Source organism: Anabrus simplex, chromosome 8, assembly GCF_040414725.1.
Source record: "Anabrus simplex isolate iqAnaSimp1 chromosome 8, ASM4041472v1, whole genome shotgun sequence".
Taxonomy (NCBI): Eukaryota; Metazoa; Arthropoda; class Insecta; order Orthoptera; family Tettigoniidae; genus Anabrus; species Anabrus simplex.
The window spans coordinates 42,078,400-42,655,115 of record NC_090272.1 but is presented as its reverse complement, the minus strand read 5'-3'; the positions used below and the strand labels follow the sequence as shown (position 1 = coordinate 42,655,115).

The window sequence follows — 576,716 nt, the reverse complement described above, 5'->3', positions numbered from 1 at the left end:
TGAAACAGTGACATTCGAAAAGGCGGCGAAATCGGAAAATGATATGTACCCTGCTTAGCTGTTGTGGTTAAGCGTTAATTACAATAAAAACCGTGGACATAAATGCATAATTACGACGAAAATGTTTAAAACCAAAAGAGAGCTACGATAGGATACACCCTCATTATGATCGTTTTTTTGCAAGTATTACATCCCCGTGAGTAACACTAATTGTTTAATGTTAATTATTTATTATAATGTAAGAGGCAAGTAATTTTTTTCCAATTACCGCATCATATTGGGATTAATAGCTGAAAGCTAACCTCTGAAAGTTGTCCGTAAGGAAGTGTAGCCTAATTTGAAATATTAATGCGACTGACATCTACAATAAACACTTCATAACTTCCAAAAACAACTTTAAAATACTGTATTTACCGTGCTCGGTATACTTTTGACTGAAATAGGCCTACTTCAAACCAATGCCCAACAACACAAGATGCAAAGAGTGACACATAGCCTACAGGACCATTATGGAAAGAAAATAACACAAGTATCACACTTAAGTGAACCATACACCACCAACAGATGGCAACAAAAATGAACTCTCCAGGGTAAACGATAAACAGGTACCATAACAAGAAATATTCACTTATCATAAGTTATAAAAATTCACAATACAGTAGGGTCAACTGCATATCAATTGGCACTGGTTGTAGTACCTATTTATGCCTATGAAGCAGGGATCTGTTGTAATATGCTGCTTCAACAACAACAACAAAATAATAATAATAATAATAATAATAATAATAATAATAATAATAATAATAATAATAATCAGCATCATCATCATAATAATAATAATCATAATAATCATAATAATAATAAATAATAATAATAATAAAGGCATACATAAAATGCTACACAGGTAAAATTTCACTCCACTGCCGCCTACTAAATTAAGCTTAGTTTAAAGCCCAACATAAACTAATGCACATGCCACATTTGAAGTAGGCCTATAAATAGGAGGTCATATCTGAAGAAAAGAAAACATCCTGCAGCATTCAGTAATGCTGTTCCCAAAATACAGAAACAAGACATGCCAATATAAAAGTAATTTAAGAATGAATTTCTATAAAAATCAAATCAACCTGAATCATAGACAGAATGATTAGAGGGAATATGCCTAAAAGCAGAACACTAATACAAATCAGTGAAACTAGCATACCACACCAGCATCCTCTTACATTAGCAACTTGAGTCTATATAAATATTCCACTCATAGGAAGCATAGAAATCCTCATATAGGCCTACACACTCTAACACGTTTATATAACAAATGCAATAATTATATTATAAAGCAGCCTACCTTATATTACTGGTTCCTGAATAGAACAGTCTTTGTGTGAAAGCTTCGTACCCTCACACTGTGAAGTTTTTCTGTTTCAAGCCGTGCTTTATGGTGTAACCTCACTTTAAAGTATTCCATCAAAACTGCTCGCTTCAGCTGATGAATGTGGTTGTCAAGGGGCGGAGAAGCAAATGTATGCTCCTGAAGTTCATCAAACACTTCTCTCTTAGCATGGTTCAGTACTGCCATTACAAGTACATTTAAAGGGTCCTTCATCCTTGTCATTTTGTGCTGGAATTGTCGCATCATCTTTTCACCTTCCCTGCAGAGGTATATCACATCTAATGATGTTTTTCCTCTTCAGGAGTGCTGAATGTGAAACTGCTGTTTGGAGAACCACCTTACAAACATCACATTTAACTGCTTTCTGTAATCTTTTCACAACAAAACCTGCTATATATTTCACTACATCCTCAACATACAGTTTCAGGTTGGCTGGGTGTGGAATGTAGTCATGATCATGACTAACAAAAAGTACATCAGTACTGTTGGCAGGCAGATGAATAGGATCACCAGTTATTTGACTGCTGTCTCTACAATTCATAATAACAGTAGGGTCAACTGCAGAGCAATTGGCACTGGTTGTAGTACCTATCTGTATATGGAGCAAAAGTCTTTTATATGCTGCTTCAAACTGCCTAGCTGTGGGGTTGTTGTTATGACCACCATGACTCCTAATGGCACTAAAAAATACTTCCAGATGATCCTGACTAAGTTTGTAGGTGAGCAGAAAATGCATCTTCAGCTGTGGAATGTTCAAAATTGAGTCATACACTCCTAAGACAGACTTTAGACACACAATCAAACCTATGAAACCAGTTTTCCTAGAGCACTTCACTAGACAAACACCACCATCCATCTCTTGCAGTGATTGTATATATTCAATAGCCTCCTGAATGTAGGCCCTCGTACTGTGGATGTTCTCTGCTTTCAATGGTTTCTGCCATCCCTTTGAACAAAGATTACGGCTGTTCAAGATATCAAATATATTGTTCATGAGCCTAACAAATTTTACAGTCTCCTCACACCCTTGAAACTGAGGAAGATTTAAGTCTCTGTCACAATCTGTCATTGCACTTGCAACACTTTCACTGAATGTTTGTATGGCGAGCTTTACTTTCACGGGTTCCTTCTCCCAGTGAGTGTGCCTTCTGGAAAGTTTTGTTCCTAGATGAAGGCCCTCGATACTCTGAAGTTTCCCTAACTCTTCTAAGTACCTCCAATCAATGACATTATCACCCCTGGCAAAAGTTCTCTTAGCTCCTAAAGTATTCCTCACTAATTTTATAGCATGGCAAGCATCTAGAAGAATAAACACTTTAGAATCATTTGAGGGATTTTCAAACCAGTTCACCATATTATTTTCATCAAAAGAAGCTCCCAAACAACGGGCCATGGATAAATTAGAAGCAGCACCATCAAAAGTAAGTGACACTACAATTACATTTAGGTCATTTAAAAATTTAAGGCACTCAATCACTAGGTTTGCTCTCTCCGAGCCACTTAAACCGTTAATCAAAAAATAACCCACTGGAATTTTCCAGTGTCCATTTAGTGAGACCACCATAAACACTAAAGCCTCCTTGGCTTCTGGTAAATCCTGATCCTCGATTTCAGAACCACAATTCACATAACCAAGAAATTGTTTTCCATCAAATTCAATGTGCTTCCGGATGCACATTTCATCCATCATCAGTGCACACACTAGGGGCTTTCCACTGATAGCCATCTCCTTCCCTTTTGAAATGAGAGCAGTTGCAGCCTCTGAACTGAATCCTGGCTTACCATCCACCGACTGATACCACTTCCACAGTGTACTTGGATGGGGCAAACCATGAGGAAATACATCCCTCAAGTAGCTGTATGCACGACTTGAATAGAAATTCAATGTAAGTGCAAAGCAGCGTAGTTCAGTAGGATACTCTGCTCTTGTATCACCATCCTTTGTTCGCATCAGAAGTTGGGCAACAGCAGGAGAAAGACATTTCTGGAACAATGGAAGTTCAAAGGTGCATTATGCTTTTTCACAAGTTAATTTATGGTATTACATTATTTTTGAAATATTTGTTTAACAGAGATTGTGATACAATAAAAACAAATTACAGACTTCTAAAGGCTCCAAATTTTATGTATGTATGTCTGTCTGTTAGGTCATCAACCCAGAGACTGTTTGGATCCTCAAATAGCACCACCAAAGGCTAGCGGATATAGGGAAACCGAAAAAATATTTAAGCTGTTGTTTTCTTACCTCAAGCGTGCAAGCAGCATCTTCAGTTATCATCATTTTCTCCTTCAGATGGTTTACTAAGGCTTTCCCATTCTGCAACTGATTAATAGCTCGCCGATACTTCTGCCTTTCCAATTTCAGCTTCTTATGGGATTTATGAATAACTTCCCTGGCAACCTGCATGAAGGTCTGGGCTTTCCTTGGTGACTTTACCATTTCCTCAGTGTAATCACCAACATAAGATTTTCTGAACACCTTTGTTTTAGGAAGAGACTCATTCTCCTCTTACTGAGGAACACTGAAAAAATATGAAAATTATAAGGGTCAACAACAAAAATGTATTACCTATGTGTAATATAGTAACCTAATATGCTGCAATAGATGTTGCAGTTGAACAGTATGTTAAATATCTTAAACACAAATATTTCGCATAAGGATGACAGGCCACATTCCTGCATAAATCTATGGAAAATAATAAATAATAAAAAAATAAAATCTGCTCACACACAACTTGTTGATGCAACAGGATCCACTTGAAGTTTCCTCTTCATAGGAGGTTTTCTCCTCTTCTCAGCTGGTAAAAGGTGGGGTGGAAAATTAAAAATTGTTGGTACTGCATTTGGCTTCAGTTTAACTCCCACGCCAAATGCTTCATTATCAAAACATTCCGGTGAAAAATGCTTAGAGCATAATCTTGAATGCTTTCCAGGTATGAAATTCTCTCTTCTTAATGCAACTACCCATTGCTTTTTCCTTGTCTCATCAGCAGGAAAACTGAAATCAATAAAAGCACAGTATTCAAAATTGCTGTAACCGGGAAACTGGAACTGTAACCAATACAATAAACGTACGTATTCTACAGACACCTGACAACAACTGTATGAAACCCCTTACATCATCAGCATATTTACGTAAATATTTACTTACCCGTGAAAGGAAATGCCAGATCCTTTTTTGAAAGTCTCCTTGCATCCATACGCTACGCAATAGTGCACCATCGCTTCATTAACAGTAGCTAAAAGTCACTTTTAAGTACGCTGATCACTATTCTCGCCTATAACACAATGTTCAAAACTCTCGCACTACCCACCAGTCAGCTGATTGAGATCCTTGCTTCAAGAATGTGACGTCATCAGCCATCTATTGGATATATGATCGAAGCTTAGTTGAGTCCTGTCATTGCTTCCATTTACTTGTGCCAGGCTAATTTTAATCTATCGTGTCCGACCCCGAGGCTATAAGAGGATTCGAGGGCTAAGGAATCATTTATTTTCTCGCCCTTCATGGCCCTTACGTTTCTTTGACCGATATCTTCATTTCTCTCTGATTGGTGTTAAAAGAGGATGATTGCCTTGTTGTACTCCCTCTTAAAACAATCATCACCATCACGTGTCATAAAAGGCGATTAAGGGGGCCTAAGGGGCTCTTAACTTCGGAGTGCGGGTTGGCGTCCAAGGGGCCCGTAGCTGAGTCCTGCATTGTTTCCACTTGTGTCAGAGGATGGTTTACTTGATGGTTGTACTTCCTATTAAAACAATAATCACCACCATCACCACTCCAAAATATGTAGTAAGCAATGTTGCTAAGCCCAGTTTGGTGATTTATTGCGCATTACCCTCAAGCATTCAGATTGCAGTATGTCCTTATTAATAGCCTCCTCCTTAGCTTTACTGATATCTGGTGAAGATTTGCATCTCCTGTTTTTAAGATACTCTGTGTATAATACCGATAGTCATCTGGCAAGAGAGTAGATTTAAGGCTGCGGGTCATGAGAAACGCTTCCTTAGAGCCCAGTAAAAAAGCATTAATAGGTCTGTTTGGCAGAAAATTTTGTTCCAGTTAATCGCCGTGTTATTTTGAAAACAATATTGTACTTAACTGAGCGATTCGAAGTTTCCCTACTCCCGAGAAAATGTTTTAGTTTGTATATATTTACAACGTAATAATTGCCATGTTTTGCTAACCATGGGGGGGGGGGGGGGGGGAGGGGGGCGTGGCCGTTGGCTTCAAGCGATAGCCACAGAGAGTAGTGTAGCGGGCAGCTCCCTGCACGTAGGCAACGGTACAGAGATAAGTTGGGTGCGTTGGCTGGCGCCCCTAGCGGAGGCTTGTGATACTGAGAGCTCGCGCTGAGCAGCATAGCGTACAGCATGCAGAGACGGCAGTGTTCGTATCATAGTCTGTACGGTAAAACTGTATCAGCATCGTCGTCATCATCATCATTTTCCAGCTCCAATTTCCCGCATGTGGCGTACATGCACTCGCCACTTCTTTCTGTCAAAGTATAGTTTATGTTCCTCTGTGTCCTCACACTTGACCTTCCACTTGCTGACCTCCGATTTCACTGTGTCTATCCATCGATTCCTTGGCCTCACTACTGCCCCTTTCACTTCTCTTTCAGAGTAATTCCTTGCTGTTCTTGTTCTGTCCATCCCCATAACTTGTCCAAACCATTGTAGCCATTGTAGGCTGAAAGCTATTATAGGTAACAGGTATTTGAATGCCAGCCCCCTTCCTGGGAAAGTGTGTGGAGGAAAGGGAACTAGGGTAGAGTGTTATCCAGGAAATAGATTAAGGCAGTTGTTGAGGAAAGTAGAAGAGAAAGAGAAGGGAAAGAAGCAGGTGGCAGTGTTTCACGTTGGTGCCAACAACTTAAGGCAAGCAGGTTTAAGTACCAACATAGTAGGGGAGGTGTGGGATCTGTTAAATGCAGCAGGGCTGAAATTTAAGAAAGCGAAGATTATTAAAGTGGAATACTGTGTAGGAGGGATACTGACTGGAAGGTGACTGGGGATTTAAGTGAGACTATGGAGTGGGTATGTGGGAAATTAGGAGTGGGATTTATAGATCCTAATTGGTGGGTAGGAGATAGGGATCTGCGGTCAGATGGCCCTTACTTAAACCGCAGTGGTACATATAACTTACGTATTTTTTTCAGAAGGATTATCGGGAGGTACATTCAGGGAAACGGGTTGGCCTAGGGAGCGGTGGTAAGAGTACAGGGAACTGGAAGTCAAGTAGGGATGACATAAAAATGTTAGTGCTCAACTGTAGAAGTACTGTGAAGAAAGAAATAGAATTAAGTAACTTAATAAATATATACTTACCAGATATTGTAATAGGAGTTGTATCATGGCTGAGAAATGACATAATGGATGCAGAAATATCCTCACGGAACTGGAGTGAGTATCGTAGAGATAGGATAGGAATGGTAGAAGGGGGAGTATTCATTCTGGCGAAAGAAGAATTTGTAAGCTACGAGAAAGTTAAAGATGACAAACATGAAATTCTAGGTGTAAGGCTCATTTCTAAAGATAATAGGCAACTTGACATCTTTGGAGTGTGCAGACCGGGAAAGGGTAGCGCTGAAGCTGATTCAGAATTATTTGATAAAATAATCAGCTATGTGGGAAACGATATGGAAAGGAACGTTATTGTAGAGGGTGATCTCAATTTACCAAATGTCAATTGGGAAGATAATGCGAACGACAGGAAGCATGACCAACAAATGGCAAATAAGTTAATATGGGAAGGGCGGCTAATTCAAAAAGTGATGGAACCAACTAGAGGGAAGAATATTCTGGATGTGGTGCTGGTAAAACCAGATAAGTTCTATAGAAACCCGAAGTAATAGATAGTATTAGTGATCACGAAGCTATTTATGTCGTTGTTAAAAATAAATATGACAGAAAAAAAAAATTAAAATTAGGACTATTAGGCAGTACCATATGGCTGACAAAACAGACATGAGGAAGTTTAAAAAAGTAACTATGATAGGTGGAAAACGGTAAATAAAAATATAAACAGACACTGGGATGAGTTTAAAGCAATTGTTGAGGAATGTGTAAACATGTTTGTACCTTTAAAGGTGATAAGGAATGTTAAAGATCCACTATATTATAACAAAGAAGTAAAGAGACTAAGAAGGAGGTGCAGACTGGAAAGAAATAGAGTTAGAAATGGCTGTGGAAGTAAGGAGAAATTGAAGCAACTTACTAGTAAATTGAATCTAGCAAAGAAGTCAGCTAAGGATAACATGATGGCAAGCATAATTGGCGGTCATACAAATTTTAGTGAAGAGTATGTATAGGTACCTTAAGGCAGAAACAGGTTCCAAGAAGGATATTCCAGGAATCATTAATGAACAAGGGGAATGTGTATGCAAGGATCTTCAAAAGGTAGAAGTATTCAATCAGCAGTATGTAAAGATTGTTGGTTACAAGGATAATGTCCAGATAGAGGAGGTGACTAATACTAAAGAAGTATTACAATTCACCTATGACAACAATGACATTTACAGTAAGATACAAAAGTTGAAAACTAGAAAAGCAGTTGGAATTGATAAGGTTTCGGGGGATATACTAAAGGCGGGTTCGGATATAGTACCATATCTGAAGTACTTATTTGATTATTGTTTGAATGAAAAACCTATACCAAATGAATGGAGAGTTGCTATAGTATCCCTGTGTATAAAAGAAAGAGTGATAGACATAAAGCTGAAAATTACATGCCAGTCAGTTAGACATGCATTGCATGTAAGCTTTGGGAAAGCATTCTTTCTGATTATATTAGACACGTATGCGAAATTAATAACTGGTTCGAGAGAACACAGTTCGGGTTTAGGAAAGGTTATTCCACTGAAGCTCAACTTGTAGGATTCCAGCAAGATATAGCAGACATCCTGTATTCAGGAGATCAAGTGGACTGTATCGCGATTGACCTATCTAAGGCATATGATAGGGTAGAACATGCGAGACTACTGAAAAAAAAATGGGTGCAATTGGACTTGACTGGACTAGACAAAAGATTTAGTGAATGGGTGGCTATATTTCTAGAAAAAAAGAACTCAGAGATTTAGAGTAGGCGAATCTTTATCTCACCCTGTAATAATTATGAGGGGAATTCCTCAAGGGAGTATTAATGGACATTTATGTTTTCTTATATAGCCTATATCAATGATATGTATAAAGAAGAGGAATCAGCGATAAGGCTTTTTGCAGATGATACTATTCTGTACAGAGTAATAAATAAGTTACAAGATTGTGAGCAACTGCAAAATGAACTCGATAATGTTGTGAGATGGACAGCAGGCAATGGTATGATGATAAACGGGGTTAAAAGTCAGGTTGTGAGTTACACAAATCGGGTAAGTCCTCTCAGTTTTAATTACTGCGTTGATGGGGTGAAATTTCCCTTTTTGGATCATTGTAAGTACCTGCGTCTTAATATAAGGAAATATCTTCATTGGGGTAATCACATAAATGTGATTGTAAATAGGCCTACAAGGTACAGATTTCTGCACATGGTTATGAAGGTATTTAGGGGTTGTAGTAAGGATGTAAAGGAGAGGGCATATAAGTCTATGGTCAGACCCCATCTAGAATATGGTTCCAGCGTATGGGACCCTCACCGGGATTACTTGATTCAAGAACTGGAAAGAATCCAAAGAAAAGCAGCTCGATTTGTTCTGGGTGATTTCGGACAAAAGAGTCTTCTTCTTCTTTTCCTACCGCTTTTCCCACACCTGTGTGGTCGCGGGTGCGAACTGCGTCGCACATGTGGATTTGGCCCTGTTTTAATGCCGGATGCCCTTCCTGACGCCAACTCTATACAGAGGATGTATTCACTATTGCGTGTTTCTGTGATGGTTGGTAGTGTAGTGCGTTGTATGAATATGAAGAGGAAAGTGTTGGAACAAACACAAACACCCAGTCCCCGGGCCAGGAGAATTAATCAGAGGGGATTAAAATTCCCGGGAATCGAACCCGAGACCCTCTGAACCGAAGGAGAGTACGTTGACCCATTCAGCCAACGAGTCGGACATTTCTGACAAAAGAATAGCGTTACAAAATGTTGCAAACTTTGGGCTGGGAGAAAGGAGACGAGCTGCTCGACTAAGTGTTATGTTCCGATCTGTCAGTGGAGAGTTGGCGTGGAATGACATTAGTAGATGAATAAGTTTGAGTGGTGTCTTTAAAAGTAGACTATGAAACATCACAATATGAAAATAAAGTTGGAATTCAAGAGGAAAAATTGGGGCAAATATTCGTTTATAGGAAGGAGAGTTAGGGACTGGAATAACTTCAAGGGAGATGTTCAATAACTTTCCAATTTCTTTACAATCATTTCAGAAAGGGTTAGGAAAACAGCAGATAGGAAATTTGCTTTCTGGGCGACTGCCCTAAATGCATATCAGTAATGATTGATTGGATCCAGTCCTTCCTGGTCTTTTTGTTTTTTGTTTCGGGTCAGGAATGGAATGAATAAAGCCTCCATCTAGCGGCGGGGATAGGAATTGTGCCGGCTGCCGAAAAATGTCGCACTCCTCTGGAGCAGTGATTAATGACTCACAGATGAAATGAAATTATAGTGAAGAGTGTTGCTGGAATGAAGATGACAGGGAAAACCGGAGTACCCGGAGAAAAACCTGTCCCGCCTCCGCTTTGTCCAGCTCAAATCTCACATGTAGTGACCGGGATTTTAACCATGGAACCCGGCGGTGAGAGGCTGGTCCGCTGCCCTCTGAGACACGGAGGCTCTTTTTGGTTCATTGTTCTGATGAGTTTCATTTCCGTTGTCTGGATTTTACTATTAGCCTTATGTAAGACATAAACGATCGGAAATTGTATTCTGCATAACTTTTGTTACATAATATTTATCTATAATACAATAGATATTTGAGACTTAATTGTAAGGCCCTCCTCTAAACTACCATTTCACTGAAATGGCGTATGGCTTTTGGTGCCGGGAGTGTCCGAGGACAAGTTCGGCTCGCCAGATGCAGGTCTTTTGATTTGACACCGGCAGGTGACCTGCGCGTCGTGATGAGGATGAAATGATGATGAAGACGACACATACACCCAGCCCCCGTGCCAGCGAAATTAACCAATTATGGTTAAAATTCCCGATCCTGGCGGGAATAGAACCCGGGACCCCTATGACCAAAGACCAGCACGCTAAGCATTGAGCCACGGAGCCGGACTACCATTTCACTAATCCTCCAATACTGGTGCTCTACGTTGTGACTTGAGTGCTGGCGCCTAGTCTCACAGACATGCATATTTTTTAAAAATATGATTCTCAGTTGTAAGCAACAAACTGTTATAGCCTAATTATTTAATAGTTTAAATGGTTTATAAGTTACAGGTAAAATCATTAATCAAGCACTTGTGCTGCATTTTACAGACGCATTTAAAATTTCTGTCCGCCTCTGTGGTGTAGTGGTTAGTGTGATTAGCTGCCACCCCCGGAGGCCCGGGTTCGATTCCTGGCTCTGCCACGAAATTTTAAAAGTGGTACGAGGGCTGGAACGGGGTCCACTCAGCCTCGGGAGGTCAACTGAGTAGAGGTGGGTTCTATTCCCACCTCAGCCATCCTCGAAGTGGTTTTCCGTGGTTTCCTACTTCTCCTCCAGGCAAATGCAGGGATGGTACCTAACTTAAGGCCAAGGCCGCTTCCTTCCCTATTCCTTGCCTATCCCTTCCAATCTTCCCATCCCTCCACAAGGCCCCTGTTCAGCATAGCAGGTGAGGTCGCCTGGGCGAGGTACTGGTCATTCTCCCCAGTTGTATCCCCGACCCAATGTCTGAATCTCCAGGACACTGCCCTTGAGGCGGTAGAGGTGGGATCCCTCGCTGAGTTCGAGGGAAAAACCGACCCTGGAGGATAAACAGATTACGAACGAACTTAACATTTCTAAAAGTTACTGTAAAAATGCGTAATGGTAGAGTATATTGCATGCCAAGAAATACTGTTGTTTAGAATTTGATATTAAACTATATTCTAAAATAGCAAAACGCCAAACGCAAAACATTTCCTTCAAAAATAATCGGTCTGGATTTTAAATTCTATGATTGAACTTGCTATTTATAAACAATTTCGAAACCAGACACTCCTGGCATGACTTAAGACACAAAAGCCTTTTACAAAATTTGCAATGGTCTTACTCTCTATTATGCACACGAACCACATTATCTTTCTTTTCCTTGCCGATTCATCAGGGTTTGATCCTAAATCGCTTCCTGTAACACTCTTACAGCTCAACTTCTTGTTCGCTGGCCATAGTTCACTAAACAAAATTTAATATAAAATTTCACACTAAACCCACCAAGAAGTAATCAACATTTGAAACATAATTTTTAAAACCCTACTGCACGTAGATGTAATTTTATAGAAATGTGTGTGCACTTAGATGTGTAACACGAATACTGGCGCCAAGTCTGACACACCCGAACATGGCTTTTATTTCCGGTTCTACAACTGATCACGCAACCCAAGAGTGCGAAGTCAATCTCGATAAGGGGAGGGAAAGGTACACGGAAGAAACAGGTTTGCAACTCCTACCATATGAGGTGTCGTATGAGTTGCGCCGAGTAAAAGTTGCGCCGTATTAAAATCAGTAAAACTTGCGCCGTGGTCATTAATCATTCTAGGAACTAGAGGTCTTGTTTGGGAATTCCACAGGGTAAGATGTCGAGAAGTGAGGCTGACAATTCGGAAGTGCGGGGCTATTGCCTTCTTGAAGCCTGAAGATGTGGAAGAGGGCTGGCTCTGTATCCACGAAGAAGCGCCACAGAATCCTAAACTTGTCCAGTTTTTGGACTATTTTGTGGACGAATGGCTTGAAAATCATAATGTACCACAAGCAATCTGGAACTGCCACGGAAGACGGCACAGAACAACAAATGCTGTTGAAGGGTGGCACCACAAAATTAACAGTATTCTAGGGAGAACGCACCCACGAGTTCAAGATCTCATTTTGTGTCTCAAATCCGAAGCAGAAAGCTCGAATTTTAAGGATCTTGAGAGCAACGGAGGTCTATTTGGAAAGCGGTAATGTAAAGAAATTCATCAGAAACATGTCTTACATCCTCCAACTGGATTAGACATTTAGTACTGAACCGTTCATTCAACGGTGCTTACTTTGTAAATATACAATGTAGATATTAGGTTTAAGACACTGACAAGGTTATACCGAAAATTTAAATCATGTATATAGGCATTAGTTTTCAGAAGGATGACAAGGCCGAATGGCCGCTTTCCGTATTGCTAGACTTGGTTTGTTAAATAATGTCAAATCATTCAAGTAATACTTAAGCGGCTGTTTTAAGTTCAAAGGAGATCATCTCAATAAGACATAATGAAACAACGCTGATAGAATGAACATTTGCGATGGAAAACTGTAAATTTCAGTTATTGTTAAGATTAAAAAAGCTTCTTCATGACGCCGATGGAACGTAGACTTCCCATCGCTGCTCCGGGGGTTAAATCTACGATCACTTTAGATAGCGTTTATGCTGGACAAAGCTGGCGTTCAAAATATTATTTCTGATTTCTTCATATTTATCACAGCATCACTGTTTGAAACAATTTCATTTGTCATTTATTGATCTTTTATACCCAGGGGAATGCCTCGCCAGGGCACACAGTTTCCATTCTTTGGCAGTAGCTATGGTTCATTCTTGAGCCCTATCACTTCATAAGGGATGCATGTCGGGGAAGCGTAGGGTGAGACAGTTTTTTTCTGTTTTCACTGGTCATTCTTTATTCAACAAATTTGCTACATTTCATTTGCCATCCATTAATCTTTGTCCGCAAAAGCAAGTCAGATCTCGCATTCGGCAGTATGTTCTTCCTTAAGCGGTATTTCATTCTTCACTCATTCTATTCCCGACCCTGTCAGCTACAAACAGGCTGTGGATATTCTTCATAAGACTGAAAGACTGATTCCATGTTTCCACACTTGGTTTGTAAATTAAGTCAAATTACGTAGTTATACACATTTCACCCACTGATATACAGTAAATACGATGCAGGTTTTCTAAATGTGCAAGAAACCAACATTGATAGAGTGAATACCGAGCTCGATAACTGCAGTCGCTTAAGTGCGGCCAGTATCCAGTATTCGGGAGAAAGTAGGTTCGAACCCCACTGTCGGCAGCCCTGAAAATGGTTTTCCGTGGTTTTCCATTTTCACACCAGGCAAATGCTGGGGCTGTACCTTAATTAAGGCCACGGCCGCTTCCTTCCCACTCCTAGCCCTTTCCTGTCCCATCGTCGCCGTAAGACCTATCTGTGTCGGTGCGACGTAAAACAACTAGCAAAAAAAAAAAAGATAGCGTGAATAATATTTTTTATATATTAATTTCAAAATCTCAGTACTACAGATATTCACAGACATTCCTTGAGGTTGTGTCCCATTTGCGGTCAGTTCCATTTGCGGTCACAGCAAAATTTGTCCCATTTGCGGTCACTTCCAGTTCGGAAGGAAAAAGGAATGCGAAGAAAGACCAGTTCGTGCCCCTTTTGCGATCACTTTAAAGTTATCACCAGCCTGTTGGGTTTTTCTAACGTCCATGCAGCAGGGAGACTGCTAATTAGGCTAGACTCAGGGATTCTCCCAACCCGTCCCCGTAGTTCTATTCGCACGAATATAATGTGATTGATTTTAAGTCTTCTAACTACTTATTAATTATTGAAAACATTTCCTAGCGGACAAAGTACAACGACAAACGTAAAATGCAGCAATTTACTCAATTGTGCCAAAAGTTAAAGAGCTAAATGGCCCAAAAAGGTTTCAAATCGTGAGTCTTGGATAGCGCTATCAAAATAAAAATAAAATTAAAATCTGAAAATCACTTCCACCTGGCAAGTTCGCCGTGCAGTTAGGGGCACGCAGCTGTGAGCTTGTATTCGGGAGATAGAGGGTTCGAACCTCACTGTCGGCAGCCCTGAAGAAGGTTTTCCGTGGTTTCCCATTTTCACACCAGGAAAATGCTGAGGCTGTACCTTAATTAAGGCCACGCCCGCATCCTGCCCATTCCTAGGCCTTTCCTATCCCATCGTAGCATTAAGTCCTATCTGTGTCGGTGCGACGTAAATGAGCTTGCAAAAAAAAAAAAAAAGAAAAAAAAAAGAAAGAAAAGAAAAAGTGTCCCTTATTGTATAATGGGGAGAAGGAAGTGTAATTTTACTGCTAAGTTGGAGATGAGCTACAATTGCTTCAAAAAAGGGGAGTCGTCCTGATTGCGAACAGAATTGGGGTCAGTATACGCAGTCCTAAATTACTAATTCATCTCCTTCGTGTACAATCTATCATGCGTTATTTAATGTATACTGGGAAAGTGCCAAATGCATTGGGGATGGGGGGGGGGCGGCATTCGTCATTAAAAATATTGCAAAGCAAATCTATCACCGTTCAGACCAAGAAGGACTTGGAGTAGTGGAAGATAAAGGCTTCTATTATTCGTAAAATCGGGAGTAAATTGTTAACTCTATACCCGGCAGCCGTTGTCCCCCAAGAATCTACTTCGTACTCACTTTTAGTGTGAGCGGAGTAAATCCCAGCAAAGTGTGCCTCTCCAGAAGTGAACATCTCGCCTCTACACTTTTCGACTTCCTGACGGGGAATCGAACCATGTCCTTTTGCGTGAAAGGAGCACGCCTTTACCGCCTCAGTTAAGCAGCCCCTGTTGATGCAAAATATTCACAACTGTATGCTTTGGAACAATAATATACTGTTGAACAGGTCTTGTGAATATTATGTAAATATATGTCTATGGAAATACGGTAACTGTATATAAGCACACTGTGTAGAATATAATTGCATATTTTAATATTGTAATTTTAAGTGGGGATGGAGGCACATTCGTGTATGTGGGGCTATGAACTTTCGCCATTCACCGTCCCTCAATTGTACCTACAATTTGAGGAAAATAAATAAATAAATAAATAAATAAATAAATAAATAAATAAATAAATAAATAAATAAATAAATAAATAAATAAATAAATAAATAAATAAATAAATAAATAAATAAATAAATAAATAATAACAATAATAATAACAGTAGTAGTACGGTCTCAACTATCATGCGCAGACATTCTGATTTAATGCTAATTAGGTTGCTTGAGTGTAATCCTGACGTTACATGTTACTCTGCCAGAAGGTAAAGAAACCTCTCAAGGGCGATCTATGGCTGATTTTTTTAAAATTATGTCGGATAAACACTACATGGTCCGCCTCTGTGGTGTAGTGGTTAGTGTGATAAGTTGCCACACCTGGAGGCCCGAGTCCGAATCCCCGGTCTGCCACGAAATTTGAAAATTGGTACGAGGGCTGGAACGGGGTCCACACAGCCTCCAGAGGTCAACTGAGTAGAGATGGGTTCGATTCCCTCCTCAACCACCCTCAAAGTGGTTTTCCGTGGTTTCCCACTTCTCCTCCAGGCAAATGCCGCGATGGTACCTAACTTAAGGCCACGGCCGCCTCCTTCCCTCTTCCTTGCCTATCCCTTGCAAACTTCCCATCCCTCCCCCACAAGCCTCTGTTCAGCATAGGAGGTGAGGTACTGGTCATCCTCCGCAGTTGTATCCCCCGACCCAAAGTCTCACTCTCCAGGACACTGCCCTTGAGACGGTAGAGGTGGGATCCCTCGCTGAGTCCGAGGGAAAAAAACAACCCTGGACTGTAAACGGATTAAGAAAGAAAGAAAGAAAGAAAGAAAGAAAGAAAGAAAGAAAGAAAGACTTATTTTACTTTTAGGATCTGCTTTACGTCGCACCGACACCGATAGGTCTTATGGCGACGATGGGATAGGAAAGGGCTAGGAGTGGGAAAGAAGAGGACGTGGCCTTAATTAAGGTACAGCCCCAGCATTTGCCTGGTATGAAATTGGGAAATCACGGTAAACCATCTTCAGGGCTGCTGACACTGGGGTTCGAACCCACTATCTCCCGGATGTAAGCTCACACCTGCGCGCCTCTAACCGCACGGCCAACTCGCTCGGTAACCCTAAATGTATCACCAAAGAATTTTACATGGGATCCGAAGACAGACGCTGCCAATGGTCTACAAAAGGAGCGTATTTTAGCAAATACACCTATCTTCATAGCTGTGCGCGTGTTGAGGTGTCGAAGCGCCCGAGTAGCGTTTCGTCCGAATTCCATGAACAGGCAGCTTAAGGGTTCGGCTGTCGGCAGCCCTGAAGATGATTTTCCGTGGTTTCCCATTTTCACACGAGGCAAATGCTGGGACTGTACCTTAATTAAGGAGACGACCGCTTCCTTCCAACTCCTAGGCCTTTCCTATCCCATCGTCTCCATAAGACCTAGAAGCAAAAATTATAATAATAATAATAATAATAATAATAATAATAATAATAATAATAATAATAATAATAATAATAATAATACAACTCTCACTAATCCACCATAAACAAATGCCCCTCCAGTTATGTTATACAATAAAAAGGATATTCTAAATCATAAGATTACTCCAAACTAAATTATTAAACATTTTCAATAAGAAAAATATTTTTATAAATATAGTTGGGTTATCTAAAACATCCCAATGTACCAGTTAATGTTACTACTACTAGAACAAAAATTTCATATGAGACTGTTTTGAAAATTGTATCTGTTTTATGTATCCCCCGTCAGCACTAATCTCTTGTTCGCAATCTGGACAGGGTATATTTAGTTGTTCGGAATCTGGACGGTTTTTGCCTTGTCCGCAATCAAGACACAACCCAAAAAGGGTCGCAATGTCGAGGAAGTAGAGTGTTACAGCAAAACATTTATTTTGAATTTGAAGAAGTTTAACGGTTTAATACGCCCTGCTTTTGTCCTGCATTTCAACAATCATTTGATTACACCCATAACCATCTGCTGACCCTAAATAAAAGGTACAAATAAGTCCTATTTAGTCTCCTTGTCCCGATATTAACGCATCGTACTCAAGCGGTAAACATAATTAATTTAATGAGTTTCAGCATCCGAATCCTAGCACGCAGCTGTCGCCAGTTATTTAAAAGGCTGTCTGCCTGTACCAGTCCTTGAGTAGGGAATTCCATATCCCCACTGATAAGAGTGATCGCAAATGGGACAATGTCACACCCGTCAAAACTAGTTTATTTTTGTATTCTACCTGAGTGACCGCAAATGGGACTGACCGCAAATGAGACTGACCGCAAATGGGACGACACCTTCCTTGAACATGGAAATAACCCCCTGCGGTGCAGCGCAGGTAGCAGATGCTTAAGATAGCTGTCAAACCACTTCTACTCCTGGCGGGGAATCTCCACGGCGCAACTTTTACTCGGCGCAACTCATACAGAACCATTCGCCCACCAAGTGTAAAAACATGTGGCATGGATCTGAGAGACAACGGGCCAGTGCTGAAGGGCTAAGCGTGAATAAAATTATGTATAGCTTAAAGTGTAGCGCCTTATTCCACTACTTTACGTACCGATTTTCATTAAATTCTCTTCAGCCATTTTCTCGTGATTCGCGTTCATACACATAGACAGACAGACGGACGGATAGATAGACAGACAGGCAGAGATGACGGGAAATTAGAAACGACATTTTTTTCTTACTGTGGACATGATCGATGCAGATATAGGCCTACCATTTCTTTTTAATTCTGAGCAATGTACAGACAAAATTCTTATATCGGGGCCGATGACCTAGATGTTACGCCCCTTTAAACAACAAGCATCATCATCATCACCAACTCTCATATTTTAAATATTACTGTATGAAATATTGATGGCTTGTTTTAAGAAAGTGATATTCTATGTTAGAAATTAAGATCTTTCTTTACTACAAACAAAAATGCAACCAAAGGCCAAAGAATCCCTTTTAGGACTGATGGCCCGGGCCCCTCAATGGGAGAGAATAACATAAATTACTTGAAGTGATCATGGGTAGAGCAAGACAAGCTGGCCAAGAGAACGTTGGATAACAAGGAAGTTTCCAGGGAACAGATAAGTTAATGAAGACTTGTAGGCCTACAGCAAGACAGAACCAATTACAACATCGATTAAAAAGAGACGACTGCAATTGTACGGACACATCTTCAGAATGACCAATGACCAATTAACAATAAGAATATGGTTTTTCGTTAAATCTAAGACAAGGTCGGAGTGATTCCAGAAATACAAGAAGGATCTGAGGCAAATCGGTATCCCGGATAGAGAATTAATGACGGGGACAATTTCAAGTGATTGGTGAATAGCTACCAAGGTTTTAAGATGGGATCAAACTCCAGAAGACGGTAGGGGACCTCTGCTCATGGGCTCAGAAAATACTGGCAGTGAGTTAAAGTTGGAATAAGACACTGAAGTCAAATCGATTGTTGCCACGTAGTTCATACAGACCCAGCTCGATATACAAATACTATTAATAATAATAATAATAATAATAATAATAATAATAATAATAATAATAATAATAATAATAATAATAATAATAATTATTCTGTTTGTGTTAGATAAAGTCAACAGAATATGGGAAAACTTAATCGAAGGTATAAGCATAGGACTTCGGGACACAGCAACAAGGTGAAGTGAGCTTTTGCTGATGATCTAGCTATCCTTTTGTTACCGGGTTATTGTGGATCACAGTGAGGTGAAAGAAGGTGCGGGCTTGAATGGGTCTATCTACGATATCAAAATTCATATAAACTTTAAAATAAACTTAACAAGGTCTTCACTTAGTGAACGGAAACCAGTGTATCAGATACAATGACAATTTAAATACCAGAACAGAAAATCCCAGAATAGGGAATTTAAGACGTTTGGGCTTCAAGCCCCTAATTTACAATTGCAATGCCGCCAATGTAGCGTTTACATAGATAAGGAGAGAAATCTCCCAAGACAGAGCATCTTGCTCCAACCAATACACATTTACAGCCTTCCAAAGGTACCCCTCAATATTTCAGTTAAATTAGCAACCACAGAAAAGAGCTTACATGCTCTCCAAGGAGACTGCGCTCCCAGTTTCTTACAGCCCGCTCAAGGCAACATTACACACACACACAAAACTTACAAATTCCTGGCATCTCTAGGCCCAACATATAATTTACAACGTTTACACAGGGGTATCTATCACCCAAACTACTGGGCCTTCGTGGAAAGAAGAACCGGTTAAATTACTGGCACGAGCACAAAATGTATGCAGCCGCACACTTGCGCTCCTAAAAAATTATCAAACCCTAATTGGGCTCGCGGCCCGATGATGCAGAGGCTAATCCCAAGCTACTGAGTGACTAGAATGGAGGTTAATTTGATGCTTTACAGAAAGGAGAAACAATTACGAAATCGTAGTCACCTCAAGATAAATTGAAGGGGAACTCGAAAGGGAAACGCACTCTCTATCCCCGATTTACAATTTAAGTCTTTATGAAATTTTACATTAGCCAAAAGAAGGTTTACATTTTAGAAAACAGGTAGTTGCATAGTTATAAATTAGAATCTTCCCCTCGTGTAAGTCTGCGGAAGTAGCTACAGAAATATAAATCTGGTGGTCATTACTTGGGCTGTTGAACTGCCTGGCGAAGAATGAGGCGCCCCGCCTCCTATCTTAACACACACACTCAGTAAGACGACGATCAGTAAGACAAGGTAGCTGGAAAAGCCGTAGCTTATATACCCGAGGGGATGATTCGAGAGGGTTCTGGACTAAATCCGGACACACCCTCTAATTTTTATTCTCAAATTCAAAAGGTACATAAAGCCTATTATTGGCTGAAAAATAATTACAGATAATTTGTGATTGGCCAGGTTCAAAAGCCGGCGGAATGAGAAAGAAGTATTGTAAACCTTGAAATAACAAAATAAATGAAAGTTAATTTAGTTGAGAAAACATAGGCTAATAACATAAAACTTATTTAAATCACTAGTTCTTCCACCGTGCACCAGAGTGCATGACCACAGTTTTTGTAAGGACATCTATGAAGAAAAATTCAAACTTCTTGCAGTAAACAAACAGAAAACAAGTAAAACCAGTCAATTTAGGTAACTTCAAAATAACACTTTAATCAATAATTCAATGGTGACATCTTCTGGTCAATGTCCCAACTTCATGCATTAGTTGTTTCACGTTTTGTTTGATAGATAGAGTTCCTTAAGGCGCTTCTTTTAAATGTGCCGAATTGAGGTGTACCTCCCGGTACACTATCATTACTAAGACTTGCGGAGAAACCAGGTGTACCATACAGCAGTTACATGAGATAACATCAAAGACAGGTCTCCAAATATCGTAAGAGAAAACTCATTTTATGTTTTATTTACAGGAAGTTGAAGCTGAGTTGGGAGAAGATCAGTTTGGCTTCGAAAGAAATGTGGGAACACGTGAAGCATATCTGACTTTACGTCTGATGTTAGAGGAACCAATTAAGAAAGACAAGCGTACTTACATGGCGTTCGTAGATCTAGAAAATGCATTCGATAATGTTGATTGGACCAAGCTATTTGAGATTCTGAAGTTGATCGGGATTAGACACCAAAAAAGAAGAATTATCTACAATCTGTACAAAAATCAGTCTGCAGTGATAAGAATCGATGGCTTAGAAAAAGCCGCAGCAATCCTGAAAGGAGTGAGACAAGGCTGCAATTTGCCTCTCTCCTTTTTCAATGTTTACATGGAACAGGCGGTAAAGGAAATCAAAGACAAATTTGCAAAAGGAATCGCTATCCAAGGAGAGGAAATCAAAACCCTGAGATTTGCTGATGATCTTGTTGTTCTGTCTGAGACTGAATTGCTGAGTGGTACAGACAAAGTCTTGGAGAAGGAATACAAGATGAAAATAAATACATCCAAAACAAAAGTAATGGAGTCCAGTCGAATGAAGTCTGGTGATGCGGGAAATATTAGATTAGCAAATGAAGTCTTGATGGAAGTAGATGAATATTGTTACGTCGGTCGTAGAATAACTATGATGGTAGAAATAAGGGGGACATAAAATGCAGACTAACACAAGCAAGGGGGAGGGTCCTACAGTACCGGCCATTGCTGGTTCTCGTTTTAGGTGCGATATGGCAGTAGCTTACAGGTGGCATATGAAGGATGCTACATTCCTGCGCCTCATACTTTGGGGGTTTCGTTTAGCGTTAAATCTTGTGTGAGATGTGAGTGTTGTACGTTGGCCGGTTTACGATCGCGCGCGAAAAATTATTTTCAATACTGTTTCCAGGTAAGCTGTTGATTTTGTTTTTACTTCTATATTATATACATTCTTTGAGGATGCTATAGCTGGTAAGAGTTTCACGACATCGTCTATTAAACAATATCCAGTTGGGGAAGTTCCTTCACGTGAGTTTCGTATAGTAGGTTACCGGCCAAGCATAGGCCTACGTCTTCCAGTACGGTAACGGCCAATAGGACTTTTAAAGAAATAAAATTATATCCACTTCTTATCATTTTCCAGTGTGAAATGGCCGAGAAAAGGGGTAAAATAAAATGAAAGTAGACCGAGGGCGGGATGAAGATGGCAATAAACTAAATTATTTCTAAAAAAATGACTGCAAGGCAGGCTGCTGAGGCTTTTTTGTGCGCCAAGAAGTACGTTAGGAGCTCGTCTAAGAGCACTTCATTAAAATAATTAATAATATGATAAATTCATCATCAGATGACTGAAAGTAAGTACTGGTCTCTTAAACCATTTTATAGTAGTCTAATTAACACCTACTTCTGATGAAGAAATTAGTTAATTTATAACATTAGTACTTCTCAGATGGAACGAATTTAAAATCCTTTGATTACGATATGTAAAATCAGTTGGTTACTTACATGAAGTATCTAGATAATCTTCATGTCCCTGAGCAGGACTTTTTTTTTTTCTTTTTTTTTTTTTTTTTACAATTAGCATTCGCTTTGGTCGAGGATTCAAAAGTTCAACAAGGGAGACAAAACTGCCAGAAAGCAGTTTTATTACGATTATTATGTAGATACTAAGGAAATGGAAGAAATGACATTATGCATTATTTGTTGTGAGTCATTGGATGAAGAAGTCCGACTCGTTGGCTGAACGGTCAGCGTACTGGCCTTCGGTTCAGAGGGTCCCGGATTCGATTCCCGGCCGGATCGGGGATTTTAACCTTAATTGGTTAATTCCAATGGCACGGGGGCTGGGTATATGTGTTGTCTTCATCATCATTTCATCCTCATCACGACGCGCAGGTCGCCTACGCGAGTCAAATAGAAAGACTTGCACCTGGCGAGCCAAACCCGTCCTGGGATATCCCGGCACTAAAACCCATACGACATTTCATTTCATTTCATTGGATGAAGAATAGGTGCAGTGTACCAAATGCAAAGACTGGGTGAATGTTGGATGTGTAGACCAAGGGAATATTTTGTATTTTATTTGTAATTATTGCAAAAATTAAACCAAACCTGAAGTTAGTGGATGTCAATTCCAATAATTATGAGTTGTCGAATTCATTCTGCATTTGTTTGATGTTAGTAATTTATTAGACATATAGCCTACTGTATATCTTAGAAAATGGTAACTGGCCGATACTGGAAGAAGATTTTTGCCGTCCTTGGGAAAAAAGCTTTGTTGTATTTTTAAATATGATAAACTTTCGGTAAGATTTTATGGAAATCACACCCTGACATTGCAAAAGCATTTAATGAAGTACATGATTATTGTATGAAAATCTCATACCGTACAACATTTTATTTTTTAGAAGGGAAAATGTTAATGTGGCCGGTACTGTAGGACTCTCCCCTACTGCTACTCTATAGGTTTTAGGAATATGTTTTTGACGACTTTCGTCTGAAGCGTGGAATTGTATGGAAGTGAAACATGGACGATAACTAGCTCAGAAAGAAAGAGAATAGAAGCTTTCGAAATGTGGTGTTACAGAAGAATGCTGAAGGTGAGATGAGTAGATCGAATCACAAATGAAGAGATACTGAGTGTATCCACAAGCATTTCGCTGCACACACGCAATTATCAGTGAAGAATCCAACTCTTCTTTTGATGGACAACCATTCGAGTCACATGTCACTTTCCTCCTGTAATTTCTGCAAGGAGAACGGGATTGTTGTTATATCAATTCCTCTCCTATCCCTACCAGTGCATCAACATATTATGAGAAAACGCAGCAGTCTAACATTCTGACAGCCACACCAAGAAAATCAATATTAGAGGAAGTGGAAAAGAAGGGAGAGAAACGAATAGGCTACACAGTGGTCAAGAAGACTCGAGTTGCAAATTCAATAAAATGAAGAATACAAAGAAGGTACTTTTTCAAGACAACAACAGTTCGTCAGGTGAAATATGTGATGATGAACTTTGTCACGATGACGATAATGATGATTATACGGAAGAAGTGGTGTCTGGGTTGCCACAGAGGAATACTAAAAGCGATGTTTGTCTCTTCTGTGGTGAAAGAAGTACATGCGTGCCATTGCCCGACATGGGTGGTTAATGGTACGCAAAACCAATTTCTATAGATAGAAGACTCTGGAACTTTACTACTTGTATAATTCCACACTCCATATTCTTAAATATATTTCCACCGGGCGAGTTAGGAGCGCGCAGCTGTGAGCTTGCATCCGGTAGAAAGTGGGTTCGAATCCCTCAGCAGCCCTGAAGATGGTTTCCCGTGGTTTCCCATTTTCACACCAGGCAAATGCTGGGGCTGTACCTTAATTAAGGCCACGGCCGCTTCCTTCCCATTCCTAGGCCTTTCCTATCCCATTGTCGGCATAAGACCTATCTGTGTTGGTGCGACGTAAAGCAAAATAGCATATATATATCCTATCATATCGTCGCTGGAAAGGTAAAAGGTTGTATTCCACAAAGCTCTTCCTATCAATTATTCTCTTTAAGACTGGTCACGCCTCCCAGCCACATATGGATACGCAGTCCATCAGAACAATGTCCGTTGTGTTCGTTTTCCTATGTCGACGATTAAACGAAAATGAACCTTTCATGCATTGTACACTAGGAGTGCGTAAATACGTAATGCAAACGTACATTCCTACAGTACGGTACTGTAAGGTTCATTTTCCTTTACACATGGGCATAGGAAAATGAACACAACAAAATTTGTTCTGATGGACTGCATATCCATACGTGGCTGGGAGGCGTGACCAGTCTTAAGGAGAATAATTGATAGGAAGAGCTTTGTGGAATACAACCTTTTACCTTTCCAGCGACGATATTGAAGTATAGTAGACATTTTGGATCGTACATATTACCTTATACATTCGTTTTGCTTTAGATGCGTGCAATTGCCCCTCTCTCCCCCCGTATTGTAATTATTTCTGTTGTAAATATTTGTAGATAGGCTATATGTAGACCTATAGTTTCATAATCAAGAGGCTGACTCTTTGCTGAGGCCGAGTCAGTCCATTATGTTACCGGCACAAGCCGATCCTTTCTAAATGGATGTCATAATAATTCTCTCAGACGAGTTGTGTTCACTAGAGAGAGACAGAACCCGAGCAGGAAACTGACTTGGCTTTGTATCGTATGTTTGGACGGGAGATCAAGTGACAAGTGCATAGAAAGTGTCCACCACATCTGACAATGGAAAGCTATGTAGAGGTCACTCCCATCTATCTATCGCATTCTAAAATGGCCGATAATTTGGACGTAAGCTCCCCTTAATCCCGTGATCTTTGGAGACCTCCCTCCAGCGCAGAGCCGCGCTCCTATTGGCTAGCGGACGTCATCAATCATATCAATCACTTGTCGGCTTGGGGGAGACGTGGCTTTGTTCCGCCACCAGTAGAGCGCTTGTCTGGCAGCCTGCTTATTTCACCTTGAGACATCTGTTCTCCGGTCTTCTTTCATAAGCGAACCAGAACTACACCACACAAAGTAAATAAGTCCGTTCGGTAGCAAAATGCGGCTGTGTTACTGATACTCTCGGTCAACCGACAAGTGGTTGTTGTTTTAAGAGGAAGTAGAACTGGGGCCTGTTCCTCGAACGAACTTTGCAGCTTTTCAACTTTGCACTTTTCACTTTTCAATTCTTGCAAAGTGCAAAGTCTTTTAGTTCCAGCATGAACTAGGTTGTACTTTTCAATTTCTTCGCAAAGTGAAAAGTCTTTGCGAATGAGTGATCCGATCGAGTTTATTCCATGAGCAAACTGTATAGGCCTAATACTCTATGATTTTAATGCTTTACTTTTCGCGGCGAACTTGGCGGTGTAATTGTCGTACCGTTGAAGTTTTTATCATGGGAAAGAAAGGTAATTACAAGAAGCTGACTATGCTGGAAGTTGTCAAGGAGAAAAATTACATCCTTTTTTGACAACTTTAAAGATAACCTCTCAAATGATGACACACATCAATGTTAACGAGAGTAGGCTTGCGTCAACACATCCACACACAGAAGGAAATTCTCCCTTCATTAGAAGTCCCGTTGCTATATTAAGTGGATTATCAAGCGAATGTACTGTTAGCAAATATTACATTTACTATAACATCTACAACTTTGGTAACAATTCAGTAAATAATTGATTTTGATGTCCCGTGCATTGCTGCTACACCTGCAGCACCATTTACTAACCAATGTAAGCACATAAGAATTTGTTCTTTTTCGGAGAGGAATTGACTTCTTTTTGTTGCATGTTTCAATAAATGATCGATCATTTCAAGAATATAGTCAGTCTGTGTTGGGGTAATACGAAATCACTCGCGAAATTACGTCGAAGTGAGGTTATGAAAATTAATCCTGTCTTTGTACGTTCTCTTATTGGATTTTTCATCACTGTCCTCACTTGATGCTAACAAAAGCTCACTTCGTAACGTGTTTATATCACAAAACCAATTCCACGCCGAGAAACTAATGTACATAGGCCTACTTGTTAATCAACATATGAAAAGGGAATCATCTCTTTGCAAGATTAATGAAAATGTTTTACTTCCTTTCTTTGCACTTTGCATTTCTGTACCAATGGAGGAACATAACAGGCTTAAAAAGTGAAATTTCTAACTTTTCACTTTTCACTTTTCACTTTGCAAGCTAAATCTCAAAAGTGATGGTGGAACAAAATATAAACTGAAAAGTGCAAAGTGCAAAGTGAAAAGTTGCAAAGTTCGTTCGTGGAATAGGCCCCTGGACAACCATCATCTATATAACACTAATCAGAGAGATAAAATGGAAGAGATCCGACACTTCGAAAAATGAAGATATCGGCCAAAGAAAGTCAACGGCCACGAAGGACGTGAAAATGAAAGACTCGCTAGGATTAGCAAACCTAATATCGTCGGGGTCGGAAAAGAACAAGAGTTGATCAAGAGAGATCAGACAGGAAAGGTAAGAGCGAGGAACCTGACACAAGTAGGCTTAAGTGGAAACAATGCCAGGACTGAGCCCCATGGTCACCTCCTACTACAGGCAGGTGATACCGTCGGTGTTATTCTACCCCCCACCCACCCATACGGGAAGGTCAACTGACAGCATCAGGACTCGAACCCGGGAGCTTCTCGTCGTAAGGCGAAGGCACATCACTAAATTTTAAAAGTACATTCCATCTCATTTTAGGACGAATGATAAGAACGCACTGTAAGCAGTGTTTTGACACAGTAGGCTAAATAAGTCCATCAACTTGCTCATTCCCAGCGGATGTTTCGAAACTGAAGTATTGTGCACCTTAAACTCTCCCAAGTCTTTTGCTCTTTCTCCACACACAGAGCAACACATAACCAAACCAAACACCATGGCAATACAGCCCTTGAACAGCTTTGGCCTACCAAGCGATCGCTGCTCAGCCCGAAGGCCTGCAGATTACGAGGTGTCGTGTGGTCAACACGACGAATCCTCTCGGTCGTTATACTTGGCTTTCTAGACGAGGGCCGCCATCTCACCGTCAGATAGCTCCTCAATTCTAATCACGTAGGCTGAGTGGATCTTGAACCAGCCCTCAGGTCCAGGTAAAAATCCCTGACCTGGCCGGGAATCGAAGCCGGAGTCTGCGGGTGAGAGGCAGGTACGCTATCCCCTACACCACGGGGCCGGCAAGAGCAACACATACGTTTTCTAATTTCGATTTCAATTGGCTCCTACTTTGTCATTCAGCGTTGCATACGTTACAACCTAACACCAGCTATGAGTACTTCAAACTTCGAGAACGTAGGAAGCTCTCAATTGCGCCACTTACACACAAACCAAGATCCCATATTATCTTTAAAACCTATCCTAATAAATGAGTATCATTCATGACAGAAATAACCGATACTTGCACAGAATCTACCCTACATTGTCATCGTTCTGTTAAATTCAACAAATCTTTCCTCTGTACAGCATCATTTTATTTATTTATTTATTTATTTATTTATTTATTTATTTATTTATTTATTTATTTATTTATTTATTTATTTATTTATTTATTTATTTCATGGCTTTGTATGTGTCGAAGTTAGGGCTAACGGCCCTCTTACATTTACCACTCAACCAATGACATAATTTGAAAATTATTACATAAGACTGTACACAATACCTGCAAAATACCTAAGGAAATGTCCGGCCTCGTGGCTGAATGGCAGCGCGAAGGAGATTAGAGCGAGTACATGAAAATTGATATTTTCAAACGTCTCTCTTCTCGTATCAATGAAAGAATACTGCCGTTCTTTGGACACATTGTGAGACGACCTGGAGAAAATCAGAAGAAGTTGATTGAACTAAAGAGCAGAAAGTTGTTCGTTCATTCCATGTATTGTATTTGGGATGTATACGGGTTGTGCTAATGAAACTAAACATTTTGTTGGTTTCTCTAGTGGTTTACCGTTTGGAACAAGTGAACATAGAGGGAGTAAAATGTAATGTACCGGTGACATATCTGACTAAATATAGTCACTTTATTTGGTTCAAGCAGTGCTGAATGCTCTACTGGATAACGGAACCCCGAGTGAACAATGTCTGTGGTAGGCGGTGGATCCATTTTCCAACGGTTTCTCGGACTCACCATTGATTGAGAACTGCCATCTATTGACTTTATTTTTTTCATTTTCTCGCCAGGCTCTTCACTGTACCTGAATGACCTGGTTTCATCACGTTCTTACTTGTCCATAATGAAATTCTCAACACCATCGCAACACTGTACACACTCATTCCCATACACATCGTTTATACGAAGGTAAATGTCGGCTCCACTAACCTTCCTTACACCAACTGTGGTGTACAAGTGTGCCCCAGTTGCCAATTTTAATTATTATATGCATTAATATTCTTGTAGTTTTTCATACACGGTTTCATTGTTAAATATCACGATACAGCCAAAATTAAAACGAAGCGGCATGTTTTTAAATTATGCCTCTGGAAATGATAAAGTACGTACAGTTTTTTTATTTAGGCCTATCTCAGTCTCATCCCAAAACCGCCTGCTAATTATGTATTTTCTTTATCAACAATGCAATGTGTGTTTCTCTGACAACAATGTGTAATTCAATAGCATGACACAAAAATTGTACATTGTTTGCTTGAGAATATAATTCTGATAATCCGGAGGATTTGGAGTCTATAATGAGTATGTTGTATACCAGGTATTGTTTCCAGCATAGTCCCTTCAGTTCAGTTACCATGTTAGTCAAGTATGGCCTACTCCCGAACAGAACTTGCATGTTGTTTCAGTTTTTGTGTCTGATGTTCCTCACAAACAAGTCGTCGCTGCACCGGCAAAACCTCGTATTCCACAATGCTCTTACTATCCATTAAATTATTTTTTATTTTAAATGAAATCTTTTCATTCCAAAAGTAATACATTATTATCAGAAAAAAGTTTTACAAATTGTTTGTCAAAATAAATATTTTTTATTCATTTGGATCAGTCAAATGTTAAAAGTTTTGAATATTTTACGCAGCGGTACATACAAAGCGGTACGATTATTGGAGCTACTGCTGCACTTCAATCTTAGGGGTGACCTTTCTTACGAATTCTCTGAGGTAATTGCGTATGGCTTTTAGTGCCGGGAGTGTCCGAGGACAAGTTCGGCTCGCCAGGTGCAGGTCTTTTGATTTGACTTCCGTAGGCGACCTGCGCGTCGTGATGAGGATGAAATTATGATGAAGACGACACATACACCCAGCCCCCGTGCCAGCGAAATTAACCAATTATGGTTAAAATTCCCGACCCTGCCGGGAATCGAACCCGGGATCCCTGTGACCAAGGGCCAGCACGCTAAGCATTTAGCCATGGAGCCGGACTTCTCTGAGGTAAACAGCATTTTTATTGTTTTACCTTAGTTTTGTAGCGTCTTGGCCCTATGAAAGAAAATTATAGAAACTCATAGAACTGATCATTTCGCGAGCTTAAGGAGGCAGGGAGTAAAAAGAAAAAGAAGAATGGTAGAGATAAACATGAGAGCACGCATGCATATTCTTTAATAAGTTAATGGAATGTTTGTGTATTTAACACTGGGTGTATTTAGTTATAAATACATTTTAAAATCAAATGTGCATCGAGTGGTGACCCCGACGCGATTCTGGCATCTCTGAGTTTACAGCAGTATTACCGGAAAGTGCGTAATTATACAATGGAGGAACATAACCCCAACACGGGAAGGTTCCTTCTTTTGCTAGTTGCTTTACGTCGCACCGACACCGATAGGTCTTATGGCGACTATGGGACAGGAAAGGCCTAATAATGGGAAAAAAGTGGCCGTGGCCTTAATTAAGGTACAATCCCAGCATTTTCCTGATGTGAAAATGGGAAACCACGGAAAACGATCTTCAGAGCTGCCGACAATGGGGTTCGAACCCATTATCTCACGAATGCGAGCTCACAGCTGCGCGCTCCTAACAGCTCGGCCAACTTACCCGGTAACGCGGGAAGGAACAACGAAAGTGAGTTTGAAGGCAAAACGTGTGATATTAAAGTCAGTATCAAGATTCCCCCATTCTGGTCGGAGAAGCCAGATATATCTATGGTTCTACCAGGTGGAGGCGCAGTTCGCCATAAATAACTAAGAAAGAAATGAAATTCACCTACCTAATAGCCCAACTAGAACCGAAGTATGTGGAGAACATCTGGGACATAATAACCGCAAATGAGGTAAATAAATATTCTGCTGCAAAATTACTAATTCTTGATGAAAACCCACAGCCTGTTTCCAGTCATTCGACTGGGTCAGGAATGGAATGACTGAAGCGGCGAGGATAGGAATTGTGCCGAAGCCTGTCGCACTCGTCTGGAGCAATGATTAATGAATGACAGATGAAATGAAATTATATTGGAGAGTGTTGCTGGAATGAAATATGACAGGGAAAACCGGAGAACCCGGAGAAAAACCTGTCCCGCCTCCGCTTTGTCCAGCACAAATATCACATGGAGTGACCGGGATTTGAACCACGGAACCCAGCGGTGAGAGCCCGGCGCAATGCCGCCTGAGCCACGGAGGCAAGAATTCTTGATATTTTAAAAGAAAGTGAAGATAAAAAATTAAGAGTTTAGTTACTGGTATCGAGCCAGGAGATTATAAGCCGAGCCAGTTAGTAAGGAAAATGAAGTCTTTGGCAGGAAGAGATGCTTCTGACAAAGTTCTTCGCACTCTTTGGCTAGAGAAACTTCCCGACTCAAGAAAAATCATAAAATAAAACATTGTTCACTTTTAATATAGCGACCCCTAGCGAGTTCACCTGCAAGGTGGAAGTAAATGCATACTTGTAAAAGAGTAAATCAAATATAACAAGCACCTGAATTCTCCTTTCTTCTTCTTCTTCTTCTTCTTCTTCTTCTTCGTGTGCCATGTCCTCGCAGAACGTTGGTGATCAGTAGCAAGATCTGTTGTTTGTTCATAGCTGTTCTGAACAGAGTAAGCTTTGTCACCCCAACCACTGGTTCAAGTTGCCGAACCACGATGTCCTACTTCTCCCCGGACCACGTTTTCCATTAATTTTTCTTGGAGTATTACTTTCAGAAGGTCGTATTCACTGTTCCGCATCATATGACCAAAGTATTCTAGCTTCCTTCTCTTGACGGTAGTGAGAATTTATGGTTCTTTGTTCATACGGTGCAAAACATCTATATTGGTCATTTTAGCTGTCCAAGGTATCTTCAGAATCCTTCGGTACATCCACATTTCAAATGCTTGCAACTTCTTGCACGTGGTCTCAGTTAGTGTCCATGCCTCAACGCCGTATAACAGAATGTGAAAACGCAGCACCGGAGTAGTCGTGTCCGTAGTGCAATGGAAAGGTCACGGCTTGTCAAGTTTTCTAAGTCTCTGGAAAGAAGTTATGGCCTGCTCAATTCTGCATCGGATCTCGTGAGTAAGGTCCTAGTCATCATTGATGTGACATCCCAGGTATTTAAATGTTGCCACTCTTGCGATCTGGTCCTTTGCTGCTGTGAGATTACCTGGAATACCATCTTCTTCCCTATTTATAACCATCCACTTGGTCTTCTTTACATTAAGCCCCAAGCCCATGGCGCTGCTGGCTTCACTGACAGCATTAAATAGTTCCTGTAGATCCTGGAGATTGGTTGCAAGTAGCACAGTGTCATCGGCGTACCTGATGTTATTTATGATGAAGCCATTAACCACAACTCCTTGAGTCTTTCCGTAAAGAGCATCTCGAAAAATATTTTCTGAATAGACGTTGAAAAGCATGGGTGAAAGAATACAGCCTTGGTGGACTCCTTTCGTAATTGAAACTTCTTCCGAGACATGGCCATCAACTCTTATGCCAGCACTCTGGTTCCAGTAATAATAATGGTACCAATAATACGGACGTCTCGCCCATCAAGTCTTAATTGTCGAAGAATGTTCATAAGTTCATTATGAAGGACTGCATCGAAGGCTTTTTCTTAATCGATGAAACAAGCAAAAACATCGACATTGACATCTCGGCACCGTTAGCCTAATACCTGCAGACTGAATAATGCCTCTCTAGTACCAAAACCATGTCTGAAGCCAAACTGTGAGGTTCCGATATTCTCCTCACATTTATGATAAATTCTCGCATGCAAGACCTTTGGGAATACTTTCAGAACGTGACTCATCAAACTAATTGCTCTATATTCACTGCAGAATTTTGCATTGGCTTTCTTAGGCAATATTACGAAAGTCGATTTGAGCCAGACTCGATGAATGGTTCCACTGCGGTGAATACTGTTGAATAGGTCAACTAATAATGAAAGGGATTTTTCTTTTTCAAGCAGTTTCAGTATCTCAGCATACATCTCATCAGGGCCTGGAGCCTTCCCATTCTTCACTGTTCTTATGGCATACTCTACATCTGCACGTGTGATATCCACACCATCGTCTGCCCACGCACCATGATCCACATTTCTGCGATCCAAGAAGACATTTTGTACATATTTCATCCATTCCTTTTCTCTTCTGTGCTCGCTGAGATGTCACCATTTTTATTAATTAGGACTCTACTACCCTTCTTGTTATATGCACCGGTTACTGGTTTCACTTTCTTGTATATGTTGAAAAACATATTTTGAATTCATTTATTATATTTCGTTGCATTCCTCAGAGAGTTGTTGTTCTTTTGCATTCCTTATTTTTTGTCGACTTCTGCAAACTTTTGTACTTTACAGGATCTTTGTTCTTAAAAGACCTTCTCTGGTCCATCAGCTTCAGGATTTCTTCTGTCATCCATGGCTCGTTTTTCCTTCTTCCAGCATCCATTAAGTTTGCTTGACTTACGTCGTTAATTGCACATTTGATGTGATCCCAAGTGCCTTCAACATCATTTACATTAACGCTAGTTTGAACTTCCGCAAGTTTTACACGTAAGGATGACTGAACTTCATCCTTCAGTGCTTGATCTTGAAGCTTCTGAATCTCAATCCGACTAAAACTCCCCCTTTAAATGGCATTTCTTCAGCCTGAGATTCATGGAAGCAAACAGTAGGCTATGGTCTGAGTTGATATCTGCACCAGGTTATGTTTTCACACATTTGATATTAACCGCTTGTTAATTGTGATGTAATCAATCTGGTTCCTAATACTGCTGTCAGCATTAGAGGTCCACGTATAGAGGCGACGTAGAGGTAGCTGGAAATATGTGTTTGCTACAATAAGGCCTTCCTCCTGGCATATCTGGACCAGTCGATCACCTCGAGTATTGCTTGCTCCTAATCCGTAGTCACCGACTACATCAGCCCGTCGGCCATGGCCGACTTTATCATTGAAATCGCCCATCACAATGTTTATCTCGGATGGTTTGGTGTACGACAGGGCTGCTTCGATTTTCGTGTAAAAATCTTCGACATCAACGTCTGACGCATCACATGTTGGAGCATATACTTGGATGATATTCACTAAAATTGGTCGTGCATTATGCTGTAATAAACATACTATTTCGATACTGGTACAAAAGTTTTCACAGACTTACTGATGTCTCGATGTACAATGAAACCCACGCCATTAAGATGGCGAGGATCGTCATTACCAGAATAGTATTCCTGATAACCACTGACTACACTCTTTCTTGAATGAGGCCAGCGCATTTCGCTAATGCCAAGAACATCGATCTTGAGTCTCACCATCTCTCTGATGGCGTTATGGTTATGAGTTAGGTTTTGAACCAAGCTACGACCACTCCACGTTGCTATCCTTCTCATGACTGGCCCGGAGATTCTTAGCACCCGTGCCCACTGAAGGGCTGCCGGGGACTGGGGGCCATGGTTTTATGCTAAAGATTTTCCTGGGGATTAATTACGAGGTGGTTTCCCGTTGCCTTCCTCGCGCAGTTTTGAGACCGCTTACACCACTCTGGTTAAGCTCCCCAATGTGTGTGACATCACCGTATCAGCCGATATTTTGGCGGGCGCCAACGTGCACTAATAACAAAGCTGCTGCCCTCCGTCATTATGGATTCCAGTGGCATTTCCTCCACTGAGGAACCATATCCCTCACTAAAGGCTCAACCGCCCGAAGCCGTTGGCCATTTAGGGTGGTCAGGTTATTTCCTGCCGCCCAACATTCGGCGTTGAGACGCTGGCTGTGCGGTCTACTCCATATATCATAACAGATTCTGTGGCCTAGGTAACACCGAATATGTAGTGTGGAGTTCCTATATGAATCGTAGTCTCTATGGCAATTATGTTGAATCGGACAAGATGGCTGACACTTAGGGCAAGAGTCTATAGATAGATATAATAAATTGCTGTTCTATCTAGTGTTGTCTATGGAATGATTGTAGGAAATCCAATATGGCTGTCATTTAGGGCATAACATTTTCACAAATATAACCCTAATAACAGCAAAAGCGTAAAACTACTAGACAATACCAACACTAGGTCAGCACAACAAAATAAGCCACAAACATCACCAGGAACCACAACAGAAACATACTTCTTGCATAGAGATCGATATATTATGGAGTACAACTTCACTACAACCTTCGCCACAGAGAAAAAGAAAAACAATTTCCGTTCCGTTGAGTTCATTTTCCTATGCGCATGTATAAAGGAAAATGTACCTTAAATGCATCATACTCTAGAAGCGGGTAAATATGTCATGCAAACATACATTCCTACAGAACGGTAGACTAAGGTTCATTTTCCTTTACACATCAGCATAGGAAAATGAACTCAACGAAAATAGTTCTGATGGACTGTAGGCCTTATCCACACCTATGTGGCTGGGAGGCGTGACCAGTCTTAAGGGAAATAATGGACAAGAAGAGCATTGCGACATTCGTGGTTTTGGTATAAGAATGACGATTTTTCCTTGAAATAGGGGACATGAGGTAGCACTTTAGGTTTCGCTGCTCCATTTCTAGTGCCATTCATTAGGTAAGTGTTGTCTAAAACGATCACTGGTGTTTTTCGCTCCTGTTTTTCCACGAACCTGTGCCCGTATCGCCACGCCAGTTATAAGACAACAATGATTAGATATTGAATAATGGCTGCGTCTCAATCTGGGGATATGAGTCAAATGCAGTCTCCTACCTTGTCTAAACAGCGTAATTCTCAGTGGGAGAATTTGTTCCTGTGCACAATTGTAGGATATAATTCAGTGTGTAAACAGCATTATATTATAAAAAAATAGTCCCTGTGGGTGGGGGTGCTAGAATACATCCATAAAACTCCCTCAGACAAGAGTAAAAGGGTCTCTGAACTTACTTTGCTTCCACTTACTTATGTGAGGCCACTCATTTTCATCTTTCCTATCCAGCCTCCCTAGGGAAACTGTCGTTCTTTTCCGGCCCCGACGGTATTAGATTTCCGAGGCCTAAGGAGTCTTTCACTTTCACGCCTTCGTGGCCCTAGTCTTCCTTTCGCCGATACTGTACCTCCATTTTTTGAAGTGTCGGACCTCTGACAATTTCCTTCCGATTTGTGTTAATAGAAGATTCTTGACCAGTTGTACTTCCTCTAAAAATAATAACCATCACCACCCACAACACTTATGAAAAAGACGATATAGGCCTAACAACGTATTATTATTATTATTATTATTATTATTATTATTATTATTATTATTATTATCATTATTACATTCGTTACGGTCATCTATGGACCACGTCCCTTTTCTTTGCACTCCTTCCGGAAGTACTTAAATCTTTGATTTCTCCTTTGTCGCTCTTCAACTGCGATGTTGCGTGACTTACAGGTGCATCCCTCATTCCCACAATGTTCCTACTAAAGGTTGTTTTTTCCTGTATGTCTCTCTCATGGATCCCCACTTCTTTCAAGTCCTCGTGAACCTCCGTAAGCCGTATAGGTTGGGCCTTCCATTTTTCTTGTAGACTAAATATCCTGTCCGTCAGTCTCTTTGGATTCATCCTCTCAATGTGCCCAAGAATGATAGTCTTCTTTTCCCCATGGTAGTTGTTATCTTCCACACTTTTTCATGAAGTTCTCGATTCGGTCTCATTCGGAACATGGTTTTTGAATGTAATGACTTCTTTGGACCTAGTATTTTGCTAAGGAATCTCCTTCCTACTTTTTCAATGACTGGGTCCGTTACTCTTGTCATGGTTTGCTCCGCATATAGACACTGTGCTCTGACCACTGTGCTATAATGTTTTAATTTTGCTTGGATGTACAGTATATGGACTTGGATTTATACGTCCCATGACACAGTGTGAAAGCCATTCCCATCTTTCCCACCCTTCTATTTGTAGTTTGTTTCTCATTAGTGAATGGGAAGAGCCTTAGAGGGAGAGAAAGAACAATTCAGGTTTGGGGCACGGAATAAAGGGGCGAACTTCAATTGCGTTGCCTTTGCAGATGATCTGGCTATCGAATCAGCAAGTAGAAGAATCAGTATTATTTGTGAAACTGCTATGACGACAGGCTTGTAGATCACTTTTGAAAGAAAAAAAATGTATAATAAACATCAAATCAGCTCCAAAAATCATGACCACAACAGGAGGGAAAGTAGAAAAAGTCACGAGCTTCAAATATCTTGGTGAGATGATCCAGTCTAATGGCTTAGAACAGGAGGCAATGAAGGGAAGAATCAGAAAGGTGGAATTAGCGTACCAGTTGTCGAAAGATGTGTACAACAAGAAATCTTTAAGTCTGTCAACAAAACTAAGGCACTATAACTCCGTGATCATACCAGAAGGACTATATGCTGCTGAGACCTTGGAATTAACAAGCAGAGGCTTGCTGGAACAACTGGAGAAGAAAGAAAGGAAGATCCTATGGAAGATTCTGGGGCCTATATATGTTGGTGGACAACGAAGATTAAGACCTAACAAAGAGTTATACAAAGAGACTGGGCGAATTATAGAGTCGATGAAGAAGAGACGAATGCAATTTTATGGACATGTACGTGTGAATCAAGAAAGGCTGACTCGAAAACTCGTTACGCACTTCGAACGAAAAAAAAAAAAAAAACTGTTACCAGGTGGTTTGTGAAGATAGATGCTGATATAAAGAGAACGGGCATTAGTCATGAAGACATCCAAAACAGGAACGACTTTCTACAATTAGTTTCGGACTGCAGAGGCTTCAGAGAAGAAGGAGAAAAGAAATCTTCAAAAGTGATTGTTTTTCGGAAGAAAGAAGGAAGCAGATAAGCCAACGAATGAAGCTATATTGGCAGAAGATCGAAGCCAGGGGAGGGAAAAGATGATCCAGGATAGCGTAGTTGTTTCTGCGTGGTCCATAGTGGCCAAAATGGAACAGAAGGATAAGAATAAGAAGCAGCTTCTTTCTCATTTCCATCTGAGGTGAGAATTTCTCCCAGCTACTGGAATTTCTGACCATGGTGGATTTTCCCAAATTTGGTTTTGATTCTGTCTGTGAGATCTGTTTTGTCTGAGTACGTACATGCAGTTTTACAAAAGATTATTATTATTATTATTATTATTATTATTATTATTATTATTATTATTATTATTATTATTAGTAGTAGTAGTAGTAGTAGTAGTAGTAGTAGTAGTAGTAGTAGTAGTAAAAGTATTAGTAGTAGACGAATAAACTTGAGTGGAACTTTTAAAAGTAGGGAAGATCATAAAACGAAGATAAAATTGGAATTCAAGAAAACAAATTGGGGTAAATATCCCTATATAAGAAGAGGAGTTAGGGCTTGGATAATTTATGAAGGGAAATGTTCGATAAATTTGCAACTTCTTTGAAATCATCCTGTAAATTAGTCTTTACCAAACTGTGGTCTGCGGACCCCTGGGAGGTCGCGACCATAATCCATTGTTGCTATTTTGTTTTACGTCGCACCGACACAGGTAGGTCTTATGGCGACGATGGGACAGGAAAGGCCTAGGAGTGGGAAGGAAGCGGCCGTGGCGTTAATTAAGGTACAGCCCCAGCATTTGCCTGGCATGATAATGGGAAACCACGGAAAACCCTCTTCAGGGTTGACGACAGTAGGGTTCGAACCCACTATGTCCCGGATGCGAGCTCACAGCTGCGCATCCCTAACCGTACGGCCAACTCGCCCGGTCGACAACAATCCAAGGGGTCTGCAATAATAATGTAAGTTGTGTTTAAAGAGCAAAATTTTATTGTACACACACAATTCATAGACCGTTATATTATATTTAGTAACTATGTCTTCACTGTTGTATATCTTAGCTTGCATACAGTATATGCACAGTAACTCTTAACTTGGCTGATAGATAGTACAAGTTAGTAGCGGAAAAAAGAAGAAATACTACACCGCGCGAGTTGGCCGTGCGGTTAGGGGCACGCAGCTGTGAGCTCGCATCCGGGAGATAGTGGGTTCGAATCCCACTGTCGGCAGCCCTCAAGATGGTTTTCCGTGGTTTCCAATTTTCACACCAGGCTGTACCTTAATTAAGGCCACGGTCGCTTCCTTCCAACTCCTAGGTCTTCCCTATCGCATCGTCGCCATAGGGCATATCTGTATCGGTGTGACGTAAAGCCACTAGCAAAAAAAAAGGGGAAAGAAAAGTGCTGAGATGAATGGGGAATAAGAGGTATGTACCGAATTCTATTCTTCTATATTGTAAGTCAGTTAAATATTTTGTGCCTGCGGCAACTGTCAGTGCATTCTTAATTCCGATAACTAGTAGGTTTTTCATTGGTTATGCAGGAGCAGCGATGTGGTCTCTGTCACCATTGTGTAAGACCACAATATTAATTAAAAGTATAGGACTATTTGGTACTGACGACTGTTTAATGACTGACAATGAATTTATGATAGAGAAAAGTGGAATTAAGTTAAAACAACTGGTAAGGAAATTAACTGAAGTTGTGCAAGTAAGATTGTAGCTCGGGTCTAGGTGCTAAACATTCGAATCCCAGTAATAATCTTCCTGCCTAAAATTAAGCATCATCATCATTAGTCGTTGTGCTCATTACAGAGCGTCGTGACCTCATAACTCCATCATTTCCGTGTTGCAACCTTGACAAGATGTCTCCATCCCGAGCGGTTTTCACATTTCGTTAATATGATCTGAAGTGGTAGCCCAGTGATCTTCTTCGCCTGATCTATCCATCTGCTTGCTGTTCTTCCTCGTGGTCTACTGCCTTCAATTTTGCCTTGTAAAATTACCTTTTCCAAGTTCTCTCCATCTCGTCTTAAAATGTGGCCAAGGAACTGGAGGTACCGTTCACTCACACGGGAAGATAGGCGTTTCTTGATGCAGAGTTCGTCCAGAATGGAAACATTAGTTCTTTTTTCTGTCCAGGATACACGTTGCATCCTCCGCCAACACTACATCTCAAAGGTATCAATGCGCTTTTTGTCTTTAGCATTCACGGTCCAGATCTCACAGCCGTACAAAAAGACGGAGAACACTAGTAATTCTACCAAGCGCACCTTCGTGGCTTTTGATATTGCCCGGTTCTGCCAGATCTTAGTAAGTTTAACCATTGCAGCACGACCTAAGACAATACGTATTTTTACCTCTTTATCACAGCTTCCCGTGTCATTGATGACAGACCCCAAGTATACAAAAAAAAAAAAAAAATACAAAAAAAAAAAAACAGGGACAGAAACATGCTGAGATGAATGGGGAATAAGAGGTATTCTAATTATTTGCTTAAATATAGCTGGGTGGCTCGGAGCAAGTCGCTGATAACTTTGCGTTCGTACTGGAGAAATATATCGGTAGTAAAAAAAATTATACCGAAAATGAGATTTAGACAACACGAACCGTATTTAACGCTCTACAACTCTTTTACTTACACGTACATTCAACGAATATATCCAAATATGAGAGAGGCAGCGAGAAGTTACCGCATTATGCAGGAGACTATTGCCCTCAAAGCATTATTAAACGCACCGGTAAACTGTAGCAGAGCGTGGTCGGGAATTCAGTTTCATTACTATAGACCTAAATTATTAGTTAAGAGTTGTAATAAATGAAGTTGAAAACAAATGTTGATATTACCTTTCATTAAAGCAGCTGTTGAAAATGATGGCCATTGTTCTGCATACAAAAGACGCATCGGCGAAAAAAATTCCAAAACAGTCGTTGTATTTTCACCTCCGAAATTTCACGTATCAGTCACCTGATTTCATCCCCAGAGCTTTAAAACAGAGCCTGTTTCTCGCCATTCCCTGAATAACTTGGGTATGTATTATTATTATTATTATTATTATTATTATTATTATTATTATTATTATTATTATTATATTTGCCTTTATTTGTAGTGGCGAAGTTAGGAATCATGGTCCTTTCTTACACTTAACCACACTTCATTAACAGTGTACATCTGAGAATAATATTCAGAATCTTATCTTAAAACTATCGTTACAAATTAGAAGTTGAATGACACAAAAGAACATAAGCACAGTAACCTTACATTGACACACACATTCACTCTACCAGATTCATTCAGCTTGGTGGCACACATCGATCGATCAATCAATCAATCATGGCGTATGGCTTTTAGTGCCGGGAGTGTCTGAGGACATGTTCGGCTCGCCAAGTGCAGGTCTTTTGATTTGACGTCCGTAGGCGATCTGCGCGTCGTGATGAGGATGAAATGGTGATAGAGACAACACATACACCCACGCCTCATCCCAGTGAAATTAGCCATTGATAGTTAAAATTCTCTGTCCTGCCGGGAATCGTACCCGGGACCCCTATGACCAAAGGCCAGCACGCTAACCTTTTAGCCATGGAGCTATGCAATTTTAACAAAAATATTACTTGGTAAATTAATCCCTAAATCCTTTCCCCATAAACGAGTATTTGCCCTAATTCTTCCTGTTGAGTTTCAAAACTTTACGTCTTATGGTCTTTTCCACTTTTAAAAGCTCCACTCAAATTTATTCGTCTACTGTTGGCATTCCAAGCCATCTCTCCAGCTGTTCATCTCCTTATTTCCAAGTCTAACGTCTCGAAGGAATTGGAGCTCCTCGGAGACGACGTGGAAATTTGCAAACAGTTCCGCCTTACGTTTTCTTCTTTAGCAGAAATGCCTCAACAAAAATATCCGCTGTCCAATACTATACGAATGCAACACTGTATGTCGACCCTTCGGCCCGTTTCCTGTTACAGGGTTGGGGACGAGGTGATATGTTCTTCGTGCTCGATGCCTTTTCTGACTTTATTCTTAGTTGAGCACTGCACAGTTCAGATTAAAAGTATAGTGTACAATGGCGAAAAGTGTGAGTAGTGGTGAGCTACTACTACTAGTTTACCAAATTTGTTCAGATATATACTACAAGTTCACCACATTCTCGGTGTACTTGTTCACTACATTATAGTTCAGCCCTGCACTACTGGTACACCACACTCTTGATCACCAACGTATTACTAGTTGCTATAGTCATTGTCAGAAATGTACTGCACCGGTAGTTTACCGCACTCTTGATCGGAATATACGGTACTACTAGTTCACTATAATCCTTCCCAGAGCTGTACTTCTTGTTCACTACACTCTCTGTCGGAACTGTGCTGTTAGTTCACTATACTCTTGCCCAGTACTGTACAAGTGATCACACTGCATTTTTGGCTATCCTTGTAGCAGTAACATCACTCTCTGGCAACTCTGGTCTACTAGTACACTACATTCTTGTCCAGCACTCAAGTCCTAGTTCACCACACTTTTGGTCAGCTCACTACTACTATCTCCTCCCACACTTTTCGCCTTAGTACACTATACTTGATCTGAACTATATTCATGTTTAGAACTGTACTACCATTTCAGTACACTCTTGGCTAGAACTGTACTACTACCGGGCGAGTTGGACGTGCGGTTAGAGCCGCACAGCTGTGAGCTTGCATCCGTGAGATAGTGGGTTCGAACCCCGCTGTCGGCAGCCCTGAAAATGGTTTCCCGTGGTTTCCCATTTTCATACCAGACAAATGCTGGGGCCGTACCTTAATTAAGGCCATGGCCGCTTTCTTCCCATTCCTATGCCTTTCCTATCCCATCGTCGCCGTAAGACCTATCTCTGTCGGTGAGACGTAAAGCAAGTTGCAAAAAATGTACTACTAGTTCACCAAATTTGTTCAGACATATACTACAAGTTCACCACATTCTCGGCGAACACTGTACTACTTGTTCACTACATTGTAGTTCAGCCTTGCAATGCTGGTACTCCACACTCCTTATCAGCAAACTTTTACTAGTTGCTATAGTCTTTGCCAGACATGTACTCTTTGTTCACCACACTCTCGGTCAGAACTGTACTACACACTCTTGTACAGTACTGTACCGATTATCACACTGCATTTTTGGCTATCCTTGTAACAACAGCACCACCCTTAGGAAGCTCTGGTCTACTAGTTAAGTACACGCCTTTCCAACACTCGACGTGTTGTTAACTAGACTCTTGTCCAACACCACACCACTAGTTCACAACACTATAGGTCGTCGCTATACTTCTTGTACAGCACGCTACTGGTAAGCCTGTACTCCCAGATTACTACTCCTGCCAAGCGATATGACAATGCCTCATGTATTACTTGTTCACTGCACTCATGACAAGCACTGTACTTCTCGTTCACTACACCTTTGACCAGTGTTGTACTATTAACTCACCACACTCTTGGTTAGGCCTGTACCATTAATTCACCACACTCTTTTCTAGAACTGTACCAGTGGTACACTTTTGTCTATCGCTGTACGATTAATTCACAACAGTCTTGGCCAGCAATATATTACTAGTTCACTACACTCTTGTTGAGAACTGTACTTAATATTCAGTACTTTCTTGCCTAGCGCTGTATCACTAGTTCACCATACTAGAAGCCATCACCACACTCTTGATGAGAACTGCACTACTTGTTCACTGTACTTTTGACAAGAACTGTACTACTTGATCAATATACTCTTGGCTAGCACTACACTAGTTCACTACACTCCAGGCGAGCACTGTACTACTAGCTCACCACATTCTTGGCGAGCACTGTACTACTAGCTCACCACATTCTTGGCGAGCACTGTACTACTTGTTCACAACATTCTTGGTTAGCACTACACTAGTTCATTACACTCTTGACGAGAATTGTACTCCTAGTCTACAGCACTCTTGGTGAGCACTGTACCGCTAGTTTACTGCCGCTAGCTCCCGCCGAGCGATAGCACAAAGCCCCGTTTGTTACTTGTTCACCACACACTTGGTCAGCGCTGTACTACTAGAAAACTACCCCTCTAGTTCACTACATTCTGGCGAACACTGTACTCCTAGTGTCCTAGTGAACAGCACTCTTGGTGAGCACTGTACTGCTTGTTTACTGCCGCTAGCTCGGTGTGTTACTAGTTCACCACACACTTAGTCAGCGCTGTACTACTAGAGAACTGCCCCTCTAATTCACTACATTTTAGCGAGCACTGTACTCCTAATGTCCTAGTGTACAGCACTCTTGGTGAGCACTGTACCGCTAGTTTACTGCCGCTAGCTCCCGCCGAGTGATAGCACAAAGCCCCGTGTGTTACTTGTTCACCACACACTTGGTCAGCGCTGTACTACTAGAGAACTGCCCCTCTAGTTCACTACATTTTAGCGAGCACTGTACTCCTAGTGTCCTAGTGTATAGCACTCTTGTGAGCACTGTACTGCTTGTTTACTGCCGCTAGCTCGGTGTGTTACTAGTTCACCACACTCTTGATGAGCACTGTACCGCTTGTTTACTGCCGCTAGCTCCCGCCGAGCGATAGCACAAAGCCTCGTGTGTTACTTGTTCACCACACACTGTACTACTAGAAAACTGCCCCTCTAGTTCACTACATTCTGGCGAACACTGTACTCCTAGTGTCCTAGTGAACAGCACTCTTGGTGAGCACTGTACTGCTTCTTTACTGCCGCTAGCTCGGTGTGTTACTAGTTCACCACACACTTAGTCAGCGCTGTACTACTAGAGAACTGCCCCTCTAATTCACTACATTTTAGCGAGCACTGTACTCCTAGTGTCCTAGTGTACAGCACTCTTGGTGAGCACTGTACCGCTAGTTTACTGCCGCTAGCTCGGTGTGTTACTAGTTCACCACACACTTAGTCAGCGCTGTACTACTAGAGAACTGCCCCTCTAATTCACTACATTTTAGCGAGCACTGTACTCCTAGTGTCCTAGTGTACAGCACTCTTGGTGAGCACTGTACCGCTAGTTTACTGCCGCTAGCTCGGTGTGTTACTAGTTCACCACACACTTAGTCAGCGCTGTACTACTAGAGAACTGCCCCTCTAATTCACTACATTTTAGCGAGCACTGTACTCCTAGTGTCCTAGTGTACAGCACTCTTGGTGAGCACTGTACTGCTTGTTTACTGCCGCTAGCTCGGTGTGTTACTAGTTCACCACACACTTAGTCAGCGCTGTACTACTAGAGAACTGCCCCTCTAGTTCACTACATTTTAGCGAGTACTGTACTCCTAGTGTCCTAGTGTACAGCACTCTTGATGAGCACTGTACCGCTAGTTTACTGCCGCTAGCTCCCGCCGAGTGATAGCACAAAGCCCCGTGTGTTACTTGTTCACCACACACTTGGTCAGCGCTGTACTACTAGAGAACTGCCCCTCTAGTTCACTACATTTTAGCGAGCACTGTACTCCTAGTGTCCTGGTGTATAGCACTCTTGTGAGCACTGTACTGCTTCTTTACTGCCGCTAGCTCGGTGTGTTACTAGTTCACCACACACTTGGTCAGCGCTGTACTACTAGAGAACTGTCCCTCTAATTCACTACATTTTAGTGAGCACTGTACTCCTAGTGTACAGCACTCTTGGTGAACACTGTAGCGCTTGTTTACTGCCGCTAGCTCGGTGTGTTACTAGTTCACCACACACTTAGTCAGCGCTGTACTACTAGAGAACTGTCCCTCTAGTTCACTACATTTTAGCGAGCACTGTACTCCTAGTGTCCTAGTGTACAGCACTCTTGGTGAGCACTGTACTGCTTGTTTACTGCCGCTAGCTCGGTGTGTTACTAGTTCACCACACACTTAGTCAGCGCTGTACTACTAGAGAACTGTCCCTCTAGTTCACTACATTCTGGCGATCACTGTACTCCTAGTGTACAGCACTCTTGGTGAGAACTGTACCACTAGTTTACTGCCGCTAGCTCCCGCCGAGCGCTAGCACAAAGCCCCGTGTGTTACTTGTTCACCACACACTTGGTCGGTTCTGTACTACTAGAGAACCGTCTCTGTAGTTCACTACATTCTGGCGATCACTGTACTCCTAGTGTACAGCACTCTTGGTGAGCACTGTACCGCTAGTTTACTGCCGCTAGCTCGGTGTGTTACTAGTTCACCACACACTTGGTCGGTTCTTTACTACTAGAGAACTGTCTCTGTAGTTCACTACATTCTGGCGATCACTGTACTCCTAGTGTACAGCACTCTTGGTGAGCACTGTACCGCTAGTTTACAGCCGCTAGCTCGGTGTGTTACTAGTTCACCACACACTTGGTCGGTTCTTTACTACTAGAGAACTGTCTCTGTAGTTCACTACATTCTGGCGATCACTGTACTCCTAGTGTACAGCACTCTTGGTGAGCACTGTACCGCTAGTTTACAGCCGCTAGCTCGGTGTGTTACTAGTTCACCACACACTTGGTCGGTTCTTTACTACTAGAGAACTGTCTCTGTAGTTCACTACATTCTGGCGATCACTGTACTCCTAGTGTACAGCACTCTTGGTGAGCACTGTACCGCTAGTTTACTGCCGCTCGCCGAGCGATAGCACAAAGCCCCCTGCAAACAGAAGCTGCAGCCAGTCGAAGAGGGAAGGGGATTAATGCCTATAAATTACACGTGACATTCTGCAATTATTAGACTTGTAGTTATACAACGTACAACCTTATGTAACAGTGGTGCAGTCCGAATAGGTCTCCAGAAGGCCCCGAGCCGAGTCCAGTTCTGTATCTCTGTAGGCCCTTCTCTGTCCGGGATTTCTTTCCTTGATCATTCAGTACTGTGAGCTAGCGGTGTGCTCGGTCAAAAGCCGCACACGGACAGCGTTATTAACAGCCGCAGAGCGCATGCGTGGACTCTGTCTTCGTCATAGTTACCATAAACCATTTTTAAGTACAAGTTCAGAGTGTTAAAAATGAACCTGTTTATGTGTTCAGTACCATAAAAGGCTTCGATGACAGTCTGACTGACTCATGTATGCCCAACAGAAACCGCTGCATTTAGACTGTTTATTTCTGCGTTTACAGTAGACAAGAGATAAGAGGTGATGGTGATTATTATTTTAAGAGGTAGTATAACTGGGAAACGTCCGACTCGTTGGCTGAACGGTCAGCGTACTAGCCTTCGGTTCAGAGGGTCCCGGGTTCGATTCCCGGCCGGGTCGGGGATTTTAACCTTAATTGGTTGATTCCTACGGCACGGGGGCCGGGTGTACGTGTTGTCTTCATCCTAATTTCATCCTCATCACGATGCGCAGTTCGCCTACGGGCGTCAAATAGAAAGACCTGCACATGGCGAGCCGAACCCGTCCTGGGATATCCCGGCACTAAAAGCCATACGACATTTCATTTCACTGGGCAACCATCTTGTCTTAACCGTAATCAGAGGGAAATGGAAGAGGTCCAACATGTCGAAAAATTACGGTATGGGCAAAATAACGACAAGGGCCACGAAAGGCGTGAAAATAGAAGACGGCCTAGCAAATCTAATACCGTAAGGGTCGTCGGAGAAAACAAACGTTAACCAAGGGAGGTTGGACATGAAAGATGAAAGTGAGGAGCCTAGGACGAGTAAGAGGAGGGAATGCCAGGAATCAGTTTAAGGACTCCATGGGCACCAACCTATGCTTTCAAGTTAAGAGCCCCTAGGGCCCGTTTTAGTCACCTCTTAGGACAGGCAGGAGATATCGTGGATATTCTTCTGCCGCCCCCATCCACAGGGGGGCAAGAGAAAAGACAGGATTTTTTTAAAATATTCGTATCATGCAGAAGGGGGTTAATCCCCTTTCTAAAGAATATCTACCGAGCTCGATAGCTGCAGTCGCTTAAGTGCGGCCAGTATCCAGTATTCGGGAGATAGTAGGTTCGAACCCCACTGTCGGCAGCCCTTAAGATGGTTTTCCGTGGTTTCCCATTTTCACACCAGGCAAATGCTGGGGCTGTACCTTAATTAAGGCCACGGCCGCTTCCTTCCCAGTCCTAGCCCTTTCCTGTCCCATCGTCGCCATAAGACATATCTGTGTCGGTGCGACGTAAAGCCAATAGAAAAAAAAATTATCTATACCACGTGAGTCGTTTAAATTACAAAAGTTTACAACTACTACTACCTGTTTTCATTCCTCCCCTGTCCGACCCGTTGGCTGAATGGTCAGCGTACTGGCCTTCGGTTCAGAGGGTCCCGGGTTCGATTCCCGGCCGAGTCGGGGATTTTAACCTTCATTGGTTAATTCCAATGGCTCGGGGGCTGGGTGTTTGTGCTGTCCCCAACATCCCTGCAACTCACACACCACACATAACACTAGCCTCCACCACAATAACACGCAGTTGCCTACAAATGGCAGATGCCACCCACCTTCATCGGAGGGTCTGCCTTACAAGGGCTGCACCCGGCTAGAAATAGCCACACGAAATTATTATTATTATTATTATTATTATTATTATTATTATTATTATTATTATTATTATTATTATTCCTCCCCTGAAGGGGTGCGGGGGCCTCTTCGAGAGTAACGCCCTGTCTCAGGCGAGGAAGGAAGATTGGTGGTGGTTACCTGAGGTGTGGTGAAGGTAAGGAGGGTGGTGGCGTGGCCTATAAAAGGATCTATCCCGGTCTTAGTGCAGAACTCCGTACGGTTACGTTTTTAACGGGATCGTCCCTTCCTTCAGTACCTGTCCCGTTGAACCGACAAAATCTTGAGGGGAACGATAGCTCTTATTGTCCCGTTTTTTGTTCTGTCTACATTGAATGGAGATAAAAAGTCTAAAAACATCTAAAATCCTAAATTCGAATGGTGCTGTCCTCTGTCTGGAAACCAGACGAGTTAGCCGTGAGGTTAGGAGCGCGCAGCTGTGAGCTTACATTCGGGAGATAGTGAGTTCGAACCCCACTGTCGGCAGCCCTGAAGATGGTTTTCCGTGGTTTACCCATTTTGACACCAGACAAATGCTGGGGCTGTACTTTAATTAAGACCACGGCCGCTTCCTTCCCAATCCTAGAACTTTCCTATCCCTTCGTCGCCATAAGACCTGTCTGTGTCAGTGCGACGCAAAGAAAATTCTAAAAAAAATTCTCTATCGGGAAGTTCTTTTATAGATCAAGCAAGTTACTTGTCATGATCTGGTGTGTTTAGGAGGCTATGTAAAAATCAATCAATCAATCAATCAATCAATCAATCAATCAATCAATCAATCAATCAATCAATCAATCAATCAATCAATCGATCAATCAATCAATCAATCAATCAATCAATCAATCAATCAATCAATCAATCAATCAATCAATCAATCGCTCAGGTGGCAGATTCCTTTTCAGTTGCCTTTTCTTAAATGATTTTTAACTAGTTGGAAAATGATGAAACATCTCCCTTGATAAATTATTCCATTCCCTAATTCCTCTTCCTATAAACGAGTATTTGCCTCAATTTGTCCTCTTGAATTCCAACCTACCTTCATTTATATAGTCTATTGTAGTTCTTGTTCCGGGTTGAACCGTGTTGTTGTTTCCTGTACATTCCGTACAGTTAGCCGACGTTTCGAATACACTGCAGTATTCTCTGTCAAGGTGACTGAAATGCCCCTACTCAATCCGAGGTAATCACTCTCCTAAGCAACTAAATCAACTACTTCATTTTATGTTTTCCTACTTTTAAAAACTTCCCTGATCTGACTCGTCTGCTAATGGCATGCCAAGCCATCTCTCCACTGACAGCTTGAAACATCTCGGTTAGTCTAGAGCAGGGCCCCTCAAACGCCCAAAATCTCACGCGTGCAAACAGCGGCGCAGAGTTCCTGTGCAAAGTGCATCGGTTCCATTCGGCTCGGTTCGGACCAACGCTTCATCTCTGGGCTACTCGGCTAAGCTCGGCTCAACTCGGCTCGGATTTGGAGCGCTACTGAGCAAGTGAGGAAGAGGGAGACAGGCGGAGCGAGCAAGACAGGCGTGGGGAAAGAGAGAGACAGCGCTATTGCTCCAAATCTAGGAGTGGGGGTTTGACTCTGGTCAGCCAAGCGATGGCGTCTTTTGCACCGTGCACAGTGCATGCACCCTGAGAGGCCCTGCTCTAGATGTTCGTCTCCAGCCCAAAGTTTGCAACATTTTCATAACACTACTTTGTTTGCCGGAAATCACCCAGAGCAAAAAGTACTGCTTTCCTTTGAATCTTTCCCCGTTCTTGTGTGAGTATTCCTGGTGAGCGTCTCATAAACTAGACTTAAACGCCCTCTCCTTGACATCCTTAATACAACCCCTAAATGCCCTCAAACCATATGAAGAGATCTGTAACCTTTATTTAAAACATACCGGGTGAGTTGGCCGTGCGTGTAGAGGCGCGCGGCTGTGAGCTTGCATCCGGGAGATAGTAGGTTCGAATCCCACTATCGGCAGCCCTGAAAATGGTTTTCCGTGGTTTCCCATTTTCACACCAGGCAAATGCTGGGGCTGTACCTTAATTAAGGCCACGGCCGCTTCCTTCCAACTCCTAGGGCTTTCCTATCCCATCGTCGCCATAAGACCTATCTGTGTCGGTGCGACGTAAAGCCCCTAGCAAAAAAAATATTTAAAACATCGTTAATGTAATTTCCCCAGAGAAGACCTTTCCTTATATTAACACCTAGGTGCTTACAGTGAACCCTATGGATTACCGTCAAGCCATCAACACAGTAATTAAAACTCTTTTTGAAACTTACAACCTTATGTTAAACCCTACTTACCATCATACTGTCCATCTTACAACTTTGTCGAGTTCGTTTTTCAGTCGCTCACAATAATTGTGAATTATTCGGTTATAACATAATATTGTGGAAAACTTAGCCGTCTTATGTTTTGACGTTTTCAATTACTTTAGCAGTAAATCATTCAGTATACAATCAATAGCAATATACAACAAAGTAGCTCATGTTAAGTGGTGTTCCTATTACTAATTGTAAATACTAAACCAATATTATTGAACTACCTAATTCATGTATTCCTTACCGTACCTCAAATTCCATACAAATAAGCCACATGGCCAAGAGTTCACAATCCTCTCTCCCCTTCCTACAATTCGCAGCTCCTTTTCCCCATCTCCCGATTCCTTCACTCCTTCTCCAACCCACGCAACTCTCCCCGCCAGAGAGTAGACGTTGTTTTTGCTAGTGGCTTTACGCCACACCGACACAGATAGGTCTTATGGCGACGATGGGATAGGAAATGCATAGGAGTTGGAAGGAAGCGGCCGTGGCCTTAATTAAGGTACAGCCCCAGCATTTGCCTGGTGTGAAAATGGAAAACCATGGAAAACCATATTCAGGGCTGCCGACAGTGGGATTGGAACCCACTATCTCCCGGATGCAAGCTCACAGCCGCGCGCCCCTAACAGTACGGCTAACTCCCCCGATAAGAGATAGTAGACGTAACCTACTAGATGGCCTGCCCCTCCCCTTCAGGGAGGAGAATGAAAACTGTTTGATTATGATGATGATGATGATGATGATGATAATGATGATGATGTAGCTCAGCTGAATGAGATTAGAACCCATCTACATCTTAATAGAATAGCAAAGGAATTTATTGAATAATGTTCCAGTTGACATGTCTCCTTATTTTTGGAATTAAATATCCGTACCAAATTTCAGCACAATTGGCCCTGTGGATCAGGTACGATTGAAGTAGAAGGAAACAGACACTATCTCATTTCAAATGATTACGCGATTTTTTAAAAATAATTTCGCAAATATATTTTAACCCGGATGTGTTTTGTGGGCTAAGGGTCTAACTGGAATATCCCGACAGCACTGTATCCATAGCAACGACTGTTCGACTATGTATATCAGGTCAATAGCGTGAAATTCTCACTATGCGCTTTCTTCCCGTTACTTGAGAAAATCTCATATCAAGTGAACGGGGTTCTACTCCTCAGTCCAGAATTACAATGCTCTAGCTGGCCGGAAAATGAACCACAGGGATGGCTAATAATAATTAGATTAGTATTATAAGTATGTGGATGATGATAATGCCTGTTGTTTAAAGGACCCAACATCTAGGTCATCGGTCCCTAAGGCTACGAGGTGGAACGAAACGTAATCATATAGCAGGTGGCTCGGGAGCGCCGTACTTTCTACTTATAAATGTCCCGCATGCACAACTGATGAACGGGATATCTATTAACTGATTTTCACAGGGGCACTACTGTCAGCAGGCAGGTTACGTCCGAATATGAAGAGATAACAACCGGACGGTCGCTCGCAGCATGTTCCTCAGCGCTACCCGTCTAATGCAACTCCTTGGATTAGTAAACCTCGTTTACGGCCGCATAGTACTAGGCTGGTGTATGTACTAGAGTACATCGCACTATATTTGCTGCCTGCATACCGGCAATGGCTAGTGTGTTCAGCAACGACGAATACACAGACATAATTTTAATCTGTGGAGAATCTGGTGAGAATGCAGCCGAAGCTCTAAACAGACGTCTGCCTTCTACGGACGTATTTCGCCGAACAGTATTAGTTTTTGTTGCCATTAATGCTTTCATGGCCCGTACTTATAGACATGAACTTCACCTTATTTTCATGTCTATAGCATTAGTTTTTCTATCATGCAGACAACTCTTTTATAGACTGGAATGTCTACACGTGTATAAATTAATAAGTTTCCTTACTGCACCTTTGGATATTTACAAATGCACCTTGTTATGGAACGTGTGCAGGAATATGACTGCTATTTGTTTTACAACATCCACAATATAGCACGTTGTACTACTTCTTCGAAAACAAGTGATTAGGCATCCCATCCATCACTAGTGCATGCGGGACAATTGTAAGTAGAAAGTACGGCGCTCGCGAACCGCCTGGTATATGATTAGGTAAGGGTTATTCTGCCTGAAGGCAGGTCCGAACCTCAGCAGAGGTGTTCCTGAGCCGGGGTTTACGTGCGGTAGGATGGCCAGTTGCTTTCCGCTCCTCCATTCCCTTACCCCCCACCAACAACGCGTGGCAACCCATCCAACTCCTGACCACGCCCAATGTTGCTTAACTTCCGAGATCTCACGGATCCGGTGTTTCAACACGGCTACGGACGTTGGCGGTATATGATTCAAGTTAAAATTAAAATACACATTAAAACACTTAAAAACAGAGTCAATAGAATGAAAGGAAGTTAACAATAAGATAAAAAATAAAAGCAGATGGAAAACTCACTTTCATACCCGATAAAACAAGCCTCTATCCCTCATAAAACGGATGACGAGGCCTGCTGACTGCTCGTCATCAATATAGGTCTATTTGTGGAGTCTAGAATGTCTTTCATTTCTCTTTATTCATGACCCTGCCGGGCTGAGTGGCTCAGACGGTTGAGGCGCTGGCCTTCTGACCCCAACTTGGCAGGTTCGATCCTTGCTCAGTCCGGTGATATTTGAAGGTGCTCAAATACGTCAGCCTCGTGTTGGTTCATTTATTGGCACGTAAAAGAACACCTGCGGGACTAAATTCCGGCACTTCGGCGTCTCTGAAAACCGTAAAAGTAGTCAGTGTGACGTAGAGTAAATAACATTATTATTATTATTATTATTATTATTATTATTATTATTATTATTATTATTATTATTATTATTATTATTATTATTATTATTATTCACGAGCTTTATTATTCTTTTGTGGATGGCCTAATTTCTCTTTCGACTCGCCTGTGGGTAGAGTCAAAGCTTGTGCCCTCTGTACCTGTAACATCTGCATGTGGCAAAAGGCTACTACTCACTCACTCACTCACTCACTCACTCACTCTCTCATCTTCTAAGTCACAATTGGTGGTGGTGGCGATTATTGTTTTAAGAGGAAATACAACCGGGCGACCATCCTCTATATAACACTAATCAGAGAGAAAAAAATGGAAGGGGTCCGACACTCAAAAAATGAAGGTGTCGGCCAAAGGAAGACAAGGGCCATGAAGGGCGTGAAAATTAAAGACTCGCTAGGCCTCCATAAGTAATACCGCCGGGGTCGGAAAAGAACAAGAGTTGACCAAGGGAGGTCAGATAGTATCGATGAAAGTTAGGAGCATGACACAAGTAAGTGGAAGCAATGCCAAGACTCAGCTAAGGGCCGCGTGGTCGCCAACGCACGTTTCAAAGTTCAGAGCCCTTGCGGCCCCTTTTAGTCGCCTCTTACGACAGGCAGGGGATACCGTGGGTGTTATTCTACCGCTCCCATCGACAGGGGGATCTAAGTCCCAAAACATATCCGTGATTCCACGCTTTTTCGTGTAGCGGGGAAAATGTATAAGAATGAATAATTGTTATATGTGGAGATCGAACGCACAATGGTTTAGGAATAAGACTGAACTAAGACAGGGGAGTGTGCTGTCACCTCTTTTGTTAATTGTGGTCATGGACGAAATTGTAAAGGAAACAAAGGAAGCCTATGGAGATAAAGAGATGAAGATACTGCTATTTGCAGATATTGTCATGTGGGGAAAGGACAGCAAGGAAGTGCAACAACAACTACAGTTGGGCCCCCGAGAGTTGAACTCTGACGTTTACCGCCACCGGCGAGAAAAGGTTGACTAACGCTGCTCGAAAATGGTCTGTTGCTATGGCAACGATAACAGAGGTGCCACGTGGTTGGCTTGCTCTCAGTCGCTTTTTTGATACTATTCGGTGTAGTACTGTGTTAACTGTGTTAATTGTTGCTGATTTATATAATTATCTACGTGTTTGTTTCCTGAATATTATTTTCGCCGTTAGTTTACCTTTTGTAAGTTAATCAGTGGCTGGTTGTGCAGTTATATTCGCCGGGAGGAGAAGTGGGAAACCACGTTAAACCACTTTCTGGGAGACTCCAATATAAGAGCCATCTATAAAGATTTATTGTGGCTGCTAAACTTCAACACACTTATCACCAATGAAGCTCTCAAACGGAAGTTGGAGCAGTCCTTTGTTGGTGACAGACTACAAAAGGGAAGAACTTTAATTTCGTAGCCTGAGACCTGTTCACCCCCCGCACCTTCTTTCACCTCTAACTACCACGGAAAACTCCGTAACAAGTGGTTACCTCTACTCAGTTGACCTCCCGAGGCTGAGTGGACCCCGTTCCAGCCCTCATACCACGTTTTCAAATTTCGTGGCAGAGCCGGGAATCGAACCAGGGCCTCCGGGGGTGGCAGCTAATCACGCTAACCACTACACCACAGAGGCGGACTATTCTCTATTTAACAAGTGTATTTGTTGAGGTTATTGTCAGTTTAGCGAATACGAAATCTCATATTTATTGGCAATGACGTGTTCTGTCTTAAATGCCGGAATTATTAGCACGAGCTTAGGAAAGAGTCATCCGGCTCCATGGCTAAATGGTTAGTATGATGGCCTTTGACCACAGGGGTTCCGGCTTCGATTCCCGGCAGGATCGGGAATTTTAACCATAATTGGTTAATTTCCCTGGCACAGGGGCTTGGTGTGTGCGTCCTCTTCATCATTTCATCCTCATCACGACGCACAGGTCGCCTACGGGAGTCGAATCGAAAGACCTGCATCTGGTGAGCCAAACTTGTCCTCGGACACTCCCAGCACGAAAAGCCACACGCCATTTCATTTTCAGGAAAGACTCAAAGTTTATTGAATTGCATTAGGCCAACATAATTGATTAAATATTCAGCCTTTATGAACGAGTGATATGCCGCAGCTTGAGATAGTTACTGCTTTCGCCGCTCAGATGTAAGATTTCAACTCACGTGGGTCCAACTATCGATACTAGGTGAAGCGAAATTCGCGCACTCGGGCGTCGCAGCGTGATTCTTCACATGCCAGCAATAAAGACATGTCTCTCACAAAAGTTCGTCCTGCGAGTATATCCGGCAGAAAAAGAACGTTGAAGAGTGGCAATCTGGCAACACTGTAACCACATGTATGGTAATTACATCTGTCAGCACACATTAGTCGTGCTGTACAGTTGGTGCAGTGGTTAGGGTATTGGGTTAACAAGCGGGAGTTCGAGGGATCGATCCTGGCTTGAGGCGCACTTTTTTATTTGCTAATTTCCATCGGACATTACATACTGTAATACAGTAATACACCGTTTCTTAGGTCACATGTATCCTACATTTACAAAATTTAGTAACGCTGAACACGTTGTAACACATTTGGTAGATGAGGTGGTGCATATAAATTCACGCCCACGACGTGGAAAGGGCGTCTTTCAAAGCTGACCAATGAAAACGAATGTTCGTCTATTTCTAGGATCATAGTATGTAAGTGTTAATGGTTTCTAGAGGACCCGCCGAATCGCTGTTGACGATTAAGATGCCAGATACCATACCGCCTGGACTACATTTACGAAATAAAAACATACGCCTCAAACCAGGATCGACCCCTCGATCTCCTGCATAGCAAATCAAAACTCTATCCACTGCACTAACTGTACAGCACGACTAACATGCGCTGATAGAGGTAGTTATCCTACATATCGTTACAGTTTTGCCAGATTGCCACTCTTCAACGTCCTTTTTCTCCTGGATATACTCGCAGGACAAACGTTTGTGAGAGACATTTTTTTATTGCTGGCATGTGAGAGAGGAGTCACGCTGCGACGCCCGAGTGCGCGAATTTCGCTTCACTCTGTATACTGAACAAAAAATTGAGAAGTATGGCATGAAAATCTGTACAGATAAAAGCAAGACTATGTCGTCGTGGGATGGGGGGGGGGGGGGGGGGGGAGGAAAGAGCACTGTGAAAATTGGAAGTCAGAGCCTGGAAATTGTGGACAGCTTTAAATACCTAGGAAGCGAATTAATGAAAATATGCTAGGGTGGACATGGAGATTAGCAGGAGGGTACGGCAGGGCAATGCATTCTTCCAAAGTGTAAGAAAACTTGTTTGGAGCATAGAACTCATCATCATCATCATCATCTGTTTACCCTCCAGGTTCGGTTTTTCCCTCGGACTTAGCGAGGGATCCCACCTCTACCGCTTCAAGGGCAGTGTCCTGGAGCTTCAGACTCTTGGTCGGGGGATACAACTGGGGAGTATGACCAGTACCTCGCCCAGGCGGCCTCACCTGCTATGCTGAACAGGGGCCTTGTGGAGGGATGGGAAGATTGGATGGGATAGGCAAGGAAGAGGGAAGGAAGCGGCCGTGGCCTTAAGTTAGGTACCATCCCGGCATTCGCCTGGAGTAGAAGTGGGAAACCACGGAAAACCACTTCCAAAATGGCTGAGGTGGGAATCGAACCCACGTCTACTCAGTTGACCTCCCGAGGCTGAGTGGACCCCGTTCCAGCCCTCGTACCACTTTTCAAATTTCGTGGCAGAGCCGGGAATCGAACCCGGGCCTCCGGGGGTGGCTAACCACTACACCACAGAGGCGGACTTTGGAGCATAGAACTACCTAGGAAAAGTAAAGAGATAATGTACAAAATGTACTGTGTACCCACACTGACGTGTGCAGCTGAGACTTGGACTTCGATTAGCAGGCAAGAGAGTAGAATTCAAGCCGGTGAAATGAAATTCCTAAGAAGTATGATGGGAAAGACAAGGAAAGACATTAAGAAGGAAGTTAGGATAGAAAAACTAAATGAGAGAGTTGAAAAGAATAAACTAAGGTGTTTTGGACATGTAAAGAGGAAGGAGGAGAATGGAATTCCAAGACAGATGCTGGAGGCAAAGTGCGAGGGCAAGAGAGCAAGAGGAAGACCTAGAACAAGGTGGATTGAATCAGTGAAGAACGGCATAAGAAGGCGAAACTTAGACCGGGACAAGATCGTGGAAGAGGAGTGGTGGAAGGAAAGACGAGGAATGAGAAGTGCCATAAATACCCCGACCCGGCAGGAGCTGGATAAGGGGAAGTGATGCTGATGATAATTGAAGCGTGTCTTCTCTTTGAATTGAACTTATTGTAAAAGTAGTTTCTAAAGATCCATGTTATAAAAACAAATGACAACGTTTGCATTTGGACCCTTGTAGAAGGCACACACAGTGAGGGACTACGTGGACGGCGGCCACGCGCCACCCCTGAACCAACACTCACACAAGTGTTTTACAAATGCTCTCCCAATCGTATTTTTAAACACATTGAATTTCAATTCTCTATCATCATTGTTTTTTTTTAACGGCTTAGCACTCAATATGTCGCGCGATTGCTTTTTTGAAAAGTGTACATAAAAACCCAACCCACAGCCAGACTGAGTGGTTTCCTTTTAAGAGCTTACGACAACAAGAGTGTGCGGCGTGCCTCGCCTTGTCATTATTATTATTATGATTATGATTATGATTATTATTATTATTATTATTATTATTATTATTATTATTATTATTATTATTATTATTATTATTGTCCGCTTCTGTGGTATAGTGATTAGAGTGATTAGCTGCCACCCCCGGAGGCCTCGGTTCGATTCCCGACTTTGCCACGAAATTTGAAAATGATACGAAGGCTTGACAACTGAATAGAGGGCGTTCAATTCCCACCTCAGCCATTCTCGAAGTTGTCTTCCGCGGTTTCCCACTTCTTCTCCAGGCAAATGCCGGGATGGTACCTAACTTAACACCACGACCACTTCCTTCCCTCTTCCTTGTCTCTACCTTCCAATATTCCCATCCCCCGACTAAGCCCCAGTTCAGCATAGCAGGTGAGGCCGCCTGGGCGAAGTACTGGTCCTCCTGCACAGTTGTATCCCCGGACCCAACGACTCACGCTCCAGGACACTGCCCTTGAGGCGGTAGAGGTGGGATCCCTCGCTGAGTCTGAGGGAAAAACCAACCATGGAGGGTAAACAGATTCAGAAAGAAAAGATTATTATTATTATTATTATGATTATTATTATTATTATTATTATTATTATTATTATTATTATTATTATTATTATTATATCTTTCTCTGTGAATTAGTGCGTGTGTGTCGTCCCTGATTATAAGATCGCAGGTTCAAAACCGTCAGGAGTACTGGGATTTTTGAAAGGCGGATAAAACTCCATTCGGCAATCCATGTTGTACGATGCTGGCATGTAAAATTACCAAATAAGTAGCAGAGTGGCGCAACGGAAGCGTGCTGGGTCCATAACAGAGAGGTCCGTGATCGAAACCAGCCTCTGCTAATGAACATTTATATCAGTGGTTGGCGTGATTAGCTGCCACCCTGGGAAGCCCGGGTTCGATTCCCGGTTCTGCCACGAAATTTGAAGTGTGGTACGAGGGGTAGAATTGGGCCCACCCAGGCTCAGGATGTCAACGGAGTAGAGGAGGGTTCGATTCACACCTCAGCCATTTTCGAAGTACTTTTCCGTGGTTTCCCTCTTCTCCTCCAAGCAAATGCCGGGATGGTACTTAACTTAAGGTCACGGCCGCTTGTACTCGTTTCAACCGGAAGGACGTGGGTTCGACTCCCCGTTAGAAAGTTGAACATTTAAGAACCGAGATTTCCACTTTCGGAGGTGCACGTGACCCTAAGGTTCACTCAGCCTGCACCGACAGTAAGAGCAGAGGCGGCCAGTCGTAGAGCTAACCACTCCATCCCATGAAGTGCAGAAGTTACGGATACTGCAATCTTACAACCCTCCAAGGACCTTCGTGACCTGTACGTAGATAACTTCGCTTTGGATTTTTCTTTAGATACCTATGATAATTTATTAGTTGAAGTTGTCGATTCAGAAGATCCGAACGTAGTCATCAATTCTGTTCCAATTATTAGATCATCAAAATCACTTAACGCATTAATGCCAGGAACTGCATTTCAAAATACGCACATGTACAGACGTGCACATTAATGGTGTCCCGACATAAACAATCAACACTGCCCCACTCCAGTACTGAAAAGAAGGGAAGAGAGCGAAGGGGTAGTGTTGAAGGCACAATGACTCACCTTCTCGCTTAACGCATTGTTGCATGGACTGCATGCAGACAGCCAGCTACAAGACTTTGTTGTGATCGAAATGGGCACAGTGACGAATGTATTGAAGTACAGCATTAGGTTACCTACTCGTCCGGCCCCGCGGTGTACGGGGCAACGCGTCCGGCCGCCCCGAGTTCGATTCCCGGCCGGGTCATGGGGTTTTAATTGTAAATGATTAATATCCCTGGCCTGGGGACTGCGTGTTTGTGTCGTCCTTAACGTTCCTCACATTCAACACTCAACACTTCCGCAATTCCAATTACATGCAGGTTCATATATAGTGTAAGTAGGGGCAAAAGAACTCTATATGTCGACGCCCCGAACAAATAGCATTTTAACATAAACAATTAAAAAAGTAACCTACTCTGATAATTACAGTATTAAGAGGTAAAGGAGGTTTTTAACCGAAAAGTATTTTATACTACAGTAGTTACGAATATTTTGTAGCTGCGTTATATTGGGTTTACCAATCCTTCTTCACCTCGTTCTTGCCATATTTCTATCCATTTCCAAACTGTCTTAAGACTGCATGGTATTGCTTCTGCTATTGCTTGGGGGACCATGTGAGCCTCCCACATGCCAATAATACGGCCTCGATTTACCTGCGATAGGATAGCAGCCATCTTATTACAATGTTACAGTATAACGCCGGAATACACACACTGTGTATTCAGCACTCCCTGTTCACTCCCTTGCCCTCCTTTTCAGTACTGGAGTGGCCTTCAACATTATCCCTTTACTCTCTCCCCTCCTTTTCAGTACTGGAGTGGGGCAGTGTTGATTGTTTATGTCGGGACACCATTAATGTGCGTGCGTGTACCGTACACATTAATATATATTTCAACTTTACCTTTCAAATATAGATTACATGTAGACCCACATATTAATTTTCCAGCCGAACAACAGGCCTACATCAGGTTGATATAATTATATCGATGGTCTAGTTCTAACACCTCGTATCTGACAATACTGCTCCTATCCCTTATTTTCCTTAGGACTGGTCACGCCTCGCAGCCACATATGGATATGCAGTCCATCAGAACAATGTTCGTTGTGTTCATTTTCGTATACGCAAGTGTAAAGGAAAATGAACCTTAAATGCGGGAATGTATAGTGTAGGAATGCGTAAACACTTCACGCAAACATATATTCCAATAGCATGGTACGGTAAGATTCGTTTTCCTTTACAGACATGCATAGGAAAATGAAGTCAACGAAAATTGTTTTGATGGATCCATATGTAGTTGAGAGGCATGACCAGTCTTAAGGAAAATAATTGTCAGGAAGAACATTGTCAGATTCGTGGTATTAGAACTAGGTCATCAATATACATAAGAGCCATCACCAACATCATTCGAATTTATATTTAATATTGGTGTTAACCCGACAAAATTCATTAAAACTCCCACGTGTAGGTCATCCAACGTAAGTTTTTAAATTATTATTATTATTATTATTACTATTATTAGACTATTATTATTATTATTATTATTATTATTATTATTATTATTATTATTATTTGCTATTGGTTTAACGTCGCACTAACACATCGAAGGTTTTAGGGGACACAAGGAGAGGGAAAGGCTAGGATTAGGAAGATAGTGCCCGTGGCCTTGATTAAAGTACATCCCCAGCATTTCTCCCCCTGTGGGTGGGGGCAGTAGAATAACACCCACGGTATCCCCTGCCTGTCGTAAGAGGCGACTAAAAGGGGCCTTAGGGGCTCTGAACTTTGGAGCGTGGGCTGGCGACCACGAGGCCCTCAGCTGAGTCATGGCATTGCTTCCACTTACTTGTGTCAGGCTCCTCACTTTCATCTATCATATCCGACCTCTCTTGGTCAACTCTTGTTCTTTTCCGACCGCGACGCTATTAGGTTTGCGAGGGCTAGGGAGTCTTTCATTTTCACGCCCTTCGTGGCCCTTGTCTTCCTTTGGCCGATATCTTCATTTTTCGAAGTGTCGGATCCCTTCCATTTTTCCGTCTGATTAGTGTTATATAGAGGATGGTTGCCTAGTTGTACTTCCTCTTAAAACAATAATCACCACCACCACAACCACCCCAGCATTTCTCTGGTGTGAAAATGGAAAACCACGGAAAACCATCTTCTGCTGCCGACGGTGGGATTCCAACCCACCATCTCTTGAATAGAAGCTCACGGCTATGTGACCCTAAGCACACGGCCAAATTGCTCGGTGACAAGAGACAGCTGGTTTCCTCTGCGATCTGATAAGAGTAAAACGTAACGTCTAAACCAGAGGTGCTCAGCTGGGCGCCCGTGTGGTCGGCCTCACGTGACGTAAGAGCGGGCAGCTTACGTAGCAAGCATACGCCACAGTGAAGCGAGAGAGCGGACACACTTTGCAGGGAAGGGAGAAAGCATTGATGTTCAATTGTGATTACGAAGCTCTACTCAGCGAAATACTGACTGGGGTACACTGTTTACAATAAAGCGCTATAATCGTAAAAAAGAACCGACTTCAAGGTATTCCGGATTGATTTATACTGTGGTTGATATAAATAGTCTTTTTATTTTCTTATATTTATTCTTTCCAGGAAAACTGCCTCGTTATCAGTTTTTGTTACAATCTACAAAGGGACAGGGTTTAAGCGTACAATTTCCAATTCCTTGGATGGGCATGACAGTATTTCCATTTAGAAAAGTAAAATTCCTGTTATTCATTAAGAAAAAAGTAATATTAATTTTTCTTAATCTGTTTACCTTCCAGGGTTGGCTTTTCCGTCGAACTTAGCGAGGGATCCCACCTCTACCGCCTCAAGGGTAGTGTCCTCGAGCGTGACACATTAGGTTGGGGATACAACTAGGGAGGAGGACCAGAACCTCTCCCAGGCGACCTCAGCGACTATGCTGAACAGGAGCCTTGTGGGAGGATGGGAAGAATGGACGGGAGATACAAGGAAGAGGTAAGGAAGTTTTTTTGCTAGGGGCTTTACGTCGCACCGACACAGATAGGTCTTATGGCGACGATGGGATAGGAAAGGCCTAGGAGTTGAAGGAAGCGGCCGTGGCCTTAATTAAGGTACAGCCCCGGCATTTGCCTGGAGGAGAAGTGGGAAACCACGGAAAACAACTTCGAGCATGGCCCCTCTACTCAGTTGACCTGCCGAGACTGAGTGAACTCGCTTCCAGCCCTCGTAGTACTTTTCAAATTTCGTGGCAGAGTCGGGAATCGAACCCGGGCCTCTGGGGGTGGCAGCTAATCACTCTAACCACTACACCACAGAGGCGGACGCCCTTGCCTTTCTTTGGCTAATATCTTCGTTTTCCGAAATGTCAGACCCCTACATTTTCTCCCTGATCTGTGTTAATAGAGGATAGTTGCCTAGTTGTACTTCCTCTTAAAACAGTAATCACCACCGGTCAACTCTCGGTCAACAATGATCTGCATTTAGAGCTATCGCCTAGGTGGCACATTCCCTATCAACTGTTTAAGAATCTTTCTCTTACTTGTTTAAAGAACTAGGAAATTTTCGAACATTTACCTTGATAATGAAATCCAGTCCCTTACTCATCGTCCGATAAATGAATATTTGTCCCAATTTGTCCGCTTGAATTCCAACTTTATCTTCATATTGTGATCATTCCTACCTTGAAAAGCTCCCCTCACGTTTATTCATCTGTTAATGTCATTCGACGCCATCCCTCCACAGACAGTCCAGCTCCATTGCTAAATTATTAGCGTGCTGGCCTTTCGTCACAGCGGTCCCGGGTTCGATTCCCGGCAGAGTCGGAAATTCTAACCAAAATTGGTTAATTCCGCTGGCACGGGTCTGGGTGTATGTGTCTTCTACATCATCATTTCATCCTCATCACAACGCGCAGGTCGCCTACGGGAAATTGAAAATACCTGCATCTGGCGAGCCCAACTTGTCCTCGGATACTCCCGGCACTAAAAGCCATACTGAACCAATTTATTTATTACACACTGTGGCATAATTTTATTCAAGCACTCAATATAGTGGCGGGGAATGAAGGAAGGAACCCTGGATGGCCGTGCTTTAGGTTATGAGAACCCCGTACCCCTCCGGTAGGAACGAATTCCTCTAGTTGGATCTGAGCCGCAAGCCGTGATCTCGATCACGTATATCCCACAGCTGCGTACCCGCGCGAACAGCAAACTTTGGACAGGGTAGTGGATGCACCATACATTTGTCACAGGTTGACAAACTTCTCTTTTCCAGGATTGGAATTACCTGACTTTTTAACCAATTAATCCGCCACTAAGTTAAATTATACAGGTCTGACACCACACGTATCTAAGATGATAATTATAGAGTAACAGGAGCTGATAAAACTATTTACTTGTGCTAAACTGAGATATATGCGCATTAACGTGAGCAGCCGTTAGCATCTGGCGAGCTCTCACAAAGGAAGAGGGTCTGTTTGCTAGTACTACCCTTTGGAGCCAGAGACCATGTGAAACTATAAAGGCTGAGCAGAGAAGGAAAGCTTCCTCCTATTGCTTTTTGAACGCCGAGTATGATGTGTCGGGATTGCGAGCCCATAAAAAATAACTTTGTGGAGTTTCTGTTAGACTTGAACTTAGAATCGTTGTGATTTAGCTCACAAGACCTAATGAAGGTCTGTTCTTATAAGTAATATCCGGCGCGTACGCGAGGTGTGAAATTAACGTGTGCGAGTCGTTAATATATAACCTCTGACAAGGACAGATTGCAACCTGGTCCAGTTCCCTTAATTTAGTGTCGCGTAGTTCGGAACACTGTAAAATCTAAGTCAATTATTAGCCAGTACTAAGGTTGCGGTCGTGCATTCGAGCACACTAAGCGGAGAAGTAAATGGTTCTAATCTAATTCAACAGTTCCAGATACATCCGACATTACGGAGACAGCAACCATGAACTATCCAGGAGTCGACAAGAGAACTTGCATACCTGTGCTGTATATCGTAGTCATGGGCTAAGCACACATCATATAGCGGTATCTGATTCGCCGCTGATGGAGAGGTTAAGCATGTGAAGTGATAGCTAGATGAACTAGTTGAGCCATTTTAAATAAGTAAATTAATCGTTAAATGTAAGCCAGAGTGGCACTGGTATTGCTCATTTCAGTAACTTTAAATACGTTCAGGGCTGCTTGCATTCTAAGTACCCGAGCTATGTGTTGTAAATATTTAGATGAGAAATAAGGGAAAGAATATGTTAGATAAAGGTATGTGTTATTGTTATATGCATTTTATTCCAGTTTATGTTCAGTTAAAAGAGTTGTATGGGTAGATTATTCATGAAAAATATAATGGGCTGTACGCCACCAGTGTCGAACTGTTAGAGATGATTAGACTAGAGGCAGTACATGCTAGGATGTTTTACTGCATGATGCAAGAATTTCAGCTGTGAGAAAACGCAACGGAGATCTTTCATCGTCGAAAGTAGAATAGGGCCTTTAAGTGTGATGGCAGGCAAAGTAATGGAAATGTATCGGTCGTCGAACCGAGGATTATTTATATGTGAGACTAGAGAATTGCCTGTGGATATTTACAGGACAGAGATGACAAGAGATAGGCTATGAAAGCCATGATGCTATATTTGGTGCTATGATGAAGCTGAGTTAATGAGCCGGTCTGTTATAGATGAGATTATGTAAGGCTGTGAGCCGTATTTTTGCTGGCCAGAATTGTGAGGTTATCTGTAGCACTGGGAATGGTGTCGAGGGCCGAAGTGCCAATTGTTCTTGCCGTAGGTAGTCGCTCCTTGATTCAGCTGCACGCTGAGCAGAACAGAATAGTGAAAGTTTTCAGAAATAGTCCTGTTATGCTTGTGAATCGCCTGTCCACAAAGACCTAGTTAGTTGATGTTTATGTTGCCAACCAGCTGATTTCCCTGTCGTGTCAAATGCTACTGCTATGCTGTATCTACGTGAGATATGTGATGTCTAGTGCCCGGGTATCAACTTCAGTGTGTATATTTTGTGTGCTTTATTTACAGGTGTTGGTTATTTCATTTTGTGATTTGTATTGTTGTGTCCAGTGTGTTATTTCTTTGTTGTGATGTTGTCATTTGTTTGATAATGGGGAGACATCGTCCGATGGCTATCTGACCTTATCTGTGATCATGGGTTCGGTCGGGCACATATAAGTATAATCTGTCACCATTTTAGAAGGGTGATTCAGATGCAGTCAAGAAGAAGTGTTTTATGTATTTGTGTCCGAGTGATGGGGATGTATATGTAATTTAGGGCAGTTACTAATGGATCGGGTATTACTATCGCATATCATGAACGGTTTAGAAATCGAACAACTAAACAAAATGTAAACTCAGATTATTCCATGCAACAAGAAATTATTTGCAATATCTCGGGTTCACTACCCGCTTTTTTGTAGACGTTTTGTTTAACAATGATAATTCATTTAAAAATGCGTGTAATTTTTCTGTGATTGACACAACCAGTGGTCTTTTGTTCTTTTGATTTTTTGTTTAGTATGATCTCTTTTTTTTGTTTCTAGTTTAATAAATCCATTTATTCGATTACTCGTGTTCTCGTTCACTAGATTTATATATACGTATTACCTGTCCATATACTTTGGTGTATTTTATTAGATATATTTTATTGACCCCATCCGGACGTACCACACGCTTCTACCCATTAGCTAGGCCGAAATTAGGACATGATACGGTACAATACGCCATTTCATTTTTTTCTCCACTGACAGCTCGAAACACCACATGGTTGAGCATCTCGTTTGCCTACTTCCAAGTCTTTCCAGCTCAAATTTTGCAACATTTTCGTAGCGCTACTCCTTTGTCGGAAATTACCCAGAACAATTCGTGCTGTTTTCCTTTGGATCTTTTCCAGTTCTCGTGTCAAGTAGTCCTGGTATGGGTCCCATACAAGGGAACAATACACTAATTCGGGTCTTGTTAGAAACGTATACGACCTCTGTTTTTCATTCTTACTACAACCCCTAAATACTCTCGTAACCATACTTGTTAACATGATTACCCTTGTATTAACACAGGTATTTACAGTGTTCCCCAGGAGGTAGTATTACCCCATCAACTCTGAAATTAAACATGAAAGTACAGTACTTTTCTCCCTGATAGTGTTAATAGAAAATGTACTTCCTCTTGAAACAACTCTCAGTCATCAATAATCTGTATTTAGAGCTGTCGTCCAGGTGGCAGTTTACCTAGCATTTTCTTAAACGTTTTCAAAGATATATTTGTACACTAATCAATCAATCAATCAATACTGATCTGCATTTAGAGCAGTCGCCCAGGTGGCAGATTCCCTATCTGTTGCTTTCCTAGCCTTTTCCGAAATGATTTCAAAGAAATTGGAAATTTATTGAACATCTCCCTTGGTAAGTTATTCCAATCCCTAACTCCCCTTCCTATAAATGAATATTTGCCCCAGTTTGTCCTCTTGAATTCCAACTTCATCTTCATATTGTGATCTTTCCTACTTTTATAGACGCCATTCAAACTTATTCGTCTACTAATGTCATTCCACGGCATCTCTCCGCTGACAGCTCGGAACATACCACTTAGTCGAGCAGCTCTTCTTCTTTCTCTCAATCCTTCCCAACCCAAACATTGCAACATTTTTGTAACGCTACTCTTTTGTCGGAAATCACCCAGAACAAATCGAGCTGCTTTTGTTTGGATTTTTTCCAGTTCTTGAATCAGGTAATCCTGGTGAGGGTCCCATACACTGGAACCATACTCTAGTTGGGGTCTTACCAGAGACTTATATGCACTCTCCTTTACATCTTTACTACAACCCCTAAACACCCTCATAACCATGTGCAGAGATCTGTACCCTTTATTTACAATCCCATTTATGTGATTACCCCAGTGAAGATCTTTCCTTATATTAACACCTAGATACTTACAATGATCCCCAAAAGGAGCTTTCACCCCATCAACGCAGTAATTAAAACTGAGAGGACTTTTCCTATTTGTGAAACTCACAACCTGACTTTTAGCCCCGTTTATCAACATACCATTGCCTGCTGTCCATCTCACAACATTTTCGAGGTCACGTTGCAGTTGCTCACAATCTTGTAACTTATTTATCACTCTATAGAGAATAACATCATCCGCAAAAAGCCTTACCTCCGATTCCACTCCTTTACTCATATCATTTATATATATAAGAAAACATAAAGGTCCGATAACACTGCCCTGAGGAACTCCCACCCTCTCAACTATTACAGGGTCAGACAAAGCTTCACCTACTCTAATTCTCTGAGGTCTATTTTCTAGAAATATAGCAACCCATTCAGTCACTCTTTTGTCTAGTCCAATTGTACTCATTTTTGCCAGTAGTCTCCCATGATCCACCCTATCAAATGCTTTAGACATGTCAATCGCGATACAGTCCATTTGACCTCCAGAATCCAAGATATCTGCTATATCTTGCTGGAATCCTACAAGTTGAGCTTCAGTGGAATAACCTTTCCTAAAACCGAATTGCCTTCTATCGAACCAGTTATTAATTTCACAAACATGTCTAATATAATCAGAAAGAATGCCTTCCCAAAGCTTACATACAATGCATGTCAAACTTACTGGCCTGTAATTTTCAGCTTTATGTCTATCACCCTTTCCTTTATACACAGGGGCTACTATAGCAACTCTCCATTCATCTGGTATAGCTCCTTCGACCAAACAATAATCAAATAAGTACTTCAGATATGGTACTATATCCCAACCCATTGTCTTTAGTATATCCCCAGAAATCTGATCAATTCCAGCCGCTTTTCTAGTTTTCAACTTTTGTATCTTATTGTAAATGTCATTGTTATCATATGTAAATTTTATTACTTCTTTGGCTTTAGTCTCTTCCTCTATCTCGACATTATCCTTGTAACCAACAATCTTTACATACTGCTGACTGAATACTTCTGCCTTTTGAAGATCCTCACATACACACTCCCCTTGTTCATTAAATATTCCTGGAATGTCCTTCTTGGAACCTGTTTCTGCCTTAAAATACCTATACATACGCCTTCCATTTTTCACTAAAATTTGTATGACTGCCAATTATGCTTGCCATCATGTTATCCTTAGCTGCCTTCTTTGCTAGATTCAATTTTCTTGTAAGTTCCTTCAATTTCTCCTTACTTCCACAGCCATTTCTAACTCTATTTCTTTCCAGTCTGCACCTCCTTCTTAGTCTTTTTATTTCTCTATTATAATAAGGTGGGTCTTTACCATTCCTTACCACCCTTAAAGGTACAAACCTGTTTTCGCATTCCTCAACAATTTCTTTAAACCCATCCCAGAGTGTCTTTACATTTTTTTTTACTGTTTTCCTCCGATCATAGTTACTTTTCAGAAACTGCCTGATGCCTGCTTTATCAGCCATATGGTACAGCCTAATAGTCCTACTTTTAAGACCTTCCTTTCTATCACATTTATTTTTAACTACGACAAAAACCGCTTCATGATCACTAATACCATCTATTACTTCAGTTTCCCTATAGAGCTCATCTAGTTTTATCAGCACCACATCCAGGATATTTTTCCCTCTGGTTGGTTCCATCACTTTCTGAATCAGCTGCCCTTCCCATATTAACTTATTTGCCATTTGTTGGTCATGCTTCCTGTCGTTCGCATTTCCTTCCCAATTGACATCTGGCAAATTCAGATCTCCCGCTACAATCACATTTCTTTCCATGTCGTTTCCTACATAGCTGACTATCCTATCAAATAATTCCGAATTCGCGTCAGTGCTACCCTTTCCCGATCTGTACACTCCAAATATATCAAGTTGCCTATTATCTTTAGAAATGAGCCTTACACCTAGAATTTCATGTTTGTCATCTTTAACTTTTTCGTAGCTTACAAATTCTTCTTTCACCAGAATGAACACCCCCCCTCCCACCCTTCCTACCCTATCTCTACGATACACACTCCAGTGCTGTGAGAAAATTTCTGCATCCATTATATCATTTCTCAGCCATGATTCAACTCCTATTACAATATCTGGTAAATATATATCTATTAAATTACTTAATTCTATTCCTTTCCTTACAATACTTCTACAGTTCAACACTAACAATTTTGTGTCATCCCTATTTGATTTCCAGTTCCCTGTTCCCTTATCACCGCTCCCTAGGCTATCCCGTTTCCCTGAATGTACCTCCCTATTACCCTTCCAAACACATTTCCTAACTTATACGTACCACTGCGGTTTAAATGAAGGCCATCTGAGCGCAGATCCCTATCTCCTACCCACCAATTAGGATCTAGAAATTTCACTCCCAGTTTCCCACATACCCACTCCATAGTCTCATTTAAATCCCCAGTCACCCTCCAGTCAGTATCCCTCCTACACAGTATTCCACTAATAACAATCTCCGCTTTCTTAAACTTCACCCGTGCTGCGTTTACCAGATCCCACACATCTCCAACTATGTTGGTACTTATAATCAGCTTGCCTTACGTTGTTGGTACCAACGTGAAACACTACCACTTTCTCCTTCCCCTCCTCCCTCTCTTCTACTTTCCTCAACATCTGCCTCAACGTAATTCCTGGATAACACTCTACCCTGGTACCCTTTCCTCCACACACTTTCCCCACGTGTCTAACGATGGAATCCCCCATGACCAGAGCCTCAACCCTACCCACCTCATTTGATCCCCTTCCCTCCTGGTCAGCCCTATCTTTCCTGATAGCTGCAGAAGCTACTTCCTCCTCCCTTTTCTCCTTCCCATGACCCTGTCCCACCTGTCTTTTCCTATCCTCTACGTTTTCCTTTCCTACCTTTTCCCTTCCTCCTACTTCCACACATCTCAACAACAGTTCCCTGTCCCTCATCTTCCCTCTGTTGTTCTACCTGGAGTGACTCGTACCGATTTCGCACAGACACCTGTCCTGAATTCTGATCCTGAATAGAGCCCTTAGCCTGCAATCTCCTTCCCCTTAGAACATTAGACCACCTGTCTTCTACAACTCTTCCCTTTCCTTCCCCTCCCTCTTGTACACCCACTGTAACCTGTACATTGTTTGAGGGAGTCCTATCTTCCTTCCTGTCTTCTGTGAGAATCCTAATTATCTCCCTCAAACTTTCCAACTCCTCCCTCATACCCCTCAATGCCTCGCTACACCCACAGTAAGTACACTCGCGAGCCATTCTTTACGGGGGAAAAATGAAATTAAAAATAAAATAACTTATTTGCAAAAAATAAATGAACGGAGGGATAGTACACAACAATAAGGTAATTAGCATACGACTACACTACAATATTACTTAGTCGTGCTCTATTTTTTTAAATCCTACAACCCCTGACAGGGTAAAAACTGCTGTTAATTACTGAATATCGAAAGTAATAGCCTACACAAGAACTACACAATTCCAAACTGCAATTAAGCCTATTCTAATTACAACAACAGTATTTTAGTAAGAGTTTCTACGGATACCTCTACTACACCAGTACTACACAAATATTTTACAATAATAAAATAATCACACTAAATTCTAATACTACTGTACAGTACACTACTGTAATTTTAAACTACTTTCAGACGTATCCTAATTACGATACCGGTACCGAACCGTATGTCACTAAACTAAGCACAACAGAAATGAAATTTGCAAGAACTGCTGTACTCAAAGATTACCAACGAAGCTAAATGCTTAGACAAATTATTATTAGTATTACGGTCTAATAGATACACACGAAAAATAACACGCGAATATAGCAGGCAGGATACGGCACTATCTAAATGTACTGTATACTACAATGTATCTACACTACACTACACTGCGTTTGGATAAATGCTTAAGTATCGAAAGGATTGCCGTACACGAAGAAAAACACGAATATAACTGGCAAGATATTATCTAATATAGGCCCTAGTATACCTTATCTTCACTACAATTCTACTGAAATGTGGTTATGTGATTATTACAGCTGGTGGATTACTATTAGTTTCCCTACTCCACGGGACGGAGAATAAAAGTGTCCTTAAAAGTGGCCTACTGAAAAATATGAGGTTGTCTACAGTAATTTCTCAAATATTTTTATCAAAACTACTACTACTCCAGGGACTTGAACTGTAATTACTGGGATATATGCTAACCGCTCATAAATACTGAAAGATCGAGGGAGGGAAATATAAATTACGGATACTTTAACTACCTACTCAGAAGTACAAATGAATGGAATACAAGGTCAGCTGATTTTTATTTATATTTACTTGACTACACTACACCCTTTGTTCACGACTGTAGCCAACAATGCAATATTTCAATATGAGGAGCGACAATAATCAATAACAATACAACGACTGTTAACTATACCGTGTAATCTCTTTAACTTCTTTTTAAATGGAAGTTTACAGGCGTATCGTGTTTTTTAATGTAGTAAATTATTACCTTCGCGATAGTTTGAACGGATATCTATACGAAATACCGGAGAAGTTGCTGCAGAAGTTACGGTACTATTCCTTATGATAATCTGCCTTTGTAAGTATAACCAACGAACCTACAGATATTTACAAATATTTTTAAAGTTAATATTATTACCTAAAGTATTTCCTAAACCTAAATTCGAAACAAGGTACACCTAGCTAGCCTACTTAACCTAGAAAGCGTAATTTACTGAAGACCAACTGAATTATTTGTTACAAAATTTAAATAAATATCACTACTCCCAATTTCTACCAACAAGCACTAAACACCACTATATAAACAGCACTAAATGAATCAGATATACACAAAATTTAGCTATTTCAACAGGTTTTCACTACTTTATCACTACAATAATTCAAGAGCTCTCTCAACAGCCAACCGTTCTCAAGCGCATCCAACAACGACATCTCAAGCGCATCCAACAATGACATCTACTGTACACTGTACACTAGTCCTAGCACCATCACACGAAATAGCATTGTTCTAAATGCACAACCAGATAAGTGAAAGATGCTATAAGTAAATAGGCTCGTTTTTAACACTCTGAAGTGTTTAACTACGATTTATAGTAAATATGACAGCTCTGTCTGCGTATCAGTGGTAGAGTGTCAGCCACCGGATCTCAATATAGCGAGTTCAAACCCGTCAGAGGCAGTCGGGTTCCTGAATGGTGGAAGAAAGTCGTTTCGACACTCCATGTCGTACGATGTCGGCACGCAAAAGATCTCTGGTGACACTTTTGGTGTTTATCAGACAAAATTAATTAAAAACTCAACCACAGATGCCGCCCAAGATATCCGTTTTGCTCTGCCATCTAGTAGGCCTAGGGTAAAACGTAACATCTAAATTGACGAAAAAGTAGCCAGATGGCGCCAAATTAAGATGTTTGCACACGATAGCTGAGGCCATATGATTATTATTATTATTATTATTATTATTATTATTATTATTATTATTATTATTATTATTATTATTATTATTATTATTATTATTATTATTATTATTATTCGAATAACCCTTTTGAGGGTACGATAAATCAACTTTGGTTTCTTTTCTTTGCATTTAACTTTCTTCGTTTCCAAACTTCCTTCAGTTTCTGACATTGTTGTTCCTTTTCCTCTTGAGTCCATTTTCTTCCAGTTGTTAATTTCTTTCTCTCCTGAAATCCTGTCTTTCGTGTTACTTCTCTGAAACGTGTTCTGATTTCTATCGTATCTATTTTAATTCCAGCATTTTTCATATCCTTTTAAATTTCAATGAACCACGTTTGCTTGGATTTATAACTGTTCAATAAGTTGAAGATTTGTTTAGTTCCTCTATTGTTATTCATTCTATAAATATTTCGAAAAAAACTGGAGTCTCCTCTTCCTCATTACAGTTGTCAGTTTTTCAACTTTTAAATACAGCTCTCTGTTTGATCGTAGTCTAAATTCGGCATTGTTGTTTCTTATAGGTCCCAGTATTTTTCTCGTGTTTATCTCAAAATTCTTCTTTCAACTCTTTCTAATTGTTCAAGATCCCCAGTTCCTGTAAGTTTGAGAGTTTCTGCAGCATATAAAACTTCTGGCCGAGCCACTATTTGATAATGTCGTAATTTTAAGTTCCAGGATAGAGATTTCTTATTATATATATGTTTTGTCATATGTAACATCCTTTCCATTTTGTTTACTCTTGTATCAAGAGCTACCTTTTTCTTTTGTGTTATTTGTTATCCATTCTCCCAGGTATTTAAAGCGATCTGTCCGAGATATTATGTTATTGTTAACTGTGATATTTTGAGGGGCATTAATGATGTTTGTCATGAACTTCGTTTTTTTCAAATTATATTTGCAATCCTATTTTGGCCGCCTGTTTCTGTAATTCTCGTATTTGTTCTTGAGCATTATCTAATGAGTCTGTAATTAGCGCCATATTGTTATTATTATTATTATTATTATTATTATTATTATTATTATTATTATTATTATTATTATTATTATTATTATTATTATTATTATTATTTCGTATAGGCCAGCTAAGGACCACGACATTCAACTATTACATTTTGGAATGGGCTCTGATGTTTGCCCAGTAGTTGCGCATCCTCAGGCTGTGTTGCTCCTTCCTCTCCTTTGTCCAAAGGGCGCCAGTCTTCTTCGTTGGTAGTCTGTCCTGAAACTCTTTATGTTTAACCCTACACTGCATAGCGTAGCGTTTTCGCTACATAATATTCTTCTTTTTTTAGTCCAGTAATATGCTAAAAGATGGCAAACCTACATAATATCTTTGAAATCTGTACTTCCAGAAATTATGCTACAGGGGGCTAAGGGCAATGATTTTCTCCATCTATGTGCTATATTATCTTAGCCTGTGGTAGTTGGACATGTGTCATGGCGGCTGTACATGCATGAGTAGCATTGAAATATAATTCTAGGTGATTCGCTGACGATTGAAGTTTAACAAAAATACTGCACTATCCACAATATCCTTATCTTTTAGCATAAATGTCTAATAATGTTTAATTTACAATATTTGTTTCTAAAAAGTCATGAAATATGAGTGTAGCGTTTTTTCTACATCATGCAGCTAAGGCATTTATTTTCAGATGCATGTTTGAAGGTTACGGGCAGCAATGACTTTAAGTACTTATTGATAGTATTCCATTGATGATTATTTCATTAATGCTGCAAGATTTAAGTCATAATAATAATAATAATAATAATAATAATAATAATAATAATAATAATAATAATAATAATCATATTTATTGTAATTTATATTGCGTTTTCTCAACATGGATTTGTTTACCTTTATCAAATATATTCGTAATTCCTTTTGACATAAATGTCTTATATCTGGGGATCATCTGAAAATATGCATTACGGAAGGTAGCCTGACAAAAGTGTAACCATAGCAACTCTGCAGGCTGTGATGTAAGGTATGGATGGATGGCCAGACAATGTCACCTAGTAATCGTGCAGTCTGTGATGTAAGGTGTGGATGCATGGCCAGACATTGTTACCTAGCAACCGTGCAGGCTGTGATGTAAATTATGGATGGATGGCCAGACAATGTTACCTAGCAACCGTGCAGGCTGTGATATGAAGTATGGATGGATGGCCAATCAATGTTACCCAGCAACCATGCAATCTATGTTTTATGGCTGGTGGTCATCTGAAATTAGCAGCCGTTGATGGATGGCCATGACCGAACAGCACTGCGTTTGAAAAAGAATGCAGATTGTTTCAAAGGCTGAACTGCGGATATGACCTATCCATTTGAGCAAGCTATTATTTTCCAATTCCTTCAATGTAATAAATCTCTTTTAATTGTTTAAAAATAATTTTATTAGTTTTATATGTTATTATAAGTAATAAACAATAATTCTGCTCATATACTATACTGGGTTACATTTGTACATTAGTAGCCTTCAATGCATGATGTAGCGTTTTTGCACATTCCTGAATTTTTCCCTATTTGCCCACCAGTATGAACAAATACATCAAAAATATGTTGTCAATGTGATGTTACATATCTAATCTCCCTCTAATAATATTTTCACGTCAGAGTTGTGGGTGTAAATAAATTCATGCAGTGTAGGGTTAAGTATCTTCCTGAGTGTTGTCCGATCCTTTAAGATTCCTTCTGTTATTCCCAGTTCCTGTAGATCTTTATCCACTTCCATCAACCATGGTGATTTGGTCTTCCTATTTTGCCAGTAGCTGAGAATCCGGTTGGTCAACCTGGTCGGATGCATCCTATAGATGTGCCCATAGAATGCTAGGCGTCTCTTCCTTGCTACATTCGTTATTCTTTCACAGTACTTGTAGAGCTCTTGGTTAGGCCGTCTTTTATAACTGTCACCTTCCTTGATTGGCCCCAGAATCTTCCTCATTATCTTTCTTTCCCGGATTTCAAGTGTTTCCATAAGTCCCTTTCTGTTGTGTTAAACATTCTGAAGCATATAAGGCTTCAGGGCGGATGACTGTCCGGTAGTGCTTCATCTTAGTATTACGAGAAAGACACTTATTATTATTATTATTATTATTATTATTATTATTATTATTATTGTTGTACCGGGCGGTACACCTCCACGCCGCTAATTCAAACCTTGTGCCAGTTGAAACCCCCCTACTGGAAGAAGTCTGAACTTTGTCTTATGTGTTAATTTTCAAGTTATCCTGAAGATGCCACTACTTGGAAATTTTGAAGTTTCTGAACTGTGTTGTTTTCGAGGTATTTTTGTTTTGCTTGTAGTAATAAGTGTGAACATTCTCTTCTAGAGGACACTACTGAAGAACTACAACGGTGCACCCTAGTGCGAAGTGAAAGAACTGTTTTTTGGAGAAAATTTAATTTCAAAAGTTTGTTCTTTGCTAAATTTCTTTCAGTCATTGTTTAAGTTGGCTATATTAACCCTTTCTTTCCCCTTGTTTTGAATTTAGCCAATCCCGAATTTCTTTAATTAATTTTCCACCAATAATGTGTTTCTTCTTCATCTTATGTAGGGGTTTTCTTTATCCACCAATAAAATGTTTGTGGGCGGGTGTTTTCCTTCCTGAAACGCCTCGAACTTTCTGCGAGAGTATATAAACTGCTGATTTTAGGGTATCTGCGCCACTTCAGTAACATCTTTCAGTGTGTAAAGTACATAGCAGGGGGCGGGAAGCGCCTCTTCCTTCGGGCAGCAGTTCAACAACAAGGTAATGGCCGATTAATAACTTATTTTCTTGCTAGCTCAGCAGTTTAACTCTCGGGGCGGGTCCGAAGCTTTTCCACCATGTAACTTTCCCTAAAATGTAAAGAATCTTTGTATTTATTCTATCTTTTAAGCTTCATATTGGGATAGAGAGTGCTTAACCCTCTCGAGCTCCCTCTCATATCGCATTGAGGTGAACTTATTTTCACAACCGTTTCTTCCTTAACGTAATGTAAATTGTTTCCTTCTAAAAGTCACCTCTTTAGTATGGGATTAGCCCTTGCATTAACGGCCTAGTGCCAAGTAGGTTTTAAACAAAGTGTATTAGGAGCGCAAGTTCGCCTCCTCTCAAATTGGTATTTTAGAGGCCATGTAATTAAATTTTCTCACTTAATAGGCCTCAGTAGGTTGGGTATCGTTACCCCTGTGTTTATGTCCTTAGAGGACTACTTGAAGGTGGAGTTTGGTGTGGCCTTTGATAGGCTTAACCTTTGAGAGCAGATCGCTCTTTTGAAGTTTGTTTCTGCGCGCCTCGAGGAGGCTTTAGGATGTAATTGGGAGCAAGTGCTCCTGGGCATGATTGGGGTCTTCTGCCCCTTTGTTGAATTCTGTATATCGTAAAGTTGGGCTAATTGCTCAAGAATTGTGTGTCTGGCTCTCGGAGCCCCAAATCCTGTAATTGTACATTCTCGATTAGTGGTTTTGCTACTCTGTACCTGCCATTATTGTTATTTCTTGCTTTTTGCTAAGAAAATATAACCTTGTTAAATTTTAAATTCACTTTAATTTCGTAGCCTGAGACCTGTTCACCCCCCGCACCTTCTTTCACCTCTAACTACCACAAAAATACGGTAACAATTATTATTATTATTATTATTATTATTATTATTATTATTATTATTATTATTATTATTATTATTATTATTATTATTATTAAGTACAATCACGGCACAGTTCACGCATGCACTATGCGGCTGTTGATTAGGCTGTCAATGTGTTACTTTTGATCAAGCGGGTCTTCTGAGGCTCCAAGTAGCGTCTGCTTCTGTTTGAAGAATATTCTCGTCTATAGTAACAAGCCTCTGATAGATTTGACATATTCTTCCCAAAGAAATAAACAGATAACACTCTAGAATTCAATGCCGTCCTTCACTGAGTGGAAATGTACGATGCTGGGAGCTGCCCCTCGCTAATTGGATCGTCCGTGTACCTAGGCGATAGCGGCACGCGTCCTGGATTACAGCCATCAGATGTCAACAGGGGTTAGTGTCAGATAATGTTATTACGGCATATTGCTTCATGATTGGTGCGACTGACCGCCCTTGTAAGGCGATAACACCTTCATTACGTAGTCTCTCTTCGCAAAAACACACCCCATTGTGCCTCAGTTCTAACGTTCAACCCACCCTCGGCATAGTTCACCCTTAAAACCTGCCAGAGGTCACTTCACTGTGTCTTACTGTACACGAGTACTAGCGGCTGTGTGACCTAATGGAGATGGAGGGACAGAGCAGATCTCACTAACAACAGTCAGTCACTGTTATGTTATTGTTGGTCATTTTAAGGAGCTTGGGACACTGCAGGCGTTTGAACCGGCAACCTCCCCAAAGAAAGGCCTTGACATGTATAACTAAATTATTTAACTCTTGCTTGCGATATGCCCATTTCCCTAACTCTTGGAAATTAGCGCCAACGGCCGTAGCCGTGTTGAAACACCGGATCCCAAGAGGTCTCCGAAGTTAAGCAACATTGGGCGTGGTCAAGATTTGGATGGGTTGCCACACGCTGTTGGTGTGGGGTAAGGGAATGGAGGAGCGGAAAGGAGCTGGCCACCCTATCGTACGTAAACTCCGGCTCAGGCATACCTCTGCGGAGGTTCGGACCTGCCTTCGGGCACAATACGCCCTTACCTTACCTGGAAATTAGCGAAGGTCATTATGATCCAAAACCACTTTCAGATCCCTCTTTTCCTCAAAATTACATTTCCATCTACCTCTTTTCAATTTTTCTGAACTTTGGGAGACCCTTCTTATTGAAAATAAAAATCTCCTGAACGACGAACATTTCAGCTTCCGAAGTGAGCCCTCGAAAGTACAGTACACTAGAGGCGTCTAGTACCAAAACCGGCCAAGTCACTCAAGGCATATTTTTCAATATGGACGAAAAACCTGTAGAGACAAAGCAATGATTGTCAGAAAGACATTTTTTCACAGTTATATCCTTAATGGTTTAATATTTATGTTCCGCTGTTTTGAGAAATCTAACTCATAATTAACCCATCTTTTTTGTTAATTTAAATTTTGACTTGGCCGTTTATGTTGCAATTTTGTACAATTTCACAAGGTATGAAAGTAAATCTTTCAGTTCACCACTCGGGACAATATCCACGTTACAGCACACAATAATGACAAAATACGAGCACACCGGAAATAGGATTGCTTTGGCGCCAATGACGGTAAGAAGCTCCCGAATACGTAAATTAGTGTTGCAAACGAACAAAAAACAAAATATTATGACTTCAAAGAATATACATTACAAGGAACGATTTTGCCTACTGATATTATCACATTGTTGCTTAATGTAACTGTTACCGTATTTTTGTGGTAGGTAGAGGTGAAAGAAGGTGCGGGGGTGAACGGGTCTGAAACTACGAAATTAAAGTTAATGTAAAATTTAACAAGGTTATATTCTCTTTTCAAAATCAAGAAATAACAAGCATGGAAGGTACAGAGTAGCAAGGCAACAAAAGAGCAACAACAGTATTTACAGTCTTTGGGCTTCGAGCCCCGAACTCACAATTCTTGAGCAGTTAGCCCAAGCTTACATGTACATAAGGTTTAACAATGGGGCAGAAAACCCCAATCACGCCCAGGAGCACTTGCTCCAAATTACACAGTAAGACCTCCTAGAGGCACGCGGAAACAAATTTCAAAAGAGCGATCCGCTCTCAAAGTTTTAAGCCTATCAAAAGGCCACACCTAACTCGACCTTCAAGCTGTCCTCTAAGGACGCAAACACAGGGGTAAAATACCCAACCTACTGAGGCCTATTAAGCGAGAAAAGGATAATTACATGGCCTCTAAAATACCAATGTGAGAGGAGGCGACCTGCACTCCTAATACATTTTGTTTTAAAACCTAATCTGGCTCTAGGCCGCTAATGCAAGGGCTAATCCCATACTACAGAGGTGATTTTAAAAAAGAACAATTTACATTACATTAAGGAAGAATCGGTTGTGAGAAATAAGTTCACCTCAAAACAATATGAGTGGGAGCTCGAGAGGGTTAAGCACTCTCTATCCCAATATGTAGCATAAAAGAGAATAGATACTAAGAGTCTTTACATTTTAGGGAAAAGTTACATGGTGGAAAAGCTTCGGACCCGCCCCGAGAGTTAAACTGCTGAGCTAGCAAGAAAAGAAGTTATTATACGGCCATTACATGGTTGTAGAACTGCTGTCCGAAGAAAGAGGCGCTTCCCACCCCCTGCTATGTACTTTACACACTGAAAGATGGTACTGAAGTGGCGCAGAGACCCTAAAATCAGCAGTTTATATACTCTCGCGGAAAGTTCGAGGCGTTTCAGGAAAGAAAACACCCGCCCACAATCATTTATTGGTTAGGGTTAAGCAGCATATCCAATTTGAAGAAGAAACACCTTATTGGTCATAAATGAATTAAAGAAATTCGGGATTGGCTAAATTCAAAACAAGGGGAAAGAAAGGGGTATACAGCCAACTTAAACAATACCAGAAAGAAATTTAACAAGAAACAAACTTTTGAAATAAAAATTTCTCCAAAAAAAACAGTTCTTTCACCTTGCACTAGGGTGCACTATATTAGTTCTTCAGTAGTGTCCTCTAGAAGAGAAAGTTCACACTTCTTACTACAAGCAAAACAAAAATACGTCGAAAACGACTCAGTTCAGAAACTTCAAAATTTCCAAGTAGTGACATCTTCTGGGTAACTAGAAAATTAATACATTAGATAAAGTTCGGACTTCCTCCAGCAGAGGATTTTCAACTGGCGCAAAGTTTGAATTAGCGGCGTGGAGGTGTACCGCCCGGTACAGACCTCCCCCCCCCCCCAAAAGTCCCTCCAGGGGTGACACATGAAATTTGTTTGAAAATAAGGTCCAAGTTATGATGTTAATATGGAGATTAATTGCAGAAGCATTTATAAAAATTTTCTAAATTTGGTTTGATCCAGTTTCAAAATTCTTGTAGTAACCGTTGAAGTAATGTCTTTATGTTTGTAGGAATTGAATTCAGAAGAAAACCTTTTTTACTAGAAAGTGAAGAAAAATTTTCAAAGTCCACCAAATATTGCAGTAGAATTCCCAAGTGTAGTAATTGCTGATAGTAAATGTCCATGTAGTTGATTAAATTGGATGGCCAGACCGGCCGCTGCAGCTTGTGTCCAGAGGAGGCCGCTCGGACCCCTCAAGTACCCTGAGATACCGCTCGCCCGCACTATGAGAGGAGTAGTGGAGTTGAAGCACACCGCGCCCGCGGTGAACATATACAGGCTGCGGGCCGGTAGCAGATCGTGCGCCGCACATCAGCCTTGGCCGGGAGGAGGGCTCCGGCTCGCCGTACACAGGTTGGCCTCACTGGGGAAGGGCGGGCCCATACCCTGCCTCAGGAACGGTACGGCTCCGCGCTGCTGCGGGGGTACTGAAACATTAAAGCTCGGCGGCAGAATTTTGTTTGACCAGAATGATTTTTAGGGTACAGTCTCAGTGGAGGAGATGAGTGGCCAGCGGCGTGGAGATAATTTCATTCCTCTAAGCCACTGTGTGTTGTGGAGCAGGAGACGGGAGCGTGGTAATGGCCGTGGCAAGGACAGGATGGCAGTTTAACTAATCGGGGGAGGTTTACAAAGAAATAATTACATACAAAGGAAACAGATACCAAGAGCAGAAGTCCTTAAAGGTGAACCCCTCAAAAAAAAATATAACCTTCCTATTTCTTTCAAAATTATATGAAGCAAGTTAACACAGAAATTACACCGGTTTCACCTGTGACAGGTGAACCCTAAATATCCTCTCGGTGGCTGGATTACTTAACAATAAGGTAACGGGAGTAAGGAAATCGAGAATGATACACGGCCCATGAAATCTCGGGGCAAACTTGCCCGCAGGAACAAAATTCTTGACCATCACCTGGTCACCTACATTCAAATTGGTGGGTCTCCGTCCACGATCATATCTTTCCCTAACCTTTTCATGAGACACCTTAAGATTGGCTTTAGCTTTCTTCCAAAGATCTTTAATGTTATCCGGATCTATTGTCTCAGGTAGAATGTCACTCAGAGACCAGAGGTTAGAGAGCGGCGTGTTGGGAACGAACTTGAACATCAAAGAAGCTGGAGTAAACTTATGAGATTCATGAACCGCCGAATTCAAAGCAAAAGCTAACCAATGCAGGGACGTGTCCCACCTAGAATGATCCTCATGATGATAGGGAATAAGCGCGTACCTGAGATTACGATTAACCCGTTCAGCCAGAGATGGTTGAGGGTAATAAGCAGAAGTTGTCACATGAGAGATGGACAGGTCAAAGCAGAATTTACGAAATAAATTAGATGTAAAAGCCTTAGCATTATCAGATACAATATATTGGCACGGACCAAAAGAAGCAAAAATAGAATTTAGGCAAGTAATGGTGGACTGAGCGATAGCCAGCTTAGTCGGAAATAACCAGGACAATCTTGTAAAACCATCTACGCATACAAAGATGAACTTGTTGGCATTTCGCTTTGACTGGGGGAAGGGTCCTACATAATCAATATACAGGCGTTCCATGGGGCGCGAAGCCTGATGCGAAGACAAAAGGCCTACCTTGGTGGACATGGTGGGTTTACTAAGCAAACAAGATTTACAAGCTTTTACTAGGTCACGGATTTCACCGTCCATACCCTTCCAGATGAACCTTTCACGAATCTTTTCACGAGTTTTAAAGATTCCAAGATGCCCCCCTAATGGGGTCTCATGATAGTACTTGAAGATCATAGGCACAAGAACAGCTGGAACGACAACCTTCATCATCTTATCATGCATCGAAGGGCAACATAGAACACCATTCCTCAGTACATAAGGGACAACATGTTCCCCAGAAGAAAGGGTTTCCATTATCGGAGCCAGCGTCGGATCTTCACGTTGGTATTTCTCGATATCCCTAAAGAGCATGGGAGCATCTGTTAAGATGGCATTAACATCAGATAGTATGGACTCGGGAGCTGATGAACTGTCGACCGGTTCATGGGTCTCGACGTCGTTGGAAAACATACAGCTGAGTCCATCGGCAACAATATTTTCGGTACCTCTGATATGCCTGACATCGAATTGGAAGGCAGAAATTGGGATGGCCCAACGGGCTATACGACCAGTACGACGCGGCCTACCTAAGACCCAGCTTAAGGCTTGATTATCTGTCTCCAGGTCGAATTTGACATGTTCCAGATAGAGACGGAACTTTTCTAAGGCAAATAAGACTGCCAAACCTTCGAGCTCATAGATGGAATACTTGGCTTCTTGAGCCGATAGAGTCCTAGATGCATAGGCGATGGGTCGCCTCCCTAATTCAGTCTCTTGAAGAAGGACTGCAGCTACTGCTGACGACGACGCGTCAGTTTGGACGATGAATTTCTTTGAGAAATCAGGCGTAGCAAGGACAGGGGCATTAGAGAGCTAATTTAAGATCTTCAAAAGCGGCTTGTTGAGAAGGTCCCCACTCGAATTTGATGCCTTTGCTACGAAGAAGGTTCAAGGGCGCCGCTCTATTAGCGAAGTTAGGAATAAATTTCCTGAAGAAATTCACCATTCCAATGAACCTGGCGAGACCTTTGATGTCCTTGGGAGGTTTAAAATCACGGATGGCCTGTGTTCTAGAATAATCGACTGCCACACCATCAGGTGACACAATATGCCCTAGGAATGACATGGAGGGTTTAGCGAAGGCAACCTTGGACAATTTAACAGTTAACCCAGCCTTACGCAGGCGATTGAGAACTTCTCGCAGATGATCTAGATGTTCTTCAAAGGTCTCCAAAAATACGACGACATCATCCAAGTAGTGATACAAGTACTCAAATTTGATGTCGGAGAAGACCCTATCTAGCAGCCTAGTGAGTACAGCTGCTCCCGTGGGGAGCCCGAAAGGCACGCGGTTGTATTCATACAAATTCCAATCCGTGGCAAACGCTGTAAGATGTTTAGACTCTTCCGCTAGGGGAATTTGATTATAGGCCTGATTCAAGTCCAAGATAGTAAAGAACTTGGCCTTACGAAACCATGAAAAACAAGAATGAAGGTCAGGAAGGGGCACAGATTGTAACACCACCTTCCGATTGAGAGCCCTATAATCAATGACAGGCCTGAAGCCCCCTTGGGGTTTCGGGACTAGAAAGATAGGCGAAGAATACGCCGACTTAGAGGGCCTAATAATACCATCCTTCAACATCTGATCGATAATTTCTTTCAGAGCCTTCATTTTTGGTGGAGATAGCCTATAAGGTGGAAAACGGACAGGAATCGAATCCGTGACCTCAATTTTGTATTCAATAAGGTCAGTAACACCAAGAGTATCAGAGAACACCTCTGAAAACGACTGACACAACTTACGAATACTATCAGCCTGCTCCTCAGGTAGATGTCTAAGGTCTAACAACATCTCATCCTGGGTAGGCGAAATAGGTGAACATAATGCAGAATTACATTTTAACAAGGGGATTTTACAATTGGAAGCAAATTTGAATGTGCACGACTTACTCTGAAGATCGAGCACAAGACCAGTGTGAGAAATGAAGTCAGCTCCCAATATGATTGGGCAAGACAAGTGCTTAGCCACAAACAATTTGATTTTTCATGTAAATTTAAAAATACGAATTTTGACCTGTAAAGAACCTAGAATTTCTAATGGAGATGAATTAGCCGAAACATATTGGATCGAAGAGGAACAATAGTCAGGAAGTTTACAAACAGATTTCAATTTTGCATACCATTCAGCCGAAATAATAGAACAAACGCTGCCTGAATCTAATAGAGCTGTTATAGGCTCATTATTTAACTCAATTTTGAGAAAGGGGACCGGTGCGGGGGTATCCGCCGCAATCCTAAGACACTCTTTGGGGCATTCAAAAGATGGATTTGCAGATTGAACGTTCCCTGAATTTTCGATCTGTTTACCAGGGGCTGAGCCTCGGAAAGATGGATTAGTCGACTCAGCCGAAGCCACTAGTCACTTTTTATTATTGGCATTGGTGGAATTTGCACCAGAGGTTGAGCAGGAGGGGGTGCTATTTGAATTTGGGCAATTCTTGGCGATATGTGAGAAAGCCCCACATTTAAAACAGCCTTGTGATGAACCAGCTCCATTATTTGCCCTACTAGTTTTGACCAATGGACATTTATTGCGAAGATGGTCAGGCGACCCGCAAGCATAACATTTACGGGGTGTGACTGGTCGGCGAGGTGGAGGCCGAGTATTACTAAACGAAGGAGGGGGTTCTTTCGCGACACGCAAGGAATCGGCGTATCTAACTCCTTCCGCTGAGACGGCTAATGCTTCAAGTTCAGAGAAGGTTTGCGGGCACGCCGCGAAACACAAATATGACCTATAAGATGGTGAAATGCCTTCCACAATAGCTTGTACAATCTGATCCTCAGGGAAGTGAAGAGCAAACGCCCTAGTATAGAACTTAATGTCTTGTATGAAATCCGCCAGATTTTCATCCAATCTCTGTACTCGATAATAGTACTTCTGAATCAGAGATGACCTCGCGCGAGCAGGAATAAAATTTGCAAGCAGATGTGCATGAAAATCTTCAATAGATGACTGTTCGGCAATGGCTCATACTATTTTATCTGAGAGAATACCAATTGCAAGGATAAATTATCTGTAAAATTTGACACGGAGAAAGAGAAAAAACAAGGGCATGATCCTGAAATTCAACTAAAAACCTTAAGAATGAAATAACTTCACTGGTGGTATTAACAGAAAACTTAGAGATACCTCTGAGCAACATTGCTAATGGATGAGGCAAGCTGCTGAACCCAGGTGACATAGTAGGTAAAGGTTTCAGTGCAAAGAAGTTAGTTCAGAACGTACATTATTCAACGACGTACGGCGTTCAGACTCGTTGTCCAATGGGGCAGAGATAGTTTGAGCTCCAACGGTTTTCCTATTGACTTCTCCCTTAGGAGGCTCTTCCTCGCTACCTACATTCACCGTAGCGGGTTGATCAGTTTTAAGAGGAACTTCCCCAGTTAACAATTGAGTGACCTTACTAGATAATTCAGAAATATTTTCAAGCACCGTACTAGCTTCCTTCCTCTGAACGTCATTCAACTTCAGAGACAACAGATCGTTAACTCTATTTGAAAAATGAAATAGCCTGGCTTGCACACGCTTAATTTGATTAGGAGAAGGATCATTTTCGTCAAAAAACTAACTACAGATGCTAGCCCAGTAATATTCTCGATGATCGTGGAAAGAGAGTCGTCAATTTCTTTCTCTCCCAAAGTGGGGATGGAAATGGGCAAATCAAGGGACTCTCTAAGCTTGTTTGTGTCTACCGCAACCGTGCCTCCAGATTGCACATTTCTAATAGTCAATTCATAGATCAACTCCTCCTTGCGCAAATAGTTAAGATGGAGAACATCGCGAGGGCCGGGCATGATGACAGAACAATTTTGAAACAGGAAAAATCAAAAATTCCAGCAACTGAGAAAATTGTTAGAGTTCGGATCAAAGCAATGTTTAGCCGTCAAAAGGGGCTAAATTGAGACCCATTCAACCACGCTCTGCTACCACTTGTTACCGTATTTTTGTGGTAGGTAGAGGTGAAAGAAGGTGCGGGGGTGAACGGGTCTGAAACTACGAAATTAAAGTTAATGTAAAATTTAACAAGGTTATATTCTCTTTTCAAAATCAAGAAATAACAAGCATGGAAGGTACAGAGTAGCAAGGCAACAAAAGAGCAACAACAGTATTTACAGTCTTTGGGCTTCGAGCCCCGAACTCACAATTCTTGAGCAGTTAGCCCAAGCTTACATGTGCATAAGGTTTAACAAAGGGGCAGAAAGCCCCAATCATGCCCAGGAGCACTTGCTCCAAATTACACAGTAAGACCTCCTAGAGGCACGCGGAAACAAATTTCAAAAGAGCGATCCGCTCTCAAAGTTTTAAGCCTATCAAAAGGCCACACCTAACTCGACCTTCAAGCTGTCCTCTAAGGACGCAAACACAGGGGTAAAATACCCATCCTACTGAGGCCTATTAAGCGAGAAAAGGATAATTACATGGCCTCTAAAATACCAATGTGAGAGGAGGCGACCTGCACTCTTAATACATTTTGTTTTAAAACCTTATCTGGCTCTAGGCCGCTAATGCAAGGGCTAATCCCATACTACAGAGGTGACTTTAAAAAAGAACAATTTACATTACATTAAGGAAGAATCGGTTGTGAGAAATAAGTTCACCTCAAAACAATATGAGTGGGAGCTCGAGAGGGTTAAGCACTCTCTATCCCAATATGTAGCATAAAAGAGAATAGATACTAAGAGTCTTTACATTTTAGGGAAAAGTTACATGGTGGAAAAGCTTCGGACCTGCCCTGAGAGTTAAACTGCTGAGCTAGCAAGAAAAGAAGTTATTATACGGCCATTACATGGTTGTAGAACTGCTGTCCGAAGAAAGAGGCGCTTCCCGCCCCCTGCTATGTACTTTACACACTGAAAGATGGTACTGAAGTGGCGCAGAGACCCTAAAATCAGCAGTTTATATACTCTCGCGGAAAGTTCGAGGCGTTTCAGGAAAGAAAACACCCGCCCACAATCATTTATTGGTTAGGGTTAAGCAGCATATCCAATTTGAAGAAGAAACACCTTATTGGTCATAAATGAATTAAAGAAATTCGGGATTGGCTAAATTCAAAACAAGGGGAAAGAAAGGGGTATACAGCCAACTTAAACAATACCAGAAAGAAATTTAACAAGAAACAAACTTTTGAAATAAAAATTTCTCCAAAAAAAAACAGTTCTTTCACCTTGCACTAGGGTGCACTATAGTAGTTCTTCAGTAGTGTCCTCTAGGAGAGAAAGTTCACACTTCTTACTACAAGCAAAACAAAAATACGTCGAAAACGACCCAGTTCAGAAACTTCAAAATTTCCAAGTAGTGACATCTTCTGGGTAACTAGAAAATTAATACATTAGATAAAGTTCGGACTTCCTCCAGCAGAGGATTTTCAACTGGCGCAAAGTTTGAATTAGCGGCGTGGAGGTGTACCGCCCGGTACAGTAACAACACAAGATTCCAGACAATAATGCTGCATCATAAAGATTGTCGCTCGTTCCTTGACTTGGCCGGTTTTGAATTCACTGGCTACATGACTTGGCCTATTCTGTTGCACGACCGATAAGTCAGTGCTCTATAACATGAAGACATGGACGATTTTAAAGCATATTCTTGTTTCACCTGATAGTGCTATACTTCTACTTCAAATTTATAACCTTAACTCATTTTCGTAAATTTTGTGACTTGGCCGGTTTTGATACTAGACGCCTCACTAGATTACGAGACGCAGGGAGCAAATACCAAAAAATGTCAACGACAGGAGGCACACGGAAATCTGCTTTCTAGACATTTCACGTGTATTTGATAAGTTATGGCATCAAGGACTCTTTTACAAACTCAACTCTTCGTGTAGCTTAATCCCTACTCTCCAATTCAGGAAATTTCAGGTAGAGGTTAACAAGACCCTGTCTTGTCCCCGCTGCACCTTGGCTGGAGTTCCCAATGGTGTTATCTCTCCCATCCTCTTCAACTTGTACATGATGGACATCCCTAAGCCTGCGCACGCGAACATTAATATGTTCGCTGACACCACGGCATTATCCTCTATCTCTTGGCGACCTCCCAGTATGAAATTATCGCCAAATTATATCCTTCGAACCCTGGCTTCGAAAGTGGAGAATCAACTTTAACGACAACAAAAGAAGTGCTACTCTTTTTCTCAGAATATTTAACACTAGCTGTAGTACCCGGCGTTGCCCGGATAGTTTCTGAATATTTACCTTCAAGATTTGCATTACCAGTTAGTTATCTGTGAAGTGAATTTTTATAGAATTCCTTTTTGACCTGCAGACTCATATGTTACGATCTGTTATGTAGTTCTAGAATTATTTAGATGTGTTTGATTTCAAGTTTTAGATTATTTAATTTTCGAGTAAAACTTCGTCCTTATGGAAGCTCGAATCGACTGGGAGGTATTTGATCCTGTCAAAAATTAATAAGTGATAACTAAATGCATTTAGCCGTCGCGCTATAGATACGAGGTACAGGATTTCAACTGTCAATGAGACTGTCCCCCTCTCGCCCCCCACCCCTAAGAGATAAAAATCTGGATTGTCACCATTCATCTCAGTGACCCTGAAAACTGTAGATTCGACACTGTTTTCGATTATTTTTTTTATCTCACTCCCCCCTCACCCTCGCTCTCACCCCAAACGGGGCTGAACATGAACTTTAAAAATTTCGGAGTGTCACTATTCATTTCAGCGACCACGTAAACGATGGATTCGATAATATTCTAGATTATTTTAATACCACCCCCCTCTCCCCCTGCCCATAAGGGTGCTAGGGGTATCTTACCCCCCATGCGGTTTGTCTCCTGATACTAATTGATAAGTGTACCAAGTTCGGTGAAATAGCTCCAGTGGTTTAGGAGGAGATGTGTCATTTACACATCCACACACACACACCCGCACACACGTGCATCCATTTTTATATATAGTAAGAAGAAGATAAGATTTTTCTATATAGTTTTCGATTATTTTTTTATCTCATCCCCTCCACCCCACACTTGGACTTGTAAAAATTCCGGAGTATTACTAGTCATCCCAGAGACCCTGAAATATATGGATTCGAAACTGTTTTTAATTATTTCTATATCTCACCCCCTTATCTCCCCACCTAAAAGCGGGCTGAACTTGGACTTTACAAAATTCTGGAGTATTACTTTTCAACTCAGCGACCCCGAAAACTATGAATTCGACACTATTCTCGATTACTTTCATAACTAACCCCCTGACCACCTCTATTAAGGGCGCTAGGGATGGCTTGCACCCACAGTGCTCGTCTTCCGATAGTAAGTAATATGTGTACCAAGTTTGGTTGAAATTGCTCCAGTGGTTTAGGAGGACATGTGTCATTTACATACACACACACATCCATTTTTATATATAGTAAGATTTTTATACTTCACCCCCTTTCCATCCTCGCCCAAAGGAGTCCTATGAGTGCCTTACACAACAGTATATTTTTTACATATAGTAAGTCTTATGTGTACCAATTTGGCAGCTATGCTCAAACGTACATGCATAATCTCGCTGCTCTAGAATCCCGGAGCTGACGTTGCCATGGTTACGGCAGTTCATTTCTTTTATCGTATTCCTAGAGCAGGGGTAGTGTGGTGCCAATATCTCCGTAACGGTTGGTTTTAGGGTCTTAAAGCATGGTTTTCGGGCCCGTGGGGCTTACCGAGTTTTTTTTCTTTGCGTCAAGAGGATTAAATTGAGCTTTGTCTCGTCCTTATACGACAAATTCGATATTTTGCCCATATTAGCCTATTATTTTCATATCTCCCCCGTGCCCCCCAACCTCGAATTGTTTTGAAAATAAAATACAGCCCATGTTACTCAGTGACGATGTAGCTTTCTATAGGTGAAGTAATTTTTAAAATCGGTTCAGTAGTTTTTGAGTCTATTCGTTACAAACAAACATGCACATTTTTCCTCTTTATAATATTAGTATAGAAAAGACCCCCAATCACTGATCTGCTTTTGCGAAGTGATCCGATGGACATATAAAACCAAATACCTGGGAGTAACTCTGAACAGAGAGACCCATCAGTTCTGTTCAGCTCAGGCGCATAAGCTTCTCTCATAAACTATCCCACTAATAAAAACCGACAAAGGCCTCAAACTAGAAAAGGTCACACTGTATAATACCTCCTTCAGGCCAATCCTCAGGTATGCCAGTCCGGTCTCGGGAATGGCAGCCAAAACTCACCAAGATAAGGTGCAGAGCATTCAAAATCAGGCCTACGCCTCATCTAACAAGCGCAATGGCTCACTCAGGATAGATGAGTATAGAACCGCAATAAAGAAGACTTCACAGAAATTTTATTCTGGTCTAAACTCCACACCAACATTCTCATCTCATCGCAATGGCTCACTCAGGATAGATGAGTACAGAACCGCAATAAAGAAGACTTCACAGAAATTTTATTCTGGTCTAAACTCCAAACCAACATTCTCATCTCATCGCAGGGTAATTGTAATTACGATACCATATGCCTAAGTTAAAAGAGGCCTAAGGTCATCTTAAATTTGTTACCAGTCATATTTTGGTCACATGGCCTCAACCTCCCACATCAATGCAGTATAGCTAGACCACTATTCGGAAATAGCACGCAAGACCGCATTAGGTCGAAGGGCATGGATCAGTGCTTCAGCCACAGTGACGGTGTGCTTACGTCACATGCCGTGAAGGTCAGTGACGGAGGAAATGTCTACCAGTCGGTTTCGATCACGGCGGCGATATCCGAGTTCAAAATGGAGGTAGAAACGAATGAAACAAGAGGGCATCAGCGAATCTGACTGCAGGGAGCCAGTGAGAAGAATAGTAGCCCATACTGGGAAGGATTTATTTGAGGTACAGCCCCAGCATTTATCTGGTGTGAAAATGGGAAACTACGGAAAACCATCTTCAGGGCTGCCGACAGTGGGATTCGAAGCCACCATATCCTGATTGAAAGCTCACACCTACACGTCCCTAATCGAACGGCCAACTCACTCGGTATTTGAAGATATATTTTAAGTAATATTTTTAGAAACTCAATGTGGACGGGGAAAGTCAAATAACACTACAACACAGTGCCAAATCAAACATAGAATACGCTTAAATATGTATTACGTTTTCATCATCATCATCATCATCATCATCTGTTTACCCTCCAGGTTCGGTTTTTCCCTCGGACTCAGCGAGGGATACCACCTTTACCGCCTCAAGGGCAGTGTCCTGGAGCTTCAGACTCTTGGTCGGGGGATACAACTGGCTAGAATGACCAGTACCTCGCCCAGGCGGCCTCACCTGCTATGCTGAACAGGGGCCTTGCGGGGGATGGGGAAGATTGAAAGGGATAGACAAGGAAGAGGGAAGGAAGCGGCCGTGGCCTTAAGTTAGGTACCACCCCGGCATTTGCCTGGAGGAGAAGTGGGAAACCACGGAAAACCACTTCCAGGATGGCTGAGGTGGGAATCGAACCCACCTCTACTCAGTTGACCTCCCGAGGCTGAGTGGACCCCGTTCCAGCCCTCGTACCACTTTTCAAAAATTTCGTGGCAGAGCCGGGAATCGAACCCGGACCTCCGGGGGTGGCAGCTAATCACGCTAACCACTACACCACAGAGGCGGACTGTATTACGTTTTACTGAGTGAAAATCAGGAAGTTTACTTTTCTTATTAGAAATTCCCATCCAAGATACTGAACATCGTAACTTGCACGCTTAAATCAGTGGCGTATCCAAGTTATTGGGAGTTAGAAACACCCCCGTCCCCCATTGAAATTTTACAAAAAGAAGATAAACAGAAATTGACAACAAACAATAAACTAAATAAACATTCAGAGACATAATTGTAGAACCAACAGATCTCTTGAATCTGTTTCCTAAGAAGCCTCGAAACTTGGATGTGATATTATAAACTGAACATATCATTCGCTGTACACTTGTTGACCTTGATCGCATTGTTCTTGTTCTGTATTTCAATGTAAGATTCTGTTGTGTACTGCAATATGAATATTAACATAATTCACTTGTAATAATAATGTTACTGCCTTTACGTCCCACTAACTTCTTTTACGGTTTTCGGAGACGCCGAGGTCCCGGGATTTAGTCCCACAGCATTTCTTTTACGTGCCAGTAAATCTACCGACACGAGGCTGACGTAATTGAGCACCTTCAAATACCACCTGACTGAGCCAGAATCGAACCTGCACCACACACTCACAAGCACCCTCCCCCTCCCCCTCCCCCGCCGGCTTATCCTGGCTACGCTAACGGCTTAAACCCCATATTTTTTTCATTGTAACACAAAACTTGTTGTCAGTGTTGTTTGAATGTGTAAATGTAGGAACGTAAATTCACGTCTCTTAATATCGAGCGTAGAATAAATAAATAGGAATATTTTTAAAAAGATAGGTTATCCTTGCGATTATGGTGTATTGTTTATACCGTATTCCAATCAACATTTCCTAGTAAGTGGTACAAGGAAACTCACACTCGAACGTCGCTAGTGTGTGTTGTCAGTATTCGGGAGATAGTAGGTTCGAACCCCACTGTCGGCATCCCTGAAAATGGTTTTCCGTGGTTTCCCATTTTCACACCAGGCAAATGCTAGGGCTGTACCTTAATTAAGGCCGCGTCCGCTTCCTTCCCACTCCTAGCCCTTTCCTGTCCCATCGTCGCCATAAGACCTATCTGTGTCGGTGCGACGTAAAGCAACTAGCAAAAAGTGTGTGTTGTGTCGAGTGTGACTATGAAGTAAGTTACTCCTGGCACGTAACCTTCCAGAATTTCAGTCAAGCCAGCCCGGCTTATTATCATTGTATTATACTTGATACAGACACAAACTCTTAATTCAGTGTGATGTGTTATAAAAATGTAACCGGGCGAGTTGGCCGTGCGGTTAGGGGCGCGCAGCTGTGAGCTTGCATCCGGGAGATAGTGGGTTCGAGACCCACACAGTCGGCAGCCCTGAAGATGGTTTTCCATGGTTTCCCATTTTCACACCAGACACGGCTGCTTCCCACTTCCAGGCCTTTCCTATCCCACCGTACCCATAAGCCCCGTTTGTGCCGGTGCGAAAAACAAATAGCAAACAAGATTTTTTTTTTAATTTTAAACTACGTCTTATTTCCGACTAGGTGTAGTACGCGGCGTTGCCCGGATTGTTTTGAATGTTTACCTTTAAGATTTGTATTACCAGTTAGTTATGTGTAAAGTGAAATTTTATAGAATTCCTTTTTTGAGATGTTAATTCATATTTTGCGATCTATATGTTGTTTTAGAGTTGTTTTGATGTTTGATTTAAAGTCTTAGACTATCTAATTTTCGAGGAGAACTTTGCCCTTGTGGAAGCTCGAATTGACTGGGAAGTATTTGATGTATTTACCTGTCGTACTACTGTATATAGCACTGCCTTCGTAATATACATGCCGTACCGTAGAAGGCGCGCCAAGCCCATCAGCTGATCAATTGAGGCGAACTAAGTGAATGTTGCAAATTGTGCTTCTGAATGTAATTCATAAGGATTGGGAGAATTATTTGGATAATTGCAAATGTTGAAAAACAGAACATTATATTTCAGTATATTGCATGTTGGTTCTTTAAATTTATCACATCAGGATTTACGTAAACAGCTGTTATTAAGATGATGAGACCTCGTAGTTTAAGTTAGGTATGCTATCTTCACGCGGTGAGTAATATCAATTCAAGGGAGGTAATACTTCTTGTGGAATGTATTCATTTAATTCTTATTGTATAAGACGTTTTCGTGGAAATATAATGTAAACTGTGTTGCGAATTTAAATACAGTGTGTGAAATTTCGCGGTTGTCACAATGCTAAGAACTTGTGTGTACCACGGCGAAAATACAACTTTACGTGTAAATATACACTAATATTTTCACGGCAGGTGAACTTTATAAAAAACGAAAATCCAAAGCGAAGATGGACCTGTTACGAAGAATAAAGGAGTATGTTTCACTCATTTTGATGATGATGATGATGAGTTCTGCTTTTGACTTTCTTGTCACACAGATAAACAGCTGGGCGTTTTATCGTTGGTAGGTAAGGTAAGGGTTGTTCTGCCCGAAGGCAGGTCCGAACCTCCGCAGAGGTGTTCCTGAGCCGGAGTTTACATGCGGTAGGGTGGCCAGTTCCTTTCCGCTCCTCCATTCCCTTACCCCCCCACCAACAGTGCATGGCAACCCATCCAACTCCTGACCACGCCCAATGTTGCTTAACTTCGGAGATCTCACGGGATCCGGTGTTTCAACACGGCTACAGCCGTTGGCTATCGTTGGTACAGAACAAGCATAAAAGTGGACAGTAACCAAATCGAACCTAGATATGATTATTCCTTAGGTTAGTAATTGTGAGTACGCGCTATCTTTTCTCCCCAAAATTAATGCGAGTAAAAGCAAAACCCATTCTAAATATGTAGGACTAAATGCAGTCTATAAAACCTAACCTCCTACTAAATGATTTTAGCATTTATATGCATAAATTTTAAAATTTAACAAATAAACTTGTGCTTGTAGATATCATTTAGATGTTGGTAGCAATGCAACTTAATAATTAAAGAATTACTCCTCGACACTTTCCGTTAATGTGGGAAATAACTAACAGAGTTTGCTAGTCAGTGCATTAATATTTGGGAAAACGTGTGCTATTCCGGAACAAAAAATTATACAATGTTTGTGTGTAAGAAAGGGTCCCAAAGAAAGTCTTCGAAGGATAGTGCGAGAAATGTCAAGGAAAAACAAGAAAGCTACTGTATTTGTTGTGTACATTGACGGGGAAAGCACTCAAGCTTTCACCGCGAAGATCGCACTTCAATTCTCCTAAAATTACACAGACCTGACTTACGAACTACGATGCGATTACAGGTGTCAGTGATCTCACCTGTTATATTAATACAATATTTGTGAATATTTCGTAATTACAAGGTGCGGACGTATCAGGTCTTTGCATAGCACGTGTCGGACGGAGGAAACAGTTCGCCTCTTTGCGTGACGTCATCGGAGCTAGAGTACGGCCTGTACATCACGAAGGCAGTGGCTATAGGTATGACGTACATTGAGACTGTCACCAATCAGCCTTGCGTCCCCAGGAGCAATGGATTCAAAACTAATTCCAAAAATTCTAGACTGTTTACTTTTTTTTTTCTAAGGGCTTTACGTCGCACCGACACAGATAGGTCTTATGGCGACGATGGGATAGGAAAGGCCTAGGAGTTGGAAGGAAGCGGCCGTGGCCTTAATTAAGGTACAGCCCCAGCATTTGCCTGGTGTGAAAATGGAAAACCACGGAAAACCATCTTCAGGGCTGCCGATAGTGGGATACGAACCTACTATCTCCCGGATGCAAGCTCACAGCCGCGCGCCTCTACACGCACGGCCAACTCGCCCGGTGTTTACTTTCTATCCCAACTTAACCCCAGATAGAAAGCCATATGTGTACCAAGTTTGGTTGAGAGGAACGCTAAAATATAGACACATTCGTCCATAAACTCGGTCATTTTGGACATTTTATTTTCTTCCCCCGTTATAACACTCCTGCCGACTGGAACTAAACTTTGGCTTAAACGGCATCCACAGCGTCACAGTTCATCTCAGCCACCTCGAAAACCATGGATTCGACACAAATATCGGTCGTTTTCGATTACTGGGAGTCTCATACCCCAACTAATTTTTCCCAGATATTTATGCATACTTGTTTCAATTTTGGTTGAGAGTTATGCGCGAACATACACACATACTTCCATTAACTCGGTCATTTTGGACAGTTTCTTTTTCACATTTTCTCACTCCCTATGCAAAAAATGCTGAACTTGGACTTCGTGTGTGAAGAAAACAACGTACCGGCCGGCGAGGACAATGCACTTGGCCGTGTGCACACTGGAAGTGGAATTCCCGTTTCTTAAATTTTTTGACTTCCACGGCGAGTCGAACCTATAACCTTCTGGGTTAAGCGAACACCCCTTTACCGCCTCTGTTAGGCAGCCCCTTTGAAATATGAAGCCGGGAAAAAAAAAGATATGTTCCTGACCTACACTTGAGTGTGGACAGTCTAAAAGCGAGGAGGGGTAGGCCCATATCTCGCCATCTCACTGTGCTCACGGGGAAGAGAAATGCCGCACGCCGTGTTATAGATATAGGCTACATTACCCACTAGTGGTGTAATGATATGTCCGTGCTGACCGAGCCGGCGCCAAGCTTTGCGGTGAGATCAACTCTATTACCCCACAGTCGTGTTTACCCGCTGTTTACCGGGGCCTAAGGCACGCGCTGCCCCACGTGGAGCATTCCTTGAGCACGATCCCTGTAATCCACCAAATGAAGCCTGATGGGTGTAAATTGATGTGTAAATAGCACCTTATACCAAGTACCATTTATAATTGCATGGTTCATACTTGCACTAAAGCCGATTGATATATCTCTAGCACGTCCATTCCTAGATGGATTTTATATGTCTGTCCTCATCCTTTACTTAACGTAATCGTTAGAGTGATAAGCATAATCTTGGACTAAGAGAAGGTGATGATGATGATGATGATGATGATGATGATGATGATGATGCTTGTTGTTTAAAGGGGCCTAACATCGAGGTCATCGGCCCCTAATGGTACGAAATGAATTAACAAAAAATTCAAATTCATCCACTGACCAAAATAAAATAAAAATGTCATGAAGAATGAATGGATGGACATGAACCCTAAAAAAAACAAAGACAAACAAGCAAACAAACAAACAAAAACAGTGAATCAGACTCAAAAAGAAGGTAGTTAATTAGAGTATTACTGACCAAGGGACCATTTATTAAGCACAATGATGCTTGATGTCTGAAGGGGTGCTAAATTCACGTCTAAGGCCCCACAGAATGGTACATGTCGCGAGTAAAGTAGAATCATGGTATTTGTCATTTTGGGGTACTGATCAAAAGTAGCGAAGACTAACGGTGGTCCACACAAGATGGTACTACTCACAAGTATTGCAATTCGTACAGGGAACGGAGACCTATGGTGTTGCTCACACAATGGCGTCACTCATAGCCAACGCAAACCGGTAAGGTTCCTCACCTAGGTGTACTAGTCACGGGCGCCGGTATTCCCATGGTGTTCCTCATATAGTGGGTACCAATCACAGGCAACGCTGACCCACGGTGCCGCTCTATAGCGGTACAACTCACAGGCTACGCCCAGACCGCCGTGTTGCTCACATGGGTACAACGCACGGGCACTGGAATCCACCAGGCCAGGCTTTTTACTGCAACTAATCACAAACCTATTTCGTACCAATTTAGTGATACTACTCGCAAGTTCATGCAACCCATGGTGTTCCCCGCATGATGGTATGAATCAAGAGTAGTTTCATGGTTCTAATTCAATCATCCCTTGGTCGCCCCTTGTAGTCGCCTCTTACGACAGGCAGGGGATACCGCGGGTGTATTCTACATGTGCGTCCCCCACCCGCAGGGGGTAAGTGTGTTTGGTCCGCGAGAGGTATTTTATTTCCCTCAAGTCCGCCGGCAAGCCGGTTAGGACCCCCCTATCCGCCACCTGGGACGCTCCACGTGCGAGTATCACCTCTCCACCTCCTACGCCTGCGTAGCAGGTTCGTGGACGAAGAGAAGGATAAAGGGAAGAAATAATCGGTCAACCTCCATGCAACCGCAGGGGATTAGAAGGAGAGTTTTCTAATCTATAGACGGACTGAATGGATGACGAAATAAAACATAAAAAGAAAATAATACTATACATTCAACATGCTGTTCAATAAACCGCGACGTCTGGTTCCAAAAAAGAACACTTTCCGGACATATGCAATTATGTTGAGGAAAGTATACCTACGGTAGGTTGAAGTACTTCTTTTCTTCTTCTTCTTTCTTAGGGGCCCAGAAGAACGTGGGTTCGAATCCCCGCCAGGAAGTCGTAAAATTTAAGAAACGAGATTTCCACTTCCGGAGGTGCACATGGCCCTGAGGTTCACTCAGCCTACACCAAAAATGAGTACCAGGTTAATTTCTGGAGGCAAAGGCGGCCAGGCGTAGAGCTAACCACTCTACCCCATCAGGTGCCGAGGTTACAGAGAGTGGAAGCCTTTAACTTCCACCCCTCCACGGGCCTTCATGGCCTGTGCGGAGGTGCCTTTGCTTTGCTATTCTTCTTTCTTAATCCATTTAACCACCAGGGTTGATTTTCCCTCGGACTCAGTGAGGGATCCCACCTCTACCGCCTCAAGGTCAGTGTCCTGGAGAGTGAGACTTTGGGTCTGTTGGATACAACTGGGAAGGAGGACTAGTACCTAGGGATGGGAAAATTGGAAGGGATAGGGAAGGAAGAGGGAAGAAAGCGGTAGTGGCCTTAAGCCAGTTACCTTCCCGACATTTGCCTGGAGGAGAAGTGGGAAACCACGGAAAACCACTTCGATGGAGGCTGAGGTGGGAATCAAACACCTCTCTACTCAGTTGAGCTCCCGAGGTGAGTGGACCCCGTTACAGCCCTCGTACTACTTTTCAAATTTCGTAGCAGTGCCGGGAATCGAACGCGGACCTCCAAGCATGGTAGCTAATCACATTAACCACTACACCACAGAGGCGGACAGGTTGATTTACATTAGACTAAATTAAAATAAAGTAGGTACTTTATTGCCGAGCTCGTGGTGTAGGGGTAGCATGCCTGCCGATCACTTGGAGGTCCCAGGTTCGATTCCCAGCCAGGCCAGAGGTTTTTACCTGAGGCTGGTTCGAAGTCCACTCTGCCTACTTGTTTTCAATTGAGGAGATAGCGGTGTCGGTCTAAAGAGTCAAGAATAATGGCCGACCACACGACACCTCGTAATCTGCAGGCGGTCACTTGATAGACCATGGCCCTTCGGCACTGTTGCTCCATGGGGTATGGTTTGATTTAGGTACTTTACTGAAATGAATAATAGCCCATCCATGTTCATATAAGTTCTTATTGTAACGTTGTGACTTAATGTTTATTATTACGTCTATTCTGTATTAAATTATTTGTTTCATGTGTTAAATGTAGTTGTCCATAGTAGATTAAGATAGTAGATTCAAAAAGAAGCGAGCTGAAGGCTATAAAATGAAAACCGCTGAAAAGATCGTAATGCAATTGCCTGCGGAAGAAGGTGCGGTCCCTATAAGAGCACTGGAAGGGCATGGGTGCATACCACGTGACGACAGAGAGTTGATCGTCCACTGCACCCAGTCGTGCTGACAACTGTGAAATGGAGGCTTCAAAAGAAGGGTAAAGGGGTGTAGAGCGTTTCTTGACAGCAGAAAGAGTTAGGGGAACGAAAATTCTTCGAAGAATGGCACAAGTGTACGGGGAATACTGCATGTCCGTTGCAAGTGTGAAGGCGTGGTACAAGCGATTCAGGGAAAGGTGAATGTTGTTGGCCGATGATGCACGGTCTGGAACGCCACACCGCATTACCGAATGCCATTGTCCAGCAGGTGGATGCCCTCAATATGCAAGGCCGGCGAGTTACGGTAGCAGCTATTGCCAGAGAGGTCGGAGTGAGCGTTAGAAGTCTTCTCGCCATCATTAAGGACGCATAGAAATGTCTGTAAAAATGCATCTAATGGGTGCCTCACGGTATTCAACCAGCACAGGAAGCGTATGGAATGGACCTCTCTCTTGAACATCTGCTGCGCTGGAGACGAGGCATGGTGTCATCACTTGGAACACGAATCATAATGAGAAAATCTCCAGTGGAAGCATGGAGAGTCGCCGCGGCCAAAAGAAAAGTGAGGTAAAGAAGGCTCTGGGAGGCAAATTATTTACCTCGGACAATGACGTCAAACAGTACGTTCGGAACTGGTTCACAACGCAGCCCCAGTAATTTTACGAGACGGTCATTCACCGCCTTGTGTCGCAGTGGGACCTGATTACACCTCTATCTTAACGCATCACACATCTGCCTGGTAACATGCTGAGCATAGGGACAGGCCGATACTCCTGAGTATCACTTCTTCCCAATCCTCCCTACTGTCACTTCACGAGGGAAGTACCCCGGCTAGAATGGCTAAAACCGACAGAAAGTGGGCTTAACGTATACAGTTGTACCTATGTCAATAGCTACCAAGGCCATTCATCCGTAAACGTACGTGTTCGGTCGCCAGCGCCATCTGACAGTCAGCGCACAGGCCACGCTGCATAGGAGCTGTACACACAATGCCTGTTACTCAGTTGCAGTGTGTCGTAGTATAGTGCACACACAAATGTCCGACATGAGTAGGTGGAAGCCAATCAACCCTGTGAATGTTGTGAAGTTGCTGCGCGAAAAGGCACGCCGACGCTACACACTGGATAATGAAGATGTAAGTGGAGTGGAGGATGGGCCATGTGCATGCATGTTATATGACATCATAACGCAGAAATACAATGGATCTGTAACAGAACTACATACCGACACATTGGAGAGTAATGGTGACTGTGAGGCGGACGGCGTAGAAGAAACAGCACATGAGTATGAGGGTTCCAACCGTACCGACAATCTAGCAACGGAAGGAACTACACGTGACAGTGATTTCGCTCCTTCACCCCCAAAACGTGTACGAACAAGTGTGATACGGAGTATTGATGACTGAACATTGAACAACATTTATGAGGATTATTATAATCGCAGTTACAATATTCTTATCAGAAACTAATGAAGCGTTATAGCTGCATTAGGTCGAAATCAAACTGCAAGGTATTTTTAGATTATGTGACGCGCAAAAGGCAAGATCCCGGTCTATTCAAGGGAAACAAAACATTAAAATTGAAGGCTTTAAAAGAGTCTGTAAAAGCACAATTTGACAGAGCTAGAGACAATGGATCAGTGGCCCACTATTGGCACATTCAAGCGTGGGCTCTGGAGGCGGCTAGAGCACTTTCTCTGGAGAATTTTGAAGTGTCGTTACATTTTGTCAGGGTCTTCAAAGACCAATATAATATTTCGTCCAGACATATCACTATGTTCATGACTCGCAAAGAGATTGAAGAAGAGCATATTATTATACAAACAGCAGAAACATTTGTGGCAGACGTGAACATGTTTATTCAAGACGGGAATATAATGAAGGAATGCGAGTGGAATAGTGATCAGAGTCAATTTTTTTATGAACTACCGTCTTCTGAAACACTTTCAAACAGAGGCGAAAATCAACAGTTGGTCTGGTACAGTCTGTGCATAGTTCTACGCATAGTTACACAATTGATGTGACTGTGTCCATGAATGGAAAATTAGCGAACAAGAGAGGAAAAGGATGGAACGTTTAGTCCGCAGGTTGCAAAGAAACTGACAGCAATGTGTCCACGGAACATCCATGTTGAAGCCAGTAAAGGTGGAAAAATGACTAAAGCACATATGAAGAGCTTCTTTAATTCGGTCCTCGCTGAACATGTTGGGAGAGAGGTTTATTACTTTGCGATTCTTGGTCAGGACACAAATACTACAGCGTCATTGAATAATGTTTTCCAAATAAAGATATTACATTAAAGATATTGCCATCAAAGACAACCGAATACTGTCAACCTCTGGATGTATACTTTTTTAGGCAATACAAGCTCTATGTCAGTCGTCTTGTTGATTTTGTACGTTTCAAATAGATACCACGGAACCAACGTTAAATGAAGGATACTTCATCGTCCGTCTTCACTCCGTCATCTACAACCAACTATCGGCACTGAGATACAGACCTATGTTAACATACGCATGGGAAAGAGCAGGTTTGATAATGTGATCACCGTGGCATTTGAGTTTGGACTATCGCAAAGCGGGAACATTGTAAATAATGTAGTATGTCTACATTTTGCCTTCGTTAAGTGTGCATACTGTTCCATTCCGTTGTGTTTTAATCACTTCATTGAAACTCCACATTTACACTTCGACATCGAATAAAGGATAATACAGTATCTACTATTGTGGGAAAGATGACTATGTCAACATGGTACTGCATGTGTTAAGAGTTCATGTTGCAAGCACGTGTTCAACCTTTTGCCAGATGATACTGCACCACACCTGTTTCTTGTTACTATAATGGTCCGAAGTGCCTGTTGTACGGTAGTTTCTGCTGCGAATTGTGTTTCTGCAATCTTTGTACGCCTTAACTTCCAAACATTGATTGTACACTAATGCGGGGTTTTACAGATAAATGCCCTTGATGGGTAGTAGAGCAGACATATCTTCGTATGTTAAGCGCACTTCCAGTCGGTTTTAGCCGTTCGAGCTGGGGTACTTCCCTCGTTAGAAGTAACAGCATATCGGAAGCGATGTAGCTTGTGTTGATCACCACGTGGGGGTGGGGGGGTGCGAATTTCGGCGGCCCACCCGAAAATAAATGGAGTCAGTGTCATTAACGAAGGTTCATCAGTGAACTGCCTATTATCTCTCTGCGGACACCACCGGTTCCGTGGAAATATATCCGTTACGAGAGGGGTCTGCGGAAACAAGGTTGTAAAAATTAATCGAACATAGCAAGAAGAACTTCCACCTTAAATATAAGCATATATCTTTATACTGAATATTCTAAATCATCTCTAACTAAATATTGACCTGCCAGGTATTAGCAGTTATTTTACACTACAGATTCGGGAAGTAATCATTCAGCTGCGTGTGTACATTTAGCACAGTTTTTCTTTACCGCGATATACTCGATAATGGAATAAATTTTGTTAAATGGTTCCATTGTTGTATCTCGGAACTCGCGATCCAACATAACACACACACTTTCCATCTGTTCAAAAATCTCAACTTCCAGATTATTTACTATTTCTTGCGCTTTTTCTTGTAATATTTGCCTACTCAATCACACAGAATTCCTCTGCTCGATTACACTAAAACGGCAACGTTCAAACCTCGAAAAGTGACTCCCGGTTTCTTTTCACTCTTCGATTCCTATTTTCCTCCTCACTTAAAATGTAATTTTTGTACATCGCAGTTGTGTTTGAATTTTCCCGCATTTGATTTTTTCAGGGAGCTTCCTCACTGAAAGTCCTCGTCCCTTGTTACTCATGTTTACTGGGCGTAGGGTATTTCTGTCCCAACAATAGTGCACAAGTCTCTTCCTTTTCAAGTTTAATTGAACTACCTGACGTCAACCTTATCAGCGACAATCTGAGTTATAAACAGAATGATTGCAAGCTAAGGTCATAATACTTATAGAAGCGTTCTGACAGTTCTTAGGGGGAGGTCCGTTTACACCTGCCTGGGTAGGGATAACGGAGTAGGGATATGGTTGCCTTGGAAACGGAGGGGGGGGGGGAGCAAGGATATAAACCTGCTGACCGGCTCGTACTAGTCAGGCAACTATACTTGTTGGTACATCTCCGAAAGAGCATTGTCTACTGTGTGTACTTTTAAGTACGCAGTACGAGCTTTGTCAGGAAGCACTTCTCATTGCTAGCTCTTTTTCAGGTTTAATTTCGGAAGAACAAGGATGGAGCAGCTATCCATCCCAGCGAGACTGGCCGACTACGGCTTCGTGGCAGCGATGGAGGATCTCCGAGTGAGGCTGTGCTCGGAGCCCGCCCCCGACCTTAGCCTCCCGGCGCTGATGGTGTACAACCGGCGGGGGAAGCACACCTACAGGGAGACGATTTTCAAAATCGACCTCCTTACAACGATGGCGGAGCACTTCGGAGAGGAGACGATCACCTAGCTCATCCACGAGGTGATCCCTGGCTGGACAGTCATCATCCATCCTAACCCAAGCCGCATCCGCGCCTACGAGAGTCTGGCGTCTCAATACTTGCAGGTTGTCCGGCTACAAGGAGTCAGAGAGCAGCTTGACGACACAGGCAGCCAGGAAGCAGAGGAACAAGCAGGTGGGAACGGACCCGCGCTTCTTGGCTCTCCCCGGAGCCGAGGACCAAAGACGACGGCGGCGCTACCCAAATTGATTTGCTGCATTTCACGAAGTACACGCAGACCGACGAGGCAGCCAACCAGGAACGTCCACCACCTGCCCGGGTCACCCAAGGAAGGTCCACCACCCGGGCGCAGACCAGGAAGACGAACCGGACGGAGGAAGGCGACACGGATGTATCATCTTCATCATCATATCATCCTCATCATGATGCGCAGGTCGCCTACGGGAGTCAAATCGAAAGACCTGCATCTGGCGAGCCGAACTTGTGCTCGGACACTCCTGGCACTAAAAACCATACGCCATTTCATTGTGCGAAAATAGCCCCGGCACAAGTACAGTAAGGGTTAAGACCATAAACTAAAAGTAAAGTGGTTTATTAGGCAAATGTCCGAACATTGAGTAGGCGTTTTACAGCAAGGATATACGTCTGTTATAAATTAAATTATTCTTTAGAAACATACTGAACAGCCATTTCATTCCTGTGATAACACAGCAAACTTAAATCCATACAGATCACCCATTTCGGTAAAGGAGATATTGGAATTGCCTGCCTTCGTTTCTGACACATTTCTGACATCTTCTTATTAACCCAACCAGAGAACGAGATTGCGGTGAATTTCTCCGTCATGCACTTTATTCAAAATCCGTTCACTAAATCTAAGCCTTCACACAAGATCATCTGGTTTAAGTTGTTTCAACACACTACATTTACAGGGTTTTAATTTAAATAACTGCCGAGCAAGTGACTGCGCCATTTCGGGTCGTGTAGCTATCAGCTTACGTTTTCCGCGGTTTCCCGTCTTCACACCTGGCGAAGCTAGAGCTGTCTTAATTAAGGGCACAATCGATTCTTTCCCACTCCTAGCCCTTTCCTACCCTAACCGTCGCCATAAGACCTATCTGTGTTGGTGCAAATCGTAAAAAGAAAATACCCCGCACTGTTCTGCGAGTGTGCCTTCCGTCGTCTCTGATAACGATAACATGCGATATTAAGTGTGTAACAATCACTTTGGCCCATTTAGCGAGAACAACTGTACTTGGTGGGACGTAAAATTAAAATAATAAGGGACTGACATTCTCTGACAGCGAACAGACGAGCTCCTATCTTTCAGCGTTTATCGGACGATGGCAGCCAACCTCGCGTGGGGGAGGCAGTGGACCCTTTTCCTAGTGACAGCCAGCAGGCAATACAGACAGCGTGATGTCACTCCTCAACCTCAGGTACAGTTCATCATACTAGTTATTTTGTTTACGTTATTATTATTATTATTATTATTATTATTATTATTATTATTATTATTATTATTATTATTATTATTATTATTATTTGAGAAGTGCTGTGTTCAAGTTCTATGTTTCTACAGCCTGCTGTTAAGCGCAACTTGCGAATTTCACTTTTCTAATTTACATAACGATCCAAGCCTCAGGATGTTCTGTACGACCAAAGCCATACCATATAAAATTAAACTAAATATTGTTCTCCTTGAGTTCATCATGTGCAGTGTTGTTTAATTATTATTATTATTATTATTATTATTATTATTATTATTATTATTATTATTATTATTATGTCCGGCTCCATGGCTAAATGGTTAGCGTGCTGGCCTTTGGTCACAGGGGTCCCGGGTTCGATTCCCGACAGGGTCGGGAAATTTAACCATCATTGGTTAATTTCGCTGGCACGGGGGCTGGGTGTATGTGTCGTCTTCATCATCATTTCATCCTCATCATGAAGCGCAGGTCGCCTACGGGAGTCAAATCATAAGACCTTCACCTGGCGAGCCGAATATGTCCTCGGACACTCCCGGCACTAAAAGCCATACTCCATTTTATGATTATGATGATGATGATGATGATTATTATTATTATTATTATTATTATTATTATTAGGCCGGCCCCGTGGTGTAGGGGTAGCGTGCCTGCCTCTTACCCGGAGGCCCCGGATTCGATTCCCGCCCAGGTCAGGGATTTTTACCTGGACCTGAGGACTGGTACAAGGTCCACTCAGCCTGCGTGATTAGAATTAAGGAGCTATCTGACGCACAGTGGGTAATTTCTAGCATCCAGCCGGCCAAAAATGATATTTTCAACCCTTGTCTTTTGTGCGCATTTTCTGTTAGTCGTGTTTATAAGACTCTTGGGTACAGTAATTAAGTATTGAAAAGTCGCGCTGTCTGATTATCTAATCTCACCGAAGGCCTAAAGTGGCTCTCCTCCGTTAGGGCATCATATTCTGGCAAGGCGAGCGCGCAGTTATTATGTGAGGGCTCAGTAAGGACGTCAGAACTAAATATTTCTCTAGCTTGCAATGTGATTATATTAGATAAAGGTATGCATTTTATACAGCATGTAGCATTTTCTGAAAATGACTATATTGTTGTCCGGAATATGCACTTAAAATTCAGGTACAGGATGTCCAAGCGCTATCTAATTATACAAATGTGAGCTGATTTTCAAAAAGGATTGCCTTTGATTTCCGCAATGAAAGCCTTTTCGATGAGTTATCTATACTTTAATGAATAGAAAACTGACTTTTTGCTGCGACCAGGCGCGACCATGAGAGTAATTAATTTTTTTCAGAAGCCATGTACTCTGTAACCCGGAGGTCGGTTTTCGAGCTGTTGAGGAACAGCAGGGAATTTAAGCGGAACGATGAAATTGCGAATCTTGTAACTGAACATTTAGGCTTTTAGGATTGTTTCGAGGATATATCCAAGTCAATAAGGAAATCTGTCAGTATTTTGTGTGCTAAAATTCGATCACGCTGGACAAAATATAGTAGAAAAAGGGACAAATTGCTGAAGTACAAGAAAAGTTGGTTCGAGCAGAGAATGAGCCTTGCAGAAGGACGTGTATCACAACAATGTCAAGATGAGCCTGTCAGTACTATAGCTCATTCCATATTAAGAAAACAGTATTACTCTTACGATAACAGCGTTGCCATATCGAAGGGCTCCGCTCAACGCCATCACGGGAAAACGGCGGCACATAAATTTGTGAAATTCAGTATGTAAGTTCAAGACAAAAGGATGAAGAAACTAAGCTACAAGTTATTTTTATGAACTAAAGGGGACGTGGGGTTTACAGGGGCCACTTTTGGTTTGTACAGAATCAGACGTAAACTACGGCACATAAGAAAGCACTGAAACATAAGGCAAATTGCGAGAGAAAATAGACAAATAATTTTATGGGCTCGAGAGGCGGGGGTGTATTTAATTGCATTTAATAAATTTATCCAGACAAATGCTAGAAAACAGATGCAATAAATATATAAATACTGCAGATGACTACACAAGTTCACAGTATTAATGTTAAAGAAATGACACACGTAGGCTTTTCGCATAACTTCCATTCAACACAATACATTTACGCACTAATTTAAAGCCTAAAATACACATGCAATAAATAAATATTGTAGATGACTTCACTACAGAAGTTCAGGGAGGAAACGCGTCTATTGGTTGATATCCGAATTAACGTGCTGGCAATACCAATTATAGAAACCGCTAGAACATTATTCAGAGAGGCTTCCACTTCTGCGGATATTACTGGAGTAGATATAAATTTAATAAACCATCTACGTGCCATCCTAGAAACTCTTTCGTGTGGGTATGCCATTGAGAAGTGACATTTTGTGATGTTTGGGACATCACTGAAAGTTTTAATTATTGAACTATATATTTAATTGATAATATGTATATATTTAATCACTGATAGGTCATTTTAAATTAATATGTATATATATAGGGCTTTTATCATCCATTTCAATCATCATTTCATTTCTTTGTATCGCGGCTATAACGTATTCTGAACGAACAAATTATTGGGTAAAGTATTTCAACATCACGCATATTTATAACTTGCAGTAAATTTTCCAATAGCCGTTGTGAGGTGACCAGAGTCAGCAGGCTAATTTCAGCCCAGTTCCAGGAAAAGTACGTCATCGAGGTTACGAGAGATATTACCCTCTCCACCTCATGAAAAGACAGTTGATACATTATTAACACCCACTTTTCAAACTCAGCTTCGAGACGCTTTATTTCAGCGGGAAAGTTCAGCCTATGCGAATGAACGTAATGAAGCAACGTGATGGATTCACAGCTGTACATCGGAGAAGGGATGAGACCTCGAATCTTATTGGACCATGTGATATGGCTGATGGAAGGAGACTTTTGAACCAATATATACCACCGACAAGGGCTGGAGAGCACATTCTTATTCAGATTCTCATTCAGACTCACATTCAGATTCACACTGAGTTTCGGACATTCTGATTCTGATTCTCACGCTTGGAAGATACTCTTACTACGATTCTACGTCTACACATCGGAGAAGATTTTAACTTCGTTCACTTCGCATCTGAGTATATTCTACTCAAAAGTTACTCTCATTGGGACTTGTTATCTCAATGACGAGAGGTAGTCAACGGGAGACCGGTTCTGACTGGTATAGGGCAGGAGAGCTTTTATTATGAGTTAAGCTACGCTACTGTTCCGTAATTCGGAAGAATACAAGTGTATTCTCTCCATGAACATAACCCATGGTGGTTTTGCATTTAAAATTAGGACTCATTACGACTTTATGTAAGGAGTACAATAGGAAGTGTTAAAGACAGGAAATGTGGATGTAGGACTGGAATCCAACAACAGATGAGGCAGCCTGTACGAGAAATCCACCCATCTTCAGCTTCAAGACAACAGAGTCTACATTTGGTGAGCTTATGGCATAAGTTACTGCAAGTCTTCGCGCAACAGTTCATTTTCTTAAAGTTAATTTCATTCACTTTTTCTTTTGCTTCCGTAAGTTCAGATTTCGTTAATACGCGTTACGTCACGTTTTCATCTTAATAAATAGCTGTTTTAATTTGTATTTTATGAAATGATTATTAATGATCCTTAAATTCCAAGTTAGTGTACTTAATGATTTCTGTTCCGTTCACCCCACCCCTGGGAGTTTTTTGAGTCTCATTGCGTATTTTTATTTATTATTATTATTATTATTAATTATCTACTTTTGTTTTCAAGCCATAAGCTTGAAGACTTTCGCCCTTGGGATACTGTTTCTGGAGAAACAATGACATATCATTTATTTATTTTAATATTAAAGTGACCCGCCACGTTATAAATTTGTCATACATCTGTGGGCTAAGTGGGTACGTCACATATTGTCGCCACAACTGAGGGGCTCGTAAATCATTAAGTACTGGTATAGAAGGATAAAATCAGTAGCTTGGGGGTAACTGTTGTGTATCCACAGTATATTTTTCTTGTGTGTTTGATTTTGGGGGTAACATGGCCGAGCAAGAGGAGAAAGACATGACGCTGCGTAGTGGACACGTGCTGAAGGGTAGTACTTTAAGTAATTCTAAGGAAGAGTTAGATAAATGTGTAGAGTAGGAAACTGATATTAGGAGCGAACAAAGACTTTAATATTACTTATCTAGACTCACAGAGCGCGCTGAGGCTAAGCGGAATATTGAACACTTTCGCGCATCGCCATGTTGCGGGCGCTTCAGCTTCGAATGCATGGCTAGCACGTGCTAATGTTTACAGACCCTTGCATGTTTTCGATTTGAATCATGCCTGTTAGTGGATCTGGTCTGGTACTATATGTGACGGAGTGATAATATATTATCAAATATTTTCAAGGAATGTGAGAGCTGATACATTACGTTAGTTAAATTGATCGGCTATATTAGGCCTAAAGTTAGGCATTACCTGTGGAATGGTAATATATTCACGAGGGTGAATTCGTGTGCAGCCTTCATTTGTACAGACTGTTATCAGAAAGGATCTGGTATTTCTTTTCACATGTGAGTAGAAATTGAACTGTTAAAAAATTACTTTCATTTACCATAATCGAGAACTAAACAGGTTATAGGGTGGTTGGTTCAGAGAACGCATGGACATGAAATTTTGAATATTTAGGCTTCTTTTTCTTTGCCTTTTTTCAATTCATCAGGGATAATTGTTTAGAACTAAAAAGCTGTTCTGAAAAAGACTACATATTTTTCATACAAACTGTGTAGCGGTATTACAAATTTGATAAACCTGGACATAGAATCCGTAGGATATGATTGATACAACTTGATAAAACCTTCTAATATTAGGGTTTGCTTCAAATTATCAATTATTTGAAAAATGATTTATTAGCATCGTATGTCTTATTTTCTCCAATTTTTCCCAATTGCTTTATAATAACAGAATACAATTGTTAATACGCTATTCCAGAAAAATCTGACAATATAAAGTCTGAACAAAGCTCATTACAATCTTGTCAATCCTAGTCTGCATTAGAAAACGCTAATAAAATCAACTTTTCACTATGGCATTAATCTTTTTTGTTTGCAAGTGCTTTACTTTCAATTTCATTTTATTTTCTTTCTGGTGTAAATCATGGTGCTCATATTAGAGAAAAATTAGAACGCACTTCCAGCTTTTATGTGCTCAGATAATGTTAATTCAGAATGAGTTTGTAAAAGGAGTAATATTTAAGAAGGCAATATTATGAGGAGGGTTTTACATCTTAAATGATAACATTCTTACCTGAGCCTAACCGGGCAAGTTGGCCGTGCGATAAGGACCGCGCAGCTTTGAGCTTGCATCCGGGATATAGTGGGTTCGAACTCCACTGTCGGCAGTCCAGAAGATGGTTTTCCATTTCCACACCACGCAAATGCTGGGGCTGTACTTTTAATTAAGGCCACGGGCTCTTCCTTCCCATTCCTAGGCCTTTGGTATCCCATCGTCGCCATAAGACCTATCTGTGCCGGTGCGACTTAAAGCAAATTGTAAAAAATTAAACTTTTGCCTAAACTTCGCAGAGAAACTCAAACTAACCCTAGACATTAATTTCATTTTAAGAAATACACAACAGAAGACTAGCACCAGTGTAACGAATGTCAGGCAGCATTTACCTAAATCCAAATCACACAAACATGATAATTTAACTTCTAGTCATCCAATTACGTTATTTCATATCCAAACCAAACCAAACCAAACCCCTTGGCACAACAGGCCCGAAAGACCATGGCCTACCAAGCGACCACTGCTCAGCTTGAAGGCCTGCAGATTACGAGGTGTCATGTGGTCAGCACGGCGAATCCTCTCGGCCGTTATGTCACCGTCAGATAGCTCCGCAATTGTAATCTCGTATGCTGAGTGGGCCTCGAACCAGCACTCAGATCCAGGTATAAATCTCTGACCTGGCCAGGGATTGAACCCGGAGCCTCCGGGTAAGAAGTAGACACACTACCCCTACACCGCAGAGCCGGCATTTCATATTCAAAAAATGATAAAACATGTATCTGATTGTTTTAGAAAGATTTCTGCAGTCACGTACTTTTTAAACAATCTGTTCAGATAATTGAGTAAAATTTGCTGTTTGGCCGAGCGTTTAGGGGCGCGCGGCTGTGAGCTTGCATCCAGGAGATAGTGGGTTCGAATCCCACTGTCGGCAGTCCTGAAGATGATTTTCCGTGGTTTCCCATTTTCACACCAGGCAAATGCTGGAGCTGTATCTTAATTAAGGCCACGGCCGCTTCCTTCCAACTCCTAGGGCTTTCCTATCCCATCGTCGCCGTAAGACCTATCTGTATCGGTGCGACGTAAAGCCACTAGCAAAAAAAAAATTGCTGTAATGACTTATCTGAGAGGAATCATAAGCCATTTACCTTTCATAGAAAGATTTTATTGCACAGGTTTCCTTTTTTGTTGATATTGAAGATTATTGTTATCGGTAGAGGAGTTTGTAAATATTTAATTTGTGTGTTCTCCAGTCTGCTGAGAGACAGGTAATTTTTATCTCACGATATATAATCATACTTAAGTTGTAGACCCCTTTTTGAACATGTCTTCATATTTTCAATAATTGTTGATCCTAGGTTTCTCAAGAGACAGGTTGCCACGTGATTCTCGTCCTTTGAGTCTGGCCTTCTTGCCATACGTACAATGTTCAAGCACATCAGTTACAAACATGACCCTTATATTAAAGTGAGCGACATGATCATTTTCGAGGTACCGCTAGTGTATTTTTTTAGTAGTGTATTTTTCAGTCTTCTTATTCAATCTGCTACAGGTTTCTTTTCTTAGGTACGTCACCTATAGGCTATCCAAAGGATTTGTGTAGATTGTTCAGTTTTTATACAGAAGTATATTTTAATATTACCGCAGTCTTGATATTATGTATATTTATTGCGTGTGTACACGGTAGTCGGTGTAGGCTGTCATTAACTTTATAAGGCAAATGTTTTCATGTGTGCGAAATGTAAGTTAAGGCATGAATTCCATACGATCTCTGCTTTAAGCTGAGGAGCGCCCGCAACATGGCGGTACGCGCATGGACATGTCTTCCCCAGTCACAGGCTTCTGCGCAGCCAGCGGTGTGGGGCCTTGGGAGCGAAGATAGCGAAGGGAATAAGAGTAGGAATGACGAAGTTACGTTAGATTCAGACGATAGTACGATGGGGGGCGAGGCGGAGGTTAGCCCTAACATTGAGGGTAATAATACTCAGTTACTTAAAATGATGCAGTTAATGTTGAGTAAGATAGAGGACAGTAAATCTGAAATAAAAAATGAAATGGAACAAAATAAATTTGAAATAAAAAATGAAATAAAAAAGGAATTGGAACAAACTAAATCAGAAATCAAAAATGAAGTAGAACAAACTAAACGAGAATTAAGTAAGGCATTGAATGAACACAAGGTAGAAGCTAATAAAAGGATGGACGAACATAGCAAACAGTTACAAGAATTATTCAAGCAGAATGAAAGATTTAACAAGCAGATAGAGGAACAGAAAGAGACAGCCAAGCAAAACAAACAAGAGGTAGAAAAGAAATTTGTAGAGCAGAGGAGTGAGTTGTTGGGATTAATGGAAAAAGAAAGCAACAACACTAGAAAGGAGTTAGAGACACAGGTGACAAGTATTAATAATAAAGTTGAGATCCAAAAGGAAGAAATAAAAGAATTTAAAGATCAGGTACAAAGCAATATCGATACCGTTAAGTGTATAATAGAAGACAACACTAGGGAACAAAGAGAAAAGTTTGCGATGGTAGAAGGCAATACAGTGGAAATTAAGACATTGAAAGAAAAACAGAGCACTGTAGTGAATGAAATTGAAAGAAGAGATAAAGAGGTAGATAACCGCATAGCGATGGCAGAAGCACGCATTCGACGAGAAGTAAGAGAAAGGCAAGTTAACACTGAGAGGCAAAATCATGGAGGGATTTGCAGTAAGGAAATCGAATTACCGAATTTCAATGGGAAACAAACTAATCCACTAGAATTTCTGAAAATAGTAGAAAAACGGTTTGGGAAACGGATTGAGGAAGGGTTTATGGACTGGGAAGAGGCGATCGACATTATTGATCATGCTTTTGTGGGAGAGACGCGTTCCTGGTTTTCAGTCTATAAAAGTAACATGAAAAGTCTGGAGGAATTTAAGACGAAGTTCACAGACAAATACTGGAACGAAAACGTTCAAAGCCGTGAAAGAGAAAGGGTAGTATTTGGGAAATTCAAGCATAATGAATGTGTCTCTATGACTGAGTATTTTTTGTCACATGTTATGATTTGCCAGAATTTAGACGGAATCACGGCTGATTCAGATGTAGTCAGATTACTGTTACGACATTTTCCAGACAGGGTACGTGAAGCAGCGTGTATGCAAAGTATTAAAACTATACAGGAAATGGAGCAGTTATTAGGGAGTTTTGATGCGCTAGGAAACATTGGGCATAGAACAGGAAACTCACATAATTTTGTTCCTCATAGTGAACCAAGGGACAATAGGAGACAGCCAAACTACGAGAATCGTAATCAGTTTCAGCCAAGGCATAACGGTAGGGGTGGCGCACCTGAAAATAGATCGGGAAATGCCCAACAAGTCAGAGGACAAGTTACTAACGAGCCAAGTGTAGGTACACGATCGCAACCTTTAAACTAAATGCAGGCTGTAATGATGGGTCAGAATTCCAGCCTTACCAGGAAGTAGTTAGGAACTGTTTATGAAACTATTGCCATATGACCTAGATGTTAAGGAAGACCTTATGTGTGAACCAGATAATAATTATTTAGATTCAGGTGATGAAGTGGTGAATCCTGTGGTTCAATTAGAAGTTTGGGGGGCGTATGTTAACGCGTTAATTGATACTGGAAGTCAGAAATCATGTATTAGTTCAGAATGGTATGACTCTTTAGTTAAACAGGGTATTATGATAGAAGAGATGCCTGTTAAGTCTACATTCATTATTACAGCTGTTGGTAAGAAGTCGAAACAAATATGCAAGCAGGTTGCGGTGCCGATTTGTATAGAGGGTTTTATTTCAGTACAGGTATGTTTGGTTATTCCTCACCTTGTATTTGATCTCATCTTGGGATGTGACTGGCTGACTTTAAAATCGGCTCAGCTAGATTACGATGATGCAACGGTAAATCTGAAGTGGGATAATAAGTATGTCAAACTCGAACTGAAAAATGAAATTCAGAGGAAAACGAATGTTTGTTCTATGTGGAGTGTTATTGAGGTTTCTAGATATGAGGAGAAACCCAGTGAGGGGTTTAATTTATGCCAGTTGTGGTTGAAAGAGGATCAGAAGGATGCCTTATTTGAAGCTGCGAGTAACAGTAAATTAGAGGAAGTCCAGAGAGACGAATTGTTGGCAGTGTTATGTGAACACGCTGAGATTTTTTCTAAGAAACCCGGTAAAACACATGTTTATGAACATTCTTTTTTCAGTGCTGGATGACAGTCCTTTCAGCGGGCCACGGTATGCTATCCCACACAAATATGCCAAGGCAGTTGACGATCAGATACAAGCTATGTTAGCTGATGGGATAATTGAAGTGTCTAATAGCCAGTATGTAAATTCTTTAATCGTTGTGCCTAAGAGTGATGGGAGCGTTAGAATTTGCATTGATGGGAGGGATATGAATAGACGTATTTGTACTGACCAGTTAAAATCACAGACTATTGAAGAGTTAATTCAGGGCTTTGAGGGTAAAAAATGGTTTTCATCTGTTGATTTAAGAAGTAGTTTTTGGCAGATTCCTTTGAGAGTAGAGGACAGGCCTCTGACAGCATTTAGTCATAAGTACAGCTTGTATCAGTTTCAGCGCGTTCCCTACGGGACGAAGACTAGTTCTGCAGCCTTAATGAGATCATTAATATTGCATTAGGTGATGTGGCAGGGGATTTCGCCACGGTTTTTATTGATGATATAGCTGGAGTTTTATATCAAGGACCTTATCGTATACATAAGAAACTAGGACCTTGTGCTTATAAATTATCTGACGGTGATTGCATTTTAATGGGTACGTACAACATTAGAAGTTTACGTAAATATATTACGAGTCCTGTGGATTTTCCATAGTGCTGGAATATAGGTCAGTGAGCCAGGCCACGCTTATCTTTTATGTAATATACACCTGTCGCAGCGTGGAGTGACTGCTCTCTGGTAGGTGGAGTTTCCCAAGTTTTGTTTTGCTTGCTACACGATGTGTGTGTACACGATTGACACGAGTTCATTACCAAGATTACGTCTGTTCTCTTTACGTAACGCCATGTATGGGTAATCTAGTATTTGATTTTATATAACGAGGATCATTAATATTGCAGTTTAAAATTTGTAAATTCCCCGTAGACTATATTATGTCTTCATAAAGACTTGCAATAATTTTACCCTAGGCTAAAACCACGTGAATGTGTCAGCGTGTGTGAAGTGATAGTCATACAGCAAGAACGTATAAACACTTGAAAGAGTAATACGATGCATTTTGTTTGTGTAAATTTTGTACAGATCTAAATTGAATTGTCAAGTGTTGCATACACTGGATTGATAAAATCAGCAAGAGGTGACGAACATTTGAGAAAGTGAGACATCAGAAACTCGCTAAGTTGTAATATTGTGTTTTAATGGAAATTTTGAAGTGTTATATTATCTGTTATTAAGTTGTAGGTGGAATCATCAAGTTGTAATTTTGTAAAATAGTGTTGTGTTGTATACAGTAATGAATGAATGTACAGTTGTTTTGGAAACAAGTGTAACGTAAGTGGCAATGTGTGGGTGTGAGCCCTCAACGAAGTACTACTTGTTTCAGGCTCAGAGGGGCGAATGTGATGTTTGGGACATCACTGAATGTTTTAATTATTGAACTATATATTTAATTGATAATATGTATATATTTAATCACTGATAGGTCATTTTAAATTAATATGTATATATATAGGGCTTTTATCATCCATTTCAATCATCATTTCATTTCTTTGTATCGCGGCTATAACGTATTCTGAACGAACAAATTATTGGGTAAAGTATTTCAACATCACGCATATTTATAACTTGCAGTAAATTTTCCAATAGCCGTTGTGAGGTGACCAGAGTCAGCAGGCTAATTTCAGCCCAGTTCCAGGAAAAGTACGTCATCGAGGTTACGAGAGATATTACCCTCTCCACCTCATGAAAAGACAGTTGATACATTATTAACACCCACTTTTCAAACTCAGCTTCGAGACGCTTTATTTCAGCGGGAAAGTTCAGCCTATGCGAATGAACGTAATGAAGCAACGTGATGGATTCACAGCTGTACATCGGAGAAGGGATGAGACCTCGAATCTTATTGGACCATGTGATATGGCTGATGGAAGGAGACTTTTGAACCAATATATACCACCGACAAGGGCTGGAGAGCACATTCTTATTCAGATTCTCATTCAGACTCACATTCAGATTCACATTGAGTTTCGGACATTCTGATTCTGATTCTCACGCTTGGAAGATACTCTTACTACGATTCTACGTCTACACATCGGAGAAGATTTTAACTTCGTTCACTTCGCATCTGAGTATATTCTACTCAAAAGTTACTCTCATTGGGACTTGTTATCTCAATGACGAGAGGTAGTCAACGGGAGACCGGTTCTGACTGGTATAGGGCAGGAGAGCTTTTATTATGAGTTAAGCTACGCTACTGTTCCGTAATTCGGAAGAATACAAGTGTATTCTCTCCATGAACATAACCCATGGTGGTTTTGCATTTAAAATTAGGACTCATTACGACTTTATGTAAGGAGTACAATAGGAAGTGTTAAAGACAGGAAATGTGGATGTAGGACTGGAATCCAACAACAGATGAGGCAGCCTGTACGAGAAATCCACCCATCTTCAGCTTCAAGACAACAGAGTCTACATTTGGTAAGCTTATGGCATAAGTTACTGCAAGTCTTCGCGCAACAGTTCATTTTCTTAAAGTTAATTTCATTCACTTTTTCTTTTGCTTCCGTAAGTTCAGATTTCGTTAATACGCGTTACGTCACGTTTTCATCTTAATAAATAGCTGTTTTAATTTGTATTTTATGAAATGATTATTAATGATCCTTAAATTCCAAGTTAGTGTACTTAATGATTTGTGTTCCGTTCACCCCACCCCTGGGAGTTTTTTGAGTCTCATTGCGTATTTTTATTTATTATTATTATTATTATTATTAATTATCTACTTTTGTTTTCAAGCCATAAGCTTGAAGACTGGCGCCCTTGGGATACTGTTTCTGGAGAAACAATGACATATCATTTATTTATTTTAATATTAAAGTGACCCGCCACGTTATAAATTTGTCATACATCTGTGGGCTAAGTGGGTACGTCACAATTTGGCAATTCCCCCAATTAAACTATACAATTGTGCTTAAATACAAATCGTACTACATGCCTGTAACTTTGCACAAACTCTTGGGTCATGGAGAGGAGATCATTAGGCACTGTATTATACCTATTGGACAACTCTCCGAGGAAGCCCATGAGACCAGGAATAAAGATAATAGGAAACCTTCCAGAAAGACACAAATACTCGGGCCCTTATATTACCAGCTTAGGGAAATCAAGGAGGAGGAAGTTGATTCCGCTTTCACGAGAAGTGCTCAACTTGCTGTCTGAGCCTCCTGTATCTGGTTCTGCCGAAGGAGATAATGACAGTGACGATAACGATACTGATGTAACTGCATCAAATGAATAAATTGTTTGGCAAGTACATGTATTCCAGTATCTGTTTTTAAACATTCTAAACAGCATGTCCCACTATTAACATCTATTTAATTTCTTAAAGCTATAACGAAAAATGATTAAAGTTACAAAGATTACTAATTCTATTCCTGGCGTAGTAATTTGTTCTTTGTACTTGATTGACCACACACTTAATTATCTCCAATAATAGCAGTTACATACTAAGTTTTATGTAAATCGGTCCATTAGTTTCCGAGATACTATTTTTGGCCGGCTAGATTCCTGAAATTACGCACTGTGTGACGGTGAGATAGCGGCCCCGGTCTAGAAAGCCAAGAATAACGGTCGAGAGGATTCGTCGTGTGGTCAGCACTGCAGGCCTTCGGGCTAAGCAGCGGTCGCTTGGTAGGCCAAGGCCCTTCAAGGGCTGTAGTGCCATGGGGTTTGGTTTTTATTATTATTATTATTATTATTATTATTATTATTATTATTATTATTATTCCTGGGCTTTCTGTGGCTTACAGAGGAATAGAAAGTGCCTGGGGTGGATGGCTAGACAGCAGATTACTTAGAGCAACTTTAACAAATTTGGCAATATTACTTCTGTCATTTCTTAAAATCGAGAGATAGAAAATTTAATAGAATAACAAAGAACAATTGAAAAGGTTAACAACGTGCTCGTCAGGTCTAACAATGGCTTGGACTTAGAAGTCCTAAATCAGGTACAAAATACTGTACTTGAGATAAACACCCAATAGGTAAATTACATATGAAAAGCATAATTGCCCCTGACAGGTACACTTCATAGGAGTCTCAGCTACAAAATTCAAGAGTATAGCCTCGAACAGGCAATCAGCTTCTTCTGACACACTTAAATTACACTTGGCAACCCATCGGGTGACTCCACTTGAAAGAGCTTACACACTGTTGCCCCATGGTGGGCTTATGAATTGCAATGTTCCACAATAAGTTCAATTACTGTCCAGAAAGGGAAGCAAAATTAAAACACAGTTACCCTAAAGAATTGCATAATTGCGCATACTACATGGCCATAAGAATAAAAGGAAAATGTTGCACATAACAGGCCATCAACAAAATGTAAGGAGGCGAAACGCCAGCACCCCTTAAATAAATTTCTGAAGGAACAAGAACCTAAGTGGGCCAAGGTCCAATGAAGCAGAGGCTAATCCCGTACTAAAAAGGGTGGCTAAATGCGGAACATTTAAAGCCGAGACAAGATTTTCAAAATTTAGAAGTAGAAAGCTTTAGTCACCCAATTCAAAAGTTGAAGGGGAGACGACTGAGGTCAAAGCTCGCGTTCCCTTACATTACATATTTCCCAGTAGGGAATAGAACAAAAGTCCGAAGACTTCGCAGAAGGTCCTACATTTAAACCACCAAAATACAAAATTACATTAAGAGACGGCTGAAAACTTACCCTCAAATTACCCGCAGACATTATCACATGTTGAAGTAAATTCTGCCGTTACCTTGTATCGCTGGATCTTCTTCTAGCAGGTCGCGCCCCTGCCTCCCTAGCCCTCTTTGGCCTCCGTCAAGTCACACTCTCAAACACTGGAGCAATTCAGACAAGACGACCCTAAGTGCCCTCCTTATAGGGGAAACGTCTAGATTAAATTAAACTACAATATGCTGATAGGCTGAACTTCCATATACACCTCCGGGGTTGATTGGCTAGAGAACATAGATACAAGCGTATGATAGGTAGATTACAATAGAGGAGGAACTAACTGAAGTGTTGACAACTTCGGTATATTAAAAAATCATCAAAAGAAAGGTTTACCAGCTCCCAAAATAAACATTTCTCTGTAAGTAATTTATGCCTAGTCATAACAGTGCGCTAACAAATTGATGGTTGAGCCAACCAACCGTCGAAGAAGAAGGTTTTTGAGAGTTTAAAAAGTTCATGTCCGTTGGCATAGATGGTCGTAGAGAAGGCGAGCAGTTTAAATAGCCGAGGAAGTTATAGGCTACCCCTGGTACAATTATTACTATTATTATTATTATTAAGGGCACCCTGCCGGGGCGGTGAAGGCGTGCTCAGTTCACCCACAAGGACGTGGGTTCGATTCCCCGTCAGACATTCGTTACATTTAAGAAACGAGATTTCCACATGGCCCTGAGGTATACTCATCCTACACCAAAAATGAGTACCATGTTAATTCTTGGGGGCAAAGACGGCCGGGCGTAGATCGAACCACTCTACCCCACGAAGTGAAGTGCCGGGGTTACGGGTAATGGAAGCCTTTACCTTCCAACCCTCCAAGAGCCTTCATGACTTGTGCGGATATGATTTTGCTTTGCTATTATTATTATTATTATTATTATTATTATTATTAGTATTATTAATTAATTAATTAATGGCGTATGGCCTGGTGCGAGCCTTTTTCCCGTAGACGGCCTATTAGGCAACTTGCATGTCTGTGAAGATGAGGGCCCAACCTAGGATGATTTCTAATGCTGAATACGCCACACAAACCCAACCTCCCGAGCCAATGGAACCAATTAACGTTAAAATCCCCGACCCGGCCGGGAATCGAGCCCGGGACCCTCTGGACCAAAGGCTAGAAGGCTAACCATTTAGCCATGGAGCCGGCCATTATTATTATTATTACCATCTTTCTTTCTTTCTTTCTTTCTTTCTTTCTTTCTTTCTTTCTTTCTTTCTTTCTTTCTTTCTTTCTTCCTGAATCTGTTTTACGTCTAGGGTTGGATTTTCCCTTGGCCTCTGCGAAGGAATACAACTCTACCGCCTCTCGATTTTCTTAGCTTTAAACCAAGATAATAACCGTTATCCGAGATGATGTTGTTAGTGAATACAAAATGTAACTGTTATCTCGGTTTTCTTTGCTTTAAACCAAGATAATAGCCGTTATCCGAGATGATGTTGTTGGTGAATCTATATATATAAAATAAGAGTTTTGTCTGTACTGTACATTGCTCAGAATTTGAAAATAATGGTATTTCTGTATCGGTCATGTCCATAGTAACAAGAAAATGCACTTTTTACATTTCCGTAATTTCTGTCTGTCTGTCTGTCTGTCTGTCTGTCTGTCTGTCTGTCTGTCTGTCTGTCTGTCTGTCTGTCTGTCTGTCTGTCTGTCTGTATGTATGTATGTATGTATGTATGTACACGCATCACGAGAAAACGGTTGAAGAGAATTTAATGAAAATCGGTATGTGAAGTCGGGGGATGAGCCTCTACAATCTAGGCTATAAATCATTTTACTCACGCTGAGTGAAATGGTAGTTTAGGGGAAGGCCTAAAATTGAATTCTCAACTATTTATGTTATTAGTGGTCTAATGAAAATCGGTATGTCAAGTTGGGGGATGAGCCTCTACAATTTAGGCTATAAATCATTTTACTCACGCTGAGTGAAATGGTAGTTTAGGGGAAAGCCTAAAATTGAATTCTCAACTATTTATATTATTAGTGGTCGTATTTTAAAGAAAATGGGTATACAAAGTTGGGGAATAAGTTGCTACAATTTCGGCTTTCAATAATTGTATTCACGCTGCAAAAAATCGTAGTTTAGGGGAAGGCCTAAAATTTGATTCTCAAATATTGTTGTTATTAGTAGTCCTATCTTGATGAAAATCGGTATGCAAAGTCAGGAAATAAATTGCTATAGTCTAAGCTGTAAATTATTTTATTCACGCTGAGTGAAATGGTAGTTTAGGGGAAGGCCTAAAATTTAATTCTCAAATATTTCTTATTAGAGGTGTAATCGATGCATGCTACATAACTAAGGTTATATATTATTAAATTTCCTATTATTCGTGTCTTATACATTGTTACCGCACTGGCTACTATCACAAAGATATTCATGAGTTTGGATTTTTGTTACTAAGTCCATATCAGCGCCGAGTAACGAGAAAATGGGTAAACAATATTTAATGAAAATCGGTATGTAAAGTTGGAGAATAAGAAACTACAGTTTACGGTATAAAATATTTTACAAATCACAGAGTCGAAAGAAAACTAAATGTGAAGGCCTACAATATAGAAATCTCATAACATTGATCAACAATAACATTACATTGACCATTGTTTGTCGTGATGTGCTTTGTGGCTTCTGTTGCCCCTCATCTCCGGTAGATAGGATTACTGCTGCGTACAGAGTATTTTTTATTTGATTTAAGTCGCACCGACATAGGTTTTATGCCGATGATGGGATAGAAAAGGGCTAGGAGTGCCTTAGGCATTAATTAAGGTACAGGCCCAGCATTGACTGGTGTGAAAGTGGGAAACAACGGAATACCATCTTCAGCGCTGCCGACAATGGGGTTCGAATCCACTATCTCTCGGATGCAAGCTCACAGCTGCGCACCGCTAACCACACGGTCAACTCGCCCAGTCGTACAGAGTGTAACAGCCTGCCTGAATACTGATGGGAAGTAGCTGGGGAGTTAGATAACTTTCTTCTTTAGCATGCCATTCCCCTGGTTTATAAATTTTCTGATACTACTGGTACGTAACACACCGGATCATCATAGCATTCGGGCTATTCAACCCCTCTTTTTTTTTTTTTTTTTTTTTTGCTAATTGCTTTACGTCGCACCGGCACAGATAGGTCTTATGGCGACAATGGGGACAGGAAAGGGCTAGGAGTTGGAAGGAAGCGGCCATAGCCTTAATTAAGGTACAGCCCCAGCATTTGCCTAGTGTGAAAATGGGAAACCACGGAAAACCATTTTCAGGGCTGCCGACAGTGGGGTTCGAACCTACTATCTCCCGAATACTGGATACTGGCCGCACTTAAGCGACTGCAGCTATCGAGCTCGGTCAACCCCTCTTTTGAGGCACTGATTGGAATGAACAGTGTGCATATTTAGCAGAATAATGGCAGATGAGTGTTCATGGCAATTCATCCCAGCTCTGGAACTTTGGACTATTAGATTGGCATCTCAATCTAACCGCAGCACTGTTTGTTAAAAGTAATAAAACGTGCGGCTTTCCATTTGATCGAGTATTTTATATGATAGCATTGCTTTTAATCGCTACATTAATACTCACGTTTTTGTAATGACCTATGTTGATTTTAGTTAGGAAAACCACAAAGTCAGTCTTTCTGAGAATCCCGTAGCGAAGCACGGGTACATCAGCTAGTACAAAATATAACTGTTATCTCGGTTTTCTTTGCTTTAAACCAAGATAATAACCGTTATCCGAGATGATGTTGTTAGTGAATACAAAATGTAACTGTTATCTCGGTTTTCTTTGCTTTAAATCAAGATTTATCCGAGATGATGTTGTTGGTGAATACAAAATGTAACTGTTATCTCGGTTTTCTTTGCTTTAAACCAAGATAATAACCGTTATCAGAGATGATGTTGTTGGTGAATACAAAATGTAACTGTTATCTCGGTTTTCTTTGCTTTAAACCAAGATAATAACCGTTATCCGAGATGATGTTGTTTGTGAATACAAAATGTAACTGTTATCTCGGTTTTCTTTGCTTTAAACCAAGATAATAACCGCTATCAGAGATGATGTTGTTGGTGAATACAAAAGGTAACTGTTATGTCGATTAACTTTGCTTTAAACCAAGATAAAAGCCTTTATCGAGTTAGTAATTCGGGCCTAAGTGTTACAGTGTGACACGCATCAAGACCAATGCATCAGCAGTGTGTTGCGTGCAGTTGCTGTGACTCCGACTGTACACACAGTGACATGTATCAAGACCAGTATATTAGCTGTCTGTCTGTCTGTCATGCCTCCCCTGTGAGCTCAACGGACTAGCGCCTGTCGGTAGCACTGGACTCTCTCACTGTGGCAGCCATAAACAAGTTTGCCAGAACTCAAGATTGTGTGATTTTGAGACTGGTGACTTTCTCAATCAGAGTTGGTGGCTTTGCAGACTGCCTCAGTCAATCACTGATTACGTGTACGGGTTCTATTCCGGCTGAGGTAGTCGGTTTTTGAAGAACGATCGACGTGTTAAATGTCTCTGGTGGCGCAGACGGTAACTTCAAACAAAATTGAGCTAACTCAGCCATAGTATTTGCCCAACAGAATTCCGTTGCCAGCCAACAACACAGTCGGTATGTAGATATTTTTAGGCTGGTCGCCAACAAAACACTACTTCAGAATGTCGGCAACTCAGTAGCTGACACCGTATTATTATTATTATTATTATTATTATTATTATTATTATTATTATTATTATTATTATTATTATTATTATTATTATTAGGCTATTATTATTATTATTATTATTATTATTATTATTATTATTATTATTATTATTATTATTGTACGCCTCTGTGGTGTAGTGGTTAGTGTGATTAGCTGCCACCCCCGCAGGCTCGGGTTAAATTCCCGCCTCAACCACGAAATTTGAAAAGTGGTACGATGGCTGGAACGGGGTCGACTCAGCCTCTGGAGGTCAACTGAGTAGAGAGGTGTTCGATCCCCTTCTCATCCATCCTCGAAGTGGTTTTCCGTGGTTTCCCACTTCTCCAGGCAAAAGCTGGGACGGTACCTAACTTCAGGCCACGGCCGCTTCCTTCCCTCTTCCTTGTCTATCCCTTCCAATCTTCCCGTCTCTCCGCAAGGCCCCCGTTCAACACAGCAGGTAAGGCCGCGTGGGCAAGGTACAGGCTCTCCTTCCCAATTGTATCCCCCGACCCAAAGTCTGACGCTCCTGAACACTGCCCTTAAGGCGGTAGAGGTGGCAGTCCGAGGGAAAAATCAATTCTGGGATGTAAACAGATTAAGAAAGAAAGAAGAAAGAACGAAAGATTATTGTTAATAAAATAACACTATTTGCTTTACGTCCCACTAACTACTTTTACGGTTTTCGGAGACGCCGAGGTGCCGGAATTTGGTCCCGTATGAATTCTTTTACGTGCCAGTAAATTTACCAACACGAACCTAACGTATTACAGCACCTTCAGTTACCACTGAACCTGCCAAGTTGGGGTCAGAAGGCCAGCACCTCGACTGTCTGAGCCACTCAGCCCGGCTATTATTATTATTATTATTATTATTATTATTATTATTATTATTATTATTATTATTATTATTATTATTATTATTATTATGAGCCCTCGCTGGCGAGATGTAGTGTTTACAGTGCACTATGTCTTCTGGTATAGGCTAGAGCAATTTGTTACTTTCATTGACCTGCCTCAGTCTCATCCTTGGCTTTGACAACACGAAAGTGACCGAGGTATGAGCGATGCTTAGTAATGCCATTCCTTATGCAGCCAGTTCCTGTTATGATTGGTGTGAAAATATCGTCCATAGGGTTGGTTGGTGCATGCATTTCAGTGGGCTTGGCAGACTGATATGCAATATCAACTTCTGGCTCGGTGAGGAAAGCAACGGGAAACTACCTCACTCCTCATTTCCCTAGTATGCCTCTTCAGTTACGCCTAGGCTGTCCATGATAGCTTTTGGTGGAGCTGTGGAGGATCTGGCCAGCCTTCCGGCTGAATACCCAACATACAGACAATACATTATTATTATTAACACTAAATTCGACATTCAGTAATTTCAAACAAAATATGGACAGATCAAACGAGTTCCATACTTTAAATATCTCGGTGAGATCCTAGAATCAACAGGGTTGGAAAAGGAAGCACAGGAAGTCCGATTACAAAAACTCAAAAGAGCATATTGGAGACCCGTGACATCTGCAACAAGAAATGCATGTCCATACATACAAAAATCAAACATTATAATACGGTGATAAAACCTGAAATGCTGTATGCAAGTGAAATCTTGGTACTTAATAATAAAGGTGATCTGGAAAACATCTTGAAGGAGGAAAGGAAAATTCTGGGCCCAGAGAAGAAAGAAGGGTATAGACTCAAATCACGCAAAGCTACGGAAAGACTGACCAACCTTGCCGGAGACATCAGGAAACGAAGACAATTCTATGGACACGTTCACAGACTACCGTCTTCAAGGCTAACCCACAAGATTTTGACATTTACTGAAAAACTGAAGAACGTACCATTTATACAAGATGTTAAAAATGATCTGGAAAAGGCCCAGATAGAAACATCAGTAATACTGAACAGAAACATTTACAGTCAGCAGATAAATAGATGGATAGTAAAGCCAGAGAATTAAGTCCCTAAAAGATCGGGGACTAAGTGGTCAGAGGAAAGAAAACAGGCACATAGTGAAAGAATGAATGCAATATGGTCTGTTTGAAAGGCGAATCATAAATGTAATGCGTGATCGAACAGGGTCCATACGCAAATAATAATAATAATAATAATAATAATAATAATAATAATAATAATAATAATAATAATAATAATAATAATAATAATAATTTATTATTTAAATTTCTTAGCCAACATAGGACTACTTAGTCAGGTTTATGGAGGTTTTTCTTTCTTTATTTTTTATTATTTACATCGCCATGCCCTACTTAGGAGCTTGATTGAACCAGCTTAGCTGATGTGTTCGCCTTCTTCTCCTCCCAAAATCTCTTCATCCCCTCGCTGAGCTTCTTCCTTCGTTCTTCTGTCCAAGTAATAGTGGCTCGAGTTTTGGGTTTGTCTTCAAACTGGTGATTGTCGACTTTGGTTCTGAGTTTACATCTGTCCTGTACAATGTCTTCTGAGATGTTGATTTCCTGGAGATCTGTTTCAATTTCACGAAGCCAGCTGTTCTTGGTTTTAGACGAAAGGGCCAGGTTGAGAATTCTTTTAGTTAGTCTGCTGTTAATTCTGATAAATCGTCTTTCCTGAAAAGTGTGAGATTTTTTTTTCAGAATGACAATATATTTCCTGGGATTTTTCCTCCATTTTCCCTCTCTACAAACTGGGCCAATTTATTTCCTTCAAATTTTCTTTTCCTGTTTCTCTATGCCTTTGTTTAGAGACCCGCAACCAATGATTAAGGTAGCTGCCTCTGTGGATCAGTGGTAGAGTGTCGGCCTCCGGATCCCAAGATGGCGGGTTCAAACCCGGCAGAGGTAGTCGGATTTTTGAAGGGCGGAAATAAGTCCATAATACACTCCATGTCGTACGATGTCGGCATGTAAAAGATCTCTGGTAACACTCCACATTTGGTGTTTACCCGACAAAATTCATTAAATCTCAGCTATAGACGCCCAACAGAGTTTCGGTTTACTCGGTCTGCCATCTAGTGGGGGCCTAGAGTAAAACGGGAACGTCGAGATTGACGAGCAGACAGCCAGATGGCGTCAAATTGAAATGTCTGCACACGGTAGCTGAGGCCATACGATTATTATTATTATTATTATTATTATTATTATTATTATTATTATTATTATTATTATTATTATTATTATCATCATCATCATCATCATCATCTGTTTACCCTCCAGGGTCGGCTTTTCCCTCGGACACAGCGAGGGATCCCACCTCTACCGCCTCAAGGGCAGTGTCCTGGAGCTTCAGACTCTTGGTCGGGGATACAACTGGGGAGAATGACCAGTACCTCGCCCAGGCGGCCTCACCTGCTATGCTGAACAGGGGCCTTGTGGAGGGATGGGAAGATTGGAAGGGATAGGCAAGGAAGAGGGAAGGAAGCGGCCGTGGCCTTATGTTAGGTACCATCCCGGCATTCGCCTGGAGGAGAAGTGGGAAACCACGGAAAACCACTTCCAGGATGGCTGAGGTGGGAATCGAACCCACCTCTACTCAGTTGACCTCCCGAGGCTGAGTGGACCCCGTTCCAGCCCTCATACCACTTTTCAAATTTCGTGGCAGAGCCGGGAATCGAACCCGGGCCTCCGGGGGTGGCAGCTAATCACGCTAACCACTACACCACAGAGGCGGACTATTATTATTATTATTATTATTATTATTATTATTATTATTATTATTATTATTATTATTATTATTATTATTGATTAAGGTTTCTGAAGCATATAACGCTTCAGGTCTGATTACTGTACTATAGTGTCTAAGTTTTGCTTTCAGAGATATTGATTTTTTATTGTACCTTTTCCAAGTGATCCTGTAAGCTTTCTGTACTTTAGGCTTCGCGGTTTAAACCATAGGGCTGAATTTCTCCCTTATATTGGAATTGGTTCACTTGAAAGATTTTATCGAATTTAGTTATCATAGGTTGTCCATCTAAGTATCGTGAAGCTCCTTCCATGTACTGAGTTTTCTCATACGAGATTTGAAGTCCCATTTTGATGGCAATTTCATGTAATTTTTCGATGGGATGAATTGTTTCTTGCCTGTTATTGGAAAGTATTGCTATGTCATCCGCAAAGGCCACACAGTGCAAATGAATTCTATCTTTAAGTAGTCTGCCAAGAGTTATTCCTTTAATTTCCTTTTCCCAGGTCCTGATTACTTTCTCCAGTACGAGACTGAACAGTAACGGATTTAATCCGTCTCCTTGACGGACCCCGGTGTTAAGAGTAAAAGGGTCAGATATTTCGCCTAGGAATTTAATTTTTGAAGTAGTGCCAGTTAATGTTTGTCTGATTAACTCCCTTATATTTTTATCCACTTGAAATTCTTCCAGAGTATTGAAAAGTGCTTGACCGTCTATGGAGTCATGCGCTTTTTTTTAATCTACAAAAGTAATACGACAGTTTGTCTGGTTTTGCGTATTTGTAGGATAGTTTTAAGATTAAGAATTTGTTGTGTAAAAGATCTTCCTTTTCGGAAATCTGCCTAGTATTCACCAATTAGATAGATGGTCTGTTTGTTTCTCATATCTAGTGACCAGGGATTTGGAAAAAAAAATTGTAAGCAACTGGTATCAAGCTAATTCCTCTATAATTATTGATGTTAGTTTTTATTTTCAAGAATCGAGTGGATATTCCGGGCTACACTCTCATCCCCTATCTTCAGCATGTCGGCAATTATGCCATCTTCCCCTGGGGCTTTGTTAGTTTTGAGACCATGGATTATTTCTTTGTCTTCTTCCAATGTTGGGAGTTCTGAATCTTGATTAGGTGAGGGTGTTTCAAGTTGAGTTGTTCTTTATGGGATTCACAGTTTAAAAGATCCTTGAACTTCATTGCTAGAAGTTTGCAATTTTCTTGATTATTCGTTTCTAATGTTCCATCCGGGCGTTTGAACAAAGACCAGGTGTCTGATAATTTGATCATTCTTCTCGGAATGTTTTGTAGAAGTTACGTGATTTTTATTTATTATTATTATTATTATTATTATTATTATTATTATTATTATTATTATTATTTGTAAAATCTTGTTTAATTTATGCCAGTCTGTAGTGATCATATTTGTGTTCCTCAAACCTGATGATTTTTGATGTTTGTTTCTGTATTTTGGTGAATTCCTGCCAGGTAAGTTCAGTTTTATGAAAATTCCATTTCTGCCTTGCTTTAATTCTAATGTTTATGGCCTTATCCCAGGTTTCATTCCACCACCTACGTTTGCGTTTCCTGGGTGGTGTGTCAACAGTTTGAGAAGCCTTCAAGAGTATATCTTTGAGTTCTTCCCAGTTCGATGGGTTGTGAGTAGGGATACTTTCATTTACAGTAAAGTGCTTGTGTTCTGTTTAAGGAATTCCGGATCGACGCGCATGGTTTTGTTATTCTTGGTTTGGACGTGTTCGGTTGAAACTTTACCTTGATTGAGGATAGATAGTGGTCAGAGTCAATGATTCCTTTTTTAACTTTAACCTTCATAATTTCTTTTTGATTTTCTTGGAAATAGCTATATGATCTATTTGAAATTCTCCCAAGTGAAAATTTGGGGATCACCAGTTTTTTCTTATGTGGAAGCGGCAGGAAATGTGTTGACATTAATTTGAGATCAAAATTTTTGCAAAAGTCAATTAATCTTTCTCCGTTTTTACTAGTCCTATTGTGTGCTGGGTATAGTCCTACAATGGTCCTGAATTTCATTTCTCTACCAATTTGGGCATTAAAATCTCCGAATAGAATTTTTATGTGATGTTTTTGGAATTGTGGCTGTAGTTTCTTCTAGCAATTCCCAGAAGTCTTCCATCATTTGTGGATCTCATCGATTGCAGTTATTGGTGGGAGCATGCGCATTAATCACTGTATAATCTTTGTTTCCTGATTTAATGGATAATGTTGAAATTCTTTCAGAAAGTGAAGAAAAGTTAAGTATTGTGTTAATAATATTTCTTCTTACAGCGAATTCAGTGCCAAATTGTAATGGCTTCTTATAAAGGGAGATTACTGGCTTGCCTTTGTAAATTCTATAATTTCCTGAGTCAAAGTGATTTTCATCCGTGTATCTGGTTTCTGAAGTGCAAAAATGTGGATGTTTAAGTTATCTAACATGTCTGTTAATTGCTTTAACTTACCGGATTTCCGAAGTGTGTTGATGTTTAGACTACCAGTGAAAGTCCTAGATTTTGGTCCAAGAGATTTGGGAAGCTCCAATACTTCCCCGCACAATGTTCTCGGTCCTCCAGAATCCGATGACCGAGAAAAACTAGTATGTCAACTAGTGCCTGGGATAGGCGCATCGTTGAAAAATATCATGCTAGTAGGTTGAAGGTATCGGGGAGATTGATTGTGATCAACCTCAATATTACAGGTTGCCTCAAGATGTTCTCTGGCTGCCATTTTACTGTATTATTATTATTATTATTATTATTATTATTATTATTATTATTATTATTATCATCTCAGTAGTGTAACAGTTAGTGCTATTAGCTGCCATCCTCGGGGGCCCGGGTTCGATACCAGCTACGGCCAGGAATTTCAGACTGGCAAGAGGGCTTCTATGTCTTTAAATAGGTAGATGTAGCTCACCCCTATTACGGGTGTCACTGAAAAGAACTGCACCACCTCTGAACGAGGTCGTGAATTCAATAATAATAATAATAATAATAATAATAATAATAATAATAATAATAATAATAATAATAATAATAATAATAATAATAATAATAATAATAATAATAATAATAATAATTGTATACGTCCCACTAACGACTTGTATGGTTTTCGGAGACGCCGAGGTGCCGGAATTTTGTCCCACTGCCAGTAGATCAATTGAAACGACGATGACGTATTTGAGCACTTTCAAAATACCACGGGAATGACCCTGTTCTGTATTAAGGGATCAAGTCAGAATGAACTGACTGTGATAGGAGTATTTTTTTTCTAACGCTTTTCCCACACCTGTGGGGTCGCGGGTGTGAACTGTATTGCACATGTGAATTTGGCCCTGTTTTACGACCGGATGCCCTTCTTGACGCCAACCCCATATGGAGGGATGTAATCACTATTGCGTGTTTTTGTGGTGGTTGGCAGTGTGTTGAGTTGTCTGAAAATGAAGAGGAGAGTCCCCGAACCAGAAGGATTAATCAGAAGCGATGAAAATCACCGACCTGACTGGGTATCGAACCCGAAACCCTCTGAACCGAAAGGCAGCACGCTGACCATTCAGCCAACGAGTAGGACAGGAGGTTAGTCTAATGCAATAGGGAATTTTACGGTTTCACATTAGGCGATTAGGTCAGGATCAATTGACTATGACAGTAAGTTACTGCCATAGAGAATTCACGGATTCAAATGAGGGCATTTAGTCAGAATGTATTAACTATAATGGGAGGTTACTGTCATAGAGATTTCGGGGCTCTATGTTAGGGTATTTGGTCAGAATGAGTTGACTATTTTAGGAGATTCCTGTCATAGATAATTCATGGTTGCATATTCGGGAATTAGGTCAGGATGAATTGACTGTGATGGGAGGCTAGTCATAGATAATTAAAGGTTCTATGTTAGGGTATTTGATCAGAATTAATTGACTATGATGGGAGGTTACTGTCATAGAGAATTCATGGTTCTTTGTTAGGGGATTGTGTCTGGATTAATTCAGTGGAGAAATTAAAAATAAAATTTCATATAGCTCCTGTGACATCTGAGAGTTAATTAGAAAAAACTTTCTCGTATCATGCAGTGGTGGTATGATTATTGTTTCGAGAGGAAGTCCAACTGGGCAAACATCCTCTAAGTATTAACACTAATCAGAAGAGAAAAATGAAGAATGAAGGTACAGTATTTTCAAAAGAAAGGAAGAACTACGAGGGGTGGGTTAAAAGAAAGAAGGAAATTAATTGACCAAGCGAGGTCGGCAAGAAAGATGAATGTGAGTAGCCAGGCGTAAGTGAGTGGAATCAATGCCAGGACTCAGCTAGAGGTCTCGTAGTCGCTGGGGGTTTACCCCTCTTCCAGCCATCTCACATGACAGGCAGAAGGTACCGTGGGTGTCTTCCACCTTGCACCCACACCCACCATATTGCTATTGGTTTTGCGTCTCACCAACTAATTTACATCTTCGGAGGTGGCACAATGTTGTCCCACAGGAGTTCCTTAACGTGCAGGCAAATCTATCGTTCGAGACTGACGTAATGAGTGGCTATTTTTCTAGAAAATAGAACTTAGAGAATTAGAGTAGGCGAAGCATGATCTGACCCTGTAATAATTAAGAGACGAATTCCTCAAGGCAGTATTATTGGACCTTTATGTTTTCTTATACTGTTTATATAGGCTAAATGATATAACTTAAGTCAAAAAGTGCAATCAGAGATAAGGCTTTTTGCAGATGACGTTATTTTGTACAGATTAATAAATAAGTTACAAGATTGTGAACAAATGCACAAATACCTCAATAATGACGCGAGAATGACAGCAAGCAATGGTGTGATGATAAACTGGGTTAAAAGTCAGATTGTGAGTTTCACGAATAGGAAAAGTTCTCTCAGTTTTAATTACTGCGTTGATGGGGGTAAAAGTTCGTTATGGTGATCACTATGAGTACATAGGTGTTAATATAAGGAAATATCTTCACTGGGGTAATCAGATAAACGATATTGTAAACAAAATGTACATGGTTATGAGGGTATTTAGGGTTTGTACTAAGGATGTAAAGGGGAGAGCATACAAGTCTCTGGTAAGACCCCAACTAGAGTATGGTTCCAGTGTATAGGACCCTCACCAGGATTACTTGATTCAAGAACTGAAAACAGTACAAAGAAAATAAGCTCGATTTGTTCTGAGTGATTTCCGACAAAAGGGTACCGTTACGAAAATGTTGCAAAATTGGGGCTGGGACGACTTGCGAGAAAGGAGAAGAGCTGCTCGACTAAGTGGTGTGTTCCGAGCTGTCGGTGGAGAGATGGCGCGCCATGACATTAACAGACGAATAAGTTCGGGTGGTGTTTTTAAAAGTAGGAACGATCACGATATGAAGATAAAGTTGGAACTCAAGAGAACAAATTAGGGTAAATATTCGTTTAAAGGAAGTGGAGTTAGGGATTGGAATAATTTACCAAGGGAGACGTTCAATACATTTCCAAATTCTTTGCAATTATTAGGAAAGACTAGGTAAAAAAACAGATAGGGAATCTGCCACCTGGGTGACTGTGCTAAATGCAGATCAGTATTGATTGATTGATTGATTGATTGATTGATTGATTGGTTGATTGATTGATTGATTGATTTATTGATTGATTGATTGATCGATCGATTGATTGATTGATTGATTGATTGATTGATTGATTGATTGATTGATTGATTGATTGATTGATTGATTGATTGATTGATTGATTGATTGATTGATTGATTGATTGGGACCCGCTGACTTAGCTAAGAAGAACAGTGCTTCTATCATCAGAGGCACCCTTCTCCACTAGCCACAGGAGGAGGATATAATTCAATAAGGCTGTCAATTCAAGTCGTTCTGTATTCATTTCTAAATTAAACCGCGACCAGAAGACCGATCTGAACAATCGTACGAATGTAACGAAGTTCTTTAAGAGAGACTTGTCCTTCGCGAGATAATAAAGCTGTTTGTTTAACAAAGATAAGAGTGAGATTATTTTCAGATGTACAAAAATTCGCACTCGTATAGTTTCTGCGCTATACGGAAAAGCATCGAATCACGGAATGTTACGACATGTATCCGTTGACTCCACCCACAAGAGAGATAACGAGATGAAGATAAATCGAAAGATAAATTAGTGTATCCACGAAACAATCGCAAGACTCATGAATTGTGCGAAAATAAAAGACATTCCAGACCTCTTAAATATGACGTTATTATTATTATTATTATTATTATTATTATTATTATTATTATTATTATTATTATTATTATTATTATTATTATTGTTGTTATTATTATTATTATTAACCAGCCGTGTGGTGTAGTCCCTCTGGGGTGGGGCAGTAGAATAACACCTACAAAAATAAGCCTTAAGCCCCGCCTCTATCTCCCAAAACTCAGTGGCATTTATTTTAAATAATAAAACATCACAACGCCTTCGCAGGTATAATTCTCTGATTAAGGAGTTATATAAGCTACGTCTAAATCTAGCTCATTATTCGTGCTGATTTACATGACGCATGCCGCAACAGGCTTTATTTTAAACATCCTCCACTGCAGACAGCTGAGAGACTACTTACTCAGATCTCCTAGTCCCAAATTGATGTCAAGAGTGGAGACTGCTCGCTCCTCTAGAATTTCGTGACATGCCATCAGTCACGACAACGGTTTCTAGATTCGACCTACCCTGTAGGAAATGGTCAACTTTAAATCGTGTATGAACCACCTTTTCTTTTAATAACTGTTAGGTGTTTTAGCCTGCCGAAACTAATTTTGAATAAATAAATGTATAAACTACCTGAAATAAGAAAACATGTGGTAACAGAATTATACCTGAAAAAGAAACAAATTAATTGAAAAGGAAACCAATTTCCCCTTAGCAAAAATAAAATATTCATAATAATATGTCTCCTGGGCATGGCCATCCATCAACGGCTGCTAATTTTAGGTGGCAATCAGCTATAAGACATAGCCTGCTCGGTTGCTAGGTGACATTGTCTGACCATCCATCCATACCTTATATCACTGCCTGCACGGTTGCTAGGTGACATTGTCTGACCATCCATCCATACCTTACATCACTGCCTGCACGGTTGCTAGGTGACATTGTCTGACCATCCATCCATACCTTACATCACTGCCTGCGCGGTTGCTACATAACATTGTCTGGCGCCATCCATACCTTACATCACAGCCTGCACGGTTGCTAGGTGACATTGTCTGACCATCCATCCATACCTTACATCACTGCCTGCGCGGTTGCTACATAACATTGTCTGGCGCCATCCATACCTTACATCACTGCCTGCACGGTTGCTATGTGACATTGTCTGACCATCCATCCATACCTTATATCACTGCCTGCACGGTTGCTAGGTGACATTATCTGACCATCCATCCATACCTTACATCACTGCCTGCGCGGTTGCTACATAACATTGTCTGGCGCCATCCATACCTTACATCACAGCCTGCACGGTTGCTATGTGACATTGTCTGACCATCCATCCATACCTTACATCACTGCCTGCACGGTTGCTAGGTGACATTGTCTGACCATCCATCCATACCTTACATCACTGCCTGCGCGGTTGCTACATAACATTGTCTTGCGCCATCCATACCTTGCATCACAGCCTGCACGGTTGCTATGTGACATTGTCTGACCATCCATCCATACCTTACATCACTGCCTGCACGGTTGCTACATAACATTGTCTGGCGCCATCCATACCTTACATCACAGCCTGCAAGATTGCTACATAACATTGTATGACCATCCATTCATACCTTACATCACTGCCTGCGCGGTTGCTACATAACATTGTCTGGCGCCATCCATCTATACCTTACATCACTGCCTGCACGGTTGCTAGGTAACATTGTCTGACCACCCATCCATACTTTATATCACTGCCTGCACGGTTGCTAGGTGACATTGTCTGACCACCCATCCATACCATACATCACTGCCTGCAAGGTTGCTAGGTAACATTGTCTGACCATCCATACATACCTTACATCAATGCCTGCACGGTTGCTAGGTAACATTGTCTGACCATACATACCTTACATCAACGCCTGCACGGTTGCTAGGTAACATTGTCTGACCATCCATACATACCTTACATCACAGCCTGCGCGGTTGCTAGGTAACATTGTCTGACCATCCATACATACCTTACATCACAGCCTGCACGGTTGCTAGGTAACATTGTCTGACCATCCATACATACCTTACATCACAGCCTGCAAGGTTGCTACATAACATTGTATGACCATCCATTCATACCTTACATCACTGCCTGCGCGGTTGCTACATAACATTGTCTGGCGCCATCCATACCTTGCATCACAGCCTGCACGGTTGCTATGTGACATTGTCTGACCATCCATCCATACCTTACATCACTGCCTGCACGGTTGCTACATAACATTGTCTGGCACCATCCATACCTTACATCACAGCCTGCAAGGTTGCTACATAACATTGTATGACCATCCATACATACCTTACATCAACGCCTGCACGGTTGCTAGGTAACATTGTCTGACCATCCATACATACCTTACATCACAGCCTGCGCGGTTGCTAGGTAACATTGTCTGACCATCCATACATACCTTACATCACAGCCTGCACGGTTGCTAGGTAACATTGTCTGACCATCCATACATACCTTACATCACTGCCTGCAAGGTTGCTAGGTAACATTGTCTGACCATCCATACATACCTTACATCAATGCCTGCACGGTTGCTAGGTGACATTGTCTGACCATCCATACATACCTTACATCAATGCCTGCACGGTTGCTAGGTGACATTGTCTGACCATCCATACATACCTTACATCACTGCCTGCACGGTTGCTAGGTAACATTGTCTGACCATCCATACATACCTTACATCAATGCCTGCAAGGTTGCTAGGTGACATTGTCTGACCATCCATACATACCTTACATCAATGCCTGCACGGTTGCTAGGTGACATTGTCTGACCATCCATACATACCTTACATCACTGCCTGCACGGTTGCTAGGTAACATTGTCTGACCATCCATACATACCTTACATCACTGCCTGCACGGTTGCTAGGTAACATTGTCTGACCATCCATACATACCTTACATCACTGCCTGCACGGTTGCTAGGTAACATTGTCTGACCATCCATACATACCTTACATCAATGCCTGCACGGTTGCTAGGTAACATTGTCTGACCATCCATACATACCTTACATCAATGCCTGCACGGTTGCTAGGTAACATTGTCTGACCATCCATACATACCTTACATCACTGCCTGCACGGTTGCTAGGTGACATTGTCTGACCATCCATACATACCTTACATCAATGCCTGCACGGTTGCTAGGTAACATTGTCTGACCATCCATACATACCTTACATCACTGCCTGCACGGTTGCTAGGTGACATTGTCTGACCATCCATACATACCTTACATCAATGCCTGCACGGTTGCTAGGTAACATTGTCTGACCATCCATACATACCTTACATCACTACCTGCAAGGTTGCTAGGTAACATTGTCTGACCATCCATACATAAATTACATCAATGCCTGCACGGTTGCTATAGTTACGCTCTCGTCACACATTTTGTCACGTCTCTTACACACATTTTTGGATGACCCCCAGCCCTAAGTCATATTGATGTCAATAGAACGACATGTTTCGTTCTTGAAAGAACATCATCAGATTCCATCATATCAGGCTCAAAAATATTTAGAAATATTTATGCTTATTTATGTACAAATCATTTAAAAACTTGAAATTTGGAACTCATCTTAGTGAGGTCCTCACTTCTCTCCACTCTGGCATAGAATGTAAGTTGTAATAGGCCTACTAGTACTCCGTCGTTGGCGTGAGTCCAGCTGGCTAGTCAGTCCGTTAACCCTCCGCCAAACCACGCCCCCAGCCTAGCCAGGTCTACGACACGCTGAACTTTACGTTTAAGTCTATTATAACAAGTCCGCCTCTGCGGTATACTGGTTAATGTGATTAGCTGCCACCCCCGGAAGTCCGGATTTGATTGCCGGCTCTGCGTCGAAATTTCAAAAGTGGTACGAGGACTGGAACGGGGTCCACTCAGCCTCGGGAGGTCAACTGAGTAGAGGACGTTCGATTCCCTCCTCAGCCATCCTCAAATAAGTTTTGCAGGGTTTGCGACTTTTTCTCCAGTCAAATGCCGGGACGGTACGTAACTTAAGGCCACTGCAACTCCCTTCTCACTTCCTTGTATATCCCTTCCGATCTTTCCATCCCCCACAAGACTCCCTACTCAGCATAGCAGGTGAGGCTACCTGGGAGGGGTACTAGTCATCCTCCCCAGTTGTATCCCCGTCCAAATGTCTCACACTGCAGGAGACAGCCCTTGAGGCAGTAGAGGTGGGATCCCTCGATGAGTCCGGGGGGTAAACTGATTAAATAATAAATAAATAATAATTGTTTATAACAATCTGATGATGCTTATTTTTATTTATTCAAAGTTAGTTTCGGCATACTGAAGAATCTAACAGTAATACATTAACTGACAAAGTCGAAACTTCAGATATCACAAACAAACAAAAAACTGGATTAATTCTCGACTATGTACAGACTCTCTTCTCAAGTGAAACAAGTGCGATTGTGGTGTCGACAGACAGACGGTGTAGCCATCATCCAGGCCACTAAAGCGTATAAAATGAGTCAAGTCAGATTTTATCGTTCCGACTCCTGCATTGGTGGACAGGAGGGTCGGGAACAACGTTAACAGGGTATATGAGCGTTACAGGGTTGGTCACACTGCTAAATAATTTGAAAGAAATAATTCAATATCTCCCTTCGTTGTCATTTTATAAACTGCAGAAGTTAGCCAATCAGATCGCTTCGCGGGTGAATTCGAATGGGCTTTGCGAGACGGTGTTGCGAAATCTACACGTGTCTTAAGAACAGATTGAGAGCCATGCCGAGAAATCAGTATCAAACACATAGTTGGTAACACTGTAGCTTTGGCGCAATCAGCTTGGAGGCCTGTACTCGAACCCCTCCCCTGGCTAAGTTTTATTCTTCGACTATTGCTCTTATGACGGTTTAAGCCACGTACAGATTTGTAACTTCTTTTTGATGATGATAATAATAAATAAATAAATAAATAAATAAAAATATATAAATAAAATTACTCAAAAACTTAATAAAATTAATGAACATAATTAACCGAAATGTCCGTAGTATGGGCGCCAGAGTTCACCAGAATGGATCCCTCGAATTTAGATAAGAGCATGATAAACTTTATATCCCAGGGCGTGTACATAATGCTGCGTACTGGTACATCTGCTGCAGGCCTTACCTAACCTCCTGAAAACGACTAATTAGGTAGGAACTGCACCTAGGTTCATCAATAACACTGATTCTAAAATAGCTAACTATATTCTTAATAAATTCCGTGCATGAGCACCTCATCAACATACAACATTATACATATAATACACACATAAAATATTGCTGGAAGACTCCATATTTACAACAACAACAACAATAATGAAAATCGTGGGAAAACGAAAGCGAGAACTAAGCTACCATTTGTAGATGGTCCAATGAACAATGTACATGTATGAAGATAAACACCCTTCACTGTCTCTATATCAATTCGACTTACCGATTCTCATAATCGGCAGTTATCACATCACACAGATACTGTACCTTGTACTACTGTGTTCACATATTTTAACACTTGTTGTAAAGATATATACTCACGTCTGTCGATCCTCAACATATAAATTTATGGAAAGTCTGAGATAGCTTTCACCAACATATAATGCTAGGCCGCCACAAGTGCTACAATACTTAATGCGCAAGCACTCTCCACAATCAGCCACTTTCCACAAACATAACAAGACTACGCTCCACGAACGTTTGAAGTCCAGTCCATTGCAGCCGTGTCACTCCAGTACCGTGTATCAGCACCACTTCCTTCCCGTACAGTGCGTCAGTTGTAGTTGTAGTTGTAGTTATCTTCCTTCTCGTTCCTTTACAATCACCCTTACAATGTTCCTTACAATGTCCCTCGTTGCCGCCGTATGATCAACCTTTATAGACATCAACATCCCCCTCCTCTCAGATGATACGTCTGGATTGGTGCTTGCCAGCCAATCATGAGTAAACCTCTTCTTTCTCCCAAGACAATAACAAACTCTCGGGAGTTTTACATGAATCATCAAATTTCCCTGGTACAACAACAAGCTCATCTCATCAGGCTGGGATATATACATGACTAATGGAATTTCCTGACACAAGTACATCACAACACACACTGGGGTAGCCAGATGACTCATTCAAATTACCAGAGTTATCAAAGCAATGTTTTCCCACTCGTGCAAAGCAAATTACTCATACCTACATATGTGGATATCTTCCAGCTTACCAATATAAATGGCAAAATATACAAATGAAATTATTATTATTATTATTAATAATAATAAATAAATCGAATACTGACAATAATATATATAACTTCTACATATAATTCGGGGGTGTGATATATGTACTATCACAGATTTAGCAACAATGCCGCGCAAAACCCGTTTGTATTCACTCGCAAAGCGATCTGATTGGCTAACTTCTGCAGCTCATAAAATGACAACGGTGGGAGATATTGAATTATTTCTTTCAAATTATTTATCAGCATGACCAACCCTCTAACGATGATATACCCTGTTCATGTTGTTCCTGACCACCCTGTACATAACTTCGATATTACATTATTGAATGTGTTTTTGTACCATAAGCTTAACAATAATTTCCTAAACCATAAATTACTCAGATCTAAGTGTCACTCCTCTACGAAGAGGACGTAATTCATTGGCAGGCGCTGTTTCCTTCCCATTGAAGACCATCGCTGGAAGTTCTATAACAACAACGAAAAAGGCGAGGACGCCAGACTCATTGGAACGTAAAGCCATTTCTATAGAGTGAGAATGAGGGGCTAATTGAGACCTTTGAAATATGATATAGGGAGCGGAGGGAAAAAACAAATGAGCCGCGGTGAGAACACAACACGTGCGAAAACTGCGACTCATGAAGATCGATCGCTGTAGGAAGTATACACTGTCCTGAGTTCACATCTTGGATGGCGTGTTTTATAGGCATCTAAGAAATATTCAGTTCATATTCTGAAGAGTGTTAGGAAACTGCTTCCATGTACTGAGTTCATATCCTGGAGGGAGTGTTCTATACGAATATACTTAGAAGTATTCAGTTCATATCCTGGAAAGTGTTAGGAAACTTCTTCCATGTAAGTTAGACTATTGAGTTTACATTTTGGAGGGAATGTTCTTACGAAAATGCTTGGAAGTATTCAGTTCATATCCTGGAAAGTGTTAGGAAACTACTTCCATGTAGACTACTGAGTTCACATTTTGGAGGGAATGTTCTTACGAATATACTTAGAAGTATTCAGTTCATATCCTGGAAAGTGTTAGGAAACTTCTTCCATGTAAGTTAGACTATTGCGTTTACATTTTGGAGGGAATGTTCTTACGAAAATGCTTGGAAGTATTCAGTTCATATCCTGGAAAGTGTTAGGAAACTACTTCCATGTAGACTACTAAGTTCACATTTTGGAGGGAATGTTCTTACGAAAATACTTAGAAGTATTCAGTTCATATCCTGGAAAGTGTTAGGAAACTACTTCGATGTACTGAATTCATATCTTATGGAGAGCCTTGTGTATGAAACTCCTTGTCAGTACTGAGTTCACATCTTATAGAGAGAGCCTTGTGTAGGAAACTCCTTGTCAGTACTGAGTTCACATCTTGTAGAGAGCCTTGTCAGTACTTAGTTCACATCTTGTAGAGAGCCTTGTGTAGAAAACTCCTTGTCAGTACTGAGTTCACATCTTGTAGAGAGCCTTGTGTAGGAAACTCCTTGTCAGTACTCAGTTCACATCTTATAGAGAGAGCCTTGTGTAGGAAACTCCTTGTCAGTACTGAGTTCACATCTTATAGAGAGAGCCTTGTGTAGGAAACTCTTTGTCAGTACGGAGTTCACATCTTATAGAGAGAGCCTTGTGTAGGAAACTCCCTGTCAGTACTGAGTTCACATCTTATAGAGAGAGCCTTGTGTAGGAAACTCCTTGTCAGTACTGAGTTCACATCTTGTAGAGAGCCTTGTCAGTACTGAGTTCACATCTTATAGAGAGAGCCTTGTGTAGGAAACTCCCTGTCAGTACTGAGTTCACATCTTATAGAGAGAGCCTTGTGTAGGAAACTCCTTGTCAGTACTGAGTTCACATCTTATAGAGAGCCTTGTGTAGGAAACTCCCTGTCAGTACTGAGTGCACATCTTGTAGAGAGCCTTGTGTAGGAAACTCCTTGTCAGTACTGAGTGCACATCTTATAGAGAGAGCCTTGTGTAGGAAACTCCCTGTCAGTACTGAGTGCACATCTTGTAGAGAGCCTTGTGTAGGAAACTCCTTGTCAGTACTGAGTGCACATCTTATAGAGAGCCTTGTGTAGGAAACTCCCTGTCAGTACTGAGTTCACATCTTACAGGGAGCCTTGTGTAGGAAACTCCTTGTCAGTACTGAGTTCACATCTTACAGAGAGCCTTGTGTAGGAAACTCCTTGTCAGTACTGAGTTCACATCTTATAGAGAGCCTTGTGTAGGAAACTCCCTGTCAGTACTCAGTTCACATCTTATAGAGAGAGCCTTGTGTAGGAAACTCCTTGTCAGTACTGAGTTCACATCTTATAGAGAGAGCCTTGTGTAGGAAACTCCTTGTCAGTACTGAGTTCACATCTTATAGAGAGCCTTGTGCAGGAAACTCCTTGTCAGTACTCAGTTCACATCTTATAGAGAGAGCCTTGTGTAGGAAACTCCTTGTCAGTACTGAGTTCACATCTTATAGAGCCTTGTGCAGGAAACTCCCTGTCAGTACTGAGTTCACATCTTATAGAGAGCCTTGTGTAGGAAACTCCTTGTCAGTACTGAGTTCACATCTTATAGAGAGCCTTGTGTAGGAAACTCCTTGTCAGTACTCAGTTCACATCTTATAGAGAGCCTTGTGTAGGAAACTCCTTGTCAGTACTGAGTTCACATCTTATAGAGAGCCTTGTGTAGGAAACTCCTTGTCAGTACTGAGTTCACATCTTATAGAGAGAGCCTTGTGCAGGAAACTCCCTGTCAGTACTGAGTTCACATCTTATAGAGAGCCTTGTGTAGGAAACTCCTTGTCAGTACTCAGTTCACATCTTATAGAGAGCCTTGTGTAGGAAACTCCTTGTCAGTACTGAGTTCACATCTTATAGAGAGCCTTGTGTAGGAAACTCCCTGTCAGTACTCAGTTCACATCTTATAGAGAGAGCCTTGTGCAGGAAACTCCCTGTCAGTACTGAGTTCACATCTTATAGAGAGCCTTGTGTAGGAAACTCCTTGTCAGTACTCAGTTCACATCTTATAGAGAGCCTTGTGTAGGAAACTCCTTGTCAGTACTGAGTTCACATCTTACAGGGAGCCTTGTGTAGGAAACTCCTTGTCAGTACTGAGTTCACATCTTACAGGGAGCCTTGTGTAGGAAACTCCTTGTCAGTACTGAGTTCACATCTTATAGAGAGCCTTGTGTAGGAAACTCCTTGTCAGTACTGAGTTCACATCTTACAGGGAGCCTTGTGTAGGAAACTCCCTGTCAGTACTGAGTTCACATCTTGTGGAGAGCCTTGTGCAGGAAACTCCTTGTCAGTACTGAGTTCACATCTTGTAGAGAGCCTTGTGCGGGAAACTCCTTGTCAGTACTGAGTTCACATCTTGTAGAGAGCCTTGTGCAGGAAACTCCTTGTCAGTACTTAGTTCACATCTTGTAAACAGCGTAATGTACGAAACTGTTACGATATACTGAGTTCACGTCCTAGAGAGTATTCTGTAGGAGACTGCTTGGATGTACTGAGTTCACATCCCGGAGAGAGTGTTCTGTAGGAAGCTGCCACGTTGTATTGAGTTATGTTCAGATACACCCCGAATGGAGGCGAGCTGCATGTATCACTACTATACCAGCCCTACTGCCATTCGTAAATTTCTGACAGTACCGGGAATTGAACCCGGACCTCCAAGGACGGCAGCTAATAACGCTAACCGTTAGGCCTACACTGCGGAGGTGGACTGTTTAAAACTTACTGGCCTACGTTTAATTTGACTTTCATATGTTGTAGGTAATATGTGTAGGCATACACAAGTTTTTAAATGCCTACCCGTATGTCCCTCGTGATGCTAAACTCGCTTCTTGATAGCAAATAAAGTCTTACTGTACAGTAATTCAATAGCCTGTCCGCCTCCGTGGTGCAGAGGTGTGAGTAACTGCAACTGCCGGAGGCCTGGGTTCGATTCGTGGCTCTGTCACTAAATTTCAACAGTGGATATGAGGACAGGAACGTGGTCTACTCAGCCTCGGGGGGGGGGGGGGGATAAAAAAGGTGATGAAGATTAAATGAATGACTGAATCGGCTTTGACCTCTGAATGGGAACTGTCCACGCATTTGTCTGGAAGTGAAAACTGGAAACCACAAAAACATTCCCGGGACAGCCAACGGTAGGGTTCGAACCCAGTCGTCTCCCGAACAAGCCACTTCGCTGAGTAGGTCTACCTAAATTTTTATGGTATTCGTCATACATCAGCACAAAAATATAAACCAGAAATAAAAATAAGGCAATTGAATTATTATTATTATTATTATTATTATTATTATTATTATTATTGGTAGCGTGTGTTCCATCATGCCAAAGTTACAAGTTGAAAATACAACTAGTGGTGATCTTTTGGGAAAGATCACGAAAATACAACTCGATTGTTGAGATCGAGAGGTGCCTCAAGATGTTCGTGGCTGTGGGTAGGTATTTCCTCCTAACCCAAAAGGTTATGGTTTTCCCGCCAATACTCGGGTGGCTGATGATCTAGCTATCTTAACTAATTCTAGTGAAGAAACCAGGTATGCCATAGAGAAGTTACATGAGATAGCATCAAAGACAGGCCTCCAAATATCGTATGAGAAGACTCATATCATGGTTAATGGACACCAGAATATCCAAAGATCCCCACTACAGACAAATTATGGAATAATCACACAGGTCCCTTCCTTCAAATATCTAGGAGAAATCATTGTACCATCCGGATTGGACAGGAAAGCTAATTTAGAAAGAGGCAGCAAACTCCTGAAAGCATACCGAATAACATGGAACCACTACAATAGAGGAGTGATGTCACGAAATGCAAAACTTCGGCATTACAAGACTGTTGTTCTTCCGGAAGCCTTGTATGCCTCAGAAAGCACGTCCCTAGGAGGCCACTCTAAAATTGATGAAATTGAAAAAGAAGAACGAAAAATTCTTAGGAAAATATATGGCCCCGTTCATGTAAATGGTAGGCTAAGCTATATGGATCAAAAGGAAAACTGTAGATTTGTATAAAGCAATCGACAAGTTCACCGATACCGTACGCAGGAGACGATTGAAATTCTATGGCCACATCTGTAGAATGGACGACACTAGATATGCAAAAAAATAAAAATAAAAATAAAAAATGCTTGGTATAATTAAATCAAAGAAGGTCATAAGCTGGTTAGAGGAAATAAATCAGAACTTAAAAGAAATGAATATCACAGAAGATATCATCAGGGATCGCAAGGCTTTTAGGAATCTGGTTACAAAACACACGTTCACGGAAAAGGCTAAAAGAACCACAGGGAAGCAAAGGACGGAAGAACGCAAGAACAGCATAGCGAGTTCATGAAGAGATTTTGGGAGAAGAAGAAAGAAAAACCATCATCAAGCTAACAAGTTTCAACGCGCTCTGTAAACGGGCATAACGAAGAAAGAATATTATTATTATTATTATTATTATTATTATTATTATTATTATTATTATTATTATTATTATTACCGTCCAGGGTTGATTTTTCCTCGGACTCAGCGAGGGTTCCCACCTCTACCGACTCAAGGGCAGTGTCCTAGGGCGTGAGATATTTGCTTGGGATCCAACTGGGGAGGAGGACCAGTATCCCTCCCAGGTGGCCTCAACTTCTATCTTGAGCAGGGACCTTGTTGTGGGGGATGAGAAGATTGGAAGGGATAGACAAGGAAGTGGGAAGGAAGCGGTCGTGACCTTAAGTTAGGTACCATCCCAGCATTTGCCTGGAGAAGAAGTGGGGAACCACGGAAAACCACTTCGAGGATAACTGAGGTGGGAATCGAACCCCTCTATTCACTTGACCTCCCGAGGCCGAATGGACTCCGTTCCAGTCCTCGTACCACAGTTTAAATGTAGTGACAGAGCTGCCAATCGAACCCGGGCGCCCCAGAGTGACAGCTAATCACATTAACCACTACACCACAGAGGCGGACAGGCAAGTGAATTACTGTATCTCACTTGCTATCATTTGGTGTAAAGTAATTTTGCCCCTGATAGGTGGTACTTCGCACTTGCTCAGAGGTACTCTCGGGAAGCAGTTTGGAGAAGAGGATTGTTGTACTGTTCTTGACGGACGCTAGTCTATATGTCGAACAAACAGACACCACAGTAATTGGTTGTTTAATCAGCGGCGCTGTTTGTTAGCTCACGTTGTATCATCAAACAGCGGACTCATGATGTGCAGGCAAGGGTACTGGCTTCTCGTTTTGACGTGACAGGCTACATAACCTCCAATCCATGATGTGTCTGTCAGACGAGCTTACATCACGACCTGACCACGCGCGTATATTTTTTTAAGATAGTAGCCTACTTTTGTTTTTCTTTTTAGCGTGTCGCTTTTAGTTCTAGGAATGTCCTAGGACATAGTCGGTTTGCCAGTTTCTGTAGTTGCTTATCCCAGTACAGCCCATGGGGGAAATAATTTCTTGTGGCTATTTCTGTCTTCTGTGATGTAGTGTTTAGTGTGATCAGCTGCCACGGAATTTCAAAAGTGATACGAGAAGGCTACTGGAACGGCGTCCACGCAGCCTCGGGAGGTCAGCTTAGTGGAGGGGATTCGATTCCCACCTCAGCCATCCTCGAAGTGGTTTTACGTCATTTCCCACTTGTGCTCCAGGCAAATGATGGGATAGCACCTAACTTAACGCCACGGCCACTTCCTTCCAATATTCCCATCCCCTACAAGGGCTCTGTTCAGCATAGCAGGTGAGGCCGCCTGGGGGAAGTACTGGTCTTCCTCCCCATTTCTATCCCTGACCAAATGTCTCACGCTCCAGGAGGTTGCCGATGAGACGGTAGAGATGAGATCCCTTGCTACGGCCGAAAAAAAAAATCCAGAGGGTAAACTGGCTAAATAAAAAATAAAAATCTACCCTCGTCCAGCCCTTGTAAGGCAGACCCTCCGACGAGGGTTGGAGGTATCTGCCATGTGTAGGTAACTGAGTGTTATTGTGGTGGGGGATAGTGTTATGTGTGGTGTATTAGTTGGAGGGATTTTGGGAATAGTACAAACACCCAGTCCCCGAGCCAAAGGAATTAACCATCTAAGGTTAAAATCTAAATTGTTAGAGTGCTTCCCTTCCCTTCCCTTCCCTTCCCTTCCCTTCCCTTCCCTTTTGTCACAGGGATCCCGGGTTAGATTCCCGGCAGGGTCGGGAGTTTTAACCATCATTGGTTAATTCATCATCATTTCATCCTCATTACTGTGCGCAGGTCGCCTACGGCCGCCAAATCAATAGCCTGTAGGCCTCCCTGCTGAGCCGACCTTGTCCTCGGATACTCCTGGCACTAAAAGCCATACGCCAATTCATTTCATTTCATCTCCGACCAGGCCGGGAATCGAACGCGGGGCTCTGTATAACGAACAGCACCACACTGACCATTAAACCAAGGAGCTGGACCCCATGGGGGTGAGGTACATGTAACTCTGTGTGAGGGAGGTGATGGTGGTGGTGATTATTGTTTTAAGAGGAAGTGCAGTTGAACAACCGTACCATCGGGGTAGTAAAATAACATTTTTTTTACAAGCGGCTTTACGATTTATCGACACAGATAGGTCTTATGGCAACGAAGGGATAGGACAGGGCTAGGAGTGGGAAGGAAGTGGCCGTGGCCTTAATTAAGGTACAGCTCCAGCATTTGCCTGGTGTGAAAATGGAAAAACACGGAAAATCATCTTCAGGGCTACCGACAGTGGAGTTCGAACCCACAATCTCCCGAATGCCAGCCCATAGCTGCGCACCCTAACCGCACGGCCAACTCGCTCGGTCGATAAAGTTGACCAAAGTATGTCGGATGGGATGTGAGGAGCCTGACGCAAGTAAGTGAAAGCAATGCCAGGACTGAGCTATGGGCCCCGTGGTCGCCAATCCACTCTCCCAAGTTCGGAGCCCCTGAGGCCCCATTTAGTCACCTCTTACGACAGGCAGAGATATCGTGAGCGTTATTCGACCTCCCCCACCCATGGGAATTAGAAATGAGAAGGAAGTGGCAGTTGCCTTGAGAAATGTAGCCTACATCACCCCGGCATTTCCGTCGATCAGACATGAGACATGGGTAACCGTGGAAAACCATTTCAAAAATGGCCCACGGGGCGGGGTTTCGAACCGGCCTGTCTCCCGAGTACAGAGCTCGCAGCCACACGCTGAGCTGACCTGTTCGATGGATATTAGAATTGATGACACGTGGCACGTCAGTTCCATTATAAATATCTCTTAAAATCTGTAGCGATTAAATACATGTTGTGACGCCATGTGCGTTGAGAACTACATAGGCTGACATAACCAGTAGGAATAATTTGGCCGTGCGGTAAGGCGCGCGCAGCCATTCGGGAGACACTGTCAGCAACCCTGAATATGGTTTTCCGTGGTTTTCCATTTTCATAATAGGCAAATTCTGGAGTTGTTCCTTAATTAAGGCCACGAACGCTTCCTTCCCACTCCTAGCTCTTTGCTATCCAATTGTTGCTATAGGCGGTGCGATGTGAAGCAACTTGTAGTCTAATAATAAATTTTAAAAAAGAGCTATTTTTCGTCTTTTTATCTGTCGGGTTTATGTCAGCTCTTCCCATGAGGTGTTTAACATTTAGTTACACAAGTAGGGACCTACTGTAGCTAACTACGTACTTGAGTAACACAACTCAGCTTGAAAGCCACGAACGCTGGCCGAAATATCGGATGACGTATGACTGATTACAGTACATCAGCAGAACAACAGTTCTATCCCTCACTGTAACACGGCCTGTAAATGCAATTTCGTAGCTAGAGCTACAATCACTAGTATGTCATTTATTATTATTATTATTATTATTATTATCATTATTATTATTATTATTATTGCCGCATCTGTGGTGTAGTGGTTAGCGTGATTAGCTGCCACCCCCGGAGGTCCGGGTTCGATTCCCGGCTCTGCCACGAAATTTGAAAAGTGGTACGAGGGCTGGAACGGGGTCCACTCAGCCTCGGGAGGTCAACTGAGTAGAGGCGGGTTCGATTCCCACCTCAGCCATCCTCGAAGTGGTTTTCCGTGGTTTCCCACTTCACCTCCAGGCAAATGCCGGGATGGTACCTATCTTAAGGCCACGGCCGCTTCCTTCCCTCATCCTTGCCTATCCCTTCCAATCTTCCCATCCCCCTACTAGGCCCCTGTTCACTATAGCAGGTGAGGCCGCCTGGGCAAGGTACTGGTCATACTCCCTAGTTGTATCCCCCGACCAAGAGTCTGAAGCTCCAGGACACTGCCCTTGAGGCGGTAGAGGTGGGATCTCTCGCTGAGTCCGAGGGAAAAGCCGAACCTGGAGGGTAAACAGATGATGATGATGATGATGATTATTATTATTATTTTTATTGTACCGGGCGGTACACCTCTACTCTGTTTATTTAAAAGTTGCGCCAGTTGAAACTCCTCTTCTGGAGGAAGTCTGAACTTTATCTACACTATTAATCTACTAATTTCTCAGAAGATGTCACTACCTGGAAATTTTTGAGTTTGTGAACTGTGTCATTTTTGATGTGTTTTTGTTTCGCTTGAAGTAAGAAGTGTGAACTTTCTCTTCTAGAGGACACTACTGAAGATCAACAATAGTGCGACCTAGTGCGGAGTCAAAGAACTATTTTGTTGGAGAAATTTTTATTTCAAGAGTTTGTTCTTGGTTAAATTTCTTTCTGTCATTGTTTAAGTTGGCTGTATACCCCTCTTTTTCCCCTTATTTTGGATCTAGCCAATCCCGAATTTCTTTAATTAATTTTCCACCAATAATGTGTTTCTTCTTCCTCTATGTAGGGGTTTCTTTTCCCTAGCCAATAAAAATTTTGTGGGAGGGTGTTTTCATTCCCCTAACGCCTAGAAACTTCCGCGAGAGTATATAAACTGCTGATTTTGGGGTCTCCGGGCCACTTCTGTTCCATCTTTCAGTGTATTAAGTACATAGCAGGAGGCGGGGAGCGCCTCTTTCCTCGGCGGCGGTCAACAATAAGGTAATGGCCGATTAATAAATTCTTTCTTTTCTTGCTCAGCAGTTTAACTTTCGGGGCGGGTTCTAAGCGTTCAACCATGTAACCTTTTCCTAAAATGTAAAAACAACTGGTATCTATTCTATTTTAAAACGACATATCGGGATAGAGAGTGCTTAACCCTCTCGAGCTCCCACTCACATCGTCTTAAGGTGAACTTATTTTCTCAACCAATTCTTCCGTAATGTAATGTAAATTGCTATTAAGTCACCTCTGTAGTATGGGATTAGCCCTTGTAATAACGGCCTAGTGCCAAAGTAGGTTTTAAAAAATCAAAGTGTATCAGGAGTGCGGTTAGCCTCCTCTCAAATTGTTATTTTAGAGGTCATGTAATCAACCTTCTTTTCATGTAATAGACCTCAGTAGGTTGGGTATTTTACCCCTGTGAATACGTCCTTAGAGGACAGCTTGAAGGTAGAGTTTGGTGTGGCCTTTGAGAGGCTTAAATTTTAAGAACGGATCGCTCTTTTGAAAATGGAGTGTCATATGCCTCGTGGAGGCTTTTCTGTGTAATTCGGAGCCAGGGGCTCCTAGGGATGAATGGGGTTTTCTGCCCCTCTGTTAAAACTTGTGTTTGTGGTAAAACTGAGCTGATCGCTGAAGTCAGGGCGTGAAGCCCAAAACCTGTAAATATTGTAACTCCCCTTGTTTTGCTACATTGTACCTGCCATGTCTGTTATTGCTTTGTTTTTGAAAAGAAAATATAACCTTGTTAAATTTTAAATTAATTTTACATGCACTATAATTTCGTAGCTTGAAACCCATTCACACCCGCACCTTCTTTTACGCATAACTACCGCTAAAACACGGTAACAATTATTATTATTATTATTATTATTATTATTATTATTATTATTTGCTTTACGTCGCACTGACACAGATAGGTATTATGGCGACGATGGGACAGGAAAGGGCTAGGACTGGTAAGGAAGGGGCCGTCGCCTTAATTAAGGTACAGCCCTAGCATTTGCCAGGTGTGAAAATGGGAAACCACGGAAAAACATCGTCAGGGCTGCCGACAGTGGGGTTCGAACCCAGTATCTCCCGAATGCAAGCTAACAGTACGCGCCCCTAACCGCGGAGCCACTTGCTCGGTCTATTATTATTATTATTATTATTATTAGTAGTAGTAGTAGTTGTTGTTGTTGTTCTTGTAGCAGCAGCAAATGGCCGTGTAATTAGGGTCACACAGCTGTAGGCTAAGCCTATATTCGGGAGATAGTGGGTTCGGACCCCACTGACGGCAACCCTGAATATGGTTTTCCGTGGTTCCCAATTTTCACACCAGGCAATGGCTGGGGCTGTACCTTAAATAAGGCCATGGCCGGTTCCTTGCCGATCCTAGCCCCTTCCTATCTCATCGTCGCCATAAGACCTGTCTGTGTCGGTGCGACGTAAAGCAAATAAAATACCGTAGTAGGCCTATGGCTAGTAGTAGTAGGCTAGTCTAGTATGCCTAGTATAGTGAGACTGAATCGAGGTGCAGCAAAGCTAAAGCAGTGAGCACGCAGTTGCGATCAACAGTAGCGTGTTCTGTGGTCTGACCCTGCGGTGTAGTGGGCAGCGCGTCCGCCTGTCACCCGGCAGCCACGGGTTCGATTCTCGGCAGGGTCAGGGGTTTTTAATTGTAATTATTAATATCCCTGGTCTGGGGACTGGTTGTGTGCGACGTCCTTAATCTTCCGACATTCCAATTACACGCAGGTTCATACAATATGGTGCCAGTAGGGGCAAAAGTTCCATACGGGTCGACAAATAGCATTTATTATCCAAAAATTCGAAAAATTCAAGCTTGTTCTGTAAGAAGAAAGTCAGCTCCAGGACGAAACTATCGTTACAATGGCCTGTTTCCAGACCAACTTTGCTTTACGGAAGTGAAAGATGGGTGGACTCATACGCTAGAAGTAACAGACATGAAAGTAGCGAGAATTATAGCTGGTATAAACAGGTGGGAACAATAGTAGGAGGGTATTCGGAATGAGGAGTTAAAGGTTGAGTTAGGTATGAACTAGATGGATGAAGCTGTACGCATAAACCGACTTCGGTGGTGGGGTCATGTGAGGCGCATGGAGGAGGATAGGTTAGCTAGGAGAATAATGGACTTGGTCATGGATGGTAAGAGAAGTAGATGGAGACCAAGACCATGAAGGTTAGACTCAGTTTCTAATTATTATTTAAAGATGGCAGGTATGGAACTAATCGAGGCCACATAGCTCATTACAAACAGAGGATTGTGGAGGCGTTTAGTCAATGCACAGAGGCTTGTAGACTGAACGCTACCGAGCTCGATAGCTGCAGTCGCTTAAGTGCGGCCAGTATCCAGTAATCGGGAGATTGTGGGTTCGAGTCCCACTGTCGGCAGCCCTGAAGATGGTTTTCCGTGGTTTCCCATTTTCACACCAGGCAAATGCCGGGGCTGTACCTTACTTAAGGCCACGGTCGCTTCCTTCCAATTCCTAGGCCTTTCCTATCCCATCGTCGCCGTAAGACATATCTGTGTCGGTGCGACGTAAAGCAAAAAAAAAAAAAAAGACTGAACGCTGAATAATGAAAATAATAATGATAATAATAATAATGATTATGCTTGTTGTTTAAATGGGCCTAACAGCTAGGTCATCGGCGCTATTATTATTATTATTATTATTATTATTATTATTATTATTATTATGATTATTATTATTATTATTATTATTATTTGCTATTTGCTTTACGTCGCACCGACAGAGGTAGACGATGGGGCGTGAAAGGGCTAGGAATGGGAAGGAAGCGGCCGTAGCCTAAATTAAGGTACAGCCCCAGCATTTGCCTGGTGTGAAAATGGGAAACCACAGAAAACCCTCTTCAGGGCTGCCGACGGTGGGATTCGAACCCACTATCTCCCGGATGCGAGCTTACAGCCGCGCGCCGCTAACCGCACGGCCAACTCGCCCGGTATTATTATTATTATTATTATTATTATTATTATTATTATTATTATTATTATTATTATTATTATTATTATTATTATTATTATTATTTTATTATTATTATTCGGCCTATTATTATATCCTATCTACCCACTTGACGGGGATAGCGATATTCTCGGGACATGGGATGACGGCTTGGAGGTTCTACGTGACACACCCACAGCCAGTAATGATTTGTTTGTCATTTCTTCAACACTTTGTTGTTCCTCGTCTTCAAGTGCTTGGCTGAAAGTGTGTTCGATTTTTCTTCCCGTATGGTCTACTACTAATGTCTGAGATCTCTATCTGTGAAAGAAAAAACCACCCTAACAGCATCAAACTTCTTTAAAAGTGACTTTCCTTTAGCAATTTTCAACAGATCTGCAGTCAAGTATCAGGACAGTGTTAAGAATTTACCAGTTCTCTATTGGTCCTACCGCGCTAAACTTGTGGTCAAGGAAGTTTGTGGTATATTGCATCAGTTTCGTGGAAATTTGTCGTATTTCCTATTCCATAAAAGGAAAGAAACAGATCTTGTGTCCTGGTGGTGCTGCAGCTCTTGTCAGTCACGCCCCAAATAGAGGTGAGCTACATATTAGCCCTTCTGCCGTTGTTAAATCTCTGGTAGCGCCGGGAATCTAACCCGAGACTCTGTGGACAGCAGCTAATAATGCTGACCTTTACGCTACGGAGGCGGATTCCTATTTTTGCTAGGGGCTTTACGTCGCACCGACACAGATAGGTCTTATGGCGACGATGGGATAGGAAAGCCCTAGGAGTTGGAAGGAAGCGGCCGTGGCCTTAATTAAGGTACAGCCCCAGCATTTGCCTGGTGTGAAAATGGGAAACCACGGAAAACCATCTTCAGGGCTGCCGATAGTGGGATTCGAACCTACTATCTCCCGGATGCAAGCTCACAGACGCGCGCCTCTACGCGCACGGCCAACTCGCCCGGTATTCCCTGTTTCAGAGTACCAGTCATGTAGATAAATGTTTCAGAGAAATAGGCCTAGGCCCTATATATAATACGAAATTCCAGGGAGTTTCCTAATAGGAACTTAATTTTTTATCATTTTTCAGAATCCTCAGCATCGAAAAGTCAACTGTAATAAGTCATTTGTTGTAACTGTCTGCTGATTTTACAACGATATTAATTTAAATGAAATTCAGATGCATTAAGTAGTGGTGAGGCTCAGAAAAAAGTCTCATGTAATTGCCGCTATTTTTTTTAAGCCATTCAAATTAACTTTTCCAGGCTAATTTTTCTTTAATGCTAAAAAAGAGATATCTTAGGTAGGCTATTTATAGGGTATACAGTAACTAAAAATGAGGGAAATAATGTGTCAAGAACATAAAACGTTCTTATGGACGTATCTCTTATGGCTGATGGCGTACCGGATCCATGGCTAAATGGCTAGCGTGCTGGCCTTTGGTCACAGGGGTTCCGGGTTCGATTCCCGGCAGGGTCGGGAATTTTAACCATAATTGGTTAATTCCTCATCACGACGCGCAGGTCACCTACCGCCGTCAAATCAAAAGACCTGCACCTGGCGAGCCGAACATATCTTCGGACACTCCCGGCACTAAAAGCCATAGTGCGCCATTTCATTTGTGGTGGAATTGTACGTGCTACATCCCACTTCGAGTAGCTGTAGTCATGTTTCTGTACGAGAAGTACTCAAATTGTGTCACTAGTACGATGTCCGCCTCCGTTGCGTAACGGTTACTGCTATTAGCGCCCGGGTTCGATTCCCGGTACCGCTAGAGAATAGTACATGCAGCTTATCTCCATTGAGGGTGTGTCAGGGAGGAGCTTCACCACGTCGAAACGAGGATAGAAGTTCACTAGTTCGATGGCTTTCCGGTTGCTACTGGTGCTGTTGGGCATAATGCATGACGTCATCAATGAGATGTTGTTTTTGTTGTTGTTGTTGTCGTCCAACCCTTGTCCTGCTTCTCTAAGTAAGGTAAAATTTCGTAGCGAGATTCTACGACCGAATGGCCTTCATAACGTCAAACTCATCAGAGAAGGTAATGAGGTGAAATAAATTACGTGATATGTAATAGTGGGAAGGGAGAGGGTGAAACCTGGTGCCTGCAGATAGCCTATTCCTGTCGAATAGCACCAACGGGTCTTGGCACGCAATCTAGTGATTAGAAATTTTCTCCACGAACGGGACTCCAACCGGCTAATCACGATGTCAGGCCATATAGTAAACTTATCTTACATTATTTTCTCCACGGAAGAACAACGGATAGGCTAAAGTCGAATTTGAAGGCGTAAATCATACTAGCTCTTATTGGTTTTACGAGCCACTACCTACATTTTAATAGTTTTTGGAGACGCCCAGATACTGGAATTTTGTCCCTCAGGAGTTCTTTTAGGTTTCAGTAAAACTACTGACACGAGGCTGACGTATTTGAGCACCTTCAAATACCATCGGACAGAGCCAGGATCGAACCCGCGAAGTTGGGGTCAGAAAGCCATCACTCTACCGCCTGAGCTACACAGCTCGACTAAAAAATTGAATACGAAATATCTCCTCCATTCGAGCTGACAACATAAGCAGTGGATAACGGGACGTTTTGTGTTGTTTACGTCCTCTAAACTTATCTCGCACTCTCATCTTAAAGGTTGTAAATTGTTCAGGGGATCCATTCGGTGTTCCCCTCCGGGGGATGAGGGGGTAGAATAACATTCATGGTATTCCCTGTCTGTCGAAAAAGCGGCTCTCTTAACTTCGGAGCGTTGATTGTCAACCATGGCTCCCTTAGTTGAGTACTGGCATTACTTCCACTAACCTGTGCCAGGCTCCTCACTTTCATGTAAGTTTATCTTATCCGACCTCCTTCGTCAACTCTTATTCTTTTCCGACCCCGACGGTATTAGGTGTCGAGACTTAAGAAGTCTTTCACTTTCACGCCTTTGTGGCCCTCGTCCGATGCCTTCATTTTTCGAAGTCTCGGGCCCCTTCCATATTTACTACTGCTACTGAAATGTTTTCATTCCTCCCCTGAAGGGGGAGGCGGACCTCTTAGACGTGATGCCGTCCCTCAGGCCAGGAGGTCATCGGAGAAGGTGAGAGGGTTGCCGACCGTGGCCTATACTAGGAACTGCCCCGGCATTCGCCTTGCTGCAGGAGAATGGAAAACCACTCTCAAGACAGCCGACTGTGGGGACCTAGCCCCTCTCCGACTCCCGAATGTAGAGCCGTCGGACCAGCCGAAGCCCACTCTGTAAGCGCCGACTTTCCATATTTCCCTCTGATTAGTGTTAATTGAGGATGGCTGCCTAGTTGTACTTCCTCTTAAAACAATAACCAGGTAGCCTACTTATCCTGTTTACTGTAGTCTATTCGGAAGACAGGTTTCTTTAACGCGAATATTTTTACGATGTTTACCACTACACTCAAGTAGCATCAGTTGCACTATTGAAAAAAAAAAAATCCACAGTCTGTTTCCAGTCATTGACCCGGTCAGGAATGGAATGAATGAAGCCTCCATCTAGCGGCGAGGATAAGAATTGTGCCGGCTGCCGAAGAATGTCGCTCTCCTCTGGGGCAATGATTAATGACTGACAGATGAAATGAAATGATATTGAAGAGTGTTGTTGGAATGAAAGATAACAGGGAAAATTGGAATACTCGGAGAAAAAACCTGTCCCGCCTCCGCTTTGTCCAGCACACTCACATAGATTGACCAGGATATGAACCGCGGGACCTAGAGATGAGAGGCCGGCGCGCTGCCGCCCGAGCTACGGAGGCTCCATTTACACAGTTGTTGGAAATAAATTTATGTAATAATTGTTTTTTAGTACATAAACCTTATTTTGATAACCATAATTAAAATAAACATAAGTTACTTCCTATTTTGGTTTAATATTGCGAATTTATTCCAGTCTTCCCTACTAATTCATTTAAGTTTTAGTGGCGGTTTGTTACAGCCAGAGGGACCACCGGTCCTACCTCTAATTACTTTTAGACTAAATAAATGTTAATAAAAATTAATAATCAGTCTGAAAAATATCTGCTCCCATATTTTTAATTTGTCACTAAGAGTTTCGAGGCGATGGATGATTTGTTTAGGTACAAATAAATTAAATGGAGTCCGACTCGTTGGCTGAACGATCAGCGTACTGGCCTTCGGTTCAGAGGGTCCCGGGTTCGATTCACGACCGGGTCGGGGATTTTAACCTTAATTAGTTAACTCCAATGGCACGGGGGCTGGGTATATGTGTGTCTTCATCATCATTTCATCCTCATAGCGACGCGCAGGTCACCTACGGGAGTCAAATAGAAAGACCTGCACCTGGCGAGCCGAGCCCGTCCTGGATATCCCGGCACTAAAAGCCATACGACATTTCAATTAAATGAAACATTTAGCATTTGTTTCTACCCTCTGGATCTATTTGTTTACTGAGCTGAAAAATTAAAATGACCTTCATTTTCGACACACGCCATTTAGACTACACTAAGCCTACAATTCTTTCGTGCCAGGGCTTAAGAATATAAGTCAAAAATAACTAGATTTCAGGACAGAGAGAGAAAGTTTTAAAAATAGATACTGTAGACCTGTTGATTATAAAGTGTTTGAAATGAATAGAACATAAATATATTTTAGAAAATTGATTTACTGTCACGATTTATAATCATCGTTTTCTTCTGCTATCTGCTGGAAATTAAATCAATGACTCGCAGGCCTACTATGAGCACCCAATTTGACTGATAATATTTAGCCCTGGCATGAAAGAATTATCGCTCTGTTGTACCGAGAAATCAACCAATTCAACGCCGCCCCGTTAGGAACGTAGCCTTCAATATCTGCTTCACCAAATAAAATGAGAACACTTCAGTCAATGTGTCGTTCTGAATTACTACATATCGGAATTCTCTCTGCCATCATTATTATTATTTTTATTTGTGTGATCAGTCCATAGACTGGTTTGATGCAGCTCTCCTTTACCGCCTACACTTCCCTCAGTAACTAACTGAACAAGAACTGGGTGTTTTAGATGTGTGCTATCATTCTGCAAATTTAGCCAAATCGATCTCCTCTCACCAATTCGATTCAGTATCTCTTCTTTCGTGATTCGATCTACCCACCTTACCTTCAGCATTCTTTGTAATACCACATTTTAAAATCTTCTATCACCTTTCTTTCTGAGCTAGTTATCGCCCGTACTTCACTTCCACGCTCCAACGAAAACGAAAGTCTTCAAAAGCCCCTTTCTAAATTCTAAAGTCTATCAATGTTGAAAGTGAGCAAATTTATTTTCTTAAGAAAGGCTTTCCTTGTTTTTGCTAGTCTGCATTTTATGTCGTCCTTACTTTTGCCATCGTTAGTGATTTTACTACCCAAGTAAAAATATTCATCTACTTCCTTTAGGACTTCATTTTCTAATCTAATATTTCCTGAATCACTTGCCTTCGTTCGACTGCACTTTATCGGCTATTCTATGCAAACAATGACAAGGAGAGGGGACAGTTATTATTATTATTATTATTATTATTATTATTATTATTATTATTATTATTATTATTATTATTATTATTATTATTATTATTATTAGTCTATTATTATTATTATTATGGACGAAGTCTTGCGTACGGAGTACGAGATAAAAATAAATAAATTAAAACAGATGTAATGGAGTGCAGTCGAACGAAGGCAGGTGATGCAGGAAATATTAGATTAGGAAATGAAGTCTTAAAGGAAGTAAATGAATATTATTACTTGGGTAGTAAAAGAACTAACGATGGCAGAAGTAAGGAGGACATAAGATGCAGACTAGCACAAGCAAGGAAGAGCTTTCTTAAGAAAAGAAATGTGCTCACTTCAAACATTGATACAGGAATTAGAAAGATCTTTTTGAAGACTTTTGTGTGGAGCATTGTATGGAAGTGAAACATGGACGATAACTAGTTCAGAAAGGAAGAGAATAGAAGCTTTTGAAATGTGGTGTTACAGAAGAATGCTGAAGGTGAGATGGAGAGATCGAATCACGAATGAAGAGATACTGAATCGAATTGGTGAGAGGAGATCGATTTGGCTAAATTTGACGAAAAGAAGATATAGAATAATAGGACACATCTTAAGACACCCAGGACTTATTCAGTTGGTTTTTGAAGGAAGTGTAGGTGGTAAGAACGGTAGGGATCGACCAAGGTATGAATATGACAAGCAGATTAGAGCTGATGTAGGATGCAATAGTTACGTAGAAATGAAAAGTTTAGCACAGCATAGGGTGGCATAGAGAGCTACATCAAACAAGTCCATGGACTGTCTGCTCAAACAACAACAACAACAATTATTATTATTATTATTATTATTATTATTATTATTATTATTATTATTATTATTATTATTATTATTATTATTATTCGACCCGTTGGCTGAATAGTCAGCGAAGTGATATTCGACTCAGAGGGTCCCGGGTTTGATTTCCGACAGGGTCAGTGATTTTAGCCGCCTCTGAGTGTATTTAATTGGGTGGCTTCGTGTTTCTATTCGAACTAACACACATCTACATAGGCCCTGCAACACATCACGCTATCATCCGTCGCAAAATTATGTAGACTAATAGTATAGCCTATTAATCCCTCTACAAACGCTGCAAAATTAGGTGTAATCATTGTTAGTGTCAACACCAAGTAGGCTAATTGGTAAAAACGCCAGAAAGATGCAGATTATTATTATTATTATTATTATTATTATTATTATTATTATTATTAGGCATGCTTCTTACATTCTGTCCTAATAATAGACGTTAAACATTTTAGCCAGTATTGTAATGCGATCAGATTTGGCTGTTGATTTATGAAGTCGAAATCGAAAGTGGAATTTTTAGCTTGAATTATTAGGTTGTTTTTAGGAAATCCAACAATCCTCTTATCTGCATTCTGTATTTTCAGGAGAAATCCTTCGGTACCACTTCAGTGGAATATTATTTCGGTGTGTTTTAAAATAAACTAAGGATATTTAGACATTAAAATCCGATCGTAGGCAACCTGAATATTAGGTTTGAAAAGTACACTAAAAGAGGCGTAAGCAAAATTTGTCTAAACTGCTATTAAATTGTTTTTCTTCTGCTATTCCCACATTCTTGTGAGGTCGCAGGTGCGAACTGTGATGCCCTGTTTTACGGTCGTACACCCTTTCTGACGTCAACCCTATCTGGAGGTATGTACTGAGTGTTTCGGTGGTACTTGGTACTGAGGTGTCTTGTATATGTTATAAAAAAAAGGGGGAGTGTGATGGGAAGAACACCCAGTCCAGGAGTCAGAAGAATTATTAACCAGACTCGGTTAAAAATACCCGAACCGACCGAAAATCGAAACCGTGATCCTCTTCACCGAAAGCCTCGATGCTGAGCTGGAGGTTGTGTTAATTAGCTAATTAACTATTTCATATTTACGTTTTAAATTAGCTCCTACTGCATTCCTAGTGCCACTTTGTTATGAATAACGTAAACATATAGGCTACTGACACCATCAAAACAATTTACTCTTCAGCTGCATAACAGTTTACTACTGTGTCTTTTGAATGTCTTCTATAAATTTATGGTTCGTTTCAGTCAGGATATTTCTCAGTCGGTAGAATGGCCTCTTAGTCTCACAGAATATGATCTCCGCCGACCCACGATATAAATGTGGACGCAAGAAATAGAATTAAATATAATTAGCAAGTCAAAGAAATAACGTCTTAAGCGCTCAAATAGGTATTTATCTGCAAAATAGGTGTGGACGATCAAAATAGGCATTTAAAAGCACTAACAGATGCCTCTTATTCGTCTTAATTTGGTCTAAAATTGTTTTTTAATTCTACTCCGCATGTTACAGGAACAAATACGCAATTTAGGAAATATTCTGTTCAGTGATAAATCACTTCTTTGCTGCCGCAGCTCGCACCATTGATAACACTGGAAATAGTTCATATTTGAGACACTTAACAGATATAATTTAGTTAATTATGTTTTAGATTTAATGCCTATTTCTTACTTTTCGTTTTTTCGAATGGACCACAATTCATTGACTTTCGCTAATTTTACAACCACATTGCCACGTGACCAGAGCGCATTATTAAATTTAATATAAACCAAATATCACTGACGAGAACAACAGAGAGGAATACTCTCCGAGCGCCGACAAACATAAAAATAAAAGAAATTACAGCAAGCGCTTCACACCAGACAAAAGACGAACACAACGCGCCACACCGACTGAATGAAAACTGGCAGGAGGACGTAGAAGCTGGCCGCCATGTTGGTATTGGGTGATAACTCCGCCCTCTGAAGGCCGCTATTGGCTGGAGTGGTCTGGTGAGGGGCGGGAACACACAGCAGACTATTGAGTTGCTTGTTCCCAGTGATAAGATGCATAAGCGAGCAGAATATGTAGGAACTGAAGTAGTAGCATCACTCAGCAGTAAAAATCACACTGCACTACGTCACCCATCAGCAGAGAAAACAGCAGAGAATAAACATTTCGTAATTCGAACATGTTATACAGAAAAGTAGCTGGCTTCCTCTGAGAGAGGAGACTATACGAACACACGTCCATGCAGAAAGAATGTCTGAAAAAGACTTCTTTCCGTTGGCTTGGTCGCCCACCCATTTGTAGGTGCCCCCTCCCAGAATGACTCCACCCCTTGAGCTTGGCGCTGGGTTGGTCGTGCGCAGCGCGGCAGGGTGGGGGACCCTCTCCATTCCCCCTCACACAGACTTTTGGGAGGATGATATATAGAGCAGGGACTTAAGGTTTAAATCGCGTTGGGAAGTCGACGAGATTAGGCGACTCGCCTGTGGTCCGCCTGCGATAACTGGACTGACATACTGCTGCGGGATTTTTATAATAGAGAGTAAAAACCACGAGCTGTGGATAAAGACAAGCCAGGGATCTAGCAAGATTACTTACTTACAGCGCGGGTAAAAACATTTTATTACGTCAGTGTTTCCAGTGATTGTAGGCATCAGAGTGTTGTACTGAGGACACCGCTGACCTGAAGAAGAAGGACCTCACGTGTGGCCCACGGCTGCCAAAGGGGCGGAGGAGGGGGGGAGTGCCGTCAGCTTATTGGCTCGCGCCAGACGGCTCTAAGAGCTTTAGCCAGCTTCCGGAAGCCGCGACCGTGTGCTTGCTGCCTGGCGTAGTCCGCACAAACCAAGCTTTACGCGTTAACCCACAAAAGCCCTTTTTAAGCTCTTCTTTTTGCTATAACAGTATAGCCGAGGCTAAAGTGGGGTAGTAAGTGGATTTTTACAAGGGTGGCTTGAGTGATTTTTAACCGAGATTTGTACTTCGTTCACTTCCTTTTATATTGTTTCCGTGGTATGACTCTTGAAGACAAGATGATAGATATTGAGTAAGGAGTTTTAACACCATGATGGAACGTATGGAAGCGCTGACGGACCAAGGGTTGTGTCTGCAGGACTTGGTGTCAGGGGTGGCAACGTCTTCAGCGAGCACCGTGGTCGATTCTTCCCACCAGCAGCACCACCATCACCACCACCACGACCCCGTGTTGCTCAACCATCATCACCACGTGGGCACTGTGGACCACCATGGGCCTTGTGCCCCCGCTGTTCTCCACCACGAGCCGCTCGAGAAACTCAAGAGAGGTCAGTCAAACTTCATTATAGCCTACTTACACAGTGAAACTTCTTAATAGCGGACACCTTTGGGGATTTACAGAATGTTCATTATTAAGAAGTGCCCATATGAATACTCACAGATGGTGGTTTTAAGAGAAACATTTTTGTTGAGCGCAAACTTAAATCTACTTGTATGCTCATTTCCATACACATTCAAAAGAAGCATAGGCCTAATATTAAAATCATTAATGGACTCACATTAATAGAATATTTAACAATATTAACTTATTCAAGTTGTTCCTAAACAATGTACTGTCTAATATTTAAGAAAATATGAAATTAATGTTTATACTAAGTTATGAACCTATAAAATAACTATGAAATACATTTCACGGGTTAATAAACAATACTACGTAGACTATGTCAATGTCCTTCCTACCCATCATTTTCCTTAAGACTGCTCACACCTTCCAACCGCATATGGATTTGCAGCCCATCGGAATAATTTCCGTCGTGTTCATTTTCCTATGCCCATGTGTAAGGTAAAATGAATCTTTTCTTACCGTAGGCCTGCTATAAAAAAGTATGTCTGCATGACGCATTTACGCACTCCTACAGTACAATATATTTAAGGCTCTACACGTAAGCATAGGAAAATGAACACAGCGAAAATTGTTCTGATAGACACATATGTGGCTGGGAGGTGTGACGAGTCTTAAGGAGAATAATGGATAGTAAGAGCATTGTCAGATACGTGGTATTGTTTCTTAACCCGCGATTTACTCTCGTGCTATACTCTGAATTCAAGGCGATGTGCTTTCTGTGAAGCGGACTCCTTAGTGATGTCATCCGGTTCTCACAGGTAGTGGGAGCTTTTCCTTTCTCAGTTGAAATAACTCCTAGTTTAGGCTACTAAGGCATTCTCCGGTCATAATCGTTCACAGGCGTATCTTGATAAGTTTCGTTGTTGAGAAACTTTTGGCAATAGTCACAGAAAGAACTAACACAATTTTTAATAAATCTTTCACATCTTTGAAACACCTTTCCAGCTGAGAAAGCTTGAAGTGTGTTGCCACAATCCTGATGGAAAATTTTGTCAAGAGAGCCTGACTATTTACATGAATAATGATTACCTCATCTCGATTATATAATTTCACTAAGTCGCAAAGGATTTCTCTATTCTTCAATACATCTGAGGGAGGTTTAGCAGCAGAAACAGCGTGAGGGAAGCCCTTATCCATTTACTGCAGAATATTGTCTATTATTTCGAATGAAGGTGAAATTACATTGTTACATTCTTGTCGTGTTTGAGTCTTTTCTATCTGGTTTCTTCTATCCTTAAGTTGTTTTCCAAAGTTACATTTTTCGAATATTGAAACATTTTAAACCGTCACTGAATGTAGTCAAAAAATAAAGAAAGTTGCATTAATAAAATTAAGTCAAACATACAATGAAGGCTACACTAATACAGTGCGCTGAAACTTCTTCTAGATCAAAATGAAAAGACATTACAGTAATTTTCCTTTTTCCACTTTTAAAGAAATCAGCTTTGACAGAAGCACTTTGAGGTTTATTTTAGAGATGTATTTCTGTGTCTGAAGTAATTGAAAGTCTCTCTACATCTCCGCTATGGATGAAGTTATTTTCCACGGCTCTCAGTCTTTTAAACGGCATCTTACATTGAACCACTCTATGAGCTACAGTTGTTTCAACCGCAGCTGTATTTGATGCAGTAGTATCAGCTGTAACAACTGAACAAGACACTCAACATTCCCTATGTACTGACTGGGCTTTGAGTCTGCTGCACCATCACAAAATTGTTTACAAAGTTCACCTAGTTCATATTTTATATTTCTCATACATCACTTACGCAACCGCGCCTTTGTTTGATACAAAATATTTTATCCGCTTATCTTTATTTTGTTATGTCCTCATGGGACATTGAGAATGTCCTCTATTGAGAAGAAACTATTCCACATTATATTCCCATGTAGGCCTATTTCTTCCGGAGAATTAAAATAATATATTATCTAAAAGAGTCTGCTGTTCATAACTGTATTTTAGTAGAAATATCGCGGGACTTTACAATTACTAAAGGAAAGAATTTAGCCTATAGTAAGTAATTAACGCTATTTACCCCATAAAAAGGGAGTTTCACTTCTTATAGCAATCGGGAGTAAAGCTGAAAAATAAATAAATAAATAAATAAATAAATAAATAAATAAATAAATAAATAAATAAATAAATAAATAAATAAATAAATAAATAAATAAATAAATAAATAAATAAATATCTGGATCGGTCCAGTGCTAAATAAATTATTATTACTACAAAAATCTCGAGATAGTAAGTTATATCCTGTACAGTAGGCTACTCTTACACAAACCTGAACCATTTTCTCTATTATTATGATTATTATTTTTATCAATTTAGGAAGGCTCGGCATATTATTATTATTATTATTATTATTATTATTATTATTATTATTATTATTATTATTATTCGTTTAGTTTATCTGTTAACCACGCTTCACAATCCTTACTTTATGTTTCATCGCTTCTCCTTTCACTTTCTGCCCCTACTTCCCTCCTACTTCTTTCTTGTGTTCTTCTGTGTGCGATATTTTCTTCTTTACTGGATCCTTCCCTGTCCCTGGAAACCTCTGAACTCGTTGATTTGTTGTTTTAATTTGTCTCAGTCCACTACGACTTCTTACTTTACCCAGTCTTGCCCAAGTCGCTTCCGAAAATAATTTCAACTCACCTTTGAGTCGTTTGTTGTTGTTATTAATATATATATATATTATTTTTACATTTATGGTACATTTTTCTTGCTTTCCTATTTTATGCCAAAGATTCTTCAGCCTTTCACTTCTTAGCCGCTTTTCTGTAGAAATGTTAGGCCTTTATCGAGGGGGATCCTTTATTCTCTGAAACTTTCGTCCTAAAACTGACTCTGTCCCAGACACCTTCCGATGTAATGTTCTCCTTTCTTCAAGCCCTTCTTCTAGAAGACAATGAGCTTATGATATTCACCTCACTTGAAGGCTGAGAATTTGGTTTGCCAGACTGTTGGTCCCCACTCGTTTGTTGTAAGTCTTCACTTTCCTTTGCTGAATGATATCTCCTCGAAGTTTTCGTAGAGTTCCTTGTTTGATCTCGAGAGAAATGTGAGACGATCTTCGGGAACTTGCTTCGGGCCTAGAATTTTCGTTAAGAATTTCCTTTCTTTTTTCTCCATCTCCAGTTCATTCCGACTGGCTGGGTATAGGCACTCTGGTTTGACTGTTGTATGTTAGTGTCTGTATTATTTGTCCTTTTTCTTCTTCATTATTGTTCTTTTCTTAGTGCGCAGTATTTCTTCATTCTTTCTGATCTTCGTTTCCTCACGTCTTTATTTATTACTTTAGCTGTTCGAACGAATAGTGAAGTTTCTGTAATTTTTAATTCTACTAGGTCTTTCATAGTTTCTTTAAACCAGTTGGGTTTTGTTTTGTGCTTGTGAAAGAAGTCAAAGATTTGTTTGGTTAATCTATTAGAGTACATTCTGAGAAGATGGCCATAAACATTATCTGAGAGTTTTTTTAATTTTCATGTAGAGCGTTTCATTCTTGATGTATTGTCCTACAATTTTGGTCCTATGATCTTTCTTAAAATTGTCCTTTCTTTTAGCTCGAGTTTCTCTATCTGGCCTTTGTAGTTTATGTTTAGTGTTTCTGCTGCGTATAGTGCTTCTGGTTTAATCACTGTTTGTGTTTAATTTTAGACCCCCATGAAAGGGATTTTTTGTTGTATGTAACTTTTGTTAGTTGGAAGGCCAATTCAAGTTTATTTTTCCTGACTCCATTGCTTTGCATTCCACAACATTCCAACTAATCCATTCTCCGAGATATTTGAATTATTTTACTATTTCAATTGTATTATTATTATTATTATTATTATTATTATTATTATTATTATTATTATTATTAATAGAGCCCGGATTTTTAAGCACTTTAGAATAGGTATCTTCTCACCCGCAGAGCGATTCTACAATGAGCTTTGCATAAATGTTAGCGATATGGCCCATTAGAACCCGTAAAATATATGCAACTCACCTACATAAGTTAACTATAGATCGCGTTAGACGTCACTTGACACTTGCCAAATGAGTGTGCATTCTAATCTATTAATTCTCAAAAATCTAGACTCTGATTATTATCATTAGGCCTGTTAGGTTGACTGATGAAATTGATCTTTAATGGCCTGAAGGTTTATGAAGACATCTGATAGATGAATAGTATCAGAAGCAATAATGAAGGACCTACCCACCAGCGCGTCCAATTCACGAGGTGACGGATTTCTTAGCACTGGGGTTGTAGCTTCACCAACCCGCAATGCCGTGCGCTTTCTGCCGGGAGAGAGATGCCGTAGCCTTCATCGACAAACCATTTCCTGCAGAGGATATTTTGTGAAGTAGTTTCAAGCTTCTGAGGTGCAACAGTTCAGTAGTCAATTCTTTGCTATACGGAGCACATCAAAATTTTAAAGTTGGCGTACCTAGACATCCACTTCATAATAACTTACGCCAACCTCTAGTATCTGACAATTTGTAAATGTTGTGTTGTCAACGATGTATCAGGGGATATTCGGCTAAATCGCCAGCATTAAGGCGAAATTGGAATATGAAGTATTTTGAGAATGACTATCAAAATAATATTACACGGGAACAACTGTTGTTTAGTACCCAGGCTAGGCTACTTCAAAATTATATTAGAATTTACTTCTTCAATTGATTTATTTAATTGCAATTGCAGTACTTCAGATATACCTTCAGTAGTTGGGAGAATCTGCAGCATGGTGTGGCTAATTCAGTGAATTCAGTCAGTCAATCATCACTGATCTCCATTTTGGGCAGTCGCACAGGCGGCAGATTCCGTATCAGTGGTTTACCTACCCTTTTCTTAAATGATTTCAAATGTATCGAGCATCTCCATTGGTAAATTATTCCAGTCTCCAAATCGTCGTTAAAGAAACAATACTTCACAATGCTCTTCTTACCCTTTATTGACTTCTTACACCTCCCAGCCGCATATAGATAAATATACTATATGCAGTCCATCAGAACCATTTTCGTTTTAAATGCATTATACTGTACGAGTGTGTAAATACGTCATGCAAACATACATTCCTATAGTACGGTACGGTAAGGTTCATTTTCCTTTACGGGTTAGCATAGGAAAATGAACACAACGAACTTTGTTCTGGTAGACCGGCATATCCATATGGGGATGGGAGGCGTGACATAATTGATAGGAAGAGCATCGTCAGGTACGTCGTATTGTTTCTTCACTGACGAAATCTTCTTCCTATAGACCAGTATTTGTCCAATTTGTCGCCTTAAATTCTAACTTGACTTTCATATTATGATCTTCCTTACTTTTGAAAACTTCAGACGATCTCATTCGTCTACTAACATCATTCCAAGCCAATCTCTCCACTGAGAGGTCGGAACAGTCATTACCATTAACACTGCAAAATAATATTCTACCGCTTGAAAGTAGTAATAAGTATTATAGAAGTACTGTGAGCCTCCGTGGCTCAGGGGGCAGTGAGCCGGCCCCTCACCGCTGGGTTCCGTGGTTCAAATCCCGGTCACTCCATGTGAGATTTATGCTGGACAAAGCGGAGGCGGGGCAGGTTTTTCTCCAGGTACTCCGGCTTTCCCTGTCGTATTTCATTCCAGCAACACTCCCCAATATCATTTCATTTCATCTCTCATTCATTAATCATTGCCCCAGAGGAGTGCGACAGGCTTCGGCAGCCGGCACAATTCCTAACCTCAACGCTAGATGGGGGCTTCATTAATTCCATTCCTGACCCGGTCGAATGACTGGAAACAGGCTGTGGATTTTCATTTCATACACGTACTCACCTCAAAGAACACAGTAAACAGAATAAGTTCTAAAGTTTCTTTATGCTAGTAGCACAGCGATCCACTGCACAATTTACAACCTTTATTATCAGAGTACAAGATGTTTAGAGGACGCAATAAATCGATCAGACCTTCTCCTCAAACTGTAGTAAAGTTATATTTTAGTTGCTTGGGAATTAGCTCTACTATTTTATGAAGTTCCTTAATACACTCATGGAAATAGTACGCAAATCACCGCAATAGAAATTTGAACAAGTTAAATAAAAACAAATAATCAACCGTAGAACCGCGGTAATGTGAACCCTGCAAATTAGAAATTTTAAATGATTCAAACAAAAACCGTCATAGAGGAAAAAAGATCAAAATGCCACTTGCGATGCAAAGAAAGTATTAAATCATAGTACCGTACCTAAAAATGATTATTATTTACGGAATGTAATCAAATAACTGTACAGAACGTTGTTAATTAACGTGGAGTCGATTGGAGGGATAGAAGGATAATAAAATAAAGAACTTGTACTTAAACCAGAGAGAAAGAGTAAGAATAGGAGATAAGATGAGTGACGAAACTGAAATAGGAAGAGGTGTAAGACAGGGCTGCCCAACATCTATCTCGAGGAAATAATCAACGAAAGTTTTAATGGAAGAGGTGGAGTTTGTGTTGGGGGTCGAAGAGTGGAGTGTATGTGATTTGCAGGTGATATGTTTGTGATGGCAGAAAACGCACGAGAAATGATACAAATGTTAGACGAACTCAACACGAAACTAAAAGAATACTGAATGAGAATTAATAAGAAGAGGAAGACCAAATGTATAATTGGAAGAAGAGATAGAAAATGTCGTATTAATATAGTGGGGTGAAGAAATAGAGCAAGTCAACAACTTTAAATATTTGGGAAGTATGATCAGGGAAGTTCGGCCCCGCGGTGTAGGGGGCAACGCGTCCGCCTGTCACCCGGCGGCCCCGGATTCGATTTCCGACCGAGTCAGGGGTTTTTATTTGTAAATGATTAATATCCCTGGCCTGGGGACTGGGTGTTTGTGTCGTCCTTAACGTTCCTTTCGTCGTATTCAACACTCTACACTTCAGCATTTACAATTACACGCTGGTTCATATGACATGGTGCAAGTAGTCGCAAAAGAACTACAGAGGTCGACACCACGAACAAATATATATTTTTTTAAATGATCGGGGAAGATACGTACTGCAGAACAGAAGTTAAGAAAATAATTGCCATGGGAAAAGAAGGTTTCACGAGAAAATTCAAATTACTTTGTGGGCCACTAAGCAAGGATTTGAGGATAAAACTTGTCAAGTGTTATAACTGGAGCATTGCGCTGTATGGTGCAGAGACTTGGACTCTACGAAACAAAAACGAAAGAAGATTGGAGGCACTAGAGATGTGGATGTAGAGGAGAATAGAACAAGTGAAATTGGAAGACTGGGTAAGAAATGAAGAGTTGGAAAAGAACGAACTACGTTGCAAATCATTAGGAGAAAAAAGAACTGGATCGGACATTGTTTGAGGAGGGACTGTTTACTGAAAGAAGGAATCGCGAAATGAAAAAGAAGAAAAGGAAGGAAAAGATATCAAAATGCTGGACAATATCAAAGGAAAGAAATAATCGGATATGAAAAACTTGGCTGTGTACAGGCAAAAGTTGAAGAAGTTTATCGTATGACAAGACCTGCCATAAGGGAGAATACCTAAATGACTCAATGGTCAACATACTGTTCTTGGGTTCAAAGGAGGCCGGGTTCGATTTCCGATTGGGCGGAAGATTTTAAATGTGCATGGTTAATTCCACTGCTTCGTCTTAATACGCATCTACATTTACACGTAACACTACAAACCCACCAATGAAATATGCAATATTGAACACATCCCTCCGGAGAGGGAGCGCATCAAGAACGGTATCCAGCCGTATCGATATCAATCAGTCATCACTCATCTACATTTAGGGCTCTCATCCAGGCGGCAGATTCCCCATCAATTGTTTACCTTGTTTTATCTTAAACATTTTCGAAGAACTTCGAAATTTATGGAACATTTTCCGTGATAAATTATTCCAATCCCTTCCCCTACCCCTCGTCTCATAAATGAAGATTTGCTCCAATTTGTCCTCTTGAATTCCGACTTAATCTTCATATTATGACCTATCCTACTTTTAAAAACACCACTCAAGCTCATTCGTCTACCAATGTCATTCCACGCGATCTCTCCATTGACAGCTCGAAACATAGCCTACCACTTAGTCGAGAAGCTCGTCTCCTTCCTCAGAAGTCTTCCCAGCGCGAAGTTTGCAACATTTTCGTAACAATACTCCATTGTGGGAAATCATCCAGAACAAATCGTGCAGCTTTCCTATGAATTCTTTCCAGTTCTCTTATCAAATACTAATGGCGATAATGGCGAGGGTCCCATACACTGGAACCATACTCTAGTTTGATCTAACCAGAGACTATAATAATAATTTCGTGTGGCTATTTCTAGCCGAGTGCAGCCCTTGTAATGCAGACCCTCTGATGAGGGTGGGCGGCATCTGCCATTTGTAGGTAACTGCGTGTTATTATGATGGAGGATAGTGTTGTGTGTCCCACTGTCGGCAGCCCTCAAGATGGTTTTCCGTGGTTTCCCATTTTCACACCAGGCAAATGCTGGGACTGTACCTTAATTAAGGCCACGGCCGCTTCCTTCCCACTCCTAGCCCTTTCCTATCCCATCGTCGCCATAAGACCTATCTGTGTCAGTGCGACGTAAAACAACTAGCAGTGTTATGTGTTGTGTTTGAGTTGCACGGATGTTGCGGACAGCACAAAAACCCAGCCCCGGGCCACTGGAATTAACCAATGAAGGTTAAAATCCCCGAACCGGCCGGGAATCGAACCCGGGACCCTCTGAACCGAAGGCCAGTACGCTGACCATTCAGCCAACGAGTCGGACACCAGAGACTTTAATGACCTCTCCTTTACATCCTTACTACATCCCCTAAATACTCTCATTATCATGTGAAGAGATAACACCTAACCTCGTTAATTACATCAATATAAAAGTCCTCCTATTCAAAACGTCGTAATACATCGTCGCTGTTTGGGCAAAACGTTATATCTCACAACGCTCTTCCTATCCAGTATATCCCTTAAGACTGCTCACTTCTCCCAGCCATAGCCTATATGAAAATGCAGTCGATCAGAACTATTTTCGTTGTGTTCATTTTCGTATGCTAACGTGTAAAGGAAAATGAACCTTAAGTACCGGTATATTATACTGCAGACGTGCGTAAATAAGTCGTGCAAACATACATTCCTAGAGTGCGCTACGGTAAGGTTCATTTTCCTATACACAACCGCATAGGAATATGAACAGAACAAATATTGTTCTGATGGACTAAATATCCATCGTGGCTGGGAGGCGTGACCAATCTTAAGGAGAATAATGGATAGGGAGAGCACTGGAAGATATAACCTTTTGCACGAACAGCGACGATATTGCATCTATAAAGATGATACAGTAGGCTATATCCACATTATTCAAAGATGTTTTGATCCATTTTAGAGTCATCTTCATTGGAAGTTTAGTTGTAAAAACGTATGTTACAATAAAACACTATCACTGTTCTTGAGATTTTATGTAACAGTGTTTTTAATTAGGTGATAATAATATGTTACCAGGACACCATTGCGAGATTTGAATATGAAATAGTTTATTGTGAACTAGTGTTTTATTGTAACTTTTGTTTCTACGACTTAATTTCCACTGAAGATAACTCTAAAATGGGTTGAAACATGTTTGGATAATGTAGATATATCATCTTTATACATGTAATATATTACGATGTATTGAATAGGAGGATGCTAGAATATACATTTTGTATTAATGTAATTGAAAAACCGTCAATACGGAATGAAATTCATACTGTGCAAACCTCGTTAATATCAAGTGCCAACCCCAAAAGAATGAGAAATAGGCCAAGGAAGAAGAATACTGTAGTTCTAATAAGTTAGAAGACAAGATATATTTGTAAGCGATTTTTATTTTATTCTGTACTGTTCTTATAAAACACGTTTGTTGTATGTATTTCGTATTGCATTGTTTAAAATACTCTGTGTTCCGCCTACAAGCGAACTGCTCGCAGTTGCAATGCAACTTGTTAGGGTGATGAATTAAAACATCAGAACATCGCTGCTATTAATTCATAAGCTGACCACGGCATAACTGAATGAGTGATTTTGAACATGAATCCGGCAGTCTCCTCGTTTGTGCAAATAAAAGTTTATAGTCTATAAATAGCAGTCGCGCTTATATATAAATGACCGCGATTTCATGCTGCATAATATTTTAACTTCCCTTGTGAAGCATACAGGAGTAGGCTTTTAAAATCCCTATTATATAGATACATTCATATCGCCTCTGCGGGAAGAATACCACGTAGACTATCTGACAATGCTCTACCTAGCCATTATATGTCTAAAGACTGGTAACGCCTCCCAGCCGTATATTTATATGCAATAGATCAGAATAATTTTCACTGTGTTCATTTTCCTATTCTAGCGTGTAAAGGAAACTGGACCTTACCATACCATATTGTCGGGATGTTTTTTGCATGGCGTATTTACGCACTCCTACAGTTTAATGTATTTAAGGTAAAATAACATGGGTGGGAAGAGCATTGGGACATGCCGTCACTCCTATGCCAATGCCCTTCCTGTCCATTATTTCCCTAATAATAATAATGGCGTATGGCCTCCGGAGAGGCCTGGTGCATGTATTTTTCTACTAGACGGCCTATTAGGCGAGCTGCATGTCTGTGAAGATGAGGGCCCTACTTAGGATGATTTCTAAAGTTGAATACGCCACACACACCCAGCTCCCGAGCCATTGGAATTAACTAATTAAGGTTAAAATCCCCGACCCGGCCGGGAATCGAACCCAGGACCCTCTGAACCGAAGGCCAGTACGCTGACCATTCAGCCAACGAGTCGGACTCATTATTTCCCTTACGACTGGTCACGCCTCCCAGCCATGCAGTCCATCAAACAAATGTCGTTGAGTTCATTTTCCTATGCTAACGTGTGAAGGAAAGTTCATTAAGAGAAATAATGGATAGGAAGAGCATGAAATATCCTACTTCTTTGGTATAATTTCTAAAACATGACTAGGTGTACAAACGAGAGGGAATTTGTGACGTGGGCGACAGTCCCAAATGCAGATCGGTGGTGACAGAATGATTGATGAAGAAAAGAAAAATATAATTGACACGAGGAAAATATTGAATTCTTCCATAAATTAATGTTTTCTACATGCGCAGGTAGTTATCCTTTATAAAAAATATAAATGATTCCTTAGAAGTTGTATGGGCAATGCGAGAAGGACCTCTTCTCGGCTCATTTGTTCAGAAATTTAAAACAACTTGCAAAAATGGAGGAATATCCTTGGAAAAGTTCCGCGGTTGTCAAAGACAGAGGATTTCACCAAAGCGTATTTCTTTCTGAAGTATTCTGCTGTCTGTTCATAGACCTTCGTTTTCTCTCGGTCATCTTCTTGTGATAGTTCAGAGACACTATTTCAAACCGTATGATGGATCGATTATAAAACCAGACTTGTTCTTGGCAATTGCAATGTTGTCTTCGGTACAGGATGTATAGTTTGCACGCTGCTGTCAATGTTATTTATTTATTTATTTATTTATTTATTTATTTATTTATTTATTTATTTATTTATTTATTTATTTATTTATCGAGAGGTACGGTCGCCCGTGTTTACGCGCTGCCGATATGGAGCCAAGCTCTGTATTCGAGAGACGCGTGGGTTCAAACCCCACTGTCGGCTATCCTGAGAATGGTTTCCTGTGCTTTCCCATATTCACTTCTAGGCAAATGCGTGGACAATTCCTAATCATAGGTCATTCGATTCCTTCCATCTCCTTAGCTAGTTTCATGTCCGACCCATTGGCTGAACGGTCAGCGTACTGGCCTTCGGTTCAGAGGGTCCCGGGTTCGATTCCCGGCCGGGTCGGGGATTTTAACCTTAATTGGTTAATTCCAATGGCACGGGGGCTGGGTGTATGTGTTGTCTTCATCATCATTTCATCCTCATCACGACGCGCAGGTCGCCTACGAATGTCAAATAGAAAGACCTGCACCTGGCGAGCCGAACCCGTCCTGGGATATCCCGGCACTAAAAGCCATACGACATTTCATTTCAGCTAGTTTCATCTTCATTAGTAGTTGTAGGGGCAGGAAGGGCATTCGGCCGTATTAGCATGTCATAAAATTTCATCTCACTTCATCCCCGAACGCGTAGGCCTATCACATAAACGGGACTAATGGAAAGATGCGTTTATTTATTACTATTAAGTCATGTATTTATTTATTGTTAACATAACATTTGGCAGATATCCCGGCAACATTGCTTCCTTCTTCTTCTTAATCTGTTTACCCTCCAGGGTTGGTTTTTCCCCTCGGACTCAGCGAGGGATCCCACCTCTACCGCCTCAAGGACAGCGTCCTGGAGCTTCAGACTTTGGGTCGGGGGATACAACTGGGGAGAATGACCAGTACCTCGCCCAGGCGGCCTCACCTGCTATGCTGAACAGGGGCCTTGTGGAGGGATGGGAAGATTGGAAGGGACAGGAAAGGAAGGGCGAAGGAAACGGCCGTGGCCTTAAGTTAGGTACCATCCCGGCATTTGCCTGGAGGAGAAATGGGGAAACCACGGAAAACCTCTTCCAGGACGGCTGAGGTGGGAATCGAACCCACCTCTACTCAGTTGACCTCCCGAGGCTGAGTGGACCTTGTTCCAGCCCTCGTACCACTTTTCAAATTTCGTGGCAGAGTCGGGAATCAAACCCGGACCTCCGGGTGTGGCAGCTAATCACACTAACCACTACACCACAGAGGCGGACAGCATTGGCGTTTTAACACATAAATTATGCTCACATAACAAGAAAATGAAGGAAACAAATGAATGGAAATTGAGTTGTTCTCCGGGCTGAGCGGCTCAGACGGTTGAGACTCTAGCCTTCTGAAGCCAACTTGGCAGGTTCGATCCTGGCTCAGTCCGGTGGTATTTGAAGGTGCTCAAATACGTCAGCCCGTGTCGGTAGATTTACTGGCACGTAAAAGAACTCTTGCCGAACGTAAAAACAAATAACATTGTCATTGGAATCGTTCTTTTTTCCTGCCTTTTATTCCAATTATCTGGGGTTGGTAGTAACGTAGATTAAGTCTAGTTTTCTGGCCGGATGTCCTCCTTGACTCCAAAACCTCGTAGAGACTTTATGCCTGTCTTTATGGTGTTTAGAAATCTGATGTGTTGTGTGCAGATGTGTATTAATACGATCAAAAACACTCAGTTGCCGAGCTACAAAAATTAGCCAAGCGCGGTTAAAATCCCGGCCTGGTCGGGAATCGAACCCACAGCCCTATCAACCGAAGGACACTGCAATGACCATTCAGGAAGAGGACTACATAAAAGGAGAGTATTACATTGTATTATATCAAAACAAGGAATTTCATTATAATCAAAGACTGACAAAGGAACGGGTAAAAGAGAAGCAACAAACATGGCAATCACAAATGAATTAGGAGTAGTGTAACGTAATTGCCCGCTTGGTGGCCATGATTGTCGATACGTTAATTCCAGTGGGGTTTATATATGCTTATTAAAATGGAAGTGTTCTTCCAAATGGTTCTTCCTTATTTCTTATTTACGTGTGGAACAGTAAAAAATCTAGTATCGTTTATATCAAACACATTGATAAATAGTATAAAAACCAAGTGAAAAATAAAATTTCAAAAACTTATCGACATAAATGTCTTATGGCTGCGGGTCATCCAAAAATGTGTGTAACGTGACGCAATGTGTGAGGGATGAGTAACCATAGCAACAGTGCAGGCGAGGTATTATGCACCGGAAATTAGCAGCCGTTGATGGATGGCCCTGGCCGGCGGACATATTTATGGTCATTTGATTTGGGCAAAGAGAAAAGTCGTATCTTTTTAGTTTCTTCCCAGTTAATTTATAAATTGTTTCTTTTTTTAGGTGTAATTCTGTTACAATAGGCCTAATGTTTTATTTTTAAAACAGGTATCAAAAGCTCACATTTGTTCTTAATATCCAAGAGAGGCTGTTTTGTAGTTCTGTACTCAGCATAGACATTAGTCATGGATACACCATTCGGCTCCATGGCTAAATGGTTAGCGATTCCCGGCAGGATCGGGAATTTTAACCATCATTGGTTAATTTCGCTGGCACGGGGGCTGGGTGTATTTGTCGTCTTCAACATCATTTCATCCTCATCACGAAGCGCAAGTCGCCTAAGGGTGTCAAATCAAAAGACCTGCATCTGGCGAGCCGAACATGTCCTCGGACACTCCCGGCATTAAAAGCCATACTCCATTTCTATGGATACATCTTTTTCAAGCTTTTCTATATCAGGTGAGTTGGCGGTGCGATTAGGGCCGCGCAGCTGTGAGCTTGCATCCGGGAGATAGTGGGTTCGAACCATGGGCGTCCATATGACAGTTTGTAGGGAGGGGCCCAGACCTGGGGGTACGTAGTATTTTTATTATTTTGGAAGATAAATGGTGATTTGTATTCTGCGGTAGAGTAACCCACGGTATCCCCTGAGTGTTGGTGGGGCACGGTACTACCACTTCTACGTAATACTGACTTTTAAATAATTTTCTTGAAAGGAAAACACCTGACTACATTAGATTTTTGCCTTTCCCTGAGAGCTAGAGGGGGGCCTCGGCCCCACCTTGCCCCCGAGTATGGGCGCCCTTGGTTCGAACCCCACTGTCGGCAGCCCTGAAGATAGTTTTGCGTGCTTTCCTATTTTCACACCTTAATTAAGGCCACGGCCGCTTCCTTCCCACTCCTAGCCCTTTCCTATCCCATCGTCGCCATAAGACCTGTCTGTGTCGGTGCGACGTAAAGCAAATTGTAAAAATATTTCCTATTATTGCTATTTTTGCTGAATAGAAGGACCCGTCGGGATGCGTAGTTCGGACGGTAGAGCACTGGCCTTCTGAGCCCAACCTGGCAGGTTCGATCCTCACTCAGGCCGGTGGTATTTGAAGGTGTTAAAATACGTCAACCTCGTGTCGGTAGAGTTACTGGCACGTAAAAGAACTCCTGAGGCACAACATTCCGGCATCTCGGCGTCTCTGAAAAGTGAAAAAGTAGCTATTAGGATGTAAAAGCAATTACATTAGGAGAAAGACCCTTGTGTTTGTGTTTCTGTAGAGATAAAAGGTGTACTAAATGACATAAAAATAACACCGTAAAATTCATTAACGTAGGCCTAGGCCCCTACTCTACAAGAATGAGATGCGTTTAACCCTCTCGTGCAGCAGTTTCATTTCAAAGGGAGACTATTCTTTTCAATTTTCATTCACTGGAAACATACAAACTACACCCACCATTTCCTTTGAAATTTGTGAGGGATTTATAAAAGACTTCTACATTTTTCTAGAAAATAATGGTAATATATTGTATGCACGATATAGCCTGTATGGCTCAGGTGGCAGCGCGCCAGCCTCTCACCGCTGGTTCCCGTGGTTCAAATCCCAGTCACTCCATGTGAGATTTGTGCTGGACAAAGCGGAGGCGGGATAGATTTTCCTCTGCGTACTCCGGTTTTCCCAATCATCTTTTATTCCCGCAACACTCTCCAATATCATTTCATTTCATCTGTCATTTCATTAATCATTGCCCCAGAGGAGTGCGACAGGCTTCGGCAGCCGGCACTATTCCTATCCTCGCCGCTAGATGGGGGTTTCATTCATTACGTTCCTGAACCCGGTAGTGACTGGAAACAGGCTGTGGATATTCATTTTCATTGTATGTACGATAAATAGTAGCATCATTGAAATGTACACATCTTTTCGCTACAGAAAACATGTTTACTCGCCGATCCAGTTGCTGTTATATAGACGCTCATACTTCAGTAACTCAGCATAAGTAGGCTACAGTTTGAGAGGCCACCACAAACACAGTACCTCCTCCACCCGTGGCTTGACCGAACGAGTTGGCGGTGGGTAGCTGTGAGATTCGTAAGATGGTGGATTCGAATTCTACCGTTGACAACCTCGGAGGTGGTTTTCCGTGCTCTTCCATTTTCACACCAGAGAAATGCTGGGGCTCTATCTTAATTAAGACCACGGCCGCTTCTTTCCCAATCTTAGCCCCGTCCCATCCGTCCGGCGTCGGAAACCTTCATTTTCTTAGTGCGACGTTACCCACTAGCAAAAATCATCGCTTGGCTAGTAGGCCTACCACACCTCACACTAGATGCAAAGTTAAATGTAGAGCCATTCTTTCGCCCTCTTTCTTAAAGAAAAGTACCCAAGGAAGCATTGAATAAGACATATCATCGCTCCTATGCCAAAACCGCGAATGTGACAATACTCTTCCTATCCATTATTTCCCTTAAGACTGTTCACGCCACCCAGCCACATATTGATACGCAGTCCATCAGAACAAATTTCGTTGAGTTCATTTTTCAATGCGCCCGGTTAAAGGAAGATGAACTTCCCGCACAGCTCCTAGAGTATGATGTGTTTATGGTTCAGGTTGTTCAAAACCTTATATTACGAATAATGTACCAGAAAGGAAGATTATACCCAAGTAGTCAATTATATGCTGAAGCTAATATATTTAATGTAAAACAGCTCTATGCCCTTGAAATATACAAATATATTAACAAAAACAAAAATATAATTGAGAACATTAAACATGAATATTCAACACGCAGTAAGATGTACCACCGTTGTATGTTATACAAACCCAAACTTAGCATAACAAAGCGCAATTTCTTGTACTTCACTCCAAAATTCTTTAATGTCCTTTCCGGTTCTTTACAAACTACTTCATTGAGTCAGAAAATGTGTCTGAAGTGTCTTAAATCCTTTGTCAGGGATAATAAAACTGTTATGGAAGAAATAACTAAATGAGAATATCACGTCACCATATCCAGTTTCTATTCTATGCTCCACCATGTGCTGTTGATCATATCCGTCATTCACTCATACCCATACTCGTACTTCAGGCATCATTTTAAAATATATATTGCTCTCTATGTAATTAATATTCTAAATTACCACACGCAAGGTTTCACCACAAGATTAATATTTCTCAAGTAATAATGTTATTAGAAGAGTTATGCATATATGAAACAGAGTCCTGTAAATATGTAAACAACATGATGAATGAATAAATACTACTACTACTTTACACTTCTGCATAGGAAAATAAACTCAGTGAAAATGCTTCTGATGGACTGTATATCAGTATGTGACTAGAGGCGCGACCAGTCTTAAGGGAAATAATGGATAGGAAGAGCATTGTCTCATTCGCAATTCTGGCGTAGGAGCGACGGTATAAGTCTCTTAGAAGCAATACCGTCTTTGAAAATGCACTTCTATCCATTAGCCTATATTTATTCAGACTGGTCACGCCTCCCAGCCAAATATGCTTATGTTCTGGGTGATTTCCGGCAAAAGAGTAATGTCAGGAAAATGTTGTAAACTTTCGGCTAGGAGGACTTGAAATTAAGGAGACGAACAGCTCGACTAAGCGGAATGTTTCGAGTTGTCGGTGGAGAGATGGCTTGGAATGGCATTTAGTAGATGAAAAAGCTTAGTTTTTGAAAGTAGAAAAGGTCACAAAATGAAGATAACGTTGAATTCAAGAGGGCAAAGTGGGGCAAACACTCGTTTACAGCAAGAGGGATTACGGATTAGAATGATTTATCTTTTTTTTTTTTTGCTAGGGGCTTTACGTCGCACCGACACAGATAGGTCTTATGGCGACGATGGGATAGGAAAGGTCTAGGAGTTGGAAGGAAGCAGCCGTGGCCTTAATTAAGGTACAGCCCCAGCATTTGCCTGGTGTGAAAATGGGAAACCACGGAAAACCATTTTCAGGGCTGCCGATAGTGGGATTCGAACCTACTATCTCCCGGATGCAAGCTCACAGCCGCGCGCCTCAACGCGCACGGCCAGCTCGCCCGGTAATGATTTATCAAAGGAGATGTTTGATAAATTTCGAACTAGGCCTACTTTGAAATCATTTAAGATTGATACGGAATCTGCCACCTGGGCGGCTGCCCTAAATGCAGATCAATGGGTATTGATGGATATGCAGTTCGTCAGAATAATTTTCGTTGCGTTCATTTTCCTATGCTTACGTATAAAAGGAAATTGAACCTTAAAAATACTTATATTGTACCGCAGGCGTTCGCAAATGCGTCAAGCAAGCGTACATTCCTACAATACGGTGTAGTAAGGTTCATTTTTTACCATAAGAAAATGAACACGTCGAAAATTGTTCTGATGGACTGTATGTCCATATGTGGTTGCGAGGTGTGACCGGTGTTAAGGACAATAATGGAGAGGAAGATTATTCGGAGATACGAGGTAGGGCCTGGTGTGAGACTCGTGCGCACGAGATGGTTAAGGCAACAGCTTACTGCCGTGTGTACCCACATCAACGGGCAAGCACCATCGAGCTATGTGACTTATGCTATTGTTAACTTCCAGCTACTTTCAAAACTTTGCATTCTAGGTTTTCGAACTGATTACATTTTCCACTGCTTTTCTTCTTGTGTACGGATTACGCTGACTCCGACTTATCGGGGTACGGATTAACAACGTTTTACTGTGAATTATAGATGGTGATCTTGTGAAGAAATCACGACAATGGTTCAATTTTGGTGCGGAATTGTTCCTCTCGAGAGATCGGTTGTTAATAGCGTTTCACTTGCGTAATGTGTCTCTGACACATTATTTATTCACTCTTCAATGCTGTGTCATACCTGTATGGGATTATTGCATTTCCTGGTACCGCAATGACTTGACACACTTGACTTCTACATTCTTTTCCTCCTCTCCCACAAAATAAGTTTGCCATATCTTACGGATTTCACGGCCAAACCGCGATTCTTATATAGTACGTCCGGGAGAAAAAACGAAGTCCGTCATATAAAATGGGAAAAAATAGTGAAGTGGTTGCAAGAAAATACAAAATGAATCAACATTCAATCAAATTATCATTGGGCAACATTAGGTGGCAGATTTCCCACTAATTGAGTGGCTCAGACGGTTGAGGCGCTGGCCTTCTGATCCCAACTTGGCAGGTTCGATCGTGGCTCAGTCCGGTGGTATTTGAAGGTGCTCAAATACGTCAGCCTCGTGTCAGTAGATTTACTGGCACGTAAAAGAACTCCTGCTGGACTAAATTCCGGCACCTCGGCATCTCCGAAAACCATAAAAAGGTAGTTAGTGCGTCAAAAAGCAAATAACATTATTATTAGTCTTTTCTTAAATGATATCAAAGAACTTGGAAATGTATCGAAAAATACCATCTAATAAATTATTCCATTCCCTAATTCCCCTTCCTGTAAATGAAAATTTTTGCCCCAGTTTGACCTCTTGAATTCTAACTTTATCTTCATATTGTTATGTTTCCTACTTTTAAAATCTTCGCTCAAACTTATGTTGTACGTCATTCCAAGCCATCTCTCCACCGACAGCTTGGAATATTCCACGTAGACGAGCAGCTCGTCTCCTTCCTCACAAGTATTTCCAGCCTAAAGTCGGCAAGATTTTCGTAACACTACTCTTTTGTCAGAAATCATCCAGAACAAATCCTGGTTACTTCCTTTGAATCTATTCCAATTCCTGTATCAGGTAATCCAGGTGTAGGTCCCGTTCATTGGGGTCTTACCAGTGACTTATACTCGTTAATCTGATTACCCCAATGAAGCTCCTCCCTTATATTAACACCGAGGTACTCGCAGAGATCCCCGTGAGGTAGGACTACATTCACCTCATGAATAGAGTAATGAAAACTAAAATGGCTTATGGCTTTTAGTGCCGGGAATGTCCGAGGACAAGTTCGGCTCGCCAGGTGTAGGTCTTATGATTTGACGCCCGCAGGCGATCTGAGGATGAAATGACGATGAAGACAACACATACACCGAGCCTCCGTGCCATCGAAATTAACCAATGATGGTTAAAATTCGCCGCCCTACCGGGAATCGAACCGGGGACTCATGTGACCAAAGGCCAGCACGCTAACCATTTAGCCACGGAGCCGGACAATACAGTAATTAAAACTGAGCGAACTTTTTCTTTCGGTGAAACTTACAACCTGAATTTTCATCCCATTACCATTGCCTGCTGTCCTTCTCACAACATTGTTGAGGTCTTCTTGCAGCCGCTCACAATTTACTACTCTATACAGTATAACATCATCAGCAAGAAGCCATACCTGGGATTCCAGTTCTTTATTCACAAAATGTATACACAGAAGATAACATAAAGGACCAATAATTTTTCCTTGCACCACCGCCCCCCCCCCCCCCCCGCTATCTTACTTAATCATTACAGGTTCAGATAGTCTTAACCTACTTTCACTGTCTGAGTTTCTTTTCTCGAAATTTAGTCAACCAATCAACCAACGTTTTGTCTAGTCCCATAGACCTCATTTTCGTCAGTAATCTCCCATGATCTACCCTATCAAAAACCTTGAATAGGTCAATAGCGGTACAGTCCATTTGACTACCTGAATCTAAATTAACTTATCTGCCATAACTTCTTCTTTGACCAGTGTAAAATGAAGTTTATTTCGACAGACATAAAGATTAAAAAGTTTGAGAATAATGAAGTCTAACAAGAGATAAGCTGTTATTTTCTACGATTGTGGGGAAATGTATTCTGAACTGCTCGGAATTGCATGGTATTAGGCCTATTTCTCTGTTCCTGAGCATAATGCGGCTGTACAGAGCGTGTTTTCTCTTCTCTGTGCCCAACGAACAGAAGGAAAGAACAGCTTTATACTAACATCTGTAAATGCAATGTTACAAGTAGCCTACAGCACAATATGAAACGGCGAGCTTCATAGGCCCATTCACAATCACACCAAGTTTGTAAATAGTATACTATAGGATTTACCTCCAAGTGCTTAATACATTATAAGTACTCATTTTTGTAGTAATGAGTGTTTGCGTTATTAAATGAAGTTAATAAAAAAAACATTAAATGTTATTTCTTGTAATAAATACTCCCGTACTAAGGGTAAATTATGTTCTGCTTTAGAACTCTTAAAATGAGACAATGTCCTGGTTTTAGACTTCTAGATTACCGTAACCCTACACCCAAACAAAGTTATGAGTTTCATGTTGTCGTAGAGTGTTGACAACCGACTAATCTTGAGGCTAAGTCCAATGTTAAAGAGGTGAGTTTTTTGAGCTATCCTCAGAGTAAATTTAGAACTACTCATAGGGAAGAAGCTCGCTCCTTTCACTTCGGTCGTTCTGAAATTAGAGTGTGATGTTAAGCTGACCGCCGCCTTATTTCAAGTCATTCTACAGCTCATCGCAGTAAGATCAGGAAGCTACATAGCCTTACAAAGTCGGTGTTCAGGCAATTTAAACAAAGTATGTCTGCTTTCTACACGTTTAACTGGTTTCTCTTGCTATAGGTCTGAGCGTGAGTAACAAGTATCTGAGAAAATAAAACATTTAAGTTTCGGGCTGGTAACTAATAAGCGTACGTACGAACCTGCGTTTAATGCATTTGCGATAAAACCGACTTTAAAATGTCCCGAATACTTTATTCTGTAAACAGCTGCTAGTCATCGCAAGTCGGGTTTGTCCTCATAAGAATATTTTATTTTCCAAATTTCCGAAAGTTCACAAGCTAACAGCCGCAGTTCTGTTGGTAATGTCAAGTCTAGCAGCTCGTCTCCTTTCTCTCAAGTCTTCCCAGCCCAGTCTTTGCAATATGCTTGTAACGTTACTCTTTTGTCGAAAATCACCCAGAACAAATCGAGCTACTTTTCTTTGGATTTTTTCCAGTTCCCGAATCAAGTAATCCTGGAAGAGTCCCATACACTGGAACCATACTCTAATTGGGGTGTTATCAGAGACTTGTATGCCCTCTCCTTTACATCCTTACTACAAATTCTAAACACCCTCATAACAATGTACAGAGATCTGTGCCCCTTATTTACAATCATATTTATGTGATTACTCCAATGAAGATCTTTCCTTATATTAACACCTAGGTAGGCCTACTTACAGTGATCCCCATAAGGAAGTTTCACCTTCCTTGTCCAGTTCCTTGGCTGAATTGTCAGCGTAGTGGCTTTCGATTCAGGAGTCCTGGGTTCGATTCTCGACGAGGCTGGGGTTTTAACCACGCCAGGTTATTTTTTCTAGCTCGGAAACTGGTTGTTGTTGTTCGTCCTAAATACACATCTTAATTTACCAACCATCGCAGAATCTCGCAACGTTGACTACTTCCCTCCACATAGGGTTGGCGTCAGGAAGGACATCCGGCCGAAAAATTAGGCTTATTACACGTATCGTCAATGAAGAAACAATGCCTCGAATGTCACAATGCCCTTCCAATCGATTATTTTCCAAGACCGGTGTCGCCTTCCAGCCACATATGAAGCGCTCGATGTTGAAAGGAGACTTCTGCAAGGTTTTATGAAATGATCGGTTCTGATACTATAAATGATGGGTAGGGCCACAGTTTGGTGTTGAAAGGAGTCATCTGCAGTCCACACCAGAACGGTGCCGTCTTTGTAAAGTCTCCGTGCGATGTTAAATGCAGACATCAGTACTGTTTTTCATATTTTGCATTATTGCTTCAGTGTTTATACTGAGAATTGGATTCATACCTTTCGAAAGCAATAAAAATACATTTTGTAATTATTTGTGGGTTTTATGTGGAAGTTGGCATTCAGATTTCCAAAGTTCACTCCATTTGATGTATCAAGGAGATTTCAGCAATAATAACAACAGCATTTTTTTTCAAAATCTATGATTTGCATTTTGTATTTTCGTGCTCTGAACTGTGCCTCAGTATAGTCATTAGCTTATGCACTGGTGGAAGCGTAAAACACAGATTGACGTTTTCCATCACCGAGACAGTTTTTTCCTTCTTCTGTAAAAGTTAGAAATTGTTAGAAGTCCCCTTTCAGTATCAAGCGATTCATATAGACATGCAGTCCATCAGAAGAATGTTCCATGTGTTAATTTTCCTATGCAAAAATTGTAATACAGTACATTGAAGGAGTGCGTAAGTAAGTCATGCAAACATACATTCCTAGAGTGCGGTACCGTAAGGTTCACTTTCCTTTACACACGTGCATAGGTAAACGAACACAGCGAAAATTGTTCTGATGGACTGATATGTGGCTGGGAGGTGCGACCAGTTTTAAGGAAAATAATGGATATGAAGAGCAATGTCAGATACGAGCTTTGGTTTCTTCAACGACGATATTGTCGCTGTCCGGGCAGAAGATCATATCTCTCAATGTTATTCCTATCTATTATTTTCCTTAAGTTTCTCACGCCTCCAAGACACATATCAGTCCATCAGAACAATATTCGTTGTGTTCGTTTTCGTATGCTAACGTGTAAAGGAAAATGAACCTTACCGTAGCGCACTCTAGGAATGTATGTTTGCATGACTTACTGACGCACTCTTTCTGTATATGTACTTAAGGTTCATTTTCTTTTAAAATGAACACAACGAGAATGTTCTGATGGACTGTGGCTGAGAGGCGTGACCAGTCTTAAGAAAGATAATCGATTGTGGGATATGACCTTTTGCCAGAACAGCGATGATATGTTCCGCTCACCTGGTGCAGGTCTTTCTAATTGACGCCCATGAGCTACCTGGTTGTGAAATGACGATGATGATAATGAGGTAGGAAAAGTGTCAGATCGGTGTAGGCACATAGCCTACTCCTGTCGAATCCACGAAGGGTTCTTAATGTCCCCCATCCGATGGACGAATCACCATCAAACCATGTCATGCCCTCACTCAATAAGAACGCTACGCAGAGGTTTGGAATTTAATTCAGGCTTTTAACATGCAATCCAGTGATTAGAATTTGTATACCACCACTTCTCCTGCCCTGCCAAGCAACAGAACATTCTGACCACCAGCAGGACTCGAACTAACTAGCCATGGTGTCACACCATGAAGACTTTACGCCTTAACAATCATGGCCACAAGGAGGACTAAAGAGTGAGAATTTATTAACATTTCAGTGAAGAGCCACATCCAACGTGGTCAGTGGCTGTTATTGTAGCGTCTCAGTTCTGACACCATTTCGAGTTACCGATGATCTCATTTCTACCGGGTTTGTGTGCGATCTCTCTGTTTCCCAGCTGCACTTGTTGACCACTTTTCAACTCAGTGCAGTATCTTTTGAGAGATCGTTTTGGTCCAATTGCCTGGAAAGCTATCTTGCCTTTGCCTCGGATTGCACGGTTTCTGTATCTTTTCCACAATGTGTTTGCGCCAGTCGTCAACTACCACGAAATATTGAGTGACCTTTCAAGAGTTTCAATACGACGATTTTGCGCATATAGACATGATCGAAAAATTCGAGACTCTAGGATGGACCATTTGTAATGATCAACACTACACACACAAGTCACTTCAAATTTGTTTCACATTCCAACACAAATTTTTCATCTCTTGCTATGGTTAACAATTGATTCAACAGGGCTTCTTAAACTTCTTCACATAATTGGTAGTGGTAGAGCGAAGCACCGTCTCTTCCTATGTACTGCTTCTAGTAAACATTTTGACGTAAAATATGTCTCATGGCAGAGGGTCATCTAAAAATTTGCTTTACGGAAGTTAGCGTCAAAAAATTGTGTGACGGAGGTTAATCCTAGCAACCGTACAGGCTGTGATGTAAAGTATGGATGGGGGCAGACAATGTTACCTAGCAACCGTACAGGCTGTGATGTAAAGTATGGATGGGGACAGACAATGTTACCTAGCAACCGAGCAGTTCGTCTCCTTTCTCTCAAGTCTTCCCAGCCCAATCTTTGCAATATGCTTGTAACGTTACTCTTTTGTCGAAAATCACCCAGAGCAAATCGAACTGCTTTTCTTTGGATCTTGTCCAGTTCCCGAATCAAGTAATGTTGGGAGAGTCCCATAAGCTGGAACCATACTCTAGTTGCGGTCTTAACAGTGATTAATATGCCCTCTCATTTATATGCTTACCCCTAAATCTTCTCATAACCATGTGTACCCTTCATTTACAGTCCCGTTTAAGTGATTACCCCAGTGATCCCTACAAGGAATTTTCATCCCATTTAAATTGCAGACATGTTAAATATACAAATGCCACGTAAATAAATCGAAAACTACTGAGGGACAACTCCCGTGCTGAACTGTTGCAGCAATGACTTTCCGATTTCTCATGCTATAAAGTTCTTTATTATCCTGAGCGTCTGCATGTAGGCCTACTATAAGTAACACTGAGCGGCTACAAATACCTGAAACGTTTAAGTCGAGTTTACGAATAAGTACAACTTTATGAAGTCCTTCTTATTAAAGAGATAAGTCGTCGGATATGAATACCGTTCTACATTGTATTCACCATGACAGAGGTAGACAAGTTTTATGAGGCTCAGAGTAATGCAGTAGCAACGACCAAGTCGCGTCAAGATAAAACTTGATCTGATCGGAACGCATCAGTTGGGCTCCATGGACAGTATTTCCTTCCTGGTTCTTGGAGACTTAGGACTCTCCGTGAAACAGTTTGCTATCAACAGATATTGTTAAAAGTGCTTTTTAAAATAATCGTACCAGTAACTCGGTACCGGTACTCGTCAAGGTGTATAAAATATTGAGAACAAAAATTAATCTTTACCTTTATAATAGAACTAATAACTAACACCTTTAGAGAAATCGAGTTCCTAATATTTCTTTTCCATGTTGAAACATCAGCTGTTCAACGTACTGTGTGCGTCTTTTAAACATCGCCGTTGAAGGAACCAAACCTCGTGTCTCTCAACGCTCTTCTTATCCATTATTTTCCTTCTGGGCACGTCTCCCAGTCACATATCGATATACAGTCCATCAGAACAATTTCCGTTGTGTTCATTTTGCTATGCTTACGTGTAAAGGAAAATGAACGTTGTTCTGATGGACTGTATAGCCACATGTGGCTGGGAGGCGTGACCAGTCTTACGGAAAATTATTGATAGGAAGAGGATTGTGACATAGGAGTAGGGGCATGATTTTTTCGCATTAATTTATGTTGGATTTCGCGAAAAGGAAACAATTTTTCGCGTTATTTCGCAAAATAGGACGACCTCATCGCTTTAATTTCGCGGTAATCATTTCCTAAACTATTCATAACAAGTTTAATTCGTGAGATTTGTGAATTATTCCTGTAAAAAATAAAGAGAAACAATATTGATAATAATGTATTATTCCTTATGCAATCTTGATGAGACTAGGCCTATAATATAGCCCTAATCAAGATTACATAACAAATTACCCTTTGACCCTATATGGACATGGCTTTCACCCATATGGCCATACCATTAAGCTATTTTATACAATATTAATACGAAGAAATACTTCCTGTCGAAATGAGAAATCCTTATTCTGTCTCCTGTTTCCCTTCACACGCGTGATATTGGAATACAATTTCAAGGTTATTTTGCATGAATTTCGCTGCAGTTTCGCACTTATCGCAAAATAAGTAAATTTCGCTATAAATAGGCCTTGTCGCTGTAATTCGCGAAAACAAAATCACTAATTTCTTAACTAGAATCATATGATTCGTTTAGATATGTCAAAATCGCTTCAAAATATTTCTTGTCTTGCTTATCGTCAATGCGAAAAAAATCATGCCTCTACATAGGAGTTTTCTTTTTTTTCAACGACGATCTGTTATATTGACTGTGTTAGTATTTTCTATGTCATTCAATTTATTACTGTCTTATGCACATATGTGTTTTTAATGACAGCCTCTACAAAACTGTAAATATGTGGATGAACAATATTAAAATTAAAACGTGTCACATACTTGTGCAGTTCTTTCAGACGTAATTGTATTTTACGCTGAAATCTCGGGAAGAAAATACGCTATGAAATTTGTAACCAGATAATCGGCAAAGTATGTGAGTTCTGGATCGACTGGTTGGATGCTAATCAATTCAGCAAAACCATCTCCATTGTCTGCAGGGTCGAAAAATGTCAAACCAAACGTCCATTTAACCAGTTCCCAATTCCAGTGTAGGCCTACTCCTTAGATGAAAATATAAATCATTTTCCTTACCTTGGAAGCCATCTCTCGACATGTGAAAACATTGATGCAGAAATCCAATATCGTTTAAGATGCACTAGTGCGGCTTTCGGTCGTCTCCTAAGAAGAGTGTTTGACAATCATGATATCAGTGTGAGAACCAAACTGTACGTTTACAATGCTGTTGTAATTCCTACTCTTATCTATGGTTGCTAGAACTGGACAACCTACAGGAGAAACCTAAAATGCCTGGAAAAATATCATCAACGATGCTTACGGAGAATACTGAAAGTTAAATGGCAAGATCGTCGAACCAACATTAGCATCCTCGAGGAAGCCAACGCTACAAGCATAGAGGCAATGATAGTCAGGCATCAGCTACGCTGGGCTGGTCATATCGTCCGCATGCCAGATACACGCCTCCCAAAGAAAATCTTGTACTCCCAACTAAAGAATGGCCAGCGTAACCATGGAAGGCAGCTTAAACGGTATAAGGATGTTCTAAAGTATAATCTTAAAAGATATCATATTGATACGATCAACTGGGAACTGCAGCCGAGGATAGGCCCAAATGGCATAGCATTGTATACAATGGAGTTGAACATCTAGAAAAAGATAGGAGAAGATTAGAAGCTGAGAGGAGGAACCGCAGGAAAGAACGAGCGAATGCGAGGGGTGGCATTCTTGCACAACCATCTGCTACAACTCCTAGTGTGTGCTGTCACTGCAATAAAATCTGTGCATCCAGAATTGGTCTGTTCAGCCATCTGAGACGACACAATTAATGTGTCCAAATGATATTGTATTTATATACTATATATTCGTTGACGAATAAATGCCTATGATGATGATGACTCCTTAGATGAAAGACACTGCGATGGTCAGTGTTAATGTTGTCACTTCTTGGAGATGGATATTCTCTGTAAGCAAATGAAGTTTTTACAACAAAATGGTCCAAGTACAACCGATATGTTTACTTAAAGTGGGTTCGAGGGTTTTTAATTATTTCTCGCGCGACTGGTATATGTACACCTAATCACTGTGAGTAGAACCGCAGGGCATAGGAACTAGCTGGGATTGGAATATCGTCACTGAAGAAACAAAACCTCTTCCCATCCATTAGTTTCCTCAACATTGGTGTTCATTTTCCTAGTGTGTAAAGGAAAATGAACCTTACCGTACCTTATTGTAGGAATGTGTGTTTGCGTGGCGTACTTGCGCACTCCTACAGTATAACTTAATACATTTAAGGTTCATTTTCCTTTACACTTTTCGCATAGGAAAATGCACATAACGAACATTATTCTGATGGCCTGTACATCTCGGAGGCGTGACAAGTCTTCAAGAGGATAATGGATACAAGGCCTGGTTTCTTTACTAAGGATATGTGGCTGGGAAGCGCAACCAGTCTTAAGGAAATATTGGGAAGGACGAGCATTCTGAGATACGAGGTATTGTTTCTTCACCGACAATATGCTTGGGAAGCTGATGGGTTAAGGTAACAGAATTAGAACTTTCTTCGTAAAACTCGTTTACCTGAATTTGAGAATAAAATAATACATTTTCAAAAATTACCTTTCCTACTATTTTAAACGTCTAGAAATCCATAATTATGTAGACGTAAGAAAGTAGCAAGTTCGCGTGATTTCCAATACTTGTTGTGGTAGATGAAGAATGTAGCAGAAGTTTCATGAATTCAGAAATCATTGAACAGTATGATTTGTATATTAGACTCACAACGGGAAGCCATGGCTATGGGGTCACCGATTTTTTACAACCTTTGGAGAGGTTGTTATGCATCAAAAATAAATACCGTTAGCATGTCCGAAGATTTGTGGCATTAATCCTTATTTAACAAAAACAAAATTACATTTCCATTTAACGGCCTGCGTACACTTTGGCAGTTTGTGTGTGAGTATTCATAACAGTGCTGATGTAGTGTTCAACGTTCCGGACGTCCTCGCAAGCGTCTAGCGTTCGAGGTGCACCCGAGTCTCAGTGTTTCTATTAATTGCTTTTTCTTTATCTATGTGGACTAGGAAAAGGACAGATTAAATACAGACTGTATCATCAATTCATTTACTTGCCATTTTACGTTCTTCCCTGTTATTTTTTTATAACCACAGCTGCAGTTATGATTAGAGATGGAGGGAAAATGAAACTGTTCCGGATTTACAACAAAGAGATCAGTAAAAATAAAAACATGCACTGAAGCTATGAACTGTTTTGAGAAAGTCGTATTTACCATGTTCTTGTATGAGTTTATTATTCCTTGTCAATTTTATAACATCATTTTAATTCAGGTGTACGGTATCCGCTTTGCAGCTAATTCTGAAAAGGATATGCGTAAGATGCTAAGAACATTCAAGAAATCCTTAGAAAATTTTAAAGTAAAAATAAATTTAAAGAAAACAAAATTCATGATAGTAGACAAAAAGAAGACAAGACGAAGAAGAAGAAGGTAGGAAGGTAGGAAAAACTTAAAATTAAATAACACACCGACAGAACAAGTCACAGAATTCTCTTGTTTGGGTAGTGTAATTACCTCTGCTAACACGTCGTTTTCGGAAGTCAAGAAAAGAATCGTGACAGCAAAACAAGCCTTCCGAAATAAGAAAAACGTATTGCTAAAGAACCTTCCTCGGTTTGGAGACCAGAAAATCATTTATCAAGACTTTTGTTTGGACTCTACTGTATGAATGCGAAACCTGGACATTGGGGAAACAGGAAGAAACAAAACTTGAGGCTGCAGAAATGTGGTTTTGGAGAAGAATTTGAAAAACAAGTTGGATGGATACAAGACAAATGAGCGTATTTTAAAGAACGTAATGAAGGATCGATGTTCAAAATACGATAAAGAAGAGGAAAACAAAGTTCTTTGTATACGTACTGAGACATGACTCTTTTTTCCAAACCATCCTTGAAGGTAAAGTACTGGGAAAGAGACCCATGGGACGACTAAGAATGTCGGTGAACCGGCATGTGGTTCAAATAGCAACATGAAGAGTCTAGCAGAAGATCGTCAGACAAGGAATTGCCTTTAGCAGGTGATGATCATAATGACAGAATTCATTTCAGACTGATATTGTAAGGTATAGCGTAGGCCTACTTATGTGTGATCTAGAAACAAATACATTATTCTGAGCATTTCCTAGTCCTCATGGACAAAGAAAAAGCAGACAAAAGTACAATTTAAGTATAAACTCCTGTTTGTTCCCCGCATAAACAGGGTCACCTCACTTCTCGGTTTATTCTACAGGTTTTCTAACATCACAGATATAGATGCCCTCAGAGAATTCTACGTTTCCTGTGTTTTATCGTTTGTGGAACATGCCTCTCCAGTCTGGTCCATTTTTTCTTCTTCCAATCTCAGCCGCCTTGACGGTGTACAATCGTGAGAGACAGGATCGCAATCAAGTGCTTGGAAAGTTAAATCTCCCTCACAACTCTCTCAGCTCGGGGGAAAGTAACCGATCTAAAGCTACTGTACACAGCAACTAAAGGTGTATTTAGGCCACCCGAATTACTTTCCTTATTCCCCCTCCACGTCCCTTCCAGCAGTACCAGAATGATGACCCTCTTCCATATTCCCTACTCTCACCTTTCTCTTACTTAAAGGTCCATCTCAACAGCAGGGTGGACACTGAGGTAGGGGGGGGATTTGGGGGGATTTTTTAGGTGGCTCTTTGTTTAGCTTTTAATTTGAACTACGTATTTGCCAACAGTGTGTTGTTGCTTCCATTAATAAATATAATTAGGTATTTTTTAAATTTTTTTTTAGAAGCAATCGTGCTGAACCAACGTACTTCATTTCTGCACTTAATATTTTGCGACATGATATGTTCCCAACAATACCTCGAGAACTAAACTGTTTGCTGTCTTACCACTGTCAGACCAGACCGCTCTTTTTCACCACAGAAATATCTAAAAGGTCATTTGCAGAATATGACTGCACAGTAAAGATTGAATGTGTTAACTCTTTTGTATACACACAAAGAAGAACATGTGACCATAGTGTATAGAACCCATGAGCTGGCTAAATAACCCAGGAGATGTCTGCTGTCGTAATCAACATGAATTCAAATCTGTCCTAATTAAATATTTGTGTTATTTTGAAAGTTTTAATTTAGTGTTTCTAATTATGTTATAGAATTCCTCAAAATTTAATATTTAATATGTTTATTCAGAATTAGAAATAACATACTGCCGAATTACAAAATCCGTAAAACAATCTGATATGTTCAATAGTTACAAAAATTAATCAAATATTGGAGAAATACAAACATTTATAAAGGACACAAATGGAAGCAAAATAAAGTGCACTAGCCTAATGTAACTAAAGCCTTGTATTCTGAATATTTACATAAACAATGATACAAAAAGTGGGAAGTTGACATAAATACAACCGGAGAGACAAAGAATGGAAAATCAATTAAAATCTGAAGGATAAACATTAAGATAACTTAAGTGTGTAAGAAATACTGCCTAGGGCTACGCCTCTGCTCAACAGGTATTCCAGCTGTATACATTACCGCATATCTCAACATGAACCTTCTTTCTATAATAACACAGTATTTCTTACACACTTAGCTTAATGTTTATCCTTCAGATTTTAATTGATTTTCCATTCTTTGTCTCTCCGGTTGTATTTATGTCAACTTCCTATTTTTTGTATCATTGTTTATGTAAATATGCAGAATACAAGGCTTTAGTTACATTAGGCTAGTGCACTTTATTTTGCTTCCATTTGTGTCCTTTATAAATGTTAGTATTTCTCCAATATTGGATTCATTTTTGAATATAATGAACATAACAGATTTTTTTACAGATTTTGTAATTCGGCAGTATGTTATTTCTAATAGTGAATAAACAAACAAACAACAAACAAACAAACAAACAAACAAACAAACAAATAAATAAATAAATGAAGAAATTAATCATAAACAAGGAAATTCGGACACGTACTTTTCTCCGCTCCGCAGAAAAAGCATAGCGTCGCTGCGAGAGAGAAATACCACTTATATGATAAAGCTCTTTCTATCCATTATTATGCTTAAATAAATTTGACAAGAAGAAGAGATTCCAGTGTATGGGACCCTCACCAGGATTACCTGATTCAAGAACTGGAAAAAATCCAAAGAAAAGCAGTTCGATTTGTTCTGGGCGATTTCCGACAAAAGAGTAGCGTTACAAAAATGTTGCAATGTTTGGGTTGGGAAGAATTGAGAGAAAGAAGAAGAGCTGCTCGACTAAGTGGTATGTTCCGAGCTGTCAGCGGAGAGATGGCGTGGAATGACATTAGTAGACGAATAAGTTTGAATGGCGTTTATAAAAGTAGGAAAGGTCACAATATGAAGATAAAGTTGGAATTCAAGAGGACAAACTGGGGCAAATATTCATTTATAGGAAGGGGAGTTAGGGATTGGAATAACTTACCAAGGGAGATGTTCAATAAATTTCCAATTTCTTTGAAATCATTTCGGAAAAGGCTAGGAAAACAACAAATAGGGAATCTGCCACCTGGGCGACTGCCCTAAATGCAGATCAGTACTGATTGACTGATTGATCTTAAGAGACCCAGGACTTGTTCAGTTGGTTTTTGAAGGAAGTGTAGGTGGTAAGAACGGTAGGGGTAGACCAAGGTATGAATATGACAAGCAGATTAGAGCAGATGTAGGATGCAATAGTTACGTAGAAATGAAAAGGTTAGCACAGGATAGGGTGGCATGGAGAGCTGCATCAAACCAGTCTATGGACTGATGACTCAAACAACAACACATTATTCTTAAAACTGGTTATGTCTGCCATCTACATAGGACCATACAGACCATCAGAAACAATTTCCACCATTGTGTTCATTTTCCTATGCTAATGGCCGGCTCCATGGCTGAATGGTTAGCGTGCTGGCCTTTCGTCACAAGGGTCCCGGGTTCGATTCCCGACAGGGTCGGGGATATTAACCATCGTTGGTTAATATCGCTGCACCTGCACCCGGCGAGCCGAACATGTCCTCGGACACTCCCGGCACTAAAAGCCATACGCCATTTCATTTATTATGCTAATGTGGAAAAGAAAATGAACCATAAATACATTACACTGTAGCATCCTTACAAAAAAATCCTTACAGTTGTTTAACGCTTGTATAGTTATACAGTGAATAAAGGCAAAAAAAAAGCAAAGTCGTCTCCACAGCCCCTGAAGGCCCTGGGTGGAAGGTAAAGGCTTCCACTATCCTTAACCTCGGCACTTATTGAAGTAGAGTGATTAGCTCTACGCCCGGCCGTCTTTGCCTCCAGGAATCAACCTGGCACTTATTTTTGGTGTAGGCTGAGTGAATCTCAGGGCCTTGTGCACTTTCGGATGTGGAAATCTAATTTCTTAAATTTTTCGACTTCTTGACGGGGAATCGAACCCACGTCCTTCCGGGCGAACCGAGCACGCCTTTACCTCGGTCACTCAGCCCCTTATAGGCTACAGTGAATAAAGCTCGTAGGGCCTATAAGCGTTACATATTTTTCTTACTAATGAACGTGGTATACGCATTGTATAACTATACTGCACGTTTACACTCATCCTAAGCCATAGGAATCTCTTCCTGTAGTTCACTGGTGTATTTCGTCATGTCCACCGCCTTTATGATCGCTTTTGCTGGCTATCAGTTATCGCGTGGTAGCAAGAATATAGTAGAATGCTCGAATAAACAAGAATAGAACACTAATACACGTATTTCAGCGGTATGTTATTCTCACTAGTAATAATTATGTCACTGATAATAATTACTAAACCTTATTCCGCGCTCATGTCCGTACTGCTGTGAAAACATGAAGTTCGCACGATATACATTCCCGGCGGGGTCGGGAATTTTAACCATCATTGGATAATTTCGCTGGCACAGGGGCTGGGTATATGTGTCGTCTTCATCATCATTTCATTCTCATCACGACGCGCAGGTCGCCTATGGGAATCAAATGAAAAGACCTGCACCTGGCGAGCCGAACATGTCCTCGGACACTCCCGGTACTAAAAGCCATACGCCATTTCATTTTCACAGGAAAAAGAACTCAACGAAAATTATCCTGATGGACTACATTATCCATTTGTGGCTGGGGACGTGACCAGTCTTAAGGAAAATAACGGATAGGAAGAGCGTTGTGACATACGAGGTTTGGTTTCTTCAACGACCATATCATTGTTGACATAACGGTGTCGGTTTCTCTGATGTTCATGTCAGGTGATGCCGGTTGAGGTTTGAACGTTGTTGAGTAATGAGTTTGTTGCCGACTTCAGTTATCGGTTATTGCGCAGTAACAGTTTGCAGTTTGTGCATTGTGCGGTAGCGACTAAGTGGCTTACATTTTAAATGCAGTGATGATGGATGAGATTAACAGACAATGTCAAACTTTGTTCTTAATTTGTGTAGTATTATGACACCAGTGAGGAAAACCATTTTGATGAAATTTTAAAAATTGTGCTATTCATCTCTTATTTTCCACATTCAGGCGCGGACGTGGAGGGAATCATAACCGAGTAAATGTGATAAATACAAGGGAGGGAGAGCCTCCGTCGCTCAGACGGCAGCGCGTCGGCCTCTCACCGCTGTATACCGTGGTTCAAATCCCGGTCACTCCATGTGAGATTTGTGCTGGACAAAGCGGAGGCGGGACAGGTTTTTCTCCGGGTACTCCGGTTTTCCCTGTCATCTTTCATTCCAGGAACACTCTCCATTCTCATTTCATAGCATCTATCAGTCATTAATATATCACTTTGGGAGTGCTTCATTCATTACATCCCTTGACCCGGTCAATGATTGGAAAACAGGTTGTAGGTTTTCATTTTCACAAGGGAGGGAATTAAAATAAAATTTTAAATTTTAGCCAATGAAGGGAAATGTTTGTCATTTGCGTAAGGACTTAGCGGGGAAAATGGAAAGTATGCAAAGGCACAGTTCATAAGACGCTTCAATCTAAAAGGATGGACATACTAATTATCGTAGTTGAAGAAACAAAACCTCGTGTGTCACAATGTTCTTCTTATCCATTACTTTCCTTAGAACAAGCCACGCCTCCCATCTACATATGGATATGCAGTCCATCAGAATAATTTTCGTTGTGTTCATTTTCGTATGGTAACGTGTAAAGGAAAATGAACCTTAAGCAGGCTACATTTTACTGCAGAAGTGCGTAGATAAGTCATGCAAACGTACATTCCTAGAGTGCGGTATGGTAAGGTTCATTTTCCTTTACACTTTGGCATTGGAAAATGAACGCAACGAAAATTGTTGTGATGGACTAAATATCCATACGAGGCTAGGAGGCGTGACCAGTTTTAAGAAAAAATAATGGATAGGAAGAGCATTTTGAGATATGGCGTTTTTCTCGAAGAGCGACGGTATGTGGCTGGGAGGCGTAACCAGTCTTAAGGAAAATAATGGCTCGGAAGAGCATTGTCATATATGTGGTATTGTTTCTTAACCTACGATATAAATATTTACAAAAATGAAAAGTGTTTGATTTGATAGAATATGTTTATGTTCTTTCAAGAATTAACGAATTTCTACATTAAGACCCATAAATATGTTTATGTAAGGACATTGACAATCAGTGAAATAATCATTCATTACGGCTGAGTTTCCTGTCGTATTTGTTACAGTACCAATATCTATCTAGGCTCATAAACACGTACAATTACCGCTATGGGCAGCTGAAATGGGTAATTGATTACAGCTGAACTTTCAGTCGGATTTGATTTTATAATATTAAACCATTCGCAAATGTTTCTTGTGAATGCGAAACTTTTCTACTGGTTTCGGGATGGTCAAGGAACTCAACTAATTGTCGAGAACCTTGAACTGTTTATTAAATTAGTGGATATTCACTGTTAGCGAGCGGCTTAACGGTCCGACCATTAATAATAAATAGCCATAAAAACTTGAGCATGGAATACGATCAGCTCCAATTTGGTTTCCTATTTGCTCGCATAATCCACTAGCATTATCGATCCTAGGCAGTGTAAACACGGCAGCGATATTCCACACGTGCTTCAGAACGAAGGAACGTCCCCGGGCGAGAACACGAACCTGTGAGCAGACAAACAGACACAGGCACGTGAGGTTATTGATAATCCAGTTCTTATTAACAAGGCTGTGATGCTTAGATTCGAACATATTCTCTTGGTATACCATGCTACTTTCGAAATATCACTTTTAATTTTCCATTTCATGTAGAACTCCCAGTGAATAACGAGCCATGCTGAGAAAACATTACAAAAATACATACAAAATTGGAAAATGGTTGGTCTGATGATAGGCACCGGAGGGACTCTGGAATTCTTGAGGGAGATTTAAAACTTTTTTTTAAACTGTTAGATTCTTCAGTCTGTCGAAACTAATTCTGAGTAATAAATTTATAAACTTCCCGAAAGAGAAAGCATAGGGTAACAGTATTATACTTGAAAAAGAAACAACTGAATTATTATTATTATTTACCGTAGGACATTAAAAATAAAAAACACATAATCACAAATTAAATATACAGTACACTATGTAGGTTACAATTTCACCATCAAGCTCTGCAAATAGTCTATACAAGAAGGATTTGGGTCAAGAAAGTCTTTTGGGCTACCCTGATAAGCACTCAGGGGGCACTGTTCCACTATATGACGAACTGTTTGCTTAGGGGCACCGCAGCTACATTCCGGGGAGGGAAGTTTGCCCCATTTATAAAGGAAGTCAGCGCACTTTCCATGGCCTGTCTTGATACGATTGAGGGTTGTCCAGGTTTTGCGAGGTAGGTCAAATCCTTTTGGTATACTTGTTATACAGGAGAAGTTCTGATACTCAGCTGGAGCCATAGAAGTCCGTTCTTGAAACCAATCCTGCTGCAGGTTGAATTTGTCAACCAGGATTTTGGCAGTCCTTATTGGTGAATTAAGGTCAACGGACTGGCTAGCCAGGTGTACTCGCGCCATTGACAAGGCGATGGTTTATAAACATCTCGCATTCTATGCTAGGCTGGAGAGAAAATAGGACTTCATTAAGATAAGTTCCAGATTTCAAGCTCCTAAGAATTTAAACATAAATGTTTAAATATTTGAGTGTGATTGATATAATCTGATGATTTTCTTGCAAGAATGAAATATACCACTCAGTTTTAATTAAGGTGTACCTTTTTCAATTATAATACTGTTATCATATCATCACTGTTGTGCCAAAACCACGAATGTATCAATGTTCTTCCTATCCATTAATCTCCTTAAGACTGGTCACGCTTGACAGCCACATATGAATATGTGGACCATTAGAACATTTTCGTGTGTTGGATGGGAATAGCACTGTGACATACGGGGTATTGCTTCTTCATCGACGATAAATTATTGTAGAGTTCATTGAAAGGAAAACTGTTCAGAGTGGCACAATATATAAAAAGGACCCCTGGATAGCTGTGCGAATTCGAGAACACCACTTCGTAATGAACAAGATCATTACTTCAGTGGATACCGAGCTCGATAACTGCAGTCGCTTAAGTGCGGCCAGTATCCAGTAATCGGGAGATAGTAGGTTCGAACCCCACTGTCGGCAGCCCTGAAAATGGTTTTCCGTGGTTTCCCATTTTCTCACCAGGCAAATGCTGGGGCTGTACCTTAATTAAGGCCACGGCCGCTTCCTTCCCACTCCTAGCCATTTCCTGTCCCATCGTCGCCATAAGACCTATCTGTGTCGGTGCGACGTAAAGCAACTAGCAAAAAATTTCTTCAGTGGGTCGTATTCTTTGTGGAGAGAAGAGGACAAAAGCACTAGCTTGGAATGCTAAGGAAATTGCCGCTTTGAAGTTGGGAGCTCCTAACTCTCGCCACGTGGAGTGCAGTTTTCCAGCGTTCAAATGGATTTTAACAGAAAATAGACGAGGTTTTACTTCTGAAAATCTTTTAAGATGTTTCATTATTCAATGACGTAGTAGGAGCGCTAATTAAATGAATGGTTTGGGGGTGTCGTAATTAAATGATTCAGTATTTTTAGCTCTGTGGTGTAGTGGTTAGTGTGATTACCTGCCACCTCAGGAGGCCCGTGTTCAATTCCCATCTTCGCCACGAAATTTGAAAAGTGGTACGTGGACTGGAACAGGGTCCACTCAGCCTCAACTGAGTACAGGGGAGTTCAGTTCCCACCTCACCCATCCTCGAAGTGGTTTTCCGTGGTTTCTCACTTCTTCTCCAGGCAAATCCTGGATTTTACCTAACGTAAGGCCATGGCCGTTTCCTTCCCTCTTCCTTGTCTATCCCTTCCAATCTTCCCATCCCCCGATAAGGCCCCGTGTACTGGTCTTCCTTCCCAGTTGTATCCCCGTTCGAATATCTCACGTCCCAGGACACTGCTCATGAGGTGGAATCCAACGCTGAGTCCGGGGGAGGGGGTCCAACCCTGGACGGTAAACGGTTATTATTATTATTATTATTATTATTATTATTATTATTATTATTATTATTATTATTATTATTATTATTATTATTATTATTCAATCTTGACCAACTATGCACCACGTGAAGTGACTTCATGTTTATCTTCCTCTTCTTGCCTCCCTCTCTTTCCGGTGTTTCTTCACTCATTCAATATGCTCCCTTCTTTCTTTCCTCCAGACAGATTGCTTTCGCTTTTTTCTTTCTCCTGGAACCCCCAAACTCCGTAATCATTTTCCTAATAATAATAATAATAATAATAATAATAATAATAATAATAATAATAATAATAATAATAATAATAATGTTATTTGCTTTACGTCCCACTAACTACTTTTCGGTTTTCGTGACGCCGAGGTGCCGGAATTTTGTCCCACAGGAGTTCCTTTAAGTGCCAGTAAGGCTACCGACACGAGGTTGACGTATTTGAGCACCTTCATTATCTGAGCCAGGATCGAACCTGCCAACTTGGGGTCTTATGGCTAGCGCCTCAACCGTCTGTGACACTCAGCTCCCCCCCCCCTCCATTTTTTTAAAAAATGGCTTTATCTGATATGTCGTTTCTTCTTCTTCCTCTTCTTCTTGTATGTTGCTCCTGTTATTCCTTTTCAGTGCTGCCTGGCGGAGGCGGTAAAGGAGTATTCGTTTTACCCGGAAGGGTGTGGGTTCGATTCCCCATCAGGAAGTTAATAAATTTAAGAAATGAGTCTTCCAGTCCTTGAGTTGCAACTGGTCCTGCGGTTCACTCAGCCTACACCAAAAATCAGTACCAGGTTAATTGGTGGAGGCAAAGGCGGTCGTGAGGCCATAAGGCCCTAACAAGTGTCGAGTTATGGATAGTTGAAGCCTTTACCTTCCACTCTTGCAGGGGTCTTCATGATCTGTACGGAGGTGACTTTACTTTTTATTTCTCTTCAAGCGCGTGTCCTGAGCCTGCGCTTACATCAACCAATTATTTCCATGATCGATTGTGGTCATCACGGACGTCGACACTAAAATAATAACTAAGCGGACTCAAAATTAAGAGTTCATTCCCAACTTGAGGCGCACGTCAACAGAGTTTTAAATAAATATACATTTGTGTTACATTCAGGCAAAGCAATTAACTCTCTCCAGCCCAGGGATGCCATGTGGATGATTTAGACCATTTGCAAATTAACAGTTAATCCATGTGAAATCATTGTAACCTACCTTGTGGTGATAACACTGCAGCAGATCAGCGAGCGATCATTTAAAAATATTTCGGTATTTTTACAGGCTTGACAGACGTGCAGTTTTAACCGGCACAATACGCAGTTTCCCATTTCATCGCACGCATGGTCGAATGAAAATGACTGCATGATGATTTTAGGGGAAGATAACGTTTTCCTTTAATGGACATTCTCACTTTCAAAAAACAAATAAACATACAAATGAACCCCAGGGAACTACGGCCTTGGCCTACACAGTGACCGCTGCTCGGCTCGAACGCCCGCAGATTATGAGGTGACGCGTGTTCAGCGCGACGAATCCTCTTAGATCATTTTCTAGACCATCAGTTTCAGAATGTATTAAAATTAGGGGAATCACTTTGTATCAGATGGCGAATGATTAATCTTCATGACTGATCAAGATTTTAACTACTGACCAGAAGAAAAGAAACACTAGAGCTACAATGTGACCATGGAATGGTTTTATTCAAAAGTAATTAACAAAAGCGTTAACACGTTGCTGACCGGATGCTTGAGCTTGTCACATACCCTGTGGACCGGACCTTTTTCTACTAACCATACTAGGGTGCACTGATTATAAAAATGTTCATAAACATTAAACCAGTCAAGATTTTATCTTTAAAGTTGGTGGATCTGCCTTTACAAAACCATCTTCAGCGTCAATTCCTAACACATCATTAATGTTTGCATCGTTGTCGTCGTCAGAGTCACTTGAGTCACTTGAATAAATAAGCACACTAGGTAAATTACGGCGTGTAGAGGCTTGAATATCACTTCCACTATCACTCTCACATTCAGTTTCCACTAATTCATTATCACTACATCCAATAGAACGACCATCGGCATATAATTCTTCTAAAACATCGTCGTCAGGTAACACCGTATTCCGCGGGCGCTCCATCTTGTCATTGACTGAACCGGCAGAAAGAAAGTCGACGTTTCGAAACTAAATCAAAGAATAAAAGAGGCCGTGAATAAAAGAAAAGTGGCAGATATATATCTACGATTTATTCTACTCAATGTGCAAGTCCGATATAGTTCAATGCATGGTCAAGAGATGTCACAGGAAGACCGAAAACAATGTCGTGAATAAAACCGAGATTTCTTGGGGCCCGTCACCCATGTGTTAATACATTCATCCTACTGGGAGACGAGACGATCAATTCCAATTTTGTAGAAAGATGTAGGTCGCTGACGGATCCACAACTGCATCCACTCTTGCACTTCCTCGTTCCAATGAAACCGACCTCCACGAATGTATTTCTTCAAGTCGCCAAAAATGTGAAAATCACAAGGTGAAAGATGCGGGCTGTATGGATGATGTTGAAGTGTTTCCCAACCAAATCGCTGAAGCAGTTGTTGGGCTATGTGTTTGTTGGCGCGCCGACTGGTCTAGTGTGTTCGTCCAGCTGTAAAAATGGAGGCATGCAGAGAAGATCAGAGAAGCGTGGTTCGTTTTCTGGTGACGCTGCTATGAAGACACTTTGCAGAATCTGCCACTCCGTCCGACAGTATTCCAGAGCGTTTTGTCTTTATGGCGAGTCACAGATTCTGCATGCTCCCGTGAGTTATCACTATGTAGTTCTCGTACCACAGCGATGGCAGTATCGATACGTAACAACAGTGTGTTATGGTGGTTGTTCGGCTTTCATTTGACTGCCCCTTATATTTAACGACATGTTCTAAATTTGAATTTCAGAAATATTTTCGTTTTAGCATGGGGTCAGTTGGATGGGAGTCACAATTTAGTTGAACTTGGTGTCAAAGGAAGTGAATGGTGATGACGACCCTGTGGAAGATTTATGTGAAAATGAATTGTTTCATTGACGGTAAATAAAATAAGACGTTCCAGTGAAGCTTTTCTGTTATAATTCAGCTGCAAGCAGTGTTTTCTGGCAACGGCTCTCTGTTGACGAAGCCGCTATTGATGCATTTAGTAAAAAGACGAAAACTTGCTGATACTGCTATCAGTGCAATGTTCAAAATTGTGAATTGAATATAAGTTCTAATGTGTTTGATAGTTTTAGAGTAAACGAATTGTATTACATATAGGTAACTTCATTTTAATACTTTTATGTAGGCCTATCTGTTAAATAGTCCGCTGCCAATATCAACAAGATTTCGTTTAGATTTTTCTTTTCCAATCTTACCTTTAGGATAATAAATCTATGATGCTCGGGGGAAAGAGTGTAAGTCAGAAAATCGTCGCTTAGGAAACAATTCGGCGTATTTGATAATGCTCTCCCTATCCATTATTTTCCTTAAGACTTGTCACACCTCCCAGCCACATATTGATATGCAGTCCATCAGAACAATTTTCGTTGAGTTCATTTTCTTATGCGCGTGTGTAAAGGGAAATGAACCTTATATACGTCACACACTAGGAACGGGTAAATATGTTATGCAAACATACATTCCTACAGTACGATACAGTAAGGAAATAATGGTAAGGAAGAGCATTGTCACATTCGCGAATTTGGCGTAGGAGATATCAGCGGCTAATTTTCGCTATATTTCGTCCTTCACTTTTGTCATGACGTAATCTTCATGCGTGGTGTCGTGGAGAACAGGCTTCAGGGTCACCACTTCAGTTAAACACTCTAGTCCTTGCTGGCACACCGGCTCTGCAGAGGAACTATGTCTGCGGCACAAATTGAAAAGAACCCCAGCCTGCCCTCTTCTCTGCTGCACTTGTCCTGCTTCCAACATGCAGTGTCCCATTTATTTCCCACATCTTGCTAATTTCTCGGCTAGGCTGCCCGTCGCTGCCTTCAATATGCGGCCGGCGTTACATCCCCAGCTACGCCGTACAGTAACTAATTTTCGCCCGCGGAAAAGTAGGCAGCCATCTTGTGATGACATCACGTTCATTACCGTGGCCACGTCTTGTGCTCTCACACTTCTATTTTAAAATAATATATTGTCGTTACGCCCGCGAAAACGGCTGTGTGAAATATTTCAGCTTACAACTGTAGCTAGTAAGGATCTGTCACCTAAGGTTCAGTATTGAGCGATGACCTCAAAGAAACACTTTGAGTCCCACGGTGGACACGGGTGTCTGCTTGCAGTGGGTAAAAGTAAATGTTCACCCCACAGAGAGTTCGAAACTCTTTCACATGTCCTGGGAGCCTGTCCACATGGTGATTTACTACGCACCTTACGCTATAATGTACCAGATCAATGATAGCTAACGCTTTGAGAGGACAAGGTTATAATGTCTATGAAGAAGTACACGGTCTCTCCAACAGAGTCTCCCTGTGGGTGAGGGCGGTAGAATAACACCCACGATTTCCCCTGCCTGTCGTAAGAGGCGACTAAAAGGGGCTCCAAGGGCTCTGAACTTTAGAGCGTGGGTTGGCGACCACGGGGCCCTTAGCTGAGTCCTGACATTGCTTCCACTTACTTGTGCCAGGCTCGTTACTTTCACCTATCCTATCCGACCTCCCTTGGCCAACTCTTGTTCTTTTCCAATCTATTACGTATAGAAGCCTAGGGAGTCTTTCATTTTCACACCCTTCGTGGCCCTTGTCTTCTTTTGGCCGATATCTTCATTTTTCGAGGTGTCGGACCCCTTCCATTTTTTCTCTCTGATTGGTGTTATAGAGAGGATGGTTGACTAGTTGTACTTCCTCTTAAAACAATAATGACCACCTCTTCAACAGAGCAAGCAACCGATGCATTGACATTATTGCTTAGCCATCCTGTTCTGAGGTTTCGTCATTGATCCAACAATTAGATTTGAGGAAACTAGCCAGAGGAAGTCAATGCGGAAAAAAGAGGAATTTGCGAAGGAACGCTGGACTTCTATCAGCAAAGGTATAACCTCTCTCATCCATCTCTATAATCGGCTTGATGTTAGGTGGTCGAAGAACCATTCCTATATTTTTTGTCAAATTCTGCAATACCTTTGGGCTGAATAGATCTTCCATCTGTAACACCGTTATTACTACTCTGAAGAAGTCCATCATGATCTTCACGCTTGCGGACCTCAGATGAATGTTTGACGTGCCGCATATTATCTCGTGTATCCACGTACTCTTTGTCCTTGGGTAGCTGTTGCAAGAAGACTATATAATAATAAATAATAAATCATAATAATGTGTAGAATGGACGACACTAGATATGCAAAAAAACTGCTTGGTATAATTAATTCAAAGAAGGTCAAAATTAGGTGGTTAGAGGAAATAAAGCAGGACTTAAAAGAAATGGACATGACAGAAGATAGGCCTTACTATCAGGGACTGCAAGACTTTTGGAACTCTGGTTGCAAAGCACACGTTCAAGGAAAAGGCTAAAAGAACACACCGAAACAATGGACGGAAGAACGCAAGAAACAGCATAACGAGTTCATGAAGAGATTTTGGGAGGAGAAGAAGAAAGGAAAACCATCATCAAACTGACAAGTTCCAACGCGCTCTGTAAACGGGCATAACGAATAATAATAATAATAATAATAATAATAATAATAATAATAATAATAATAATAATAATAATGATAATAAAGGTACCCCCTGGACAGATGAAAGAAGGAGTTACTCCGGTAGAAAATGCTACAATACTGGGTGAAGATCAAAGTCCAACACTTGAACAAGCGTGGTCCATTCGAACCAACAAGAAGACTCCCTGAATTACTTGCAATTTCTTTATGTCCTTCTGCACTTATCAGTCGGCTGAAACTTTACGGTTTCCCTAGTATTAGGGCAACTATCCTTCTCTCTCACACACACACACATACACAGTTATGGAGATTTTTCCATAAATTGACATTCGTTATGGTGCCAGCCCTCACAATGACGCTCTGTTAGTAACTCACTTGAAGGAGTTCTCTTGTCTTCTCAGTGAGTGAACGTAATACGACAAGCATTTGTCTGCTTCACTCTTGCATTTCACATTCTTCAAGCAATACAGCCTTCCAGTCTAGACTATATGGTGATACTCATCTGATTTTTAAAAAGTTCTTCATCGACCGAGTGGCAACGCGGTTTGCGTCACGTAGCTGTCAGCTTGCATGTGGGGAGAGTGCGTTCGAACTTCACTGTTGATAGCCGTGAAAATGGTTTTCTGTGGTTTACGATTTTCATACCAGGAAAATGCTAGGGCTGTGCATTAATTACAGCCATGGTCGATTCCTTCCCATTCTTAGTCCTTTCCTATCGCAGTATTAAGGACATTTGTGTACTATATTCCCATAACTGACGTTATTTAATAAGTTTGAAATGTAACGTACCTTATTGTAGGAATGTACGTTTGTATGACAGGCAGTAAAGGAAATCAAAGAGGAATTTGGAAAGGGAATCTCAATCCAAGGAGAGGAAATCAAAACCTTGAGATTTGCCGATGATATTGTTATTTTATCTGAGACTGCAGAAGATCTTGAGAAGCTGCTGAATGGTATGGACAGTCTTGGGTAAGGAGTACAAGATGAAAATAAATAAGTCCAAAACAAAAGTAATGGAGTGCAGTCAAACGAAGGCAGGTGATGCAAGTAATATTAAATTAGGAAGTGAAGTCTTAAAGGAAGTAAATGAATATTCTTACTTGGGTAGTAAAATAACTAACGATGGCAGAAGTAAGGAGGACATAAAATGCAGATTAGCACAAGCAAGGAAGAGCTTTCTTAAGAAAAGAAATTTTCTCACTTCAAACATTGATGAAAGATGTTTTTGAAGACTTTCGTGTGGAGCGTGGCATTGTATGGAAGTGAAACATGGACGATAACTAGCTCAGAAAGAAAGAGAATAGAAGCTTTTGAAATGTGGTGTTATAGAAGAATGCTGAAGGTGAGATGGATAGATCGGATCACTAATGAAGAGATTCTGAATCGAATTGGCGAGAGGAGATCGATTTTGTTAAATTTGACGAGAAGAAGAGATAGAATGGTAGGACACATCTTAAGACACCCAGGACTTGTTCAGTTGGTTTTTGAAGGAAGTGTAGGTGGTAAGAACGGTAGAGGTAGACCAAGGTATGAATATGACAGGCAGATTAGAGCAGATGTTGGATGCAATAGTTACGTGGAAATGAAAAGGTTAGCACAGGATAGGGTGGCATGGAGAGCCGCATCAAACCAGTCTATGGACTGATGACTCAAACAACAACAACATGACGTAATTACACACTCCTACAGTATAATGTATTTAAGGTTCATTTTCCTTTACACAGCAGCATAGGAAAATGAACAAAGCGAAAATTCGTCGCTCTTCGGGCAAAATTTCATATCTTACAATGCTCTTCCTATTCATTATTTTCTTTAAGAGTGGTCACGCCTCCCAGCGACATGTGGAGAAGCAGTTCATCAGAATAATTTTCGTTGTGTCCATTTTCGTACGCTAATGTGTAAAGGAAAGTGAACCTTACCGTACCATACAGTAGGTATGTTTGCATTGAAGTACTCGTCGCTGCCATCACAACAATGTTCGTTGTGTTCATTTTCTCATGCGGCCCTAGAAAGGAGAATGAACTGTAGGAGTGAAAAACATACGTCACGTAAACGTGCATTTCTAGAGTACAGTACGGTAAGGTTAATGTTACTTTACACATCAGCACAGGAAAATGAACACAACCAACATACAGCCACTCCCATAAATATTCGGCCAGTGATAAAATCCGCGAAAATGTGATGACAATAACGCACCCATGAGCCGAATGTGAAACCAAATGTGTCCAAGTTATGAAACTACATTTGGTTGCTTAGGCCGAAGAGGAATCACGGAACATTGACGTACAGTATACTGTAAAAGAAAGGACATAGTGGACATGGGTGAAATGACACGGCTTAAATATATTCGGTCACCCGGAAAGGCCGTGATTGCCGTTGTGTTCATTGACAGAGAGAGGGCAGATAGTGTTGCAAAACGTTCAGTTAAGGAGTGCGGTGCTGTGAGACACGTCGCACAGATATCATTTGCTGCAGTGTTGCGGAATGGTATCAAATGGGGTGCAAAAGACAACACAGTACCACTTTTGAAGAACGCCAGCTCGTGATATTCCGTCGTGCTCGATGTAAATCGCATAGAAAGATATCGCAGATGCTTGACATAACCAGAACAGCAATTGGAGATATAATAAGACGATGCAAAAATGAAGACAGAATTGTTTCAATTCCCCTGACAGGCAGACCAAGAAGGCTGACACAACGAGAGGAGCGGTTGTGCTTCAGAATGGAAAACGAAATCCGAAAATTAGTGCTCCGAAACTGGCAGCAGCTGTTTTAGAGGAGTGTGGAAAGAAGGTGGGTACTGATACCGTGCGAAGAGCACTGCGAAGCAATGAGTTCTTTCGGAGAAGAGCTAGTAGGAAACCATACATTAGTGCAGTAAATAAAACAAGCGGCTAGAGTTCGCAAAAAACTTCGTACGCAAACCCAGTGCTTTGTGGGAGGATGTGTTATTTGTTGATGAGTCAAAGTTCAACGTCTTCGGGTCCGATGGAAAGCAATTTGTGTGGCGGAAACGTCACGAGGAACTGAGAACAACCAATTTACAAGTAACGGTAGAAAATTGTGAAGGAAGAGCAATCGTGTAGGGATGTGTGCACTGAGTTTCATTGAAGATACTTTGACAAAAAGGGGGTATTTGGCTATCCTCAAAAATAATTTGCGACAATTTGCGGAACAACTTGGTATACAGTGTACTTTCAAGTTCTACCAAGATATCGACCTCAAGCACAAGTTGTAACTTGTCAGGAAGTGGCTGCTCTACAACTGCCCGAAGGTCTTGAAACTCCACCACATTCACCCGACCTGAACCCCATCGAGAAGGTATGGAGTCGAATGAAGGCAGCTCTGCAATTGCGGCGGCCAAGTTCCTTCAGATACTTGAAGAGGAGACTGCTACAAGAATGGGCGGCATTAAGCCCTGATTATATCAAGGAAGTTATCGCCAGTATGCCGAATCGACTGGAATAGGTCCTAAAACATCAAGGTGGAGCTACAAAGTACTGAATGTGTAACACTGTTGTGAATTATGCGAGTTTATGTTGCTTTTTGTATAGTGGCCGAATATTTTTGAGGGGGCACTGGAATTATTGCTTTTATTTAATGTACGACAGAGGGCGTACTAATGACTGTCAGAAGATTTTGAATTACATCACAATGTTTGTATAACGTGTTACTATGTTTTCATACATGTTTCGTTGTATTAAACGTTATCATTATAGTGTAAGAATAACTACCCAATAAAAGTGTGTGAAAAATCAGACTGACCGAATATTTATGGGAGTAACCGTAGTTCTGATGGAGTTCGTATGCATATATGGCAGGGAGGCGTTACTAGTCTTAAGGAGAATAATGGATAGGAATAGAATTGTGACATACGAGGTTTTGTTTCTTCAAGGACGATTTATTTTCTGCCTACGGGGAAAATTCAGGTCTGAAAGGGTTGACTTGTATTTAGAGACCTCCTCGTTTCTGGTAACATTAAACTAGTTCACACTTTTAGGAGAATCGTATTTAAAACATTTCTGCCGCTTGTGACGTGCCACTACATTTAGCGAGCGCGTAAATCAAGCTACATGTGTCGCTTCTTCATTAACTTGTAAAAAGCCCTGTACGTTTGGTGCACCGTCATAGCGCCAGTGTTCTGTCACAGAAGTTACATAGAATCACATGAAATAGTGGTAGATATCAAGTACAGTACATCAGAAACAATACATAAATATTACGTCACGGCCATTGTCTCTTCCTAAATGAGATAAACAGCACTAGGGTATGAACGGAGCACGTGCTGGCCCGTATGACAGCCACTTACAAGATTCTCGAAGCCCCCTCGAATCTTCACATCCAAGATCCAGGAGGTGGTCAATTTACACTGACTGACAGAGCAAATGCAACACCAAGGAGAAGTGGTTCGAAAGGGATGAAAGTTGGGGAAAAAACAGAGTCGGCACGGAAGAATAATTGATGTTTATTTCAAACCGATATGCAGGTTACACAATGCGCACGGCATCGACTCAGTAGGATGTAGGACCACCGCGAGCGGCGATGCACGCAGAAACACGTCGAGGTACAGAGTCAATAAGAGTGCGGATGGTGTCCTGAGGGATGGTTCTCCATTCTCTGTCAACCATTTGCCACAGTTGGTCGTCCGTACGAGGCTGGGGCAGAGTTTGCAAACGGCGTCCAATGAGATCCCACACGTGTTCGATTGGTGAGAGATCCGGAGAGTACGCTGGCCACGGAAGCATCTGTACACCTCGTAGAGCCTGCTGAGAGATGCGAGCAATGTGTGGGCGGGCATTATCCTGCTGAAACAGAGCATTGGGCAGCCCCTGAAGGTACGGGAGTGCCACCGGCCGCAGCACATGCTGTACGTAGCGGTGGGCATTTAACGTGCCTTGAATACGCACTAGAGGTGACGTGGAATCATACGCAATAGCGCCCCAAACCATGATGCCGCGTTGTCTAGCGGTAGGGCGCTGCACAGTTACTGCCGGATTTGACCTTTCTCCACGCCGACGCCACACTCGTCTGCGGTGACTATCACTGACAGAACAGAAGCGTGACTCATCGGAGAACACGACGTTCCGCCATTCCCTCATCCAAGTCGCTCTAGCCCGGCACCATGCCAGGCGTGCACGTCTATGCTGTGGAGTCAATGGTAGTCTTCTGAGCGGACGCCGGGAGTGCAGGCCTCCTTCAACCAATCGACGGGAAATTGTTCTGGTCGATATTGGAACAGCCAGGGTGTCTTGCACATGCTGAAGAATGGCGGTTGACGTGGCGTGCGGGGCTGCCACCGCTTGGCGGCGGATGCGCCGATCCTCGCGTGCTGACGTCACTCGGGCTGCGCCTGGACCCCTCGCACGTGCCACATGTCCCTGCGCCAACCATCTTCGCCACAGGCGCTGCACCGTGGACACATCCCTATGGGTATCGGCTGCGATTTGACGAATCGACCAACCTGTCCTTCTCAGCCCGATCACCATACCCCTCGTAAAGTCGTCTGTCTGCTGGAAATGCCTCCGTTGACGGCGGTCTGGCATTCTTAGCTATACACGTGTCCTGTGGCACACGACAACGCGTTCTACAATGACTGTCGGCTGAGAAATCACGGTACGAAGTGGGCCATTCGCCAACGCCGTGTCCCATTTATCGTTCGCTACGTGCGCAGCACAGCGGCGCATTTCACATCATGAGCATACCTCAGTGACGTCAGTCTACCCTGCAATTGGCATAAAGTTCTGACCACTCCTTCTTGGTGTTGCATTTGCTCTGTCAGTCAGTGTATATCGTCGCCCCTGTGCTAAAACCGCCAATGTGGCAATACTCTTCGTATCCATTATTTCCTTCAGGGGGTCACGCCTCCCAACTACATATGGATATGTGGTCCATCAGAACAATAACGTTGAGTTCATTTTCCTATCTTAACGTGAAATGAACCTTACTCTACCGTACTGTAGGAACGTATGTTTGCATGACATATTTACCTACTCCTAGATTTAAAAAAAATCGTTATGCCGAACTAAGAAGCGTGTTTCTACTTATTAATACCATTTTTTGTTTTTTCTTCTTCTTTTCCCCTTCATCCTCTCGCCGTGTTCCTTTTTACATTGTTCATTCTATCTTGTATTCAGTCGGGTGGGCTTTACAGAAAATTTGTGGATTTGAAGGTTCTGAATTTTATTCTATCTTGAACGGTTTTTCATTAATGCCAATTTCATTTAGGTCTTTACTGATTTCTTTAGCCAATTATTGTAATTTTTGATTGATAGGCCTACGTTTGAAATTTTCTTTGTGAGAAAGATATTAGATATTACTAACGTAAAAAACTAATAATTAGTCCTTAATTATCGGTAAGGATACAGAGGTTAAGTAAATTAATTTTAGTGATATTTAGAAATATAATGTTTAAGTAATGATTATATGTACACTATTCACATTATTCTATAAATTGTATAGCGGTGTTGTATAATATGGTTTGGCAGGCTTCATATCCTGAACCCCGCCATATCAGAAAGACAATATACTAAACTAAATTAAACTAAATGACTTTTTAGTAAGTCTTTCATTGTCCATTCTTTGGAAAACCTACAACCTGTTTTCAGTCACTCCTGTCGAATAACACCAAGAGGTCTGCTCTATCTAGGCTTTAGGCACGCAATCTAGTGATTAGAAATTGTATACCAGCACCTCTTCTACTAAAAGGTTTTCATTCCTCCCCTGAAGGGAGAGGCGAGTCTCCTAGGCGATGACAATGTCCCTCAGGCCAGGAGAAGAAGGTGTGAGGGTAGGCGGCCGTGGAACTGTCCCGGCATTCGCCTTAGTGCAGAAGAATGGAAAACCACGGGAAACCATTCTCAGGACAGTTGACAGTGGGGACCAGTGCTTAATGCAGAGGCGTAGAGCCGCGGCCAAGCCTCCTTTGCGCGGTTGGTCGGTCAGAGTGCAGAGCTGTAGGACCACGGACCAGCCGTGGCCAGTTGTGGACCGAGACCCACTCTGCATCCACCGACATTTATCATCTGGTCATGTAAGCGACTTAATTCAGGCAATTCTGAAGGAAATCCTTCTATCCAGTATTCGGGAGATTGTGGGTTCGAATCCCACTGTCGGCAGCCCTGAAGATGGTTTTCCGTGGTTTCCCATTTCACACCAGGCAAATGCTGGGGCTGTACCTTAATTAAGGCCACGGCCGCTTCCTTCCCACTCCTAGCCCTTCCCTGTCCCATCGTCGCCATAAGACCTATCAGTGTCGGTGCGACGTAAAGCCCCTAGCAAAAAAAAAAAAAAAAAAAAATCCTTGTTACAGTATTTAGAACCTGAGAGACAATCCTCAGTCCATTTCTTGTCTTGACACGCTTTGCCACAGGTGTGGGAAACACGGAAGAAGGAGAAGAAGAAGAATTTCCACAGAAAATATAATTTAAGCATGATTATATCTGAGGTGACTAAAATTATTTAGGCTAATTTTAACGGGTCATATAAAGTCATATTTTGGCTCTTTTGACGTTCTTTGTCATTTTGTGGTAATTTTTCGTATCATGGTCATATTTTCCCGTGAATTTTCGTGTTTTTATCATATTTTTATCTTTTATTCCATTTTCCCATACCTGCTTTCAGTTGTGGTGTAGTGTGCGATATTACAGAGCTGGTGGCGTGCAATAAATAATAGTATCAATTGAAGTGCACGGCAGTAATGGTAATGTACATACGATAATGGTATAACATAGTATAGAGCTTCAGCAAAAAGGTCGTAGAAAAAGGAGGCTCGGAAAATAATATTAGTAATTAAACCAAGGAAACGCGCAGTAAGAAGGAGTAGGCCAAGAAATGAAGGAATATGAGAACAAGAGAAAAACCAAAGATTAACAATATGGATAAGATATATTTAACAATGAAACATTTTGCAACAAGATAAATAAATGGAAGACAAATTTTAATAAGTAGTGAAAGATATAAGTTATATGTGAAACCTGAGAAAATAAGAAAAGTGTGCCACATTTACAAATAGTATATCAGAAATGTATCAAAGAAAAGCCTTCTGACCAAATACAAGCGTACAATGAAGAACATAAAAGCTGAATAAGAAAGGAAGAGCAAAACCTGAAAGAAAAGAGGTACGAAAGGAAGGGAAAAGGGAAGTGGGATAAGGATCAAAACGGGGAAAGGATTTTCTTCACCGGGTATTACTATGCTGCGGGAACAGAATTTATGATATTATAATACAAAATAGGATACGTTTTAGGAGGCAACTGAAGTGATTACAAATTTTTGCATTGTCCGTAGCGCAGTTCGTGATTAAAAAGGAGTTGTAGAAGTGAAGTCGGAGATCGTAACACAGTCGACTCAAAGACGGACTTTTCACATCTCCTAATTGTTGTCTGTATTTTCTTAATATTACCTTTCTTATAAATATAGATTTATGTGTATTAGTAGGGTAAGCTCTATAGAAAAAGACAAATGCGTATATAGCGGCAGATAGTGAGCCTCAATTGAACTCTAATGCTTTGACGTATTTTAAATATGGCCCAATAACATCCTGCGATGTTGAGCGGTCTATAGTCAATGTTACGTGAAAATAAAGATCGTTCCTATTTAAAAACATTTAAATGTATATAATTTTCTGATGTAATTCTTTCTGAACGCCCATCAAAAGGTGACATATATTTCATTATCTGCAGAGTCGAGAGTTACCTCTTGAATGAGTCTGTCTGTCTGTCTGTCTGTCTGTCTGTCTGTCTGTCTGTCTGTCTGTCTGTCTGTCTGTCTGTCTGTCTGTCTGTCTGTCTGTCTGTCTGTCTGTCTGTCTGTCTGTCTGTCTGTTAGGCTGGTTGGATCCTCAAATAGCACCACCAAAGGTTATGCGGTTATAAGGAAATCCCAAAAACCAATGGCAGCACCAAAATGAGGCGTACTAGGCAAAATGAGGAGTGATGTAGTTTGCCATTGCTTTCCTCACTGGGTCAGAAAGTTCTATTGCAGCACGACTGACCCTATGAGCAGCACCTTTCATAACACTCATATGCACTAGTCGTGCTCTGAATGTCATTACTCAGCACCACCCATACCCCAGCAGCTTTCATATTGTCACAGACATGGATGAGACTGGGACTTCGGTGGAAGCTACACTTTACTCTGGCCTGAGCCAAGAGATGGATGCAAAAAGTACTGTATCCATTAAGAAATGACACCAGGAAGCTTGAATGAGTAATTAAATAAATTCAAAATATAATAATAAAATTAATATTACTTATTGTTATTGAATGTTCTTGCTTTTAAAAATATATTTTCAATATAATGTTACAGTAATTTAAACAGCCGCAAGATTTTGAAGATTACGGAAAAGTAACCGAAAAATTTTTAAGTTATATTTATTGTAATATTTTAATACTTTTCTAAGTCATAAATGCCTGCATATTTCTAACATTTTTAGGTCATAAACATCTGGGCCCGACTTATGAGGGAAAACAGCCAGGTTTTCGGCTGCCTCTGAGCAGTATACAAGAGTACAAACAGCAGCACTCCCTATGGTGAGGAGAGTTTACTAATACTACCTAGCTGAAGCGATGAGATCGAAAAGCATTCATGTCCGTATGTTCAAGTTTTGAGAAAACCGCAAAAGAAAACAGTTTTCTGTCTAATTATTAATTTCGCATGATTTTTTATGGTTAAAATAGAGAATAAAATGTTATCATGCAATTTTTCAACAACGTCACTCCCACGTAGGCCTAAGTGTCCAAAAATCATTTCAAAATTACAGAAAATAAATTGTTATTAATCTTATCCGATGTTTTTGTTTTAAACATACCTAATGTAGTGACGTACTGTTTGATCTAAGAGAGAAAACATAAATGTAAAATGAAAGTCCACAGGCTGTTTTCAGTCATTCGGCCGGGTCAGGAATGGAATGAATGAAGCCCGCATCTAGCGGCGAGGATAGGAATTGTGCCGACTGCCGAAGCCTGTCGCACTCCTCTGGGGCAATGTTTAATGAATGACAGATGAAATGAACTAATGATTTTTGGAGAGTGTTGCTGGAATAAAATATGACAAGGAAAACCGGAGTACCCGAAGAAAATCTTGTCTCAACTCCGCTTTGTCATCAAAAATCTCACATGGAGTGACCGGAATTTGAACCACGGAACTCAGCGGCGAGAGGCCGGTGCGCTGCCACCAGAGCCACGGAGGCTCTAATAATAATAGTAGCAATAATAACAGTAATAATAAATTCATGTGGCTTTGACAGCCTGGTAGAGGTGTTGGGGATAAAATCCCTAACCCGCCCTGGAATCGAATCCGGGACCCTTCGAACCAAAGGCTACTATGCCGACCATTCAGCCAAGTAATTACAAATAAGTTACATTTTTTGCTCAGTCTGATTTTTACTACTTACTTCGGCATTCAGTATCACTCTTACTAGCTTCGTCATTTTCTTCACCTGCTGCCAGACGATCAAAACGAGATCTGGATGGATGTTTTGGAAATACGCATTTCAGATATTTCTCGATGTCAGCAGCTCTGGCAGGATTCACTTTCAGTTCACCTGAATAAAGTCGTGGAATATTGTCAAAGTTCGGTTCTCTCTTGTACATTACGAACGTGTCTGTGTATAACTCAGAACATGCAGTCGAAGCTATAACAAAATTTCCTTCGTATTCCCTTCTTGCGAACTGTGCGACGGGCCATATAACTTTTCCTCTTGGTGTTAGCAGGGTTTTAAAATCCGTCAGCATGCCAAGTTCTAATAGGTAGGCCTACCATATAACTGGCAATGTTCTTCCTACTCTTTATTTCCCTTAAGACTGGTCACGACTTTCAGTCTGGTATGGATATGCAGTCCATGAGAACAATATTCGTTGTGTTATTTTTCCTGTGCAATGATGTAAATGAAAATGAACCATAAATACAGTAGCCTATACTATATGAATGTGTAAATACGTCTTAGAACATACCCTACATGTCTATAGTACGGTACGGTAAGGTTCATTTTCCTTTACACACCTTCATAGGAAACTGAACACAACGAAAATTCGTCGCCGTTCGGGCAAAAGGTCTTATCTCACAATTTTCTTTCTATCCATTATTTTCCTTAAGACTGGTCAATTTCAGTTGTGTTAATTTTCGTATCCCGGTGTGTAAAGGAAAATGAACCTTAAATACATTATTCTGTAGGAATGCGTAAATACGTCTTGTAGGCATCACTGAAGCTGACGCCCTTGACCGCGGGATGTGGCGGATGGCATGTTCAAAAGTGGACCAGGCACCAATGCGGGACTAAACGCTGGGAAAGAAGAAGAAGAAGAATGTTTTTTTCAAACTGAATACATGTAAATTGCTGTGACAAAATCAAATAACTTACTGGAATGTTTATTTAACTCAATGGATTGCTGAGGATATGAAGTATTCATCTGTATAGGGCCTACATATGTTATTTATATTTTGATCAAAAGAGGACTTCAATGGTTTTTGTTTTCATGGCTTCAATATTGAAGTAGGTGAGGAGCATTCTTCTTAACAGAGATAGAAAGACGTCTGTTAGTACACTTACCACAACCACTTTTACCGATTTACAGAGAGTTCAGTTGTAAGACGAATGAAGTTCATAGAAGCTTGGAAGTGTCGGCATGCAATTAGTTGGTGGTACGAAGAAGCGACTCCCGATCAAAGTTACAAGACTTTTGTGATTCATTAACTTACGGCTTATCAAGTTAAGTCCTCGCCTGATCCTAATAGGGACCTAAATGTGAATTACTCGCCACTCACGGGAGCCTATTATAAAAGCTCATTGAGTGCTTGGTGAACAAAGCCCCCTAAACTTCCGGCCGGCTCACAAACTTGCTAGCGGGACCGACACAACCGCCACAATTGGAAAATTCTTCACGCCTCGCCGTGGGCCTGCCTCCGTGCTCGGCGAACTAATCCAGGGGGCTCTGGCAAGGCGGGACGAGAAGCAGCGCTAGCTAATAAATTAAAGTAGCAAAGTGGAGAAGGACAAAGAATAGCGAAAATGAGAATTAAACTCAGAAGAAGAATAAGATGAAGGGGAAGAAGAAACAGGCAAGAACTCGTACGAACTGAATTATTGGACCACAAAGGCAATCCACTGTGCCCTTGTTAAAGTGTGGAAAAAAACAATTTATAGCTGAAACTCACTTACATCAAGTACAGAGGATGAAGTGGCCTTAGATCTTCTTCAGGAATAATAACAAGTATGAGCAACGCCGAACTCTTTACGTGATTATCACATTTCCATTATTATTATTATTATTATTATTATTATTATTATTATTATTATTATTATTATTATTATTATGTATTCGTTATATCCAACTAAGGAGCACGTTTTGCCTTATTCAGTACAATGTTTATTCTTTTCTTTGCAATATATATTCTTTGTTTGTTGTTGCTTGTTGTTTAAAGGGGCCTAACACCTAGGTCATCGGACCAGTATCTTTTCATTTGTTCGCGGCGTTCCTTCCTACGTTCTTCTGTCCATCCTGTATATTTTCATTAATGTTTGCTTACTAAGCTTCTAAATTTTGTTCTATCTTGAATGGATTGCTTGGTATTACCAATTTCTACTAGATCTTCGTTACTTTCCGCTGACCAATTGTCGCGGTTTTTCAGGATTTAGAGATTTCTTTGACAGCCTGTTGTTATCCATTCTGTTTAAGTGTCCGCAGAACTTAATCGCCTTTTTCTAATTGTATCTGCTCTTCGGAGGCTGCACGCCAATATGAATTGCATCTGTATTTTTTTCTTTTTTTTTGTGATTTGATCAATTTACTGTGGTTTCTTCTGTTCACAAACATTTTATTTTCGTATTTTGGTCGTAGGATGGTAGTGATTATTATTATTATTATTATTATTATTATTATTATTATTATTATTATTATTATTATTATTATTATTATGCGGAAACGAAGGCTGAAATTGTACGGACATGTAGTAAGAATCCCAAAAATATCTTCAGATATATCATGGGATTAAAGGCCACCTCTCAGTGGTTAGAAGAGGTTAAATGGGATTCAGAAGAAGTTGGAATTACATTAGATATGATTCACAATAGAAGATAGTTCAGAACAGGATTCGACAGTTGAAAGTCATTTGAAGTGAAACCACTACAAAGGGGACCCAAATGGATCATTTCCGAAGAGGAGAGAAAGGTGAGAAACGAAAGAATGAAGAGGCTCTGAGAAGAGAGAGAGAGAGAAGAAAGGTCAAGAAGCCTTATAAGTTCTATGCGGTCCACAGTCTGCCAAATTTGGAAACAAACAAACAAACAAACAAACAAACAAACAAACAAACAAACAAACAAACAAACAAACAAACAAAACATTATTAGGCCTATTATTAGCATAGAATAGCAACACGCAGAGTTAACAACAGCTGTATATAGTGCATCCGTGAACACTGGCGTTGTCAAAGTTACCATAAACCAGGGCCTCTCAAACGCCCAAAATTTCACGCGTGCAAATCGAGGCGCAAGAGCTCCGTGCACTGTGCATCGGTCCCGCTCGGCTCGGACCAACGCTTTGTCTCTGGGATACTCGGCTAAGCTTGGCTCAACTCGGCTCGGATTTGGAGCGCTACGGAGTAAGTGAGGAAGAGGGAGGCAGGGGGAGCGAGCGAGAGAGACAGCGCTATTGCTCCAAATCGAGAAGTAGGGGTCTGCACTCTGGTCAACGAAGTGAAGTCGTCTTTTGCACCGTGCACAGTCCATGCACCCTGATAGGCCCTGCCATAAACCATTGTTAAGTATATCTGAGGAGCTAGCATTCAAAACTCAATATCTCAAAAAAGGAATGCAAATCCTATCTTTTGTTGTACTGTACTAACTACTGTTTTGTGTCGAAACTCAATAATTCCCATCTATACGTTAGGAAAATGTTTTCAGTCAAAACTTAATATTTTCATGTGCATGATTTTGTTATCAAACTATAAATCCTTTCTTTTTAGGCAGTGTAAAATATTTTGCATTCAAAAGTAAATGTATTACAGCGCTCTTAAAAGGCATGCCTCATAACGCTTGTAGCTTGGCAACAGATCGTACCCCAATAAACATTTAATGACACCTCACCTAATGGAGCCCGCCTTAATCTCATGCACTTTATTGTTCAGTCACAGTCTTTCTTGTTACTTGGTCACAGTAGATTTAATTTCATAAATCTGAACAGAATGTCATGGATTCAGAAGTTGGGAATAAAAGGAGGGTGTGTAGAAATCTTCCAAGGTTAGGTACAGAGTAGGCCTACATAATATATTATTCCGAAACTTCACATCTCCTTTCAAAATTGAATATGTCCACATGCTATTTTCAAAATTTAATTATTCTAAATGTTTTTCTTAAATAACAGTGAAGTTACAACTTATGACTTCCTAGTAGGCTATGTATGTACTGTCCGCGAAACTTTTAGTGATACCTCAGCTCCCTAGTGCTGAATCGGTAGACCTTGGTTATCTTCGAAATTCTTATTGGCAACCTCTGACACAAAAAATATGCATCGATTATGCATCGCTGTGAGACATCTGGCGGTATAATTGCAAAAATTTAAATACTGTTGTTATTTACACAGCAAAGTCAAAATAGGGCCTAAAGGGTAAGCTTGAACATGAGTGAGAAAAACGTAAGTACATCACAGGAAAAACCTAGAACTCCTACATGGAAAGGACGGTTTAGGAAATCCATATCGATCGATCATACTATCGATTCAATTAATTTCTATTCAGTTGGCAGTATTACCGGAACCGTTGTAGCCTCACTCCTTACTCCCGTAAAGCGAAGTGTCACAAAAAGTTTCGCGGATAGTACGTATGTATGTCTTCGTGACGTACAGCGTACGGTACAGTAAGGTTCATTTTTCTTCACAGATCACCATAGGAAAATGAACAAAAGGAACAATGTCCTGATGGACTGCATGTCCATATGTGGCTGGGAGGCGTGACCACAAGGTATTAGAACTAGGCCATCGATATGTGAGAGAGAAAATCCAATAACGATAGCTGCCCTAATTCTAGGGAAACCACAAAGGTACAGCCAACATTTAACTAATTGTTATTGGGATTTTTAAAATGTTGCAATATTTATTATTTTTGGGCAGCTACTCCCCCCTCAAATCACTTCCTTAAATTATACAGATGTAATGAAATGGCGTATGGCTTTTAGTGCCGGGAGTGTCCGAGGACAAGTTCGGCTCGCCAGATGCAGGTCTTTAGATTTGACGTCCGTAGGCAACCTGCGTGTCGTGATGAGGATGAAATGATGATGATGAAGAAGACACATACATCCATCCCCCATGCCAGCGAAATTAACCAATTATGGTTAAAAGTCCCGACCCTACCGGGAATCGAACCCAGTGACCAAAGGCCAGCACGCTAACCATTTAGCCATGTAGCCGGACAATTATACAGATGATTTTATACAATACCATTCCGTCGATTTACATTTGTTTTCTGGTCAAGATAAAAAATTCATGGGTTATTCGGTTTTACGTCCTCCTCTAAAAAAACGTAAAATTTGAGATATTAACTTCAGAGTGTGACAAATAAACGTCTTGATGTATAAACTGTTTCGTTTATATATTCATGCATGGTAAACACTGTTAGGGCAAATAATACTTGTCTATTAGAATAATGAGGAGTATAGTAGTAACAAAAACACTGAAAATATATTGCCTGACAAAAAAAAAAAGTTAAGTACACAGAAGGAGTGGATCGTAGTGAATAAAACTACATATGCGGAAAGATCATGGGATGAAAGAGACAAGGCCGTTGGCAGTTAATGGTGGAATGTTGGCGCCAGGCCAGTAGGGCGTGTCCCCGCCACTTCCTCCGGCCACAATGCATGCCCTTATGCGGTTCCGAATGGTGTCAAACAACCTTTGGATCGTCTCCTGAGCCAACCTCGTCCACAGTTGTTGCAGCTGTCCCTACAGATCCCGCAGGTTGGTACTGGGACGGAGTACCCTTCCAATGCTATCCCCACGTGTTCAGTGATGGAGAAATCCGGAGATCTTGCTGGCCACGCGAAGACCTCAACATGCTCTCGGCTGTCCATAGACACTCGTGCTGTGTGTGGACGTGCATTGTCTTGTTGGAACACTGTCCCAGGGTGCTGTGCCATAAGGTGTAGGACATGCGGACGCAGAATGTCTGTGACGTATCGCTGTGCCGTCAAAGTCTGCCAAAGCACTGCCGGTATTAGAGAAGACCAGAACGCATATCCAATGGCTCCCCTCACCATAATGTCAGGGACTACGCCTGTGTGTCTCGACGCCGCCAAACCCGCACACGATGGTCATCAGAGGTTACGGAGAAACGAGACTCATCACTGAACATGATGCGACGCCAGTCGTCCTCTGTCCATGCCTCCCGGGCAAGGCACCACTCCAAACGCAGGCGTTGGTGTTCTGGTGTCTATTGTAATCGACGCGTGGGGCGGTAGGGCCCCAATTCGGCGGATGTGAGTCGTCGAGACACTGTGCGGGAACTCATAGGATGTTGTAGAGTCTCCAGTACATGTTCGCGGATGGCAGGTGCCGCAGTTCTTGCTAGGTCCTCACACAGGGTGATGTTTCTTGGTCGACCCGAACCTGCACGACGTGACTGGGTGCACTCATGTACCCACTGAGTCCATCATCGGTCCACTGTGCATCTGAATGGCCCACATGCCTGGCCACATGCAGTCCCACAATTGCTGTCAGTTGGTGGACAGGCTGTCTAACGCGTCTGCGAGGCATCGCGGGTGCTTCGTACTGTGCGTAGTCCTCTCTGCACATCTTGCTTAACTGTCTGTCTCACAGCAGTTGACTGGTACAGGACAGTGGCATCACTAGTGGGCGTTCTACACGTTACAGATCCTTGTAAATCTAATCATTTACTCACACATCAATGGTGTGCATGTATACCGAAATGAGATCATATTGGGCCACTCCTTCTGGGTGTTTAACATTTTTTGTCAGGCAGTGGCGTATCCTGGAATCTCCACTGAGGCATGCAACTGGTAACCATGCAGTTAACACAATGTATTAAGTAAATTTCAATTCTACTCACCCTAATTACATGTAGGTGAACTCGAGCCAAACAGTTTTACTGTAAGTTCCTGGATTGAACGTGCGTACACAATTCTTGTTTTCTATTTTTAAATTTACGAGAGTCCGCCTCTGTGGTGTAGTGGTTAGTGTGATTAGCTGCCACCCCCGGAGGTCCGGGTTCAATTCCCGGCTCTGCCGCGAAATTTGAAAAGTGGTACGAGGGCTGGAACGGGGTTCACTCAGCCTCGGGAGGTCAACTGAGTAGAGGTGGGTTCGATTCCCACCTCAGCCATTATGGAAGTGGTTTTCCGTGGTTTCCCACTTCTCCAGGCAAATGCCGGGATGGTACCTAACTTCAGGCCACGGCCGCTTCCTTCCCTCTCCCTTGTCTATCCCTTCCAATATTCCCATCCCCCGCAAGGCCCCTGTTCAGCATAGCAGGTGAGGCCGCCTGGGCGAGGTACTGGTCATCCTCCCCAGTTTTGTCCCCGACGCAGAGTCTGAAGCTCAGGACACTGCCCTTGAGGCGATACAGGTGGGATCCCTCGCTGAGTCCGAAAAGCCGAGGGAAAAGCCAACCCTGGAGGGTAAGCAGATTAAGAAGAAGGAGAAGAAGAATATTTTTTTGCTACGGGCTTTACGTCGCACCGACACAGATAGGTCTTATGGCGACGATGGGATAGGAAAGGCCTAGGAGTTGGAAGGAAGCGGCCGTGGCCTTAATTAAGGTACAGCCCCAGCATTTGCCTGGTGTGAAAATGGGAAACCACGGAAAACCATCTTCAGGGCTGCCGATAGTGGGATTCGAACCTACTATCTCCCGGATGCAAGCTCACAGCCGCGCGCCTCTACACGCACGGCCAACTCGCCCGGTAAAGAAGAAATATACGAGGGAAGGTAGAGGTCTCCCGGCTTGAACTATTTGAATCTTTTCATCAAACGAACGGCCAGTAAACTGATTTACAATTATATCCGTTTTAGACTCATCCATCGTTAATACCACAATAAGCGCAAAATATAATAAAAGACCGAAAACGACGAATAGCACAGGAACAGCACACACAGAATGAACTCACTAATCAGCAAAACACACAATGAATTAACTCACTAGTTAGCCACAACTGAAGCACTGGAGGAAAGTCACCTCAGTGGCATTGGTCAGTTTCGTCACGTTGGGTTCTCGCTGGGGGATAATCTGTGGGTCCCGTTCGCTGTAAACATGTCGACTTTCTCCAAGTTGCTAACAGATGGCAGAGGGTAGCACGGGTATGGGGTGACAAATTCTGACCAAGTTTCAATTGCAGCGACATCGTTCGGAGGGTTTCAGAACTACGTCTGCCACCGAATGCAATTTTAAGATTGAATGCCTTGCATCCTTAACTCCGCCATGCTGTCTCTTTCTTCCTAGAGAGGAGTAGACGGCGAGACTACACCAGCACCACACGTAGTCAAGCAACGGAACTAGTACACTTGCGCGGACCTTTTGAACTTCTGAGAGATGAAATCATTAATATTTGACTTAATACAACCTAAAATCGTACATCAGACAGTTCTTTGCGTTATCATAACGCATGCAGTGAATGCCTTGCATTCAAGGAGAATACGCCCCTGTTGTCAGGCAATGTAGTTATGTAATAAGAAAATAACTTCAAGCATAATCCCTTGGTAGCTGATACTTGGAACCAGTGAATGTTCCCCTAAAAAGGAGCGAGGAATTCAGATAATAAAATATAAATACTGTACAGTGTTCCATTTACATGCGTATACTGTTTCATTGTTAAAAAGGAAGCGTATTCTACACATGACATCTTCATAAAAACTTCTTCTCATCTATATATCGTCGTCGAAGAAACAAAACCTCGTATGTCACAACGCTCTTCCTATCTATTATTTTCCTAAAGAACTGGCACACGTCTCAGCCACACAAATAAATATGCAGTCCATTAGAACAATGTTCGTGGTGTTTATTTTCCTATGCTTGCGTGTAAAGGAAATTAAACCTTACAGTACCGTACTGTAGAAATGTACGTTTGAGTGACGTATTTATGCACTCCTACAGAGTACTGTATTTATGGTTCATCAGTGGTGGCTCCTCTTTAAGGGCACAGGGTCATGTGCACCTCCACCCCCACCCTGTTATAAGATATGAGCCTCCTCGTTTTTCAGGCAGAAATTAAAATTAGGAAATAATCGACATGAAGGCATTTGTGTCATCATGTCATAAATACAGCTAATTGCAGGTATTATATACTATTAGTCCCAGTGCTAAATACAGCAGCTGGGCACAACCCTTCTGTGTCTGAAGGAGCAATGTACAAGGAAACCTTCCCGCTACTTTCCCACTGGGCATGTGGACGAGCGACAACACTGCAAACATTACACAACGGTCACAAGCTCGATGTGTCCGAAGCTCACTCCTGGCACTGTGGGAGATTGTGGATTGGGGGTTTCTAAAGGTACTATCTTTTCGCCCTGGACTGCTGTTCGAAGGTTGCAAACTTATTGTAGCAGTGTGTTAGTAATTGAGAAAGCAAGTGCGAGCGCGGTTTAGAAATGAGTTAATCTATATATATAAAATAAGAGTTTTGTCTGTACATTGCTCAGAATTTGAAAATAATGGTATTTCTGTATCGGTCATGTCCATAGTAACAAGAAAATGTACTTTTTACTTGTCCGTAATTTCTGTCTGTCTGTCTGTCTGTCTGTCTGTCTGTCTGTCTATATGTCTGTCTATATGTATGTACACGCATCACGAGAAAACGGCTGAAGAGAATTTAATGAAAATCGGTATGTAAAGTCGGGGGATGAGCCGCTACAATCTAGGCTATAAATTATTTTATTCACGCTGAGTGAAATGGTAGTTTAGGGGAAGGCCTCAAATATAATTATCCAATATTTATATTATTAGCGGTCCTATCGATAAATACTATATAACTAAAGTTATATAGAATTCAATTTCCAGTCATTTATGTCTTATACATTTTTACCGCACCGGCTCTGATAACACAGATATTAATGAATTTGTATTTTTGTTGCTAAGTCCATATCAACGACGAGCCACGAGAAAATGGGTTAACAGAATTTAATGAAAACCGCTATATAGAGTCGGGGATAAGAAACTACAGTCTAGGCTGTAAATAATTTTATTTTCCCCGAGATGAAATGGTAATTTAGGGGAAGGCTCCTAAAATTTAATTTTAAATACCGGTACCTATGTTGTTGGTGTTATCGAAAAGTACTACATTACAAAAGTTATGGACAATACAATTCCCGATCATTTATGTTTCATTCAGTTTTACTATACCGACTGTCCGACTCGTTGGCTGAACGGTCAGCGTACTGGCCTTCGGTTCAGAGGGTCCCGGGTTCGATTCCCGGCCGGGTCGGGGATTTTAACCTTAATTGGTTAATTCCAATGGCACGAGGGCTGGGTGTATGTGTTGTCTTCATCATCATTTCATCCTCATCACGACGCGCAGGTCACCTACGGGTGTCAAATAGAAAGACCTGCACCTGGCGAGCCGAACCCGTCCTGGGATATCCCGGCACTAAAAGCCATACGACATTTCATTTCACTATACCGACTATGATAAGAGTGGTATTTCAGATGGCCTACAATATCCAAAGCGCTTAACACTGATCAACAATTACTTTACATTGACCATTGTTTGTTGTGATGTTCTTCATTTCTTATGGTGCCGCTCAACTCCGATAGATGGGATTACTACTGCGTACCGAGTATAACAGGCTGACTGAACACTGGCGGGAAATAGCTGGGGAGTTGGGAAACTTTCTTCTTTAGCGTGCCATTCCTCTGGTTCATACATTTTCTGATACTGCAGGTATGTAACACACTGGTTCATCATAGCATTCACCAGTATCCGGTAATCGGGAGATAGTGGGTTCGAGACCCACTGTCGGCAGCCCTGAAAATGGTTTTCTGTGGTTTCCCACTTTCACACCAGGCAAATGCCGGGACTGTACCTTAATTAAGGCCACGGCCGCTTCCTTCCACTTCCTAGGCCTTTCCTAACCCATCGTTGCCATAAGGCATATCTGTGTCGGTGCGACGTAAAGCAAAAAAAAAAAAAAAGGAGCATCATAGCATTCGAGCTATTCAATCCCTACTCTGAGGCACTGATTGGAATGAGTAATGTGCATATTTAACGGAATAATGACAGAGGAGTGTTCATGGCAGTCTGCGACCTGGTTATTCTAGCTCTGGAACTTCGGACTGTTAGATCGGTACCGTAATACTGTTCGTTGAAAGTGAGAAAGTGTGCGGTTTTCCATTTGATCGAGTATTTTATATGATAACATTGCTTTCAATCGCTACATTCCTACTGACGTTTTTGTAATGACCTATGTTGAATTCAGTTAGGAAAATCACCAAGTTAGTCTTTCTGAGAATCCCGTAGCGAAGCACGGGTACATCAGCTAGTATACTTATAAATCCAACAATTGAATCATTATATTTAGTACTTTCTTCGTAAGGGTGAAAACAGTCCGAATGGTGCTGCTCTCTTCAATTCAGTGTTCATTCTTTGATATACAGTATAGGCCTACTTAGCGTATTCAGTTTACTATATACTATACAACGTATTCTATTTTGTGCATTACAATTCACTTTCCTGTGTTTTCATAACACTGTTGTAAAGGTAAACGATCCAGTGAATAATAATAATAATAATAATAATAATAATAATAATAATAATAATAATAATAATAATAATAATAACAATAATAATAATAATAAAAATGCCAACAAAGGACTCCTCGGAGAACTGGAGAAAAAAGAACGCAAAATTGTGAGAGGAATCTTGGGATCAAAGTACAGAAATGGAATTCATCAAAAGAGATCCAACAAGGAAGTCTACAGCAAAATAGAGAAAATTACCGACACAATCAGAAAAAGACGGGCACGATTTTACGGTTATCTGAAAAGAATGGACTGAAGAAAGTTAACTAAAGAAATCCTTCACTTTTTTATTCAAATCCCAAAACCACAATTCTCTGGTTTAGAAATACCAAAGAAGACCTGCAAATGCTACATATCTCAGCTGAAGACGCCCTTAACAGAGATCTCTTCCGCAAGAAAATATTGACGAACGGGCTAAACCGAGACGAGCAACCGAAGAGAAGACACGGTGCCCCTTGGACAGAGGAGCGTAAGCAGCCCCACTCACAAAGAATGAGGGAAATTTGGGCTGTAAAGAAGGCCACGTTCAGTGTCAAATGCAACAAGACTTAACGTGGTCCTTGATGGCCCCAGAGAATTATATAATAATAATAATAATAATAATAATAATAATAATAATAATAATAATAATAACGTCAGGCTGAGTACTTCAGACGGTAGAGCGCTGGCCTTCTGAACTCAGGTTGGCAGGTTCGAACCCGCCTCAGTCCGGAAGTATTTTAAGGTGCTCAGATACGCCAGCCTCGTCTGTAAATTTACTGGCGCGTAAAAGAATTCCTGTGGGACATACTTCCGGCCCTTTCGCGTTTCTGAAAACTGTAGACCTAAATGTTTAGTGAGGCCTCGTAAGATACGAATTTATTTATTTATTTATTTATTTATTTATTTATTTATTTATTTATTTATTTATTTATTTATTTATTTTAGTTCTGCTCTCGTCTGTGTAACCCCCTCAATTAACATCTCACATGCCTCCACTGGGGTTCATTTTCCGTTACTCTTTCGCATAGCGAAATGAACGAAACGTACATTGTTCTGATGGGCTGCATTTCCATGTGTGCTGGGAGGCTTGATGAGATTTGAAAAAAATAATGGATACGAAGAGCATTGTGACATACGAGATTTCGTTTCTTTCCTCGGTCACAAGCTCGACAATACTGCAATGTAATACAAGACATAATAAAGGAAATCCGTTAAAAACTGTCCGCTTACCTCGTTATTTTCTCAGGCAATAAAATAACAATGAACATCTTCAATAATTCTGTCATCAACACTGGACAGTGAACAGAACTCAAATAATGGGTTAACTGCTGCGCAGTAGTGTTTAACAGAACCACCAGGAGAGGATGGAAGCTGTCAGAACAACTTCTCACTTCAGTTGACGTCAGAAAAACTTATGCGGACGATTACTCACCGCGCAAGATTACCCCACTTTCCCCTACATGAAACCTAGTGAATCGAAGGCATGGATTGCAATGAGACTTGGCAGGACCATCAATCAAGACATCAGAACATCGCTGCCCTTTCCCGAGGATTCCATTCAGAACGTGGTCGCAATGACGTCATGTTCACAGATGAGTGCGCAAGTTCAGGGAATCGCAGCGATGTAGTTTTGGCTAAGGAAAATCCTCATTTCTCGCAGGAATTGGAGAAGGATCCACTACATGCCGGCATGACTGCGCACCACATTTTAATGCGCCTGTTAACGGCGAGTGAATGTGGAGAGATGCTTTGACAATGGCTCCATCCGCAGCTCACGGCACGTAGAATAGTAGAAATTATAATCCTGCAACATTTTGCACATTTTGCCGCATATTTTGCTATCAGTGTTGAAGAATGCCTTAATGAATTGTTTCTAGCCATGGCGCCACGGATCCTTTCCAACAGAACAAATATTGTACACTACCGTAGCTCAGTCGGTAAGAGCATCCGACGTGAAATCGGTAGATTGTGGGTTTGGATTCCTCCGGTGTTCAGTTGGCCATTTTTTGTTATGTTCTGAACACCTCTTCAACATGTACTGAACACAGAGTAATACGATGAAGGTTTGTCTCGAGTACTATGCGGTCGTGGAAATTAAATACTTATTACAAAAGTATTCTGTACTGTTTAATGATATGGTGTTAATGTTAATACCAAGAATAATCAGACTTGGAAATTGAGTAAAAGTAATAATTGAATTACTTGTAGGCCTAAGGATTTCGTTTTTAGTAATTTTTACTAAACGTGACCATGGAATGGTTTTATTCAAAATTAATTACCAAGCGCGTTACTAAATTTATCCCAGTGGGAGATGAGATTACCAATTCCAGTTTTGTAGAAAGAGCTAGGTCGCTGACGGATCCACAACGCACCCACTCTTGCACTTCATCGTCCGAATGAGACCAACATCCACGAACGTCTTTCAGGTCACCAAAATGTGAAAATCACAAGGTGAAAAACCCGGCCTGTACGTAGGACATTGAAGTGTTTCTAACCAAATCGCTGAAGCGTAGCCTTCGCCACACTGGAAGTATCGAGGCGAGCATTATCATACAAGAGGGTGACTCCATCCGACAGCATTCCACGGCGTTTTGACTTTATGGCGCGCCGCAGTTTCTGCAAAGTGTCTTCATAGCGCTGCGCAGTGATTGTCGTTCCACGCTCGAGGAAGTCGACAAGCAGAGGGCCCTGCAGTCGAAGAAGAAGGTCATTATGACTTTACCGGAATTTGTGTGAACAGTTCCCGTGTGAAGATACGGGACATAAACGTATGCTCTTCCTTGTGGTACCGCTGCACATGACTCAGACATGACGCCATTCTGTCAATCTTTTGTCCTTCCGCCAGTTGATGCGGAACCCACTGCGCGTACATTTTGCGGAAATGCAAGTGATCTTTGATAATGGCACGCACGTAGCCATGGCTAATGCCGACCTGAACACGAATTTCCTCCTCTGTGATTTGTGGGTTTTCCCGGATAAGGCCATCAATCCACCCTCACATCAGGAGTAGTGGCTCGGTAGGCCTGTCCTGGGCATGCAGTGATGTGCGCCCTTCTCGGTCACTCGTGAGCACTCGTCATGGACATGCAGTGTTCGTCGTACACAGCAGATATGCGACGATGAGTTTCGCGTACTCCAGGACCTTCAGCCACCAGAAAACGAACCAGTATTCTCTGCTCTTCGTTGCTCGCTTCGATTTCTACAGCTGGACGAATGCACTGGACCAGTCCGCGCACCAACAAAGAGATAAGCCAACAACTGCGTGCACCTGTGAGTTGTCACTACACAGTTCTCCTGCCATAGCGATGGCAGTATCCATACGTCATCACGTAGTCGTTCTAGGTAGCCGGTGTTACTTGCTTCGCTCGGAACGGCTGTGAGTCACGTGACAAGAGAGCAGCGGGCAGGGAGAAAATGGAGAAGATTCGACACTTCGAAAAGTGAAGGTGTTGGCAAAAGAAAGGCAAGATCCACGAAGGGCGTGAGAATGAAAGACTCCCTAGGCCTCGAATGTCCTAATACCCTCAGGGTCGGAAAAGAACAAGAGTTGACCAAGGGAGGTCAGATAGGAAAGGTGATGTGGAGGACAGTGACACAAACATGTGGATTCACCTAACTGAACCGTGGTCGTCAAACCACGCTCCCAACTTGAGAGGTCTTTGTCTCCCTTTTAGTTACCTCTTACGACAGGCAAGGGATACCGTGGATGTTAATTCTACCGCCCCCACCCACAGGGGTTGCGTGCGAGAATGGAGTCGGAATAACCGTGTGACGGCGAAGGGTTTACAGTATTATTTTTTTACAAGTTGCTTAACGTCGCACCGACACCGATAGGTCTTATGGCCACAATGGGATAGGAATGAGCTAGAAGTGGGAAGGAAGCGGCCGTGGCATTAATTAAGGTACAGCCCCAGCATTTGTCTGGTGAAAAAATAGGAAACCACGGAAAACCATCTTCAGGGCTGCCGATAGTGAGATTCGAACCCACTATCTCCCGGATGCAAGCTCACAGTTGCGTGTCCCTAACCGCGCGGCCAACTCACCCGGTGGAGATACGGTATTTTCATTCCTCTATTTGAATAAATGTTTTGAATTAGTTATCCTCAAAATAATGAAGACTCGAAAGTGACTTTCAAATTTTGCTCGGGAGCAATCACTTTGAAAGTCTGATTAGTAGGGATCGGAAGTTGAAGACCTATAAATTCCCTATAAACACTTAAAAGCTGGCAAAAAGGACATGAAAATGCGCCCCAAATTCATTCATAAATTTAATTAAATATCGTTACTCCTGTGCCAAAACTGTGATTGTGACAATGCTCTTCCTACCCATTATGTTCCTTAAGACTGATCATGCCTCCCAGCCATGTATGGATATGCAGTCCATCAGAACAATTTTCGTTGTGTTCATTTTCCTATGCGTTTGTGTAAAGGAAAATGAACCTTACTGTGTATCGTACTGTTGGAATATAATATAACATATTATGTTTGCTTGGCATAATTATCCGCTCTTAGAGTATGATGTATTTAAGGTTAATTTTCCTCAACACAAGCGCACAGGAAAATGAACTCAACGAAAATTGTGCTGATGGACTGTACAGTGTTGCCAAAAAGTTTAGGGACACCCTATATTTCATATTTGAACAGAGTGTCCCTATACTTTTATACTTATGATTTATTTTAAATACAACTAATATAAAGTACTCTAATATCATATTTGGTTGAAAATTTGAAGACTGTAACTCAAATAGTTCATGAGTTATGAATTTTTTTTTGTCTTTTATGGCCACCCAAAATTGTCCTTGATACTGAAGAAACAATTACAAAGCTATCCAACAACGCACACTGATTGTTACGTGGTTAATAGGCGATAACACTGCCTTCGTGGGGCCGTACTGTAGCTCCGATGACCTCACGCAAAGAGGCGAACTATTTCCTCCGTCCGACCCGTGCAATGCAAGGACTTGATACGTCTGTACCTTGTAACTATGAAATATTCACAAATGTTGTTATTAGTATAACAGGTGAAATCACTAACACCTGTAATCGCATCATAATTTGTAAGTCAGGTCTATGTAATTTTAGGAGAAGTAGGTTTGAAGTACGATCTACGCGGTCAAAGCTTGAGTGTTTTACTCGTCAGTGTACCCAACAAATAATTATTATTATGCATTAATACAAATGTGAAGACAAAAAACGTACAATAATAATAATAATAATAATAATAATAATAACAATAGACTTTACATCCATAAATCTATATGACCATAAATAAAGTAGCTTTCTTGTTTTTCTCCTAGATACTTCTGGTACTGTCCTTCATTCTTGAGACCCTTTCTTCCACACAAACATTTGTATCATTTTTTGTTTAGGAATAGACCACGTTTTCCCAAATATTAATGCTCTGACCAGCAACACATGTTAGTTACTTCCCACATTCACGGAAATTTCCGAGGAATAATTCCTTAATTATTAGTTAAGTACTAACAAATACAGTAGAGACAATACGCGACACTGAGCGAGGTATGGAGGGACAGCTATTGGAGCTCTCTCTAGCGAGTAGACCTGAAAACTATTGATTCTGTCATAAGAGCACGTGCATTTTTGTGTAAAGTTTATGGTGTTATTTGTGAGTTTTCAGTGAGTTGACATAATTAAATAGTAGCGTGTGTCATTCCTTGATATCTCCCCTCACAATGAGGGGAAAGGTATGTGCTGTATTTGGCCGCAGTAACTATGAAGTAGAGAAGAATGCGCGGTCGTTCTTCAGGTTCCCTCGTGACAAGAAAATGTAAGTAATATTGTGTTTGCATATATATTCTTCCAATGACAGATTTTTATAGTACTTCATAATCTTCTGACCTGCTCGACCCATGTTTTAACTGGCTTAAAATGTAATACGCATATTTTATTGTATAGTGCAGCAATTTACCTTCAATACCGATGTGTTGTTGTAGGTGTGATCTGTGGGTTTTGAAATGTCACAGAAGTGATTTGGATAAGGTGTACAAGAAAGAAGGGACGTTACGCTTATATAAGAATTATAAGATCTGTTCAGATCATTCCCAGGCCAGCGACTTTAAAAATCCTCGACTATACAGCCAAGGGTATGTTACATTTTTACTCTAATTGTACGTAAATATTCCTCAAAGCATCATTATCGACAACATTTTCAAACTTTTCTTTCTTTTATCCTTCCTCTCAGATTAAAGCCGGGATTTTATAGATTTTCGTTCTGTTAGTAGGCTTCATGTTAAGAGGAAAATTGTCCAGCTATTAAATGTTAATTCATTGCATCATATGTGTTAGGAATGTTCCGATATTTTTATTGACAAGTGTCTTAATGTGATGATACAATGTTTTTAAAAGAGAAAAAAGACAAATCCAACCGTAAGAGTTCAGACAGGAATGTTAAAGCTAAAAACGTAATGCATAAATGAAAGATCAAGCCATTTCACAGCAGTCCATTTCACACCTTGTTTATATGTCTAATTTCAGTCTTTGAATAATAACCTTTTAAATAATTCTTCATTCATTTATCCAGAATTGCTTTAGCAACTTCGAAGTTAATACCTCAATAACACTTTCTTTCTAGACGTAGTTTATTTATCCATTTCCGTATATACATTTCCATTGATATTTGAATTTAGCGCGATTTTTTCAGGTCAAGTCACTAGGAGCGCCACAGTCGAATTGTCTCCCATTTTAGCAAGGCTAAATCCGTAAGTGTCGCGTATTGTCTCTACTGTATTTGGTATTAATTACTTAATCATTAAGGTGCATGTTTCCAACATCTGTTATCTACCAGCAATAGTTTAATTTTATAATTTTAAGATGTATACAAACAAATGCTAAAATCATTTAGCAGAAGGTTAGGTTTTATAAACTGCGTTTTCTTCTGTATTTTTAGACTGGGTTTTGCTTTTACTCTAATTAATTTTGGGGAGAAAAGGCAGCGCGTACTCAACGTTACTAACCCAAGAAATAACCATATGTAGGTTCGATTGGTTACTGTCCACTTTTAGGCTTGTTCTGTATCAAAAATAAAACGCCCTGCTGTAAATCTGTGTAACAAGAAATTTAAAAGGAGAACTCATCATCAGCTCGGGAAAATGAGTGAAATATACTCCTTTATTATTCGAAAACAGGTACATTTTCGGTTGGGATTTTCGTTTTTCATAGAGGTAACGTGTTCTCATACGAAGAAACTGAAAATGTTAGTATATATTTACTTGTACAGTTGTATATTCGCCGTGGTACGCACAAGTTCTTAGCATTGTGGCCACTGCGAACTTTCACACACTATATTTGAATTCGTAACACATTATATTTCCACAAAAACGTGTTGTACGATAATAATGAAATGAATAAATTACACGCGAAGTATTACGTCCCTTGTATTTACATTACTCACCACGTGAATATACCATACCTAACCTAAACTATGAGGTCTCATTATCTTAATAACAGTTGTTTACGTAAATCCGGATGTGATAAATTTAAAGAACAGACATGCAATATACATAAATGTAAGTTCTGTCTTTCAACAGTCGTAATTATCCAAGGAATTCTCCCAATCCTTTTGAATTACATTCACAGGTACAATTTGTAATATTCGCTTAGCTCGCCTCAATTGATCACCTGATGGGCTTGGCGCGTTTTCTACAGTACGGCCTGTATATTACGATAACAACAACTTTAAAATGACCCCTGTTAGAAGGTGTTAAAGGAGTTCTTACTCATTTTGCCATCATTTTAGTAAAATTTCAAATCAGAAATACCTCAGCAAACAGTTAGGTTCCAAACTTCACAAAGGTATGAACACCTGTGAGCTGGTGATTGCGCGCGCAGTTAGCTCCCCCAAAGCACTGCACTACAAGGAATCCATCTGTGAAAACGTCATCGCGCTAACTGCCTCCGTTCAAAAGTTGCAGCAATTCAAAAGACAGTGCTATTAGGCCTCAAATTTACAGGAATTGAAATTTTTCTAAACTGATGGCAAAATCAGTCGTTTAACACCTTCTAACAGGGGTCATTTTAAAGGTGTTGTTATCGCCTAGCAACCACGTAACAATCAGTATGCATTGTTGGATGGCTTTTTAATTGTATTATTTTGTTTCTTCAAAATCAAGGTCAATTTTGGGTGGCCATAAAAGACAAAAAAAATTCATAACTCATGAACTATTTGAGTTACGATCTTCAAATTTTCAACCAAGCATGATATTAGAGTACTTTATATCAGTTGTATTAAAATAAATCTATATATTTAAAAAATTATGAAAACTAAAGTCAGTCAGTCCAGCCATTCTATCCGGTCGATTTCCTTCATTTTTTTAAAACTGAAAGGTATTCATGCACAGATTTGTCATCAGGTACTATAAATCACTTAACATCGCCTTCCTCAAATTATTTGACTTTTTTCAATTTTTTGTCCCTTTGAAGCAATCATATCTTTGGTTCTAATTGATATATGGAGTTCGTTTTGATCAAGCTCTTTCATTTCAGCTCTTAACTATTCAAATTGGTTGATTGTGAGGAAAGTTATGAGTGCACATTCAATTTGACGTCTCATTTCTTCAACATTTTTTTCTCATTGAAGCATTCATATATTTCGTTCTAATTGAGGCACGCAGTTCTTTTTGGTCTAAAACACTCAGTGGATCAAGCGCTTTCTTTTGAGATAACAACTACTTAAATTGGTAGATTGTGAGAAAACTTATGTGTACATTTGTGTCCGTGACGAAGATCTTTGAAGGACTTTTTGACAGTTCGGTGCGTAGTGTTGTTCCAAGGAACGTTTAATTCAATTTCTTTGTGTGATGTATTTTCAAGTGTTTTGTTGAAATAATATTACATTCTATTACCACAGCAGATCATGTGCTTTAGTTCATTAACTCGAAACTTTGCAAATACATTCGTGAGGAGAGTAACGAACAACACCATACATTGCGGGCGGAGCTAGCGGGAAACTGCTAGTCATAAGTATAGGGACACTCTGTAACCTTTTTGGCAGGATTTTATATCAATATGTGACTAGAGGCGTGGGAAACGATGGACAAGAAGAGCATTGTCACATTCGTGGTTTTAGCGTAGTAGTGATGATATTTAATGAAGGAATATAAGGCTTTACAATACACAAGTCTGGTAGCATGCAACGTGCAGTGCAATAAACATATGAGTGAAATAATACTTCTTTCAGACATTAAATATTTTTAGATTAGCATAATTAAAATATGGATTCCGTGGTTTAAAAAGAAGTACTTGCAGAATTTTTTTTTTTTGCTAGGGGCTTTACGTCGCACCGACACAGATAGGTTTTATGGCGACGATGGGATAGGAAAAGCCTAGGAGTTGGAAGGAAGCGGCCGTGGCCTTAATTAAGGTACAGCCCCAGCATTTGCCTGGTGTGAAAATGGGAAACCACGGAAAACCATTTTCAGGACTGCCGATAGTGGGATTCGAACCTACTATCTCCCGGATGCAAGCTCACAGCCGCGCGCCTCTACACGCACGGCCTACTTGATTGCAGTTATACAAATATTATTTGGCTTAACCACACTAGATTTGCAGAAATTGGAATTCGGAAAACATATCTCAGTTGGCTTTGTAGTACATCACAATAGTTATCTTCAGGTTCTGAGGTGTAAAGGATCGTCGATTTTCAGACACCGAGACATCGAGAAACTTCTCTCCACATGAACGGATGTGAAGGGTTCATTGAGATCTTCCTCTTCAAAAACACTCACATGAACATTTGTCCTTTCAAATTTTACTTATCACACACATAATTTGATACCTGTGGTTTTTTATGTTTCATCTTCTCACTTACTACAGAAATGATGTGATGGAGAACTGATGAAGTTTCGAATTGAGAACAGGCAGGACCAATGTAGTCAAAATAAGGTGAAGTTCCAAAAATGTCGTTAAAACAAAAAAAGGTTAAGGAAGGACCTACAAGCCAAAAACCACCGAAAAAGGCAAAAAAGATAAATAAAATCCCACCATTTTCTGGTCTACAATGATCCAGAATGAACATAATATTATGTTGGGCTTCGTTTTCGGATACTCGAGAAAAAAATCTTTCCTCAACTTCCGAGCCCTAATGATTAGTTTCACGTAGTGATGGTAGCCACTTAATGTCTCTATGGTAAAAAGCACAGAATGGAGTAATGTATTTTTCCTTGCAAACTTTGGTGATATTCCATCCCCATGTGAAAAAAATGGCAGTGATTGCCTGACGACTCGCGTTCTGTGAAGTAATTATAACTGTACAGATTAAGTAATTGTACTGATTAAGTAATTGTAATTGTACTGATTAAGTAATTGTAATTGTACGGATTAAGTAATTGTAACTGTACAGATTAAGTAAGTGTAATTGTACTGATTAAGTAATTGTAATTGTACGGATTAAGTAATTGTAACTGTACTGATTAAGTAATTGTAATTGTACTGATTAAGTAATTGCAACTTAACCATACTGATGAAGTAATTGTAACTGTACAGATTAAGTAATTGTAATTGTACTAATTAAGTAATTGTAATTGTACGGATTAAGTAATTGTAACTGTACAGATTAAGTAATTGTAATTGTACTGATTGAGTGATTGTAAGTGTACTGATTAAGTAATTGTAACATAATTATACTGATGAAGTAATTGTAACTGTACTGATTAAGTAATGGTAACTTAATTGCACTGATGAAGTAATTGTAACTGTACTGATTAAGTAATTGTAATTGTACTGATTAAGTAATTGTAATTGAGTATTTTCTCACGTAACTGAACTGAGCCCAATTACTATTAGTTTGCACTTTTCCATCACAGAGAAAAATGTAACTGTATAAATTAGTTCGACAAACGTGAACAGTGACCTGTCATGGAGAAGTATCAGAGACAGGACGAAGCCACTTTTAAAATGTAATGTAAATCTGCCATTTAGGAAACAATAGAAGAACCTGAAAAACCAGACAGATCTAATTACAAAAGTTTACCGGAGACATAAAAACTGAATAAATGGATTAGGTTTGCAAACTGTAAAGTTAATTCAAGTACAATAGCTAGAAACATCAGTAACATGAACGTTAAAATAGAATACGTTCTATCGGAGGACTTACTAGGTCAGAAGTGTCACACGGACATGTTATCAACAGCATGCGTGTTCTCTATCGTGGTCATAGTTACCAGGGTTTCTGAATGATGATTTAATGGTGAATTAACCAGACATAGTCAAAATCCCTAGCCCTGGGGGAATCGAACCCGAGCCATTCTGAACCGAACGCCAGTACGGTGACAATTCAGCAAAAACCGGACAAGAAATTGAATTCATACTTAAATGTGATTGATGACCTTCGTATTATCATGGACACGATATTTCAAATTTACGAACGCTGGACATTTTTCACTTAAAGTAGAGGATATGGATTGTTTCTGCATGGGTCATAATTTAATTTAGTATGGAATATTGAAATAATGGTTCTATATCGCCTCAGAATCGAACCAGAAATCGTCTGTATTTGTCCGGAACTAATAATGCCTTCTTACATAAAGATGGTCTAGTTCTAACACCACGTATCTGAAAATGTTCTTCCTATCCATTATTTTCCTTACGACTGGATATATGGATATGCTTGTGTGTAAAGGAAAATGAACTTTAAATGCATCATACTGGAGGGATTCGTAAATACGTCACATTCCTACAGTCCGGCACGGTAAGGTCAATTTTCCTTTACTGAAAAGCATTAGGAAATGAACACAACGAACATTGTTCTGATGGACTGTATATCCATATGTGGGTGGGAGGTGTGACCAGTCTTAAGGACAATAATGGATAGGATAGGTATTAGAACTAGACCATCGATATGGACTAGTGACAAAATTCTCGTGTCCATAAACATTCAACTTGGCCAAGTTTTAAAGGCGATATTCATTCAAAATGTATAAGTTACGTTGGCAGGTCTGCAGTTGTTTCCGTGTTCCCATCTCTCAGTCCCGTGGCTATTGCCCTCAAAGCGGTCATGACAGAACTCCGTTCGATTTACTTCTTCATCTGTACACATCTGTACATATTGGGAATTATTCTCTTTTCCTTTATTGCTGTCTACGTCTTTTGCTTCGACTCTTTCAACCACTGTGTCCCTCCATCTCATTGGAGTTCGTCCTCTAGCTCTCTATTCCCGAGAGCTTCCCTTGGAACCCTCCCATCAGGTGTCCAATCACCTTAGCTGTGCTCAGTCAGTTCTTTCTTGCAATTTACGATCACTTTCTTTTATCCGTATCTCCTCCTCGTTTCGTATTCTGTCTCGTCAGCTCCTTAGGAGCTTCAGTTCTACGCTTGAATCCTGCTCTTTTTCTTCTCAGTTAAGACCCAGGTTGATGAAGCATACGTCAAATTCTTCATTAATCGCATTTCCAGGCATTACCTGAGCTGAGTGATAATAATAATAGTTATTATTATTTCGTGTGGTTATTTCTAGCCTTCTAAGGCAGACCCTCCGATGAGGGTGGGCGGCATCTGCCATTTGTAGGTAACTGCGTGTTATTGTGGTGGAGGGTAGTGTTTTATGTGGTGTGTGAGTTGCAGGGATGTTGGGAAAAGCACAAATACCCAGCCCCCGGGCCATTGGAATTTAACCAATGAAGGTTAAAATCCCCGACCCGGCCAGGAATCGAACCCGGGAGCCTCTGAACCGAAGGCCAGTATGCTGACCACTCAGCCAACGAGTCGGACAGCTGAATAATATATACAAATACAGTAGAGACGATACGCGACACTTCCGGATTTAGCCGTGTTAAAATGGGAGACAATTCGCAAGTGGCGCTCCTAGTGGCGTGACCTGAAAATTCGCGCTAAATTCAAATATCAATGGAAATGTATATACGGAAATGGATAAATAAATTACGTCTAGAAAGAAAGTGTTACTAAAATATTAACTTCAAAGCAATTCTGGATATATGAATGAAGAATCATTTAACAGGTTATTATTTAAAGACTGAAATTAGACATATAATCAAGATGTGAATTGGACTGCTGTGAAAGGGCTTGATCTTTCATTTATTCATTACTTTTTTAGCTTTAGCATACCTGGTTGAACTTTCATGGCTACATTTGTCTTTTTTTCTCATTTGAAAGCATTGTATCATCACATTAGGACACTTGTCAATAAAAATATCGGCACATTCCTTACACACATGATTCAATTAATTTACATTTAAGAGCTGGAAAATTTTCCTTTTAACTTGAAGTCTACCAGCAGAAAGAAAATCTATAAATTTAGCCACGAAAATATTCAAAATTTCCCTATAAGCAATACTTGCCATTGTATTAGGGTAAAGCAAATTTGCATCATCATATTGTTTCAACAAAATATTACATTTCTTAAATCAGCCATATTTTCTTCAGTGCTTGACAACGCATTACGGCATTCCAAATGGGTAACTTGGAACACCACCAGCCACACACATATGCGTATGCATTTTCCTGAATTAATTCAAAATCCACAGATCACATCTACAACACATCGATATTGAAGGTTAACTGCTGCACTAATACAATATAATAAGCTTATTATATTTTAAGCCAGTTAAAATATGGTTCGTGCAGGTCAGAAGTTTAGGAAGTACTAAAAAAATCACTTTGTAACTGGAAGAATGTCCGACTCGTTGGCTGAACGGTCAGCGTACTGGCCTTCGGTTCAGAGGGTCCCGGGTTCGATTCCCGGCCGGGTCGGGGATTTTAACCTTAATTGGTTAATTCCAATGGCATGGGGGCTGGGTGTGTGTGCTGTCTTCATCATCATTTCATCCTCATCACGACGCGCAGGTCACCTACGGGTGTCGAATAGAAAGACCTGCACCTGGCGAGCCGAACTTGTCTTCGGACACTCCCGGCACTAAAAGCCATACGCCATTTCATTTTCACTGGAAGAATATATATGTAAACACAGTATTTACTTACATTTTCTTGTCACGAGGGAAGTGGAAGACAGACCGCGAATCCTTCTGCACTTCATAGTTATTGCAGCCAAACGCAGCACATATCTTTCCACTCATATTGACAGGAAATATAAAGGAATGACAAACGCATAAATAACGCCAAAAACCTCTCAAACAAATACACGCGCTCTTATAACAGAATCAGTAACTCCAGGTCACTCCGCTAGATAGAGCTCTAATCGCTGTCCCTCGATACCTGGCAGAGTGTCGCGTATTGTGTCTACTGTATGTGATATATCAGGGCTTTCCATCTCTGCCCGTCTCTCCATTCTTCTGTGAAGACTCAATAGCGGCCCATACACGCTGAGATATGTATCAAGAGACTGTCTCACGAAACGTGTATCTGATACAAGTTCTATCATGTGTAGTGTTTTCACAACTGGTCTCACGAGGTATCGTGACGAAATGGACCCGTTCCAGAATTAACAGGCTAGCTGTACTGCGACTGTGCACCCGACCGGCTATCGTTCATTCCGCCTGTCGTCATACCGCTGCAGCCAATGGGAGCTTCAACCTCCGGAGTAGCCTACCGAGTAGTGTAGTTACCTTGGGAGCAGGTATCACGTCTCTCGCTCTGGACAGGAGATCCTGAGAGCAATATAAGTCTCAGCCTATTTGCACGTGTGTAGTGAGATATCGCGTGTACCACTCTTTCTTTGAAAAGTGATCATGAGTGGATACATATCTGAACGTGCATTTGGGAAGAATTTATAAATTACTATCAAAAGTACTCCTGTCCATGGTTTTTTTTTTAAATATGGCAGTTATAGTGACAGACGTGCCAGAAACGATGAGTACGAAATTTTGGTTACGTTTCGGCAGAGGCCGATAGAGATTTCCGGGATAAGAAAATTCACAATCAAGTCCAAGAAAACGGGTACATCAATGTTATTACTAGTCCTTCCTTGGCACCCACTGCTTCCCTCTTCCCTCTTATGTATTTTATTCTTATCAATTCTAACAATATATAAAATGTTTGAACATCCATCCTCATATAATGAAAGAAATCTTCTGGAGCAATATATGAGGTTTTGTTTCTTCAACGACGATGTACAAACGAGTAGAACATAAGTCTTGAGAGCAAGGAAAGGTAATGTTACATGTACTATCACGTAATATGCACAATAATGCACTCAACAATATTGTCGCTGAGCGAGCAAAACCTCTTATCCCACAATGCTCTTTCTAGCTCTCTGGTCAAGCCACCCAGGCACATATGGATACGCAGTCCGTCAGAACAAGTTTCGTCGCGTTCATTTTCTTATGCTAACGCGTAAAGGAAAATTAACCTTAAATACATACATTCCTACAGTAGGGTAGGTTCATTTGCTTTTACACACATCCATATTATCCATGGCTGGCCTTTGGTCACAGCGGTCCCGAGTTCGATTCCCGGCAGGATCGGGAATTTTAACCATAATTGGTTAATTCCCCTGACACGGGCACTGGGTGTATGTGTCGTCTTCATCTTCATTTCATCCTCATCACGATACTCAAATCAAAAGACATTCACCTGGTGAACCGAAGTCCTCGGACACCCATTTCGGCATACGCCATTTCATTTTCTGGCATATTATGCAAATAAATACAATGGACATTGTTCTGATGGACTGTATATCCATATATGACCAGTCTGAGGAGAAATAATGGATAGGAAGAGCATTGTGACATACGAGTTTCTATGTCTTCAACGACGATAAATTGATCATTGTATGTACCCATACAATCCGCACGGGACCAGTCTTCACAAATTATATACTACATCTATTCTTCACCTTAAACATCGATAGAGAATTTTTCCGAGCAATATGCACATATTGAATCCATTTTGGCACAATGTTTTTCTCAATTCCAATTTCTCCATCATTTAATTTATTTTTAACGGATTTCTTCTTTGTCATCTGCTCTGAACTTTGAAACAACTTGTCGTCGGTGAAGAAACAATACCTCGTATCTCACAACGCTCATCCTATCCATCATTCCCCTTAAGACTGGTCTCGCCTCCCAGTCACATATGGATATGCAGTCCATAAGAACTATGCTTGTTATGTTCCTTTTCTTATGCGCGTGTGTAAGTGAAAATGAACCTTAAATGCATCGCAGTCCAGGCGTGGGTGAATATGTCATGCCAACATCCATTTTTGCACAACGGTACAGTAAGGTTCATTTTCCTTTACACTCACGCATAGGAAAATTAACACAACGACAATTGTTCTGATGGACTGCATATCCATTTTTGGCTGGGAGGTGTGACAAGTTTTAAGGAAAATAATGATAGGAATAGTATTGTTTCTTAACCGGTGATACATTACATTAAATTATACGTAGTTTTAGCAGTGGATTATGTTACTGTACGTACACAATTGACGTGCTATTGCTCATAGCACTGAATTAGAATTTACTAATTTCTGAAGGGGGCCACGTAGAGCCAGAGAGGTATTTTTCACACAATAGACTTAAATATAATGTCGTCCCTTCACCAATAAAACGTTGTATCCCACAATACTCTTCCTTTCTATTATTCTCCTTAAGACTGGCCACGCCTCCTAGCCACATATGGATACGCAGTCCATCAGAGCAATGTCCGTTGTGTTCGTTTTCCTATGTCGATGATTAAACGAAAATGAACCTTACATGCATTGTACACTAGGAGTGCATAAATACGTAATGCAAACGTCCATTCCTACAGTACGGTACTGTAAGGTTCATTTTCCTTTACACACGGGCATAGGAAATTGAACACAACAAAATTTGTTCTGATGGACTGCATATCCATACGTGGCTGGGAGGCGTGACCAGTCTTAAGGAGAATAATTGATAGGAAGAGCTTTGTGGAATACAGCCTTTTACCGGTCGAGCGACGATCTGTTAAAGATCCTGTAGAGTGGTGAAGCGTGCCTGCCTCTCACCCGTAGACCCCGGGTTCGATTCCCAGCCAGGCCAGGGACTTTTACCAGACCCTAAGGGCTAGTTAAAAGTGAACTCAGTCTGCGTGAGGACAATTGACAAGTAACTAACTGTGAGGTGGCGATCCCGGTCTTGAAAGTCAAGAAAAACAGCCGGGCGGATTCGTCGCAGTGACCATGTGTCATCGTAAGCTGCGAGCCTTCGGGCTGAGCAGCGGTCATTTGGCAGGCCAAGGATCAGCAGAACTCTATTGCCACGGGGTTTGTTTGTTTATTTGTAGAGTGGTGGATGGTTGTGTGAAGCTGTCCGTGATGCTGCATTTTAATCATAACAGAATGTCGAGAGTTAGCGCTGGGAACTTTTAACTTAATCTGGGATTTTAAAAATGATTATCCAAATCTCCTTTGATAAGCTTATGTAAGAATTTTCTGGGTTCTGATGCCCACACAGAATGAATAACAACAAGCTGACAGAGAAGCCGAAGATGTACAGCAAGTTGGTATTACCGAAGAAATCGTTCAAGACAGAACAACATTTAGAAGCTTAGTAAACAAACATCAATTCAAATATATAGGATGGACAGAAGAACGCAGAAAGGAACGCAGTGAACGAATGAAGAGATATTGGGAAGAGTCCGGCTCCATGGCTAATGGTTAGCGTGCTGGCCTTTGGTCACATGGGTCCCGGGTTCGATTCCCGGCAGGGTCGGGAATTTCAACCACAATTGGTTAATTCCGCTGGCACGGGGGCTGGGTGTATGTGTCGGCTTCATAGTAACTTAATCCTCATCACGAAGGGGAGGTTGCCTACGGCCGTCAATTCAAAAGATCTGCACCTGGCAAGCTGAACTTGTCCTCGGACACTCCCGACACTAAAAGCCGTACAGCATTTTCATTTTTTGAAAAAAAAGAAGAATGTAGTAAATAAGTTCAAAGATGCTCCTTAGTTGAACATAAGGAATTAATAATACTAATAATAATAATAATAATAATAATAATAATAATAATAATAATAATAATAATAATAATAATAATAACATTGCAGCAGACATCCGCAAAAGACGTCTGAAATTTTATGGGCACGTCCACAGATTGCCGGCAGTAGACTGACACACAAGAATCTCATCGACATAGAACATCTAAAAAATATTCCATGAGTACTGGAAGTGAAGAAGGATCTGGAAAAAGCCCAGATGAACTCAAATGACACCGCGGACAGAAACCTTTATAGGAAAAAATTAATGGATGGAAAGTGCAACCAGTGAAAGAAGTGAAAAAGAAGACTGGAGCAAAGTGGACACAAGAATGAAAAAGGATCCACGGAGAAAGGATGAGAGTTGTTTGGTAACTCAGAAAACAGAATCGTTAGAGCTTTGCGTGATTCATTGGGTCCATGCGCACTTAATAATAATAATAATAATAATAATAATAATAATAATAATAATAATAATAATAATAATAATAATAATAATAATAATAATAAGAGAGTCGAGTGATGCAATAGGATAGTTGAGAAATAGACAATAGCCCACTGTAGGAACAGCGATCTCCAGCGTGGTGTCAGTTGTTGCAATGAATAACATTGTGCGCTACCATTACCGAAATAAAGGGATTGGTTTCTCGCTCAAATGACTAGGGGAGGAAGGGTTGCTTCATCCCTCGGGGCGAAGGGATGACCTCCTCCCAAAGGGCTACCTAATTTGTTGTGTGTATTATACAAGGAGGAAGGGTTTCTGCACTGACAGCTTACGCTCCATTACTTCTTAATTGGCAACGAAATGAGTTTTCGTGGCCGACATCTATAGCAGTAACAGACGAGCCTTTATTGTCGCCCAGAGTCTGTGGACCACATCAATTACAGCCTGGAGATAAAAACTAGACTGTGGTGAGGGGTACGTCCATGTTTCTGCAAGGCGCTCGAGACAATCAAGTGAGCTAAGAAATAGCCTTGAGCTGACCTGATCAGGAAAACATCTCGGAGCCAGAAAAATTGCTTAGGAACCAGACAAACAAGGCAAATTTCACTTGCTTTCTTCTAAAGTATCAACCAGTTCGATCTTATCACCTTCAGCCATTTTTACTGATTCCTTCTTTTTCACCCTTCGTAGGTAATATGTCTAAATACCAATGCTCTGCTGATTTCGTTCTTCAACATATTCTACGCTTCGGCTGTTTAATTAGCCATTATTAGGTGATTCACGCTGTTTCTTTGCAGTGAAGATCTCAACTTACCTTTTAGTAGATTCTTAGTCCTAAATTGCCTTTTACATGAATCAACCAAGCAATCAATCACTACTGATCTGCATTTAGGGCAGTCGCCCTGCTGTTTCTCTAGACTTTTCTTAAATGATTGCAAAGAAACTGGAAATTTATTGAACATCTCCCTTGGTAAGTTATTACAATCCCCATCTCCCCTTCCTATAAACGAATATTTGCTCCAATTTGTCCTATTGAATTCCGATTTTATCTTCATATTGTGATCTTTCCTGACTTTAAAGACACCACTCAAACTTATTCGTCTACTAATGTCATTCCACACCATCTCTACACTGACAGCTAGGAACATACCACTTAGTAAGCAGCTCGTCTCCTTTCTCCCAGGTCTTCCCAGCCCAAACTTTGCAACATTTTTGTAACGCTACTGTTTTGTCGGAAATCACCCAGAACAAATCGAGCTGCTTTTCTTTGGATTTTTTCCAGTTCAAGAATCAAGTAATCCTGTTGAGGGTCTCATACACTGGAACCATACTCTAGTTGGGGTCTTACCAGAGCCTTATATGCCCTTTGCTTTACATCCATACTACAACTCCTAAGTACCCTTATAACCATGTGCAAAGATCTGTACCCTTTATTTACAATCCCATTTATGTGATTACCCCAACGAAGATCTTTCCTTATATTAACACTTAGATACTTACAGTGATCCCAATAAGGAACTTTGACCCCATGAACGCAGTAATTAAAACTGAGAGGACTTGTCCTATTTGTGAAACTCACTACCTGACTTTTAACCCCGTTTATCGTCATATCATTGCCTACCGTCCATCGCGCAACATTATCGAGGTCATTTTTACAGTTGCTCAAATTTTTGTAACTTATTTATTATTTAGTACATAATAACATCATCCGAAAAAAAAGCCTTATCTGAAGATGTTGACGTTGGCAGTACAGCAACAATGCTGGTGATTTTCCGGAGGACAGGATAGCTTTAATTCATAGAAACAACAACTGCAAGTAGATCATTAGTGGTAGCTTCTTCCCAGTTAATTAACATTCGTTCCACGAATATATTAGTCTATAGCAGTCTTTCTCATCCTCTTAGGCTTCCAATATTTGTGAATTACCCCAATACTAAATATCATAATTATATATCAAGCTAATGTTAAGGTGTAGAAACCATTATCAAAGTTCTTCTTTCGTTTTGGCTGACTATGGAGCACGTTAATTCTAATTCAGCTTCATCTGTTTCTGGGCTTTAATTTTCATCCAGTACTCCTTCATCCTTTCACTCTGCAATCCCCTCCTTTCTTCTGTCCGGCCGATGACCTTAAATGTTAGGCCCCTTTAAACAACAGTCATCATGAATCTTTCTTCTGTCCACGGCGCTTGTGTACGGGATCTAACTTTTCCTTGAAACCTCTTCGTGGCTTTGATCCTCAACTTGTAAGCATTCCTGTTGTTGATTACCGTTCTTTGTATTCCTATTTCTTCCAGGTCCTTCTTCACCTATCAAAGTTATCGAAATGAAATGGCGTATGGCTTTTAGTGCCGGGAGTGTCCGAGGATATGTTCGGCTCGCCAGATGCAGGTCTTTTGATTTGACTCCCGTAGGTGACCTGCGCGTCGTGATGAGGATGAAATGATGATGATGACGACACATACACCCAGCCCCCCGTGCCAGCGAAATTAACCAATGAAGGTTAAAATTCCTGACCCTGCCGGCAATCGAACCCGGGACTCCTGTGACCAAAGGCCAGCACGCTAACCACTTAGCCATGGAGCCGGACATCAAAGTTATCATTATGCAATGATTGAAATCTTTGTTATTTTATTTTAATCGTGCAGGGAAGAACGCAGTGAATAGCAACTTATGACACGTGAAATTGACAACGTTTTTTTATCGTTTCAAAATAATAATAATAATAATAATAATAATAATAATAATAATAATAATAATAATAATAATAATAATAATAATAATAATAATAATAATGCAAACACTAACAGGTTAAATTCTTAGGGGTATTGTCTGAAGCATTTGATATTAAAACCGAAGTCCGACAAGACGATGGATTGTCCCCTCCATTGTTTAACCTTGTTTTGAAAAAAAAAAAAAAAGAAAACATTTTAGGACTCGGGAAAGAGAAGTTGAAGGAATAACCTTTGGCAGACTACGTGAAAACAAAACGCATTTACTGTGTTTGGCCTTCGCTGATGACTTAACAGTCTTGTCGAATAACGGACAATATGCGATTGCATCCTTTGAAGAACTCCATGAATTTTCATCCAGAATAGGATTTCAGCTCATGCCATAAATGGAGGGATCTCTTCGGTACTTAGATCGACAACCAATGAAAACGCAGCTTGGCAAAAATCTCAAGTGTCTAAATTCAAATACCGGGGAGAAGTCATTCCAACCTTCAGGACTGAACCGCGAAGCAAACCAAGAAATGATCTCTAAACCACAAAGAGCGCACAGACCTGATATCGTCATTGAAGAGACAAAACCTCTTACGTCAGAGTGCACTTCCTATCCGTTATTTTCCGTCAGACTGGTCACGCCTCCCTGCCTCATAATGATATGGAGTCCATCAGATTAATTTTCGTTGTGTTCATTTTCCTATGCGCATGTGCAAAGGAAAATAAACCTTACGATACCGTTCTGTATGAATATATGTTTGCATGACGTATTTACTCACTCCTAGAGTCTAGGACCTACTGTATTTAAGGTTCGTTATCCTCTACACTTTTGCATAAGAAAATGAACACAACGAACATGGTTCTCATGGACTGCATATCCATAGGTGGCTGGGAGGCGTGACCGCTGACCAGTGCTAAGGATACTTAATAATGGGTATCAAGAACATTGTGACATACGAGGTTTGATTTCTTCACCAACAAATATAATACAAAATCCGTAACACGAAATGCAAAATTTACGCATTACGAAGGCTGATCAACAAAACCTGAGAGTGATTTTTCTTCACAGATGTTTATTACTCCATTTCAATGTTTACATGATATTTTTCAAATAATCCCCCTCCTGCTTCAATGCACTTTTTATAGCGTCTCTGCCAGTCCTTGAGCACACGCTGCAGACCATTCTTTGTCGGGTCCTTGAAAATCGCCTCACTTTTCTTGAGCACTGCTTCAGAGTTCTCAAATCGAATGCCCCTAAGCTTTGCCTTTAGTGAGTTGAATAAAACAAAATATCACAGGGTGCAAGATCAGGGCTCTAAGGTGGATCCGGTACACAGGTAATGATGAAACGAACCAGAAACTGCAAGACTTGATTTGCAACGTGAGGCCGTGCACTGTCATGATGAAGTCGCCACCCAGTCCGAGAAAGCTCTGGTCGTTTGTTTGCAGTGTAGCCTATACTTACGTGTAGTGTGAGGGGGAAGTTGCTGGTAAATCATTCCATTACAGTCAAAACATGTGATCACCATCACTTTCCCCGCAGATGGAACAACTTTTGCCTTTTTTCGTCGATTTCCACACTGTGCTGGCTTGTTTCCTTTCAGGATCATAATGATGCTTCAGCTTTTCGTAAGTTTCAGTGTTTGCACGGTTCAAACGAAAACAGAATTTGATTGCGCTGTACTGCTCCTCTTGCGCCACCCCTATTGACTGGTATGCGAAATGCACGTAGCGTCTGTTTTAGTGTCAACACAATAGAGAATTATTACCGACCTACCGATATGAGAGTGCTGCCACCTACGGAAATTATACATAAAAACCTGCTCTTTTCAAATATTCATGTCACAGATACGAAGCTACAGGAGAAAAAGTCAGTCACACTCTTCGTTGATCAGCCCTCGTGCAACACTGTAATCAAGCCAGAAGTAACGTATTCATCTGAAAAACTGACCATTGGGGTCAGAGCATTTATTAAAGATTTAGAAAATCAAGGTAGAAAAAACTTAAGTTTAATTTTTGGACCAGTATGTACTGGGGGAATCTGATGGTACAGAAATCTCACGATTAGGGCTCGGAAGTTGAAGACCTAAAAACTGACAAAAAAGGACGTGAAAATGCGGTTCAGATTTATTCATAAGTTTAGTTTTAATTACATATTTAATGAAGTAATATGTCCGACTCATTGGCTGAATGGTCAGCGTTGAGGCTCCCGGGTTCTATTCCCGGCCGGGTCTGATTAATTCTTCTGGTCCGGGGACTGGGTGTTTCTGTTTGTCCCAACATTTTCCTCTTCATATTCAGACAACACACTGCACTACCAACCACCACAGGAACACGCAATACATCCCTCCATATACGGTAGGCGTCAGGAGGGGCATCAGGTAGTAAAACAGGGCCAAATCCACATTTGAAATAGAGTTCGCACCCGCAACCCTAGGGGTGTGAGAAAAGCGGTGGAAAAAGAAGAAAATAAGAAGAATGAAGGAATATTCTGTTGGTATGCAACATCCAGTGCAAAAATATATGAGTGAAATACTTCAGACGTGTATTTTTAGATTGAAAATGAAAATCCACAGCCTTTTTCCAGTCATTCGACCAGATCAGGAATGGAATTAATGAAGCCCCCATCTAGCGGCAAGGATAGGAATTGTGCCGGCTGCCGAAGCCTGTCGCACTCCTCTGGGGCAATGATTAATGAATGACAGATAAAATGAACTGATATTGGAGAGTGTTGCTGGAATGAATTATGACAGGGTAAACCGGAGAACCCGGAGAAAACCCTGTCCCGCCTCCGCTTTGTCCAGCACAAATCTCACATGGAGTGTCCAGGATTTGAACCACGGAATCCAGCGGTGAGAGGCCAGCGCGCTGCGCCTGAGCCACGGAGGCGCTGTCTTTCTAGATTAACATAATTTCAAAAAAGGAATCCTTGTTTCTTAAAAAATGTACTTGCAGAATTAAGAATGAAATGTTTTGCACCTAGAATGAATTCAGCGAACTCGCAAAGGACATCCTGGAGAAAGAAATTGAAATTAGTATAACTGGAATAATGTTTGGCCTAACCACACTTCTTCTTCTTTCTTTCTTCATCTGTTTACGTTCCAGGGTTGTTTTTTCCCTCGGGCTCAGCGAGGGGTCCCACCTCTACCGCCTCAAGGGCAGTGTCCTGGAGCGTGAAATTTTGGGTCGGGGATACAACTGGGAAGGATGACCAGGAATTCGCCCAGGTGGTCTCACCTGCTATACTGAACAGGAGCCTTGCGGGGAGATGTGAAAATCGGAAGGGATAGACAAGGAAGAGGGAAGGAAGAGGCCGTGGCCTTAAGTTAGGTACCATCCCGGCATTTGCCTGGAGGAGAAGAGTGGGAAACCACGGAGCTCTACTTCGAGGATGGCTGAGGAGGGAATCGAACACCCCTCTACTCAGCTGACCTCCCGAGGCTGAGTGAACCCCGTTCCAGCCCTCGAACTACTTTTAAAATTTCGTGGCAGAGCCGGGAATCGAACCCGGTCCTCCGCGGATGGCAGCTAATCACACTAACCACTACACCACATTTTCTCTCTTACTACAGAAAATATGTTTAACAGATGATGGATGATCTAATGATGATTCGAATTACGAAAGGTCAGTACAAATGTAGTCGAGAGAAGGTGGAGTTGCAAAAAAATGTCGTTAACACACAAAAAAAGGCTAAAAGGATCTCTAAGTCAAAAAAATCCGGAATATACAAAAAAGAACAAATAAAACTCACCAATTTCTGGCCTACCATGACCTGATGATGATGATGATGATGATGTTTGTTGTTTTAAGGGGCTTAACATCGAAGGTCATCGGCCCCTACAATGACCTAGAATGGGCTTACATTATGTTGTCTTCAGACATTCGAGAAAAAAAAGGACTTTTCCTCAACTTTCCGAGCCCTACTGTTTGCTTATACCAACACTTCGAGAAAATTTCAGACTCATTTCGGAAAAGACGTTAAAAATATTCACATAATAAGTAATCAGAGATTGATAAATAATGTTGAAAGCAAAAAAAAAAAAAAAATTAACTGCTCGAAGTTGAAAAGGATCTTCTGGAAATAGGCATCACAGATGACATTGTTTTAGACAGATCTAAGTTCAAAAAATTAGTCAACAATCACCGCTTTGTAGCCTGTACCATCCAAGCACTACCCCCAACAAAACCTGGTCAGAAGGCCGCAAGAAAAGCCACAGCGTGAGGGTGAAAGGGATTTTAAGAGAAGAAAAAGGCAATGGCACCAGCTAAATAAGTTCAGTCGCGAATAATAATAATAATAATAATAATAATAATAATAATAATAATAATAATAATAATAATAGTCTAATAATAATAATAATAATAATAATAATAATAATAATAATAATAATAATAATAATAATAATAATAATTTGTAAGTTATAATTATGTGTGGCCCCCTAAGAAGCCTGCTACAGGTCTTTCGAGTTGACGCCGTAAGGGCGACCTGCGCATCTATGAGGTTGGGGCCCTACCTATGATGAACTCTAATGCTGAAGGCGTCACACATACACAGCCCCCGAGCCATTGGAATTAACCAAGGAAGGTTAAAATTGCCGACCCGGCCGGGAATCGAACCCGGAACCCACTGAACCAAAGGCACGCAAACAATCTAGCCATGGAGCCGGACAATTTGTAAGTTAAAACAATGGTATGCGGGGGAGCAACCGACACTGAAATGTTAATTGTGTTGGTACAGCGTGTGCTCAAATTATGTACCACCACATGCCATATAGCCTATTGTTCATAACGTTTCTGATGGTTATTGAACACGTTGATGAATAAGGGTTTCTATACGGGCACAACAATGGCATTATTTTCTCGCGTAATTCGGGAATATATTTAGACGAGCCATCTGTCTAGAACAACATATACGGTATCCACTGCCTGTCGTAAAAGGAGACTAAAAAGGACCCAAGTGGCTCTTAAATTAGGAGCGTGGGTTGCCGACTACGGGAACCCTAGCTGAGTACTTGCATTGCTTCCACTTAGGCTACTTGCGCCAGGCTTCTCACTTTCATCTGTATTATCCGACCTTCCTCGGTCAACTTTTGTTCTTTTCCAACCCTGACGGTATTGGGTTTACGAGGCCTAGGGAGTCTTTCATTTTCAAGTGTTTCGTGGTTCTTGTCTCTTTTGGCCGATATCATCATTTTTCGAAATGTCGGACCCTTTCCATCCTTTTCTCTCTGATTAGTCTAAACACTGGATGGTTGCCAATTTATACTTCCTCTTAAAACAACAATCACCACCACTTTCAACATGCCCCATATTTTGGTATCTGGGAGGCAGAAAGGGTACGGGAGTGGAGAACCAAATTGTCGGTGCAGAAGAGTATGTGACTCCCTCACTGTGTCGACGGAGGGGTAAGTTCTGGCACAAAAAAAAAAAAAAAAAAAAAAAAAAAAAAAAAAAAAAAAAAAAGCGCAAATCCCCCATGAATGGAGTAATAACGAGGTATCTTTTAGGCTACCTGGTCCACTGTTTTTTGATTCCGTGCAGCATCTTCGACGAAATAAAGGCCCAGTATTCCATGACACCTGTTGGAGCAGTCATCCATGACTCTGATTTGTAGTGACTGTTCTTGGGCTTATAATAAAATTGTATTTTCTGATATACCTGTCTTGGTAGGACCCTACACGGGGTATTGCGCAGAAGTGCTCGGGCAAGCACTCTGAATATATGAGCTTAACGGCCCAGAGCAGTCACACGGTTCACTAACAAAACAAAACAAAACAAAACAAAACAAAACAAAACAAAACAAAACAAAACAAAACAAAACAAAACAAAACAAAACAAAACAAAACAAAACAAAACAAAACAAAACAAAACAAAACAAAACAAAACAAAACAAAACAAAACAAAACAAAACAAAACAAAACAAAACAAAACAAAACAAAACAAAACAAAACAAAACAAAACAAAACAAAACAAAACAAAACAAAACAAAACAAAACAAAACAAAACAAAACAAAACAAAACAAAACAAAACAAAACAAAACAAAACAAAACAAAACAAAACAAAACAAAACAAAACAAAACAAAACAAAACAAAACAAAACAAAACAAAACAAAACAAAACAAAACAAAACAAAACAAAACAAAACAAAACAAAACAAAACAAAACAAAACAAAACAAAACAAAACAAAACAAAACAAAACAAAACAAAACAAAACAAAACAAAACAAAACAAAACAAAACAAAACAAAACAAAACAAAACAAAACAAAACAAAACAAAACAAAACAAAACAAAACAAAAACAAAACAAGTCCGCCTCTGTGATGTAGTGGTTAATGTGATAAGTTGCCACCCCCGGAGACGCGGTTTCGATTCCCGGCCCTGCCACGAAATTTGAAACGTGGTACGAGGGCTAGAACGGGACTCACTCCGCCTCCGGAGGTCAACTAGGTAGAAGTAGGTTCGATCCCACCTGAGACATCCTCGGAGTGTTTTTCCGTAGTTTCCCACATCTCCTCCAGGCAAATGCCGGGATGGTACTTAACTTAGGGCCACGGCCGCTTCTTTCCCTCTTCCGTGTCTATCCCGTCCAATCTTCCCATCCTCCTCCACCACAAGGCCCCTGATCAGTACAGCAAGTGAGGCCACCTGGGTGAGGTACTTGTCATCCTCCCCGGTTTCAACCCCCGACCCAAAGTTTCACGCTCCAGGACACTGCCCCTGGGGCGGTAGAGGTGGGATCCCCCGCGAAGTCCGAGAGAAAAACCAACCCTGAAACGTAAATGCATTGAGAAAGAAAGAAAGAAAGAAAGAAAGAAAGAAAGAAAGAAAGAAAGAAAGAGAAAGCACAAAACAAAACATCATTGTGCTGCAGTCCTGATGGGCGTTGGTCTACCAAGCGGCTGTTGCTCAGCCTTAACACTTTTTCTTGACCGGGGTCGATAGCTCACCGTCAGATAGCTCCTCTATTTGAATCAAGTAGGTTGTGTGAACCTTGAGCTAGCCCTCAGATCTAAGTAAATATCCCTGACCTGGCCGGGAATCGAATCCGGTGCCTCCGGGGGAAAGCCTGGCTGGCTACCCCCAGCTGGGTTCACTAATATCTCACTCTTAGTTTCCGATACGAGTATAAGTACTATATGAACAAATCGTCGTTTGCGCACTTATATTTCACTTTCACTTCAGCTACCGTGTGCAGGCGTATCAATTTAATCTACCTGCGTGTCAATATCGACCTCTTCCAGATGGTAGAACAAACTGTATCTCTGTTGAGTGATCTATGGTCGACTTTTAATTAATTTTATCGGGTAAGCACAAAGTGTGTCTCCAGAGACCATTTACATGCCGACAACATACGACATGGAGTGTCGAATGCACTTTGTTCTATCCTTCAAATATTCGACTACCTTTGCTGGGTTTGAACACGTGTTTTTAGATACGGAGACCACCACTCTAGCCTCAGGGCAGCATTTCGCGTAGGCCTAATATCGAAATATCGAAATTGTGTCCTCACAAAGACTCTGACACGGTGACAACCACAACCATCTCGCGTGCCGGATATCGAGACGCGTTAGTGCCTCGTGCAGAAGGACCACGTGGTAGTTCTCAGAGAGTAATGAGCCGGTAAGTGTTGCGGCCTACACCAGGGGGCGGCCATGACCAAGTGTTAACGGTGCATCAGATATGAACAGTTTTCATTATTCTTGGAAGGGAGTTGCATAACGTGACAAAATTATGCTAATTTAACTTTAATTCAAGAAGGCAATGTGACATGTTTGATGTGTTCATCGATGTACTCTTCGCTCTTTCTCAACGATTTAAGTTATTTCCTCATAATATCAATTAATGGTCCGTCTCTGTAGTGTAGTGGTTAGTGTGATTAAGTGCCATCACCGCAGGCCCAGGTTCGATTCCCGGCTCTGCCACGAAATTTGAAAAGTGGCACGAGGGCTGGAACGGAGCCCACTCAGCCTCGGGAGGTCAAAAGAGTAGAGGTGTGTTCGATTCCCACCTCAGCCATCCTGGAAGTGGTTTTCCGTGGTTTCCCACTTCGCCTCCAATCAAATGCGGGGGTGGTCACGACCGCTCCCTTCCCTTTTCCTTATCTATCCCTTCCAAACTTCCCATCCCCTACCAAGGCCCCTTTTCAGCATAGCAGGTGAGGCCGCCTGGGTGAGGTACTGGCCATTCTCGCCAATTTCATCCCCCGACCCTATGTCTCACGCTCCAGAACACTGCCCTGGAGGCGGTAGAGGTGGGATCCCTCGCTGAGTTCGAGGGAAAAACCAACCCTGGAGGGTAAACAGATTAAAAGAAGATATCAATTAATAATAATAATAATAATAATAATAATAATAATAATAATAATAATAATAATAGACTAATAATAATAATAATAATAATAATAATAATAATAATAATAATAATAATAATAATAATAATAATAATAATAATAATCTACCGCTTGTCCAACATCTGTGGGGCCACGGGTGCGAGTTGCGTGGTACATGTAGATTTCGCCCTTTTTCACGGCTGGTTGCCCTTCCTGACGCCAACCCTACATGGAGGGATATAATGGCTATTGTGTGTTTATTTGGTGGTTGGAAGTGTGGTATGTTTTCTGATTATGAAGGGGAGAGTTTTGGGATAGACACAAAGACTCAGTCCCCGAGCCTGAAAAATTAATAAGAAGCGATTTAAATCCCCGACCCGGCCGTGAATCGAACGCGGGACCCTGTGAACCGAAGGGCAGTACGCTGACCATTCAGCCAGGAAGTTGTACAGACAAGCCGACATCGTACGACATGGAGCGTCGAAAGGAAATGTTTCTGCTTTTCAAAAATCCGACTACCTCTGTCAGGTTTGAACCCGCGATCCGTCATTGGGGCCAGGTTTCATCAACGAGAGCTAAACATACTATAATCCTGTTTTGTTTACTTCGAGTTGGCCGTGCGGTTACGGGTGCGAAGCTGTGAGCTTACATCCGGGAGATAGTGGGTTCGAAACCCACTGTCGGCAGTAGGGGTGGTGCGTGGTGTTGTTGCAGTGTTGCACAACTCCCAATGATTTTACACTTCATTTGTCCTCTTTTATTCTAATTTCCTAGTGTAATAAAGCTAACATATATTCTAAAACGTGTTAAAATCAAGCATTTTTGATCGTTCGCTGCACTAATGCTTTGTAACTGACCAATAAACGCTGCTGGCTTCGAATGAAACTCAGGGGGTTTGCTTTCCTACGGCAACTCCCTAGCGGACAGCGCGGCGCAATGCAGCTCAGCAGGGACGAGCCTAAGCCTGCATAGCATCACGTATCATGCTAGCTGGTATCGGTCTCTGGGAGTTGCACGAGACTAGCTAGTCCCCTGTCGAGAAACAGTTCCAAATGTCCCCGTTAGATTGCGCCACTCTGCGGAGATTATTTCATTCCTACTTTCTCTCCTCTCGCAAAGAGAATTTCATTTCCTTTTTTTAAATTTACAATTTTTGCTTTTACGTCGCGCCAACGCAGATAGCTCTTACGGCGAATATGGGATAGGAAAGGGCTAGGAGTTAGAAGGAAGCAACCGTGGCTTGAATTAAAGCAGAGCCACAGCATTTGCCTGGTGTGAAAATTGGAAACCGCGGAAAACCATCTTCAGGGCTTCCGGCAGTGGTGTTCGAACTCACTATCCCCCGAATGGAAGCTCACAGCTACGTGTCCCTAACCGCGCGGCCAACTTGCTGGGTAATTTATTTTCCACGCCATACCACACCACCCACAATATTACCAACATTTTGCTTCAAGGAAAAACAGGACGGCAAATTTTCCATTCAAGTGCGGCAAGAGTAACTGTTCAAAGCTGAGTGACTAGGACGGGTTGAGGCACTGGCCTTCTGACTCCAACGTGGCAGGTTCGATCCTGGCTCAGTTCGGTGGTATTTGAAGGTGCTCTAATACGTCAGCTTCATGTCGGTAGATTTACTGGCATGTAAATGAACTCCTGTGGGACTAAATTCCGGCACCTCGGCATCTCCGAAAGCCGTAAAAAAGTAGTTAGTGGGACGTAAAGCCAATAACATTATCATTTAGAGCAACTGTAGTTATAGTGTATAATTAGTCTCTAATTTCCTGGGTTGTAATTGCCAGATATATTTCAGTTTTAGTAGGAATGTAGTTCATTACTGAACGATAATAGAGTTTCTTGTTATTTCTGTAAGCTATAAAACTGTGACACTGAAAATATTGGTGCAACACCCAACTTCAGATACCACCAGTCGCCACTGACTCGGCAGCCCGTGTTTTCCTATTTTCACACCAGGGAAATGTTGGGGCTGTACCTTAATTAAGGCCACGGCCGCTTCCTTCCCACTCTTAACCCATTCCTATCCCATAAGACCTATCTGTGTCGGTGTGACGTAAAGCTAATAATAATAATAATAATAATAATAATAATAATAATAATAATAATAATAATAATAATAATAATAATAATAATAATAATAGCTCGCGCTCTTTCAGAAACAGCTACCGTATCAGTCAAGGAGGATGTGACTAAAAACCACACTTTTTGCGCGGTCCTTTTGTTTCATTTTTGGGCGGTATTTTATTTTCTTCCGCGGCTCGGTGGTAGCATGTATTCTTCTTTTGTAATAGGCTCACGCCTGACAGCTGTGATAACAAAATGGAAGAGATTCAGAAGAGAAACAGAAACACATTTTTTTGAGTAAACGTTACTCATTGAGTTAGTCACCAAGTATCAAACTGTTAAGGGCCCTATACACGCTCAGACTAAATGATTATTTACCGGGGAAGTTGAATACGTCGCGCTCAGCTGTTTTCTGTTTAAGATTATGCGCTTCGGATGGTTGAAAAATGTATTCGGCTTGAAATTAATTAGATAGTCGGTATAGAAGATGAGTTGTTATTTGGACACAATGTAGAGCCCTGCACGGTAGCGTATACGAGTCCAACACTCGGCCACCTGGATTCCTCGCTGTACACCCTCTTTTCTGCACAACCATTAAGCAAAGAAAATGCTTGTAAGGAGCGGTAATGAGTCTCGGTTCCAGTAATAGCCGTGTGAGCACTAAAGGTGTGTTTTGTATGTGCCATCTGTCAGCATTCAACTAAAAGTAAATCATTAGAATGGTGGTAATAGCCGGCGATTTGCATTTCTGTCGCTTACTACTTTCTAGCGAATTGGGATTTTTACCGCGTTCTACTTCCTAGCGTTTGGCGGCAAGGGTCGATGATTTGTATTTTTAGAGGGACGTACTTCGTAGCGTTGCGCAATAACCTGCGAGAACAGATTAAGAGCTTCCAAAGTGAATTCCTGTATATATCAATCGGTAAAACTTACGGTACCCACTGGCTGAAACTTAGGTTTGGGGCCGATGACCTTCGATGTTATGTATGTATGTTTAGTCCTCAGCCCGAAGGCTGGTTGGATCCTCAACAGTTCCGCCATCAGCTGTCATAGATGGCCTAGGCATCACTGAAGAGGCGTACTAGGGAAATGAGGAGTGAGGTAGTTTCCCGTTGCTTTCCTCGCCAAGCCAGAAGTTGTAGGCCCCTTAAAACAACATGCATCAAACTTAGGTTAACGCCACTTTTTAATCAATATACAATATTCAAGTATGCTATATGTAGCATATACTAATTTTTAAAATTTAGTTCAACAGATTCTTTTAACACCGCAGATTATATTGACAATACCTTTCATAATAATTAGAAATACGTTCAGCAAGTAGTCTATATAATCAGTACTGTCGATGAAGATGAGCGTATGAGTTCGGTAAAATATATATGGCAATAATAAGGCAGAGGAAAAAATAACATAAATAGGGTCATTATATTAATCGTATTCTTTCAGTTGGACTAGATAATATAATACATAAATGTTTTGTTTTTTTTTTTTTTTTTTTTTTTACTGGCTATTGCAGCCATTCCAATAGTTCAGTTGAATACTGAACCGACAGATGGCACATACAAACCACACCTTTAGCGCTCACACGGCTATTACTGAAATCTAGACTCCTTATCGCTCCTTACAAGCATTCTCTTTGCTTACAAGTTGTGCAGAAAAGAGGGTGTGCAGGGAGGAATCAGGTGGCCGAGTGTTGGACTCGTGTACGCTATTCCCTGGCACGAAGAAGACGCGCAAAAGATTTCAGTTTTCATGTTTGTAGGTTACCACATTTACATTTTCTGCCGCAACTCTGAGATAGCGCTTTCATCGTAAAGTCTTCGGCTGAAGCAGCGCCAGAATTTCAGAGACTTGCCTGCAGACTTTTTGTCGGCAGACTTATCGGCCATACACACACAGACATGTCTGAAGAGACTGGCTTGCGCAGACTTACCTCCGAATAAGTCTGCGCGTGTATGGGGCCCTTTATGGTGTTAGATTATAAGAAGAAGAGAATACATGGGGGAAAATCACAAGGGAATTTAATAGCATTGCCCACGTAATAGTCGAACTAATATGCAATTTGAAAAGTTGTGCTAGAATGTTGATGCTATTGCTACACACACTTTAGAGACCATTCCGTTGACCGTTGCTCAACGTCGTCTCCGACTATACTTTGAAATGACCCTGTGGTGTAAAATCTTATTGCAATCAATACCTGTAGTACAGGAGAGAGAGACTTGTTTCTGGTCTGTTGTATATTCCAACCTCTAGCAAATTTCATCGATGTTCTGATTGACGACGGTTTTTGACAGTCCACAACTCTTCAGAAATTGTTCTTCGTATAGAATTTGAAAGACCTGGTTCAACAAAACATCTGCAGAACTGTTCCGAATTGCAATGGATAAAGCCGGAATAGCCATGTTGACCGCCAACGTCCGAGGCGGACAAGCACGCTAAGAAGAAGAAACAAGAAAGTGAAACAAGTAACCGGTGCATACAACAAGAAGGGTAGTAGAGTCCTTCTTAATAGGAATGGTGACATTTTAGCGAGCACAGCAGAGAAACTGAAGGAATGCATGGAATATGTAAAAAAAACTCTTCTTGGATCGCAGAAATGAGGATCATGCTGCTTGGGCAGACGATGGTGTGGATATCACACGTGCAGAAGTAGAGTGTGCCATAAGAACAGCGAAGAATGGAAAGGCTTCAGGCCCTGATGAGATGTATGCTGAAATACTGAAACTGCTTGAGAAAGAAAAGTCTCTTTCATTATTAGTTGACTTATTCAACAGTATTCGCCGCAGTGGAACCATTCCTCGAGACTGGCTCAAATCAACTTCTGTAATATTGCCTAAGAAAGCCAATGCAAGATTCTGCAATGAATATAGAACAGTTAGTTTGATAAGCTATGTTCTGAAAGTATTCCTAAAGGTCTTGTAAGCGAGAATTTATCATAAATGAGAGGAGAATATCGGAACCTCACATTTTGGCTTCAGAAATGGTTTTTGTACTAGAGAGGCATTATTCAGTCTGCAGGTATTAGTCCAACGGTGCCGAGATGTCAATGTCGATGTTTTTGTTTGTTTCATCGATTACGAAAAAGCCTTCGACACAGTCCACCATGATGAACTTATGAACATTCTTCGATAATTAGGACTTGATGGGTGGGACATCCGTATTATTGGTAATCTCTACTGGAACCAGAGTGCTGGCATAAGAGTTGATGGTCGTGTCTCCGAAGAAGTCTCAATTATGAAAGGAGTTCGCCCATGCTTTTCAGCATCTATTCAGAAAAGATTTTTTGAGATGCTCCTTACGGAAAGACTCAGTGAGTTGTGGTTAATGGCTTCATCATAAATAACATCAGGTACGCCGATGACACTGTGCTACTTGCAACCAATCTCCAGGATTTACAGGAACTATTTAATGCTGTCACTGAAACCAGCAGCGCCATGGGCTTGAGGCTTAATGTAGAGAAGACCAAGTGGATGGTTATAAGTAGGAAAGAAGATGGCATTCGAGGTAATCTGACAGCAGCAAAGGACCAGATCGCAAAAGTGGCAACGTTTAAATACCTGGGATGTCACATCAATGATGACTGGGACCTTGCTCATGAGATCCGATGCAGAATTGAGCAGGCCAGAACTTCTTTTCAGAGATTTAGAAAACTTTTGACACGCCGTGACCTTTCCATTACACTACGGACACGACTACTCCGGTGCTACGTTTTCAGCATTCTGTTATACGGCGTTGAGGCATGGACACTAACCGAGACCATATGCAAGAAGTCGCAAGCATTTGAAACGTGGACGTACCGAAGGATGCTGAAGATACCTTAGACAGCTAAAATGATCAATATAGACGTTTTTCACCGTATGAACAAAGAACCAGAAATTCTCACTACCATCAAGAGAAAGAAGCTAAGAATACTTTGGTCATATGATGCGGAACAGTAAATACCACCTTCTGCAAGTAATACTCCAAGGGAAAATTAATGGAAAACGAGGTCCGGGGAGAAGTAGGACATCGTGGTTCGGCAACTTGAGCCAGTGGTTGAGGCGACAAAGCTTACTCTGTTCAGAACAGCTATTAACAATCAACAGATCTTGCTACTGATCGCCATCGTTCTGCGAGGACATGGCACATGAAGAAGAAAATTTACCTTTTAGTCTCGAGTTAACAGTTTAACTCAGGTGAAAGCAGATGCTAACTTAACCCCAAACTTAATCTAGAGTTCAAAGTAACTCTCTTTGATGAAACAGCGTTAATAGTCAAATTCAGAGTTAATACTGTGAAACACTGAATCTGCAGGAACTATTTCTTCAAAAGCCACGATATGATGTCTTACCCAAGGAATGAATCTTAACTCCTTCACTGTGTCCTAGTACGTACTCAGGTTTCCAATTACTGTCGTACGGTGTCAGCCCGAATACGTACTCGGGCATGTGCAGCTTTGCATTCTTCTTCTTTTTTTTCGTAATTTCCTGGACTTCGCTTGCGCGCTACGCTCAGTCATTAACTTGATTTTAGTAATACTAACTACCGACAGACAGAAATAGCTATTGAATACTATACATTGCTTGCATTAATTGCTTTGATTATAGCCAATTATGAACTCAAGCGCCGTCTATTGCTTACCGTTGGAATCACGAAGATATTCTCTTTGCATTATCTGCTCTAAGTATTTATCCTCCTTGCATTGCCGATCTAGAGACAAAAGAATGACGCCATCCGCTGTTTGTTTACAGTTTACACTATGGCTTCCTCATCGCGCGGTGTTTCGTGTTCTTTGCTAAATGACAATATTGAAAGAGAATTGTACCGTGATAATGATTTAAGTTGTGAAAGTGAGAGTTCAAGTGAACATAATGATGATGAAAATATAAATCTTGATGAAGACGACAACCGGCAACAGGTGGTGGTGACGGGACTTCTCCACACTAAATTCTCCAAATTTGTAGATTGTTTCTATCCTCGATAAACTGAACTTTAATGGGCAAGAAGATTTGAAAATATATATTCCTGATAATTTTAAGGAACTTTTTCCGAATGACTTTTATAGTTTTTAAGAAAATTAATTTTCTCTCTATGTTTGTATTTCTTGTTTATGTGCGTGAGTTTTTATAACACTATAGGGAAAGCAACTCTCAAGCCTTTTCTTTATGTTCTCGATTACGAAGTTGCTATTTTCTTTAAAATGGCTACCGTCCGAGCTATCGACAAGTTTACATAACACTCGATATCGGAGGTCATGCGAGATCCGGCCGTAAGAAGACGACGGTCACCCAAGAAATACGAGTGTCGCGCTGGGCTCAGTTTCCATCTGTAAAGCCAAACCCAAACATACTTTTTGTCTCTCTCTTTGAGAGGTTTGCACGTGCTGTTCACTTCCACAACCTGTCAGACAGGGTGGTTATGTTTTACAAACAGCTGGACAAGCCAGGGGAAGTCTGCGTTATGTTGTCTGTCCACTTGTGTCGAGGGTCTCCACTTGTCTTAGGTCGTGCCCCACACACCCTGCTACACAAGTCTCAAGTTCCTGCAGAGCTGACAGTAATCAGTACAATTGAATCGCTTATTTCAGAAAGGCCCTATGTCCACTTCACCTATTTTTAAGAAAAGGAAAACTGTTTTTAGGCTGCTTTGTTTACTGTACGGATCCTAAAGATGCTGTTATTTAAGTCTTCTTCTTCTACCGCTTGCCCATATCTGTGCGGTCGCGGGTGCGAACTGAGTTGCACATGAGGAGTTGGCCTATTTTAAGGCCGGATGCCCGTCCTGATACAACCGTGTATGGAGGGATTAATGGCGTATGGCTTTTAGTGCTGGGAGTGTCCGAGGACATGTTCGGCTCGCCAGGTGCAGGTCTTTCGATTTGACTCCCTTAGGCGACCTGCGCGTCATGATGAGAATGAAATGATGACGAAGACGACACATACGCCCAGCCCCCGTGCCAGAGAATTTAACCAATGATGGTTAAAATACCCGACCCTGCCGGGAATCGAACCCGGGACCCCAGTGACCAAAGGCCAGCACGCTAACCATGTAGCCATGGAGCCGGACTACGGAGGTATGTAATCACTATTGTATGTTTCTGTGGTAGTTGTCTGAATTTGAAGAGGAAAGTGTTGGGACAAATACAAACACCCAGTCCCCGAGCCAGAATAATTAATCAGATACGATTAAAATCCCTGACCCGGCTGGGAATCGAAACTTGGACCCTCTGAACCGAAGGCCTCAACGCTAACCATTCAGCCAATGAGTCGGACACCGTTATTTTTTAAGGAAAATAAATTCATAAAAACGTAACAATATTAAATTAAAGTGCTTGGACTTAGGGCCTTTCTGCCATAATTTAGTATTTGCTGGTCAAAAGGTTTAATTACGGTATTTCTTTTATAACGGTTTTCAGTATAACTGCAGATATTTATTTTGCACACAGTAAGATGCTATTGTTATTTTATCTGAGTCTGCAGGACACCTGAATAAATTGTTGTATGGTATGGACACAGTCTTTGAGAAGGAGGGCAAGATGAAAATAAATAGATCAAAACAAAAGTAATGGAGCCAGGTGATGCAGGAAATATTAGATTAGGAAATGAAGTCTTAAAGGAAGTAGATGAATATTGTTACGTGGGTAGCAAAATAACTAATGATGGCAGAAGTAAGGAGGACATAAAATGCAGACTAGCACAAACAAAGAAGGCATTTCTTAAGAAAAGAAATTTGCTCACTTCGAACGTTGATATAGGAATTAGAAAGACGCTTTTCAAGACTTTTGTCTGGAGAGTGGAAGTGAAACATGCACTACAGGCTAACTAGCTCGGAAAGAAAGAGACTAGTTTGAAATGTGGTGTTACAGAAGAATGCCGAAGGTGAGATGGGTAGATCGAATCACAGATGAAGAGATACTGAATTGAATTGGTGAGACGAGATCGATTTGGCGAGATTATTTTGACGAGAAGAGAGAATGACAGGACACATCTTTAAACACCCAGGACTTGTTCATCTGGTTTTTGAGGGAAGTGTAGGCGGTAAGAACGGTAGAGGTAGACCAAGGTACGAAAATGACAAACAGATTAGAGCAGATGTAGGATGTAAATAGTTACGTAGAAATGAAAAGGCTAGCCCAGAATAGGGCGCCATGGAGCGCTGCATCAAACCTGTCTATAGACTGATGACCCAAACAACAAGCATTAGTGCAAAACTATGAGCAAGGTACATATTTTTAGATCAATTTGTGCTTAAAAAACACAAAAGTACGAATAGTGCCCTCAGAAATGAACTGAATTTACCATTTTCTTCCACATTAGTGTCATTTGCTTTAACCATTTTATTAGTCATTCTCAGCCTTCTTCATTGCTTGTTCTTCATTCTATCGATCAATTTGCCTCTCCCACTCTTCGGACTTTATGTCATGTAGAAAAAGCTGGCGAAGTCTTTTGACTCTTTTTCACCGACTGCATGCAAGCTTAAAAAAGCTTCCCGGCGAACCTGGACACGATTTGTTTCAATAATGCAGTGATATTTGAAGGAATGGTTCTTTGGGTTCTTACCTTGTCTAGGTCTATTACGTTTAACAAGACCAGCATCTGTCAGGCCTTGTAGATAAATGTCCTGTTCAACTTTTTCGTACTGAAATCAAAGTGGCTAATAACTGGTGACAGTTACAAGGTGGTCCGACAGTTTTTGCAGGAATCAACTTGCCTTTGTGGTCATGATGTTGGAACCCTTTTACTTTCGAATATTTTATCACATTTTGATACCGTAATATGTAGAAGGATGCGTAATACCTCCTTTCCTTTTCCTGGTACATCTTCACCTTCTTGGAAAACTGACTCGCTTTCTCGTTCACTCATTATCACAATGTGGACCAAATCTGAACAACAAGCATACTCATTGGTTACTCCAAAGAGACTAGAGGTTTGTTTTTATTTCCATGCAACTCTTAGCCTTCTGGGAAGTAATCCACGTGATTTGTTGGGTAGTACTATTGCGCACCCTATTGAACCCAGAACTTATTGAGTGCAGAATTGCGCTGTGTCCTGAAGATAGGGCTTTTTAACACTCAACGCTAACTTCTCGTTGATATAGAAGCCGTCATTTTTTATTAAGACACTGGTTGTTCCTGCACTCAGTGGTGGCTCTACCCCTGAGGAAATATTTGTGAAAAAAATGGAAATAGGGCCTTTCTGAAATAAGCGATAGGCTGATGATACTGTCATATTAGGTGGAAGACGGCGTAACCGTCTAAAAGGTCCGCCTCCCCTTCAGGGGAGGAATGAAAACGTTTAGTAGTAGCAGCAGTATTAGGTGGAGGTTACAGAGTACGCTTGGCCCACAAGTAGCCACGGCTTGTCCGATAGCTCCGCACTCCAACCGACCAACTGAACAGAGCTCTGCCGTGGCTCTACATCTCTGTATTCGGGAGACGGATAAGGGCTGCTCCCCACCGTCGACTCTTCTATGAATGGTTTTCAGTGGTTTTCCATTCTTCTGCACTAAGGCGCATCATACCGGGACAGTTCCCAGAACAGGCCATGGCCGCCGACCCCCGAACTTCTTCACTGTATCAAATCCCCCGGCCTGAGAGACGGCATCGCCGGGGTGAGTGGCTCAGACGGTTGAGGCGCTGGCCTTCTCACCCCAAATTGACAGGTTCGATCCTGGCTCAGTCCGGTGGTATCTGAAGATGCTCAAATACGTCAGTCTCGTGTCGGTAGATTTACTGGCACGTAAAAGAACTCCTGCGCGACTAAGTTCGAAAACCGTCAAAAGTAGTTAGTGGGACGTAAAAACAATAATATTAATAATTATTATTAGAGACGGCGTCACCTTCACCACGAATGAAATAATCAGTTCTCTAAAGTGTGAGGAAGAGAGGCCTCTTACATAAGAGAGCCTTCTGTATGTCTCTCAGTCATGGCCATCTGGCAATACATCACATCACAGAACGCAAGATCACGCAGACCATATGTACGCTAACATCCTTCTTCGAAATACAGTAAACAAAATGAAGGGGGTCCACTGTCTGTAATTTCGTTTATTTTGCCAAATATTCAGATATTTATACGTTTTAGGCCAACTCAACACCGTATCAGTAGTTTTCAGCTTTCGTGTCTGTTGTCTGTTCCACGATCCTGGCGAAACGGCTCGACCAAACTTCACATTTAGAGTCTACTCATACAGGAGCAGGTTTGGATATGCTGAACCCATAATTCTACGATGAAAAATAATTGCCGGTATTTATTTCAGCTACAAATAATCTTTTTGAGAGTAGGCATGTTTTATTTCAAGAGTCTCGCTCCCCCCTGGGAACAGAACTCACCGTGACAAGCGAGCCACCATCTTGTGAAATGCCGGGATACTTCGGTTGACATTGAGTACTGACTAATGTAGCAATTTTGGAAAATCCTTCATAACGAGAGATTTTGGCGACATGGTTAATCTAGGAATAAAGGATCGAAATTATTAATAAACCTTACATGAAGATAGAATCCCCAGGGTGAATTTAAATGCAATTAAGCCTGGAGAAAAGTTGGCGTCATACTCGCGGATTTGCGACACGTGTCGATGTCATCTCTGAAGAAAGACCGCGAAATTACATGTCAGAAATAAATTTATTATGCTCGTTGCAAGTATGGGAAAAATATAAAATTAGCCCCATAATGAATTATAATTTTGTCTGAATTTGTGAAATAAATTTCAAGAAAGTTGGTCCAGTGGATGTGGAATTAGCAGATTGCACCACCAAGCTTCATGGTGAGGGTGGCGTCCTCTCAGAGGGTATAAAAGAAATCCCCTCCACCTACATTTACACACTCTATCTGAAGGTCTGGATGTTGGAACCCACGTCGCTCGTCTACAAGAAAGTGCGGGATTTATTTCTCAAAATAACTCAAGTTATATATATTCGTTTCAATGGTTCAAGTAGAGTATTAAATGGAAGGTGATAGAAATTTTCCTGAGCTTCCGCCAACGAAAACTGTGAAGGCATAGATATCTGTTTAAAATACGTAGCTGATTTCCTCTCTGTATTACATTGTGTGTGTTTGATATTGTCAAAAAGGGAGTCTGGAGGCTAGCCAGTGAGGTCTGATTTTTGTAATCTATTGAAACACCTGGCCGGTTATTAGGGTGAACTAAAGCAGAGTCCTGGGAAACAGTCGTAGTCGCCAGTAGAGAAGGAGGTCCGTCGCATGTTAAAACGCGAAGGAAGTGCGTCATTTACGGTGTTATCAATAGCGAGTGTAAAATCTGTGTATTTTTAAGTTATATATATATAAGAAGATGTTTCCTCTAGCCATGAGCGGCTAAATACGAGGTCAGCTGGCTGAATGTAGCCGGAATATCCAAGATGACTATTTTTACAGGTCTGCCTAAATTTGTATTACTGTTGTAGAATAGAATTTGTTTGTCCCAATAAAATTTGTCAGTGAGCGTGTCAGATTAGTAGTAAATAATGATCAGGCGAAAGTGTTATACTTCTAGTCGTCGTGTGGAATTCTTCAGGGCAGTAAAAATCACGTTGAGAAACTGTAAAATGCGAAGTTTAAATAATGTGTTAAAATTCTTTGAGATAGTGTTCAAATTGAGTAAAGTTAGGAGAGTGGTAACGATAATGTAGTCGTGGTGAATGCCATAATTTCAAATATCGTATGAATTCAAATATTTTTGTCGAAATAATAATAATAATAATAATAATAATAATAATAATAATAATAATAATAATAATAATAATAATAATAATAATTACAGCAGGATAAATTTTTTCTATGTTAAACGTGTATTTAACAGATATGTTGAGTAAGATTTGCGTTCGTCTCGAAATCCAGTGAAGTCTGATAAAGTTATATTTATTTGCGGGAAGTTAATTTTTGTGACGTCGTGTATGTCGGTTATATAGGAAATCACGGTGTGTTATTGTGTTCTTGAGGTCCGAAAGTTGTAGTAAAAATGAATGAGAAGATCCTTACAAAACTGTTCGTCACGGGAGTATTGAGGTTTGAAAAGTTTTTAAACAGGAAGAAATGGATTGTGCCGGAATGATATGTTGAGAGAATAGTTGTGTAGATGTTGATGGCATAGGAAGCCTGTATTTCATGAGTAATGCCGCCGTGATAGGCGATGAAGATGAAGTTGTGAGACAGGCTATATATTAAATGTGATATTTCTGAGGCAGGCCGTGTTGAGATTTCGTTAGCAATCCGGAACAGCTGACCGGGTGAAGGTTGGTTCGAAACGGGTGCTTTGTGACGCACATTATGATTTCAAGTCAAGAACTCCCCGTGAAAAACAATTTCTGTAGAAGATTGTAGCTCTTGGCAGTTAAGTCCAAATGACGATTTATGTAAAGTCAGCATAATGAATGTTATAGTACGCGATTTCAAGGATAGAAGGGCATTCTAAATACACGGTCCGTGTTATTTAATTGTTGTAACAAATTTCCGTTCAGTAAATGTCATATATTACGAGACGATAAATTATCATTAAATCGGAAACATTGTGGGATGAGATATTGGACGTTATTAAAGTGATAGTTTGGCTGTGTAGATTCACTGAATTTCGCTTCACTGGATATTTCGTGGATATGAATGTTTGGAATAATGAGGTGGTAGGCGATTTTTGGGCCTCACCCTAGAATTACAGTGTGGATTTTTGCGATGGTGATGATTACTGTTTTGGCAATATTCATGTAAAGTTAGACGTATGCTGAAATTCATTATTATTTTTCCAAACTTCACTGCGTATGTCGAGATCAGCCGTGCGTTATTTATTTTCAATTTCACGTTTTATGGACAAGATTTGGACTTAGTTGCTTTTCCAGACTTGAGTTCATTCAGTGGCAAGATTCGTTTCATTGTGTGCTATAGTTTCGACAAGGTTTCCAGCTAAATATCAAAGAGTGTGTTTGAAGTTACGATTTCGCCTGACATTTTAGAGGATGAGTAGACATCCCAGTTTCCACTCGATAATAGATTTAGGACGTTACGCGTTATCATAGGAATATACGAATGAGTAGACATCCCCATTTACGCTCAACGATATGTTTAGGATGCGTGTGTGTATATAGATGTTATTGTTAAGGTGTGTAGACACTATGTAGGCTTGACGATAGGTTTAGGGTGTCGTCTGTATATATTCAAGTCTTAGGTTAGGTGTTTTGCGAAGTGACTTGAACGATGGTAGTGTCTGCAGTAGTGTATGTAATGCGAAGAATGTTAGCAAAGTAATATTGAGGCCATGTTTCGGCACAGCCCTTACCAGCTGGAAGGTGTTTACATAAGATTATGGAGCCACTAGTGGCATGAACGTGAGGGTTGTCCAGCATTGGATACTGAACTAACGGTGATTGATATTTACTGCTGTTTGCCATGCGCGTTTGAGTTTATTGAACTGGAGTATTTTAATTTATTTCCGGATTTAATTTTGTCGTTCAGACGTCCGATTGCTTTGTTAGTGTGCGTGTTGACGCTTAGCTTATTTATGTGAAACTTAAGTTACGAATGCGGTTTCGATTCGTCAGCTGGGAATATATTTTATTTTCAATGTTCGTTCTTTCATTTTTTTTCTAATAGTTGACTGTGGTCTATCAATAACTTTTAGTTAGTTTATTGGGACAAACAATAAGTAGGTGGATCTGTATGGTAGTCATAGCTGTAAAGGAAAGAATTCCCTAGATTGTTTTGGTATTTTTGATTTTATTTTATCACCTGGACTTATAAGTTTATTAAACTTAACGTAACTGTTTATAACCTGAAAGTTGGTTTTATAAGAACATTTTTCAAGTGATTTACCACTTTTTCTTTAACTTCAGTGTTTTAGCATTTTTTCTAAATGCATGATGAATAAGTGTTTCCTGCATTTCGCAGTTTTGTTCCTTCATAACGACGTAACGTAAGATCCTCTCGTATCGAGTTGTTGTTGGTTCCTTCTGAACAGCTGTTTGGGTGATGCACGTTTCAGCATCGGGATTATTCTATAACTTAAGGGTGTCACGAGATGACAATACATGGTGGAATTTTAATTTTAATTATGACTGCTGCTGTTAACTTGTAGTGAACACCATGCTTTTCAGTAGTATTTCGCAACCTATCCAAAGCAACTGATAATCAGTTTGGTTCGATTAAGGGTCCATTCGGCGGGTGTTCCCATATCCGACAGGGTATTTGACTGGTGGATAACCTTAATAAAATGTAAATCTGGAACTCTGTTTGTTGAAGGTCAGATTTTCCACGGATCGTGTGGATTAATTCTCAGTTATAGTTTGGATCAATAAGTGCCCGATTTTCAGGTTTTATTTTCGTTGTTCTAGTTTTCGCTGTCCACTAATCTGTGATATTTCTACTTTTCTCCGAAGAAAGTTCTTCGATAAATGTAACTGAGAAAAATCACGCAATGCAATGTGACTGCGTTGAAATGTTAAATGATCAAAAAGTTTCTTGATGAATTATTTTATAACACTTTTTTTTTTAATAATTCAATAAAAGTTAGTAAGCACATATTTGCTTCTCATTTCAAGTAGTTAGGTTCTCTTCTGAACCCCATCGTTCGGTTAAGATCGTGACCGAAATATTCCCGCTACGACCCCAAGATTTAAGAGTTCGATATTGCTGTACTGCAGCAGCTGTGGCCGACCAACGATGGAATGGTAAGTTCAAGGTTTCAATGCACATGATCACTGAATAGACTGAGGGTTTATAGGAAGATCAAACGAGTTATTTGATATTTTAGCATACACTATTGATTTCCTGTGAAATCTGTGGATTATATGTGAAATGTCCCTTCATTTTAAATATTTTTTGTTATGTACATACTTTCTCTTACTCTTCGAATGACGGAGAAAGTTACTATTTTCTACCGGCTTGATGCTTCATGTCACGGACACCCTCGCAGATAGACAATGAATCTACCGGTTGCCATGGCAAGGTCTCAGACTGCTTGCCAGCAGGGAAGTACCATAATGCCATTTTCGTCATCATTCCAGTAAAATCGTGGTTAATCGTTGGGTAGAAGGCTCAGTTGCTAAATGGTTAGCAAGCTGGCGTTTGGTTCAAAGGGTCCCGAGTTCCATTCCTGGCCGAGAAGGGATTACAACCTTAATTACTCTGGTTCAGGAACTGAGTATTTGTGTCATATTCAATATTAGATTTTATCTTAAGCAGCGCCCCATCCTCATAGACGCGCAGATAGCCCATGGACGTCAACTCGAAATCTCTTCACCAGGCCTCTCCAGAAGCTATACGCCTTTATTATTATTATTATTATTATTATTATTATTATTATTATTATTATTATTATTATTATTATTATTATTATTATTATTATTATTATTATTATTATTATTATTATAATGTTATTTGTTTTACGTCCCACTAACTACTCTTTTAAGGTTTTCGGAGACGCCGAGGTGCCGGAATTTAGTCCCGCAGGAGTTCTTTTACGTGCCAGTAAATCTACCGACACGAGGCTGACGTATTTGAGCACCTTCAAATACCACCGGACTGAGCCAGGATCAACCTGCCAAGTTGGGGTCAGAAGGCCAGCGCCTTAACCGTCTGAGCCACTCAGCCCGGCTTATTATTATTATTATTATTATTATTATTATTATTATTATTATTATTATTATTATTATTATTATTATTATTATTCCTTTTCCCAATTTGTTGGAGTCGGTAATAGACGAGGATTCGGCCTCGTTTTACGTCCGGATGCCCTTCCTGACATCAACCCTGTATGGGGGATGTATTCACTATTGCGTTTTCCTCTGGTGGTTGGCAGTGTGGTGTGTTGTATGTAACAAGGAGCGTGTTGGGACAAATACAAATACCCAGCCCCCGAGTCAGAAGAATTAACAACCTTTCTCTCTTATCCGTTTGCCCTCCAGGGTTTGTTTTTCCCTCTTACTCAGCGGGGGCAGTGTCCTGGAGAGTGCGACTTCGAGTCGGGATGGATACAACTGGGGAAGAGGACCAGTACCTCTCCCACACTTCCTCACCTGCTATGCTGAACAGGGACCTTGTGAGGGAATGGGAAGATAGGAAGGGATAGACAAGGAAGAGGGAAGAAAGCGGCCGTGGCCTTAAGTTAGGTATCATCTCGTCACTTGCCCGGGAGGAAAAGTGGGAAACCAATGAAAACCACTTCGAGGATGCCTGAGGTGGTAATCGAACCCGGACCTCCGGGGGCACACTAACCGCTACCTCTACACCACATAGGTGGACAGAATTAGCAATACTAAAAAATGAAAACCTATAACCTGTTTTCCAGTCATTGACCTGGTCAGGGATGGAATGAATGAAGCCCCCATCTTGCGGCGAGGATAGGAATTCTGTCGGCTGCCGAGGCCTGTCGCACTCTGGGGCAATGATTAATGACTAACAGATGAGATGAAATTATAATGGAGAGTGTTGCTGGAATGAAAGATGACAGGAAAAACCGGAGTACCCGGAGAAAAACCTGTCCCACCTCCGCTTTGTCCAGCACAAATCTCACATGGAGTGACCGGGATTTGAACCACGGAACCCAGCGGTGAGGGGCTGACGCGCTGCCACCTGAGCCACGGGGGCTCAAAATTAGCAATACTACACAGTTAAAATCTTTGACCTGAATGGAAATCGAGTCCGGAGTGTTCTGAACCGAAGCTGATAATGCAGTCACAGAACTGAATATAATAATAATAATAATAATAATAATAATAATAATAATAATAATAATAATAATAATAATAATAATAATAATAATAATAATAATAATAATAAACGTTTTTCATTCAGACACTCACTGAACCTACACCATTTGTCCTGAAGTTTCACGATTACACTGAACGTGTTCTGGTGGCATATGAGCTTGCCATAACTGTCATACGTGGAGAGACACAGGTGCTGATTACCAGCTTATCCCGCATTTACTAGAGTGCTGTAGGTCTCTAAGAATAGGAGTGATGAAGCGCACAGTAGTCAGTCTGCACTAATCCTCGGCTTACGAGTACAGCCTGCAGTTTTCTTTGGCAGGCGATGAGCCACCTGTAGAGGATTACCAAACCAAAATAAGATCAGACCATCTCTCGTCCGTGGATCAAAAGATCTTAGTGCTCTGCATCCGGAATAACTCAGAGTAGCGCTTTAGATGGCTACGAACTAGTAGACAGTGACTCCACTTTAACATACTCTGTTTGGGAATGTTACAGATAGTTAATTTCCTTTCTACAAATAGTGGGGTAAACCAGATGAGTCACTTCGAATCCTTAATCATTTTCCTAGCCTTTTTCTTGATTATCTGAAGTCCACATTGATGTGGACTGAGCAATATCTTACGGCCGGGTGCCCTTCCCTGCCTGGCGCAAACCCTAGGGATGTAGTCACTATTACGTGTTTCTGTTTAGGTTACTAACCGATGCCTTGAACTAGAGGAATTAACCAGAAGAAGTTAAAATTCTGGACCCGTCCTGGAATCGAATCCACGGCCCTCTGAACCGAAGGCTACTAAGCTGACTTTTCAACAAAGGAAACCCGCAGCTGAAATGCAATATTAATACTGATATAAAATGAAAATCCACAACCTGTTTCCAGTCATTCGACCGGGTCAGGAATGGAATGAATGAGGAGTTTTCATTATAAAGATAGGCCCCTTTTCCTAATGTCAGTCACAGTCAAGCTGGAGAGATTTGAATATAATCGAGAAATGCAGCGCTATCTGCGGCGAGGATAGGAACTGTGCCGGCTGCCGAAGCCTGCCGCACTCCTCTGGGGAAATGATTAATGAATGACAGATGATATGAAATGATATTGGAGAGTGTTGCTGGAATGAAACCACAGTACCCGGAGAAAAACCTGTCCCACTTCCACTTTGTCCAGCACAAATCTCACATAGAGGGACCGGGATTTGAACCTCGGAACGCAGCGGTGAGAGGCCGGCGCGCCGCCGCCTGAGCCACGGAGGCTGCGGTCTATCTGGAATTAGGGTCATCAATTTCCCGACAACAATGTAACCATGGCAACCAGTGTTCGTCGGTGACTATACTAGCAAATGTGCCCGTGCTTTGCTACGGTATTGTACATTGTATACGCATTTGCCCGTAAATTACTGTAAAGGCAGTGAGTAAGATTATATTAAATTACATGTCGCTTAGCGCTATCCGAGAAGCAAGACAGGGGGGACACCATACTTTGTTTCCGACGTAAGGTAGGCATTGGGGAAGTTTTGTTGATAATGGCAGGCCACATTTCCTACCGCCAATCACAATCAAGTTCGGGAGTTCCTACTGTAACGGCAGGCTCACTTGACAACTGCCATTCACAATAGATATGGAGAGTTTTCATTATAAAGACAGGCCGCTTTTCTTAATGCCAGTCACAATCAAGCTGGAGAGATTTCAATATAATCGAGAAATGAAATGAAATGACGTATGGCTTTTAGTGCCGGGAGTGTCCAAGGGAATGTTCGGCTCGCCAGGTTTTATTTGACACCCTTAGGCGACCTGCGCGTCGTGATGAGGATGAAATGATGATGAATACGACACATACACCCAGCCCCCGTGCAAGCGAAATTGACTTGTGATGGTTAAAAATTCCCGACCCTACCGGGAATCGAACCCGGGACCCCTGTGACTAAAGGCCAGCACGCTAACCATTTAGCCATGGAGCCGGACATAATCGAGAAATGAAGCGCTCTCTAACGTATCAACAATTGAGACACGAGAATACAGTAACTCATAGGACCAAAGTTGTAGATCTCTCCAAATTGAACGGCGATTGTGCTATCTGTTTTGTAATACGATTTACCGTTTAGCCACCAACTACCACGAAACGGTCTACACCGTCATTAAAATGCATCCAAATTTCTATATTTTCCGGGGCTAAAATTTGTATATTTGTACAGCTTGGAATTTTTCCTCAAAGAAAAGTGTCCAGGTTTCGGGATTAGCACTCGCGTAGGCTACATACGGAGTAATCAAGGAAGAAAGTAATGCAGTTAAGGAAGTTGAGTTTAATAGAAAATAGGATACCAAGTGGATGTATTTGAATAATAAATTGTGATGGTATGAGTTACATATAAGAAGGCGGTAACAGAGGAGAAATTTAGGTGCAGGGATTCTTAGGTAAACAGATAAGAAGATGACTTATGGTGTTATTACATAAGCCTATAGAGGCAAGGCAGAGACAAGAAATTAAAGCGGAAAACAGAAGTAGAATAGAAATACAGTAAAATTTATAGCAAATAGCAGAAAAGACCTTACGATGTAAACTAATGGTCTACACTCCGCGGTACTGTTCAAATATTGACACCGCCCCTTAGTGCTATTCGTAGACGATTGTAACCTCCAACGGTATTCCGTCAATATCCCGCAGAATGGCCGATTGTCGTCTCTCTTGCTTTCTACCCAATGAACAACCACGATATTACAGGAATGATGACGAAAATGGCAATACTACGTTACTTCCCTGCTGGCAAGCAGTTGAGACGTTGCCATGGTAACCTGTAGGTTCGTTGAAGTTCTGTCGCTCACTCAATGAGACCCGCAAAAAGTAGTAATATTCTCCGTCATTTGAAAGGTAAGCGAAATTATGTATGTAACAAAAGTTGTTAATATAAGGGACGTTTCAAATATAGCCCACGAATTTTACAGAAAATCAATATTATAAGTGAAAATGGAAGAAAACGGTTGTGGTTTTTTTACAAACCCCCATCTATTAAGAGATTTTTTAATCATTTGCATATCAAAACCTTCCTCGGGATGAGTATATTTTAAATGTGAAGTTTGGTGGAGATCCATCCAGTCGTTTCATCGTGATGGTGGAACAAACAGACACCAAAAATAAAAACCACTGATACGGTCTTGAGTTAACCTAAAACGGATAAATATCTGAAAAATTTGCAAAACAAACGAAATTACAGAGAACGGACCCCTACAACTTTGTTTATACAGATGAATACCTACTAGGTCAGCATATTATATCAGAGATCATCCAGTCTACACCTTTGCAATATCTACCTGTAGGCCTACTCTGTAACATTCCTCCCCTCATCTTAGAAGACAAATGGCACTGAAAAGAGAGTGGCTTAAATGCCGTGAAAATTCTCTCCTGACAATACATCAGGACTGCTCACATCACCGTCTCAAATTTAGTTCAAGAAAACCATTATGGGTACTAGGTGAGAGACTGATCCAAGAAAAAATAAACGTGAATCAAACATGGCGCAATATGTGGTTCTCTTCAAACCCGGACAAACTAGGGTTAATCAAGAGTCCTCCTGGTTTCAGCCTACCCAAAAAAATCTGGACGTCATTAAGAACCCAATATGGCAGATGTCAATAGTGGAAGCATAACTGAGAACCCTTACTGTGACCGTGCAGACTCAGCCCACTGAACAATGCACGACATCCATGAGGCCACTGAAGAAGCTGTAAAATGGTTAAGCATGTGGGCCATTCAACTCTGACACTACTACATCATGTGATCTAAGTCTCACTCTGTATGTTTTAAGACTACTCAAATATGTTGTAAATAATTTTTTATCGTTGTTTGTAAACTTGTATCCTTCTGCCATACGAAATGTATAATACATATAGTAGTGTAATTTATGCGCTGGAGTAGGAACACAAGCTTCATGAGAACGAGAACCCTTTTCTACCTATCGTACTTCGTGGTGATTTGAAGTGATACGTTCGTCCTCGAATTAAACAACGACCCAGCCATTTCCTCTGGTTGGCGGATGCAGAGTAGGTTTTCGCTCACAAGTGGCCACGGCTGGTCCGTGGCTCTACGCTTCTGTATTCAGGAGATTGATAGGGGCTGGTTCCCACCGTCGGTTGTCCTGAGAATGGTTTTCCATTCTACTGCACTAAGGCGAATGCAGGGACAGAACCTAGTATAGGTCACGGTCGCCAATCATCTCACCTTCTCCGCACATTTCCTTCCTCGACATAAATCTCCTGGTCTGAGAGACGGCGTCACCGTCTAGGACCTGGCCCGATACTCGCCTAAGTGCAGGAGAATGGAAAACCACGCAAAACCATTATCAGAGCAGCCGACGTTGGTGACCAGCCCTTCTCCGTCTTTCGAATGCAGAAGCGTAGATCCACGGCAGAGCGGTTGCCACCCCTCCTCTGCTCGATTGGTCAGTCGGAGTGCAGAGCTGTCGGACCACGGACCACCGGAAGCCCACTCTGCAACCGCCGACCAACCACTTAGCAACCCAACAGTAGGTTTCGTACTTTTCCTTTCACCGATCATTCATCATCATCATCTGTTTACCCTCCAGGTTCGGTTTTTCCCTCGGACTCAGCGAGGGATACCACTTCTACCGCCTCAAGGGCAGTGTCCTGGAGCTTCAGACTCTTGGTCGGGGGATACAACTGGGGAGAATGCCCAGTACCTCGCCCAGGCGGCCTCACCTGCTATGCTGAACAGGGGCCTTGCGGGGGATGGGGAAGATTGGAAGGGATAGACAAGGAAGAGGGAAGGAAGCGGCCGTGGCCTTAAGTTAGGTACCATCCTGGCATTTGCCTGGAGGAGAAGTGGGAAACCACGGAAAACCACTTCAAGGATGGCTGAGGTGGGAATCGAACCCACCTCTACTCAATTGGACCCCGTTCCAGCTCTCGTACCACTTTTCAAATTTCGTGGCAGAGCCGGGAATCGAACCCGGACCTCCGGGGGTGGCAGCTAATCACGCTAACCACTACACCACAGATCACCGATCATTACTGAGTATAACTAACGTATCCAAACCTATGTCTCTACATTAATGTGTAAATACTTTTTTGTTTCATTCCATCAGTATTGAAATTTTTCTTCGTCAAAAAGAATTGAATCTCCACGCTCCTGTACTCCATTACAAACACTCGTACAGTTTCTCTGGTTCAAGGAAAAGCATAGAATTGTGGATATGAACTTGCTCTCGCGTCTTCTAAACCCAAAAACATATCCATGATGAAATGTACGAGAAAATTAAGAACATTTGTAGTACGCACAATAGGCTACATACATATCCCACGTGGTTCCATCTATACGAGGAGTCGGCGAATGAAGCCCCTCCGCCAACTTCTATCTTTGTACTTTTCTCCTTCTTCAATGTTGTCCCAGTCCCCTCCTCGTTCCTGAATGTCGTTTTTCACCATGTCTGTATATCGCATTCTGCGCCGCCCTCTTGGTCTTGAATATTTTAGCTGCAGATCAAACATTTTTCTGGATATGCGATCAGGATCCATCCTTCGCATGTGACCATACCATTTGAGTCTACGCAGAGTTATGTTGTCCTTCATTCTGCCAACAGACAGTAAATTGTGAACATCAAAGTCAGGCACATCACCCGAAGATATTTACTTATTGTTATCACCACCGCCAATTCAGTGGTTTGATCGTGCGCGCTGTCGACACGTCCTTGCATTCAAACCCGTGCAGCGGCGGGAAACGCCCAAAATTATACAGTACCTTTTAAGGTCTCTCTCGTCCGGCCCCGCGGTGTAGGGGGTAACGCGTCCGCCTGTCACCCGGCGGTCCCGGTTTCGATTCCCGGGCCGGGTCAGGGGGTTCTTAATTGTAAATGATTAATATCCCTGACCTGGGGACTGGGTGTTTGTGTCGTCCTCACATACAACACTCTGCACTTCCGTAATTACAATTACACGCACGCTCATATCATATGGTGGAAGTGGCAAAAGATATACGGAGGTCGACACCACGAACAAATATCATCAAAAGAAAAGGAATCGCACGAACAAGGAAACTTACGGATTTCAGAATCATACTGTGGACAGCTTATGTAACAATGACAGGCGTGCAGTGATGTTCTGATCATCCTAACAAGTTACATTGCATTCACTGCCTTCGATATACCACGTTCCATTTTATAAGCGCAGCAATAAATAAGTAACTTACTTCTTCATTATTTTTTTTCCAACATAACCGTACGAAATTGTCTGGCTCCGTGGCTAAATGTTTAACGTACTGGCCTTTGGTCCTAGAGGTCCCAGGTTGGTTAATTCGATGGCTCATCATGTGTGCCGTCTTCATCATTATAAATCATCTTATGTAGGGCCTCATCCTCTCATTATTATTATTATTATTATTATTATTATTATTATTATTATTATTATTATTATTATTATTATTCAGGCCTTTGTTGGCAAGATGTAGTGTTTTCAGTGCACTATGTCTTCTGGTATTGGCTAGAATAAAATTGTTACTTTCATTGATCTGTCTCAGTCTCACCCTCGGCTTTGACAATATGAAAGTGGCTGAGGTATGAGTGACGCTAGTAATGTCATTCCTTACGCAGCCAGTCCCTGCTATGAATGGTGTGAAAATGTTGCTCATAGGGTCGGTTGGTGCATGCATTACAGTGGGCTTGGCAGATTGATGTGCAATAGCAACTTCTGGCTCAGTGAGGAAAGCAACGGGAAACTACCTCACTCCTCATTTCCCTAGTACGCCTCTTCAGTGACACCTAGGCCATCCATGACAGCCAATGGTGAACCTGTTGAGGATCCAACCAGCCTTCGGGCTGAATACCCAACATACATACATAGGCCTACACATATTATTATTATTATTATTATTATTATTATTATTATTATTATTATTAATCGATTTACCGTTCACGGTTGGTTTTCCTCCGGACTCAGCGAGTGATCCCACCTCTAACCCCTCAAGGGCAGTGTCCTGGAGCGTGAGACATTTGGTCGTGGATACAACAGGTGTGGAGGACCAGTACCTCGCCCAGGTAGCCTCGCCTGGTACGCTAAACAGGAACCTTGTTGTGGTTTGGGAAGATTGGAAGAAATACGCAAACCGAGCTCGATAGCTGCAGTCGCTTAAGTGCGGCCAGTATCCAGTATTCGGGAGATAGTAGGTTCGAACCCCACTGTCGGCAGCCCTGAAAATGGTTTTCCGAGGTTTCCCATTTTCACACAAGGCAAATGCTGGGGCTGTACCTTAATTAAGGCCACGGCCGCTTCCTTTCCACTCCTAGCCCTTTCCTGTCCCTTCGTCGCCGTAAGACCTATCTGTGTCGGTGCGACGTAAAACAACTAGCAAAAAAAAAAAAAAAAAAAGTACGCAAGGAAGAGCGAAGGAAGCGGCTGTGGTTTTAAATTAGCTACCATTCCGGCGTTTTCCTGGAGGAGTGCAAAATCACGGAAAACCACTTTGAGAATGGCTGAGCTGGGAATCTAATCAGTTGACTTCCCGAAGCTGAATGGATCTCGTCCCAGCCATCGTACCACTTTTCAAATTTCGTGGTAGAGCCAGAAATCGAACGCGGGGTTCTTGACAGCTAATTACAGAGACATAAATACCCATGTTCTTCGTGGAAGAGTGAAACCAGGGACGGGCTATTCGCTGACAGCCAAGAAAAGCAGTCACTTCCAGTCATAGGCTATATGAGACGAGCATTCTAAGCCGCTGGATGTTTAGCCGTTACAAGGGATGTGTGCCTAGAACGAAGTATGTTAGTATGAAGATGAAGAGAAGTGTCTTAGGACGTATACAAATACCTAGTCCCCGAGCTAAATGCAGTTAAAATCCCTCCTCCTGTACAGTAGCGGCGATTGGGAGTTAGATGTTTAGGGGGTGGGGTGGGGGATGGGGAGAATGTGCAGGGAACAAAAAGTACCTGACTTTGTAGTATATAGTGGGGCGGGGGGTAGTAGGGGGTAGCTCCCTGAGCGAATTTCGACACAGAGGTAAAGGCTGACCGTCTACCAACTTAAGTGCGGTAATAACAGCTTTTTGGAATTTTGATTCAATACTGTACAATACGAATTTCACCAATGGAGCAATATTACACATGTTTTGCAAATAAATAGAAGTACAGTGTGATTATGCAATTAAAAATAATTTAGTATTTGACTACGCGCTAAAAAACAAACTTCTTTTTGTTTAAAGGGGCCTAACACTAACAAACTAACAGACACTAAAGACTGAAGAATGCCCGCGGGAAGCAGATGAATGATGCCCGTGTCCATGGCCTTGGCAAAAAATGTACTCCGCTACCCTTCCTCACATAGATAGACCACGCGTCTCAAAGGACATAATGGGCAGGGCCCAAGTCCATTTGAGCATTAAAGCCCTTCGGCCTTTTCGGCCTTGAGAGGTGCTTTCGACAGGTGGTGAATGAACTGAACGGTTTGGAAGGTGGTGGTACCGTTGTTTAGATATCGCATTGGTCAGGATATGATCTGCACCCCTAGGGGGTGAAAGAATGGCCTGGGGACGAGCCCAGGGTCGTCATAGTTTCCCGAAGAGGGATATATAATTAGAGTTCAGGATATCTAATTCGGTTGGATGTAGAGCAGATGGAGGGCGAATGGTCACCCATCCATATGCTGACCATGACCACTATTGCTTAAATGTGAGAATAGCGGAATGAAGAACACTCTGGAAAGGGAGGAGATTGAAAGGAGGTCTGATAGGGCTTTACCAGGTAGATTACTTGGTAACCAGTTGCTTGGTGGGGTTAGTTTAGGATTAATTGCTTGGCAGTCCTCACAGCACGTGCAGAGTCTCCACTACTTGATGTGGCGCTATTCAAAACGGTTGGCCGCAACGAACGAAATTTCTGTGCGTTTTTCCATTAATAGTTTTGTTATTAATGAAAGAAGATAAAGGAAAGAATTAGGTGATAAGACAACGGGTTTTGCACAAATTGCTTTCTTTCTTAATGAAAATCCACAGCCTGTTTCCAGTCATTCGGCCTTGTCATGAATGGAATGAATGAAGCCCCCATCTTGCGGTGAGGATAGGAAGAGTGCCGGCTGCCGAAGCCTGTCGCACTCCACTGGACAATGATTAATGAATGACAGATAAAATGAAATGATAATGGAGAGTGTTGCTGGAATGAAATATGACAGGAAAACTGGAGTACCTGGAGAAAAACCCGTCCCGCCTCCGCTTTGTCCAGTACAAAACTCACATGGAATGACCGGGATTTGAACCACGGAACCCAGCGGTGAGAGGCCGGAGAGCTGCCGCCTGAGCCACGGAGGCTCTTTTCTTTCTTTATAATTCCTATAATTCCTAGTTTCAGCCGGCTAAAATGGAATAAAAATGGTATGTTTGCTCCAAAAAGTTGGGGGGGGGGGAGCAACTGACCCTCCTTGCCCCCCTAATCTCCGCTACTGCTCCTGTACGTGGGGGCGGAAGAATAACACCCACGCTATACCCTGCCTCTCGGTAAGAGGTGGCCCCGGTAGCTCTTAACTTGGTAGGGTGAGTCGACGACCACGTGGCCTTCAGCTGAGTCGAAGCATTGCTTCCACTTACTTGTGCCAGGCTCCTCACTTTCATATATGCTATTCGACCTCTCTTGATCAACGCTTGTCCTTTTCGGCGGTATTAGGTTTGCGAGGCCGAGGGAGACTTTCATTTTCACACCCTTTATGTCCCTTGTCTTCCTTTGGCCGATACCTTCATTTATCGAAATTTCGAACCTCTTCTATTTTTTCCTTTGATTAGAGGATGCTTGCCCAGTTGTAGCCTACTTCCACTTGAAACATTAATCACTACCAGTTAAATAAAATCTTCGACACGGCCGGGAATCGAATCCGGTGTTCTCTGAACTGAAAACGAAGGAGTCTGACACTTTTCCCTACAATATCCCGTGCATGATGTCTGTCTGCCTGTCGCAATAGAAATCTCTGTCACGGCTCAGTCTGAAGTCATGTTTCCAGGCTTTGCAGCGAATGGCAACGTCGCGGTTTATGACGTATGCCCTTTACCCGCAGTTGAGCTAATTATCGCTGCAGGGCGTAAGGCCAATAAAACAAGGTGTGTGGGGCAAACACACAAGCTGTTTACTCTGCGCTCGTAAACCTGTCCGCCATACTCACGAGTACCGTCTTAGAAAACAAATGAAGAACATGTCGCGAACATTTCAGGGGGCAATAAGACAGTACAACAGCCCGCCTGGTGGCCATGATCGTTAAGGCGCTGAAGTCTAAAACGTTCTAACACCGAGGTTAGCCGGTTCGAGTCCCGTTGGTCGAAAAAATTTTCACCATCAGAATGTTGGCCGGCAGGGTAGGGGAGGTGGTGGTATACAATTTCTAATCACTAGATTGCGTGCCAAAAGCCTGGATTAAATTCCAAACCTCTCCGCAGTGCTCATATGGAGTGAGGGCATATGACGCTGTTGATGGTGATTCGTCCGTCGGATGGGGACGTTAAGCCTTGAGCAGACCCCTTGGTGCTATTCGACAGGAGTAGGCTATGTGCCGGCACCGGGTTTCACCCTCTCCCTACTATCATATATCACGTCATTCATTTCATCTCCCATTAACTCCTCTGATGAGGTTGACGTCAGGAAGGGCATCCGGTCATAAAAAACCGCCACGACAAATTCATCTCACCTCATACCCGACCCCGTAGGGAAACGGGACAAGGGTTGGACAAACAATAAGACAGTACAACCTGATTCTTATTTATTTATCAGGCAAATCACGCAATCAGTGGCGTACGCAGATTTTTCGTCAAAGAGGTGGGGTTGGGGAAGCGTTTGTAGGACTCGTTATTCAATTATTTTAATTATGGTTACTACTAATGTGTTTGAAGCACACCTATCCACAGGAGCGTTAATTTTGGGAGCCGGGGCTGGTGACCTGGGGCTACCTAGCTCAGGCTGGTATTGTTTAAACTTACTTGTGCCAGGATCCTCAGTTTCAGCCCCCTATAGGTGGGGAGAGTAGAACAACACCCACGGTATCCCCTCCCTGTCGTAAGAGGCGACTAAAAACAGCCCCACGGGCTCTTAACTTGGGAGCGTGTGTTGGTGACTACGAGGATCTCAGCTGAGTCCTGCAATTGTTTCCACTTACTTGTGCCAGGATTCTCACTTTCGTCTATCCTATCCGACCTTACCTAGTCAACTCTTGCTCTTTTCCGACCCCGACGGCATTAGATTCTCGAGACCTAGGGAGTCTCATTTCCACGCCCTTCGTGGCCCTTGCCATTCTTTTGCCCATATCTTAATTCTTAGCAGTGTCGGGCCTTTTCCATACTGTCCCTCTGATTTGTGTTAATAGAGGATGGTTGCCCATTAAAACAGTAATCACCACCACTACTCAGAAACACCCTATGAATAGCCTATATTCGTAATAAACATTTTTGGTCCACCTCTGTGGTGTGGTGGTCAGTGATCACCCCCAGGGGCTCGGGTTCGATTTCCAATACTGCCCAGAATTTAAGAATGGTTCTACAGTATATAGTTAAAATGCTACATGCATCTCACCTCCATCGGAGGTGTACCTGAATCGAGTTCACTTTGTCCGGTTTCATCGCTAAATGGCTAGTCCAAAGTCTCCCGGGTTCGATTCTCGGCCGGGTAAGGACCCGGGCGCTGGGTATGTGTGCCGCATTGCCCCAGGTGCACAGGTCAGCCATGAAGCGTCTACTCGAAAGTCCTGCACCGGGCATCTCCAAAGACCATACCCCATTATAATAATTACTCTATTGATATCGTGGTTAACATCTTTACGAGACATCACCGAAGATTTTGAACTCTTCTCGAAATGAAGGTGAATTGCTGCTACTACTTCAGACATCCCTTAAAACATTCCTTTTTTAAAGACTCCTCTTAAAAACATATTTTTGTGCATTCCCTTTTACATGAATTATTTTAAATGTGCCTTTCATATTACCCCAATGGATGAAATACCTTTTACTAAATCCTTGACATTTTGTTTCTTCAATGACGATATGGAGATAAAGTTGGAATTCATGAGGACAAACTGGGGAAAAAATCGTTTATAGGAAGAGTGATTAGGGACTGGAGTAATTTACCAACGGAGATGTTTGATACATTTCAACATCCTTGATATAATTTTGAAACATGACTAAGTCAATAAACGGTAGGGAATCTGCCATTTGGATGACAGTCCTAAATACAGATCAGTAGTGATTGCTTGCTTGCTTGCTTGCTTGCTTGATTTATTTATTTATTTATTTTTTATTTATTTATTTATTTATTTATTTATTTATTTATTTATTTATTTATTTATTTATTTATTTATTTATTTCAAATGCCGGATCCATGGCTAAATGGTTAGCGTGCTGGCCTTTGGTCACAGGGGTCCCGGGTTTTATTCCCGGCAGGGTCGGGAATTTTAACCATTATTGGTTAAATTTGTGGCACGGGGGCTGGGTGTATGTGTCGTCTTCATCATCATTTCATCCTCATCACGACGCGCACGTCGCGTCAAAGCAAAAGACCTGCATCTGGCGAGCCGAACTTGTCCTCGGACACTCCCGCCACTAAAAGCCGTACGCCATGTCATTTTTTATTTTTATTTTTTCATTTTTGCATTGAGTTCAAATGTTCAAGGGGCTGGGGGATGAGGAAGTTTAACCCCGGAATGACAATATATTCCTGTAGGAGAGTCCACATGCAACATTTCTCGCCGAAGAAATAAATCACCGAAGGGGAGACTTTCTTGTCACGGAAGTGGCGAGGACTCACAAATCAGCAACCTCCGGCCACCTGCCAGACCCCTTGTCAAACTGCCTCTCGTCACTTATGACCTGGCCTACGAGTTAATCAGATGACGATGAGCAGGGGGTGGTGATTTGTGACAACAGCGACATTTCACAAAATGCATAAACTTTTTTTTTTTCACGGCCTGTAAACCACTTTTTAATGTGTTTTGAAAAGTAGAAGAAATGCGAAATTTACTTAAAATAAATGGAAAAGAGACGATTATTTGAAATGAAACTGTGTTTATATTTTTAATTTTTCTTCTGGAAATGTAAACCGGGGATTTTGTACTCAGACTGTCTCTAGCTCGGAGAATGGATGTTTGTGCCGTCTTCAACATTAATCAACATTAATCACAACACGAAGATAAAACTGGAATTCAAGAGGACAAATTGGGGCAAATATTCGTTTATAGGAAGGGGAGTTAGGGATTGGAATAACTTACCAAGGGAGATGGTCAATCAGTTTCCAATTTCTTTGCAATCATTTAAGAAAAGGCTAGGAAAACAACAGATAGGGAATCTGCCACCTGGGCGACTGCCCTAAATGCAGATCAGTATTGATTGATTGATTTTCTTTAAATAATAATGTTATTGTCTTTATGTTTCACTAACTACTTTTGACAGTTTTCGGAGATGCCGGCGTGTTGGAAATTAGTCCCGCAGGAGTTCTTTTACGTGTCAGTAAATCTGCCGACACGAGGATGACGTATTTGAGCACCTGCAAATACCACCGGGCCGAGCCAGGATCGAACCTGCCAAGTTGAGGTCAGAAGGCCAGCGCCTTAATCGTCTGAACCACTCAGCCCGGCTTAGGATTTGAATATCGTAACGTATCTTATTAGAATATGAGATGAAAAGATTGTGAAACCGGCAAATTTTCATAATTTATCATAATTGATTTAATTTTTATTATAGACCATGGCACTATACGAATATGTTAGATCTTTTTATCTCCTTTGCAGCGAATTGGATTTAAAATGAAATTTTGAATTTCGATTAGATTTTGAGGTCACGTGTTGTATGGCTGCTATGTACTCAGTAATGAATGTATTTCTTTTCCGATACTTATTTTCATCGTTAGCGGTATTGTGGTTACGTAGCGTGAGTGCAGTAAAGGAAGGCGTTACTACACTCTTTTGAGTATCGTATCGTAATGTTAGACTTTACAACATTAAATGATTATTACGGCAGAGTGTCCATTAAGTTTGTGGTAAGTTAATTGATCACCCTACCAAGTTTTATTGCAGTCTGTCCGGTCCAAAGCAAACAGTTCCCTTGTTAGCATCCTTGTGAAGAACTCGACGTCGCCTCGCTCTCCCACATGGGGGTTCCAGGAACCCAATGTTCACCTCTGTGTGATCCTAAGCACACAGCAGTCGGTGATAGACGCGTTCGTAAATCTTACTGACACCCTTGAATTGCCATCGCGTCTTTCTCGTCTGCTGTATGTTAACCGAGAGTGGGAGGGCCGTAGTACATCCAGAAAGTGCATATACTGTAAAAGTCGGGAAACCTGACGGAATATCAGCCCCCTGTTATTATTACTAGACACCCAAAGGATCTGATGAATTGTGTCAATATGAACGAGTGTCATTGTAACCGTCGAATGAAGCGTTGTTCGGCTCAATGGCTGAATTGTCAGTGTAGTCACGTTCGGTTCAGAGAACCCCGGGTTCGATTTCTGGTGGAGTCGAAGATTTTAACCTTAAATGGTTAATTCGCCTGTCTCGGGAACCAGGTGTTTGTAATGTCCCCGCATCACTACAAAACACAACACACACACACACACACACACACACACAACACTATCCTCCACTACAATAATGCGGGGTTTCCCGTACTCGGCAGATGCCGCCCACCCTCGTCGGAGGATCTGCCTTACAAGGGCTACATCAGGCAGTCGCACGGAGTTATTATTATTGTTCTTTCTTTCTCCGTTAGGGTCTTCTAGAGACCAGACGACAGTTTAATTACTTCATCCTATCTTGTTCCTTCAATACTCTTACATCTTCTCACTATGTCTCCTTTTCCTCTCCTCGGACTATTTTGAGCCTGTTTTCTTTCCCTCACGACCTTGGAATCCTCCGTTGCTTCTTCTTATTCTCCTCTTATATTGTTTCTTTCCCAATCTTCCTCAACTTCATGCATCCAGGTTGTTGTTGACTTCTTGTTCCAAAGATATTATTATTATTATTAATATTATTATTTTTATTATTAATCGATACGGCCACCTGTGGGCCACGTTTACACAATCTTCCTTCTGTCACGCAGACTAATACCCTTCTCTTTACACTCTCGCCAAAGATTCTTGAGTCTTTGACTTCTTCTTGCTCGTTCTTCCACCGAGATGTTCCATGGCTTCGCATGTTGCTCTTCAGACGCATACCTCAATCCCGCAACCTTCTTCCTAAATGATGTGCTTCCTTTTATATCCTCCTCCTTGATATCTATTTCTGCCAAGTCATTGTGCACCTGTGTAAGCCATCCCGGTTGTTTTTTCCACCTTTCCTGCAGAAGAAGTATCCTGTTGGCCAATCTCTCAGGGTTCATTCTTTTCATATGTCCATAAAACGCCAGTCTCCTTTTTCTCATCACAGTCGTGATTCTTTCTACTGTCTTGTAGAACTCCAAATTCGATCTTAACCGGAATGTATTTGGGTCACTCGTCGACTTTCTAAGGCCTAAGATTTTTCGCAAGAATCTTCTTTCTCTTTTTTCAAGGACTGGGTCAGCCATCCTCGTCAAGGTTTCTGCTCCTTAAAGCCACTCTGCTCTAACCACTGTGCAGTAATGTTTTAACTTGGCCTGAATTGAGAGAGACTTGGACTTACAGGTGTCATGACATAGTCTGAATGCCAACTCCATCCTTCTCACCCTCTCCTTTAATCCCTCCTTTTCATCTCCATTGGGGGTGAGTATTTCTCCCAGGTATTTAAATTTTTGCACACGCTGGATATCCCCATACAATGTAACAAGTCTTTCCGTGTCGCCTTTTTTTTTTATAGAATCCATGAATGCTGTTTTTTCGAAAGAGATTCTTAACCCTGTTTTGACTGCAACATTTTTTAGTTCTTCGACTTGTTTCTTGGCTGTTTGAAAGTTGTCTGTAATAAGAACGACATCGTCTGCGAAGACAAGGCAATCCAACATCATCGCATTTTTTCCACAACCTATCTTTACCCCATTCTTCATTCCATTTTCAGTCATTCTCAGCCTCCATTCCATAATAAATTTTTCTAAAATGCAATTAAAGAGTAGTGGAGAAAGGCTGTCTCCTTGCCTCAAACCCGTTTTTATCTCACATGGATTTGAGAGTTCGCCCATAAATTTTGCTTGAGAAAAAGTGTTTGTAAGAGATTGCCGAATTATGGCCAGAGATTTCTCATCCACTCCAAACTCCTGCAGAACGTTCATGAGCACTCCACGATCTATGGAATCATATGCCTTTTTGAAATCAACGAAGGTTATGATTGTCCTCTTCTGATTTCTCATTGATTTTATCTTTATAAGTGATTTTAGAATATAAATCTGCTCAGCACATGAACGCCCTTTCCTGAACCCTGCCTGGTATTCACCAATTTGTTTATCTAGATGTGTTTCAAGCCTCCGCTGCAATGCTTTGGATAGAATTTTGTATGCTATAGGAAGAAGAGAGATACCTCTGTAGTTGTTGACGTTAGTTTGGTCCCCTTTTTTGTGTAAAGGATGAATGAGTGCACTTTTCCAATAACTTGGTATTTCTTCTTTTTCCCAAATAAAAGCGAATAATTCCTCTAGTTTTTCCACTATATTTTCACCTGCAAATTTGAATAACTCTGCAGTAATTGAATCTTTCCCAGGAGCTTTGTTGTTTTTTAGTTGCTTAATGATGTCCCTAATTTCTTCCTTATTTGGTGGTAATGAATCCTTCAACTTGAATTGAGGCTCTCCAAACAGCAATCCATCTTCGGGAGGTTTACAGTTCAGAAGATTCTGGAAATAGTTGGCCAGATACTCGCAATTCTTCTTGTCACCAATAATGAGTTTCCCTTGTTCACTTTTAAAACATAGATTATCAGGGGAGAATTTTTGATTTTGTTTTTAAACCTTCTATAGAAATCTCTTGTGTTGTTTCTCTTGAAATCTTCTTCTATGTGGTGCAGCTGTTCTTTCTCGTACTTTCTTTTCGTATTCCGAAGAATTTTTGCTGTGTGTTTCCGTTGTTCCTTGAAGTCTTCGAAATTCTTGTGATTAGTACACCATTTATTCCACGCTTTAGACCTTTCCCGTAAGGCTACTTCACAATCGTCATTCCACCATGGATGTTTCTTCTTTTTGGCGATCATTATAGTCTTTTCAGCTGCTTCTTGTATCCTCCTTGCCATTTCGGCCCAATTCGAAGATTCCAAGACCTCAAGCTCTCGTTTATAGCCCTCAACAATCTCTTGGTTTATCTTGAGTTCATCAGTTCGATATTTCTTGATTTTGGGTGAAGGTCTTTTGAAGGACTTTGGAATAAATCTTATATTGACTCTAACAAGGTAGTGGTCAGAATCTATGTTTGCACCTTTTTGCACTTTAACATTCAAAATCTCTGCAGGGTTCGATGTGGCTACATGGTCTATTTGGAACTCCCCTAACATGGGATTTGGTGAACGCCATGTCATTAATTTCTTCCTTTCTTTCTTGAATTGGGTGGACATTAACTTGAGGTTGAATGCTTCACACACTTCAATAAGCCTTTCCCCATTTCTATTGGTTCTTATATGCCCAGGATAACTGCCAACTATTTTTCTGTATTTTATTTCCTTGCCAACTTGAGCATTAAAATCAATCATATGTTCCGGAGTTTCCAACAACTCTTTTTCCAGGAGAGACCAGAATTCTTCAACTTTATCTGGATTTTTCTTGTTGTCCTCATTAATAGGTGCATGCCCATTGAAGATAGCATATGATTTGTTTCCACTCTTCAAGGTTAAGATGGAAAGCCTAGGGGAAGGTGATCGAAAATCAATGATTGCATCTATAACTGAATTGTGAACAAAAAATGCTGTTCCTAGAGTTGAAGGTGATTTTCTTTTATTACCCATTTTATATTCCCTGATCGCTGGTTGTACTTGCCCATCATAGATACTTCATTTGATGGGAATCTTGTTTCCTGTACAGCGAGTAGCTTGATCTGATATCTCTCCAGTTCTTTGATAAGTTCCATCTGTTTACCGACTCTTAGGAGGGTATTGACATTCACTGTACCAAAGAAGTGTTTTTTCTTGGTCCTGATCTTGCGGGGTGAGGGATCCTCCGACTGATTCCAACATGATGGTGCAGGGCCCCCAGAATCCAATGCCCTGTTTAGACCAGACTCTAACTGGCCCCGGATTTTACCGGCTGGGGTAGTTTCCGATGTGCGTTGTACCATCATGGTAGATTGTGTGAATCATTTCACATGAGGGTGGAACCCGTAGGTCTCAGAACAATTAGAACCAGATTGGTAAGACCTGGAGCATGCTTAAACAGCCGACCCTGACCTGGATACAGACGCTGACCACAACACCGTCCGCTGCGGGATCAGACATGTGTGGATTTACATTTCAAAGATAGTTCTTCCACCTTTTTCACCGTTGGGATCCAAATTCCTCATTCGCTGCTGAAGCTGTTGACTATCTTCGTGAATGCTTTTTATTACTATCCCAAAAAGCAAGGATGCCTCTTCTGCCAGTTCCGCCGTACCAATGATCTTCATCTCCGCCTTCACTGCCGTTGAGGTCTTCACCCGTAACCCTGAGCTGGGACCCTTACCAGATGATACACACCGGGTCAGTGTGCTCTGGGACTCACATAGGCAGGGGCGCCACTCCCTGGGTAGGGCTGCCTCCGAAGAGGGTCCCTACCTGCTATTATTATTATTATTATTATTATTATTATTATTATTATTATTATTATTATTATTATTATTATTATTATTAATAATAATAATATTATTATTTCTTTCTTTCTTTATTAATCTGTTTACCCTCCAGGGTTGTTCTTTCCCATGAATTCAGCGAGGTATCTCACCTCTACCACCTCAAGGGCAGTGTCCTGGAGCGTGAGACTTTGGGTCGGGGTTACAACTGGGGAGGAGGACCAGTACCTCGTGCGGGCGGCCTCACCTGCTATGCTGAACAGCGGCCTTGTGTGTGGGGGTTGGGGGTGGGAGCAGATTGAAAGGGATGGACAAGGAAGACGGAGGGAAGTAGCCGTGGCCTGAAGTTAGGTACCATCCCGGCATTATCTGGAGGAGAAGTGGGAAACCACGAAAAACCACTTCGAGGTTGGCTGAGGTGAGAATCGAACCCACCTCTACTCAGTTGACCTCCCGAGGCTGAGCGGACCCCGTTCCAGCCGTTGTACCACTTCAAATTTCGTGGCAGAGGCGGAAATCGAACCTGGGGGTGGCAGCTAATCACGCTAACCACCACACCACAGAGGTGGACATTATTATTATTATTATTATCATCATAAGTTTTGAATTGATGTTATTCATCGATATCGAATGAACGATATTGTTGTATCTCTATGGCTGTGTCTGTGAATATTCTCAAGTATCGTACTTTGTAAACAACAATGGCGCTGTCAAGTCGTGCGGTGAATGAAGAAGATATAGTTCGAGTTATTATTAGTGTCGAATGAGGTAGTGAAGACAATGACAACAGTATACAGAATACAGCAATACTTTGATTCGTAAATTATATGAGTGTTAGTGGGTACAAATAGCCCACAAACATTGTGAACATAAGAACCATAGGCCGGCCTAACTCCCAGACGCTCGAGTTTAAACGAGTCAGCATCCAGTGATCTGGAGATAGTGAGTTCGAACCCCACTGTCTGCAGCCCTGAAGATTGTTTTCCATGGGTTCCCATTTTCACTCAAGGCAAATGCTGTGACTGCACCTTAATTAAAGCCACGGCCGCTCTCTTCCCATAAGACCTTTCTATGTCGGCGCGACGTAAAACAACTTGTAAAAATACAATTTTTAAAAAAACATAAATTAAACGAGGCATATTGTTTTTGCTGAGGCGTAGTTCTTGTGACCTTTCTTCTGTCTTCCTTGTGTCCTTCCGCCTGTCCGTCACTCCTGTACAGCGTCGGGAATTTTCGAAATAATACGCGAATCATTATTGCATCCACGTGAATTGTTTTGTTTAATGAATAAGAAAATAGGCAGCGGATAAGCTACTACGATCAACATAGGCCTAGTTATCTGTCGCAAGAGGTGATTGAAAGTGTGCCCCTGGGAATTTTAGTTTGGGAGCATGTGTTGGCAGCCACGGGGCCACTAGCTTAGCCTGTCATTGTTTTCACTTACCTGTACCAGTCTACCGAGATTCATTTCCCCAATCCGACCTTCCGGGGCCAACTCTCGTTTCCTTCTGACCCGGTTTTAGCTTTGCGAGGCCAAGGCAGTCTTTTATTTTCACACCCTTCGTTGTTCTCACCTTTTTGCTGACATCTTCATTCTTCGAAGTGTCAGAACTCTTTCAATTTCTGTCTGATTACTGTTAAGAGTGTATTGTTGCTGTTGCTCAGTTGTATGTTCTCTTAAGATAGTCGCCACCACCATTTGATATCCTCGTCTTTGTCAGGCATGTAAGGAAGTCAAGGTAACTTAATCCTCGAACTGCACAGTCACTGCAAGGCCTGCGGTGGTGTCTCCACTAGCCATCAGCGTCTTGGAGAGGTATGGGAGGCCAATGCTACACTGGGGCGAAATGGTGCCCATTTCACGTTTGAATACTTTGATGTACTTGTTCGTTAACGGTTATCACCTGCTGTGAGGTAACTGTTGTAGCACTGCGGTCCGTCATGTTTGTACTGCAGGTGTGTTGTTTTGCTTGTGTCCCGCAGTGTGGGCGGAGACCAGCGACTTCCGGGACAGCGCACACACAATGGCGGTGGCAGCCATGGACCACAGTCAGCTGACGTTCCCCGCTAGGACCAGGACTCGCGACAGGAAAGGTGAGTCCTCGCTCTGGCTTTAACACACAACATAATTTCAGCATGGACAGAACGGCTTAATTAATTCGTGCTAAATAGATGTAGATTTGAGAGAAAAGTTTGAATAACAAATGTCTAATATCTTGTGTTACCCTCGTCTAGCTCTTGTGCATATTTGTCATACGACAAAGCAAAAGGCGTGTCATAGTGCCGGTCGAGACGTACTAGGAAGGCGAGAGAGGAAGTGAAGTTGACAGACGCGTCTTCCTTGCTGAATCGTTCCGATCTTCAAGTTCGTCGCGTACGGTTGCAGAAAGTGTTGCCAGACTGGAGGACATTTCTCACTGATGAGGGAAGAATCGACGTGGTTTTCAAATCATAGGAAAAAGGAAATAAATAGATTGTCTCTAAAAGGTGGGAAATGTTATCGTCGCTGCACCCTACTCAGGTTCACTGAGACGTACAAGGTAATAACAACAACAACAACAACAACAACAACAACAACAGCATCAAATAAAACAAGTTGATACTCACTTTGTCTCAGTCGCATTAAAACGAACAGATATCGTGGAACTGGGTAAAATAAAATTGAAGAGCCTAGAAAATACGGCTCGCTTACAAGAAAAATTGACGAATTCCCTTAACGAAATATAATAATAAATAATATTATTAGCTTTATTCCCACAAACTTCTTTTACGGTTGTCGGAGACGCCGAGGGGCCGGAATTTAGTTCCGTACGAGTTCTTTTACGTGCCAGTAAATTTACCGATACGAGGCTGACTTATATGAGCACCTTCAAATAAGTTACCACTGAACTGAGCCAGGATCGAACCTGCCAAATTAAGTCAGAAGGCCTCAACTACCCGAGCCGCTCAGCCCAGCAATTGCGATGAAATGAAATGGCGTACGGCTTTTGGTGCCGGGAGTGTCCGAGGACAAGTTCGGCTCGCCAGATGCAGGTCTTTCGATTTGATGCCCGTAGGCGACCTGAACGTCGTGATGAGGATAAAATGATGATGAAGACGACACATACGTCCAACCCCCGTGCCAGCGACTCTGCCGGGAATCTAACCCGGGACTCTGTGACCAAAGGCCAGCACGCTAACGATTTAGCCATGGAGTCTGACAGCAATTGCGATATAGTAGGCCTATAGTTTGATAGATCCAGTTTCTGCTCAAGCCCTGAAATTTACAGCCAGGTTGCAAAGTTTGAAAGATGTTGTAAGTGTGTAACACAAATGCAAGTAAATACTGGGTATCGTCATTGAAGAAACAAACCCCTGTATCTCACAAACTTCTTCCTATCCATTATTCTCCTCACGCCTCCCAGCTACGTCTCGATATGCAGTCCATCAAAACAAATTTCGCTGTGTTCATTTACCTATGCAGGTGTGAACGTTACCGCTCGGAACTCTAGGAATGCACGTTTCCGTGACGTAGGCCTATTTACGCGCTCCTACAGTATAATGTAGCCTACTTTATTTTCCTTTATACCGCCTCCGTGGCTCAGCAGCCAATCTCTCATCACTAGGTTCCGCAGTTCAAACCCTGGTCACTCCATGTGAGATTTGTGCTGGACAAATTGGTGGTGGGATAGATTTTTGTCCAGCTACGTCGGTTTTCCGTCATCTTTCTTGCCAGCATCTCTCTCCAATAGGGGCTGCCTGGCCAAGGCAGTAAAGGCGTGCTCGGTTCTCCCGGAAGGACGTGGGTTCGAATCCCCGTCAGGAAGTCGTAAAATTTAAGAAACGAGATTTCCACTTCCGGAGGTGCGTATGGCCCTGACGTTGACTCAGCCTACACCGAAAATGAGTACCAGGTTAATTCCTGGGGGCAAAGGCGGCTCCCCTGTGGGTGGGGGCGGTAGAATAACACCCACGGTATCCCCTGCCTGTCGTAAGAGGCGACTAAAAGGGGCCCGAGGGGCTCTGAACTTTGGAGCGTGAGTTGGCGACCACGCGGTCCTCAGCTGGGTCCTGGCATTGCTTCCACTTACTTGTGCCAGGCTCCTCACTTTCATCTATCCTACCCGACCTCCCTTGGTCAACTCTTGTTCTTTTCAGACCCCGACGCTATTAGGTTTGCGAGGGCTAGGGAGTCTTTCATTTTCACGCCCTTCGTGGCCCTTTTCTTTCTTTGACCGATATCTTCATTTTTCGAAGTGTTGGATCCCTTCTATTTTTCCTTCTGATTAGTGTTATATAGAGGATAGTTGCCTAGTTGTACTTCCTCTTAAAACAATAATCACCACCACCACCACCACCACCACAAAGGCGGCCGGGCGTAGGAGCTAACCACTTCACCCCATCACGTGCCGAGGTTACAAATGGTGGAAGCCTTTACCTTCCACTCCTCCAATGGCCTTCATGGCCTGCACGGAGATGACTTTGCTTTGTATCTCTCTCTAATATAATATCATTTCATCTGTCATCATTGCCCCAGAGTAGTGCGACAGACTTCGGCAGCCGGCACAATTCCTGTCCTCGCCGCTAGATGGGGGCTTCATTCATTCCATTCCCGACCCGATCACTGACTGGAAACAGGTTGTGGGTTTTCCTTTACACAAGTGAGAACAACGAAAATTGCTCTAATGGACTGTATATCAATATGTAGCTGGGAGGCGTAACCAGTCTTAAGGGAAATAATGGACAGGAAGAGCATTGTCACAACCGCGGTTTTGGCATAGGAGTGACGAAATTGAACTAGCAAAAGTCATCTCTGTACAGGCCGTGGAGGTAAAGGCTTCCACTATCCATAACCTCGGCAGTTGGTGGCATAAAGTGGTTAGCTCTACGCCTGGCCGCCTTTGCTCATTTCTGGTATAGGCTGAGTGAATCTCAGGGCCATGTTCAGCTCCGGAAATGGAATTCTCTTTTCTTAAATTTTTCGTCTTCCTGGCGGCGAATCGAACCCACATTCTTCCATGTGAACCACGCACGCCTTTACCGCCCACTATATTTTACTAAGAAACAAGACATTTACCTACGGGAAAGTAAAAGTTGCTTCCACTCTGTTTTGTTACTTTATTCGAAATTTGATTCTCGAAACAGCTCAGTGAGTCTCACTGTTGGACAGAGTTCAATAGTGCAATAGTTTATCATTGATTTCGGTTCTAAATTTAGCTGTGAAGAATAATGTCATATTATTGACCATCAATAATGGCATTGCTTTCACTTTGGCACGTTTCATCATTACAATCTCCATCTTCTCTTCGATACTACTGAAGAACCTGGTTCTTTGAGCAACTTTCTGTACCATATTTGTAAAATTCCAAACGGTTTGAATGTTTGAAATTGTACTGAACACTCATCATTGATTTGATTTGCTCTTTGTAATATCTGAAGCCATCTCTTTTCGGTTTCAACTCAGTTAATTTATAAATGTTCAGTTCTTCATTAGGCTGAAACTAATTTTGAACGATAAATTTATGAACTATCTGAAAAAGAAAACATGTTTGTTTGTTTGTTTGTTTGTTTGTTTGTTTGTTTGTTTTGTTTCTTTGTTTTGTTTGTTTGTCCAACCTTTGTCCCGTTTCCCTACGGGGCCGGGTATGAGATGAGATGAATCTATCGTGGCGGGTTTTTATGACCGGATGCCCTTCCTGACGTCAACCTCATCAGAGGAGTTACTGAGATGAAATGAATGACATGATATATTATAGTAGAAAGGGAGAGGGCGAACTCCGGTGCCGGCACATTGCCTACTCCTGTCGAATAGCACCAAGGGGTCTGCTCACGGCTTGACGTCCCCATTCGATGGACGCATCACCATCAACAGCGTCATATGCAGTGTTGCCAACATATATTTTCAAGATCCGCTAAATACTACTAAAAATCCGCTAAAATTCCGCCAAGAAATCCGATCTCAAAAAAAAAAAATAATAATAATAATAAAAATACCGGGCGAGTTGGCCGTGCGCGTAGAGGCGCGCGGCTGTGAGCTTGCATCCGGGAGATAGTAGGTTCGAATCCCACTATCGGCAGCCCTGAAAATGGTTTTCCGTGGTTTCCCATTTTCACACCAGGCAAATGCTGGGGCTGTACCTTAATTAAGGCCACGGCCGCTTCCTTCCAACTCCTAGGCCTTTCCTATCCCATCGTCGCCATAAGACCTATCTGTGTCGGTGCGACGTAAAGCCCATAGCAAATAATAATAATAATAATAATAATAATAATAATAATAATAATAATAATAATAATAATAATAATAATAATAATAATGTGAGGAAAATTCTCGGCCCCCGAAAAACAGAACATGTATATAGACTGAGGTCACGCAAAGTGACAGAAGAGCTTTCCAACATTGCAGCAGACATCCGCAAAAGACGTCTGAATTTTTATGGGCACGTTCGCAGACTGCCGGCAAGTAGACTGACACACACGATTCTCACCTACATAGAACATCTAAAAAATATTCCATGGGTACTGGAAGTGAAGAAGGATCTGGAAAAAGCCCACACGAACTCAAATGACACCGCGGACAGAAACATCTATAGGAAAAAAATTAATGGATGGAAAGTGCAACCAGAGAACGAAGTGTACAAGAAGACTGGAGCAAAGTGGACAGAAGAACGAAAAAGGATCCGCGGAGAAAGGATGAGAGCTGTTTGGCAACTCAGAAAACAGAATCGTTAGAGCTTGCGTGATCCATTGGGTCCATACGCACATAATAATAATAATAATAATAATAATAATAATAATAATAATAATAATAATAATAATAATAATAATAATAATAATAATAATAATAATAATAATAATAGTAAATGTCTGTACTCACCTGATCTGTGAGTTCCACTGGGATTAACCCCCTGCCTGCGAGTCGGCGAGCTAAAACTTGTAGGCGTTTTACTGCCGGGTGCAAACTAGGTGAATCCCCTACCTCAAGGGCCACACACAGAACAGGCCAGTTCATTAAACGGTCTTCCTTCATAGCATAAATATAAATGCTACTCTCTCAGTTTCATTATCTGTCGTCATTCGTCAACTAAGAGATAAGTAACCTTTCCTCACTCATTACAAATTTATGATTCCACGATCTCATAACATCAAATCCAAATAACATGTTTTCCTCGTGTGACTGCTAGCTCCTGACAAGAAATACCGAATAGCTCAGAGACAGACTGGAGTACAATTTTTTAAAAAAAGTAAAATGGATAAAAAGCTAAATTCCGCTATAATAAATCTAGAATTCCGCCAAAAAATCCGCTAAATGATATATTTCTCCGCCGACAGTCTTCTAATTCCGCCAAATTTAGCGAAAAATCCGCTAAGTTGGCAACACTGGTCATAGGCTCTCATTCCATATGAGCACTGTGGAGAGGTTTGGAATTCAGTCCAGGCTTCTGGCACGAAATCTAGTGATTAGAAATTGTATGCCACCACCTCTCCTAGCTTGCCAGCCAACATTCTGATGGTGACAATTTTTTCGACCAACGGTACTCGAACCGGCTAACCTCGCTGGCATAGATAGAATGACTTGTTCCATTCTTGAAACATCATCATCGGATTCTATCAAAATCACTCTCAAAAATTTAGAAATGTAAGTTTACGCTAGTCAAAAATGTGTTGCATATTGCAAGATTGTGTATTTCTGAACACGTCCAGTACATTACGTTGCAGCTCTTTGTTTTGTATGATCTTTCAAACGAGTTACATTTGTTTTCCTGACAATGTGCTCATACATTCACTATTTGGTAGAGACTCTGATCAGTTGAGAAGATCAGATGATGGAGTACAATTGAAAAGGAAGCGATAAGTACTGTTTTACTGTGTAATTTATTGCATCACAATAACAGCAATGTCACGGCACACGATTTCAGCAGCGGATAGAGTTCGAATAGTGACTTTAATGCAACATGGTCAAATGATACAAGCGGAAGTAGCTAAAATGGTGCGTTGCAAACGAAGTGACGTTTCCAGACTGTGGCGGAAATTCCAACAGACACATTCCATAGCTGATAAGCCTAGGACAGGTCGAACACGCAAAACAACCGCTTCTCAAGACCGATACATCCGTAGGAGCACCTAGGAGCACAGTAATCACTTTACGGAGGGAGCTTCGAGTGGCTACAGGAGTCACTTTTTCTACATAAACTGTTCGAAATCGAGACCACAATGTAGGACTAAGTTCTTGAAGGCCATTCAGGGGACTACGACTCGAATATCGCCACAGACGTCAACGTGCACAATGAGTAAGAAGATATGAAAATTGGACCCGGGATCAATGGGCCCGAACGTTATTTACAGATGAGGTACGCATTTCGTTGCATCCACATGACAAAGGTATTAGTGTCTGGAGGGCAAATGGTCAACGTTTAAACGTTTAAATGAAGATTTCATTGTTGAACGCTACCAGCAAGGTGGTGGTTCAGCACTCTTCTGGGGAGGAACAATGATGGGTCGCCGCATACCACTAGTCCACATCCAGGGTGTTATGACGTCACAAAAATACGAGGAGAACGTCCTTGAACCCATTGTTTGTTGATTTAAAGCTGGCATTGGAGCAAATTTCACTTTAATGGACCACAATGCTCGTGCCTACCCTCAGTCTGTGAATAGGTTCTTGGAAACACATGGTATTCAAAGGATGGTCTGGCCACCATCGTCTCCTGATTTGAATTGCGTGGGGCATGAATGGAGATTACTGAAAATAGCATCTTCCTACCGTCCCCAATCACCACGAGCCCTACAAGACCTTGTGCTTGCTGCCATAGAGGAATGGGACAAGACGTACTGGATACCCTGGTATTGAGCATGCCACATCGCCTACAAGAATGTCGCAGGGCTCATGGAGGCCACACACATTACTGATTGCACAGACAATTCACTTAAATTCTGGTTTAAAGATACGTTGCTGTATGACGAAAAGATTCCTTTTTGCACATTGGCTTCTGTGTTATCTCTAATATAAAGCGATTTTCTGTTTGTACTGTACACTATTATAGGATAAACGACGGTCCAGAAATTCAGAATCTCGAAATATGCAAAACTTTTTGACCAGTGTATAAAAATTTATATTTATTTAAATCGTTAAAAACTTGACATTTGCAACTTACCTTAATGAACTCCTCACTTCTGTACGCTCCAACACTGCGCTAAATACAATAAACATACATGTTTATACATTTCTAAATCATTTCGAATGTGATTTGATAAAATCTGATGATGTCCTTTCAAGGACGAAACATGTCATTCTATTTTAAAGTTGTTTCTTGTTTAGGTAATTTATAAATTTATTTATTAAACATTAGCTTCGGCAGACTGAAGAACTGCCGGCCCCGTGGTGTAGGGATAGCGTTACGTGCCTCTTACCAGGAGGCTCCGGGTTCAATTCCCGGCCAGGTCAGGGATTTTTGCCTGGATCTGAGGGCTGGTTCGAGGTCCACTCACCCTATGTGATTAGAATTGAGGAGCTATCTGACGGTGAGATTGCGGCCCCGGTATGGAAAGCCAAGAATAACGGCTGAGAGGATTCGTCGTGCTGACCACACGACACCTCGTAATCTACAGGCCTTCGGGCTGAGTAGCGGTCGCTTGGTAGGTGAAGGCCCTTCAGGGCTGTAGTGCCATGGGCTTAATTTTGGTTAGTTAGACTGAAGAACCTAACAGTTATAAATTGATTTGATTGTCTCTAATTTAAATTCGTTCTCTTTTGTCCATTGGGTGTTCACGAAAGAAAACAATACTTCCACATCTATACTGCAATGTCTTCAACCGTGACCCAGTCTTTGCTGTGGCTTGTGACTGTACGTCGTCTGCCGGAGGCAACGTTAGCTATTTAAATTAAAATGTTGATTTAAATTTTAAAAAAGCAGAAGAACATTTACCTAAATTTCCAAAAATCCGCCCGGACGTTTCTTTTGTCCGATAAAAGAGGACGTGTCCGAGATAAAGAGGATATACTGTTTGGTCATCGTAATTCCTGGACACGTCAAATATTTATATGTGCGTAAAAATGTACTGTCGGGTGCTAGAAATAATTAAACTGGCGAGCGGAGGGAAGAATATTTGAAAGTCGCGTGTTGCTGCAAAGTGAAATGATATGCCTGACGTGGGATCTCCCTCCCAACAATAAAAGAAGAGCCGGACGAATACGTGCAAAGACGAGGGGCACAAACACAATCTCTTTTCCTATTACTGTGCGTGTTTGAAGAAGCGGCACACGAAATTACATTCTCATCCTTCGACGGGATCAGCGCCGAGGATTTGTGACGGATGAGAGCACACCAAGATGTACTGTGCGAGGGCGCCCTCCATATCGTGCTGGAGTCTACCAAGACACCATGACAAGTTTTAAGAAACTGGTTTGTTACGGAACCGAAATTAAAGTATCCGAATACCTCCCTAACGTAAAGACGAAAAATATGACATAGGCCCCTACACAGTCTAGTTTTCCTTGCTCTGAAATACTTTTAATTTGAGATAAATAAAAGACCACCTAGTTAGTCTGTATATTCCCTTCCCGCCTGAATCACACGATCGTGCGAGTTGTTTCTTTCTCGTCTGTCGGAAATTCTCCGATGTTACATTTACTCCAAGAATAACGGGTTTTAACGGCGGAATTTAAGTAGCTAGCGATTCTCGGAGCAATACCTAGACTTTAGAGAATCTATGGGTTTCTGACAGTAGCGGCTCGTGGCTCAAATAGCACGTGGGACTAATGTGGGTACTATTATTACACTGTCATCTGTTTCCATTATTATTAATATTATTATTAATGTAGTTTTTGTTTCTTCTGCTGTTGTATATACACCCATATTAAACATTGTCATTCCATTTTTATTATCAGTATCCCTACACTTAAGCATGCTTGATTCTAATGCATGCTAATAATAAAATACTTTAAAAGTTACTTCATTTATAACGGAAGTGCACTCTTCTATTCTTCTGGGCTGCAAACTATTCACTATTTTAAACGCAACATTTTAATCACTGTTGAACACAAACTATCCAGAACTTATGCTCTCCACTCCGCAGCTGCTAAAAGCGAACTTGTAAACTAAAATTCGAAACGCGTCGAGAGCTTCACTCTGTGAATGGTCACCAGATCATGTTACACGAGGTTGGAATAATACCAGTGAGTTTGCAATAACATCGCCGTAACACCCACCGCTACACCTTCGTCTATAGGTTATTGTTTTTTTTTTTTTTTTTTTTTTTTTTTTTTTTTTTTTTTTTTGTGGTCATGTCAAAACTAGCCCCTAGCTTGACGTTTTAAAGTGCATTGAAACTTTCACTCCCTCAAAGGTTCACTGATCTTCAAAATAGTTACCAATACTCACTGTGAGGCATGAGAGCGAATTAGCCCCTGTGTCAATATAAAACATGTAATACAATCATACTTTCATTCTCCCATACCATTGATTACTTCAGAATAGTGGTATTCAGACATTAATTTGGTCTCATTTAATTAATTATCTAAAATATAAATAATATAACATTTCTAAACTCGTTATGTCCGAAAATCTGGTGGAGCTAAGCCCCTTTAGCCCTTAATGACACCCGGTTTCTGAATAGAATTCTTAGCTTAGTTTGGGCAGGCAATCCGCGGAACGTTTATCAAGCGCTGTGTTTACATTTGGAAGGTACAAACCGGTCTCAAGCAAATCAAGTGGGCTGAGCAATACTTACATTTGCACGATTGTGAAATAATGACTTCAACTCGAATGAAGAACTTGATTCGGTAATTGAGTATGCGGGGACTTTGGAAATATCCAGTGAATCTGAAGTTCAAGAAGGCAGGTAGCAGTATAGACTAGCCACACATTTCTAGAAAAATAATGGACTACTAGTAAAGTCTGACCAGCTACACAAATTCCAGTACTAAGAGAAAACATCTGGTGTGTTTACGAGTTAATTTTCCCATATCCATTCGGACTGCAATGGTTGTGTGGGTTTCGCAGAGTGTTTATATTGTTTCTGTAGCTGAGTTGGCCAGCACGAGGGCCTCTCTAAGGAAAAGAACTGTTTTGAAACATTTCACATGTTGAGAAATGACCTGCTAGAAACAGAATAACTGGAACGTGTAACGGAACATTGTCAGCAATGCCATTTATTGTCATTATTTTTGTTTGGTATTCCCTCCCCGCGGAATTAGTTACGAGTTATTTCATATATTTTACTTGCATCATTCTTTTGTGTCAAGTGATGGGAAAAACTTTCTCAGTAAACATCTAACCAGCGCCAGTGTGCTGGAACCTTTCCAGAACGCGTATGGCGGAAAGCATTTTTAGTATAGGCCTACCGGTATATTCTCTTTCTTCAGACTTAGTAAATTAGAGTATAGTTGTGGTGTATGGGACCGTCACCACAAGTACTTGATGTGAGAACTGAAAAAAAAAATCCAAAGGAAATCAGCACGATTTGTTCTGGGTGATTTTCGATAAAAAAGAGTAGTGTTACAAAAACGTTGCAATCTTTGGGCTGGGAAGACCTGGGAGCAAGGAGACGAGTTGCTTGACTAAGCGGTATGGTTCCCGTTGTTGGTGGAGAGATGGCGTGGAATGACGTTAGTTGAGGAATAAGCTTCAGTGAAGTTTTGAAAAATAGGAAAGATATTATGCTGTATATAATGAGATTCAAGGAGACAAATTGTAGCAACTATTTTTTATTGGAAGAAAAATTAGAGATTAGAATAATTTGTTAAGGTAGATAATCGATATATTTCCGAATTAATTTAGGAAACGACTAGTTAAACAACTGATCGGGTATCTACCGCCTCAGCGACAACCCTAAATAGAGATGATCCCAAAAATGCATTTTCAAAGAAAACATTCGATAATTTGTCTTCAGATATAGGCTATACGAAACATAAACTAGATATGTAACAATATAATAATAATAATAATAATAATAATAATAATAATAATAATAATAATAATAATAATAATTGTTACGGAGCTACTCGTGGACCAGCAGAGGTGAAAGAAGGTGCCGGGATGAATGGGTCTAACTACAAAGTCAAAGTTAATTTAAAATTTTAACAAAGGTTATATTTTCGAAAAACAACAAAACTTTAACAACTTTTCACTTAGTGAGATAACAATGTCATAGCAATTTAGAAACAAGACTTAGAAAGATCCAAGGTTCCAGAACTTAAACATTCTTGGGCTACAAGCCCCTAGTATTACAATTTTTGAGTTCCCAGCTCAAATTTTACCAAGAGTACAAATTTACAAAAGGGCAGAAATCCCCTAATACCTGGAGCATTTGCTCCCAAAAATTGCAATATCAGGCCTCCCAGAGGCACTTTTACAACGCTTGAAAAGAGCTGACACGCTCTCAGTTTTTCAAGCCTATACAAGGCATTATCAGAAAACTTACAATTACTTGCCACCAAGGCACAACTTAAAAATAAAACAGGGGTATCTTGTACCCAACCTACTGGGCCTTCATGGAACACGAATAATGGTTATGACCCTACACACAAATAGAATGGAGGCGAGTACTTGCACTCCTAGAACAGAGTTCTTAAAACCTAAGGGACACTAGGCCGATGAAACAGGGGCTATTCCCAAACTATGGAGGTGACTCTATAAGAAAGAAATTTAAGACACTACGGAAAGGAAGAAAACCAGTTTCAAAACGTAGTCACCTCAAACCAATATGCAGGGGAGCACGAGAGGGTACATCACTTTCCATCCCCGATTTACAGTTAAAGGTTGATGAAATATTACATTAGCCGGCAGAACTTACATTTTAGAGAAGTTGGTTCATAGTTAAGGTTTCGGACCTTTCCCTCAGGTTAAACTGCGGAGCTAGCAAAGAAATAAAGATGTTAATTGGCCATTACCTTGCTGAAGAACTGCTGCCTGATGAAAGAGGCGCCTCCTGTCTCCTGCTTGACACACACACTTAGTTAGATGTTGATCAAATGGCCAAGAGACGTGAAAATCCGCAGTTTATAAACCCTCGGGGAACGTTCGAGACCTTTCATGAATTATCAAGACACACCCACATAATTTTATTGGTTACATTCAAAAGTTACACTCAAAGTCGAAGATGAAATACGGGATTGGTTGGAAATTAATTACAAAAATTCGTGATTGGCTAAGTTCAAAACTGGCGGAAAGAAAAGATAAATATTGCCAACCCAAAAATGATGGAACAAAATTTAGTAAAGAAAAACTTATGAATACAAAATTTCTTCAACACTGTTCCTTCACTTCGCACCATCGAGCATGATCATAGTTTTTTAGCAGTGACATCTATGAGAGAATGTCCAAGCTTCTTGATCAATTGAAAACAAAACAAGTAGAAATTCACACAGTTCTGGAAACTCCACAATAAAAAAATTACGTCCAATTACTGTAGTGACATCTTCTGAGTAAAGGTTTAAGGAGGTCTAGCTTTCAAGTTCACTTTTTCTCCTGTAGAGGAGTTCATTTAGGCGCAAGATTTAAATGTGCGGCGTAGACGTGTACCACCCGGTACAATAATAATAATAATAATAATAATAATAATAATAATAATAATAATAATAATAATAATAATAATAATAATAGTTTTACGTCCCTCTAACTACTTTTACGGTTTTCGGAAACGCCGAGATGCCGGGATTTTGTCCCGCAGAAAGTTCTTTAACGTGCCATTAAATTTTACCCACACAAGGCTGAGGTATTTGAACATCTTCATATGTCACCAGACTGAACCGGGGTCGAACCCACAAAATCGCGCCGTTATTTGCTGGCGAGATGTAGTGTTTACAGTGCACTATGACTTCTGGTATGGGCTAGAATAAATTTGTTACTTTCATTGATCTGTCTCAGTCTCATCCTTGTCGCTGTTAGCAGAGCAGCCCATTGTCAGATAAAGGAATGTATGAGCGATGCTAGTAATACCATTCCTTATGCAGCCAGTTCCTGTTGTGACTGGTATGAAAATATCGCTCATAGGGTCAGTTGGTGCGTGCATTTCAGTGCGCTTGGCAGACTAATATGGGAGCAACTTCTGACTCGGTGAGGAAAGCAACGGGAAACTATCTCACTCCTAATTTCCCTAGTACGCCTCTTCAGTGATGCCTACGCCATCTATGACAGCTGTTGGCATAGCTGTGGAGGATAAAACCAGCCTTCGGGCTGAATACCCAACATACATACGTCAAGTGGATGCTGGGATGGCTACGGCCCCAGACACACTCACCATCTCGACCCCTATGAAGCTAGACAGTTGCCAGAGGCGAAGGAATCCATCAAATTGTTGTCAGCTCCCACCTTAGAGTCCGGAGTCCATCCCCTACGCTTGGCGAGCTCACAGGAAGTGCACATAAATATTCTTCTCGTAGCAGCTGTGAAAGCTTTATAATTTTGTCCCTGTTTGCAGAGCAGCCCACTGTCAGATAAAGAAATGTCTTTAACCACAACTGTGGAAACAAGACTTCGTGCCTCTAAAAAAAAAATATTAAAAAACCAGCCAGCCCACAGCAGTGAGTGGAATAATGTACCACCAGCCACCATCGAGCAGGAGAGCAGAAACCTTCATTTGAACCAGGCCAAGTAGACTCAAATATTTACCGTATTTATCTTCTCCGCCGCGCCGCGCCGTGTTTATTTGTTACACTCTTATTGTTGCTGTCCACAGACTGGTTTGATGCACCCCTCCATGGCACCCTATATTGCACTAGCCTATTTATTTCTATGTAAGTACCGCATGTCTCTAACGTGTTGATCACATTCAGTCTACACTTCTTACTTCCGTCAAAAGCTGAACAATTCCTGGGTGTCTCAAGACTTATGCTGTCAATCTGTCTTCGTCCCTCTGTGGATCAGGGGTAGAGTGTCGGCCTTCGGACTCCCAGACCACGGGTTCAAACCCGGCAGGAGTGGTTGGAGTTTTGAAGGTCGGAAATAATGTATAATTGGCACTCCAAGTCATTGCCGGTATGTGAAATATCTCTGATGATACTTTTGGTATTTACCCGACAAAATTAATGAAAACTCATCCATAGAATTCAAGCTTACTCTGCTATATGGTAGAATAAGCGAAATTGACACGTAGGCAGTCTAGAGTGCGTCAAATCAAAATGCCTTCAAACGGTAGCCGAAGACATATTATTATTATTATTATTATTATTATTATTATTATTATTATTATTATTATTATTATTATTATTATTATTATTATTTACGATAAGGCCTGCTAGGGACCACGTGCCATTTTCAGTTCATCCTTCCTTGCTGTTTGCTCTTCCTTTCTTTGTAGCATTCCTTCATCATTGCACTAGGCTTTATTCTTTTCTCCTCACACCACTTCGGACCTGGTTTCCTCTTCATTCTTCCTTGGAATCCTTCCATTCTTAAAACCCTATTTCAAAAAATCGCTCTTCCCATAAGTTCCTCTTCTCTTCTCTTCTCTTCTCTTCTCTTCTCTTCTCTTCTCTTCTCTTCTCTTCTCTTCTCTTCTCTTCTCTTCTCTTCTCTTCTCTTATTTTATTTCTTTCTAAATCATTCTTGACTCCTTGTTTTCAGCTTCTTATTCTCCCAAAAGTATTTGAACATCTGTTTTGTCAAAAAATAGGAATCTCCTTTTTCTAATTGTTTCTGTCATATTTTTTATGTTCTGATGAAAATCCACAGCCTGTTTCCAGTCCTTCGACCGGGTCAGGAATGGAATGAGTGAAGCCCCCATCTAGCGGCGAGGATAGGAACTGTGCCGGCTGCCAAAGCCTGTCGCACTCCTCTGGGGCAATGATTAATGAATGATAGATGAAATGAAATTATAGTGGAGAGTGTTGCGGCAGTGAAATATGACAGGGAAAACCGGAGTACCCGGATAAAAACCTATTCCGCCTCCGCTTTGTCCAGGACAAATCTCACATGGAGTGAGCGGGATTTGAACCACGGAACCCAGCGGTGAGAGGCCGGCGCGCTGTCGCCTGAGCCACGGAGGCTCCTTTTGCTCTGATATAACTTATTTCCTTATTGCTTCTTAATTTCCATTGATCTATTGTATTCATTGGACCTAAGATTTTTCTCACGATTCTTCTTTCTAGTACAGTACTTAAAGTTTACGTAAATTGTAGTTCAGAACTAGATATTATTATTATTATTATTATTATTATTATTATTATTATTATTATTATTATTATTATTATTTTATATCTTTTTCTGGTCATATTGCACCATATCTTTCGCCTATAACACTAGTCAACAGCCATTTTGCATCTGGAATGTGATACATCAACTAGTATGTATTTTGGTGTGTAGAATCCGAATATACCTTTCAAAATGTTCTAGCACGTACCATTTTTGAGTTTTTAAAGTTTTTTATTTTTGCATTCAGTATTTCGCTTTTTGCTGTCTAATTGTTTCTTATTGATTTGCAGAGGAGAGCTAGAAGATCTACAAATCGTCAGTAAATGGTTGGTGTGGTAATCCAGTGGTGTGAAAGAGATCCTCAGTGAGTGTTTCCTGTGAAAGATAGTGCAAACTTTTCGTGTTTAAAACTTACACTAAGAAAAATGGCAACTAGTAAATCTCATTGCTGTCTAAACGACCCCGACAACTTTTGTTATGTGTGTGGGAAATTCACTCCAAAAGCCCAAAGAAAACCAATCACTGATTTGGTTAAGAAGGCATATAAATTGTATTTTGATTGTCCTGTTGGTGATGAAGATAAAAATTTTGCACCTCATATTGCCTGCATAACCTGTACTACAATCTTAACCGAGTGGTTGAAAGGAAAACGCCGAGCCATGCCATTCGCTGTTCCGATGGTGTGGTGTGAGCCTAAAGACCATTATTCAGACTGTTATTTCTGTCTTACAAATATTTCGGGACATTCAAGTAAAACTAGACATAAAATAATGTATCCAAATGTATCTTCAGTGCATTTGCCTGTGCCTCATGATGAGGGGTTGCCTGTTCCTGTCTGTAACTTGAAAGCCACGGAACCAGACACAATGTCAAGTGAATCAGAAAGTACTGAACATATAGAAGAGTACTGCCCTCAATATCATGACACTTCACCTCAGCTCTTTAATCAAGAGGAATTGAACGATTTGGTTCGCGATCTAAAACTTTCGAAACAGCAAGCTGAACTCTTGGGGTCGAGACTGCAGCAACGTAACCTTCTAGCTCCAGGGTAAAAAATTTCCTGTTTCAAATCAAGAGGTGCTTCCTTCGCTCAATATTTCGATATGCAGAATTCAATGTGTGTATGTAGAGATGTCAATGGTCTGATGATGCAGCTAGGTGTACAATATAATCCACAGGAGTGGCGACTATTCATATCAAGTTGGGCCTTATCAAGAACTTTGTAAAAGCTCTGGATAAAGAAGGTGAGGCCTTCAATCACTTAAAAGAAAAGTTTTCCAAATAAAGTGAGGCAAAGCTGAAGGAGGGTATATTTGTTGGACCACAAATAAGAAAATTGCTGAAAGACCCAACCTTTGATACCAAACTCACAGATATCCAATTAGCTGCTTGGTTTTCTTTTAAAGCAATTGTGAAGGGCTTTTTGGGTAACAGGAAAGACAAAAACTATGTTACCATTGTGAATGATCTGTTGGACAACTATAAGAACATGGGGTGTAGAATGTCGCTTAAAATTCACTTTTTACATTCTCACCTTGATTTCTTCCCGGAAAATTTGGGAGCCGTAAGCAATGAGCATGGTGAACGTTTCCACCAAGACATTCTTACCATGGAACAACGTTACCAAGGCCATTGGAACTGCTGGGGTCTTGTTAGGGAAAGTGATGAAACGGCAAACAAAAGAAGAGCTCCGTCGTCGCATTTTTCAAAAACCAAAGACGATTAAAGGTGAAAACATCTTCTGAACTAATTTGGACCTTTTTTTGGCATCATGCCCATATATACATACAAAACAGTATTGATTTCAAACGTTCTGAATGTGTATTTTTGTTTGACTAAATTGTGTCAATTTTCGCTATTGCCATTTTTTATTCTGCTGTATATCTAGGAAATGTGATGTCATAGAGAAAAACTGATTTTACCAGTGTATTCAGCACCCCAAAATTAGGCAAATCCACCCATTTACAAACCAGATGCAAAAAAAAAGTTTAAATTTGTTAACTAGTGTAACCAACCTCATGGGTGGAGTATCTGTTCATCTGTGATCCGATTTATCCATTTCACCTCCAGGCTTCTTCTGTAACACCTCGTTTCGAAAGCTTCTGTCCTCCTTCTCCTCGTTAGTTTATTGCCAATGACTGGGCGATTTGCCCGTGCGCTTAGGGGCGCGCAGCTGTGAGCTGGCATCCGGAAGATAGTGGGTTCGAACACCACTGAACACCCAGTGGTTTTCCATTTTCACACCAGGCATTTTCACACCTTAATTAAGGCCACGGCCTCATCAATTCACTCCTAGCCCTTTTCTATCCCTTCGTCGCCATCAGATATAACTATCGGTGCGACGTAAAGCAAATTTAAAAAAATGTATTGTCAATGTTTCTCTTCCATACAACACCACATTCCAGAGAACATCTTCATATCAATGTTTGATGCCAGCACATTTCTTTTCTCAGCTCTCGAACTGGCGGTCATTTATTCTATAGCAGTAGGGATTGTAGACATTACCTATAAATTCTGCCAAAAAACATTAAAATAGCATATTATAGATATATACTTCCTAAAATTCCAAGCAAATAAAAGCTATGTTACTGATACCATTATCTAACTTGAAAAAGCTTAAATTAAAAAAATAGGCCTACAACTATTGAATTTGCTTAAATTATTCATTTTTGAAAACCTTTGACTGTATGTTACATAATTATATGTAAAAAGTAAAAATACAAAAAGAGCTTCATTTTATACCAACATTTCACCCAGGATCCGTTAAGTGAGTTTTCAGTTATTCCTACATGACTGTTAGGCCTCCAGAGGTGTTCTGGCTTGTGATAACAGTGCTGGAGCCAGTGGTGCGTACCACTATTACACCCAGGACGCTAATTTTATTATTCCCTTCTTCTCAATAAACATCCTCCAGCTGCACTTCATCATCCTCGATCTCAAAATCTAGCCCCTCGTCATCACTGAAATCGGCTTCGAGTAATTATCGAACTTTAGTGATATGATCCCATTAATTATCAGCTACAATACAGTATTTGCACATTTAAAATTTGAAACTGTGCACACGTCTACAACATGTAGAAAGATAAACACAAGGAACATCATCAACAGGGTGTCATTAAGGAAGAGTAGTGAAAGACATCGAAATATGATGGTTTCTTGACAGTGCTTCACAAATCATTAATGCAATATTCGATTGTAAATCGTCGGTGAAGAAAGAAAACCTCGTAACTTATTTCACAATGCTCTTCCTATCCATTATGTTCCTGAAGACCGACCACGCCTCGCAGCCAGATATGGATATGCAGTCCAACAGAACAACGTTCGTTGTGTTCCTTTTCCTATGAGAGCATAAGAGAGTAAAGGAGTATGTGTATGTTATAGTGAAAGTGGATGACCTTCCCTAGTGCATGTATACCATTACTAAAATGATCAGTGAACGCTTACCATAAAGCGTGGATGTGTTCAATAGCAGATTTTTCATGAACATGGCCTCCTATCAGCGTCTTTACGGAAAGAATCAAGGAGTTGTGGTTAATGGTTTCATCATAAATAACATCAGGTACGCCGATGACACCGTGCTACTTGCAACCAATCTCCAGGATCTATAGCAACTACTTAATGCTGTCACTGAAGCCAGCAGCGCAATGGACTCGAGGCTTAATGTAAAGAAGACCAAGTGGATGGTTATAAGTAGGAAAGAAGATGACATTCGAGGTAATCTCACAGCAGCAAAGGACCAGATCGCAAGAGTGGCAACATTTAAATACCTGGGATGTCATATCAATGATGACTGGGACTTTACTCACGAGATCCGATGCAGAATTGAATAGGCCAGAACTTCTTTTCAGAGACTTAGAAAACTTTTGACAAGCTGTGACCTTTCCATTTCACTACGGACACGAGTACACCGGTGCTGCGTTTTCAGTATTCTGAGGTATGGACACTAACTGAGACCACGTGCAAGAAGTTGCAAGCATTTGAAATGTGGACGTACCGAAGGATGCTGAAGATACCTTGGACAGCTAAAATTACCAATATAGAAGTGTTGCACCGTATGAACAAAGAACCAGAAATTCTTACTACCATCAAGAGAAGGAAGCTAGAATACTTTGGTCATATGATGCGGAACTGTAAATACCACCTTCTGCAAGTAATACTCCAAGGGAAAATTAATGGAAAACGAGGTCCGGGGAGAAGTAGGACATCATGGCTCGGCAACTTGAGCCAGTGGTTTGGGGTGACAAAGCTTACTCTCTTCAGAACAGCTATGAACAAACAACAGATCATGCTACTGATCGCCAACGTTCTGCGAGGACATGACACATGAAGAAGAAGAAGAAGAAGAAGAAGAAGAAGAAGAAGAAGAATGGTACTAAGCATCGGCATGAATGTAATTGTCGTCGGTTGGCTATTGTTATGTTATACAGCAGTGCAGCTATGGTTGAATCAGTGAAGTTCTATAGAGTGGAATGAAGAAACCCCAATTGTAACCGTGTCTTCATGGACAGAGAGTCACGTATCAGCAAGGTTAAATCACTAAAATCTGAACGAAAGAGTGACTGCAACGACTACAAGCTTTTGAAGAAATATGAAGTGCTCGAGGGGAATGGAATAACGAAATTAATATAACCTGTTACTGAAGAAGGCAAGATTAAGTACAATGTTTATGATGATGAACTGAATAATACTCTGCACGATGTTCAATTCTGTTTACTTTTCCATAAACTTTCATGATATTTTATGTAATATGACTATGTTTTCAAACTGCGAAAATGCTAAAATGGCTAAAATGCAACTTTCGAAATATGGGTATGTTTTGTTATTGCAGCACCATGGTTCACGTCCGTTACCTCTTGACAGTGAAGGTGTGCCATCACTAGCGATGGTGCAGTATCCGTAGTGAATGTGTACTGTTTGGTAAAACTGGTATTAATAATCCACTTTCACTAAAAGGGTCAGTGATGGTGTAGCTTCAGCACACGTACTGTATGCGACCACAATGATCCTAGTAGACCCACGAGTAGACGTAATGTTATTACTTGGAAAATAATAAAATATTTGTATGCACAAATTTGCCTTTGCTGGCGGGACCTAGTGTTAACAGCGCACTATGTCTTAAGGTATAGGCTAGAGCAACTACCTGTCTCTGTCTTATCCTTGGCTTTGACAATGTGAAAGTGACTGAGGTATGCTAGTAATGCCATTCCTTATGCAGCCAGTCCCTCCTATGAAATGAGTGAAAATTTTGCTCATAGGGTCGCTTGATGCATGCATTTCAGTGGGCTTGGCAGACTGATATGTAATAGCAACGGGAAATTACCTCACTCCTCATTTCCTTAGTACGCCTCTTCAGTGATGCCTAGACCCTCTATGACAGCTGATGGCAGAGCTGTTGGGGATCCAACCAGCCTTAGGACTATCTGTTTGGACTTTATGGAATGTAACACATTCATAGGGTATTATCACACAAAGTTGCCTAGATTAACAATTATAAAATATATAGATGGTGCAGAATGCTTAACGAGTCTTTGATAATGGATAGGAAGACCATTGCCACATACGTTTTGTTTCTTCAACGACGAAATGTATTTTCTTAAAGATGATCGAACATTTTCTCTTTCGACTGATATTCAGTTAGTACGATATTCAATAAATACTGTCCGGCTCCATGGCTAAATGGTTAGCGTGCTGGCCTTTGGTCACAGGCGTCCCGGGTTCAATTTCTGGCAGGGTTGGGAATTTTAAACATCATTGGTTAATTCCGCTGGTATGGGGGCTGGGTGTATGTATCGTCTTCATCATTTCATCCTCATAACGACGCGCAGGTCGCCTACGGGTGTCAAATCGAAAGACCTGCGCCTGGCGAGCCGAACATGTCCTCGGAGACTCCCGGCATTAAAAGCTATATGCCATTTCATTTTTAAAATAAATAAATAATAATAATAATATGATTACTGATATTAAATAAAGAGCGTACCCAAACGCCCGATACAAGACGCTGCCTCTCTGCGAAAGAAGCAAAAGCCTGACGTCAGGGTTGTGCCAGCTAGATGTCTTCCTTGCTTGTGCTGGTCTACATTTTATATCCGCCTCATCTCTGCCATCGTTAGCTATTCTACTGCCTAACTCAGTCTTATTTCACACAAATATCAATGCTAATAATTCAAATATCAAAGACTACATTTTGTGACCTGAAATACTGTACATAGCCTAGTAAAGAGGAGAAAGGAATAGTAATGGCTGCAGGAATGAACATAGTAGAATATAAAACGTAATAAAACTTACATTCTATTTCTAAGGTATAAATTGCCAGTGCCATTTCTCTGTGTGTGGTGACAGTAGAATATATCCACGATATCGCCTACATGTGAGAAGCGAGTAAAAGGGAAATCTCCAAGTGGGATAGTTCTCGAACTGAGTCTGGCATAGCTTCCACTTGTGTCATGTTTCTCACTCTCATCTTCCCTAAGTGACCTCCATTAGTTTACTCTTGTTCTTCTCCCACCCCGACAGTATTGTTTCGCGCTTCGTGGTCGTTCGTTTTATTTTGCCGATACCTTCATTTTTATAAGGAAAACACCACTGTCACTCTTCCCTTTGATTAGAATCCAGAGAGGATGCTTATCCACGTTGAACTTCCTCTCAAAACAATAATAACCACCATGATAATTTTTTTTGCTAGGGGCTTTACGTCCCACCGACACAGATAGGTCTTATGGCGACGATGGGATAGGATAGCCCTAGGAGTTGGAAGGAATCGGCCGTGGCCTTAATGAAGGTACAGCCCCAGCATTTGCCTGGTGTGAAAATGGGAAACCACGGAAAACCATCTTCAGGGCTGCCGACAGTGGGATTCGAACCTACTATCTCCCGGATGCAAGCTCACAGCCGCGCGCCTCTACGCGCACGGCCAACTCGCCCGGTCCACCAGGATAACTCTTGCATCACACAAATATTAATGACACTTCTCCTTCAACTATTTTTCCCCAAGCTCTATTGGACTCGGTCCAGTTGTACGGTAGAATGCCCTTCCTGACACCAATCCTACAGCATGTGGAGGAATGTACCGTATACACTCCTTCGTGTTTCTGTGGTGTTTCACCAGTGTGCTGTGTGAATATGGTCAGGAGTGTGCTGGGACAAACGCGAACACCTGGTACCTACACAAAACAAAGGAATTAACTAGACGCGATTTAAATCCCCGACCCGTCCGGGAATCCATCTCGCGACCTCCTGAACCGAAGACTTCAATGCTGCACATTCAGTCAAAGATTTGGACACAAATATTAAAGCTGCATTGCTACTAATTCAAATGTCACAGAATAGATTTTGTACCTTACACCTGTTTCTTGATACGGGCTATGGGATGAGATAAGATATGGCACGGTTTTACGGCTGGATGCCCTTCCTGACTTCAGCCTCATTTAGGAGCTAATGAAGATGGTGAATGAAATTGGGTAACGAGCTGGAAGTAATCAGCTGTGGCCTGTGAATAGGAACTGTCCCGACATTTGCCTGGAAGTGAAAATGGGAAACCATTCTCAGGACAGCCGACGGTGGGGTTCGAACCTACGCATCTCCCGAATGTGGAGCTTGGCTCCATAGCCAAGTGTGGAATAGATTCTGTATCTAGTAAAATAAATGTGAGAGTAAAGCCAACTCCGTACAGACCTTGTACAACAACATGAAGAGTAATAAAACATTAAAGTACACATTCACCGTGCCAAATGGACGGGGGGCAATGCTCTCTGCATTCCTTGACATCACACTTACTGGCAACAGCTTGTCACTTCAGTCGCGGTTTGTTAGACGTACACGGGTACAGGTGTGGTGCTACAAATCTCTTGGTGCGCGCAGTACCTCCACGTCAGCAGGCGGAAGGATATATGTGGCTGCATTAGCGAGTAAACGAACCGTGTTGGGCCAACACTCAAGTTAACGTTCAGTAGATAATGTTATCAACACAAATCTATCTTATCTCGGGTAATTTATTGCTGCTCCAAGGACACTGCGCCCGCCCTAGGCCTGATTGGCACATCTCCTGCCTGCCCTGCTCTTTCCTTAACATATTATTATTATTATTATTATTATTATTATTATTATTATTATTATTATTATTATTATTATTATTATTATTTATTGAGAAACTCAAAAGGCCTCCGTGGCTCAGGTGGCAGCGCGTCGACCTCTCACTGCTGAGTTATGTGGTTCAAATCCTGGTCACTCCATTTGAGATTTGTGCTGGACAAAGTGGAGATGGGGCAAGTTTTTCTCCGGGTACTCCGGTTTTCCCTGTCATCTTTAATTCCAGCAACACTTTCCAATATCATTTCATTCCATCTGTCAGTCATTAATCATTGCCCCAGAGGAGTGCGACATGTTTCGGCAGCCGGCACAATTCCTATGCTCGCCGCTAGATGGGGGCTCCATTCCTGACCCAGTCAGATGACTGGAAACAGGCTGTGGATTTTCATTGAGAAACTCAAGGACTTTCCAGACATTCTGAATTGCCACAAGGACAAAGTTTAACTACTACTACTTAAGTTTACAACCCTAAGGTCGGCTGGCAGCAGCTCTCGAAAGGTTCCGGTTTTGTGCCATTCTCTCCATTCTCCACCAGCTGTCCAATATATTCCAGTCTAGGCCTTCCTCTACAATTTCTTCCTTCCACACAGCCCTAGTAAACGCTCATATCTGATTATATGTCAAATCCATGTATTTCTTCTTTTCATATTCATTGACAGGCTTGGGGTTTCTCCAACTCTTTCCATTACTTCCTTATTAGTAACTCTCTGTCCACCCCTCCCCCCCTGCGGGTGGGGGACGCACATGTAGAAAACACCCGCGGTATCCCCTGCCTGTCGTAAGAGGCGACTAAAAGGGGCGACCAAGGAGTGATTGAATTAGAACCATGAAACTACTTTTGATTAGTACCATCACGCGCGGAACACCATGGGTCGCTTTTACTTGCGAGTAGTACCACTCTGTTAGGTACTCAATAGTTTTGTGATTCGTAGCACTCAAGTGGGGTTCAGTGTGGGTTTCCAGTACCCGTGAGTAGTACCCATGTGTGCAGCACCACGGGTCTGGGCGTTGCCTGTGAGTTGCACCACTATATGAGCGACACCGTAGGTCTGCGTTGCCAGTGATTCGTACCCACTATGTGAGGAACACCACGGGAATACCGGCGCCCGTGATTAGTACACCTAGGGGAGGGACCCCATCGGTTTGCGTTGGCTATGAGTGGCGCCATTGTGTGAGAAACACCATAGGTCTGCGTTACCTGTACGATGTACAATACTTGTGAGTAGTACCTTAATGTTTGGAACACCGTGAGTTTACGCTACCTTTGATTAGTACCGCAGCTCATGACAAATACCATGGTTCTACTTTACTCGCGACATGTACCATTCTGTGGGGCCTTAGACTTGGATTTTGCACCCCTTTAGACATCAAGCATCATGGTGTTTTATAAGTGGTCCCTTGGTCAGTAATAATATGATTTACGATCTTTTTTGAGTCTGATCCACTGTTTTTTGTATGTTTGTTTGCTGTTTTCTTTTGTTTTTTTTGTTGGGTTCATGGCCATCCATTCATTCTTCATGACATTTTTTATTTTATTTTGGTCAGTGGATGAATTTGATTTTTTGTTATTTCATTTCGTACCATTAGGGGCCGATGACCTCGATGTTAGGCCCCTTTAAACAACAAGCATCATCATAATCATCAACTCTCTGTCCAAGGAATTTTCGTTATTCACCTACAGCATCATTGTTCAAAGGCTTCTACCCTCTTCCTCTCTGCCACCCCTAGTGTCCAGATTTCACTTCCGTACAGAAATAGGCTCCATACATATGTCTTAACTACAGTAGAAGTCCGATAGTCCGGCACGTTCGGGACCGGCCCGGTGCCGGATTACCGACAATGCCGGACTATCGGGCGGTTAAGGCGTACAGCGAAAACAGCTGTAACACTGCGTTTTGCAGTAAAGTGTTGATCAGCAGTATCATTAGTTTAATAACACACTCCTCTTTTCAAATGTGTTGTTTCTTATTGCCATTCCATAATAATGCCGGAGTTCATCGATGTTTTTATCTGTAAGTCTTCCTTTAACATTTAGAGTCTTTCCATCTACAACTTCTCTTTTACTTCTGTCCGCTTCTATGTTTGAAGGCATGTTCCATCCGTTTTTGAACGTGGCCCATACATTCAATTTTTAAAATCTGTTTTTTATCATATGGCTGGCTTTCCAGTACTCCGTATAGCACACGGCCTTCTAGGCTGAGTATTTCCAGAGATACTGTAGAGATACTTAAGTAAGTCAATGCATAACAACTGGATTGTATCAGATACATTTGCACTATTAACTTTTAAATAATAAAAATACACTGTGATTGGTTTCGACAAACAATGCATCAAATTGTTCACGAGAGATCATTATTAAGAGATAACAAAATTTAAAAATCCTGGAATGGTGCCGGACCATCGGGCATTCCGGACTGTTGGATGCCGGACTAATGTAATTCTACTGTAATTGTTTCCCCAGTTGTAAGCTGCTATTTTTATTGAAGGTTATAATTCTTCTGACCAGATCGCTCTTACTTGGTTGTCAGCTGTTATTTTCATTCGTAAGAAAACTCTTGAACATTACTCAGCTGGTTCCCACGCAGAGCTATCTTAATTTTTCCTTGTTGCTTACGTATCACCATTACTTTTGTTTTGTTTGAATTTATTTTCATGCTATATCCATATGTAAAAGTATTGTCCATTACTTCTAGCATTGTCGTAATTGTTCTTCACTCTCCGCTATTATTGCTATGTCGTCAGCGAAACGAATATTGTATCTACTACATCTCTTTGAATCTTAACACCACTTCTTTGTCCTAGCTTCTCCCTTGTTTAATCTAGAGCTTTCTGGATGTATCCTTTGAATAGTACTAGTGAGAGGGCAAATGTTTAACTACATTTTTCAAAAATATAACAAAATTAGATTTTAACAATTAATAATACATTATAAAATCTATGGCGTTAAATATTCCGAATTACAAAAATAATTAAAGAACAATATATTGATTATTAGGACATTAAAGAGAACTACTGTGAATAGGCCTACTGATGAAGATCTTCAAGTGGCGATCTGTTCCAGAAATTCATAAGAAAAAACTACTTATGGAGCTACGCGCCCCTGCCATTAAATCCAATACTTGCAGCTCTTTTAAATGGTACTTTTCCCTGTAAAATTCGCTTGTAGATGGTCGGTGTGGTGCTCCATTCTGATTGTGGTTAAGAGAAAACCACTATCGTTGGAGTCATGGTAGGAAGATTAGTGGCAAAACTGAGTTAATGAAAACAACTTCATCTGTCCTGGTATTATGGGATTATGATAGAATATATTACATATATGTAGGATATTAATAACAATTACCATAAAACTATTGTAATATACTGAGTTTATTTACAAACAAGAAATGATCATTGTTTCGGTATGTTTTTTGAGGAATGAAGTACGTTCACGCTTTAAAAGCTAAGCCTAGTCGCTGCAACCACCGAGTTCTGTCTCAAGCAGTTCGCTTTAGCTCTAATTAAGAGCTAGAGAGCATTCTAGTGGTCAAGATTTTGAAATAGGACGCTCTTCATTTGCCGGGCCGAGTGGCTCAGACGGTTGAGGTGCTGGTCTTCTGACCCCAACTTGGCACGTTTATTCCTGGCTCAGTCCGATGGTATTTGAAGGTGCTCAAATACGTCATACTCGTGTCCGTAGATTTACTGGCACGTAAAAGAACTCCTGCCGGACTAAATTCAGGCACCTCGGCGTCTCCGAAAGCCGTAAAAGTTGTTAGTGGGACGTAAAGCAAATATCATTAATCAATTAATAATTAATTAATTAACCATCTTTATTTGAGCCGCTGGTCTTTGGGTGTTAACGCGCAACAGCTAAGCCTACCGTCGGCTATCCTTAATAATACTTTCTACGGTTTCCCGTTTCCACTTCCAGGCAAATGCTGGGACAAATCCTATCCATAGACCACAGCCGATTCCTTCCACCTCATTATCCAATTCCATTCACTATCATCAACTTCATCTTCATTGGCGTCTATCTCCTTGGCTGAATGGTCATCGTAGTGCTCTTCGGGTCAGAGGACTCCGGGTTCGATTCCTAAACGGGATGGAGACTTTAACCTTAAATGGTCCACTTGGCTCGAGGACTAGGCGTTTGTACTGTCATTAACATCCTTGTAACTCACACACCACACACAACACCATCCTCCGCGACAATAACATGCAGTTTTCTATACAGGGCAGTTGCCGCCCACCCTCGTAGGAAGGTCTGTCTTCCAACGGCTGCGGCAGGCTAGAAATATCTACACGAAATTACCTTCATTAGCTCCTCAACCGAAGTTGGTGCTAGGAAGAGCGTCCCGCCGTAAAACATGGCACGTAAATGAATCCTATCTCATCCGTGACCCCGTATCAAGAAGCGGGTCTAAGGGGTAGACATGTGTTATTATTGTTGTTTGAGTCATCAGTCCATAGACTGGTTTGATGCAGCACTTCATGCCACCCTATCCTGTGCTAACCTTTTCATTTCTACGTAAGTATTGCATCCTACATCTGCTCTAATCTGCTTGTCATATTCATTCCTTGGTCTACCCCTAGCGTTCTTACCACCTACACTTCCTTCAAAAACCAACTAAACAAGTCCTGGGTGTCTTAAGATGTGCCCTATCATTCTATCTCTCCTTCTCGTCAAATTTAGCCAAATCGATCTCTCACCAATTCGATTCAGTATCTCTTCATTCGTGATTCGTTCTATCCATCTCACCTTCAACACATTATTATTATTATTATTATTATTATTATTATTATTATTATTATTAACAACAACTACATAGTGACTGAGAGAGATTCTGGTAGGAACGCCTCCTTACTGTATTAACAGCAAAAGCAATCTCCGTACAGACCATGAAGGCCCTTGGAGGGGTGGAAGGTAGAGGCTTCCACTATCCGTAACCTCGGCACTTGATGGGGTAAAGTGGTTAGCTCTACTCCCGGCCGCCTTTGCCCCCAGGAATTAACCTGGTACTCATTTTTGGTGTAGGCTGAGTGAACCTAAGGGCCATGTGCACTTCCGGAAGTGGAAATCTCGTATCTTAAATTTTACGACTTCCTGACGGGGATTCGAACCCTCGTCCTTCCGGGTGAACAGAGCACGCCTTTACCTTTACTGTACTGCAACAACGAAATTAAATTAATCGTTAAATGACCGAGCGATTTCGCTACGCGGTTTGGATCGCGTACTTGTCAGCTTGTATTCGAAAGATGGAGAGTTCTAATCTCACCAGTCAGGAGTCCTAAAGGTGGTTTTTCCGTGGATTCTCATTTTCACACCACGCAAATGTTGTGCGCTGTACGTTAATTAAGGCCACGGCCGCTTCCTTCCCACCCCTAGGCCTTTCCTATTCCATCCTCTCCTTAAGATCTATCTGTGTCGGTGCGACATAAAAGAAATAACAGGAAAAGTAAAGCACAAATTCAATATCATCATCATCATCATCTGTTTACCCTCCAGGTTCGGTTTTTCCCTCGGACTCAGCGAGGGATCCCACCTCTACCACCTCAAGGGCAGTGTCCTGGAGCTTCAGACTCTTGGTCGGGGGATACAACTGGGGAGAATGACCAGTACCTCGCCCAGGCTGCCTCACCTGCTATGCTGAACAGGGGCCTTGTGGAGGGATGGGAAGATTGGAAGGGATAGGCAAGGAAGAGGGAAGGAAGCGGCCGTGGCCTTAAGTTAGGTACCATCCCGGCATTCGCCTGGAGGAGAAGTGGGAAACCACGGAAAGCCACTTCCAGGATGGCTGAGGTGGGAGTCGAACCCACCTCTACTCAGTTGACCTCCCGAGGCTGAGTGGACCCCGTTCCAGCCCTCGTACCACTTTTCAAATTTCGTGGCAGAGCCGGGAATCGAACCCGGGCCTCCGGGGGTGGCAGCTAATCACGCTAACCACTACACCACAGAGGCGGACACAAATTCAATATCAACAAAATATTTAGATCAACGATTTAAAGATAAGAGGTATAGAACTTAAGGAGTCCACAGAACTAGTTACAAATAGAGGATTGTGGCGGCGATTAGTCTGAGCGCTGAAAGGCACAACAGTCTAATGAAAATGTATGTCTGTATTTTTCACACTGAGCGTTTTTCCTTTCTCCTGGAAAATTTTACTTTTGGATTTGATACCTTTTGGTATCAAACTTCTTATCTGGGCAATTTATAAATTTCAATTTACAAATTGAACATCTTCCCGGAATACTCTTCGGTAGTGTCTTGATCAAGTTGTTCCAATGAGTTCCGTGATGTCGCAGAGACGATGTTCCGTAAGCTATGCAAGGTCCTCAATTGTTGATAATTTTTTTCCTTTCTTCTGCTGCTTCGTTCAGGGTTTTCAAAAAACCTTTCGAGTGCGAACTGGAGACTGTGGGGTGATTCTGTAAACGCTGCATGTGTACTGTATAATAGACTCTAAACTGTAAATATAGTGGATGATGTCGATCCTACGGAAGCTTTAAGTAAAAATCAAGTCGTCGCTGCGCGAGCAATACCGCTTATGTCCCAATGCTCTTTCTATCCATTATTTTCTTTAAGAATTGTCACACCCCCCAGCCACATATGGATATGCAGGAAAATAATGGTTAAGGAAAAAATTGTCAGATACGCGGTATTGCTCGCGCAGCGACAAATTGTTTCCTTAAGCGGCAAATAGAATAAGGAATTCCAGTGAAGCATTTATACGTAGTACAGTCATTACATTCTGAGACTGACCGCACGATGGTACCATGCCCGTTAGTTTCTCGTCCCTGCAAGAGATAGTTGAGTGCATGCACTGGAAGCAGACGTGATTTAAATGCGCCAGTCGGACCTTGACATGCCACAGTTTGAGCAACGGGCAAACATCAAGTTCTGCTAGAAATTAGGCAAAACCGCTGCCGAAACGTTTGAATGATACAGCAGGTATTGAGTCGCAGAGTTGTATTTGGGTGGCACCGACGTTTTATGCAAGGACGGCACAGTTTGGAAGATGATGTGCGTACTGGTCGGCCACAAACAGTTCGAACGGAACGCAAGATCCAAGAAATTGCAAAGTCGGTGCGTGCTAACCGCTCCCAATCGGTAGACGATCTTGCAGCAGCAATAGGGGTCAGCCATGGTACTTGCCACAAAATTCTGACGGATGACCTCAACATATCTTGTGTTACCCAGCACAGTGTGCCATGAATCCTGTCGCAAGACCAACGTGATGATCGCATGACGATTTGTGGTGACCTCATCAGTAATGCTAACGGTGATCCGACATTTCTCAACCGGATAATAACTGGAGACGAAACACGGTGTTTCTTTTACGATGCGCAACTGAAATGACAATCCGCCACCTGGAAAACGCCATCATCACCACAACAGAAAAAGAATACGACAAGACAGGTCAAAAGACAAGGTGATGCTGCAACTGTTTTTTAATCCAAATGGAATCGTTCACATGGAATTCCTCCCAGACGGTGCAACGGTAAACAAAATCCGCTACAAGGAGATCCTTGGCCGTTTACGCGATGCAATTCGCCGTAAGCGACCTAGGCTTTGGCGTACAAAGAATTGGCTGTTGCTACACGACAACGCCCCTGCACATCGCTCTGCCCTGTCCAAGAGGAACTTGCAAAGCAACAGGTGACAGTTTTGCCACACCCTCCGTACTCACCTGATCTCGCACCTCGCCTGAAAGCACTCCTACGTGGGCGCAGATTTCAGTCGTCCGAAGAGGTCATGACGGCCACAAGAGAAGCCATACGGGACCTTCCTGCTAACTGCTACCAGCAGCTATACCAACGTTGGCAAACGTGCATAACGGCCAACGGCGAGTATTTTGAGGGTGGATGTAGTTCTTTGTAGGTGTAAGCCGTGTAATGCGGCATCGTGTGGAACATACAGAGTCGTGTGGGTGCCTATCCTCCAGGCTTCAAGTCTCAGAACTTACTCTAATGACTGTACTACGTATTTTAATTCAACTGCAGGGAGTACTTTCTGGCAAGAGCGCTTTGTTCAACGAAGACAGTATTGATCCATTTAGCATTTAGCAAATAAGATGAAAACTCATTACTAGTACTACTTCCAATGCAATGCTCAAAATTGTGAGTTTAATGAAAGTTCTATTGTGTTTGATAAGCTAAGAGTAAACGAATTTGATGAAATGGCGTATGGCTTTTAGTGCCGGGAGTGTCCGAGGAAATGTTGGGCTCGCTACGTGCAGGTCTTTTGATTTGACACCCGAAGGTGACCTGCGCGTCGTGATGAGGAGGAAATGATGCTGAAGACGACACATATACCCAGACCGCGTGCCTGCGGAATTAACCAATCATGGTTAAAATTCCCGACCCTGTTGGGAAACCGAACCCATGACCCGTGTGACTAAAGGCCAGCACGCTAACCATTTAGCCATGGAGCCGGACAAATGAATTGTGTCATATATGGATAGGTTCATTAAATAGCTGTTTAGTCCGGTTCCATTATCAACAAATAATTTATTTTTAGATTTTCTTTCAAACTTTGCTTTAGGGCAATGAATGCCACTGGCTATATTGTCACAAATATATCTTTTGGCTGGGGTTCATCCGAAAATTTGTGTAACGTGACGCGACAAAATCTGTGACGGAAGTGTAACCATAGCAACCGTTCAGGCTGTGATGTAAGGTGTGGATGGTAGGTCAGGCAATGTTACCTAGCAACCATGCAGACTATGTCTTATGGCTGTTTATCTTCTGAAATTATCAGCTGTTGATGGATGGCCGTGACCCATATTTATGATCGTTTGATTTTTGCAAAGGGAAAAGTGGTTTCTTTTTCCTCTGTCCATATCTCATCCTTCACTTTTGTCCTGGCATAATCTGCATGTGTATCAGGGTATTCTCTCTCGATTCCATACTTTCTTGCTGTCACACTGGCTCTGCAGAGGAAACTGTGTCCGTGGCACAAAGGGAGCACAGCCTCTGCCTGTCCTCTCCTCTGCTGCGCTCCATGCTTTCCCAGCTGCCCTGCGCTGTCTTCAATACGCGGCCGGTGTGGGGTTGTCGTCACGCTCACCACGTAACCCTGCAGACTCGTTACGCTTCCTTCTTCTTGCCCCATTGCTGTGACAGCACTCTAAGTTCTAATGATAGCAGCCACTTCACACGGGATACATATTTTCACTTCATCAATCATGTCAAGTAATTGGGAATGATAATAAAGACAAGATTGGTGAGTCTCTTCGTCACTGATGACAGGGCGATGTAAACAAGCAAGAGTTCAGCTTGTAATTCCCGCTGTAAACAGCTACGTTGACGTGTTTTATATTGATGCTTTAAGCGCAGTGGCAGACTGCTTATTTACAGAGTTAGCGTTTGGAGATCACTTTATTATTAGGAACACAACGCGTAGAACTCGTTTTAATAATGTAGATTTACATTACAAATCTATCTCCATAAACTTTGTTTTTAGGTTTAAATGACTTTTACAGTGCCGAGCTGAGTGGCACGACTATGGAGCCAAGCTCTGCATTCAGGAGACGCGTGGGTTCCAACCCCTCTGTCGGCTGTCATGAGAATAGTTTCCTGTAGTTTCCCATTTTCGCTTCCAGGAAAATGACGGAAGAGTTCCTATGCCACAGCCGGATCCTTCCACGTCCTGATCCAATTTCATTCACCGTCATTAATTTCATGTACATTAGCTTCTCACTGAGGGTTATTTATTTATTTATTTATTTACAAGTGGCGAAGTTAAGGCTCTTGGCCTTCTCTTAGGCTAGGCGCACACTTGCGATTTATAATCGCATGAATGTTTAGCCGCAAAAATGAAACACATTGCTACAAATACGAATACACATACATGCGACCTTATAATCGCAGCGGTTAGATAGATGGAACCGGAGCTATTTCTTTGGCGACGCGACTGTCGCGCTCTCGGAATGAGTCGCATAGAAAGGAATGAATCTGCGCGCACAAGCGACTATTCAGTCGCAGTTCAAGCAATTGCCTTCATTATCTGACTGCATGAATTTTAGAATAGCGCCAGAAATATCTGACAACGAATCAAACGGTGACGATGTCCTTATAAATAGTGTGCCTGATACCGACAGATTGATACTGGAGATTGGAAAACACAAGTTCTTTAAAATAAAGAACTCAAAGAATGTAGTGATCCTAACCTAAAAGAAAAACTTCTGGGAGAAATCTGTTTCCGTGTCTGTCGAAATTGGAATAAATCTTCCGGGGTAGAGAAGAAAAATAAAGGTGTGTTCGATATCCTATCGGTGTACAGTTTAATTATTTTACATTTAATACGGTGGTGGCGGTTGTGTAATGCTAGATTATTGTAGTGTTTCAAAGACGATGGGCGTAATGACCTTTCGGGCAAATGATATTAGGATCATGTTCTTTTATTTCTTATAAGTACCGGTTCGCACATATGCTTTTCGCACACAATGAAATAAAACCAATAAACAGAACAGTATGATGAGTTAATTATTAGCATATCAAACATTAAAACCAATAAACGGATCCAACAAAAATAATTTTGATCTTGGGGCACTCCAAGTAGGCTAATTAGTACGAGTGCAACGCTGAGAAATTAAGGAAATTAATTAAGTTACGTTCAACATAACATACTCAAATAATTGAAGTAAGAGATCATTAATCATGCTTTAATGTTGTTTGAAAATCATATTCTCCAGAAGAACGTTTCTAAATGTTCTGAAGGAGGCCATTGCCCCCACTGGAGCAAAATTCTAAGATGAAAAGTAAACAGTTATTTAATTAATTTCTGATTTAGCAAAATTTTAGGTAAGCAAAGTTCAACAAATTAGCACATCCATTGTGCAACTGCAAAAAATAAACGATTTATAAGTCGTAGTGCGCATATAAGAATAACACACTGCGACAGCGATTTTTCTGTCACAGCGACCAGAAATGGCGAGTGCGCGCCTAGCCTTACACTTAACCGTGTTCTATGTTAAAGGTTAATTGTCTATTTTTAACAAATTAATAAGGTTAAAATTATGACAATATTGATGATGATTGTAATGGAGGAGAGCAACTTCTACAATCTGATGTTGTGGAAAAAGTGGGTATGCGATAAAATGTTGACAACAATTTGTGTGTTCGCGTCAGGAAGGGCATCCGGCCGTAAATCAAGCCCAAATTAAGAAACGAGACTAACAGTGCATGTGTTTTATGAAGGCAAAAGTTCCCGGTAACTTCAACCAATGAAACGAAAAGAAATTAACTACGTAACATTTTCCAATAAATATTAATTTGAATATTACCTAAAAAATATCACTATTTCAGTATTTTCAAGCAGAGAAAATTTAATTTTAATATTTTGTATGTATGTGTGCCAGTTAGACCCGTGTCTGATACGGGCTTGGGGATGAAGCGAGATTAAATTTCACGGCCGGATGCCCTTCCTGACACCATTCTCAGTCGAAGAGCTAATGAAGATGAAATGAATGAGGTTGGATAAGGAGGTGGGGGGAATCGGTCGTGGCCTATGGATAGGAACTGTCCCGGCATTTGCCTGGAAGTGAAAATGGGAAAGCACAGAAAACCATTCTCAGGACAACCGACGGTGGGGTTCGAACCGGCTCATCTCCCGAATGCAGAGCTCAGCTCCTTGGTCGTAGCGCGACCACTCCACTCAGGAAAACCCAAAATGTATTTTAAAAACAAAAATCAATTACAAAATTCAGAAGGGAAGGGGATAATTAGAGACACCTGCTTTTCGCAAAGTGCAAAATCACGAAATTTTTGCGAAATTTTACAAATTCGGCTCAAAACACGAAACCTTAAAATAATCGCGAAATAATCCACGAAATTATGGGAAATTACTGTTTGATCCACGAAGCATAATGTAAGGTGAAGTAGAAAATGATGAATGCTCTCGTCTAATAAAGCAAATTCCCATCGTACGGGAACTTTCAACCAGTGTTTAGGGATCTAGTTGGCAGTTAATGTAGAGCAAATAAAGATACTGACGTGACTGCCATTCTTCTTTCCTTGAAATCAGAACGTGGGCATTTTGTGGAAGCTACAGTGAAGGCTTTATGGATCCCGGTCAGCGATGTTGATAGTAAGCGGTCATTTTCAACGTATTGTAATGTAATATCTGATAGGAGAACAGCTCTGACTCCCAGTAATATGGAACTCATGTTATCTATGTCTTTTTCAGACTAATGTGTGAATTATGTACATAGGATAGGCTCCACTTGTTAAAGTGGCAAGATAATTTTTTTTCCAAGTATCCTTACTTTGATATAAATGTATATGGTTTTTCAGCAGAAGAATGACTCTCGTGTTCCTTGTAGATATACACTGTAAATATGAAATATTTTTTACTGCAAATATGCTAACAACTACCTTTTGGTTTGCCTTTTTTTGCTGTAATAAAGTGGAAATAAGAATTTAGTGAAATAATTGACAAAATAAAATAAAAATAGCGAAAAATATATCGGGAAGACATATTTTCAAAGACGAAATATATTTTGGTGGCATTTTCTTCACCTGCGGTCTTTCTTTGATAGATAGAGGATTTTTCTTCTGTCTCTTGGCGCAGGCAAGAGCAAACAGTAGCTTCCACTTAACTCTCAGTCTTATTTATACTAGGGACAGCATGAGATATGGGTGGTGCTACTGAGCACAACTAGTGCGTCTGGGTGCTGTAATAGCAGTTTTTGTTCCAGTGAGAAAAGTAATGATTAACTACGTCTCTCATCATGCCTTCGCACTTCTCTTTATAGTGCCGGTATATTTGGTTTCTTTATAACCAAATACGCACGAATTTAAGTGGGACATAACGCCTACCTTCTTATGATCTTTTGTCACACAGAAGAAGTCCATTTATATGCCGTATAGATTTGCGATTATCTTGTTATATTATCTGAGTGTGCAGGAGATCTGGAGAAATTGCTGAATGGTGTGGACACAGCCTTGGAGAAGGAGGGCAAGATGAAAATAAACAAGTCCAAAGCAAAAGTAATGGTGTGCACTCGAACGAAGTTAGGAAGTATGGAAGTGAAACATGGACAGTAACTAACTTATAAAGAAAAAGAATTGAAGCTTTTGAAATGTGGTGTTACACAAGAATGCTGAAGGTGAGATGGGTGGATCGAACCACGAATGAAGTGATATTGAATCGAACTGGTGAGAGAAGAACGATTTGGCGAAATTTGACCAGAATAAGAGAGAGAATGGTAGGACACATCTTAAGACAGCCAGGACTTATTTACAGTAGTTAGTTGTTGAGGGAAGTGTAGACGGTAAAAACGGCAGAGGTAGACCAAGTTATGAATATGACAAACAGATTGGAATACCGTATATGTAGGCTGCAGTAAATAAGATGGCGTAAAGCTCTTAGTTTCGGGAATATTCGAGGACATGGTCGGCTCGCCAGGTGCAGGTCTTTTGATTTAACGCCCGTACTGAGCATGAAATGATGATGAAGACGAGACGTGCACCCAGCCCCTGTGTCAGCGGAATTACACAAGGATCGTAAAAATTCCCTACCCTGCCGGGAATCGAACCCGGGAACCCTGTGACCAAAGGGCAGCCATGGAGCCGGACTATAATATGTGTAGTAGTTACGTAGAAATGAAATGTTTGGTACAGAATAGGGTGGCTTGGAGGGCTACATCAAACCAGTCTATTTACTGTTGACCGAAACAACAAACACACATATTAAACTAGATTTTTCATTAATCGTTTAGACACGTTAGTGTTCTGAAACTTGCGCCTATGCATGAAAATGATTCACCACATTCTGTACATTAAGTAAAAATAGGATTGCTACATTAGTGGTCATACTGGGAAAAATGCCTACTGAATACAGACCAACAATATCTTCTGAACTTCTTATCGTGGGTTTAGTAGCAAAACATCGTAAGTCAGTTTCGAATTCTTGATCTTTTCACACTGTTCTATGTAATGTGTTTCGCTCTATTCTCTGGTGATGTTCATTAAGTCGTACGAGCTCATTTTGATTACTGAATCTTCTAATTTTTATTATCTTGCTAAGTCTGAAAAGAGGAATTTAATCAGATAAATTACACTAATAGAATTTCAGTTACACTACTCTGTTGTCCGTTCTCTAACAAATTTATTGCATAACTTTAGAGATAAAAATTTCCAATATTCCGAGAAAAGGTAACTTATTGGCAATGAGAGCCTTTATACCTATTTTCTCAGAAGTGAGACTTTTGGCTTGATATGTTTTACTTGTAAACTCACCATCATAGGTAAATACATTATATCACAGTATTCCGTATTGAATGCAAAACAAAAGCTAAAAGGTTTTCACCTATTCAATACTCATTTATTGTAACCTAAAAAGTTACATATATTTTAAACTAGTTTCGGTCTTCCTATAGACCAAAAGTTAAGGCAAGACATGAATTATAATAGGTATAATTTATGAAATAAGAGTGTGTTGTTGACATTCGGTGGTAAGACAAGTATATAGTCGAATGATGATGTTTTCTTCTAATTTCAAGAATTCACTTCTTAAAAGACTAGGTTAAACACTTAAAACATTAACACTTGGAGAATCTTCTTGAATTCGGTTCAGTTAAATAGGTGTGAACATTAACCTTCTCCTTGAGTAGGTTTTGTTGATATGTACAATCGTCAAGGAAGTTTGTTCCGTGATGCGTGGGGATTATAATTTTGTGATTTTTTAAACTGGTGTGGTGTAAGGAATATCTATTGGGAAGTTCAACCCGTAGTCTTACGTCTGAAATGGGAGTCGATGGATTGCTTGCTGATATGTTTGGAGTGCACAAACTAGCAGAAAGGCATGTTACACTAAACAACGATGCTGTTTCTGACCCTGTTGACCCTATTACTCAATTTGTGTGTGTATTTTTTTACTCATTTTATCTCTACGGTTAATTTTTCTAATGATAAACCGAACTGTATTCACTCGTGAGTTTTATTGTGTTATGTAGATTAGCCTCTTGCCCCTTCAATTCCTTAAGAGGCCCATTCCCAGCTCACGGCCTGTCATCCACCCATTCCTAGTCACGATCATTGGACTCAACGCACATCCCGTTGTTACTCTTATGTATTTCTTGCGATATGCTATCATCCTCATGAACATTATTCTGTTCACACTTATTTCAACTGAACTAATTTCAAGAAGATTCTCCGAGTGTTAATACTGTAAGTGTTTAAGAAGTGCATTATTCAAATTAGGAGAAAACATTATCATTCAACTCTATACTTGTCTTACATTGTATGTCAACAACACACTCTTATTTTATAAATTTTATCTATTATAATTTATGTCTTGCCTTAACTTTATGATTCTGACTGATGATGGTCTCTAGCAAGACCGAAACTAGTTTCAAATATATGTAATATTTTTAGGTTACAATAATTAATGAGTATTTAATAAGCGGAACACTTTCAGCTCTGGTTTTACATTATTCTTCATTAAATTCATGATATTATGTACATTTATACTTCAAATTGCACTTTTTTAAAGGAGGAACATGCTGTTTATAAGAACAAGCGTGTGAAAAAATGGCGTATGTTCCTTGCCCCTCCCATCCTTAAATCTGTTCTGGATCCGCCACCGTAACATTGTCACGTTTGAGGATGGAACCAGCCTCCTGGTTGAATATTTAACGAACGACTTCTGGTAAAGGCATGTCTTCTCGTTGTGTTGCCAGTCCTCATTGCAGCAAATTATACCAAGGTGAAGACGTTGTGAGTGTCACGGCGACAACAATGAGTACTGTGTGAGGCAGCGCGCTATCTCGGAGATAAGCACAAGTCTCTCATCTCACCGACCATCCATCTCGCGCCCATGACACCTCTGTGGAGCACCTCACCGACAACACTACACACTGAATTGTAGTAATCAAATAGACATCCAGAACTTGTTCTACCGCCGGCAATACTGTAGACTGAATAGTAGTCATCAGATAGAGCTTGTCAACTGCATCACGCCGAAAAGACTGTAAATTGAATTGTAATGAACAAAATGACAGAAGTTGTCTACAGCAGTACAAACTGCATAGTAGTGATCATATACAGCGTGTAGGCTATCATAACTATACCGACAAAAAAAATATCAGAGATGCTCTTCGTATCATGGTGCAATCGGATTGGCGGAGAAATGTTTTCTTTGCGAGGAAATTAGGATACTTTGTTAGTTTCGGGTGCGCGATTCAAATGGACGAACTCGCCGTGTAGGGAAAAAGCCATTGCCGTGCTTCAGGGAAGAACAGAGGAGGGAGGAGAAATAGGGTGTGTGATGGCGACAGAGATAATGCACAAGTTTCCTCGTTCGACTCGCAGAGGACTGTCCTTGTCTCTTACAGGCAATATCCACAGATCGTTTATTAAACAGCCGTAACTGCACACACACACACACACACACACACACACACACACACACACACACACACACACTGTAATTAAGACAGACTTCTCAGTCAAGGAATGAACCAGATCGTTTCTTCTCTCGTCAATTGATCGCCACAACGTTCTTCATTATTTAACACGCTCGAATATGCAATGCTGCCGCCCCACGATTGTGTATTCCTTCAGTCATAACATCATAAATGTAATGCAAAACGCCCAGTGGTTTGAGTACAGTAGATGTTCATTATGCCCCCTCCTACTTCGATGAACAATTCACAACGGTGTAGGATTGACCTTTGGATTCTGTTCAGGATGTGTGGTGTGTCGCGCATTACCTCTGTCTCCCACTTCCCACTTCCCCTCCCTTCCCTTCCCTCCTCTGACTCACAGCAACAGGCAGCGGCATGACATATACGTAGACGTCAATTCGAATCGCGCGTCCGGAACTAACAAAGTATCCTAATTCCTCGCAAAGAAAACATTTCTCCGCCAATCCGATTGCAGCATCGTTCTTACAGTAACATGACACGAAGAGCATTCCTCAATTTTTTGTAGGTAGAGTTATGATACACCCTCTAGACATGCTTTGTCTACACCACCTCGCCGACAAGACTTCAAACTGAATGTAATTATCAGGTAGACATAATTTGTCTACTTCACCCCCCTCGACAACAGTACAACTTGGATTATAGTCAGCAAATAGGCAGGACGTGTGTGCAACACCTCATAGACAAGACTACAAACTGATCTGTTATCATCAGATGGACAGAACTTGTTTGCAACACCTCACCGACAAGAATAAAAATTGAATTGTTGTCATCAGATGGACCAAACTTGTGTGCAACACCTCGCCGATGAGACTACAAACTAAATTGTCGTCAGATATAGAGAATTTGTCTACTTCATCTCCTGGATAAGACTACAAATTGAACAGTAGCCATAAAACATAGAGAAACTGCCTACTCTACCACGCCGTGCAGTGCTTTGAAGTTATGAGAAATGAGGGGGAAAATAGAGGTGTTCGTTTCACCAGCGTATTAAGTTTACGATTTCACACTGTTCGTGGCCCTTCCCTTTCTTTGGCCGATACCTTCATTCTTCGAAGTGTCGGACCTCTTCCGTTTTCCTTTTGATTAGTATTAAGAGAGGGTGATTGTCCAGTCGTACTTCCTTTTAAAACAGTAATGACCACCACCACCACCACCACCACTACCACGAATCATTTCGGAAAAGGCTAGGAAAGCAACAGATAGGGAATCTGCCACCTGGGCGACTGCCCTAAATGCAGATCACTATTGATTGATTGATTGATATTGATTGATTGACCACCACCACCACCAGAATCCTCCCGAGGTGATTCCCCTGTGGCTGGGGCATTAGAATAACATCCACGGTATCCGCTGCCTGTCGTAAGAGGCGGCTAAAAGGGGCCCCCCTAGGGGCTCTGAATTTACGAACGCTAGTTAGCGACCTCGGCGCTCTTAGCTGTGTCCTGGCATTGCTTCCATTTACTTGTGCCAAGCTTCTCACTTTTATCTATCCTATCCGACCTCCCTTGGTCAACTCTTGTTCTTTTCCGACCCCAACGATATTAGAGCATTCGAGGCCTAGGGAGTCTCATTTTCACGGCCTTCGTGACCCTTGTCTTTCTTTGACCGGTACCTTCAGTTTTCTAAGTGTCGGATTCCTTCCATTTTCCTTCTTAGTTGCGTTAATAGATTATAGTTGTCCAGTCGTACTTCCTCTTAAAACAGTAATCACCACCACCGCCAGAATGCTTTCAAAGTGAGTGGAATGCAAACAGATCATGTGATGTTTCGTTCTTTTTCCAGGTGGGAGAGTGTTGGCCGTGGAGCCCGTGGGCAGTGCGGCCGTGAAGACTGAGGCGGGCGTGGACTCGGCGGACGGCGGGGGTGGTGGGGACGACTCCAAGAACGAGAAGAAGAACAAGCGACAACGCCGCCAGCGGACGCACTTCACGAGCCAGCAGCTGCAGGAACTGGAGGCGACATTCGCGCGGAACCGCTACCCCGACATGAGCACCAGGGAGGAGATCGCCATGTGGACCAACCTGACGGAGGCTCGAGTGCGCGTAAGTACTTGTCATGTCCTTGTTGCACTGAGCGGCCACCTCGTGGTCCTACTTCGACTGCTAGATCAAAGACAAATGAGAAGCTAATTTCCAAAAGGTACCAAATCAAAAAATTCAAAATTGAGATTATGATGGAAAAGATACGTTGGTAGGAGTATCCATAATGTGAAAGAGAAAGAAACAATCAAAGTGGCTCAAATCCATGTCAAACCGGGCGTTGAAAATGACGTTTGATGCCCAGAAATACCGGATCCCACGGAGTGAATTGGCTGAAACATAACGTATCATGCAGCCAATGAGCAGCCATTTCCAGGGCACGTAATGCCAAAAAGTATCATGTCCATTCTTTTCCTTGAATATTTCTTAAACTACAAAAGTTTTAACAGAAATAATTTGTAACTTATAACAGTGCACACAAAAAAATTTGCTAAAATGAATTTTCGATTAAGAAGTTTACACTATGAGCGGTTTTTATCTGTGAGAATGGATTATTCAAGCACATATAAATTTCATGTAGAAACAGTCGCAAATACAGAAGATATTAGGTAGGGGGGGGGGGTTAAGAAGCATACGTATCACAATTCAGTTCGTTTTCACAAAATTGCCCGCTGTAAGTAAGCTCATTTTTGTTTCAGATAAGCAATTTAAGGAATACTTTTACGTAATATGCAGTTCAGGAAGTGAACCATTTTAAAACTTACTTTACGCGTACCGGTTTGTCAGCTGCGAGCGTCGCTGCTATTACTACTGCTACTAAAATGTGTTCATTCCTCCCCTGAAGGGGGAGGCGGGCCTCTTAGACGGTGACGCTGTCTCCCAGGCCGGGAGATTTGTTACGGTGAAGGAGATGCGCGGAGGTGAGGGGCTTGGCAGCCGTGGCCTATACTCGGAACTCTCCCGGCATTCGTCTTAGTGCAGGAGAACGGAAAACCACGGACAGCTGACGGTTGGGGCCAGCCGTGTCGTCCAGCCCTGTCCAGTCTCCCGAATGCAGAGGCGTAGAGCCAAGGTAGAGCGTAGTCATCACTCCTCTGCTCGGTTGGCCGGTCAGAGTGCAGAGCTGTTGGACCACGGACCAGCCGTGGCCACTTGTGGGTCGAGACCCACTCTACATCCACCGACCCTGATGTTTGGAGCGAACTACTCAAGTTCATATCGATATTATGATGGATGTGAAGTTACACTAATCCGTTTTAATCGATCTTGTCTCATACTTGATCGTAGATATGTCTTCACTGTCCATAAAGTAGAGAATATTGTCAGTTGTAAGATAGCAAGTAGATGTATACTGCGTATTGGATAATGCAGGCCTATATCGCCGCTGCGCGAGCAATACCGCGTATCTGGCAACGCTCTTCTTATCCATCATTTCCCTTAAGACTGGTCACGCCTCCCAGCCACATACTGATATACAGTGCTTCAGAACAATGTTCGTTGAGCACATTTTCCTATGAGCGCGTATCAAGGAAAATGAACCTTAAATACATCATACTCTAGGAGTGGGTAAATATGTCATGCAAACATACGTTCGTACAATACGATACAGTAAGGTTCATTTTTAATTACACACGCGTATAGGAAAATGTACTCAAGGAAAATTGTTCTGAAGCACTGTCGCTCCTATGCCAAAACCACGAATGTTACAATGCTCTTCTTATCCATTATTTCCCTTAAGACTGGTCACGCCTCCCAGCCAGATACTGATATACAGTGCTTCAGAACAATTTTCCTTGAGTACATTTTCCTATGCGCGTGTGTAATTAAAAATGAACCTTACTGTATCGTATTGTACGAATGTATGTTTGCATGACATATTTACCCACTCCTAGAGTATGATGTATTTAAGGTTCATTTTCCTTGATACACGCTCATAGGAAAATATGCTCAACGAACATTGTTCTGATGGACTGCATATCAGTATGTGGCTGGGAGGCGTGACCAGTCTTAAGGGAAATAATGGATAAGGTCGCACAAGGGAGGTCTTCAGAAATCCACTCTCCAAGATACATCACAGTTTTGGCTCTCTTGATATGCTTAAATTCATGCCTGAATTTAAAGCAGAAATCTAACTTCTTGAAGCAGAGCATTTCGAGGACGTTGGGACAGGAAACTCCTGATAAACGTGTGACAGTAGTGAAATTTTTTGGCTGCCACTACAGTGAATCATTAGTTTGGACGACGGACGTCTTCCTCATGAATTCCGAGCCGAATAGATGTCATTGCTTTGTGGCAGCAGTTGCTGGCCACACAGCCTAGAAAAACTAGCACAGTTTATGAAAGACAGACATAAACTCGACTGAAATGTCACAAAAGAAAATTGAGAAATCAAGTCTAACGAATTTATTTGCACCGTTTCCTCCTCGAGCTACAAGCTGTCCTCATAATTATGCTTCCTTATGTTTTTGTCGTTATTTCTTGAATTTGTGAAGAAAAAACTTTGGAACTTAAACGTGAAGGTCTCTTAAAATACTGAGGTATTATCATCGAGTAGAGAGAGTTTATAACTAGAGAACCTAGACGCGTTGTAATGCAAGGGGCCTTACAACCTAGAGATTTATAGTATAGGTTTCAAACTGAATTTATCCGGAATTTATCAGGTGGGACTGAGAGTGGACTAAATGAGAAATGATCAAATTTAATGATCGAGTGATTTGGCCGCGTAGTTCAAGTTGTTTATCTGAGATCTTTGCAGTCGGTAGATGATCGGTTCGTATCCCATCGACGCGTCGGTACCCTGGATGTAGTTTTCGGTGGTTTGCCATTTTTACACCAGGCATATGCTGGTGATGTGTTCTAATTAAGGCCACGGCTGCTAATTTCCTAATTCTATCCCTTCCCCATCCCTGTGTGGCCAAAAGCCTTTGATATGTAAGTATAAAAAATAAAAAACATATAACGAAATTAGACAAATGTATCAAAGGAAGTGTGATGCGGTAAAAGGACTTGTGATACATCGTCAGATTCAAAAGTACGGATAGGCCTACTCAAGTTTAAACACCGATAAAATAAGAACGACTGGACCAGTCTCAAACCTAACACATCTGAAGTCTTTCTGCATTTGAAGGGTATACAACTTTTTTCTTTACATTTTCATTCTTCGAACGAAAAGAGAGCCTATTTTCCGCCCTCTACGGGTAACTAGCGACTTAACACTCTTTAAAATAAAAAATATGTCATCCGATAATAATAAACTCTTAAGTGGTCTTAGGAAAAGTTATAAAAATTACAGACTGTTTTCGTCATTACTTGAAATAATGTTGTCAATTTAATATGGAATGTGTTTCTCAGCAGTCAGACGAAGTTGTGCTTAACACTGTAATTACGTTTTTGCTATCAGTGTTCACAGAAAACGTATAATAGTGCCTCCACTTAGTGTATTCAGCCTAATTATTATTATTATTATTATTATTATTATTATTATTATTATTATTATTATTATTACAATGCGAGTCTTAGTCGAGTTGCCAGTTATTCTCTATGCCGTGTCTGGGAAAGTGAATGCTGCAATAGCTGCTGATCCATACAGCTCACCCAATGATTTCATGGTCTCAGGTAGTCTGCGATAAGCTTCCGTATAGCGGACAGTGTGCCAGTTCTTGTACAGTAGTAATTGATCTGTTAATTGAGTTTGATAGCTTCCGAATGAAGAGTTTTAAATGCAATACGCGCGGAAATATTGAGGACTAATGCTGTTGAATTACAGAGAGGGAACCGGAATATCATCTACAAACTGAGAAAGAGCGTTTCCAACACTTACTGTAATGGGGCAAGTTTTATTGTTTTTCTGTCTGTTTTTTCATTCTGATTATCCATTCGAGGAAGTCAATCAGTTTTCTATAGACATACGGGTGCGGTGTGACCATGACCGCACTTTCCTTTCTCGAAACGCAGCATCCCGTAGGGGACACGTGCACGCAATCCTTCAAAGCGAAGATTTTGTTTTTGCTGAAACTGATAGCTTATTATGTTGGGAATCTAAGACCCAAAAGGATTTAATTGAATTCAGTATCTAAGTGCACAAAATTCCTAACACATGCGCGTCAGGTGCCATGCCCCCTTTTAATCTTCGCTGAACTCTTTACGTCTGTTTTGTCAGGCAGTTGACGGTATCACACCTAGGAGTATTGAAGAAGGGTGTGGAGTATCATTTCCGGTAGGTCATGCATGGCGTTCACCGCGGAAAGTTAGTTTTTATTTGAGAGATACAGTCAGTGGTTTCGTGTTGTGAATTTCAATCGTCGTTTCCTAGACTTCCTTTCTTTTATGACAAAGGTACCTTTTTCTCTAGAACTTCTAAAGATATTAATCTGAAACTTGGTACACAGGCAGACTAAACACTTTCCTGTAAGGAAATTACCACATGTATCATTTTATGGACCTGAGAGTTTAATATGTAGGCCTAGTCTATGTATATTTTGTGAAGTTTTCAAAATGAAAAGTTCATATGATTTTAAGAAATTAAAAATAGGCACGAAATTAAAAATGCCTGCTGGCACAAAATCATCATGTTCTTAGAAAACCCTGCGACTTCCTAAACACTAGGCGATACGAACCTCCATCGCTAAGTCATTGAAAGACGCTGATTACACAGGCACGAAGAGGTCCATGGTTTGTCAGAGAACGGCAATACCCGTAGGATTGATAAGATAGCCTTCAACAAGATCAGTGGATATATTATTGATCCTACGGTTCGGTTTGAATCGCACGCTAATCAGCCCAGTGAAGTACACGAGGAAAAGAAGAGCATTTACTAGCCAACTATCCCGTTCTACCCCCGTGAATACGGACTCTATAACATTGAGGTGATAGACCTCATGATCGGTGCAAGAGGAAAAAATTCCTAAGTTCTTTTAGGAATTCCGCCCAAGATTAAGATTACCAAACTCGATGACGAAGAATGTGGTCCTAAAATCCTTGAAAGGTTCGTTATCAGTACTGAGCCATCGTCTATATACTGTAGTCATTAAAGGGGTTCGGAAGTTTATGAGCTAAAGAAGTACAAATTATGCAAGCAAATATGCCCTAAAAACTAGCAAAATACGACCTTAAAAAGGGTAAAATATGACTTAAGCACTTTAGGAATACGAAGAAAGTGTTAGAGTATTACTAACCTTCAACGTTCCGAAAAAAAAAAAAAAAAAAAATCTGGTGATTATTAGCGATAAAACAGCATGCACAATGATGCAAACTGACAGGCCTGCAATAAGTACGTCAAATCTTTATACATTTATCGATTTTCATAGTCCTGAGGCGCACAAACACAAAACCAGAGAATAAGCATGACTTTCGGTATCTGCTGGCGTACGTTCGTAGTACATTTCTTTCTTGGAATCACGTCTTCTAAACCTGTCTGCTTCGGGGAAAGAAGGAAAAATATATTCACTACAGTATTTTGAAATCTTGTGTTTGAAACTCAATGAAGATAACATGTACCTTTTTAAAAACGACGCCTCAATTTAAATAAAAATGCTCAAAATATAATTAATTAATGTTATTTGCTTTACGTCCCATTAACTACATGCACAGTTTTCGGAAACGCCGTGGGGCCGGGATTTAGTCCCGCAGGAGTTCGTTTACTTGCCAGTAAATTTACCGACACGAGGCTGACGTATTTGAGCACCTTCAAATACCACGGGACTGATCCAGGATTGAACCTGCCAAGTTGGGGTCAGAAGACCAGCGCCTCAACCGTCTGACCCACTCAGCCCGGCATTCAAAATATTAAAAAAATACTTATATCAGTAAAGTGAGCAAAATATGACCAAACCTATAAACATGGCTGAAATATGCATTTATATGCAATATAAACTTTCTGTAAATGGGGTTAGGGACCAATCATTCGCAGTTATGTTTCAGATTTCGGGTGAAATGAGCTCAGGAAAGAAATATGACTTTACCTTAACACCCGAAGCTTAGTTATTAATGTATTTAGTATAGTTGTTCCTCATGGGGAGAGAGTTTATTCTCTGAGTATACATATTTTAAAAACAAGGGACTTCTTTGACAGGATCTGAGTACGTTATGTGTAAACATTAATATCGTTGGTTTATTAAGAAAAACGTGTATCTCTCAAAGCTCTTTCTATCCATTATTATCCTTAATGTCGGGATCCATGGCTAAATGTTTAGCTTGCTGGCCTTTAGTCACAGGGATCCCGGGTTCGATTCCCGGCAGGGTCGGGAATTTTAACCTTAATTGGTTAATTTCGCTGGCACGAGGGCTGTGTGTAAGTGTCATCTTTATCATCATTTCATCCTCATCACGACGCGCAGGTCGCCTACGGGAGTCAAATCAAAAGACCTTCATCTGGTGAGCCGAACTTGTCCTCGGACACTCCCGGCAGCCATACGCCATTTCGTTTCATTATCCTTACGACTGGTCAGGCCTCCCAGCCAGATATGGATATGCAGTCCATCTGAACAATATTCATTGTGTTCATTTTCCCGTGCTAAGGTGTAAAGAAATATGAACCTTAATTACATTATACAGTAGGAGTGTGTAAATACGTCACGCAAACATATATTCCTACAGTGCGGTACGGTAAGGTTCATTTTCCTTTACACATCTGCATAGGAAAGTAAACACAACGAAAATTGTTCAGATGGACTGTATAGTCCTACTGAGATGCGTGACCAGTCTTCAGAAAAAATAATGAATAGAGGTAGGATTTTGACACACGAGGTTTTGTTTCTTCAACGACGATATTATTATTATTATTATTATTATTATTATTATTATTATTATTATTATTATTATTTCTCTTTTCGAATTTGGCCATCTATGGACCGTATAAGAACTTAAGGCTTCTTGGTCTTTCTTCTCTTCTCTCCCAGAGCCTCTTCATTGTTTCGTTTCTCATCTTTCTCTCCTGTTCGGAAATGATCCATTCGGGTCTCCTTTTTTAGTGGTTTCTCTTCAAATGATTTTAAACTGTCGCCTCTTCTTCTGAACTCTCTTCTATTGTGGATCATCTCTAGTGTACTTCCACTTTCTTCTGCATCTCTCTTGACCTCTTCTACACACCTGGAGGTGACCTTTATTCCCACGATGTATTTGAAGATAGTTTTGGTCAGCCGTTTGTCATCCATTCTTACCAGGTGTCCGTAGAATTTCATTCTTGGTTTCCGCATTGTGAACCTTCCAGTGTACTTGCAGAGTTCCTACTTTCTCCTTTTCTTCCAAGTCCCATCAGAAGTCTTCTGCAGTTCCTGAAATTTTCTCAGAATCTTCCTTTCTTTCTTCTTGAGTTCGTTCAGCTCCCCCATTAAAACAATTAAAATAAGGCACTCTGAAGTGTACAATCCTTCCGGTTTTATTCGTGACTTATAATGTCGGATTTTGGCCTTGTAGGATATTGCCCGTTTGTTGTACCTGTTCTGTGTTACCTTGCAGTCCAGATCTAATTTTCTGGCTCTTGCCTTGTTCGCCTCTTTATCCAGTGCTTTGGGTTGCATCCATTGTCCCAGTCATTTGAACTTCTCTGTCCTTTTAACATTCGAAAGTTTTACCTCCATATACGTATATTATTATTATTAGTATTATTAATTCGTGTTGTTTGCAGCCCGAATGTGCTTGGTATGTTGGAGATAAGCCAGAATAAGGTACTTAAGAGGGAGCGAAGGGGGCCAGTGACAAGTTGTCTTTAAAAATAAACACGACGAATAGCTGAGCTGCATTTTCAAAATAATAATTTCTAAACACGTATGAAGAAGTGCGCCATAAATAAGACGGTCTGTTTACAGACATACATCACGTTGATGGACGCGGTAATGCTGCGGGCTTTTGTCGTTATAAAATAGCCTGCAAATGGGATTATAATTGATTGGATTATATTTTATGATAAACAAATTGAAACATTTTAAGAATATTATGTCCAAAACATAATTATATCCCCATTTTAATGGAAATCACTCTAAATACGAATCCCATATTAATATTCAACTGTAATCTGCGCGTAATGAACATATAAACATGGCAAGATTGTTTCAGGAACAATTAGCATTAATAATAATAATAATAATAATAATAATAATAATAATAATAATAATAATAATAATAGGTTCTAATAATAATAATACTAATAATACTAATAATAATAATAATAATAATAATAATAATAATAATAATAAATAATAATAATAGGTACAGTAAACTTGCGTCGGAACCTGTTTCTCGCAACACCCACTGGCGCAACAGTTTCATGAACTGCTAGCCAGGTTAAGTGATGCTGGCCTCAGAATCACTTTCGCTCGGATTCCAAGCCACGTTCGGATTGCGGGAAATGAACTTCCGGATGAAGCCGCAAAGGAAGCGGTACTTTTACCTCCAAAACCCATTAATGTACCTGCTAAAGATATTTCGTCGTTGCCGGGACAAAACCTCCTATGTGATAATATTTTTGGAGATATACTGACCCGCAGCACATACATTATGAAGAGCGAGAATGCCTTGACAATATGCACACAATTGCACCTTAGATGACAGAACCTTACCGGCCAAAGTTCTAAGCTAAAATATTTCACATAGGTGGTTTTGTCCCGGCAGCGACGATTTGTTCTCAGCTGTGTCGAACCATCTTGACGTCCTGGGAATCGGAGTGGCTAGCTATCTGAACTCCCAACAAGCTGAGAGCAATTAAGAAGACAACTACTGTGTGGCGGTCCTCTTTCCGGCCTTCACAGAGAGACGCCGTAGTATTGCGTAGGTTGAGAATAGGTCACAGCCGATCTACGCACTCTTATCTACTAAAGAGGGAAGACCCCCCCCCCCCAGCGTGTTCTTGTGATGCCGTATCCATGATTTTCTTTAAGGCTGGTACGCCTCCAGGTATTTAGTCCATCAGAACAATAATTGTTGTGTTCATTTTCCTATGCGTACGTGTAAAGGAAAATTAACCTTATCGAACCGCGCTCTAGGAATGACTTATTTAAGCACTCCTACAGTATAAGGTACACAAGGTTGATTTTCCTTTACACGTTCGCATACGAAAATTGTTCTGATGGACTGTACTGTATATCTACATGTGTCTGGGAGGCGTGACCAGTCTTAAGGAAAATTAGGCTATGGATAGGAATAGCATTGTTTTACATGACCTTTTGCTCGAGCAGCGACGATTTGTTCTGATGAACTGTAAATCATATGTGGCTGGCAGACGTGACCATTCTTACGGAAAATAATGGATAGGAAGGGCATAATTCGATTCCCGGCAGGGTTGGGAATTTTAATCATGATTACAGTAGTTAATTTCGCTGGCGCGAGGACTGAGTCATTCCATCCTCATCACGACGCCCAGATCGCCTACGGGCGTCAAACTAAAAGACCTGCACCCGGAGAGCCGAACATGTCCTCGGACACTCCTGGAACTAAATGACATACGCCATTTCATAAAAATCTCCGGGCAAATATATCACACGGGTTCAGAGCACTTGAGTTCGGCTCCATGGCTAAAAGGTTCTGGCCTTTGGTCCAAGGGCCCCTGCGTATGATTCCCGGCCGGCTCGGGGATTTTAACCGTAATTGGTTATTCATCTGGCTCGGGGGCTGGGTGTTTGTATTCGTCTTAACACACATCTTAATTTACATATAGGCTAACACATCACACTACATGCAATAGTGAATACGTCCCTGCGCACAGGGTTGGCGTCACGAAAGGCATCCAGCTATACAAACGGCCACAATCCATATTAAATGCCGATCCCAGGTGACTGGGTAAAAGTCAGGAAGAAGAAGTCCCAATGGCTCAGAGTGCAACAGACATCCGGTGTCGCCCATGCGCTCTGTGTTGAACTGCTCTTACTGCCCAATCTGTCTATTATTTGCCAGTGGTTTTGGTGGTATTGGTTTTTGTATGTCTTCTTTATGGGAGCCATATTTTTGATGTAACAAACAAATTTTATGAAGTTTTTAAAAAATTCACACAAACGTGTTCTGAGACCTTTAATTTAAGCTCTCACTCATTTCTGCGTCCGGCTCCATGGCTAAATGGTTAGCGTGCTGGCTTTTAATCACAGGGGTCCCGAGTTCGATTCCGCAGGGTCGGGAATTTGAACCATAATTGCTTATTTGCCCTGGCACGGGGCTGGGTGTAAAAGACATGCACCTGGCGAGCCGACGTCCTCGGACACATCGCGGCACTAAAAGCCATACGCCATTTCATTTCACTCGTTTCTGTAAGTTTTCAACTTTACAACTCTAAGTATCGCACTAACGATTTCCGTGGTCTATCTATGTAATGACGTCATGTCTACAAAATATTAATTCTGAATAAATGTTTTGTTTTATAGAATTGCGACACTGTTGCTGTGTAGACCGCCCTATTTTTAGTTGGGAGTAGATGTATATGTATGAAGCTATACGTTTTTGAAATTAATATATTTTTTAATGTTATTGATTTTATAACTACGTTTGACGGTGTATGGAGACGCCAAGCTGCCAGAATATTGTCCCGTAAGCGTTCTTTTACGTTCCAGTAAATGTAGGACACTAGGCTGACGTATTTGAGCACCTTCAAGTACCACCACAGTGGGCCAGGATCGAACCTGCCAAGTCGAGTTCAGATGGCCAGACCCACAACCGTTGAGCCACTCAGACCCGCCGCTTGAAACAGGCGCGCCGACTTCGAGTAATTATTGGGGTGGAGCATGATTAACATGAACATAGGCATGTGAAATGAGGAACAACTAACTATATATATATATATATATACGTTTTTTGCTAGTTGCTTTACGTCGCACCGACACAGATAGGTCTTATGGCGACGATGGGACAAGGAAGGGCTAGGAGTTGGAAGAAAGCGGCCGTGGCCTTAATTAAGGTACAACCCCAGCATTTGCCTGGTGTGAAAATGGGAAACAACGGAAAACCATTTTCAGGGCTGCCGATAGTGGGGTTCGAACGTGCTATATCCCAAATACTGGATACTGGCTGCACTTAAGCGACTGCAGCTATCGAGCTCGGTAACTAACTATTAATGCAAATATTTCTATATAATAACAATATTCACAAACAAATAGAAAAAGTAACATAACAGTAATAGAGCTTGTTTCCCAAATACATTTTTGAACGAGTCGTATGTACGAAGTTCCATAATATTCACAAGTAAATAGAATAGAAAATTCATAAACAAATATTTTGTAGGAATGTTTTATGTACGAAGCCGTCCGACTCGTTGGTTGAACAGTCAGCATACTGGCCTTCGGTTCAGAGGGTCTCGGGTTCGATTCCCGGCAGGGTCGGGAATTTTAACCTTAATTGGTTAATTTCGCTGGCACGGGGGCTGGCTGTATGTGTTGTCTTCATCATCATTTCATCCTCATCACGACGCGCAGGTCGCCTACGGGCTGTATGTGTTGTCTTCATCATTATTTCATCCTCATCACGACGCGCAGGTCGCCTACGGGAGTCAAATAGAAAGACCTGCACCTGGCGAGCCGAACCCGTCCTGGGATATCCCGGCACTAAAAGCCATACGACATTTCACATTTCATGTACGAAGCCATCAAAAAATCACAAGTAAAAAAGTTAGTTTTTCATAAATACGTTTTCTTAATAAATGTCCTATTACTTTATATTGTTCATTTCATGATATGAAATGTGGAAAGCTCTACCACCCGAGGTACCGCCTGAACAGCCTGCATAGGGAAATGCAGTTCTCTGAAGGAATGCCTGCTTTCTAACCTCATTTCTTGATATAAAACCATCTACCACTTTCTCTAGATTTAACGCCGTTGCAGCCTCCGAAGACTACCATACTCCACGTTTGGGGGAGGGGGAGGCAGAAAACGCCTTGCTCCCCCCCCCCCTCTCAAAGTCGGCGCCACTAGTTTGTAATGAATGCCTCTAGAATCGATATGAGGGGCCTGTGGGTGCAGGCATCTTTTAAATGACGTCAGCACGTCAATACATTATGCAGAGTCATTCTCACAACAGTAAAATGTAGCAGTTCTTAATTTGTGTTCATACATCTTATTGATACATCTCACGACTAATATAATTTATGAGATGATTTGGTCACCACACTTTAGAGTTCATTAAACAGTAGCCTTTTAAAGCAATTTAACGCCCAAGGCCTCACTCACTGGTGTGTATACGTTTTCCAATGCCCCCTGCGATCGTAGGAGACTTGGCAACTGCCGCTCTTAGCGGCGGATTACCAAGGCCCCATCCATCATCGGAGCGGCAGCGTGAGCGATGATTAGATAACTAGCGAGATGCCGCCTAATTGCTACACACAGCCAGTTATCTTGTGCTCGGCGTATCCATCTTTCTAGGACAAGCTGAATTACCTCGTACAGTCAGAAATGTACAAAACTGTTGGATGTAATACAGGCGTATTATCCAGTACCACAGGCATTGTCGGCATTCGATCTTACTAATGTAGTACGAATATAGTCTTTATCTGCACATAACGTTTCTTTGTCGCAGTTTTGAGAGGATTCATAGTGTACACTTTGGGAAGGCGATATTTATCATGTTTGTCTGTCTGACATTCAATTAGAACTGAATAAACGGGAAAACTGTTAAACCATTTTTTCACAAAACCTGCCAATATTAAAGAAGATATATCAGGAGTTTCCCCGCATTTATTTTTATCTCATATCGTTCAGTAGAACATGTGTAATACTATTTTTAACCTGCAGAACACCACTCCTTAGGCAGAGAGAAACGATATAATATTGGTTTCTTGATAAGAATCGTCGTAGTGTTTGGTAGTGTCTTGCCTTCTACTCCCAGTATGGAGTACAAAGCCATCCGGAGTACGTTATTCTAGCACCACACATGTTGTGTTTGAGACATCAGTTTTAGCGCTATTATTTATTTATCGTATGATGTGCACAGATAGATTATATAAATAAGTATACAATATATACACAATATATACAAGCAGAAGCCTATAGTTCCAAATCAAGTCCATTGATCCATTTTAAGGCCTCCTCAGTTGCGTTATGAATGTCCTCCAAAGAACCTTGAAATGCTCTCTGTGGACACTCGACAATTACATGGTGAATGGTCTGTGACGTAGCTCCACAATCACACCCAGAAGACTTCTGTCAGCCCCATTTATAAAGAGTATAGCCGCATCTTCCTTGATTGACTCTTATCCTGTTTAGAGTCCTCCATTGACGTCTGGGTAGATGGAATCCGGGAGGTTGAACATGAGGTAGAGTCACAAGATGTTGATTGGCAACAGAAGACTGCTGCCAATGGTGTAACCAGGCGTTCGTGATGGAGAACCCAGATTCTTCCAGTGTAAGTGCAGTGCGCCAGGGTGGAGATCTAGACTTAAGTCGTGGAGGGGCAGGTTGAATAAAATCCTGGTGAACGGGGAGGTTGGAGTCCAGGCTGGTCTTCTTCCACAGTTTTAGAAGAGCTTCAGACCTTCTTAAGCAAGGCGGTGGAATATAGTTATATAGTCTATGTCTACTTAAAGGAAAATGAACCTTAAATATATTATACTGTAAGAATGCCTAAATATGGCATGCAAACGTACATTCCTACAGTGTGGTATGGTAAGGTTCATTTTCCTTTGCAAGGCGGCATAGGAAAATTAATGCAACGAAAACTGTTCGGATGGACTGCATGTCCATATGTGGCTGGGAGGTGTGACCAGTCTTAAGGAGAATATTTGATAGGAAGAGCACAATGGGATACGAGGTATTACTCTGGCAGCGACGATATACATTTTTTCTTTTACAAATTTTGTGAAATGAAAATAATACCTCTCAGGAAATAAATCACACTGGAAAAAGTATTTGATTTAAGCAACTTATCCTTCTGAATTTTTATAGAAATAGGTGTAGTTCTAAGTAATAACTCCTGAAAATATCAAGTGACTACCCAGACAAATTTCCAGTAAAGTGAACATGAAATTTGATTATTATTTTAACGTGGGTAGGCAGATGTTTCTCACCTTTACTTCGTACCCCTATGAGGGAGTGTTCTTGGAGTCTGCGGAGACCGGCTCAATGAGCCACTTGAAATGTTCGAGAAGATCCCTGTCTAAAAGCTTCTAGTTAGCATATCGGGTTACCACTTGTGTGGTGTCCTCAGGAGATGGTCTTTGTCAGTAATGTTCTCATTCTACTTCCCTCTGTCGATCTCAGGATCAAATCCACCAGAGGTAATCGGATTTTTGAAGAACGGGAACTGCATGTTGTTCGATATCCGAGAATAGAATATTATTGTTTACGTCTTTATCTCGGCCGTTTGGCTGTATTACTTATTCTAGATACCTGAATTTATTCAGGGGCGTACGCAGAAATTATTTTCCAGTGTGGGGGGGAATATTAAATATTAAAATTTGAGGACTGCTATGAAATAATGTTGGGTGCATATTGTAAAATTAGAAACGCTATATTAAAACTTTCAAAATTATAAAATTATTTAATTAAGACACATTTTGTATTCATGTTGATAATTACAATAGCAGATGTCTCCTGGCCTTTTTGGCCAGCTCATGGATTATATTTTCTACCTTCTAAATATTTCAGGGATGAGAAAGAGCGTTCTGGTATGGCAGTCTTATTAGTAAGACAGCAGACAGTTTCAGTACTCGATGTATTGTTGGGAAAATATCACTGTCGGAAAATGTTACGTGCAGAAATGAAATCCATTTCTTCAGGATGTTTGCTTTTAGAAGATAAACTTATATATATTTGTTTATAAATGGATGCATCAATAGACTGTTGGCAAATACGTAGTTCTAATTGAAACAAAACAATGAGCCACCTAAAATCTTCATATACGTGGTTACCAAAATCAATCACAAGTTCTAAACTTCGAAATTTCTGGGGTGGGAGAGATTTATCCCCCGCCACCTATGCGTAAGCCCCTGAATGTATTTACTCTGCTTATTTGTCCACATCTATTGTTTAGGAATTTTTGAGTACTTTTAATGTTCGTGACGAATGTTGTGTCTTTTCTAGAGAAATTTGTAACCCTGCCTTTTCCGCCGTGTCTTTCAAAAGGTTTATTTGTTCAGTTGTTGTTTCGTTGTTTTCTGAAAACATTGCTACGTCGTCCTTTATTATTATTTTTATTATTATTCTAGTATTATCATTATCATCATCATCATCCCATTGCGTGGCCCTGTGGCAATATGCCTACCATTATCTTAACGGGTGATACAACAAGATATTCCTATCTTAACTTTAATTAGTCTATGGAATAAAAGGGATGAGGTGTGATCACCGATGCTGGGACCCGTGACAGGTCCATGGAGCTGATACAGTAAGAAGAGAACAAGAGTGGATAAGGAACGGTGTCATGCCAGACTCAGTGTCAGTCACCAATTGACAGTTTCTGGGTCACAATGAATAGGGAGTTTGAAACTGTGGTGCCCTTCCTTGTGTGGCACACTTCATTACCGAACGATCGCCGATTCGGTGACTTCCCCTGATCCCGAACTGGTCAAGAATGTCTTCAGATGGAGGTGTTCTCACTAGATCGACCACACACATTTAATGGTTCATAAAAATCATCATAAAATCATCTTTCTGCTAACTACGATTCATGACAATGTGCAACGCCGGTGTTCATTCGTCCGTCATTCTTTCCTGAACAACCAACATACATCATTGATCGGCAAATTGATACAAATTCCCTAACAATTGTTTAACTAGTCTTTTCTTCAATCATTTCAGAGAATTTGGAAATTTAATGGAACAATCCCCTTGATAAATTATTCCAATCCCTAACTCCTCTTCCTATAAACGAACATTTCCCGCAGTTTGTCCTCTAGAATTCAAACTTTATCTTCAAATTATGATCATTGCAACCTTTGAAATCTCCACTCAACTTTATTCATCTACTAATGTCATCTCTCCGCGGACAGCTCGAAACATACCGCTTAGTTAAGCAGATCGTCTCCTTACTTCTAAGTCTTCACAGAAACATTTTTGTAACACTACACTTTTGTCGGAAATCACCCAGAATAGTCAGTCTGAAATAAATCCAGATTTTAGGGACATGACTGCAAATATAGGCTACAGTAAAAGAAATGTAATTGATAGTACAATCTTGTAATTTAGTATTTTGTTTTACAGTCTGGCTCCATGGCTAAATGGTAAACGTGCTGGCCTTTGGTCACAGAGTTCCTGAGTTCGATTTCCGGCAGGGTCGGTAATTTTAACCATCATTGGTTAATTCTGCTAGCGCCTGGGCTGGGTGTATGTGTCGTCTACATAATCATTTCATCATCATCACCACCACCACCAGCACCACGACAAGCAGGTCGCCTACGGGAGTCAAATCAAAAGACCTACACCTGGGGAGCCGAATATGTCCTCGGACACTCCCGGCACTAAAAGCTGTACGCCATTTCATTTCATTGTTTTCCGCAGTCAAAACTGCATATAAACCGCAATCAGTATTATTGACTAAGAAACATCAACCGCCACTACACCCAGTGCCCGTTTGTGCATTCATCTTGTGGTTCGTTCCAAACCACGTGGTGCTTGCTAGCTTTGTGGATTGATTATCCGGTGGCTGGTGGCTCGCGGTTTGCCCGAACATGCACTAGACGTTTCGTGCCATGCAAGTCAAGGTCTGTTGACCGTCTCATCGCTTTCAGCGCGATCTAGGAGCAAGAAGTGAATTGGGAGAGTGTAAGCACGGCCGACTGGATGCCTCGCTGCGCTACTTTAGCTAGAGCGACGCATCAAGTCGGCCGTGGTGTACGTCTTACCTGCTTTTAAAGTGACAATATTCATCTCAGAACTTTCCTACAACCCAGTAAAACTATGGTATCATCACGTGAAGAAGAAAACTACGAGGAAATCAGATATTTTCTTGTACGTTTATCTCTTTTTCTGTAAATAAAAAAGTTAAAAACATTTGAAAACATTTTCCTTCTGGATCTTAATTGTTGATAAAAAACTTGATCACTAGGTTTTCGGTCACTACGAAAATTATACGCTATAAAGCCCACTATCTAAACTCGGCCTGTGGGCTACATAGAATGTCTTCGCGGGGTGTATGTTGAGCACCCCGGGTGTAGCGGGAACGCCCGTAGGGCTGGTATCAGCAGGTTCAACTGTGAAGATGTTGTGTAACACGGGACGAAGTGTTCATCTCTTAGCATACAAAAAAAAAAAAAAAAAAAAAAAAATATAAATAAATAAATAAATAAATAAATAAATAGGCTATATCTTTTAGCATACTTTTCAAGGTGCACACAATCATAACTGGACATATTGATTGAATTTTATTTCGTCCTGCATCTTTTCTCCATAAAGGGTACGACATTCTCTGGGATCCACTTCCCATTTTCTTCTCTTGCTTCAAAATTAGAACTGTTTTTAAACTGTCTGCTGAAAACGGCTTGTGCCACCCTGCAGGATGGTGTGTCATGACTAATGTAAATGTGCGGGTAGGATCCATGTCTCGGGTATCGTCGCTGCGGGAGCAAAACCACGTATCTGGCAATGCTTTTCCTATCCATTATTTTTCTTAAGTCTGGTCACGCCTCCCAGCCACATATGGATATGCAGTCCATCAAAACAATTTTCGTTGTGTTCATTTTCGTATGCTAACTTGTAAAGGAAAATGAACCTTAAGTAAGTTATACTGCAGGAGTGCGTAAATAAGTCATGCAAACATACATTCCTAGAGTGCGGCACGCTAAGGTTCATTTTTCTTTTCTCCGAAGACCGTAAAAGTAGTTAGTGGGACGTAAAGCAAATAACATTTTTCTTTATACGTAAGAAAAGGAAAATGAACACAACGATGGACTAAATATCCATATGTAGATGGGAGGAGTGACCTGTCTTAAGGAAAATAATGGATAGGAAGAGCCTACAGTGGACTGTATTTAAGGTTCATTTTCCTTTACTGTTCGGCATAGGAAAACGAACACAACGAACATTGTCCTGATGGACTGCATATCGATGAGTGGCGGGAAGACTCGTCATGTCTTAAAGAAAATAATGGATACATTGTACTACTTCAATCTTCGGCTGGGCTGAGTGGTTCAGACGGTTGAGGCGCTGGTCTTCTGACTCCAGTTTGACAGGTTCGACCCTGGCGCAGTCAGGTGTCGATTGATTCGTGTCGGTTGATTTACTGACACGTAAGAGAACTGCGGGACTAAATTCCGGCACCTCAGAGTCTCCGAAAACCGCAAAAGTAGTTAGTGGGATGTAAAGCTAATAACCTGAAACTTCAGTCCTAACATGGTTTCTGTATTTTCCAAAAAAATTATTCAATATTACATACGCCCCTTTAAAAATTTCGATTTAATAATTGTTTCCTTCTGAAAACTTAATTTTTATCAAAAGTGAAATTTTGGGAGAATGGACTAAAGGACGATATGGAAACAAAGTTTACAATATGAGCCATTCAGAAAATATTAATTTCTGTATCAATCACATGTTCCATTTCTTCTCTTTAAGTTGTTTTTGCCGCCGTCTCTTACATCCTTCAGATGGGGGTCTTCTGCTCTTAACACGCTGGAGAGAGAGGATGTGGAGTCTCGTAGAGGACAGGTATCTTAGTTCAGACCTCACCAAATGTACAATAACACCTGTAACGTTCAGTCGGCGCCTTTTCGGCTGAAGATAGTATTTAAATATTGAATTTCCTTTTTTTAAAGCACCTGTGGTCGCGCGGGGAGGAAGTGTTAATGGCCAGCGCGGTCGAGCCAATATTTCAAGCGCATCGTCGCCTTGTTTTCCCTCCCTTAAGTAATGTATGCTGAGCACATCATTTTTGTACCGCAGGTAAGCCACTGCTGTACCGAGTTAATCCTCTATGATTAAGACTATAAATCTGCAGCACATGTGTGTGCGGCTTAGCTTCTGTCTTCATCGCACCCGCCAATTTATCATTCATGTCTTAAAGCTACAATTTTTACAGTCGAATATCCCTTTCATCGCATTTGTTGTCTTGTATGTGTGACCCACCACCTTCGATCATCTGGAAATTATTGTTTGATGCGTGATTCATCTAGACAGTAGTTTCCGTCACTACTGGTAATTATACAGGGTGAAGCGAAATTCGCGCACTCGAGCGTCGCAGCGCAACTCCTCAGATGCCAACAATAACAAAATGTATCTCACAAAAGTTCGTCTTGCGAGTATATCCGGCAGAAAAAGGACGTTGAAGAATGGCAATCTGGCAACACTGTAACCACATGTAGGGTAACTACCTCTGTCAGCACTTACTTTTCGTGGCGTGCAGTTGGTGCAGTGGACAGAGTTTTGGGTTAACATTCAGGAGGTCGAGGGGTCGATCCTGGGTTGAGGCGTATTTTTTTTAATTTTGTAAATGTAGTCCACTGCACTAACTGTGCAGCACGGCTAGTATGTGCTGACAGATGTAGTTGCCCTACATGTGGTTACAGTGTTGCCAGATTGCCACTCTTCAACGTCGTTTTTCTGCCGGATATACTCGCAGGACGAACTTTTGTGAGAGACATTGTTTTTATTGCTGGCATCTGAGGAGTCGCGCTGCGACGCACGAGTGCGCGAATTTCGCTTCACCCCTGATGTTAATACGTGATACAAGAAGCAGACTAGACTGTACCACTTGTGATGTTAGACTAGTAACACTTTGTACCATTTAATGGTTAAAAACATGGCAGGTCATAGGTCATAGTCGTAACCAAACAAATAAAAGTCTATCATTGTGTTCACTTGCTATTTCTTCAATCGTGGTTTCCCTTCATGCACTGCTCTAATCAGCGCCACTTTCAGGAACTTTAATTAACCATTCAGAATCTTGAGCACGACTCTTCTTACGTTCTTCATTATATTTCCTCATTGTATACTGCGAAGGCATTTTAAACGTGCGTACTGCACCGCGGCTCGCAATAAACTGACATCTGAAGCAATAAACTGCCGCATATAAATTCCAACAATTTTGTAACCTAATACACTGGCAGAAAATGAAATCCCAACACCAAGAAAGAGTTGTGCTAGAAATCATTAAAAATGTGGCAGATCATAGGTCATAGTCGCAACCGAAGGGATAATAAAGTAAACTACTGTAGCGAAATTAGGGAAGACTGATACAAAGAAGTGGAAACAATGCCACACGTAGCTAGGGGCTTCGTGGTCGCCAACCCACGGCAACAGGAACATCGCAGTGCTGACCTCTTGTAGAAGTGAACAACAAATCGTACATCTCCCCCTTTTCACATCATTCACTTTTGTTCAATGACATTTTGACAATAGCTAAAAATTGTGTAAATAACAATTTGAAGGAGCCTCCGTGGCTCAGACGGCAGCGCGTCGGCTTCTCACCGCTGGATACTGTGGTACAAATCCCGGTCACTCCACGTGAGATTTGTGCTGGACAAAGCGGAGGCGGGACAGATTTTTCTCCGGGTACTCCGGTTTTCCCCTGCCATCTTTCATTCCAGCAACACTCTCCATTCTCATTTCATAGCATCTATCAGTCATTATTAAAATCACTTTGGGAGTGGCGACCCTATCGTATATATGACTCATTCATTACATCCCTGACGCGGTCAATGGCTGGAAAACAGGTTGTAGGTTTTCATTTTTCAACAATTTAAAAGAATACATAATAAATGGGCTTAGAAGACGAGAGGGCGAGTTCATATCCACAGTTCTATGCTTTTCCGTTTAGCGGAGAAAATATACACCGAGCAAGTGGCCGTGCGGTTACGGTCACGCACCTGTGAGCTTGCATGCGGGAGATAGTGGCTTCGAACCCCACTGTCGGCAGCCCTGAAGATGGTTTTCCGCGGTTTCCCATTTTCACACCAGGCAGATGCTGGGGCTGTTCCTTAATTAAGACCACGTCCGCTTCCTTGCCACTCCCAGCCCTTTCCTATCCTATCGTCGCCATAAGACCTATCTGTGTCAGTGCGAGGTAAAGCCAATTGTAAAAAAAAGTACAATTGTAAAGTGCGAATGTCTGTAATGAGTACAGGAGTGTAGAGATTCAATTAAGTATTTTTGCGAAGAAAATATACAATACTGATGGAATGAATCAAAAATGTATTTACACATTAATGCACAGACGTAGTTTTGGGTACATTAGTTATAGCCTACTCAGTAATGGAATGTGATAGGAAAAGCACGAAACGTACTGTTGGCTTGTTAAGTGGTTTACGTACCGACTGAACGGTTGTGTTTTGATTGCGAACAAGGCAAAAACCGTCCAGATTCCGAACAACTAAATATACCCAATTTTTGTTCTAGTAGTATTAACATTAACTGGTACACTGGGATGTTTTAGATAACCTAATCATATTTTTAAAAACGTTTTTCTTTTTGAAAATCTTTAATAATTTAATTTGAGGTAATCTTACCATTTAGAAGATTATGTTTTTATTGTATAACATAACTAGAACGGTAGTAATTTATGGTGGATTAGTGAGAGTTTTATTATTATTATTATTATTATTATTATTATTATTATTATTATTATTATTATTATTATTATTATTATTATTATTATTATTCAAAATAATACATAAAAAGTGAAATAGTCAGTTGATTTGGAAACAAGTGGGTTTTATTAACATGCTTTTAACCTTTTTGTGTATTACCCAGTATTCCAATTGTGTGTACCAGAACTTGGTGCACCAACTGTGGGTTAATGTTTCTGCTTCAGAAGACTGTAGGTGCCTCTAGTGATGCATACTGCTGCAACAATCCACCTAGATAAGCAGCGTGATATATATAAAATTATATGTTCTTGCTCATTATATTCTCGCTTAAGCGCCTCTGCTTTATGCCCGGCCGCAATCTCGACTCATTAATGTGTGTCAAACCCAAATCACCCCCTTCAGGTACCCACTTGTTCGCAATCTGGACTGTTCGCAATCAGAACGACTCCGACTGAACACAGCATCGGTGCAGGTAGTAGAAGTGGCTGGTTCGTTGTTTAATTCGTGGGTGAACGTATCACAGAATAAGGAGAGAAACTCTTGACCAGGTGTTGACTTCAGATCGATGTTCAAATCACGATCAAGTACGACGGGTCGTCAACCTTGGGGGGGGGGGCTGGGGGGCTGGGGAGACATTTTCTAAACAGTAAAACGTTGTGGCAAAGAAAAGAATCTAGTCCATAAGTTATCTTCATCACCGCTAAATCGTACATGTAGTAAAAAGTTTTTACTAAAATTTTTATACTTAACGAGCTTCTAGATGACGCACAAAATCTTCCATTAAATTTGAAAAGTGAATTAAAGAGTTTGATTTCAGAACATTTGTCATACTTGGAAACCGAAGCTGGACGCTACTTTCCAGACATTATTTTCAGATAACTGGCAATTTCAGTTAACACGAAATCGATTCAAACTAGAACTGGATTTGATTCCTGATTCCCTTCAGGAGATGACAGTCGACCTAAAATGTCATTCCGAAGCAAAAGCTGAATTTCTACATCTGACTGTTGAAGAATTTTGGTTAAACTGTTTTTCAATATATCCGCAAGTTGTTATGGAAGCTGCAAGGTTGTTGGTGCAGATCCATCAACATTTCTATGTGAATCTGGGTTTTCTTCGCTGGCTTACATCAAATCAAAAAACCGAGCACGGCTAGATGTTGAAAGTGATCTGAGGTGTGCACTATCACAGTAGGAAACAAACATTAAAAAACTTGTGAAAGAAAAACATTGCCAGCCCTCTCATTACTCATTAATTCTGTTCTTACAAAATCAAATCAAATGATATAGTTTGAAATGTTAAATGAAATGAGTGTGGAATCCTCCGTAATATATTTACTGTCATTTCTGTTATTATCTTTTGGTATTATTATTTGTGCTATTCATGACTTCATTTATAAAGCGATTGTATTCTAATTATTACTTTGAAACATGTAATATTATATACGTATTAAGCAATCATAATTAATAATAATAAAAACATTATAAAATGTTTTTTGAGTTTTTAACCCTAACAGAAAAGTAGAACTTGTGTAAATCAATAATTGATCAGGGGGACGTGAAATAATTTAGCGATATAAAGGGGGCGCAGGCCCACAAATGTTGAGAACCACTGTAGTAAATGGTAGTCGTTCTCACGAAGTTTGTATTCTTATGGGAACGTTCAGATGACGCTACTCACCTACTATGGACACATGGCGAACACTGGTTGCCATGGTTACAGTGGTGTCCTGAAATTGATATCGCTAATTGCAGATAGACCCCCCAATCACAAAATATATCCATGTTGAAATGCACTTTATAATAATTATTGTTCTATTACTCTCGAAAATACAGAATATTTGATAAGAATTAAAGAAACCAAACCTACTGTGCCATTGGTTGAAGCTCGCAGTATCGACCTTAAGAAACTGTCGATCGTTTAATGATACATCGATGCGCCGGATGAGCGGGTGTCGAGGAGGTCGCTCTTGAAAGGAGCGTGTAGCTCTCATCAATCATACACTGCTGTGCAGCACACTCAGTTCTCAGACGGAACTCCCATTCTAACTCCACATTTCTATTTTACTCCTAATAATAATAGTCCGCCTCTGTGGTGTAGTGGTTAGTGTGATTAGCTGTCACCCCGGAGGCCCGAGTCGATTCCCGGCTCTGTCACGAATTTTGAAAAATGGTACAAGGGCTGTAACGGAATCCACTCAGCCTTGGGAGGTCAACAAAGTAGAAGGGGGGGGGGGTCGATTACTCCCCCCTCAGCCATCCTCGAAGTGGTTTTCCCACTTCTCCAGGCAAATGCCGGGATGGTACCTAAGTTAAGGCCACAGCCGCTTCCTTTCCTCTTCCCTGCCTATCCCTTCCAATCTCAAAATCCTCCACAAGTCCCCTGTTCAGCATGGCAGGTGAGGACGCCTGGGCGAGGTATTGGTCCTCCTTCCCAGTTGTATCCCCAGAACACTGCCCTTGAGGGGGTAGAAGTTGGATCCCTCACTGAGTCCGGGGATGAAATAGAATCCACTGGAAATTTAACAAATCACACAAGAAATCACAGAGCTATTTAGAAAAACGGGATTAGTATTTTATGGACACCTGCAGTGAATGGATAAAAGAACACCGATAAAGAAGCATCTAAATCTGGTACTATCCCTGAAAAATCCCAGGAAATTATTAGTGGAAATAAACGAAGATCTTGAAGAAATTGATATTACCAAAGAAACAACTCAAGATAGAACAACATTTAGGAGCTTAATAGATAAACATAAATTTGCCCAGTAACCTAATAAATTGCATTAAAAATCCGATCCTTATAAATAGGGGGTGGGTTTTGATGACGTAAGAAATTCATCGAAAATGATTAATAAAATGTTCTTATATTTATAGAAAGATGTTATAAAATAAATAAAAATTACTAAAGTATTTGACGAAACTGAATTCTGGTGAACGTGTGGCTTTACGAGAAATATAGTCGTTGCTGTGTCAAAACCGCGAATGTGACAAAACTCCTCCTATCCATTATTTCCCTTCAGACTGGTCACGCCTGTCAGCCACATATGGATATGCAGTCCATCAGAACAATTTGCAGGGGGCCGATAACCTCGATGTTAGGCCCCTTTAAACAACAAGCATCATCATCATCAGAACAATTTGCGTTGTGCTCACCTTCGCATGCTAAGGTGTAAAGAAAAATGAACCTTAAGTACGCTATACTGTAGGAGTAAGTAAATAAGTCGTATATTCCTAGAGTGCGGTACAGTAAGGTTCACTTTCCTTTACACGTAAGCATAGGAAAAATGCGGCTGGGAAGCGTGACCAGTCTTAAGAAAAATAATGAATAGAAAGAGCATTGTTAGATACAACGGTATTCCTCGCGCATCGACGATATTATTCTACGTTTACGAAGTTCTTTTTCCATAAGAAATGAATAGGTTATTTTTTAAACCCGTTATGTCAAGAGTGTTTTAAACTTGTGGGAAAGCAAGTAAAACCGAATAATTCATAACGTAGAGTATATTTATAAGAATTTTTGCTCCTGTAACTTAAATCTTAATTGAAGAAGTCATGAATGTATTAAACAGAACAATTTACCATTTGTGCTTGACTGATTTAAATGTTCATGAGTTGCGGGATTTCAAAAATGAATGAAGAGTGTTTGAACATTATATTTAAATAAACAATAAATTCTGGTTCAGTTTATAAATTGACACATGTTTATCACATTATTTTGATTTATATTGTTCATCTACTCAGAGAATAATTTACATTTCAATTAGTAATTTATTTATTTATCGTCTGATGCATCACATATTTGCATAAACATATACAGGACACATATTGCATATTATACAAGATAACAAAATCATACGCAGTTTACAACGGGATGTAAATAGACTGCTTCGGAACTGGCTTCATGAAGATGTTGTAAGGAGCCAGAAAAGAAACACTCTGGGCATTCGTTAACCATGTCATGGAGGAGGGAGATTGTGTTGAGAAACTTCAGAAAAAAAATGTGATGTATGAAACTGAAAAGAGAATGTTTCTAAGATAAATATCGTTTTCAGTCCATCTCCCTATCCGTATTATCCCAATTTTCATTTGTAATTCGATCAACCCATCTTACCTTTAGCATTCTTCTATAACACCACACTTCAAAAGATTTTATTCTCTTTCTTTCTGAGCTGGTTATCGTCCATGTTTCACTTCCATACGATGCCACTCTCCAGACGAAAGTCTTCAGAAACGTCTTTCTAATTCCTATATCACTGTTCGAAGTGAGCAATTTTCTTTTCTTAAGAAACGATATCGCTGCTTGTGATAGTCTGCATTTCATGTCCTCCTTATTTCTGCCATTGCTAGCTGCCTCTGTGGATCAGCGGTAGAGTGTCGGCCTCCGGATCCCAAGATAGCGGGTTCAAACCCGGCAGAGGTAGTCGGATTTTTGAAGGGCGGAAAAAAGTCCATTCGACACTCCATGTCGTACGATGTCGGCATGTAAAAGATCTCTGGTGACACATTTGGTGTTTACCCGACAAAATTCATTAAATCTCAGCCATAGACGCCCAAGAGAGTTTCGGTTTACTCGGTCTGCCATCTAGTGAGGGCCTAGAGTAAAACGGAACGTCGAAATTGACGAGCAGACAGCCAGATGGCGTCAAATTGAAATGTCTGCACACGGTAGCTGAGGCCATACGATTATGATTATGATCCCAATTGCTTACACTTTTCCAGAATACATGTGTTTCCTCTTCATTGGGACGGTATCCTTCATTTTTAAAAAAAGTCCATATCCATTCTACCCGCCTGCTGCTAATTCCTGATGTATGCAGTCTTTTTGCATGTTTCTATTGTCGAAGGCAAGAACAAAATGTGTCTTCCACTGAAGTCTCAGTCTCATCTACGGCTGAGACAGTATGTAAGATGCTCAGGTATGGGCGGTGCTGAGTAATGACTGTTGTCGTTTGCTGCAGCCCTCCATGCCACCCTATCCTTTGCTAACATTTTAATTCCCGCGCAACTACCACATCCTACATCTACACTAATGTGCTTGTCAGATTCATACCTTGGTCTGCCCGTACTTTTCTTATCACCTGCACTTCCCTCAAAAACCAACTGAGCAGGTCCTGGCTTTCCTATCCTTCTGCCTCTTCTTGTAGTCAAATTTAGCCAAATCGATCTCCTCTCACCAATTCGATTCAGTACATTTTCATTTGTGATTCGATCAATCCATCTTACCTTTAGCATTCTTCTATAACACCACATTTCAAAAGATTTTATTCTCTTTCTTTCTGAGCTGGTTATCGTCCATGTTTCACTTCCATACGATGCCACTCTCCAGACGAAAGTCTTCAAAAACGTCTTTCTAATTCCTATATCAATTTTCGAAGTGAGCAATTTTCTTTTCTTAAGAAACGATATCGCTGTTTGTGATAGTCTGCATTTCATGTCCTCCTTACTTCTGCCAATATTAGTTCGTCTACTACCGAAGTAAGAATATTCATCTACTTCCTTTGAGACTTCATTTCCTAATCTAATATTTCCTGCTTCACCTCACTTCGTTCAACTACACCCCATTACGCTTGTTTTGTATGTATTTATGTTCATCTTGTACTCCTTTCTCAAGAATTCGTCTATACTATTCAGCAATTTCTCCAGATCTTCTGCACGCTCAGATAAAATAACAACATCATCGGAAAATCTCAGAGTTTTGATTTCCATTTCTTGGATTGTGATTCCTTTTACAAATTCCACTGTGATTTCCTTTATAGCCTGCTCTATATCATCATCATCATCATCATCTGTTTACCCTCCAGGTTCGGCTTTTCCCTCGGACTCAGCGAGGGATCCCATCTCTACCGCCTCAAGGGCAGTGTCCTGGAGCTTCAGACTCTTGGTCGGGGGATACAACTGGGGAATATGACCAGTACCTCGCCCAGGTGGCCTCACCTGCTATGGTGAACAGGGGCCTTGTAGGGAGATGGGAAGATTGGAAGGGATAGGCAAGGATGAGGGAAGGATGCGGCCTTGGCCTTAAGTTAGGTACCATCCCGGCATTCGCCTGGAGGAGAAGTGGGAAACCACGGAAAACCACTTCCAGGATGGCTGAGGTGGTAATCGAACCCACCTCTACTCAGTTGACCTCCCGAGGCTGAGTGGACCCCGTTCCAGCCCTCGTACCACTTTTCAAATTTCGTGGCAGAGCCGGGAATCGAACCCGGACCTCCGGGGGTGGCAGCTAATCGCGCTAACCACTACACCACGCCAGCTCTATATAAACATTGAAAATGAGAGAGGACGAACTGCATCCTTTCTCGATTGCTGCTTTTTTTTCATGGCACTCGTTTCTTGTCACAGCCGACCGATTTTTATACAGATTGTAGATAATTATTATTTCTTGGCATTTGATCCTGATTACGTTCAGAATCTCGAATAGCTTCGTCCAATCAGCATTATCGAATGTATTTTCTAGATCTGCGAACGCTATGTACGTAGGCTTGTTCTTCTTAACTCGTTCCTTTTATAATAATAATAATAATAATAATAATAATAATAATAATAATAATAATAATAATAATAATAATAATAATAATGTTATTGGCTTTACGTCACACTAACTACTTTTTCGGTTTACGGAGACGCCGAGGTACCGGAATTTAGTCCCGAATGAGTTCTTTTACGTACCAGTAAATCTACCGACACGAGGCTGACGTATTTGAGCACCTTCAATTACCACCGGACTGAGCCAGGATCGAACCTGCCAAGTTCGGGTTACAAGGCCAGTTTTGTTATAGACATTTTTACTCAGATGGTAAGCCATTTCCATTGTATTCATGCGTGAAGAAAAGGCTTCTTTTTCGGACGAGTTAGGTTCTATCCATTCACCAAGATACTTAAATTTTTCAACTCGCTTGACTTTTCCGTGAGTCCCTTCTAGCTCACTTGGCGCCTGTTTGATGTTTGTAATGAATTTCGTTCTCAAAGGAGATTTGGAGGCCCGCCTTTGCAGCTTGTGTTTGAAGCTGGTTGATCTGCTTCGTGGCCACATCCAAGGAATCAGCGAAAACCGCGAGATCATCTGCAAATGCTAGACAGTCAATTGAAAGGTTCTTGTTCTTGTGGCCTAGTCTGACTCCGCTTTCGACTCCTTCATAACTCATTTCTCTGTGCCATTCACGGATCACTTTCTGAAGAACTCAGTTGAACAGCAGAGGCGAGAGACCATCTCCTTGCCTAACTCCTGTCCGTATTTCAAAGGCCTCTGAAATCTCTCCTCTAAACTTCACTTTTGAGATGGTGTTGGTGAGAGTCTGTTGGATGATCACAATTGTTTTACCGTCCAAGCCAAATTCCTTTAAGATCTGAAGTAGGGCAGTTCTATCAATTGAATCATAGGCCTTCTTAAATTCGATGAACGTTACTACAAAAGGCTTGCTCCTTAGTTTAAGATATGAAAGGACAGATTTCAGATTCATAATCTGCTCCACACATGACCGTCCTTTCCTGAAACCTCCTTGGTAATCACCCAGCTCTGGATCTAGCTGTTCTTCTGCCCTGATTTGAAGAGCTTTCGAGAGAATTTTGTAGGTTATAAGTAGGAGGGAGATGCCGCGATAGTTGTTAACATCCGACTTGTCGCCTTTCTTATGAAGTGGGTGGATTAGGGCAGATGTCCAGTCACTTGGAAGTTTTTCAGTGTTCCAGATTTCATGTATGATGTCCGTTAATTTTTCCACTGCATTGTCACTAGCAAACTTCCACAATTCAGCTATTATAGAATCTTCACCCGGCGCTTTATTATTCTTCAAGGATTGGATAATCTGTCTCACTTCCTCTTTCGTAGGTGGAGCTGAATCTCGGTGAACTGTTGTTTTATCTTCAAATGTGAATCTGGACATTGGGGCCTCGCAGTTAAGAAGGGATTCGAAGTATTTTGCAAGGATCCGGCAGTTTTCCTTGTCGTTATGGGCTAGGTTTCCATTGGAATCTCTGAACTGTAGGCTCGGTGGGTCGTATTTCCTCAAGTTGCTTTTAAATGTTTTATAAAAGTCGCGTGTATTGTTCTTCTTTAAATCCTGCTCAATTTGAGCCAGCTGGTGTTTATCAAAAGCCCGTTTAACGCTGCGGATGGTTTTTGCTGCACACTTTCTCTCATTTATGAAGTTTGTCCAGTTGACTTGGTTCTTTAGCGAGTTCCATTTCTGCCAGGCGAACTGTCTTTGCCTTATCGCTGCATCGCATTCACTGTTCCACCAAGCATGCTTCCTGGGCTTAGTAAGCTGAACCGTCTCTTTAGCTGTTTTGACCAGGGCCTCGCGCAGTTGTTCCCAGTTCTCTGCATCCACCGATTGTAGTTTCTGAGTGAATTCATGGTTAGATCCTAGTTTTTCTCTATCAAATCTTTCAATCCTTTTGGCTCGAACTCTCCTTGTGTTTCTCGGGAGCAGTTTGATTTTTATCTTGGATAGATAGTGATCTGAGTCCAGTTTTGCTTGTCTTAGAACTTTAACATTCTGAATTTCTCTTTGAGCCTTCCGCGCGATCGCGACATGATCAATCTGGAATTCACCAAGGTGGTGATTTGGGGATTTCCAGGTTTTCTGTTTCTTGGGCAGGTGTTTAAAAGCAGTAGACTTCATTACGAGGTTAAATGCCCTACACAGCTCTATTAGCCTTTCTCCATTACGATTTGTTCTCTGGTGAGCAGAATAGTTGCCAACGATGTTTCGGAACTTTCTCTCTTTGCCTACTTGGGCATTGAAATCTCCAAGCATGATTATGGTATGTTTGTCTGGAATCTTGGATAAAATCTCCTCTAGTTCTTCCCAGAATCTATCAGTTCCCTCTGGGTCTCTCTTGTTCGCTTGGTTGATCGGCGCATGAACGTTCACAATAGTATACATTTTGTTTGTGCTTCGAAAGGACAGAGTCGAGACTCTGCTATTCACAGAGGTGAAATTTGTTATTAAGTCCAGAATCATTTTGTTGACTACAAATGCTGTGCCAAGGTGGGGGACAGTTTTTATGACACGTTTACCAGATTTACCCTTGAAGATCCTGTAACCTTCAGATTCAAAGGCCTGCTCATCTGTAAATCTCGTTTCCTGAATTGCTGCAATCAATATTTGCTGTTGCGATAGGATATCTGTGAGCTGTTTCAGTTTTCCTACCTTCTGGAGAGAATTGGCATTAAAGGTAGCAAAGAAATTCTTGGCTCTATGTTTGATCTTTCGTGGAGTCTCCGATACCTCCAAGCATGTCGGTGCAGGCTCCCCAGAATCCGAAGGCCCGCTAACGTCGTACAAGACGACGGTGGATTGGTTACCACCTGGGGTAGTAGCTTTAGCTGAAATTTCCTCCATGCTTTTTTCACAGTTGAAAAACTGTAGAATGGGGTCGGTGATATTTCGCACCGACCAAGGTACTACCAAGGTTGTGAGCCTTGGAGCCCCCAGCACTGATCGGTTCACCGACCCAGTTTCCCGCTGGGATTGGTTACCCAACCTTCCACTGGGTTGCTCGGCTTAACAGGGGCACCTCGTGTAGGTTACGTGCTGGAGTTGGAGTGAAAGAGGCTAGTTGGATTCTCTTGCTGAATCCAATAGTTTATTGTCGCAGATGGTCGCAACGACGCATTTCACTCCCATTTGCCAGGGACGTGAAGTCCCTTCCTAGGTTGACTCCTAGGACCCTATTATTATTATTATTATTATTATTATTATTATTATTATTATTATTATTATTATTAATATTATTATTATTATTATTATTATATAGATATGATGGTCAACACCTAATGCCCGTGATTTGGCAAAATTTTGGGCAGACACTATTTGATATGTATGTCATTAAGTACCATTATGCAATGTAAAATGTATGCTTCTGATACGAATAAATAAATTATTATTATTATTATTATTATTATTCATTTGTTAGTGCACGTAAATGCCTATTTTAACCCCGTTAACATCTGTTTTGCGATAAATGTCTATTTCAGTGCCTGAACAGTTAATTTTAATATTTTTAAATTATATTTTATTTCATAATCGCTTATCACTGTGTTTGGCAGAGAGTCACGTCCGAGAAGACATTCTCTCAATATAGAATACCCCGAGGGGGGGGGGGGGTCGGCGGTACCCTGCCTGTGGTAAGAGCCTACTAAAAGGTTGACCAGTGGCTCTCAAATTGGGAGCGTGGGTTGGCGACTACGGTCTGCTAGCTGGGTCTGGCATTGTTAGTGACACAAGTTAGGTTAGGTGTGTATAACTTGAAGACAACCATTCATCTGCGTTAAAAGTCATGTTAAATCATCTGTTGTGTGTGTATTGAGGTTATGTATTAAGGTTAGGTTATTCTTATCCCTTGTAAATTATCTTTCATGTGTTCCAAGTTGTTCAGGAAACTTCTATTTGTATGTGTGTTGACTCAAGAGAACTCTGGAACATTAGCGTACCGAAGGTGTTTCTGGGTATTTTGAGGTGATGCACCATAATGATACACTTGTTTCAAGAGAATTCCATAACACTGACTTACCAAGAACTTCTGAATATTAATTGTATAATCTTGTGGGAAACAAGAATAATCCAGGATTATAGTCAGAATGTAACAGTTCAGCTGCGATGGCGATGCTGGTACGAGATGAAACTTGCGACGCAGCGAGACGAGTTTGATATCAATACCGCTCGACGGACCAGTTGTTAATTGTACGGTGTATTTTTTATAGACCACGTCTGTGGTGTAGTGGTTAGTATGATTAGCTGCCACCCCCGGAGGCCCGGGTTCGATTCCCAGCTCTGCCACGAAATTTGAAAAGTGGTACGAGGGCTGGAACGGGGTCCACTCAGCCTCGGGAGGTCAACTGAGTAGACGTGGGTTCGATTCCCACCTCAGCCATCCTGGAAGTGGTTTTCCGTGTTTTCCCACTTCTCCTCCAGGCAAATGCCGGGATAGTACCTAACTTAAGGCCACGGACGCTTCCTTCTCTCTTCCTTGTCTATCCCTTCCAATCTTCCCATCCCCCACCAAGGCCCCTGTTCAGTATAGCAGGTGAGGCCGCCTGGGCGATGTACTGATCATTCTCCCCAGTTGTATCCCCCGATCCGATGTCTGAAGCTCCAGGACAGTGCCCTTGAGGCGGTAGAGGTGGGATCCCTCGCTAAGTCTGAGGGAAAAGCCAACCCTGGACAATAAACAGATTAAGAAGAAGAAGAAGAAGTATTTTTTATATAATGTATAGTACTCTGCACGTAAGGCTCTAGACTAAAAAGCAAATATCGCCTATTTCCTTTTTTTTTTTTTTTTAATGGTTCATCACTGTTGCCAACTTGACAACTTACAAGGGGGCATTCCCTACTCGTTACCACCGATTTCGCTCAAATTTATAGAACATGCAGGGCTTGGCTAGAAATGAAAGTACCCGAAGTGGGAATTCCAGATAGCCAAGCGTATCAAAAATAAAACTAAAATAAAAATGTTGACGGGGCTCTCGCACCGCATAAGCCACTTTCATTAACGCACGCGCCGAGCAGTTGTTGGCGTGGCGGTAAGAGCTTGGACAAGTAATTCGGTGGTCGTGGGTTCGATTCTACGTGTGGAGAACGGTTTTTTTCTGTCAACTTTTATGTTATTCATTTTCCAATTAAGAAAAAAGGCGAATAATTAATTTTTTATTTATTTATTTATTTATTTATTTATTTATATGCAAAAGGCATTGAAAAGGTAAAAAATTGGGATTTCATTGTCAGACTTTTTTCTACTTGCGCCAAGAATCTATTGTTTGTGTACAGCCGCCAGGAGCAACCTTCACTTGTCATATGGAAATGAATCCTGCAGCGAAACGACTATTCACGTTTATGGCACATTCCACAAGGAGGGAGATAGCCAGTAAAGGAGAAGAAAGAAAAAAGAATTTCTGTTTGAGCACATCGGGAAAGTTCGCAACTTCATCATCATCATCATCATCATCATCTGTTTACCCTCCAGGTTCGGTTTTTCCCTCGGACTTAGCGAGGGATCCCACCTCTACCGCCTCAGGGGCAGTGTCCTGGAGCTTCAGACTCTTGGTCGGGGGATACAACTGGGGAGTATGACCAGTACCTCGCCCAGGCGGCCTCACCTGCTATGCTGAACAGGGGCCTTGTGGAGGGATGGGAAGATTGGAAGGGATAGGCAAGGAAGAGGGAAGGAAGCGGCCGTGGCCTTAAGTTAGGTACCATCCCGGCATTCGCCTGGAGGAGAAGTGGGAAACCACGGAAAACCACTTCCAGGATGGCTGAGGTGGGAATCGAACCCACCTCTACTCAGTTGACCTCCCGAGGCTGAGTGGACCCCGTTCCAGCCCTCGTACCACTTTTCAAATTTCGTGGCAGAGCCGGGAATCGAACCCGGACCTCCGGGGGTGGCAGCTAATCACGCTAACCACTACACCACAGAGGCGGACTCGCAACTTCAAGTTTTCTAAAATTGTGCGCTCATTAAAAAATGATGCCCTATATGTCTTTTGCATATAAATAAATAAATAAATAAAATAAATTCAAATAAATTAATAATATAAAAATTGAGAAAAATATTCTCCACAATGAGAGTCGTACTCACAACCTTCGAATTACTAGTCCAAGCGGTTAGCGTGATTAGCTGCCACCCCCGGAGGTCCGGGTTCGATTCCCGGCTCTGCCACGAAAATTTGAAAAGTGGTACGAGGGCTGGAACGGGGTCCACTCAGCCTCGGGAGGTCAACAGAGTAGAGGTGGGTTCGATTCCCACCTCAGCCATCCTGGAAGTGGTTTTCCGTGGTTTCCCACTTCTCCTCCAGGCGAATGCCGGGATGGTACCTAACTTAAGGCCACGGCCGCTTCCTTCCCTCTTCCTTGCCTCTCCCTTCCAGTCTTCCCATCCCTCCACAAGGCCCCTGTCCAGCATAGCAGGTGAGGCCGCCTGGGCGAGGAACTGGTCATTCTCCCCAGTTGTATCCCCCGACCAAGAGTCTGAAGCTCCAGGAGAGTGCCCTTGAGGCGGTAGAGGTGGGATCCCTCGCTGAGTCCGAGGGAAAATCCGAACCTGGAGGGTAAACAGATGATGATGATGATGATGATGATGGTATTACCCAAATTGATTTATAATCCTACAGAAAAAGAAAATATGCTTTACTTACACCCGTAAATATAACAGTATTGATTTTCACAATACGGCGGTGGCAGTAGGTTTAATTTCGCAGGTCAAGAAAAAGTCATGACTGTATAGTGCCAACGGGCCAGATTAACAGTGACTGTGTCCGACTCGTTGGCTGAACGGTCAGCGTACTGGCCTTCGGTTCAGAGGGTCCCGGGTTCGATTCCCGGCAGGGTCGGGGATTTTAACCTTAATTGGTTCATTCCAATGACACGGGGGCTGGGTGTATGTGTTGTCTTCATCATCATTTCATCCTCATAACGACGCGCAGGTCGCCTACGAGCGTCAAATAGAAAGACCTGCACCTGGCGAGCCGAACCCGTCCTGGGATATCCCGGCACTAAAAGCCATACGACATTTCAACAGTGACTGTAAGACGTCGTATCGGCAAGTAGGGTCCCTAAACTGTATGGTTAGCGACACTGAATCGAACCTAACAGTTAGAAAATAACTATAAATCACTACCTCCAATCTCCAACTCGTTGGCTGAATGGTCAGCGTACTGGCCTTTGGTTCGGAGGGTCCCGGGTTCGATTCCCGGCCAGGTCGGGGATTTTGACCTTCATTGGTTAATTCCAGTGGCGCGGGGGCTGGTTGTTTGTGCTGTCCCCAACATCCCTGCAACTCACACACCACACATTGCACTATCCTCCACCACAATAACACGCAGTTACCTAGACATGGCAGATGACGCCCAGCCTAGAAATAGCCACACGAAATTATTATTATTACTACCTTCGCTACTAACAGGGGAGAAAAGGTAAGGTGTGTGCGCTTACACGACAGGACTATGTATGTGTGCTTAGTGAAAAAATATATGTACGAGTAACATTGACAGTAATGAGTTTTTAATACTACATCGTTGCACTTAAATTACGAACTTGTAACTTTCATTTTTTCTGTCAGATTTTCTTCGGTCAACTCTTGTTCTTTTTCGATTCTGATTATATTGAGTTTTCGAAGCCCCATTCTTTAAGAGTCGGACCTCTTCTTTAAAAAAAACTTTGATTAGTGTTAAGGGAGTGTGATTGCCCTGTTGTACTTCCTCTTAAAACAATAATCACCACCAGCAGCAGAAGCTGGAATTTAGAAATATCCCGAATAAAATGAGACATAAATTTACAGGAAAAACCCTTGAAAAATACAGAGTAGTGGGCTGTAATGCAGCCTAGCTGGAGAGTAAGTTGTGTCAGTCAGTCGACCTCCTTGGCTCAATGGTCGGCGTCCTGGTCTTCGTTTCAGAGGTCCACGGGTTCTTAAGTTTGTGTGCAAAGTTCTTTTGGCTCGGGGACTGGGCTTTTGTGTTCGTCTTAATACGCACAACCCACATGGCACTACAAAACCAGCACAGAAACACGCAATAGTGAATACATCCCTTGGCATCAGGAAGAACACCCGGCCGTAAAACAGGGCCAAATGGTGACCCCAGGAAATTGCGAAGTAGTGCATTTTCACTTTTGTTCAGGAGATTATTTGAATGTTAAATCTTCTTCTTCTTCTTCTACCGCTTTTCCCCACACCTGTGTGGTCGCGGGTACGAACTATGACGAACATGTGGATTTGGCTCTGTTTTACGGGCCGATGCCCTTCCTGACGCCAACGCTATATGGGGGATATAATCACTATTGCGTGTTTCTGTGGTGGTTGGTAGTGTCGTGTGTTGACTGAATATGAAGACAAACTCAAACACCCAGTCCCCGGGCCAGAAGAATTAATCAGAGGCAATTAAAATCCTCGATCCTGCCGGGAATCGAACCCGGGACCCTCTGAACTGACGGCCTCAACGCTGACCATTCAGCCGATGAGTCGGACGATTTGAATGTTAAATATCGCTTCGATATATCGCGTTGTGTGGCAGAGAGTACAGTCCAATCACGCTGAGAAGATATTCTCCCAGTATAGAATACCACCTGTGGGTGGGGGTGGCAACGTCTGCCGGTTATATGAACGAATCTGATCCACGAAATGTCACTGTAATATTTCTCCCAAATTGAAGATAATAATCAGGGACTGCGTGGCTGAGGCGGTAAGGGCGTGCTCGGTTCGCCCGGAAGGTCGTGGAGTCGAATCCCCGCCAGGAAGTCGAAAAATTTAAGAAACGAGATTTCCACTTGCGGAGGACCACATGACCCTGTGGTTCATTCAGCCTGCACCAAAAATGAATACCAGGTTAATTCCTGGGGACAAAGACGGCCGGGCGTAGAGCTAACCACTCTATCCCATCAAGTGTCGAGGTTCCGGATAGTGGAAGCCTTCAAGGGCCTTCATGGCCTCTACGGAGATGACTTTGCTTTGGAACATAATAATAATTGTTTTTACTCAAATAAAGTGTAAGATCTGCGTTAAATTAAGAAATACTGTCGTTACTAGAGAAATATCTAGGTAAAGGCTTCCACTATCCGCAATCTCGGCACTTCATGGGCTAGAGTGGGCTGTAGACAGGATTCCGCTGCTCGTACCGTCTTTTGTTTCTTTCTTGATGTTCAGGACTAGCACCGACGAATGGGAGTGATTCTCATTATCATTGTCCATATGAGTAGTGGGGCGATTCAAACAGCAAAATAGCATGATCCCTGGACCAATAAATATATAAATATATCGTTTAATGAATGACTTAGGCCACAAAACGAATGAGCAACATGAAGAAACCAACACGTAATTAATTCAAACCACTTTCAGTGAGCAAAGACATCACACACGGAAGTGTTAGAGAAACAAAACACATAGGCCTACGTAAGCGCCGCGACGTAGCAGAAAAAATAGTTGTAAGGTAGTGAAGTATGTATCCATATTATTCTCTACAAGTAAATATTACGTATACTATTTGTTAATTTACCGCAGATTTTACACTTTATTTGAGCAAAAGCAATTATAATCTTCCATTTGGGACAAATATTACAGTGACATTTCGTGGATCCGATTCGTTCACATAACCTCCTCTGCCTGTTGTAAGAAGCTACTACAAATGGGACCAGCGTCTCTTAACTTTTGACCGTGGACTGGCGACCACGGCTCCCTTAGCTGACTATGGCATTACTTATACTTACTCGCGAGACAGTGACAGTGGAATATTGTGAACTCATTTGAATAGTTTATTTTTGAAACTATCCAATTCACCCAATTTTTTTTCATTTTAGTTTTTTGTGAGGAAATGAAAGTACAGTAGACTCTACGTTCTGTGTAGAACTACCACAAGTCTAGTGTAGAGAATAAATATCTCGCTGGTGAGACGTCAGCGCGGAGGTTCGTTGCATCCTCAAATGAAAAAGTTGTGTGGGTTTAGGGTAACCGTAAAAATATACCGATGTCAATGAGGCATACAAGGAATGATATCGAGTGAGTGCAACTACCACTTACTCGAAATATTTACGAATTTCGACAGTGCCTATGTTAAACTTTAATGACTGTTTAGGCTGAATAAACTAGGGTTTTTAATACCCAAATGTCCTCAGTAGAGCCCAGAATTGTACGTAATATCAATCTACGAAATATGTAATTAAATATGTGATATTCAGGAAATATGTAATAGTAATATAAATGCACTAAATTTATAAAAGAATGTTCTTATATTCCTTTAAATTATGACATGATTATGATATGAGACAATCAAATTGTTTAAGATACCTCTATATTTTATGACAAAGTCATCGTTGTTGCTTTGGAAAATTTAGGCCTATATAGAAAGTACGGGTTTGTCCGACTCCTTGGCTGAATGGTCAGCGTTGAGGCCTTCGGTTCAGAGGGTCCCGGGTTCGGATCCCGGCCGGGTCGGGGATTTTAGTCGCGTCTGATTAATTCTTCTGGCTCGGGGACTGGGGGTTTGTGTATGTCCTAACACTCTCCTCTTCATATTCACACAACACAACCACAAAAACACGCAATAGTAATCACATTCCTCCACATAGGGTTGGCTCTAGGAAGGGCAACCTGCCGAAAAACATGGCCAAATCCACATGTGTGATATAGTTCACACCCGCGACCCCACGGGTGTGGGAAAAGCGGAAGAAGGATAGAAAGTACGGGCTTCTGCAGCTCATATTACAAGGAAAGAGAAGGCAAGTGAGGCGCTGATCAGACCACCGATATCATGGCTCCGAAACATCAAAGTGTGGACTTGCATCAACAACATCGAACAACACTCCAAATTAGCTAAAGAAGGGGTGCTTTCTCCAGGGTGATCGCCAAGGTCTGGGGGCCCGGATATGGCACTTGAAGAAGATTGCACTCTTTTTCTGACAGTATTAACTAATAAAATTAAAGGCATAATCAAAATACTTCGATATTTAAAAGTAACGTTACGTACTGTAAATCGCGGAGAGTATCACACGATATATTGTTGTAGCTAATTTCCTATCGCCCTCCTGCCCTGAAAATGAAACAAATGTTACAAAATAATGTCAATATAGAATCTGTTTTAAGAGAATGAAAAATGAAAACCTACAACCTATGTTCCGGTCAGTGTCCGGGGCAAGGATGGATTGAATTAAGCCCCCCATCTTGCGGCGAGTATATGAACTGTCCCAGCTGCCGAAGCCTGTCGCACTCCTCTGGGGCAATGATGAAAATGACTGACAGATGAAATGAAATTATATGGGAGAGTGTTGCTGGAATGAAAGATGGCAGGGAAAACAAGAGTACCCGGAGAAAAACCTGTCCCGCCTGCGTTTTGTCCAGCACATATCTCACATGGAGTGACCGGAATTTGAACCACGGAACCCAGCGGTGAGAGGCCGGCGCGCTGCTGCCTGAGCCACAGAGCCTACAGAATCTGTTTTAAAACCCATATTAAATAATACAAATAGTACGGTAACGTTTATTTCTTATCGTATTCCGCAGTGTCTCTCCTTGTTTTCCATTGTGATGTTTTGGCGCTTCTCCGATAAAATTCTCTTGTAGGCTGAGAAGGACCGTTCAACATCGCAGCTACCGGTGCATATTTTAAAACATAAAACCAGCTGGGTGAAAATCTTTCGGGGGCTCTTCTTGTACACCATTAACGATCTTGCAAACAGATCCAGAACTTTGTTTTCGTTTCAAGACTGCACGGAGTTTGTTAGGAACTCTGACCAATGAAAGGCACTTAGCCATCCCAGATTGTGAGAAAGGATTAGTTGTATTGTATGCAGTTGATGCACTCGAATCTATTTTATTTCACAGTCAAAGGGTTAGAAATCCTAATTTTAAAGGAATTTTAAAGCGACCTTTATCCATTTAAATATTATGAGATGAACCTCACAAATTATTTTACTATAGTCTGAAAATTAAACGAGCACACCCAATTTTCAATTTTTTAAAATAATTATCTAGATATGTTGCATTATTAAAATAATATGTAATGTTACTAACAATATGTACAAATATGTAAAATGAACCACAGATATCAACATATCAGAAACACGGTTCGTGGACATTTTTCTTTTTCAGTTGTCTACGAGTAAAGGAATGCAATATGTAATTACACATTCCTAGTCATTATCTTCAGAGCACGACAGTCAGTCGTTCTGCAAGAGCACTTTCCGACCCAGTGAGGAAAGCAACGGCAAACTACGTCACTAGTCATCATTATTTTTACGTCTCATTTAACACCGACGTCGTTATTTTTACGGTTTCCCTAACAACACATATTTCTATTTGAGGATCCAACCGACCTCCGCCTTCTATTCGAGACATTCATTCTCACACTAGACTTGCGGTATTCCTACGTAGAACTTCCATTTCCTCACATAAAAATAAAATTAGTCCGCCTCTGTGGTGTAGTGGTTAGCGTGATTAGCTGCCACCCCCGGAGGCCCGGGTTCGATTCCCGGCTCTGCCACGAAATTTGAAAAGTGGTATGAGGGCTGGAACGGGGTCCACTCAGCCTCGGTAGGTCAACTGAGTAGAGGTGGGTTCGATTCCCACCTCAGCCATCCTGGAAGTGGTTTTCCGTGGTTTCCCACTTCTCCTCCAGGCGAATGCGGGGATGGTACCTAACATAAGGCCACGGCCGCTTCCTTCCCTCTCCCTTGCCTATCCCTTCCAATCTGACCATCCCTCCACAAGGCCCCTGTTCAGCATAGCAGGTGAGGCCGCCTGGGCGAGGTACTGGTCATTCTCCCCAGTTGTATCCCGACCAAGAGTCTGAAGCTCCAGGACACTGCCCTTGAGGCGGTAGAGGTGGGATCCCTCGCTGTGTCCGAGGGAAAAGCCGACCCTGGAGGGTAAACAGATGATGATGATGATGAAAAATAAAATTAGAGTGTTCTTTTTTTAAAATAAACGATTCAAATGAGTTGAGAATATTCCACTACCAGTGAGCACACTCTGCGCCACGCCCAAGTTTACTGGAGAATGTTAGACGAGGGAAGAGGGAAACTTGGAGCGGAATTCTCTCACCGCTTGCTTTCTATAGAGAGCGCACCGGTGTGGAGACCAGTGGCGGCTGTGCTAGTGCACAGTGTGGGAACATTTCTTAGACTGTGACGCGACGTGCTGAATCTACTACTACCATAGCATCGTTCAAGAAACAATATATCGTATCTGACAATGCTTTTCCTATAAATTATTTTCCTTAAGACTGGTCACGGCCCCCAGCCACATATGGATAAGGAGTCAGTCAGAACAGCGTTCATTGTGTTCATTTTCCTATGGTGGTGTGTAAAGGAAATTTCTACATCTATGAATGTTCTCTTCTAATCTGTATCATAATGAATGCGCAACGCAACGACTCCATTATTTTGAGACTCACTGACCGCTGTCCAGTTGCTCTTTTGCGGCTTGGTCTCTCAGTACTGTAATCACTATATCGGCTTTCGGTCAAAAGAAAACGTGAGAAGGAGAGAACGGTTAGACTCGAGTCGTAAAACAACCGAATTTGTTTTACACTGAGAGAAAACAGGGTTGTTATTTATTCGTCCATTCCATTTAGTACAATGAGTAAATAGTTTGTGTAATTTCTAATCAGAACACGGTTTTTCAATAACCACCCGTTTTATCCGAGTTTCCGGTTATCCGAGGTATTCTTAACCCCATACTAAATTGGATAATCGAGATTCTACTCTATCCTAAAGTTAGTTCTGTTTATACTATATGTGCACGACACTGACCCGAAAAAGAGTGGCCAGCGTTCTTGACAGGACTGCACGATGTGATGACACCCGTCTGCCAAAATAAAAATTCGCCCCACACCTCCCCAAATAAAAAATTTAAAAACTATGAATAACTAACTAACTAATATAAGTAATACCATCCCACGATATAGGGTTAGTGTTAGAAGGGCATCCTGCCGTAAAACATTGCCAAATCCACATGTGTGACAGTTCACACCCGTGACGCCACAAGTGTGGGAAAAGAGGTAGAAAAAGAAGAAGCAATACAATATATTGTCAAGTTATATAAACACCGAGCAACTGGCCCTGTGGTTAGGGTCGCGCAGCTGTGAACTTGCATTCGGGAGATAGTGGGTTCGAGGCCCACTGTCAGCAGCCCTGTAGATGGTTTTCCGTGGTTTCCCATTTAGACCAGACAAATGCTGGGGCTGTACATTTAATTAAGGCTACGGTCGCTTCCGTCCCACTCCTGTCCCTTTCCTGTCCCATCGTCGCCATAAGACCTATTTGTGTCGGTATCAAAGCAAAATTTGCTTTAAGCAAATTGAAAAAAAAAAAAGAGATTATTTATTATTACAAGATTATTTTGGAATTAGGTTTTATTTGACTGCCTTCGTGTTAATGGCTGACCTGCTGAACTGATAATCACGGACCACTTAGATGTGTCCGCTTAGCTTCAATTGGTTTCATTTTTCAGTAACTGAGAAACTGTACACGATACCGGAGTCTTAGTTATAATAACTTATTCTATTACAACGCAGATAAATATACAAACAAAATTAAATCAAAAACTGTTCAAGTATAGTTTGGTTCAAACCGTGCAACCGATCACCCTAGTTTATTATTCATTTCGCGTAGAGAGAGCTCATTCGAAACTGAGTTGCCTGATTGTTGGTATTATACATTGCTCTCAATTACATTTGTGACAAAAGTTAAATGTTCAGCAAAATTTGTGTATAATAATCACAGGTGCACTACACATGAAGAAAGTATGTCAATGCTCTTTCTATCCGTTATTTCCCTTAAGAGTGGTAAAGGAAAATGAACGTTAAGCACACCGCGTAGGTGTCATACAAACATCCATTCCTACCGTGCGGTTGCGGCCGCGCAGCTAGCAGCTTGCATCCGTGAGATAGTGAGTTCAAACCCCATTGTCGGCAGCCCTGAATATGGTGTTCTGTAGTTTCCCATTTTCACACAGGCAAATGTGTACCTTAATTAAGGACACGGCCGCTCCCTTCCCAGTCCTAAACCTCTTCTATCCCATCGTCACCATAAGAACTATCTGTGTTGGTATGACGTAAAGCAAATAATAATAAACATTCCTACAGTAAGGTTATTTTTCCTTAAGACTTTTGTTTTGTTTTGTGCTTTACGTCGTACCGACACAGATAGGTCTTATGGCGACGATGGGACAGGGAAGGGCTAGGAGTGGGAAGGAAGCGGCCGTGGCCTTAATTAAGGTACAGCCCCAGCATTTGCCTGGTGTGAAAATGGGAAACCACGGAAAACCATCTTCAGGAATGCCGACAGTGGGGTTCGAACCCACGATCTCTCGAATACTGGAAACTGGCCGCAATTAAGCGACTGCAGCTATCGAGCTCGGTCCTTAAGACATTAGCGTAGCACAATGAATACAACGAAAATTTGCCGCTATTCGGGCAAAAGTTTATATCTTACAATGTTCTTCCCATCCATTATTTACCTTAAGTCAGGTGACGCCTCCTAGCCACATATGGATAGCCTATTTAGGCCACCAGAACAATATTCGTTGTGTACATTTTCCTTTGCTGTGTTATAAAGGAAAATTAACCTTACCGTACCGTACTCTAGGAATGTATGTTTGCATGACTTATTTACGCACCCCCACAGTATAAGGTACTGAAAGTTCATTTTCCTTTACGCGTTAGCATACGAAAATGAACACAAGGAAAATTGTTCTGATGGACTGCATATCCATATGTGTACGGGAGGCGTCACCAGTCTTAAGGAGAATAATGGATAGGAAGAGCATTGTGGCATGCGGGGTTTTGTTTCTCAAGCAACGATATATATATATATATATTTTGCGAGGAGTCTACGGGGCCCCTTGAAGGCCCGGCCCGCCTGCACTGCTGACGTTACGCCCCTGTTTCAAACCCTGTTTCAAACACATCCACGCGAAAGAATAAGAAGTCATAATACAACTGAAAATATTGTAAATGAAATTGAGTACAGTACGGCCATCATCGCCTGTAATTGAAGTAGTGTAATGTTGGAAGCAGCAGCCGGAGGGCCGAGATTGGGAGTGAGTTAGCTGAGAGCGCGCTGCACGCTGGAGGGAGGATTTGTGCCAAGTGAACGCTAGCAGCTGTGACGCCATAAATTGTTGTGACAGGTAGCGAGGAGGACTGAATAAAACAGCGGGGCTTTTATCTTGTGAAATATCATCGACGAGCACGCAGCGTCATCTTCCTCGCTCAGCATACTGACCTACGAGCCATGTTTGAGCTCCCATGGAAATCGAACTTTAATAATGCTATTGGTTGTACGTCGCACTAACTACACTGGACGCCTTCTAAACAGGCCTGCTTGGTCTGATAACGAAATGGCTGGTTAAACCATCAACATTAAAATAAATGGCATATCCAGGAATTATATCACTATTTTTCGGAATTTTAGATACAGTAGAGTCTCGCTAATCCAAACTATGGGACTGAGGACTGTTCGGATTGAGAAATTTTCAGATTATCAACATTTTCTTTTCAATTCAGCATTAAACGGCAGCTACGAAGATTGGCGTGTAACAACCAAACACAAATAATTAACTTTGTAAAGATAAATAATTATTAGTGAGTGATATTTCACCGCTGTTGCTACAGCAAATCATCGTGTGTTCTTCATATTCATTATTGTGCTTAATACTGGTCACGACTCCGAGTCACATACAGAAACGGTGTCCATCAGTACAAATTTCGTTGTGTTAATTTTCCTATGCGCATGTGTAAAGGGAAATGAACCTTAAATAATCATACTCTAGGAGGGGGTAAATATGTCATGCAAACACACATTCCTACAGTAGATAGATAGATAATTTATTTATCATCAACAGCTTATTTGCCCAAATAACGATGGTTCAATAAAACATAATATACAACAAATACACCTTAAATAAATAACACTAATTTCCTAAAATAATAATCAAGTTCAAACTAAATAGAGAGACCTTTAAATAAATAAATAAATAAATAAATAAATAAATAAATAAATAAATAAATAAATAAAACTGAATCTCCTTAAATAATTGACATTATTAAACTACACCTAGAAACATATACACATATTTACATATTTTATAGAGAGGGCCTTACATTCATGAGGTTGTTAGGGCACGCTCTGATTTTAAGCGGGCGTGAGTGGAAAAGATCCACTGATTCACCCACCTCATTCAGTGATGTTAGGGCCGTCAGAAGCCATCAGTTAGTTCGAACCACAGTTCTCACTTTCGGCAGATGAAACATATAGGCCTACCTTCGTCTAGTATTGCGACGAGGAACATGTAATGGAATGAACTTCAATGATGTTGAGCAATCCACTTTATTCGTCAGACACGAATAAAGAAAGAGGGCATTGGCACATCTGCGGCGTGAGTGCAATATCCTTATACTCGTAATCGGACGAAGAGTTGATGTACGACAAACATTGCCCAAATTTGTGACGTACCCCTGTAAAATCCCCTACTAGCTGAAAACAATTAAACATATCGAACAGTGTTGCCAACTTAGCGGATTTTCCGCTAAATTTGGCGAAATTAGCTGTCGGCGGAGAAATAGGCCTACATCTTTTAGCAGACAGCGGATTTTTGGCGGAATTCTAGATTTGTTATAGCGGAATTTAGTGTTTTATCCATTTTACGTTTTTAAAAAATTTGTACTCCAGTCTGTCTCCAAGCTATTCCGTATTTCTTGTCAAGAGCTAGCAGTCACATGAGGAAAACGTGTTACTTGGATTTGATGTTATGAGATCATGGTATCATAAATTTGTAATGCGTGGGGAAAGTGTACCTACCTCTTAGTTGACGAATGACGACAGATAATGAAACTGTGAGCGAGTAGTATTTATATTTCTGTGACTTGGTTCTAAAAGGGCCAATGTCTTTTTTTTTAAAATCGAAATTGAGATATTAACTGATACAAACGTGTTTTATCCTGGCTTGCAACATGTTAAAAGGGCTAATGTCTCTGTTAGTACTAAACGAACAGTTAACGTTTAATTAAATAAGCCTTTGCCAATGATGTTAGATTACCAATAAAGATTAGAGACCTGGCAATTTTTGAAGAATACGACAGAAAAAAAATAGCGTTTAATAAGGTGACTTCCACAAAGGAACTAAAAAGTTATTTAAAGTTGGTTGTTGAAAACAATAATTGGAAAACTATAAGCAAAACTTCAAATGCTCATAGCTCAAAAACAGGTTTTTTTGACATTGGCCCGTTTAGAACCAAGCCACAGATTTATGCTATGAAGGAAGACTATTTTATGTGTGGCCCTTGAGGTAGGGGATTCATCCATTTTGCACCCGGCACTAAAACGCCTACACCTTTTAGCTCGCTGGCTCGCAGGCAGGGGGTTAATCCCAGTGAAACTCACAGATCAGGTGAGTGCAGACATTTATTATTACTATTCCTATTATTATTATTATTATTATTATTATTATTATTATTATTATTATTATTATTATTATTATTATTATTATTATTACCGTGTTTTTGCGGTAGGTAGAGGTGAAAGAAGGTGCGGGCTTGAACGGGTCTCAAGCTACGAAATCAGAGTTCATGTAAAATTAACAAGGTTATATTTTCTTTTCAAAATAAAGAAATAACAAGCATGGCAGGTACAGAGTAGCAAGTCAACAAAAGGTGCAATTACAGTATTTTCAGTATTTGGGCTTCGAGCCCCGAATTCACACTTCTAGGGCAATTAGCCCAACTTTACTCCAAAATAAGTTTTACCAGAGGGGCAGAAAACCCCATTCATGTTCAGGAGCACTTGCTCCAAATTACACAGAAAAGCCTCCTCGAGGCATACAACACTTAATTTTCAAGAAAGAGCCACACGCTCTCAAACTTTAAGCCTCTCAAAGGCCACACCAAACTCCACCTTCAAGTTGTCCTCTCAGGACATAGACACAGGGGTAACATACCCAACCTACTGAGGTCTATTAAATGAAAAAGGGTAATTACATGACCTCTAAAATAACAATTTGAGAGGAGGCGATCTGCACTCCTAATGTATTTGTTTCAAAACCTAATTTGGCTCTAGGCCACTGATGCAAGGGCTAATCACATACTACGGAGGTGACTTTAGAAAAGAACAATTTACATTACATTAAGGAAGAATCGGTTGTGAGAAATAAGTTCACCTCAAAGCAATATGAGTGGGAGCTCGAGAGGGTTAAGCACTCTCTATCCCAATATGTAGCTTTAAAAGAGAATAGACGCTAAGAGTAGTTACATTTTAGGAAAGGTTACATGGTGGAAACTCTTCGGACCCGCCCCGAGAGTTAAACTGCTGAGCTAGCAAAGAAAGAAGTTATTAATCGGCCATTACCTTGTTGTTGACCGCTGCCGAAGAAAGAGGCGCTTCCCGCCCCCTGCTATGTACTTTACACACTAAAAGATGGAACAGAAGTGGCACAGAGACCCAAAAATCAGCAGTTTATATACTCTCGCGGAAAGTTCGAGGCGTTTTAGGGAAGAAAACACCCGCCCACAATCACTTTATTGGTTAGGGATAAGCAGCATATTCAAGTTGGGGGAAGATACATCAGATTGGTCAGAAATTAATTAAAGAAATTCGGGATTGGCTAAATACAAAACAAGGGGAAAGAGAGGGGTATACAGCCAACTTAGACAATAACCGAAAAAAATTTAACAAGAAACAAACTTTTGAAATAAAAATTTCTCCAAAAAACAGTTCTTTCACATCGCACTAGGGTGCACCATTGTAGTTTTTCAGTAGTGTCCTCTAGAAGAGAAAGTTCACACTTCTTACTACCGGTAAAACAAAAATACATCAAAAGTGGCACAGTTCAAAAACTCCAAACTTTCCACGTAGTGACATCTTCTGAGAAACTTGAAAATTAATACCGTCAATAAAGTTCAGACTTCCTCCAGCAGAGGAGTTTCAACTGGCGCACATTTTAACTTAGCGGCGTGGAGGTGTACCGCCCGGTACAATTATTATTATTATTATTATTATTATTATTATTATTATTATTATTATTATTATTATTATTAGGCCTATTATCAATAATTTTTATTGCTCATTATTTGAGATCTGATTTCTTGGCGGAATTTTAGCGGATATTTAGTAGTATTTAGCGGATCTTTAAAATATAAGTTGGCAACACTGATATCGAAATCAAAAGTATCCGTGGCATGACTCGAGATTTCAAGCTATATCCTTACCGAATTTCAGCTCAGTCGGTCTAGTAGTTTTCGAGCCTATCCGGAACAAAAAACAAAAAAACAAACACAGTCTCAATTCTATCAATGGTATAGGTCAGTGGTATTTAAAGTGTGGTTCTCGTGCCAGTAGGGGCACGCGGGGTCGTCTCAAGGGGTAGGAAAAATGATCATAACTTCTGTTTCCAGTGAGCAAATCATAGAAGAGTTGAGCCAGCTCATTTTCAATCAAATCTTGTTTTCATTTAGTGTTTTTGTCTACTACTACTACACAGAGTCCACTTTCCGCACTCTTCATTCTAAAATAAGTGTCAATTTGTAGGCTTCCTCCCACTGACTAGGTATGTAAATATACTTACTTACGCTGAACTATTAAAAAAAAATTGTATCGAAACCACTCATTCACTTTAATTTTTCTTCCGTAACAGAGTTTATAGAACAATAGTAATTGTTGCTGATAATTAGATACACTCGTATATATCGTCGCTGTTCGGGCGAAAGGTCATATCTCACAATGCTCCTCCTATCCATTATTTCCCTTAAGACTGGTCACGCCTCCCAGTCATATTTGGATATGCAGTCCATTACAAAAAATGTCGTTGCGTTCATTTTCGTATGCTGGTGTGTAAAGGAAAATGAACCGTAAGCAGCCTACATTATACTGTAGGAGTGTGTAAATAAGTCATGCAAACATACATTCCTAGAGTGCGCTACGGTAAGGTTCATATTCCTTTACACGCAAGCATCGGAAAATGAACACAACGAATATTGTTCTGATGGACTCTATAGCAGTATGTGGAAGGGAGGCGTGACCAGTCTTAAGGAAAATAATGGATAGGAAGAGCATTATGAGATATGACCTTTTGCCCGAACAGCGATATATCGTTGCTGGCAATGCAAACCTCGTAATTCCACTCCCGAGAAAGCTACGGAACAGAAGAGTCCAATGGTCGAATAATGGCCCAATTATTGGGCTAGCATTAATCACTGAAAATGTCAGGAACTGTTTTCCGGCCAATTCTCATCGCCCAGTTTCGGGCTACTTCTGTAAACTTTACTCCGAACGAGTTATGAGCTTTCCTTCGCCCAGTGAGTATCCTATATACAGAATGATCCACTATTATATACCAATACTATCTGATGTACCCGTGCTTCGCTACGGAATTCTACATTGTGTACAGAATTCTAGGTTAGGTAGTGAGCACGTTGTGAGCAAGATTGTATTAAATTGCATAGCTCTTGACGTTACCCTAGAAACGCGACGGAGAAGTCACCAAACGTCTCTTCTCATATGAAGACTGGGTTAAGGAATATTCATTGTAACGGTAGGTCCGCTTGCCTTCCATCAGTCACAATCAACTTGGGAAGCATTATAATGGCAGACACTCACTCTCCACCTGCCTTTTTACATCCTCAGAAAGACTTAGTAATTTTCCCCACTGAAATGAACATAGGTCATTACAATGACGTCAATAGCAATGACACAATTAAAAGAAATGTTTTCATATGAAATACTCGACCAAATGAAAAACCACACATTTTCTCACTTTTAACGAACAGTACTACGCTTCCGATCTAACAATCCAAATTTTCAGAGCTGGAATGACCAAGCCGCACACAGCCGTGATCCGTGAACACTCTTCGTCATTTTTTCGGTAGGGGGGGGGGGAGGGTCGAATAGTGAAGAGTCCCAGGGCAAAAACTATGCCCTTTTACTAATCTGTTTCCTAGGAATACCCGATGAATCGGACAATCTCAATTCACTACACTGGCGGTGGAGAGAACTATCTGACTTGGAGGCAAATTCTTTCTCCAAGCTAGAGAAGAAAGATCCTCTTCACTGCTAATTTGGAATAAAATGAATGTAAATTTAATGAAAGCGAAGCGGAAGAAGCTTTACTTAAGAAACGGCTCTTTTCAGGGTTGAATTTTGAATTATTTAGTGAATTGTGGTGCTATAATTTGGAATTAGCCTAAATTATAATTCTAGACCAGGTCATATTACTACTACTACTACTACTTCTACTACTACTACTACTACTACTACTACTACTAACTGAGCCTCTGCCTTAAAAATGTACACTTATCATTCAAAACAGCCCGTCAGAGTAGGGATCGAATAGCTGGAATACTGTGATGAACCAGTGTGTTACGTACCAGCAGTATCAGGAAACGCATGAACCAGAGGAATGGAATGCTAAAGAAGACATTTTTCTAACTCCCCAGCTATTTCCTGCCAATATTCAGTTAGGCTGTTATACTCGGTATGCAGCAGTAATCCCATCTATCAGAGATGAGTGGCAGCATAAGGCAAATAACATCACAACCATCAATGGTCAATATAATATTATTGTTGATGAATGTTATGCGCTTTCGATTTTGTAGGCCTTCACATTCAGTTTTCTTCCGACTCTGAAATACCACTCTTATCATAGTTGGTACGGTAAAACTGAATAAAACATAAATGATCGGAAATTGTGTCCACTCTAACTTTTGTTATGCAGTACTTTTCGATAGGACCAATAACATAGGTATTTAAAAATTAAATTTTAGGTGCCGTCCCCTAAACTACAATTTCATCCAAGATGAATAAAATTGTTTATAGCTTAGACTGTAGTTCTTATTCCCCAACTCTATGTACCAATTTTCATTAAATTCTGTTAACCCATTTTCTCCTCTCTTGGCGTTGATATGGACTTAGAAACAAAAATGCAAATTTATGAATATCTCTGTTATCATAGCCGGTACGGTAAAAATGTACGAGGCATAAATGATCGGAAATTTAATTCTATATAACTCTAGTTATTTAATATTTATCGATAGGACCACTAATAATATAAATATTTGAAAATTAAATTTCAGGCCTTCCCCTAAACTACCATTTCACTCAGCGTGAATAAAATTATATATAGCCTAGATTGTAGCGGTTCATCCCCCGACTTTACATACCGATTTTCATTAAATTATCTTCAGCCGTTTTCAAGTGATGCGTGTACAGACAGACAGACAGACAGACAGACAGACAGACAGACAGACAGACAGACAGACAGACAGACAGACAGACAGACAGAAATTACGGAAAAGTAAAAAGTGCATTTCCTTGTTATTGCGGACATGGCCGATACAGAAATACAATTCTTTTCAAATTCTGAGCAATGTACAGGCAAAACTCTTATTTTATATATATAGATTTATTTCACTATTATTCTGTCATTAACAGTGCTACATGGTTGCTTTCAGTTCTGTTATGTACTATGGTCCTTGCAATTTCATATTTCAATGTAGGCACCAGCATTAGCAGCACACCGTTCCAGTCAGGGTCCAACGTTCCTGACAGACCTTTGCAACATGTCGTTTGGTACCCGCGCACACTTTTCCCTAATGACTGCTTCCAAAGTGTTCAAGTCATGCGGTTTTTTTTTTTTAATCCAACGGGGTCAAGTCTGGACTTCTCAGTGGCCACTCAACTTTTCCGCGACGTCGAATAACGAGGCCCGGAAAAGCATTGTTAATCCATTCTCGCGAAATCAATGCAAAATGGGAAGGTGTCCCATCGTGCATAAAGTGCACATTGTCCACTCCGTCCCAGGTTGAAACAATGGGATAAACAAAAGTTTATTACATGTTGCAATGGTCTGTCAGGAACATTGGGCCCCGACTGCAACGGTGTGCTGCTAATGCTGGTGTCTACATTGAAATATGAAATGGCAAGGACCATAGTACGTAATAAAATTGAAAGCAAACATGTAACATTGTTAATGAATAGTGAAATAGTGTTAGTTCAGGAAGGTTGATATCGGGATCACCAAATGCTGTATTTACATCATACTGAATGAACATAAGCATAACTGTCACCTTATTTAACCAGAAAATCTTGCAGAAAAGAACGCACTCTACTTCCTGGCTCACAAATTAAGATTTGAGGAAACCATGGATCTGGCCATCCCTCGCCAGTACCATGTTTGTCTCTACCAAGAAGCTATTAATGTAATGAACATGACAATTGTTTAAAGAGGAAAGAAGAGGGACAACAGATTAGCAGAGTTTGGCTACCTTTACCCTCCTATCAATACCAATCAGAAAGAGAAGAATTGTTACTGTGAATGATCAATGATTGCTTAAAAAAAACAGGTGCCCACCCTGCTTGCATAATTTAATTTTGATAAAGGCCACTGCAGAGTCAAGGAAGACTGTTGCTAGGCTTTAAATGAGAATATCTGTGAACCGAATGGTCAAATAGCCTTGTTTGCAATCTTGTAAATTCCCAGTTGAAGATGATAATTCCATTTTAAAATTCCATTGTTTCTCCTTGGTACAGTTTCACGTCACATGGACACAGACAGGTCATATGGCGACAATGGAATTGCAAGCTCTCTCCACTAACGAGTGTGGACTCTCAAAAATACCACGTCCAGCATTCACTGAAATACTGTGAGCTTTAATCCTACTCAACTGATGTTCATGTGCCATTTCCTTGTGCAATGTCATTCACATTGACTCAATCAATCTTTACTGATTCATTAATGTAATGATGCTATTAGTGTCAAAAATCAGAATATGAATGCCAAACAGAAACTTGATACCCCATGCTGGTATAGTACAGAAGAAACAATAAACACATTAATTAATAACATATCAACAATTGCCTCTCTATTTTTCGTTAAACATGTTAAATCATTCTCAGTTGTAAACATAAAAAATAGTAAAATCACAGAGTGATTGTTTATTCCTACTAAAGTAAGTAAGAATGAGATTACTTGTAATATCTCCAAAAATTCAAACATAAAATAGCAGTTGTATTGTTGCACAAGAGGAGGAAACATGGAGAGGAAGAGAGGTCTATGAGAACAATCATTTGGCGGAGAAAGACATCAATACATTCAGGAATATCAGCAGAAGAGAAAATTAATTAGATTAGATTTCCTGAAGACATAATGTAATGGATAGTGAAATAAAATTGGGATATAATAGTGGATCACCCTGTATATAAAGTACATTATTGTTATTACTGGGGAACAGGATGGTGTAGCGGCTAAGCTGCTTGCCTGTCGTTCCGGTGACCGTGGTTTGATTCCCGGTGTTGTTGGAGTGGTACTTTAAGTTGAAAATCCCGTGGTGCCAGGCCACAAATTTGTCATGTCTCGGTACGTGCATTGACCGTGAGCAAGCGTGTTAAGCTACGGATGATGATGATTATAGTTAATATTATTTGGCATCCAGTACCAATTACTTCTTATTTCTGGTATAATAGGAATATACTCGTACTTCAGGGGGTATGGAGGTCAAACAATTGGATTTTAGGGATACGCCAACCAAAAAGTTTGAATACCACTTGTATAGATGACACAGAACACACATTATGGTGATTAGTCCTATAACTTAGTGGTGATGCTGGTGGTTGTGGTGGTGCTAATCGTTGTTTAAGATGAAGTACAACTGGCCTACCATCCTCTCTTAATACTAAACAGAAAAAAAATGGAAGAAGTCCGAATCTTCAAAAAATAATATTTTCCGTAAAAGAAAGATTCGAGCAACTTTTTCGTCTCGCAAGCCTAATACAGTTAGGGTCAGAAGAAAACAAGAGTTGATCAAGGAAGGTCAGATAGGAAAGATGAAGGTGAGGAGCCTAACACAAGTAAGTGGAAGCAGCATCAAATTCAGCTAGGATCTCCGTGACCCCTCACTCTCAAGTTGAGAGCCCCCAGGGCCCCGTTTTAGTGGGTGTATTGTTCCCCCCCCCCCCACCCACAAGAGAGAGAGATCAGTCCGAGTGTAGCGCTTACAGCTCATGGGCAGATTTCAAAACTGAAAATAATTCAATAATCACTGTCATTGGTGTGGATGACCACAGGATCGTAACGCCGGCCTTTATGCGCGGGGCGATGCGATGGTCAATAAAGAAGATACTGGCCGTTACTGAGCGCTAGTAACAAACCACATAATTGCCGGCCATTTGTAGCGCCATCCCAGTTTTATAGACAATCACGTGAATTAATTCAATATTAGATGTCAAAAAGCGTGTACACGTGTTCATGAAATTGAAGACCGTATAGCCATCAGGCCAGTCAAACATTAAACAGGAGAGCTGTGGCAAAGCTCCGCATTCTAACGTATTCTCAGAGTGTCGGGCTGCGAAGCCGACACCCGCTCTCGAGGGTGTACAGCTAGAGGTGGTGATTGTCCGTCATAGTGATATTATGCGAAATGAATATAAATAATACTTTTGATTTTCATTATTCACGGCCTATAAACCACTCTTAATGCGTTTTGAAAGCGAGAGGAAATGCTTGTGAGAAGTATCAACAAAAAAACCCATGATAAACACAAAATTCTAACCAACTAAAATTTGTTTAGTATACTTCGTCTGAGAGGCACCCCAGGACTCTGGGAAGTGTAGAGTGAATAAATCCTAGTTATATAAAAGGAGTAAGCCTTTGCTGGCGAGATGTAGTGTTTACAGTGCACTATGTCTTCTGGTATAGGGCTAGAGCAATTTTGTTACTTTCATTGACCTGTCTCAGTCTCATCCTTGGCTTTGACAATATGAAAGTGACTGAGATATGAGTGATGCTAGTAATACCATTCCTTATGCAGCCAGTCCCTGTTATGAATGGTGTGAAAATATCGCTCATAGGGTCGGTTGGAGTATGCATTTCAGTGGGCTTGGCAGACTGATATGTAATAGCAGCGGCTCGCTCGGTGAGGAAAGCAACGGGAAACTACCCCACTCCTCATTTCCCTATTACGACTCTTCAGTGACGCCTAGGCTATTTATGACAGCTGTTGGCGGAGTTGCAGAGGATCAAACCAGCCTTCGGGCGGAATACCCAGCATACACACATACATAAAAGGAGTAGTTTTTGTACCCTTGGGCTGTTGAAAATGCTGTTGGTTGTTGACCTCAAATACCCTGAGTTCGACTAAGCAGCTCTGCACTGCATTTGGGGACCTGCCAAGATCCAGGTGCTGAAAGATATTCCAGTTAATACAATAGCAATGCCCTAGTTCTAATAGGGCGTAGCTAACAATGCTCTTCCTATCCATTATATTCCTTAAGACTGCTCCCAGCCATGTATGGATGTGCAGTCCATCAGAACAATTTCCGTTGAGTTCATTTTCCTATGCTGAATTTGTTTGAAAAAAAATTAATTCTAACATTTGTCATCGTGTAACTTGAACCAGGAAAAGAAAGCAAAAGCGAAGTCATCTCCGTACAGGCCATGAAGGCCCTTGGAGGGGTGGAAGGTAAACGCTTCCACTGTTCGTAACCTCGGCACTTGATGGGGTGCAGTGGTTAGCTCTACGGCCGGCCGCCTTTGCCTCCAGGAATTAACCCGGTACTCATTTTTGGTGTAGGCTGAGTGAACCTCAGGGCCATGTGCACCTCAGAAGTGGAAACCTCATTTCTTAAATTTTACGATTTTCTGACGGGGATTCGAACAAACGTCCTTCCGAGCGAACCGAGCACGGCTTTACCGCTTCGGCCAGGCAGCCCCTAACTTGAACCAGGTGATCGTTTAATTTGGACTAGTAAATATAAACAGTTACAAGTTACGTAATGTATTTGTTATGAAATCATAAGCAATAAAATACGGCACTACGAATTGCGGTCTTCACTGTTGGCATGTAGAGCAATGATTAAACAATTTATCTTGAATTTTGTCGCAGTTTACATGAGCCCAATTTTTGCAACAATTGCACTGAATCCAATCGTCGTCATAATACTTGTCACATACTATACAAACTGTTTTTCATTTTATTCTTGCGTCTGTAGTGAACTGTTTGTCGACCACTGTTCATCCCCAAAGCCTGCAGATTACGGGATGTCGTGTGGTCAGCACGACGAATCCTCTCCGCCGTTAGTCTTGGCTTTCTAGACTGGGGCCACCATTTCACCGTCAGATAACTCATAAATTGTAATCTCGTAGGCTGAGTGGTCCTCGAACCAGCCCGCACATCCGGGTAAAAATCCCTAGCCTGGCCCAGAATCGAATCCGGAGCCTCCGGGTGAGACGCAGGCATTCTACCCCTACACTGCAGGGCCGTTCTCATATTGTAAAACCATTTATTTTATAATTACCCTACAACTACGAAGGAACGTAATTATTATAATTGTTTTAGTGGTCCAAATTACAAGGACTTCACCTATGCATCTTCAGTGATGCCTAGGCCATTTATGACAGCTGATGGCGGAGCTGATGGGGATCAAACCAGCCTTCCGGCTGAAAACTCAGCTTACTTTCCTCTTACGTTCCTTCATCATTACACTATGCTTTATTTTTCTCTCCACAGACCACTTTGGACCGGGTTTCCTTTTCGTTTTTCGTAGGGATGCTTCCACTGTTAAAACTTTTTTTTTAATCTCTCTTTCTATATTTTCCTATTCTCTTATTTTATTTCTTTCTAAACCTTTCTTGACTTCTTGTATCCAGGTCCTTGATGACTTTTTCTCACAAAGGTACTCGAATATCTGTCTTGTCAAACTGTTGTCATTCATTCTATAGATACTTCAAAAAATAGCAGTCTCCTTTTTCTTATTAAATCTGTCATATATCTGGTTAGGAAACAATACCACGTATCTTCAGACTGGTCACACCGACCAAACACACGCGGATATGCACTCCATGAGAACAATTTGCGTTGTGTTCATTGTTCTATGCGTAGGCCTACGTGTGAAGAAAACTGAAGCTTACCGTAGGCATGTGTATTTCCATGACGTATTTACACAATCCTACAGTATAATGTATTTAAACACAACGAACATTGTTCTGATGAACTGGGAGGCGTGACACGTCCTGAGGAATGTAAAGGATAAGAAGAGCATTGTCAGAAATGTGGAATTGTTCCATAACCCGCGATATTTTCTATGTTACGGCGTATTTCCTTGTTTCTTCTTAATTTCCATTGTTCTGTTCTTATCACTGGTCCTAAGATTTTTCTCATGATTCATCTTTCTAGTACTTCCAGACCAGTTTATCTGAATTATAGTTCAAAACTAGACATTCACTTGCGTAAAGACATTCTGGTTTCACCGCCGTATTGTAGAGCATTATTTTTAAAATTTTTAGATCAGGATTTCTTGTAAAAAAAAAAATATTATGCCATACACTCCTTCCATCTTGTGAAACCTTTCTTCTACAGCAGATTTTTCTAAACAATTTTCTTGATTTATTTCTCCCATATATTTCAATTGCTTTACTTTCATTGTTCGACCAGTATGTGTTATCAACAAGTTTGGAGCTTTTTTTTATGTTTGTAATACATTTACTTTTTCTACACAGATGATCAAACCTGTTTTGTTGGATATTTCTCCCAAGAGTTTTATTTATGTTGTTATTCATTTTTCTATGTTTTAAATTACTTTTTAGGTTTGCACGAATAACCCGTAAAGCGGGTAAATCGCGCACGAGTTCGCTGCGCATAAACAGGCTTATTTTTCACACATGAAGCTATAATTAACGTGGTAACTATGGCTACGACAGAGTCCACGCATGCGCTGTACGGTTCTTGATAACCCTGTCGTTGTGTCACTTTTGACCAACTACTGCAAGTCCTCCGGGAAACGTTAACACGGTATCTGGAATTTTGCTCAATGTGCAGCTAAAATACGGAATATATAGCGAGAGAAATAACTGAGTCTGTCAACAGCGAGGGTTATAAAAGATCAATATAATTTCTGAAGTTTCAGCCATCTCTGTTGTTCTTTGTGCCCAGAGGTTAGCGATAATGAACGCGCGCGCTGACCACAGTAGCGCTCCCGGTGTAATTAATTAAAACTACTACCGGGCGAGTTGGCCGTGCGTGTAGAGGCGCGCGGCTGTGAGCTTGCATCCGGGAGATAGTAGGTTCGAATCCCACTATCGGCAGCCCTGAAAATGGTTTTCCGTGGTTTCCCATTTTCACACCAGGCAAATGCTGGGGCTGTACCTTAATTAAGGCCACGGCCGCTTCCTTCCAACTCCTAGGCCTTTCCTATCCCATCGTCGCCATAAGACCTATCTGTGTCGGTGCGACGTAAAGCCCCTAGCAAAAAAAAAAAAAAAATTAAAACTACTACGACAGACACAGCCAATAGTAATTTATTAATTAATTTGTGATTGATTGGAGCTTTGGCTATCAGTCAATAGCTAGCGCACCTGTCCATCAACGTGACCATAATGGACCTCAATGGTTTGTATGGATCTGCTCTTTAATAACGCGCTTGCGAAAATAAACTGCTCATTAAAAATAACGGTCTTCACTGACAGATTGATGTAGCCTACAGCTGAGATCGCACTGCCACTGGCAATGAACATGACACCAAATACAGCAATTAAATAAAATCCATATTAGGCTTAATAAAGATATCGATGGCCTAGTTCTAATATCACGTATCTCACAATGATCTTCCTATCTATTATTTTCCTAAGACTGGTCAAGCCACCCTGACACATGTGGATATGAAGTCCAGAGAACAATTCGTCGCTGTTCGAGTAAAAGGTTATATCTCACAATGTTCTTCCTATCCATTATTTTCCTTAAGACTTGTCACGCCTCCCAGCCAATGGATATGCAGTCCATCGGAACAATTTTCGTTGAGTTCATTTTCGTATGCTAATGTGTTATGGAAAATGAACCTTAAGTACATTATAGTGTAGGGATGCGTGAATAAGTCATGCAAACGTACATTCCTAGAGTGCAGTACGTTAAGGTTCATTTTCTTTTATAGATAATCAAAGGAAAATGAACACAACGAACATTGTTCTGATGGACTAAATTTCACGTATGTGGCTGAGAGGTGTGTCTAGTCTTAAGGAATATAATGGATAGGAAGAGCATTTTCAGATATGTGGTATTAGAACTAGGCAAACGATATCGTCGCTTCACCGGTAAAAGGTTGTAATCCACAAAGCTCTCCCTATCGATTATTCTCCTTAAGACTGGACACGCCTCCCAGCTACATATGGTTATGCAGTCCATCAGAACAAATTTTGTTGTGTTCATTTTCCTATGCCCGTGTGTAAAGGAAAATTAACCTTACTGTACCGTACGATACGAATGTATGCTTGCATTACGTATTTACGCACTCCTGTTGTATAATGCGTGTTAGGTTCATTTTCGGTTACTCGTCCGCATAGGAAAACGAACACAACAGACATTATTCTGATGGGCTGCATATCCATATGTGGCTCGGAGGCGTGACCAGTCTTAAGGAGAATCATCGCTAGGAAGAGCTTTGTGGATTACAACCTTTTACCGGTGAAGCGACGATATCATTCTGTCTGTACTCTCCAAATTTGGCCACACACTTCGTTCTTGTCTTGGATTAGATATAGGCCTACATACCGGGTGATAGATGGTGGTGGTGGTGGTGGTGGTGATTTTTGTCTTACGAGGAAGTACAACTGGGCAACCATCCTCTATTAACACCAATTAGAGGGAAATAATGGGAGGGATCCGACTTTTCGAGAAATGAAGGTTCGGCCTAAGAAAGACAAAGGTCACGAAGGGCGTGAAAATGAAAGACTCCCTAGGCCTCGAAAACGTAATACCTTCGGGGTCGGAAAAAAAACAAGAGTTCACCAAGGGAGGTCGGGTAGGATAGATTAAAGTGAGGAGCCTGGCACAAGTAAGTGGATGCAATGCCACACTCAGCTAAAGGCCCCGTGGTCGCCAAGCCACGCTCCCAAGTTATGAGCTCCTGGAGACCCTTTCAGTCGCCTCCCACGACAGGCAGGGTATACTGTGGGCCGCGCGAGAGTATTATCGAAATAAAATATCTAGTGGCTAGGTAGAGAGAAGTGTTTCCCCCATGACTGAACCTGCATAAAGCAAATGTTGGACGGGTAACGTTGTGTATTTTGAAACTGGAATTATTCAGAATTACTGTGGTCATTCTAAGGACACATGATGGCCATGATAGTTAAGGCGTCAAGTCCATAATGTCTGATTGACATCGTGGTCAGCCGGTTCGTGTCCCGTTGGTTGAAACACAATTCACTATTAGAATGTTGCCCGGCAGGCTGGGAGAGGTGGTGGTAAACAGCTTCTAATTGCAAGATTGTGTGCCAAAAGCCTGGTATCAATTTCAATTCCAATATCAATTTCAAACCTCTCCGCGGTGGAGCAGTGGCGGCCGGTAGACTCTCAGATCAGGACACCTCTTTCTTGACAACTTTGAGAGAAAGTAGAAGAGTAAAAATCCAGTTTATTTCATATTTAACAAGACCTGCACGTGGTGAGCCGAACATGTCCTCGGGCACTCCCAGCACTAAAAACCATACGCCATTTCATTTAGCGGACTATGATGGTATAGCGTAAGCTGCTGTCGCCTAGCGACAATCTGTCCGTCAAGTCGATCCAATCTTCGTGCGGCTTTGCAATTTAATAAAATTACATAAAATTACTCATAATAATAAAACTACCTTACCGATTTCGTTCAAACCACTTCATAATCCCTTTTAGATGTAATAAGAACAAATTGTGAAAATTTCAGCGAAATCGGTCCAGTAGTTTTTGGGTCTATTAACGTCAAATATACCAACATCCAATTTTATATATAGGCCTATAGATGAAAGGTATCACATTAACAATTTTTTTTTCGAAACCGACTGCCCTTATTATTTGTATTTGCCATTTGTATATACAACGATGATCATATTTAAAGTATGCCATCACCAATAATCTGATGTTGAAATTACGTATAGTCTACACGATGAAGCTAAATATGAATCCAGGAAGCTTGTGTTCATTTTTTCAATCATTATCACTATCCCTGTGAATTCAAAACTTGAAAAATCCTTGCTTGTACGAGTAACCATCTGAGTACTAGCACCACAAATAATTTTCCGTCTTCGAGTGCACGCTTTCGTCCTACCTTAACAGTTGCTTGGCAGCTAGGGACAGCAAATGCCGTACGGATTACGTCGCACGCCGGTGGTTGTTGGCAGACGGGGTGTCGCCGTACCCTCACAAGGCCATTCAAGCCTACTCCTTTAAGTCTTCCGCGCGAAAACGAACTAACTCACTGCTGCCAACCTACACAAAACGCGGGATGAAAGCCAGAGGCCCGTGTTACTTCACGTTTCTTCTTCTTAAGACGTCGGAAGTAGACGATCCACACGGCCAGCTCTGATCTTGACGTTGCAGCCATGCCATGTGAATTTATTGGAATATCTCTCAGGATCCTTAATGCAGTGTTTTCCCGTTGCCTTCTGCATCCTAATGCCGTTCACCAAACTGGTTCCTCCGCCTTTGGGAACAATTTCTTGTCCCCAGGACAATAGAGTGTCCTTACCCATACCCGCTCATCCACTCTCAAAGAGACTGTTGGCACTTGGTATAGGGGATCTCCTTATACCGGGAAATAATCGGTTCCTTGTCCGACCCGTTGACTGAATGGTCAGCGTACTGGCCCTCGGTTTAGAGGGTCCCGGGTTCGATTCCCACCGGGTCAGTGATTTTGACCTTCATAGGTTAATTCCAGTGTCTCGGGGGCGGGTGTGTGTAGCGTTTTCAGCATTAGAAATCATCCTAGGTAGAGCCCTCATCTTCACAGATATGCAGGTCGCCTAATAGGCCGTCTACTAGATAAAGATCCGCACCAGGCCTCTCCAGAGGCCGTACGCCATTATTATTATTACTATTATTTTTTTTTTTTTGCTAGGGGCTTTACGTCGCACCGACACAGATAGGTCTTATGGCGACGATGGGATAGGAAAGGCCTAGGAGTTGGATGGAAGCGGCCGTGGCCTTAATTAAGGTACAGCCCCAGCATTTGCCTGGTGTGAAAATGGGAAACCACGGAAAACCATTTTCAGGGCTGCCGACAGTGGGATTCGAACCTACTATCTCCCGGATGCAAGCTCACAGCCGCGCGCCTCTACGCGCACGGCCAACTCGCCCGGTATTACTATTATTATTATTATTATTATTATTATTATTATTATTATTATTATTATTATTATTATTATCGGTCCCTTCATTCGTTAGCCGCCTGCATATAAAATATTATTTTTATATGCAGTCGCTGCCCCCTCTCTACCGCGGGGAGGTGAATGTCAGAATTTCACTGTCATTGAAACAAGGACCGAATGGCATTTCCTTGTTTCTCTGGTTCTTTAGAGAGGACTTCACGTTTGCAATTTGAATAAAAATTCCTGGTCTCAAATGTTACATTTCAATATAATTATTATATTTCTTCTCCAAATATCAGTGATAGGGCAAGGATAAGTATGATTTAATTTTATTATATGCAACCATGGAGATTTGGCTGGCGCGTGCTCGTAGAGGGGTTTGTGAGGACTCTGCCGAGCTTAAAGCCTCTTCCCGCACCCTTCGTCCATCCGAAACCGTCCACCGGAGCGCTTCCCCCTTACATCTCAAACCCCTCACCTTCACTATATCCTCGGACGGAAGCTCGAGAGTCCGTGAACCTGAAAACTTTTACCAGAGAACTGCCCGCTGAAAGTCAGTCACCTAAGTTTGATATTGCCGATCAGTCTTCAGTCTTTACAGTTTTACAATGAAATGTTATTTTCTTAGCATTATTCGAGTCCAATTTTTTACTTAAAATGTCAAGAGATGATTTTAAAAAATAACATTTTCGTTCTCCAGAGAGGACACCGTCCGGGAGTTCTTAAGGGCCAGCCTCTACTGATATGGACTGAGGGTATTTGACACTGTTGATGGTAATTCGTCCGTCGGATGGAGACGTTAAGTCTTGAGCCGACCTCTTCGAGCAATTCGACAGAAATAGTCCATGTGCCGGCACCAGGTTTCACCGCCTCCGTTCCTACAAGGATCATATCGTCGCTACACCTGCAAAACCTCGCATCCCACAATGCTCTTCCTATCCATTATTCTCCTTAAGACTGGTCACGCCTCCCAGTCACATATGGATATGCAGTCCATCAGAACAGTTTTCGTTATGTTCATTTTCTTATGTGTGGGCGTAAACGAAAATGAACCTTGCTGTAGGAATGTATGTTTGTGTGAAGTGTTTACCCACTGCTAGAGTATGATGTATTCAAGGTTCATTTTCCTTTACACATGCGCATAGGGAAATGAACACAACGAAAATTCATCGCCTTACCGTACCGCACTCTAGCAAAGTACGTCCGCATGACTTACTTACGCACTCCTACAATGTAATGAACTTAAGGTTCATTTTCCTTTAACGTTAGCATACGAAAATGAACACAGCGAAAATTGTTCTGATCGACTGCATATTCATATGTGGCTGAGAGGCGTGGCGAGTCTTAAGGAGAATAATGCCCAAACAGCAACGATATTTTTAAGGGAATTAATTTCAATAAATAAGAATACATTACCCGGCTGAGTGGCTCAGACGGTTGAGGTGCTGGCATTCTGAGCCCAACTTGGCAGGTTCTATCCTGGCTTAGTCGGCTAGTATTTGAAGGTGCTCAGATACGTCAGCTTCGTGTGGGTAGATTTACTCTGACGTAAAAGAACTCCTGCGGGACTATATTCCGGCACCTCGGCGTCTCCGAAAACCGTAAAGGTAGTTAGTGGCACATAAAAACAATAACATCAATATTACAACAAAAATTGAGAGTAAACTGTTTTAATTAAACAGTTAGTGTCCGCTGTCTGACAGACACTATCATAGCAGATGAGAGCTAAAATACTTGCGGTGACTGCATTTTATTTGGCATGGGTAAGGCAGCGCTCTGGCAAGTGAGAGGGTACTCTGTTTTCCAGTACCGACGGCCGTCACATTTCCACCTTACAGCATAGCTCTGTTTCTTTCATTTCATACAGTGTAAAATCTCACATGTTTACGGTTTCCGAAATAACGTCGAAATCGGAACTTCCCTACTCAACGTAAAACATAGCATCAGACTTTTCTTCGGTGTCCTTTCCTTCCCGCAAACTTACAATTAGTGAAAAGAACAGGCATAGAAAAATGATGCGAAATTATACCTGAAATAGCGTTAATTGACTCTTGCTAGGGACCCAACATGCCACCGCTAGAAGTATTCTTACAGGGTGTTTGGGGGATAAGTACACATATTTTTTCTCTTGGTTGTTGGAAGACCCCGGAATAGAATGTCCTATTTTAAAAATAAAAATATGAAGTTGCAACTTTGGTGTTTGTAGCTAAGGTAGTAGGGCTTTAGAATATTTTTCAGTATGAAAATGGTCGCTTTTTGTACGAAGAACCTCTTCATACAACTTAGACATGAAGACTGCTTAAAGCTGCAGTGCAGTGATTTATTTCGAATTACCTGTTACACATTACGCTTGCAGAAGCATACAATAGAACTGTTTTTGTTTTGGTTTTTACATTACAATTCTGTAACAGTGAAACGGAAGGAATGTATACACATATATACCAAAATGGTACTAACGAGCAACTGCGGCTGTATTACCTTGTGCCTTGAGCAAATCCTCCTCACTGCAAGAATCGGGCAACACGAGCACTGACACAGATGCTTGGTAGTCTGCACCTCTCCGCATTCACATAGTGGTGATACATCCAAAAGCCCCATTTCAATAGGTTGTCCTTAGATTTTCCAACACATGTTCTTAACCTGTTCAGTGATCTCCATGTGATCCAGTCCAAGTTGTGTCCGGTCGGTAAGCATTCAGCTGGTTTTGTGCATGTTTGAAGATGACTTGTTCTGGCTGCCCACAATTTTTCTCTGGCTTTCTTCGGAGATGTATTCAGTGGAGATGTTGACTGTTGGCAGTTCCTCCTAGATTTCAATCTATGCTTTGGTGGAGGATGTCTGTGTAGTGGATGTAGCTCATTTTTCTTCAACTTTTTTTCCTTTCGGCATTTGCGGCTATTTCGCGGCGTATATCAGGAGGAGCAATTCGTGCCATACAATAGAGTTTGTCAATTGGAGTTGGATTCAAACATCCAGTTATTAGTCTCGCAGTTTCATTAAGGGCCACATCTACTTGCTTTGCATGGGCGGATTTATACCACATTGGGCAGGCATATTCACCGGCGAAGAAGCAAAATGCCATGGCAGAAATACGGACCACCTGAGGTTAAGCATCCCAATTTCTACCAACAAGTTTCCGAATGATGTTGTTGCCTGACACCTTGTGTTTGGTGTTTATGAAATGCCTTTGGTAGGTGAGCGACCTGTCTAAGGTAATTCCAAGGTATTTGGGTGCAAATCAGTGCTCCAATTCGGTGCCTTACCAAGTAACTTTCAGTTTTCTTCCTGCCTGTCTGTTCCGAAGATGGAAAGCACTGAACTGAGTCTTTTGTGAGTTTGGATTCAGGAAGTTCTTGTCGTAGTAGTCAGAAAAGTTCCCTAGAGCTCCTGTAAGCATATGTTCTGCTTCTTCAAAATCACTTGTCTGTTCCGTCAAAGCAAGGTCGTCGGCATATATGAAACGTTTGGTTGCATGAGGTCTGAGCTGGTAATTCCTTTAAATGTTGAAGAGTATTGGTGACAATACACTCTCTTGGGGTAAGCCATTCCTTTCGATACTCCAACGGCTCTGAATTCCTCGGAATTCAACGTAGACTCTTCGGTTGTGCTTTAAGGTGGCAATTATTCTAGTGAAACCAGAGTCCAGGTTCAAGCTGTAGATCTTGTGAAGCATTATGCAGTGTTGGACTGTATCATAAGCTGATGAGAGATCAATAAATGCCACTCCAGTGATCTGGACTTTCTCAAACCCATCCTCTACGTGTTACGTGAGTTATTTGTGCTGTACAATTTCTCTAGGGTCTGAAGCCTGCCTGTTCAGGTATAAGTAAACTGTTAATCTTTGGCGATAGGCGGTTCAATAGCAGCCTTTCAAACATCGTATAAAGATGGCATAATAATGAGATGGGCTGATAACTCTTGGGGTCAGAAGGTCCTTTCCCAGATTTCAAGATAGCAATTATCTTAGTTTTCCTCCATATTTTCGGAATCTTGTTATGTCTTAAGCAGTTATTAAAGAGTTACACAAGCCATTTCAGTGTCGTCGGTTCAAATTTCTTTATTTGCTCTATTCTTATTCATCTAATCCAGCTGCCTTGTTGTTCTTACATTGCTGTATGGCCTTTAGCAACTCATTTTGTGAAAATGGCTTTGAGAGCTCATTAGTTTCTTGCCTTTGAATCTTGGGTCCTTTACCTCGTTTGTCTGTTTTACCATTTTTCAAAAGCTGTTGAGCTATTTAATTTGGAGAAATGTTTGCATGGGTTTCTTTTGCGTTGGATCATTACTTAGTCGACGTAATAATCTCCATGTAATGTGGCTGCTTTTGCGTTTGTCTAGTCCTTCTATCGTTTCTATCCACCGAGTTTTCTTACTTTCCGCCATAGACTGAGTAAGTTTTATAGAAGCATCTGATGTTTGTTCGCTGAAAGAGTTTTCTTCGAAGAGTTTAATGTACCCTTCTAACATATAGTTGTTATCCTTACTGAGTCCTGGAGTACGGCATCCACGTGGGATAAATTTACGAGATGACTCCTGCTGCTATAAAATCATCATATGCTTCAGGACATGAATGCATTTTCAACACAAGGCTGTCTAGTGCCTCAGAAAACATGTCTCAATTTGCTTTGTTGAAATTGTATCGTCTTCTGAATGGAACTATTTGTGGTCTTACGGCTGCAGTAATCTGACATACAATAGGTCTGTGTATGGTATTTGGAATTGGGGAGCCAATACTCTTGTGGTATTGTGAAGCTGTTTCTTCACTGGTGAAAATCAGTACAGGATTTCCAGCGTCCACTGTTGAAACATAGTTGTAATTTACTGTCATGAATTAAGGGTACGTTGTTGGATTCAGCCTACTGCATTACAGCTTCACCATTTTCATTGTTCTGGCCATATCCCCAAACATTACTGACTACTGAAATCTCCTAAGATGAACTTAGTTTTCTGATTGTGGATATTAGTTGGTTCCTTAAAGATGAATTTTGCATTAGATGGTTTGTATATCGAGGTGACTACACAGTTGTTCAGTTCAACACACAGGATTTCAATATTATCCTCCTCAGTACAAGCTGTAGAAAGCACCGGTAAGCCATGTTTAACAAATACAGCACTACCATATTGCCGATGGGGGTCTTTCAGTTACAAAGTTCATGCCTTGTGCCTTAGGTCTTCTATGGTATGTATCCCTATGAGTCTCGTGGATACATAATATATCACACTGGTATTCTTGACACAGATTATGGAGGAGTTCCTCTTTTGGTCCAGATATTCCTTCTATATTTACTGATATAATCTTCAAAGTTGGTCTTAAAAAAAAGAGCTTTTGTACGAGAATTGATAATCTCTACAATCGCTTCTGGATTTGAAACGATCTGCCGTCAGCACATTTCGTAATATAGTCTGACATTGTCTAGGGTACGCCCGATAGCTACTCATCATATTGTAATTGTATAATAGCAGTCTTCGTGGGGGCTTCTTTTGCGTACCGCAAGTGAAGTGATGTATTCATTATTACTTCTTACACATTACGCATGCCTACTGCCTAAAGCATGGTGCGGTGGGTAGAATAAGCTGAGGGAAGAAACGAAGCTACTACCTCCTCACAAACATCGCACTCTGCTTGAAGCTCCTCCCTCAGACAAAGAGTTTTGTAAAATTAAAACAAATCATATTTTACGATCTACGGACATTCGTAAGGTTACTTGTACGTATCTTCCAAAAATTTGTATAGACAAGTTAAAACAGAGAACTGAGTAGCTCTGTAAAACGCTACCGTTTATTGTGCTGCCAAAGGTCGGCTGTGCTGAAGACAAATTTCGTATTGTCTCCGATAGAGCTCGCATTGTGTATGGCCACAGGGCTGCCACATTCGGTGAAAATAAGGAAACTGCGTAGTTTGAAACTGCCATTACGCGACTACTATATCCCGTCACTGTCGCTTTTTAACAGGACTCCAGGACTTGAGTCCTGTACGAGAGTTAACCCGGAGGCTTGGGCATCCTGACCCCGTTTGAAAGTCTAGAAACTGACCAAAACAGTACAATGTCTTGTCAGTGTCACTCTGTTGGAGGGCTCTGGCCAATTTCTATCAATATTTTGGGCGGGCAAGAAATTAATTGAAGTTGTATTCACTCTAGATCATAGAATGTCCTGCTTTGCCGTGTTACTGACGTTGGTAAACCTTGCTTAGTATGCTGTGACATCGTCCGAGCGCCGGCACGTTGCATCTGTAATTTATATTTTGCGTATGGGATGTAGTAGCTTTTCCCCTTTTGAATGCATATCGTCGCTGGAAAGGTAAAAGGTTGTATTCCACAAAGCTCTTCCTATCAATTATTCTCCTTAAGACTGGTCACGCCTCCCAGCCATATATGGATACGCAGTCCATCAGAACAATGTCCGTTGTGTTCGTTTTCCTATGTCGACGATTAAACGAAAATGAACCTTTCATGCATTGTTCACTAGGAGTGCGTAAATACGTAATGCAAACGTACATTCCTACAGTACGGTACTGTAAGGTTCATTTTCCTTTACACGTGGGCATAGGAAAATGAACACAACAAAATTTGTTCTGATGGACTGCATATCCATACGTGGCTGGGAGGCGTGACCAGTCTTAAGGAGAATAATTGATAGGAAGAGCTTTGTGGAATACAACCTTTTACCTTTCCAGCGACGATATAAAACAGTTCTTATACGAGAGTCGAGCCATAAGTCATGGCAACTATTTCTTTTCTCGCGAACAGGAGACAACACGAAAACTCTAAGATATGCATTTGGAAATATAGGGCATGTACTTATGCATAGTGCCTGAAGACAAATTCTGACTTCAGGAGATTCTCGTAGGAAAGTGACAGAACGCAGGTCATTGATAAACATCGTTTTGTTATGGTATAGACAGCAAATACACATGACTATGTACAAAGGACAAGTCTCCACTGGTTACAGACCTTCGAAATAATCACCCAAGGTTTCCACTATGCCTTGCCAGGGGTGGGGCAGGCGCTGAATACCATTCTCTGCATGTGTATCGCTAACGTGTGACACCTCTCTCCGAAATGCTGTTACGATGTTCTCTTTGTTAGCAAACCGTTGTCTACGTAATGGCTTCTTGACTTTGGGGAGTAGATCACAGTCACATGGGCTCAGATCAGGCGAATAAGGCGGATATGGAAGAACCTCCCATCCCCACCGTTGTAAGTGACGCCGAACGATGGCTGCTGTGTGAGCTGTCGTTTGAACGTCTCCACCCACCTCGCCACTGTCCTATAGGGTATGGCATGCACACCTAATGCTTCCCGCAGCTCTGCATGGCATTAGCGTGCATTTCTACCGCGGAGAACGGCTATTTTAATATACGATCGTTGCTCCTGCTTGTTGACTTCCATTTTGTTACGCTCTCACTCACACGCTGAACTTGGGGGCATGTTTAGACCCACACTGTTGTTTACATACACCATCTAGTGGCATCATACGCAAGTACATACCGTACGTTTCCAAATGCATATCTTAGATTTTCCGTGTTGTCTCCTGTTCGCGAGAAAAAACATAGTTGCCATGACTTATGACTCGACCTACGTATTATATCGATTATTTCATGGACAGTGACGACGAATGTTTCAGTGGTGACCCCTAAATAGAGCGTCATTTGTTCGTGTTAATATTATTTGGATCAGTGGTAGAGTGTCGGCCTCCGGATCCCAAGATAGCGGGTTCAAACCCGGCAGAGGTAGTCGGATTTTTGAAGGGCGGAAAAAAGTCCATTCGACACTCCATGTCGTACGATGTCGGCATGTAAAAGATCTCTGGTGACACATTTGGTGCTTACCCGACAAAATTCATTAAATCTCAGCCATAGACGCCCAAGAGAGTTTCGGTTTACTCGGTCTGCCATCTAGTTGGCCTAGAATAAAACGTAACGTCGAAATTGACGATCAGACAGCCAGATGGCGTCAAATCGAAATGTCTGCACACAGTAGCTGAGGCCATACGATTATTATTATTATTATTATTATTATTATTATTATTATTATTATTATTATTATTATTATTATTATTATTATTATTATTATTATTATTATTATTATTATTATTATTATTATTTGAATGTAAATAAATTCAACATTGTGTGCAGTAAAATACTGTACATAACTCAGGACAAAGTATTCTACGGATTCGTTTGTCAACTCGTACGTTAAACCTACTTTCCGCCCCTTTTAAAGTTATTAAATATTAAGTTACTATGAAATTATAAAAAAGTGATGAATTTCTATCTCTTCATTCAAGGTAGAAGGTGTACAGTGAATCTTGTAAGTTGTTTACATGGGCTGCGCCCAGACAGACCATTATTTCTACTCTCTCTTCCATAAAGAACTGAGTGATCTGAGACGTACTTGATTGTGAGTAAGCACAGTTGAGATGTCTCACATATTCTGTTCCGTAGTCAAAAGATGCAGTCACTGCTTTCTTAAATAGTGAATTATTTAACTGTTATTTTGGTGGTATTTGACACCTGGTGTTGTCATACGTATGATAAAAGCCATGGCAGACACGGTCCTTTCCAGATGACGAAAGCCATATCACGGAGAACGAGGGTAGAGGTAGGCTACTGGCGACAGAAATAAATAAAAATGGATTGTCTTACCAGTACACCTCATAGACACTGGCTGTATCTGAACGTCTTACCAGTAACTCCCCATAAACTCTGACTGTGACTGAATGGCATCAATCAGCGCGATTCACATCACAGCATTATTCATAGCAGTGGTCATAGAAACGTGCATTTCAACCAGAATGAAAGAATATATTTTTACTCTGAGCTGAAGGAGAAAATGTTAATTGTTAAATGTATTCTGGAATGTCAGGGAGGTTAAGCTGCATTTCTTCTAAAGAATAAATCATAATTTTAATTAGGAAATAATGCAATATTCGCGCCAAGGTACCGTACATAAAACCTAAAATATTTTCGATATCTCGCGTGATTTTAACACCTATGTGATAAGACGACTTAATTATTGTTTTGTATTATTGTGTTAAAAAATGTATCGCTCTGTACTTTCACATTCCATACAAATTGCTGTCATAGTCTAAGCCGTGTTTGAGTCTACTTGTACTGGCGAACAGTTTTTCTTTTTAAACACATCAAAATCGTGATAAGAGAATTTGCTTAAGAGATGCTAGTCTTCTTGATCTGTTTATTGTTTCTAATTATGACGTAACTTATAATATTTTGATAGCCTTATTAGATAATATTATTTTTGTGTCAAGTAAAAAGGAATTAAATGAACCACTGAACACTGGCAGGAAAAGGTATAAAGAATAAACGAACTGCGTTGTTTTCTTTCTTTCTTGGGCATAATTTAGTCCTATGCTCACGTATTTCCCTTTTTATAGACAGTTAGTTTGGTCTCGACCAAAAGACGAAGTCTGCATGCGACTACTTTGGTGCGCCAGGTGCCTTCTGGAAACACTCATACACACCTGCCGTCCAGATTTTCCTACCTGCATTCCCTGAACGTATTCAGTATCTAGTCCAGAAATCGTTGTACAATGAATCACAATACACAACAGATCGTTCGCGGGCTGAGTGGCTCAGATGGTTGAGGCGCTGGTCTTCTTACCCCAACTTGGCAGGTAGGATCCTGGCTCAGTCGGGTACTACTTGAAGGTGCTAAAATACGCTAGCCTCATGTCGATAGATTTACTGGCACGTGACTGGCACTGCGGGACTAAATTCAGGCACCTAGGCGTTTCCGAAAACAGTAAAAGTAGTTGGTTGGGATTATTAGTTCACGGGCACCACCACGAGCTGGTGGAGCGAAACCCCAATGACGCTGCATCTAAAGCCAAATTCAAAGCCTCCTGGCATCGTCATCGTATTACCACTTCCAGTGTAGGGAAAGCAATTTTGACCCCCACTTCACAGGAAATGTATGAGCGGCTAAGTTTCTAGAAAATAGAACTCAGACAATTAGAGCAGGTAAAGCGTTAGCTAATCCTGTGATGATTAAGGAGGGGGAGGGGGCCCAGAGGGCAGGAGTATTGGACCTTTATGTTTTCTTATATAGAGTATAAAACTGATATGAGGAAAGAATTGGAATTGCAGATAATATTTTTGCGGATGATGTTATATTTTATACACTAGTAAGTAAGTAAGTTCCCGGTCTAGAAAGCCAAGAATAACGGGCGAGAGGCATCGTCGTGCTGACCACACGACACCTCGTAATCTGCAGGCCTTCGGGCTGAGCAGCGGTCGCTTGGTAGGCCAAGGCCCTTCAAGGGCTGTAGTGCCATGGGGTGAAGTAAGTAAGTTATAGGATTGTCATAAAAAGATGTGGAGAATGTTGTGAGATGGACAGCAGGCAATGGTATGATGAATGATGACGAAAAGTCAGGTTGTAAGTGTCGCTAAAACCTCTCAGTTTCAACGACTGTGTTGATGGGGAAATAGTACCTCATGGAGATCACTATAGGTACTTAGGCGTTAAAATATAAGGAAATGTCTTCACTGGAGTAATCACAATAACCAGATGTAAAGAAAGGTTATAGATCTCTTCACATGGTTATGAGGGTATTGATGGATTCAAAGGAGAGGGCATGTGTGTTTCTGATACTACCACAATTAGAGTATGGTTCCAGTGTATGGGATCCACACCAGGATTATTTGATATCGAGAACTGGAAAAAATCCGAAGGAAAGTAGTACGATTTGTTAGTGCTGATTTCCGACAAACGGGTAGTGTAACGAAATGTTGTAAACTTTGGGCTAGAAGGACTTGGAAGGAAGGAGACGAGTCGCTCGACTAAGCGGTATGTTCCGACCTGTCAGTGGAGAGATGGTGCGGAATGACATTAGTAGACCAATAAGCTTCAATGGAGCTTTCAAAAGTAGGAAATATTATAATAAATGAAGATAAAATTCGAATTCAAGAGAAAAATTTGGGGTAAATATTCGTTTATAGGAATTGGATTCATTTATCAATTTTTTAAATTTATAAAATTCCAAATTCTTTCAGATAATTTAAGAAAAGCTACGTAATCATATGATAGGACTGACCTAAATGCACATCATTTGATGATTGATTCACTGATGATAAAACTTTGTTTTATTATAAAACAATTATAGCGAAAATGCAATTACGATCTCATTTGTTATGAAAATGTCTGTTTTTTTCTTTTTTGCCGTGCGCGTACTACTATTATGACTTATAATATTTTATATACATTTCAAGTTAAGTCCGACTCATTGGCTGAATGGTCAGCGTTCAGGCCTTCGGTTCAGAGGATCCCGGGTTCGATTCCCGGCTGGGTCGGGGATTTTAATCGCTTCTGCTTAATTCTTCTGGCTCGGGGACTGGGTTTTTGTGTCCGTCCCAACACTCTCCTCTTCATATTCACACAACATACCACACTACCAACCACCACAGAAGCACGCAATAGTGATTACATCCCTCCATATAGGGTTGGCGTCAGGAGGGGCACCCGGCCGTAAAACAGGGCCAAATCCACATTTGCGACACAGTTTGCACCCGAGACCCCACAGGTGTGGAAAAAGCTGTAGGAAAAGAAGGAGAAGGAAAGCAATGCAGTGCAGTCGAACGAAGTCAGGTGATGCAGGAGATATCAGATTAGGAAATGAAGTCTTAAGGGAAGTTAGATGAATAGGCTATTGTTACTTGGGTAATAAAATAAATAACGATAGCAGAAGTAAGGAAGACATAAAATGCAGACTTATGAAAAGAAATTTACTCACTTTGAACATTGATATGGGAATTAGAAAAATGGTTTTGAAGACTTCCGTCTGGAGCGTGGCATTGTATGAAAGTGAAACATGGACGAAAAGTAGCTCAGAAAGAGAATAGAAGTTTTTGAAATGTGGTGTTGCAGAAGAATTCTGTAGATGAAACCGGTGGATGGAATCACGAACGGAAAGGCACTGAATCAGATTGGTGAGAGGAAGTGGATTTGGCTAAATTGCACTAGAAGAAGAGATAGGATGCTAGAACACATTTTAAGACACCCAGAACTTGTTCAGTTGGTTTTTGAGGAATGTAATTTTGGTGTGGCTATTGTTGGCGTGGTGCAGCCCTTCTAAGGCAGACCTTCCAGCGAAGTTGGGCGGCATGTGCCCTTTACGGGAAACTGCATTGATGATAGTCCTGCATGTGGTGTATGAGGTGCAGGGATGTAGGGGACAGAGTCCCAGAGCCAGAGAAATTAAACATTTACAGTTAAAATCTCCGACCCGACCAGGAATCGAACTCGGAGCCCTCTGTACCGAAGTTGACTACGTTGACCATTTTCAGCCAAGTTGTCGGGCTTCAGGGAAGTGTAGGCGGTAAGATCGATAGGAGCAGACCAAGCTATGAGTATGACAAGCCTATTAGAGCAGATAAAGTGGGTTTTTTTTTTTTTGCTATTTTGCCTTACGTCGCAACGACACATATAGGTCTTATGGAGACGACGAGACAGGAAAGGCCTAGGAATGGGAAGGAATCGGCCGTGGCCTTACTTAACGCACAGCCCCAGTATTTGCCTGGTGTGAACATGGGAAACCTCGGAAAACCATCTTCAGGGCTGCCGACAGTGGGGTTCGAACCCACTATCTCCCGGATGCGAGCTCACAGCAGCCTTCCCCTAACCGCACGGCCAACTTGCCCAGTGATAAAGTATGTAGTTATTACGTAGAAATGAAAGGTGATCGTGGTGATTATTGTTTTAAAAGGAAGTACAACTGGGCAAACTTCTTCTATTAACACTAATGAGAGGGAAAAAATGGAAGGGATCCGACACTTCGAAAAATGAAGGTATCGGCTAAAGAACAAGAGTTGATCAAGGGCAGTCGGATAGGATAGATGAAAGTGAGGATCCTGGCACAAGTAAGCGTAAGTAATGCCAGGACTCAAGTAAGGGCGCCGTGGTGGTCAACCCACACTCCCTAGTTCAGAGAGCCCCTGATACCCCTTTTAGTCGCCTCTTAAGGCAGGCAGGAGTGGATGTATTCTACCCTCAGGGGGTCGTCGAAATTAAAAGGTTAGCACAGAATAAGGTGGCTTGGAGAGCTGGATCAAACCAGTCAATGGACAGATGACCCAGGCAAGAACAATGTGAAGAAGAAGAAGAAGAAGAAGAAGAAGAAGAATGTGACGGTTATGATGATGACGGCGATGATGATATCGACGAAGAAGAAGAAGAAGAAGAAGAGGAAGAAGGGATGCTTACAGTCTGCCCCTTAGCTCCTCGTGTCGTGAGGGCGGTTACTAATTACGTCACCACTCGTCTACATCCTGACGATCATAAATAAGACATGATTGAAAGCGGATGGATTGATAGAAATGAGGATAGAGATAGAATATGACTTGTGTTTCAACAGGTCCAAACTGAAAGCTCTCTTCATTTAGAATATTACCTTTTAGAAGCAAATTAAATTTGAGGTATAATTGTATTTGTTTGATACATCGGCGATTTATAAAAATGGTTGAGTCGTTTTAATGAGCGTACAGTCCCGGCGGAGGTAATTACCACGGGGCACGCGCAGCTCTCTGCTCGGAGTGTACCGCGCTGACAGATCCTGCGGCTCCAGTACGGATCACATTTACACACAATTAAAAATAAGGACACTAAATCCTCAGGAAAGCTTGGGATGATTACATACGCTAAGCTGATATTACCTGCAGCATCGCATGGGATTCCCTTAATTAATGTTCTAGCTACCGAAAGCCGCTAAATAATTCTATATAATTCGCTATATATAAACGTTGCAACCAATCAAGCACTTTTTAAATGTATGTCCCTCTCACACATTGATGAAATCCTCGTGGCTAGGATTAGTCTCGATTACATGATAATCGGGTGTTCACGTCATACCAGACCGACATACGTTCCCATTAAGCGAAATACCACTTAATGTACTAGGCTTCCGATGTGGTTTTTTAAATGGAATACAAACACACGAATATTGGTTTTTGTGTATGCACTCCACATCTCGCCGCAAAAGTGCATAAAAATCAATTGTTCTTTCCCAGCCTGTTTACTTCACATCGCAGTAATTGATATCGGCACTCGTTCGTGTGAGGGAACTGTTCATATCATTACGCCTTCCATCATTTCAGAGAGATTTTTGCTCCGCGTTAACTATTTTAACGTGTTTAATAACTCGTCCAGCACTACGCGATGATTTTAAAAGGCAGAGCTGCCACGGCTCATGTCAGGGTTGAACAGTTTAAATACGTCGCATAGGTGGTAACTAATTAATATAATGATATCGCCTATATATTATTAATAATAACAACAAGAACAGAGAAAAATCTTCAGGAAATCTATCAAGTTACAGAAAAAATCACAGATACAATCAGAAAACGACGATTATAATTTTAATGTCTTATATAGAATGGTGTGAAATGTTACTCATAGGGTCGGTTGGTGTATGCTTTTCAGTGGACTTGGCAAACTGATATGTAATAGCAAGCAAAGCAACGGGAAACTACCTCATTCCTCATTTCCCTAGTACGCCTCTTCAGTGATGCCTAGGCCGTCTATGACAGCTGATGGCAGAGCTGTTGAGGATTCCACCAGCGGCATCGCTGACGGACTGAACATACATACATATAGAATGGATAGTAAAAGGCTCACAAAGAAAATGTTAATCTTAGCCTTATCAGTAAAAAATCGCAATAATTGGCTAAAAGAGAAAAGTGAAGAATAGGAAGTGTGCCGTCAGTTACGTCACATTAGTCGTTACTGTAGGCCTTGGTCGCCAAAAATGCTGCGGCTACAAGTTAATTTCGAGTTGCATTTCTCCTTGATGCAACATTGAGTTTCGTTTATTGAAAAACATATTCATGATCATTAGCTTTTCGCAAATAAAGTAAGTAAACTCGTGTCCTCATCCCGAGGTGGTACAGCTCTTTTCAGGCACACCCCCATTGGAGGTGAGCTGCGTGTACCATTTGAACCACATACCAGCCCTCCTGCCATTCTTAAAATTTTGGCAGTACCGGGAATCGAACCCGGGCCCCCGAGGACGGCAGCTAATAACACTAACCGTTACGCTACGGAGGCGGACTTTTCGCAAATGGAAACGTTTCTTTTAACACGTCTTAAGGTCGTCCTGCTGTTTTCTTCTCTGAGATCTTGCATTCGAGCATGTTTCGGGAAAGAGTAGGCCTATCGTGCCTAATTAAATGATCACTGAGCGTTGCTTTGCGTTTTCTTAACTCGCGATGGTGATGTTTGAGGTCGAGATTGTTTCTCTAAGCTGAGCCCCTTTTGATGTAGTTTAAAGGGGCCTAACATCGAGGTCATCGGCCCCTAACGAAAATGAGAAGAAAGGCAGGTTCGATCCTGGCTCAGTCCGGTGGTATTTGTAGGTGCTCAAATACATCAACCTCGTGTCGGTAGATTTACTGCACGTAAAAGAACTGTGGGACCAAATTCCGGCACCTCGGCGTCTCCGAAAACCGTAAAAGTAGTTAGCGGGACGTAAAGATAATAACATTATTATTATTAAATCAGAAGAAAAATGAAGGGGCAATCACTCGAGGAATTAGGGGGGGGGGGCTCATTAAATGGAGTGTATAATGGGGGACGGGGATGATTTAAAAACCCTAATATCGCTGAGCTGCTAAGAAATAAAATGTGATGATCTAGAACGCCCAAGGCTCCTAAAACTTACCAGCAGTAACATTACACTGGCTGGCTCTTGTTCTTTGTTGAGATGTTTTGTGTCTCGTCTTCATTGGATGGTATTACTGTTGCTGTTAACAACGAGTACACAAATAATACAAAGGCTTCTTCTTCTACCGCTTTTCTCAGAACCATGGGTCGCGGGTGTATTTAGCCCTGTTATACCGCCGGATGCCCTTCCTGACGCCAGCCCTATTGCGTGTTTCGGTGGTGGTTGGTAGCGTGGTGTGGTGTCTGATAATGAATAGGAGAGTGTTGGGACAAACACAAACACCCAGTCCCCAAGGCAGAAGAACTAGTCAGACTTGATTAAAATCCCCGACTCGGCGGGGAATCGAACCTTGAGTCCCTCTGACCTCTGACCATTCAGCTAAGGAGTCGGGCACGATAAGGCAGAGGCTGATGGCTGCTAAAAGAGTCTACTTTACACTGACCAATCTACTTCACTCCAAATACTCTCTCGTATCACTGATGGTGGTGATTACTCTTTTAAGAATAAGTACAATTGGGCAGTTAACCTGTATTAATACTAATCACAGAGGAAAAAGGAAGAGGTACAATGCTTCAAGAAATTAAGATATCGGCGAACAAAAGACAACGGATAGATTTTATGGCGACGGTGGGATAGGAAAGGGCTAGGAGTGGGAATGAAATAGTCGTGGCCTTAATTAAAGAACAGCCCCAGGTGTGAAAATGGGAAACTACAGAAAGCCATCTTCTGGGCTGCCAACAGTGGGATTCGAACCCACTATTTCCTGGATACAAGCTCACAGCTGGGCGACCCTAACCTAAAGTGAAACACTCTCCAGGCCTAGCAAACCTGATACCGTCGGGGTCGAAAGAGAACAAGAGTTGGCCAAGGGAGGTCGGGTAGAAAAGATGAAAGGAAGGAGCCTGGCGAGAGTAAATGGTAACAATGCTAGAGACACTTCCAAGTTCAGAGGTTCTTCTTACGACAGACAGGGGATATCGTGGTTGTATTTTACCACCCCCACTCACAGAGAGGTCATCTCGTATCACCAAGCTTACTAGACCTTTCTAATAAATCACATAAAAGACAGGACAGATATTTTGCCTCAGACGCGTGGCAACTTATGCCTGTTGCTCGCGGTCAAATTTTCTGTCAAATTTATTGTACAATAATTTAATTTTATAAAATTTCTGTTGCTCGCGGTCAAATTCAAGTTTTATAAAACCTTTTATAACACTTTTCGTAAAATAGGACATGTTCTATTTAAGTTTAATTTTATAATTAATTATATGTAACTAGAAATCCTAATACTCTGTAGTTTGTACAATGTAGTACATATGAGATGGTTTGGCATAACAGCAGGCTTCATAGCCTGAGCCACGCCACAAGTCAATAAATAAATAAATAAATAAATAAAATTAATTTTATGAAACGAACTAATCAGCGAAGCTAACATCACGATGATGCTGGCGCTACGTCGTGAAAAGATTGTGAAGCCCGATTGTAAACAAACACTTCTTTCTAAAATATCAGGATCTGGGTGGACTAAGGGAGCTGTTAGTGTTTTACTGACGAATACCAGAAATATCCTTGTTTGTACGAAATTAAACGCCACTTTACCACAACAGAAATGCAAGAAGAGAGGCAAAAGCACAATCGCCGAATTCTTAAATGAATGCTGGTCTTCTAACCTCAACTAATTTTCGACCAAGGACAGCAATCCTCTACCTTCTTCTCTTCTTTTGATCCAACCCGAGTCCAGCATTTCCTGGCATTTCTTTTCTTTCTTTTTACCACTGTACAACATATAAGTGCAGCTAAAGCAGCAAGTTTTGCTTTGTTTGTTGGAGCAATACTCTCAAACACACTGTAAGTTGAACAGCTGATTCTTGGTTTTTAAGTTTATCGATAGATGGCAGCATATGCACATCCTAGTTCAGGAGTGAGTTCATAGATGGCCATCCTGATGCTTCAACGGATTTTATAAAATAATTTTACCGTGAGCAACACAGCTTGTTTTCACCAAATTTTTATAAAATTAATTGTACAAAACATTTTACGAAACATTTTACCGTGAGCAATAGGCTTTGCAGCAAGAGGTGCTGAAAAGTTGGATGGCTCTGAGAGAAAGGTATTCCGTAGAATAATACGCTCATACAGAATCAATCAACATAATCAGACAGACCCTCACTGACACGAAGTCCAGAGTGAAATTTATGGGAAAGGCTCAGACGAATTTAAAATTAAACTCGATGTCAAGCAGGGAGATGGACTTCCCCAATTCTCTTAACTGTGTCCCCGAAAAGGTAGTAAGAGAATGGGAAGATAAACTCAGGGAATGGGGACTCCATCACAAGATAAGATTTTGGTCGAAGCACAGAGCGGTTGATGTAAAACATTCGGCCTTCGCTGGTGACATCACAAAGTGGCCTGCTTAGCCGAGAGCATTAAGGCGTACTTTGCTCAACCCAACGACGTGTGTTCGATTCTCCACCAGATTTTCTTTCTTTTTAAGAAATTAGATTTCCACCTCCGGAGGTGTACATCGCCCTGAGGTTCACTCAGCCTACAGCAAAAATGAGTACAGGTTAATTCCTGGAAGCAAAAGCAGCCCGGCGTAAAGCTAACCACTCTATCCCATCAAGTGTCGAGAGTACGGATAGTGCAAGCCTTCACTTTCCATTCCTCCATGGGCGTTCATGGCCTGTACGGAGATGACTTTCCTTTTGACAGAATATGTCTTAGAACTGGAAGTCCTCCAAAAATTTTGTATAACAAAATGTGTAACGCGATGTTACCTTGCAACAGTACCTTGAGAGCGGCACAGGCCGTGGATCTGTATATCATGGCCATCTATCAGTACTTCACATCACAGTCTGCATGGTTGCTAGGCAACATCGCGTCACACATTCTATTGAAAGACATATTTACGGCCATTTGATTTTCCAAAAGGGAAATTCATCATCATCATCATCATCATCATCATCTGTTTACCCTCCAGGTTCAGTTTTTCCCTCGGACTTAGCGAGGGATCCCACCTCTACCGCCTCAAGGGCAGTGTCCCGGAGCTTCAGACTCTTGGTCGGGGATACAACTGGGGAGTATGACCAGTACCTCGCCCAGGCGGCCTCACCTGCTATGCTGAACAGGGGCCTTGTGGAGGGATGGGAAGATTTGAAGGGATAGGCAAGGAAGAGGGAAGGAAGCGGCCGTGGCCTTAAGTTAGGTACCATCCCGGCATTCGCCTGGAGGAGAAGTGGGAAACCACGGAAAACCACTTCCAGGATGGCTGAGGTGGGAATCGAACCCACCTCTACTCAGTTAACCTCCCGAGGCTGAGTGGACCCCGTTCCAGCCCTCGTACCACTTTTCAAATTTCGTGGCAGAGCCGGGAATCGAACCCGGGCCTCCGGGGGTGGCAGCTAATCACGCTAACCACTACACCACAGAGGCGGACCAAAAGGGAAATTAAATAACTTTTTTTGTTTTGCTTTTGATATCATAACAAACCTCTCTGAAAGTACAGAGGCAGGATACGAACAAATGGACATTATGAAAGAAATAGTAGGAAACGTTAGACTTCAGTTATCCTTCGAGAAGCCTAAATTCATGACATATATCAGAGATGCACTTGTAGCTCTAAAAAGCAAAGAAGGAAATAATCAACAAAGTTAATAAATTTAAATGTTTTTAGGTAAAATAATTCAGATCAATGGGTCAGACAATGAAGCAAACTAAAAATAGCACACCAACTGACTGAGGATACCTAATCTCTAAAACAAAACTGAAATCTAACACTAGAACACAGTTATCAAGCCTGTCTCCACGCCACAGAAAGAGAAAAAGGAAACGAAAATTCTGAGAAAATCTGTGGACCATTGAAGAGAAAGGAAAGGGGCATAGGAGGAATAAATATATCTGTAAGGACAAAGAAAACGAAACAATGTCAAAAACGATCAGAAATGAACGGAGGATGGATAACAACAAACTTACTAAACGAAATTTCAACCCTTTTTTTTTTTTTTTTTTTTTTGCTACTTGCTTTACGTCGCACCGACACAGATATGTCTTATGGCGACGATGGGATAGGAAAGGCCTAGGAAGTGGATGGAAGCGGCCGTGGCCTTAAGTAAGGTACAGCCCCGGCATTTGCCTGGTGTGAAAATGGGAAACCACGGAAAATCATCTTCAGGGCTGCCGACAGTGGGGCTCGAACCCACTATCTCTCGATTACTGGATACTGGCCGCACTTAAGCGACTGCAGTTATCGAGCTCGGTGAAATTTCAACTACTGTATGTTTAAACGCGCAAGAATGGCAAACAGTGTATCAAAACACATAAACAAAGATATATCTCTAGATAACTAAAGGTACTATACAACGCAGGCCAACTTTCAGAAGATTTCAGAAGTTTCCAGGGGAAGGAGAAGAGGAAAGGAAATAATATACCGTCTGTAAACAAACAAAATCTCGTATGTCATATTGCTCTTTCTAACCATTATGGCCACCTATGGTTATGCAGTCCATCGGAACAATGTTCGTTGTATTCATTTTCCTATGCTGAGGCGTGAAGGTAAATACAGTAGCCTACACTTTAGGAGTGCGTAAATACTTCATACAAACATACACTCCTGCAGTACGGTGCGGTAAGGTTCATTTTCCTTCACACCCTTGCACAGAAAACCGAACACAACGATAATTGTTCTGATGGACTGCATATTCTTATGTGGCTAGGAGGCGTGACCAGTCCTACGGAACCTAATGGACAGGAAGAGCATTGTGACATACGAGGTTTCGTTTCTTCAATGATGATATGGACGGAAGAGAAGAGGAAACAGCAAAATGAAAAGTGTGAAGGGCTGCTGGAAAGCACGAATGCATAGGATTACTTTACGCGGTCTTCAGAGACCAAAATCGTCCATTCCGTGATAGAGGGTGACACAATAATGAACTGTTCTCCATCTATAAAGATCTGCCCTTCAGCAAGGCTGAGATGGGCCGGGCATGTGGTACCCATAAGAGATACACAGATATCAAAGAGGATATCAAATGGAAGTCCTGTTGGAAAAGTAGGATGAGGTCGACACACAACCAGGTGAGAGAGATCTACAGAAATTGGTAAGTACTGGCACAGCAGCAGGCCAAGGTTCACCAAAGACAAAAGAAGAAGTAACAACTCATTGAGCACTACGGGATGCTTTTAAAAAGGAAATGAGGTAGAGCCGCTACGGCTCATGTTTCTCCAGCAGGCCATGGAAGAAACACTCAAAGCCTCCTGCACTCTCTCAACCAGACAGCGCTTCTTCTCTGTCATTTCGATTGTTTTCTTTTTTATGAGCTCTCTTGAAGACGGTTACACGGTGGCGATAGCGAGCACATACATAAATAAGTTAAAAGCAATCTAAGAATGAACGAGTTCTTTTACAGTGCTTACTCTACTCTTTAGAATCCACTTTTATTTATTTCCACGAGCTGATCCAATTTAAAATCAGGGGAATCTGGGATGAAATACACATATATGTATTTATGTACGACTATAACTTCGGAATTAAATCAGAGCACAATTTTATATTGTCAATTAATTAAGGACTCTGCCAGCAATATGCCTGTTGTTTGATCGGGTGGTACTTTCGGTAGCACTTACTGGGATGGAGTCCAGGGTACCTTGGATAGGTTCCAAGGAAACCCTAGGTCATATTTGTTCTGCTGGAAGGGATCTAAGCTGAATTGGATAGAGCAACCAACGCGAAATCGAGAGGTTGTGAGGTTGTGATTTTTGTTTTTTACTTAACATCTCTTCAACACGTACTATGTGTACTCAACAGAACTTGATAGTTAAAAGTTTATTTCGAATAGAATCATGAATATGTTCTTGGTATTTAAAGACGAGAAAACGAGTCATAACTTGTAACTAAGAGCGTACGTTTTTATAGAAACGTAGAATAGATGACGTTACTGACCTAGTACAATGGGTAACGAACACTGGTTGCCATGGTTACAATAGTGTTGGGAAATCAATTATGCTAACTGCAGATAGACCAAACAAAACGAAAACAAACCTCATGGCGCAACAGCCCCGAAGGACTAAGGCTTACCAAGCGACCGCTGTTCAGCCCGAAGACCTGCGGGTTACGAGGTGTCATGTGGTCAGCACGACGAATCCCCTCGGCCGTTATTCTTGGCTTGCTAGACCGGGGCCGCTACCTCACTGTCAGATAGCTCCTCAATCGTAATCACGTAGGTTGAGTGGATCTCGAATCAGCCCTAGGTAAAAATCCCTGACTTGGTCGGGAATCGAACCGGGGGCCTCCGGGTAAGAGGCAGGCACGCTACCCCTACACCACAGGGTCGGCAATTCCAGATAGAACACCAGCCCGAAACAAATCCATGGGAAAAATAAAGTCTCTCTTCTACCAGTCACCAACTTCCAGTCTGAACACATGACACAATACACAATCCTTTTGACTAGCTAAATATGTCTTATAGCTCGGGGTCGTCTGAAAATTTGCGGCATGAAATTAGGGATACAAAACATGTGACGTGTTGGCGAGCAACCGTGAAAGCTGTCGGATTACTCTTCCGTTATGCATTTGGGCCGCAATTTGCCATATCATTGTTTTCTTCTTTCGAAAAAAAATCATTTCTGAATTGTGCATTTAAGTTTCTGTACACCATGTAGGTCTATAGGCCTCCTATGTAAAACATGTCCACTGTTTTCCCGCAAATTTGCAAGAAATCTAATCTTAAAGTGAGCTTGATCCAAGTCCGACGTAGCAATTTCGGACTGTGAACATAATACAGTATTACTTTTCGGGTTTATTATGCAAGCAACTAACCATTAACGTAGTGAGTATTGCAGTGAATAACTTCGAGGTTCTTGTGGAACGCCCGTCTATAAGTAATGAAGCCACTTTATTAAGGCAGTTGCGGTACGAGCACAACACTCTTATATTTTATGATTACAGCCTTACTCTAGACCATACAAGAATAAATATTCTGTTTTCGCCTGTAAATGGCTGCATAAGGCTCAGCCTAACGGGCGACTGTGTTCTGTTATGTCGTAGGTGCATGTTACAGAGAAATGGCCCATGAAAATATAACCACTCAGTGTGAAACTAGCGTAATTAATACAAAATTTGATGTTTTCGGTTTTGTAATATAATACATACATACATACATACATACATACATACATACATACATACATACATACATACATACATACATACATACATACATACATACATACATACATACATACATACATACGTACATCATTATAGACCGTTATGCCTTTCAGCGTTCAGTCTGTAAGCCCCTGCGAATTTACAAAATGTCGCCACAATCCTCTATTTGCGCCAAGTGCTGTGGTCTCAATTAGTTCTACACCTCTTATCTTTAAATCGTTAGAAAGTGAGTCTAACCATCGTCGTCTTGGTCTTCCTCTACTTCTCTTACCCTCCATAACAGAGTCCATTATTTTCGTAGGTGACCTATAGGCTCTGTTCGCCTCACGTGGCTCCACCACCGAAGCCGGTTTATGCGTACAGCTTCATCCATCGAGTTCATTCCTAACTTAGCCTTTATCTCCTAATTCCGTGTACCCTCCTGTCATTGTTCCCACCTGTTTATACCAGCAATCATTCTCGCTACTTTCATGTCTGTTACTTCTAACGTATGAATAAGATATCCTGAGTCCACCCAGCTTTCGCTACCGTAAAGCAAATTTGGTGCGAAAACAGACCGAAGTAAAGATAGTTTCGTCCGGGAGCTGACTTCGTTCTGTAACAGTGGCAGTAAATATAATATAATATAATATAATATAATATAATATAATATAATATAATATAATATAATATAATATAATATAATATAATATAATATAATATAATATTTCAGACGTGAAAGGGAGAATTTCATCGTTATGCTTCAAAATACCGAAAATATGACCATGTCGAGGGGAGGAATACTGACCCGCAGCAGACGTATCACCCCGTTGATTCAGATCACGCAGTACTGAACCTTAGATGAGAGAACCTTTCTGGTCAGAGTTCTAAGCTGAAATATTATCACGTAGCGATTTTTCTGGGCGCGACAACGATTTACTTCTCTACACTCTCTTAGCCAAGGATGGCAAGCCTTTACCGACTAGCGTGTCAATTAAGGTCTTGTTTATTACATTTTACAGGCTAGTGTGCCATAAGTTATTTTCATTCAAAATCATCATGAAACCCCTCATTTGACTTCTGTTATGTATTACATTGCATTAGGCCAATATATAAATCCCTTCCGCTGAAATTATCATGATTTTATTTTGCAAATATCACTGAAAATTACATTTTAAAAACAGGTAACTTTTAAGAATAAGGTGTATTTGTCTTTATTATTATTATTATTATTATTATTGTTCCGAGGTTCCTGTGGAACAGCAGAGGTGAAAGAAGGTGCTGGGATGAACAGGTCTCAACTTACGAAATTAAAGTTAATTTAAAATTTAACAAAGGTTATATTTTCTTTTCGAGATCGAGAAATAGCAAGTACAACAGGAACTCAGTTATATATATATATATATATATATATATATATATATATATATATATATATATATATATATATATATCAACAAGTTAAGAATGTACAATTACAGTTTATTAATAGCTTTTGGGCTTCGAGCCCCAGAATCACAATCCCTGAGCAATGAGCCCAACTTTACTTATACACAAGGTTCAATAAAGGGGCAGAAAACCCCAATCATGCCAAGGAGCTCTAGCTCCCAATTACCCAGTAAAGCCTGCTCGAGGCACACAGAAACCAAATTTAAGAAAGAGCAACCCACTCTCAAAGTTCAAGCCAATTCAAAGGCCGCACCAAACTCGATTTTCAAGCTGCCTTCCAGGCACACAATAACAGGGGTAAAAATACCCAACCTACTGAGGCCTATTCCATAAAGAAACAGGACAATTACATGGCCCCAAAATACCAACTTGAGTGGAGGCGTAACTTGCACTCCTAATACACCATTTTAAAAACCTATTTGGCTCTAGGCCGCTTATGCAAGGGCTAATCCCATACTAAAGAGGTGACTTGTATGAGAAGACTTAATTGCAATAAGAAAGGAAGAAACGGTAGTGAAAACAAGGTCACCTCAAAGCAATAGGAGTGGGAGATCGAGAGGGTTAGGCACTCTCTATCCCGATTTGTAGTCAAAGAGACAGAATTTTATACCAAGTGTCTTTTACATTTTAAAGGAAAGTTACATGATAAAAGTTTCGAACCTGCCCCGAGGGTTAAACTGCTGACCTAGCAAGCAAAGAAGTTATTAAAAGGCCATTACCTGATGGATGAACTGCTGCCCGAAGAAAGAGGCGCTTCCCGCCCCCTGCTACATAATCACAGTAGAAAAGATGTTACTGAAGTGGCCAGGAGACAAGAAAATCAGCAGTTTATATATCCTCGCGGAAAATTCGAGACGTTTCAAGAATGAGAACCCACACCCCCCCTCAACTTTATTGGCTAGGGTCAAGCAACATATCCATATCGGAGAAGACACACATTATTGGTTAAAAATTAATTAAAGAAATTCGGGATTGGCTAAATTCAAAACAAGCGGAAAGAGAAGGGTTATACTGCCAACCCAAAAAATGACTGAAAGAAATTTAACAAAGAACAAACTTATGAACACAAAATTTCTCAAAAAACAGTTCCTTCACTTCGCACCAGGGTGCACAATAGTAGTTCTTCAGTAGTGCCATCTAGAAGAGAATGTTCACACTTCTCACTACAGAGAAAACAAATATAAATCGAAAAAGACACAGTTCAGAACTCTTCAAAATTTACAATAGTGACATCTTCTGAGAAACTTTAGAATTAACATGGTGGTTAAAGTTCAGGCTTCCTCCAGTAGAGGAGTTTCAACTGGCGCAATGTTTGAATTAGCGGCGCGGAGATGTACCGCCCGGTACAATTATTATTATTATTATTATTATTATTATTATTATTATTATTATTATTATTATTATTATTATTATTATTATTATTATTATTATTATTATTATTATTATTGCGCTTTTACGGTTGCATTGGACGCATTGGACCACTGTAGTCAATTTCTGTCCGGTCTTCTGTGATGTTCTATGGTTTTTTCCTTTCTGTTCTTCCAGTATATCATCATTCTATCTGATCTTTGTTGTCGTTCTCCTTCTAAAAATATCCTTTTTGTTGTTTCTCTTTTATCAGGTTTTTGTAGAAATCTAATTTTACTATTCAATTTATTTACTTTGTTTGATTTATTCTTTAAATCCTCCAGTGTTATGTCTAATTCTTTCATGTCTTATTTTATCCAGACAGGTTTTTTGTTTCTTTTTGTTTCCAAAGCTTCTCCAAAATTCTGCGTATTAACCTGTCTTGAGGTGTTCTCAACAGATGACTAAAGAATGATATTCTCTTCTTTCTTATGAAATCCGTTTTAAGTTCCATTTTCTGATATACTGCTGCATTTGGGATGATACGCAATTCTCGTTCTTTTTGGTACTTCTTATTAATGCATGTTCTTACTATAATTCCTTCTATTTTTAAAATGTTGTCTACGTTATTCTTTTGCCTTAGTTTAAATAACGTTTCACTTCCGTAAGTTATTTCAGGTTGGACGACAGTCTTATAATGTTTCAATTTTGTACTTATTGACAAACATTTTTCGTTGTATGTATTTCTGGTTACTTTTTGGGCTCTGAATAATTTGTTCGTTCCCCCCCTATCCAAGCAATTTTTTTCATTTAAATTGTATGTTATACTTTCTCCGAGGTATTTAAATTGTTTTACAATTTCTATTTCATTGCCACATATCAGAACACTGCTTATTAAAAGGGGATCTATTGCTATTATTTTAGTTTTTCAAATGAAATGAAATGAAATCCTATTTTTCCAGCAATAGTCTGGAGACTTGTGATTTGCTTCCGAGCTTCATTCAGGTTATTTTTTCTTTAACCTAATAACATTTGTAAAAAAAAATATGGCCATAGAATTAATTAAAACATACATTTTTAACCTTTATTTAAAGGTTAAAAAATAAGTTAACCCGTAATATTAAAACATGCAGTGTTGCTAGATTTTCGACCTATTTACTACATGTTGAAAACATCAAAATACGTTGTCTGATGTGCCACACAAGTCTTTTACGCGCGTTCGCCGTCCCTTTGTAAGACAGTCGAGTATATTTATTTTCGCTTCACCTTTGAGATGAACTCGCTAGGTACCGCTAGAGTAGTAGCTATCTTTTGTTTCTCAAGACTTTCCGTGCTAATTCGCTGGAGTTAAGTATAAACGTTAAACAGTGGTGGTAAATTTGCCACTAAATTTTTTATCTTAACTTTTTAAATTTCAGACCAAGCATGACTATCGATATTTTCCAAGGATAATATCTCGGAGTAGTTTTATTTCTTATTATTTTGTTTTACGTCGCAGCGACAGAGACATATTTTATGGCGAAAACGGGAGAGGCTAGGACTTGGAAGCAAGACACAGCCGCAGCATTTGCCTGGTGTGAAAACTGGACACCACGGGAAAACCACGGGGTTGGATCCTACCGTCTGCTGAATGTAAACTCACAGCTGCATTATTCAAACCGCGTAGCCAATTCGCCCGTTGTGGTTATAACCTCCACACAGCTTTGGTCAGTACATAAAGCATACAAAACGCACAATATATTTTTGGCTTTGGGTTGACATTTTTTTTTAAAAAAATCCTGTGATTAGGCTTTAATTTTGGAAAGAAAAACATAATATTTGAAAGAATAAATTATGCACCACATTTTAAAAGTTAGCGTACGAAAATTTCAGAATTTTACAGATTATGTTTACAAGGTTTGATTATTTAAATTGATAGTTTATTCCTCACACCTCCAAGTCGTTCGTGCTTTTTTCCCGATGTAGAAAACAATTGCCACGATAATGCCATTGGTTCACAAGAAAGAACCACCACCATTAAAACAGAGATCGTCCTAACATGTAAACATGAAGTGCCATCAGCCGTGTAATCCCCACCAAAGAACTCCTGCTGGCTGGACAGAGCGTTTTGAACAAGACTGTAGGCTAATCCCGGAAGCTTATGCTAGTGCAGCGTATCCAATATCGCTTCCCCTCCCGCCCCCATACATGCATCTACTGCATATTATGCACATTGCACAGCCCAGGAGATTATGTGGGCCCAACAACTCGTCACTTTGAGAATAAACTCCGGCTGAACTTAACCTGACTTCCCTAGCAATTAGGAATTACCTCAATTACAGCCTTCTGATAGGAGTAATCAGTTATTTCAATGACATTCCCGTATGAGAGGAAGAGCGCTGTAGGATCAGTTCACTAACCCAGCGATTACCAACAGTTCTTGACTGGCGACACAATTCACTGATATCACGACACACTAATTTTAACTACTACTACTGCTAATAATAATACCTTGAAGAATAAAAAAGCTCCTGGGGAAGATGGGATCATTGCCGAACTCTTGAAGTACGCTAACGAGAATACATAATCGAAAAGTCACACATTATAAGTAAAATTTGGGAAGAAAAGCAGCTTCCAGAAGGGTGAACGTCGGCACTTATACATCCTATACACAAAGAAAGGAGATTAGTCGGAGCCTGGGATCTACAGAGGAATATCGTTAATACCAGTGGCCTATAATGTATTCTAAAAAGCACTGCTGAACAGAGTGGAAAAGCAACTAAATCCACAAATTGGTGAGTGCCAATGAGGCTTTAGAAAGAGGAGATTATGCGCAGAACAAATTTTGAATCTGAAACTTGTAATCGCCTATCAAAAACAGAGGAGCAAGAATTTTGTGCTCACATTCGTAGACTTCAAGAAAGTGTATGATCCAGTAGATAGACGAACACTTCCAAATTTTAGAGGAGATGAGTTTGGACAGAGTAACCAGTGAAGTGATTAAACAGACCTTAAGAAACACAACATCCAAGATTAACTTCAGAGGAAAGCTTTCAGAGGCCTTCAAGATTATAACTGGAGTCAAACAGAGAGATCAGGTGATCAGGGAATGGCGACTAGAAATGAAATAAATGTGTGGAATAAGTCTGGGGTGAAAAAAAAAGAGGAATACGGGTAGATTGTCTAGCATTCACAGACAATATTGCCGGGGGAGTTGGCCGTGCGCGTAGAGGCGCGCGGCTGTGAGCTTGCATCCGGGAGATAGTAGGTTCGAATCCCACTATGGTTTTCCGTGGTTTCCCCATTTTCACACCAGGCAAATGCTGGGGCTGTACCTTAATTAAGGCCACGGCCGCTTCCTTCCAACTCCTAAGCCTTTCCTATCCCATCGTCGCCATAAGACCTATCTGTGTCGGTGCGACGTAAAACCTCTACCAAAAAAAAAAAAGAATCATTACAAGAGGCCGATAAGCAAACCACGCAATTACAAAGACAAATGGGTAAAACAGGCCTACAGATCTCTATCGAATGACAGAGTATATGACAAACATAGATGGATGACAATAGAAGAAGGGAAAATTCAGAAGGTAGAAAGATTATGAATACCTAGGAGAACGGATAGAAACTGGACTGACAGAACAAGAAGCAATGGGAGCTAAAATAAACAAAATGAATTTAGCATACAAACTAAAAATGGACTCCTACAATGAGAAGAATATTTCGATTAACGCAAAATTAAGACATTAGCAGACAGTGGTCCGCCCTGAAGCCTTATACGCAGCTGAAATTGTTAACCTAGAAAGAACAGGAGTATTTAATAAATTAGAAATGGTGGAACGAAAGATTCTTGGGAAGATATTGAGACCGCGAAGAACAGAGGACTGTCAGTTTAGAAGACGAGCGAATCAAGAATTGCACACCAAGAAAGAGAAAATTCTCGGACATCATACGGAGAAGAAGGAGCGTGTTCTGCGAATGGAGCAGGAGAGGTTAACACTGCAAAGAATACAGTTCATCGTAAAAGGAGAACCAAAGTACGCTGGATCCAAGAGGTACAAAGGGATCTAGAAAAAATGGGAATACCGGAGTCAGAGGTATGTAACAGAGTGATTTTTAAAACAAAGTTTAGACTTGCACAGGTTTTCAGGACAAAACTAGGCCCAGAACGAAACCATCAGAAGAGCGAAGAAGGTTACAAAGTATGAAAATGAAAGAATATTGGACAAGGAGAAAGACCAGAAGAAACGAAGCTGATACTAATTAACGAGGTCCTAAGATGGCTAAAACGAAAATAATAATAATAATAATAATAATAATAATAATAATAATAATAATAATAATAATAATAGTTCCGCGGTACAGCTCTTGTAGGGCAGACACTCCGAGGAGGATGGTCGGTATCTGTCATGTATGGGAAACTAAGTGTTACTTACTGTATTGTAGGTTTTTTTGCTACTTGTTTAACGTCGCACTAACACATCGAAGAACGGGAAAGGGCTACGGTTGGGAAGGTAGGGAACGTGTCCTTAATTCGGGAGAGAGTGGGTACGAATTCCACCGCCGGCAGCCCTGAAGATGGATTTCCGTGTTTTCCCATTTTCATTTCCGGGCAGATGCCGGGGCAGTTTCTATTTATAGGCCATAATCGATTCCTTCCACCTCCTTATGGAGTTTCATACACCATCATTCATTTCATCTTCATTAGCTCCTTAATTGAAGCTGGCGACGTGAAGGGCATCCGGCCGTAAAACAAAGCATGAAATTTCATCTCACATCATTCGCTACCCTATGTTAGGAAACGGGACTAAGGAATAAATATACATTATTATTATTATTATTATTATTATTATTATTATTATTATTATTATTATTGTGCTCGTATTTGATAAGGTATTCAGAGTGTTTCTGCTGTAGATTACTATTATTACGTCCTGATAATTAAAAGTGGCTTGTACAGTACGACTACGTGTTCCTTGAGGTAAGCTCAGTTTCATGGAATGTGAAGGATTAGGAACAGAGTTTTAAAATACGACGAGAATGCGCATGCTCTGCTTGTAGAGGAACTTTTTAAATCTGTTAATTAGTAAATTAGTTGGGGGATTTGCTGCTTACGTGAAAATTGGTGAATGTTTTAACTTCTTGAATTAAAATTAGTTTACATTTCAGTCTGATCAATTGGTAGTCGTGGTAATTTGAAACAACTCGCTGCATCATCCAACAAAATTAATGCGTAAAGCATTGGAAATACATTATGGCTAATGCGACTCTGATTATTTCCAAATGTTACAACCCTGTTTACGAGTGCAGTATAATAATAATTTTGTATAGCTATTGCTAGCCTGTGAGACAGACCCTCTGGCAAGGGTGGGCTGCGTCTGTCATGTAGGCCTATAGGAAACTGAGTGTTACTGTGCGGCTCCATGGCTAAATGATTAGCGTGCTGGCCTTTGGGCACAGAGGTCCCGGGTTCGATTCCCGCCAGAGTCGGGGATTTCGACCATATTTGTTAATTTCGCTGGCACGGGGGCTGGGTGTATGTGTCACCATAATCATTTGATCCTCATCACGACGCGCAGTTTGCCTACGGGAGTCAGATCAACAGACCTGCACCAGGCGAGCCGAACATGTCCTCTGTCACTTCCGGCATTTCATTTTGCGTGTTACTATAGTGGAGAATATTGTTGAGTGTAGTACATAATTAGCTGCGGAAATGTTGAGGAGAGCTCAAACACCCAGGTCTGAGCCAGGGAGTTGATGGCAGAAAGTGTTGATAGAATTTTAAATACATTTGCTTTACGTCACACCGGCACAGATAGGTCTTTTGGCGAGGATGGGATAGGAAAGGGCAGGAAGCAGCCATGGCCTTAAATAAGGTACAGCCGCAACATTAGCCTGTTGTGAAAATGGGAAACCAAGGAAAACTATCTTCAGGGCTGCCGACAGTGGGATTCGAGCCCACTATCTCCCGAATGCAAGCCAACAGCTTCGTGCCCCTAACGGAACGGCCAACTCACTCGGTGGTGTTGAAAGAAATGCGCTTTTAACAATATATTTACAATATATTTATATGGGTTTATTAATATAAAGCCGTGTTGAGTAGCTCAGGCAGGTTCGATCCTGGCTCAGTCGAACAGTTCTCAAATACGTCAGCACGTTAGCATACCAAAAGGAACACAACGAACATTATAGATGTTGATTCCCATAGAAAACTTGAAATATTTGTCCCGAATGAATAAATTTACAATACCAATATAGTTGGTCCATTATTGGACATTATAAATTTTCCACTCTAAATGTCCAAAAGGGGCGAACTATGTTGGTATCACAACGAACATTGTTCTGATGGACTGCATATCCATATATGGCTTGAGGAAAATAATGGATAGGAAGAACATTGTCAGATGCGAGGTTTTGTTTCTTAATGGCCGATATCCTGTTAGTAAGTCATTCATAGTCCATTTTTTGAATATGGCCATGAAATTTCAATCGTATTTTTCTAACACTGTCTGATATTTTTTCAGAATGCTCACAAGACCTGTTTTACATCAGCGTATTTGCGCACTCCTACACTTTAATTTGTTTAGGCTACGGTTCATTTTCCTTTACACCTTTGCATAGGAAACTGAACACAACGAAGAATGTTCTGATAGACTGCATATCCGTATGTGGCTGAAGGGGTGACAAGTCTTAAGCATAATAATGGACAGGAAGAGTATTATGGCATACGAGATTTGGTTTCTTCACCGACGATATGTGACATTCAACAACGGCAGATTGCTGGAGCGTAACTAGTTGCAGCAAATGTAGTTCTACTGAAGACTGCCAGTGTCTAAGTTATAGCAAGTGTAACATTCGCCAAGGTAATGGCAGTATACACTCTCAAGGCATGACATCTTCAGTGAAGGGTAATTAGTGGACGAAAACCAATCCTCAGTGATCGAAATGGCCGGATATTGAAGAGCATTGTCACAGAGAACCTTAGAGCTAATACGACAAAAAATGGCATCAGAGCTCAATCAGCACCTGGAACAATCTACTTCTGCAATTTCTAAACCCTGTTCACTACCAAGAATGCAAATGGCACCAAGACCCTGCATTATGGACGAACGATGATTATCCTTGGCCTTGTTTCCAATCATATGTCTGGTTTATGTATGACAGACGCCCAAAGAAGGTTATATGTTGGACTGCCTACTCCTACCGTTAAATATGATGGTGATTCTGTGAAGGCGTAGGCCTCATTTTCACGATAGTACGTTGGCTTTCAAGGAACGAATTACAACCAAGGATTATGCGACCATGTGCCTTCTGCGGTAAAAATGTTGTCTTCTAACAAGGAAGCCATCTTCCAAGATAACAGTGCTCCATTTCATACTGCTAGCTCTGTTCAGACGTGGTTCGATGAATGTACGGATGAACTTCAACACCACCTCTGGCCCGTCCAAGCAGCCAATTTGAACATTATCGAGAAGCTATGGTCCATTTTAGACCACAGAATCCGGTGCAGATTTCCTCCCCCATCATCAGCAACGGAACGGAGCGCTGCACATTACGAATGGTACAGCATTGCTCCGGAATCAATTCACGAGTTTTATGCATCCACTCTGCGTCGAATCGTACCTGTATGGCAGGTTAAAAGAGAATTAACTCCGTGTTCGTTCAGGTATTTCCATTGGATTTTTAACCTCCTATACCTTTGACAGGTGTCCCTAAAAGAGAGTTTACAATGTATATTAGTCAACGTTATAGTCTATAGGGCCTAATAGTTTATATACAACACTATGTAGCCTACTGCGTTCTTCACGTAGTTCCTTGTTTTCTCACATATTATCTGCGGTGACTGAGGCATTTGTCCAACCGTTCTGACATACATATGTCTTAGAGGTAGGTGAGATTTTTGTAACGACATAGTGTCATGTAGCAAAATGTGTGATGGAGGTGTAACCTAGCAACAGCACAGGCTGTGATGGAGAGTATGAATGGCTGGCCAGACAATGTTACCTAGTAACCGTGCAGGCTATGTTCTTATAAAATTAGCAACCGTTGATGGATGGCTATGACCGAGATACGTGATCATATGGTTTTCCCCTACGGAAATCTGACACCAATTTTCGAAGCCCTCCCGCAAAATGGGATGTCTTGACTGTTAAGCCAGAGTTTTACCGGTAGTCCGACGGCATCATCACTCTGAGGTCTGTGGCCCCAAGTTGTTCTTTCAAAGTCGGGAAGAGATGAAAAACACTTGGTGCAATATCAGTAGCATAATATACGGTGTAAGTTCTAAAATCTCCCACCGAAATTCGGAGCGTCACACACTAACGACTCATCACAACTTCATATACTTCCTTCAACTGACGGCGAATGTCCGCATCTTCCACATTCTTCCTGTTGGGAAATCGAATAACAGAACAAACTTCTTGATTAGACCACGTCTCCAGTCGACCTTCCGTCTTTAACTGACCTTTCTCACCAAGATGGTAGTGCACAGAGCTAGCAGCCAATACGGAACTAAGGAAATTCCACTACAACTGCATTCAGTCTGGCATCACTTTTACAGATGACAAACTTTTTGTAAGCTTACTTTTCGAACGTCACTCATACTATAATGTTGTTGCAAAACTTAGTGTTCAGGTTATAATTAAAACAATGACATCACCATAGTAACCATACAGGTTAGACGGTGATGTCACGATACTCAATGCAGTTACAAAGTCTCTCGGTGTGTAAGCGATCATAGTGGCCACGTCTGAAGAGGCCATGAAGTTGACTGAGCACTCAAGGAAGCCAAGTGGCGCGCTCTTGGAGGGGAGGGGCCAGCTCAAACATGGCGGACTTCACGGTATCAACAGAAACCTGTCAGATTACATTATCACTCCTTCAATGTCCCGTCACAGGTATTTCAATATGGCCCCGTCGCCATAAATATAACTCGTATTCAGCGCGGCCTCAGGAAAATTAGAATATAGACCACCTAATAGATTCTCAGAAATAATAATAATAATAATAATAAATATTATTCGATCAGGCCATCTTAGGATCACATGAGACATCTTTGTTCTTCTTATCTTCCCAAAACATCTTCATCCTTCCTTGGTGGTGTATTTTTCTTCCTTCGTCCATTTATTGTTTGATTTTTCTTGGATTTCTCTGGAAATTTACCATCAAATATTGAATTCTATTCTATTAGCAATTTTTTAAAATGTTGAGTACTGTAGTTCTAAAACTTCTTCGGCTTCTTTGAATAATGTTCTATCATGACCTTTTTTAAATGTTTTGTATAAATCTTGTCAGTAGCGGTGATTGAGAATTAGAAGTGGGGGTGGGGGTGGGGCGGCAAACAAATATATACAGACAACAAAATGACAATTAAAAGCAATCGCCACGAGGGGGCTATCTGTGGAGAGCGTGATAATCACGACATGTTCCACGTAGTATTTTTAATTTTTTTGCTAGAGGTTTACGGTCGCCCTTATTCATCGAAGAATTTCAGCGACACAAGGACGGGAAAGGGCTAGGATTGGGAAGGTAGCGGCCGTGACCTTACTTAAGGAACAGCCCCAATATTTGCCTGGTGTGAATATGGGAAACCACGGAAAACCAGCTTCAGGGCTTCCGACAGTGGGTGGGTTATAGACTATACATCGAAACTGAAACAACAAGGCTACAAAATGGTGATTTGTAATGCTCTCTGAGCGAATTTCTACAGAGAGGTAAAGGTTGACGGTTTACCAACTTAATTCCACTAATAACAGTTTTTTGAGATTTTGTTTAAATTAAAATTTTTACCAAAGGAACAATTATTAGTCCACACGTATTACAATTAAATAGAAGTACGGCGAGGTTGTACAATTACAAATCATTTAGTATTTGATTAAACACTAAGAAAATAACAGGCACTAAAGAGACTGCCAGACGGATGAATGCACGCGGCAAGCGAGTGAATCATACATACCTCAGTGTAAAAAAAAAAAAAAAAAGAACAAAAAACCTCTGGTACCCTTCCTCAGAGCTCGTGCAAAGTGTCCACTACTTGCTGTGGCGCTATACAAATCAGTTAGTCAGGACCAATGCCATTTTTTGCGTATTTCCGCTAAGTATTTTGTTAATAACTGAAGAAAATAAAGGAAATAATTAGGCCTGGCTGATAAGAGAACAAGGCTTGTACAAATGGCTTGTTTTAAATTCCTACAATTTATTTCTAGCTTCAGTCGGCTAAAACGCAATAAAAATGTAAATATTTTCTCCACAAAGTGTGTGTGTGTGTGTGTGTGTGTGTGTGTGTGTGTGTGTGTGTGTGTGTGTGTGTGTGTGTGTGTGTGTGTGTGTGTGTGTGTGTGTGTGTGTGTGTGTGTGTGTTTGTGTGTGTGAATTGTCCCCCCCCCCTTCCCCCCTAATCGCCGCTACGGAATTTTGTTCTACTCTTAATTTGTATATGCCATTTTTTCAGATAGATCCCTTAATTTTTCTTAAGGTTCTCGATCCTGTTTTGCTTATTCTTCTACCTGAGAAAGTATTTTTTTTCAAACAACACTCCATTGCATATAAAGCTGCTGGACGGATTACAGTTTTGTAGTGTCTGAATTTAGCATTCCTGGATTATTATTATTAATATTATTAATATTATTATTATTATTATTATTATTATTATTATTATTATTATTATTATTATTATTATTATTATTATGTCCGGCTCCATGGCTAAATGGTTAGCGTTCTGGCCTTTGGTCACAGGGGTCCCGGGTTCAATTCCCGGCAGGGTCGGGAATTTTAACCATCATTGGTTAATTTCCCTGACACGGGGGCTGGGTGTATGTGTTGCCTTCATCATTTCATCCTCATCACGACGCGCAGGTCGCTTACGGGTGTCAAATCAAAATATCTTCACCTGGCGAGCCGAACCCGTTCTGGGATCTCCCGGCACTAAAATCCATGCGCCATTTCATTTTATTATTATTATTATTATTATTATTATTATTATTATTATTATTATTATTATTATTATTATTATTATTATTATTATTATTATTATTGCTAGTTGTTTTTTACGCCGCACCGACACAGATAGGTCTTATGGCGACGATGCAATAGGAAAGGCCTAGGAATGGGAAGGAAGCGGCCGTGGCCTTAATTAACGTACAGCCTCAGCATTTACCTGGTGTGAAAATGGGAAACCACGGAAAATCATCTTCAGGGCTGCCGACAGTGGGATTCGAACCCACTATCTCCCGGCGCAAGCTCACAGCTCTGCGCCCCTAACCCCACGGCCAACTCGCCAGTTATTATTATTATTATTATTATTATTATTATTATTATTATTATTATTATTATTATTACTAAAAGGAGAAATCTCACGATAACGAAGGAATAAGAACGAAGAGGATTAAAGCAAGAAGCAGTAAAACCTGACAATTAACAATGACAAACGAGAGGTGTAACATAATAGCCTACTTAGTTAAAAGCACGAAAGGGGCACGTGGTAATTACATGTTCCACGCAGTATTTTTAATTTCATTTGTTAGTGGTTTACGGTCGCCCTAATACATCGAAGAATTTTAGTGACACAAGGATGGGAAAGGGCTAATATTGAGAAGGTAGCGGCCGTGGCCAACTCGCTCTGAAGGAAGGATTTGTGCTAATTTTCGTGAAGTAAGATGTTCTGTTTATCAATAAGTTATCCTGACATATCGCTTCCCAAAAATGAGATATGAACACAATCGCGAATTACCACCTCCAAGTCGTTTCACGTTGAGGTTTCTTTGAAAGGCTGTTTGCATTTTCACATACCTAGTCAATGGGAGGTGCACACTGACACATATTTTGATGATGATGATGATGATGATTGTTGTTTAAAGGGGCCTAAATCTAAGGTCATCGGCCCAACACATATTTTAGAATGGATAGTTCGGAAAGGGGAATCGGTGTAGGGGTAGACAAAAACACTAAATCAATACAAGATTTTATTGAAAAGAGCATGTTCAACTCATTTCTGAATTACTCACTGAGAAGCTACGATAAATTTGCGCATTCCTTAAGATGACTCCGCGTACGCCTACTGGTACGCACGCCACACTTTGGATACCACTGCGTTAAAATACTGTACCTCTAAAAGGGAGTGGTGATAAAAATATTACAAATAAAATGTTTCATTTGCGTACTTTCGTTGTGATAAAAAATGTAATTGATTCATGAAAACTGTTTCTTTTTCACACAACACCACATGCAATGTTTGAATGACTCGACATTTGGTAGCAATGCCCAGAAGTAAGACGTAGGCCACAGTGTTCTCTCTAGGACCTTCTTAGTGAACGCACCGCCCTGCCGCCTTTAAGACCGCCCGGGTAACATAACCTGTATATATGCTACTTACATAATACAAACTTGATATTTGAGTGTTTCACATTACGTCGCAAACGCGTACGGCACTCCACAGCAACCGAGTGGTAAGCCCCAGTGTTACTGTACATGAATATGAACACTAGGAATTCAAAATACTCTGCTTAGACTTTTATGTCTTGTTCGTGATAATAACACTAAAATAGTTACAATTTGCAAGTAATGTTTACTTCTCTGATACTGTTAATGGGCTGAGCGGAAAATTGAAATGTTATCATATTAATTTCTTGCGTAATATTCCCCACCTGGCTCCTCATTCCTGCCACCCGGCTGATGAAACATTCTGCGGAGAACAGTTCGCCATAATGCTATCAAGTTCAGTTAATCATTTATTTATTTATTTATTTATTTATTTATTTATTTATTTATTTATTTATTTATTTATTTTCGTTAAAAGTTGCTTTGCGTCGCACAGACACAGAGAGGTCATATGGCGACGATGGGATAAGAAAGAGCTAGGAGTGGGAAGGAAGTGGCCGTGCCCCTAATTAAGGTACAGCCCCAGAATTTGCCTGGTGTAAAAATCGGAAACAACAGTCGGGCTCGAACCCACCATCTCCCGAATTCAAGCTTGCAGCTGCGCGTCCTCAACCGCCCGGCCAAATCGCTCGGTATGTTTATTCATTCATTTATTTATTTATCGTATGCCTTTTAGTGCCCGGAGATCATGTTCGGCTCGCCGGGTCAGATGATCATTATTCTAACGAGGATATTTTATTTCGATTACGTAGGTCGGAAGTATTAGTGGAGCAAATTTTCTCAGGTTATTAGAATGAAATTATTTTTTTCATCTTAATCCTTCTATTGTCCCCGGAAATCAAACACGGAAGGGGACGGCTCCCATTTTAATAACAATACAGAACAAATAAGAATGTGAAAAATATTAATTTCTTCAATAGCCTAAGTGGTAGGCAATAGGCCTATGATTACAAGATTGAAAATGAAAACCTACAACCTGTTTACCAGTCATCGACCGGGTCAGGGATGTAATGAATGAAGCAGATATAGGCTGTTAGTACGATGGGGTCGCCACTCCCAAAGTGATTTATTAATGAATGATAGATGCTATGAAATGAGAATTGAGAGTGTTGCTGGAATGAAAGATGACAGGGAAAACCGGAGTACCCGGAGAAAAACCTGTCCCGCCTCCGCTTTGTCCAGCACAAATCTCACATGGAGTGACCGGGATTTGAACCACGGTAAGCAGCGGTGAAATGCCTACGCGCTGCCGTCTGAGCCACGGAAGCTCTCGATTATAAGATTAACCATTAATAAAATTATAAAAAGATAAATTGAAATTTTTTCATTGAAAGAGAGAACGTAGATATTACTACGCCTTTAAAAAAATATATAAATAAGTTTCCGATGATCCAAACTGGTAAATAGAATAAGAATAATGACCATGTGCGCTGGACGCACACCACTAGATCTTCACGCTTGGAGTCAGTTCATTCACCACATTACATTTGTGGTGCTCCCGTGCGGGTAATTTTCGAACTACAACATACACCACTCTGTCGGTATATAAAGTACCTCTTAAAGAATTGATTTGTTGTGTTGGTCCAAAACTGACAATTGTGTACTTAAATCACTTGGGAAATAACGGTTCAATTGTCCTAATCAGAGCAGCAGTAATTCCCTACCGAGGATCCGTGGAACCCAATTGTTCTGCCACGCCATTTCGCGAAATTGCATAATATGTTGTAAGAACAGTAATAACTCGGGCATTGTTTTTCTATAGAGGGAATTTCGCTGATAATTGATACGTAGACTTGCTGCCATTGGTTGAAAAAAATGTTTCCTGCAATCTCGTATGTACGTTGAGTTCTCAACACGAAGGTTGGTTGGATCCTCAACAGCTTCTCTATCGCCTGTCATAGATGGCCCGGACATCACTGAGGATGCGTACAAGAGAAATGAGAAGTTGTCCTCCTTGTTTCTCTCAATGAGTCAGAATTTGCTATTATATGTCCGTCTGCCAAGCACACTGAAATGCATGCACCAACCGACTCTATGAGCAACATGTTCACACCATTTAAACGAAGGAGTGGTTGCGAAAGGAATGCCATTACTAGCATCCCTCATACCTCAGTCACTTTCGTGTCATCAAAGGCGAGAATGAGACTGGCAATCTCGTAGAAAACTTTAAACATAAAATAGGCCTACTCCAATTCTTTAAATATTTTTAATGTGAACAACCGTTTGAGTGTTTGAAGAACATTAAAATCAAACAACGAAATAAGTTTTTTGTCCACTGAAGGAGAACTTTATGTTTGTTAAGATGCGGGATCTGATAATAATGCTATTTGCTTTATGTCCCACTAACTACCTTTACGGTTTTTGGAGACGTCAAGATGCGGACTTTTGTCTCGCAGAAGGTCTTTTACGTGCCAGTAAATCTACCGATACGAGGCTGACACATTTGAGCATCTTCTGAAATCATCGAACTGAGCCAGGATCGAACCTGACAAGTTGAGGTCATAAGGATAGCGCCTCAACCGTCTGAGCCACTCAGCACGACGCGGGATTTGCCCAGATATTAGTCTACATTGAACTCCCAGTGTCAAAAGAATGACAGCCTACATTTATACTTACCTTTTCAGTTGAGAGAGAATTTGTAAAAAGGTCTCTGCAGAGACAATATTGAGATAGGCTAAATATTTTTATCTAAAGTGCTTTCGCATAAACATAGAAACATAGATTTTGTTAATAATGTTTTTGTAAGTCAGTATCTCCCTATGTTCTAAAATATTATAGAAAATACACGAATTGCAATTTAGCTAGCCATAGGTTAAAACATTTGTCAGACAGTCAGGGTTCCCCAAGTTTTGGTTACAATTTTCTAGCTTTCCTCGAAACAAACAAACAAACAAACAAACAAATTTGTAGAACACCGCCATAGGCTACATCGCGAGACAGGCACTATATTTGGTATTGGCTACTGGAGCTTCCCTGTTCTGTCGCAGACCTAGTTTAGTGACAAGCAGATTTTACGTTGCCCATCGAAGTTTTGAGACATGTTGTTATTAGACTACGTTATACACGCATCCATGGGCGCCCGCAGGATCTTTTCCAGGTTGGGGGGGGGGGCACAGTAACAATTTTCTTGAATATAAAAACCAACATAACGTCAGCAACATTAAATTCTTTACAGAAATTTCCGGTTATATCAGATGCTAGATGACTGTCAGTAAGTTCAGTTTATGAAATAATATGGTATGATATTAAACCAATTGAACATCGATATTTTTAGAATTCATGGGGACGGGGGGCTTGCGGGCGCCCATGCACTCATCTCTTTATTAGAGACTGTTACGCCTTTCAGCGATCAGTCTGCAAGCATCTATGAATTAATTAAGAGCTTTCACAATTTTCTATGTTCAACTAGCCACGTAGTCTCGTTTAGTCCCTTAAACCTTATCATTAAATTATAAACGGGTCTACCCATATTCGTCATGGTCTCCCTCTTCTTCTTTTGCCTTCCACGGCCGAGTACATTGAGCCTATTCTCCTAGACAATGTCCGGCTCCATGGCGAAGTGGTTAGCGTGATGGCCTTTGGTCACAGGGTCCCGGGTTCGAGTCCCAGCAGGCTCGGGATTTTTAACCATCATTCGTTAATTCCGCTGGCGCGGGGGCTGGGTATATGTGTCATCTTCATCATCATTTCATGCTCATCACGACATGCAGGTTACCTACGGGTGTCAAATCAAAAGACCTGAACCTGGCGAGCCAAACATGTCCTCGGACACTCTCGGCACTAAAAGCCATACGCCATTTCATTTCGTAGGCAATCTATTCTCGCCCATTCGTCTTACGCGACCCCACCACCGAAGTTACATTATTTGCGTTTATTCCTAATTGAGCCTTTATCGCCTCATTCCAAGTACCCTCCTGTCATTGTTCCCACCTGAAATCATTCTCGCTACTTCCATGTCCGTTACTTTCAAATTATATTGGGTCCGCCCAGCTTTCACTTCCGTACAACGAAGCCAGTCCGAAAGCAGACAGATGTAGATAAAGTTTTTTTCCGAGAGCTCATTTATTTCTTGCAGAATATCGTAGATCGCAACTTCGAGCTCACTGCATCAGCTTTGCTACTCAGTGTTCTAGAGATGATACGCATGTTCCAATTTCTTATTACCTACTTGGCATTCAGTCCTGTTAGCTTTATTCCCTACTTTAGTTTTGGAAATGACACTTTTTATATTATACTCGCGTAACATATTTTTAATAATAATAATAATAATAATAATAATAATAATAATAATAATAACAATAATAAGAGCAAGTCGGCTGGCCCGGGCGGGTTGCCTGCAGGGTGGTTGGCGCTCGGAGGGAGCAGTCTCCAGATCAATACGGCCCGTGTACAGCCGCATCCCAAACAAACTTCACCGCTAATGACACATCTGATGGTGAGTGGCTCGTTTTTATCTGCTGATGGACTACGGCCTCTTTTATCGACAATTAGACACGATAAAATATATCACCTGGTAGAGCCCCAGCCCTCTCCGTGGTTCAGAGGTAACAATGTCGACTTCAGGGTCCCAAGATCATGGGTTCGAACCCGGCAGAATTAGTAGGATTTTTGAAGGGCGGAAAAAAGTCCGTTCAGCACTTTATGTCGTATGATGTCGGCATATAAAAGATATCTGGTTGTTTACTTGACTAAATTAATCAAAACCCAACCATAGATCGCTCAAGAGAGACTCAGTTCTATCCTTGGTCTATCTCGTAGAAAAAAAAAAACAGAACATAGAAAATTGAGACGTAGAACAGTCTACATGACATCCAATCAAAATTCCTCCACTCGGTAGCCGAGGCCATACGATTATTATTATTATTATTATTATTATTATTATTATTATTATTATTATTATTATTATTATTATTATTGTTGTTGTTGTTGTTGTAGAGCTGAGTGGTCGTGCGTATTAACGCGCTACGGCTATGGAACCATGCTCTGCACTCGGGAGACGTGTGGGTTCGATCCCCATCGTCCACTGCCCTGAGAATGTTTTTTCTGTGGTTTCCCATTTTCATTTCCAGGAAAATGCTAGGACAGATCCCACACACACCCAATTTCATTCGCCATCATTCATGTCATTCGTATTAACTCTGCAGATAAGCTGCCGCTGTGGATGAGTGGTAGAGTGTCGGCTTTCGGATCGCAAGATACCGAGTTCAAACCCGGCAGAGATAGTCGGATTTTTGAAGGGCGGAAAAAAGTTTATGCGACACTCCATGTCGTACGAAGTCGGCATGGTTCAGCCAGATGGCGCCAAATTAAAGTGGCTGCACTCCGTAGCTGAGACTATACGGTTAGTTTCTTAACTGCTCAGATGCGGTTGGCGTCAGGAAGGGAAGCCGGCCGTAAAATACATGCCATCAAATTTAATCTCATCTCATGCCCGACGCCATGGGAAATGAAAGAAAGGAGTAGACATGCATTATTGCCAGTAATTGTTATCCTCTGATGGACTGCAGTCTCCTTTACCGTGAACAAGTAGGTCATCAGACACATCAGATGAACGAAGACGGTACAGGCCTATTAGGTTTGAAACTCTGTGATCAAAAGTTGTTCTCATCCTACCCAACTTCCAACTGATCTGAATCTCTCTTGACCGATGTTTGACCTTCTTCCTCCCGCCCTTTTCCGCAGTTTGATTGGGGTTGGCACGTTATGCTAATTTTACCCAGTTTTACAGCTTGGAGCCCTTCCTTATGTGGAGGAATGTATTCACTATTGCGTGCTCCTGTGGTGGTTAGAAGTGTACTGCGTGTCGATAAAGAGAAGTCTATTTATGACGAGCACAAATACGCAGTCCCCGAGCTAGAGAGATTAACTACCCACAGCTAATATATTCAGTCCGACCTGGAATCGAGCCCGGTGTCCTCTGAAACGATAACATGTACTTTCACCATTCAGCCAAAGACGAAAGTTTGAGCGAGGAAATAAATGAAGTGTTGAAACTCGTGAAAGCAGCTATAATTTTCACGAAGTCCGAATCTATTGTTCACAGCTGTCCAGGTCAAAAGGTTGTGGATCTCCAATAGTGCAGAAAGCGGGAGCGGCCACAACACTACACACCTCTGCCTTGGCCAAGGAAGGAAACCATGGCAACGTCTGACGCGGCTGTGCACACACCGATCAGTCAATACTTAGTAGCAACGTCAGCGAGATTCATGGCCGGAATCATTGAGCCTGAAACAGAGAAAGTTTACTTTGAATGGCTGACGACAACGTGCGTAGAAAACAACAGGCAATAAGTTCTCAAGGCACACCACTCAGAGTAGTTAAAAGAATGGGAAAAATCTCAACTTATGACAGGCAAACATTACGCCAACATTCAGATCACCATCCCCCAGAAGCCGTCTTTCATCAGACCATCTACTGTCAGACGAGTAACGTATTTGATATGGACCCGTCTGCAGGAAACAAAGTTCGGCCTCTTCTCACTAACACAACGTACATTTTATTGCAGCTAAACTTTAATGCAATTTATATCCCATTAATATGTTATATCGTCGCTGCACGAGCAATACATCGTACCACACAACGCTCTTCCTATCCATTATTTCCCTTAAGAGTAGTCACGCCTCCCAGCCACAGACCATCAGAACAACGTTCTTTGTATTCATTTTCCTATGCCAGTTTGTGACGGAAAATTAACCTTATTGAACCGTACTTAAGGATGTATATTTTCCTAAGTATTCACACCACCCGGTGGCGCCGGGTTCGATTCCCGTCCGGGTCAGGGGTTTTTAATTGTAAATGATTAATATCCCTGGCCTGGGGACTGGGTGTTTGTGTCGTCCTTAACGTTCCTTTCCTCACATTCAACACTTTACACTTCCGCCATTTACAAAATACACGCAGGTTCCTCACATATAGTGCAAGTAGGGGCAAAAGATCTTTCTAGCTCGACGCCCCAAACAAATAGCACTTTAAAAAATGTATTTACACACTCCTACAGTACGATGCATTTAAGGTTCATTTTCCTTTACACTTTCGCATAAGAAAATGAACACAACGAACTTTGTTCTGATGGATGTGGGTGGGAGGCGTGACCAGTCCTAAGGGAAATAATGGATAGGAAGAGAAGTTGAACATATGAAATATTGTTTCTTCACCGACTATCTATATAAGATTACAAAACTAACTAATGCATTTAGTTTAAAAAATATATTTTGTAGGGATTAAAATACAACATAAATAACTACATGCTTCTATTCTATTAAAACTTCAAGTTTAATGTTTAATGAAACAAAACTATGTAACATGCTTTCGGAGATTCATTGATATCCTGTCACTGCAACCCCATTTGTCTCTCCTGTGCTGAACATTATATTTCTTGAAATTCAGTCTGTCATCACGGAATTCAGATACTTCTTCTTCGGTCTTCCTCTTCCCTTCTGCCCCAAAACTTTTCCTTCCAACATGGTCGTGAGGAATGTGTTATGACGTAGTGTGTGCCAAGGAATTTCGTTTTCCGCTTTTGAGGCATGTAAAGATAGTAATGATTTCACTGGCATCATATTCTGTGTTGAAAAGGTTGAGTTCACTCAGTCTGTATTGGGTCATACCATTTCTTAGGTAGTTCTTCTTTTTTTTTCTTTCGAAAATGTTCGTTCCATGGAAGAAACAGTAACAGGAAGAGCTAGAAACAGATAAAACGCCATGCATAAAATTATGATTGAGATATCTACTGCTACTATTTTGTGATCAGCTACGAAGGTTGCCAAGGTGAGATTTTTTTTTACAGCGTTCTCTGAGAGAGTGTTCTGCTCATGTTATGAGAGATGTCTGTAATAAACTTAATACCATAATACCTGCAAGGAGATTTAACCACCTGACGTTTCCTCTATTAACGAATGGTTAAAAAAAAAAATTAAATTCCAGTCAACAATAATATCGTGATATCACATTGCAGGAGGCCCTAACGTTTTTTTTAATTTTTGTTTATAATTAATACTATTTGTTCGGGGCGTCGACCTATAGAGATCTTTTGCCCCTACTTGCACCATGTGATATGAACCTGCGTGTAATTGGAATGGAGAAAGTGTAGAGTATGGAATGTGAGGAAAGGAACGTTAAGGCCAGGCCAGGGATAGTGACAATTTACAATTAAAAACCCCTGACCCAGCCGCGAATCGAACCCGGGGCCGCCAAGTGACAGGCGGACGCGTTGCCTCCTACACCGCGAGGCCTGACTAGGCCCTAACGTTACGCCAATGACTACTGTATCATCAGAATGACACTTGGATATTGTTGTTACCGAAGTCTCTTGCACAGGATTGGAGTTCTTGTTTCACTAAGCTGCACAACTTTTTCTCAAAAGTAGCTTTCTTAGAATTCAAAATGCAACAGGAAAATCCGTTTTATCTGATTACCTTCAAATCGGGCACTAACGTGAAAATACTCTATAGGCCTACGTTGTACCACCCATTTTCAAATGGTAGAAAACATTCAGGTCTGCCTCTGTGGTATAGTGGTTAGTGTGCTTAGGTGCCAGTCCAGGAAGCTCGTGTTCGATTCCCGGCTCTGCCACGAAATTTGAAAAGTGGTTAGAGGGCTGAAACGGGGTCCACTCAGCGTCGGGATGTCAACTGAGTAAGGGGGTAGTAGGGTGTGGGGTGGGGGGGGGGGGGGTTGATTCATAGCTCAGTCATCCTCGGAGTGGTTTTCCGTGGTTTCCCCACTCTCCTCCAGGCAAATGCTGGGATGGTACCTAAATTAAGGCCACGGCCGCTTCCTTCCTCTTCCTCGTCTTTCCCTTCCAATCTTCCCATCCCCCTACTACGTCTGCGTTCAACACGGCAGGTGAGGCCACCTGGCTGAGGTATTGGTCCTCCTTCCCACTTGTATCCCCCGAACCAAAGTTTCACGCTCCAGGACACCGCCCTTGAGGCGGTAGAGGTGGGATCCCTCGTTGAGTCCGAGGGAAAAACCAACCTTGGAGGGTAAATGCATTAAGAAAGAAAGAAAGAAAGAAAGAAAGAAAAGAAAAGAAAACTCTCAGAAATACCGTAAGTCCGCGAATGGAAAAAATAACATTTTTTAAAAGGTGCCATACTACTTATTAACAGACATGTTGTTAAGATGTTAAGTTTTTAATTGATAACAAATATCATTCTACAAATTATTCCTTTGATCTTCCTAAGCTTAACAACCAAGTTGCAAAACTGGAAACAAGAACAAACATGATGTGTCAGGAGCATACTGAAAAATATCACCTTTTCAGAAAACGAAGGAGATCAAGAAAATAATTTTTCAATGCAAACCATATCTTGATTTCTTAATTTAGTCTAAGATAATTTAGTGATATCTCGACACACTACGCCAAAAAGGAAAAAAAAAAAGGAATTTTGATCATACTTTACTGTACTTGCAAATTATTTAAAGTATTTTCCTCGTGATTTTGGACACAGTTAGTTTATATTTTCTGATATGTATGGCCAAAATAAAAATTACTTAGCAATTTGAAGTATCGAATAAAGGAAAGGTGTGAAAATTTCCCCTTCTCCTGCACTTGGGCAGAATCTGACACTAGGTAAGACCTCGCAATAGTGATAGAACTATTTTACACAGTGGGTACCATTTTCCACACACATCTCATGGAACCATTTCCTGTATTCCCACTACATTGGACACTTGTATCATTACAGTTGTCGTCACAGAAATAGCCGTCACATACTGCGCAGTAATTCTTTGAGCAAATAAGGCTGCTTGAGGAACTAGCTTCGTCGTTGCCAACACCCCGAATTCTGCTTGGTGTCTTCAGATTTTAAGGGTTATTTTCATTTTGACGTTTCCTTTCCTTAGATTTTCTCGGTAATCCTGTGAAGTTACCATGCCGGATTCTTGTGTTCTTCTTCTTTATCCACATGGTGGCCATGTTCCTGTGACATTGCAGGACTACTGGCATTTATTCTCTACAGTGATATCTTCTCCAACAGGTACACGATTTGAGTCCAACACGTTGGCTGAACGATCAGCGTACTGGCCTTCGGTGCAGAGGGTCCCGGGTTCGATTCCCGACAGGGTCGGGGATTTTAACCTTAATTGGTTAATTGGAGGAATGGCATGGGGGCTGGGTGTATGTGTTGTCTTCATCATCATTTCATCCTCATCACGACGCGCAGGTCGCCTACGAGAGTCAAATAGAAAGACCTGCACCTGGCAAGCCGAACCCATTCTGGGATATCCCGGCACTAAAAGCCATACATTTCATTTTTTACATGATTTGAACCACTTTCATCCAACACAAGTTCATATTTAAAAATGTCGTCTTGGAGGATGTGGAGATTGTAATGACGGATGCCACATTTCCGAAATCCACTGGTAAAAGGGAGATTCAGGGAGGTCGAGATCTCCCCCCACGAGTTTCATTGGTGAGCAAGAGGTGGCAGAACTTGCCAAGCTGAATACTTGGCGATTTGGCCATGACACGGCATCATCTCCAAACCTTGCTTATTGCGTCTAAACGAAAATATTATGCTGCCTATTTCCTTACACAACCTATTCAGTATATTATAGTGAGCTTCCTTTAAATCATAAGTCACTTGCTTACTAACCTTCAGCTATTCAGATGGCTGGTATTTATAATGATAATCGTCATCTTAAAGGAAGACCTGAGCACATAATCACATGTTTTGAAGTATTACAGTTAAAAGTTTCACCTGCACAGTACAGTGGTTACCAGTGACGCTGAGTTTAAAAGTGTTGAATTCTCCCGTATGTCGGGTTCTCTCTAAGTTACCTTATATTAAACGACTGCCACTAAATTTGGTGTAACAAACTGATAAAATTCAGTGGGAAGGTTATCCGTTACTTCATAGTTAGTGTTTACGGAGCTGCCCTATAATTGAAGATACAGGTCGTCCAATGTCTTTCAATGGGTTGGCGAGCAGAAAACATCCATCGGACGTTCCAGATCCTTTTATGAAGTCACAATGAGTTTTGCTGATGTATTGCAAACGTTTGTCACGATAAACAGCGAAATTGATACGTCAGGGCGAGTAAAAAAAGGAAATTATTAAACATCGTATGTTCTCTGAGTACTTCAGTAAGTAAGGCCTCGGGCCTGTCCGTATCGTACCACTGTACAGACGTGTGACAGCAAGTTGACAACATGTACCTATTATCTTCAAGTAATTTGTTCGTTCTAGTCACAAATCTAAACTGTGAAAATATGACTGCCCTCAAGCTATAACCCGCAAATACGGTAATTATACAGTACACTGATGTCCAACTCCTTCCTTGTCCGAATGGTCAGCATACTGACCTTCGGTTCAAAGAGCCCCGCGTTCGATTTCTGTTCGGATAACGGTTTTGGTATAATTCCTCAGACTCGGGGACTGGGTGTTTGTGTTCCTCTACTACTCTTCATCTACACACCAGACTACCAACCACATCAGAGAAACGCAATAGCGAATACTTCCCTTCTCATAGGACTGGCGTTGAGAAGGGCATCTGGCCGTAAAACTGAGCGAAATCGTTAAAACGTCCAGTGATAATAATAATAATAATAATAATAATAATAATAATAATAATAATAATAATAATAATAATAAAAATAATAATAATAATAATAATCTACAGCCCGTTTTCAGTCATTCGATCGGGTCAGGAATGGAATGAATGAAGCCCCGTCTAGCGGCAAGGATAGGAATTGTGCCGGCTGCTGTAGCCTGTCGCACTCCTTTGGGTCAATGATTAATAATTGACAGATGAAATAATATTGGAGAGTGTTGCTGGAACGAATTATGACAGGGAAAACCGGAGTAGGCTACCCGGAGAAAAACCTGTCCTGACTTCGCTTTGTCCAACACAAATCTCATATGGAGTGCCGGGATTTAAACCACGGAACCCAGTAGTGAGAGGCCGGCGCGCTGCCGACTGAGCCACGGAGGCTCTAATAATAATAATAATAATAATAATAATAATAATAATAATAATAATAATAATAATAATAATAATAATAATAATAATAATTTTAATTTAATTTCGTGTGGCTATTTCTAGCCGAGTGCAGCCCTTGTAAGGCAGACCCTCCGATGAGGGTGGGCGGCATCTGCCATTTGAAGGTAACTGCGTGTTATTGTGGTGGAGGATAGTGTTATGTGTGGTGTGTGAGTTGCAGGGATGTTGGGGACAGTACAAACACCCAGCCCCCGGACCATTAGAATTAACCAATTAAGGTTAAAATCCCCGACCCGGCCGGGAATCGAACCCGGGACCCTCTGAACCGAAGGCCAGTACGCTGACCATTCGGCCAACGAGTCGGACATAATAATAATAATAATAATAATAATAATAATAATAATAATAATAATAATAATAATAATAATAATAATAATAATAATAATAATAATAATAATAATAATTTCTTCAGCTCTTTCCAGCTATTTCTAGAGTCACTGGAGTCACTCAGGCACGTTTTGGTTTTGGAGGGAGGTGTAAGGGTGGATGCGCTTTCAGGCACCACTGAAACCAGTAACGACCGGGATTCGAACCTCAGCCTTCCGCGTGGGAGTCCAGCAGCTAATCGCTCTCCTCAATAATAATGGTCTCACCTCAGCCACCATGTTGATATGACGCCATTTAGGTTGCGTGCATGACCATTTCGAAGATCCATCTTACTCTACCGGATGACAGAGAAGACCAGCTCCTCGGTCTAAGGGTAGTGTCTTCCTCCTAGACTGAAGGCTGCTTCGGGGTCCATTTCAGTCTACCCGAGAAGAACCGATGAGTTATCTGACAGTGAGATAGGATCTTCGGTCTGGGAAGCCAAGAATAACGGCCCCAGAGGATCCGTTACGCTGACCACGCGCTTGTCTAAATCTGCTGGCCTTCGGGTTGAGAAGAGGTCGTTTGGTATGCCAAAGCCCATCGAAGTTATAGCGCCATAGAGGGTAGATGACAGGGTGATCCATGCCTGAGTTTTAATTAATTTTCTCGGGTTAACATCAAATATAGCCTATCTAATAGGGAGGGGCGAATGAAATTCTTTCCGCCCTTTAAAACTCCGATTACCTCGGTCGGGTTTCAAACCGCAATCCTGGTATCCGAAAGCTGACACTCGCCCGCTTATCCACACAGGTAGCTACGACGGTAACACTTCATCGCACTAGAGGAAGTCTCAAATCCGATAGATACAGCAGTCATATGGCGGGAAATCCCCTTTTGGAATATATATAAGCCATCATTTCCCTCATGATTGATAAAAGCGCAGATTTTTTAAAAGTACTGCAATTGCAGCAGAATGTCACATAAATATTTGACGAAGACCTGTGACCACGCCTGTCATTTTTAAGCTGACTATTCAAAAATGAGCTGATCATGATTTTTAAACAACATGTTAATTATTCGTTTGTTCAGCTTAACCTCATCACGAACTATTGTAAAAGGGGATGTGTTTTTAATTAGTAATGATAATAAAATTAGTTGCCGGCATTATCACTCCCGCTACATATTATAGTTAATCAATCATGCTGTAATTGCTCGGCTACAACAGCCGGCCATGAAAATGTAATTAATAAACAATTATGTGCTCTTCGCGTCGCGGTCTGTTGTTGTTATATGAGTTTTCAGTGCTGTCATCTAGTGGTCATTGCATTAAGTTCAGATACGCTGCCTTCTAAAATAATATAAAACGCGCACCACGTGAATGGTAGAATCTCATAATGTTTACGTTCTTCGACTCCTTGAACTGAGCAGAATTATCGAAATAAAAATAAAGAAACTCAATATAATAGTGTAAAGTAAAATACCGTACGTTACTCAAGTGAAATTCCTCAACTCTTGAGTCAACGGCTTTGGAGTATTGCGGACGGAAAATACCTTTGGCAATTAAAGAATTAAGTTCTCCGCTTGACTTTGCAGACATTAGTGACACCTCAGAATCGTGGGCCGATTGGAACAGGTTGGCCAGCTAGTTCAATAAAGGGTCTAAGGTTGCCAACTCTGAAGAATAAAATTACCAGCACAGCTTTACAAATTTCAATCGTTACAAGCTTCCTTTCTCAGTTCGACCCATGGCTAGGTGAGTATACAAAGTTTGAAGATCACGAAACAATAATTTTTAATAAATTCACTAATCATGATAATAGGTACACATTTATGGCGAAAGAAATGATGAAGTACTCAGTATGTTACTACTAGAGCTACTTTCAATACAATACAATACAATGGATTTATTTTTTCTGGCAGGATTAAGGCCATTAAGCCTTCCCTTCCATCTAACCAAAAATCGTCGTTGAAGAAACAAAACCTTGAATGTGACAAAGCTCTTCCTTCCTATCCATTATTTCCCTTAAGACTGGTCACGCCTCCCAGTCACATATACTATAGATATCCAGTCCATCAGAACAAGTTCCGTTGAGTTCATTTTCCTATGCCCATGTGTAAAGAAAAAGGAACCTTAGGTAACGCATAAAATTTAATGAAAAGTCTTCAGCCTCCTTCCAGTCATTCGATCGGGTCAGAAATCCAGCGCGGAGGATAGGAATTGTGCCGAATGCCGAAGTCTGTCACACTCCTCTGGGACAACGATTAATGGCTGACAGATGAAATGAAATGATATTGGAGAGTGTTGCTGGACTGAAAGATGACGGGGCAAACCGCAGTACCTGAAGAAATACCTGTCCGCCTCGGCTTTGTCCAGTACAAATCTCACATGGAGTGACCGGGATTTGAACCATGGAACCCAGCGGTAAGAGGCCAGCGTGCTACCGCCTGAGCCACGGAGGCTCTGCTACTATGATAATATTAATGTGAAATTAAAGTCACATTTGCCTAGAGCTGATAGTAAAATGAAATTGTACATTCCCAGTTTTTTCACTGGAGCCTCCAAGGATCATTTTGAGTTTTGGCTGGATGCCCTTCCTGACGCTGCCTGATTTTTGAGATGAAAATCTCAAGCCCGGATCGACCAGTATTCGAACCTCAGACTTTCGTGTGGGAAGCCAGAAGCTAAGCCACGCTCCCATTGATGTAAGCTCAAACGTGGCGTGGAAAAAAATAACGAATTTATATCGATGCAAATTCAGAACAATATATAAAAAAAGAGAATGAACAGAATTAATTTAAATCACGCTAATGAACCAGTGACACTGTCACAGAACATACTTGCGCATTTTGTGTTCTCCTATCAATTGGAATTAAATTGTAGGCTGAAATGAAATGGAGTATGGGTTTTCGTGTTGGGAGTGTCCGAGGACAAGTTCGGCTCGCCAGGTGCAGGTCTTTTGAGTTGACTCCTGCAGGTGACCTGCGCGTCGTGATGAACATGAAATGGTGATGAAGATGACACATACACCCAGCCCCCGTGCCAGAGAAATTAACCAATGATGCTTAAAATTCCCGATCCTGCCGGGAATCGAAACCGGGACCGCTGTGACCAAAGGCCAGCACGCTAACCATTTAGCCATGAAGCCGGACGATTGTAGGCTATATACAGTGTATTGATTTCCTTTCCGTTTCCACTGTCGGTAGAACCCCAAATACAATGCGAAGTTGCTTGGGCAATCTCTGCGTACCTGAGCTTGACGGCCAACAGCATTTCAGGAGTGGATAAACCTCTCGGTTTAAGTTTCCATTATAATAATAATAATAGCCACAAAGGCATCAAAATACACGGAACAGGCAAAAGAAATACAACGCCTGTAGAAACTAGAATCAGTCATCATAGTTCCAGTAGTAATATCATGCACTGGTGTTATTCCGAAAAGAGTGCACAGTTCTCTGGCGCATCATCACAGCTACGTTGAACTGCAGAAAGCCACCTTCCCGAGAACCTGCCACACTGTGAGAAAGTTTCTAGGAACGTTTCCTCTCAGTTACAGCAAACAGTATGAAGTTCCAGGCCGTAGTTCCGGTGATAATGAAGGACAGATTCCCAAAACGGGGAGATACGCATTTGGTTAGGGACATCATCTGTGCACATTTATTCTGTGTGTAGACAGTTGTATATATGTTGTAATTATGTCTGTTGTAAATATGTGTAGATATGTGTAGGTATAGTCTCATAATCAAGAGGGTGACTAACTTGCTTAGGCCGAGTCAGCCCATTATGTTACCGGCACAAGCCGAGCTATCCTAAATGGATGTAATAATAATAATAATAATAATAATAATAATAATAATAATAACACAAACTCGGGAAATACCAAGTAGGTTTTCGGAAAGGCTGATTAAGTGCAGGACAAATATTTAACCTAAAAACCATAATAAGATACCATAAGTTATGCTGAGAGGTCGAATCTATGTATCTACATTTGTAGACTTCAGGAAGGCATACGACTCCATCGACCGTGATGTGTTGCTTAACATCCTTGCAGAAATGGGAGTCGATGAGAAACTGCTGGTGATAAGGACAACACTAACTAATACCAAATCCAAAGTAAAATTCCAAGGATGTATCTCTGAACCCTTCGAGATCAAGACAGGCGTTCGACAGGGAGATGGGCTGTCACCTCTTTTGTTCAACTGCGTACTTGACAAGGTAATACAGGAGTGGCGAAAGACGTTAAAAGAAAGAAACCTTTACAAACCCGTAAGGAAGTAGCAGAACAAACAGGTTTACAAATTTCATTTCAAAAGACAGAAGTAATGTCAAATATCAAAGATGATACGGCACAACTAAACACCAAATATGGAACGATGAACCGTGTTAGTAAATTTTAAATACCTTGGCGAATGGATTCTGCAAAATGGACTTGAAAAAGAGGCCATAGCAGCAAGAATCAAGAAAATGGAAGTCGCTTTCCATACCACCCGCAACATTTACAACAAAAAGTAATTTTCCTGAACACAAAAATTCACTACAACACTGTCATCAAACCAGTATCGCTGTATGCATCTGAATGTCTTATTCTGTCCGAGAAGTGTTTACTTGCGGATTTAGAGAGGAAAGAAAGAAAGATCCTACACACCATTCTTGGCCCAAACTACAAAAATGGCATCTTCATTAGAAAATCCAGGGAAGAAGTATACTCTAAGATAGAGAAGATCACGGACACAATGCGTAAAGGCAGAGTTCGCTTCTACGGTCATATACGACGGATAATCGACTTTCGATGGATGGAACGTATCTTCAGTATATTTGACTCAAAACCAAAAACGGCAGTGCCATGGTATGTTAATGTCGAGAAAGATCTTAAAGAACTGGGCCTACAAGCAGAAGATGTACAAGACCGAAAACTTTTCAAAGCGTCCATCAATACTTTTGGGACTTTCCGGGACGAAAAACGGGCAAGTGGTGCTCAATGGACAGAATAACGTTGTGCTAAACACAGTGAGCTAATGAAGACGATGTGGCTCAAGCGAAAAATGAACAAATGCCTGAATGTAAAGTGAGACTTATCGTGGTCGCTAGTTGGCCGATTAGCGAAGTTGAATGAATAACGATAATAACTATACAGAGAAGTTCAAATACCTGAGTGAATGGATCCAAATCAACGGACTGGATAAAGAGCCAAACAAGGCAAGAGTCAGGAAATTAGATCTGGCCTACTAGGTAACACAGAACAGGTATGACAAACGGACAATATCCTACAAGGCGAAGATGCGACATTATAACTCAATAATAGAACTGGAAGGATTGCACGCTTCAGAGAGCAGCTGCAGGAACTCGAGAAGAAAGAAAGGAAGATTCTGAGGAAAATTCTGGGGTCGCAGAAGGAGAAATGAGGAGCTGTACAAGTACACTGAGAAGTTCAAGGACGCAATGTGGAAATGAAGGCTGAAATTCTACGGACACCTAGTAGCAAAGGATGACAAACGACTTCTTCAAGTACATCATGGGTCAAAGGCCATCTCCAAGTGGGCAGAAGAGGTCAAGAGGGATGTAGAAGAAGTTGAAATTACATTCCAGACGGTCCGCAATAGAGGAGAGTTCAAAAGAGGAGTTGATAGTCGAAAATCATTTCAAGGGAAATCACTAAAAAGGAGGCCCAAACGGATCATTTCCCGTGAGGAGAGAAAGATGAAAAGCGAAAGAATGGAGAGGTTCTATGAAGAGAAGAAAAGAATGGCCAAGAAGCCTTAAGTTCTTATACGGTTCATAGATGGCCAAATTCGAAAAAAGAAATGTAAAGATACCGAGAAATAAGAATTGTCTACAGTCTGTACAAAAATCAGTTTGCAGTGAAAAGAACTGAGGGCTTTGAAAACGAAGCAGCTGTCTAGAAAGGAGTTTGGCAAGGCTGCAGTTTGGCCACACTCGTTTTCAATATTTACTGTAGGTCTATATAAAACACAGGCGTTAAAGGAAATCAAAGAGGAATTAATGTTATTTTATCTGAGTCTCCGGACGATCTGGAGAAATTGTTGACTGGCATGGGCAGAGTCTTGAAGGAGGTAGATTAATATTGTTATTTGGGTAGTAAAATAATTCGTCGCTGTTCCTATGCTTGCGTGTAAAGGAAAGTGAACCCTACCGTACCGCACTCGAGGTATGTATGTTTGCATTACTTATTTACGCACTCCTACAGTAAAATGTACGCAAATGAACACAACGAAAATCGTTCTGATGGACTGCGTATCCATATGTGGCTGGGAGGCGTGACCTTAGGAAAATCATTGTGAGATATGAAATTTTACCCGAACAGCGACGAATTAACGATGGCAGAAGTCGGGAGGACATAAAACGGAGACTAGCATAAGCAAGAATGTTCTTTCTTAAGAAAATAAATTATCCCTCTTTGAACATTAATATAGGAATTAGAAAGAAGTTTTGAAGACTTTCGTCTGGAGCGTGGCATTGTATGGAAGTAAATGAAATGGCGTATGGCTTTTAGTCCCGGGAGTGTCCGAGGTCATGCCAGGTGCAGATCTTTTGATTTGACTCCCGTAGGCGACTTGCGCGTCATGATGAGGATGGAATGAAGATGAAGACGACACATACGCCCAGACCCCATGCGAGAGAAATTAACCAATGATGGTTAAAATTACCGACCCTTCCGGGAATCGACCCCAGGACCCCTGCGACCAAAGGCCAGCACGCTAACCATTTAGCCATGGAGCCGGGCTGTATAGAAGTGAAACATGGGTTATAACTAGCTCAGAATGAATGAAAATAGAAGCTTTTGCAATGTGGTGTTACAGAAGAATGCTGAAGGTGGGATGGGTAGATCGACTCAATAATAAGGATATACTCAAGGATATAATCGAATTGGTGAGAGAAGATCGACTTGGCTAACTTTTACGAGAAGTGGAGGTAGAATGATAGGACACATCTTAAGACAGCCAGGATTTGTTCAGTTAGTGTTTGAGGGAAGGGTAGGCGGTAAGAACGATAGGGGTAGAACAAGGTATGAATATGACATGCAAATTAGAGCGGATGTAGGATATAGCAGTGACGTAGAAGGATAGGGTGGCATGGATGGCTGCATCAAACCAGTCTATGGACTGGTGACTCAAACAGTACATAAAGTTTTATTTGAAAAATCCTCGATCTCACTTATTGGCACATTTTAGTATAAATTTCACATTTTATCACATGCACAAGTTATTTACAGATTGTGGAAAATGAAAATACAGAAAAGTATTTATTAGCATTTCGCGTAATATCCCTATTGGTAAAAAATCATCACCCCTACACATAGGCTACAGGGAGGAACGATTTCTTCGAAAGAAAAAAATAATTCATACTATCTGATATTTTATAGATGGGAGGTTAGACAGTAACCCCAGTACTACAGTGACATGCAGCTAACGACATAATCAGCCAAACATACCATCTGGCAGGTGATGTGGGCTAACAGGCAGTCGTGACGGGAATCTGTCCGAGCAGTAATCCTCGAGCGAGTATCGACATCTCGTCACGGCTCAGCAAAAAGTATTGTCTTCACCGCAGCCATTTTATTATTCACTTGTCACTGCAAGAGGCTTCGTAATAACAACTGCCGTCAACAAGAGGTTCAGTGACTGTCCTGGTATGAAGTCTTCTTGTCATTCCTCCGCACAACTCAACTTGTGATTAAAGAAAATTAAAGTATCTTAACCCTAAGGCTGTGTTCATGCGTCCGTTTTCTGACGTGTCTCCTGGCACGACAATTATCGTACAAATTTAATGGACATGTTACGTCCGTCGTGCCGTCGCAAGAGAAGCGCTGTAGTTGAGCAGCAGTTTTATGGAAATGCACCTCAATACGTTCTCCAGAAAATCGATATCCTTTACTGTAGTACATTATCGTCCTATCCAAATACGTCTAGGGACAATCCATTCTACTCCTACGAACGCACTGTTAGTGAAAGGCAAGGAAATACCTCTCACGACAAAAAGACAATTTCTGGCGAATGCCTTCTTTATCCGCTGGTCAACACCGGGGAACAATAAACTGATAAGCAAATTAAGACTACTATAACTAGCAATCGACAGATATAACATTGGTCAAAACCACCGGACTTCATTGCTATCTGAAAGCTTCAAGAAATTCCAACAGATGATTCCCTCATACTTCAGTCTGAATGATACCCTCCCTCCCATGTACTTCTTACCATGCTTCAGTACTAAAAGTGCTTCCATCAAGGAAAGTTTATCAATAGGCCCTACTACTTGGCAGTCCGTCTCCATGGCTAAATGGTTAGCGTGCTGGCCTTTGGTCACAGGGGTCCCGGTTCGATTCCCGGCAGGGTCGGGAATTTTAACCATCATTGGTTAATTTCTCTGGCACGGAGGCTGGGTGTATGTGTCGTATTCATCATCATTTAATCCTCATCACGACGCGCAGGTCGCCCACGGGAGTCAAATCAAAAGACGTGCATCTGGCGAGCCGAAGTTGTCCTCGGACACTCCCGGCACTAAAACCCATACTCCATTTCTTTTTATTTCACTACTTGGCCCAATGTTGTTCATAGCTATACTGACGGATCCAAAACCTCAACATGCGGAGGTTATGCATTCTTATGTTCTGCATCTCAGGTGGCAAGAAAGTACTCCTTACCTCAAGACACGTCTACCATTACAGCAGAAATTTTAGCTATCCACTCAGCTATTAGCTATGGAATTTCGTCGCTTCCGTAAGATTCTAATGTGTTCTGAATCACAGTGCGCCCTTCGGAAGCTATAACATACCTATCAACACATCATTATGTCTTTATGAATTTAATCTGTACCGCCCAGAAAGCAGCTCAGAAAGTCCATCTCCAATGGAAGGTGACGCTGTTACAACGATGAACGAGATAATAGACCAGGTAGCGAATGAATCCACAACATGCGAACACCGCCTCTTCAATCAGCTACCACATTCAAATGTCCTACCCACAATCAAGCAACAGGCCGACAGGAGGTGGAACACGACACGGCTTACGAGAGGAAAGCACTATGCTAGAATTCAGCGCACCATCCCTAAGCAGAAGCAAGTATCGTTCAAGAATTTGAAATTAATAAGAAGACACCTTACATCTTTAATAAGTATACGTCTTGGTCATGGATGCTATCCCAGTCATCTCCACGGGTTCAAGATAGGACACCATTCACTGCCCAGAAGACTCTTGAGAATTAGCCTGCTGGGGACCGAATCCTTACTGTCATATAAGTACTCTCCAACAGAACTATCTGTCCTCTTCACTAGTGAGGTTAAATCCCTCACTGCCAATCTCAGTTTTCATCCTCCTATCGGATCCAATTCCACAATTATGTGTCATAATTTCTCAATATTTATCAGACTGTAAGGCATTATGAATCTATTTCAACCACGAAGATCTATAATCGTATGGATAAGGCCTCGTTAATTTTTGTTCTGGCGTCTAATGTACTAGTACTTAGATAGTTTACATTGCTTTATAAACACTTATATTTTTAATAAAATTCTAATGGTCAGCACAGTAGCTGACTGGATATGTGATACCTAACAGATAGCGGATGCTGTGTAAACAGCCTTTACTCTCATAAAACGAAATGGGAGAAACCCGCCCTTACGAAGAGAATTCACTGACAAATAAAAAGTTCAAAAGTACGTGAAAACTGAGAGACCAATAGGATCAGAAGAGAGCAGCAGTCTGGCCCTTTCGATGTTAGTGTACTGGACGACAGAACAGAAGGCCCCGGGTTCGATTCTCGGCCAGTCATAGGATTTTAAGTGCTCATGCTTTATGCCTCTGGGTTGGGATCCGCGTGTTTGTGTTCGTCGTAACGCCTGTTGTACACCATCAAATGTTTCCTTTAAGTCTATACTTTACAAGAAACATAGTCAAATCTTGTCAAAGAGTGTTCAACATTGCTGAATGTTTGTCAAGATTTGGCAGGGTTTGATAGCATTTCGTTTTAAAATAGAGGAAAGTCAATCAGCAGTTGTGGTTCTTGGATTACCAGTGGGATAATATATTCTCGAAAAGAAGAGACACGCTCAATAGAGCGTAATTTACATGGCTAAAAGATTAATGTGGTTACCTTCAACATCATTTTTGCTATGAACATACCACCATAAGGTCATTTGTAGATGTTATGTTATATCGTACTTACTCACATGAAAATGATAGCAATACAACGGAAATTAATATCTTTATTACATGAAAACATATGAGAAATTCAAAATAATAATAATAATAATAATAATAATAACAATAATAATAATAATATGATGATGATGGTGATGATGATGATGATGAAATATATCGGAACATAGAAAACATAACAGAAAAAATACGGAATAGGCGATTTCTATTTTTTGGACATTTATACAGACTGTATGACAACACGTTAACCAAACAGATCTTCAGATATCTTAGGAACAAGAAGGCAACAACAACCTGGATTCATGAAGTCAAGAAATATTTAGAAAGAAACAATATAAGAGAAGAGATACCAACAACAGAGAGAGAGAGAGGGGGGGGGAGAAAAAGAGATTTTTAGAAAGAAAGTGTTAAAAATGGAAGGATTCAAAATGACTCAAAATAGTCCGAGGAGAGGAAAAGGTGACATAGTAAGATGAATAATAATAATAATAATAATAATAATAATAATAATAATAATAATAATAATAATAATAATAATAATAATAATAATAATAATAATAATAATAATGTGCGAAGATCGTCATAAATTGAACACATGGCAGGGGATTTCCGTACAGGAATAAATATCCTTGAAATGTTTATCTTCCAATCTCCTCGTATGTTGCCGTTTTCTTCATTTTATTGTGGTTCTTTACGCCCCCCTCCACACACAACCTCCCTCGGTCATATAAATGAAGCCATTTTTGTTGTTTTGATTCCCAGCAATCCCAGCATGCGTAGCGACCTCGCGCGCAGCGTTAATAATCGAATTCCATTGGTCAATTCTGTCAAATAATTAACTACTCTCTGATCGAATACAACATGTTCGAATTCACTATCAATATTTCTGAAGACTTGTCAAGACGTACCAATTATTGCAAGAGATTCGACAAGTAAATTTGTGAATAATTGAAAATTCTTGTGAAGTCTTGAATTTGACAAACATTTGATAGTGTACAACAGTCTTAATGCACGCGTATTCGTTCACATAAAACACACCACACTACCAACCACCACAGAAACACACTAAAGTAAGTACATTCTTCCACATACAATTGGCGTCAGGTACGACAGTTCGTCGTAAAACTGGGTAAAATCCTCCTAATCGCCGTCCCCAAGAAATTGAGGGAAAGAATACAAAGGAGAAGAAGAATTAGGAGAAGCATCAGAAGAGAACAGGAGTTGGCCAAGGGAGGTCGTGAGTAAGAGTGGGTAGTAGCACATAATGTCGTCTGCTCGGAGAATTAAACCTCCACAAGTTGATGTAGAATTGTAAGATGAATGCTCTGTTGCTCAAACTTGTGAAAGCAGTTGAAGCAGTCAGACCATCCTGTTTCCTGGCGCAGCTTACATTAAGACAGGTCCATAACAATCTCAAGTTTCATAAATGCACAATCACTGGCTGGCGGCGGGCGAGGAAAGACGCGTCCCCTGTTTGTTAAATATGGCCCATAAGAAGGCTTCGCAGTTGTAGCACTTCATTAAAAATAAATTTTGCTGAAGAGACACGAGAGCTCAAGTCGGATCGGGAGAGATTTCCACAGGGCAAGCAAGGCAAGGCAGGGGATTTTGGTTGGATCTGCGGCAAGACCCGAGAGAAATCCTTGCTGGCCTCCTGCTCCTCGCTATGTCTTATTAAATTACGCTTAGCCACCTAACCTTCTTATTGAGAGCATTATTATTATTATTATTATTATTATTATTATTATTATTATTATTATTATTATTATTATTATTATTATTATTTATAGGGCCATGATGTCTATGACTGTGGAAATACGTCCTTAAAGTGACTGAACCTCGTATCCCACAATGCTTTTCCTATCCATTAGCCTATGTTCTTCCAGACTAGTCACGCCTCACATGTGGATATGCAGTCCATCAGAACATTGTTCGTTGTGCTCGTTTTCCTATGCTAGCTTGTAAAGGAAAATGAACCTTCACTGACGATAAGTTATGCATCCTCTTCTTATTATTCTCCTTCTTTTTCTACCGCTTTTCCCACACCTGTGGGTTGCGGGTGCGAACTGTGGAGCGCATTTGGATTTGGCCCTGTTTTAGGGCCGCATGCCCTTCCTGTCGCCAACCCTATATGGAGGGATGTAATCACTATAGCGTGTTTCTGTGGTGGTAGGTAGTGTAGTGTGTTGTATGAATATGAAGAGGAAAGTGTTGGGACAAACACAAACATCCAATCCCCGGGCCAGAAGAATTAATCAGAGGGAATTAAAATTCCCGGGGATCGAACCCGGCACCCTCTGATCCAAAGGCCTCAACGCTGACTGTTCAGCCAATCAATGAGCCAGACTATAAGTTATGCATTCTCTAATGCCTTAAAAATACTGAAATATGACTTTAAAACTTGGAAAATGACTCAAAAGAAATAAATATTGGCCAAAAGTTACTTAATTTTTTTCAAACTTAGGCATCAGTCCAACAGAAAAGTGGTCACATTCTGAACATTCTTTTCTTTTTCCTTTCTACATGCGGGCCGAGTGTCTCAGACGGTTGAGCAGTGGCCTTCTGACCCCAACTTGGCAGGTTCGATCCTGGCGCAGTCCGGTTGCATTTGAGGGTGCTCAAATACGTCAGCCTCGTGTCGGTAAATTTACTGGCACGTGAAAGAACTCCCGAGGGACTAAATTACGGCACCTGAGTGTCTCCCAAAACTGTAAAAGTAGTTAGTGGGGACGTAAAGCAAATAACATTATTATTATTATTATTATTATTATTATTATTATTATTATTATTATTATTATTATTTTCAGAACTCTGTGCCAACCCCTGCCTGCTGTCATTTCTTGATGGATACAGTACTTTTGCATCCATCTCTTGGCACAGGCCATAGTAAAGTGTAGCTTCCACCGAAGTCCCAGTCAACATCCATGGCTGTGACAATATGGAAGTTGCTGGGGTGTGGGTAGTGCTGAGTAATAACATTCAGAGCATGACTAGTGCATCTGAGTGTTATGAAAGGTGCTGCTCATAGGGTCAGTCGTGTTGCAATAGTACTTTCTGACCCAGTGAGGAAAGCAATGGCAAACTACCTCACTCCTCATCTTGCCTAGTACGCCTCATTTTGGTTCTGCCATTAGTTTTTGGGGTTTCGTTATAACCGCATAACCTTTGGTGGTGCTCTTTGAGGATCCAACCAGCCTCCGGGCTGATGACCTAACCGACAGACAGTGGCCAACTAAGGAGCGCGATTGACTTACTTAGCAGATAAAATTTCTTTCTTTTTTCTCAGAATCTCTTCATCCTCTGGCTGTGTTTTTTCTTCCGTCCGCGCAGTGTTGGTTCTCATCTTGGGTTTTCAGCAAAATGATGCTTGTTCAGCAACGTTCTAAAGCTAGGCGTGTCCCATATAATTTCACCTGTTATGCTGATTTCCTCACGGAATCTCCGTGGCTCAGGTGGCAGCGCCCCGGCCTCTCACTGCTGGGCTTCGTGGTTCAAATCCCGGTAACTCCATGTGAGATTTCTGTTGGACAAACTGGAGGCGGGACAGGTTTTTCTCCGGGTACTCCGGTTTTCCCTGTCATCTTTCATTCCAGAAACACTCTCCAATCATTTCTTTTTCATCTGTCAGTTAATCATTGCTCCAGAGGAGTGCGACAGGCTTCGGAAGCCGGTACAATTTCTATCCTCGCCGCTAGATGGAGGCTTCATTCATTACATTCGTGACCCGGTCACTGACTGGAAGCAGGCTGTGGATATTGATTTTCATGCTGATTTCTTGAAGTATTTTTCAATTTCGATTATCGAATTATTCTGACTTTTACTGCGGAGGCATAATTAAATATCGTTTTAGTAAGTCATTCATTGTCCGGTCTCGCGGTGTAGGGGGCAAAGCGTCCGCCTGCCACCTGGCGGCTCCGGGTTCGATTCCCGGCCGGGTCAGGGGTTTTTAATTGTAAATGATTAATATCCCTGACCTGGGGACTGGGTGTTTGTGTCGTCCTTTACGTTCCTTTCCTCACATTCAACACTCTACACTTCCGCAATTCCAATTACACGCAGGTTCATATGGTCCAAGTAGGGGCAAAATATCTCTATAGTCTTTCATTGTCCAATCTTTGAATATGACCATAAAATTTCAGTCGTCTTTCTCTAATTGTGTCTGGCACTTTCTCAGAATGCTGGTACAATTTCACAGTCCTAGGGCAAAGACGTTCCTACGGATTTACCTTTCTTGTCTTTCTAAACTTTTAGTTAGTGATCTGCCTCCAGTGATCAAGGTTTCTGATGCATATCCTATAATGCTTCAGGCTTAATTACAGTGTTATAGTTGTATAATTTAACGTTCCGAGGTATTGATTTTTTGTTGTAGACCTACCTGTCCCGTGTGATTCTATAGGTGTTTTGTAATTTATAAATTATCTTTCTGTTTGCTTCGCGATTGGTTGGATGATTTCCCCTAAGTAACTTATATGAAATGATTTATTTGAGGGATTTTGCCAAACTGAGTTACCAGAGGTTGTTTGTATAAGTATCGAGGAGATCCTTCCATGTATCGGGGTTTCTCATTCGAGATTTGGATTCCAGTTTTAGTTTCAACAATTATTATTATTATTATTATTATTATTATTATTATTATTATTATTATTATTATTATTATTATTATACTATGGTACTGTATTTTTCTTTTCTTCCCACAACTTGTTCATTCGTCGGCTGATCGCCTGTCTTTGTTTCTCCGATAACATTCTCCGAATTTGATGTCGAATTTGCAAAATCGAAAAATCCGCAGAAGTGATCTGGCGCCGGAAGACCACCCTGTTATTTATCTTTCATCTGTGAACTTCAGTCTTTGTAGATCCCATCGTGTAACCGGTGGTGTGTTTTAATTTGGGGATGCAATCAAAAATCTTCTTAGTTAGCCTGGCGTTGTTCATTTTGTGAAGATTCTTTTAATTGTTTCTGTAATTTTCTCTATATTAAGGTAGACTTCTTCATTCTTTGTTTTATCTAAATATCTCCATCCTTTTGGGGTTCCAAAATTTTCCTAAGTATTTTCCTCTCTTTCCTTTCCAGTTCCTCTTGTTCACCTATTTTGTTCAATATTAAGTAATATGATCTATATAATACCTCTGGTTTAATTACAGTTGTGTAGTGCCTGATTTTTGCTGGGAACGATATCGACCATTTGTTATAACGGTGTTCAGTGAGTTTATAAGTCACGTCCATCTTCTTCAATCTCTCTTTCCAGCTTGTGTTATCGAGTCCATTTGACTGGATGCATTCTCCCATATAATTACATTTATCAACTCCATGAATATGTCCATGTTGTATATATTATTATTATTATTCGTAAAAGTTTTCAACAACTAATTTCTTAGTATATTTTACAACGTTATGCCCATCTGTGGACAGCGTTAGAAATTGTTTAGCTGATGTTGGTTCTTTCTTCTCCCAAAATCTCTTCATCTGGGCACGGAACATTTTCCTCCATTCTTCAGTCCAGGATTTATTAGTCCTGGTATTCATTTTCTCAGCAAAATGATGATTGCTGGCTGAGATTTTGAACTGGAGTCAATCTTGAATAATTCCCTGTGGGATGCCAATTTCCGGAAGGTCTTTTTCTATTTCACTAAGCCAGTTATTCTTCACTTTCATTGAGAGAGCAATGTTGAGAATCCTTTTGGTGAGCCTGTCATTGTTCATTCTGAGAATGTAAGTTTAATCGGCGATCTTTTATTTATTATTATTATTATAAATCAGCATCAGGTAAAATAAAGAACACTCAGATTGTATCAACTCTTATGAACAATGAAGGTCGCTACACAAGAGATTTAAAGGAAACGATGCAGTGCATATTAAACCATCTTGTTCAGAAAGATGACGAAATGGAAGATACTGTTCAGCAAAAGCAAATAAGGAAGGAAGTAGAGGAACCAATAGACACTCCGGATGACTGGGAATTTACAGAAGAAGAAATAAAATCTGCAATCAAAGATATAGGTCTTAAAAAGACACCCGGTGAAGATGGAATCACGAGCAAAATATTATGGTGGACGTATGAAAGTATCCCTAAAACTATGACATCTTTATATAATGGTTGCTTGAAGAATGCTTGTTTCCCGAAGCGATGGAAAAATGCGAGAATCATACCAATCACAAAACCAGGGAAAGAGAAGCTTCAGGATCCATCCAAATTCCGACCAATAAGCCTGCTAAATGTGGCGGGAAAAGTACTAGAGAAACTTCTAATAAATAGAATTAATCACTACCTTCATACCAGTAAACTACTGAGCGAAAATCAATATGGCTTCACTGCTCAAAAGTGTACTACCGATGCAGCTATGGCACTTAAGGAATTTATAACTGAAGCGTTCAAAAATGGTCAAATAACCATCATTGTTAGTCTTGATGTAAAAGGAGCTTTTGATTCTGCGTGGTGGCCATGTGTCCTAAAGGCCCTAAAAGATTTTAAATGCCCGAGAAATTTGTACTACCTTACTAAGAGCTACTTTAAGGATAGAACAGCATTCATGAATTCCAATAGTATCCAAGTCGAAACAGTAGTTAATAAAGGATGTCCTCAAGGTTCATGCTGTGGACCGGGGTACTGGAATGTACAGTATAATGCACTGCTTAGTTTGGAATACGGGAAAAACACCAAAGCTATAGCATTTGCTGATGACCTTATAATTGCAGTCAGGGCTGAAACTGAAATTGAAGCAGAAAATATTGTGAATATGGAATTACGGAAAGTTACTAAGTGGTCAGCAGACAACAAAACCCGTTTCAATGATAGTAAGTCAAAAGTTATGTTAATTTCAAGAAGAAGAAAAGCAAAGAAGACAATTGACATCTTTATGAATTGGAAACGTCTTGAACAAGTAGACAAGATGGAATATCTAGGAATAACTATAGACTCTCGCTTCAAGTTCAATGACCATATCAATAAAGTCAGTGAAAAATGTATTAAATTAATAAACGCATTATCAAAATCGGCAAGAATAAGATGGGGTCTAAAACACCAGGCTTTGGAAATAATATATAAAGGAGCAATATTACCAATGCTGATATATGCTGCACCGATCTGGATAGAATCGCTGGAAAAGAAATGCAATCTGATTAAATACGTGAGAGTGCAAAGACTTATTCTATCGAGAATAGCAAGATCGTACCGTACTGTATCTCATGAGGCACTGTGCATCATCACAGGAATTACTCCAATAGATATCAAGGCTAGAGAGGTTGTTACTCTATACAATATCAAATCAGGCAAAACAACTATGAATTATGTCATTGATCACCCAGAAAAACCTATGAGATGGCTCCACCCAGCCAAGTTTCCTGGTACCGAAGATCCAAGAATAGCATTAAATGAATATATCCCATGGAAAATTTACACAGATGGAAGCAAAAGTGAAGGAGTGGGAGCTGGCATAGCTATATACAGATCTCATGAATTAATAGATCAATTGAAATTTAAATTGCAAGACAACTGTTCGAATAATCAGGCGGAGCAATTAGCCATATTAAAATCTCTGGAATTCTTAGTAACTACTAGGACAGAGGATGATGAAGATAAGAAAGCAATTATTTACACAGATAGTAAGATAGCAATTGACTCCATTGCGGACTTCAGAAATCATAACCAACTGATTGAGAATATAAGAAAGACTACAGCTATTCTAAAAAGAAATAATTGGAGAATAAAATTTGAATGGGTTAAGGCACATATAGGAGTTGAAGGCAATGAACTGGCTGATAAAATTGCAAAGGAGGCTGCAAAATTAAGTGAAATCTGTTTCGATAGAATACCCATCTCTACATTAAAGAAAAATCTAAGAGAAGAATCAATTCATGAATGGCAGCAAAAATGGGAACAAACTTCAAAAGGCACACTTACAAAGGAATTCTTTCCAACAGTTGCAGGCAGATTAAAATCCAAAATCAACTTAACACCAAATATGACTACAATACTGACTGGACATGGAAATATTGCTTCGTACTTATGCAGACTTAAAATTATACGTAACTCCGAGTGTTCCTGTAACAGCAGCCCTCAGACAATAGATCATATAATTTTCGAGTGCAGTGAAGTGAAAAATATTAGGCAATTCTTGATAAATAGTGTTAATAGAGGTGATAATTGGCCAGTGCAGAAATCTGTGCTATTAAAAAAGTATTTCAAGGAATTTTCCAAATTTGTTAATGCTCTGGACTTTCAAGCTCTCAGGAAAAAGGAAGACTGATATTGATTGATATTGGTAAGATTAACAGTCATCTAGAAATTTAATTATTCAAATGTAATTTATTTTTGTGCATTTGTAAGGAAATGTATTGTAAGTGCATGTAGTACTACTCATGTAGTGGAGCATGCAGAGAGTATGTACAGTAAATGAAAAAAAAAAAAAAATTATTATTATTATTATTATTATTATTGTATGCTGTTCTGATGCAAGAGACGTACAGTACAATTGAAGGCTAGTTCGGTCCAGTCTGCGCTGTGAAGATTGATCTGTGAGACTCATAAAGGGTAAATCAGGACTCACGCCTCCCCCGTGTCAGGGACTGTAGACGGGCACATCAGTCAGTAGCAGCAACAAGCTGACTGTTATTGTCCCCATCACGGGCTAAATGAACCCCAACCCGGCGGGGTGTCTTAATATCAGAGTCTGTCACCATCCAGTCATCACAATGTCGGTAGTCACGCGATAAATCACAAGGGTCCCAAGGGGAGCGCCCCACGCCTTATCGGTCCAATACAAACATGGTCTAGTCTTATAAAGTGAACTGTCCAATTAATGAACGTGTCACTCATACCTTGTGAGTCTCATACAGTCAGCTGGACATGGCAATCAAATAGGAGGGCAAGACTGCAATGTTACTTGAATCGATAGTTGTATGGACAACATTTGTTCAATAAAGTAATGTTCGTAAAGGAATGTTCGTGTTTGAGATTGAAGTACGACTAGGTAGCAATCTCCTATTGACACTTCCTCCTCTTTGGGTGCGTATCCGTTTCGGATGTTGGCTATCGGCATGGCAACAAATCCTTTATTTGTGACTCCAAACGTGCACTGAAGCATGTTTTCAAGTTCTTCAGCCAAGAAATAGTTCATCTTTCAGGTCTCCTGTTTAATTCGATCTTCCCCCGGAGAACTTATTGTAATAAAACATATCATCGATGAAGAAACAAAACCGTGTGTATCACAACGCTCTTTCTATCCATTATTATCCTTAATACTGGTCACGCCAGCCAGCACATACCGTACAGTATGAAGTCCATCACAGCACTGTTGTTTGTGTTCGTTTTCTTATGCAGAGGTGCAAAGGAAAATGAACTTTAAGTGCATTATACTGTAGGAGTGCGTAAATTACTCGGCCACCTTAAAGAAGTTTCACTGTCAACTACTGTGATTAAATACATTCCATAAGAGCTCTCTACTGTGCCTCCTACAAAACAAAGAATCTACCAGGAACAGTGTCACATAAATACACTGACTGACAGAGCAAATGCAACACCAAGAAGGAGTGGTTCGAAAGGGATGAAAGTTGGGGAAAAAACAGAGACGGCACGGACGAATAATTGATGTTTATTTCAAACCGATATGCAGGTTACACAATGCGCACGGCATCGACTCAGTAGGATGTAGGACCACCGCGAGCGGCGATGCACGCAGAAACACGTCGAGGTACAGAGTCAATAAGAGTGCGGATGGTGTCCTGAAGGATGGTTCTCCATTCTCTGTCAACCATTTGCCACAGTTGGTCGTCCGTACGAGGCTGGGGCAGAGTATGCAAACGGCGTCCAATGAGATCCCACACGTGTTCGATTGGTGAGAGATCCGGAGAGTACGCTGGCCACGGAAGCATCTGTACACCTCGTAGAGCCTGTTGGGAGATGCGAGCAGTGTGTGGGCGGGCATTATCCTGCTGAAACAGAGCATTGGGCAGCCCCTGAAGGTACGGGAGTGCGACCGGCCGCAGCACATGCTGCACGTAGCGGTGGGCATTTAACGTGCCTTGAATACGCACTAGAGGTGACGTGGAATCATACGCAATAGCGCCCCAAACCATGATGCCGCGTTGTCTAGCGGTAGGGCGCTCCACAGTTACTGCCGGATTTGACCTTTCTCCACGCCGACGCCACACTCGTTTGCGGTGACTATCACTGACAGAACAGAAGCGTGACTCATCGGAGAACACGACGTTCCGCCATTCCCTCATCCAAGTCGCTCTAGCCCGGCACCATGCCAGGCGTGCACGTCTATGCTGTGGAGTCAATGGTAGTGTTCTGAGCGGACGCCGGGAGTGCAGGCCTCCTTCAACCAATCGACGGGAAATTGTTCTGGTCGATATTGGAACAGCCAGGGTGTCTTGCACATGCTGAAGAATGGCGGTTGACGTGGCGTGCGGGGCTGCCACCGCTTGGCGGCGGATGCGCCGATCCTCGCGTGCTGACGTCACTCGGGCTGCGCCTGGACCCCTCGCACGTGCCACATGTCCCTGCGCCAACCATCTTCGCCACAGGCGCTGCACCGTGGACACATCCCTATGGGTATCGGCTGCGATTTGACGAAGCGACCAACCTGCCCTTCTCAGCCCGATCACCATACCCCTCGTAAAGTCGTCTGTCTGCTGGAAATGCCTCCGTTGACGGCGGCCTGGCATTCTTAGCTATACACGTGTCCTGTGGCACACGACAACACGTTCTACAATGACTGTCGGCTGAGAAATCACGGTACGAAGTGGGCCATTCGCCAACGCCGTGTCCCATTTATCGTTCGCTACGTGCGCAGCACAGCGGCGCATTTCACATCATGAGCATACCTCAGTGACGTCAGTCTACCCTGCAATTGGCATAAAGTTCTGACCACTCCTTATTGGTGTTGCATTTGCTCGGTCAGTCAGTGTACTTCAAGCAAACATACATTCTTACAGTACGGTGCCGTAAGGTTCATTTTCCTTTAGGCTTATGATGATCGCGGAAGTGTGTGCATTTCAAAAAGTAATTTTAATACAGTACGAATTCCTCTGGCAAACTACCTCACTCCTCGTCTTGCCTAGTACGCCTCATTTTGGTGCTGCCATTGGTTTTTGCGGTTTCCTTATAACCGCATAACCTTTGGTGGTGCTGTTTGAGAATCCAACCAGCCTCTGGGCTGATGACCTAACAGATAGACAGACCAATTCCTCGGCGGCCCCTTGATCAACAGCCCAAGATGAGAGCGTCTGTAGGTTTCCCCTTTAGTCTCTTCTTACTACAGGCAGGGGATACTGTGGATGCATTCTACCGCTCTGAACTGTGAATGCAGTCGTATCTTTATTGTATGCAATAATAACCATCCGCTATCGCGCTAGTTTTGTCGACTGCTTGACTCAACAGTCAGCGTCGAAGCCTTCCGTTCAGAGGGTTTTGATTTCGCTTTCGGACCGTAACTGGCAATTTATTCGCGTTTGGTTAACTCCGTTGACTCGGGGATTGGGTAATTGTGTATGTCCAAATACTTTCCTCTTCAGATACAGATAATTCAAAACACACAACACATAGGGTTGGAGTCAGGAAGAGCATCATGTCGAAAAATGGGGCATAGTCCACATGTAGGACACAGTTCGCACCCGGTCTATTTTTATCACAATATTCAGGATGATGCCTTTTACTTTCTTTTCCTTAATCTGTTTACCCTCCAGGGTTGGTTTTTCCCTCGGACTCAGCGAGGGATCTCACCTCTACCGCCTTCAGGGCAGTGTTCTGGAGCGTGAGACATTAGATCGGGGTATACAACTGGGGAGAATGACCAGTACCTCGCCCAGGCGGCCTCACCTGCTATGCTGAACAGGGGCCTTGATGGGGATAAGAAGTTGAAAGGGATAGACAACGAAGAGGGAAGGAAGCGGCCGTGGCCTTAAGTTAGGTACCATCCCGACATTTTGCCTGGAGGAGAAGTGGGAAACCACGGAAAACCACTTACAGGATGGCTGAGGTAGGAATCGAACCCACCTCTACTTAGTTGACCTCCCGAGGCTGAGTGGACCCCGTTCCAGCCCTCGTACCACTTTTCAAAATTCGTGGCAGAGCCAGGAATCGAACCCGGGCCTCCGGGGATGGCAGCTAATCACACTAACCACTACACTACAGAGGCGGACGATGCCTTTTACTGCTGTGCAATTTTTAAAAGTTGTGTGGACTCGTGTTGTTATTGCGAGACAGGTAAGAAAAGGATGTATTCTTCCCGAAGGCAGGTCCGGACCTCCGCAGAGGTGTGCCTGAGCCGGAGTTTACGTACGGTAGGGTGGCCAGTTTGTTTCCGCTCCTCCATTCCCTTAACCCCCACCAACAGCGCGTGACAATCCATTTACTTCTTGACCAGGCCCAATGTTGCTTAACTTCGGAGATATCACGGGATCCGGTGTGTCAACACGGCTACGGCCGTTGGCACGAGACAGGAATTTTAAGCAAAAAATAATATAGCCCAATTGAAAGTGTGTTGATAAACTTAACCTTAATAGGTATTTTATTTGATCCTGTATTGACTTGTCTAAATCTATAAAATAAACTATGTAAAATAGTTTATGTTGGGTCCACCTTGTCAATACACTTTTAATGATGGAAAATTATTTATTCTATCATACAGCCTATGTTTCAGGAACAATATGCATTCCCTTCGCCAGTGAAGTCAAATCAAGGAATAAAAACCAATATAACACTAAGATAGTGTAAAAGTGTATTGCCAAGGTGGACCCAACATAAACTATTTTAAATATTCTAGTTTATTTAACAGAATTAAAAGTGTGTTATAATATTTCACTTCACAATGTTGCATTAATGATTATAAACGAAATTTGCACTGCGAAGTATCATATTCTACAAGAGCATAAATTAAACCTTTGTCTTATGATATATTATTCAAATATCGTAGTTTAAGAAACAAAACCTAGTATCACACAATGCTCTTCCTATCCATTATTTCCCTTAAGATTGGTCACGGCTCCCAACCTCATGTAGATAATTATGTTCTGATCAAATAGGAACATTTTTCTTTGTGTTCATTTTCCTATGAATGTCTGTAAAGCAGAAGGAACTTTACCGTTTTGGTGACGTGTTTACACACTCGTACACTATAATGCTTTTAAGGTTCATTTTCCTTCACACTTTTGCATAGGAAAACGAAATGAAAATTGTTCTGATGGACATATGTGGCTGCGAGACGTGTGACTAGTCTTAAGGAAAATAATGGATACGAAAAGCATTGTGACATACGAGGTATGCTTTATCACCGGTGATAAATAAAGCTGAATATATGTTTTAAATTGGGGCAAACATCTCTTAATATATAAAACTTTCAATAAGCCTATATGAAAATGATGTTCTCCATCATCATCATCTTCATCATCATCATCAGAAAATTGAAAATATTTAGTGACGTGGTTTCACGAAATATTAATCCTTTAATCTTCTTGAGTTATACTGTAGGTCAATTGGTAACGTTCTCGAAATGGTTATCTCAGTTTATTTTGAACAAAATAGGAAATATTTTTCTTTTAATCTCACCCATTGAATTTAAAGGAACGTTCGGCCCGTTGATGTTAGTCAACACAACAGTTTGTAAACTGTATAAGCTGGATCAGGATGCCTTTTAACAACGCTAGAGCTAAAACTTCTTCTCGTGCCTTATCCTGTCCGGATGCGGGCGATCATCTGGCCTATTATCATAGATCTTCTGAACAGCTCGGCAAATGGCAGTTGAAACAACCGACGGAGGTTTTTAGGTAGGAGATTCGACGGCGCCCAGGGTTTCTTTTCGTAAATACGGTAACTTCCCTTGCAAAATGAATTGGAGAATTCGGTATTACTCCTTGCTGCGTATGAGGAGACTGAAATATTCTAGTTTCCGCTTCTTCACTATTTTCGTCAGCTCTTTATGGTGAATTATCGACTGCAGAGCTACAGTGTTGGTCACGTGGTCTGGCCAATATATACTGAGCAACTACATTCCATCGCGTTGCTTGCGTTAGTGTTTGGTCGAAAGTCTCAGATCTCGAGAGAACATTAAGGATTTCATTTTAGTGAAGGTAGAAGTAGCCTGGGAGGGTGAAAATGAGGAACCACGGAGAGTCATGTTCGTGAGCTCATTTTCTTTGTCCTCTTTTTTGCACTTTCGTAGTTAGGGAGCCGACAGCACATTAAGCGGGCATTACGCTTGTACAAATGACAGATAAATCACAACTACCGCGAGCTACCCTCATCTGATTACAATATTGATGGCTCCCCATCCACCCCCACCCCACCAATCCACATAATCTCCTATAACAACAACTATCACCAAGCATCACGCGAATCTCGAATCTCGTAGTGAGACACATAAAAACAGATCACTATAATAATTATAATTTCGTGTGGCTATTTCTAGCCGAGTGCAGCCCTTGTAAGGCAGACCCTCCGATGAGGGTGGGCGGCATCTGCCATCTGTAGGTAACTGCGTGTTGTTGTGGTGGAGGATAGTGTTATGTGTGAGTTGCAGGGATGTTGGGGACAGCACAAACACCCAGCTCCCGGGCTATTGGAATTAACCAATGAACGTTAAAATCCCCGACCCGGCCGGGAATCGAACCTGGGACCCTCTGAACCGACCTGACCATTCAGCCAACGAGTCGGACTAACAGACCTCTTAAAAAGTACAAGAGAGCTCCGGATAGACCGATCAAGCCGTTAGGTTGTCGATGGAGAAGTTTAGAATGGGAGTTAATGGTGAACACTTGAGGGCTATTGAATGGCTGTGCTTGCAATTGTAGTATTATTTAAAAAAGGAATGCGAAGGGGTCGGGCTCAGGCGGTAGATCACTGCCCCCTGAGCTCAAGTTAGTGGGTCAGATCTCGGCTCAGTCCGTGGGTGGGGGAGGGTGGAAGGTGCTCGAATACGTCAGCCGCGTGTCTTAAGATTTACTACCACGTTAAAGAACTCCGGCAAGACAATATTCCGGCATATTGGCGTCTCCGAAAACCGTAACAGTAGTTAGTGGCACGTAAAGCCAATAACATTATTAAATAGAACGGGGCTGTGTTGAGGTCATTTCTGTAACTTTTGACGTAGGCCTGCCGCATGACAGGTATTGGCCATTCACAAAACACTGTCCATGTTCACCGGCCCGAGTGTGTTTCAAAAACTACAGACGAAGGTATTCTACACCAACTGTTGTCACATATCGTCGGTGAAGAAACGATACCTCGTACGTCACAGCACTCTTCCCTCATCTGAACAATGATCGTTGCATTCATTGTCCTATGAGGGCGTGTAAAGGAAAATCAATCTTAAATACATTATACTGTCGTAAACACATCACGCAAACATACATCCCTACAGTAGGATATGGTAAGATTAATTTTCTTTTACACACCTACATAGGAAAATGAACACAACGAAAATTGTTCTGATGGACTCCATAGCAGTATGTGGCTGTAAGGCGTGACCAGTGTTAAGGAAAATAATGGATAGGAAGAGCGTTGTCACATTCGCGGTTTTGGCATAAGAGCGGCGATATAAAAATAATTTTAAAATATCGTCTCCTAAAACCGTAAAAGTAGTTAGTGGTGGAAATTTTATGGCCAAATTCAAAGAACGGACAATGAAAGACTTAATCATGCCTCGTCCCTAAACGTCAAGAATAACTGGATAATCGAAATTGAAAACGACCTTCAAGAACTCAGCATAACAAACAAAATAATAGACACAGACTCAGCTTTGGAACGTTGCTGAAAAACCCAAGATGAGAAGCACCACTGCATAGACGTAAGAAGGGAACAAAAATCATTGCTAGAGGGTGAAGAGATTCTGGAAAGAAAAAAAAAAAAAAAATCATCTGCTAAATAAGTTCAATCGCACGCCTTAGTAAGTACCAGTTTATTTACTTTTCCAATTGTGTGCTGTTTCATTATCATCCTGACCATTTATGATTATATAATATTATGATATTTAGTATATTTGTGTGTATTTAACGTCTGTTTTTATACATAGGTAAACAGAGCAGTAAAAATGTAATAGGATGTCCAATAATGAAAATTGTAATTATTTTGTATAATTAATTATTTTAATTCCACTGTACATTCAATGATAACATTTTATACTAATTATAATTTGTCCATATTTCAATATCGCGCGTCTTTTCAGCTTAGTACTAACCTGGTTCTAGAAGTGTCCCGGAAACTCAGACATTAATCGATAAAATTAATGATCACATGGCCTCAGTTTCCACTTTCACCCACTCTGATTTTACGCCATTTTGGCTGCCTGAGGGTCAATTCCAACCCTCACATGTATCTGAGTTGGGACCGTTTATGGTGGGGTTTTAGTTAAGCTTGTCGGGTAAACACCAAACGTGTCACCAGATATTTTACATGCCGATATCGTATGACATGGTGACCCGAACGAACTTTATTCCTCTCCTCAAAAATCCAAATCCGACTACCTCTGTCGGGGTTTGAACCCCCGATCTTTGCATACGTTCATCTTTGTATTTACTGAAGGAATACCTATGTTGAATGGATATTGTAGGATAAGTGTGATGTTTTTGGAAGTAGGCTTACTCGAGATGTAAGAAAGTATCTCACGCAACACTGGTGAAGCTACCGACTGCCGTAATAGAACTCAAAAAGTTACTTTCCGTCATCACCTTTCTTCTTGACATGAATATGTCTTTTGGCTGGCGATCATCGGAGAATTTGTTTAACGTGACGTGACAAAATGTGTAATGGAAGGAGTCGTCACATTAGTTGTTACCGTAGGCCTTGATCGCCAAAGATGTTGTGGTTGTGGATTTGTATAAATATAGTGCGTTGAAATAGAATGTGTACCGTCAGTGACGTCACATTAGTCGTTACTGTAGGCCTTGGTCGCCGCAGCAAGGTATCTTCATAGTCTTTGAGTTTTATTGAAAGACATATTCATTATCATTAGCTTTTCGCGAAGGAAAAATTTCTCTTTTTCGTTTCTGTTTTCATGCTATGTGGATCGATAATAGGAATGTAACGGTTACCATTTATTTCAAGAACTAGATTATGGGTAAAAATTACATTTCGTAAAAAGTAAGGATTACAAGAAAAACCACTCAAAAAGTATCCGTTACAAGTAATTCTATTCCTACTTTCACTCAGTTACTTCCCAACTCTGAGGATAATCCAGATAATATAGCCTAGCTACAAAAATAGTTTCTGAACTTGAAGTCTTCGAGAAGACATTTTTATTTTTTACGGTATCTGGCTGTAATTTGAACTTGTCACGTGGACTTACTTTGTCTGTTTGTCTGTCTCTTACATCTGCCCAAAGGCTAGTTGAATCCTCAAATGGCACAACCAAATGCTATGTGGTTATAGAAAAACCACAGTAACCGATCGTTGCACCCAAATGAGGCATACTACGCAAAAGGAGGAGTGAGGTAGTTTGCCATTGCTTTCCGCACTGGGCCAGAAAGTGCTGTTTGCAGCACGACGAGCCCTAGGAGCAGCACGTATTATAACACTCTCCTTACCACCGAGCGAGTTGGCCGTGCGGTTAGGGGCGCGCAGCTGTGAGCTTGCATTTGGGAGATAGTGGGTTCGAATCCCACTGTCGGCAGCCCTGAAGATGGTTTTCCGTGGTTTTCCATTTTCACACCAGGCTAATGATGGGGCTGTACCTTAACTAAGGCCACGGCCGCTTCCTTCCCACTCCTAGACCTTTCGTTTCCCATCATTGCCATAGAAAACCTATCTGTGTCGGTGCGACATAAAGCAAATCGTAAAAAAATAAAATATAAAAGAAACCTCTCCTTACATTACTGCGTTCAAAATGGCAAAATGAGTTAGACCAACAATTATTGCGAATTTAAAAAAAAAATATTACTGGTTTTGAAGACTTAAGTTTTGCAACGGATGTTATTCTGTAATACGTGTCGTAATGTGTTAATGAAAAGTACTGCTATGAAAGGCAGTGTTTGGTGGTTAAGCCTACACGGTATTTTATAGTAGGCCAGTTGCTTATTTAAGAAAATATAATTTTATATATATGCACCTGTTTCGGCGATCTTGAAGACATATTTGTATGTATGTTCGTATTTAGCCATGGTTATCAGAATGTGTTCACACGAAGGAGTTTCCCAGTTTCTTAAAGACCAACCCCATGACTCGGCAAGTTGTCGAGTTCCCAGTGTGCTCTGATCTACTGTGTTGCCCCCTACCGGCAGCCAGGTCAATTAGCTATCTGGGCTCCCAGGTAAATTGTTATACGAGCGGAGGTCCAACATTTCACCACAGCGTAAACAGCTACGTCATCATCTTTAGTAGATAAAATTGTCGAGATCAAGTTCGCAGTCGGCTGAGGTCGATGGAATTCTAGGATAATACGGGGCCCCTAGCTGAGTCTGACATGGATTCCACTTACTTGTGGGGTACGCAGGATTTCGACCAGAAGGACGGGAGGGTGCCAATTTTTTCCTTTTTTTTTTACGTCGCTTCCTTTCCAGTCGACGGTGGCCTTTATTAAGGTACAGGCCCAGAATTTGTCTGTAGGCCTACAAATCACGTCATCAATAATGCCTAAGTAATAATAATAATAATGTTATTGTTTTTACGTCCCACTAACTACTATTACGGTTTTCGGAGAAGCCGAGGTGACGGAATTTTGTTCCACAGAAGTTCTTTTACGTGCCAGTAAATCTACCGTCACGAGGCTGAGGTATTCGAGCGCCTTCAAATACCACCGGACTGAGCCAGGATCGAACCTGCCAAGTTGGGGTCAGAAGGCCACCGTTCAACCGTCTGAGCCACTCAGCCCGGCATTAATGGCTAAGCTTGGGGTTGATCGAGACTGATCTTTTGTTGTAGATATCTCTAGTTCGTAGGTGTGCCACTTCTATCTTGTTGATCCCAGATGTGATTATTATCATTCATGTCGAAATAAGGAGAGGAAGTGTTGTTGTTGTTGTTTGGGTCATCAGTTCATATACTGGTTTGATGCAGCCTTCCATGCCACCCTATCCTGTGCTAATATTTTCATTTCTACGTAGCTACTACAACCAACATCTACCTTAATGAGTTTGTCATATTTGTACCTCGGTCTACCCCCGCCAACACTTCCCTCAAAACAAATTGAACAACTCCTGGGTAAGATGTGCCCTACCATTTTGTCTCTTCTTCTTGTCAACTTTCGCCAAATCTTTCTCCTCTCATCAGTTCGACTCATTATCTCTTCAGTTGTGATTCTATCTCTCCATCTCACCTTCAGCCTTCTTCTGTAACACCACATTTCAAACGCTTCTATTCTCTGCTTTTTCTGAGCTAATTAATTTATTGAAATTAAACACAATGTGTACATATGTGTTAAAGGTTACAATTTGTCATTATTTTCTTTTGGTACATCACTTCGTTGTTGTTGTTGTTTTTTTTTTTTTTTTTTTAACCAGTCCTTGGCAAGTGTGCCGATGCGTTGTGTTTGTTCAGTACAGTTCATCAGGTGGTACCTAGGACAGGTCATTCCGCAGAGACGGCAGATACATTCTTCGTTTGGGGCGTGAAATCTGTTGGTTAGGCATATTTTCCCGTGGAATCCGTGGACACCGAAGCGTGTGTAGGCTATACATGGAGTAGCTAATTATCGTCTATGTTACACTTCCGTACAATGCCACGCTCCAGACAAAAGTCTTCTAAAACATCTTTCTAATTCCTATATCAATGCTCGAAGTGAGCACATTTCTTTCCTTTAAGAAACGCTTTCTTTGCTTATGGTAGTCTGCATTTTATGTCCTCCTTACTTCTGTCATCATTAATTATTCTACTAGCCAAGTAACAATATTCACCTACTTTCTTTAAGACTTCATTTGTTAATCTAATATTTCCTGCATCACCAGACTTCGTTAGACTTAACTCCTTTAGGCCCTACCTTTGTTTTGGATTTCGGCTATTTAAGTTCATCTCGTATTCCTTCTCCAAGACTGTCCACACCATTCAGCAATTTCTCCAGATCTTCTGCAGACTCAGATAGAATAACATCATCGGCAAATCTCAAAGCGGAAATATATTTTTTTCTATTTCTTCCTGGAGTGCCAAGCAGCTAAATTCGTCCCTGCTTCTATGAACAAAAGAATAGAAACCAGCAATACGCTTTTTGAGATCGTTTCCGGTAATGAGCATTCCGTTCCGCATTGACTTTCAGAGATTTCCATTGCATTAATTGCAATGCAGATTGTATTTTATTTCAAGTTTTTTATGTATCACTGTTTTTACATGTCTTTCTTCTTTATGTTATTTTAGCTGATGATGACCTCTAGGCTAGGTCGAAACATGTCCTATGTAGCATTTTAGGCAGGCCATTTATCAAATGGCAAACGTGTATTGAACAGGTGAACTTTATACATTACAGTAAAACTTAGACAGTTTCCAGTATCCTTCACTTCCACACATGGCCACAAAATTAATTTCCCTGGGTGTGAAGTCGCGGCGAAAGTTAGTTCTCTATACGCCGTTCCTATGGTGTTCTATCACAGTGGCAGTACACCAGTAAATACACCGGGGAACTGATCCCCAAAACAAAAAACAGCGAAGGAGACGTCGGACGTTAAGTTACTATTGAACAAGTTTGAATGGCCAGGACAGATGTGAAGTAAGGAAGACAGGGAAGGTCAAGCAGTGGTGATGAATGTGAGGAAGTATGCGAGCAGCAAGCCGGCGATAAGCCCCCTCCTCCCCTCCTGCCACAGCCAATCACATGGCTCGTTCATCTTCATTGTGCGGCCCGCAATTAGACGCCTGGCCGCGCTGCGCCGCTCGCCGGAGAGCTAGCCTACCATAACCTCTCAAGCTCCATTAGGGTACAGACTGTCATCGAAATCTACAACATGGTAACGTGACTTCCAGTAGGCGGCGAGTTTTGTAAACTCCCTGGGGGGCACTATTCTCATAATAAGAAAAAACTAGGCTCTCTCTCAGAGTTCTGAAATACGTGCCCTACGTATAAGGGTGTAGTGACATGATGTAATCGTGTTCAGGGTATGCCTCGAAAGGTCTGTTTTTGGAATACATTGCACTGGGACTAAGCACCACGAAGAAAACCCTCAAGAGCGCACATGCGTAACTTATTCTTACCATACCTAATCAAAAGTCGTCAATATATGGCAATTCCTTCACAGTTGTTGCAGTTCGTGATTATATTATTTTCTTGATTTATATAGTGTCAGAAGCAGAGTTACATTCATCCGCGGCCTAGTTCTAATACCACCCATCTGACAACACTGTTCGTATACATTATTCTCCTTGAGACTGGTCACGCCTCGTAGCCACATACGCATATATGCAGTCCATTAGACTACAACAATTTTCGTAGCGTTCATTTTCCTACGCTTAAGTGTAACGTGACCAGCCTCAAGGAAAATAATGGATAGGTAGATAATTTTGACATACGAGGTTTGGTTTTTTCAACGACGATATAGTACGCACGTGACTGTCCTCATGTGCTCGCTACCGGACATCAATGTGATTGGACATTTGAGGGCTCTGTTAAAGGGAAATGTCTGCTAATATTCCAAACAAGAATTCTTTATGAAAGAGTAAAAACTGTTACCAGTCACACGTTTTATTAAAGGGGGACCAAAACCTTTGACCGACAAAACAAAAAAAGTCGATTTTTCAATTTATTTTTTCATTTGAATTTGAACTTGTCTCTTTATATCAGTGCACAATTTTGGTTAATATCTCCAACACTTTCGGAGTTGTGACCAAAAGCGTGAAGCGCTGTTACCCAAGCAAGTAAGTTTGTTGCTTGTTTCCCGTAACTTTTGTTTTTCTGATAACTCTGAACGTTTTTAAGATATTAAGATGAAATTTTGCATGCGTGTATATTTCATCGAGAAAAAGAAGATATCCTAGAATTATTGAGCTAGCTTGATTGGTTAAGTTTTAAAGAAAATATTTTCAAATGAAAATAAATTTAAAAAATTCACTACTTGAAAATAACTTCATGAAAAAATATTTATACTTGATGGACTTCACTCATTCTAGTAGCCTACATGTTGTAGCTATAACATTACTAACCATAATAAAAAAGAATCATAGAAAAATATTAATGTGTTTGGAAATTATCATGGAAACGGCAAAATAGGTGACACGATACACCATCATTTTGAATAATTAATTATATATAACGGCATAGATTTATGTGATTTCTAAATAAGTAGGCATATTATTAAGGAATAATGTGTTTGTCATACTAAGTTTCCTTTTATTTCTATTGCTGCGGGGAAAAATGTTTTAATACACCTCATTTTTCTATGTTCAAAGGTGTAGTAGGTCCTCCCTTTAAATGGTTTAGCCTACTTCTGTTTAGTCTTTGGGACGCGAAGTAAAGTAAATCATTTAATAAAACTTGTGATGAGTAACAGTTTTTAGCCGGGATGAGTGGCTCAGACGGTTGAGGCGCTGGCTTTCTGACCCCAACGTGACAGGTTCGATCCTGGCTCAGTCCGGTGGTATTTGAAGGTGCTCAAATACATCAGCGTCGTGTCGTCAGATTTACTGGCACGTAAAAGAACTCCTGTCGAACAAAATTCCAGCACCTCGTTGTCTCCGAAGACCGTAAGAGTAGTTAGTGGGACGTAAATCAAATAGCGTTATTATTATTAACAATTGTTATTATTTCATAAAGGATTAATTCACAATCACGGACAAGGTCTGCATAAAAACATGGTTATGTCTAACAAGCCCTTCGAACGGAATGGGATAAAACTGAACGTTCTATTATGAAATACTAACTTAGTTCTTCTGACGTCAGAAAGCTTATGGTGATGAAAAAGAGCGGTGATTATAGCACAAGGTATATGAGGGGTGCTGCTGTATGTGGTACGATAATTATTAATAAGTTTCCCTGGAAATACAATACGCAAAACTTGAGATTTTACATCAGTACTGCACCTTTGTGTAGCTCGGTTTATAGGTTCAATACATGTAAAAGAAAAGCTGTACACACATTTTTCTATTTTAATTTATCAATCGAAGGTCGGAACGGAGATCTAATTTCTCTTATACACAGCAAAAGTGTTGCGGCGTACTTAACTCCGGTCAGTGAACTCATTGGCGATTTGGTAGAAAGTTTTTAGTCGGCGCATGGTAGCAAGCGCTACAAGTGGGCATAGGAACTGTGAGTTGAACTCAGAACAAAGTTTCACAATGTACAAAATAAACAAATAAATTACTCCATTTGCTTGGACATTGTGGATCCGTACACGACTTTGTTCAGTTTGTGTTTTATTGTCAAGCAAAACTACTGCAGTCTCCTTTGATACTGGCACCCATTATTAAGAAATGCAACCAACGCTCTAAAATGAAAGAAGGCCTGTCACTTGACCTATTTTTCTTTCAGTTTGCTTTTACGACACACCGGCACAGATAGGTCTTACGGCGACGATGTGATAGGAAAGGGCTAGAAGGAAACGACCGAGGCTTTGATTAAGGAACACGTAGGCTACATTTGCATGATGTGAAAATGTGAAACCACGGAACAACCATTTTCAAGGCTGCCGAAAGTGGTACAACACGAACAAAGAAACACATCGTCGGGAAAATTGTCTATGAACTGTAAATACGCTTTTTAGACAAATACTCTGTGCCCTCCCCCCCCCCCAAAAAAAACTCGCAGTATGTCAAGTGATTGACAGCGTGATTCGGGGCACGTAGCTATCAGCTTGCATTCGGGAGTCGAACCCCACTGTCAAAAGCCCTGAACATGGTCTTCCGTTGTTTCGCACTTTCACACACGGCAAACGCTGGAGCTGTACCTTAGTTAAGGCCACGGTCGATTCCTTCCCATTCCTAGCCCTTTCCTATCCCATCGTCACCATAAGACCTATCTGTGTCGGTGCGACGTAAAGCAAATCGTCGAGGAAACAAAACAAACAACTGTTTTATTTTCTAATTTCCTCCCTATGTCCACCAGAAGCTAGACTAGTGTCAATGCCATATTCACAATGCGCTCAAGGACCTGTTTCCACTTTTCTTTAGCTCTGAGTCCATATCCGCATTAACTTTACTTTTCTTACGCCGCGAATTATAAACAGCGCCTGCGTTCAAATGTGCGTAACTAGTTTCGTGTCCAAAGATGCATTTCCTTAACCATCTCCAATCTTGGACCCTCATCCCTCCAAAGTGAAGACGGTTTCTGTCCTCCAAAGCGCCAGCATGATTTAGAATAAACGAAGTCATGTTAACACAACCATTCCTTCCAAATTTTTTGTCCTGCCAGTATGAACTCAGTTTACTACGAGCTCTCTCTGCTGCGCGAAGTTATCACTTGTGCAGTGTGATATTTTTCAAACTTCCATTACAGGTGTTTCAAAGAACTCAGGATTACAGAGGCCGCTTTTTTCAGTCTTCCTGCTATATGAGTTTCATACGGTAGGGTGGCTCGTAAATTGGTACTGTAATCTGTAACCCCAGGGAAGAAGTCGATAAGTATAACTGGTTAATCGGTACATTTCTTGCAAGCTTTCCTTTGCAGATTCTAGTCTCCTGGAATTTTCAGGTGTTAGGTCCATATTTGACTGATTGCCTCAATCCTGATCGAGCATAACGATGACTTTCTTTTAACACCTCGTATGGCCCATCATATTCCTTAAGACTGGTCACGCCTTCCAGCCACATATTTACATATTTACTGTATATGCAGTTCATCAGAGTAATTTTCGTTGTGTTCATTTTCCTATGCTACTGTGTAAAGGAAAATGAACCGTATATACTGTACATTATACTGTGGGAGTAGGGCCTACGTAAATTCGCCATGCGAACAACACCCATACAATACGGTATGGTAAGGTCCATTTTCCATTACACATTAGCATAGGAAAATGAAAGCAACGACAATTATTCTGATGGACTGCATATAAATATTGTACCCTGATGAGATAGGCCCTAGTTTCATGATTTGATTTTGATATGAGAAATACAGATATAAAGGAATATTAAATGAATACAGTGTCAGTTTTGTGTGGACGGGATAATTTCGACATGAGCTAGACATATCGCGACTGTCCGTCGCCACAGTGTAAGCTTGTCATTAAGGGGAAAATGTTTCTTGGCCAGAAGATAAGAGGATTAAAGCTAGAGCTCACAACAACGAAGTAATGACTTCGAGGAAGTGAAAGAGTATATATTTCGGACCAAGGGCGAGCGGATGTATCACCAATACCGAGAATGTGACGTGCCAGTTTTTCCACGCCCGAGGCATTTGGTGTTGTCAACGTTACAAGGAAGAGATTTCAAACTAACCGAAGCGGTGTTGACCAATGAGAAAATTTATCATAGGCCCGCAGATAAACCAACATAAGAAAAACTCAGAGTGAACTCCAGTTAGCTTCTCCGATAACAATAATTAAATTATTCCAACCACATAATTGAATAGAGGGGATTTTTGTGATATCGTTCCCATGTTGATTAATTGTAATCGTAATAAATTAAAGTAATGAATTCGTGGAAATGACCCACGCTATCTCGCCATTGGTCGAGATGAGCACGCCATCAGGGACGCCGAGTTAGCGCGCGAAAGGTGGAGGACAGAAATTAAGTGATATTTCCATGATCACCGAACGATATGAGTTCAGAATACGACACATGAATATGTATCGCCAGTGTATTAAGTAGGATAAAGCAAGAGATCCAAATCCGCCTGCATATGCCGATTTAGGATAACCAACCCCCCTCTCCAGGAGCTGACCGCGGATGACCCCGGCGGGAAATCATATCGTCCATAAAAGTCCAGTGTGGAACCTCACATCACTCAGTTCTTACCAGTCACCAGTCGTTATCGGTCACCAGTCGTGTCAGTCTATGAAGTAGTTGAGACTCTGACACGTTGACTCTGTAAGTCAGTACCTCGGGACGCATTCGAAGTCAGTTAAAGCTGAAAGTGCGTGAATTATTAGGAGAATGAATACGAACAGTGAAATTATCCATAGTACCGAGTGTAACTAATCAGTACAACTGTATGTTGAATTTAATCAATGTCATGTGATTAAATAATAAATAACTAACGGAACGCCGATAGTACCTTTGGAAGGCAGTGTGCGGAGCCTGAAGTAAACACCTCAAGATAGACGGTGAATAACTATCCTAGCAGGGAACCATAGGAGCTAGGCGATTATCAAGACAGCTTAGAAATAAACCAGGAAGTGCCGGTTGAAGACGCAATACGCGCCGGTTCAAATGAACGACATTTCGTCGTAATGTGTCACGACGTGTGTTTCGGGCGTATATGAAGAGTATATTGTGCGAGTGTCAGGGGTCTAGGAGCACCTATAAGTGTTGTTTTTTTGTTGTTATTAGTATTCTTGTGTAAAATAGTGTAATAAGGTATTAATCATGGGTAGTCACCCAGAAGTGTTTTATGGTGTTAAATTTGTATTGTGCGACATGATGGACGAGTAGATCACCATGGGGCCGTAAGGCCTATATCTCATCTGCTACGAGACAATGGAATTCTACATAGGAATGAGTACACAATTTTGATATCTGGGGGATGTTATCGCGACTAAACGGGGTTCAGTGTAACTTAATTATGGTTACTTAACATGGTCCGCCTCCCGAGTCCATGATTTTCTTTTTTTGTTAGACGGACGAACTAATTTATATTAACGTAATAATGGGTTAGATTAATTAATTTGAGTATATGTTTGTTGTATATAATGTAAATATGGGATATATTTCCTTCAATTAATGCATGCTGTTTGTAATACTTTGACTTAGGTTCATTTCAAGTGTTAAAATCTTTTTTTGTGCTAACCCATTTATTTGATTTTCAATCACTGCGGTGATCATTTGTAATTTAATTAGGAATATTTTCTACCAAACAGCCAGATTATGAAAGTGCCAGAGGATATAAAAAAAATTTGTGTTGCGTACGGAAGGTCATTAATATAGAAATAATAATCATGTTTTGAGTTGACAAAGGAAAGTAAATTAATAATAATATTTGGGCGTGTGCAAGTTAAAGTATAATAATAATAATAATGACGGTGTTTCGCGAGTTAGCCAGTGCAAATATAATAATCAATGTGGAGATGACATGTAGCGTTAAAGACTTTCATTCGCGTAGTCAGTTTGATTTTACGTAAATTTTTGATTTTACGTTTTTGGACTTTAATTTAACCATTACAATTTTGTTTAAAAGCGATATAGGCACGTGAATTAGAATGGTCACGATATGTTAAAAGCCCAGAATGATTTGAGCCCATATTTAGAGTTGGAAGTCATGAGGGACGAATATCCGGCGTGAAATAAATTGAGCCGTATTGTTTGTAATGATGAAATAGACGAATCTCAAGGCCTAAGATGATATAAATGCATATGCCGGTGTTATTAGTGGTATAATCCACGCACCGAGGATTATTTTATGAATTAAATGTTTGAAGAGTTCCGATGAAAGGAAATGGACTTCAAATTTGAAGGAATAGTTTAGCAATCGCCGGCATTGGAGGTATTTGCCCAGCCGCGATGTGCCATAGGTTGTGAGATGTGTCTTGGGAGGACAGGTGACCCCATATAAAATTAAAGGCAGTACGAAATTGAAGGTACGGTCCCGAATACCGTGTTGTCCCGACCAATATAAAGCAGATCTTAGTGGTTCATAACGGGATTTAACATATGTGACTAAATTCTAAAGAGTGGAAATTAAAATATCATCTTTCCATTTTTAATAATAATAATAACAATAATCATACTCCAAGTGAATCTTGTCTTAAATCAAGTGCTTAGTGCCAGGATAAATCGGAATTGTAAAAGGGGTTATGCGTTAAACATATTAAGAGTGGACTACCGTGTAACAGGCGAAATTATTTTTTTTAATTAATAATAATAATAAATAAAAACTAAGCTACTTTTTTTGTTTTTGAAGAATTTACTTTTTTTATATTTTGGACATAATAATGTTGGGAGTTGAAATGAAAGATTTGAGATTTTTAACTAATAATAATAATAATAAATAAAATATTTGAAGAAGGAGAAGAAGAATAACCAATGAAGCTACTTTTTGTTTTGATGAAAATAATAAGAGCGAGAAGTTGAAGTATTACAGCGAGGATGATTACGGGTTACAATAATCACGATTTCCACTATTAATAATAATGTTAATAATAATAATAATAATAATAATAATAATAATAATAATAATAAAGTTGAAGGGGCATAAGATAAAGAACTTGCAATAGTAATTTGAGAATAATAATTATGATGAAAGGAAATTAAGATATTTAATGGGCGATGATTCATTGTTACGAATATAATAATAATAATAATAATAATAATAATAATAATAATAATAATAATAATAATAAAATATTTAAGAGGAAGCTGATCATTATATTGTGCGGATAAATTACGAGGAAGAACGACCCTTCGTTTGAAACGTCGGCAAGGGTTGGCATATAATCATCCCGGATGACAAATGATAATAATCAAATACAGGATTATAATTGAAATTAATGATAATAATAAAATTAATTGATGGTAGTCAAAGAATATGATAATGATGAGATAAAGAATGGTAATGATATTATTTAATAATCATAGGAGGATATGCTAGGGACAGTCATCCTGTGTCGAACTGCTCCGAACCACATGTTGGGTTTTCACGGGGAGATAGCGGTAGATACGTAAATAACCCACGGACGGCACATGTTTTCAGGGTCAGAGCATAGTAGTGAACCTTTCCGTACGTCTTGTCGTATTGACAAGTGTAAATATTAAAGTAGCTTTTGAGTTAATGAACTCTACCTGGTGTGTTTGTGAATCTGGAAATAATAGGCTAGAGTTTGTCCGTATTATAAATTCCCGTTTTTTCGAGGCGATAACATTTTCTACGGTGGGTGTCCGGCTCACCAGAATGTACATACCGGAAGTGTCTCATGTCCAAACGGAACGAGGAGACGACAGTAAAAAGTTACTGTCGTGCCTTCGTCTCCGAAAGAAGATCTCCAGCGGTGAAACGTCCAATCATACGGATGTGAATTCGATCCCCAGTAACCAATTGGGGCGAATTCACCAGATGTTTTACACTACCAGAGTAGTGAGGTAAAATCCAAGTATTATGTCATTTATTTTTCAGGATTAAAGTGTCCCAATGTAAAATTGTCATCATGTGTAGTATGCAAAATAAGTGAATAAATTGCTCTTCATTGCAATTTCAATAGGAAACAGTTTCCATATCTTTTCATTGTAGTTAGTCCAGTATGCCCATGGAATTTAAGTTGTCACTTCCCAGTTCTATTGTGGAGTCAAAAATTTGTATCCATGAATGAGTCGTCCCCCGTAACCTTAAATTTGCATGCCCCGTTCATCCCTGTGTTCATTTGATGCGCCGATATATATTTTTTTGATTTTCTTTATATAATTTTTTTTATCGTTTTCGAACTGATCACCCCTGAGATAAATGCTAGTCTGGGACTCAGGAGGTGGGCGGGTGCAATATGTAGCTGGGAGGCGTGACCTCTGTTAAGGAATATGATGGGAAGGAAGAGCATTGCGATGTACGAGGTTTTTAAAAAAAAGGCATCGATAGAGATAGTTTCTAGATATAGTTTCTCTAAAGTTTTAATTTCATATACAGCCTTAATGGGTGCAGTACAGCCTTCTCTATATGCCTGGTGAACGTATTTTAAGTTACCTGGAAGGTCGGGTCAGTCGATACGGGGTCAAAAATTCTAATTGATCGTTGCCGCACATAAGGACATCGGTGCCTGAAATATTGTCTCCTTCGCTGAACTTCATACCCTTAGACTGGCTGATGTTTATAATAAGCAGATCCAATAAAGAAAGGGCACAAGATGGCTACGAAATGAAGCATGTCTTCCTAAGGCTCTCTGTACATGGATTCCATCAAAAACTGTGCCAGTCTAAACGTTTCATGAACCAGGGCCAGAATGTATATTTATTAGATGTCAAATCCGAGTGAGAGATGTCCGACTCATTGGCTGAATGGTGATCAGCGTTGAGGGCCTTAGGTTCAGAGGGTCCCGGGTTCGATTCCCGGCCAGTACTGGAATTTTAATCGCCTCTGATAAATTCTTCTGGCCCTTAGACTGGGTGTTTGTGTTTGTCCCAACACATTCCTCTTCATATTCACACAACACACTACACTACCAATCAGCACAGAAACACGCAATAGTGATTACTGTACTGTACATCCCCCCATGTAGGGTTGCCGTCAGGAAGGGCATCCGGTCTAAAACATGGCCAAATCCACATATGTGTGACACAGTTCGCACCCTTGACCCCACATGTGTGGGAAAAGCGTTAGAAAAAGAAGAAGAAGATCACCCGTGTGAGAGATACCACTCACTGAAGAGCAACCGCTGAACGGAATCTCTTAAGAAACTTTTAACTGGGGAATGAGTGGTATGGCCGTTTGGTTGCAATAAGGGTTTTATTATTAATTTTGGAATGTAAAATATATTATTTCAGAGGAATAAGAAACTGTGCATTTAAGCTTTCGTTCGGTGTCATTAAGTCTGTTTGAAATATCACTTTGCGTAATTTAGAATCATACCAGCTAGTTGCAGCTTCCTTTGCTATTTCTCCTCTGTTTCTTGGCTTCTGAAGACACTATATCTCCACTCGTGAATACAATCAAGCACATGTTGGAGTTATACAGTATACAGACAAAGAGCAAGTATGACCAATTTGATTTTTCAGTTGCTACTAAAAGCATCATAGAAACACTGGAAGTTTATTTTGATTTTGTTTCCTATGTCCGACTACCTATAGGCCCTAGATCAAAGTGGGTTCGTATACAGGATGGGGCAAGCAACGGTAACCGGGTATGTGATCGTTAGAGCGTTGGTCATACTGGTAAGTATTACGTAATGATCTTGATATTTCCCTTATATAACAGAAGAATACATTGCATATAGGAATTGAAATTAAAATTTTATTAATTTAATGTTGTGAATAATTAGTTAGATTTTTTACCATTGAATGATTATTAAATTGTATAGATAAAATTGTCTTATAGTATGTTCTAATAATCAGTGATATTAATGTTGAAGGAATTAGCTCACGTTTGATTTTGCTCTTGATTATTTTACTTGCGGCATCTCTCCCGAACAAAGTCGGCATCTACACCGGGTTTTAGGGAGAGACACCGCTGATGCAACAATTCTATTATTCTTTCCCTTTCCCCATTTATGTTCAAATACCAATATTTTGCTCATCTCTGATCCATTGTAAATACTTTCAAATTATAGTGTATCAATTTTCAACAATGTTTAAAAAAATCTCCGGATGTATAACAAAAAGTATAACAAGTGCGGCAACTCTACCGCAATTACCGTGTGTGTAATTTTATCAGCTGCTTAAGTTAGCTAGTCAGATCGCTTGGTGGGCGACTTCAGATGGGCTTTGCGGGGCGGTATTGCTAAATCTGCACGTGACTTATGACCAGCTTGAGAGCGCCAATAGCAGAAGGACCTCCCTGCCTCATAGCAAGCACGCTACGGTGGCATTGGCTGAAACCCAGTGTGTGTTCGTGTTTGATGCTCATTTCTCGGCATGACTCCCCAGCCCGACCAAGCTACTTGCAGATCTAGCAACACCGCCTCGTAAAGCCCATTTGAATTCGCCCACGAAACGATATGATTGGCTAACTTCAGCAGCTGATAAAATGACAATGGTACGAGATATCGACATAATTTGTTCAAATTACCTATCAGTATGACCAACGTTCTAACGCTCATATACTCGATTCACGTTGTTTACGACCACCCTATATATGATACGTCTTCACGTGAAGAGTTTTGTGCCACCCATCTCTAGTTTCCTTTATCTGATTTAAGAATACAATTGAGGTCTATTTTGAATTCTGTAGAGTAGACCTACAAGGAATCCTCTGTGAGGGGATGGAACTGAGGACGTGACGTATAACTTAATACAATAACATAAGGAAACAATGTGTAATATCCGCAATCAGTTTATTACCCGATATGTCCAATTATTATAACACTACCATGACGAAACTTAAACGTAGAACTAAGCCTAACTAGCCAGCCCTTGCTTTCAACAATGGATCTCCATCAAGCTTGCTTTTCATATCAACAGCTTTTACTATTATTGTTGATCCTGAAGAGGACTTGGCCGAAGATTTGAACGAACGAGTGGTACAGTGCTGTCTCCAAATGATACATTTGTTTTGCAAGTTCGCATTATTGTCGGTGGTTTGCATTTCCCCAGGCAATCTACGTTCCAGTATCCAATTAATCATCGCGTAGAAAGATAATGTAAACTGCGTCGCCGTTTACGGATTGTTAGTGTGTGCAAGGGATACCATACCGCGGATGATGGCCGAGTTGTGGAAGAAGTTTGCCCTCAAGGAATGCTACCTACCCACGATTGCCGAGGCGACCATCAGTGGGTCCGTGCTTATTTTAATGAACCATTTATATTCGAAGACATACCATTTTTACAATACTGTGTCTTACGGCAAACCCGTTGAGGGACAGTTTCTTAAATAATGGATTATATATCAGGTGGCTCGTCAGCCCCGTACTTTTTATTATAAGTGTCCCGCATGCACTGGTGATGAATGGGATGCCTAGCATCTGATTTTCGCAAGCGTATTTCAGCCTGCAGGTTAGTTACGTCAGAATACGAAGAGATAACAACCGGACGGCCGCTCGCTGGATCTTCCTCAGCGCTACCCATCTAATGCGCTAGTAAGCCTGGCATTCGAACAAATAGTCGTAGGCTGGTATTCGGTACAGCAGTACTTCAGTTGTTCTGAATATATCGACAAAAGCTGGCACGTTTAGGAACGACGAACATACAGACATAATTTTAGCCTACGGAGAATCTGGTCGGAATGCAGCCGAAGCTCGCAGACGGTACGCGCAGGAGTTTCCAAACAGCCGTCTGCCTTCTCTAGGTGTATTTCACCACGCTACTGAACAGAGTTGCAATTACTAATTGGTAGATTGGTAATTGTCTGTACATGTATACATTAATGAGTTATTATACTTTATTTTCGGCATTTTCGACATAATTACAAATGCCCCCGATACAGAACGTGTGTGGTAACATGATTTGTTTCACATCCGAAACATACCACCTTGTAGCGCTCCTTTCTAAACCAGCGATTAGACATCCCGTTCATCACTAGTGCATGCGGGACACTTATAAGTAGAAAGTATGGGGCTGGAGGGCCACCTGGTATATAAGTTACATATAAGCATCACTCACGCCTGATATATTTGCCGTTCGCCAAACACAATAAACGGCGCTATATTTGTAGCACTTTACATCTTTCCTTAGACGTTTAATAATTTATTTTATATTTTTATCTCAACGCGACTCGTTTACGTTTTCAGCCACTTTAGCAGTGCCTGACACATGGGTAGGAGTCGGGAAGAGGGAAGAAAGTGGCATGGTTTTCAGAACGTGACGGTTAACAGAGCAGAACAGAACAGAAGGGATACATCAGCGCATCCGGGATTAATTGCGACGCCGGTTGATTCATGTGCCAATGTTAACGGAGGGCATTTTGAACATTTCCTGTGGTATGCTGGTACGTTATGTTCCTGTGTGTTTCCCATAATTAATGTACTGACTTAGGCTATGCAGAGTTGTAGAAAATGAGTTCTAAGTGGAAACAAAGCGTTTGCGGACCCATGTCCATATAACATATTTTCTTCTCCATCGTGCGAGGAAGCTTGGCTTACCTTATTCTTACATTCTATATATCGCTATTGCAAACATTCCATGCTATAGTTGGTTGTATAAATAAAGGCTGTTAACTCCCCAGCTTCTGATCGCTGTATCAAGAGATACGCACAGTTGTGGAACTATCGTCGTTGCCGGGACAAAACCTCGTAGTTTTGGAGATATACTGACCCGCAGCACATACATATGAAGAGCGAGAATGCCTTGACGGTATTCACACGATATTGTATCTTAGATGACACAACCTTACCGGTCAAAGTTCTAAGCTAAAATATTTCACATAGGAGGTTTTGTCCCGACAGCACGATATACTGCCCTGGAACCATTATCATTCTTAGCTGAATGTTCCGTAGAGATTCTCCTCGACAACACATTCAGTGCCCTTTGTCAGGACATGGCACTGCGTTTAATGTTTTCAAACTTTTTAGTTTCTATAACTATTCTTTTAGGTCTGTCCATACATTGTGTGAGAAACTCTTGCATCATATCCTTGTTAGCGTACCGACATGTGTAATATTTCAGATGTTATAATATTTTATGGTTGTTTATGTTGCAGGTGTGGTTCAAGAACAGGCGAGCCAAGTGGCGGAAGCGGGAGCGGAACGCAATGAACGCTGCCGCAGCAGCGGCAGCAGACTTCAAGAACGGCTTCGGGACACAGTTCAATGGCTTGATGCAGCCTTTCACTGACACGGACTCGCTGTATTCCTCCTACTCGTCCTACAACAACTGGGCGTCCAAAGTGCCGAGCCCGTTGGGCACCAAGAGCTTTCCCTGGTCTGTGAATCCTCTCGGAAGTGTGGTGCCCACCAACCATCACCAGAGTCCCGTCAACTGCTTCAACGCTGCAGCGACATCAGTTGCGGCCGCCGCTTCCATGAGCTCGGGAACCACCTCGATGTTGCCGGGATCCATGGGCGGTGTTACTGCTCCTGGTGGGGGCGTGTCGGGTCCGGCATGTCCTTATGCTGCTCCCACCACACCGTACAGCATGTACCATCACCGCACCAGCGAGTCATGCAGCGCCATGTCTTCCAGCATCGCCAGTCTGCGTCTCAAGGCCAAGCAGCACTCCTCAGGCTTCGTGAGCACTTACTCGCCCGTGAGTCCCTCAGTGTCTCGGTCCAACTCGGCCACTGGATTGGCCGCTTGCCAGTATGCCACAGTGGATCGCTCGTCTGTTTGAAACGAGGACCTGCTCCTGCCTACTGCCAAGCATGATCTCATGTTGGAGTGCAGGAGCAGTGATCATGAGCGGGAGAGGGAGGAGAAACACAGTCCGCGACACTCCCACACTCCCATGTTGCAGCAAGACTCGTAGACACCACGCTGGACAAGGGCATAATGCTCACAATGAATGGAGCATCTTCTAGGCTATGTACACATGAAGCGTATGGTAACGCGTGATTCTTGACGCGCCTCATGAAGTACACAGGACTACATCAATGAATACACATTCAGACGCACGCTTTTGGCCAGCGTTTGTCGCAAAGCGTCTCGAGGTTTCCGCTACTATGGCACATTCGACGAGCGTTATTAGGTACACGGGATTGAATTAGTCCGTTCAGGTGAGCGCGTGGTTTCGTTGTGGGCAGGCAATACGATGATACGTACTTGCTTCTCTATGAAATTCAGAAAATACGAGCAGTTTGGAACATGGAATGCCCGCAATATACGAACAGAGTACTGAAGAAGTAGTCTTGGGAAGAACACGTTGAAATATTTAGTGATGCTGACGATAACTTAATACAGAAGCAGAAGTTTGTGCGCCACACTCTCCTCACCAGCAAAATCCTCTTCACAATGAAATCATCAATTAATTTCTTTCCCAAGAAATTAAGTTTTCTTGTTCAATTACTATTAATTATAAATTGTTCATTCGGATGTAATAATTAATTTTGAAGTAGGCGACACTTTCCTCGAAGGGATTGCGAGTTTTTATTCTGCTAAATGGAATCCTTCAGAATTCATGTATCTACTTGGTAAAATATCGTCAGAATGTGTCGTCATATAAGAAACAAAACCGCATATGTCACCAAGCTCTTCCTGTCGATTATTCTCCTTAAGACTGGTCGCGCCTCCCAGCTTCATATGGATATCCAGTCCATCAGAACAATTTTCGTTGTGTTGATTTTCCTGTGCATGTGTGTAAAGGCAAATGAACTTTACAGTACTGTAGGACTGTGTGTTAGCGTGGCGTATTTACGCACTCCTGCGATATAATGAACATAACGTTCATTTTCCATTACATCCCTGCATAGGAAAATGAACACAACTACCATTGTTTTGATGCACTGCGTATCAATACTGTATATGGCTGGGAGGCCTGACCAGTCTTAAGAAGAATAATGGATAGGAAGAGCATTGTTACATAAGAGGGTTTGTTTTTCCACTGACGATATTCAAATGATTTAATAGACATTCTAAAGTTGTTAAAGAATTTCGTTTCACATTCCCTTCATTTTGGGTAAAAGGTTATGAACATGCCGTTAGTTACTTCATCTCATAAAATGGGATGCACCTAATATTCCCCTGTTTCTTTTAGCCACGATAAAATAGTCAAAGACACATAACCTCTGCTTCGTCCATTGGTAACTGACTCCGCAATAGCTTGTATGTGTACGTCAAGTGCGTTTTGCTAACGCGTGATCAACGTGGCGTTAAGAGCTTCATGTGTACCTCCGTTAACCGAAGTCAGCCTTTCAGACAACGATTTGCATCGAAGGTGCATAACGTATTTATGACATTATTCCCAAGTAAAGGTGATAGACATTAAACCTGAACATCGATAAACACGCCACAGCTCAAGAAAGTGTTAATCACAGCAACGGAAGTGGAAAGTAACCAGACGATTACGGCATCAAAGTAACGAGGTTTTTCAGTCGACATCTGGTGTAGATATATACAGATAATTTGGTGATTATATTTCAATATTCTAATAATTAAATATTAATAATATATATGGAAATAATAGCAATAGATAACATTACAATAATACTAATTAATCTCGACGATGTGCGTGTTGTATTATTGAAGTCTAGCTCAGTAGGATCGAGTTTCTATAATTATTACTAGGTGTGTATGAAATAATCGATGTTCGGTACCTGCATGTTATGTTGACATGTGATCATTGTACTTTAAGTTCCTACGTACTTAATTTTGTTCACAGTCGGGCCAGAAGGCGAGCATTTAGCCACTTGTGTCTTTCCACAGTCTGCTTGTTTAGTAATAATATTAAGACACCATTGAGAACAACATAGTGTGTTCGAGGAAACACGGTGTTGAAACATTCAAAAGGGGAGAACATAATATAGAATTTGTTCAGGATGTTCTCGGAGCAAATGGCATAACGGCATCGCAATAGTGACGTACGTTACTGCAGAATATACCAAAGATAAGGCAGGAAGTCTATACTTGCAAGAGGCTGAATGCAACCCAACTGTATTGATGTTGTTTTTGTTCACAGCCCCTTCGTCACCTTCAGTAGTCATGTTGAGATAAATAAAGTGATATTAAGTATTGATGTGAATTTCTTCCCTAGTATCTGATCCCGCAGTGAGTGGTCTCCGGTCGAGTGCAGAACTTCACTATCCGCTGATCACCTTTATTAACAGAGTAAAGACGTTTACATGATGGAAATATTACGTGGAGTAGCTGTTAGAGGAGAGATATGTTCAATAATTCAGCTGTTCTCCACAGTGGAAGGTAGAATACTCTACTGCAATTCAACATCAGCTCACTGATAGATTGCGGTCATGAACTGGGGGCTTACGGCCCCAAACTCCTTTTGCTTGTCTTACGGCATACTTCATTAATTCAGATTGTAACCATAGTGGAAGGTATTTGTCTTGTAATTTCCTCGTTAACGACCGGCACGCTTTTGAAGCCTAACCGGCCGGCTGTGGCCTCGGACTGCCAGGATTTCCCTAGCTCGAGCTACAGCTTTGTCAACTCTCCACCTAACACCGCATGGTCCTAACTTTAAAATAAGTGTTATGACAGCCAGCGCAAGGAGGATCAGTTTACTGCCTGCCCTCGGGTTTGGTTGCCATGGCAACGAGGGCGGTCCCACTGAGGGCGCCATGGAGATGAGCTCGCTGTCCACTTGGAGTTGCCAGATTTTCCACTTGTCAGCAACTGCACTACAGTAAGCCCTCCCTCCTTAGCTAGCTGTCAGAACGATTATTTTAATGTTAGGTTAGGTTGGAGGACAATTGGAATAACAGTTGATGGTTGGCCACAGAGAGCGAGCAGCGAGACTGGACAGAACTGCGTACAGCTGTTCAACACTGGAAACCTGACAAGTGAACCGGCTTCAAGACCGGCACGCTTTTGAAGTACTCCATGTGGACTGCCACTGACAAAGCAAGCTTGATATTGGTCAAGAGCCATCTGCTATTGGTCACAGCAGAGGCGACTGTAGACAGTCCTATATCTGGAACTGTCAGCGGGGTGGTAGTTACTGAAGTTTGAGTCGCCGGTCGTTAACGAGGAAATGAGAGAACGATAGAACGCGCTGCCGTCACCCAACTTAAACTCGCACTCTCCCAGACCTCCTTTGCTTCCCCACTCACACTCAAGATTCCATTAGCAACCCACGCGTAATAAAAACACAAGTACATGAAAGCTGTAAAGTACACAATGTGGAATACAGAACAAGAATATTTGTTGTGAAACTTAACTTCGCCAGCTGCATTAAAGAACTCGTACGGCCTCGTCTTTAAGAGGAATGTTGTTTCCTCCTGCCGAACGCTGGAACGGAGTAGCTGGCTAACGATCACAACACAACCTCCACACACATCTAATAGCAATAACCGCCTGCGAGAGACACAAAGGAAACCAACTTTGGGTAGTGAATAAACAATAGACACAGGGGACCTAACAATGTGCTGTTCCGTACATAGCACGCCTGGATGTCTGCGCTACAAGTGGGGACTGCTGGCGGTAATATTGGCCAGCTGATAGGGAAGTTTTGCATCGATCGAGACATGAAAAGGTTAAAATTGTCGGTAAGTATAGAGAAAGTATGTATACAGACTATTCTACTTATTACTCAGAGTGATTCATGTAAAACTCATGCTTTTCTTTAGTCTATCAATTGAACAGCCATGCATCAAAATGTTTCATTTTCCTTGGAAATAGCGCGGGAGATCTTAGAGTCTCATTCATGTGTTGCGAGGTGGCAGATATTATTATTTTTCATCATAACAAACTTAAATCCTTGAAGCATTTTTCCTGTGGAAGAACTACTAGTTATCAAATTCGGTCATAGCGACGCAAAGCGCATACGATATTCGCGATCGTCCAGACAGGGACACAACAATGGCGATGGTACGCAAATTGGAAACAACTGGAAATATTATGAGTGAAACCGTTAAGCACTGCTTCGTCCACCCTGCAGGCGGATGTTAGGAATATTCAAGACAGCCTTCAGTGTTCACCCAGTAAGTCATCAAGACGTCTGTTATAAGAGAGTGGAAACACGTATTCGATGTATCAAAGATCTACGAAGAAATTAAAGCCGAAGCCAGCAGCAGTTCATGAGCTCAGGAGTCTGATAAGGCTAAAAAAGTGGAATATTTCCGTTGGTTCCAGATAATTCATGACGCGATTCACAGACGAGGTATGGTCTCACTCGAATAGATACATGACCTCGCAGACCACAGGTATACGGGTCGCATACCATCCGTATGCCATTCATGAATAGCTTGTAGTTCAAACAGAAGTCGGAGTTTGGTACGCGTATCAGGAGAGAGAATAATGTGTCCAATTATTTTCTGAAGGGATAGTAAACCCTGCAATGTACCACCTCGTAAGCTTGGAATTCGTTGCGCAGCTGGATGACAATGAGCTGCGTCAAGGATACTTTGGCCACTTATCACAAGACACACGAGTCCATGGTGATAATCTCAAGTTTTGACATAGGTATGTCTTTTAGCAGGGGGTCAGCCGAAAATTTGTGCAATGAAATACTGTATGTAACAAAATGTGTGTGACTGAAGTGTATCATAGCAACCGTGGAGGCTATGTCTTACGGCTGGCGGTCATCTCAAAGTAGCAGCCCTTGATGTATGGCCATGACCGAGAGACATATAAGGCATATTATTGATCATTTGATTTTCCAGAAGGAAATTTGACGTCACGTTTTCATGATCGCATTATATCTAGGAACTTGTTGCCACCGAGATCGCCGGATTTAAACCCCACCGGATGTTTTGGTGTGGGCTTATTTGAAACCAAGCATCAACGCTACACATCCTCGAACTTTGGAAGATATGAAATGCAATATCACACTTGAAATCAAGGGCACAAAAAATATATAGCTCCAACTAACGGATAAACTATGTGTTCAGTTGTGTGTTGAGGCAGAGAGAGAAGGTAGGTGGAGGTACTTACAGCATTTAATGTAAAGACAGAATAATCTCCTAGAATTACTGCAAATTTAAAAGGAAACACGCTGTTGCTTGCGCTATAGTCGTGTCATGACGAATATAAGTACAAGTGTGAGGACTCCTCGAGTTCAAGGCAACGCTCGAGTGGGCAAGCTCCACAGTACCGATCATCTGGTCTTAGGAATGATGCCAGAAGAAGCGTATTACTCCGTAACTGTGAAGTATATACACTGTATTTTAAAAATCAATGAGGGATTGCAATTAAAATACCAAGGCAAGGTACAATGGAAAAATCACACATTGAAATAAGAGTTACGGCCTTTATCACATGTTGTGGAAAGCACAGGTTACTGGAGTATACATATACAGATAACTCCTAGGATATTAAAACAAACACCCATGAACTATTACCAACTCAATTTGTCCGTTTACTGGACTTTCGAAAGTTCGCGTGAAGATTCGGTGGCAGATCTCATACGAGAGATATCCACTTTTTCACCATTCACTATGAAAGTATCTGATTTTACAATCAAATCATCAGAGAAATGAACATGACAAATTCTGCTATTACGCGTTAGTGCAGTATCCTTCCGTCGAATAGCTCTGGCCCATTTTTGAAATTGATTTCTATCCTTCGGTGGTGAAAAAATCGCATATCATCAACTACTCTACCATAGCCTGACTTACAGCCAGACACAAAACAGTACGGCATGCTGAACTACTAAATTAATCAAGCCACATAAGGTACATGATTGAAGTACACAACACACAATGATCTGAGTTTAGGAACTGAAAACAAACAAAAAAATCAAATTCATTGAAACATCTTGCACAGTAACGTCTCCCGCACTTTTCCATATCCGGCTTGCCGAAACGTTGCCTACGCTATAATAGAAGGCCTGGACAAGCCGACACATTTCTGGGCAATTGCCGCTTGGATCGCGTTTATGTTCTGTTGTTCTCATGTTCTGTCTATATCCTTATATTGAAGATTCATACAATAACGCGAAATAATACATTTTATTATCATTATGCCCGGTGTGAATCAGATATAAATATAAAAAACAACTTAGAACACACTACACTTCATATATTTCTTTCATTTAGCACTTGATTATCACACAAGAATAAAGAATAGGGAAATAGGCCTAAATAGAACTACTCACAAGATTTTTCCCTATTTCTATAATTTCAACAGTTTTCTGTTCAGAGGCTTGCTCTTGAATTTGTTTAATAAATCACAGTCTTTAGTCTCTTTCTTTGCATTACTATCAATAACAGGCCTAAACAATGTTGTAAGTATAACGTATGTGATGTGTGCTTGATCACAGTCGCGGCACTGAAACGTCTCTTTAAACTTTGGAGCGGTAAGGAATTTCAGCTTTCGGAAAAAAGTTACATTTTCCGAGGTATCCTAACGCCCGCGTTGTAAATATTAATGCATTTTTAAGAAGAAGACGAATTTGAGCCGGCACTTTGTCGAGGAGCAGAATTCCCCTCACTGTACTTACACTGTAATCTGATTCGACAAAGTGCAAGCTACATATTCTGAAGTTATCATTAGGAGCCCAAAGAGATCCTTTTCTGCTGCCCTGTCGAGAAATAGCAAGCCTCCATTTGTCCCCTAAACTCGGATCTTTAGGAAAAACATGAAAATTTATATTTGTGTATATTTCTTCGCTGTGTCAGATGTGCAGTTAGGCACGCAAAATTAACCAACTTAACCCACAGAATGGAAAGAGACACTTGACGGCAATTGGACCCAGGGGCTCTGAAATTTGGATCGTGGGTTGGTGACCACGGGGCCCTTGGCTGAGTCCTGGCATTTCTTCCATGTACTTGTGCCAGGCTCCTCACTTTTATCTATCCTATCCGACCTTCCTTGGTCAACTCTGGTTCTTTGCCGACCCCGACGCTGTAAGGTTTCCGAGGGCGAGGGAGTCTTTCATTTTCACGCCCTTTGTGGCCCTTGTTTTCCTCTGGCGGATACTTTCATTTTTCGAAGTGTCTGGTCCCTTCCAGTTTTTCTCTGATTAGTGTTATATAGAGGATGGTTCCTCTTAAAATAATCACCACCACCACCTTCACGGTAAATTGGAAGCACATAACTAAACAAATGTTAAGTGCATGTCAGCAACCATCCATATATTGCAAATCGTGAGACCAAATACATTAAAAAACGACAACACTCTTCATATTTCATGTTAGATAAGGCCTTTCCTTATAAAACGAAGTTTAATATGTTATTTCTTCTCATAAAACATGTTGCACTAATACGTAATCATAGAATTCGCGCCAAACAACAGAACATAAACGCGACCTGGCGGTGGAAAAGAGAAAAACTATTACTTTGCTTTTAATGCAAGAAATTGGTTCTCTGTCCACGCCTTCTAGTATCTAGTAGGCTTTGGTTGCAACTACTCGAGCACGTGTTGGACCGTTGCCTACACTATAATAGAAGGCCTGGACAAGCCGACACATTTCTGGGCGAACAAAGTAGTTCAGGCAATGGCCGCTTGGATCGTGTTTATGTTCTGTTGTTTTCATGTTCTGTCTATAACTTTATACTGAAGATTCATACAGTAAAACGAAATAATACATTCTTATTATCATTATGCCCGGTGTGAATCAGATATAAATATATAGAACAACTTAGAACACACTGCACTTCATAGATTTCTTTCATTTTGCACTTGTTTATCACAGAAGAATTAAGAATAGGGAAATAGGCCTAAATACAAGTACTCACCCGATTTTTCCCTATTTCTACAATTTCAACACGTTTCTGCTCAGAGGCTCGCTGTTGAATTTGTTCAATAAATCACAGTCATCAGTCACTTTCTTTGCATTATTATCAAGAACAGCCCTGAAAATTTTTGTGAGTATAACGTATGTGATCTGTGCTTAATCACAGTCGCTGCACTAAAACGTCTCTCTTTGGAGCGGTGAGGAATTCCAGCTTTCGGACAAGGTTACATTTTCCGAGATATCCTAACGCCCGCGTTGTAAATCTTAATACATTTTTAAGAAGAAGACGAATTTGCGCCGGCACTTTGTCGGGGAGCAGAATTCCCCTCACAGTACTTACACTGTAATCTGATTCGACAAAGTGCAAGCTACATATTCTGGAGTTATCATTAGGAGCCCAAAGAGATCCTTTTCTGCTGCCCTGTCGAGAAATAGCTACCATCCATTTCTCCGTAAACTCGGATCTTTAGGAAAAAGATGAACATTTATACACTGACTGACAGAGCAAATGCAACACCAAGAAGGAGTGGTCAGAACTTTATGCCAATTGCAGGGTAGACTGACGTCTCTGAGGTATGCTCATGATGTGAAATGCGACGCTGTGCTGCGCACGTAGCGAACGATAAATGGGACACGGCGTTGGCGAATGGCCCACTTCGTACCGTGATTTCTCAGCCGACAGTCATTGTAGAACGTGTTGTCGTGTGCCACAGGACACGTGTATAGCTAAGAATGCCAGGCCGCCGTCAACGGAGGCATTTCCAGCAGACAGACGACTTTACGAGGGGTATGGTGATCGGGCTGAGAAGGGCAGGTTGGTCGCTTCGTCAAATCGCAGCCGATACCCATAGGGATGTGTCCACGGTGCAGCGCCTGTGGCGAAGATGGTTGGCGCAGGGACATGTTGCACGTGCGAGGGGTCCAGGCGCAGCCCGAGTGACGTCAGCACGCGAGGATCGGCGCATCCGCCGCCAAGCGGTGGCAGCCCCGCACGCCACGTCAATCGCCATTCTTCAGCATGTGCAAGACACCCTGGCTGTTCCAATATCGACCAGAACAATTTCCCGTCGATTGGTTGAAGGAGGCCTGCACTCCCGGCGTCCACTCAGAAGACTACCATTGACTCCACAGCATAGACGTGCACGCCTGGCATGGTGCCGGGCTAGAGCGACTTGGATGAGGGAATGGCGGAACGTCGTGTTCTCCGATGAGTCACGCTTCTGTTCTGTCAGTGATAGTCACCGCAGACGAGTGTGGCGTCGGCGTGGAGAAAGGTCAAATCCGGCAGTAACTGTGGAGCGCCCTACCGCTAGACAACGCGGCATCATGGTTTGGGGCGCTATTGCGTATGATTCCACGTCACCTCTAGTGCGTATTCAAGGCACGTTAAATGCCCACCGCTACGTGCAGCATGTGCTGCGGCCGGTGGCACTCCCGTACCTTCAGGGGCTGCCCAATGCTCTGTTTCAGCAGGATAATGCCCGCCCACACACTGTTCGCATCTCCCAACAGGCTCTACGAGGTGTACAGATGCTTCCGTGGCCAGCGTACTCTCCGGATCTCTCACCAATCGAACACGTGTGGGATCTCATTGGACGCCGTTTGCAAACTCTGCCCCAGCCTCGTACGGACGACCAACTGTGGCAAATGGTTGACAGAGAATGGAGAACCATCCCTCAGGACACCATCCGCACTCTTATTGACTCTGTACCTCGACGTGTTTCTGCGTGCATCGCCGCTCGCGGTGGTCCTACATCCTACTGAGTCGTTGCCGTGCGCATTGTGTAACCTGCATATCGGTTTGAAATAAACATCAATTATTCGTCCGTGCCGACTCTGTTTTTTCCCCAACTTTCATCCCTTTCGAACCACTCCTTCTTGGTGTTGCATTTGCTCTGTCAGTCAGTGTATTTGTGTATATTTCTTCGCTGTGTCAGATGTGCAGTTAGGCACTCAACAATAAACCATCTTAACCTACAGAATGGAAAGAGAAACTTGACGGTAATTGGCCCCAGAGGCTCTGAACTTTGGAGAGTGGTTGGCGACCACGGGACCCTTAGCTGAGTCCTGGCATTTCTTCCACTTACTTATGACAGGCTCCTCACTTTCATCTAACCTATCCGACCTTCCTTGGTCAACTTTACTTCTTTTCCGACCCCGACGCTATTAGGTTGGCGAGGTCTAGGGAGTCTCTCATTTTGACGCCCTTCGTGGCCCTTTGGCCGACACTTTCATTTTTCGAAGTGTCGTGTCCCTTCTACTTTTTCTCTCTGATTAGTGTTATATAGAGGATGGTTGCCTAGTTGTACTTCCTCTTAAAACAATAACCACCACCACCACCTTGACGGTAATTTGGAAGGACATAATAAATGTTAAATGCATCTCAGCAACCATCCATATATTGCAAATCGTGAGACCAAATAAATTAAAAAACGACAAAACTCTTCATTTTTCATGTTAGATAAGGCCTTACTTTATAAAATGAAGTTTCATATTTTATTTCTTGTCATAAAACATGTTGCAGTAACACAGGATATCATAGAATTCACGCCAAACAAGAGAACATAAACGCGAACCTAGCGGTGGAAAAGAGAAAAGCTATTACCCCGCTTTTAATGCAAGAAATTGGCTTTCTGTCCAGGCCTTCTAGTATCTAGTAGGCTTTGGTTGGACTTAGTCGCTTGCAGTGCTTGCAGTGGCGGGACCATAAACTACCATGGCTGAGTCTTCATACTTGGTCTTATATTCGTCATGGTCGTGTTACAATAAGCGTAGAATGAAAAGCATGAGTTTTAAATGAATGAACCTGTATAACAAAGAACAGGTGAGGTCCTGTTACGAAGACGCTCAAGACGACAAGTATGCACCTACAACGACTCCTTAAATTCTACCATTATTCAAAGGCGTTTTACTCACCAGGTATCTATAGTATTGCCTCGTCTTCTCGTCATGTTGGATACACTCATCATCAGGTACACCTCCAACGCATCTGTCAGAATTGCTGAAGAGGAGTGAGCACTTCTGATGGAGTAACACCTTTTGTGTACAATCTACTGTGCAATAGTTTGTTCTTCCTTTTCTAACTATGGCTCTTTGAGAAGAAAAAGCAACAGAATTTTGAGTTCGGCTGTTTGGTATATACCCCACTCAACTATTTACACAAGTCAATATTTCTGTCGTATTTTGACATGACAGATCACTATATCTGCCGTATTTATATGTGAAAAATCGATTATTATATGAACTGAGTTCTCTGAAATCCTGGACGACAACTTACAGACAGATGGCGTTCAATGGTCTAATGTGAAGGAGTGCCAACTTGACATCGGCGACTGGAAGGATGCAGCATATGGAACGATGTGTTTTCTACGAGAGCAGACAACATTTTTAGAGGCACGAATTTGGTAAGTGAAATTGTAGGAGAGAACGAGAAGTTCAGAAAACGAGCCTCAACAACAGGCTTTTTCAAAGGTGAGACCCCTTTTAGCATATTAAACACATACAGTAATGCAGGGCCTCGCAGGGTGCATGCACCAGTGCACTGCGCGGTGCATGGTGCAAAAGACGACTTCGTTTGGTTGACTAGAGTGCAGACCCCACTCTTCTCTCTCTCTCTCTCTCTCTCTCTCTCTCTTTACCCGCGCCTCTTTCGCTCGCTCCGCCCATCTCCCTCTTCCTCACATGCTCCGTAGCGCTCCAAATCCGAGCCGAGCTTAGCCGAGCCGCTCCGAGACGACGCGCTGGCCCGAGCCGAGCCAAGTGGGACCGATACTCTGTGCACAGGACCTCTGCGCCTCAGTTTGCACGCGTGAGATTTTGGGCGTTTGAGAGGCCCTGGTCTATGATGATGATTATTCCACGACATATAATATATAAATACTTATATTTCACGGCCACCCTGCACTTGAAAAGGTGTCCTGTTGGTCATTTTTATTCTGTTCTTATTTTCTCTCCGGCGTGCAATAATAACCTTCTTCTACCGCCTTTTCCCACAGCTGTGGGGTCGCGGGTGCGAACTGTCTCTCACATGTGGATTTGGTCCTCTTTTCTCTTTCGTGATGCCAACCCTGTGTTGAGGGATGTAATCGCTATTGCCTCATTCTGTAATGGTCATTAGTGTGGTGTATTGCCTGAATATGAAGGGAAGAGTGTTGGCACAAACGCAAACACTCAGTCCCTAAGCAAGAATAATTAAAAAGACGCGATTAAAACCGTCGGTCCTCAACCGAATCCGGGACTCTCTAAACCGAAGGCTCCAATGCTGATCATTCAGCTAAGGAGTGAGATGGCATGTAATAATAATAATAATAATAATAATAATAATTGTATGACGTCAGCCAACCGGCCCCACGGTTTAGGAGTAGCGCGCCTGTCTCACACCCGAAGGCCTCGGAGTCGATTCGCGGCCAAGTCAGTGATCTTGATCTTTATCTGAGGGCTGATTGAAGGTCCACTTAACCTGTGTGATCACAATTGAGGAGATATTTGACCGTGAGCTAGTGGCCCCGGTCTAGAAAGATAAGAATAACTGCCGAAAGAATTCGTCGTGCTTACCACGCACCACCCCATACTATGCAGGTCTCGGGCTGAGCAGTGGTCCCTTGGTAGGCCAAGGCCCATTAGGTCTGTTGCGTCATGCGGTTTGTTTGTTTGTTTGTCTGTCTGTTTGGCTGTTTGTTTTCCATTTTTGTCTGTTTGTTTGTTTGTCTTGTGACGTCAGGTACCATGTGCCATCTAGGCTACCTACGTGTCAATTTCGAGTTCCGTTATACTCTACCAGGGTAAGAGTAACCTGGACTTCTGCCGGGCGGTTTATGGTCGATTTTTAATTCATTTTGTCGTTTTTCCATGTTATGCTATGCCGTCACACGTGTAGTAGTGTCGACGGCGTGTTGCTGGTGACCCTGGTTTCTTTTCGTATGAAACGGTGCTCAGAATGCATCATATCTCCAGAATGTGTTCTTCCTATACATTGCTTTTTTTTTTAAAAATTTTCTACGTTTGACTCAGCTTAAGAGGCCTAGGTACCTTCGAAATCTTCATCCCTCTCCTTGCCCAAATGATTTGAAAGTTGCCATTGAGCTACAGTTTTATGAAGAAAATAGTTAATTTTGTAAGCATATGAGAGGGGAAGGTGTGGGGACACCAACATGTGTGAGCCGTGTGAGTCACCCCCTCCCCATTATCATGTAGATCGCTTGCTCGGATAAAGAGATTACAAGCGGAAATAAAACGGACGCATATAAATACATTGGCGAACCTCAATATGCTCCATTTATCTTTATCATTCCGCCTGTGAGCGCCGGCGACAGGCCGGGAGGGGAGCGCCCCAGCCCCTGCATTCTACAAGTTAATCAGAGTTCAAGAAACTGTGTGAGCTGGCCATTACAACAAGAGGTCATTGTCATCATTACCACAGGCCAATTTCTTACTGTATCCGAGCTTAACTCATGTTCAAAGATGATCGCTAGATTTATCAGCACGAAAAAGTGCAACTCCTGCGAGACAAAATTTCGGTATCTTGCCGTCTTCGAAAACCATTGGTAAGTAAGTAGCGAGACGTTAAAGTGGTGTGTTCCTGGCCGTACCCGAATCTACTGCACAGTGTAGCCCGCATGGTGCCACCATGGTTAGCTGGTTCGAGACCCGTATGTAGAAAAATTATCATAGGCAGGGTAAGAGTGGTAGTGGTATACAATTTAAAATCACTACATTACGTGCCAAAACTCTGGGTTCAATTGCGAACCTCTCCTCAGTAGGCATATGAAGCTGTTACGTCGGTCTGATGGCAATGTTAAACCCGACTCGTTGGTGTTATATGACAGCAGAAGGCTTAGGCTATGTGCCGACACCAAGAGTTTCACACTTTCCCTGCATCATTATAAGGGCCATGATTTTTATGACCTAAAAATATTTTTAAAATGATCTATTAAATTACGCCAAACTTCTTTTTCTTCTTTATCTGCTTACCCTCCAGGGTAGGCTTTCCCCACGGACTCAGCGCGAGATCCCACCTCTACCACCTCAAGGGCAGTATCCTGGAGCGTGAGGCATTGGGTCGGGGGATACAACTAGGGAGGATGACCAGTACCTCGCCCAGGCGGCCTCACCTGCTATGCTGAATAGGGGCCTTGAGGGGATGGGAAGATTGGAAGGGATAGACAAGGAAGAGGGAAGGAAGCAGCCGTGGCCTTAAGTTAGGTACCATCCAGGCATTTGCCTGGAGGAAAAGTGGGAAACCACGGAAAAACACTTCAAGGATGGCTGAGGTGGGAATCGAACCCACCTCCACTCATTTGACCTCCCGAGGCTGAGTGGACGCCTTTCCAGCACTCGTACCACTTTTCAAATTTTGTGGCAGAGCCGGGAATCGAACCCGGGCCTCCGGAGGTGGCAGCTAATCACACTAACCACTAGGCTACACCACACAGGTGGACATGACACCAAACATCCAGTAAAATGATCCAAAAAGTTTGCTTGATGACGCTTGTTGTTTAAATGGGCCTAACATCTAGGTCATCGGCCCTCGAAAAGTTAAATAAAATGACATACATTTTAAATGAAATTTTACAATCAATTTACTAATCGAGTTGGTAGAACCTATATTTATGTTATAGACCTGAAAATGAAATCGCGTGTGACCTCCGGAGAGGCCTCGTGATTTGACGTCCTTAGGCGACCTGTGCGTCGTGATGAGGATGAAATGATGATGAATACGGCATATACACCCACTCCCCGTGCCAGGGAAATTAACCAATTACAGTTAAAATTCCTGACCCTTCCGGAAATCGAACCCGGATCCCTGCGACCCAAGGCCACCACGGTAACCATTTCGCCAAGGAGCCGGACATATTATGAACTTGATAATAAGGTTTTTGGCGTTTGCCACGTCAAGAAAACAAGGTGAAATTCTGTACGTTTCGCAGAGAATTTTGGTCCGGGTCTTCAGAAGAAAATCTCGACTGTTCAGGAGGAAGACTTCTATCTCTCCTGGAATGTGGACATTTCCAACAAGTAAGTGGCGAACAAACTTTTCTTTAATCCCTGGATTGAAAAAACAAGTCTCCGTATTCATCCTCACTTAAAGTTGCGATAATATCCAATACCCGACCCGTAAATGCTTCAAAATCCTCGAACATGTAAGAAAATGGCTCAAAAAGTATAAAGTAGATTAATAAATTCTATAAAATGACCATGTAATGGCGTATAATTTTAGAAATGACTTAAAATACAAAAAAAAAGGCAAAAGATGACAAGAATAATTTAATAAATGAGGATTTCTACAATGTGGGAACTATAAACATGACTTCTGTACAAGTTAGCAATGTCGGTTCTGAACCAATGCAGAGATGACAACTCATCAAAATCCTAACTCTGCTCATTACCATAACCATCATCATCATCACCACAACATATCCAGATACGTAGGTCGTTCATCAGCGTCCAGTAGAAATACTTCCTGCGGGCCTTTCCGGAGGACAGACACAATCAATCAATCAATCAATCAATCAATCAATCAATCAATCAATCAATCAATCAATCAATCAATCAATCAATCAATCAATCAATCAATCAATCAATGTACAGTGTCGTTTCCATTTCTCTCATGAGCTCGGACATCCCTGCTGAACCGTCCGCCTCCTTAGCGTAACGGTTAGTGTTATTAGCTACCGTCCTCGGGGGCCCGGGTTCGATTCCCGGTACTGCCAGGAATTTAAGAATGGCAGGAGGGCTGGTATGTGGTTGAAATGGTACATGCACCTCCAATGGGGGTGTGCCTGAAAAGAGCTGCACCACCTCAGGATGAGGACACGAGTTTACTTACTTACCTGCTGAATCCAGTTGTTGAGAAGACACGGTGACACGTGGTGCTCTGAAGAACTATCAACTAATCAATCAATCAATCAATAATGATCTGCATTTACGGGAGTCGCCTAGGTGACAGACTTCCTATCAATATTTTACCTAGCTTTTTCTTAATTTATCGAACATTTCCTTTGCTAATTTATCCCAAAGTAAATGCATATTTGCCCCAATCTGTCCTCTTGAATTCCAACTTTGTCTTCATCTTATGATATTTCTTACTTTTACAGCTAAACTCAAATTTATTCGTCCACTAATGCCATTTAACGCCATCTCTCCACTGACAGTTCGAAACATACCCACTCACTCGAGCATCTCGTCTCCTTACTCCCAAGTCTTCCCAGCCCAAAGTTTGCAACATCCCCCTAACGCTACTCCTTTGTTGGAAATCACCCAGAACAAATCGTGCTGCTTACCTTTAGATCTTTTCCAGTTCTCGAATCAAGTAATCATGGTGAGGGTCGCATACACTGGATCCACACTCTATTTGGGGTCTTACCGGAGACTTACATGCCCTCTCCTTTACAACCTTTCTTCAACCCCTAAATACCCTCATAACCATGTGAAGAGATCTCTAAACGTTCTTAACAAATGTTGCAAAGTTTGGGCTGGGAAGACTTGGGACTAACGAGGGAACACATACATGTGTTACACTCGGATTCGGTTGAAATTTGGTAGGAATATTCGTGGGAGACAGTAGAATGCTAAGGTGAAAACTGCATGTGCCCAGCGCAAGTTTAAACGCCAAAATTGAACAAATAAATAGTCGTAAAATTAGAAGTGCCGCGGGAGTATCGGGGTGTGGCGGAGAGGTAGGGAGGAGCGAAGCAGTGGACGTGAGCCAACCGGGCTGTGTCGAACTGCGCCAGCCAGGCAGCGTATAGTTAGCGCGTTCCCCTTAACTTCCCGATCAGATGTGCAAAATGTAAATATGAAAATAGCACATGAAACAAGTGTACAAAGAACGATGTTTGAACAGCGATGCCAATAAGGTTTGAAAAGTTCACGCCCGAGTTCTTGTTACTCGTTGTAATTAGTGCAATAGTAATTGTTTACAAAAAAGTGGACAAGGCACAGATACTGTGTGCACCATGCACATCTTACAGCGCTGTCGCTTTCACAAGTATTACATTGATTATAGAAAGGCTCTTCTTTGAAACAATAATCGACTGGATTAACAAATTGTGAAGGTTTCTTGTTAACATAGCCACATTTGTACCAACTGTACTGCCACATGCTACGAAAACGCGGAGAGAAGAACTGGTTGTGCGTCAAAGATTGCACTTTTAAAAGGTTGTTCCTTAAATGTACCTTGATGTATAACGAGTTTAACAAAATTAAATCGTACAAAATACGTATAAATTGCTTCCAAATGCGGAAGCCCAAAGCAGCTAACGGCTGGATAAGTCCAGTGGCTCCTTTCGGAATTGTTTGAACATGAATGGTTTCCTTACTCCCAATTTTAGCATTTAAAAGATTTTCTTCTTTCTGTCCGCTCCAGGAATCGAGAACTAAAACACTGTACTCTGGTACTAGCTCACAATAAACATCCCGTAACCATTTCTGTACAAGTTCTTTGGTCAGTTTTCCAGACTTTGAAGGCAAAGTGTACACATTTGGTGCGGTAAATAGTTTTTTCCTATATTAGGACCAACTTAGCCATTTTTTTCTTTCAACACCACTAGCAACTTATGCAGGAGTTGTCCATTTGCCGAAATTATTGGCTGTATTTTGTAGCTATGAGTTAGTGAATTCATAGATTGTGCTTCCGCTAATACGACCTTTTCTCCTCGTTCATTATGGGTCCTGCCAGAATGGAACTCTTCTTGAAAACCAGACTGATCAGTATTAAACACGCACTATGGGCCGTGACTTTCTAGTAATTGCGACACTTCTTCCACAAACAGTGTCGCGTTACAAGTAGTATCTTCTTGTTCAAATCGGTACTTTTTAGATACGAATTTGCAAATCTTTCTTGATCCAATTTTGAATTTCTTTTTAAAACTCATTACCCAGGAATGAGATGCTCGAAACGTGTCGTAGCTAACTAGACGAGCGTACTTTAAGGCCCATTTTTAAATATTTATATCGTGAACAATTTTGTTTCGTTGTCTACTTTCTTTGAACTTTTGATAAGTCTTCTTCGTAACAAATTTATTTTTTTCTCCCATTGTGCCACCGTTTTCAAATTGTTGCTCCCACATGTAAAGCTCTTTCCGGCACTTTAATTTACGAAACGTGTGTTTCACTGATGCAAAGCTCCTCTGTTTCCCACCTTTGTTTGGGCAATATTCGATGACCTTCTTCTTATAAGTTATTGGGATTAGGCATCGTTCAGCCGTTGTTGTGGATGCAGGGTTGGGAGCAACATTTTTGGAGACGAGGTCAAATAACGGTGTTTCAATATTGTCTTCCTCGAAAACAAAGTCATCATCCGACATATCCAATGTGCCATCCAGTTCGACTGTCACATCGGTATCCAAAACCCTGTCGGCAATTAGACCTGTAAAACGGAGACAAGAACGCAATTCCTGTGAATGCTTGTTTTTCTCGTAAAAGTAAATGTATATAAATAGATTGATCTACTTACGATATAATTCCAATCCCGAATTCCTTTCATCTTCAGAAAATGTTTTTTTTGTCCCACTCTGCAAAACAATTCTGAAGGCACACTACATTCCACGGATTGAATGACTTCTGTAGTGGGCGTTTTGTTGTATCTAGGTGTAAAAAAATCAATTATTACCATACATGGTTAAAGTAAATATACAGTCACCATTCATAAAAATGACTATAAGAACGTCAGATTTTACCTGTCATTGTAAGAACGTTGTCTCATTGGACGACTAATCAATGTGCACCTCTTGATCTGCTTTGACGTTTCTAATCGGGAAGGTACGAGGTATGTGCGAACTGCGGTGTAGTAAAGAAGAGTGGCCGGGAGTGGGGGTGGTCATTCATTCGACTCGAGCGAGCATCCCGACTATACGCTGCTCACGTCCGCTGCTTCGCTCCTCCCTACCTCTCCGCCACAACCCGATACTCCCGCGGCACTTTTAAATTTACAACTATTTATTTGTTCATTGTTGGCGTTCAAACTTGCGCTAGGCACATACAGGTTTCACCGTAGCATTCTACAGCCTCCCACGAAAATTCCTAACCAATTACAACCAGATCCGAGTGTAACACATGTAAGTGCTAAGTTCGAGCTGTCAATAGAGAGAATGGCGTTACTAGACGAATAAGTTTGGGTAGTGTCTTTAAAAGTAGGAAAGATCACAACATGAAGATAAAGTTGGAATTCAAGAGGCCAAATTTGGGCAAATATTCGTTTATGTTGGGTCGATGCTTAAGTTCGTGCGGTTCTTATATTTTAATTTATTTAATTTTACTCTCACTGTCAAGCACTGTAACTCATAATCACAATCACTCAGTGATGTATTCATCTCCACGCTCTATGACCTTCTGCCAACGTTCAGGTAGCAGTTGAATGCCTCGCCTGTAGAAATGTTTTGGTTTTGACTGGAAGAAATCTGTTAGCCACTGGTCAAGAGAAGCTTCGTCAGGAAACACTTGCCTCTGAATGTGGTTAGAAAGAGAGCGGAAACAATGGAAATCTGAAGGGGCAAGGTCAGGGTATAACGGAGGAGAGGAAGAGTTTCTCAGCCAAGTTCAGCAATCACACTTTTGGTCAAATGTGCTGTATGCGGACGAGCGTTGTCATGGAGCAATAAGACTGGTTGTTGTCTTTGTCTTTTGTTGCCAATAGCAACGGCAAGCCGTCTTAGCTGGTCACTATACATAGCAGAGGTAATCGTTACGTTTTTCGGAAGAAGTTCAGGTGAATAATGTCATCCTTGTTGTAGTAGTAGTAGTAGTAATTTATTGAACATTACAGGCTGTTCGCCCAAGATACATGTTCACATTGCCAGATTACAAGAAACAGAAAAAAAAGAACCATTAGAATAAACTAAACTAAACAATTATAGACAGATCCATAAACTCACCAACTAAATCTACTGAGCGGTCTCTTACATGGGCGGATGTCCAGTCCACATGTAAGGGCCAACCCTGCAACCCTATAATAATTCTATTAAGTTGCCACTACATGAGACAGAATGAACCATTAAAACAAACGAAACTAAACAATTATAAACAGATCTATAAACACTCCAAATAAATCAACTAAGCGGTCTCTTACATGGGCGGATGACCAGTCCACATGTAAGGGCCAACCCTGTAACACTATAATCTAATCCTAAAGTAAAGACAAGAACTAAACTTAAGAACATCTACCGCTGCTGCTCGGCCGTGTCATCACCCCTGGTGAGAAGAAACCGCCCTCCCGATGATGACACGACCGGCCCTATCCGTGGAGCCCTAAGAAGGACCCCCACAACTTACCAGATGATCGTGTGTTTCTCTCACCATTCCATTGCGGCCGGCCACATAAAGCTGGAGCCGCTCTCTTCCCTACCACTAATCTACTGAACGGTCCCCTACATGGGCGGATGACCAGTCCACATGTACGGGCCAACCCTGCAAAACAGAATAATCATTGAAGCAAACGAAACTGAACAATTGTACACAGATCTATAAACACATCCCACTTCTCAAATTTCTCCCTTTTACATTTTTCGGGTGGGCCCGTCCCACCCATTCTTTTACGGTTATATCCTGTTCTCCCTTGCCCCTCATTCCTTACCATCCCCTTTACGGTTGTATCCTGGTCTCTCTTGCTCCTCATTCCTTACCATTCCCTGCTATGCGTGAATAGTGAGAGAAACGCACTTGCCTAAATGTACACCTACATCTGCATCCTACCCTGTCAGCATGTCTAATGAAATCATTACTACAAGCTGACGTTTCTAACATTTAAAATGCTAAGTGCCAATCTCCTACTGACCTATTTATGCTATCTACCTCACTATTTACATTCCAAGATCTTGCATCATATAGAACCTCGTATTTCTTTCATACATTGCTTTTTCACTGCACATAAGAACTTATTAAGGCCGTTGCCGTTTCTCCACTGATTCGCTACCCATATAATAATTTTCTGTTCATCTTTTTGTCTACACATTTCCAGTTGCTTGGTATTTAGGAGTTTTTCTCTTAGTTCCTCTGTTCCTATACAGCCACAAAGTAAATGTAAATCATCATTCTTAGCTTTACATAGTATACACTGAGAGCTCTCTTTACTTCTGATCCATCCTTTGTTTCTATGCAGCCCCAACAACCACCATAATAACCCACTCTTAACTCTTCCATCTCCAAATCTTATGCTTAAGTTGGAGATCTGGTAGACCTTATAGAATAAGCTGAGCGACGGCCTTTCTCTACATTCTTCCAAGCATTTCTGCATCTGAATGTCTTTAATTCTCAATGTCAGGGCCCTCTGCATTCTGCTATTATTCCCCTTCCATCCCTCTCGCCAGATATATCCCATACCCAATCCCTCAACATAACTTTTGATTTTTGCTAACCAACTCTCATCATACATTCCTTCCAGTTCATATCTATATATTTCCTGCATCAGAAAACCGCCACCTCCCCGTCTTAGTCTGGACCAATAATTTAATACTCTTTTGACGCAGTTTAACTCGATAAACTCTCCGCATAAGATTAATGCCCCCACATTAGCTGTGCATTGCGGTAGCCTCATAACAGCCTTACTGAAATTATATGTTATTTGATTCAGGCTTACCCTTTTCTTTTCTAATCCCCACAGTTCGACCCCATATAAAGCTCTGCTCAGGACTAGAGATTTCAGTATTAGCCTGAGTATTTTATAGCTTACTCCTGGATACTTAGCTACTAGAATTTTTATTGCTGCTGAATAAGAAAGGAGGGTGGGAAGACCTCATCCTTGTTGTACCAAACACACAACACGATTTTCTGTGGATGGGCACTATCCCTGGAACGGGGCGTTGCTTTATTTGATGGGCTGAGCCAGTCTTTCCTCTTCTCATGTTGACATACAGGCACCATTTCTCGTCACCGGTGACAATGTTCGAAAGGGATGCTTTGTGCCCATCACAAGCCAATGGGTGTCGGGCAAGCAATGACGAACAGATGTTTACTCGTTGATTTTTGTTACTGTCACTTAACAGTGTTCCCCATGAGTTATCATCACTCCAGCCACACAGTCAATAATACTGAGCGGACTTGGTGAAACTTACAACGTGACTTTCCATCCCATTTACCATCATACCATTGTCCCACTGTCCATCTCCCAGCATTGTCTTGGCCCATCTTCAGTCGTTCACAATCCTGTAAATTATTTATTACTCTGCACAGTATAACATCATCCGCAAATAGCCTTATCTGTGATTCCTCTCCTTTATACATTTTTATTTTTTATATAAACGAAACTATGAAGGTCCAATACTGCTCCCCTGTGGGACTCCCCTCTTAAACACTACAGGATCAGATAACACTTCACCTATTCTATTATTTTCAGTTCTGTTTTCTAGAAATGTAGCCAGTAGCGGCGGTTGGTGGTTAGAAGTGGGGGGGGGGGCAAAAAATATGCAGACAACAGAAAGTAGCCGTGTTGAGGGATATAGTGGGCGTGGGGGGAGGGGTTATACACATCAAAACTGAACAAAAAAGCTACAAAATGGTAAGTTTTGATGGTCTTTGAGCGAATTTCGACAGAAAGGTAAAGGTTGTCAGTTTACTAACTTAAGTGCGGCAATAATAGATTTTTTGATATTTTGATTCAATACTATACACGCACCAAAGACACAATATTACACACATATTACAATTAAATAGAAGTACGGCATGATTATAAAATTTAAAATATTATTGAGTATTTGACTGCACACTAAGAAACTAACAGACAATATTAAACAGACTGCCAGACTGACGAATACACGCGGCAAGCAGGTGAATCATACCTCAGTGTCCAGGACCTTGGCAAAAAATATACACCTGTTACCCTTCCTCATAGCATTTGCGAAGTCTCCACTACTTGCTGTGGCGCTATACAAATCGGTTAGCCACGACGAACGACATTTTGTGCGTATTTTCGATAATAATGTTGTTAATAATTAAAAATGTCCACAAACTGTTTTTAATAAATCCTATAATTCCTAGTTTCAGCAGGCTGAAATGTAATCAAAATGTAATGTTTTCTCTACAAAGTGGGGGGGGGGACTGCCCACCCCTCGCCCCCTTAGTCGCCGCTATTGAATGTAGCCACCCATTCAAGCAATCTTTTGTCTAGTCCAATAGCCCTAGTCAGTAATCTTCCATGGTCTACCCTATTATAAGTCAATATCCATACATACCTTTCATTTCATCCCATTTGCCATCCAACATCTGCAACCGCTCCTTTTCGTAAGTTTAAGTTTGTTTTTGTGTATAATGTGACTCTAGTTCGAGCAATCACAATCAAAATACTTAAAGTGAACGGTAGGCTGTTTGCAGCCACCCATTTACCGCTTCAGGACATCTTTGAACCGAAGATTTTATCCTCCAGCCTGTCTTCTCTCCATCCTGTAATTCACCGTACAAGATATTTTAACGTAGCTGGTGGTCTTGCATCCGTAACACATATCCTCTTCACCGTAGTTGGTTATGAGTGAGCAGTAAGTTTGCCCTTCGAAATACTGTACACTAGTATTTATGACGTATTCATTCTACTTTGATGCGCAGGATTGATCTGAGACATTTCAGGTGGAACATCCTGATATGCCATCAATAAGGACTCGAGCAAACTGCTAACATCGGTCTGAATATTACCACAATTCTGAACAGAAATATTGAAAGTCTAGTCGCAGGAATCTCAACCTTTTTTGGTTCACGAAATACTTTGAAATCTGCTGAAATCTATGGACATGATCACATGAACTTTGCAGACGAAGAACATACCCTATTTTATTGAAAACTGACTGACTCATTCAGTGTATGGCATAGGCGTACCATCTTTTCCAAAAAACAATTTTTTCAGTCTTTAACAAGGAGGAACACACACAAAAAATTGCAATCATCAAACTCAAAATGAACGAAACAAAATACATCTTTAATTAATCTTTAATTTTAAGGAGAACGATGTTGTTGTTTGCTGTTGTTGTTGTTTGGCACGAATAAGATGAAACTGTCAATTTTTCTCTGACAGGGCAACACGCGTATCATCTTTGACATCCAAGGGACATCAAGTTTTTGATTTGATAGAAACAAGGTATTGCTGAAAACCCCTTCTGACAGAGAGGCATACAGTGGCAAACGGAATCAGAACACCCATACATTGCTTTACCTTAATTTTTATTTTAATTTACAGTACAACTGATACGCATTATGGGCTGTCGCCCAGGTGGGCAGATTCTCTATCAGCTATTTTCCTTGTCGTTTCTTAAATAATTTGAAAGAACTTGGAAAATTTCGTAAATTTTTCCAATCCCTAACTCTTCTTCTTTTGAATTCCAACTTTTTCGTCATATTGTGATCCTTCCTACTTTTAAAAGCTCCTCTCATACTTATAATGATTACATTTCACGCCATATTTCCACTGAATAGCCCACAACATATCGCTTAGTAGAGCAGATCAATGTCCTTTGGTCTTACATGACCCAGCAGCCATCTGAGTCTCCTGCGACTAGGCAAAGCATACATAATGGAGATCCAGGGTCGCAGTCGGCTAGACATAATGGTCATAGCTGAGGCCATACGATTATATATATATAATTCGCTGAGGCCATCAAGGACCACGTTAAGTCTTCTTACATTTGACACTGAACTTGGCCTTCTTTAGAGCCCAAATTTCCCTCATTCTTTGTGAGTGGGCCTGCTTACGCTCCTCTCTCCAAGGGGCACCGTGTCCTCTCTTCGGTTGCTCCTCTCGATTTAGCCCGTTCGTCAATATTTTCTTGCGGAAGAGATCTCTGCTAAGGGCGTCTTCAGCTGAGATATGTAGCATTTGCAGGTCTTCTTTGGTATTTCTAAACCAGACAATTGTGGTTTTGGGGTTTGAATAAAAAAAGTGAAAGATTTCTTTAGATAACTTTCTTCGTCCATTCTTTTCAGATGACCATAAAATCGTGCCCGTCTTTTTCTGATTGTGTCGGTAATTTTCTCTATTTTGCGATAGACTTCCTTGTTGGATCTCTTTTGATGGATTCCATTTCTGTACTTCGATCCCAAGATTCCTCTCACAATTTTGCGTTCTCTTTTCTCCAGTTCTTCAAGGAGTCCTTTGTTGCATTTAGAGACAGGGTTTCGGCTGCATATAGAACTACTGGCTTCAGAACTGTTTCATAGTGACGTATCTTGGTGTTTTGGGAAAGGCATTTTTTGTTGTAGATTGTGCGGGATGTTTGGTAGGCTATTTCCAGTTTGCGTACTCGCTCCTGAAGTGCTTCTTTGTCCAGTCCATTTTTCATGATGATTTCACCCAGGTATTTGAATTTGTCTACTCGGGTGATGTCCCCGTATTTTGTATGGAGTGTTGGTAGAGCCTCATTGATGTTAGTCATTACTTCTGTTTTCTCAAACGATATCTGCAAACCAGTTTGTTCGGAAATTTCCTTTAAATTTTCAACTTGAGCTCTAGCGGTTTCTATGTCGGTTGAGAGAACAGCAATATCATCGGCAAATGCTAAGCAGTCTGTTGCGATCCCCTTGGATTTGGTTCCTATTCTCAATGGATTGTAGTTGGTTTCCTGTAATCTCACCCGCCAGGTTCTGATTATCTTTTCAAGAACACAGTTGAAGAGTATCGGGGATAGCCCATCACCTTGTCGGACTCCTGTTTTGATGTCAAAGGAATCCGAGAGACATCCGTGGAACTTCACCTTGGATTTTGTATCGGTCAGGGTCGTTCTAATTAATGCCAGCAGTTTCAAATCAACTCCAAATTCATTTCAGATGTTTAGCAGGACTTCCCGGTCAATGGAGCCGTACGCTTTTTTAAAGTCCACAAAGACAGACACATACTGCTTGGACCTTAGTGCACAATATCTGATGATCGTTTTGAGATTTTGGATCTGTTCAGCTGTTGAGCGACCTTTTCTGAACCCTCCTTGGTATTCACCTATTTGATGTTCGACTTGTGCTTCCAAATGCTCCAGGATGGCAAGTGATAGAATTTTGTAAGTCAAGGGTAGCAAAGATATTCCTCTGTAGTTGTTGATGTTCTTCATGCTGCCTTTTTTGTGTAATGGATGGATCAAAGTATTTTCCAATCTTCGGGTAGGGTCTCCTTGTTCCAAATTTCTTCTATTTGCTTTTGCAAGATATCAAGTGATTCTTCTGGGGCATATTTCCATAGTTCTGCTACTACTGAGTCTTCCCCCGCCGCTTTGTTATTTTTGAGCCGGGCAATGTGGCGCTTGATTTCATCTCTGTCGGGTGGTCTGGAATCTGGGTACCTGAGTAAGGGTTCCTTGGTCTCAAATGGTGCTTTGCGGTTTAGAGCAATTAAGTAAATTCTTGAAGTAATCTGCCAGAATGCTGCAATTTTCTTCATTTGACGTCGCCAGTGTGCCGTCCGCTCGCTCAAAGCATAGAGATGGTGGTTTATAGCCAGTGAGTTTGCGTTTGAAGGCTCTGTAGTACTCTCTGCTTTCATTCTTCCTAAAGTTTTGTTCTATCTTTTCAATGAGAGATTTTTCGTATTTACGTTTCTCAGTTCTGAGCACGTTGGGTTTTGTAGGTTTCCCAATCATTTTCTGATTTCGTAGAGTTGTACTGTTTCCACGCATTGAGTCTTTCTTGGAGGACTGATTCGCAGGTACTATTCCACCAGGCATGCTTTTTGCTCCTCTTGATTTCTGCAACGTCTTTGGCGGCCTCAACAAGGAGACTTTTGGCGTTGTTAAAGTCACAGTCACTTGGTCTAGCCTTCTCCTGGAACTCCTCGACCCTTTGCCGAAGTTTATCATTGTCGAAGCGTGTGATCTGTTTGGTTGTCTTCCTTGTGTTTGCGGGAATTGGTTTGAATTTGATAAGATACATATAATGATCTGAGGCCACATTGATGCCTTTCTTTACCTTGACATTCATAATCTCAGGGCTGTTTCTCCTGGAGATCGCAACATGATCAATTTGGAACTCTCCGAGAGCTTGGACGGGAGAAGGCCAAGTCATTTGCTTTCTGGGTAGATGGCGAAAGTGGGTCGACATGACCTGCAGGTTGTGATTTTCGCAAATGGTCACCAGTCTTTTGCCGTTGGGATTGGTTCTTTTGTGAGCAGGGTAATTTCCTATAACTTTCTTGTACTTCTGCTCACGACCTAGTTGGGCATTGAAGTCACCCAAAAGAAGCTTGACATGGTGTTTGGGGATTTTGTTCAACTTTTTATCCAGTAGGTCCCAGAAATTATCAACTTCGTCTGGATCAGACTTGTTCTTATCGTTTGTAGGAGCATGTGCGTTAACTAGGGCGTAGGTTTTGTTCGCGCATTTAATTGTGAGTATAGACAATCTGTCATTCACAGGTTCGAAATTTGCAACCGATTTAAGGATCTTGGTTCTAACAGCAAACGCGGTTCCAAGCATCACAGCTCCATTGAGGATTCCTCTTTGCGCTTTTACTTGAAAAATCGGTAGCCTTCAGATTCAAAAATCTCTTCATCTGGGTACGTTGTTTCCTGTAGGGCCACTATGAATATCTGATTTTCGTGAAGAGCTTTGGTGAGGGTTTTCAGCTTGCCAGTTTGTGTAAGTGAATTTATGTTGAAAGTTGCTAGAAAGGTTTTAGATTTTGGCCTGAGTTTTTGACTCTTCGGGGTACACCGAGACGCTCCGACTCGTCTCTTGTATGATGTCGAGTCTCCCCCAGAATCCGAACGAGACTCGTGCGCCGTGGCGTTCACGAGGAGGGATTTATCCGAAGATTTACCCCCTGGGGTATGTTTCTTGAAATGTTGTGCCATCATGCTTTTTGACTTGACTTTGCTTTGGACGGGTACCCATCCTTTTACAACTAGGGTTGTTAGCCCTAGAGGTTGCCTCAAGATGTTTTCTGGCTTCTGGTCATTTACCAGTCTTCTCCGTAACCCTTGCAAGGGATCAGGTTTTTTTTCACGGTGGTATTTTATTTCCCTACTACCCTCTGACTCTGCTGGCGGCAGAGCCAGCGAGCTTCCCCAATTCCAATGGGACGCGCCCGATGGAGGTAACCGGTAAATCCCTACACGGGCATACGGTTATTATTATTATTATTATTATTATTATTATTATTATTATTATTATTATTATTATTATTATTATTATTATTATTATTATTATTATTATCTAATATAGACTTTAGAGTACAGATGGTCAATGTGATCTTGCAGCCTGTGATGTGAAGTACTGATGGATGGCCATGAGTAAGAAACGTATTATCGAAGACTGAAATTTGACGCCATCTGGCTCTCTGCTCGTCAATTTCGACGTTTCATCTTACTCTAGGCCCACTAGATGGCAGACCGAGTAAACCGAAACTCTCTTGGGCGTCTATAGCTGAGATTTAATGAATATTGTCGGGTAAACACCAAATGTGTCACCAGAGATCTTTTACATGCTGACATCGTACGACATGGATTGCGAATGGATTTTTTTCTCCCTTCAAAAACCCGAGTACCTCTGTCTGGTTTGACCCGCTATCTTGGGATCCGCAGGCCGACACTCTACCACTGATCCATGTCTCTCAACCATGGCCATCCATCAGTACTTCATTTCACAGGCTGCACTGTTGCTAGGTAACATCGGGTCACACATTTTGTACCACTAATTTCCTGACACATGAAAATGAAAATCCATAGCCTGTTTCGAATCATTCGACCGGGTCGCTAATGGGATGGATGAATCCACCATCTAGCGGCGAGGATAGGAATTGTGCCGGCTGCCGAAGTCTGTCGCACTCATCTGGAGCAATGATTAATAATTAATGACAGACGAAATGAAATGGTATTGGGGAGTGTTGCTGGAATGGATACAAGAGTACCCGGAAAAAAACCTGTCTCACCTCTGCTTTGTCCATCACAAATGTCACATGGAGTGACCGGGATTTGAAACGTGGAACTCAGCAGTGAGAGGCCGGCGTGCTGAGGCCTGAGTCACGGAGGCTTATAATTTTCTGACACATGCTTATGTTAAAATAAAACTTGAACTATTTTCTACTTCTGTACACCTAATCCGAGATCAATATTAATTATGAGGCAAACATTTGAATTGTCCAAACAAAATTGTAGTAATCTTTGCCTAGATAATATTCTCAGCCATAGCTTAAATAAAAAAGGGAAAAGTGCTTAAAGTAATGATGTCTGCCAGTAATAATTCGCATATGTTGGAAAATCAGTGTCCGTATTTATAATTTTCAGCTGAATATCATCTTCAGCTTTAGAAACTTTAGTTTGTATTGAACGCAATAAATGAGGGAGTTCCCCAAAAATTATATTATTCGTGGCTCGCATCTTTTGTGTGATTTTAAATAATAATGTTATTCTTTTTACGTCCCATTAGTATTTTTTCGGAGACGCGGTGGTGTCGGAATGTTGTCCCACAGGAGTTCTTTTACATGCTAGTAAATCTACCGACACGAGTCTGACGTATTTGAACACCTTCAAATACCACCGCCAGCGCCTCAATCGTCTGAGCCACTCAGCCTGGCACTGTATTTTTTATTTGTTCATGTGTCAAAAGTGAATTTTACTGTGGGACTAATTAACCTCTGCATGTTGCAATGACAGGCGAATGAAATGGCATTGGAGAGTGTTGCTGGAATGAAAACCAGAGTCTCCGGAGAAAAAACCTGTCTAACCTCCGCTTTGTCCAGCACAAATGTCACAGTCTCTGACTGTACATTCGCTTTTTGTCATATTAAGAAGAATACACGATGTGGAGACGAGTTTTCAGTAATTTTGTCTGTCTAACATTCAGTTTGGATTGAAAAAAATGCAAAAACTGCTCAGCTATTTTTCATTAAGTGGAGACAACTAGAATTCCCGTGCACTTAGATTTATCTCTATCCGTTAAGTAGAAGATATGAAATGTCTCTCAGACCGGGAGAAGGAAACTGTGAATCCGCGACTTGCCTTGGGTGTCACCGATACACCATCGAGGTTCGCTGTTGGTTTCTTGCTAACAATTGTTATCTACCCCACGTTGGGAGCCATTTATAACAACTGATTCCAATTTCTCCACAACTGGGCATCATTTGTAACATTACCAATTGAACATGGCTTGAACTTGAAATAAATGGAATAGTTAAAATATTCGGAAATGTCATATAATTTGGGCACCAAAGTTCACTACAATGTATACCTCAAATTTAGATAGAGCATAATAATTTTCCCGTCTCTCCCAGGGCGTGTACATGAGAATGAGTACTGATGAAACCGTTATGAACATTATCTAACCGTTTGAAAACGATTAAAGGGTCTGCTTGGCCGAGGGGGTAAAGGCGTGCTCGACTCGCCCGGAAGGACGTGGGTTCGAATCCCCGTCAGGAAGTCGTAAAATTTAAGAAACGAGACTTCCACTTAGGGAGGTGCACATAGCCCTGAGGCTCACTCAGCCTACACCAAAAATGAGTACCAGGTTAATTCCTGGGGGCAAAGGCGGCCGGGCCTAGAGCTAACCACTCCACCCCATCAAGTGCCGAGGTTAACAATAGTGGAAGCCTTTACCTTCCACTCCTCCAAGGGCCTACATGGCCTATACGGTGACGACTTTGCTTTGCTTTACTTTGCTTTTGAAGACGATTAAACGGTGGGGTCTGCAGCAAAGTTATCTACCACAAATAAAACTTCAACAACGATTTGGAAGAAACTAGCCATATTCTCCCATCACATAATGCACGGAGATCCGGTTCATCAAACTCTAGTAACAATCATAATATATAAGCCTTCAAAATAAATTTACGAACGAAAGACTCCAACAAATTTACATATAAACACATATCTAAAGCCGAAAAAATACTGATAAATCAAGCACTACAGTCTGTTACTATTTGTAGTAATCGCAAGGCAATGGGAACAACGATAACGCCAACAGAATTCAACACTTTGGACAACACATGCAATTTTCACGGACTCTTCTACCGAAACGTGGTATCCTGATTCAGATCAACTTTGTTATGCACCTTTTTAGCCACTCAATTATTTTAACACTGGCATAGTCATACTGTTCACTTATCAAAAAACGCACACGCTGTCTCTTTAATTTAATTATACCTTTTTCAGGTATAATATGTTATTAAATGCTTTCTTTTCCCGGCACTTTTAAATATTATTTTAACCGCATTGGTTGCCATAGACTGAAGAACCTGACAGTTATAGACCAAGTCGGAACTGAGAAGAAATGGCTTTCATTATAACGAAACTCTGACGAGAAACCAGGCTACAGCCTGCAGCAGCACATACAGAATATCAACCAGCAGAGAGTTGCCAATAGATATTCGATGAACACTGTACAGCAGACAACTGATAATAGTTCGTAGACGACACACACTCGTCAACAGACGATACACGATTCATAACAGACAATAGATACTGTACACTGTACGATAGATAATGGACACTTGGCAATGAACATTTCATAATAGATTCTAGACCGCATCCATCACACAAACGCACGCACACATCCATCCATACAGGGCAATCATCTTCCACCACCAAGTTGAAGGGCTGTCCAATCCGGAGAGAGAGAGAGAGAGAGATCTTCTGCCCTTACATATGACTGGCTACGGGGATTTTCCAAGCTCACTTCTCAGTGCACCGGGCGAGTTGGCCGTGCGCGTAGAGGCGCGCGGCTATGAGCTTGCATCCGGGAGATAGTAGGTTCGAATCCCACTATCGGCAGCCCTGAAAATGGTTTTCCGTGGTTTCCCATTTTCACACCAGGCAAATGCTGGGGCTGTACCTTAATTAAGGCCACGGCCGCTTCCTTCCAACTCCTAGGCCTTTCCTATCCCATCGTCGCCATAAGACCTATCTGTGTCGGTGCGACGTAAAGCCCATAGCAAAAAAAAAAAAAAAACTTCTCAGTGCTCAGTAGTATTCTCCTCGATAAATCTTACAACTTTCCATCTTTCCCAGATACTGTTCACAAACCGTATCTACAATGGGCAACTTTCCAGCATCTAGCCAAATTTAACACATGAAGTAATTTAGTACAGTAATAATATACAAAATACGGGTGTGCGATATATGTACTATAACAGAACAGCCGTTGTGTTTGGTACTTTCTTGGCTTCAACTCACTGCGTGAAATCCAAAGCAACCCGAAGTACCTAAATCTAGCACCATAAATATTTCCCTGAGACCTAAGTTTAGTGGTGTACTATGTACAGTCGCCTTTGCTGGCGAGACTTAGTGTTCACAGTGCACTATGTCTTCTGGTATGGGCTAGAATATTTTTTTTAACTTTCATTGACCTTTCTCAGTCTCATCCTTGGTTTTGACAATATGAAAGTGTGACCGAGGTATGAGCGATGCTAGTAATAGCATTCCTTGTGGAGCCAGACTTTGTTATGTATGATGTGAAAATACCACTGATAAGGTCGGTTGGTGCATGCATTTCAGTGAGCTTGGTAGACTGATATGTAATAGCAACTTCTGGCCCATTGAGGAAAGCAACGGGAAACTATCTCACACCTCATTTCCCTAATATGGCTCTTCAGTGAAAACTAGGCTATCTATAAGAGCTGTTGGTGGAGCTGTGGAAGATCGAACCAGTCTTCGGGCTGAGTACCCAATATATATACACTATGTACAGCTTCCAGTTTCTTCCCCAATCGTGGTGTTATATGCTCACTGCAAGTGATTTTTCTATGGACATGGTTTCTTGACATTCCTACCCTCTTCTGTCCGAAATTATTCAACTTATATAAAGAATCAACAGTAAGAAACATGTTCTGAAGTTACTAAATAATTACTGTACCCCTCTTGATACAATTTCCGGGCATCATCACTTTTTAAACGGCCAAACATTAATTTCTCCGCATGAAAAGCCGTGGTTATAGCGGTTATAAATAAAATTATGGTGTGTGGAACAATCAGTTGGTCAGACTTTCGGCATATCCTCATATACAGTGTTTTATAGTGCACACAGCTTAGCTAAACATTCCTGGGATCAAAACTATAAAAATGTTCCTATAAATATAGTTTCTATAATGCTTTGCTTTGAGGTACAGGGGTTGATATACTGATGATTTTATCGTCCGTCGTCCGTTTTGTTCATCGACTAGGCCAAATTTAGAATAGATGGCATCACAATCTTGTATTAGACATACATATAGGCAGTTGAAAATCCTCATGGTATAGCAGGGTTCTTACAGGGGTTAGACAAGGCTGCAATCTTTCACCTCTGCTGTTCGTTGTTTACATGGATCATCTGCTGAAATATGTAAAATGGCAGGGAGGCATTCAGTTAGGTGGAAATGTAGTAAGCAGTTTGGCCTATGCTGACGACTTGGTCTTAATGGCAGACTGTGCCGAAAGCCTGCAGTCTAATATCTTGGAACTTGAAAATAGGTGCAATGAGTATGGTATGAAAATTAGCCTCTCGAAGACTAAATTGATGTCAGTAGGTAAGAAATTCAACGGAATTGAATGTCATATTCGTGATACAAAGCTAGAACAGGTCGATAATTTCAAGTATTTAGGTTGTGTGTTCTCCCAGGTTGGTAATATAGTAAGTGAGATTGAATCAAGTTGTCATAAACCTAATGCAGTGAGCTCGCAGGTGGGATCAACAGTATTCTGTAAGAAGGAAGTCAGCTCCCAGACGAAACTATCTTTACATCGGTCTGTTTTCAGACCAACTTTGCTTTACGGGAGCGAAAGCTGGGTGGACTCAGGGTATCTTATTCATAAGTTAGAAGTAACAGACATGAAAGTAGCAAGAATGATTGCTGGTACAAACAGGTGGTAACAATGGCAGGAGGGTACTCGGAATTATGAGATAAAGGCTAATTTAGGAATGAACTCGATGGATGAAGCTGTACGCATAAACCGGTTTCGGTGGTGGGGTCATGTGAGGCGAATGGAGGAGGATACGTTACCTAGGAGAATAATGGACTCTGTTGTGGAGCTTAAGGGAAGTAGAGGTAGACCAAGACGACGATGGTTAGACTCGGTTTCTAACTATTTAAAGATGATAGGTATAGAACTAAATGAGGCCACAACACTAGTTGAAAATCGAGGATTGTGGCGACGTTTAAGTAAATTCACAGAGGCTTGCAGACTGAACGCTGAAAGGCATAACAGTCTATAATGATAATGTATGTATGTATGTATGTATGTAGAGTCGCTAATCATCAACAACACTTTAGATGCAATGTGTGGTGTGATATCATCCATGATCAACTATTATTATTCTAAAGGGTGTATTCCGCCCGAAGGCTGGTCCGAACCTCCGCAGAGGTGTGCCCTGAGCCGGAGTTTACATGCAATAGGGTGGGCATTTCCTTTCCGCTCCTCCATTCCCTTACCCCCCCCCCCAAAAAAACCCACCACCGCCAACAACAACAACAACAACAACAGCGCGTGGCAACCCATCCAAATTTTGACCACCCCCATTGATGCTTAACTTCGGAGACCTCACGGGATCCGGCGTTTCAACACGGCTACGGCCGTTGGCATTCTGAAGACGAAACCGTACAAAATGTACAGATAACTTACAAGTCAGGATGATGTAAATAAAATATAATATGTGAGATTGTCTCTTCATATTACATATGCCGAGTATTTTGCATGTTCACTGAACTCGGAGTGGGGTGTAGATCATCCTCCGTGCAAGATTTTGGGCATAGGGGGCACTGAAGCATGTGACTGGTGGTTTGTTTTTGTCCACATTTACTGTAAGCCTTGTATAACTCGTGCTGAATCCATATTTCTTCAAGTTATCCCTGAATCTTCCCAATTCTGATCGTAGCCTGTTCAGTGACTTCCACATCACCCAGCTTTCATTATGTCCAGGTGGTAGCAGCTCGGCAGCTCACAACCATCCTAGAAGGTGAGGGGTCTTCTTCTTCCACAGCTACAGCCTTTTTCTTCTCTATTTTTTACAAGCTGCTTTACGTCGCACCAACACTAGGTCTTATGCGTCGATGGGGTAGAAAAGGGCTAGGAGTGGAAAGGAAGTGGCCGTTGCCTTAATTCAGGTACACCCCCAGCATTTACCTGGTGTGAAAATGGGAAACCACGGAAAACCATCTTCAAGGCTTCCGACAGTGGGGTTCGAAACCACTATATGCAGATTGCAACCTCACAGCTACGCGCCCTTAACAGCACGGCCAACTTGACTGGTGAGACGGTAAGTACCTCGGATGCCCTCAGGAGGCACTTCCGGGATCATCGATCTACCCACGTACGCTAGCCTGAATTGACCAACGTATCGGACCTTTTTGAGAGACACACTGCCTGTACTACTGCAACATGTGCCCCTAGATCTTCGCCACGTCATATAGTTTTGCATGATGTGGCTCCAGTGTTCCCCAGTTTGCATGCACTGTAGTTTTTGGACAACAATTTCCAATGACTGTGGATTGAGCGTTCAAGTCCAGTGCATTGGCCTGCCCAGTCTCCTGATCTGAATCCACTGGCCTTTTATCAGTGGGGACCGCATGAAAAGTGTAGTGTACGCTATTTCGGTTACTGACATCAACATCAATGGAGCCGTTCAACAGGCCCCATGAATCTTTGAGTGGCTTCATAAGTCCTCTTTGAGACTACTTATGGTGGACTATTTGAGCACCTCCTCTGATGTGGCCAAAGTATCTCCTGTGACTCCGTCGCATTTAACTCAGTAATAAATCATTGTAGGATGTACGCTCACGGGAACAATTTTTCTCGTTTTGGTCCCAGGAACCATCCCCCACGTTTGTTAATATGTAACAAACGTTTATCTGTAAGTTATTTATAACCGTAACTTACAGTATAGAACAACTACAAGACAAAATTCAGAAACTACTGGAAAAATCTTCTTCTCCAGGCACACCTACAACAGGAACAACCACAGTAAGTACAACATCATTCACAAGCACAGGTCAGTGAACCATGCAGTAATTAGATTATGCTGGGGCTGTACCTTAATTAAGGCCACGGCCGTTTCCTTCCAACTCCTAGGCCTTTCCTACCCCATCGTCGCCATAAGACCTATCTGTGTCGGTGCGACGTAAAGCCCCTAGCAAAAAATAAAATAAAAAATAATTAGATTATTCTGGCCGGATAAACCCGAATTGTGGTTCGTGGAACCAGGATTACACAAAATTCCCCTAAATATGAGTATGTTGTCTCGTAGTTGGCAGTTGATATGCCACTGAAGCGAGGACATCCAACCCACTAGCACAAAATGCGTACTTTTTTTTTTTAGAATTGGCCTTACGTCGCACGGACAAGTGCTTACTTTTGAATTCGGAACTCATACGGTATCTTCCATTGTCCGAGGAGCAGCGCGTCCGTCAAATCCTTATGGAGGAGGAGCTTGGTAATCGCAGACCATCTCAGCTTTTGGAACACCTCCGTTCTCTCGCAGGCACTGTGCAAGTGCGAGTAACTCTGGATCCAGCCTCTCCCACCTCAGGTGCAGGTCAAAGCGAGCTCCCAGTGAATAAGTTTGCTACTCTCGTAAACCAAATTCTCGAAGTTTCTCCATCAGTTCAGCCTCTCCACAATACAGTCCACGCTATTCACACCCCTGAAACCAATTAAGTCAATGAGCTTACTATACCGCTTTCCAGGAGAGTTTAATATTGATGTAAACAAATAGGCGGAGCACCTTTCCTGTGCACGTGGACACAGACGTAGTTGATTGCAGAAGCAACCGCCGCACTCACTCGACTGTATGCGAGCTGGAAGAAAAGTAGTGCGTCGCATTTATTTTATTTTAGTTTCTTACACTTAGAGAGTAATCAAATTAAAATATGGTTGTCATGTATGATGATGATGATGCTACGGGCTTTACGTCGCACCGACACAGATAGGTCTTATGGCGACAATGGGATAGGAAAGGCCTAGGAGATGGATGGAAGCGGCCGTGGCCTTAATTAAGGTACAGCCCCAGCATTTGCCTGGTGTGAAAATGGGAAACCACGGAAAACCATTTTCAGGGCTGCCGATAGTGGGATTCGAACCTGTTGTCATGTATACCTATATATATGCTTTTTTTTATAAAATAGTGGTTATATAACGAGAAATGAAGGCACAAGGCGTGGTGTAATACAGGAAGTCTTCTCGTAGTGAGGGAAAGTCCCAAGATATGCAGCGTGGAGATAGGGTGTTGCATCTTGCAGCAGCAGTCGGTGTCAGTATTCATAATGGGAGAAATGGAGAAAGAGGTAGGACCATCACGTGTAGTGAAGAACAAAAGCGGAAAACCGCTCAGAAGTGACCATAGGCAGTGCATCGTGAATGTGTTCAACAAAGTAACTGAACAGAATCCAGGTTTAGTCGTTTATTCAGAAGTTCAGATCTTCGCACTGTTGTCGTATGCGATGCGCCGCACTGTACGTCCGAACACGAGATGTTGACGAGATGGAGGTAAGCTCAGCAAATCACAGCTCTTTCTTTGGCGGAGGCGTGGACATACCATGTTTACATCAGGATTAAACTCGACTCGAACTTTCGCAAGATATTTCAGACTTCACTACGCACTTACTCTCCTTATCGGAGTCTGTCGAGCGTCTCACTCAGTAGATCTTCCCCAAACACTTCTAACGGAAGGGACAACCCCCCCCCCCCATTTCCGTGAAGAAAGGAACAGAATCATGTAACATACAATGCCGTTTCCAGTCATTCTCCAAAAGTAACTATTACTCGCTGTGAAGGGTTGCCCATCTGGTGGAAACAGTCTCTTTAACACCGACAAGAACAGCCAACATAAATTCCTCATTGATACTGAATCAGCCTTTTGTTGCTTTTCTCAGACCTTTCTGAAGGAGTGCGATCGTGGAATCTAATACGAGCGTGTCGTTCCTACCGGCTCCACCATTCACAAAATGGGACACTACTATTAGGCCTAATGACTGACTTCGGTATTAGTCGTGAACATGCTTGGAAATTCACTGTAGATGAAGTCGCTCTTCCCATATTAGGCTCTGATTTTCTTGCTCATTATTATTATCTCTGTCTCGATTTTCTCAATCTTATGTCAAAACTCCCATTGCCCAGTCCAATTACCACGATATCTTACGATAAATTTTCAGATCTCATTTGCCTCTCCAGAACTCCGAGAGAAATTCGGCACTCTACGGTCCATTTCATTCTCACCAGGCCAGAACCATCTGTATCCCCTGCCATCCATGACACCTTTCTCCCGACGCAATGCTTCAGGACGATACCGCACGTCGCTCCGAAGGAAAGTTGGTGTCATCTCTTCAAATGGGAGGCCTTCCCGAGAAAGTTGAAAGTTGGTGTCCTTGTGGAGATTACCGTGCCCTGGACTTACTAACTATTCCACAGAGATATATCCCCACCATCTCAACGACTTCAATAATCAATTAAACGGATGCATTATTTTCCCCGTCATTGACCTTGCTAAAACCTACTTCCAAATGTCAGTGAAACCAAATTACATCTCTAACACAGCAATGACCTATCCTTTCTGCTTATTTATTTTCCCCTTCATGACATTCGGGCTGCACAAAGTTGGTCAGACTTTCCAGTGATTCATTGGTGAAGGTTTAGCTGGTCTGGACTTCACATTTGATTACCGTGATGATATATTCGTGTTCTGCAAGAGCCCTGAAGGATGTGAGCGCTTCTGTGGTCCCTCGTCAATAGTCGTGAACGCTAGCAAAGGGAATTTAGCCTCCCCCCAAAGTCAACCTTCTGGGATACGATTATGAAGTTTCAGCAACGTCGGGACAAATTACACCCGTGCAACGCAACTTATTACTGTTCATTGTGCCATTCACGACAAACATTCATCATATTTGAGGCGAATCTATTGCAGTGCCGGACGCCTTTTCTCGTGTTGATTGAACTTTCAGCAACGCAGGGATTTCCCCGCCTTGCTAAATTCCCAGCTGGTTAGTTACTTAAAAGCATAGTGATTAATCACAATGCTATGCTATAAATGTTTCATTGGGTATTTTAAAGCCTATTTTGAAATGAAAATCCACAACCTGTTTCCAATCACTTGACCGGGTCAGGAATGGAATGAATGAAGCCCCCTTCTAGCGTCGAGGATGGGAATTGTGCCGGCTGCCGAGGCCTGTTGCACTTCTCTGGAAAGCCTATTTTATAGTGTCTAATTTAAAATGTTAGCCTATTTAAGACGACTGCCTACCCGAGGTGGTAAAGGCGTGCTCTGTTCACCCGAAAGGACGTGGTTTCGTTTTCCACTCAGGAAGTCGAAACATTTAAGAACCAGGATTTCGATTTTTGGAGTGGCATACGGCCCTGAGGTTCACTCAGCCTACGCCAAAAACGAGTACCAGGTTAATTCCTGGGGGCAAAGGCGGCCGGGCATAGAGCTGACCACTCTACCCCATGAAGTGCCGAGGTTACGGATAGTGGAAGCCTTCACCTTCCACCCCCTCGCAGGGACCTCATGGCCTGTATGGAGGTGGAATTTTTTATGCCAGCCCCGTGGTGTAGGGAGCCCCGAGATCGACTCCCGGTCAGGTCCGGGATTTTTACCTGTAGGCTATCTGAGAGATGGTTCGAGGTCCACTCAGTCTACGTGATTACAACTGAGGAGCTATCTGACTGTGAGATAGCGGTCCCGGCCTAGAAATCCAAGAATAACAACAGTGAGGATTCGTCATCCTGACCACATAGCACCTCGTAATCTGTAGGCCATCGGACTGAGCAGCGGTCGCTAGGTAGGAATTTTTTTAGGCTTTGTTAGGTGCCTAAAACTTAGGCGTTTCATGTCTCAAATTCTGAGGCCCTGTGATGTTACGTCAACATTCTATCATCTGTGAACACATATGGTAGATGGCAAGGTCGTTAGGTATATGAGACCCAGTCCGCTCTACTGTAGGACTGGGCAGCTGTTGAGCCCAGAGATTATTCAGAGTATTAGATGACCAGTAGTTTCTTACCCTTGTTTTATTTTTGTACTGTTGCTGCACGTCGCACGCCCCAACAGGCTGGGGAACATTAACGTATGCTATCAATTCCCTGCTACATCTTGTGCCGGGACATTCAACCCCCACTCCGAATAAAGAAAACGACATCATTCAGGGGCTGTAATATTTTCATATCGATGTCACCCTCTCTCTATTATCCCTACATCCCCCGCTGCCAATCATAGGGGTGCGCAAGCAAGCGGGGAAGCGGACTGCCTGCTTCACATTCCAGGCACATGGACCTAATCTGTAGAGACATCGCTCCACTGCCTTCCAGATCGCGGGCCACTTTCAGCTAGATTAACTCCAGATTAACGTACATACCTGAGTCCCAGGGACAAGGCACCCTTCCTGAGATCAGCTGATAGCGTCGTTAATCGACATATCTCTGTACACTTCAACTTTCTGCCTCATATTTCGTGTCAATGTTCGACTCGGAACACAAAAGTTGAACGAGGCTTCAGTTAAGTTGAAAACATTTCTTTCCAAACAAAGTGCGGGTCCCCATTCTACGAAAAACGTAAAATTAAGCAACTTCCTCAATTTTGCCGAAAGCTGAAGGGCTAAAGAACCCGAAAAGGTTTCAAATTATGAGTCTTGGACAGCTCTATCAAACTAAGAAAACAAATTTAGAACATCACTTCCGGCCTAAATGCATTTCCGGGAAAACAGCCTAAAATCACTTGTTTCTTTACTTGTTTTCTCTTTGATTCAAATCCTAGCCAAATTAATTTATTTTACGTAATTCTTTCAGTATTATGTTCCTTGGTTCAATACCCTCAGGCGTAGTTTGACTTTTTGAAAAATGTCCACACCGAATGTAGTTATAAGGACTTAATTGAAACTCCGCACTGACTCACATTAGCGCTCGTAGTGGTGCTTAAGTGAAACTCTGCATTGATTCACATTAGCCACGGCCGACTGGATCCATCGCTGCGCTCCTTATACCGGCCTTGACAATCGCTTGTGAAGCCCAGCATAAAGATGTAATTGGAAAGTTTCACCGTAATGCCGCTGGAGCGCTGGTCTACTACCCACTGACAGGAAGCTGTATACCGCAAATTGCCGCATTTCCAGTTTTATTTATATGGTTTTGCTGTGGTGCTTGTTGGCTTGATATTGAAATCTGATAGTTATGCGCCAGTGAGTTTATTTTTTATTGTGTAGTGTGGTGATTATATTTTTTAAATTGTGTTTACAAATCTTGGAATTTGTGACATTCTTATGCACCTTTTCGTACTTAGAGCAGAAATTTTATGGAAACAAGAACAACGTGATTTCTCGCTGTAACTTCATCCTGAACAAGGATTTTAATTTATGCCCTAATTCGTTTTTTAATGGTGTGGTGATTTGCTTTTCTTTAACTGTGTTAGGAAATATTCGAATATATATTGCTGTGTGCATTTTTTGTATTCCGAACAGGAAAAAAAAGAGCAAAGGGACACTATTATTTCACAAATTCTCTGTAGACCAGGACAAAACTATGGAGTGGCTAAAAGCAGGTAACACTCTCGTCTCAGTTTTCCGTTTCTATTTCGGGTATTTACCTTCGTTCTTTCTTTCTTTCTTTCTTTCTCTCTTACTCTGTTTACCCCTCCAGGGTTGGCTTTTCTCTCGGACTCAGTGAGGGATCCCACCTCTACCACCTCAAGGGTAGTGTCCTGGAGCGTGAAACTGCGGGTCGGGGATACAACTGGGATGGATGACCAGTACCTCGCCCAGGCGGCCGCAACTTCTATGCTGAACAGGGGCCTTGTGTTAGGGATGGGAAGATTGGAAGGCATAGACAAGGAAGAGGGAAGGAAGCAGCCGAGGCCTTAAGTTAGTTACCATCCCGGCATTTGCTTGGAGGAGAAGTGGGAAACTATGGAAAACTACCCAAGGCTGAGTGGACCCCGTTCCAGCCATCGTACCACTTTTAAAATTTCGTGGCAGGGCCAGGAAGCGAACTCGGGCCTCCGGGAGTGGCAGCTAATCACGCTAATCAGGTATCTTTACCCATGAATTTTATTTCATAGAATAATCCTTTAGGCGGTGTTGTATTTGCCGTATGACAGCAACACAACACATTTTTATCCAAGATAATCAGAACTTAACATTTAAACATTGACAAGTAAGAATCACTACTGCTATGACGATAAGGCCAACGTATGAAGTGTTGTTACCTGAGCAATGGAGCCGATGACCTAGATGTTAGGCCCCTTTAGACAACAAGCATCATCGTCAACATCGAGCAGAGAACAGTTTACAATTTATTTACTCAAAATACTTTTCTCTCACTGAATTTTTATTTTTCTTCTTCTTCTTTTTTTCGCTATTTGTTTTACGTCGCACCGACACAGATAGGTCTTATGACGCCGGTGGAATAGGAAAGGGCTAGCAGTGGGAAGGAACTGGCCGTGGCCATAATTAAGGTACAGCCTGATGTGAAAAAGGGAAACCACGGAAAACCATCTCCAGGGCTGCCGACAGTGGGGTTCGAATCCACTATCTCCTGGATGCAAGCTCACAGCTGCACGCCGCGCGACCAACATTTTCCACCCTACTGCATTTCAAGTAAAAATGATTGTCTGAATTTAGCACGGCCAACTTGCCCAGTATTTAATATTCTAGTGAAAGGTATGAATGAAATGTAATCTGAAACTATATATATTGAAATTAAAATTTAAACATGTTTGAGTCAAAATATTTATGTAATGCATACAACGAATATGGAAAAAGTAAGACTTTTATGTTTTGTCCAGCCCCCTTCCTGAGAGCAGCGCTTGAAGAATTTTAAAACTGTAATTGAACAATGACTCTTAATCTCAATATTAATATCAGAAGACAAAAGTATTGTGGTAAGTTCTGCTATGTATCCAAATGCCATGATAATAAAAACGATTACTATTATTCCTCACAATTAAGGAACGAGTTGGACTACTCCATCCTCCGCAGTTTCATTTCACGACGTTATTTTGGCACATATCAATGAAAGTAGCCTTTAGGATTAATCATTTTAACAATATTAGTCAATGTAACATACTATTTTATTCCCTAAATTAAGATACATCGGCAATCAGAGTCAATATCAGAACGTCAGCTCGACTAAGTCATCTCCCCGCAGTTTCATTTTACGACATAATTTTGGCAAATGTCAACGAAAGTAACCTTTAGGATTAATCATTTTAACAGTATTAACCTATGTAACATTCTCCATAACTCTGAATTACGATAAATCGTCAATCAAAGTCAATATATTTTCCATAAAGAAGTATGCATTTCTACCCCAATTAGGTCGGCCGCCAGCGCCACGTGTCGAGCTGTGTAACTACTCCGATTACAGTGCGTGGACCCGATTGTCAAGGCCGGTAAGGAGCTAGCTAGAGCGACGCATCAAGTCGGCCGTGCATTAGCGCTCATAGTGGTGCTTAAGTGAAACTCTGCATTGACTCACATTAGCGCTCGTAGTGGTGCTTAAGTGAAAACAATGCATTGACTCACATCAGCGCTCGTAGTGGTGCTTAAGTGAAACTCTGCATTGACTCACATTAGCGCTCGTAGTGGTGCTTAAGTGAAAATAATGCATTGACTGACATTGGCGCTCGTAGTGGTGCTTAAGTGAAAACAATGCATTGAATCACATTAGCGCTCGTAGTGGTAGAAAAAGGCAAGCTGCTAATCTAATCGACTGGATAACGATGATTAAGAACAGGATTGTAATTTTAGGAACAAATAAAGAATATATTCTCAAAATTTATTATATTAAAATTGCCTAAAATTGGTAGCTTATATCCGTAGGATATTTTCAACATTGCGTTGCTTGCCTCAAGGGCTAGAACTGCAGATTTTCTGTCTGTGTGAATGTAATAGGAAAACAGCTCGACAGAATTTACATTCAGGGATATCCGAAGAGGACGGTCGGTAGATGCAGAGTGGGTCTCTGTCCTTAAGTGGCCACGGCTTGTCTGTGATCCAACAGCTCTGCACTCTGACCGGCCAACCGAGTAGAGGAGAGGTGGCCACGGCTTTACCATGGTTCTACACTTCTGCATTCGGGAGACGGGAGACGGGACCGGGCTGGATCTCATGGCTGGCCCCACCCGTCGGCTGTCCTGAGAATGGTTTTCCATGGTTTTACATTCTCCTGCACTAAGGCGAATGCCGGGACAGTTCGTAGCATAGGCCACGGCCGCCAACCCCTTCACCTTCTCCGAAAATCTCCTTCACCGAACAAATCTCCTGGCCTGAGAGACGGCGTCACCGTCTAAGAGGCCCGCCTCCCCCTTCAGGGGAGAAATGAAAACATTTTAGTAGCAGTAGGAAGAGGAAATGGAGTATGATATTGTTTGATTAGTGAGGTAGCATTGTTGTTGTTGTTGTTGTTGTTGTTGTTGTTGTTGTTGTTATTCGTTTCATGTCGTACGCCCACAGACGGGTCTCATGGTGGCGATGTGGTAGGAAACAACAGGGAAGAAAGCATTCGTGGCCTTAAGAAGGGCACAGTCCCAGTATTTGCCCGGTGTCAAGATTGGAAATCCAGGAAAATCATCTTTAGGGCTGCCGACAGTGGAGTTCGAACACACTATCTCGCGAATGCAAACTAACAGCAACATGACCCAAACCGCGGATTCAACTTGCTCCGTTAGTGGCGTAGCAATATTGCAGGGCCCAAAATGGAAACATCAAATTATGTCAATTATAATTACCGATGCCAGCCTTCGTGGTGTAGTGGTGTGATCAGCTGCCACAATTGAGGCCCGGCTTCGATTCCCGACTCTGCCACGAAATTTGAAAGGTGGTACGAGGACAGAAACTCAGTCCATTCAGCCTTGGAAGGTCAATTGAGTAAAAGGGGTTCGATTCCTGCCCCAGCCATCCTCGAATTTGTTTCCCGTGGTTTCCCACTTCTTCTCCAGGCAAATGCCAGAATCGTACCTAACTTAAGATCACGGCCGCTTCCTTCCCTATCCTTTCCAATCTTCCCATCCCCCACAACGACTCTGTTCAGCACAGCAGGTGAGGCCGCCTGGGTGACGTACTGGTCCTTTTCCCCGGTTGTATCCCCCGATCCAAAGTCTCACGAACCAGAACACTACTCTTGAGGTGGTAGAGGTCGGATTTTTCGCTGAAGCCCGTGGAGAAACCAGACCTGGACAGTAAATGGATTAAATAATATTAATAATAATAATAATAATAATAATAATAATAATAAGAAGAAGAAGAAGAAGAAGAAGAAGAAGAAGAAGAAGATGAAGAAGTTACTGCCTACATATTGTCCGTGCAACCAGTTTACTTACAAATGTATGCTTTCTGGAAAAACAATTTCAAACAAGTTAATGTTTCTGATTACTGAAAAAATAGAGGACATTTAGAAATGTTAAGAAAATCCTCCCAGACGCCGGACAGAAGGTAGGGTGTGTCCGGGATTTCCCGGACGTCTGGTAACCCAGTATTGCACTAAGAGTCGAAATGCGTGAATATTCCATTTATAATAGCCCATGTAGTAAAAGTGTATGAGATATGAATTTCGTGGCAGAGCCGGGAATCGAACCAGGGCCTTCGGGTGTGGCAGCTAATCACTCCAACAACTACACCACAGAGGCGGTTGGAAACAAACTAATAACATTTAAAATGCAAAAAAAAATGCTTACAAACCTATATTAAAAATCATTAAAAGGACAGTACAACACAATCATCAAACCAGAGTCACTATGTGCATCCAAAACACTGATAACTGTCGGCAGGTCACAAATAAAAACCATCGAAAAACAAGAGAGGGAAATAATCGGAAATATCTTAGGACCAAAATATCAAAATATAATTTGGATGAAAAAAAATCACAGATCAGAGATATGACTAGAAAAAGTGCGATTAAAATCCTACGGATATTCAGAGAGAATAGTTAGCAACGGGGTCACAAAGAATTTTCTACACCTAGCACTTAGACCTATCTCTAAGAAGCCGTAACAATTGGCTAGTGGAAATAGAGAAAGAGTTACACGAAATTTATATTACCGAACAAACCGTTCACAACAGAACTAAATTTACAAGGTTAGTAGGCAAACATAAATTTGCAGAGAAACCTAAAACAAAAGAGGAAGCACTTTTCCTTTTGCAAAAATCAAATAATCATGAATATGTCACTCGGTCATGGGCATCCATCAACGGCTGCTAATTTCAGAAGGCTGCCAGTCATAAGACACAGCATGCACTTTTGGTAGGTAACATTGTCTGACCATCCATCCACTCCTTACATCACTGCCCGCACGGTTGCTAGGTAACATTGTCTGACCATCCATCCATACCTTACATCACTGCCCGCACGGTTGCTAGGTAACATTGTCTGACCATCCATCCACTCCTTACATCACTGCCCGCACGGTTGCTAGGTAACATTGTCTGACCATCCATCCACTCCTTACATCACTGCCCGCACGGTTGCTAGGTAACATTGTCTGACCATCCATCCACTCCTTACATCACTGCCCGCACGGTTGCTAGGTAACATTGTCTGACATCCATCCATACCTTACATCACAGCCTGCACGGTTGCTAGGTAACATTGTCTGACCATCCATCCATACCTTACATCACAGCCTGCACGGTTGCTATGGTTACAGTTCCGTCACACATTTTGTCGCGTCATGTTACACAAGTTTTCGGATGACCCCCAGGGATAATGCAGGGAGGATCTCAGTGAACATATGGAGGAAAAGAACAAACATAGTACTAAATAAGTTAAAAGCTAGGCCTACTTCTTAGGCGGGCAGAACGAATGAAGAATAATAATCTAATGCTCTCACATACCATGAGCAGGCATTTTAATTTGGTGACATAGAGTATACAGTATTTTTATTGCGCGTTAATTTCGTCGTTACTGAGCGAGTTGGCCGTCCGGTTCGGGTCGCGCAGCTCTGAGCTTGCTTTCGAGACATAGTGGGTTCGATCCCCACCCTCATCGGCCCTGAAGGCGATTTTCGGCGGTTGCCCAATTTTGCAAAACTACAATGCTGTACCTTAGCCTAATAAAATTCCCTTCAGACAAATATCTCAATTTTGAAAACATCCTATGGATATGGACTGCGAATTTTAGGTAAATGAAATATAATATTGTGTGCGAATATATTATTTATTTATTCCTACAAATTACAATCTTTTTCTTAATCATCGTTATCCGGTCGATTAGATTAGCAGTTTCCCTTTTTTTTTTCTACCACTACGAGCGCTAATGTGAGTCAATGCAGAGTTTCACTGAAGCCCTTGTAACTAATCTATATTCCGTGTGGACATTTTTCAAAAAAAATAAGAAACACCTGAGGGTATTGAACCAAGGAACATATTACAGAAAGAATGTTGTAAATATGCCAATATGTCCAGGATTTGAACAAAAAAGGAAACGATAAAGAAACAAGCGATATTAGGCTGTTTTCCCGGAACTGCAGTTAGGCCGAAAGTGACTATCGAAATGTGTGCGCCTCTGTGGTGTCACACTAACCACAGTGTGACTAGCTGCCACCCCCGGAGGCCCGGTTCGATTCCCGGCTCTGCCACGAAGTTTGAAAAGTGGTACGAGGGCTGGAACAGGGTCCACTCAGCTTCGGGAGGTCAACTGAGTAGAGCGGGGTTCGATTCCCGGCTCTGCCACGAAATTTTAAAAGTGGTACGAGGGCTGGAACGGGGTCCACTCAGCCTCGGGAGGTCAACTGAGTGGAGGGGGGTTCGATTTCCCGCTCTGCCATGAAATTTTAAAAGTAGTACGAGGGCTGGAATGGGGTCCATTCAGCCTCGGGAGGTCAACTGAGTGGAGGTGGGTTCGATTCCCACCTCAGCCATCCTGGAAGTGGTTTTCCGTGGTTTCCCACTTCTCCTCTAGGCAAATGCCGGGGTGGTACCTAAGTTAAGGCCACGGCCGCTTCCTTCCCTCTTCCTTGTCTACCCTTCCAAGGCCCCTGTTCAGCATAGAAGGTGAGGCCGCCTGGGCGAGGTACTGATCATCCTCCCCAGTTGTATCCCCCGACCCAGTGTCTCACGCTCCAGGACAGTGCCCTTGAGGGGCTAGAGGTGGGATTCCTCGCTGACTCCGAGGGAAAAGCCAACCCTGGAGGGTAAACAGATTAAGAAAGAACGGTAACTATCAAAGACTCACAATTTTAAACCTCTTCGCGCCCTTTAGCCATTCAACTTTCAGCACAATTGAATAAATTGCTTTTAATTTTACGTTTTTCGTAGAATGGGGATCCCTTCTTTGTCTACTAAAAATGGTTTCCGTTAAAAATCTTCTGTCGTCAGAGATATTTGACATGCCGGTATCGTATGACTCGGTGTGTTGAATGAACTTTATTTCACCCTTAACAATTCGAGACCCTCTACCAGGTTTGAACCCGGTTCCCTGGGAGCCGAAGGCTGAAAAAGCTTCTACGCCACACCACACGGGTTGAGATACGGTCTTGGACAGTTCAGCTGACTTGAAGATCCTCTGTATTTTTATGGTCGTGCGTGTCTTTGTTTCTGTATTACGTAGGATTTTGGGAGCGCAGTGCGGAGTTGATGGAGCACAACAGAACACAGCTTCCCCCACTGCCAATCATAGAGCAGGCGGGGCTGCATTTGGATGCGGAGTGGAGCACTACTTCAGATTCCCCCGCATCGCGCCGCTAATCCCGCCGCCCGACCATCGTACCACGGGGAAGCAAAAACAAATGAAATTCCTCCTTGCTGGCTTGTTGTTTGTGAATGTATTTAATACTACCCATTGCCAGGCTTTTGTTATTGCCTTGCTTTCTGCGACTCTAATAAAAAAAATCCAATTATAAAATATTGCACAATTCCTTGCGCACGGTTTTAATTTTAAAATTCAGTTAAATGCGGTACCGAAAGAAGCATAATCCTTCATTGTCTTTGACTAGCAACATTGAACAGCCTGCCTAACAAGTTGGTTATTGCTCTAGCACCTTGCTCACCACAATCCAAATAACTCGCTCACTGAGATACTTCGAGTAGCTCAACCCTGGTGAATACAATCAAGTGAGACACCGAACATAACACTCAGCGCTTGTCGAGGTCCTCGTTAAGCACCTGTGGTCATGATGGAAATTGATTGGATTTCCTACAATCATTACTGGACAACTCGTAGCGAATCAATTTTGTAACTATAATAATAATGTTATTTGCTTTACGTTCCACTGACTAATTTTACAGTGTTAGGAGACGCCGAGGTACCAGAATTTAATCCCGCAGGAGCTCTTTCACGCGCCGGTAAATATACAGACACGAGGCTCACGTATTTGAGCACCTTCACCACCGAACTGAGCCAGGATCGAACCTGCCAAGTTAGGCTCAATAAACCAGCGTTTTACCCTCCGAGCTACAAAGGCTGTTACTCTATGACCTTAAATAAAACATATTTCCAATAACGCCGGTTGTCACGAGTAAACAGAAATGTACAGCACAGATAAGTAATCTTGTAAATACTAGTGAGAACAATTTTCTTAGGAATATATTGGCCAAAGCTCCCTCACCACCTTCTAAGCGCTAACAAAACAAAAAGAAACACTCATTTTTGTTCCGCAGGTTCCAGACCGGTGAGGAAGGCTATTGGACTAGACAAAAGAGTGACTAAATTGGTGGTCAAATTTCTATTAAAAAACCTAAAAAATCAGATCTCAGACAATTAGAGTAGGTGAAGCATTATTTGTCCTTAATGACAAAGAGGAGGTTCCACAAGACAGTATCATTGCACCTTTGTTTTCTTACATATATAAAGATGAACGATGTGTGTAAAGAACTGGAATAACAGATAGGACTCTTTGCAGATGATGATATACTGTATAAAAAAGGGCTTTGGCCTGTCCAGCGAGCGCTGCTTAGCACGAAGGCCTGCAGATTACGAAGGGCCGTGTGGTCAACACGACGCATCCTCCTGGCCGTTATTCTGGGCTTTCGAGATCCGGGCCGCCATCTCACAGTCGGATAGCTCCTCATATTCTAATCACGTAGGCTGAGCGGACCTCGAACCAGTCCTCAGGTAGAGAGAAAAATCCCTGACCTGGCCGGGTATAGAACCCGGGGCCTGCGGGCGAGAGCCAGGCACGTTACCCCTACACCACGAGGCCGGCGATATACTGTATAGCAGGGGTGGCCAATAACCTTTAATTTTGGGAGCCGCAAATTTAGGAGACAAAATTGGGAGCGTGTTCAGAAAATGGTTTATAAAATGAAGATATGTTTTTCATTTTATATCAAATGAAGGAACATTTTTCTACACTACACAGAACATTCTTGTTCAGGTGGCCTACACATCAAGGAATGAGATATTGCTTTTGAGAAGTGTTTTTCGAGTGTTCATAATTTCTGTAATTTCTTTTGAAATCTGGCTGATAGGCTAATTGATAAGCGCAGTTCGCACAATTTCACTTAAATGTTCATCAGTTAGTTCAGTTTGATATTTAGATTTAATGAATTTAAGCGTTGAGTACAGTGCTTCACACATATAAATAGTTCCAAAGATTGAGATAAGTCTTTTGGCACACTCTTTTTAGTGCGTATTTTTCTTCTGGAACATTTTTCCAAAATTCTATGGTAGAAACGCCACTGTCCACCTCTGTGGTGTTGTGGTTAGTGTGATTAGCTGCCATCTCCGGAGGCCCGGGCTCGATTCCTGGCCCTTGCACGAAATTTGAAAAGTGGTACGAGGGCTGGAACGGGGTCCACTCAGCCTCGGGAGGTCAACTGAGTAGAGGTCGGTTCGATTCCCACCTCAGCCACCTTGGATGTGGTTTTCCGTGGTTTGCCACTTCTCCTCCAGGTAAATGCCGGGATGGTACCTAACTTAAGGCCACGGCCGATTCCTTCCCTCTTCCTTGTCTATCCCTTCCAATCTTCCCATCCCCCGCAAGGCCCCTGTTCAGCATAGCAGGTGAGGCTGCCTGGGCGAGGTACTGGTCATCCTCGACAGTTGTATCCCTCAACCCAGAGTCTGAAAGTCCAGGACACTGCCCTTGAGGCGGTAGAGGTGGGATCCCTCGCTGAGTCCGAGGGAAAAACCGACACTGGAGGGTAAACAGATAAAGAAGAAGGAATTTTCTTGCATATATATAAAGATGAATGATGTATGTAAAGAACTGGAATCACAGATAAGACGCTTTGCAGATGATGTTATACTGCAAAGAGTATTGAATAAATTACACGATTGTGGGCGACTGCAAAAATACTCGATAATGTCGTGAGATGGACGCAGACAATGGTATGATGGTTAACGGGGTTAAAAGCTTGCAATTTTCACTAAGAAGAAAAGTCCTCTCAGTTTTGATTACTGTGCTGATGTAGTGTAACTACCTAATGGGGATCACTGTAAGTACCTAGGTGTTAATATAAGGAAATATTTTCATTGGGGTGATCGCATGATCGGGATTCTAAATAAAGGTTACAGATCTCTTCATAGGGCTATGAAGGTATTTAGGAGAGGGCGTATAAGTCTCTGGTAGAGTATGGTTCCAGAACATGGGACCCTCACCAGGATTAGTTGATTCGAGAACGGGAAAAGATCCAAAGAAAGCAGCACGGTTTGGGCTGAGTGATTGTTGACAAAAGAGTAGTGTTACAAACACGTTGCAAACATTGGGCTGGAAAGACTTGGGACTAAGGAGACGAGGTGTACGACTAAGTGGTACGTTTCGAGCTATAAGCGGAGAGATGAGTGGAAGCAGAAGAATAAGCTTGAAATTGTTTTTTTTTTTAAAGCAGGGTAGATCATAAAATGAAGCTAAAGTTAAAATTCAAGGAGACAAATTGGAACAAATATTCGACTATAGGAAGAGGACTAGGGATTGGAGTAATTTACCACGGTAAATGTTGGATATCTTCCAGTTTTTGTGAAACAACTGCTGTATAGCTCTAAATGTAGATGAGTGCTGATTGTCGATGGAGTGTTGTTCCTACAAAAACGCACACATGAAATGCTGTCAATTGTGTACACTTTTATTTACACATTTTACACACACACACAAAGTAATAACTGCCCTCTTGAACAAAACACTGCTACGAAGAATAAGAAGAAGACTGCCACAAATAGCATGTCAACGTACTACCAATCACAACATGAATTCACATACTCGATTAACGACTTGCACTCACAACTCTTGTTAAACAACTCTAACTCCAACTCCCAAGTCTGCCTATTTATATGCATTGCCTGGCCAGGCTTCTAGAAGAATATGTCACAACATGTTTTCTAGTAATTTCGAGATCTCCAATAACATATTTACAATGAATGGAATTTTCTGTAACTCTCTGGTGCCAAAGATACGTTGTCCTGGACTATTACCGTGTGCAGCACAACATTGCATTGGATGTATACATCATATATACAGGTAATAAAAAATTATATACTATTAATTATGTGTTCTTACATTAAATAAAGTCATATTAATATACATACAGCAGATGTTTCATGACATAACCTCGAAAAATAATACGACTATGATTTATACCAAATAAAGTTCGTACGAAACTATGTAAATAATAATAATACTACAACAAAACAACAAAACTAAACAACTACATAGCCACACCTCACAAGTCATAAAATAATAATAATAATAATAATTATTATTATTATTATTATCATCATCATCATCATCATCGAGCTGGATATTTCCATTATTTACCCATGGGTCAAAGAATCGTTTCCAAGTTATACTAGTCCATTACACTTGCCTGAGGAGATAGGAGGATAGTGTGGGTGGCAGGGAAGGGTGAAGTTCTGAAAAGCTCAGAATAATATGAGCCGTTGAGCATTTCTTTCAAACACGTTTTCCATGTACCTCTCAATTTCGATACTTTAAGTTCGATGTCTTTTTTACCGTACGGTGAATAATAACTCAGATATTCCCGATTACTGCTTTCTCCATGAAATTTCCAAATGTCTCCAAAAATATTACTTATCTCTAAAAACTCTAAGTTAGTGCTATTTTAGAAGATTTTGCTGCAGAATGAACCACCAGGCTAATGTTCCCTTTATGCACTAAGTAAGGAAGGCTAAATAACCAAGTGTATCCTTCCCGACTTTACCTTTGAAAAAGGTGCTATAATAATCAGGAAAATAATTAGCTTCTTACTGACGGGGGCCTTCATTGAACTATTGAACTGATGAGAAGCCTGACATTCAGGCTTCTCAGACTGATAATTCCTTACTGGGAACCTAATTTTTAAAACAATTTTGAATATTAAAAGTTTGGTTTTATTTATTATGCCTTTGTAGGAGGTGAAGTTAGGGCTCTTGGCCATCTCTTACACTGAAACACTGTAGTGATGCATCGTTGGAAGCAGAGCTTAAGAGTACTTAATAATATACACAATAATGCATTAGACTACACGTTTCGTAGAGGCGCGCGGCTGTGAGCTTGCATCCGGGAGATAGTAGGTTCGAATCCCACTATCGGCAGCCCTGAAGATGGTTTTCCGTGGTTTCCCATTTTCACACCAGGCAAATGCTGGGGCTGTACCTTAATTAAGGCCACGGCCGCTTCCTTCCAACTCCTAGGCCTTTCCTATCCCATCGTCGCCATAAGACCTATCTGTGTCGGTGCGACGTAAAGCCCCTAGCAAAAAAAAAAAAAAAAAAAAAAAGACTACACGTTTCTAACTCACAGTCATTTACTCATCCAGTCACACAAGTTAGTCAGCTGCATTCAGCAGGTAGTCTTTGCAGTCTTAAATTTAAGTAATGAGGTGGTATTTCTGACACTAATAATAATTTCGTGTGGCTATTTCTAACCGAGAGCAGCCCTTGTAAGGCAGACCCTCCGATGAAGGTGGGTGGTATCTGCCATGATTTCTGAAAATGACAGGCGGGGAATTCCAAAGTCTAGAATTGTTATACAATCATAGAAGAATAGAAAGGGAGGAACCAGAGCGGGTATTACTGCTGTGAAAGGAGGGCAAATACTCAAAGCTGCGATGAAATGTATACCGGTCTGTCTTCAGAGAGTAGTCTATATCTGTATCAGTATGTGTTATGTTTGTCGTTTATCAGGTGTCAGCCATGACTAAATAATAATGTACCGAGCTCGATAGCTGCAGTCGCTTAAGTGCGGCCAGTGTCCAGTAATCGGGAGATAGTGGGTTCGAATCCCACTGTTGGCAGCCCTCAAGATGGTTTTCTGTGGTTTCCCATTTTCACACCAGGCAAATGCTGGGGCTGTACCTTAATTAAGGCCACGGCCGCTTCCTTCCCATTCCTAGGCCTTTCCCGGTCCCATCTTTGCCATAAGACCTGTCTGTGTCGGTGCGACGTAAAGCAAAATAGCAACAACTCATAATAATGTTATTTCGCTTTACGTCCCACAAACTTCTCTTTTACGGCTTTCGGAGAGGCCGAGAGGCCGGAATTTAGTCCCGCAGGAATTTCTTTTACGTGCCATTAAATCTACCGACACGAGGCTGACGTATTTGAACAGGATCAAACCTGCCAAATTGGAGTCAGAAGAAGGGCCAGCGCCTCAACCGTCTGAGCCACTCAGCTCGGGTGTCAGCCATGAAATACGGTGATGGTAAGGGGTGACATGTGTATCATGACTCAGACTGTAAATAAATCTAAGACAACAATTAAGCGCTCGCTGAAGTTTCGACGTGCGCTCTTTTGTTGCGTCCAGAAGAATGGCGTCACAGTAGTCAAGGACGGGAATCATTAGTGTTTGAATGAGTTTGACTGTCACAGTACAAGGCAAAATATTGCTGTTTCTTTTAACTGAATGAAGTATCGAAAATATTTTTGTTTACAAACACTTTTGGTCCGCCTCTGTGGTGTAGTGGTTAGTGTGATTAGCTGCCACCCCCGGAGGCCCGGGTTCGATTTCCGGCTCTGCCACGAAATTTGAAAAGTGGTACGAGGGCTGGAACGGGGTCCACACAGCCTCGGGAGGTCAACTGAGTAGAGGCGGGTTCGATTCCCACCTCAGGGATCCTGGAAGTGGTTTTCCGTGGTTTACCACTTCTCCTCCAGGCAAATGCCGGGATGGTACCTAATTCAAGGCCTCGGCCGCTTCCTTCCCTCTTCTTTGTCTATCCCTTCCAATCTTCCCATCCCCCTGCAAGGTCCCTGTTCAGCATAGCAGGTGAGGCCGCCTGGGCGAGGTACTGGTCATTCTCCCCAGTTGTATCCCCCGACTCAGAGTCTGAAGCTCCAGGACACTGCCCTTGAGGCGGTAGAGGTGGGATCTCTCGCCGAGTCCGAGGGAAAAGCAACCCTGGAGAATAACCAGGTTAAGAAGAAGACAAACACTTTTAAAATATTCAGACCAAATTAAATTGAGTATAACTGGAGGAAAGTTTCGTATCGTAGTGTGGTCAACGGAACAGAGGTTATTGTGGTTTGATGTAAAGGAAATAATTCTCCATTGGATTTCAATTTCTGTAATCAGATAACCACCTACTCTAGACTTTACACCACAGTAATCATAAATCTGTTCCTTATTATCATTTTGAGGATCTTACTAGTATTGGTACGATGTATACTGCAACTAGCTGTCTTGAGACCAGGCAAGCAGTTGAGTGGGCGAGATAGGACAGATGTCGGCTTAGCGGTCTCATGTTTGCTCTCTACTCGACCAGCGACTGAGCTAAATCCTACTTACACAACAGTTTTAATTTGATCTCCGGGAGCGCTATCACATGCGGTCATCAGTACTTATTAGTGTATGTGTACTGTGCAGAGACTGGGATAAATCCTACTCTAAACAGCAGTTTTAATTTGATCTCTCGGGAGCGTTATCACTTCTATACAAATAAAATCATAATTTTGTCGTCCACTTCGAATTTTCTTTTCTCAGATTAAATGAACAGAGGTGCAGTTTAATGTTCGTGTGTCCATCTGTTCGTTTGTGTCGACATCAGCGTAAAATAATATAGCAAATTTCTCGAAACTCGGTAAATATCCGGGGTGAGCACTAGGTTACACAGGATTTATCAATGAAACAAAACCCATGGCACAACAGCCCAGAAGAGCCTTGGTCTACCAAGTGACCGCTGCTCAGCCCGAGGCCAGCAGATTAAGAGGTGTCGTCTGGTCAGCACGACAAATCCTCTCGGCCGTTATTCTTGGCTTTCTAGACGGGGGCCGCCATCTCACCGTCATTGTATCTTAATCACGTAGGCTGAGTGGACCTCGAACCAGCCCTCAGATCCAGATAGAAATACCTGACCTGGCGGGGAATCGAAGCCGGGGCCCCCGGATAAGAGGCAGGCACGCTACTCCTACACAGCGTGGCCGGTAGTTATCAGTAAAATGCGACCAAGCATTCAGGATACATTCCTTACACTTAGAAGAAGAAAATTACATGAACATGAGTCGGGAAACGCTACATTTCTTGTCAGAACTCATTTTCTACACATAGTGAAACCTGTTTGCAACGGAACCTATACATAGCGGAAATCTGGTATTAACGGAAATACTCCATGGTTGCATGAGATTAAAACTAAAATAGGCACAAAAGTACCTGTACTTGGCGGAACCTGCCCAACGCGGAAACAGAAGGAGTTTCTCAGTATACAGCGGAAAATATGTAATTTTATCTGTGTAATTTCTTATTCATGATGAGAGCTGAATATTACAAGTCCCATTAACTATGGACTTTCACGGTTTTCGGACACGCTGAGGTGCCGGAATTTTGTCCCGCAGGAGTTCTTTTACGTGCCGATAAACCTACCGACACGATGCTGGAGTATTCGAGCACCTTCAAATACCGTCGGACAGAGCCAAGATCGAACTTCCCAAGTTGGAGTCAGAAGGCCAAAGCACGGCACTTTTTTTTGTTGAATTTCTTGGAATCCATAAGGAAAGAAATACAGTAATGTCAATCCTAGAAGTATGTCCAGAAACCAATTCTTGTATATTTAAAAAATTATAATTGTTACGAGATACGTAACTTCCTTGAGTACATGAAAAATAGTGGAAAGGAAATTTATTGCAGTGTTTCTCTTGTGTAGTTAATAAAGTAGGCTACATAGTGTGACAGCACACAATAAATAGTCTGCTGTTTATTGCAAGAGGTCCAGAAGGTGGTAATCTGACTATAGCCAAATACAGTAGAGACAATTCGCGCTAAATTCAAATATCAATGGAAATGTATATACGGACATGGATAAATAAATTACGCCTAGAAAGAAAGTCTTACTAAGATATTAACTTCAAAGTTGCTAAAGCAATTCTGGATAAATGAATGAAGAATTATTTTACAGGTTATTATTTAAAGACTGAAATTAGACATACAATCAAGCTGTGAAATGGACTGCTGTGAAAAGGCTTGATCTTTCATTTATGAACTACATTTTTAGCTTTAAATTTCCTGCCTGAAAGTTGACGGCTAGGTTGTTCTTTTTTCTCATTTAAAAGCATTGTATCATCATATTAAAACACTTGTCAACAAAAATATTGGCACATTCCTTACGCACATGATTCAATGAATTTACATTTAAGAGGTGGACAATTTTCCTTTTAATTTGAAGCCTACTAGCAGAAAGAAAATCTATAAATTTAGTCTCAAAAACATTCAAACTTCCCCTATAAGCAATACTTGCCACAATGCAATTTCATTAGGGTAAAGCAAATTTGCATCATCATATTGTTTCAACAAAATATGTACATTTCTTAAATCACCCATATTTTCTTCAGTGCTTGACAACGCATTACGGCATTCCAAATGGGGTAACTTGGAACACAACCAGCCACACTCATATGCATATGTATTTTCCTGAATTAAATCAACCCATAGATCACACCTACAACAACACATCGGTATTTAAGGTTAACTGCTGCACTATACAATAAAATATGCGTATTATATTTTAAGCCAGTTAAAATATGGGTCCAGCAGGTCAGAAGATTATAAAGTACTATAAAAATCTCTTTGTCCCTGGAAGAATATATATGCAAACACAATATTACTTACATTTTCCTGTCACGAGGGAAAAGGAAGAAAGACCGCGCACTCTTCTCTACTTCATAGTTACTGCATATACGTACCGGGATCGGGTGAATTTAGATACCCCTAGGACCCTCTTAAGGTATCTCGGTTACGAGAACTACGGGAGAAAAGGGACTCGATCGAGGAAAGCTTTTACAGTACAGACGCACTGATAAATAAGGATTGGATGAAAGAGGAATATGAGTTGAGACATTTGATGACACGCTTTGCAATACACGGCTTTCATCACCGTATCTGTGCCAAGAAGTCCTACCACCGGGCCAGCCAGGAGTGTGTATGTGTACTGTGCAAAGAACAGTGTGATACATATCACGTAATGAAGTGCATGAAGAGAACAGTCTCTCTGAAGCAATTTTGCTCTGAACAAAGTGCTCCTTAAGCGAATTGTAATTTAATTGATGTAATATGTAAATTTTGCACATTGTGCGCAATAAAATTTATTATTATAGTTACTGCAGCCAAACACAGCACATACCTTTCCCCTCATGTTGAGAGGAGATATCAAGGAATGACACACGCTACTATTTAATTATGTCAACTCACTGAAAACGCATAAATAACACCAAAAACTTCACACACAAATACACGTGCTCTTATGACAGAATCAGTAGTTTTCGGGTCAATCCGCTAGAGAGAACTCTAATAGCTATCCCTCGATATCTCGCAGAGTGTCGCGTATTGCCTCTACTGTATTTGCTATAGCTCATTCCATGTTAAGAAAACTGTATTGCTCTTATGACAACAGGGTTGCCATATCAAACGACTCTGCTCAACAGGATCACAGGAAAACCGTGGCGTATATATTGGTGAAACTCAGTACTTTAGTTCAAAATAAAAGAAAGAAGGAACGAAGCAGCAAGTTTTGAAAGCAATCTGTGGTGCAGGGGTTGTAAAGGTGGGGAGGGGGCTTATTTAGGTTTTTACAGCAACGTGGGTAAAGTACTGCACATACGAAACTTCAGTATTGAAGCTCAAGGCAAACTGGGAGAAAATAGACAACAGATAATTTTTATAGGCTCGGAGTGGGGGATGCAATTAACTGCATTTAATAAATTTGCCCAGGCAACGCCGAGTGCTACTGTGCCGTCACATCGTCCTTCGAAAAGAATGGCAACAATTAAATGCGCTTAAGAAGCAAAAGTTAAATAACACAAGCAAGCACAGATAAAAGTCATAGTGAATTTCTGTATCAGTACAAGTGATGCCGTGTTGTATCGCTGCACACCACAGCATCAAAATATTCAGTAAGAACTGCTGTGTACGCCTCTGTGGTGTAGTGATTAGCTGCCACCCCCGGAGGCCCGGGTTCGATTCTCGGCTCTGCCACGAAATTTAAAAAGTGGTACGAGGGCAGGAACGGGGTCCACTCAGCCTCGGGAGATCAACTGAGTAGAGGTAGTGCACCCGCTCACTTCCTGAGTCCCAGACTAGCATTTATCTCAGGGGTGATCAGTTCGAAAACGATAAAAAAAAATTATATAAAGAAAATCAAATTATATATCGGCGCATCAAATGAACACAGGGATGAACGGAGCATGCAAATTAAGGTTACGGGGGACGACTCATTCATGGATACAAATTTTGACTCCACAATAGGACTGGGAAGTGACAACTTAAATTCCATGGGCATACTGGACTAACTACAATAACAAGATATGGAAACTGTTTCCTATTGAAATTGCAATGAGGAGCAATTTATTCACTTATTTGCATACTACACATGATGACAATTATTACATTGGGACACTTCCTTCCTGAAAAATAAATGACATACTACTTGGATTTACCTCACTACTCTGATAGTGTAAACATCTGGTGAATTCGCCCCAATTGGTTACTGGGGATCGAATTCACATCCGTATGAGTGGACGTTTCACCGCTGGAGATCTTCTTTCGGAGACGTAGGCATGACAGTAACTTTTTACCGTCATCTTCTCGTTCCGTTTGGACATGAGACACTTCCGGTATGTACATTCTGGTGAGCCGGACACCCACCGTGGAAATGTTATCGCCTCGAAAAAACGGGAATTTATGGTACGGACAAACTCTAGCCTATTATTTCCAGATTCACAAACACGCCAGGTAGAGTTAACTCAAAGCCTATTTTAATACTTACACTTGTCAATACGACAAGACGTACGGAAAGGTTCATTACCATGCTCTGACCATGAAGACATGTGCCGTCCGTGGGTTATTTACGTATCTACCGCTCACAATCTCCCCGTGAAAACCCAACATCTGGTTCTGAGCAGTTCGACACAGGACGACTGTCCCTATCATATCCTCCTATGATTATTAAATAATATCATTACCATTCTTTATCTGATCATTATCATATTCTGTGACTACCGTCAGTTAATTTATTATTATCATTAATTTCAATTATAATCCTATATTTGATTATTATCATTTGTCATCCGGGATGATTATATGCCAACCCTTGCCGACGTTTCAAACGAAGGTTCGTTCTTCCTCGTAATTTATCCGCACAATTTAATGATCAGCTTCCTAATAATAATAATAATAATAATAATAATAATAATAATAATAATAATAATAATAATTATTATTATTATTATTATTATATTCGTAACAACGAATCATCGCCCATTAAATATCTTAATTTCCTTTCATCATAATTATTATTCTCAAATTACTATTGCAAGTTCTTCATCTTCTGCTTCTTCAACTTTTCATTATTATTATTATTTCACGTTTACACTACCGTTAGCGATATTTATGGTTAAATGCATAAACCTTTACAATTTCAGTCTACTTTGGCACTACGCAATTGATTTAAGACAAGATTCACTTGGAGTATAATTATTATTATTATTAAAAATGGAAAGTTGATATTTTAATTTCCACTCTCTAGAATTTAGTCACATTTGTTAAATCCCGTCATGAACCACTAAGATCTGCTGTATATCGGTCGGGACAACACGGTATTCAGGACCGTACCTTCAGTTTCGTACTGCCGTTAATTTATATGGGGACACACGTCCTCCCAAGACACATCTCACAACCTATGGCACATCGCGGCTGGGCAAATACCTCCAATGCCGGCTATTGCTAAACTATTCCTTCCAATTTGAAGTCAATTTCCTTTTATCGGAACTCTTCAAACATTTAATTCATAAATTAATCCTCGGTGCGTGGATTCTGCCACTAATAACACCGGAATATGCATTTTATATCATCTTAGGCCTTGAGATTCATCTATTTCATCATTACAAACAATACGGCTCAATTTATTTCACGCCGGATATTCGTCCCTCATGACTTCCAACTCTAAATATGGGCTCAAACCACTCTGAGCTTTTAACATATCGTGACCATTCTAATTCACGTGCCTCTATCGCTTTTAAACAAATTTTAATGGTTAAAATAAAGTCCAAAAACGTGAAATCAAAAATTTACGTAAAATCAAACTGATTACGCGAATGAAAGTCTTTAACGCTACATGTCATCTCCACATTGATTATTATTTGCACTAGCTAACTCACGAAGCACTGTCATTATTATTATTATACTTTAACTTGCAAACGCACAAATATTATTATTATTATTAATTTACGTTCCTTTGCCAACTCACAAACATTATTATTATTAGTAGAAATCGTGATTATCGTAACCCGTAATCATCCTTGCTATAATACTTCAACTTCTCGCTCTTATTATTTTCATCAAAAATAAAAATAAAAAAGTAGCTTCCTTTTTTATTCTTCTTCTCCTTCTTCAAATATTCTAATTATTATTATTATTATTAGTTAAAAATCTCAAATCTTTCATTTCAACTCCTAACATCATTATTATGTCCAAAATATAAAAAGTAAATTCTTCTTCTTCTTCTTCTTCAAATATTTTATATTATTATTATTTTAATGATCTTCCGTACGCAACACAAATTTTACATCCTCTGGCACTTTCATAATCTGGCTGTTTGATAGAAAATATTCCTAACTAACATACAAATAATCACCGCAGTGATTGAAATCAAATAAATGGGTTAGCACCAAAAAGGAATTTAACACTTGAAATGAACTTAAGTCAAAGTATTACGAACAGCATGCATTAATTGAAAGAAATATATCCCACATTTACATTATATACAACAAACAAATACTCAAATTAATTAATCTAACCCATTATTAAGTTAATATAAATTAGTTCGTCCGTCTAACAAAAAAAATCATGGACTCGGGAGGCGGACCATGTTAAGTAACCATAATTAATCTACACTGGACCCCGTTTAGTCGCGATAACATCCCCAAATATTAAATTTGTGTACTCATTCCTATGTAGAATTCCATTGTCTCGTAGCGGGAGATAGGCCTCACGGCCCCATGGTGATTTACTCGTCCATCATGTCGCACAATATAAAATTAACACAGCAAAACCTTCTGTGCGATTACCCATGATTAACACCTTATTACACTATTTTATACAAGAATACTAATAAAAAAACACTTATAGGTGCGCCTAGACCCCTGACACTAGCACAATATATTCTTCATATAAGCGCGAAATACACGTCGTGACACATTACGACGAAGTGTCGTTCATTTGAACCGGCGCGTATCGCGTCTTCAACCGGCACTTCCTGGTTTATTTCTAAACCGTCTTGATAATCGCCTAGCTCCTATAGTTCCCTGCTCGGATAGTTATTCACCGTCTATCTTGAGGTATTTACTTCAGGCTCCGCACACTGCCTTCCAAAGGTACTATCGGTGTTCCGTTTATTATTTATTATTTAATCACATGACATTTATTAAATTCAACATACAGTTGTACTGATTATTTACACTCGGTACTATGGATAATCTCACTGTTCGTCTTCATTCTCCTAACAACTCACGCACTTTCAGCTCTAACTGACTTCGAATGCGTCCCGAGGTACTGACTTACAGAGTCAACGTGTCAGAGTCTCAACTACTTCATACGGCTGACACGACTGGTGACCGATAACAACTGGTGGCTGGTAAGAACTGGTGACTGGTAAGAACTGATTGATGTGAGGTCCCACTACTGGTTATTTATGGACGACATGGTTTCCCGCCGGGGTCATCCGCGGTCATCTCCTAGGGAGGGGGGTTGGTTAACCTAAATTGGCATATGCAGGTGGAATTTGATCCCCTGCTTTATCCTACTTAATAAACTGGCCATACACATTCATGTGTCGTATTCTGAACTCATATCGTTCGGTGATCATGGAAATATCACTTAATTCCTGTCCTCCACCTTTCGCGCGCTAACTCGGCGTCCCTGATGGCGTGCTCATCTTGACCAATGGCGAAATAGCGTGGGTCATTTCCACGAATTCATTACTTTAATTTATTACGATTACAATTAATCAACATGGGAATGATGTCACAAAAATCCCCTCTATTCAATTATGTGGTTGGAATAATTTAATTATTGTTATCGGAGAAGCTAACTGGAGTTCACTCTGAGTTTTTCTTATGTTGGTTTATCTGGGGCCTATGATAAATTTTTCTATTGGTCAACACCGCATCGGTTAGTTTAAAATCTCTTCCTTGCAACATGACAACACAAAATGCCTTGAGGCAGTGGAAAATAATGGTACGTCATATTCTTGGTATTGGTGCTGCCCCTGCTTGCCATTGTTCCGAAATACCTACTCTTTCACTTCCTTGTAGTCATTATTCTGTTGTTGTGAGCTCTAGATTTAATCCTCTTAGATTCTGACCAAGAAACATTCTCCCCATAATGACAAGCTTAACTGTGGCGACGGACAGTCGCGATATGTCTAGCTTATGTTGAAATCCTCCCGTCCACACAAAACTGACACTGTATTCCATTTAATATTCCTATATATCTGTATTTATCTTATAAAAAATCAAATCATGAAACTAGGGCCTATCTCATCCGGGTACAGTAGGTTCGATTCCCAGTTGAATCCCGCGACCCAATGTCTCACGCTCCAGGACACTGCCCTCGAGGCGGTAGAGGTGGAATCCCTCGCTGAGTCCGAGAGAAAACCAACCCTAGAGGGTAAACAGATTAAGAAAGGAAGAACAACTGCTGTAGTACGCCTTGCACGTACCAGAGCAACTCAGAAGGCAACAAAGCGATGGCTGTTCCCGCCATTCCGCTTGCTCCCTGGGAACGCATTTATTAAACAGAGGATGTTAAGTAGTTATTTTAATAACTTTCGGATAAAAACATGACACATCCATTTCCTTTCTTTACTCATATAATATAAAATACATTATAATATTCCTTAACCACGAGAAATTATGAGTGTCTAAGAGAGGGTGTGTTCACATCTTGTAGGTTCTTAACATGGAATGAGCTACAGAAAACATCTCAGGCTACTGTGCTGAACCCCCAATACGCAACACGTGAGTGCAATGTACCTTACATCACGTTTACCTGTGCTCAGCGGAAAAGAAACGTGTTACCATGAAATTCCGTCGCGTACAGTTTCACCGTAGTACATTAATCATAGGAAACACACAGGAACAGAACGTACCAGGTTATCACATGAGATGTTCAAAATGCCTTCCATCAGCGGATCCGGGATACATTTGAATGCACGATACATGAAGCGACTGTCTCAGAAAGATGGTCGAGCGTGAAGATAAGTCGGAGTAGTTCACACATATCTACTGTAATGCTACATGACTTAGATCGCTAACGTGTATACTCTCTGGCCCGTAAGGGTACAACCTTACTGTTTCCCCACTGTTAATAATGAAGGTAGTGATTTATATTTATTTTCTAACTATTGGGTTCGATTCAGTGTCACTGACCGTACAGGTTAGGGAACCTACTTGCCGATACGACGTTTAAATTAGGGCCTTTCAGGGTGCATGCACCGGTGCATGGCACGGTACAAGATACAAAGCACGATTCCGCTAGGTTGACCAGAGTGTAGACCCCCACTCCTGGATTTTAAGCAATAACGCTGTCTCTCTCTTTTCCTACGCCTGTCTCGCTCGCTCGCTCCACCTGTATCCTCCTTCCTCACTTGCTCTGCACGCTCCGCCATCCGAGCAGAGTTGAGCCGAGCTCACCCGAGTCCCCCCGACACAAAACGCTGGTCCGAACCGAACCGAGTAGGACCGATACACGTTGCATGGAACCTCTGCACCTCGCTTTACACGCGTGAGATTTGGGGCGTTTGAGAGGCCGTATCTTACACTTACTGTCAATCTGGCACTATAGAGTCATGGTTTATTTCCCGACTTGAGAGATTTACGTATTGCCACGGCCGTATTGTTTAAACACTAGTGTTACATTTGCGGGTATAATTTAAGCATATTTCCCTTTTCTGTGGGATTGCAAATCTGTGTGGGTAATACCAGGTAAGTAGAATTGTGGCATGTTCCAATAATAGTCTACATTTAGTAGCGTGGTGTCCGGCTCCATTGCTAATTGGTTAGCGTGCTGGCCTTAGGTCACAGGGGTCCCGGGTTCGATTCCCGACAGGGTCGGGAATTTTAACTATCATTGGTTAATTTCGCTGGCACAGGGGCTGGGTGTATGCGTCGTCTTCATCATCATTTCATCCTCATCAAGACGAGCAGATCGCCTAAGGGCGTCAAATCAAAAGACCTGCACCTGGTGAGCCGAACATGTCCTCGGACACTCTCGGCAATAAAAGACTACGCCATTTAATTTCAATGACGTAGTTAGGCGTGAAATGACAACCGAAGCAATTTATTTAATACGGTCCTATTTTGCCATTACTTACGTACAGAATTCGATCAGAAGCAAGAAAAATCTGCAACAACTCCTCCAAAAAGGAAAGCAACGTTACCTCCTCTATAAAGATCAGTTCAGTTCAAATGGAATCTTGTCTTGCCACTACTGAAATTGCATTCCTTCCATCTTAGCCACGCTGCTCTCAATTTGTTCGCTTCCTACCTCCATAACCGACGACAGTGTGTTGTCATGAATGATAAGAGAACGGAGTGGAAGTACAAAGTTAATGGTGTGCCACAAGGTTCTATACTCGGCCCCCTGTTATTTATTTTATATTTGAATGACATCTCTTCTAAGTTGAAAAACTGCAACTACCATCTCTATGCCGACGACATTCAAATATACTGCAACACAAAAGTGAATGACATAAATGCAGCTATTGAAAATATGAACCGAAACTTAGAGCAGATCAGCTGTTATGCAGCCGAGAATTCTCTCTCTATCAACCCAACGAAAATACAAGCTATCATACTAGGGCAGAGAACTGCTTGCCCATTTACACAGCCTACAAATTCCAGTCATTCAACTAAATGGCGTTGCCATCCCATTCTGTAAATCAGTAAAAAGCCTTTGAGTCACTATAAATGAAACTTTAAACTGGGATGAGCATGTCACTAACGTATGCAGGAAAGTTCATTCATCACTTCATCCCCTTAAGATTCACCAGACCGTATTACTTCTCAACTTAAAAATAAAACTGGTTCAAACATTGATACTTCCAATTTTTAACTATTGCGATGTTGTGTTGCTGGATGCTACCAGTGAACAAAATAGGAAATTGCAGAGAGCTTTAAACTACTGCATTAGATTTATTTTTTCATTGAATTTTGCCTCGCATATATCCCCTTTCTATACACAACTTTCTTGGTTAAAAGTAGAGCAGCAGAGAAATCACCATGTATCAACCCTTGACTCTTGACTGAAAATATACCTGAATATCTCTCCAGTAATTTCCGTTTTCTATCCTCCTTTCACAACCGTGACACGCGATCTGGGTCAACAATTGCAATACCTCCACATCATACATCTGCCTTCAGTAATTCTTTCCTTGTGTCGGGCGCTGGAATATGGAATGCTTTACCCCCTGAAATTAGAAATTGTTCCTCATTAATTACTTTCAAAAGACAGTCTAAAGATTTCCTCTTGAATACGTAGGCTGTATGATGTACTGTAGTTATGTGTGAATGTGTGAGTGAAAGTCTGGAGCAAATAGTTCCCAAAAGTTTACATAAATTACTGTTATATTATATGAATTCAACCTAGAGTAGTTATTTAATTTATTTTTCTAATTTTAGACTTAGGATGTAATATTTTAGTTTTTTCTATATTTATATTATTATTATATTATATAGCGTGTTAAGTTTGAATATTAAGTTTGTAATCAGTATTAAGCCGCATAATGTGGTTAAGTGTAAGAGAGGGCCAAGAACCCTAACTTCGCCACAAATAAATAAATAAATAAATAAATAAATAAATAAATAAATAAATAAATAAATAAATAAATAAATAAATAAATAAATACTTCTGTACGATTTGCAGACTTGGCCTTTGTGTATTCTTATTGACTAACGGGTTATTTGCATGTAATATTTTTGTTTGTGTGTGTTATTATAGATTGGTTTCTCTTCAGTCCTACAAGTAATAAGAAATTTCAAGAAAAGAGCTGAATAACACGTTGACGACGGCGTATAGTTTTCCGAGTTTATTCATGAGGAACGAAGTGAAAAATCAGAGGTACTTGAACTCTAATGGATATATTACATACTATTACACATCTTAAGTACAGCCTATAGGCGTTAGGGTGCACTGTGTGCACTGTCTGCTGAGACCGCCCGGCGGGTCTCATCGTCCACAAGTAACGCACGGGGTTCGCGCGCACTCTGTGACCCGCCGGCGACCTCACTGAAATTGGCGGTCTTTATGCAGCATTGTTTGTTTTGATCGAACGTAGTGTTGTGAAGCAACATGTTAAGTGTGTGTCTATTCTTATATTTGTACATATTTTCTTCATATAAAATGATTTGAGTAATGGAACAAGCATGTTGAATAATTTCTTAATTATCCTAGCTCATATGTACTCCCTACATGTCCCACTCTATACGAAGTTAGTTTGCGTTATGTAGAGACGAACCAGAAAGGACGAAAGCATAAACTGTGAACGGCGCACGATACAGCTCCAGTATATATAATGTGTCATGAGACCGCCGGCGAGTCTCACCGTCCAGAAGTAAAGAGTTGGCGTGACCCGCCGGCGGGTCTCATAGTCGCCAAAGTGATAATTTACACAAGGCAATATAAAAGTGTATATCAAAATAAAGGTATAACATTATATTAAGTGAGGCTGAGAGAGAGAGTGTGTGTATTTTCCTAATTCCTCATTGAGCTTAAAAACCGACTTAATTATGAATATCTTGATTGATCATTTACTCTGGTATGGGGACCTCCATTATAGATACATTGAGGTTAGTTTGTTGATGGTTATGTCTCGTGATAAATAGTCAAGTTGGTAGCAGTGATGAGCCATTAAAAAAGAGAATAGGACGGCGATATTTGCCTTTTAGTGTACAGACTTACGTAACGAGTGCTATATATGAGGTCTTCCGGTGCGCTGTTTTGCCATTACAAGTGGACGCGGTCTCACTTCCATTGCCAGGGTCTACCAACTACTGTCGAGTAGTGTCACAGACAGAAGCCGGGCCTGCCCTTCTTAGCAGGGTTACATTTATCAGATTTGGTGCTTTTCTGAAGAACTATTGGTCCTACAATTCTAATTAATTTTACACTTCGTAATGTGGATACCAACACAGCGGTTTTGGACTATGTCGTTTCTTTGCTAAAAATACTTTTTTAAATAAATATTGTTTCCACATTTTCTACCCTTTCTAATATGTGACTTAGACAAAAGCTCATGGTAACATGTACCTGGCTATCATAATAATAAGTGATGAATGTTTCATGCCTCTATCACTAATAGTTTCTGAGAAAAGAAGCACTGAATTTCAAAATAACCCGCAAATTTTCGGAAACCAAGTTCAAAGGAGACAATTATGTTTTTAGTGCATTCCTGGTCCGTATGATGGATTATCTGGGTCCTCCTTCTTGCCATCAACTTGTTTTCTTTTAGATCTCCTCCTCTTTGTCCTACCAGTCTTCTCTGCCTCCCTTTCAGCCCTTTGTGCAATTCGAAGCGTCTCCATGTCAGTCTTCTGAAATGCTGTCACAACGTTTCTTCCAGGTTCAATACTCAGTTTCCTCAGTTTTACATTTCACTACTTCCTGGGTTAAGAAACAATACAACGTATCTGACAACGCTCTTCCTATCCATTATTTTCCTTAAGACTGATCACGCCTCCCAGGCACATACAGTATGTTATTTTCTTGCTATTTTGCTTTACGTCGCACCGACACAGATAGGTCTTATGGCGACGATGGGGCAGGAAAGGACTAGGAAGGAAGCGGCCGCGTCCTTAATTAAGGTACAGCCCCAGCATTTGTCTTGTGTGAAAATGGCAAACCACGGAAAACCATCTTCAGGGCTGCCGACAGTGGGGTTCGAACCCACTATCTCCCGAATGTAAGCTCACAGCTGCGTGCCCCTAACCGTACGGCCAACTCACCCGGTCACATACAGTATGTAGACTATGTGCAGTCCGTCAGAACAATTTTCATTGTACTCATTTTCCTATGCCAATGTGTAAAAGAAAACGAACCTTACCGTACCGTGCAGTAGAAATGTATGTTTGCAGGACTTATTTACGTACTCCCACGGTATCAATCACCACCGATCTGCATTTAGGGCAGTTGTCCAGGTGGCAGATTCACTATCTGTTGTTTATCTACTATTTTCTTAAATAATTGCAAAGAATTTGGAAAAGTATTGAACGTCTCCCTTCGTAAATTATTCGAATCCCTGACTCCTCTTCCTACAAATGAATATTTGCCCCAATTTGTCCTCTTGAATTCCAACTTTATCTTCATATTCTGATGTTTCTTACCTTTAAGAACACCGTTCAAACTTATTCGTCTACTAATGTCATTCCACGCCATCTCTCCACTGATATCTCGGAACATACGACTTAGTCGAGCACCTCGTCTCCTTTCCTCCAAGTCTTCCAAGCCCAAAGTTTACAATATTTTCTTCTTGCTAGAGGCTTTACGTCGCACCGACACAGATAGGTCTTACGACGACGATGTGATAGGAAAGGCCTAGGAGTTGGAAGGAAACGGCCGTGGCCTTAATTAAGGTACAGCCCCAGCATTTGCCTGGTGTGAAAATGGGAAACCACGGAAAACTATCTTCAGGGCTGCCGATAGTGGGACTCGAACCTACTATCTCCCGGATGCAAGCTCACAGCCGCGCGCCTCTACGCGCACGGCCAACTCGCCCGGTTTACAATATTTTCTTAACGCTACTCTTTTGTCAGAAATCATCCAAAACAATATATTTAAGGTACATTTTCCTTTACACGTCACCATAGGAAAATGGACACAACTAAAATTGTTCTGATGATGATGCTTGTTGTTTAAAGGGCCTAACATCTAGGTCATCAGCCCGAAAATTGTTCTAATGGACTACAGAAATGTGGTTGGAAGGCGTGACTAGTCTTAAGGAAAATAATGGTTAGGAAGAGCATTGTCAGTTTTTAACCCGCCAAAATATTCCGTTTATTGTAGGAAGCTATAGCATCTTAGACACCAAAATGAAGAGTTTTAGCATCAACAAATACATTTTTCTTCGGAATACGTCTCATTATTACATTATTCACGTTTTCACTGGGGTTTTGCCTTTTCTCATGCTTGCAATTCTGCAAGAGAGCAGGCATGATCAGACAAGTCTCTGAAAATCGACATTACTTTTCCCATAAAAGCAGCTGAGAAACAGCGGATATAATACTTATTGTATCGATTGTGTTTGCACTATGTGTTCGGAGAGGATGGACAGAGTCCGTGGTTTGGTTCTTTAACTGTAAAACATATCGTCGACCACCCTCACACATCGGTTGCAGTATGCAGTTCAAAAATTAATTTCGTATGTTTTCAACAGAATATTCCGTACAAATTGTGTATCAAATTAATCAGGAAATTCAGCACAATTTTTATGCCTGAAACAGAAATAGTAAATTTTCTCAGATTTCTCGGGGCCAGCTTCCATTGAGTACACTATGGGTGGGAAGAGCTTAGCGTTAAGAAACAGTTTTCATTTGATCTCCCAGCAGCTACGGTCATCAGCCTCCACGACTTATTAGTGAGTGTTTCAAGCTGTGCTGTGGCAGCCCAAGTCCCAGGGAGGCCCGCCCAGCAATAGATTACCAGGGATATTGGATTCCGCTGCACATTATCATAATGCTCTTTCAAAATGCAGTATATGGCTCCATTTCGTTTTCAAGACGGCCTTAGCGGATTGCTCCTCACGTCTCGATGTATGAGGCAGATCTACTCTACCCGATACCCTCACACACTTGTGTTTGACAGATATCAAAATTGATTAGCTGCCTTCATCTGAAGTCGAAACAAACCATGACCTGGGACAAGTTCAGCTCACAGATAGATGTAGTTGAGGGCATGTATCTACCGGATCTACGTCTGTTTGCTGCTTGTTAACTACTGTATGTCCGCAATCGACGATTTCTATAAAGTGCAAAGAATACAAAAGAAAATTACAACGTGCAAAGAGAAAAATGAAGGTCTCTCCGAAAATTGTAGAATTTAGTGGGACATGAAACAAATAACATTATTAACAATGCAAGGAGTTATCATTTAAAAAATAGTCATTCTTCTGTCATCTCAGTTTGTAGCGACAGTCTGGATCATGGTTCCCCATATCTTATGAGCAAAACTGTCCGTCATATAAATCATAATCAGACAGGTTTCAGTTATAATTCCAAGCGAATTCCACCATTTGTTTGATAAAGGGATACACCCTTGAAAAATGTTTGACTGGTGGCTTAGTATTATGTAGGTTTCTTCTGAAATCTTGAGCTAGAGCGGCCCACAACGAGAGAATTCTGATCAAGAGAACGTTCTCACAGTGTCCTACAACATCAAAACTATTCTGAAAACACATAGTCCAGTGTGTTGTGAAAATACCATTGTCTAAAATTCAATGATTCTAATATATTTTAGCGTTGCATGGGCAAATTGTTATGGTCCTACAAGGAAAGTTTTGCATACGAAACAAACAGTCCAGGTGAGCAGATTTGAGAAATATGCCTCATTTGCAACCTTCAAAATATAAACAGGGTTGTAAGAAAATTCTCACCCTAAGGCTTCGATGACAGAAAAAAGTTGCATGTTTCTGAATAACTATATAGAGAAGTTTTGTTTGGCAAGACAAAATTTAATTATTCGATTTTATATACCATACTTGAGAGTTACAACTGTAATTGAACTATTCCTCCTTCTGTTGGTGAAGATCTATAAATGTACAAAAATCAAGCAGTTGTTTTGAAATGACAGAGGTTGAGGAGGTAACCAGGCCTAAATGTTACTTATACATCGTCGCTGTTCGGGCAAAAGGTCATAAGTGCCAATGTTCTTCCTATCCATTATTTTCCTTAAAACTGGTCACGCATCCCTGCTACATATGGATAAGCAATCCATCAGAACTATTTTCGTTGAGTTCATTTTCGCATTCGAAAGTGTAAGGGAAAATGAACTTCAAGTACATTATACTATAGGGGTACATAAATACGTCATGCAAACATACATTCCTAGAGTGCACTACGGTAAGGGGCATTTTCCTTCACACATAATTATAGGAAAATGAACACAGTGGGTATTGTTCTGATGGACTAAATATCCATATGTGGCTGGGATGAGTGACCAGTCTTAAGGAAAATAACGGATAGAAAGAGCATTGTGAGATATAACCTTTTGCCCGAACAGTGACGATATATAGCCTATATTGAATATATAAATCTGTCTTTGATGTTACTTTGTTTGTACGATCTAGGTAAAAATACAATAATACCAACAGAACATGTTTTTATATAAACCTACCTTCATCACCAGCCACTATTTAGAGCTGCCCCCAGGTGGCAGATTCCCTATCAGTTATTTACCTCGTCTTTTTTAAAATGATTTTAAAGAATTGAAATCGACTTCCAGTCTATTAGGTCGTGTTATACGTAGGCTACATAGTATGTGCGAAAGAGGTGTTAAGTACAGATCAAAAATGGCCAACTGAACACCAGTGGGATCCGAACCCAAAACCTAATAAGTTGGAGCAATGCGGTCGTGAAAATTCAATATTCGAAGTCGCAAATTTATCGAACATATTCCATGGTAAATTATTCTATAACTCCTCTTCTTATAAACTAATATTTGCCACTATTTTCCTTTTGAATTCCAACTTGATCTTCATATTATACTTTCTTCTGATTCTAAAACCTCCACTCAAGATTATCTGCTAATGTCATCTCTCTACTGACAGCTCTGAACGTTCCGCGCCGTCAAGCAGCTCATCTCCTTACTCCCGAGTCTTTCCAGCCCTAAGATTGTAATATTTTCGTAACACTACTCTTTGGTCGGAAAAGACTCAGAACAAATCGTGCTGCTTTACTCTGGTTCTTTTCCACCTCTCGACTTGAGTAAACATGGCGAGGGTTCCATACACTGGAACCATACCCTAATTGGGATGCTACCGGTGACTTTTTCACCTCCCTCCTTTACACCCTTACACCAAACCCTTCACAATAATAATAAAGAATAATAAGGCGTCTGGACCAGATAGAATTCCAGTCGAATTCTTCAAGAAAGGCAGCCCTATACTATTAGAGCCCACACACCTGCTGATTACTACAATTTGATACATGGGAACAATCCCTGCTGAAATACGGGATGCTTCCATGATGACCTTCTTTAGAAAAGGTGATAAAACTCAGTGTGGCAATTGTCGAGGAATATCCTGGATCTCTGTTGCAGAAGAAATCCTCCGCCTACATATTGTTAAATCGTCTACTGTCTTTGGCTGAAATAAATCTACCAGAAACACACTGCGGATTTAGATCCAACTAAGGCACAAAGGATATGATCTTCAGCGCAAGACAAATGCAAGAAAAGTCTAGAGAACAAAATCAACACTTGTATATGTCTTTTTTATATCGACGCCCTAGTTCTGATACCACTTACCTGACAACGGTCTTCCTATCCGTTATGTTCCTTAAGATTAGTCACGCCTCCCAGCCACATATGGATATGCAGTTTGTCAGAACAACGTTCGCTGTGTTCTTTTCCTTTGCTTATGTGTAAAGGAAAATGAACCTTAAATTCAATATTCTGCAGGAGTGCGTACATAAACCAATCCAAACCAAACGCCATGCCACAACAGCCCCGAAGGGCCATGGCCTACCAAGCGACCGCTGCTCAGCCCGAAGGCCTGCAGATTACGAGGTGTCGAATGGTCAACACGACGAATCCTCTCGGCTGTTATTCTTGGCTTTCTAGACCGGGGCCGCTATCTCACCGTCAGATAGCTCCTCAAGTGTAATCACGTAGGCTGAGTGGACCTCGAACCAGCCGCAGCCATCACATTCAGGTAAAAATCCCTGACCTGGCCGGGAATCGAACCCGGGGTCTCCGGGTAAGAGGCAGGCACGCTATATCCCTACATCGCGGGGCCGGCAGGAGTGCTTAAATAAGTCATACAAAAATAACATTTCTACAGTACGATACAGTAAGGTTCATTGGATACATGGGAACAATCCCTTCTGAACTACGGATGCTTCCATTATCATCATCTTCAGAAAAGGTGATAAAACTCAGTGTGGTAATTGTCGAGGAATATCCTGGATCTCCGTTACCGAAGAAATTCTCCCTAGAGTCCAATCGATTACTGCTTTCGGCTGAAATATATCTACCAGAAACACCAGCCTGCGCTAAATTCTAATAAGAAAGTTCCGAATACCACGATCAATTATCAGACTTTGAAGAATATAAATAATTTTTATTTTCTTGGTAGCCACCTTTCAACTGATGGAATACTGTTTAATATTAGCGGACTGCGAGCTAAGTCCAAAGAGTCCTCAGTGTCAGTAGTAGACTTACAATATGCAGATGACAGTGTTATCTTAGCTAACTCAGAGACGGATCTGCAAACTATCCTAAATGATTTTAATCAATCTTATGAAAGTATCGGTCTAGAAATTAATATTGCTAAGTCTGAGATCTTTCACCAGCCTGCGCTAAATTCTTATAAGAATGCTCCAAATATGATGATCAATGATCAGACTTTGCAGAATATAAATCGTTTGTCTTATCTTGATAGCCAACTTTCAACATGTGCAAACATTGATGCAGAAATACAATATAGTTTAAGATATGTTAGTTCCAGTTTTGGCAGTCTCCTAAAAATAGTATTAGGTGATCATGATGTAAATGTTAGAACAAAGCTGTAAGTCTACAAAGCTGTTATAACTTCCAACACTTAACTAAAATGCCTGGAGAGACCATAAACGATGCTTGCGGAAGATATTGAAAATTAAAGGGCAAGATCCTTGGTCGAACGTCAGTATCCTGGAGAAATGCAACACTAGAAGCATGGAGGTAAAGATAATCAGGAATCAATTACGGTGGTCTGGACATAGATATAGTTAGCATACCAGAAACACGCCTTACTAAGCAAATCGCGTATTACGAACTCAAGAATGACCTGTGCGATCATTGAGCGCATCATTGACACTGTCAACTGGGAAACTATAACCAATGATAAGTCGAAATGGTGCCAAGTCGTATATGACGGTGTTTAGTGTTTTGAACAAGATAGAAGAAGATTAGAATCCGAGAGACAGAATCGCAGGAAAGAACGAGCAAGAACAAAGAACGGTCCTCTCTTACAACCCTCTGCTGATACAACCGGTGTGTGATATCGCTATAATAGAGTTTGTGGGTCTAGAATTGCACTAATCAACCACTTGAGAAGACACAATTGATGTTCCTTTTCCCAAATGACATATTATTTGTATTCGTTTAACGAATAAATGCCTATAATGATGATCCTAGAGAGCCTCCGTGGCTCAGACGGCAGCGCGTCGGCCTGTCACCACTGGATACCGTGGTTCAAATCCCGGTCTCTCCATGTGAGATTTGTGCTGGACAAAGCGGAGGCGGGGCAGGTTTTTCTCCGGGTACTTCGGTTTTCCCTGTCATCTTTCATTCCAGCAACACTCTCCATTCTCATTTCATAGCATCTATCAGTCATTAATAAATCACTTTGGGAGTGGCGACCCCATCGTGCTAATAGCCTATATCTGCTTCATTCATTCCATCCCTGACCCGGTCAATGACTGGAAAACAGGTTGTAGGTTTTCATTTTTCAATGATGATCCTAATAACCATGTGAAGAGATCTGTAATCTTTATTTTACAACATCATTAATGTGATTATTCAAATAAAGATCCTTCTTTGTAACAACTCCTAGATAATTAAAAGCCATTCCCATGCGGTACTTTCACCCCGCTTGCATCCGGGAGATAGTGGATTCGAATCCCACTGTCGGCAGCCCTGAAGATGGTTTTTCCTTGGTTTCTCATTTTCACACCAGGCAAATGCTGGGGCTGTACCTTAATTAAGGCCACCATTTATGTTACGGAGCTGAATTTTAAGTAAACGTGCTTGGCTTCATTTTTGTGAAAAGTCTAATCTTGTGTCCATTATTTTGACTTTTAGGAAATAAAACATGCGAAAGTAACCTCGGCCGCTTCCTTCCAACTCGTAGCCCTTTCATATCCCAACGTCGCCATAAGACCTATCTGTGTCGGTGCGACGTAAAGCCACTAGCAAAAACAAAAACTTTCACCCCTTAAACACAGTAATTAAAACTGAGAGTGAGAGGAATGGTCTGGTGGCTTATGGGAATTTATAAAAATAAGGGACAGAGAGAGAAATAACGAAAATCAGTGTCTACTCCGTGGAGCAGAAATGGAAGAAGCGCAACTATTAAGAGTTTGTAGGGCAACCGAAGTACTGAAAGTAGAATATCTGAGAAGTGAATATAAAACAAAAATAGAAAGAGAGAGGGAATTGCATACAATTGCTAAAATATTAAACTTCGGGACGGGAAGACTTAGGAGTAAGGGACGAGGTGTTCGACTAAGCGGTTTCGGTGGAGAAATGGCTTGACGAACGAGACTGGGTGGAGGTTTTTGGTCTATCCACAGTTATTATCGTCATCAATTTCCCGACACTATTGTAACCATGACAACCAGCGTTCGTCTATGTAAGTTATACTAGATCAGTAGCGTCATCTATGCGTTGCTATAAGAACACAAGCTTCGGGAGAAAGAGTACCAATGAGTACTTGGTGGTGATCTGAAGTCAGCACGTGGTCAAGAGTTTGTCTTCTTCATGTGTGATACGTTCACCCTCGAATTAAACAACCACCCAGCAACTTCCACTACGATACTTCGATGCTGTGTGCAGTACCCAAGTAAACAACTCAGCAACCGAATCGTACACCGTCTGTTACTGGGTAGAACTAATGTACTCAGTCCTATATCTGTACATTATTGTGTAAATGAATGTACATTACTCCACCAATATTGCATTTATAGTAGGCAGAAAATGCTTAATTGAACCTCCACAGTCATTTACTCTATTACAAGTGTCTTTCTTTTCTTCTTTCTTTCTTTCTTTCTTTCTTTCTTTCTTTGTTAATCCATTTGCCATCCAGGGTTGGATTTTCCCTCGGACTCAGCGAGGAATCTCACCTCTACCGCCTTAAGGGCAGTGTCCTGGAGCGTGAGATACAACTGGGATACAACTGGGGAGGAGCAGTACCTCACCCAGACGGCCTCCGCTGCTATGCTGAACAGGAGCCTTATGGGAGGATGGGAACATTTAAAGGGATACACAAGAAAGAGGGAAAGAAGCGGCCGTGGCCATAAGATAGCTACCATCCCGGCATTTGCCTGGAGGAGAAGTGGAAAACCATGGAAAACCACTTCCAGGATGGCTGAGGTGGGAATCGAACCCACCTCTACTGAGTTGACCTCCCGAGGCTGAGTGGACTCCGTTCCAGTTCTCGTACCAATTTTCAAATTTCGTGGCAGAGCCGGGAATCGAACTCGGGCTTCCGGGGGTGGCAGCTAATCACACTGACCACTACACCACAGAGGCGGACCTCTATTACAGATACTTGCTCTCTCGTCTCCTAAGGCCCAAAAATATATCCATGACACTATGCACGAGTGTGGAGATTTCCTAAAGTAGGAAAGTAAGTAATAAGAAGGCACAGTTGGAATTCAAAAGGAGTCCGCCTCCATGGCTCTCATTGGTTAATTCCTATGGCTCGGGGACTCTATATTTGTGAGGTCTTCAGTTTTAGATTTCATCCCAGGTAGTGCCGCATCCTCACTCTTATACGGCGTCAACTTGAAAGACCTTCACCAGGCCTCTCTGAAGGCCACATCTCATTTATTTAATTCATAAAGACAAATTGAGGTAAATATTCCATTATAGGAATAGGAATTAGGGATTGGAAGAATTTATCAAGGGAAATGGACAATAAATTCCCACTTACTTTCAAATTATTTAATAGAATGGTAGGAAGTCCGCCTCTATGGTGTAGTGGTGATTAGCGCCACCCCCGGAGGCCCGGGTTCGATTCCCGGCTCTGCCACGAAATTTGAAAAGTGGTACGAGGGCTGGAACGGGGTCCACTCAGCCTCGGGAGGTCAACTGAGTAGAGGTGGGTTCGATTCCCACCTCAGCCATCCTCGAAGTGGTTTTCCGTGGTTTCCCAGTTCTCCAGGCAAATGCCGGGATGGTCCCTAACTTAAGGCCACGGCCGCTTCCTTCCCTCTTCCTTGTCTATCCCTTCCAATCTTCCCATCCTCAGCCAAGGCCCCTGTTCAGCATAGCAGGTGAGGCCGCCTGGGCGAGGTACTGGGCATTCTTCCCAGTTGTATCCCGACGCAGAGTCTGAAGCTCCAGGACACTGCCCTTGAGGCGGTAGAGGTGGGATCCCTCGCTGAGTCCGAGGGAAAAACCAACCCTGGAGGGTAAACAGATTAAGAAGAAGAAGAAGTTAGTAATAAAAAGATACAGTTAGAATTCAAAAGGAGCCCGCCTCCGTGGCTCCTTGGTCCCGAGTTCGATTGCCGGTAGAGTCGGAAATTTTAACTTTCATTAGTTAATTCCTATTTCTCCGGGATTGTATGTTTGTGACATCTTCAGCTTTTGATTTTATCTTAGGTAGTGTCACAACCTCACTCCTATACGGCGTCAACTCTCCGCAGGTCACACCCCGTTTATTTAATTCATAAAGACAAATTATAGGAAGAGGAATTAGGGATTGGAAGAATTTATCAAGGGTAATGGACGATAAATTTCCACTTTCTTTCAAATTATTTAATAAAACAGTAGGAAAACAATTGATAGGGATCCTGCGAGCCTTAAATGCTGATCAATGATTATTGACTAATTGAAATGGCGTATGGCTTTTTTAGTGCCGGGAGTGTCCGAGGACAAGTTCGGCTCGCCAGATGCAGGTCTTTTGATTTGATGGCCGTAGGCGACCTGCGCGTCGTGAAGAAGATTAAATGATGATGAAGACGACACGTGCACCCAGCCCCCGTGCCACCAGAATTAACCAATTAAGGTTAAAATTCCCGACCCTGCCGAGAATCAAACTCGGGACCCGCGTGCCCAAAGGCCAGCACGCTAACCATTTAGCCATAGAGATTGATTGCCTAGTACACCTGATTTTGGCACAGTACAATTTTTACAGTTTTTCTAAAACCACATACCCTCTGCTGGTGTTAACTGAGCGATGAATCATCCTCTCGACTGATAACCTAAGACGCAGGCAGGGTAAAAAAATCCATTTGCGAAAAGGTCTTTCAATAAACGGAACTCAATGTTATGTCCAGGAGAACCGCAACTCTGAGTAAAGGAATTTAACATCTTTGGCGGCCAAGGCCTCCGGTAACGACCAATGTGACGTCACTTCCGTCAGACATTTTGTCGCGTTATGTTGCACAAATTTTCGGATGACCCCAGCCATAAGAAATATTTCCGTCAAAACTTAGAATGTTCATGTAAGATGCAGTGATATGAGTTTCAAGTGGTATTGTTTCGGAAGGTAGACAAGGAGACGTCATTTAATTCTTCTAATTATAGAGTTTCCCGCAGAAGGGCATCTTGTACAATGTGGGCGATCTGAAGTGGCCAAATGAGAGCCACGTGCGATGACGAAAAGAAACACTAATCTCTCTATCATCGTTGTGATAATTACGATTTATTGCACTTGCCTCGCCGACAAAGAGGAGCTGTATTACCGCTGTCACCTTCTGATGGATGCAGCTCGCTATCTTATCAGGCGAGAAGATGGCAGCAGTAGTCTGATGGAGATAACAATTGTAAGACCTTCATGATGGAAACAATGGCTAGCGAGGAATGTACTCCTCAATGGTGGGGACGTTCTTCCAAGGCAGCCATACCTCGTTTGAATAGGTCATTGGTAAAACGGACCTGGAAACTTGACGGGTAGAGACTCCTGAATGAATGATCAAACTAACTTCATCCCATTGTGAATGGCAGATAGGGGAAGTTGTATAGGAGGTGAAGGCAGAAATGTTAATGTATTTATTACACAGCAATCAGTTCATTTTTTCATATTACAGTACAATGTTAACGGTACCGGTACCTCAGACATGTTTACTGTACGCACTCTAGGTGAATGTCTGACGCACAGAAGCGCTAAACCCAGATCACGTCCAATATTTGTCAGATGGGAGATCTAGTGTTTATCGTGTCGATCAGTTTGTATATACTACACTGCACGTGCACGACTGAGATAAACATCACAACAGTACTGACCACAGTCGAATTGTGACATTGCTACAAGAAACATGGTGACAAGCGGATGTCGCTGCTTGTGTTGGAGTAAGTTACAGTGATGTCTCGAGAGTTTGAAGAAAGTTCAGGGGGTCAGGCTGTTTCTGATCGACAACGGACGGTATCCCCTCGCAAAACAACTCGCTGGGACGATCGCTATTTGTAGTTTACAACGCGTCGAAGACCATTGCTTGTGGGACTTCATTCCACCAAGATTTTCGATGGGACAACGGAGTGAATGTGCCAGATCAGACATTGTGAAGGAGGAATAATATCAAGGAAGCCTGTATCAAAAGAAAGCAGCACGATTTCTTCTGGTTGATTTAAAAAAAATGAGTACTGTTACTAAAATGTTGCTAACTTTGGGCTGGGAAGACTTGGGAGTAAGGAGACGAGCTGCTTGGCTAAGTTGTATGTTCCCAGCTGTCAGTGGGGAGATGGCTTTGAATTACATTATTAGACGAATAAGCTTGGGCGGAGTTTTTAAAAGAAGGACACACCAAAGTATGAAGATGATGTTGGGATTCAATAGGATAAATTGGGACAAATATTTATTTATAGGAAGTGGAATTAGGGGTGGAATAATTTATCAAGCGAAATGTTTGATGAATTTCCAACTTCTTTGATATCATTTAAGAAAATACTAGGCTAACAATAAAAAGGGAATCTGCCACGCGGGGACATCCCTAACTGCATATTAGTGGTGAATGATTGATAGACTGAAAACATATTTTGCTGTTAAATGTAATCGATGACTATTTACTGTGGTAGTGGTGGTGGAGGTGGTGTGATTACAGTATTGTTTTAAATGGAAATAGAACTAGGGAACCATCCTTTAGGCCTATATAACGCTAATCAGAGAGAAGAAGGAACTTGCAGGGATACTATGCATAGTGGTATACAGTAAACTCTGAGGCTCCGTGGCTCAGGCAAAAGCGCGCCGGCCTCTCACCACTGGGTTTCGTAGTTCAAATTCCGGTCAATCTATGTGAGATGTGTGCTGGACATTCCAGTAAAA

At 41.4% G+C, this 576,716-nt stretch overlaps 1 protein-coding gene across 2 annotated transcripts; it reads left to right on the top strand.

Annotated features, from left to right (window-relative positions):
- Window positions 1–161,993: 161,993 nt before the first annotated feature.
- Ptx1 (pituitary homeobox homolog Ptx1) lies at window positions 161,994–497,664 on the top strand. 2 transcript variants are annotated; one of them, XM_067152852.2, is made up of 4 exons: window positions 161,994–162,830; window positions 296,386–296,496; window positions 337,787–338,046; window positions 494,710–497,664. In XM_067152852.2, the coding sequence occupies exons 1-4, from the start codon at window positions 162,593–162,595 to the stop codon at window positions 495,337–495,339; spliced, it is 1,239 nt and encodes a 412-aa protein (XP_067008953.1). In that variant the 5' UTR covers window positions 161,994–162,592; the 3' UTR covers window positions 495,340–497,664. The 2 variants fall into 2 exon arrangements, with proteins under 2 accessions (XP_067008953.1, XP_067008954.1); XM_067152853.2 differs by lacking the exon at window positions 296,386–296,496.
- Window positions 497,665–576,716: the final 79,052 nt, after the last annotated feature.

Bases quoted from the DNA above. Each gene is read 5' to 3' on its own strand.
- Ptx1 (XM_067152852.2), top strand. From the start codon at position 162,593: ATGATGGAACGTATGGAAGCGCTGACGGACCAAGGGTTGTGTCTGCAG. The intron at 296,497-337,786 runs GTGAGTCCTCGC...TTCTTTTTCCAG, and splicing joins CAGGACTCGCGACAGGAAAG to GTGGGAGAGTGTTGGCCGTG. The intron at 338,047-494,709 runs GTAAGTACTTGT...TTTATGTTGCAG, and splicing joins TGACGGAGGCTCGAGTGCGC to GTGTGGTTCAAGAACAGGCG.